The sequence below is a fragment of the Helicoverpa zea genome, chromosome 6, assembly GCF_022581195.2.
Source record: "Helicoverpa zea isolate HzStark_Cry1AcR chromosome 6, ilHelZeax1.1, whole genome shotgun sequence".
Classification (NCBI taxonomy): Eukaryota; Metazoa; Arthropoda; class Insecta; order Lepidoptera; family Noctuidae; genus Helicoverpa; species Helicoverpa zea.
Window position 1 is genome coordinate 227047 of NC_061457.1, and position 576716 is coordinate 803762.

At 39.0% G+C, this 576716-nt stretch overlaps 34 protein-coding genes and 4 non-coding genes across 54 annotated transcripts; 18 read left to right on the forward strand and 20 right to left on the reverse strand.

Moving 5' to 3' along the window:
• Positions 1-15025: 15025 nt before the first annotated feature.
• Positions 15026-34817, forward strand: LOC124631458 (protein rhomboid-like). The gene is made up of 6 exons (XM_047165856.1): positions 15026-15191; positions 31783-32221; positions 32310-32462; positions 32575-32750; positions 32863-33071; positions 33219-34817. The coding sequence occupies exons 2-6, from the start codon at positions 31841-31843 to the stop codon at positions 33341-33343; spliced, it is 1044 nt and encodes a 347-aa protein (XP_047021812.1). The 5' UTR covers positions 15026-15191; positions 31783-31840; the 3' UTR covers positions 33344-34817.
• A 300-nt stretch (positions 34818-35117) lies between these two features.
• LOC124631470 (mucin-2) lies at positions 35118-51574 on the reverse strand. The gene is made up of 15 exons (XM_047165881.1): positions 51483-51574; positions 45080-45142; positions 44933-44995; positions 44079-44135; positions 43881-43949; positions 42962-43018; positions 42369-42587; positions 42149-42250; positions 41737-41958; positions 41116-41313; positions 39338-40082; positions 38798-39210; positions 38207-38452; positions 37868-38062; positions 35118-36585 (listed from the first exon to the last, which is right to left on the reverse strand). Exons 1-15 carry the CDS (start codon positions 51541-51543, stop codon positions 35723-35725), a joined length of 3573 nt encoding a protein of 1190 aa, XP_047021837.1. The 5' UTR covers positions 51544-51574; the 3' UTR covers positions 35118-35722.
• An 11564-nt stretch (positions 51575-63138) lies between these two features.
• On the reverse strand, positions 63139-64963 carry LOC124631171. Of its 3 annotated transcripts, none has more exons than XM_047165392.1 (3): positions 64912-64963; positions 64174-64359; positions 63139-63615 (listed from the first exon to the last, which is right to left on the reverse strand). In XM_047165392.1, exons 2-3 carry the CDS (start codon positions 64315-64317, stop codon positions 63472-63474), a joined length of 288 nt encoding a protein of 95 aa, XP_047021348.1. In that variant the 5' UTR covers positions 64318-64359; positions 64912-64963; the 3' UTR covers positions 63139-63471. The 3 variants fall into 3 exon arrangements, with proteins under 3 accessions (XP_047021348.1, XP_047021350.1, XP_047021349.1); XM_047165394.1 differs by having other exon boundaries at positions 64174-64346; positions 64912-64922; XM_047165393.1 differs by lacking the exon at positions 64912-64963 and adding an exon at positions 64763-64849 and having other exon boundaries at positions 64174-64346.
• A 6591-nt stretch (positions 64964-71554) lies between these two features.
• LOC124631275 lies at positions 71555-72834 on the forward strand. The gene has a single exon (XM_047165588.1). It carries the CDS (start codon positions 71578-71580, stop codon positions 72646-72648), a length of 1071 nt encoding a protein of 356 aa, XP_047021544.1. The 5' UTR covers positions 71555-71577; the 3' UTR covers positions 72649-72834.
• Positions 72835-73140: 306 nt separating this feature from the next.
• On the reverse strand, positions 73141-117072 carry LOC124631225 (mucin-5AC). Its single transcript, XM_047165481.1, has 6 exons — positions 116941-117072; positions 89865-89944; positions 77620-77673; positions 77087-77266; positions 76613-76804; positions 73141-76522 (listed from the first exon to the last, which is right to left on the reverse strand). The coding sequence occupies exons 1-6, from the start codon at positions 116946-116948 to the stop codon at positions 74220-74222; spliced, it is 2817 nt and encodes a 938-aa protein (XP_047021437.1). The 5' UTR covers positions 116949-117072; the 3' UTR covers positions 73141-74219.
• A 13799-nt stretch (positions 117073-130871) lies between these two features.
• Positions 130872-130953, reverse strand: Trnas-uga. Its single transcript has one exon. It is a non-coding gene; the product is annotated as a tRNA-Ser (tRNA).
• Positions 130954-133386: 2433 nt separating this feature from the next.
• Positions 133387-133468, forward strand: Trnas-uga. The gene has a single exon. It is a non-coding gene; the product is annotated as a tRNA-Ser (tRNA).
• A 5339-nt stretch (positions 133469-138807) lies between these two features.
• LOC124631346 (E3 ubiquitin-protein ligase rififylin) lies at positions 138808-145007 on the forward strand. The gene is made up of 7 exons (XM_047165706.1): positions 138808-139266; positions 140274-140471; positions 141131-141229; positions 141347-141514; positions 141695-141871; positions 142100-142282; positions 142645-145007. Exons 1-7 carry the CDS (start codon positions 139002-139004, stop codon positions 142818-142820), a joined length of 1266 nt encoding a protein of 421 aa, XP_047021662.1. The 5' UTR covers positions 138808-139001; the 3' UTR covers positions 142821-145007.
• A 316-nt stretch (positions 145008-145323) lies between these two features.
• LOC124631347 (ester hydrolase C11orf54 homolog) lies at positions 145324-150365 on the reverse strand. Of its 4 annotated transcripts, XR_006984500.1 has the most exons (9): positions 150103-150365; positions 149200-149285; positions 148377-148475; positions 147789-147964; positions 147517-147696; positions 147342-147438; positions 147075-147241; positions 146740-146995; positions 145324-146330 (listed from the first exon to the last, which is right to left on the reverse strand). XR_006984500.1 is itself a non-coding variant. In XM_047165707.1 (8 exons), the coding sequence occupies exons 1-8, from the start codon at positions 150174-150176 to the stop codon at positions 146822-146824; spliced, it is 1053 nt and encodes a 350-aa protein (XP_047021663.1). In that variant the 5' UTR covers positions 150177-150364; the 3' UTR covers positions 146667-146821. The 4 variants fall into 4 exon arrangements, 3 of the variants coding, with proteins under 3 accessions (XP_047021663.1, XP_047021664.1, XP_047021665.1); XM_047165707.1 differs by lacking the exon at positions 145324-146330 and having other exon boundaries at positions 146667-146995; positions 150103-150364; XM_047165708.1 differs by lacking the exon at positions 145324-146330 and having other exon boundaries at positions 146667-146995; positions 150210-150362.
• A 354-nt stretch (positions 150366-150719) lies between these two features.
• Positions 150720-193750, reverse strand: LOC124631345 (vacuolar protein sorting-associated protein 13D). 2 transcript variants are annotated; one of them, XM_047165704.1, is made up of 70 exons: positions 193528-193750; positions 193222-193380; positions 192587-192777; positions 191706-191885; positions 191367-191618; positions 191114-191281; positions 190895-191048; positions 190608-190789; positions 190020-190514; positions 189736-189899; positions 188970-189141; positions 187936-188107; positions 187723-187858; positions 185873-185996; positions 184290-184441; positions 184069-184219; positions 183787-183965; positions 183411-183580; positions 182923-183264; positions 182698-182849; positions 182435-182576; positions 181794-181985; positions 181281-181452; positions 181021-181152; positions 180632-180794; positions 179695-179853; positions 179135-179290; positions 178658-178796; positions 178309-178445; positions 177992-178225; positions 177721-177906; positions 177236-177639; positions 176987-177149; positions 176386-176596; positions 175817-175984; positions 175338-175504; positions 174844-175005; positions 174446-174570; positions 174158-174295; positions 173583-173733; positions 173316-173486; positions 173132-173234; positions 172810-172970; positions 172600-172698; positions 172157-172338; positions 170946-171111; positions 170636-170772; positions 170232-170472; positions 170008-170152; positions 165272-165497; positions 164985-165192; positions 164678-164899; positions 164394-164603; positions 164066-164302; positions 163625-163830; positions 163296-163440; positions 162934-163133; positions 162733-162858; positions 162543-162657; positions 161244-161427; positions 160609-160790; positions 160122-160349; positions 159732-159922; positions 159491-159650; positions 157307-157489; positions 157051-157225; positions 156830-156961; positions 156038-156209; positions 154067-154310; positions 150720-153990 (listed from the first exon to the last, which is right to left on the reverse strand). In XM_047165704.1, exons 2-70 carry the CDS (start codon positions 193316-193318, stop codon positions 153760-153762), a joined length of 12516 nt encoding a protein of 4171 aa, XP_047021660.1. In that variant the 5' UTR covers positions 193319-193380; positions 193528-193750; the 3' UTR covers positions 150720-153759. The 2 variants fall into 2 exon arrangements, with proteins under 2 accessions (XP_047021660.1, XP_047021661.1); XM_047165705.1 differs by having other exon boundaries at positions 170636-170757; positions 193222-193750.
• A 496-nt stretch (positions 193751-194246) lies between these two features.
• On the forward strand, positions 194247-198471 carry LOC124630864. The gene is made up of 6 exons (XM_047164885.1): positions 194247-194723; positions 194801-194926; positions 195383-195424; positions 195676-195743; positions 195873-196076; positions 196252-198471. The coding sequence occupies exons 1-6, from the start codon at positions 194384-194386 to the stop codon at positions 196360-196362; spliced, it is 891 nt and encodes a 296-aa protein (XP_047020841.1). The 5' UTR covers positions 194247-194383; the 3' UTR covers positions 196363-198471.
• Positions 198472-198736: 265 nt separating this feature from the next.
• On the reverse strand, positions 198737-214280 carry LOC124630863. Of its 2 annotated transcripts, none has more exons than XM_047164884.1 (5): positions 213585-214280; positions 212202-212435; positions 211986-212099; positions 206169-206484; positions 198737-202563 (listed from the first exon to the last, which is right to left on the reverse strand). In XM_047164884.1, the coding sequence occupies exons 1-5, from the start codon at positions 213720-213722 to the stop codon at positions 202292-202294; spliced, it is 1074 nt and encodes a 357-aa protein (XP_047020840.1). In that variant the 5' UTR covers positions 213723-214280; the 3' UTR covers positions 198737-202291. The 2 variants fall into 2 exon arrangements, with proteins under 2 accessions (XP_047020840.1, XP_047020839.1); XM_047164883.1 differs by having other exon boundaries at positions 212202-212453; positions 213585-214265.
• On the forward strand, positions 212344-218297 carry LOC124630862 (protein CNPPD1). 2 transcript variants are annotated; one of them, XM_047164882.1, is made up of 5 exons: positions 212344-212463; positions 215293-215389; positions 215571-215776; positions 215859-215987; positions 216376-218297. In XM_047164882.1, the coding sequence occupies exons 2-5, from the start codon at positions 215296-215298 to the stop codon at positions 217114-217116; spliced, it is 1170 nt and encodes a 389-aa protein (XP_047020838.1). In that variant the 5' UTR covers positions 212344-212463; positions 215293-215295; the 3' UTR covers positions 217117-218297. The 2 variants fall into 2 exon arrangements, with proteins under 2 accessions (XP_047020838.1, XP_047020837.1); XM_047164881.1 differs by lacking the exon at positions 212344-212463 and adding an exon at positions 214439-214652.
• LOC124630861 (caspase Dronc) lies at positions 218290-224417 on the reverse strand. The gene is made up of 9 exons (XM_047164880.1): positions 224100-224417; positions 222872-223058; positions 222063-222134; positions 221527-221667; positions 221162-221343; positions 220850-221076; positions 220551-220756; positions 219786-220327; positions 218290-219753 (listed from the first exon to the last, which is right to left on the reverse strand). The coding sequence occupies exons 1-8, from the start codon at positions 224229-224231 to the stop codon at positions 220113-220115; spliced, it is 1362 nt and encodes a 453-aa protein (XP_047020836.1). The 5' UTR covers positions 224232-224417; the 3' UTR covers positions 218290-219753; positions 219786-220112.
• Positions 224418-226033: 1616 nt separating this feature from the next.
• Positions 226034-227075, forward strand: LOC124630865 (selenoprotein M-like). Its single transcript, XM_047164887.1, has 2 exons — positions 226034-226242; positions 226321-227075. Exons 1-2 carry the CDS (start codon positions 226156-226158, stop codon positions 226561-226563), a joined length of 330 nt encoding a protein of 109 aa, XP_047020843.1. The 5' UTR covers positions 226034-226155; the 3' UTR covers positions 226564-227075.
• On the reverse strand, positions 226815-251290 carry LOC124630859 (eIF-2-alpha kinase activator GCN1). Its single transcript, XM_047164878.1, has 38 exons — positions 251177-251290; positions 250999-251101; positions 250034-250229; positions 249774-249957; positions 248494-248658; positions 248002-248254; positions 247740-247918; positions 247226-247423; positions 246894-247055; positions 246376-246535; positions 245785-246120; positions 245360-245553; positions 244770-244948; positions 244371-244500; positions 243180-243260; positions 242876-243099; positions 242430-242626; positions 241896-242051; positions 241592-241722; positions 241365-241501; positions 241064-241286; positions 240562-240795; positions 240090-240284; positions 239685-239813; positions 239475-239598; positions 236520-236756; positions 234112-234291; positions 232983-233272; positions 232543-232738; positions 231730-232382; positions 231232-231384; positions 230817-231005; positions 230457-230710; positions 229840-230164; positions 229523-229753; positions 228754-229407; positions 228277-228504; positions 226815-227540 (listed from the first exon to the last, which is right to left on the reverse strand). Exons 1-38 carry the CDS (start codon positions 251189-251191, stop codon positions 227418-227420), a joined length of 7998 nt encoding a protein of 2665 aa, XP_047020834.1. The 5' UTR covers positions 251192-251290; the 3' UTR covers positions 226815-227417.
• Positions 233889-233961, forward strand: Trnar-ccu. The gene has a single exon. It is a non-coding gene; the product is annotated as a tRNA-Arg (tRNA).
• A 325-nt stretch (positions 251291-251615) lies between the features above and the next one.
• Positions 251616-256391, forward strand: LOC124630860 (uncharacterized protein DDB_G0283697-like). The gene is made up of 6 exons (XM_047164879.1): positions 251616-251847; positions 252010-252175; positions 252248-252310; positions 254975-255116; positions 255209-255359; positions 255465-256391. The coding sequence occupies exons 1-6, from the start codon at positions 251728-251730 to the stop codon at positions 256371-256373; spliced, it is 1551 nt and encodes a 516-aa protein (XP_047020835.1). The 5' UTR covers positions 251616-251727; the 3' UTR covers positions 256374-256391.
• A 4263-nt stretch (positions 256392-260654) lies between these two features.
• LOC124631461 lies at positions 260655-325679 on the forward strand. The gene is made up of 11 exons (XM_047165860.1): positions 260655-260825; positions 285906-286008; positions 288537-288624; positions 297078-297134; positions 304523-304644; positions 304764-304979; positions 305305-305463; positions 319283-319420; positions 323483-323633; positions 323823-323984; positions 324070-325679. Exons 2-11 carry the CDS (start codon positions 285938-285940, stop codon positions 325351-325353), a joined length of 2448 nt encoding a protein of 815 aa, XP_047021816.1. The 5' UTR covers positions 260655-260825; positions 285906-285937; the 3' UTR covers positions 325354-325679.
• Positions 325680-325809: 130 nt separating this feature from the next.
• Positions 325810-340670, reverse strand: LOC124631525. The gene is made up of 7 exons (XM_047165967.1): positions 340126-340670; positions 332878-333110; positions 332482-332585; positions 331611-331764; positions 330294-330470; positions 329157-330074; positions 325810-328998 (listed from the first exon to the last, which is right to left on the reverse strand). The coding sequence occupies exons 1-7, from the start codon at positions 340332-340334 to the stop codon at positions 328670-328672; spliced, it is 2124 nt and encodes a 707-aa protein (XP_047021923.1). The 5' UTR covers positions 340335-340670; the 3' UTR covers positions 325810-328669.
• Positions 340671-340899: 229 nt separating this feature from the next.
• On the forward strand, positions 340900-352179 carry LOC124631526 (E3 ubiquitin-protein ligase RNF185-like). Of its 3 annotated transcripts, none has more exons than XM_047165969.1 (5): positions 340900-341039; positions 341213-341371; positions 348505-348643; positions 348940-349102; positions 349385-352179. In XM_047165969.1, the coding sequence occupies exons 2-5, from the start codon at positions 341217-341219 to the stop codon at positions 349480-349482; spliced, it is 555 nt and encodes a 184-aa protein (XP_047021925.1). In that variant the 5' UTR covers positions 340900-341039; positions 341213-341216; the 3' UTR covers positions 349483-352179. The 3 variants fall into 3 exon arrangements, with proteins under 3 accessions (XP_047021925.1, XP_047021924.1, XP_047021926.1); XM_047165968.1 differs by having other exon boundaries at positions 340918-341135; XM_047165970.1 differs by having other exon boundaries at positions 340918-341039; positions 341201-341371.
• A 2320-nt stretch (positions 352180-354499) lies between these two features.
• On the reverse strand, positions 354500-359121 carry LOC124630956 (pre-mRNA-processing factor 19). The gene is made up of 7 exons (XM_047165009.1): positions 358968-359121; positions 358571-358720; positions 356704-356837; positions 356318-356458; positions 355964-356146; positions 355496-355737; positions 354500-355319 (listed from the first exon to the last, which is right to left on the reverse strand). The coding sequence occupies exons 1-7, from the start codon at positions 358984-358986 to the stop codon at positions 354689-354691; spliced, it is 1500 nt and encodes a 499-aa protein (XP_047020965.1). The 5' UTR covers positions 358987-359121; the 3' UTR covers positions 354500-354688.
• Positions 359122-360069: 948 nt separating this feature from the next.
• On the reverse strand, positions 360070-372642 carry LOC124630955. Of its 3 annotated transcripts, none has more exons than XM_047165008.1 (12): positions 370794-372642; positions 370171-370386; positions 369336-370085; positions 366358-368478; positions 365945-366170; positions 363952-364091; positions 363435-363606; positions 363001-363190; positions 362790-362861; positions 362630-362687; positions 362312-362500; positions 360070-362223 (listed from the first exon to the last, which is right to left on the reverse strand). In XM_047165008.1, the coding sequence occupies exons 2-12, from the start codon at positions 370312-370314 to the stop codon at positions 362032-362034; spliced, it is 4254 nt and encodes a 1417-aa protein (XP_047020964.1). In that variant the 5' UTR covers positions 370315-370386; positions 370794-372642; the 3' UTR covers positions 360070-362031. The 3 variants fall into 3 exon arrangements, with proteins under 3 accessions (XP_047020964.1, XP_047020962.1, XP_047020963.1); XM_047165006.1 differs by having other exon boundaries at positions 369324-370085; XM_047165007.1 differs by having other exon boundaries at positions 369324-370085; positions 370672-370804.
• Positions 372643-373045: 403 nt separating this feature from the next.
• LOC124630997 (BTB/POZ domain-containing protein 9) lies at positions 373046-387749 on the forward strand. Of its 3 annotated transcripts, none has more exons than XM_047165065.1 (15): positions 373055-373229; positions 374449-374545; positions 377437-377600; positions 377801-377864; positions 377978-378134; positions 378250-378349; positions 378453-378581; positions 379013-379172; positions 381657-381879; positions 382133-382292; positions 383187-383314; positions 383881-384120; positions 384454-384532; positions 384831-384945; positions 385402-387749. In XM_047165065.1, exons 2-15 carry the CDS (start codon positions 374473-374475, stop codon positions 385524-385526), a joined length of 1917 nt encoding a protein of 638 aa, XP_047021021.1. In that variant the 5' UTR covers positions 373055-373229; positions 374449-374472; the 3' UTR covers positions 385527-387749. The 3 variants fall into 3 exon arrangements, with proteins under 3 accessions (XP_047021023.1, XP_047021021.1, XP_047021022.1); XM_047165066.1 differs by lacking the exon at positions 373055-373229 and adding an exon at positions 373737-373919; XM_047165067.1 differs by lacking the exons at positions 381657-381879; positions 382133-382292; positions 383187-383314; ... (2 more) ...; positions 384831-384945; positions 385402-387749 and adding an exon at positions 379837-381624 and having other exon boundaries at positions 373046-373229.
• Positions 387748-389164, reverse strand: LOC124630999 (GTP-binding protein 10 homolog). Its single transcript, XM_047165068.1, has one exon. It carries the CDS (start codon positions 389049-389051, stop codon positions 387888-387890), a length of 1164 nt encoding a protein of 387 aa, XP_047021024.1. The 5' UTR covers positions 389052-389164; the 3' UTR covers positions 387748-387887.
• Positions 389165-389195: 31 nt separating this feature from the next.
• Positions 389196-392415, forward strand: LOC124631000 (post-GPI attachment to proteins factor 3). 2 transcript variants are annotated; one of them, XM_047165069.1, is made up of 7 exons: positions 389196-389720; positions 390148-390305; positions 390644-390805; positions 391034-391158; positions 391420-391556; positions 391752-391995; positions 392206-392415. In XM_047165069.1, the coding sequence occupies exons 1-7, from the start codon at positions 389585-389587 to the stop codon at positions 392273-392275; spliced, it is 1032 nt and encodes a 343-aa protein (XP_047021025.1). In that variant the 5' UTR covers positions 389196-389584; the 3' UTR covers positions 392276-392415. The 2 variants fall into 2 exon arrangements, with proteins under 2 accessions (XP_047021025.1, XP_047021026.1); XM_047165070.1 differs by having other exon boundaries at positions 391788-391995.
• Positions 392416-392583: 168 nt separating this feature from the next.
• Positions 392584-395756, reverse strand: LOC124631436. Its single transcript, XM_047165831.1, has 3 exons — positions 395666-395756; positions 393227-395583; positions 392584-393150 (listed from the first exon to the last, which is right to left on the reverse strand). Exons 1-3 carry the CDS (start codon positions 395754-395756, stop codon positions 392584-392586), a joined length of 3015 nt encoding a protein of 1004 aa, XP_047021787.1.
• Positions 395757-400377: 4621 nt separating this feature from the next.
• On the reverse strand, positions 400378-403845 carry LOC124631438. Its single transcript, XM_047165833.1, has 3 exons — positions 403758-403845; positions 401330-403683; positions 400378-401250 (listed from the first exon to the last, which is right to left on the reverse strand). Exons 1-3 carry the CDS (start codon positions 403843-403845, stop codon positions 400378-400380), a joined length of 3315 nt encoding a protein of 1104 aa, XP_047021789.1.
• A 764-nt stretch (positions 403846-404609) lies between these two features.
• Positions 404610-405721, forward strand: LOC124631384. Its single transcript, XM_047165752.1, has 2 exons — positions 404610-404908; positions 405213-405721. The coding sequence occupies exons 1-2, from the start codon at positions 404654-404656 to the stop codon at positions 405408-405410; spliced, it is 453 nt and encodes a 150-aa protein (XP_047021708.1). The 5' UTR covers positions 404610-404653; the 3' UTR covers positions 405411-405721.
• Positions 405722-406200: 479 nt separating this feature from the next.
• On the reverse strand, positions 406201-422059 carry LOC124631437. Its single transcript, XM_047165832.1, has 4 exons — positions 421623-422059; positions 413086-413182; positions 411498-411671; positions 406201-411415 (listed from the first exon to the last, which is right to left on the reverse strand). The coding sequence occupies exons 1-4, from the start codon at positions 421836-421838 to the stop codon at positions 410484-410486; spliced, it is 1419 nt and encodes a 472-aa protein (XP_047021788.1). The 5' UTR covers positions 421839-422059; the 3' UTR covers positions 406201-410483.
• A 6325-nt stretch (positions 422060-428384) lies between these two features.
• Positions 428385-439810, forward strand: LOC124631208 (D-glucuronyl C5-epimerase). Of its 2 annotated transcripts, none has more exons than XM_047165452.1 (8): positions 428385-428595; positions 429698-429815; positions 430163-430314; positions 431197-431772; positions 432372-432506; positions 432791-432978; positions 434292-434456; positions 435054-439810. In XM_047165452.1, exons 1-8 carry the CDS (start codon positions 428527-428529, stop codon positions 435418-435420), a joined length of 1770 nt encoding a protein of 589 aa, XP_047021408.1. In that variant the 5' UTR covers positions 428385-428526; the 3' UTR covers positions 435421-439810. The 2 variants fall into 2 exon arrangements, with proteins under 2 accessions (XP_047021408.1, XP_047021409.1); XM_047165453.1 differs by having other exon boundaries at positions 430166-430314.
• A 538-nt stretch (positions 439811-440348) lies between these two features.
• On the forward strand, positions 440349-446219 carry LOC124630983 (myeloid differentiation primary response protein MyD88-like). Its single transcript, XM_047165045.1, has 6 exons — positions 440349-440642; positions 441526-441749; positions 442084-442268; positions 443779-443944; positions 444272-444455; positions 444801-446219. Exons 1-6 carry the CDS (start codon positions 440515-440517, stop codon positions 445108-445110), a joined length of 1197 nt encoding a protein of 398 aa, XP_047021001.1. The 5' UTR covers positions 440349-440514; the 3' UTR covers positions 445111-446219.
• A 128-nt stretch (positions 446220-446347) lies between these two features.
• Positions 446348-453969, reverse strand: LOC124630982 (elongator complex protein 2). The gene is made up of 12 exons (XM_047165044.1): positions 453743-453969; positions 452693-452981; positions 452334-452543; positions 451869-452087; positions 451383-451624; positions 450431-450578; positions 449816-450004; positions 448706-448828; positions 448156-448321; positions 447343-447607; positions 446828-447045; positions 446348-446495 (listed from the first exon to the last, which is right to left on the reverse strand). The coding sequence occupies exons 1-12, from the start codon at positions 453866-453868 to the stop codon at positions 446372-446374; spliced, it is 2319 nt and encodes a 772-aa protein (XP_047021000.1). The 5' UTR covers positions 453869-453969; the 3' UTR covers positions 446348-446371.
• On the reverse strand, positions 446540-446611 carry Trnap-agg. Its single transcript has one exon. It is a non-coding gene; the product is annotated as a tRNA-Pro (tRNA).
• Positions 453970-454051: 82 nt separating the features above from the next.
• Positions 454052-457277, forward strand: LOC124630980 (regulator of telomere elongation helicase 1 homolog). Its single transcript, XM_047165043.1, has one exon. It carries the CDS (start codon positions 454282-454284, stop codon positions 457216-457218), a length of 2937 nt encoding a protein of 978 aa, XP_047020999.1. The 5' UTR covers positions 454052-454281; the 3' UTR covers positions 457219-457277.
• A 60-nt stretch (positions 457278-457337) lies between these two features.
• LOC124630984 (39S ribosomal protein L21, mitochondrial) lies at positions 457338-458112 on the reverse strand. Its single transcript, XM_047165046.1, has 2 exons — positions 457943-458112; positions 457338-457855 (listed from the first exon to the last, which is right to left on the reverse strand). Exons 1-2 carry the CDS (start codon positions 457998-458000, stop codon positions 457380-457382), a joined length of 534 nt encoding a protein of 177 aa, XP_047021002.1. The 5' UTR covers positions 458001-458112; the 3' UTR covers positions 457338-457379.
• Positions 458113-488073: 29961 nt separating this feature from the next.
• On the forward strand, positions 488074-489195 carry LOC124631536. The gene has a single exon (XM_047165983.1). It carries the CDS (start codon positions 488249-488251, stop codon positions 489086-489088), a length of 840 nt encoding a protein of 279 aa, XP_047021939.1. The 5' UTR covers positions 488074-488248; the 3' UTR covers positions 489089-489195.
• A 24565-nt stretch (positions 489196-513760) lies between these two features.
• Positions 513761-515773, reverse strand: LOC124631494 (carbonyl reductase [NADPH] 1-like). Its single transcript, XM_047165917.1, has one exon. The coding sequence runs from the start codon at positions 515751-515753 to the stop codon at positions 514923-514925; it is 831 nt and encodes a 276-aa protein (XP_047021873.1). The 5' UTR covers positions 515754-515773; the 3' UTR covers positions 513761-514922.
• Positions 515774-576716: the final 60943 nt, after the last annotated feature.

The window sequence follows — 576716 nt, forward strand, 5'->3', positions numbered from 1 at the left end:
TTCATTGCCTCTAGGGATTATAATAATTAGATTCGATTTAATTCCACGCTTGTATAAGAATAGCATAATCCATTCGTTTAATAATTTGACTGTAACCAGTACAAGCTTAGTTCTAAAGCCCTTGTTTCAAAATGTCAGATTGAATAATAGGTTACTACTCATTAGTCACGTAACTACCGCAAACTGATAACAATAAATGTAACTGTACCCGGCTATTAATAATATTTACGCTCGTGTAGGGCCGCAGGGAGGAAGGACTGCAAACTGATCTTAAATGAATGCCATTAATTTAAACTGGGCACTCGTACCCTTATCTGATGTGACTGCATCATTGCGCTCTTTAATCTCAATAAGGCGTCAACTAACAAGGTTTAATCGACAGTTAAGAACGATAGAATGATTTCCTACTATCCAATAAGGAATAAGAATAATAACGAGATCACGGAATCGAGTGTACGAGAAAAACTGAAAGATTCCGCTGACTACGGCGCGGCTATAAGCAGTGTTCTATTTTAGTGGCGACGAGCGAGTGAAACCGCACCTTTACTCTACCACAGCGCGTGATGATGGACATCAACTATTTAGTGTCAGCGTCCAGTATGTATGTGTGCAATAAACTTTAGTCTTCGCATTCACAACATACAGTATTTATTCATACTGCGTTACATATCACGCAGAGTGCGTCCGGGGTATTTTTGTTGTGAAATTAAACAAGCGGTATTTGTTACATGCGTTGTTGGAACACTACAATAAACGAGTTGTGACACGGAGTTACACACTGCCCTGTGTTGTATTGTTTATCTTATCTGTTTGACATATTCATTAGTGTACAGAAGCACTGTGATGCGACGTATTGTTTCCGCGGTCTGAAAGAGCGCGTGTTACAGATAGTGTGAAGATACTGGACAATACCCTCATCAGAGCTCTAATAACAAGCACCGGAGTGTCTGCCTGGGGAGCAAGGCTCCTGTTCCGATAAGCAGTGAATGGGATCATATAACTGCGCCTAACATGTGTTTACAATTGCGAAATGAACAAATTTTTTTTATTGTTGGTAGGTACCTATTCCATTTTACTCAAACAAGAAAATAAACAAGTACCGTCAGTTCCATTGAAGTAGTGTCTCCAACGCCAGATGAACGGTATCATGGTGCACCGGTTCTGCGAGATCAGTAGCGAAGATATTAGGTCATGGCAGACTGTTCCACGAACAAACTGCTCCGTGGCAGGTCAACAAGCTTTCATCTTGTAAACTATAATCCGATTTACTACAAGTGGTATTTCTTTCGCAACATATAAACGTTTCGCATATAGTTTACAAGAACTTTGATCGATTTAGAATCAGCTATGATCGTTCCCATCTGATGTATCGCATGTATTTCATACAACTTAGTTACGGGAGACAAAAAAAAACATGCAGACAATTTCAAATGTTCGGAACGATGTTCGTATAGAATGTTAGAGGACAGTTTTTACGTGTTTTTATTTTTATATCATCATAACATCAGAACGGAACGGTGTATCAGAGGATTTCATAGTGTTCGATAATGACACCATAACGTCTACATTCCTGAAGGGATCGGCATACGTGACCCCATTCCACCATGAAGCCGCGCGGTACAGATGGGACGCACGGAATTTCCTGCCAATAATCGAGTCTCAAACTTAATCAATCACTTGATAAATCTGTCAGGACGGTGAATAATCCACGACATACTAGATAAGCGTGTACATATTCAACTGTTAAAGGCGAGATATAGTTATCGGCACGAATCTTGAGCTCTGACCTACATCTGCGCAGAAGTGATTCAAGATTCGTGCCGGTAACTATACTTCATCCCCCTTACTTATAAAATCTCTAATCACCTTCTGTGCAACATTTTAACTAATCACTACTTAAAGTCTTTAGTGATTAATTGTTAGTTAAGACAGGATTAAGCAACGTTTATAAGTAAGAATTTTCTTAAAGCCTTTAAGTATTACTTATATTTAATTCACGTTTATAAGTAAGGCTGCATAATATTATCATGTAGGTGTATGTATGTGCGGGTTATAGCGCTCATGTGAGCAGTAACAGTCCTGGTGGAGTAGCTGCGGGTGGGGGCGCGTGTACCATTAAACTAGTCGTTTATCCGCACCGGCGAGTTGCAGTTCGCCGTGACTATCCGACACTTTCATAAACTCCTACACAGCATAACAACACATTGTGCTCTCGACGACAAGGGGCTCCGGAGAGAGTCGCCTAAATTCATATCCATATGGCACTCGAAAAGGTCAAGTGTAAAAGTCACAGCGAGGCTCTTTGAATAAACTTTATTGTTGCAAATACGTACACATGTGTGTAGCGAAATATCTAAACTTAGTCACAAAAGTCTACTTCACAAGTGTTCATGAAATATGTTGTTGTAAAATAAAATAAATAAGTAATTTAAAGCACAGTTTGTTGAATCCCTGCGACTCTGAGTAGAGTTATGTATGAGGCAGTAAAGTGGCGTTTAAGATGGAAACGCGTCTCACAATAAAAACACCTGATAGGTGACCTGCACTAGCGCCTGCACTGAGCCTCAAGTTTACTTCCTTTTAAACGTTAATGGCTCAGGCACCGTTTCTCCGAGTAAGTATAAAGCAGAGATAAATAGCTATAATAGTTATATTTTTTGCGTAGTAGAGTATCTACGGGGCTACTATTACGTAATTGCTTATAGTTTTTCTAATAGGTGCGTGTGCCAGAGCTGAGGCGCTCGCACTTGTTCCGCGGTCCCCAATAGAACACGCTTGTGTATATTTATAGATATCATTTGAACTTCTGGAGGATGAAGGTAATATGAAATATCTGTAATCGCATTGACGCTGAAGGATACACAAGCACGAGGCGGGAACGAATGTAAATATATCGATATTTTTTTAAGGAATTTGTGTTTCTCTCCTCAATTTTTTACGCCTCCATAATCTTGTTACTTTAACATTAACCGATCAAATTTCCTCATTTCTATTCGGTGACATTATTCAATTGAATATGTATTTTATAACAATGTTCTAATCCTTACAATAACGTTGTCAATACATTACCGATGTAACTTCATCTCCATTGTACGTATTGATGGCAGCACTTTAGAAAGCTACCAGTTAATACAATAAATTGCCTTACGTAAGAACTTTCACACGTCAATCAGTGATACAATTTGTAGCTAACTGTACTTTATATTTAAAGCTGTGTGTGTGTTATTCATTTGTACAATGTAATAGGTAAGCGGGTTTCTGGTACAAATGTACGTATTTTTGTAATAGTAACACGTTATTACTGGGGTCATTATCTTGGTCATGTTTTACTTCATAGAGCATAATTACGGCCACGGAAAGTTAAAATAAACTCAAACCACGCGTGGAAGAAACTGTAGGTAGTCTGAGCAAATATAGAGCTTTTCAATTGTCGAATTTAGCGCCATGATTCCTCACAGAGCGTTCTACAAATAGATTCCAATTTGTTGAAATGCAAGCACTAGTGCTAGCCGCACACTAACTTCCGGACAGAGAAAGGATTCAGTTAACAGTAGGATGTGAGCTTATGCGCTTCTACTGAATACTCTACTACCTATAATATATTATTTGATTTTGAAAACTTTACACGTAGAATTATTTTATTTTTCCTCGAATTTTTTCTTTAAAGGAATGTCTCTGCAACGAGTAAGTAGGTATTGGCCGTAGCAGAAGTAAGCAGACGTAAAATGAACATTGAGGCAATTCTCATAGTCACAATGAAGATTTTTCAAGGTCCTAGGAATATCTAGATCTATCTGACACCCAACATATGGAATAGAAGTGTGTATAATATCTACTTATTAAATTGAAGGAAAAATCTCTTCAATCCCGTTTAGATCCATATTGAATCCGCATAAGTAAGTCATCCGGCAGTAAAGTCCGTGATATATAACCGCAGAGTGAGGGAATTCCAATATTCTTGTCTGTCACCGATCCGTGACGATAACTTCACATAGCGCTCCACGCCTTCAGCTTTACTTTCCATATGTTCGAGCATTTCTGAAGAGCGCAGTAATCCACGGAATGTTCTCGAACAGGGAGAATAAAATAGCTACCTAATACATTATTAAGTTTGATTTGTCCAATGTCTGATTGATGAATCATAATCAAACAATGTGAAAGTGGATCCTAAGTACGCAATCATTGGATGTACTCGTAAGTAATGAATAAATTAGTTAAGTATCTTTAAATTGAGGACATGCACATTCGATATCCGCATCAATCAATCAAAGGAGCCAGACTAGACGCACTCCATGCTCAGCTGCGCACAGGGAGTGTCCCAACCAGAGCCACTGAATACTAAAGTGCCCATGCATGCTTTATATATTTAGTAAGTCCTATAAGCTGACCTAACACAACAACCTATAAAACAAACTTTAATTAGTCGGATCTAAATGGCGCAGAACATTCTCACCACTCACTATCAGTGTTACTAGCACAATAAACAAAAGTGAATCTACATTACATAAGCACCTGAGTCAGCTGAAACAGCAATTATATCTGTAAAAGGAAGCCATGATGGTATATAATAGAAACAAACGATGGAGCTCGCGGGCTGTGGGCGCTGCGGGCGCTGCGGGTGCTATTGTGCGTGGCTGGCGAAGCGTGGCGGCCGGGCCTGCTGACCGCACCGGTATGATGGACCACTGAAAATTATTTTCATCGATTAGTTCTTTGTATCCAGCGACATTATTGCTTTTACGATAAACCAAACCTTATAAAATTGCTGAGCAGCAGCAAGACATTTATTTTCTGCTATTGTTAAATGATTATCGCTCTAATAAAGGGCACAATCTCCTTCTAAAGCAAATATTGATAATTTTTTGGTGTCTTTCTTAATTGCTTCTTTTGACATAAGTATTCCATGATGGGAATGGTGCCTTAGCAATATGTGAGTGTGGTCCCTGGTCCCCCTGAGGCAATTATTGCTTGCGGCATGTCGTCGCTTGCAGCCAGACGTCACTGCCAGCTCGGAGTGTTGTGAGTGACACTCGTTTAGGCGCTTATTGTTCAGATTAGATTCGCCGGGGGGTGATTGCGAGGGCACGTACTACGCACGGAGGTTCCGGCGCCGGAAATCCCTTCCACGAATCAATTTGATTCTTTCACCCGTCCTCTTTGAGTACTTGGACAGGATAACGTGTGCTGTTGACATGAAAAAATATATACCTAATATTCAACGTCATTACCATTTCCTACCTTCCTACATCGCTACGTAACACGTACCTACTTCTATAACCACATATTTTTTGCAAATCAAAAAACTGAACCACAAACCTAATTTAAAACGAAATTCAGGTTTGCAAAAATTCGGCGCACTCAGCCATGCTGAACGACGGCTGATGGATACGCGTGCGGCGTCGGGTCGCCCGCGCCATTAGCGCCGCGCGGAGGTAACGCGAGAGGGAAGTCATTGTCATTCCTCCGCTCATATCCGCACGTGAGTGCCAGTTCAACCGGTTGCCATGGCGACGGTGACGTGCAAATTGCTTTTGTATGGTCACGTAGAGAGCAACTTCCCAGATTGCGGTTAAGACATGGATTATACCGAAATCAGAAAGTTTTTATTCAATTACCTCCGATTCGCGGCTTGAGGCCCAGATTTATGAATCCGTAAACTAAGAGTGCTTTTGATAGAGCGTTATCAAATGACGAGATAAGTACTGAAAGTGACATCAATTTAAAGCACTTTGATGAAGATAACGGAACAGTACTTTTACTTCAATTAGGTGCTCATTAAAGGTGCTTCACGGCATTTTGAGAGAAACTATACCTATTCAATGTCACGGTCCATTACATTATGGCTCCTTTCATCTCGCCCATTATACCTTTCTACCGCGCTGTTAGTTCGCCTAGCGTCGTCAAACAAAAGTTCAAATAATTTAATTGGCTCTAAAGCTATTAAAATAATGAACGCGGAGTTGCGCCTGATTGGCTTTGATATCTTGCTTTCAGGAGTCAGGTGGGTGTCGCGAGAGGAATTTAATTAATTATATCTACTGATTCACCTTCACCCTACTCACTGTACAATCAGTTAAGAATCAAATTTCGCTAGCTATAAAATTACATCGATACTTTCTTCGAAAAGATTAATATTTAATTACGTGAAGTTGGTGCCCGTTCAATGAATAATAGAAACAATCAGTAATTGTTTGTTCCGAAACACAATACCTAAGTAGGTACTAATGCGTACCAACTTATCAAGCGTATGTTCACTTTCTCTTATAATGACTGAGTATGACGAGTCGTCAAAGACGAATAATAAACAGGTTTGTTTAAGATAATTATGTTAATTCAAGAGCTATTATCATAATTATTCACCACAATGCCTTATTTACTTGTTTTCTTAGAAGACTTATGTTTTGCGGTTTTAAATACGATATCCAACTTCCCATATATTTTATATGTAGGTACACATGCGTTCATTAAGTCAGATGGTCTAAAGCGAAGCTGAGCGTTTTTAATCATGAAATCCATTAATGTTTCCTACGATCTAGCGCTGGTGATAATCAATCAATGGTTAATTATGATCCATCAATAGTGGAGAAACATTCCCGGCGTGGTTCACCGCAGCACCCGGGAACATCCCGGCGTCGCGGCGCTGCGAGAACAATCGTTTAATTAATTTCAAACATTAGCGTTATTGTTCCATTCGCCAATCAATTTGTGTATAGCGACGGAAATCAACATTAATTGGACTTCATGTAACTACTCCCGTTATATAAAAACAATGAAATTCAGCCTGAACGTTATTAAAATTGACGAAATTGAGTTTTAATTGAAGTAAACTTTACAGTGCGTTGCACGCAATAATTGTTATGTTGTTATAGCGGTTATCGATATTAGTAACGAATGCAAACCACCTTAAGAAATATGCCTAGGTTTGAGATCTTCATTATTTGATATGTTATCAATAGGGTTACTATTGCACTAACCTTTTCCTGAACCTTTACCTATACATTACAACACGCTGGGCTGAATTACTATAAAACGAAGTTTTCGAACTCCTATAAATTAAAAATGTGTATAGTAGCGCTCTCTCTTTATTTATTCCAAAAGCTTTACTGCGCCACTGTGGTTCTTTTCAAGTGCTGAGGATAGATGGCGCTACCAGTTAATTTATGCGTTTATAAAAAAGCGCCATCTGTTGCTAGAGCCCGGCATCTCCTTTGACTTAATGATAGGTGTTTGCTTGTAGGTGGCAGCAGCATATATTTCAGGCCACAGAACTTATCACTTATGTGCAGAAGCAGTAAAACACCATTTCATTTCCCGTTGTAAGAAAAACTACCCAGAACTTGGGGAAGAAGATTGTCGTAACCACATAACTTTATCAACTATAAATAGTTGAAGAGCACACTGAGCAAATAAATACGACAACGAAGTCCATCGGCCGCTCCGGCCAGCCGGTGGACCGCGTTGCTCTATGTTGTAACCAAAACATTTTATAGATAAAATTAAATGTATTAAAGTACTGTTGTGTTTATTCCAGTTCTATCACTCAGTTAGCTGTCTCAGATGAGCAGAATAACCTACGGCTTACGCTAGAGGAAACAAAGTTGTTACGGTACTGCAGTACCAAACATGCTGGTGAATAACGTCTACTACCTTACATTAGTATAGAAAAATCTCTTTAATTTAAAAAGAAAAAGTTTCCATAGGTGCCTCCTTTCTATTGCTAATGTAGCTAAATTATATTGTGTTATCTAACAAGCAAACCCTGTAACTTTTAATTTCGTAACTACACACAATGGATACACTGACGTTTATAGTGTTAATATAATGATTATCTTTATGGTGGGTCTTGCCTAGCTACATAATGAATACCGCAAGCCGCTGAGCTGGCTTGTGTTACAGGCTCATATTTCAGGACATTATCATAATCCCTCGCACTGCAGTCGCGGCGTGGCAACAAGGTGCAAGCGCCTCTCAGCCTTGACCGAGTGCACCGCGCTTGCATAATGCACCGCAGACAGGAAACTCTGGTTAACGACACGTTTATGCCTAACGTCGTGTCCACTCTCAGAATAGAATGCAATTAATTTATTTATAGGTTTCATACTAACCTATAAGTAATGATTCTATTTATAATGTAGAACAGTATAGGTAATACCATCCAATTAAAGATCCCGTTTCTAATTGCTATATAACAATACCTACTCGGCAAAGATCTTTGCTTTTCTGTATATACGCTAATTTTAGAAGTGATAAATTAAAATTCCTGACCTATTGGCAACGCTGTGTCCTACTTTCTTAGTTTATGATTCATGTACACACGTGAGTAGGTCTGACAGACACAACATAACAAATTGCGAACATTCCGCGATGTCTGAAGGCCAACACAACTATCTTCAGAAGTGTGGCACGTGCTCTCTGTAACCCTGAATAATATCCGTTTGTTTGTTTATTAGCTCATAAATTGAAAAAGATGTACTTATACTGCTGGCTCTTTTAATGGCGTACACACAATACGGGCAGATCCAAGACATCTTCTACTCTTTACCTAGTCCCATGTCTACCGGAGCTAGTCTAGGACTGCAGCGTTGCCATGGCGACGCGCGCCAACAGCGCGGTCGTTGACCCGCGTCACTCGGTCCGCGCCGCCCGCCCAGCGCGCGCCGCCCGCCGCCGCGCCTTATTTACAAACAATTGTTTTGTCAAACTATTCCTTATCGATAACAAGTGGCAGTTATGGTGAAGTGTTAGGGAAGGTTTACGAGGCGCAGTAATTGAGCTGAGGCAGGGCGGCGACCCCGCCAAGAGTGGATGTCAGGCGCTGCCTTGTTATCATGTGCCAACACGCGTAAGTCATCGATTCTGTTTGTTATTATGCGTTTATGCTACGCGTGTAGGTTCGTGGGTATTTAAAGGTTTATTGCGTTCAAAGTGTACGTAAAAAAGGGAATGAAAACTATTAACGTTAATGATTTAATTAAATAAGCATGTCGCTCAACCCTTCCCAAAGTTCCCATAAACATATTTTATATTGTTCACGGCTGGTTTAAAATAGTTTCATACGTTTCCCATAAATCGTGCGGCCGCGGTCCACACATTAATATAAAGTTTTTGCTGCGACGTGATAGTAGACGCCTAGTTTAATGAAACACGCACGGTGCTCGTTTATAAGGTCACAGTGGTCATTACATTTGGGCTATTAGTTGAAAAAACTGTATTTTTTGTTAATCTAAGAGGAAACCTAACAGGTTTTAACGGAATCTAAAATGGCACATGGTTCATGCGAAATGATAAAAAAAATAGGTTATGCTAATACAATACATGATTTCGCATTTACGCATAAAAATTAAAGGAGGAAAAAAATATTATTTACATAGTAACTTTTTATTAAAAATATATTTTATTAAAAAAAATAAAAAAATTACATGGTAACTACTTTTACCTAAAAAGATACCTATGTACATATTTTGCGACAATACGAGTAGGATGTCTGGTCAGACAGTGCCCCATCATTTTTTTCCTGGTGAGCAATAGGTTGATAAAGGTATTTTTGCCGAACAATAGGCTTGAAATGTTGAACTATAAATGGTGTAATATTCGGAGATAGGAAGTTGGAACTGGTCTGTGTAAATATATATATATGTATAAATATATGTATAAATATGGTCTGTGTAAATATAATCGGTTCAGTAATCTGATGTGGTAAGTAAGAAAGAATAATCCTTTATGATCTCGATAACGACAGGATAATTTTTAATGATCTAAAATTATATCCTGAGGTCACAACAACAACTACTTAGAATTCATAATAAATCATTACCCGTGATGCGAACAATCCACAAATAATTAGTTAATAAATAGCTAACACAACACAGGATGCGCTGAGTTTACATAACTCCTAATCTGTATGCATTAATACAATTTTATCACAAACAGTTGACAGACACAATACACATTTCAACATTGCGTACATCTCGTTGATAATAAATGAATGATGAAAAAACCCGTCCCCGATCATTCCCCGATATTTTTTTGTTATTTAGCCTTAATTAGGGAAATTAATGTTTTTGCCTGGGTTTGTCCTACAATTAATGAGTCTTCTAAACTTGCTAAAATATACTATTTTATATAAGGTTTATTTTACAGCTATTAGGCGTTAGCCGCACGCAAATAGCTGCTTTTCATTTAATAGAAACTTTTAATCTCAATTAGCTGAAGTCGCGTGCGTGAAGTCTATAAACCGACAGTCTTCCAAACTCCACATGATACCTATTAATAACTATGTATGTATTGAGGTTACTCGGGCGCGGAGGAAATGTGGGGAAATGTCACTTAATTCAGCCGGTACCAGCGCGTACTCGCACCGGGCGTTACTTACGTGCGGCGAGGGGTATCAAACATCTGTTAGGTCGTCTTATCTGTGCTCGTTAAGTTACGGTTTAATTATCTTAATGTTTATTGACAAGTAATCACGGACTTTTGACAATGTAAACAGTTATCCCGTAGGAAGCCATGGCTGGCTACTAATGCATAATGCACGACTTGATCTCCGCATCGCGGCTTCCCCCCTTCCCTCCTACCGCCTGCATCATTGTGAAGGCTTGTCTGGTGTGGCTGATGGCACAATTTATCATGTTAGAATAGTTAGGCCTGCGCTCTCCCGAGGGGAAACTACAAGATTTATCACTTGACGCGCAGTTTCCTCTTTGATCAAATAACTTACACGCCGATATTGAAAGAGGTGATTCGCAAGTTACGTATTACTTTACCTACAAGGGGGAATATGTTTAGGTCAAAATGTATCTTCTATTAATAAGTAGACTTGGTTCCACATTATATATATTTCTTACAAATTAATTAAATAAAACTACAGCCAGAATTAAGATAATTGAAAGCCATCAATACATTATATAAGTTTAGGAGCTTGTTTATGCACACACCGGCCGGTGCAGTTCTCAAGTGCATGCGATAAGCGGCGTGATCCAGCTGGGACTATCTGCGTGAGATAACCTCTCGTCCGCGAGGTGACAGCACACGTGCAGGTGACAATAACCCTAGCGCGGCCAGATACACGACACGCGGCATACGACATGCTTAGCAAGATAGACGTCGACACACGACACACACTTCATAATCAAAAGATCCATTAAGGTAAACGTACCAATAGTCGTCGGATTTCGGAAATAACTGACTTTGAAGCGCTACTGTGTGTTAAATATTCAATAGAAAATGAAAATTTTTGCATGACGTGATAGAGTATTTATTCGTTATTCTAAGTAACTAATGTTTTTTTAATCATTTTGATGGGTTTATATACTTATTAAGGCAAAAGTAAAAAAGGGCGATTTGTACCAATAGTCGTCTGATTTGTACGGATCATCATCCTCCGAGCCTTTTTCCCAATCATGTTTGGGGTCGGCTTCCAGTCTAACCGGATTCAGCTGAGTACCAGTGCTTTACAAGAAGCGACTGCCTATCTGACCTCCTCAACCCAGTTACCCGGGCAACCCGATACCCCTTGGTTAGACTGGTGTCAGACTTACTGGCTTCTGACTACCCGTAACGACTGCCAAGGATGTTCAATGACAGCCGGGACCTACAGTTTAACGTGCCATCCGAAACACAGCCAATGGTGTCTAAGATATACTTAGAAAGTACATACAGACTTAGAAAAGTTGCATTGGTACTTGCCTGACCTGGGATCGAACCCGCGCCCTCATACTTGAGAGATTGGTCCTTTACCCACTAGGCCACCACGACTTTTGTCTGATTTGTACGGATACTCGTCAAATATTCCCAGTACTCGTCAATTTTTAATGCTAATGTAAACTCTCTGCTCTTGAACATAAAGCTCAAGTTATGTAATTTTTTTTTGTGGTTGAATTTGTTAAGCATACTTGAGCCTTAGAAACACTAGGTAGATATATAGAAAATCAAATCCCTATTTAGAATAGCAGGTCATAATCTGTTAGAAGATCAGGTATTCAATAAAACAGATACATGATTGCCTTTTAATTTATATTCCTAACTATCAAACGCTTGGAATCACAAAATCAGTCTATAAAATATGTACCTATATGTTATATTTCTTAATCATAATAACCGTGCAGTCATATGCATATGTTGAGCTTGAGTTGAAAGCTTTCTGGGTTTTGAATATGGGACCGAGTAGGTCGGAGCGTAGACTTCATCAGACTGGACCTTTCAAGTTTAACATTAATATTCAGCGAGGCTCTTACGATTCGGTGATCGCTACCGGTTTTTACCCTATTGATCACAGAGACGTCGCTGAATACCCGTTTCTTGTCGGTCATGAAGAAGTCTATCTCGTTTCTCGTGAAACCATCGGGACTTAACCAGGTCCATTTACTGTGAGGCGGCTTCTGGAAGAAAGAGTTCATCATGAAGAGTCCCTTTTTCTCCAGAAAGTCGGCCAGCCTCTGTCTTCTAGGGTTCCGTTGCCCATACCCAAATTGCCCCTCTCTCAACTCATCACCGCTTTTCTTTCCTAACTTAGCATTAAAGTCAAATCAAGTGGGTTTTGGAACTATGTATGGCTCTACTTACGTCCTCATACATAGTCCCCGCCTCATCATCGGAGTGTGACGAGGTCGGTGCGTACACCTGAATGACCTTCAGCGAATATCTATCGGATATTCTCAGTATTAGGTACACCACCCTGTTCGACACACTGTCGATGGTTGTTATGTTGCTCACGAGGGACTTGTGAACGAGAAACCCGACACCATCTTGGGACTATTGGTTGCCCTCCAGGTAGTAGAGCAAGTAACCAGACTGCAGGGTTACGGTGTCCTCTCCCTCTCTACGGACTTCGCATAACCCTATAATGTCCCAATGTAACTTTCTCAACTCCTTTTCCAGCTCGCAGATCCTTTAATCAGTCCTCAATGTGAGTATGTTGTGTGTTACCAGGGCCAGTCGTCGTGGGGGTGGGTAGCCGGATCTCTTCCGGGGATTCTTAGCACCCCCTGCTCCGCCGTTACCAGTTTGTCCCTTAGTCGCCTCTTACGACACCCACGGGATGATTTGGGGGAACGCAATTCTAAGCCGGCGTTCCTTGGCGGTTTAGAATTTCATTATTCTACTCTAAATAGCTTCTATGACTTTTAAAAGGCCCTCTTGCTTGTAGTTTCTTACAGTCATGATCTGCTATTAAAATGACTACGATGCAATTACTAGGTACATACAATTTTAAATAAAAAATTTTTACTTAAGATTACTCTTTACCCATCAATATCGAAAACGACAAGCAAAGAAGTGACAGCGCTGGAAGCTATGTCATCTTAGTTTTAAAACTGATTTTAATATTTTTTGCATCAAAACAGTTAGCTAGTTGAATGACATAATTTTTATACAGGCGAAGACACGTTAGGGAAACGCGGTACAATACGCGTGACGACATGCAGCTATTTTGAACAAAAAGCATAGTGTAAGAACAGTCAAGTCAAACACAGTATTATCAACAATTGTAGTCTAAACCTTAAATATGTTTGTCCTAGAGAGTTAACAATTTTGTAAAAGTCCCGATATTAGTTATTTATTCGCATTTTGTACTGTAAAACACAAAATATCCTCATTATGACGAGTTTAGGTGCAACTATTGAGCATGTCCCAGTAGTCGTCATAATAATTCTAAAATTGACGAGTTTTGGGTCAAATGGGAGTTTCAAAGTACCAATAGATGTCACATTAAAAAATATATCTTCTATGTTAAAAGTATTCCAAATTGCATATTACATCGTCAGCAAATAAACTTAACTATCTAATTAAACAAAGAAACATACCACAGACACCACTGGAGTCATGTAAATCAAAACACAAAACCACGTGCTGAGCTTCACTTTTGACAGCTGAACTTCACGAAAAAACGATTTTGTTAGGGCACACACGTTTCGACTAACATATCTCCGATACCATGACTGTTAAAACCCCATATTGTCATTTCAATTGTGCAATATGTTATCAACAATATGTTGACATATAAACCAGCCCAATTTAAGTTCAATAGAAAAAATAAATAAAAGTTTTTAGATTAATTGACGACTATTGGGGCATGACGACTTCACCCGCGTTTACCTTATTGGAGATTTTGTGAGATTTAATGTAGTTAGGGACTGGATGTATTCAGACAAATAACATCGACATTCCATAGTAGTACATTATATAGCAGAAAGTAGGTTCTAGTAGCCTATCCCAATAAAGTTGGGAAAACGCTCGGAAGATGATGATTAAATAGGAAAAAGTACTTGTGAGCTTAGAACAAGTATTCGGAGCTTATAGGTAAGTAGTTTCTCGAATTCCAAGGGTTTACAGAGCGGTCTAAATAAATCCAATTACAATAAGAATTGTGATATCTAGGTAATGCAAACACTGTTATTCGGCAATTAACGAGAAACCCAACTACATACACTCGCATACGTAATTATATGATTAAGAGTGTGTTTATTACCTACATAATGTATTTCTATGTTTAATTTAGGTTTCGATATCATTGTTCAGATTCGATGATGTAACACCATTATATATGATGTAGGTATCGTAGTCATAATGTGTATTGTTATTTTAATATTTTATGTCTAAAGTTAATATGCATTAGGTATGCTTTACTGGGGCGTTAGTTTTTTATTACAGTTAAAAACATACACAGATATGCTTCGCTAGGCCTGTTTATGAGTACTTGTCCGGATTAGCGAGACGAGCATTAATAGATGTAATTAGCACAATCTAACGAAGCAGACAGGAGAGTTCAAGCAATGAATAAACTTTCTGCCTCATGTCGCGTTATCTATTCACATGTACAAACAAAGACTTCACTGTTGACTCCGGGGATACCGAACCGATTCCAATAATTCTTAAGAAGTTACACTATGTGCGCTGATAATAGGCGTTATTTAAATAGGGAAGCGGGTGAAACCGCGGGGAATGGCTAGTCTATTGTATTAGAGTAGTAAGTAAACAAGTCGATCGTATATGAACACGGCAACATGTGGCGCGCCAGTCAGCTGTTCGTTATCGCGGCGGCGAGACGTGCTGATAGCGCCTCCCGATTACACTTCGCTAATACATTTCAGTGTTAAAATTCTTAATTACTCCTGAAAATATTCAAACTAGTGTTCATCGGTGAAGTGGCAGAGGTCACGAGGTATGCCGATCGCGTGCCTTGCCTACTTATTGAGGTAAATTAATTCGCCTTTGATTTATATTGTTTATAAATAGAATAGTATTTAATTTGAAATATATAAATACTCGCATGTGTTATAATAGGTTTTCCCCCATAAAACATAGTATTATGTGTGATAATAGTTTGTCCGCAAGGGATACTTTTAGAAACAATTAAGTTTTCATTTAGGTGAATAATTATCAAAATACCTCGTATTATTCAGAGGTAAAGTGATAATTAATCCTGAACAAACAAGTATCAGTATTTACGTAGGTACTTCGATACGTTAAGTTTCACCTTTAATGCAAATAAAGTCAATTGGGGCAAAGAAGAGAAACAACTTGATTTTCAATTTTATTTCTCGAATCGACCTGAATTTACAGAACAAAACTTAACTACAAACTAATTATTTAACTAACGCGTACTTTTAACAAGACCGTAGAGATCACCTACATTTTTATAGACTACCTATAGATAGGTACTCAATCAATAAATATTTATCAAACAATAGAGTACGTGCGCCATTAACATTATTATTAATGGACTAAGGGTCCACTCGGGGTTCACACTGGTTCACCCACGATTGTCATCTAATCTTATTATGTTGTATCTTGCCTTAAGATCTCGTATAATCTGCATTCGTGGAAGGCATTCCAGCCACAAGTGTTGGCGCTAATTGTGAGATGCGCGTGCGCCAGGGAATGCGTCGCGTTGCTCTGTAATCTATGCCAACAATAGCCACTATCAATCTCTTCCGCCTTCTAATGCTTATTTGTACAAAACTACATCAAGAGAATAGCAAAGCTGCACATTAATACTTGTGATCCTGTCGGATGTCAAATATTTTCAAATTATCTTTCGCAATAATTAGTCAAAACAGATAAAAAAAACACCTATTTACATTAGTTATCCTCTGTCTGTTAACCTCTCCGCAAAAGTTGATAACTCCCAGTAGTCAATCAGTAGGTAAGGCAGAACACAGATATGGAGTTACCTAGTAAAACGAGTATAATCACAAAGTGACATTCATTAAAATAAATGATTCTTCTACGAACACAATAGATAAGACCTAGGATCGGTGGGCAATGTGACACGCAAAGATGGAGTGACCATTTGCGAAAAATTTTGATAACAACAATTTGAGCCTTGTCGGGAAATTATTGTACACGCAATATGTTTCAGGAGAGGGTAATTAATTTCTATATCCTATACTTGAATATATCTAGTATATCATCAATCCGATGATTTTCAGGCGAGAAAGTTATCTACTAAATGTAGTCTACTGTAATCATGGTAGGTCTGAATCTGACTAGTATCGTATAACAGTATGACAGCTCGCAGATCTCACCTACCGCGTCGCTGCTATCGCGTGACGACCTTCAACCCCGACACATTGAACCATATGTCAATGTTATAATGTACTGCCTTATCTATTCTTATTTCACTGTGTAAATATAGCAAGGAGTTATATTTCTACTGACAGTTTTTATAACGACCTCATCTGATTGCACCTCGTTTTACAAAACAGTACCCAACCTTATAAGAACCTTCAGAAGCACCGTGTACCAGCATCTAATGCATGGTGCGCTAAGATATTTATAACTCTACACGGAATTACCTAATGGCTGAATTCTATTGAAGCGAATTTCACTGAAATCTATTATTAGAAGACAGAGATCGATAAAAGACCTTTTCGTTGAAAATATGAGAATCTATGTGAAAGACATATTTGTAAACAACATTCAAGTCACATGAGAGTTAGTTAAATCTTTTGTCTTGGATTTTACATCAACTAACTACATAAATGTATGTGTAAATAAACAGCATAACATTAGTACTGGGTAACGATGTCGTTATGATAACGACACGATGTTATCGGCTAAACTGCTGACTGCGCTAACATTGACCTATATCCACCTATATCGCTGTCGATGGGGAGCTGTCGTTTACATTCACCAATGTTTATTTCCATTACTATTCACTGAATAAATAACAAAAAACAACCGTCAAAAAAATTAGATAATTGTTTATACCTAGTGACATCACCGTATGAAAAGCAAAGCAATGCGCTGGAACAATAGGAACCAAATATGGTGGTGGAACTTACGCTCTACCTAATACTAAAATACTATAACATGTTATAAAACTAAATTCAAATAAATTTATTTATTCTTTATTGCACACTTATAGTTCGGCCATTCAGAGAATGCGTTCCTGACACGTCGCGATTGAACTGACGACGTAATAACATTCATTGATTATTGATATAATAATGTTGTTTTAATGCTCCTCAATTGTTAAAACGGTAAACAACCAGCAAAAATATTTTTATCGTAACTGCAACGCCATTGCAAAGTTACGTCGTCAGTTCAATCGCGACGTGTCAGGAACGCATTCTCTGAATGGCCGAACTATAACAATACATAATAAAAATAATAAAGACAGTTTATGTACAATGGCGAGCTTAACCCAGAATTGGGTTCTCTTACAGCCAACCTTAAAGCCATGGAGAGATTTGATAGTGGTAGGGTAGATTAAAAAGTGCACAACAAACATTGAAAACTAAGCAAAAATATCAAATAACAATATACTAAACATATATATGTAGTAAAACTACACAATACATAAACATAATACATATAAAATATATATATATATATATATACATACAAATATAAATGTCATTCATGTCGATAAATAGTATTCCTTTACTCGTCTCTTGAATGCACCCAACGATGGGCTTTCGCGTATCGAATGTGGAAGGGAATTCCACAGTCTCACAGCACGAACAGTGAACGATCCATCATAGCGGCTCGTAGTGTGGGAAGGGACACGAAGAAGGAGAGATGAGGAAGTGCGACAGGGTTTGCCTCTCGGAACAAGAAACTCAAAACGTTCCCGAAGATATCTTGGTGAGCGAGGATTGTAGAGAAGAGAGAAGAGAAAAGAAAGAATGTGAGCATCTCGACGCCGCCGAATAGGCAACCACTTCAACCGACTTCGAAATTCCGACACGTGGTCGTACTTCCTGAGCCCGAAAATGAAGCGGATGCACAGATTCTGCAGACGTTCGAGCTTATCTAGAAGTTCCTCAGTCGCATCAAGGAAACAGACATCAGCATAATCTAAAAGTGGGAGAAGAAGCGACTGAGCGAGAGTAATTTTTGTTGAAAAAGGCAGGAACTTTTGGAGCCGTTTGAGAGACTGAAACGTGCAAAATACTCTCCTGCTTACTTCCGCAATGTGTTTACCCCAAGACAAGTGACTGTCCATTAGTACACCCAGGTTTTTGACGTGCGAAGAGTAAGTTATAGTAACATTATCGTACAAGAGCGGCGGAGGAGATTGCAACCTATTTAGAAAATATCTGCCACCAATAATGATAGCTTGAGATTTAGAAGGGTTGACTAAAAGTCCAAAGCTCTTAGCCCACTGACTTATGTTGTCAAGATCATTATTGATGGCATCAATTGTCCTAGGAAGCTCCTCAAGATTACAATGTTGATAAAGCTGCAAATCGTCTGCATAGAGATGGTAATGTGAAGTTAGTGACTTTGTGATGGCGTTAATAAAAACGGAGAAAAGTAGAGGAGAGAGAACGCCGCCTTGAGAAATACACATATTATGTACATAAAATGCCAATTGTAAACTGCATATATATTAAATCTGTATTGGTATTTGATAAGTCATTAAGTCATCGATAAAATAATACCGATAATGATTTATCCTTCTAGTGTAACAACTTCTAGTGAAACATTTATTTATTTAAATATAAATAATATAACATAAAATTATCTACAGTATTTTTATATTTTTACTAGCCGTTTTCCCGCGGTTTCACGCGCGTCCCGTGGGAGCTACTGCCCGCACCGGGATAAAATATAGCCTATATTACTCTCAGATAATATAGCTTTCTAATTGTGAAAGAATATTTAAAATCGGTCCAGTAGTTTTTGAGTTTATCCATTACAACCAAACAAACAAAGTTTTCCTCTTTATAATATTATGTAGTATAGATAAAACAAATGATTTAAGCAAAACATGGCCATACTGAAGTTCTAAGAACTCTACGGTTCACTGGTATATTCTCACTAGCTGAAGTTCCACAAGGCCTCGTATCTCGTGTACCAAAACCTGCTCTGCATCAAACGAGTGGTTATCAGCGCCACGTTAAGGTGACAAGTTCAAAGTCCTATAGATAAGTGCTGTCGGTGCGCGGCCCACTAACCCACAGGAGGCACAAAGGGCCACGTGTTGCCGCCCTAGCGACCCCCTAGCCTGACCTCTAGTTAAAGAAACTACATAATTAAGCAGTCATTGATAACACTGCTGTGACCACGCGGCAGAGGATAAGATAATGACGTATGTACATGATAACATATCTGCAGAGCATTAATTAATCGTAATATGTATGGACGGAAACGGGCCTCATTCATATTTCAGAGTTAGTTCAGATAGTGGTTCTTGAACTTGACTATGTTAAACCAATCATACAGCGGAATATTATTATTCTTTCTTAATGTTATTGTTTTGTACTCAAAATCTTCAATTTATCAAATTGTACCAAGCACTATATAGAAGACAATTAATCATCGGTAAAGCATACAAGACACTCCTATTATCCCGTGTCGAGCTGACAGCGTGGTCACCGCGGGGGTGGAGCAAACAGCGAGTGACGCACGCGCGGGTCAACAACTCGCCCCTGTTTGAACAAGCTTAGCTCGCGGAATTGCTCGGTAACCACCTGAAAGAGTATAAGTTCTGACATGCAAACTTTACTTGACAGGTTTGTTATTCAAGTACCTAGGTCAAAACTAAAGACGTAGTTGTAATGGTAATGTCGTTCAAACATGTTTCATAGGATATTTGATTCTGATTTACAGTTAATTATCATGAATTATGATGTTGTTAATTACAATACTATGTATTACTACTCCCTTAAAAAAACACTACTACAGACATCCACAAGTCACTCCCACATACATAAATACGGGATATTAATTTTCTGAATCACTAATCAACTCGACATTCAATTAAAATGTTGCCTACTTCATCCGCAAGGCAACGTTAATTCCATAAAGCTACGTAGTTTCGTTCAATTTCATTAGCCCCGTGGCAACAGTTCGCCTCCTGCCCGCCATGAGCCATAAGGCTTGGTTGTCTATACCCCAGCACGTCAGTCGTCAGTTCAGCAGTGGGTACAATGAGCCGGGCTCGTAAAAACGCAATTAATTAGCGCAAGCGATCGCCGCCGCGATAACATCAACATAACACTTCGTCAAGTCATTAAGATAACAACATATTCCCGGATTAGGGTCACATACGTATGTGTGAATTTGTGTCGCACCTGGGATACACTACATTTTATGAAATGCTAAAACATTGTACAACCTAATTATGTTAAGCTACTAATCTGTGCCCTTTATCTGAGAGTATCCGTTACTTGATAAGCTGAGAGTGATCGGAAATCCCAATTGTGCATAATTCATGGTGTAAATGTATGGTGGATGCACGTCTGGTCACGTACGAACACTGCATGCCTACACTGATCCGCCCCCGTGCTGTTAAGTAATATTGTTATCATCACCAACACATCATCAACACGAATACCCTGGTTGACCCTTTATCTTTTAACCCCTGTGATACGCCCCAGCTTTATTCAAAATTATAAAACATTTTATCAGAATTTAGATACCTACCTGAGGTTCTTCAACTACTTGTAACTAAAGTTAAGTTGTATGTTTGCTGAGATGTAAATAAATCCGTTGTATCGCAGGCGAGGCCCTTGACCGCTTGCGGTTTTCATTAAGAGCTACCTCGCAATTGGACGTGAAATGTTACAATTTATTCATATTTGTTCTTAAGCGTGCCACAAGAAGTCTCAGTGTATCTTGAAGTAAAGTTAACTTTATAAAAGCTTCAGATTAATGAAATGTGAATAAAAGAAGTGCAACACCAGAACTATTAGGTTGCAATATCATTATGCATTTTCAATTAAAAAAAAAATCCTAACATTTTATTTCATGGATTTTTGCAAAGTAAAGCGTTTGTTCCCCACAAAGTTAAATAATTAGTTCAATAAATCAATAAATCGCTGGTGTGGCCATTGGGAACATAAAAGAAAAAGGCTTTCCAAGTGGTGTAAATATGTAACAATACTTTTATTAATTTAGAAGAAATTATATAAACGTGCTCACAGGGAAAAATTTGTACAGAGTGACATTCATTTCTTTTGTTCTTGACATTTTCGAGGGTTAAGAACTAGAGTAGCGTAAGGCCAAAATGACAACTTCTCAGGAGAGCCCGAAAACAACTCAAATTTACCTACTGTTATCTTATAGCCCTTTTTGTGGGGTAAATCTATAGTAGTTAGATATCTGATTTTTACTAATAATAAAACTTTATTTATCGGCTACAGAATAATGTAACTTTTTGGTCAATCAAAATACGGTTTCATTTTAATAAAATTTATTTTTCAAAAACTGGTTGACATACGTCATTTTAGCTGTTCCATAAATTAGTGCCATAGTAGCGTATCCCACCCTTACGTTTTTTTGGCAGGAAGAAAAATTACGGAAGCTTACGAAACAAGGACAGTAACGGTACTTTACGTTTATTTGGCACGAAACAAACTAAGCCTACATAATCAAACTTTCTGCGCTATTAACGTATGGCAAGATACGTTATTTAAGCGATTACATTGAAGGCATATTTTGGTGTCTTATTCGCTCTGTAAATCGAGTTACGATCGTTGTGCTCGTAATTTTTTTGAGAAAATAATGTCAAGATTGTTGTAAGCAGAAACACTTCATTTTGGCAATAAACAAATATCTTTTTTTATATACGTTATTGTTGTACTAAGCAATCAACACACTACATCGATCCAGTTTTTTGGCACATAAAAATATGGGGATTAAATAAACGAATGGTGAAAAAAAATTTTTTTTGTATTTTTGCCCTAACGCTACTCTAGTTCTTAACCCACGTTTTAGAAAAAAATAAAATTAAATACATCCTCCAATGAGGTTTTATATGTTATGAACAGCGTTATTCAATAATCCATTTTCCTATTAGCAAAAATATCACAGTACATAAATATCAGCTGAAAAACAGCTAAACTATGGCATCGAATGATATGCGGTAATCATGCTGTAACGCATCCAATAAACCACGCGTGTCGAGTGGCCACACGGGCCATATGGGCTATCAGCCACATGGCCATAACCACAGCCATTACACGCATTTACTATTAGCATTACACTATGTATCGGTAACATTTACACGAGAGTGCGTACTGCTAAACCAATTGATCAATTACTTATAATAAAAATATTTGCCTACCCGACCCTGAAGGCATACGCGTGTGTAATCAACAAATTGGATTTGCAAGGCTATTGCCAAACAATAATTTTTATGTACTATATTAGTATTAAAGGTTTTTTCGACCATAATCCGAAACATTAAGTACACTTAAAGCATTTTTGATCGTTGAGTGAAATCATTGAAATGGATTTTGCCGAAGGAATTATTTCTGATGCACTAATGTTGTTTATACCGAAATGATCTGCAAAGCGGTGCATTGAACGGTGAGTCAACAAGTAAACAGACAGCTGAGATACAGAACACCCGGTCATTAGCACGCCGTACTCGACTGTACACGCTGACTTTGTGGAGATGAGTACAGTCGCGCTGCGACCTTGAGTCTGCGAATATATCTTCACAGATATAAATCTCAACTATTTGCGAAGTACAATTCACAGCGTCATCATCTGTCATCGCTTGCGCAATGTAGCTGAGAGAATCATAAAGTGATATTATAAAAATACCTTTAGTTGTGCACTTAAAATAACTACATGATGAGTGCCAACCAATACAGTTTATAGCCGCGTTAAAAGCAACGAGTTGCTAACTCACTTTTGGGTACATATGAACTTGCGTTTTAAATAGCGCTCTGGTTAACTGTACTCTATTATTCAATATATTATTCAAATATTGGCCGTGAATACACACAAACTATACTCATGTTACACTACCTCTAGAAACTATAACACAAAATTCATAGGAAGATAGTCCTAAATGACTTAGAAGGAAAGTAAATGTTTTAATCCACTTGTGCCTGACGACTCTGTAGTAAATTAATTAAGTAAATCGTGTGAACTAATTCGATTAGTACTCGGTATATGTCTGTTCTTAGTAGGCCAGGAACATGCATCGATTACTGAGAATTAATTAAAACAACTAAGCAATACTATTTTATTGTAACCTAGAGGAAATGAAAGGGTTTATAAAATATGGTATGTAGTTCTAAAATTAAACGTGGCCTGGCATAATGATTCAGATGCCATAGGTATCTACTGGTGTATTGGATACAAAATAACATGAAATAAATTATTATTATTATTACTAGCCTATAATGTCCCACTGCTGGGCAAAGGCCTCCCCATCTCGCTTCCACACTTCCCGATCCTTCGACCGAGTCCACCAGTCTCGACAGTAGGCGTCTAGTTCGTCACGCCATCTCTTCCGGGGCCTACCCCGCCTGCGGTGTCCATCCTGGGGTGTCCAATGAAATAAATATATTATGTATTTATTTCTTTACGTAATAGGTATGTAAAGTTATTTATAGCTTGAGGAACTTGTAACTGTATTTAAGTGTTTAATTGAAATACGGGAGGCTGCAGACGGGATGGAGGCTGCGGTCAGGCTCTCGCGACCACAGTCCGTTTACATAATATCCCTAAACAGATACGTTATGTTATTATTATGCAAGTATCGGTAGGTACTCAATCACGGTGGAGGATAAATCGCGTTATCAATTTGTATTCAAGTTGATGGCTATATGTATACGCTCGTATAGTCAGATGAGATTAACTCCGCAATATAGTTTTTTTTACGTACATCGGTAAGTGGATTTAGCACTTTACTATTTATGTAGCAATCAAATTAATGCATTTATCGGAAATCAAGTGTCCAAATAATTCGCTAAATGATGCGCTTAAAAGCTAAGCTATATAGCTAACTGCACCGATGTACAGTTGCAAAATTTAAGCAAACTAATCTCACAGTAACTAAACACCCCTGTTACCCAGTGCGCCACATCTCGCACGTCTGTCTGTCTGTCCAGCTGTCTGGGCTGCCCACTGCCCACGTGCCCAGTTTCCGTGTCTCATTAATTATGAAGCACTAATCTAGTCGGAATAACTGACCACAGGATATCTGCAGGAGTTCCCGGTTTATCGTGTTTTATTGGATAATTGCTCTGTAAATAGTCTGTGTGATAACTCACGGAAACGGGGATTACAAGCGATGCAGTAACGTTCTACTAATAGTACTTAGAATTTAATAGTACACACCACGTGGATCTACTTATTATCTAATACTAAAACAAAGTACTGCATTAAATTATTTAATATCCTACTTATATTATAAATGTGAAAGTTTGTGAGAATGTATGGATGTATGTTTGTTATTCAATCACACAAAAACGGCTAGACCGATTTGATTAAAATTTGGTATGTAGATAGGTGATACCCTGGATTAACACATAGGCTACTTTTTATGAACGCACCACGCGGGCGAAGCCGCTGGCGGAAGCTAGTATTTTTATAAAGCGTTCATGTCATCTGTCATGCATCATTTATCATGACTCCATGAGTATCCTGTAATGGCTGTAATGCGCAGTAAACTGATATCCACGACATGATGGCTCCCATATACGTGCCTACTTGCAAAGTAAACAAATGCTTGTTTACATGAAAATCCGCAAAATATCCGAGACATCTACCTTGGACTAATTAGGACCGCAACAACAATATGTAAATATATATTTATCTATCTACGTATGACTATGGTGTGAATTCCCATAACCCGCATTTTCCTCCTCCGATAAATATTACATTTAATATTTTATAGGAACAATTAAAACGTTTGCTTCTTAAAAAATAATTGCTGTAATAACGGGAATTGTTTTTCAGTTATTGTTATCTTTTTATTAGCACGAGGAAACCACAAACGTCACTTACATGCAAATAATGAGATTATCTTAGAGCTTCATGTATTTTTACCCATGGAAAGCTTCATCACTAACTTAAGATAATAAAGGTACCAACATAAACCTAATTCTTTTATTTCACACCTAAAAGAATTTAAGTCATAAACTGTTACAGCCTTTTTATCGTCCCACTGCTGGGCACAGGCCTCCTCTGACACGGAGAAGGATTGAGCATTAATCACCAAGCTTGCTCAATGCGGGTTGGTGATTTCAGACTATATAGTCCAGGTTTCCTCAAGATGTTTTCCTTCACCTTTTTTATCAGCCATTGGTGTCTAAGATATACTTAGAAAGTACATACAAACTTAGAAAAGTTGCATTGGTACTTGCCTGACCTGGAATCGAACCCACACCCTCATACTCGAGAGGCTGGTTCTTTACCCACTAGGCCACCACGACTTAAGTCTATGACAAAATGTGTATATAAGTATGTTTATGACTTAAGTCATAAACATCTAGGAAAAATATCTCAGGATTAGTTCGGAGTGACGTTGCTCCTTAAAACAATAGGGTGCTTATCTCAGCTCAGCAGTAACACAATACAGGCTCAGACAAATGGCTCAGGTAGGCGAGCGTCATGATCTCAAAACAATCGTTAACCTAAGAAATGGTTCACATCAACAAATAAAATTCACACTTATTGTGAATTTCGGCGAAAAATAACATTATTCTTAAAATAATTAAATAAGAATATTGTTTTTGAGATTATTATTAGAATTCATATTTTTATAGAATAATAATCACACAATTTTCGGAATTTAACTGAACGCATACTCTAAATGAAAAGTACCGAAATTTCGGGAGATTTAAATAAATAATTGCTCTGCTAATTATAAAATAAGTACCCATATATTATATAGTATGATTATTGTTTTGAGGTATTAAGTTCTGGTTAGTATTCCTACTAACTTAGTGTAATGACGTTAACTCAACTGCAGACGTATGCACTAGCAGTACCGCTGTCACACACCCCCAGAGGCTAGTCATGTATTAGGCCGTAGGAAAACCGCAGACCACTAGACAGTAGACAGTAATTTCCATACACACTACGTCTACTGCAACATTTGTATGACTGTATGTATGTCGTCATGCTTACCTCTATATCTCGCTATAGAACAAACATTATGACGAAAGAGAAATTCTCCACTGACTAATAAAATAAGAACTACGTAGACCTGATTGTTTTCAATAATAAATTAAAATCTCGTCATAACATTAAGGGAAGAAAAAAATATGTCTGTCAAAGGTGCAATAACTATAAAATATGGCATAGGTGGACATGCTATTAAAGAGCTAGCGATTAAATAGACGTCTGAAGAATTAACTCTTCTATCAACTTAGGTGTAATTATGTATACCCTGAAATAAAAAATAAAAACACTTGTATTGTGTAAACACAGAAGTATTAAAAAAAGAAATAAATATTAATCAGATCCGCTCAACGTCTAAAAAGGATATTTGTCGTACACCCATGCATAAAGGCAAGCTTATTGCCACCAACTGGGCAACACAATTATAAGGAATACATGTAAATCTTTATTTAATCAGCTCCTCGCCAGATGCTCAGTATGGAGAGCGTGCCTGCAACATAATGTGATGGAGGAATTCGCAGCAGATGGTGCAGGTATTGTTCCTTTTTTTCTGCAGTGCGGTGCACCTGCCCAAATGCGGGCGCAGCGCCTACTCGAACCAGTCCCGTGGCGTGGGACCGATAGCAACCAGCTATGTACCTGAGTCTTATGAATTTTAGGTCTCTCAATTTATAATGCTATGATAATGTTTAATTTTCTGTTTCTAAATAAGCGTGAACAATTTATAAGTGCTTCCTGATTGTGCATTCGATGGTACTGTCAATAAACTCTTAAAAGGTTACTTGGACAAAAATATTATAATAAAAAATTGTTTTAGTTGAGTCCACAACCAAAATCGCATGAGTAATATTCTTATTGTGTTTATGTACAATCTACATTATGCGCGATAAACGTAATAGTAGTAGATAATAGTATTTTAATAATAGAAGCATTTGTTATCGTAACTCCCACACAGCAAAAATATTTGCTTTATTCGAGTCATACATTTGCGAATCAGTGTTAGTGCGGCCGCGGATTCCATTTATTAAAGTTCCTTTTGTTTGATCCTCGTGGATATAAAGCAGATTCGTTCCAAAAATACCAATTTGCAGTAGACTGCAACGTCCAAATCTTATCATGTTACGCACACAGCGGCGCAGTGCGTGTGCGCACGGGAGAAATGTGCAAGTGTGAGTGTTTCGGGACGCGCAGGTCGGCGCGCGCGCAGGTGCCGCACTCATTCTCCATTCAGCTTTCGAGCTTGTCCGTATGAAGTATTCAATATTTTGGGTCGTCACTGGAGAGATAATTTAGTGCATTCGGGGATACAGCCAGAGTAAGACGTACTTATCCGAAATTCAGTAATTAACGAAATAAATTGCGGTTTTAATATCCATGCTGTCGGCGTTTGTTTACGTGAGATCAGCTGTTGTTATCAGTGTGCAGTCGGTGCCGCCTGATTGTGTGTTTTGATTTGGTGAGTTTCTTAAATTACTTGTACTTATTGCATTTAATAATGTACTCCTGTTCTCAATAAGAATACATAGATTGAATAATTAAAAATTGAGTTATTTGCATTTTTGTATAATTTGATATGCATAAACTACACATTTAACAATAACTTCAAGAATATTATTTAATACTAGGTAGGTAGGTCAAATGTCGAAACCCAGGCAAAAAAGCCATGCTGCTACTTATTGCAAATTATTCAACATCTTGGATTATTTAAATAACGAAGTGTCCAAGTGCAACCAAAACCTTTAAAAAGATGAGAAATATTAACACCCAAAGAAACAAATACATATTGAATACCACAGAAAAATATTTATTAAATAAGTGTGGGAATCGATCCGCGACACGTAATGCAGCAGTCACCTGAGGCTGTCAATAGCATCATATCTTGGCCATCGGTGCATTCCCAAACGCGGTGACACCCGTCCTGCCGACCCTGACAGGCGAAGATAGCCTCGCAGATACCATTGATCATGGAAACGATGCCACCGGTGACAGACGGACTGACACGCGGAAGCACAAGCAGACTACTGCCTTATAAGGAACACAGTAAAGCGCAAACATGGGACTGATTATAGCCAATCAATTATTTATCATTTGGTGTTAAGTGTCTGTACAGCTTAGCTTCTTGCTGTATTCGTATTCCACTGTTGCGTGTAACAATCCAATGTTATGACATTCCACTAATGACTTTTATAGGTTACCGAGGTACTACCTGAGGTAGTCACACAGACGTTTCGTACCTACTTAAAGCTTTTTCTCAGATTAGTTTTTATTGACCAAGCAAGATAACGTTCTTATATGAATTTTAAAACTTCTGCACTAAATGTCCAGGCAGGTAGGCCACGGGCCGTAGGCAACAGGTGTCGTCTTTTCAATCGCGATAGATTTTAACGTACCCATGCGTACGTGCAGTGAATACACATAGCAATGTTAAAGCTATCATTAGCTAAATATCCTGTCACCTCCTGGTGAAGGTATTGTTTAACGAAATAATGACACGGTTCAGGCCATATGGTGAGGAGATAGGAAGTAATAGTAATTCATACAAGTGTACTACATATACGTATGGTATGTCTGATTTAATGTTACTGAGCCAAAGGCTTTTACAAGTTACTCGCACCAGCTGTTGATTCCACGCTGTAAAAATATTCATCTCGCAACCGGGTGCAGTTTTTCATAACGCTTTTTTGCGCCCCGCTATCACCTGCTCCGGAGCAATCTCACATCCCGTGTTGACTAGCAGGTTTAGAGAAGTACTCTCTCCGTAATATAATCTTACAACTGCAGGTAAACAGATGCAAAATAAAAAAATCTCCTAAGAGCATTGTCTTAAAGGAGATATGATAACAATACAGTCAGCTGTAATCATAACGCGAGTTCAAAGAATAATGTTCGTCGTAAAGTGCTCGTCTATTGTTATCGCGAATAGTCGCCATTCAAACAAATGTTCTCCATTTTGCGTCCTTCGTTAATTAGAATGAACACAGTTGAATGTTCGACATTCTGTGAAGTACAGTTGCAGATGTAGACCAGAAAATGTAAGCGCATTGCAGTCCGCTTGTTAATGATAAAAGGACGCTAAGCTCTGCGCGTGTGGTTTTTTGATAGTTTGGCCACGACTTACAACGCCTGTCTGCTCGTATCACACATGGCTTAAAATGGCCGAATTAATAGTGATTTATTCAAATATTAAAGTGCAATGCACTAAGTAATGAAGGTAGTTTATGCATAAGTTATGGATGTATTGATGTCAACGGCTTGCATTAGACTAAAGCTAAGCCTAGTAGCCAGTAAATTGGGCTGTCTATAACAATATGAGCTATTTATTATTCGCGGCGGAGTTTGGCGAGTGTATCGCGGCCAGCTCACCAATTGTGCCGTTATTGTCATAATAAACTGTTATTACACGACAACGCTATTGTTCATGGACCGATACCCAAATGTTCTACACATAAGGCGTTATGAGGGAAAATATTTGCATGTAATGAAATTAAATCAGGTGACATGAAAGGAAAACTTCAGCTTGTTATTGCAGAAAATTGTTTAGGAATATGAACAATACCGAAGTATTGTATATATGTATAAGTACTGACTTCACCTAAATAATATATATTTTTTTTTATTTGGCATACCAATGGAAAATCTAAATAACTGCTTAGTGTTCGTGTATAGTTGAACTCTCAAGCTGTCGCGTAGTTAAGTGGTGCGGCCAAATAAAACATTGTTAGCAAGAATCTCATTAGTAGGCAGAAAATAGTTTATCCCGTATCAGATAACAACAGGATAACGAAGCTCTGAAAAATACTGAAAAAATAAATAGATTTCCTTTACTATTTCTGTTAATTATAGGTAATGGTACTGCGATAGGCTGATGATGATGATGATGATGATGATGATAGGTAATGGTGCAAAAGTCGTAATTTCCTTGACTTATAGTCGTGTTGGGTATTATCATAAAAATTAATATTTCTTTAACATATTTTTTCCTATGTGAAACGGATTAACTAACATATTCTTATACAGACTGATTTAAAACTCAATAATAACCACAATATTTATATTTTTTGTTGTGTTTGAAAACAAGCTGATAATTTCTGATAAGGGCCTACGTCAATCATAAACAAATACATAGAAGTAAGTGCAACCTTTTCGAGTGAACTTTGTGGTTTACCTGTTCATATCAATTGTCAAATGTGTTTCACACGTCAAGCATCTGTCATGGACGTGTTTCCCTATGAAATAATCATTTTATTTACTGTACAAAGATAATAGTTTAATTAAAACATGGTTCCGAACAATGTATCAGTTTGAGGAACTAACAATTAAGAGTCGCTACGTCATTGAGATTTGATGACACGGAAATCTGTGGTTATTTCACGTAATTTGTTATTTAATATTCGCAGTAACGATATCTGTCGAGGAAATGATTTTCAGATTATTTGTGTAAAAACACCCGATGCATTGGACAGAGTTTATAGTCACAAAGTTCAATAAAAATTACTTCAATCGCTACTTGAGTAAGTGGCAGTCTTTCTATAGTTGAATACTTGAATAGGTACTTCAAGTGAGAGGGGTCGAGAGTGCGAGGATTTTGTATAGAATAGTATCGCTTATTGTGTGACTCCTGAAAGCTCACATATACTTAGTAGTTTCTTGCATTTTTATCAAACTTTTTTGATCTGCTCCTTGTAGTAGTCCAGTAAGTAGAGCCTTATCAAAATTACATAACGATTACATAATGTATATAACAATAGGTTGTGTACTAGAACAGCTAGGTATAAACAAACACATGCACACTGTCATGCAGCGTATGCGCATACAATTGCATAATTGCATTTATTTTCCGCATCGCTTTGATAATGCAAACGAATAAAAATCTGATTTAATAATTGTTAATTCTAAAGGGAAAACCAATGCACGCATTTATATGTATATTGTGTATATGTCAATATAATTTAATCGCTTGTCCTGCCCCAGTTTGCAGTTTTTAACAATTGCTATCCCTACATTGTTTCATACTCATTAGGTACCTACATGAGGCACAAACGCGAATATTAAATTGAAGAAAAATAATCTCTATGTTTTACATACATTCTATTAATAGTGCAAGGATGTAATTTGTGGTCTCACAATAATTCCGCATATACGTTAACTGTGGAAGCAATTCACTCCATATACGTTTCACCTTCTTCCTGTTTTATCGTATGGATCCCATAAATTTTTGTAGCTAATTGCAAGCTGTGTATTATGGTAGTCCAATAAACGTATCTTTCTATTTTCTTTGAGATTTGAAAAAAAGTTGATTACGCAAAAAATCGTAACATTAATAAGCTGACCGGGCGACAACGAATCAGGATATTCTACCTCTATTGTGGAATCCCTAATTAGTAAACTGGAATAGATTTTCCTTGTCGATTGTTTGGTATATATAGTGAGGAAGGCGTACTAATGGATTACAATCGTTGTACACAGGCGGCAGAGTACAGCGCAGCGCCATGTCGTGCTGACCGTGACATGAGCAGCGGCCGCCATGGCTCCCGACGCCGAGCACTGCGCCGCCGCGCGCCTGACCGGGGCCCAGCCAGCGCCCGTGCACGCGCCCCGCAGGGTCCTGCCCGACGCACACGCGCCCGCCACCGCCTGGACAGAGAACGAAGAGGAGCGTCCTGGAGACAACACCAACAGCCCCGGGGAGAACCGCCGCCTGCTGCCCACCGGGGCCCCAGTCAAGCACAAGTCGCGCCTACAGGCCGGCCTCACGCTAGGAGTGCACCCCCAGGGGAAATACAAGTCTCCACAACTTACCAAGTCACATAAGCCCTACGCGAAGAACAAATTCGAGAAGAGGAAGGATAAGCTCTTAGCTCTATTGAAACCACCGTATTTTATAGTGTCCATAATAATTTTACTTGTAAGTACCTTTCAGCTTAACAGTCATCAAATCTTTTTTCATGTTATTTCATGAGTCAATATTAAGCCGACATCTGATGTTGTTCCAGGTATGCATCCACCTGTGGGGCTCGGCAGACATGCGCGCGCAGATGGAGTGGTCTCCCAACGCGTGGTGGCGCGAGCCCTGGCGGCTGTTCACGTACGGCTGCGTGCACGCCAGCGCCGCGCACCTGGCGCTCAACGCACTCGTCGCACTCGCTGTGAGTATCACTAAGTATCATGCTGTACCTGCACGTAGGCAATATTTTTACTTAAATGATACCTACTGCGTGTCCCATATGTATCTAATTCGTGGTTGTGTTTGTTCGTCAGGTGGGCTGGCCCTTAGAGCGCGAGCAGGGGTGGTGGCGGGTGGTGGTAGTGTGGGCCGGCGGGGTGGCGGCCGGCGCTCTGGGAGCCGGCGTGCTGCAGCCGCGCGTGCGCGTGGTGGGCGCCTCGGCGGCTGTGTACGCGCTGCTCACCGCGCATATCGCTAATGTGTGCCTTAGGTGAGTTCCTACAATTATACCTCAACTTGAATCATGGTTTCTGTATCCTTCTTAATTATCTATTTGTTTTCGCCTTCATGTGTCGATGCTTAAATATGCCATTGTTGTTCAGGTTCGGTCACATTCCGCTGTGGTGGTTCCGTCCGCTGAGCGTGCTGGTGCTGGGCACGTCGGAGGCGTGCTGGGCGCTGGTGCGCGCGTCGCCGGCGGCGGGGGCTCCGGCCGCTGCGCACGCGCACGCCTCCTATGAATACGTTGCCTGGGCGGCGCACATATTCGGCGCAGCTGTAGGAATACCTCTAGCCTTCTTAGTGTTTACTGGTGAGTTTTGCTTCATGTTAATTCTTTAACCATATTCAATTATTTTATCCAATCAAATATTGTCGTCTGACATAGCGTTATAATATTTCAGAATAATTTAAATGCAATGGTTATACCAATAACAAAACGTTTCCTACTTGTTTACAGGCGAAAACTCCAAAAAGCCATACGTGGTCGCAAGTCGGCTGATCTCTGGCGCAGTGATGTGCGCCGGCGCAGTGCTGGCGTGCATCTACTACGGCTGGTACGGCGACGACCTCGACCAGACCTGAACCCGGGACCGCGGAACGTTGTGTCTCAATGAAAAGTGCAATTCGTACTCATCCGTCCGCTATTCGTCACGTAGAATAGCTTTTGATGGGAATTTTACAAGTTTGTACAGTTTTGTACAGAGCTAGTCGGAGTAGCGGTGAACAAAGGCCTCATCGATTTATGGATCTTTTTCACGTTCTAGATATAAGCGTTATGTACAAACATGTTCGTTGGAGTTAATCTAAGGGAAATGTAAACTAAGTGGTAAATTCTAAATTGTAACTCCGCCCACCTCGAGTGTCACCTGAAGTCATGAACATTGCTTGACTATATTGTCGACACCTGGCCTACTGAACTATACGTATATAACTTATTGCTACGTTGCTTGTTCATGTTCGCGATGTGGCGGAGTTTATAATAATATTGATTTCTGTGAAATCACACTTTCGATTGTTTTGCATCAAAACGTTGGACAAACGGCTAGTGATAATTTAAGCTTTGTACTTATGCAACGACTTTTATAATATTAGCGACCAAGTGCAATTGTAATTACCTTCCAAGACTTTATATCATAATAAGTATATTTGAACTTTGAAATGTCATCCACTTATTCTTGAATTATTGCAATTTTTTTTATATGCTCATTACGAGATATTTCATTGGCACTCAAGAATTAAAATTTCGGACTTTTATAATGATATCAAACATTTAATCAATGTAAACCGAACAAAACGTTGTTAAACTCTTCACTATCTGTAATAACATTGATAAACGTAATGACACTCTTGAAATAACAATATATTCAGACTAAGTGAACAGTTAAATCTCCGGTTAAAGTGACATTGCACTGCAAACTGCATGTCCTCCAAATGATAAATACGTACTAAGTGACTGCAACCAAAGAGATTATTGTATTCTAGTCCAACCTCAAGTTATAATACATGACTTAACTGAACTTTTGTTTTCATTTTAATATTTTTGGTGCTGAATGCTGATATTTTAACCCCTTATATTGCGACTGACACTGTACTAATTAGTGATAGGTCTAACAAGGCAGTAGTGACAACGACCCTCCATCATGAGAATACTTACGATTGACTCTAACTATTGATCGAATTGCTGGGATATTAATACATATATAAACTGTGTAACAAATTAGTGCAGTGAGCTATCCAATCTTGCCGACCACGGCGTGTGTGTGGTCAGCGTTACAGTAGGTTGTGGTGAAACACAGATGAACGAGTCCGTCACAGAGAAACCTGCCTCTACTTGCGTTTGCGAGGAAGGGTCACTATAACATATCAATAATTAAGATAAATCATGAATAATATGTGAATAACGGTTAAAAATCTTTGACAGACAATTGTTTTTGGATATTGTATTTTGTTTGATGTTCTATGTTAAAATGAATATTATGTTTTCTACAAATGTTTCAGCAAATGTCCTGTGTATCGCTTTGTGATAATTGTGATCCTATAAAAGTTCATTTCCATATTCTGTCGTTTTTATTTGAAACCCAAAAATAATTTCAATCTTAAATCTATACTAATATTATAAAGCTGAAGAGTTTGTTTGTTTGTTTGAACGCGCTAATCTCAGGAACTACTGGTCCGATTTGAACATTTATTTCAGTGTTAGATAGCCCATTTATCGAGGAAGTACTTTTTATCCCGGTACGGGAAGTACTTCCCACGGGATGCGGGTGAAACCGCTGGCAGAAGCTAGTATCATAATAAAATAGTGGGTAAATACCTAGAAGAGCAATACGAACAACAACAATAATAAATGCAAAAACCAAATTTAATAATATTTATTTGCTAAGCTAACGCTAGACATTATATTTACTGTCATTTAAATCTAGAATTACGAGTCTTAAGTACATCGATGCCACCCTGTCTACTACGATGTTAACGTTGTTAATGCGCTCCGGGTTGTGAGGCGCAGGCGTCGGCGCGTGCTGAGCAGTGCGTGCACCGGAGCGCGATGCTGCACTCACGCACCAAGCACGCCGGCATGCACTCCTCCCGAAACTAATATAATTCACGTCTATGATAGTCTATGTCGTATGAGATCATTGCCGGCCATTCTGTATAAATAAATATTTTACCTAAGGCTCATACAAGAATACAAACAGTCACTACCGGGCATCGATTATTTCCGACAATTTAAACCTACTCGTATTAATTTACTGATGTGCATTGGTCGATTTCACGTTCATAATTTAATATAAGTCTAATAGGCTCAACAAGATCACACATAACTTAAATTTACACAAGTACATAACAATTTGTAAGGATTCAGGGTCCGACCACGTCCAGTAGTGAGAGTCTATTCCCCGAGCTATTGTATAACCAACCGCTCAATCACACGCTGTACAGTAAATGCATATTGTTTGCCCCTCAGCAGTCCAGCGGCTTGCACTGGACGCCCAGCTCCGTGCACCAGCACTCCTGGCAAGGAGTCGACAGCTCTGTGATGATCCTGCCGACTCTGTACATCCTCCCGTAGATGTTACAGCCGGCTAGCTTGAGCAGGCCCGGCCCGACAGCAGGGCCCGGCAGCACTCCCAAGCTGGGAGGCCGCGGTCGTCCAGCAGACACGGACGTGAACGGAACAGGCTCCTCCTGCACGATGACCTGCCTCCGCTCCGTGGCGACAGTCATCGGACGCTGTGTTGTTCGTTTGATGGCAGTCGCTTCTCCCAGTACTAGGTGATCTATCCGATCAACAGTGTTCATTTTTGAGGGAAACTCATAATTCGGTGGTGGGACAGGTTTAAAGAAAGTCTCGGGGAGAGGTGTCCTGGTTACGGGCCAGAGAATGGGCACTGTAGGCAAGGGGGACCGCGTTGGAGGTCTGCTAGTGGACTTCCTTGTGGAGATGGTTGTTGTTTCATAGCTATCGCTAAGTAAAAGCTTCAGTACGCTACCGAAAGAGAATCCCTCATCCTCTTCTTCTTCACTTTCGTGTGAACTGTTATCTGCTTGTTTACTTGGCACAGGCGTGGTGGTGGTGGTCCGCTTGGGGAGATTGGCGGTGCTGCGCGTCGGGGCAGCAGTCGTGCTGGTAGCAGCTGCAACACCACCAGTAGGAGTAGGTGACTTCTCAGCAGATACACTTGGAGTATTTGTGGCTATCTGTTGCTCTGGGTTAGTCATATTGTTTACAATGACCGCAGAGGAGTCGTGCTTGTCAACTTCTACTTCGGTTTGGTTTCTCTTATTATCTTTTTCAAGAGTTACGCCGGTGGAAGTGTGGTTTTCTGCAAATAAATAAAACTCTGTTGACAGGTAGATCTAGAAATAAATATATATATTATATATATATATATGTCGGAGATAGATCAATTACCACTGTGGATATCCGAAATGGTAATTGATCTATCTCCGACAATATACCTATATATATTATAAACGCGAAAGTTTGTATGTATGGATGTATGGATGTTTGTTACTCTTTCACGCAAAAACTACTGAATGAATTTTAATGAAACTTTACAATAATATAGCTTATACATCAGAATAACACATAGGCTACAATTTGTAAACATATTGTTCGAAATACTAAACCTGCGCAGACGAAGTCGCGGGAACTAGCTAGTATAAAATAAATACGTAGGTATATATATATATATATATATATTTATATATATATTTATAGGTATATATGTATTTATGTCAGGTAATCATAAGTCATAATTTTACATTGTTATTGTTAAGAGCTATACAAATTATGTAAATTGACAAATTATTGCAATTAATTTATCATAACAAAACGATAAAATTACCAAACAAAATAAAATTATTTCAATGGACAATTTCAATTCAGATTTGAAGGAAAGTGGTAAATAATCAAAAATATGCATTAAAGGTATGTATGGTATGTATTGGTATAAAGATAACTGATACCTGCAACACATATTTTAAATGTATAGATGTTAAAAATAATTACTTTAATGAATAAACGAATTACTGTACCTTGCTTGTATATCGGGGGTGTCGTTCATAATCACATTAAATTAAATGCGTTAATATACGGGTTAATATATGTAGATTAACACAAAGATAAAAGAAAAATACGTAAACATAAAAAAATGATGTTTTCAAATAAAGTAAATGGAATAAAAATGTGCAAAAATTAGAACACCATATAAAAGTCAGTCATTACAAACAACTGAAATTCTCCCTTGAAAATTGATAGCTGTCAACTTATCAAAACATTCGATACTCCTAACTTTATCTCTGCTTTACACATGATGTTGTAAATTTTAAAAACGAAAAATGACTCCTGTGGTTAAACCACTGAATGGATTAGGTTATTTTTTTTACAATTCGCCATAGAATATCATAAAGTAAATGCGATATGATTTAATGTGATAATGAACGACACACCCGATATACTTGAGAGAGTTGTAAGTACTTGTTAAAAAGGATATACATTTATTCTGATAGAGGCAAAAATACTTGTAAGGTAATAATTAATGGAAATGTTACCACAGCAGCTAATTGGATAAATTCATAATAATAATTACCGTAAGACTTTACCTGCATGGCAGTCAAAGTCCCCGCAGCAGGGGTCTAGCGAGTGGTTGCCGGGCGGCAGGCGGCGGCAGCCGGGCCGCTCGGGGCAGGGCCGACGCTCGCACACCAGCTCCACCCACGAGCACGTGCACAGCTGGCAGCCCATCACGATGGACTGCCCGCCCAGCACGCGCCGCCCGTCCTTCGCGATGCACTCGCCTGCAAACCATTGTACATCAACGATCATTATGGTACACCGACTACATTCACGAACCATATAATTCTGATCTCTATTGAGTTTCATTCAAAAACAATAAAAACTAGATTACCTACTTAAAGTACAGTTAACAATAAAAGCCTCACCTTCAATCGTTTGGTGTACTCTATGCACATTTAATTGCATGGACGTAGTGAGATGAGGTATAGCCGGCGTATTGGCCGGCGTATTTGCCGGGGTATAGGCCGGGGTATTGGCCGGGGTATTGGCCGGGGTAATGGCCGGAGTAATGGCCGGGGTATTGACCGGGGTACTGGCCGGGGTTGGCAGCGTACTGGAGAACACCGTGAAGAATTCGTCGATGACACCAGAACCCTTCGGGATGAAACCACCTGAAAATAATTAGGCACATTACCATTGGGCACAGGCTTCTTCAGATATATAGATAATGCAAAGCATCGATCACCTTGTCTGAGGGGAGTAGGCGAACCATTCAACAGTGTCAGTCATTGCAATGTCAGAGGTGTTGAACATGCATTAGAAGGCCACTTTGGTACTTGCCAATAACGAACACGCGCATTCGCACACGACATGCAGGTGCCTTAATTGTACAGTGATAAGTTTGTCTAGGTTTTATTTGTAAAATATGTCTAAATACAATTTAAGTGAATAGTAGTTCGTAAATAAAAAGCTAAGAATTTTAGTTTAAAAATGATATATTACAAAATTGGCACTACCTTCGGTTTCTAATGGTGGAGAGAATAAGTTCATCGCTGGAGTCTCAACAGCAAAAGTGGTACTGGTAGTCGGCGCCTTCGTTACACCCTTCACATCGGATCCATGACCCAGTGAAGCGGACACTGTGTACTCCTGAACACTCAGACCGCTGTTCTCAGGGTATCGGTCTCTTTTCGGATCTAATTTGTGACTGATGGGAGGGTATGACGGTTCTTCTTTGCCGAGTACAAAGACGGGGTACTGCGTTGGTTCGAAGACACTCTCTCGTTTACTAGGAAACGTAGAATCCTCAGTTTCAGCCGTCGGGTAGTACACGGGGAATTTCTCTCCTCTCTCCAAAATTGGATACGAGATGGTGTCTTTTACTGGCTCATTATCAACCACCGCGTCAGCAGCAACGAATGGAATTATCCTGTGAAGAGGAAAATTTATGAAAACAAAAGAACCCCAACAAAAATATTGTACATGAATTCGATCTCATGATTCGATCTCAAACATTCATCACATGATATTGATTTCCATGATCTGTTAAAACTTACTTCAAGTTCGGCAACGATGGCGGCAGTGTCGGCTCAGTGTAGTCGTAATCATATTCTCCCTTTTTCTTCTTGGAACTGTTGAGTGATTCAGAGAGGATTGGTATTTTGGGGCCCGTGACAATTGGCCTGGAGGTCGAGTGACTGGTATTAGTCATCAAAGAGCTCGTCACGTTAATCGTAAAAGTATCACTGTCATCAAAACCATCGTTGACATTCCTATCGGTTATAATATCGTTGGGTGAATAGGTTTGTGCTTCCAGCTCAATGATCGGTACTCTGGGCATCACCTCCAACTCTACGTCGGTATCGTTAGCAGTAACGCTCAGAGGTAAGGATGTCGATGACAGTTCAGCTGTGCAATTTATGGTTCCGTTGATTACTATTTTGACGCTACCTTCAGGTTGTTCTGTTGCATCATCGGGTTCGTCTTCATCCTCGTCGTCAAATTCTCGATCATCAGTCATCTGACTTGACGTCGTATTAGTAGATGCAGTATTAGTTTTTTGAGATTGTGCTTCACTAGATCTTAAAGGTTCGTCGGTTTTTCTTTTAACCTTGGTAGTTGTTATTAGGTGATTCTTAGTGGCTGATGCGAAAGATGTGTGTTTTAAAGAGTATAGACTCGTTTTGGTCTTGCTTGTTGTACTTTCTAGCTTGCTTTTTTGGGAAGAGTGGAATGTTCTCTCGTCGTACCTCATAGAAGATTGCGAGTTTTCCGGATCCATTATGGCGGATGACTGATGTCCTGGAATTAATAATGACAGTTATTATTCTGATTTTAGTATTCGATGATTGGAAAGTCCATAATTACTACCAGCTGTTTGGCATATTGGTATGCCTGAGGTTGAGTATACAGTATACAAACATTCATGTATTATCAAATGCTCGTGATAAGTGCTATTAGACATTATTGAGTGCGGTAAGTGGCTGTGGGCAATAAGGGTTGAATATCACCACCATTTCGTATTTGTTCGGTGATCGGATTATCTACTTGTTTACGATGAATTATATCGCATGAGTGCATTTTGTGTTTAGCCAAAGCACAAAAATTCCAATATTTAAATAAATCTATTTTAAATAGATTACTATACTTCTACCTAATTCTTCGACTTGGCGCGTTCTTTTTCACAACATCTTTAGTCGGCTTTTCTATTGGGTCACCTTGCTCGCTTATAACGAGGGACGCTCTCGCGACTGAGTACAAATATAAATAATGATTGAACGACAATTGGACCATAACATTCCGATCATCTAATACTTAGTCTGGAGAGAACTCAATGAATTTGAAAAAAAAATGAGATCGGTAAAAAAGCATTCCATCAGCTTCTTACTCTTGAAAGTACCACTGAATCAAAAATTTAATATTTTTGTTGGCTTAATTTTATACCTATTTATGTTTTCTATACGTAAGTACGTCTTCATTAAAACAAAATTTAAATGTAATGCGACGATTTTCATGTTTTTATCTGCGTTACAAAATTAGGCAAATCACAAAATAAGCTCAAGAAGTACAAAAAGCGCCCTAATTACCGTTTAATATTAAAAGCGTCCATATGAGAGTGGTGGCGGCGCCGAGCTTAGCGGACGCGCTTCTTAAGCTGCTGGTAGCGGGTTCGTCATCTGGCAAGTACCAACATGACTCCTTCAAATGTCGTTATTTCACAGTTTCGGCAATTCGTGACCAGGTGTGGTTATTAATGCACGCAAAAGATGGTCGATGCTTCACACTAACCAGATCACTCTTAAGTGTGATTGCAGGACTGTACAGCAGCACCTACCTGGGTCGTCGTGGTCGCAGATGTACTGGTTGGCGCAGCACTCGCCGGGCGCCAGCAGCGGCCGGCAGCCGGCCAGCGCCGGCGCGCAGCCCAGCGCCTGGCAGCGCACTTCCCCGCGCAGGCAGAAGCATGCGGAACAGTTGCTGTGCGAGGGCACTGGGGACCCTTCGGTAACCAGTATCCCGTCCACTTGGCAATCTGGTGAACGAATACATTTTTATTTTTTTATACATTTAGGTCTTAGAATGGAAAAAAAGCTTGGAAATAGGACGGGAAGAAAAGGGAGAAGATATATTATTTACTTAGGTCTTCAACAAGAATACGCACAGGTATTCTGATACGTTGGTATTAGGTATTACTGGTATAAAGGGTTTATGTACTTTTTATTATACAGGAATTAATTTTATTCAGTGTGAAATTATTTAAAAAAATATTTTGCTGATTTCAGGACGGATAAAAAAAAGAAAAAAAAAAGAATACTTACTGATGATGCAGAAATGTTCTGTTAATTATTCTGGACGACCAGTTTAATTTTTTTTTCTCTGCTTAAAATCCATTTCTGTATATAAGATCAGTGGAGAACAAGCAGTATGATGAAAGATCAAAAGAAGTAGTTCTGACCGTAGTGATTGCGGTTCAGGTAGGGCTTGGTGGCGGAGTCGCAGTAGTAGCGCTGCGGGCAGCAGGCGCCGGGCGCGGGGCGCGGCGCGCAGTGCGGCGGCGGCGGCAGGCACGACGGCCGCACGCAGCGCCGCGCGCCGCGCAGGCAGAAGCACTGCTCGCACGCCACGCGCGACTCCAGCGCCGACCCCGCCGCGAACACGCTGCCGCCCTCCACGCACGCTGGGAACACTCCAGTGTCATCAGACGTCAGCGATGCCACCACGGCCAACACACTACCACACACATTCTAAACATACCTACTGCATGTGCTTCACTTTCAAGTGTGTTTTCATAGCGAGTCAAGTTTTAAATGATTCATTAATGTACGATGATTTTAAAGGTAACCTGGTAAGTGATTGAGGAAGCCTACCATTGCTGACGGAAGCCGGTGTTGCCGTTGAAGGCACTGCCTCGGTCTCGGTCTCAGTTTCGAATCTCGCCACTGCTCCGTGCTCCATAAGCTTCACTCCGTCTGGGAAGTTTCATAATTCTTGTTATAAAGAACTGTTTCTTTGAAAAATTGGAACATGGCAATCAAGGAAATATCTAGAATATGATTGTGTTAGGTTGTTGGTGGTGGTGGTGGTTACCTGGGCAGTGCAGCTCGGGGCAGCAGGCGCCGCGGCGATGGCGCACGTGGCAGCGCGGCGGCAGCGGGTCGGGCAGCGGCGCGCAGGCGCGGCGGCGGCACGACAGCGCGCCGCGCGCGCACACGCAGCGCAGGCAGTCCTCGCGCGTGCCCACCACGCCGCCCTCCTTGTGCCAGCGCCCCTCGTACAGGCAGCCGCGCGGCAGCTCCGTCCCACCCGCTACACAAATAAATATGTATACAATCACTGCATGCAATTAACTGCTTTTTGTATCTTAATATTTTTAAAACTGTCGGGACTCGACACTCTTCTGGCATTTTTTTTATTCTAGCAAGGGATAATTTATTTATTAAATTTAATGCTTCTGCACATTTCGTACAAGGCGGACTTAACGCCATAGGCGTTTTCTACGAGTCTACCTTTGGGTGGTGGAGAAATAGCTGTGGTAGGTGCAAAGTTTTTGTTAAAATTTTGATTACTTTGTAAGTTTATACTAAGTTATGAAATAACAATTGGTGTTTGCGTGCGTATTAATTATATTATAATAGTTGAAATCGGTGGAGATTATCGGTAAGAACAGTTTGAATACTCACAGACAGCTTTGTCATAGTGAAGAGTCTTTGTTGACACAGTAACTCTATCCTTTGGTTCTGAAAAATAATCAAATATTTTTTAGCACAAAATATAGTGATTGAATAATTATGGAGTGATAATGATAGTAAAGTCCAAGCCATGAATTTCTAGAGCGTGAAGTATTTCTTTCAGTATTTACGAAATCGTTTTCTTTTCTTTATTAATTACTAGCTGATCCCGCGAACTTCGTATCGTTCAAACTTTCCCTGGACCTCTACAAACATTTTAAAAACAGCTCAGCTCAATCGGCCCAGCCGTTCTCGAGTTTTAATAAGACTAACGAACAACTATTCATTTTTATTTATACAAGCTGTTGATTTGCATCCGTGCCATATTCAAGGAGGTAATTATGCTAATGATTCTCAACCCAAATCAATAAAAAAATTGGTACGTAATTTTTTTTCCTTAATTTTTTTTTCGGAATTCCGTAAATGTCATCTAGCCTTATTTAAACTTGGCGCGTATGTTACTGGCGTTAAACCCGTGCTGCACCCTCACACAAACGCAAACACAAAGCATACGCAACGATCACTCATAAATTTCATTCATAAAATTGGATTACTTTGAAAATATCACGACATTACAATGACAAAAAAAGCAGTGCATATTAGTTATTTCCCATCTACTGTAATTCCAATCGATTATTTACGTATTGTATGTCCTCCTCCTGAACTATGGCACAAATGCAAATCAACACCTTGTATAGATAACCCGCATCCCCGCCGCGCTTCACCTCCTGCGGGATCTTCTGCACGAACCCGGATAAACAGTAACTACAGCCTGCCTCGACAAGTGGGCTCTCTAACACTGAAACATTTTTCCAAATCGGACAAGTAAAGTCTTCAGCTTCAAAGTATTAAGAATATTAATCGTACTTACTATATGTCTTAGCTTGGCGCCCACTCGTCACTATACTCTGAGGGACGCTGAACTTCTGTATTTGTGAGCCTGAAAACAAATTGTCTGAATATTATCGACGTTTATTTACAATTAGCTTTATGTTGATTACGCTTAACAATGTAATATTATAGTTAAATTGATTCTTTCAATATTGATTAAATCCTAAACTATACTCACTAATGACTTTGTCTTCATGTGGAAACAATTTATGCAGCTTCCCATCTTTCAGCGCACCTGAAAATAGTAGTGTTGTATAGTAAAAGAAATACAACCAACTCCATCTAACCAAAGACTACCAAATGACTTTCGGCTGTAATTTTCAAGGAATTTCAGTTGTTTGTAATGACTGACTCTTATATGGTGTTCTAATCCTCTCACATTTTTATTCTATTTACTTTGTTTAAACATTTTTTTTACGTATTTTATTTTTTTCTTTGTGCTAATCGACATATATTTACCAGTATATTAACGTATTTAATTTAATGTGATTAGGTACGACTCACTCTGTATAAAGGACACATAAAAAAATATAATTTTAAAAGTAAGCTACAGTATAACTCTGCATTATCTTTAAGCTGTGCTCTGCCGGGTCCGTATTGTGTCCACCTTATAAAATGTACATACCTCCTATATAATATATGGAATGCCCATAAACAATTGAGCATTGACGTAAAGAAGAGTATATAAGCAGTATGTAGGAAGAGTTCATAAGGGAATATATACATATAAGGAAGTACAAAATAATATACATAGAAGGAGAACACAAGGGAAGATGATAAGTGCATAGTCTCCGTAAATGAAGAGAGTACTTTTAGAGGGAATACTAAAGAGGATTAGATAAAAGAATACATAATTGAATATACAGAGAAGGTGGCCACAGTTCAAACTACGGTAGATCCGCCACTGACAGTAGGGATTAAGAACTTTTTAATCCTTACAAAGAAACATGCGTTACGCATTTGCATACACTGTTGAAAATAATTTAATTTCGATCATAACTAAACGGTTTTTAGTTAATATATGACACTCACTGTATACGATTTCTTTCGGTTCATTAGCCAGTACGTTCTCTGAATCGCGTTCTCTTTGCGTATCTGAAAAGTAAATTATTTCATGAACTTACAAAACTGCCTCACTGAACGAAAGTCCTCAAAACCTGACTCTGTCTTATTACTCACCATATGTACTGTCCTGTAAGATACTTGGGAACATCTTCAAGCTCATGTTTATTTCGTCTAAATCTGAAAAAAGTTCAACAATGAGTGCAAAGTTCTAAATTAGAAAAACATTAAAAATCTCACCAAATTGAAGACGCCAGTGATTTGCGAAGATAAGGACTGCAGTTTACTTATAAGTTACTTCATTTACTTATGCAATTGTATAACCTTGCAAACATTTTCCTATTCGCGTGATATTCTAGGTGACAGCCATCTCTCTCCTCTCACATACAAATCATTGAGTCTGCAGACACACACAGGCACAGGAGTAAAGTTGTATCGCGCATGCGCGGCGAGACGCCTGCAATAAAAACCAAGACCAGTCGGCGCGGCCGCTAAACTGATACCCGCGCCTTCAGTACCGACAATCTTTCATTCCTTGATCTATTGCGAGTTTTAATAATTATACTGGACCTTACAATACTAATTTACTACTGGTAAGTATTTTATTATGTCGTCATCGTGTCTCGTTATTTTATCACTCGATAATCGAAGTGATATTCTTTTAATTCATAGCTGGAATTTTTCATAAAGGACTATAAAATAATTCCATTTAACAACAGAAGGCTTTTTTCTAATCTACGAAATGCATTTTAGCCAATATTTAGTTACTATCAGGCTCTTAGATTGTCTAGTGATCTTAGAAAAAAAAACAACATAATGCATCAATACTGAGCATAGCTTCGTCACTAAAATCTAGACGATTACGGACACAGGCAATCTAGCACGTAACAAATCTGTGTCTAAATATAAAGGAGGCAGTGACCCTCGGCTGTGAAAACAGAGGCATGACAATACGCGTCGCGAGATGTCTGCCATCGCAGAACCTGTCCGGAGAGGAACCGCGTGGGAACCCTCGCGTCAATGAGCCGCCCACGGAGCGCCTACTCACACGACCCGGCTTTATTGCAGCTCCATCCGTCAACAGCCAGCGAGGTGTCCTCACATTACACGACTACAAACGAACTGTCCGAATCTATTGCTATTTGATTTAGATACGCCTGAACTGCTCCTTTTAAAAAATCACTTCTGAAATCGGTAATTCGATAATAATTGACGTTACCGCTGAATATTCCGTCATATATCTATTATTTTCCACATCCGTAAACACTAATTATATTATGTCAACATGCGTAGAACAAGAAAAGTGAACAAAACATGCTTATATAAAATATTATCAACGGCATCCTCAAATCAGCTCCAATCTGAATCAACAAGACAATAGCTAGGCTGTTACATCTAACTAATGATTACCATTGTATTGAATCAAAATCAACATTACATCATTGGAAACACAATTACCACACTTGTAGTAAGCAGCTGAGTAGCTCATATAGTAAGTTTCGACTGATAATTTTAACATGGAATCCGTTGTGAGCAGGCAGAAGGTAATTTACGTGTGAGGTCAATTCCCGGGTCCCGAGGGAGTCATTTCACGTCTGACTCTGCAATCCCTTCACATGAATCACTCTGTGGTGAGGCGGTAACCACTTAAATTCAGATTAACCACTTACATTTAGGAGCGAGACCTTTCATGTACGAGGATAGATTTTATTTTGAAAGAAACTATTAATCAAGTTAAATGCAATTATACTATGGTTAACAATCTCCAAATTAAAAAAGACAGCAATTGTAAATAGAAACGGGTCGTTTATTCAATGATCAAGTGTTCTAAGCATGCTGTAAATGTGTATGCCGCGCCAGGCAGTCGGCAGGCGTGCGCAAGCGCTCATTCAGGTACGTGGGTGGTCCTCTGACCCTAACCCTGATCTTCGCGAATCGTGTTGCAGCTAATAACACGCTCCGCTGCCTTCGCGGCCATGTGCGCCCGATAACACTGACAGCAATTGTGAATACATATGAGTATGAATACCTATTATAGTGGATTTGCACAAAATATATACAGTTGATATGCTAGCTACATAGCTAGCCTTTTTACATGATTATGGCAAGTCATAAGTTCTCCAAGACAAAAAAAAAACATAATAGATATTTTAAAGTCATCTAGTTTTCTATTATTTAGAAGTGTGTCGTGCGAGTCATACAGCTCATATAAAAGTAATATGGTTTAGGTACCAAATGATTCGTCTCTGTGCCATTTCTCATCGAATTCGGTGAAGTTTTCGTGTTTCCCAGCATTATGATGAAGTGAGCAAACTTTCCCATGGTCGTCACAGTCGCTAGTCAAAGGTAATGTGATACCAAGAGTGAAGCGTACAGTTATCTACTCACCAATTCTAATTTTCAGGGCGAAACGCAGTTAAAAAGATTGACTAGTTACAGTACAAAATGTAATACTTGTTGACGTTATCCCTAACAGATTCGAATCTAATCCATGTATAACTTAAATTGCGAGCTATAACTTACAAACACTGAAACATGACTAAGGAAATAATTGTAATGTCGAAAAATGTACCTGTCGTGAACAGAGGTATTCGTTATATAAATACTAGTTGTTTTTCCGGGGTTCCGTGGAACTCCTCCCCATACCGGGATAAAATATAACTATGTTACTCGCTGATAATGTAGTTTTCTAATGATGACAGAATTCTTAATACCGGTCCAGCAGTTTTAGAGTTTATCCTTTACAAGCAAACAAACATAATAAACAAAAATACATTTTTTCCTCATAATAATATCAATACAGATATAAACATGTAAACATCACTACATGAGTGTATCTTCAATAATATTGAAACTGCAACAGTTGATCTCATCACAATATTTAAATAAACAATAGCACTAGGTAGTGTTGTGTGTAGTAGGTAATTATAAATTCTGTGGCAAATTGTTATTGTAAGCAGTTGTATTCTGTTGGTCAGAAACAAGTTCACAGCGCTATGGTAAGACAGTCATAACTGTAGTTGCAGACAATGGGGGTTCCCATGGTGGCGCGATGGGAACAGAACCGGGCGCGCAGACAGACAGACTGTTCGCTTACAGGGCTGCTAGACACAAGCTTATAATTGCTAGCCTACATAATTATGCTGACTGAACTGGAACACTTAAATAAGGATAATGACGAAAAACTAAAGAATCGCAGAATCTTCGATGGAGCCTTAAATAAAATTAAAGAACAGTAGGTTTTCTTTCAGGAGTGTTGAAAAGTTGTATACTGACGATTAAGTTTTTATTTAATCGTAATCACATCCCGTAGGGCCATTAATAAATATTTTCTGGCCTCGAGAACATTGTAAGCGCATGGCAGCCCTGGGGTCTGTAAATGCGTCTCATCCGAGATGGTCTGACCATTGTCTCACAACTAGATCTGTATCAGTCTTCGCGGTCCGACTACAATCGCCGGTAACTGTACCGCACTTTTTATAGCCACTCATTAAATTATATTGCTGATTACATTTAGCCGAACTATCATGCAATATACAAGCAACTATTGAATTAACTTTTTTTGCAAAGAGTCTTTATCTCCGTTTATTTTTTTGTAACAGTCTGAAAACTGTACTGAGCGCTCGGCTTTAATCTGAATGTAACATTTAGGAAGAGCGTGGTGGGACTTCCCTTTAATTTATTTCAATCTGTATAACGTAATAGAATTCGCTTCACCAGTCTACGGGCAGGTTAGAACACAATACTGTATGTATCATTTAAGGAAAGTAATAAAACATTTTGTTTTTGAGTTCGCGTCTAAAATCTATAGAGGATCATAACATTTTCCCAACAGCTTTCTTAGACTTAACGCAGTGTCTTTGTTCAAAAATATTATATAGGTACTAAAGAGCATTTCCAACGCATAAAGAAAGGCTTTATTGGCGCATATTCGCTTGTAGTTGATTGTGACAACAAGCTGGAACTTGGCACAGGCAGAGAGGTAAACTATGTGACGAACAAACGGCACTCGCCTCGCATCGCATTACGTATTCCGGTTGGGGCTGCGCCCGCGCATCGAACACGTTTGTATTGGCGCTCATTCATTGCACACACAGCACTAACAGCACAGCGGACAGAAGGACCACATGTCGAATAGCCCTCAGAACAGGAGTATAATTATTGAACTAGAAGTTAAAAAATAAAAGGCAAAACATTCTACTAATAATCCCGGAGAAAATTAATAAATTACTACTTAGGAGTCTTACTCAAGATAGTTCTGGCAAATTAAAAACCCTTGAAATGTTTCAAAGACCAGAGATAGGGGTGCTCGCCAAACATCTTCGCAAAACGCTTTTAAAGGTACAAGCGGGCGGCAGGGTCCACGAGGGTACTGACCACAGTCACGTACTCGTGCCTGAAAACAGTTGCAAGCTGCTATCAAGTTTGGCAAAAAATACTCTTAGTTAAAAAGTTTGCGCAGTGAGGCTACTCAGTGTGTCTTCTCCTTGGCATACTGGTATACCACCGATAACCTGGCACCTGGTACACCTGCGTCACGCCTATCGTTCTTATTTCATGGTCACAAGGTCCAGAATGCAGTGTCCCGAGTGATTGCAGAGGGCGACGTAATATTGTGATTACATAGCGGGCCCTCACATTAGCATAGATTAAGTCGCGGTCAAACTTCAAAAATCCTCGTTAAGTTATTTATGAATGGCTGACGTTAGATTCCACGAATGTATAATACCTTAATTTACAACTTGTTCACAGAGCTTTGCTACTCATGTTTATGAAGATAGTTACAATAATGGGACTGTCTCAAAACTTTCTGCTACATAGCATTGATTGCTATTTTGGAAATATACAAAAACTTTACAATTATATTTTTTGTTTCTAATAAAAGATTCTTATTCAAAAAAGTATTCTAAAAATCCTTATTTTAGGATCATAGGAGGGTATTTTTAGAGGTAAAAGTCACAATAGCAATAGAGATTTCTCCTATTCCGAGTATTTGTGCGTAAGTTTGGATGACTCATTATGTTTTCTACCAAAGGATTGATTCATAATTCAGATATGACATGATAAACAATAACAATGCGTGTATGTTTAAAATCGAGTTTTGGTAAAACTGAGATCTCTGATTTCAAACAACTTGATCAAAACAATCAGACAATAGGCGGCGGGTCCCACGAGAGACCTCGGATTCTGTGCGTTTCCGAAATATTCCAATGTAAAAAGTTTTAGGATGACAAAGCTGCGGCTCACCGAACGAGTTCGCAATGTCACTCGCTCAAGGACAAGCGGAAAGTGTAATAAGGAGATCGTTAAGCTTAAACCAACTTTATATCGGCACATAAATATTAATCGCGTAAATAATACGATAGGCTCTCAATCATAGGGAGGGAAGGTATTTAGACTGTTATATTTCTAGGCTCAGAAACACCCTATAGAACTTTGACTGAAAGATACACAAGATTCTAAGAGGTTGGCTAAGTATTATGTTTTCAATACATATTAAGAAATCTTCAATTAAGAAATCTACTTTTTGCGTTCAAACCAAAAACAAGAGACGTCCAAGTAAAACTGGGTCCATGTGAGAGTATGTGCCTTTGTGATGCTAATGAGCTCCTGCCTCCCATTGTGCCCGCTCCAGTGACACACTGCCGCCCCTCACATCCATCTGTAGCAGCTCACTACCAATTGTAAACAATACCATATAACAATGAAAACTACGTCACTCAACGAGAAAAATGCACGCAATCATTAAAAAACAATTAGCCGAAATTGTGCAAACATTCTACATTTGCATCGCAATTATATTGGTTAATTAAGCTAATGATTGACCGATTTTACGTCAATAAACTACCTAAACAGGTGCAATATACATCACAGTAGTTTCCAATTACTATTTACATATAATTCGTACGGTTAAGTTAAAAAAAAAAAACACAAATTAAACACTCGAGTTCAAAGCACACTCGACCGCGCGTTGAACTCTTCGGTTAGGAGAGACGATGTTTAACTTTTGCGCATGTCAAAAATTAGCTTTATCGAGATAACATCGCTTTAAAATTATATCAGGGAAGGTTCTGCAAACAAGTTTATGCTAAATTATGCTAATTTAATTGATACAAAGATAGGACACAAATTATTTACGACAAAACGATTGGAAAATACGTTACAATTTTGAATGAAGTCGATTAACAATTTTATTGCTAGCACTAAGAAGAAAAAAATAAACATGTTTTGATTAATGGTCGTAAAACGATCGAAAGATAAATTAAATATATTTTAGTAATGCAATTAAACCACTCAGCATACACATGGACACAGGCACCCGTCCAAACACGTTAGAACTATCGATAACGCAAACTTTGAAACCATTCATAAATCAAAAATAACTGAGGCAGTATCAGCATCGAATCTCTTCAAATTAATCGTTTTGGCAAAAAGGACAATAAAAGGTAAACTGCCGAATATCGTTCGCATATATCACTGGGGTCGACGACCGGTGGATTTGCATGGAGGTACAAAGGACCTGCGCGCGCGCAGACGAGCAGCGCGGCGGCCGCGGCGAGCGCGAAATGCGCGGGAGTCATGCTCGCGGGCGTCGGCGGCGGAGCACAGCACTGCACTGGCGCGCCGCTCGCCTGCGCGCCTCGTCACACCGCGCGCTGCGCACACGCACCGCTAGAGCCGGCACCACTGCTCGCAGATCCCGGTTATCTCTTGATACACCGGAAAAATGGCCTGGGTTTTCCTCGTTTCAACAGAAATCTATAATAAGTTATATCTGAAGATTTCTAAGCACTTTTCTTGTCCACAAGTTTTTGATCTACTCGCCAAAGCACTAACTAAATTTAGGCAAAGCACGGGGCACTTACTAAAGAAAACCCACAATCAGGGTGGTTCAAAAAAACTATCCACTACAGTATTATATGCAAGTACATAGTACATACTTATAATTTTGCCGTATCTAGTGGTTGGTAAGTCTGCGGGGCGCCCAAGCCGCGCCGCCCGCCGCACGGAGCGCGTGATTAACGACGCAGCCTCGCGACAAGCAATTTACTGTCCCTAACATTCAGTATTATATTAAAGGGTCTTATTTTAAGATCTCATTGTGCCTAAAATTAGAAACATGCTGGACCAAGAATCGAAGCCTTTGAAATTTTATTTTTGGCTTAACCCTTTCTGCTTTGTCTTCGTCGCTAAAAATAACTCAGAATATAACTGCTTTTTTTGTTGTTCAGGCGAATCATAATATGCCTGTAGGCTTTAATTTCAACTGTTGCCAAGCAAAGCCAACTGAAGTTTCCTTTGCATCCTTCAAGACATTATCATCAAAATCAAAAATGATATGGCAGGTCTTGCTAGTGATCGTGTGACGGATTATTGAGTACAACACCACGTCCACGCCCTTGTGCTGAGGAGACTGGACCTCTCCTCCAGAGTCAGGAATCCTCACGCAGAAGTTCGAGTGCCAGTAGCACTGACCGTAGAGTTGGCACACAAAGGGCTACGAAACGAACAGAGGTAGGTTTTAGTCAGTAAAAGTTTGACACTCCCACTTCCATCTGCATAGATAGTAGCTATATGTACATTAATTTTGTTTAACAATTATATTACCTATACTTGGCTTATTACAATTGTAGCGTTCAATGAGACAGAACTTTCTATAATCCTGTTAAATAAACTGTTACCTTAAACATTGTGGTTTTCACATAACCGAATAATTTACTCAACCAAAGATACCGCAACTAGTTAAATATTGTAACTAAACCGTGATACCTACATATGCGAGAAATGAAGTAGTTCTTATCTTTTAGTTCCAACATTCTCAAACGTCTTCCAAGTTTCCAAGAAATCCGAATCCAACATAGTTGAGAAAAGAGAAGGCAGATGAAACATCGTACTTCTAAGGTAGATTGATAAATCACAGCAATCTCTAAAATTAGAAAAACCTTGATTCATGAAAATGAGTTTTGGTTAGGAAGCCGTAACAATTGAGTCATGCTTTGTAGTAGTACTCCAAATAGCCGGAGTAGATGATGCAACGCGAATTCATCAATACAATAGGACATTTGTTTATTGTCTCAAATACTCACGAAAATTATACGACTGAAAATTGGACGATTGACTCGGACGACTTATCAATAGTTCCAGTTATTACTCCTGTAATTATTGTATGACAAGAAATCAGAATCCCTACAGCAATTAGCTAAGACAGTTATAAAAACAAAATGCGTTTAAATTACATGGAAAGTTATATAAATTAAGGGAACACTGACACCCTAATCGATGTCGCATGACGACCACGTCACAAGAACAATGTATGAGGCCCCCCGCACACGATCTCCCGCAGAATCCTGTTTTGGTCAGTTTCACGTGAACAAGTTGGCGGGTCCAGAGTATGGGCGGATCGATGAGTATAATTGAGTATGTGTCGGTAATTAGCTTATTTCCAGGAGGAGACGTGACCGCGCGCCGCGCACACGCACGCAAAAACCCAGCGCTCCCAGGAGACGCGCTATAGGCTGCACGGATGAAGCCGACATCCTTACATTGTAACAAGTACCTATACTGTAAAACCTTCCTTTTTTGAACAATCTGCTGAATCCTACAGTTCTGTTGTGGGTCTCAAAATACAAAAAATCCGGTCTGGAACTTATATTGCAACGACGGTTAAGTTTGCAAAATAAATATAAGCAGAAACAACAATTACTATGAATGATAGTCATCATGATATTCAGCATCGCTACTTATAATACTTGTGTGAAATAATAAACTATGTTATTGTTTCCTGGTATGGTATATAAATAATTTAGTAAAACGAGTATTAGGTAATCATGAACATGATGAGCTGACCCACAAATAAAGAAAATTGAGATAAAATTTAACTTTTTTATGAGTCATTATCAGTCACAACTCTCCAATCAACTAAACATTTTGCCTCGGAAAACTGTCATTACCAAGTTATATATCATCGATCGCCCACTTATTGTTGGAGTTAGTGTCAACATAACAATCGAGAAAGTACAGATAAGGCATAGTTTAGTGTTAACTAGCGACGCTAGCAGATGCGGGTGCAATCACATAGCGACGCACCCGGGCGGCATCCACTACGGAGGGAGATGATCACTCTTCGGAAATGTCTCATCTTGTCTTATAAGGACGATGCGGATTTCCCAAGAGCATAATTGTGCAGCGATATGGCAAGAGGATAATTGTGATCATTATTACCATGTGGCTGAAATGTATAAATGAAGAATAGTTATTGTTACTTAACTGACAATCAGATACTTGCCGGTATTGTCAGTCTACTAGACTAAGTCAACCGTTTAAAAGTGGACTGAGTTATTTGTTTCAGCGTAAGATGATATAACTGGTACTGCATAGATTGAAAAGCTTCAGCCACATGCTTCAAAATTTTATCCATTACAATTCAGTGTAAACAGATAATGGGCACATAGTTTGCCTCCCAGCGCGAGTGTACCGCAAGCGCAGTGGAATGCCTGCCATCCTCACACTCGGTGCGTCAAATGGGAACAATTAAAAATGATAGATTTTTTTGTTGGAATTAAAAGCACATAACGTGAGGGCAGGACAGAGCCGCCGACACCGTTAGTTCCCGCGACGCGGCCGCGATCTGTGACATTCTAACCACCAATTAAGATCACCTAAACGGCAAAAAGCGCGTTGAAATATTTAACTCACTTAGTAATCTTATACTTAGTAGCTATTAAATTAAGTGTCGCGTGTCTTTGAGGATGATTTCAAGAACTGCACGAGTGATTCGTACCGCAGCGCTGTGTGCTCCGAGCTTTATGTGGATTAAATCGGTTTTTGCTAAATTCTTTGATAATTTAATGGAATCTGTCGGTTCTGTACAGTTTCTAGTTTGTACTAGTTTAGTTCTCATGGTTGCTGTTTGTTGCTTTTAACTGAATAATTGGTTTGTTTATTTCCTTTAACTTGCCTACATAGCTGCCCTCTGGCAACAGGAACTAAATATTTTTCACATGATTAAAGTACAGTTTAGGTTCCACTATCATAATGTTTAATAAATGATGGCTAAAATTAATTAAGCAGTTCTTACTTTTGTAATTCCAGAGGTGACACATTTGGTGGAAAAAGAGGAAAATTAGGTGCTTGTAAGTTCACTGAAAACTATTTTCACTAAAAGTACTAACATACAACTAGGAATTCGTGGCTCAACTTAGCACTTCGTTACTGAGCCTTTTTAACCCCCGACGCAAAAACGATGGGGTGTAACTTATGAAGATATTGTTGTCAGATAAAATTTTATTACATAGAAGATACCTATTCAGTGCAAAACGCTAAAAGAAAAGTGTGGAAAATCTTGATTTTTCCCATTTTCTTGACATATGACCCTTTAAATTTTAAAAGGTAAAAAATATTTCAAAACTAACCAAATGCGAAATCTCACAGTAATGTACCTACTTAAACAAATAGTTCTGCAACTGGTGTAATTTAATAAGAGGTGTAATATCAGGATCATAACACGTATAATGCGTGTAATGGAGCGCTCTACTCGCCGGTAATTAACGAGTAATTATCGCGCCGCATTACCGAGCCTGCCCTTATTATGACTTCACGCCACATGATTGCATGCCATTAACAAAGAAATTACAGAGAAAAAAGTATTTTCATTTAAAGTACTAAATTCATACCACACCTTACATAACACACGGACTTGAAAATAATAAGTGCCAAAAATCTTAGAACTACAAAAATACTGTAGCTTAGATAGCGCCACCTGTATGATAGCTCCAACAACACTAGAGTATGAATGTTCCACCGTCTCTTAGCGCTACTCACGATATCTCGAAGGTGGAGCCACAATACAAAATTCCTCGTATTTTGAGCGAAATCCCCAAATAAAAAGAGGACTGGATATCTAATAAAGTAACTACAAGTTTCTTGCTTTTTCTTCTCTATAGTAATTTCAGCTTATCTTTTGAAATATAATGGAAAATAATAAGATACCTTTTTTTCACTTTAATCAAAGTAGTTAGTATGCCAAACTCTATCAAGGAATGACATACCCACAGAATTTCCAAGAGCAACAAGCTTGATCGGTTTTCCTCCAAAAGATTAAAATTGACGTCGCCAGTTGTTTATAAGCCTACTAGTCCCCCACACGCCACCTCCATCAAGCTAGGTACTGCAGGGCGTCATTAGGAACGCCTGAGAAACACTTTGTTTAACCTGAGAATAGAATGCTGTAATTATTCCATGCAAAGTAGACACCATCATTTACAGTCACATCTTCATGACAATCACAGTCCGTTGCTAGAACATTCTCCAGCGATCCCTATACATGATGATGACACGTCACGGCAATAAGCCGAATACTTTCTATCGGCGACGCGCTATGAATGATAGCCATGCGCCGGCGCCGCGTGGCGTAACGCCAACATGTCGCGTAACACTCGGTCCGGGCCCACACGTGCCCATGGGATAAGGACATAGAGCCTGAAGGAAATGATATGATAACAATATAATATATAAATCTTGTTTATCCAGAGAATAAATTAGACGTCTTACAAGACGAGTATTTTGATAGCGTGGAATTTAGTTAAACCTTATGAAAATAGCACCCTTACAGAATACTACTAAAATACCTCATCATCATCAGTGATTTTGCCATTGACTACATAGATTAGATATTGCCTTAGTAATTATGCCTGGTGTTAGATAGGAATAGGCGAATGGGCACATAGTGAAGCAGCTGACTCACTGATATGTTATGAAATCGTTTGTTTTTGATTTTAACATAATCAGGCATCGTTACGTTGTGAGAATAACAATAAATACTTACATGAAAAAATCGTTGCATTGTGTTATTTTGCTTAATCATCCTATTCTTAACTTTTACTAGGTTTAATTTATGAGCGGATTTGCTGAAACGTGTAGGTAATGAATCTTATTACTTTCCAACCAACTCCTATAAAGATAACGTGACAAATAAAAGCCGTCGTTTAACATAATATACCTTCGTAGTTAAGTGAGGGGTAACCTGTTCCCCAAACTCGCTAAGCTTCGGTTAAGCCATTAACCGTCATTAATCGTGGAAGTTAGGGTCAATCCCCACTGAAAGAGCAGCGGCTGGCAGCGGCCGGCAGCGGCCGTAAATGCAGGTGATTGAACGCGAGCGCGGCGGGCCGCGCAGCGCCGCGCCGCGCCGCACCGCGCCGCGCTCTTACATTGTCCGTGCTCTTACGGCCGCTGCTCTTTCAGTGGGAATTGACCCTTAAGGTAAATACGTTAACTCGTGTACGAGATGTAACAGACTAACAGCCAATTATCTTGTCATGTTACTAAACGGTGTGGGAACCAATTTAACTATATTTATGGTGATTGCCACCTGTGATCCATACAAACTTCCTAAATAAACATGATGTAAGTAATTTCTGGGTGTTGGTGACTCTAGATATGAAAGCAGCCTATCCTGTGTCCTATATGTAACCTAACTGTATGTAAAATCAAGCTATACATTATATATGTTTGATAAATTTATTATGTGCTATAGTAATCAATCACCAATAAATTATATTACGACATTCATTTATTCATCGATCAATTTAATTTCAGTTGCATCATCAATTTCGATAAATAAATAACCAAGTATTTTACCTCCCAAGTTGACATAAGTTCTGATTATAAAACTATTTTCGTTCAGCAGTTGAAGACGTAACCTGTATTTAAATAGGTACACCTAATAGCATATTTATCGAGTCAACGTAATAAAACTTGGGTCAAAAACCTCATCAGTGTGTTTGTGATACCCATAATGGTGGAAACCAGACTGACCAGTAACGACAATCCTAACTAATAATAATTAATTAGAAATTAGAATGTTGCGAGAAGGCCTGCTGTCAACATATCGACAGTGTTCACAATAGCAGGAAAAGAGCTAAGATTAATAAACTAGCTCTATAAACAGACAGACACACCCACCTGCACCTGCTTAGACTGCCAGTTCCCTATTTTTCTGTGCATACAGTTACATTGAAAGACGGTACTTTAATAAGCAACTCACTAGTTCAAAGGAATTGATGGTGTGCTATTGAAATCTGTCAAGATCCTAAATGCACTACTACTTAGGTAGAGTGACTAGTTCACCTTACATATGTAGGTACTTATTAAATAGTAGACAAGTCAGATACGCAATTAAATACTAATTCATAAAACACACTATGAACACGTATGAATGTTGTGTTGAAATAGGCCCTTAATTTTTTACTACGAATAGTTTCGACAAAAGAACATTAAAATTCATTAACTCTATTCGTTGGCAAACAACTTTCAAAACTATATCTTTCAAAGAGTGGGTTTATAAACAACTGTGTGTTAGTTTTTCGTCAAAATTGTTTGTTTAACAATAATTTCCTGAAAACAGTGAATCTATAAATAGTCTATGCATTATAACACCTTAAATTGATATGAAAGGAATATACAATACCCAGTAGGGCCAAGGCCTGCCGGGGCTGCGGGTTGTTCGAAAAAGTTACCGCGGCCCTGGTACATAAAAGGCCTATGACGGAACACGACGGTTTTTAGTCAGTAAGAGTCTGACACTCCCTCACCGCTGCCCACAGCCCCACACCCACAGCGGGAGGGGTCATTTGATGATTTTTGACGTCGTTAAAAAAAAGGAATATACAATAAATAAACATATTCCAATATAAAAATCATGATTATTTGGCAAATCTGCCATTAAACAATAAAAATCTCGCCATGAAGTCGATGATGTGATGAGAGTAAGCTCATTAGTGATAGCGAACTGTTATGAAATGCGGTGAACTTTGCGGCGCTTTCAGTTCCGCGAGAGGTTACGTTGCCTCACGGTGCGAAGGCAACTCACCTCTATACATTATACGTTTGAACCAAACACGATTTAGATGAGAATATTTTGTAGTTAATTGCTGAGTAAGCTGCTGTAGGTATTGTAGCTTTGAGTTTAACGACAACATTGTTATTTACCCATTTCACATATGCATATATACAAACTTGTAACCTTTAAAATTCAGGGCTTTTTGATGTGAAAGTACCCACAAAATTGTTAACTAAATTAAATTGACCAGTTTTTTATGCGGATTTGGATCTCATTTGATTTAGTCAAACTGACTTAATCTAGACTATAGTATACCTTAAATAACTCAAACTTGCGACAGGCTCGGCTCTTCAACTTCTCATTCCTTACCATCCTTGTACTGGTATGTCTAATTTGGATTATTTCCACAAGTTTTAGACACTCGGTATGTTCCAGTTACCGAGGAAGGCACGGTGGGCCAATCCGCTGGTTAAATGTCACGCTAGTTAAACAGATACCAGTGATCGCAAACCGCTTACTGATATATTACGCTTCATCTGACCATAATATTTGTGGATTCTATTTCAAAATACATGAAGGAGCATATTGAGGTATAAATATTTATGACCATAAAAAGTGACTGATATAAATGGTGCGACATTAAGTTTCAAATAATGAGAAAGTGGCAGCTCTTAGCATATTCTATGTCTAGAAAGTTACAATAAGTTATTATGCTATTTTGAATTCTAAATGTTAAGGTTCAAATAAATTAAAGCGGTGGAAACCTTAAGGATGAAAAAAGTGACTACTTTGATTAATTGCATAGAAAAAACAGATGTTTACAATAATTTTGCGAAGGTTATTAAATGAAGTCAGTGTGTCATTACATTATTGTCAGCCACTCCACCCGAATTACCCTGCCATACTCATGTGCGTCCTGTCGAGCACTCACGCGCACGTTACATTAGCCTCGTTTACGAGATCTGCATTTACATGGTTCGCACCAAATAAAGCGGCTATCGATGTGTTACAATAATTGATTTCGTTGTTAATTTGGATCATTCAGATATTAAACATAATATTCACGATTAAAATGATGTCACCTTTTTCAATGAGATCTCAGTTCGTTATTGTAGTAGAAAATAGCAGGCATGTAAAGACCTTGTGGTTTTCCCATTAAGTAGTTACTTTTAGTAAGGATCCAACCTCAAGCTACTATACTCGTACCTTATTAAAAATATTTAAGATTTAACTACCTACTTAAGGAAAACTACCTGCAGATATGTAGATACCAAGAGTTCTTGCAATAGAAGCAATCTATGGTATAGTAATGTAATCACGGAGGACAAAATAACTTAGTTGTTGTGGTAGTTGTAATAAAGAGCATGTTGTTGTTTGTTTGTAACCCAAAGTCTCCGAAACTACTGAACCGCCTTGAAAAATTCTTTCACAACAGTAAGTATAACTAAACTATCCCCGGTGACATTGGCTATATTTTATGCCGATACTAACAGGGGAATTTTCCAGGGAGGTGGGTCAAGCCGCGGAAAAATTACTAGTATAAAATACATTGGCAACATAAAAGGCATTAATCATCATCCTCCGAGCCTTTTCCCAATCATGTTGGGGTCGGCTTCCAGTCTAACCGGATTCAGCTGAGTACCAGTGCTTTACTAGAAGCGACTGCCTGTCTGACCTCCTCAACCCAGTAACCCGGGCAACCCGATACCCCTTGGTTAGACTGGTGTCAGAGTTTCTGGCTTCTGACTACCCGTAACGACTGCCAAGGATGTTCACTGACAGCCGGGACCTACAGTTTAACGTGCCATCCGAAACACAGTCAATGGTGTCTAATATACTTAGAAAGTACATACAAACTTAGAAAAAAGTTGCATTGGTACTTGCCTGACTTGGGATCGAACCCGTGCCCTCATACTTGAGGTTGGTCATTTACCCACTAAGCCACCACGACTTTCATAAAAGGCATTAATATTCAGTATTAAATATTAAGTATCTAACAATATTTTTGTAGGTCGATGGTCTGAAACTGTTCGCCTACTACGATTTTATCCCTAAATCCTGATGATACGGCTTTGAACTCGATCGTGTGCTCTGGATGCTTTTGAAGACACGTTCGTTACAAAGTCTTCCGTATTTATTATGTAAATAATTTAATATCAATATATCTTCATCTCTAATTCGAGTTGATGTTTTGTTAGATCGATGTTTTTTCACTAACTGGCAAAAATCCATCTTCGACCTTTATTTTTAAACGGTTTTATTTAGCTTACCCCGTTTGTTTTATTTATTATTTATTCATTCTTGGGTCAAATTTAGTAATTCAAATTTCACCCTCTTCCTGTCAACCGATTAATCTGAAATTTTGTATACACCTTTAATTCCGATGACAATACAATATATTAATATCAATAACATTGTAAATCCAATATGGCCGCCGGCACAAAATGGCGGATAACGTAGATTTTATCAATCCCATCAATATGGGTATCAAATGAAAGGGCTCAACAAGCAGAATACAATATACTATAAAAAATTGAAATCCAAGATGGCGGCCGCTACAAAATGGCGGATAACGTAGGTTTTATCAATCCCATCAATATGGGTATCAAATGAAAGTTCTCAACCAGTAGAATACAATGTACTATATAAAATTAAAATCCTAGATGGCGGCCTCTACAAAATGGCGGATAACTTAAGTTTTATAAATCCCATCAACATGGGTATCAAATGAAAGGTCTCAACAAGTAGAATACAATTTACTATGCAAAATTGAAATCTAAGATGGCGGATAACGTAGGTTTTATCAATCCCATCAATATGGGTATCAAATGAAAGGGCTCAACAAACAGAATACAATATACTATAAAAAATTAAATCCAAGATGGCGGCCGCTACAAAATGGCGGATAACGTAGGTTTTATCAATCCCATCAACATGGGTATCAAATGAAAGGTCTCAACAAGTAGAATACAATAAATTACTATGCAAAATTGAAATCTAAGATGGCCGCCGCTACCAAATGGCTGATAACAATTTTTTATCAATCCCACCAATACGGGTATCAAATGAAAGGGCTTCACAAGTAGAAAACTGTCAGTAACTCCAGCGGGGCCCAACAGGGCCAAGGCCTGCCTGGGCTGCGAGATTGTTCGAAAGAGTTACCGCGGCCCTGGTACATAAAAGGCCTACGACGGAACAAAACGGTTTTTAGTCAAGAGTCTGACACTCCCTCACCGCTGCTGACCCACAGCAGGAGAGGTCATGTGATGATTTTTGGGGTTGTTAAAAAAAAAAGTATCTGGAAGGGCTATGTATTGAGGAATTAGATTGTAATAAATTGTCAGGTAAGAGACCGTGTAATAATGATACACTAAATGAATTAGATAGAATGAGGAATATTCGGTACGCATTTTCATTAAATACTAAAAACTAGAAAATAAAAAATCTGTAAAAAAACTTTTAAGTTAAACGGTTTTATCTTATCTGCACTGAAAACTAGAAAATAAAAAAATAGTTACTTACCTGTCAACCTACGTAGGTGGTCCCGGTCATATTAAACTAAAATAAAAACGTGGGGCCCCTGTGAAATCCTACCTATGGCAAAGCATATCTTTATACTTTGGTAGATCATGAGCTCGGCGTTCGCTGGTGAAGCCGCTACGGCTGATTATTGATTGTCAAAATCTCCAGTTACGATTATAGTAAGTCGATGCAATCCACACCTATTATACCTCTAGAAGAAAGTACTACAGCAATAGTTAATGGGCCCCACGTTTTTATTTTAGTTTAATATGACCGGGACCACCTACGTAGGTTGACAGGTAAGTAACTATTTTTTTATTTTCTAGTTTTCAGTGCAGATAAGATAAAACCGTTTAACTTAAAAGTTTTTTTACAGATTTTTTATTTTTCATATCGTTGTTTACACTGTCCATACTATGTTAATTTCACAGTGGACACAAATGTTATTTCCAGTTCGTAAACTTGTTTTATGACCCCCGTGCCAATATTTGCCCATTATGGTGATATTGACCTTCAGTTTAACCGCAGAGTTGGTATTCATGGAAACATTTTATTTACTTGTCACCTCATTTACCTTAGGCGTTCAAGCGATTTGTTTGTGCCGGGTCGGGTTGAGATCTGATCTAAAACGTTAGTTTATCTCACCTAGATGAAAGTCTATGAATATTCAATACATAATCAAAGATTATAGCATTCACGGCGATAACGCAGGGGGCATGATATCAGGCGATCTTCCACCTTTTGTTACCGAGATACGGATCACATCCGCGTCACGGCATTGTCCCTAGGGGTTACGTAAAACAAAACCAGCCGGTTGGACATCACACGACCAATTTATTTTTTAACATTATTTATGTACAAACGTATAAAACGGTGAAGTTGCACAATATCACATTCACTGTCTCGTACTCGACTTGCGTCACCAATAAATTAAAATATAACTCGACGGTGTCTTCACGGGGCCAGTAGCGGTTGCAACAGCCGAGTCACGCAACCCGCGGCCTGCAGCGCCGACATACATTATCATCCATAATCGCCCATTAATAAGCGACCTTTAAACATCTCTTAATCTCATTTTCCCACATTCTTTCTATGCTAAGGTCGTGTCAGCCGCTACTGGCGTCGCACTGGCACTACTGCTAGGAGGTTACTGGCGTCCGATGTTGTCAATCTGTCCCTGCAGGTTGTTGATGACCTCGGAGGGTACCTGGTCGCCCAGGATCTCGTACAGGTTAATCCTCTGGTTCACGGGGATGGACTCGTACGCCGCCAGCTCGATACCTTCTTGTACCTGGGGATGGAGGATGATCAATGTAAAAAATATGCTTATTAGGTAGAATCTATTTAATCAGACACTCAGGTACATAGGTACGGCTGCATTAGAACTCTCCATTTCAGATAATATTATTCGACATAGTTGACCAAGCTATGGAAAACATGAAAAGGAATAATTTCTAAAGGCTCAGCTTCCGCAGCAATGAATAAAGATTGATGAGGAAGTTATCCAACAGTGTCGTGTCACAGTGTTGCTAATGAGACGTTTGACTCAATTGTGTGTATGCGCACGCGCACGCACCGCAGGCGCCGTGCTTTACATGCACACTTTTGTTTACTGCTTAGATACACTTCCACTGATACATACTAGATTAGAATCCTTTACATTATTCGTTATGACATTTAATTATGTAAATATGACATTTGAATTTCAATAAGAACAATCATAAAGAGGTCATTGCTATTATAAAACCCTGGATCTTAGAACATGAGATGTTCCTTCTTAACTCAAAGTCTCGAAAAAGGGACTACGTTATTTTCGATTATCTCAAAGTATACCCCGTCTTCCACGTACCTTCTGTATCTCCGCGTCCTTGGGGATGAGGTGTGTGTTCTGCGCCTGCTTGATGGCCTCCCGGGTGTAGGCAGCGCCCTCGCGTTGAGGAGCCGCAGCCACCGCCGCCACCAGCACCAGAGCGCACAGCACCACGGACTTCATTGTGAGGGGAGAGAGTTCGCGAACGACAGCTGCAACAACAAACTGTGGAGACAGGGAGGTTTATAAGCTCAGGGTGTAAGGGTTTATAATTGTAGCGCGTAAATTGTGGTGAAAAGCGAAAGAAATGTGTTTGTAATCTTCAAGTAAGAAAAACTCTAATATCGAAGCTTTATTCGAAAAACCGTTGACAACAAAACTTTCGGTCTACGACTATAATTTTTCACAGAACATGAACAGAATAGAACTTGAGATAAGAAGTTCTAGAAACACAGATCTCTTCCTAAATCTTTATTACATAAACGCGGACGAGATGCGTATCAATGCGCGTGCGCCGCGCAACCCGCAAATCAGTACAACACACACTTTTACCACTTTTTCAACACATTTCACTGGTGAAGGGTTTGTCGTCCTAATTAGCACTAAATTAAGGGTACAGAAGGCTTACAAGGTGTATCTCACTGATAATGTTTAGTGATAAAACGAATGATCTGGAACACTGCAGCTGCGCCTGCGCGTGTATGGCGATGTTTGTGGTTACGCGGGTTGTATGGCCTTCTGTACCCGTAGCTGATAGTACAAGTGTCCATATCTCACCTGTGAGGTTGCGGAGTGGTGCGCGCGAGCACACGGCGCCTGATATAGGCGCCCCCTCCCCGCGCACAACTTTCACCGCGAGGAGCGCCTGCGCAACCATCCTGACGGTCTATGCGGGGCCACGAGGTAAGCTCATCATTCTGTGATTATGTTCATTAGCGGGACAGCGATAGTGTTCGTGTGCTTTCAAATACTACCACCTGATGTGATGTAACCATGGAATGATTCCCTTCCGGAAAATCAACTTTTATGACTGACTTCACTATACCATTCTAAATTGAGACACACAGTTTAAAAATCCTTTTGCTGTCTTTACAAAATGCTGTCTTACTTCAGATAAACCTAGACATTATTTAGAAATGTGAAAAAAATATCGTGATTAAAACAGTTATATCTAATATTGTTATACATACAAATCGCTCTAGCGACACCGATCGCTGCTTCAATGGCCCCAATCTCGCAGAGGATTAAGCCAACATTCGGAATAAAAATATCGACGCAGATAAAAAACAAATCTCGAGTCACATCCGCATCACGATCTGTTCTAACCGTCTAACGACTTAGTGATAAGCCATCAGATGTAGAAAGCTTTATTTTGACCGATCAGCTCCAAACCGGTACACTCTTGATAAGATTATAGGGATCTTCGACAATGATGGGATCAGGGCTTCAAAGTTACGGAAATGTGTTAGTAAAGGTACGTACTTAAGTACTTAAGCGATTATGAACAATAAATATCATTCTGCAGGGATCTATATAAGCTTTCTAAGGCCACATTGTTATCGAGGATAGCTCTAATCTAGGTTTTACTAATATTATGAGTAAAGCAGAAACATTTACTACAGGATATTTACTAACAGGTTTTGTCCTTTTTGTCAGAATGTCACTATGTAGTTGTATATAATAGGCTAGTTTCCTAAAAAATAATAATTAGTCCGTCTTGTAGATTGTCCAAAATTAAGCGATACGTATTTTTTCTTTTTTAAATTGGATCAGAACTTGTTAAGATATAGCGTGTTAAAGTTGAGTGTGACGTCACAAGTTGCTACAATTTTCAGGACACTGTGACGTAAAAGGCCCCCACTCCTAATTTTTGAAGTGTATTATCTTTGTCATTTTATGTTTAATTAAAAAAAGAAAAAATACGTATCCAATATTTTTTGATTATCTAAAAAGCGGACTAAATATTATTTCATTATTTCGACCCTGGACACTACCCTATTGGTCCGCATCTAATGACTTATGTAGGAACATACAGATTGCGTCCTAAGCGAGGCAGATGTTTAAACATTTAGAAAGGTTTGCTGGGCAATAGTTGCATCGTTAACGTCGTTATATAAATACTATAAATAATGATGGATCCCAATTAAAACCAATTGAAGAGATCCGATGTTTATTATTCGAGTCCAATGCGAATAGCAGCATTAACTTCAAACGCATATTTTATCACCCGAAAGCAAAGTGCCGCTCTAAAAGAGACAAGTCTTAACTTCAGAATATTTGAAATTCGAAGTATTGAAGGAACTTCTCGCTTCGGTGAATTTAATGCCTTTTCGAAAATTATCGTGTTGTCCGCACTGCATCCTGGCCAATATATCAGCCTGACCTGTACAACCTATAGGGAAGGTGCTCACAGTACATACAACCTACGGACACAACTTCCTACCTTATGTAATCGTAATCGTAGTTCTGACGGGAAACCTCAGCACCCTGTTACTTGATTACCATATCTGATCTGCTTCTTTTACATCCTATTCCGCCTTGTAAATGTCACTATTAATCATTTTCCTGTAATCTTTGCAATAATATTCCTGCGTACAATGTAGTTCATGTGTATAATTTGAAAGCAGCGTGCATATGTGCAAAATGCCATTAGACTTATTTCAATAGCGGCTCTATTGATTAATGTGCATTGCTTATGCAACACGCGTGTGTACTTATGTAACGAATGTGCCTCATAGTCATAGCTGCCTAAGTCAGGGCTGTCTGATGACCAAACTGTCCTAGATATGGCATACCTATCTTTACCGTAAAATTATAAATACAAACTCAATTCACCGCTTTTTTATGTTGTTTCTAGATGATTCCATCAAATTCATATTTTTTTCACTTGTAAGTTATTTATTTTCAAACAAATATATAAAAATACTATATAAGGTTTCTTGTTTTTGGTGCTCGTTTCTGGCAGCCCTGGTCGAGTAGCTGAACCAGTTGTTCTGCGAGCTTCCTGCCTCGGAAGCTATCGAGTGTCGCGATTATATCATAACCGCCGACAGTCGCTGTTGTTTTGCTAGCCGTACCTTATCTCTAGCCGTTTCAGTTTAATTTAGAAATAACATTTTTTCCCAGGCTTATGCAAATCCTATAAAATGTGTCCATTTATTGTAAATATGCAGACGTTTTTATTTTAAATACAGGTTTAACAGATAGAATACGTATTTGGCAACTGGTTTCAGAGTTATATTTCGGGTATGAATTTTTGTAATGGCTTGCAATTCATTGCTGAGATTGTGGCCCCATTCTCACTTGCCTGAACTCCAACTTGTAAAGAAGTTCATAACCGTTTGCTATGTTATAAGCTGGCAGATGTTGAACAAGCTTTTATTTAACTTGCCTTGTTAGTGCTTGCTAATTAGCTTTAAACTACTATAGAAATAAACTAATGCTTACTTCTTTACAAATCAGTAACAAATAATTCTTACTGTTAAATGAGAAAGTACTGAAACATACTTGTAGCAGAAGCTTCAATCAGATAACAGACAATTGTTAGACACGGAAGCGCACGCTCCAACATCTGAGTCTGCGTCTAAGTTCTTCGTAACAAAGGCATAATTAGGCAAATGTTTTAGACAACTCGATTTGATTCACTAATTACTTCCTTACGTACTTACGCTCGATCACTCTCTTTAAATATTCTGAAACTTTCCTCTCCAACTTAAATGGGCTACTTTAATATTGCAGAATTTATTTATGAGTTTTATTTATTGATTGTTTTCTTATATCCATTCAGAAATAGATAAGCAGGTATAGCTTGTCCATAAGAGCGACTCGTCAATGGAGATGAGGTAAATAACCATAAAAACTTGCGGGTTATATTCCACGCAAATAAAAGTGTGACCCCATCCGTCTGTTACATAATAATAATATTATTCTGAGTTAGTAAATAATTCGCTTGATCGCATGGATTCGGCACAAGTCGCACGCATCGGCCGCATGCGCTCGCGCCGCTTTGTGCACAATATTTGTGCAACATCAGGGGTTCGCACTCGAAGTAAAGCAGTTCGCCGTGACTTTGCTCACGTCGCCTTTATTACCATACTGACGTAACTGATTTAATCTACTGTTAACGTAATCCTAGTGGATCATGTTTCGTTTATTTTTGTTTTAGAAACAGTTTACTTAACTTAGTCGGTGCAAAGTTAGACTAAGCATAAGTCGTCGGCCACCAAACAAAATAATTTGGTAAATAAATAATATGTTATTTTGAATTAAAAGAATTTGTAGTAGACATGAATAATAATGAGGTTTTTTCAAATATCATTGTCGTTCGCATGCTAATCCGGCAACACATCAGAACGCAATGTTTCACATATTGTATTTTCATGGCATTTATATTTAGGTATTGCCTGGTTGTTGTGGCCGAGCGCAATTTGTGAAGCTTCACATAATATTAAATCCATCGATTATCTCATCTTGGGACAGTAGTGAGCTCAGTTATCCTGTCACTATCAAAAGTCGTACATTTACTTGTTTATAGAATGTGAAAGTACTTTATTGAACATTGTTGCAACGTGTGAAAATATTACAGCGTGTTCTTTTGTAACCCCCGACGCAAAAAGAAGGGTGTTATAAGTTGGACCGTAATACCTACCCAATGAATTAGGTTTGCGGTTATTTTAATAGATAGTTGGCTTGCAAACGATAGTGCGACATCCTGCGATGGAGCTTTCTTTTAAATTGAACTTAAGAAAGGAATATACTTATATGAAGCAGTGATACTCAAACAATAACATTTTCGAATTTAAGAACATCATGTGCGCTCTCAAAAGGGTTGTGTGCCAATGAGTTCGAAATCGCTGCAACACACTGGAACAATGCCAATATTTGGCATTCAATGCTGACCAAACTCAGAAGTTTCTTCATAAGTAAGTAGACCATTACTGCTGATCCTAATATCTACCTACCTGCTATGAAATCAGCGTGGAATAAATTGCCCATTAAGTGTGTAAAAGCCCGTAAAGTATGTTAATATTCATCGCCACACAATAAAGGTACCGTCTGTAATCAATTAGCGGGTAGTCTATAATTAGGCAGGCACACAAGATCTCCAAATATCTGCAACCGTGCATGTCGCAACACAATGCATCTCGCATTGCAGCTGCTGTCGTAAGCACAATACTTAGAAATCATACTTTATAGCGGTTACACATCAAAACTGAGTTTGATGTTTCCGTAATCTGTTATTATGACCGCAATCATACAAATTATATTCATGTTTTTTGATGAAAATTGGTATGATATGTACCTGTAGCAACAAGGTTACAAGTATTATCTCCTTGTGTTGAAGGGGCTACGTACTTCAACATCGGCTTGGTCATCGAAATTCTGCAATTCCCATGTAACCAGTACATAGCCTTACGAGTTTTATATTGAGTAACTAAACGGATTTATTGGGTACTTCTGTTAGGAACGCTGACACCATAACATAAAGTAATAAAGCGTTGAAGAAGCATAAGATCGGACACTGTTGTAATTGCAGATACAAAACATACTTTCTTGGCCTCAATTTTTAAACCACAACCAACTATTAAGTGACTCAAAAAGGTAGATATTTCAAAACAAAAATATCTCGAAATAGTGAATATGGTAAAGTAAAATGTATAATGTGTACAAAATGAAGCAGTGATCACAAAGAGAGTGTCCGGCGGCGAGGAGGGCAGAGGTCGTGCGTCTGCGCAACTCACGCGCTTGAGTAACGGTGCCCTCTTCACGCGTCACCACCGACACAAGTGCAGAGCGTAAGCGGGAGCGATTCTTATTTGTAGCAGTTTTAAATTAGAACCGTGATTAAAATGTAGTCACTGATTTATCTTTTACATTGTAAAAAGTGTCCTGATTTCTCTATACTTCAGTATCACAGTTTACATTGCTAGATTTTGTAGTTTCTGCTATATTTATGTACTTGGCATTGCTATCGCTTATGTCTTGGGTTCTCATTTTCATATTCAAAAACATTGTCGTGTGGGCACGAATGTTAAATTGCTCCGGCTTTTGACAAGATTGTTGTTGCATCAAACTTTTGTTTTCCTCACGTAGCCGGCACTGAGAGTCGCTAATCACCTTAGATAAAGGTGGAGTTTCATAATTTTTGAGCTTAGCCTATGTAAAACATCAATACGCATAATATGGATTGGTATAACATTTTTAAATGGTTAAGCTATCAAAACAAAACTCAACGGAGCCCTTGAATTGAAGCGTAAGCATAACACTAGAATCCAACCTTTTCGACTACCATATTATTGACGAAACCATTGTACAAACACCAGTGGGCTCCTCTCGAGTCCACCTCCAGAGCGCTTGACATTGGGCCTGAGCCATCAATGCCAATACCATGCATGTCATACGCTTGCGTCACCGACTTAGATGTCCTTTCTCTTTGAGCTATAGTTTGCACCTCCACACTTTCAAATCTCGGAAATTATTATAAATACTACGCTTTATTACGGTCAGGTCATATAAACATATTAAGTATTGCATTAGAAGCCTGGTATTTACTGGCCTACTTACTTACACTCACTGCAGGATCTATCTAACAAATTATATCCTAATCAGTTCTGGTTGACGATGGCATATTTTTGGAGATTAGATTCCAATGCATTGTAGCATTCTAATTACTTAATCACATAAGTGTAAAACATAATAACCAGTTTTTTTTAATATTTTATATGCAGTTCGTCGGTTTGTGCCAATATTGTTTTGTTTGACGAGTTCATGTTTAATGATAAACCGAGGTATTTGCTCAATAAAATCGTTTCAAATAGCAACTGCTTGGAATGACTTTAGCAAATAACTTAACTAATTTGTATAATTAAATGAAGATTTTTTTTCTTAACGTAGGTATTTCTCTTCTAGGTATCACTTTGGTTCTCAAAAATTTTCTGAAGATAGTATTGCTATTTTAAGTAACTAGGCATTTTAACCCTTATCAAGCGTAGACTCGACTTCTACTATCAAACACCTGAAAGAAACCTCAATAACACTACAGTAAGGCTGTCTTACTCACATCTTACCTCAAACTATACTTACTTAATACGATACAGCTTAGATGTAACTTAATAACTGCAACAGATTGCTCTAAACAAAAGATAAGGCGCAGGCACCAAACTGTCAAGAACTTAGTAATAACTTTTAGCTATAAAACTGGATATTTCGAAAAAGAGTTTGCCTGTACATTACTATATGAACCTACCCTTCCATAATTTTCATAATTTCAAGGTTTACCATTGTAATAATGACCATCAATCAACATTTAGCTAGGCCTCATAATTAACAGCATCGTTAAAGTTTAATTGGTTCGTTATGAGCGCATTACTAAGCAATCGTTATAACTAAGCAATAACTAAGCAAGCGTTTGATACTTTACAAAAAGATACCCTTATTAACGCGATGGAGGAGTGCGGTGTGAGACAACCACTGAACAAATGGTTTAGTGATTACCTCACAGCGCGCTCCTACCGTGTAAAGGTGAGTGATACTTTCAGTGACAGTGTGAAGGTACGGAGCGGGGTACCTCAAGGATCAGGATGTGGTCCTATTTGTTACCTCATGCATGTCAACAGCCTATGCGGAGTGCTGCGTCATTGCTCGTCATACATGTACGCAGACGATCTTTGTATACTCTGCGCCGGAACCGACATCCAAGAAACTTGTCAGCTAATCCAACGAGACGTAGATGCGGTAGTCAAATGGTCACATGACAATGGGATCATTTTAAACGCTGATAAAACCAAACTTCTCGTCATTAGATCACCATACACACACCTGTCTATTTCTACTCCTACACTAATAACTCATGAATACTCATGCTTTCATAATGATTTGAAAAACTGTAAATGCAAGCCTATTGAAGCTGTTAATTCTGTTACATATCTCGGTGTTAAAATTGATGAAAGTTTTTCATGGTCTTGTCATATAGATTATATTTGTAATAAGTTAAGAATATTGCTTAGTAAGTTTTATCATTTAAGTTACAAAGTTCCTATAAATATTTTAAGAAGTCTGTATTTATCCTTAGTTGAATCAATAATAAGTTATGCTCTTGACAGCTATGGCCTAACCTTTAAAACTTACATTAATAAAATAGAGTCATTACAAATAAGATTTCTCAAGTTACTAGTTACAAAAAAGACCAAATTAAATTGCAAAGGTGATTACAAGAAGTTATTTAAAATATGTAACATCCTACCGGTTCATTTAAAACATAGATATCTCTTAGCCATAAATCAGCACGGCAGAAAAGAGCATGACTTATCTATTGTATCAAATACATACAATACACGGTCTATGCCTGCCGGTAAATATAATGTTCCAAGGGTTCATAATTATTTTGGTGATAGAACTTTAAAGAAGCGTGTACCATATGTGCTCAACAGTTTACCGGCAGACATCAGACAAGAAAATAATAGAAAACTCTTTAAAGTTAAGTTAAAAAAGTATTTTCATAAAATAATTGAGTAGCGTAATACCATTATAATATATATTGTAGTAGTTTAAAAAAATTATAAATGTATATTTATATAAGTTTATGTAAGACAATGCGGCTCATCACCCACAGTCAAACCGATAAACCGGTTTTGTGGGAAAATGTTTATTTTAAAACAGTACATTTTTGAAATAATAAATAAAATAAATAAATAAAATAATCATAAATTAGTCCTACATTCAAATTGGCATAGTACGTACATAAGTAGCAGCTGATTACCGCGGCGAGGCGGTGCGCGTGCGCAAGTGTGCCAGGTGCACTCCCAACAAGGCTCGGCCTCGCGGTGAGGCAACACAAGCCATACCGGGACCTCGCAGACCAGCACTCGTTTCTAAGTGGACTCATTACATACTCGTTTCGTGAAGCTATTTACGTCATCTGTGACTTCATGTAGCTGTGTGATGACTACAGTCAACTCTGGCTGCTATCTATAGATACTCTGACATTGATAAAAATAAAACAAAACGTCAGTCTAGGTTTCTTTTATTTGTAAAAAAAACAATAATCATTAATTAAATAATACAGTGAGCACGTGCGCTTATTGCCCGGGAAAAGTAACAGTCTTCCGGAGCAAGAAGCCGCACTACAGCGCGTGCGCACACGGGCGTCCGGCGCATGCGCGGCGCGGCGGCCCGTCTGCGCACGCGCGCACAGGAGTCACAACTAATGAACCGACCGTAGCAGACAATGGAACCGAACGAACCTATGAGAAGTAAACATTCATTACAACGTACGTAGATTACAATAATTTATCCTTACGCTACGCTTGAGCCTTCCGGTAGAATCCCTCGCGATACACCGCCGCTAAGTGCAATAAATAAAGTGTACGTGCGATCACATATAACTAACTCGTCTACTCCTAAACATTATCGTTTCATAACGTAGACAATATACTAAATATCAAATTCGATTTGTACCAAATTTAGTTATGATATAGTGTTGCGCTGCGCCTGCGACGCGGCGCTACAGTTTGTTCTTACACGAAATAAAGGAACTAAATCTATTCTCGGAATGCTTACGTTAACGTCTGCGCTTGTCATGTTCTCGTTAAATACAGCTAGCAGTAATGGCAACGTGGCGTCTGGTGCGGCGGCCGGCGGCGCGCCTGCACTGTCACAAGTTGACTAGCTTGGTTGCTTACTTATCGATCACTCTACTCACGATCTCTCACTAAACAAATAAATAACTTATCCGCTAACGCGAGGAGCCGCCGACTCGCCTCGCTGCATCGCGGGCGGCGGCCGCGCCGGCCACGCTCGCTCCCTAACGCTAACCTATGTATTATAAATAATTTGTCCAGCTAATACACATAAATTCGGCCAGCCAGTCCCGGCCGTCTACTTACAATACAAAATACATATAAACAACCGTAGACGGGTATCCCATCATCGGCTATCAATTGACGAGGAATATGATCGATTCCGAAAGGGTCGCATACACCTATAAACCTAGTAGTCTCTACGTTAACTTACAGTTTCAAGAACGAAACTTACTCTCTATAAAATGCTAATTAGCTGAGGTTCCATGCGGGTGAGGGCGCAGCCGCTCACTGCGCCGAGCTCGGGGGAGCGCCGGGGGTGGTGGCCGCCGCGCCGCTGTCGGGGACCGGCGTGCTCGTCGGCGCGACCGTGCTGCTGGCTTCCGTCACAGTGCTGGGAGCAAGTGTGCTGGTGGGAGCGCCCGTACTGATGGCATCGATGCTCACGGCAGCAGTAGTGGTAACGATACTCGAGTCAGTGCTCGAAGGCGCATGCAATGTTACGCTAGAGAGTATTTCTGAACCCTCAGTTTCATTTGAACCGCTTGTTTCGTTGGAGACGCTGTAATCAGTGGTAGTCTCAGCCGAAGCTGACACCCCCAATGACTCCTCAGATGTTGCCGGTTTCTCATTGCTCTTCTTCATTACAACTTTAGTAGGTCGCCGATGATTGATCGTGGGAACATAGGATCGCGTGATAATTTCAATATCCTTTTTATCGGTCTTATTTTCAGAGATGTTGACGTCATCTGACACGTTGTCTATGATGGGTCTGCGCGTAGTGGGCTCCACCTTATCGAAGGGTGGCGGTGAATCTGTGACGCTCTCAGACTCGTCGTCCTCGATCTCGACCTTGGGCTTGATTTTATTTTTGAGCGGCACCTCCGTGATGGAGTTTTGATTGATGTTTTTGTTTTTGCTCTTGTATCCTGCATTAACTGGAATTAGTTCCTCAGAATCGGAAATGCTTGCAGCAGTCGTGGATTGTTGTTGTGTAGTGGATTCCTCTACGTGGTCGCTGATAGATGCTACGTCACGAACAAGATCTATGAGGTCTGTCAATTCATTTGATTTCCGACCATCAGTAGATTCAATAATCGCTGCATTTTTTTCAGGGTCCGCAGATATTTTAATTAACTCAACAGCATCTGTGGCAGTTTCAGAGGAGCCAAATGATGACACGATGAATTCCGTAGTTTCTACATTCTCAAAGCCAGTGTTTTCGTTAGAGGCTGATCTTGATACAGTTATAATTTCAGAACTGGTGATAGGCAACTTAGAGCTGATATCTAAAGGATCTGCGGTAGAAGTTACTTCCTTATCATTTGTGGTATTCTCAGGTACCTCAGGTGGGTTCTGATCGCTAGTTTCGATTGGCAGGGAACTAAGTTCTGTCTGCGAAGTAACTTCAGTCGCAACGTTGGACTTCGCTATAGAGCTGGTAGTTTGTTCCTGTTCCTTTGTACTTGGTTCTAGTTCAGTTTCCGTTACTTTACGTATGGTAGAAGTTTCAAATTCAGGGCCTACAGATGTAATCAGTTCACTTGATGTTCTAAAATCAACAGTCGTTTCTGCTTTTTGTGTGATAATTTCTTCTAGTTTCTTGGGTTCTTCAGTTGTAACTGTGGTGATTGCTGCTTGCGTAACGACATCAGCAAATATTGTTGTCTCGTCTAACTCTGCAGGTATATCTTCAGGCCCTATTGATGGAGCATTGAGTATCTCCGTTGGTATGGCCGACCTCAAATTAAGCATAGGACTTTCTTTATAGGCAGGTGCCTCAGTACTGGCTGGGATGTCGGCTTGGGAAGGTGTCGTCGCATCAGTTGATGTTTTAGGATTTTCTGTTGTCGTTATTGTAGATGTATCAGGAAGATCCTTCGGTGTAGTTGCCAACGTTTCCTTCACTTCTGGTAGGATAGTTGGAGCTACATTTGCCACAGTAATGTCGTGACTTGATACATGGTCGCTATCGACAACTTGTTCTGGCACAATTTCATCCTCGTGATTTCTCAAAACAGCTAAATCGTCTGGAAGTGGTGGAAAAGCGGGATTGTGGTCGAAATCTTCTTCTTCGATGATCGGGGCTTTGGTTGTTGCCATGGGTATTGACTCAGGGGTGACTGGAGGAATTCCCATAGTGGCTACTATTGGCACATTTGATGGATAAATTGCGCTATGTATGGAATCTTGCGTAGAGAAGCTGATTTTAGAGGGAGGCGCATCTTCGTTTTTATTTTCGGCTTCAGTAAATTGTATCGCGTCAGGTGAAGATACAATTACTGGTAATGATGAGTGCACTTCGACAATGCTGGGGGATTCCGTTTTAGAGTCAATATCTTTTATATTCTTTTCGGAAGTAGCCTCTCGTGGTATAAGAGGTGACTTAGACGAAGAATATTCAGCCACTTCAATGCTCGGGGAAGGTAGAATCTCCTTGATCTTGACATCTGTGATCACTGGTATTTCGGACACAGGTGTGATTTCCTTGATAGTGATCTCCTGTTTGATGTTCTCTTTCGGCGATTGTGGGTTTTCAGACGAGGATGAGCTTGAGATTGAAGATGATACGCCCGGCAAGCTAGTTACGCCTGAAAACAGAAAAAATATGTTTTTAAAGTTTGCTTTATGCATTTTTAGCTTAGAGATTTTCGAGTTGAGACTTGTGTTTCACAGCGTACCTCTGAGAGGGCAGTTATCGTACTCGGGGCAGCAGCGGCCGGGCACGAGGCGCGGCGTGCAGTCGTCGCGCACGAAGCACGCGATGCGCCGGCACACCACCTCGCCGCCCTGGCAGTAGCACACGCGGCACGGGTCTGCTGGGTCCACCAGCTTCTCACCGTTACCGTACACCCGACCTTCTTGCTCACATTCTGAAATCATTTGAGGGCAAAATAAGAACATATACTTACGTTTGAGCTTTACGGAATTTCATATTCCTAATCATATACCCAGTCAGCTTAAAATCGGTTTCCAGCATATCCAGGTGATTACAAAATTGTATACGCAGCGACAGCCATTATAATTTCTCTTAACTAATGGAATATATGTAATTTCCTACAGTACGATAGAGTCACGCGACAGTTTGTATCTATCTTCTATCCTTTAGTATTAGTTGTTGATAAGGTACATAAACGGTCAAAGCTAGTACTAACCGCACTGGTATGTCGGACAGCAGTGGTCGGGGCGATGCAGCGCCTTGCAGCCGGGACGCGGCTCGCAGCGCTGGCGCTCGCAGCGCACGTCGCCGGCATCGCAGCGGCAGCGCTCGCAGGGACCCGTGCCTGGCAGCTCGTCGCCCGCCATGTACACCACGTCGCCCAGAGCACAGCTACCTGGAAATTGGGGAAGAACCAAGTTAATAATGTCTATATTTGTAGACTTCAACCAAGAAAATGCCAGCCATGCCACACACAATGTATCAAAGACACGGAAATAGTAAAAGGTTTGTGATGCAGGACAGTTAATATAATTACTGCATTTACTTTACACCCTTTAAGTATGAATCTTTAATAACATGATTTATTGTGATATCTAAACAATAGCCATAATTTAAAACGGTAAACTGGTTACCAATTCCTTGTAACTAAATCAAACTCCATTTAAAATGAATATCCTCTGCTCAGCAGCGTATTCCCGAAGGCCTGTCGCTTCAACTTAATGAACAATACAAAACAACTGAAGTCACCTTCTTTCAGGGCGACGTCAGCGCTGGTCACGTTCGGCAGCGGGCCCAGGGGACCTGCAACAACAGAACAACGCTTTATATAATCATTTTACAGGGTTGGCACAGGGGGAATAGGAATTTTGTAAATGTTAAACAAAATATTCAAAACATTCCATTTTGTTTGTGAATATATTCAAGTTATGTCAATTCAAATTAGATCAATCTTTAAAATAGATAAATACACCATTGATAAATACAATTTAAAATACAACTGCTACAATACTACCTAACGCCTAAGTTATTAGTGATGATAAGAGAAGTATTTAGAACTTCGCATTTACAATATAAACATCTACAAAGCTGTGGCTTGGCGACAGTGCTGCGGTGGCTCACAAATACGATCCCGTCGGCAATTGTATCTGATTGAGGTCCCTGGGCTCCCGACAATTTGCATCTAGCTCCGTAATCCCGGCCCCGCAGCAGACGAGCGAGTTAGAAACAGAATTCCCTCTCGGGTAACATAATTACTATCGATTCTATCTGTCTCCGTTGATTGTGAAATGTTAATGAGCAAGCAAAGCTGAGCTACTTAAGAGCATTGTTTGAGAATATACTCAATTATTTAAAAAGCTTTTATAAACTTTCTATTGTCAATATTTGATCATCTATTTCAGGTGAAATGTTTTTACTTTTCATGCCCAATTTCAACACTCGCCGATAGCTACATTTAAATGCATATTGCATTTTCTGTAGGATTACGCTATTACTTTTTAGTTTTGGTATTTTTCAAATAATGGTAAGTACCTACAGCTTTCTCCTTTATATTTTCATCGTTATACTTCATTTATCCACTTGAAATCACCACTTTTCCCCTAGTAAAATGCTTTCAAAAGAATGCAGTTCAAGTAGTGCTCGCTATAAAGTAACATTTGATCTCTCCCCTCGCCTGAGAGCCACTCGCGCTTGTCGCTGCGACTCGCTAACTTGAAATCAACGACTAATTACTCGCTGGAAAAGTTTTGTTTTTCTTGAGTACCCGCCCTGAGGGCTCCCTTGTGCGACTCAAATAAATGGACAACTCACCCTACAACTACTTCTGATTTGAACATCAAAACCTTATGTAGTAAACAATGTTCGAAGCGTAAAGATTCCGACATAATCATTGCTAGGTAAAGTGTTCGCAAGCCGAGACTGTGTGGCATGCATTACGTAGATAATAAACGAATACGATTATGCACTTATTTCATAAAAGCAACTGTGCTGCGTTACAAGATTGCAACGTTGCAACTGGCTTCAATTCTGCTTGGCAATTTTACGGCTGTTTACTGCAATATCAGATATCACTGCATTGCAATATATCTGCACAACAACAAAATACTATCTGCTGCTGTCATAATGTACCGGAAAATAGGAAACAAACGTTTCTTTTAGTTTTTGTCAGTCTCCAAATGACTTGCTATATTAACTACTAGCTTCCGCCAGCGGCTTCGCCCGCGTGGTGTGTTGATGAAAAGTAGCCTATGTGTTAATCCAGGGTATCACCTATCTACATACCAAATTTCAATCAAATCGGTCCAGCCGTTTTTGCGTGATTGAATAACAAACATACATCCATACATTCTCACAAACTTTCACATTTATAATATAAGTAGGATATTAACACATCAACGTCAAAAGGACCTTGAAATGTTTTTACTTTGAAGTGGTGTTCAAGAGATAATATATTTATATAGAATGTGAGAGCTTTTACAATAATCTCATAAGAGCATCCACTCACTCACATAATTGAACTGTGCGCGTCGCGTCGCGCCGTGCCGCGTACAGTCGCGTCGCGTCGCCTTTCAGTGCGCGTGTGAATGGGCGCCGCCATTACGGAGCTCTTTGATTTATGTCCCGAATCGCGCTGAATGCGACGCTCGCAATTTTTATGTCGCCTTACTCTAGAGAAAAACTCCGCTTCACTTTTGTATTTTCTCATAAAAGATGAATTTCTCGTAGGATTTGTGTCTGCCTTGTCAAGCCATTGTGCGGGGTAGCGTTATATCTGTGGTTATATCATTAATTTAGAAGGACGCGTGTACAACGTCAGCACGTGTGACAATCAGTCAACAAACTTGATTGATATACATCTGAGAATATAAAGATTGAATAATCAATTTTCTAATCATATTTAAAAAAATATTAATTTTTACACTTTCACAATAAACAAAGGCAGATTTGGCATAATTTGGCCTACAAAGTAAATGTTTTTTACTGTAGTGTAAATTATATAAAATTGCAGCAAGCCCAAGACACTGAAAATGATGAAACTGCAAGTATTTAGGTTCGGCAGTTATCGCGGCAAGTGCACTGTGAAGCAATCCTTTCGAATTCGCTCGGACTTCACTATTATGTTATTTATCAACAAAAGTCTTGTATTATATCACAGCGTCACGTAATAACTGCACTTTCTCAATCACCTCTAACATCTGTATCGTAAATCTAGCAAAATATTACTACACTAATGAAGAAAGCCTGCTCATCTGAAAGTTATAATTTCTGATGCTACATAACTTAATGACACTTCCATAACCACGTCTAACTCAACCAAACTAAAGCTAACTTTATTAAAATAAAATATTCGCATTTTTTTACGGAAGTAGTAATAATCATTCAACAAATATAAATAATATTTCTAAACAAAATTAAAATAAGAATTTAAAATGCAAATATATTTTGCTTCGTTAAATTATTTTCCTGTTAGACAATTTGTTACAAAAAACATGAAAGCCTTCAATTTGAAGAGCCTTCAGTGCAAATAAAGCAAACTACGACAAATGTGCGAAACCTGGCGCATGACGTCACGGCGCACACAAATACGTAGCCGTGTGATGACGTCAGCGCAAATATTTAACGAGCACGTCACGTCACACTCATTAAAAACATCTGAACTCGTAAATATTTTTCCAACAAGCTACATAACTTATACGTTTTTTTCTTACATTTCTAAGATTCACTTAAAGTTTAATGTGAAAAATAAAAATATATTTCCTCGCGTTACAGAACTTGGCACTACAAAACTCAGTAGTTGCTCCACAGTTCGAACTTTGGTTCAACATGAGCTTAACTACTGTGAACAACGTTAGACTCGGCTACGTAAGGGTTGGAATACTAAACGATCTAACTTGGAATGCAATCTCGATCATACCTTCTGAATACCTGAAAAAGACCTATATAAGATATAGTTTTTCAGTGGTAGTAATGTTCTTTATGAAAAACTAGCTTCCGCCAGCGGCTTCGCCCGCGTGGTGTGTTGATAAAAAGTAGCCTATGTGTTAATCCAGGGTATCACCTATCTACATAACAAATTTCAATCAAATCGGTCCAGCCGTTTTTGTATGATTGAATAACAAACATACATCCATACATTCTCACAAACTTTCACATTTATAATATAAGTAGGATATTATGCCCTAAACTACTTTTTGTAGATCCTATTCTTATAATGAAATGAAGGTCGAATAGACTTTACCAATAAGTTATTTAGTGAGCAAATTGCAATAATTTATGGGGTTTTCCTCCATACAAACATCAATCATTTCAGTTGTTATTTTTAACAATATTAAGGAAAACGCTCACAAAATTTTTGTTTAATTATTTTGTCCCGTCAAGAGCTAGGCGATAATATAATTATTAAGCGAACTATGACGTCACTGTATAGTAAACACATATAGAGTAAGTCAAGAGTTCATTACACACGTAAGTATGGTAATTGCTGTACCATGTCACGGTCTAATGGGTGTTCATTAATTAAGGTTCTTAATAGACGCGCGGTGTGCAGGTAGCGAGTTAGGACAGGTGACAATGTTAGCCCAAATTAGGGGCACTGATACTGTTAATTGAAATATGATGACTACCTGTAAGTACGTAGGTATGGGATATTTACAACATAAAGTACAAAATAGATCACGTCCACATAAAATTTCTCAAAAAAATGCCTGTAGCTCTATTTACTTTTTTACAACAATGTTAATTATTCATGGTAGTTGTAATGAAAATATCGTTTATTTATGATATCGCTATTTAACACGGTTATATTTATCTCATTAACTCGCAATTCAGAAGAAAGCCTAAACAAACAACTTAAATAATGCACATTGTGTCAACTAGAACGTGAATTGTTTGAACTCATAACTGTGCGCCACTTGTGTTTGCACGCAAATACCACTTATAAAAATACAATATACATTTTTACGTCTTATGTATTTCTCTATCTTATCTATTTAGGTATATTGTTTATCTAAAGCAGGAAGCTATATTATATCCCTCTTTCTTAGAATAATGAGATCAGTGCTCAAGTCGAACGTTGTCCTAACCAAATAAATATACTTGATTTGAAGCACACAAATCTGCGGATTACATATGGAATCGGAAACGGCAGTAACGTTGGTTAAATTGTTCACCAGACTATAAATAACAACCGCCATTTGTATGCAAAATCAAATATGTTCAAGTATGTCCTAGTATTTTAATCACTAATCAATTAGCTTATAACTATCGATATGACTAACCCTACCACATTCGTCTGACTGCCCGCTCATATCCTCAGTCTCATTTACTTATGTAAACCGTTTCAAATTAATGCATTCTTTAGGTAATGTGCGGTTATTTCAGAAAAGTGTTATGTAAACTAACAGTCATAAATAGCTGAATGAGATGAGAAATACGACAGTTCTATTAACTATTTACCTAAATCTTTACTAATATTATAAATGCACAAGTGAAATTGTTTGTTTGTTGAGCTCACACGCAAAACAGCGAAGCCGATTGTGATGATATTAGACACAGAGATAGGCTTCTGCTAACGAGTACAGCACGTAGTTCCCTCAGTACGTGGACCACACACATAAGACATGAGCTAATTTGCCGCCGAAATGTAGCTATGTATGTACGTAATGTAACTAACTTATGACGTTAAAGATTTTCCAATGTTGTGACATCAGTGACTACAAGCCGACCGATCCCCACGCTATAAGAACATTGTAGCGAAGATAAAATTACCTAAAAATGGGACCAACATAATTAAGTCCATCAAAGGCGCGGTTATAATTGTCCGTACAAAGGTTAACGCGGCGACCTTAACGAAGGCTGTGTCGGAGTCAGTGACTCGCCCGAGCGAAGGGCGGGCGGGTGAACTGTAAGTAGGGCGGCGATCAAGAACCGCCGACACTATTAACCTTATAACCGCCGCCCTACTTCACCACCGAGGGTAGTCGAGTTATCTGCCGCAGGATGCTCTTAATGGAAGTCACAGGTCAATGTATCTCATCACCTCGAACTACTTCCTACTATATACTACCTACTATACATATAATGCCATCTAATAACAAAAGTATATAAGCGTTAACGGCACATATTTATGACTTTGATAAGAAAAACATAAAGATACGTAATGTTAAACTAGACTCGCTACATTCTCTTTTGTTCTACATACAGACGGCTCATTATGACTAACATAGCGAAGTATCACTACACTCACAATACAAACCACCCTTGTTAGCTACACTTTAAATTAGTTTTAATTTACCGACTTTACCGCTACGAGTTATTACCTAATTAATACGAGCTCTACAATATTAATTAGTGCAGTGTGGTGTACGTAATATGCTGGCCGCATCCCGGTCTTTCATTACCAGTAGCCAGACATACCTACCCGGGGGCTACAGCCAAGCTAGCCGCGCACACCCGGCTGAAGGCGACGGCTTTAATTAAAACATATGCTGCCAGCCGGAGCCGCTCGCCTCTCCACTCACACAGAGTTCTTTGTCATACAGGTTAATTAACGGACTATATTCGCCTTTGAGCGCCGCTTGCTAATGAGACTGTCGTACAATCTAGATTTTCATACTATCTTGTGAAAAAAGGCTATATTTTTAAATCTTCTTTAGTAAGCTGGTGCTTTCAATAGACGGTCGTCTTATTTTTTATCTTACACGACTATAAAAGAGACTTTCAGACTTGACGTAAAAAAAAATAGACTCGACTTTCACGTCCCCTACAAGTCCAATAACAAAAGGCCGGGCACTACAATCATTAGGACCAGATAACCAGACACTGCAGCAAAGTGGTTTTTTTCAGAAATAATTAGCAAGGGAGATAAAGAACAATATAAATGATTTTCTTTCACAATTCGTCAAGTTTCGTGCGCGAGAGCGCTATCACCTGATCCCGTTAATGAGCACCGTTAAGATAAGCGATCATGTGATCGATCACGTCTCCCCGGACTGACTGCAGGCTCCGAGTCGTGTTTGTTCAACCTCTCTGTGTTTGAGTTTGTATGCTGGTTTATATGACATTACTAACAGACAAGTACAGAAGGACAAATGCGTCTTAAACCAGAGGTACGAGGCGTTAAGAAATATTTATACATACAATGAAGTCAGAGGTTTTTAGCAGTAAATTATTTGGCAATCTTTACATCCCCAGAAAAAATACTACATAGTTAACTTAATGCTGAAGGTTGTCAGGTCCTCCAGTAAACCTTCTGACTGTTTTATGTTTGGTGAGAAAAACAAACTCAATAATCGTCTGAACAAGTATGTTCTACAATGTACACGCGAATTTTCCAATATAATCGCGTACAGCTTTTAATGTTTTCGTGAATCCATTACTTTATTATGTTGGATGGAGCTTTTGTTTGAGAGAGTATATTATGAAGTATAACTTCATTACTCTGAACAAAGGACAATCGATAAGCATTGCATTGCGTGTGGCAATACCTGCTGAAACTCATAGCTTATAGTTTGAACTTCGTCGTTGTGCCTCGAGTCGCAAACAATACTAACAAGGCCACCATTTTATTGCTATTTTATTTAAATTGTTTAAATATCTACAATTATGTTCAGTTTGTATCTGCCTAAATGGTAGTTAGATTTGGTTAAAGAAATTATAGGTGGTTGTAATATTCTGCCAGTCATGAGAATTAATCCAGTTAGTTAGTATGATTACAAATATTCTCCAAATAAGGTTGTGTTGAATATTTATTCCGGTGTTATTTCATTTTACTGTCTACAACGTATAGTGATGTGAGCACGAGTACCACGTCTCGACACCAACACTCGCGCAGTCGGTCAGCAGTGGTGTGACGTCGCGGGCGCCGACTGACGTCGACCACTCTGATTAACTCGTGTTATTAACTCGATTGCAGGCCATCGATTTATGAGCCATTGTTTCAGTACTCGATTATAATGTTACACTGCAAGTCTGATATTACTGGCCTGAATGTTTCACACTTCTTCCTTACGAGGGCAAATTAAGTGTTTTTTTTAGTAATAATGTTGCATACTTACAATGTTGATTGATTATTGTATTTATTGCAAAAAATACGCAAGAGATCCTCGTAGTAATCATAATATTTCTTCAATATATGAATAAACATTGCAATTGACGCCATTTACCCGTTTTCAAATGAATTTTCTCCCTTATCATGTTCCTGCGTAATCTTAGCAACTACAATAACAATGTAGAACCTTATCCTTGACAACCGCCTGCACCCCCTAACCAAACATAATTAATCTACAACCATTGCTGCACCGACCTTCACCGAGTTCCCTTTGTTTCCCTCTGCGCGTTCGATGTAGAGGGAACAAATCGATAGTTTATCCCGTGGCGGAGCGCCTAGGGACTAGACACGGCGTGTCACGGGCGCGATCGATACCAGCCCACGCCCTTGTCACGACTTTCATCAGCCACCAGGCTTCACTCACGTTATCAGAAGGCGAATAAAAACGGGATTCGTCGGGTTATGTTTCTCTAGCTACTTCGAATTTGGTTAAGACAGGGACGCTGTAGAGTAAATTACAACTAACTGATAGTCACTGAATGCAAACGATGGTGACAGAATGTTAAGATTTTTTATCAGTAATATAACATCACTTTAACTGCGTTACTTACACACACTGATAAAAAATAATATCGAAACTCAATGGCAACCATTTCAATGGACCACAATGGTAACACAAGTCACAATAAACATAATTTCCCACTTGACCAGAAGTGAACAAAATGACACGCTCATCAAAAGCCGTTAATTGGTTCAAAAGCGATTACCGCCCGAGCCTGCATTGTGCACTGTACTTTACCATACTAAGTAATTGTGTCCTTACTAAGTAATTATATAACTTATTGCGGATTTTTTACATTCACATTTAACTATGTTTTATCTGAGTTATAAATAGCGTCTAAAATTAAATCAATTCGACCGGCTGGATATTTAAAGTTGTTATATATAAGGAAGATAAATAGATACTATAGTACCTATAAGATTTCCCTTGCCCAAGTGAAATGGAAGATTTTCTAAAATTATTGCCGATTTCCGTCCGACAAACAGTCCTCTGACATATATTTACGTATGCAATACCGCAACTGATTGATTGAGGAATGATGCTTCCGTCCCCAACGAACCCTTCGTTTTATCAATCGCCGTCAAACTGTGACAAACTGCTGCGTCAAGATGAGACGCCCTAGTTTGTCCTCAAGTGAAAGATTACACAAGTTTTTGACTAGCCTCAAAGTCTGCAATTTTAATAAAATTATATGTCTTTCTGTGAGGGTCGTATTAAAGTTAAAACTCTACTATTCATCGCTAATCAATCAAACGCCCCTCCCGCTGCGACACTTTAGAACATTTGAATTGCTTTTATCGAAAACTGAAACATTCTTATCATCCATCAATGCCTTACCTTCTTTAAGAAAACCCTTAACACAAAACATGACTTTCCAAATAGAGTGTAATCTATTTAAGTTTATGTGGTGGACCCAAGAGTGCGCTATAAATATATTTGCTGGTATTAATAGCCAGGGAAAGGTTCGTCCCTCGGCACCTGGAAGCCGCCATCAGCAAATTGTACACGATGATGTAACACCTTTACCCTTCGGTACGATACCTTTGCCCTTCAAGGACCCAAAGTAGTTGAGGTACAAGTGCTTTGGGACACCTTCAAATGTATTTGTTAGGTAAGATCACTTGTGAGAACCCTCTTAAAGATGAAAGACGTCAGATGAAATACACAACTTACTCTTTTAAAGCTACATAAAATGATGCAAAGTCGTAACTTTAAATAATAAGCTCTGACAACATCTGAAATCAATTGAAGCACGCTTACTTTTCCTATTCACTCCACTACAATAAGTGTTTATTCAACAAAGCCGTCCCTTGTGGAGTTTATGTCACCCTCTCATCGCTCGTAATCCGTGGGACGTGTCATCCAAAGATGAGCAATATGTATGTGCTATGCAATTCCCATGGCTAGGCCCAGTAGACACTGACACTGGACCCCACCGGGTGCGGGCGGGGCGGAGGGGGCGCCGGCCGGACCGACGGCATTCCGAGCGTGACTCAGCCGGACGCGCGCCACTAAGTAATAGTCTCGTAATTTTATTAATTTTAGCGCGTTATCTCACGGTGTCATCTTTGAGGAAGTACCTGAGTTTTTTGGTGGGAAGTAAGAATTATTAAGACTAGTCGTGTCTTCCGTTATTGCTAAACTCATTGTCTGAGTTTTGCAACTAACTCAGCCTTTAGCATGTTTGCAGTGTTGCAATGACAGCATTGAACTGTTAGCCGCTGTGCAATTTTGGTGTCAGTTTGTAGACCATCGTCATCTTAAGTTTCTAGAGCTCATATGATTATAAAAACATTTACTATGGCATTAAGTAGAAACTATAGGTAATTAAGCAAATAGTAGTAGTTTCCCACAGCAGGGCGCTACATACCTCGCGCGGCAGGCTGTAATGGCCGCGCATCGCTATCTGGCGGAATGTGTTAACGATGCTCGTACAACTGCGTGTGATAGCCGCAGCCTCCGGCCCGTAATCTAGACTCCTCGCCTACCTAGGTATCATTTGGCTAACGTGGACCTTACTAAGCAGTGTATAGGACTATATTTCTGATGGCACGTCTCCTTTAGGGTTATCCTAGGTTTTATGCGTAGTGCTAACGGAAATAAAAAATTCAACTCCTTTGTGCCTAAGTGTGTGCCTTAGGTACAGGTCCATTTCAACACATTAGAAAGCTTCGTAGCACGAAGAACTTTCAATAAATCTACTAATTGATTTAATTGATTAATTGACAGTAGTAGGTATTCAATCAATACGCAATACATAATTATGGGTAGGTAAGTATAATGAATTATAGTTAGATAGTATCCCTGGAGGTCGCAGATCGTAGCTGGATACCGCGGCTGTCGGCACGCAGCGCATCAATTCTCATTAGCGAGCTAATTGCAATTAACTGTATACGCGCCAACATTTATATACGTATACTAGATAGCAACAAACACTATTGGGTACTGATAGAACTTTGGTTCTTTTGTAGCTTTTAAGAAGGTATATTCGACTTGTCCGATTGATTTAGGATTATATGAATATTTGCCAGAAGACTGTGTTCAACAACCTACCCTTGTCAAAAGGATATAAATCATGTTTTCGGAAATTCAGATAAGTCAAATCCACTGTCGTTGGAAGGATTTTGAAGTATGAGTATATTTTTACTTTTCAAGAGCATTTTTGCGATAAATATTGCTTAATGATTATCTGAGTAAGTAATACTTATTTTGTGTTATTTTTATAAACTGTACTGAAATACTTTGAGCACTACGAATAGTAGATAAAAATCAAGAATTTGGAAATATGCTTCGTATTATGTGTTAATTGCCATTGCTGATTTAATTAAATAGTGGATTAAGTTAAGTTAAAAGAACTGTATTAAATAGCGGTATCCTAAGACGGAAGAATGAAGTGACTAACCTTCTCAGAATTTGTGTTTCATTGCACTCAAAGTCCAAAACTTGGCTTGCGGTAAATGATCAGACAAATCTTCAGAATTTTATTACGAAATCCCGGTTATATGGCTAGCAGGAGCCCAGCCATATAACCTAAATAAATAGATTCGGCTGTATAAAGTTGAATTCCCTTCTGATATAGAACAAACGCTATATCTACATTGTTTATCCTCCGAATAGTCTACTAAGATTCCTATAACCTATTATAATCGTGTTGGTTATAAAAGACCTAAAATTTAGTTTCGATCGGCAGTCGGGGCACGTATTAGATTGCCACTCCCGGCAGATGTAGCCTCCTCCGAGATGTTTCGGATGGCTGACACCGACATCGACACTGACACCGATACTAACACGTTTTTAGTGACGTGACATTTAGTGTTACGCTGTCAGAGGAAACCGATCGCATTTGCAATAAAGAATCATGATAAGCACTATTTTTTCGAACCAGCTTCTAGAATTTCTTACGACATTTTTTCGTGAATAAGAATAAAAAGCACAGTGAAAACCGGTAAAATTGCAAAGAGTTCCTTATTTCTGTTTGTAACAATAAGATACGAACATTTTATGCAAACTACGCCATCAATTCAGTCAGTCTGATAACACAGCGGCTAATATCAATAAAAATACCAGGAAAGCCCGGGCCCTCAATATTTAACAACATTAAGATAGGCGCACATTCCGCTCGGAGCAGGCACATAAGGCTGCACTTTCACAGCGGCGGGAAATACCGCACTCCATCAAATTATCTGTATCAGGCGCCACCATCTCCTGCGTCAGTGGGCTGCGGCTTATCGCTCATATATACACAAACTACTACTGCGTGAAGAGAGAGTGGTTAAACTGTTACAGTTTTCTGAAGCTTTTAATTTTGCAGGGTTTAGATCAAAGCCTATACGTTCAACACACCCATAGCTAGACCTATCGCACCTATTCGTTGTATGAAATTAATAACCGTGTCAAATAGTGTGAAGATGTAAATCTATATCCTGATGAAGCCCAGTGAGACGTGAGAACCGCGTGACGTCACCGCCATGACCTTCGGTTTTGGCGAGTGACTCAGCTGAGTCAATAAAAAGCGCTGCGCCTGCGCCGCTCCACCTGACATTGTCCACTGATTGTTTATGAGGAAAAACAAACAAGACCCAGTCTGTTTGACTACAAATATTATAGATTTTATTGCGTTTTGCGCATGAGGCTTTAAATCAAACGAATTCGTTCCGTATTGATTAACGCGTTCGTTCTGCTTATTCGTTATATGCTTGTCTAATATTTATCTTGCAATTCGAACTCTTTAGAAGATACTTTGATTCTGATCTAGTAATCTCTCATCTGTTCATAAATACATAACACAACACTCCTACTAATCCCTAATTTTCCCTGCTAATTCTTGTTATCTTCATTCCTCTATATTCTAAAAGTAGTTCTATTATGAAAATGTGCACTTACCGGCTCGACAGAAGGCAACGAAGTGAAGTGTTGCCAGCAACAGGAACATTGGCCTCGGCGACACCATGTCGCCTCGCGATCTGCAACAAACAACAACACTACGTCAATACATAGCACAAAAACTCAATGATTACAACACGCTTCTAAAAGGCTTTTACTTATTTTTTGCTTTAATTTTTATTTTAGCATGAAATCCATCAATACTGAAGAATTTTAAATTCAAGCGTTTCAATATGCCGAATAATCTCCGGCACTGACAGGGAACATAAAGTATCCTACCTAAGTACGTACAGAACCACTGCGTATGCACATCGCATTTGTGTCGACTATCACGTAATTTACAAGGCAACCCACCCAAAACAAAAATGTGAAAGGCTGCCAAGTTCGATAATATGGGAATGCTTCGCCTATAAAAGAAGTGAGATCTGAATAAGTACCAAGTTCCATAAACATACCTCAGTTAAAAATAGTTACTTTTTAATGATGTTACTTGGCAAGCTTTCACACACCTTGTTATAAACCTACTAAACGCAATGAATCAAGTATATCATTTTCTATTAAAACTTGCCAAGTAACATCATTAAAAAGTAACTATTTTTAACTTTACATTAAAAAGTAACTATTTTTAGATTTACCAACTGACTGACATGACATATTATCATATATTATGTTCGTGGATCAAAGTTACACATTCGTTATTTTCGAAAGTGACTCACACTTGGCCGTTTTCAGATTTTTACTTTACTTTGACTAAATACAAACCTTTGTAACGAATTTCAGATCGGTACGACCATTCGAAGATATATTATATAAATATAGATGAATTTAGTTCGTTTTAGTTCCTTAGGGGTATAAAACACCTTCATTATTTTGAAACCGACTCACACTTGGCCATTTTCAGATTTTTCCCTTTACCTGGACATAAAGACCTACCTCCATGCCAAATTTCAAGTCAATGCGACTATTGGAAGTGGTCTAGGTTTTTGATGAGTGAGTCAGTCAGTCAGTGAGTGTATAGTAAAAATAGCGATTTTCTGACGTCAATATCTCAAGACCTACTACAGGTATATTAATGAAATTTTTTATTTTAGATAAGTGAGGGGGTCTCAACAGATACTAGAAATTTGATATGCGGAAATAAAATAGATTTTGTGTTATAGGGGGGTCGAATTTGGCCCGAAATGGTTCGTGTAATATAACCCACGGCCGGTATATCGCTTTTTTTTGCTCGAACTTGGCGGACACACTGCCGTGTGTCTAGATCAATCGCCAAGAGAGCGCTGAACAAAAATGCATATCAGGCGCATTGCAAAAAGCGGCGCCCGCGCACCGGCGCAGTCAACGACCCCACTCCTGCGCAATCACATCCCCTAGATCAGCATTCGTAATATCACTCGAGAAAAAAGCCTGTTTGATCATCAGTGCAGGCGGGGCAGTGACCGGAGCCTGTTTCATACCACACTATCTTTTTAGACTTAACTCGAGAGGACACCTACATAATACGCTGATTGTGTTTATAAGAGTTATAAAACCACTAAGTATTATGAATTTTATGTGGGTGACTCGAATTTAAAACAAAAGCACTAAAAGCAGACAATGCTCCGTGCACATAATAGGTATAATCAGTACATCACTAACTACGAATAATGACCGCATTAACATAAGTAAACGGTTTGATCACAAATACAAAGAATCAATCCGTTTAAGGACCCCCGGGAGCTAAGCGGCTCAATAAATAAAGAACGACGCCCACTTATCGCAATCCATCCACCCACTGTCCCATTCTGGGAGACGAATGTCCCCCGATATGGGAACCGTGTCACATTAATGCCATCCTCGCACTCCAGTGTAACACATCAACGGATTTGTTCGTGAGTTACACGGGTGAAGCAATTCTTTGTCCCGGCCTTAGAAGTTGGGACTAATTTTAAGAAGACGTTCTGAATCATGTTCTATAAGGAAAATGAAGCGAATTTGCAAAAAGCGTAGGTGCATCCGTAATGGCTCTTGCAAATTGGTAGTGTCTTTGCAATTTGAGTGTCTAATTTATAACTAACATCCCCGTAATGACAGAAGACAAGATTAACGACGCTGTATTTAATTACTATCGATTTACGTTCTCGCTAGTGTAAAATGAACGTTTTTATTGAGTCGGGAGATTTTATACTAAAGGGCTCGCGATTACAATAGTGTGAGCAGTTGCCAGTAGCACTGTTAGTGAGGTGGACAGTCACCCTAAGCAAGTGTGTTGTCCACGGGTGGACGACCGCGCAAGTGATCAATGGCATCGGATCGCTCTCAATAGGATAATGATGCTGCGCTGTCTCCGTGCGAACTGAGCCCTGGGAACTGTCGCTTGGGCCCGCGTCAGTTAATTGTAACTTATTTACGATACATTCATAGCTTTCCTTTTTTTAACCGACTTCCCAAAAAGGAGGAGGTTCTCAATTCGGCCGGTATGTTTTTTTTTTTTTTTCTATGTATGTACATCGATTACTCCGAGGTTTATAGACCGACTTACGTGATTCTTTTTTGTTCGACGCGGAATAGCTGCCAGTTGGTCCCATAGTCGTCAGGTCAGGATCTGATGATGGAAACCCTGAGAAATCGAGGGCAACCTTCGAAAGTTGTAAGCATACATAGGGTAAAAACTTGACACTCAGGTGTATGCCTAAAAACACTATACAACAGTGAAGGTTTGGAGCTGACCTGATGATGGAGACCAGAGAGGGTCGAGGGAACTCGACAACTGAATATGTACACTACCTCGTGTTTGGGCTTATATTATTTGTATTGACGAGACCTTTGCAAAAGTGAAGGTTTGGAGCTGACCTGATGATGGAGACCAGAGAAGGTCGAGGAAACTCGACAACTGAATATGTAAAATACCTCGTATTTGGGCTTATATTCTTTGTATTGATGAGAACTTTCCACTTATATGGAAAGGCTGTAAATAAAAAACTTTTTTACAAAAAAATTAAACCGACTTCCAAAAACACTAAAAAGCAAAAAAAAACTTTTTTTAGGTGCATCGGCCTAGAAGGCAGTGGCAAAATTAACTTAGTAACATCCATAAGACACCGACTTCTAGGCCGATGCACCTAAAAAAAGTTTTTTTGCTTCTAAGTTATTTTCTAAGAGTGGAGTCAAGAAATAATTATCGAAGTCTAGGTTCTAAGTTAATTAAACGAAGACCCAATTATACAACGATGATAGGACCCTGTTCACTTTAAAGTGATAGCATAAAATTTAATTAATGTGAGAGAATATAATGTACAAGTACTGGGAATAGTGCTTCTCAAGATGTACTTGACCGTACCGAGTGTCGCATAAAAAGCTTAGAAAGAAACACCTTTCAAGAGCCGTTAAGTTTATTTTAGTTATCTAAGCGAGTATGTAAGTAAAGCCTTTCCCCAATCAGACAGACGTTACTAAAACTAACACTACAGCTAGTCCTCCTGAACATTACGTGAGCTGCGCTCGCGCACGCCGCCCGACACCGGACGCGAAAGTAAAAACATACACATGTATGTACTGAGTCTATCACTATTGTTGCTAAGTGTCAGCGTGACCAATGAGAACGTTGCAGAAACTGTGTAACTACAAATGATGTTTTCCAATTACATATGTTGCATCATTTTATTATTTTCTTCGTATGTGTTTTGGAATAAATTGTTGAGGACATTTGACCACTTTCGTACTCGAGTTATTATAGGTATAGCCATCGTAGTCTTATTGTGCTCAAGAAACTTGCACTTACTTTAAGTTTTGCACTTATTTCAGCCTGAAATACAATAAAACTTAAAAGAACTACATCAAAACTTTTTAAGATTAAAATGTTTTAATGTTCATGGAGATTACTAAAGACATTTTGAATTTGTGAAAGAACCTTGTTGGATCTGTGCTTAGTACATAAAATGCTTTCCCGCTAAAATAAATGTAATTTTCTCAGTTGTTTATTTTTTTATATTGTATATAATAATTGTATCTAATTTTAATTTGAGTCACAAATAAGCTAAGGTATCTCTCTAGTTCTATCACGTGTAAAAACAGCTTATCGTCAAACAAACATTTCAGCAGTAATTGCTGTCACCTCGACAAACACAAAAACTTGTAGAAAAACTGCAAGAAAACAGAAGGTCGATGCTTCTTTCGGAGGAAAGAATCACGTCACGGAGTATTGTGTACCTCTTGCATCCAACGTGTTTCACATCTATTGCTGCTCCTCACGAAATACTTATTTTTAGATGTATTTTAAACGTGCTTGTAAAGTTATACTTGTTCAAAAAAATATAACAACTAAGCTCAACTTTATGTAAAGGTTTGTAGAGAGTGCACATTACGTACGGGACAATGTGCATTAATTGCGCAACTTTCATTAGCGACAGCCGCACAATTATCGATAAATACATGAATCGATTGTCACATAATCAATCGTTGTATCAATTAGCAATCATTCTGTTTATTTAAACGGTTAGAGGGAAAAACTATTCTCCTGCGCAGTGAGGTGGAAACGTTGAATATTTATTTACTACTTGTATAATGTCCAGCAGTGAGTGCGGGTGCATAAGTCATCGTTCTCTATATTTATTGAAGTTCATTGTGCTGCCAATTCATACAATTTGTCTAAATTGTATTGCTGGCAATCGGCATCTGGGTTGTCCTGATTGTCTGATGGATGTGTAACCGTCACCAGTTAGCCCCAGCTCGCCTGCCTCCAGCCAAGTGGTCACCGGCCTTAATATTGCACAAGTCCGTTGACCCAATAAAGTATTTAAAGTAATAACAAAAACTGTCGAACGTAGCGGTTTTGGCGCCACTGTTTACAATTGACTATCGGATGGCGGGCGGCGGCGCCCCAATCGTTTTTTTACCGATTCCCAATTCGAATTTCGATTATAAATTGCGGTTTGATATTTTTTGCTTGCAGTGGCATGTTGTGGACGTGCGTGATGACTCGATCATTCGTATAACAGGTGCAGCACAATTGCGGTCCAATACGAGTTCATTACACGAGCCACTGAAATGGTCATACAAATCTACGAATATTGATTCTAGTATGTTCCAGGATGTAATAGGTTGGTTCGAAGCAATTGATTTAAAGACCTACATGCATACTGAGTAAGACTGGGATATTTTAGAGCAGTTGACAGAACCTCTCAAGCAATACCTAAATACGTGCAGATGGCAATGTGATGCTAAAAGCTATCAGGCAGGCAGATCATCGCTCTCAACGGTACGCGTCCGGCGGCCGGTTCCGTGGCTCGGCCAATATTGACGCACATCTGACCGGCCGGCGCGGGCACATTCCTCGCGAACTGTTTCTTTGTCCACTATTACATGTATTTGTCTCTATTGTTTGTACTGTAACGCTATTGCCTTGGAAGATACCTGTCCTCATCCTAAGTAACAGTACCTGCAATATATCTTAATGTAGTAGAAATATTGTAAATTGTTATCTACGGTTTTGTATAAAAACAAATTAAACCCCTCTCTTTAGTCTTCTATTGAGGCGTAATAGCACAGATTACTTAATATTTACGGAATTTCCTATTAATGTCTAGATTTGAGTTGGAAACCTGTAACAGTTATCGACAAGCACAAAAGTCTGTCGCATTAAAGATTATCTGAATGAAAGCTCCGGTGATTACTTTTTCAGTTACACGTAAAAATGTTTCATTTTCTGTCTGATTGATATTGAAATATTGACTTTCACTCCATCATTCAGAAAGCTGTATGAAACGATGAGGAATCGGTATAATCCTTGGTAGCAATATACATAAATGCGAAAACCTGTCACACCGAAACTACTAACTGAACCAATTTAAAGCTGGTGATTCAAGTAAATGAGAACATGTGATACTATCTGAGATATTTCACATGTAATACATAATATTATGTCAGTCTATACCACATTCCAAAGTCCAAATTATCAGCATTTACTATATTTAGTTGAATTTAGGTAATACGTAATGTTACGATGATGTCACAGCTTTTTAGATATTATTACTATGTTAACGTATGCATTGAAGGTTATATAGGTAGTTCCTTATGACATTAGGAGTCGTAAACTTGTTGCACAATATGGGTAAAATGTATTTGAGCAGATAATGAAGTTAGATAAACTTTCCTTCTCCTATAAAAGGAACGTTTACAACTTATGCGGAAAACCAACTTCAAAAGAGAACTAGCCGATTAATTTAAACAACACCAAGATGTTCTACATTCTGATAATTCCTACAATACTTGAAACTATTCAAAAGCTCATAATGAAAACGGTATAAACACTAAATTGAATCAACATGACCATTGATTGAATTTATTATAATCGGCAGCGGCGCCACCGGATTACAACTGGTCAGCGAACGGTAAATATTGTGCGAACTGTCACGCCAACATTCACTAATCACATCTTAACGCGTTTCCTTTCACGTTCCTGAATATATCTGGTATATTTTACAGTGATAAGTGGAGAAGTTTCTGTGTACAAGTGGGCTACTCTTTGGTAAATTATTTTGGACTTCGAGCCCGCGCTGGGAAATTCCACACGGAAAACCCAAATACCAAATGTTAGGTGATACTACTCGTTACATGTTTAGGTATATTCTGAATCAGAAAGTTTTCACGGGGGAATATTAATTGTAGATAAATACCTACACAATAACACGTTGTGTATGTTTTCATGTGTGTCCATTTGTACATTTTCACAGAAAAGTGTTCTCATTATGTGAAAGCCATTTCAAGTATTTCGACAAAGAAAGTTCATTAAAATAATATTGATTGTAAATTATATACGAGCACATAATTTTCTATTAATTATCCCTTCACGTAGGTATCACTAGTAAGCGACTGTAGTAATCGAATGGTTTTCACAGTTTATTACGTTATTTAAGTTTTATTGATTGTTCAATCAAACTTAATAGACTATCCGATAGTGAAGTTAATTGAATTAGGTATAAAATGTCTCCTTTTCTAATGGTTTTATAATATACCTAGCACAATTTGAAAAGGTTATTCTTGCCTCGTCATATCTATAATCAGCATCAATGCATAGCTGTAATAATAAAAGCTTATGACATGATAAAAAATATGATCCACCTCGCATTACTGATGCTGCTCATATATCTAAAGTTATTTTATCTCGTACAATTATTCCTGGCAATCCAAACAGGGAATATTATGTATGCATAGGGTAATATAATCAATTATAAAGTGAAAACTACGCAAACATAGTTACGATGATTTAAATTTTAGCAATTAGTGGAGAGTTTTACGAGCAGAGGGTGAAACATACCGGGTGTAAGTGTGGTTCCCGCGTTATTATTGTCAGTAATCACGTTTATTACAGACTTCTACCACCCGAGTCTCTACAACCAATTTACCGGTATATAAATGCGCATCAATTTAACTTGTAATTTCAGAGTTATTACAATTACTATAAACATTAAACTCTAACTGCTAACCCTCGATTTCACCTGCCTGAGTTAGCTTGAGAAACGGGATGTAGAGTTCCGACTCTATTTCAATAATATAAATAGGAATGCTGAGCCATTCTTTGCGCTGCTTATATAAAACTTTATTATAAAAAAAAACTCGAAGCTACCGAAACATAGAGCAATACTTATAAAGCTATTATAATCAAAGCTCCACTAAAAAGTTAGGTTACAAGCAATAAAACGCCTAGCTCGAGCAATAAATAACCGGCGCAGAGTGGCCTCATCATCTGCTGACACCTCATATTCATGTATATCTGACTCAATATTCATGTATATCTGCCGCGCCTGCGCACACACCCGCTTTTTATAACAATCCCGCGTAAACAAAAGAACACATTATTGTTGAGTTAGATGAGAATGTCATTCCGTTAGATTACTGGATCTGTGAGCAGGTTCTCAATGAGATACATGTATGCATAACGATTTGGAGTGACTAATGCGCCGGCTAATGTTTATTGCTAATACCGCAACTAATTCCGTAACCTAGGCCTAGCACACACGATACTCTCGACAAGCTGATATTTCTGCAACCATGTGCGGAAAACAGTCAGTTATTTTTTCGTGTACTTAATTTTAAGAAAAACACAATTGTAAATAGAAATAATTATGAGATTGTACTGATTTGAAAACGTAGTTATAAAGAGAATCAAAATAAACACCATTACTGGATATTTATCGGGAAATTATGATTGACGGGAGGAACCTCGGAGAAAAATTGAATTGTTGCGCGGCGAGCAAATTGTGAGTCTGATGGGCGCCAGCGCCGCGACTCGTATTGTTGTGGTTTGTGGCCACGGAAATAAACTCATTATAGAGAAAACGAACAAACAAGCGATTCGGATGCTCAGTCAAAGATTTGAAAGGCTTTTTATTTCGTTTGAAACACTCTCAATAAAATGTTTCTTTTTTCTAGAAAAACTGAATGCCTACGTTCATTAGAAATTCCTAAACTGAATTCAGGACTTGCTCCGCATACGTGAAAGCGCTACATTTGCATAAAGAGAGAAGGCTTCATAGGAAGTGCGCTAAAACCTGGCAGCAAAAGGAAAAATATAACGAAGTTATGAATATTCATGAGCCAACAGTAATGCATAACGATTAGGAAAACATAAAGCGGTAACCAAAAGCGCTAAATATGTTTTTCACAGAGTACAAACTTGCAAAGTTTGAATAGTTATTCGGCAGTGTAGTGCCAAATGTCCCTTGCCTGGCACTCGGCTGTCCATTTATCTGGCACAGCTATCATCTGGCACTCAACACAGTTCACTATTAACTTTGCAACAGTACTTGACATTCCTGTCGTCCTCCAATAGTACTGCGCTATTATGCTCGAACATGTTCCCACTCGCGCTATCTGTTTCAAAGGTACTTGTTTTTCAGTTACCTAGATCTCGCTATCGAAGTACCTAACACCCAAGTTGTGGACTTTTGTTACAGCTTCAGAAGAAATAATTTAAAGAATTAGATAAGAATAAGCGAGTACACAAGAAATTGCTATACATTTTCGATTGTTTCAAAACTTTTCTGAGTAGCCGATTCAAATTAAAAAGTCCAGAGCTGTTTCCTATAAAACAATGAATAAGTATCTTAATTAAAAAGTTCTTTATTTCCCATTATATCACGAAGGATTACTACCTAAAAATAACTAAGGCCACAGCAATCAGCCGTGGGAGGCAACGTCCGGCGTCGAGGATCTCCATACTCTTATAAGTTTTTTCCTCTCGCACACAAGTCAAACTAGTTTGGAGACATTTGCCGGTAACCCTTACATGGTACGCTGATGCGCCAGATCATCGCGGGAACTTGCAGTTGCACTCGCGCGAACCAACCAGAGCAATGAGATAAGGACCAGAAAACAGAGAACTACCAGAATTTCACAAAATTATAACTCAAAACTTCACAATGAATCCTTCTATCTTGTTAGGACCTTTTTGACGATTTTCGAATGAACATAAACACTACTTGAGAGAAAAGCTTGAAGTGTCGCTTATCAATGCCATCTGACATAATCCCTCAATACCCCGACTGAGCTGCATCTTGGCTGATGTTGAAAGCTACAGGAATTAGCATCGTCAGGCTTGAGCACGCAGCTTTACATCCTCCGAAGACATCTCCGTTCATTTGAATATTATAATATTATGAATAATAACGACTTCGTAATCAAATACAAAACCGTTCGGAATTTTATTCATAAGAGTTTTCGTGTTTGTTTCGCTAACTTCTATAAGATTATGATAGACAGTTTGACATTGTTATCATATTTTCTTTCCTACTGATTAAGATTTTCCTTCTTTTTGGATATGTGACGTGATTACAGCTAACATTTTTGAAAACTGCAGGACAGATAATTCCAGAAATCTCAACATGTGACATTTAACAAAAAGTGTGCAATTGTAATGTTATCCTTGTCAAAAATTTAACCGCTAACAAATAACCTTAGGTGATGAATACTTAATTTACTGCTCAATGCTCTCAGTATAACTTTAACGTGTGTCATCGCATGCCTCATGACTGTCCTAACGACTAGTTTACATGAGCTACAGAGCCGAAAAAGTCACGCTCTATATAAATTGTCATGGCAGCAATTTTCGGAATAATGGAGGTGAAAACCCTGATAGTTTAAATAAATTGTTCCATTTGGACACAAGTGACAATTGGTTATATTAACCACATCACAACTGTACCCTTTGTTTATTGATAAATATTTTACATATTCTAAATTATAAATAATCCTTTAACAGCAAGGAAATGCACCATCACAATATAAAGTTTGGCAGTGTAGATTCGCGAGCGCAGCCCAACAGCGCGCGTTGTCAATGACCTAGTTAGGTGCGCGGGCGCCGACTCGCACACCCGCATCCATTATGCACACTCTTAATTGTCGTTTGTCGATAATCGATAGGTGTTATTTTGTGGAATCTTCTGTTAATCCTTTTTGAATGAGTTTTTTTGCAAAGTTCACAAAATATCATCTCAAAGTTTGTGAAATTCATAGAACTTTGTGCTTTGGGCTTATGTATTTACAGGCATGTTTGACTAGTGTGCAATATGTATTCGCCTCCATATTGAATATATAGAATATATAGATGTAGCATGAAGTACAACCGAGGTATTATGACAGTAACAGGAGGCGGTGGTATGCAGTGGCACGCATTTCGGCGAGCTACCGCTGGAGCCAGACGGTCTGACGTAGATATTACATAACTGTCTAACTACTTACTGCTACTGTGTACAAACAGTATTGTATATTGTTGTATGTTTACATGTGTACTGAAGTATGGAATTAAGTCAAAGAGGCCTAACGTTTAAAGCCTCTTCAGTGCGAGGGTGCGGGATCGATTCTCGATTGAATGTGCTTTCTAAGTGTATCTTGATAAACTATCCCAACAATGCATCTACGACCCTGTACTTTTAGAAAGAAATATAGTTACATACTGAAAACAAAGTTATTCACTTAAACAAACTTACATAAAATGAGAAGTACAAGTAATTAGAAGTAGTCCCATCAACATAAGTTAGTACCTATGTCCAGATGTGGCATTATCTCTCTGGCGATCCCGTGGCGCCCGCGCAGTGACGGGAACCTGCCCGGTATAAATAGCACAGATCTAGCCGGCCCAGGCCGTTCCCACTGACCATCACTCTAGTTCACTTGATGCTAACTTTAACTTAGCAACCGGTCCGTTGCTGGGTGATGCAATGGCATTTTTAACTTGTGTTTAATGTTACATTTTCTTTAGTCTCAAAGCGAACGGCGAATATCGATGAAGCGAAATTTTATACAATCTTTCAAGTACAAAATAATTTCATAATAATTTAGTCAATATCGTATGCATATTTGTGCTAAAATTGTTTAGTGCATTGCTTTACAATATGAATATTAATGTTTATCAATGAAAAGCATTGCTAGGTAACAGCAAAGTGATGTATTTGGCAACATGAACAGCAAGCCCGACAGCTTCCCATCAATAACCTGTGAACGCGAGCGATTACCGCGACACTCAATACTGGAACCGCTCACACTCATAACCATAACTCAGGCACGAGTGACGCTGAGCACTCCGCGCCACTCCGCCATGATGTATGGCGCACTACTCTGTGGCGCACCGGGGATTTATTACCGTGCACCATGCTGTACACTTGTCAACCTGGACATTAGTTTTGCTCTGTCTGGTGACAAGTACGGTCGATTTGACACGTTTGTCTTATTGGAAATTCTTAGTTAGGTAATAGTCAAGTATGAAACTGAAAATGTGTCGAAATTGTACACGGCCCCAACAGAAATAGTAGATGCCATTATAGATCCCTACAAATGGTTTCAGTCACTAAAAAAACCTTTTCAATAAAGCTTAGAGAGAGCTTTTCATTCCACTCAGAATTTCTTTCTATATTTAGATTTTTCCTGACCCTTGTACCGCCGCAATTTTGGGCAACCCGTGTACTCTGCGCACATACACAGTAAATATTAACTAAACAAACATTCATAGAATTCGAAGAACAAATATCCCGAGTACGAATAGCTTGTCATAATTATGGAGCCCCATTGCAAATTATGTGTTCATAAATGTGCGGAACGAATGACTTCGCCCTAATGTGATAATTTTATGAAACTTACCTAATGTTTTTTTGGAAATTGAGCGCGTAATTTATCATTTATCGTAATTAAGTCCTTTGTTTTACATAAGAGGTAGTGACACAAGTAAAGAGGCTTAAACTTTTTTGCTTTTAATAAGTCACCCTTACTACTACACTGGTTAGAGCAGTCAGCTACAAAGTGATATCCCATATACACCTATGTCTTCCACAGTATTACACTCTGTCATCGCGCGGTTTCGGCTACCACTCAGGTTAGACCGATAGTTCGCGTTTGTGCTCGGGTTACACGAGATGCAGGGACGTGGGAGTCTGCAACGTATGTACATACATAATGTAGCGAAGCGTCTCCTGCAGGTGATTTCATTAATGTTGCAACATGTGCGAAATGCAATCTTCTGCTGTTTCCAACAAAAATGCAGCGTTATTATACTGATCGCGTGCAAATTCAGAATACATACAACGATAAACAACCGAATGGCAGTGTGAGTGCGCACAATGCTTCAACGATCAATACCGAATGCACGAAAACATGCATACTATTCACAATAGCTTTAAACTATTCACATGTTTGTACAATGAAAACATCGAATTTCGCAATAACAACATCGCTTACGAGAATGTAACGATTATGTTAAACTGCATTGAACTCGCAACCTCCGCGGTAACACACAAAAATGTTGTGTAGCAGCCATTGACGTGATCCTAGCGTCATGACCACCAGGCACGGCAGCATGACTGACTGTCCCGCGACACGACAAACACGACAACTTATCATTCCACTAAACTATTAAGGCAAAAATGGCACGCGGGAAACTCCAATTATGAAGCTACCGGTATTAGATATGACTTCTGGGAATATTCATATTTTCGTTCAAGTCGCAAGGTTTAGCTTATTTTACTGTTTGACGAACTTTAACATACTAAACATGATGATGATTCACATTTTATTTTAGACTTTAACCTTATGTCTGTTACGAACAAAGCTGACTTGTTTTGTTTGGCATTGAATTAGAATTGAAGAGAACATGGGACAAAAGCTTCGTGTAGTACAGCTCTAGGTGCGACATAGCTGGGCTCATAGACAATGGAGGAGGAACACGGGCGAGCCTGTCGGCGCTTCCGGCACCGGACGCGGAGCTCCGGCACCGTCCGGATGCGTCTACTACCGCCCTCAGAGCTGAGCATCATGTACACACATCAGAAGGATCACTACTTAGTTACAAGCGAAAAGCGCTTTATAGTCTTCCGAATATGGTTTTTTATGTTAGTTTCCTTGGTAAACAAGTTCAAAATATACCTTTTTATACAAATGAACCTTCTCCATATTAGTTACAAACAGTGATGGTCTGTGCTCATATATTCGTCTGCAGTTCTGGCATACCGTACACATGTGACTGTACTTTATGATTATGCAAACGTATAGGTATTATTTGCTGAATATCGATTAGCTAAACTAGACTGGGAGAAGCCTAGTCAAACAGTAACTATGTCGGCGATTCAATGTCTAGAGCGAATGTTCATGATAGAATAATAGACTTTAATTGCTAAAAATGCGTGCTTGGTAATTTTAGAAAAGCACAGCTAATGTATTTGTGTCAGTACTTTTCTAAGAACTAAATTAATAATTAACTGAGGTAATAAGTGTATGAATGTATTAAGGTCGTGTCGGACCAGCTGACTGCCTAACTAGACTACACTTAGAAAGTGCACGCTTCTAAGAAGCTGTTAATATCAACTTACTAGCTAATTAGTTCTCCTAAAAGTTATTACCTAGCTTCGTCAGAAATGACGGCGTGACATCAAAAGCACGCAGGCTGTTAGCAAATTACCGACGCTGGTATAATAAAACACTAAATCTTGGAATAATTGTGTCATTAGTGCGTGGTTCACGGACGCTATCAACAGTTTGTTTAATTAACTTAATTAGCAGCGTTAAGTAGGTGCACTTGTGTAATACTCCACTTTGTTACAGACCTATTTACATAAGTTTTCTTCGTATAATACCGAACTGAAATAAAATATTGAGATTAAGAACAGCAATGCAATTGAAATGGAAAATACCGAATCAAGAGACAGTTTTTTTGTAAAAAGAAGTTCGATAAGGAAACTATTATATTCGTTCGTCGAGATAACTTGTTGGATCGTAAGTGATGCATTAATCAAAATGAGGAAAAAGTTCAACTTTATGCATGAATGCACTCAGAGGTCGGAGAGGCATCCAACGTTTTGCAATCAATGTCGTTGTGACTAATCACACCTACATTCAAAGCAAAGACTCAGGAGAGAAACCATGTTTACTGTCTTTTTTATAAACACACTAAAATACATGTCTAGAACAAAACAGATACAAAAAATCTGCAGGGTGTTATTAAGGTTGAATTTATGCCGTAATCTAGGCAACACAGCAGCTCACAAGCCTACACTCGAGGGGTGGACGACCGTCTGCAAATGAAAACAAACCCAATCACGTGAGCTAACAGTAACTGTATTCAAAACAATAACCGATGCTCTGGCGAGCGTACGCGGAACATATCCACCGGTACCCGCGGTGCTGTCGCCACACGCACTCCGCGACCTTCGGACACACGCCGCCTGAATACCAAATAAACCGAAAATACGCATAGTTTTCCGCCGTCGCGTCGAGACGTAAATATTCGTAGAAGTGTTCAGCCGGCGGAGTGGGGCCGTGGGCGACTGCCTTTATACTCGTTCGCAATTTCTTTTTTCATGTGGATGATGTAGCGCCGCACTTACTATGCAGAGGTGTGTACCCGCCTTATTTATTGATATACAGTAGAGGCTTTATTCAGGCCGCATATATACGAAAAGGAAAAGTAAGTAATATTGTGTATTAATATTTGTGGCAAAAAGGTTTTCTGAGAGAGCATTTCGTGCTACAAATAAAAGAAAATGCTGTGAGTGGGTGTATGTAATTTGTTCGAAGCTTCCTCCCTGGCACGCAGTAAATAAGTGATATTCTACAACAACGGTATTATATTGAGCTAATAAACTAATAAAGTTAACAATGTCTGCAAATGTCATAAAGCTGAGTTGTTACGAAGCTCCCGATTTACATATTAATGATACCAGAAGGACATAAAAGAGAGTAGTCAAATAGAAAATAATAGAAATGTATGTGAGAACGACGTCTGCGCGTGCGCAGCATGCAGAGGGCGGCTCGTAGTTACATAAGGCGTTATGTACACTACATGCTATGCTGCACATGTGAAATATTAGCCCGCGCGGCTATTTATAGCGAGGCATTAACTTAATGCGAACCGCCTCAGGACTGTAATCATGACTGATTGATACCGAACATACACAACTATGTGCAAATATAAGGAAACCATGCTTCGACACATGCTTTGACAGACCTTGGTTCAATAATTCTACTAAATATGGAACTAGGTTCGAAAAAGTTTTCGCGACCCTGTAACTCAAAGTGTTCCGAAAACACAAAGATGGAAGAATATGAATTAATGTATTAATATATGTAAGTTATTGGTAGTTTTAAAATCTGTAGTATATATTGTTGAACAATATATTAAGGATATAAATAGAGATTGAACTACCTACATAGTCTAAGGTAATTTCATACAAACATAACAAAATATCACTCTCTGCCATAATAATATTATGCCGAGAAAACAAATTGCAAATGTCTTACTTAGAATGTTCAGGAATAAATAAGATCTGAGTGCTTAGTGCGAGTTTTCGTGAATTTTTTTACGGACTCACATGAGAGCGCGTATACTAAGATTTGTATGGAACAAAAACAGCTCCACCTAGTGTCAAAAATTGGAACCTGTTTTTGTTCCATACAAACAGTGTTGCCAACAGTTGTAGAAGCTTACCACCAGAGTCAACTTTTAAAACCACCAGAAAACCACTAACAAAAATTTATCCCACACTTAAAATCACCAAATTCACCACTAAAAAAATATTGTTTATATTTTATTGTAACCTAAAACAATTTAATCATCCAAAGATGTAACTCGGCAACGATAGAAAATTAAAACAGACAAAGCATTACATCTGTTTAGCAATTCATCCGACCCGATCCGAATCCTTCACAAATTATAATCGGCGTAGTAGTTTCACAAATTGTTTAGTTACGCATTTGACCAATGAATGAGTACTTAATATAATTATATAGTAGTCGTTCACCTTTTTGTTTTGTAGATGCTTTTTTGACATTCCGTGAGACTTCAAATCTCCATAGTAACTCCTTAAAGTTGTACCACAAAACTTACATTTCGCTACTTGACCCGCAGTACTTTCAACATTTCGCCACTAAATAGGGGACTTAAACCACCAGTATTAGTGGAAAATCCACTAAGTTGGCAACACTGCATACAAATCTTAGTATACGCGCTCTCACGTGAGTCCGTAAAAAAATTCACGAAAACTCGCACTAAGCACTCTGAATTTCCTTTCCGTAACCACAATGGCGTATTTTATTACCAGCCGTATATAATACATATGTAGGGGCTTGGCATTGGCGACTGAGGCCGAGCCGAGCTGAGGAAAACCCTGGGTTAGTCACAGCTTCCTACTGACGTGACCCACATTACATACATCATCTCGACAACGACCAGAATAATAAGTAGCTTTAGAATACCTGCCAATACTCAGGTACACTTGAATGAGATGCATGAAAAATCCTCTGTTCAAATTATCGCAATCTACATCTCTTTGATCCTCCAGTCCATGCGACGGAAATATCAATAGAAATCTAATGTAAATGATTGGGTCAATGGTACAGAATCAACAATAACATCGTGTTTTATTTATTTAGTGGCGAAACCGGATTTATTATTTATTGATGTCTATTCAAACATATTTGTTTATACATACAACGTGATATTGACAACAAAAGTTTATTCCGCACCGGTGACTCACATGAGTAAAAATAGGAAATCATCAAGTAATGGTATGTATGTATAGGTCTGTATATATGTAAACATAGGTCCGGGCTGGATTCATAAAATATCAAGTGTGTATGGATATTTGAGATCATGCCTACAGAATGCGAAAATTTACTTATAAAAAAGTGTGAATATAAAATTGGAAATAACATTGCGTTGCGTAAAGTAAAAGGCATAAAAACACATTCCATCAAGGAAAAGGGTCGATAAGCCCCGTCAGGTTCAAAACTCGTAATTCTTAATTTAAGTCGGAGATTTTTGGTCCTTAAGCTCTCACGGGGCTTTTCCCGCAGCAATAAATAAAACGAAGCTTAAACGAACCGCCGCCTGCAAATTACGTCTAAACTTGCTAAATTGAAGGGCCTAATCGTACTAACGCGACCCTGATGATTTATCACTCGAAAATTCACCTAATTATGGCCGTCAATATCGAGCTACCTACGGCGTAACATTTAATACGGTGTCGCTAATAATTTCATAAAAATACTTGTGACATTGTTCATCACCTTGGACGTGGGAGGCTGTCAGTGCCCAGTGCTCCGATGTACCGCGTAATTGTCGCTGGTTAGCGGCTCAGCCGTAATTGGTCCTCGGTTACGTGAATTATGTAAGGCGAGTAATAAATCGCTTATGCGACTGGGGACGCAAACAAAAGGTGTGAAGTTATACGCGCTTGCAAATGTCACGGTTAAACGAACTCCACGCGGCTAATTATGACATCCTGTGTCGTGCGCGAGCCCTGCGCCTGCACAACACAAGCTCACTTGAACAAGACAAATTGTTAGCCTTACTTCAGCGCGCAAGTAAAAGTAAAAGTATATTTCTAACTAGAACACGTTAAATACAACAAACATTAGTTCCATCTAATGTTACCACGTTCCAGTTTTTGGTGTCACGAACATTTGCAGCATTTTTTGTTCATTACAATATTTAGAACAGTTATTAAGATGTTGATTTTTTGCAAACGTGTGGAAAAGAGAGGCAGAGATGTTTGGCAGAAAGTCCCGTACACTTTCACCTGGCGGCGGCAGACGTCCATCAAGGCGGGCTCGCTGCGCACGCGCACCATCTAGAACACATCGACTTCGTAACATCTAGACGGCGCCAGAGCACTCCTCACTAACGGGCCTAATGAATCCGTTTATTAAAACAAAATCAACTGCGTAAATTTCTCATACTACTTGGTCTAAATTAAATTGGAATATAAGGTAACCCTATTACCTTGATTATATTTGCACAATTGTTCACCAAATATTACTTCGCATATTCAAATGCAGAAACAACAATGTACCTAGATAGACTTAGCAAACCTCACTCACTCCGACGATTTGGAATGTATGATAGGCGGGCAAGTGATGCGGGTATCGCCATGACAACATAATCAGTCAGAGAACTGCGCACAAATTGGAGATCATGTTTAATGTTATATGCTAATGTGAATTGCCCCGAACTGTGTAAAGTTTGTGTGAGCGCCGACCACGACCCCAACGTAATTGAGTTGCCTTTGTTTCACCACTGGAACTATTGTCCCAACGGCTTGCTTAGCCACAATTATATCAAACACATACAAAGCTACAAAGACAATAAAGTCCTAACATAGAACCAACACGAACAACAAAAGCCTATTATTCAGGATATACATAAACATGAACTTAAAAAAGTTTTGAAGCAAAGAGTTTTCAGCCAGCGGACTAGAATGACAAACAATTGAATATCCGATAAGCTTTACGTTCATGCTTATCATAGGTACACGGTGAGTGTATACATAAATCACAAACTTTATTCAAAGCAACAATGGCATGACATCTGAAAAGCATCGTCATATTGCAGAAATTACTTCAATATTTGATGGAAACAGCTAGAAAATCTAGAAAAAAGAAAAATAATCTTTGATAATGTTTATTTGAGCGTTATAAGCTGCAAACAAGTCGGCTAAGTATAGCAATACTCAGTGACCTTCTCGTGCTCATGGCGAGGAGCTCGCGGCTGCAGCACTATGCGGTCAATACTCAGTGGCCTTCTCGTGCTCATGGCGAGGAGCTCGCGGCTGCAGCACTATGCGGTCAATACTCAGTGACCTTCTCGTGCTCATGGCGAGGAGCTCGCGGCTGCAGCACTATGCGGTCAATACTCAGTGACCTTCTCGTGCTCATGGCGAGGAGCTCGCGGCTGCAGCACTATGCGGTCAATACTCAGTGACCTTCTCGTGCTCATGGCGAGGAGCTCGCGGCTGCAGCACTATGCGGTCAATACTCAGTGACCTTCTCGTGCTCATGGCGAGGAGCTCGCGGCTGCATCACTATGCGGTCAATACTCAGTGACCTTCTCGTGCTCATGGCGAGGAGCTCGCGGCTGCAGCACTATGCGGTCAATACTCAGTGACCTTCTCGTGCTCATGGCGAGGAGCTCGCGGCTGCAGCACTATGCGGTCAATACTCAGTGACCTTCTCGTGCTCATGGCGAGGAGCTCGCGGCTGCAGCACTATGCGGTCAATACTCAGTGACCTTCTCGTGCTCATGGCGAGGAGCTCGCGGCTGCAGCACTATGCGGTCAATACTCAGTGACCTTCTCGTGCTCATGGCGAGGAGCTCGCGGCTGCAGCACTATGCGGTCAAGTTCATGGCGAGACGCTATCGGATCATATTTCATTCTAACTGGAAGCTATGTAATGCTGATGTATACGAAACAAGATACAATATAAAGTAGCGAGGAAAGATAAAAGCTGAAGCAGTAATAGTATCTGATATTGTTGCAAAGTAACTTAAGTATAACGAATGCAAAGAAATGTGTCAATAATCATTTATAGATAACTAAGTCGTCATTCAGCCCATGTGACTCCCAAACGATGCTAAGAGCAGACTGCTCCAAAAACATCAATATCTCAAGAGCCGGCCGATGGTGTCAGTGTGACAAGTAAAAGTATGCCATAATGAATGAGTGAGTGCGCGTGACTCACTGGCTAACGGGCTGCGCGCGCGCACCAACATCTTATCAAATAAAATATGCGCACAATATTACCTCCGAGCACACAAGTAATAGCTTCCACAATCAAAGCGTTAGATTTGACGTCTATCTCAGCGGAACATTAATCTTCGTAATGTATGCCGAGATAATTGAAACGCGCCACACTGCCGAACGATGAATGTACATTGTACATGTTGTTGTTTATATGGGAAACAATTAGTTAGTCTTCAAAGAGAGACATAATAACATTGACACAAACAAATACAGACTAAAGTCAACAATGTCATTGAACGCTAATTGATCGTAATGAGGCGCAGCTCCTATTGATTGTGTTTGATTAGAGCGGCCGGCGCGCGACAGTGTGAAAGGTCTTCAAGTAACGGTAGTCACTGCGGCGACCGGTAGCCGGCACCCGGCAGCTAACAATGGCGCGATGCTATCTACTGCTGACTACACTTGTAATTAATTGTTCCACTAATTATCTTCTTTTAATAGCACTAAATTACAACCTTTTTGTGCCGACTCCATTCGCTATTTGTTAAGTTACAATATTTTTTGATGATCATGTAAAATATACGATGTGACCCGTCAGTGGTGACATCGGTATCCACTGCAATTGTTGACACAGCTACAATAAAAGGTCACTCAAAAACTGCAACGGATCGTGACTGAAGCGCTTCGTGCTCCGAGCTCCGAGCTCTGAGCTCGAGCTAGGAAGTCTCACAAAGGTCACTAAAGTATTACAACAATGTAGAACTCGTAACTGTGCCTAACTATCATCTATCTGATCGGGACGAACGTTGCACAATCCTAATTGTTATCGGAATCTACTGCAAAATTGGAAAGTGTCCCACTTCTGAAAAACTGCATCTTTTTCAACACTTTGTTTATGATCCGCGAGAAGATTGTTGTATCTAACAGTGCGCTGAACTAGGGTTCGTTCGATAAACGCTTATCATTAGAGCGCGAAGCACGTGCTAAGTAATGTTTATTTATCTCGATCACAGATTTATGACTTTTCTAACACGTTTTTAATGTTAACTTTATATTCGCTCTTTATGTCCAACAAAAACAGTTATGCCAGTTATAGGCACTCTATTTCCTTATCAGCTGCGTTGTATAGGCATCGAGATATGTGTGTGAGTAGCGTCTAGACCGCGGCTGTGCTCGCTCGGCACGTACATGTCTAATCGCGCGGCTTTGCTTGCGATCTGACGACTGATGGCAGGGAGATAACGGCCGCCTATTGATCGCTCGGTACACATGCATATTGTCACGCTTCACGACGAAACGGGTTAAGAAGCACCAAAGTTTGCCTAGAATATTGCGAATATTGTATTTGATATTTTTATGCGCTAGTAAATGAAGCTAAACAATAAATACATGATGAATTATAATCGAGTAGCTATATAATGGATGTGTTCGGTGTCACCTTTAAAATGAAATGAACTATTCGTATACAATAAACGAGTTATCTGTGCGTCTAAGTTATTAAGTTGTGTCACAGGCCTGCATGTGCTGCTCACACAACTACAATAACAGTATTGTGGGCACACACGGGGACACACTCATCTAAAAACAAACTTGGCCACTATTCAATAATGCGCGTATTTACGTAATACATTTTTTGCAATAGTTTCATTGCTATATAATGTTGGCAGTTTTTGTAAATTGGGTTTGTTCAGCCATTAAGTGGAGTTAACGCACTAATGACGACTCGGTTTGTTTATAAAATGTTATAACAATATAACATTAATGTATGTTACAACTTCGGGGAAAAACAAAGTTACCAGTTTATTGAAGGATGCCGTTGCAGTACGATCAGCTTCGAAAAAGAGCGCAAGTTCTGCAGCAACAGGGGAGGAACTTCGTCAGAAACCAACAAACACGTATCTTACGATGTCCACACGAAAACTACAAAGGTTGATGTGGAAACAATTAGTGTTGGAGCGTGTAAGTTGGTGCAGTGTTTACTATTAGCGCGAAGACTCGGCCGCCGTCGTCCGGCTATTGTTTCCCGCGGAATTTTATGCACAACAAGAGTCTGGAGCCATTGTCCACGCGAGTGAAAGTGTATGCCTCACTTGCGTCACTCAATCTTGTGCCTAGTTTTTACTGTATCTGTTTTGTGAACTCACTATCCGACAGTTTGTTGCTCTCGTACCAAAAGAGGAATGCTAAAGTTCTTCGTACAGATAACCCAATTGCAATCAATGTAGTGTACTTCTACTAATGCTAAACTAAAGTGAGTATCTTATTTTATAAATTCTCTATTTCTATAAGATTGAGATTAAGATTCTCTCTATGAAATAAAGTCTCCTTTGAAGCTGTGCAACAGTCTGCGGCTGCGGATTAGCGCCGCCACTATCAATTAATTATCCATCTCTGAGAGGAGCTCCAGCTAGTGCTTGACAAGATAATCTCCTTTGCAGACTAGTCTTTCAGATCCCTTTAACAGAATAACTAAATATGTTCGTTATGATGTCTAATATTAGAGCACTCTCGGAGGGACCGCGCGTCTGACTGTAACGCGACAGGTAACTACGCGGAGCTAATGATATCATGTTTGAACTAATAAGTCAAAACATCAGCCGCCGCACACGAACACTACGACTCTAATATACTCGTCTATTCCTATTTTGATGAAGCGATTCCAAATTACTTGCTCGTCACGGCCCAACTATAAATATCGATTATCTCAGCTTCAAACTAGTCAATATTACTTCGGTTCTAACTTGAAACTCAGACAGAATATTAAACGCTAATTAAATGATTCGAATTCGCGTGAAAACGTTACCACAGTGGAATTTTGTCTAACTTTACCAGATACCCTACCTAACTTGACCCGCTTGGTATTAAACTTTAATAGCCCGAAAGTGGTTTCAAATTCTATCAGGACATTTTCACGCGGTGACCGCTCTTTTTCGGTACCTTACCTGCTTGTTGAAGGACACTGCAGTGCGACTACATAGTCCATGTTACGTAAGTTCTTAAAAGCACGCGCGTAACTTAAGCCGCAACTAAGTACAAGATGACTCGATCAAATCAAACGTAACTGAGGCCACTAAAGTTACTAATGGTCCTTAGATTCCTAATCGGTTTTACTATTAGGAGTATGTATAGGTATGCAGACAACTAAGCTTAGAAGGAAATGTCAATGTATTAACTCAAATAGGCATTATAAGGTACATTCTTCTACTTTATTTATCTAACTTGAAGCACTCGCAACTTTAAACACCGTGACTATACCTAAACTAGACTAGTTCGTCAAAGCTAAACAAGTAAGCTAAGTAACATATTGTCTGTACATAGAGGAGCACGTTGGGAAACTCAGTCAAGGCGTGGCCTGCACATAATATACAAGTACATTTCATAAAACAGTTTCCACTTTCGACGCACACTCGATTTGAATAACGAAACTGAATGAAGGTAATGAATGCGGCCACACGTGCGCCGCGCCTGCGCCCGCGCATACCGAGCGCCGCGACCTCACGGCAAGAAAGTGACGCCTGCCTATGCCGTGATGCTACTCCATCCAGACGAACTTGTCACTAAAGACTTCAATGAAATTAGCAATGGTGTGGGTAGAACAATTTAAGCCTGAAAGCTCACTATCATAAAAATCTCTGTTGGAACAAGACGCTGGAGGGAGAGATAAAGAAGAGAATGCTGCAGAGCCTAAGGTCTACAATAGACCTTAGATCTTTTTGCTACGTACAATCGTTAAGTGCAGTCCAAATTCCATTTAGCATCCTAACTTAGAATCTGTTTGCTCTAAGAAAACACTTACTAGCAATTGATTCATTTTTAACAGAATATAAACTATTATACAACGACTTAAAAAATCGACCTTAACCCAAGCTCAACTCTGCTTATGATACGCGAAAACTTCGTGTTAAATGGGTATTGCTCAAAGCTGGTAGATGAGGTATGTGAGTGGAGATGAATCACTGGTCAGGCGTGACTCGCGGATTATACACATTTGTCGGAGGAGCTGCTCCGGCGCATCTCGCGGTAACGAACGGCCTGTATTGTTAGTATTGTGAATCATGACTGTTAAACGACCTGCTGTTAGAACTTACTGCAATAATAACATCATATCTTACGCCTCTTTTTCCAGAAGGCTTAGAAAACTAGCACTTCTGAATCCCAATGCGAATTGAAAGTTTTCATAAATGCTTTGATTGCATACAACATAATCTCAAAAATGATAAAAACTACAAGTACAATAAGTTTGTCTTGTGGATCGTGCATTATCTACATTCTACAACTTCTGTCGCATTTTTGCACTCAAATGTAGCTGTAAGTGGAATCATCATGATAAAGAGACACGAGTCCGGTATTGAGAAAACAATAATGAAAAATAACTCGTACCTTTTATTATTGTATTCTAGGAATTGGGTTATACGAATCATACGAAAAGTCTAATGATTTCCAATTAAGAGAAATGTAGGCTGATACCAAATTTTTACTGAATTTTCAATAATCAATTTCTGATCTTTTGTTCATTATATTTCTATTATAGCAAATACTTTCGGTTAATAGAAAAGTTAGGCAATAAAAAATAAGATATTTTTATATTCCCTTTTTATATATTTTTAACCGCAAAGTATAAAATAACCATAAACATGGTAAATGGACGCGAAAGGGTCTTACTCCGCATTATGTTGCAACGTTATCTCTGACAGAAACAACCAAGATGGACGGCGCTTAAAAAACATAATTGAATTTCGCATTCCTGTGCCGAGCGGACTCGGAACAGGTACGAGATGCCTCTGATAACCGCATGTTTGGGGACTGCCGCATTCTATACACATAACTGCACTGCAGGAAATTACGATGATCGTTGTCAAATACTATCAGCTTTAAATATGTAAGTGTGAATGCCCAGCAACCACGTGATGGATGCAAGTGCAGTGCCACAGGCAGCTCCCACGCTAAGACGTCGCTTATCAGCAATTGTGTTGCATTGAGTGCGTGCTGCTCGGCTAAAGTGAAATGTACCGTATTTTGGATGCTAACTTAACTGAAAATAAAGTTGAACCTTATTTCGTTTTCTGAATTTATAAAAGAAATATCGCGCGAAAACCTTCTTGCTAGTCGGGAAGTGCTGTGAGAGTAGAATGTTGAAATACTCAGGTCAAGTGTAAATAAAATGCTCCCGAGCTAAAACGGACACTGGAAGTGTAAGTGGTGAATATATTTCCAAGAGTTCTCCTTGAGGCTCAAGACGCTCTGCCCTCTCAGGCGAGTGCAACTGTCGCGGCGGTAACGCTCCGCGACACCCGAGCGGAACAAAATCTAAATGTCCTCAATTTAAATATTAGCTAAGTACAGCTCAGCCTTCAGCCTCGTCGCGACCTGAAGGTTGCACCGAGTTCCTGCGTCTTCGCCAGCACAAACCGACAGTCATTGAGTCACGCCGACTTACACACTTGCAATTGGTCCCGTCTCTCGCAGAACAAACGGACAGGTTTAATAATTTGCCAATTACAGATTGCATGTGTTGAATTAAGTAGCCAGTGCAATATTTGAACTGAGCACTTGACAAGAGCGCGCATGCAGTGGTTGGTGCAGGCGGCAGAGGGGGTGTCCGGCCGGAGGTGTGCTGTATGGTAATGGGATGGAAGCTCGCGCTATCGTGTTCCGATCGTGTCCGGTGCAGTGTTGCTATGCGCCGCTGAGCACACACGACGAGTCATTGCGATGCGAGCGGCGCGGCGCCGTCGCGCGGCTAGCGCCGCCGCTTGCGACACCCGCGCGGCACGGCGCGACATCGGCTCGCACGCCGCAACTATTATTACCATGGATTATTCGCGATTCACGCGGCGCTCCAACAATTATGTTGCGCAAGTATCCGCATTCAAACTTTAATATTCGCCGCGCGTCACTCGCTTCTACTTCAATTCACTTGTTTTAATTACATAAGCTGTATATAGGCATTTAATGCGAATATTTATGACGGTTGCTATTTTCTTACAACTGGTTTCACATTAACATTGCATCGTCTCATCTGCATACAATTGAAAGATCAAGATCATCGGCCGCGGACTGCACGGAGGAGCTAGCTCGGCGAGCGTGTACAGCTACTTCTAATCGTAACCTACATTCGGTAATACTAGTTCTAATCGAAGAACAAGTGACCCGCGAACACAATTGCTGTAATGTACCGGTATTTGGTCGCGCGTCGACGCGTGCCGTGCGCCCGCGCCGCCCTCACCCGGCCGGGGTCCTGCGAGCGCCTCCAAGGAGAACCAGCCTGACTCACGTTTAGTGGACGATGATACAACAGGTTATTGCATTGTTATTTCGGCGTTATGCATAAAATAAAATCACCAGAGGTCATTGTGTCACGAATTAATATTCCTGATGCGGAGTGATGCCGCTCAGCCTTCGCCGGCAGATGGACGTGCTGATGAGCACAGCACCACCCGGGCCCCGGCACCAGCCTCGCGCACTGCACTCGCACGCCGCACGCCGTGTGCGCCCGCACTCACACTAATCAACTCCGACATAATGGCATCTCGATAATAGGTTTTATTATACAACACCGTCTTTTATTGTGTGCAAAACTAAACACGGAAAGTAAACGACTTTAAACAATCCGTTTCAACCGTCAGAGAAACATCTGCTGATTAAGGTATTCCGGGCCTACTGCATACTCGCACCGTTCAAGTAAGTTGATCGTAGATCCTTTCAGTTAGCGAAGTAATTTCTCCAACAACCAAAGAATCTCTATTCCGTTATGGAGCACACTGAACGTGCCGGTGACTCAGTAGTCACTCGTGATTCACCTCTTCGGCTGCTATTGAAACTTCGTGACCTTTCATTGGCGTCTGTATTGAGACATTAAACTAATAACTTGCCGATACAATACAATACAAACGATTCATTCGAGGGCCATCAACGTACGACCGGCCGCAGACTCGCTACTATTGACGAAACAACACACTACTGATATAATTCAGTAAATCAAAGCGAATTTGTAAGGATGTGTGTAGTTACAATTTTCCGGAGGGAAAACACCGGTCAGGGGAAAAATGGAAATTGTTTAATAAGCGGCCGTGAGACAGTACACAGTGGGTACTCACAGGGTCATGTTGTTGTTGTTGATGTCGGGGCTCGGGGCGGAGACGCGCGTTATGTTCACAGCACAGACACGTATTCGTTATGGCGTTTAGCGCGCGGCCGCCATACCGTCCGTCCGCGGCGAGGGTTAGGACGCGAGTGGAGTGGGTGGCGGCCGGCGCGCCAGCCGGCAGCCGTGCCGTGCTGACTCCGCGCACCAGCGCCGGCTTCCGCACGTGTACGCTCTGCAGCGAGACGCCGCAGCCTACATTATGCTCCTTATCGTAACAACCATGAAATCGCTTTATCGATCATATGCTTGGAATTATGATGCATTCATAGCTAGTTAACAACTCGTTACAACAGTTAAACTAACACTGCACATAAAGAATTGTTCACTTGCTGTAACACAAAGCGCCATGTTCCAGAAAGCCTAGAATATTCCAGACGGATGACTACAAAGCTCAGGATAAATTGTTACCGAGCAATTTAGCGGATCGGTCGAGTGAGTTTAGTCTCTTTTGAGGACAAAGAAGTTAACAAAAATTGTGCGCAAGTACATGAGTTTATCCGAAACGTACTTTTTAGGAATATTTTAGGTACTATGGGATAAGTATTTCCTGCTATTTCCATGCCGAACCCTATTTGAAACATTTTGGATATAATACTCATGTAGTCAATAATTAAATATGACATTAAGTAAGTTGTCAGATGAAACTTCATGAATTCGGATGACATTAAGCCCGGCCGCAGACATCCGGTTTCCGGATACGATTTCCTGATCAGGAATTAAGCTTCGGGATTCCTTGTCACTAGCGCACATATTCGGTTTTTTTCATTCTGAATTTACATGGCCAGTACGTAAAGAGGAACCATATTGAAGGCACGACATCATGCACTATGACGAATTGATTGCTGTTGCACTTTTACTGGCGCTAAACAAGAAAAAGAGGAAACGACGTTACTGGGAACACCCGTCGAATGCTCAAAGATTATCCGAAAGTCAATTCTATTTTAAAACAGCTAAATTACGAGCATACCCAGAAGAATTATTTATTAAGTATTATAGAAAGTCCATTAAATCCTTTGATGAACTTCATAAATGTCTTTACTAACAATAATGGATTGTTATTATAAAGGCATAGATATGAGATAAATAAAAAAAAACTCATTATTTTTGGGTGTATATTTATGTAAATATGTGTACGTTTGTTAATTGTTCAATAAACAGGATTTTTTTTATAATATTTAATACAAAAATAAAAACATATACATATAAAAAGCCAGTCACAGGCGGGCTCTGAATGCTCTGATACACGTCCATTCGGAACAGGGCTACCTTGATTCAGAATGAAAATTTCCGTATGTGTGCGGCGGTCGAACCAAATTGTTCGCGAGCGCTGCGTTCGGAATGACGTCATCAGGTTTTATTCCGTTCTGAGTACCCGAACACACGGAGAAAATTTTAAACCGAATGTCAGGTTTTTTTCCGTCCGGAAATAGTAAGAACGTGTGCGCTCTTGTGAACATCTACTATATAAAAATAAGTCCGGTTTTCCTCCCTGACGCTATAACTCCAGAACGCACGAACCGATTTCCACGGTTTTGCATTCGTTGGAAAGGTCTCGGGCTCCGTGAGGTTTATAGCAAAGAAAATTCAGGAAAAACAAAAAAAAAAAATATCACCAAACAATATGTTACATAAAACGAAGCCATCTGGTGGCGGAACGGAGTTCGCCGGGTTTGCTAGTTTTGTATGAAAAAAGAGCATTTCGGTTTCCAAATCTGAATTCCTGATCAGGAAACCGTAACCGGAAACCGGATGTGTGCTGCCGGGCCAAAGTATGTTGGACTGAAAAGTACCTATATAATTTCCAACGTAACATTGTCATAATTTCAGATTTTTTTCAGGTCACAACTTGAGACTTATAGCGATTGGGAAATGGTGAATCTGCTTTAGAATATCTATTACAATCTGAGTCTGTGTTAGTTAGTGCTGATGACTCCTGTGGGTGTCCCCCGGTGCAGTGGAGCGTGCCGCCCAATCGCCCAGAACGCCGCGCACCGTGCATTATTGTATATTCGACAGTTTTACTCCACTTACTCACTCATGTTTCATTTCCTTGTTAACTATTCTAACAGTAATAAGTAATTTCTCCGATTTCTACATTATTGGGTAGATGGTTAAGTACCTAAGTTAGTAAGGTCTAAGCATATAGGTTCTAGAATCTAAAAACTTTGGCGAAAACAAATTAGTGTCACAGATACGGCTTATTTGCTCTAGCTGAAATAACTGTCGCAAACATGTAAATTGTAAGTACACATTATGTAGTTTTCAGCTACAGCGTGTATGATCATTATCGAGTTATCGACAAACAAGCTGCATGCGCGTGCGCGTCAGTCGCCCTACATAGCGACTAGCGACCTGCGCGCGCGACGACAAATTGCGCCGCACGCAAACTGCGAGGCGATGGACTTACTATGAATTTAGCAATAAAAAACTTAGGAACATAAAAATATACATAAATCTCTATGTGTGAGGACATGGCAAGATTTTGTAAATGACGAAATCCCAGGTTCGATTCCTGAGATACTCTAATTATTTAAGTGGAAGTTTAGGCAGCTCGAGATATTAGTTACCTATGAGACACAAGTGTCGTGATATTAGGATTTGGTTTAATCAATAAAGGACAAAGGAAGCCGCCCAATCTCCAAACTAATATCTTATCCACGAATAGATCACATTAGTACGGTAATTGAGTGCACCTACACAATACACATTATAGTATACATACCTTGTTCCCATGTGATTGAATCACGGCGAGGTACGGGCCGAGCCGTATGATCAGCCCACGTCGGCCACGGCTGAACATCCCTACAAGTAGCTAATGATCCGCTAATAGACATTGATGTATTGTTATTGTTACTTGTTTAGTTTATTAGTTCACCTCTGCCTGACCCCGTACAAATCTACTGAAAGTAGTAAACAGAAACACTTAAAAGCTATAAATGGCAGAATAAAAGTAGGAGCTTTCATTATTTTACTTCGTCCATGTATCTTGTATATTAATTTTAACCAGATTTTCTTGGGACTACGTTTAATTAATCACCATGTTATCATAAAATGTATTCTCGTATCAACTGGCTTTAATTGACTGCCTTTGTTATTGTGGTTTCTATTGTAGATTAAATCTAAATATGGCACACGCCCAAATGTACAGAAAGACGACATTATTGCGAGCTTGTACTCGTAAACAAAGGCCCGTCGTTCTCTTTGCTACTGTTCAAAGAGTTTATTGCAGAACCTAGTTTTTATGTAAATTGTGTCGAGTTACAAAGAGGGCGGCACTCGGAAGGTGTCGGCGGCAAAAACAAGTGAATGTCAGCTATTAGCGAGATAATTGTTTACACTGATCTAGTGGAAGATAATGGAGTGAGCTCTTATTTACACTAGTTTTATATTGTCATGGGACACGTGCTCCGTTTATACAGAGTATCGTGAGCAGATCGATCAACGTCGTGTCTGTAACTGTGTTGCTTAATGGTCATTGCGATTGATTTGGAGAATACACCTTATCTGGATGATCATCACAGCGTAATTAATGGCACTAAAAGAACCATAACTATTTTATGAGCCTAACCTAACAAAAACACAATTTAATCTTAGATATTACATTATTTAGAATTGAAATGAAGAAGATACCTCTAACAAGAAGGAAGTAGGTACATTCGACGTTGTTTGGTGATCTCATCGTCAAGACTTGCATTATTGCCTTTATCGCTTAAGTTCAGATAAAGCTTCACCAAGCCCGTAATCAAGAATAAAGGAACAAAAAGATAACATTCTTTTCATTATGATTGTTCAGGAGACGAGCTCTGACGCCGCACTTCCACCACTAAGAACCATGACGCGGCACTTTTCTACGAAACGCTCATTAACGGGATATTGCATTCACGAATTTTTACCATTTATCTACACAAGCTGTATTGAGAAAGTCAATATTTCTTAAGAAATATGGAATCAATGTTGAAGGTATTTAACCTGCCGACGCGACGCTTCGACATGACTAATTAACTGTGTGTATTTTCCTCTAAATAATTTATACATGACTAATATTCATTCCGCTATATGTATTAGAATGAGTTGCCCAAAAAGCATTACACTTTGAAAATAGTAAATTATTTATGATACAGGAACGGTCAAAATGTACAATATAGGCTACGTAGCGCGGCGTAGCAGACCGTAGCGTTCTGTAGCGTAGCATACCGTAGCGCTCGCCTTGTTAGTGCTCTATTATTATATAGTTGTTGGGATTCGCTTTAGCCTCATCATGAAATACATATATTCATTAGGTAAAAACTGTGTATTTGGAGTAACTATTTGTACTATAAAGATACAGTACAAATGTGACCTTTTAGCTATTTACTTTTAATAAGAAAGTTGACATTCTTGGAAATGGAAATTGGTGTCCGCCCTCACAATTCATAATTTCTAGATAATTAACTTAGCTTGAAAGTTAACCAAACAATTGGTTTGGGATCCACTGCTTAACAGTGTGTCCCCTACAGTTACCGATACAGACAACAGACCATAGAGATGCATTTTAAAATTAAATTATTCATCGTTGATCAGAAATTCGTTTTTGTTGAAACACCAGGCGAACAATACATTGTTAGCACGCGCCGGTGCCCGGCTGCGGGACAGCGGTGCTCAAACTTGCGAACAACAATGTTGTTCGTAAATAAACATTGATGACAAACATTAAATATCTAACTCATTTCTATGAAAAGTTATATATTGTATAATAATAAATAGTGCTAACACAATGGCACAATAGTGTGTTATGCACTGACTCAATACATAATCATAAACGTAATTGAGATACATTATGATACTGTGATTCTTATTAGCACACGCACGCTTATCGTCACCGCAATACAACGTGGTTAAGATAATATTTCAAATAATACCCGTCATAAATAATACTTAGTGTAGGTCCTGTATGATGAAGGTTGGGCACCGCTGCTCGGCGTAATCAACGGGTTGAGCAGGGCACGGTCTGTGAGCGGCGACCTTTACAAGGCAGCACCTACACACAGCGACTGTATCCATTTACCGACAAATTATCTCGTGATACATGTCCCTCATAGCTTTGTCAAAATGTTAATTAAGGGAATGCAAAGGCTCATTATGTGTGACCAATCTTTCAATAATTAATTGTGTATTCAATCATTGAAAGATTGATTAAAACTTATTCAAGAACAGTTTGTACAAAACATTAGATTTCTATTAAAAGTTTTGTTATACTAACTGATATAAGATAAGATAGCGACATCGTACCAATTACTCAATAATTACCCTACCTTACCCTACCTACATACAGGTTGTTGTGTAGGTAGATAAAAGGGATGACGGCCATGGCTAAATTAGCCGTCTGTTTTATCTATTTTGAGGTGTTATTCACGCTAGGCAGGCTCGGCATAATGCGGCGCGTGAAGGCTGAGCGCGCTCGGCCGCCCTCCGCCCGCCCAGCTGCCCGCCCAACCGCCCGCCCAACCGGAATGCGATGCAAATCACTAACAAAAATATATTTTTACTTCGATATTTTATAGAGCTTTAACAGTGTCCAATTAAAATTTTTCACTTCGATATTATTATGGTGGAATACGGGTCCAGTGGATTGAAACTAAGTAATTGCTTGGATATCTGCGCATCTGGTCTAGGCTCCCACCTGAAACAGAGAATTTCACTTTATTATAATGTTATGCTTCTATACGTTTTACTCCCACATTATCTGACATGGTAAATTACTTGTTTGTCCGCGCAAATTATGCTCTGCGTCAGCAAGACCTCCCCAGTGTTCCTGAGAGTTGTGTGGGCGGCAGGTCGTAAGCTCCGGCCATCTACCTGAACAAGCTCTCAAACTATATTAGTGCAGCGTCAGCCGAGGCGATATCGCTCTATGCCTAGCACCCACGGTCTTTGTGTACTAAGTGTATTCAATATTGATGGCTATATCCTGGCTATATTTAGTACTGGAGGAAGGAGGAAGTTTAGAGCTAGTACTTTTAGGACACAAAACTGTCTTTCGGTTACCATAACTTTCATACAGAAAGTCTACTGATAACATCCCATAGGTAACTAAATCAAAAATCTCGTAACTCAATATAATATTCTATAATTGGAAACAAAGTATCAGTGCTACATAGCGACAAGTTCTGCGCAGTCAGCAGTTTGCGCAGCGCGTGTGACAAGTGCAGCGTCAGCGGCTAATTGGGAGCGGTGTCGCATTGCACGCCGTCAGGTGCGCCCGCGCCACTGACCCAACGCTGACGCAGCATACACATCACGCGATGTGAGGCAAATGTACTAGAACATACTCTCTTATTCTATGCTTTAATAATATAATGTCACCTACTTAAAATTGTTTTTATATTCTTAGTATATTTTGAGAGGTCATATTTTTCAGAAAGACAAATATAGTAATTGCGCTAAAGTAAGCATAAGATTTATTCAACCATGCGAGATGAGGACTTAATTTATGCGCTTAGTACGAAACTCTTCATTCATCGTCTGAATACAAAGCAAGAAAGATAATCATAAACTGTTTAGGGTATTTGTTGCTGCGTGCTCGTGACAATAGACATCACCTGTGTGGCTCGAATATTTCGTGGATGACACAATAAGCTTGTGTGTCTGTTGACGCATTATCGAGAACAATCAAAGGATGCGTGCGAGTGATACGCCGATATGCGCACACGCACCGCCGCGGCGTCACGTGGGGCACACAAACAAATACGAAGGCAAATGACCATCAACTAAATCATATTTTTTAAAAGTCTAAATACAAAGTCACAATCACGAATAAAACTCATCAGTTTTAATTGGTAACAACCTAACATTAGACAAGCAATGTAATACTGTAGGAACCTAAAGGTCATACAGAAACATTTTCCCAAATTTTCCTGTAGGTTAACAATAGCCCATTTATGGCTTACGTGAAATATTCTTACGTGGAATACCTGTCGAAATGGTTCTACTGATATTACTTTACCTGAGCAATATTGTCGATTCTCAATGCATGCGGCATTACGAACATTGTGCATCGTACATTATTGCAGCTGCGTCAATGTTAATGCTTAGTTTACAAATTCTAGCGATGTCTTGGAGTTATTATAGGCGATTCCGTCATCCGCGGACACACCACTCAGATAACTTCATTTGAATGTCGTGTGCTTTGAAGTCACCTGTCTCGAGATATCTGTTACTGTGATCTTCTTGAATCACCGCTTTAGCTTAAAAAAAAAATATATAGGAATGCATATGTAGGTAGATAGTTTTAAACAAGTATTTATAGTTATGTACACCCACAGGGTACACCAGCTTTACATCTCAATTCAACTGTAAAGCTTAGCACTACTCATGGCTCAGATCGCCTTTAGAATCGAAAACAAAAAGTATATAAGTTGAAACTCGGCTTTCCAAGGGAAAAGCTTCCCTCCGCGGCAGCCTGGCGCGACGCCAGCGACAGCGGTTTAACCCAAATACACGCGTTTACGTGCTGTTGTGTCGCTGCCAATGCCCACCGACAGCTGTTCGCAGGAACGCAGTTATATCATAGTTTACAACTCAACAATTATATAAAATTAGAAAGAAAATAGATATAAATAGAACCAGGATCTCCGAAACATAATAATTTTCTTTTAATCTCGTCAGCATAAATAGACTACGAGAGCCACGCACTAACAATTATAACATGACGTTAAATCAGCTAGGACTCCTCATTTACTATATGATTGATTATGCATGCCTAAAAGTAAATGACATACACCGTTCGGTTAGACTTCTCTTCGAGTAATAATGTAAGATGTAGTGGCGGCACCAGCCAGACCGGACCGGACCGGGCGACAGCGACGATCAACTCGTTAACGACAGGTCGCTAAGCGTAACGCCAAGTTTTATTTCACCATTTTCATGCTAAATACAAGAGGTAGCTTAGGACGTCGACACACCAGCGGCATTTGTGGCAGTCGTAAATTCAACAGAGATCAATTAATTCATTTTATATTTTGATATGTTAAAAATCGCTACAATACTTGGTCATTTCAAAAAAGTAGGCACTAAGAGCTTGTCTTATTTACGTATTCCTTCCGTATAAAGTATAAAGTTATTCAAATACCTACATGGTAAACATCATACCTACATAGTCGGCTGTGTATATAGTAATGAGGGCTTTTCAGGTGATTCATGGGTTTAAATGAATTAAGCAGGCATTTCCACCGCAGGGGGAACAACCCTAAATATTCGCGCGTGTGTAACAAGCCCGGTTGACGCGTGTTATCCCGGGCGCTCGTAAAAACGTCCCGCGACTTAATTGCTTTATTTTTACGCTTTATTGGGCTCCCGGAGTCTTGGCGCTCACAACGGTACCTCGATATCTTGTATTTTTTGCCTCCGAGTGCACGATACACTTAGTTATCTGAGTTAAATCAACTGCGTGACCTGCTGCATGTCACCGCGACGCTTTTAGCAATACAAACAAAAACTCTTATACGGCAAATACAAAAGAAATCTTCATAGAATTCAAAATGCAAAGCATTTTTGACCAATTATTGTTTTATCTTAGTAATATACGTGTATTATAATAACTTCGATTGATATATACCTACTTATTACGAATATTTATAATAAAAATAAATTATCTTCCAACGGTACTTTTAGAGGTGATGTATAACTTGCAGGTGTTTAGAGGATGAGGAAAATCAAAAAAACTTTAAACATTTATTTATTACTTACTGTTCTCTGCATTGATTTTCCCTAAAATAAAACTTTAAAATAAAACGTTACACTCCGTAGCTACGAGTACATGTTTACCTGTACACAAGATGAGTTTACTATAACAATTGCTGCTCCAATTGCACTTCTACCTATTTTTTTCATGCCGCTATATTTCAGGAGGTCTATGTGACTAATATTTTTTTATACATGTATATTAATAAATTAATCAAACTGGGAGAATACAAACTACACCATACGTATTCAATTAACAGCCGTAGTTTTACTGCTACATTTTACAGACTATACTTATTCAGTTACCTATATAAACTAGCAATCAGGCTGAAAGCAGCCTATGTGCGAGTATACGGTGCTTCCATAGTGGCGCTGATTGAGTCAGGTCACGGGGCACGAGCGAACCTGAACGGACCTCACGCAGTGCACGAACTACAGAAAGTCAACTCACCTGAGTCCTTCAGTAAATGGAATAATAATTTTAGGTATTCATAATTTGTTAACAGGTGATTTTTAAATTGATCGGGTATTTTTGCTTATCGTTTCGTCGCCATTATGATAATGATATTTGAAACCCCATTTAACAACAAAGTAGTTATATGTTGGAAAAATAAATGTTCCCAGATAATGGAATGATAATGGAATGATGGATGGTTGGCTTTTTCATGTTTTACGTCTTCGGACGTATCGGTATCGGATAAACAACTGAGATACATTGGGATGCAGTTTCTGTCACAGATTTGATAAAAAAAACCTCAAAACACTATGTGTTGGTTTCAATTTTAACTTAAAGAATTTGGTTTTAGAGCTGTCCTTTCTCAATACATTTTTATTGAATAATGATGACACCGATTAGACATTTATTAAAAAAAACCCAGTGTCTAGACGTTATAGCTTGTTAGTATAGTTTCGGGTGACACGATGGGAGCTGGCAACATTGTACAACGCGCAGGTCAACCTAGCGGGGGTTACGTCACCCCGGTTCACGGAACCTATTGCCAATATCGGTACTGTAACTGGGTCACCTGTGGGTGCATCGAACGTAAACATGCGGCGCGGAGCGTGCCTCGATGTATCGGGTGCAAGTTTCGCGTCAGCAGTTTTGTCGCCGTCACCGCTGTCACCGCCGAACGCTGAGTCGGCACAGTGCGCGCCTCGTGCGCCCCGCTGCCCCGCTCCCGTCCCTGCGGCTCCTCCGCTCACCGCCGCTCGACCGCTCGATCAGCTGCTCGTTTCTGCAGCCTCGGCGAAACATCAAAATGTACGTCGTGACTACGCTAGCGTCATAGGTAGCAAAATTGATGCTACGAAGAAGCCCGTGCCCGTAAAGGGACAGAATCGGGCTGACGATGAGGGGTTCGTTACGGTGCAAAGGAGGAAGCGCCGTCAGCGAACCAACAAGAATCGTTGCGGCACGGCTCCTGTTGAGCCAAACATCAAAATTCGTGCCGCCAAGCCGAACACCCCGGTGTACATCTCCCGCCTACACTACACCACTAAGGCGGAGGACATCGTGGAGTACGTGCGTCAGAAGCTGAAGTACGCCCCGAGAGTGCAGCTGCTGGAGTCGCGCCATAACGCCAACTTCAAGGCGTTCGTGGTGCGAGTGCCAACGTGTTTCCTGCACCTCGTGTTGGACGAAAACTTCTGGCCACAGGACGTGGTGTTCCGTCGCTTCCGCGGACAAGTGCCACAGGACCGCACAGTGCCATAGTGCATAAGGAAGTGCTATTAACATAGTTTTAAGTTTTTATTTACTAACAATTTTGTATAACATATGTATGCTAGTTTTAAGGTATTTATCTATGGGCCTTTGATGCCTGAAAATAAAGGTGATTAGATTTGAATATTGGCGACACTGTGACGTCACCCGGCGACGCCTGCCTACTGATCCACTGTTATGTAATATTGCCATCGTTAGATATTCTATCTATGGATTAACTCAAATCAAACATCCTAGAGTCACCGTACCTGTAGAATAAAGGGCTGTTGAATAATAAATAATAACAATCTAAGTTGATTAAGACATTTAAGAGCACCTAATCTTTCCTTAATTTAAAGAATAAATATTCCCATTGTTTTGACATACCTATGTCATGTTACGTGTACATCTTTTGTTGGAGATCCTAAATAAAAATCGCCTTTAATCACTTGGTTACTGTTACCCTCTCAATTATGAATACCTCAGCTTTCAAACACCAAAAACCTCATTATTCTTTACGCAGATGAGTAGGTAGTTGATCTACTGCACACTTTGTCGGAGTGTCGGTCACGGTCCACGAGGCTGTATCGATCCGCCCGGCGTCGCCCGCCCAGCGCGTGTCACGGCAATATTTACTGAAAGTAGCGCCAATATCCCGTGTGCTCTTCGACCCTACTTCCTAAAATACCACACAGAATTTATACATGTTTTCTAACCTGCTTACTCAAACATTTATTTAGGAATATTGAGAAAAACATGTATACCTACCTCCTTTTACAAATAAAACCTTCTATTTTGGAGGACCATTTTTTTCGCTTGTTCAGGAAAAGTACAGAGATACTAGGTACTCATTCATTTTTTATTTCAAATATTCAATATTTGTTAAATACGCGACGAAGCATTATTCACTAGATTGGTACTTAATTTGACCACAAGTTTTATTAGAAACACAGTAAGTAGTTCCTGAAATATTCGTGTTCAATTAAACAAATAAAGAGCTCGTCAACTTTATTTATAGGTATAGACATTGTTTTAGCTAAATCAGTATCAGCTTTCAAAAGTTGATTTTTAACTATCACAATGCCATTTATCAATCACTTTTTAATTGATCTAAAACCAGCCTTTTATCAATTTATCGATACTCCAACCTCCAACAAAAATGATACTCTCAATATCAGTGATGAGCCTTATTATCACAACATATCACCCGAGCTGCAGAGTGATGACAGCTGGCCCCGCCCCCTGTCATCCATCAGTGTCAGGAGTCGCAGGTCACGGACACCGGGTCACGCGCCGCCACATATCTGCCTCTATTCTGCATACTTCATCGACGCATTAGACGGGACGTAAACATTCACCATTAGACGAAGGTTATTACGACAAAACTGACACATTGCTTGTCAAAATTCTATAATTCACCTCAAAAAGCCGAGTTGAACGATTCTACACAACCTTAGCTTTGAGCTTCGAGCTACTGCGGTCAATCAGGGTTTCAGCATTCTTAAAATTGATGCAGTAAACTAAGAACACTTTTGAGCCTGTCCTCGAAAATTTATTGCATCATTAACTTGATATAATATTATTTCTAAGTATTACTCAATCACATTTGGCGTCAGCAGATTGAAGGAATTCCCCGGTGAATGCGAATTATGCATTTATTGTAGTTTGTTCGTCAATTGTTAGCTGTATTTGTCTAATTTACTAAAATGTGTTAGGTATGTTGTATTTTGCAGCGCACGGGTGTAAATGAGGCCACGTTCAGTCACCGCAAATATGCTTAGCCGTAGCCAGCACTATTTGTAGTTTGTAATATTAGGTATTTATGATGCACCTACATCATGTACCTATGTAAAGTAATCGCTGTTCCAGACTACGCGGCGCCATACTCCTCGGCTAATAAATGGCCAGTATTAATCCACAATACTTATCTGTGAACAGAATTGAAACAAATAATGCATAACAATAACAAATCCTTCACGAATCAATCAATCGAAATAATGAAACCAGTTTATCTTTAAAATAGGTCTCTACTAATTAAGTCAACTTCTTATTGAATGCAATACCCCTTTTATCGAAATTAATCTACAAAATAAGACCAAAATCCGACGATAACAGTGAATCTAGTTTACATATTCGTACAGTATACAAATATTGTAGTATCCTGCACGTTAGACCTATTGAATGCAACATTTATAAGTCTCTAGCAATGGAACCGTTTCAATTCATACATTGTGGTGAAGTTATCCAGCCTCTACGAGACTACGGCCGCTCACTGTTTCGCGAGGAACTGTGAAAAATAACTTGTGCTTAACCTACTTCCTGCTAAACGAGACCACACATGCGATACCAAACCATACGTCTAAGCATCAGAGTGTAAATTAGAATGGAACAGCTGAAACACAACACCTACATGTAAACGCTCACAAAAATCAGAACTTTATGGGCTCATCTTAGGGTAGGGTTTCGCTTGTACATGTAAATGACTTCCATGTTTCCTTTTCCTCAATTTCCAGAGTTTGGTGAGGTCAACAACCGTGGAGAAGTCCAGTGGAGTGAGGATTGCTTCTCGACGACGTTTGTCGACGAGCGAGTCTCTCACGAGCCGGATTCAAGTATGTTCTGGAGCTTAAAAGCAACATTTACTTTGTGAGCTATGTTGTAGCAATTAAACTGAAATATGTTATTCTTGACTCATGTTTCTGTTTGGTTTTCGTATAACCAATAGCATTCGTAGACCTGTGCCTACATAAGTTTTAGCTGACGGAAGTCGACTGATCACAGTGGACAGAAGAATCACCCTTACCCTTCATTTTCCAGTCTCATTGCATTCCATTCCAAGAACAAAGACCCTCAAATTGTTTACCGACAAAGCTTCGAAAAGTAGCTAGCTAGTGTTTAAACGGAACAGTGACAGAACTGTACGCGTAGGTACAGAAACCAATAGCGGTCACCTGCCGGTTATTAGAGCCCAGTGGTTTCATGGAACCGTTGAATCACGCTCAGCGCATGGCTGATGAATTCCAGGAAACCCGATAGATAGATGCGTTCAACATTCAAAATTGCCATATTTTCCTCATAGAGTATTCTATCTCGGCATCAACCTTATCGTGGAGAATACTGATAGAACATGCGTGAGCAATAATACAAATGTAGGTTTTGCTTCTTCATGATAATGGTGAATAGAATTTTGTGCTAATCAACATAGACTAGGTAGTATGTGTACCTAATACATAACACTATGTTTAAGTTTTACTAATGCTACGAGGTATTTTATTCATTTTATCTCTGACAAGGTCACTCTATCTAAACATTTTATCATAATATTTTTTCATATTAAATTAACAAAATTACATATACGTAATATACATATTTCAAAAACTTAGAGAATGACACTAAAATAATTTAATTAAGAATACCGTACCATAAAAATAACAAATTACAAAAATACAAAGAAAAAGAATCGCTGAGGACAGGATTCGAACCTGCGCGGGTAGAACCCATTGGATTTCAAGTCCAACTCCTTAACCACTCGGACACCTCAGCTGTGGCAAGAAGTGCGAAATTTCATATTATTATCCACGTGTAGTCTGTGGACTTTGAAATGACGCAAAACATGGCGTGCTAGGCGCCGCTGTAATCTTTAGTATAGATAGACAATGCTCCTGCGCATCGATGAAAATTATAAACAATATCGATTAACCGCTGGAAGAAATCAAAATGCTTTATTATTTGGGCTATTTCACAAAAAATAACCGGGTTTCAAAAAAAAATGGCAGCAAGAGAATTGAGACGAATTACCTTATTTACTTGCCATAAAAAGAACTAGGTAAGTAATTAGTTTTATAGCTTTATAGCTTATTTTATTAGGTACTTGACCTGAACATTAACTTTTTCTTAAGCTTAATTTTGACTACTTGGGTAATTTCTACAAGATGAACTATTGAATACGGTCTACCTAAGTATATACTGTAGGTACCTTGATGAGGAATACCTCGTTAGGGTGCTTACATAAAGAAACAGGTTTCCGGTACAGACAAACCTGTACGAATCAAACAGGTAAGCTTACCTGTTTTTTTATAAGTGAGTGAATAGGATTGTATTGAAATATTATACCTGCACTGATCGGTACCTACCCGTACAGGTTTGTCTGTACCGGAAACCTGTTTCTGTATGTAAGCACCCTAACGAGGTATTCCTCATCAAGGTACCTACAGTATATACTTAGGTAGACCTGTAATAGTCTTACAAATAACTTTCCGAAATTTTACCAAAACAGATTTAGTTCATTGTTAAAAAACATGAAGGTTTTCATTGCTTTATAATGTTAAATGCACGTTAGTTCTATGTTATTAGATAACCAGCAAGGGTACCCGGGGATAGCTAGTAAAACTGAAATAAAAGTTGTATTTTTTTCACACCTCCCTAGTGTCAAATAACGGCTTTCAACTGTATTAATAAAAGAACGGCACTAAATAAGACTTTAGAGAAGAAAAATTGCTTTCAAACGCCACGAGTTTTTATGCTTCTTATTGATTTTATATCAATTTGTAAGAGCTTTAATTTATCGACAGCAGGTTTCGCCTTACGACAGGCTTTTGCGCCTTTTCTTCAATTTATTTTGCACTGGAAATCTTTCTTTTGTGCGAAGTTTGATACTGTTGAGAAAATAAATAGCTTGTTCATTACAGGACAGGTTGTTATTTTTGTTTTAGGTAATTACAGCCTACGTAGGAGTTGTTAAGATTTTAAAACAGCCAATAGGATAGGACCTCTATCATAAAGATGACGATGTCGTAAATAGGTTAGTAATAAATAACAACATAGAAGTCAATCTGATAGCGTGACGTAAGTATGCTATAGTATGAAGTATCTAGGTACCCGAAATACATTAGAGAGAAACCAATATTATTCCCGAAACAGCTGTTTAATTAAACTTCTACGGCACAATATGTGTATCTCGGTAACACAGTTTTGAACTAACACACAAAACAACAACTAAGCAAAACCTGCTTTAAGAACTAATAGAAAATGTTTCATAAGCAGAACTTCAATCATAACGAAATGGACGAATAATACCTATTTTAAATTATAAATTAAGTAGGTAAAACATTGTGGCCAGTGGGTTATAAAAACACGTTTATATCTAAGTAAAAAACATATTTAAACTACTTATAGAGTACCTAGGTATCCGTTTCGAAATCCATTACATGCATTGTAATTTAATTCAATCAATGATAAATATTTCAATATTTCGAACAAGAATAAAGGAATCACCGCAATCCTAATAAAAATCCCAAAACCTAATAGTGGTTTTGGTCCAATTCTCTCTTGGAAACTGAAATATAGTTTACGACTACTTGCGAACAATTGGAGCAATGCCTAGATCCAATTTTATTCGCATTGAACACAGCTTTGCTGCAACAACTTGCGTTCGTTGAAGTGGTAGGCGTTTTTGCCCTTCGTGCGCGGCCGTCGAGTGGTGCCGACTGGAAGAGCGCACTCACCGATACGATGCATTTGTTTCACTCTGCACGAAAAGTGCACTCAACACTCTTGCTCAGTCAAACCAAACATCTAGATACAACTCGCAAAAACAACATGTTTAAAGTTTACTATCAAAGTATTGCATGTAAGGTGTAAGTATACCAAATAAGTAAATGTTACGTGATTAGATAGTTGAGGTTGAGTTGTTGTAGTTGAGTACATAAGGTTTGCTCAATTTTATAATTCAAGTGTATGTACGGAAATACAGTGCATTAATTCCGCACACATGAATAGACAAAGTAAACAGATTTCCTTAACAATTCCATAAAGCAACAATCAGAATAATAGTAGTAACCTATTGGCGCACAATAAGAAGAAAAGCGACACATAGTTGACGATGACTACCGACACTTGAGTAAATATAAATCAGAAACAAATTAAACAGTAAATAGAACACTTTTTACAGTACATAATTGAACTTCAATAGTAACAGCTGAGGTGTCCGAGTGGTTAAGGAGTTGGACTTGAAATCCAATGGGTTCTACCCGCGCAGGTTCGAATCCTGTCCTCAGCGATCTTTTTACTAAACAAATCAATTTGTCACTCTGCACAATTTTAGGTATATTTTCTAAGTTGGAGTGTTTATGCTAGGAACTAAAAAAGCAAACAATATAGATAATAATTCTCACAGAAAGACACAGCAATACACAAAGGACGACAAGCATTTTTTTATTCAAGATTAACTTTACCAAGTTAGACGATTCGTCTTGACATAGGTACAGGTCAATTATTTGGTAAGTTTGGTACGTACCCGCATTATGGTATGACTGGGCCATAATGTTAAAGATCAGAGGTGGATTTACCGTAGTGGTTACCTACTGATTGTGGCCATGCCAACCCTAAGTTACTAATGACGTCACACTTCTTTCTTGTATTTATGTTTTCCCCCGATGTACTCCCTAGTGCAATTTCCCTCATGGACTGTCCCTATAAGTTCCCTACATGAGGTGACTGGTAATTAGTGACCGATTCTTGAACACGTGATTGTACCTGCAATTACCCAAAAAAAAATCATATTTTTTATAACCATGCATCGGGAGAAGGCACGATTGTTAAGTTCAGTTTCGGACAGCTGTTTTGCTATTGTGGTTTAAAAACGGTTTCTGTGGGAATTATAATCACATATTCAAGTATCTACTTGTAAACTCCTTTATATACTGCCCCTTTATAATAGGGGTTAAAGTATGAAATTGCCGATTTGTACTGAAAATCTAAATTGTACTTTTTTTAATTTTTAACAAACTTATTTAATCAAAATAGTTGCCATTATTATCTATATGTCGGAGGGCGCCGTAACATCAGGATGGCACTATCGTCCGACATCAGTTAGGGTAATCGTACAAAGAGATAACTCAAAGAAACTCAAAGAAACTCAAAAGTCAAACAAACTCAAAACTCAAACGTTTATTCAAATTAGTCAGAACAAAAGACAGCCCCCAAAACGCCCGCCCTTCGCCACTTCCTATGTGTTTTAGCTGGGGAGAAGAAGTGGCGGAACAAACTCCCCAGCAACACATGTCTGTCTGTTAGGTTAGAAGAACCTTTACACTTTAATTTCAAAAGACATTTTACACACTTTACAATATGGATCTACCACGGTACTACAACACTAGGCAATAACACTAGGTACACTACACTACACGTAAGGCAGTTTCGAGATGTGTGCCGCACGACGACTCAACGAAGACTGAGCTCCGCGGACGCCACGCCGACCACCACGACTCTGCCAAGCGCGCCAAAATGTTGCTTCACCGGAAACGCCACCAGAGGGCGCGCTTGCGTGACGATTAGTGTCCGTACTAATGACAGTCTCCGACACGGCCATCCTGCGTTGACCACGTCCTCGTGGTCGTTTAATCTGCAACAACACAAACACAGCACAGTATGCACAGTACAACCTCGGCCACTCCTGACCACAACAGTAACTTGTCTCATTCCAATTAAACTACACAACGGGGAAAGTAAAATACTCTACACTTCGTACTACGCTCTACACGTCGTTTATTTTATGAACCTTACAATAATCTAAGTCATCAATGTTTTAACTGCTAAATCACAACACACAAATACCAAAGCCATGTACCATCGTCATCATAACTAAAACTGTAGACATACTCCAAGATTACGGAAAACTTCAAGTAAGAAAAACTAACGCCACGGCTATCCAGCCGAAAAGCAATCACATTGCTCTCACACAAAACTTAGCACGCATGTCCACCCAGTGGACAGCCCGTGTACACCACCCCTGCGGTTACACGCTACGGTCTCCATAGACCACGACCTCCGCCAGAGTTAACCGCGCACCGCGCATCCACGGTCTACTCTTCCACCGAGAGATTCCGACTTCTAACGGACTACGGCTACGGAATAACCACTGGTACGGTCGAACACATTACGGCCGTTAGCTTAATTTACTCAAACCTTCTAAACTTGATCATCATCATTATCAACACGATCATCCATTACATCAATCTCGACTGGTACATGACCTTATGGCATTTTCCTAATCTATCGTGAGCAAATTTGTAAGTACGTTTACAATTCAAAGCTTTTAATGTGTAACGATCACCTTCCAAAACTTCGATTACTCTAAATGGACCTTTGAATTTCGGATCTAATTTTGTCTGATCAATCTAAACATTTTCAATGCAATAGAATGCTTTCACCTTGTGCGATAAGACGCGATGTTCTGGCCTGCCGCAACTCATACGGCCTCCACGACAAATCCGGGGGAGGACGACGCTCCAAACAGCAACTGCAGCGCACCTCGCCCGCCGCTTGACTAGTAGACCTCGTCCTGTTCTCCCGGCTCGGTTCACCTTAGATGATATCTGCAAAGCTAGAAATAGAAAGTGCTTAGGCAACCGATAAATATTGACAACATATGGGTCAGCAACAAACCTTCTCGTTACGTAAGATAGTAAGACCTACACACATGTTACAGATTTAAAGAATAGCAATCACTATTCAAATGAAGAAACTAGATACATTAAATGCTAAGCACGAAATCAAAGAAAGATCGGATTGCTAGTCAGACTCAACTTGTAAATTACTAAATCGCTAGGCTTCACATGACCGTTGTGTCCCTTAGCCGAGCTCTCAGCCCATTCTGGCCTCCTAGGGACCACAACCACAACCACAGTGACATGACACCAACTGTACCGCAGACTTTACACAGGTCTCTTCTTAGTCACCCCGATGCCATCACACAGGCCAACGGGTCTTTTCCAAGTCACCGCGGTATCCATCATTGGTACAACTTAGCACAAAATGTTACCAAAAGTCTATAGTCTGATGCACAATTCAATCAAATGACGCAAAAACTGAAATATTCTAACTTTAGGATATTGATGAGATCAGGTAACTAATAATTTTTAACTCTGGGATCAAACCTAGGTTCATGGTTTCTGATTCTGATTATCTACGATTCCACTAATTAATAAGCACTACCACTAAACAACGAGACTGAAACTGCCTCAAGTTTAAAAATGTCGTAAGACAAATAACCTCAACATAAAGCAAAAATGGATCGGTCTCACCGGGTTTCCACTCAACACCTCAACGCGCATGACGATGCGCACATCGCTATGGCGCGCAGTTCAGCAAGGCTTTCGCGGACGTGAAGCCACGTAGATGCACGAGCACCAACACTCCGACCTCACGATGACACGTCAGGCTCCTGGCAGCTGGGATGCTCCGCAGTAATTTTGTCGCCATATTGCACAATAACCACCGTCATTGTTGAAACCATAACCGTGGTTACCATACTTGTACCTTCGCTGAAATTCTTAATAAATCTACTACAAACTCCATTTCAAACTATCGACGTTCCATTATTTTTTTTTTTGTTAGTGGGTAGAAATTTATCTTCGCATGGCGAATTCGAAACGCATGTGGGCATTCGGATAGTATCCCACTTCTGATGTCGGAGGGCGCCGTAACATCAGGATGGCACTATCGTCCGACATCAGTTAGGGTAATCGTACAAAGAGATAACTCAAAGAAACTCAAAAGTCAAACAAACTCAAAACTCAAACGTTTATTCAAATTAGTCAGAACAAAAGACAGCCCCCAAAACGCCCGCCCTTCGCCACTTCCTATGTGTTTTAGCTGGGGAGAAGAAGTGGCGGAACAAACTCCCCAGCAACACATGTCTGTCTGTTAGGTTAGAAGAACCTTTACACTTTAATTTCAAAAGACACTTTACACACTTTACAATATGGATCTACCACGGTACTACAACACTAGGCAATAACACTAGGTACACTACACTACACGTAAGGCAGTTTCGAGATGTGTGCCGCACGACGACTCAACGAAGACTGAGCTCCGCGGACGCCACGCCGACCACCACGACTCTGCCAAGCGCGCCAAAATGTTGCTTCACCGGAAACGCCACCAGAGGGCGCGCTTGCGTGACGTTTAGTGTCCGTACTAATGACAGTCTCCGACATATACATTGCGGCCATCTAATAGGAAGGTCATTTATGCCTTTACGATAGAACTCTGAGGATGTAGACTGCACAAACTGTGTAAAAGAATTTTGTTCTGCCTCCTGGGAAGAAAACTTCTTGTCACGCAGATAATTGACCAAATCACAAAAAAAAATGGTCGTCCGTTAGAGCAAGGTCTGGCGAATATGGAGGAAGACGAATAGTTTCCAACTGCAGTTCCTGAAGAGTTAAAACGGTTTCTCTTGCTGTATGAGGTGTCGCGTTGTCATGGAGCAATAACGGTGAAGGTCGATTCATGAGTCGTGGCTGTTTTACTGCTCATTTTTTCAACATTATTCGGTGTTCGGTTGGGTATCTGGGTAGTTTGACTAGGATCGGCGTTCACCGTCTCTCTTAATTCCTCGTTAATCACCTGTCAGGCGGTCTTCCTCGTGGCTCGTTCTTCAAGTCCAAGTTTCCACCACGAAAGCGTTTAATCCAAAATCGCACGGTGTGTTCATTAGCAGACACCTCTTCAAATGCAGCATTGATATTGCGGGCTGTTTCTGCCGTTTACTTCCGCGTCGGAACTCATATTCAAAAATTACTCAAATTTTCGCAGTATCTATCTTTCTTGTTTAAGTTGAATAGCAAAAACAATTGAACATCGATAATCAAATCTTTCACATTTTTTAAAAGAAGAACATCACAGAAACCATGTGAAAAAAGTTTCATTCGAAAACCTCAAACCATGAAGACTATGGCAATTCAAAAACCCACTAGAATAATACGGCAATTTCATACTTTAACCCCTAAGCCAAACAAACCAAAAATGATGTTCAAAAGAAGAACAAACTAATATAGCAGTCCCTCTAATATTAATTAGTGAACTAATAAAGACTCCATCGTCCCGGAAAATCAATACATTATACCTATGTAAGTATTACCCCTATATACTCCGCTACGTCCTAAGTGCTTCCCATTTTACAGCCTTAGGTAGGAATACCAACCTATTCTAGAAACCGGCTTCCTAAACGTATTTTAAATATGAACTACCCCACCCAGCTCTATGTATAAAACTAATGGACGTGTATAACATGTCATACTTCGTATATTTCTAATCAATAATACTCGTAGATAGATAACAGTTTAGGCAAGAACAGTTTCTACCGTGTTGCGTGTGTAAGGCTGTATAATCTTTTATCTTTGCGTCATTGAAGAATTAAAAAAAACAAAGATCCTTTACACGCATAAAACCCTACCCTATACAATTATTATAAAACCTCTCAAAAACTCATTTCGTCATGTTAGAAACGAAATCAAATAAAATAAAAAGTATATTTTTAACTATGTTTCATAGAAAGCAATCTAACGCTGTAAAAATGTGTATACTTAATGGCGTTCTGTATACTCTGTGTGTAATGGAGCGTGGTTTTCATGATGGCAGGTGTGTCATTCATATGTTTTGATTTTTTACATAAATAATTACGTTATAAAAATATCAAATGTTTGATACTCTTTGTAAAAAAATAGTAAATACAGTAGTGACCGTGTGAGTGTAATGTGTATGTGACGCAGCTGGAGCAGTGGAATGCGCGGCGCGGAATATGCTAGATGGTAGTGGAGGGACGCGGGTGCAGTAAGATGCCTTGCGAGAGCTGCGCGGTGCAGTTCAGCATGTTCAAGCGCAAGCGGGCGTGCTGCGAGTGCGAGCGCTACTACTGCAGCAGCTGCCTGCGGCGCGGCGGCGGCGCCATGTGCGCGCCCTGCCGGGTGCTGTCCACCCGTCCGCTCACGCGCCAGGCCATAGCCCACCTGAAAGTGCGCGACCTGCAGTGCTTCCTGCAGCGGCAGAACGTCTCCACCCGCGGCTGCGTCGGTACGTCTCCCCTCCATGCCACTTCTGACACAACAGTTCACAGTCCAAAAGAGACTTCATTTGAATATGCGTAGTATGTTTATAATAATTTATGCAATCCTATTTACATTTCAATTTTTAGTCATTTACATGACTGGACTGCAGCCAAGTGTAAAGTTGACAAACTTAAACATTGACTCATGACATATCTTTCACGTTATCCAAATATATACCAACAAGACCAGGATTGCCAAATAATTTCATACACAAACTCAACAAAACAACGTGACTTAATGTTTCAGACTCCAAATTGTATTAAATTTACTTAACATATCAACTTACTAGAAATGTTAATGTGTTTAAGTAAATTTTCATAAAGTCAGTTTAGTCATATCTTGACTGCCCTGTCTCGCTTCATCTATATAAAGAGGAAACATTTTTTGTTTGTTTGTACCCTAAAGACACCTCTACAACTGAACCTATTTGATAAATTCTTTCACTATTGGAAAGTGACTTCTCGAGTAACAGAAGCTATATTTTATCCCTGTATAGGCAGTAGTTCCTACAGTTCACAGATGCAAAACAACTATAGTACACAAAACTTTAACCTTTTATTACAACCACGTGGTGTAATAAGGAAGCACATTCTTATCAATAATAGAATTCTATAATTCTAATTAAATGATTACAGCAAGTTTCCTTCAGATAATACACTGTAAGGAAAACCAACAAGTATAACTTTAATACCTATGTTGTTGTAGAAATAATACTAATTAGTATACTGTACTGAAATCTTGGTAACTTACATTTAAAGTTAAGGAATGAAAAGGAGAATATTATGAGATAAAAGGATCTAAGCAACTGCCTCTTACAAAACCTTATCTGACCTTGTCATTTATCATCTATCTTTATTACAATCTTTAACTAAAATCATTAAGACACTGTATTAATGAGTGTGAGAATTGTTCAGTGTTCAGTAGCTATGTTTTTGTTTGTGAGCTGTGTTAACGAATGTGTGTGAAATACAGAGAAGGAGGAGCTGCTGAGCCTGTGCGTGTCGCACGTGAACAGCGCGGCGTACCGGCGGCGAGGCTCGCGAGCCGGCGCCAGCCCCTTCAGCTCGCTCAAGGGGCTCACCAGCAACATCAACGACTTCATCAACTCCGCCTTCGACATCCGCAACGGGCCGCACCCCGCGCCGCCGCCGCCCGCCCGCGGCTGTGCTAGTGAGCGAGCTTATACCCTTCTATCTAATCTTAGAAATGTCATTCATTCGTCTGTAAACATGTACCATCTACGTATACATATATGTGTGACATCCTTATGCTAAAACAATTGGACACCCATGATGAAAGAGTAAACCTAAAGGAGAACACAGCCATAATTCTATTTTATATTATCAAATGAAACCAACTTGAAATGTCTAGTTTCAACTAAATGGGACATTACTAACGATGACAATTAAGTATGTATCATATATTATGACAAATCTATAATGACTAGGCAAGTAACAAAATTGACAGTCATGGTTATTCCATGAATGTAATCTTAATTGACTAAATTCAGAAATAGATAGAAATGTAGGTACTTGAGTTATCTCTACAAATTTTTGATATCTGTTCAAGTTAAGTTTACATAAAAGTTTACTGTGAATTATAAATAAGCTGACATCCTCAGTCTATTACACTTATAAATAAATTACTGCTTAATTGAAGTCTTTTTGTCTGAACTGGCAATGTTGAATTAGGTCTCAAATAATATTTGCATGCTAGTCAGCACGCTCAAATTCTACATGCTTCTTTAATTTAGTATGTATGCCAAACAAATAATGTTTGAACTAGCAATTTGAATATCACGCTATATTACATGTGTGTGTGTGTTGCAGGCAATTGTTTCAACTCTGCTCACGTGCACAATAACCAGAACAACGATGCTCCAGCCAACCGGCCGAACCCTTATTCCGAACGATTTACAACCACGCCAGGTGAGCGAATATACATTCTATTTACTTGTGTATTATAACAACGATTGGTCTGTTGACTCACCAAAAGTCATCACATTTTACACTGATGTAGGTTTGTAATGAATATGGCATGTGCAGGAGGTGAGGCGGACATCCGCGTGGGCGTGCCGGAGCCGGCGTCGTCTGTGTCGCGCAGCGCGTCCGCCAGCAGCGCGCGCGTCGACACGGCCGACTGCTTCGAGATAGAGGACCTCGACGACACCGGCTGGGAGTTCGTCAACCGCCCCGCCGAACCGCTGCCTAATGGTAACACCTTACAATAGATTTACTATCGATGCTGCCTGTCAATTTTTTTGTTTTTACCAGAACCGTTCGATCGTCGATTAACATCTATTAAATGTTCTCTGAAGTCTCTCGACATCCCGCCATATAAGTGCGTTTTCCATTACGAAAATGAATAACTAGAGAGCAATGTATGTTGCGTAGACTCTGACGTGCTGCTGAGCACGTCGGGCAGCTTCGTGCGTCGCGCGTCGCTGCAGCGCGCCGCGTCCGAGCTGGACGTGCGCCGCGACGCCGCGCCGCCGCCCGCGCCGCCCGACCACGACACCGCCAGCCTCGGCGACGCGCCGCTCATGGACCACGACAACGATGCAGACCAAGGTACGGTAGACTGCACATCAGTGGTAACTGTCATGCACCTTAATTCAATAGTAATAAGTACGATTTTTCTATAAAACTGTTACCACTGACCTGAAGTTGACTGTACCTGTGCTTCCGTTTAAACATCTTTTAACTATTGGTTAACTTACAACATCTATCATACAAAGTTATACCCCAATGTTTCTGTTCAGCAGTTATGTAATAATAGTGCATTTTCAACGTACACAGGAACCCCGAAGCACATCAGCCTAGAGCAGTTCAAGCGCGTGTCGGAGCTGGAGACGCTGAACGTGAAGCAGCTGAAGGAGCTGCTGGTGCGCAACCGCGTGGAGTACCGCGGCTGCCTCGAGCGCAAGGACCTGCTCGAGCGCGCCAAGACGCTCTGGCGGAACCACCACCAGTACAACGACGGTCAGTGCACCACCCATGGCATTTGTAACAAAATATATTGTGACACTGGATCTCGTGCGGATTCCCTGTGTCGCAAGAATCAGTCTTCAGGGGAACTAACGGTCACCCGACATCTTTTATTATCCCAAATATTAATTCGTGTAATTTTCTAATGTATTGTCTTTTCAATCTGTTAAATCCAGTGAAATCGAATATTGATAGAGTAAAATTGTAACATGAGCTTATATCACTTCAAACAAGTTTCAAGATGGTGAACTGCGAAAGTTGTAGAGTAGTTTTGCTCGTCCAAGGTTGGCTACTAGTGAATTCACGTTAGTAAAATAGTGTGAATATATAATGAGTATGTGTGGTGTGTCGTGCAGACATCGACAACCTGCCGGTGTCGGAGTGCTGCAAGATCTGCATGGCGGCGCCGCTGGAGTGCGTGCTGCTGGAGTGCGGGCACATCGCGGCGTGCACGGCGTGCGCCAAGCAGCTGGCCGAGTGCCCCATCTGCCGCCAGTACGTCGTGCGCGCCGTGCGCTTCTTCCGCTCCTAGGCGCCGCCGCTGTAAGCCTCTTCAATATCATAGCATATTCCAATATTAGTGTAGTGGTGCTCTGCCACTCCGAGTCATCCAGGTGATCTGTGAGTGCTATTTTGTATCGGTAACGGCGTCAGGTCCTCGTTACTTCCACGTAGAGCAGCTCGCTCGGGCGGCAGTGCTTGTTGACGAGAGTGCTGACGTAGGTAGCTAGTTGCTTGCGATCGACAATACTGCTCCGTGACCTCCCGTCACACAGTCTGCCAAAAGTACAGAACTGATCATGTAAATATTAATATGTTTATATTTTTAGCAGTTTTTATAGAAATCTAAACTGTTGTAATATTTAAACTGCAGCTGATGTAATAGCAAACAAATAATGATCGTGAGCTCCTTGTGTACATGTTATTTATTCAATGTGAAGCCCCGAACATACTGAAAATCGTAACGTACGTGATTGTTAAATAATATTGTTCCTGCCTTAGATGTCGCTTTCATCTTTTCAATTTCCATAATTTAAAAAAAATCAAAGATAGTCAAATATGCATCATTTTAGATTACTCCGAAATAAAACGATTATTATTTTCAGTACGTTCAAATAGTTAGGTATATTTATAATAAAATTATATCATTGGTTTTAGAGTTAGCTCAAAATTTATGTTCGACACTCTGCCGCAGTCGGCTGCTTGACTTCCTAAGATCGAAACAACATAATATTTCTTCTGTAATATTAGCATAACCACAGGAGGCCACATCGTAAAAGCATCGTGTGGTCTCAACGTTAGTGAGAACTTTGGAGCTAGGTACACAAAAAACTGAACCTTACTTTTATAAATTACTTGTTACCCGAAAACCCGTCAAATCGTGCAGCCGACTGTAGCCGCGGCACAATTATTTATTATGAAATTGTTGTTAGTATGCTAGCAAACGCGGGCTGTGTAATTGCTCTAGAGTGGTATTGATTTAAAGTTAGCTGACGAGAACGTCTCCAGGCCGCGGCATCACGTGTGACGTGTGAGAGTGCCGGCCGCCTCGGGGGACGCCCGTCAGGTCACTTGTTCGAACAAACACATAAAGATCTCGCTCTTTATGTGATATACTATAAATTGTTCATTTAAAGAACAATTAACATCGTTTGAACGCATTGTCAATAGGAGTTTATAAATGTACCACTTAAAATTGTTGTTTATAATTTTATAATTGAGTAAAATTGGATTGTATTATATTATTCAAAATTATAATTGTATAACCTTAAAGGTTGAAGATGAAATTGTATCAGCTTGCATGGCGCTGCACGACTGAGTTCAATAATGTATTATTTACGTATATGTATTGTATATTTAAGTCTATCGTAGAAATGTTTAGCAGCGTCACCCATGCGGAAAATCTTAATCATCTGTAAAATAATATGTATTAGAGGCGTTTGTGGAAAACGTCACAAATTGTATAGTTTACACCCGAGAGCGGTGAATACAAATAGTGTCGTGTTGTTGCCGGCGGCGCTGAGCTCAGTTGTTCGCCGCGGCTCGCCCGACATGTATATAATATTACTTTATTTTTGTATGTGCGCGTGCGCCGCGGCTCGCTCGTGCGGTACACCGCACTCCGCACTGTACAACGCGCCGCAATCATGCTACATCCTTACAATATAAATGTGGGTAACACAAACATGTGACTCACAGAAATTAGTACTCTGATGAATTTCACTCAGTAGGGATTTGATGATTTTCTCGTGGAATTGAACAGACGCGAAGGAGAACAGGGTATAGAAAAATATAAATTAGGAGCCTCATTTTTATTAGCTTAAAAGCAATCATAATAGTTGTTTGCTTCGTTTTTGCTAAATCGGTTTTTCTGACTTTTGAAAAAAGAAGGTTCCCATTCGAAGGTTCTATGCTTATTTAGATAGTGATCAGTTGTGTAATTAGTCTTTCTAATACTACCTGAATTTCCATTAAAGGTAGTGTTATTAAAATTATATTTTAATTATTTAAGTCTAAGCAAACTAATTCTATAAAATTAATATTTGAAAATCAGTTATAATCAGCAACATGAAGTGTATGTGCGTTGTACCATACGAACGAGCTAATATTCATATTATTATAATTGATAAAAACATGTTCCGTGTAAATAACGAATATTGCAATCATTTCAATAAAGTTGTATCACATAGATAAGTTGAATACACGGTAAAGCCTTAAATTGTCGTTTCGTTTCACATCCGCTCTTCTGTACCCTGCAACCACGGAGTAAAGAAAGATGAGCGGAGATGCCATAGTGCAGGTAGGCGAAGCGCCTTCTTCTAGGTCAAAACGATCAGTTAAGAGTGAAGTAACGAGAACGGGTTGTTTGAATCACTGTCAATGATTTTTGGTATTACAAAAAATGATCGGGTCCAAAGAAGGCGTATAAGGGCGAAGGCAGTAACGTTCCTTATAACTATATAAAATGCGGGTATGCGGGGGATACCCGCATTTTGGCGCGCTACTTAGGAGATTTTCAGTTATGACACCTCTAGTCATTTTGTTCTCCATTCTTGCAACAGATTTATTGAGGTACTTTTTTGTTATATGTACAATCTTGAATAATACCGCCGTTTTTTTTTTTTTTCTTAGCCCGTACTGTCCCACTGCTGGGCAAAGGCCTCCCCATTTTGCCTCCACACCTCTCGATCTTTTGAGACCTCCCACCAATCAGGGTTGTAGGCATCCAGGTCATCCCGCCATCTCTTTCGGGGCCTACCCCGCCTGCGATGACCATCCTGTGGCAACCACTGGGTGACGATGTTGGCCCATCTGTCAGGATACATTCGGCTGACGTGCCCAGCCCAGTTCCATATTAATTGAGCTGCTTTTCGGCCCACATCGAAAATTCCGGTTTTGGAGCGTATGACGGTGTTGCGTATGCGGTCTGTCCGTTTGATACCCAGAATGCTACGCTCCATTGCTCTTTGGCAAACCTTGAGTTTGGACTTCTGACACTCCGTGAGAGACCAAGTTTGTGCACCGTAGGTTAGGACGGGCAAGATGCACATGTCGAAGATGCATTTTCGCTTGAGTGAAAGGGGAAGGTCCCCTTTCATGTACTGCTTCATGGACCAGTAGCTTTTCCAGGCGTTTTCGATGCGGCGGTCGATTTCCCTCTCCTGCCTGTTTTCGAAAGAAACTAGCTAGCCCCAGTAGATGTACTCGTCGACATAGTGTAAAGCTTGCCCATCTACCTCTACCCTACGTTTCGTGCTGTTGGTCATTGTGTGTGTCTTGGTCATGTTCATTTGAAGTCCAACCTCTCGGCTTGCTGTGCTCAGATCTTGGAGCATCTGTTGGAGCTCTTCCCATGTGGACGCAAAAAGGATGATATCATCAGCAAATCGCAGGTTGGTCAGCCTTTTGCTCCCGACGACGATGCCTTTATCTGTCCACGGCGCAGTGAGCTTTTTAAAAACTTCCTCCAACGTACTGGTGAAGAGGTTTGGTGACAGTGGATCACCCTGTTTCACACCTTTTTCTATGTGAAATGATGGACCTGGGGAAAGAAACTTCACTGACGCCGTGCTGGCTCTGTAGATCAACTCCAAAAGTTTTATGTAGGTCTCATTTACATTTTGCGAGCGTAAAGATGTAAAAAACGCTGCGTGCTTGTGACTATCAAAAGCCTTGGAGTAATCCACAAAATCCAGGTAGAGTGGTTTGTGGTATTCGTTGTACTTTTCTATTATTTGATTCAGTGTGAATTTATTCGAAAATAATAATTGTTTCGTCCGTCAATTAAGTACATTATATTTACAAACAGAATAGGTATTCAGCTGCATTTGTAAAACTGACAATACACAGGAATACACTCGTCAGAAATTATGAACAATTTCGGAAAATTATATTATTTTATTAGTAGGACACAAAAATATGTTTTAATCACACAACCATATCTTTCTTACATGAATAAATAAGTACAGCAATCCTCTCAATCTGTTGCGTTTCTGTCCTACAGTTGAGCAATAATATGTACATGTATGTGAGCTAGTCGCGTCCGACGGCGTGTGTCTGCTCGGGCGCGTCCACGCGGATGATGTGCGAGGCGAGCGCGAAGTACCCCTCGTACTGCACCTCCTCCGGCGTCGTGTCGTAGTGGTAGTGCCCGCCGTCGCCGTGCGCGCTGAACCCGTGGAAGTGCTGCACGCGCAGGTCCAGCCCCTGCCACACCACACACCGAGCTTAATACCCACGGCATACCCATTAGAATACATACTCACCAATCAATCAGTTTACTAACATGGTCTCCGGTGACGAGGGTGCCGACATGGGTGATGGGCGCACTCATCTCGAAGAAATGCAGCCAGGAGTCGACGTCTTCGTCCGTGCACAACGCTGTGCTGGAGAAGTCCGGCATCACGTGGAACTTCACCTTGCCGGCGCGCAGCAGGAACATGCCGCCCAGACCTGCACACGATGAATATTATAAGTCAGGTAACCTTTTCTCAAGTACATTTTACACAAAACTAAATATGTATGTAGTAGATTTTGTTCTCAAGCTACTCACCAACAACTTTGTCGCCATAATGGTTTTTAAGCGTCTCTCTGATGGCAGTGATGAAATTGGATGAACCGATCCGTTTCTTGGCAACTACTTTTATCACCTAAAATGGCAATAATTCACTGTAAGGACTATCTAAAGAAGCTTATTTTTCCAAATAAGAATCAGTAGAGTGTGTCACCTTGCCCGGCTTGCCCTCGCTGAGCAGGTAGTTGCCGAGCAGCGCGGTGCGCGTCTCGGTGTTGGGCAGCTGTCGCTGCAGGTACCCGCTGCTACCCTTCGCCGCGCCCACAGGCTCCACCGACACTATCCGCGTGCCCTGATCCACTGTGCCGTTGCGGATGCTCAGGTTTATTATACCCTGGAATTGAGATATTTAAATAAATCGTATCCACCTACTAGAGCATCAATCTGGCTTTGTAAGTACAACATATAGATAGCTCGTGGTACAACCTCGCAATTAACGCCGAGGTGCGGCCAGGGCCCGGCGCCGGCGCCTGCCAGCAGCGCGGGGTCCCGGTGCAGGTGCTGCGCCAGCGCCGCCAGGTCGTAGAGCTTGTCACGCTGCACCAGCGGCAGCAGGTACGGAGGACCGCCGATCTCCACTAGCCTGGCATTCCCTGTCAGACCTGTAATGCAGGTGTATCAACCTGTTACATATGAGACTTGAAAGACAAATCAAAGTGAAACGAATTTATTTTACATTGAAAAGAATTTTGACAATAGTGAATTGCGTATATTTAATTAATTCAGATGCTGTAACAAGTGTAAGTAAGACATCTGATAGATAACCGCGGCAAAATATTGTCTCACTTATCGCTGTATTTACTTATGATAGCGTAAGATTTGTAACAACAATTAATAGGTCAATATGTGTTACATAATTTTTTTAGATGGCTAGATGTAGGTAAGTATAGTTGAATTTTAATGATCTAGTTCTAGAAATTATTTATAAAGCTAGAACCCATTGGAAGGTTCCTGGCGATGTCTGACGACGATAGATCCAGCATTTGCATCACATGATTAGTTATCTGTGTATACCTGGTGATGTGAGGTTGTAAGGCGACTGCGTCAGGTCCGGGGAGTCCTCCGCCGACACGCTGACTGTCTCGAAGGTGCTGGTCAGTCCCGCAGACAACACTAGCAATGCAAGCGTGCAAATTAAATCATAACATATACACACATTACACATAGGTGCGCCAAATACTCCAACCCCTTCAAACTAAATGCACTTGAAGCTAGAAGAGTTCCAAAAGATGTAAATTATTCTGTTGTGATGCCCACAATTAAATAAATGAATACGTAATGGACCCGAGCTCGCACCTTGACTTGACGATAAAATTTAAATTAACGTTTAATTGGTCCTGTTTAATTGCTTTATTAGATAGTGTCATGGAAAATCGTTGTCAGTGCACGCGAATAAAATTGCTTCATTTAGCTTTAAAATCTTATGTCTAGGTTAGGGCTGATGCTGCTTCGGAATTTTATTCCTTACAATACAACCCCCGTGTAAATTGCAATTGTAGTATTTTTGACAGAAATCCAATGGCCGATGCATACCTACCTACAAATAAGTAGATAAATTGGTAATTAATTATTATTATTATCCCGTGCATCGGAGAGCACGTAAATGTCGGTCCTGCGCCTGATCTCTCTCCGGTCGTGTCGGATTACCGTCCCATCGGGCTATGAGAGTTAAGGAATAGTGAGTGCACCTGTGTCTGCGCAAATGCTCGTGCACTATAATATGTCCTGCGTAGTTGGCTAATCTCCTTACATGAGAACAGCCGCCGTAGCCGATAATCGGCTAGGAGGACATCATCATCATCATCATCATTATTATTATAGGCTTGGAGTATCTCACCGTCTACTATTTCCTGCAGAGGTGGCTGGAATAACGGTTTTTCCTTAATCGGAACCTTTTTGTAGTCCACGGATGCCATGCTGTTGCTGGAATCATTATTTATCAATCAATACATGTTTTAAATTTTATTGCAACAAAAATTGCCTAATGCCTGTAAAAATTATGAATGGTATCATAAAAAACCGGCCAAGTGCGAGTCGGACTCGTGCACGAAGGGTTCCGTAAATTACAGTTAAATCAACCTATCTCAAAAACTATAAGAGATACTTTGATCAAACCAAAAATCGTTGAAAGAGTTAATTAGCATGCATCACCTCTATTTTTTTTAGAATTTTATACCCCGTAGTTATAAAAATAGAGGGGGGGGGACATACTTTTTACGACTTTGAGAGCTGATATCTCAAAAACCGTTCACTTTAAGAAAAATGTTTTTTAGAAAACTTTATATCATTTTAAAAGACCTTTCCATTGATACCCCACACGGGTATGTACATCGAAAAAAAAATTTCATCCCTCAGTTACATGTATGGGGGGCCCCACCCCCAATTCTTTTTTTTACTATTTAGTGTCATATTTTTGTAGCGGTTCATACAACACATATTCCCATCAAATTTCATCACTGTAGTACTTATAGTTTCCGAGTAAATCGGCTGTGACAGACGGACAGACGGACAGACGGACAGACGGACATGACGAAACTATAAGGGTTCCGTTTTTGCCATTTTGGCTACGGAACCCTAAAAATAGCTTTTACGACTACTAGGTACTGCGAATATATCAAAATTCTTGGCAAGAAACATTGCATATTTTTATTGTAAAATCACATGACTGTTACAATTGATTGTAAACCGCAGTCGCCGGTCGCCGGTATACGAGTATTGTCAGAGCGATTGGTTTACTCACCTCGGCGCGTTCAAGGTCGCCGCTTTCGCCGCCACTACAAGTGAGCACGCTAGTATTATGCTAACGTAACGCATTATAACCTCTGAGAGTAAACTAGCAATACGTACGGTAATGTGTAGCGTGGAGGTTGGACTGCTTCTGTTGTTGCGCGGTGACCTCGCGTGACCTCGTGTGGTGCGGGTTACGCGCAGATGTCGACTGGCGGCGCTCGCTGAGATTGCGCGCTATCTGCCGCTGCGCTTTATCATTGTTTGAGAGCTTCCACTTAATTACGGTAGCAAGGTCAAACATCTTATTGTGGCGATAAGTAAACATTGCTGTGATTGGTTACTTACTCATAAAAAAATTTAGTGTCCACTTTGATTTTTATAAGGGTACTCGTAATGTAAGTACCGTTAACGGTATTTGTACTCGACTCTAAAAGATGATTTATTAGCATTTTAAAGATAGACGTTTACTTTACCTAAAGCCAACTAATTAATATTTTTTGATAGCAGTCGCTAGGTACGGATGAAAGTTGGCGTAACAAATAAAAATAAACTCACATTCGTCATGGTGTGCTATTAATTTACCCGACTACATCAGACAGGTTGAATGATAAATAAAACAAGATAAAGTTATTGTTGAAAAGTTTTATATCAATGAAATGACACCACAACAGTATTAAATAAATAATTATTCTCTCTCTGACATTCTCAGAATAAATAAATAAATACAAACATAAACCTTCTCCACTTACAGTTTAAGTCGCACTTTGGTAATGTTGGTTAACTAAACTAATCACTACAAAATAACTCTGACGTTACATTGTATTTTATTTTGCTACTAATTATAAACGGATATAATTTTCTGTTTCCATCCTCGTACCATGATACATAAAATATATAATTATTTAAATGAAGCATCCAAACCATTCATTGTTAAGGTGTGTAAGCCCATGTATGTTGCAATTATTCTTACAGAAATCAGATTAATGTTTAGTTACAATAAGTACTTATCACAACCTTTCAATTTGCTAAAAAATTAAATGGGCTCCTTGAAGCTTGCTAGTATGTAACGTCAGAAGATAGACTTCGCTTATAAAATAACGAGCAATCATAAACAAATTCAAACCTTGCACACAATGAAAAGACAGACAAATCGAATCAATTAAACATAAGCACTCCCCAAGGCATGTTACTCAACACATTCGTCTCTTGTCATAACCAATTAATGATATAAAAAAAAAAACAATTAATATTACTGGCAACCTTTTCCCCTAAGTCTCTTAGATATGGAATAATCATTTTCCTACATAATGAATCCTCAGTTACCATAATGTAAGATAACGTCATAATAATGAAAATTTTGAAATAACACAGCTAAATAGATAATAATAGATGGTCATCGTACAATTGTCCGTCGCTACCGAAATTTTATAGAATAGCGATCATACGAATGAAACTGGCAACACTTGACAAGGGACAAGCGGACTTACCCGTATTGTAACATTTGTGGACATTATACTTATTATTAAACGTGTGTATCACTGCGAAGTCAAGGAATCATTACGTCTTGGGACCCGCAATGGAATGTATAACACTTGTGTTGCCAGCTCAAGAAGTTTGTCGTATTACATGTCGATTTGTCATAGGTTTATATCACAGCCTAAGATAATTTTGTTCAATCAAGACTCAGCATAACTCCCACACGTACACAAAATATATTACTCTGGAGCTACATAAAATAATTTATGGATGAATGTGTTTAACGCGTTCTACCTCTCTAAAGTACCACATATTATAGCTCATTATATCTGTTACTTATCTGATATAACATTGATAGTGCCGTTTACAGCCACTGGTTCCCCGGTAGAACGCGCAAAACACTTGATCCGTAATTAGCACTAAAACAAAGTGACGTAGTGGTACACTCGACACGTATCACATAACTAGTTAGTTGCCACGACTTGGTCGTTACTACGTACATACAGAAGAGCACAATCAACACATTACTGTGACACAAATACTTCTACAATATGGGATTAGTTAGTAATGGTGTTTTATTATTGCTGTGTAAGCAGGCATCTGCTGGAAAACGTCGACTGTACTTAGTTACTACTTTCACTAGTAAAAACTATAACAAAGTTACTGCGTTGTTAAATTACAACTTAAGATTAACTAGTTGTAGGCAGTGTTAACTGTTAACGTACCGAAGTTCGACTTCTTACACACTGTCTGGATATTTCAAATTTTAAAAGTCAAAGGGTTTACAACACTTAACCTACGAACTATGATATATTTGTGAAAGTCTATGTTTATCACCAACCAAGACATAAAACTGTAATAAGTCAGTACATTATAACTAAGCAGTTACATGTAGAAACTGGATATAAACACTATTATACTGCCTGTGTATACTGATTGGGTCAAGTTATATTAGAAATAGGATAGAACACACAAAATTGTGAGGAATACCTGTATAGTCCAGGGGCCTGATTCTGCTAATGTAATAGTGTGACAATTGGATAACAATGTAATCTCAATAGCAGCTTTAACCGTATCGGGCATTCTGCTACTAATATAAGACCAATCGTATTTCAATGACTTTTATTGGTTTGATATTGGTCTGCTATTTGGTCTTTAGGGTAGTCTGCTCTAGAATCATATTGCAATTGTAAATCATTTTCAGACAATATGATTCATTATGGAATCACATAAAAAGATAAAAATGTTTATTTACAACCAAAAATTGGGAACAGGGCAGGAGAAAGAAGAACCAAAAATTGCGAAATGCCACATACTTACGCTTCAATCGTAATTGAGTCGTGATTGGATATCAATCGTAAGTCGCTTAAGTAAAATTAGCAGAATCGAGCCCCAGATAATATCAAGATTAGCAAGTGTATAGCTTGTAATATCATTACTAGATTCGCAGTTAATAAAAGAGTATTATATAACATAAGATAGCTCGCAGTGTCTTTTGCAATAATACTTACGAATACTTATCGATCTAGTAGGTAATAACAATATATTAACATATGAAACGTTCAGTCTAATAAAGTTTGGAAGGTCGTCAGCCCAAACGGATTTTCAAATATGTATTTGGAAATAATTTTATACAGAAGGGAAGAACCACACACACATAGGTATATTTGTGCGCGTGTATTATATACTCATATACGTGTATTATAAATCTCTATGCATACATACGTAATTGAAACTTTTGTGTTGAAAATCTCTTTAGGATTTAACATCGATCATAAGCATTTAATCGGTATAAAATGCAACGCCGATTAGGCAGTCGTATCGTTATCGCTAAATTCGTTTACGAATATTTGAATTGGGGCTGCTACATAAAAGAGCTCACCTAAAGTTTGCTAGCTGTCAAGGTGCATCTACACGGTGCAAGTAGCTCGCGCATGTTGAGGCACATGCGCAGGTTACATGCATTTTAAACTTATGCGGGTCAGCGACTCGCGCATATACCAAAACTGAATATCCACCCGTGTGCTCTTGTCACTTGTGGATGTTAACTTGCTCCAGCTACATGGACCGTGAAGACCCACCCTTAGTTCTTAGTCGATTTGAAGAATGGTCAAATAGAAAAGAACTCATGTCAATATTGCTCGGACGTATATGAAAAGGGTTAATCAGTAGGTATTCGAAGACATACAGGTTAGAGGTCGGCGATGGGCAGCAGCGTGTGCACGTGCTCGTGGTAGAGCTGGCGGGCCAGCGCGGCGTGCTGCGCCACCCAGGCGGCCAGCTCCGCGCTGTCGCACTGCACGCGCGGGCGCCGCACCGCGTCCGCGCCGCCGCCGCGCACGCCCAGCTCCACGAAGTGCGCGCCCTCCACCGTCACCACCGTGCACGACACCAGGTTGCTCAGGTGCGTCTCCATCACCACCTGCACGACACTCGTTTGTTGTAATTGCGCTAACACGACACGATGTTCCTAGAGTGATAGCAGGTCGCCGGCGTACCTGCGGCGTCTGGTGCTTGCAGGTGATGATGCGCAGGTAGGTGTCGGAGAGCAGCGCGCGGATGTCGTTGGGCAGGTCGCGCACGGCGCGGTAGGCCAGGAAGCGCTCGGAGTAGTCGGTGTGGTTGAGCGCGTACAGCAGCGCCGCGCCCGCCGCCTGCGCGCCGCAGTAGCGCGGCAGCAGCCCGCCGCAGCCCGCCACGCAGCGCGGCCCGCGCACCCGCGCCGGCACCCACTTGTCCGACCTGCACACGCGACCGCCTCATCACCACCGATGCCTGCCTCGTATATTATTTTCATCCCACCATCTCGGAAAGAGCAGTTTTTCTCTTCGATATCTGACAAACGCCGTTTTTTAAGTCGAGAGCGGCAAAGTGCTTTGATTTAGAACATCGTGTGCAATTCTCCATTTGTGACAATTTTGATAAGACTTTTCAAACAAATACATATTAAATCAGTAAACTACTGCTTAAGATGATGATTCAACTAATTAAGTAATTTTTATTATTATTTTTAGATCGATTTTTAGCCTCATTTTATTTTTAAACTGAGTTTTTAAACGAATAAACTTTAATAAGAATCTTCTTTTAATTTGGTACTCATATGTTGCACTCGAGTGCAAAGATTTTTCACTTTGTGCTCTTTTGATTCCCTCGCTTTCGCTCAGGATTCTAATTGTCATCAAAATTGAGCCCGCGGTCAAAAAGCAATTTTGCTCTCTTGTATCAGTTACTTGACACTGACTTGTTTAAAAATACGCAAACATCAGACGTGTGCACAGGAATCTGCACATAGTGTTCATTGACCTTGAGAAAGCGTATGATAGGGTGCCTCGGGAAGTGTTGTGGCCATGAAAGAGAAAGGTGTGCCTGGGAAGTATGTGGAGTTAGTTCGTGCGATGTACAGGCAGTCCTGTACGTATGTCCGATCGTCGGCCGGCAATACTGACCAGTTCAGTGTGGCTGTGGGCCTGCACCAAGGGTCGGCTTTAAGTCCTTACCTCTTCCTGCTTATTATGGACGCCTTGACGGCGGACATACAGGAGGAGGCACCCTGGTGCATGCTGTTTGCCGACGACATCGTCCTGGTTAGTGAGGACGGACCTGAGATCCAGAGCAGATTGGGGAGTTGGCAACAGAGACTGGAGAATGTTGGCTTAAAAATCAGCAGAACCAAGACCGAATACATGTTCTGCGATTTCGGCGGCCTCTCCAGTCCTGAAGCCATAGCGCTCGATAACGCACTTCTTCCAGTCTGCTCCGATTTCCGGTACCTCGGTTCGCTTATTCAGGGCGATGGCGAAATAGATCGGACAGTTACGCACAGGATTAACGCAGGATGGATGAAATGGCGGCAGGTAACGGGAACAACTTGTGACCCTCGTATTCCCCTTAAACTTAAGGGGAAAATTTACAAGAGTATGGTCAGACCTGCTGTCTTGTATGGATCAGAGTGCTGGCCCACAAAAGCGACGAATGAAAGACAATTGCATGCGGCAGAGATGAGAATGTTAAGAGGTATGTGTGGGGTTACGCGAATAGATAGAGTGAGGAATGAGTATATAAGAGGAAGTTTGAAAGTGGCGCCGGTATCAGAAAAATTGCGTGGAAACCGGCTGTCGTGGTATGGGCATGTGATGCGGAGGAATGAGAGTCATGTTGTGAGGAAGGTGATGAGTATGAACGTGGACGGATATAGTGGAAGAGGAAGACCAAAAAAACGATGGATGAATTGTGTGAAAGTAGATATGGTAAGAAAGAATGTTATTTGTGAGATGACGGCAGATAGAAGAGTATGGAAGAAGAAAACATGCTGCGCCGACCCCAAATGAAATTGGGATAAGGGCAGGAGGATGATGATGTCTACATATATTATAACCTTTCACATATTAGTTTAATCCATTTGTTTAAAACAAAGAGAAGTTCGTTTACTCATTAAAATGGTAGCTATATGACGACGCGTATTGTTGTACCTGCGACTGGTGTCCCTGAGCGCGGAGGCGGTCTCGGCGGCGAGGTCCAGCACGCCGATGACGGGCTTGGTGACGGTGCCCACCAGCCCCTTGCCCACGCCCGCCAGGAACCCGCCCAGCCCCTCCTGCGTCGCGCCCTCGTAGCTGTGCTTCACCAGCGACGTCATACCGCCTGCCGCCAGGATATCTCGTCAGATACGTTATGTCGGTAAACGGCCAAGTTATTAGTAGTGGAGTATGTTTGGTAAAAGACCCAACTGGACCTTGAAGGTGGAGAAGTTGGAGTCGCGCCACAATACGAACTTCAATTCGTTCATGGTGCGAATTCCAACTCATCACATCGATACCTTCCTCAAAGAAGAGTTTTGGCCGAAGGGTGTCGTCTATCGGAGGTTCCGAGGAAGGCTACGCGACACCTTACACAGCCGACACTTCGTGTGCATTAGTTTTATGTTGTTTATATAAAACTAGCTTCTGGCAGCGGTTTCACCCGCATCCCGTGGGAACCTCTGCACGAACCCGGATAAAATAGTCTAGAGCCTTTCTCGATAAATGGACTATCTAACACCGAAAGAATTGTTCAAATCGGACCAGTAGTTCCTTAGATTAGCGCGTTCAAACAAACAAACAAACTCTTCAGCTTTATAATATTAGTATAGATATGTATTTGTGTATGATTTACACGTTATAATGTTTTTGTACTGTATTTTCTATGGGCCTTAGATGCCTGATTGAAAGAAATGAATGAATTAGACGTGAAGTATAGTCGAGGAGTGTGAGCCGTATCAGTACCGAGTATGCCGAGGCCGAGGCCGCGGAAGCCGGCGGCGAGGTGCGCGCCGGGCGCGGCGGAGCGGATGCGGCGCCGCGTCTCCTCGTGCGCCTCGTCGCCCACCACGCGCTCCAGCCCGTCGCCCAGAGACTCTGCAGCACACACACGTGTATCACATCGCTTAACATATACTATACAAAAATTATAGAAATGTATAACCCGAAAATGACGGCTAACGCACCTGTGACCTTAGCAGCGGAGTTGGAGATGCCATGCGTGACGTTTTTGAGTAATGCGCCCACGTTGCCCTCCAACAGTAGACCAGTAACCCCCTCTGACACATCAGCTACGAAGCCCAGCGGGTTACCCAAGAAGTCCACTGACCCGAGGATTTTTGCTGCTTGCCATTTTAACTCCTGCGAAAAATAAACCGATCGTTTATTTTTAGTTGTAACTTCAACTAAGACTTGAAAGAGACGCCAAAACATTAGACTTACATCTTTGAAGTGCGCTAACATCTGCCGGCCGAGGTATGAGGCGGTGTCAAAGACGTGTGCCCTGACGAAGGGCTCGAGCTCGACGGCGGCGTCCTCGAACTTGATGAAGGTGAGTCCCAGGCGACGCTTCAGCGCGCTCAGGGATCCTTCCAGCTTGTTCGCCGTGCACATCGACAGCCGGATCTGACGAGAATCACAAGGAAATTAATACTCACACCTAAACCAAGACCATAGTCCTCGGAGTAATTTGCGGTTAGACAACAGAATACTATTGTGACAAGATCTTAGGAAATCAAGCAGGAATGAGCAAATACAAGCTGTTGATTTGCATCCGTGCCATATTTAAGGACGTAATTATGCTACTGATTCTCGACCCAAATCAACAAAAAAATTGTTACGTATTTTTTTTTTTTCGGAATTCCCTCAATGTCATCTAGCCGTATTTTGAACTTGTGTTACTGGCCTTAAAACCGTGCTACGCCCTCAAACAAACGCAAACACAAAGCATATGCAACGATCATTCATAATTTTCATTCATAAAATTGGGTTACTTCTGAAATACTACGACATAAAAATGACAAAAAAAGTAGTGCATATTAGCTATTTCCCGTCAACTGTATTTCCAATCGATTATTTACGTATTTTATGTCCTCCTCCTGAAGTATGGCACAAATGCAAATCAACACCTTGTATTAAAAAAATGACGTATAGATAGTTCAACTCAGATTTGCGCGCGGCCCTATGTGTGCGTCGGCTTGTAAATATACAACTTTCATTCGTGTGACAGTGACGTCGTCCGAGCATGACGTGTTCTTATCGCTTTTTGTTATGGGTACAGTCGTTTACGAAAATGTCTAGTTCTTCACGGAGAAAATGTTTTAAGGAGTCAGGTAGCGTTTCAAAAAATGAAACAACATTCAAAGCTTTTTATTATTACATTTTACAGTTTATCATTATTTTCTCATACGGCTTTTCAAATTGACATTGACAGTATCTAAGAAATAAATGAAGTGAAATATCTAAGATGAATTAAATACTCCTTACATATTTTCTAGCTCGGGGTACGCGGACAATAAATAAATGTGTGGACTAAGAATGTAAAAGACCTATAATTTAGTATAATAATGGAAACAAAATGTGTGGGGAATTTTAAAAAATTATATTGCTTCGCATAATGTCGACCAAAATAAGACGGAAATAATGAAACTCATAAATGAACGTTTAAGTCAAATTGATGAAGGGATGTTGGGTAATACTTGTCGACATGTACAAAAGAAAAAAGAAGAATACTATAGACATTTTGACATGGAGTCAGAATTTATAATTAACATTGGTGAAAGTAGCGAATCCGAAAATTCATCATTTTATTTTTCAAGTAGCGATACAGAATCATTATAAATAAATAAACTAAATTACGTAATAACTGTACTTTAAACAGCCGTATACAACCCCTAAATAACTGTATTTGTACCCGACTGTACCTTTTGTCACGCACACAAAGTCACTGTATATGTACAAGGGTTACCCACACATAGGGCCGCGCGCACGACTGAGTTGAACTTACTATAATATGTTCTTAGAAATGTAAGTTAAAATTGGACTCATGGAAGATAAAAATTCGCCAGCTTCATTTGAGAACCGTGTGACTATGTGAGCTTACTACACTGTCATCAATTTTTACTATACCCACCTTATTACTATTTATCCACCAGCAACAAGATGGCATAGTTAAATGCCTTAAAATATGCATTTAATGATAGCGAGTTAGCGAACAGACAAAGGAACAAACGGCCTTGGTTAAATATGAAGACTGATACTCACACAAGGATGAATCTACCGGGGTGTTAGTGTGATGTGTGATACTCAATAAAAATTTAGTGTTCCACACAGTGTAAAAATATTCTAACCTTCTTGCATGCCAAGAACTGAGCGCAATGAAAACAAAACATTATTTGTAAGCACACAAATACTAACAACATAATTTTCTTTTTATATGTATAGTGTAATGCTTTATAGTTCTGCGCAAGTAGCAGTAATGAGTTTTTGTAGTATCACATTGGCAATTTATTTTTTTATACTACAAATAGAAATATGTAGGTAATGCAAGAGTGTAAATAGTCTTATTTATTGGGATTTGTATAAGGTCAGGATTTGATGGTCAATCGAGTTATAATCTGGTAGTACCTGGCTGGGTATGATCTTGATGAGCGCGAAGTAGTATCTAGTGCTGTGCAGCGCGGTGAGCTCGCTGAGCATGCGCTGCGTCTCGTAGTCCGCCTCGTCCGGCGCCTCCCGCGCCTCCTCCGCGCCGCGCCACGCCCACGCCCACACCTGCAGGATCAGTCTACACACACCATCGTTTAATAAACGATACTGCAATAATTTGCAAAATTCTGAATTAAGATGTATACGATTGGTCACTTACCTTTCCTCTAGTCTGATAGCCAAGGGGCGCAGGGCCACCACGAGATGTCGGAAGAAGTACGCGTTGTATCTCTTGGCGGGCGCCTTCTGCAGCTCAATGGCGGCGTGCAGCGCCGGCAGCGGGGCTCCACTGCTGTTGCCGCTGCGGTCCGGCAGGCAGTACAGCAGGACGGGGCTCGGGGTGCCCAGCAACTGTACAAGGATAGTTTTTAACGAACATACGACACCTAATGGCATACATTAGAAACATACTACATATATTAGAAAAATATCGAAAGGTTTCAAATCGAAAAGGATTTCCAATAAGTCTGTCAATAGTATACGTGTGGTGTGAAAGCACATATATTAAATAAGATAGTCATCGTTCGGACGAGGGAGACAGGGTACATACCTGGTTGTCCCACTGCATGTGCTGCACGGCGAGCGCGAGCGCGGTGGAGCGCGGCGCCAGCGCCAGCTCCAGCAGCACGGCGTCGAACAGCGCGTGCACCAGCTCCGCCGCCGGCGCGCGCGACACCAGCGACAGCGACAGCCCCGCCAGCGCCACGCGCACGCCCCACTCGCGCCGCGCGCCCGGCGCCGCCTCCGCCTCCGCCTCGCCCTCCAGCCAGCCCGACTCCTGCGGATGACCATGTTTACACTATCCACTCAGCTAACACACTAAACTTAGAATTCAACTAAAATGAGATGTTCTTTGATGAACGTGAAATTTTATGAAAGCGACTGAATACATTTTCATCGTTTTTTTTCAAATGTGTTTGCACCTACCAAGGTTTTCTCTCCGCGCCACCCAAAGGTAGACTGATAGAGAACGCCTAAAGCGTTATGTCCACCATTTTACTGTATGTGCAAGAGGTATTCAATAAATAAATACATACGGGTTCCTTGTGGTCGTGTATATTGACGACGCGCGTGGGTCCGTCGGCACACAGCGTGACGTCCAGCCGGCCGGAGCCGGGCCGCAGCGTGTGCCACGACACCGCCTGCTCCGCCGGTACCGGCGACGTCGGCGACCACCCGGTGCGCCCCGACGCCGGAAGCCCTAGTACTACGCGGGTACCTGTAAACAATGTAAACATACAGAAGGAAAGTGAGAGTGTATAGATCTGTACAATAAAATGTTCTATGCTGATGATTTTTTTTTTTTTCCGGCGTCAAAAATCATCAAATGACCCCTCCCGCTGTGGGTTAGCAGCGGTGAGGGAGTGTCAGACTCTTACTGACTAAAAACCGTCGTGTTCCGTCATAGGCCTTTTATGTACCAGGGCCGCGGTATCTCTTTCGAACAACCCGCAGCCCCGGCAGGCCTTGGCCCTGTTGGGCCCCGCTGGGGTTGCTGACATCTCTTTGAGGAGCGCGTGGAACAACGCGCGCCGTCGACACGGGTCTGTCGTCTAAGCAGACAGAGGGACGATGAGCCACCCGAACTCACCGCCCACAGACCCATCTATGCTGATGATTGGTCAATGTCAGTGTGAGCGACATGATGATGAGGGTATGTAGGAGCGGTTACCGGGCGTGAGCGCCATGCGGCTGAGCCCGTCAGGCTGCACGCAGAGGTTTGCGTGTGCGCAGGCCATGCGGCCCGGGGGCACTAGCCGCCACGCCTGTGTGGACGCGCGTCGCCCGTCCGCGCGCCGCAACACTAGCGCCGACGCGCGTCCCGGCCGCGGCGCCGCGTCCTCGATGTCCAGCACCTGCACACATACACCACAGCATTATGTGCGTTAACCATTGACATATATTCTAGCGATAGACAAGAACATCCATACAAATAATTTACCCGCTTATGTCATCTGTTGACATCTTGTTGACGTATTGTGACATGTAGTCATCCTCATTGATGTTAATTGCAGAAGAGACATAATATTTTCGCTCGTATTTTGCCTACATTCTTCATTACTCAAAAAGTTTATATCTAAGTGAATGCAAAATCATGGAATATATTAAAACCAGGAACTTATTTTTAGGATTCTTTAATATTAATTACGATGTTTTTTTTTTTCTTAAAAATAATAAATCTTAGACTTGAAATGCACTTCCAGTGTGATGCATGTTTGTTGTTGGATGAAATGAATGGATATCGATGTTTATGAGAGGTATGGCTTATATTTCAGAAAAACATATGTAGTTTTTAAGAATGTGGGGAAGCCCGCACCGGGATACTCGACTCGCAGATAATGTAACTTTCTAGTGGTGAAAGAATTATAAAAATGTCCCTGATGATGCGCTGATATACCTTGTAGTGTTTTTACAGTAGCGAAATACATACGAGGTCATATTATTTTTTCTTGAAAGTAAGAACATACCATGACAAAGTGAAGTCTGTTTTCATTAATATTTTACCTACTGCCAGTTTTATGGCACATCTGTTTCTGCACGATTTTTTTAATCCATAATTTTAAGATGGCGGGAAACAAATTAATGCATATTTGTAAAATTGAATTATAAATGAAAAGTATGATATACAAGCGTTGTAATAGCATGAACAGCGTGTAATTTTACTAACTTGACTCTCGAATAGTTTATATGTGTAAGTTTTGTACCTTGATATGTATTTTCTATTTTATAATAATTATATATGAAACGACAATTATTGTCGTTTCATAGACATCCATCTGACGCAGGTGTCAAAATCGCTCTGATTTGCCATTTTGGGCAATGCAAAGTCTGCAGTGCATTTCAGTGTGGCAAGCTTTTTGTTCGGATCGTTCTATCTAGTACGTAGTACATATATATCGATGGCATTAACTAATAATTAGGTATATAACTAAACAAAAAAATATTCTTTTATATAAACAAAAATGTGTACCATAGCATGAGGAGATAACGGCGCATCGTCAGATAATAACGCATCTGTGGGTTGTGGTGGCGAACTACCTTCGTGGATTAGCTGGTCGTTCGGACCGCGCCGCCATAGCTGTGACCTAAAATTTAAAATAATTTTGTTTTATAAATATGCGCCTTATTTATTAATTATAATTAAGTAAATCGCCACTTACCTGTCTCCGTAGCGTTTTCTAGCAAGCACGACCCGCGTGCTGCCCAGCGGCACTTCCAGCACCAGTACATTGTCATCGGGTGTGGTCGCCGATGGCTTTCCGCTCGTATTCACAGTACTATCACCGCTGCAAATAAATAATATAACAGATTGAAGCGAGAGGATTTGTCATAGTATTCTTGGTTGTGTATAATATACATACAACTGCTGGGTGGCGTCGAAGGCGACGTAGATGAAGTTCTGGTAGAGCAGCTGGTGGTGCGCGGGCAGGTCGTCGAGCGGCAGCGCGGTGCGCGGGCCGCCGGGCGCCCGCAGCGCCAGCGCCCGCGCGCCCTCGGGCTCCGCCAGCGCCCAGCGCGCCCGCGCGCGCGCGCCCACCACGCACTCCTCGCCGCACCCCACCTGACAACACACGCACACCATACGTCACATCACACACATCTGATTTAATTCATCAATAACCGTCAGCCCGAGTGTCGTCACTCAAAGTACAAGATAGGCGGCGTAGTAAACAGAAACCTAAATCTATTAACCTCTAATAGGTTTGACCTCTAAGTGACGTACCTGGTGGAACATGATGGAGACGGGCGAGTAGTTGTCGATGCGCAGCGGCGGCGGCGCGCAGTCGGCGTCGGTCAGCAGCACGAACATCGTGGCGCCCTGCGACACCACCTCCGCGCGCACGAACTGGTAGCCGCCGCCCGGCTCCCTACGAAATCACTCATAAACCTTTAAAAATGTCCTAAATTACAAACAATATCATGAAAAATGTGAAGTTAAATTTTTGGCTGTGTAATACAACAATGTTTTAAAATAAAATCCAAATTATAAAGGCACATAGATCGAACAAAATCATAGACATTTGTGTCAATAATGCAATTTCCACATGTTACCTGCAAGCGATGTGCAGCGTCCTGGTGCAGTCTATGCGGAAGCCGCCGGACCACTGCGTGAGCGGCGGCGGCGCGGCGCTGTTGGCGGGCCCCGGCGCCAGCAGCCGCACGCACAGCAGCTGCTCGCGCTCCCAGCGCGCCCAGTGCCACGGCAGGTAGCAGCCTGATACTGCCGACACGTGCGTCGCCATCGCACCAGGGTCGTTCTACATAGAACGGACAATTTATATCAACTTTACTTCTATAATATCATCAACCAACGTCAAATAACTTGAGAAACAGCATGACGAAGGGCAAGTTCTCGTAGAGCTCGTGGTTAGTGGCTGTTCGATACTTGCTCTATCTTCGTCTTCGTCAAATGACAATATATATATATTTTTTCCTTTTATTAAATCGTATTTAACATCCTATACTTATACTAGGTATATAGTGTGTACTGACGAGCGTGGTGGCGCAGCACTTCTGCGCGAACTGCAGGTGGTGCGAGGTGTTGTTGTGCAGCTGGTAGCGCGGCGTGAAGGTGGCGATGTTGGTGTGCCGGTAGCGGCCCCGCCCCGCGCGCACGCGCACCGCCACCGCGAACACGCGCTCCGCCGAGCCCGCGCCGCCCTCCGTCGAGCCGCGGGCCTCCAGCTTCTTCACGCCCACGCCCACGCCCAGGCCGAACGGGGAGCACCACTGCACAAACATTTACAAAATAATATTATGAAAGAGCTCATTGCTGGACACGTTTGTGAGAAGACACATGGCGAAGTAAAGCAGACGTTACCTCCGGCGTGCCGGGCAGGCCGCGGCCGAGGCGCGCGGAGACGGTGGGTCCGCCGTCGGCCTCGGCGAAGGAGAACAGCAGCGGCTGCACCATGCGCGCCAGCTCGTGCTCGTCGAACTGCCCCGCCGCCTCCGTGGCCGCGCCCTCCGCGCGGAACACCAGCGGCAGCCCCGTGCGGTTCACCAGCCAGTACGCCGCTGAGATCGACACCTACACACCATACGATATTAGTCTATTTCAAATACAAAATGGAACAGAATAAGGTATTAATTAATTTTGCTTACTTTAATTCCATCAGTCTTCTTAATAGTGACCCTGGCATTGAGATAGAGCCTCCTGCCTCTGGTGTCCCTGAGCTTGAGTCGGGCGCTGAAGGAGCCGTTCCCGCTGCCGCCCACCGCGGCGCTGCTGCTGTTGCCACTGCCAGAGCCACACACACTCAGTGCCGTGGACCAGCCGAAGCCTTCCAGCTTTACGCTTACTTCTACGCCTTCCTCCACATTTACCTATAACACCATATAACGTAATAGAAACTTTAATATATACACTTCAGGTTTATGAATCCGATATTCGTCTTGTGTAATTGTTTACCTCATGGAAAGGCATGGTTTCTCCGGGCGGAATATTGCCGGAAGCAGTAGTAGCGCCGGAGCCTGTTGAGGCGGGATTGGCGCGGTACTGCAGCTCTAACGGCAGCAAGTTCTCTAGCCTCAGAGCCGGTACCAGAGTGAGCGTGTGTCCGGCTATAGGCGGGCCCCTATCTGGGGGGAACCTTTCCCGGACTATCACGCACCCGAACCTATGAAAATATTTACAGTTAATGAAGCCAAACTTTGTAAATAAACTTAAAATTAGAGAAGTATGAGTGAGGTAGTGACCTGTAGACGTGGTCGGGCGGCGCGCGGCACTCGTAGTGCAGCAGCGCGGCGGGCGCGGGCGCGGCTCGCCAGTCGATGGGGGCCGGCGCGGGCGCGGGCGCTGCGGGCAGGCCGGCGCGCAGCAGCGGCCGCGTCCACAGCGCCGCGGGGTGCGCCGACAGCGGCGCCGCCCACGTGGCGCCCGCCGCCACCTGCGCGCACCGCACGCCGCCGCTGCTCCACTGCGCTGTGATCGAAACGAAACACATGCTCAACCATCACATTACATTCTAAACCTATTCAATACAACTCGTCTACAAAGAACGCTATTAATCTCTAAAACATCTACAAAAATCTCTCAAATCTATTAATCTCTAAAACGTCTACAAAAAACGCTCTCAAATTAAATTATACTATATATGACTACTGCATACTTTTCATAGGCGAAAATGACATACGAGAGGAAAATTATATAGACACTATAAATGAACTGAAGAAGACACTCCAAAAAATCAATTTCACGAATATTGTTGTCTGTATCCCAACTTATATAACAGGAGCACAAATATATAACTACAAAGTGGAGATGTTTTCCAATTATCTATACTTAGCACTAGAAAATCAAGATAACGTATATATTTTTGACAGTAATCGTGACCTTACACTTGAGATGTTTTCCTACATAACGGGAAAAATAAACAAGTATGGAATAAGAATTATTTACGACCAAATCATGCAAAATATATTAATTGACATGGAATTATTCAATCGTATGGACACACAAGGACAAAAACTTAATGAAACTATAACCCAGCTTTTTCGTAAATAAGTATTTATATATAATGCATCAGAATATAGCTGGTCTTATAAATAAAACAGATGAATTAACCATATGCTTAGATGAACTTTCGAACAGAAATTCTAGCATAGATATATTATGCATCACAGAGCACTTTATGATGAAAGGCCAAGAAAACAATTTGAATATACCTAACTTTCAACTGGCCACCAACTTTAGCAGGCTTGAAAGCAGGCGAGGCGGAGCCTGTATATTAGTAAAGAATGGACTGCATTGGAAAAATTTACCAGAAATAAACAAGCTATCTGTATCAGGTATATTTGAATGTTGCGCCGTAAATCTTGTTAATTATAAAATGGTCATTGTATGTATCTATAGAGTTCCAAAACCTGATAATTTAAATACATTTTTCTGTAAATTAGAGAAATTATTGACATTGTTGTGTAAATTAAACTTAACTAATATAGTTTTAGCGGGAGATTTCAATATCGACTTGTTAAAAACTAATAATGTAACTAGAAACTTAGAATATTTGCTGCTAAACTTTAATTTCCAATTAGCACTGAAGGAACCGACAAGATTAAAGTCTCAAACATGCATTGATAATTTTGCTCACAATTTTCGACAAACCTGCAAGACGGAAGTGCTAGAATTTGCTTTATCGGACCATACAGCGCAAATTTTAAAATGCCCTATTAAAACTAAATGTGTTATTGATATTTGGCGATCAAAACGTAGAGATTTCAGTACAGAAAACATGAGAAAATTTAAATCCTATATAGCTAGCCTCTCGTTTTCGGATATATACAAAACTAATGACCCTAACTGTGCATATAAAGCCTTCATGGGAGACTTCAAATTGTTGTATGACTTATGCTTTCCTTACCGTCTTAGTACGATAAAGGTGATTCGGAAAACTAAATGGGTATCACGGGGTATTAAAACATGTAGCAAGAAAAAAAGAGAGTTGTTAGAAACTCTTAGGAAAAACCCGACAAATACTAATAAGGTAAGCTACATAAAATATTCAAAGTTATTCCGCAAAATAATAAGATTGACACAAAGAGCACAAAATAACTACAAAATAAAAACATCTCAGAACAAAATCAAAACAGCTTGGCAAATAATAAATAAATCTAGATTTAATATACCAAATAATACCATCGACAAAATAAAATTGGGAAATACAACAATCACTAATCCTAAGCAAATAGCAAATGCATTTAATAATTATTTTATTGACAAAATTATTCCTTCCAATAACAGCAGCACAAATGTTACGTCCCTAATAAATAAAAATACTGTTTCACTCTTTATGAACCCTAGCATACCTAGTGATATACATAAAATAATAAAAGAGTTAAAAAATAGCAATAGTGCGGGATATGACGAAATCGTGACAAAAGTAATCAAATATGTGAATGACGATATCTGCCACCATCTGAGTCACATTCTTAACCTGTGCATTTCCGCGGGCACTTTTCCTAATGATTTAAAAATTGCATTAGTAAAGCCTTTATTTAAAAAAGAAAACCGAGAATTAATGGAATTTTATCGCCCAATAAATTTGTTGCCTATTATTGGGAAGATATTTGAAAAATTTATTTATACGGAAATTAATAGATTTTTCGAGAAATCTAATCTTCTTAGTCTTGAACAAAAAGGGTTTAGGCAAAAAAAGAGCATTAACTTAGCCATACATGACTTTTTGAAAAATATTATGCAAAACGTTGACAAAACTAACCCGATTTGTGCAATTTTCTGTGACCTAACACAAGCATTTGATTATGTTGACCATGGTATTTTACTTGACAAGCTTGAAACTTACGGAATTAGGGGCAACGTTTTAGACCTTTTAAAATCATATTTAACCAATCGCAAACAAATTACAGTCATTTCAAGAATAAATATAAACACAAAGAGAGAAGAAATCTTTAAATCAGATGAGCGTATGCCTAGTTTTGGAGTGCCCCAAGGAAGTGTTCTTGGTCCATTGTTATTTATTATTTATATAAATGACTTCCCAAAAGCGACAATTCACCCAATGTCTCTCTTTGCAGACGATAGCACAGTTGCCATAGCATGTAAGGATAAAAAATCATATAAAAATGACGTAACTGAATCACTTAATTCGATTATTAAATGGCTTCACACTAATAATTTAAGAATTAATTTAAATAAGACTAATATCATTCATTTTTCGCAAAGACCTACTATTTTATCTGACTTTAATATATTTCATGAAAGTACATTAGTAACTCAAACTCATGACGTTAAATTTCTAGGCTTAACAATTGACGAAAAACTTAACTGGAAACCACATATTAACAACTTGACCAAAAGAATAAGCAGTTCCGCGTATGCACTGTATAAACTAGCTCATGTTCTCAATACTGATTCTATCATTATGGCATATCATGGAATAGCTGCATCATTGTTGAGATATGGAATCATATTTTGGGCTAACTCACCTGATTTTCAGCAAGTTTTCAAAGCACAGAAAAGATGCATACGATCTATGTTTCGAATTTGTACAACAGATAGCTGCAAACCATATTTCGTGCAACACAGAATCCTAACGCTTCCGTCGATATATATTCTGGAAATCGCACTATTTGTTAAAAAAAATCCTCAATTATTCCCACGATTATCTGATACAGTAGTCAGGAACCGGCGAGATAACACTAGATTAAGAATTCATGGATCAAAGACAGAGCTCATGAGAAAGAGTATTTTTTGCATGGGTCCCAACATATATAATAAATTACCAACAGAACTAAAAACGTTGAATATAATGTTGTTTAAAAAAAGATTAAAGAATATTTTAGTGAACAAATGTTATTATAATGTAAAGGACTATTTGAATGACTCATTTTAAATTTGTTATAACAATCTGTACTGTATAATTATTCTTAACATGACATTAATTACTTATTATTATTATTTGGGACTAAATTTTAATTTGACTTTAATGAAATTTTTTAATTTGTACACCTTTATAGGTAAAACATGTTGGACTATACTGCTTATTTTAACATCATAAATACTGTGTAACATTGTATTATCACCCATGTTTAGAGCAAATAAACTGATTTGATTTGATTTGATTTGATTTGATTTATTATTACGAAGCTTATGGATATTTTACAGCGACCCACAACTATATTTTCACTAACGTACCTAAACGAACACGGTGTACATTAAACCATCAACCTTTTAGTACGTAATTAAGTGTTTACAACTGATCTCTATATCTAAGCTACTGTACGAGTCAGGAGTAGGTACCGCAGTTGACAAACATAGGGTGCAGCGGGTGCTGCAGCGCGGCGCCGACGCGGCGGGCGGCGGGCAGGCGGGCGCGGGCCAGCGCCGCGGCCGCCGCGCGCGTCGACACCAGCGCGCGCGCGCACGCGTACACCGCACCCACAATAACACAACACTGTACACGGGCAGCGCCACTGCCGCCCACGTGGGGGCTCTCCCATCCTAGTGCCTACCACAGTGGCGGATCTACCCTTGTGGACAAGCCCACAATCCTTACTCTCCCTAATTCGCCCTTTAAACTCCCTCCTCACGTACTCAATTACGTCTTAATGTGCTCCCCTTATATTCACCCTCATGTACCATCCCTATGTACCTTATACACTTTGCTCTTACTTCCTTATAAGCTTCGTTAAGTACTCTCCACATGTACTACCCCTACGAACTATCGCACTATATGTACTGCTTGATGTACCTGAATTTATTGAATATGAATTTTCTGCCATATCGGATGGCCTACCACGCACCCTAGCGTTGTCAATTGCGGTCACGATACTACCCTAACTACTTTCGGTAATCAATGATATTGGAATTATAGGAGGAAGAGGGACCAACACAGAGTGAGAAGTATCATGCATGTTATTGAAGCTACGGAATCTAAGTAAAATGGTATCATCAATTTGTAAAATATCCTTACCTGCTGATGGTGCGTGGTCCACTCTCACTTCGACCGGGTGCGGCAACTTGTTGACGAGCTGCAGCGCCGACCGAACCGTCACCAACTTGCGCGCTGAACCCTCCAGCGATACCTCGAACACGATGCGGGCCTCTGCACCGGATTTCTACGACGAATACAGTGTAACCTAAGATATGGCATCCACCAATTAACAACAAATAAAATTCGATATGTATGATCCTCACGGCATGCGTAAGATTCCTGAAGAAGACTCCGACCCTGTCGACACAGACGGGGTCGGGCGGGGACCAGCCGTCGAGGCGTAGCGCGAGCTGGTTGAGCGAGGCGTTGTGCCCGGCCAGCGCGGCGGGGGCTCGGCCGCGGCGCCGCCCGCGTCGCTGCCCGAACGAGAAGGGCTCCGTCTCGCCTGCGCGGACCATCATCCACGAGTCGTCGGGCCCTGACCATGTCGCTTGTTCCCGCAACCTACATAATGAACTTATGAAAATTCGGCTGGTATTCATTGACGAAAGTTAGTGCTATACTATTGGGCTTTAATCAGGAAATCTCGTTAGTTGCAAAGTGGAATAATGCTCATAGATATCGGTGGCTTCGACATTGACAGATAAATAAGAGTCGCAGTACTCACACGTCGGAGGTGGTGACGAGCGTGGTGAACCACAGGCGGTGTCCGGTGTGGTTGCGCAGCGCGTAGGGCACGAAGGGCGAGCGGCGCCGGTGCCCCGCCGGGCTGCCCTTGGGTGACTGCTCCTGTGTGCCGGAGGACTAGTGAACCGAAACACAGCCTTCTATACTCTAGCCAGACTGGGGTGACAACCATGATTGTGATGCTCACTGACTAGGATGACCATTTCCAGAGACAAGTGTGACAATATTGTGATCGACGTTTTATTAAAATAATTATAATGCACGTGAACTAAGAAGAGTATATCAGTTACCTGCGGCGCGTAGTAGTCGGCGGTCCAGTTGGCGCGCACGAGCTGCCACAGCTCGATGAGCGAGGACGTGACGTTGGTGTTCAGCACCTCGGTGGACGACACCTCCATCTGCACGCGCCCCAGCGACAGCTCGCTCGTCAGGGTGTTCTCCCAAGACGTTTCGAACCTAGCAAACATAGTACATTAAACATTATCCATCATCATGATCATCAGCCTATAGCAGTCCACTGCTGGACATAGGCCTCTCCAAGTGCACGCCACTGAGATCGATTTTCGGCTGCTCGCATCCAGCTCCTGCCAGCCGTCTTGCGCAAGTCATCACTCCACCGTACCTGAGGACGTCCTACACTACGTTTGCCGAGGCGTGGTCTCCACTCTAGAACTCGTTTACCCCAACGGTTATCGGTTCTTCGGCTAATATGGCCAGCCCACTGCCACTTCAGCTTGCTGATTCGGTGGGCTATGTCGATGACTTTGGTTCTCTGACGGATTACCTCATTTCTGATACGATCCCTCAGAGAAATGCCAAGCATAGCTCTTTCCATAGCCCGCTGAGCGGCTTTAAACTTGTGGACCAGCCGTACCGTCAGTGTCCACGTTTCGGCTCCGTAAGTCATGACAGGTAGGACGCACTGATTGAAGACTTTTGTCTTTAGGCACTGTGGGATCGACGATGTTAGGACTCGACGTAGCTTCCCAAATGCAGCCCAACCCAACTGAATTCTCCTATTCACCTCGTCCTCAAAGTTGTTTCTACCTAACTGCAATGTCTGCCCGAGGTATACATATTTCCGAACAACTTCGAGAACGGCGCCGTGTATCGCAATCGGTTCCGGTAGAACATGTTCATTAAACATGACCTTGGTTTTGTCCAAGTTCATCCGTAGGCCGATGCGTAGAGAAGATTCAGCCAGGTCGTTCAGCATCTGTTGTAGGTCCTGCAGCGTTTCCGCCATGATGACGATATCGTCAGCAAATCGCAAGTGAGAGATGTGTTCGCCATTGATGTTGATGCCGCGTCCTTTCCAGTTCAGCGTCTTGAACATATCCTCCATTGCATTAGTGAACAGTTTCGGGGAAATAACATCCCCTTGTCTCACTCCTCGATGCAACGTTATGGGCCTTGTTTGCTGATTCTGTACTTGGACAAACATTATCCTTACTAATGATGTTATGACGTTAGTTTCTTCTGCTATGACGTGAGGACGTACCTCCAGGGTTCTACCACCGGTTCCCAGCCGGAGAGCGTGCGGTTGTAGTAATCTATGGTTAGTAGCGCCGCCAGCCGGCCGCCGCCCGCGCCCGACGAGCGCTGCAGGATGGACCCACCTGGGCCTGCCGGTGTCGACACCAACATGGGGTCTTCGAATGATTCCTCCACTTTACGCAGGTCCTGGATTTTACACAATTATTTTTAACACGCTTATTTTAACTTCACTTGTAACTATGTATGTAAGGAAATCTTGGAATCTTGATTTGACCCACTTTCCGGTCTTCGATTAGGATTCAATTTTGTACACTCTCTGAGTTCTGATGACCATACATATATACACAGCTAAGATATGTTACAAAAAGTGTGTTTTTTTTAACTATTCATTTTAGGCAATTTTTTAATAGCAGTATACTTTTGTTTATCTTTTTTAGAGTTGCATACCTGATCAACGTGCAGTTCGCTGAGGGACACTTCCAGTAGCGGTACATCAGAGTCCAAACAGTCGTCAATGACGCACAAAGTGATACAGTCTGCTGCCACCTTTAAACAAAAGGTCAAAATAAGTCCAGTTTCACCGCCTTTTGATAAAACCACTTTTGCTAGATAATAACTATGAACACCAGCTGGGTTCGTCTAAAATATAGATGGTACCTGCACGGCCTTGAGCGGGAAGATGGCGGTGTTGTGCTGGTTGCGCGGCGGCGGCTGCGCGTGGCGGCGCCAGCGCGGGCGCGCGGGCCAGGCGGGCGCCGCGCGCATGTGCACGCTGTTGGCCGGCGCGTCCGCCTCCGCCTCCGACACTACCGACTTGCCTACACAACCAGAAACACTTTCATAAAGAAAGCCAACGCATCACCTAACCTTCATATTTTAATAACTATTTTCGATACGACAGATACTTTTCCGACGGTCAACTAAGTACATCAATATACTAATAAATAACTAGTGACAAGATAAACTATATAAGACTTACCGGACAGAGCTGCTCTCGCCTGCACCGGTAGGGACTGCAACATTGCGGCGAACATTCGCATGTCGTGATAAGATAACCGCAAGTTTAGAGTACTCATCGCAACCTGAAACAAAATCACTATAATGTTAACACCTAAATATTTTAGAAAAATAACGTAAGTAAATGATAGGTGAATTGAACTTACATGCAGCACCCTATCAGCGTCAATAGCAACGTGTAAAGCAGCCGGCTCCACAATAGACAGTGCGGTCTCCTCTTCTAACCCGAGGACGCAAGAAAATACTTCCAGTTCATTTAGCTCGCACGATACCGGCTTCTGTGCGTCTGCGCAGCGGTATGTTATTACTGTTGTACTCTGGAATAAAACGGAAAAATTACAACATCAAAAACAAACGTTACATTAGTACAAGAGAAAAATAAAAAAAATCTCTAAGGTGTCCAGGTATGTTACCCTGAGTATGACGGCGTTGGTGTCCCACACTGAGGGGTCCTCGACGAGCACGAGCTGCGAGTCGGTGACGTTGAGCTTGAGCTCCATCTGCGGCTCCTCCTGCGCCGGCGCCGGGCTGGCGCTGCTGCGGGCTGCCGACAGCGCCTCCTCACTGTCACACAAATATACAAAATATAAAATCATTTATTCAAACTTGGCTGCAAAATAACACTTTTTAAATGTCAGAAAATTTACAAAACACAGCCTCCAAACCGCCCACCGTTTAACACTTCCTATGTGTTTTTTTCTGGGAAAAAGAAGTGGCACAACAAACTCCCCAGAATAACACTTTATATTACACAAACTATAACAGAGTAAGGTATAGTGTTCACCTAAAAAGAATGTCACTTAAGGAACTCAACACTAATGCTTTCGACAAAAGGTGAGCCCATAGCATGGTGCGCGGATGCTGAAAGACGTGATAGAGTGCCAAGTGTCAAAAGAAATTCAGACTTTACCAAATGATCAGTATAAACCTAAAGAGGGGAGTGTTCAAACGGCAGTATTTGTTGCTAATAATGTGATGTACAACTTACAGGTGCATCTGATCAGGGTCGGCAGGAGGTGGCGGCGGCTGCATGATGAACTGATTGGCGCATTCCCACCAGTCCAGCACCGCCATCAGTCGCATGTTGTTCACTAGGATCGTGTACGCTGATGAGTCACGACGTTTTCTGCACACGAAACGAAATAAATTACAACTATGTGCATAATAATAATAAAAAAAAAACTTCGGTAAATTTTCGCAAAAAGGTCTGACCAATTCAACATAAAAAAAAAACATCTTCAACTTATTCGCCGTTGGGTAAAAAAAAAATCCTCACCTGGCATGTACTTCAGCCTGCACGCTGTGACGCTGCTCAGGCATCGGCTGCACAATATGACTGAACACGTTGCCTCGCCTGTTGGCTGGCTCTTTGGTGTACCGGGTATCACTCACTAAGATTTCCTGTGAAAAAAAATACATCAATTAAATTAACACTGGTAATCTATACTAGTATTTTAAAGCTGAAAGGTTTGTTTATTTGTTTGAACGCGTTATCTCAGGAAGTACTGGTCCGATTTGAAAAAATAGTTTTGTGTTAGATAGCCCATTTATCGAGGAAGGCTATAGGCTACTTTTCATCCGGGTTCGTGCAGAGGTTCCCATGAAACCGCTGGCAGAAGCTAGCGAATATTATATGTAAAGTCCCATTTATTTCCTCCATGGTTGAGCAATTACCTGTGAGACCAGGTCTATATCCTGGCTGAGGTCGGAGTAGGTCTCCACGACGAGCCTGGACTTGATGAAGTTGATGCAGGCCAGTGAAGACACGCCGTGTTCCGGCTCCAGCTTCACTGTCACGTCGTGCAGGTCTAATTTCAGAGAACTTGTAGTCCATACCTGAAGAGATTACAAGTAAAATATTCTAGGAGCTTAATTTCGTGGATTTTTAAGATCTACATTTTTTTATAGTAATGTAGAAGACGGCCGTTGTAAATAAATAATAATAAACCTATGATTTACAAATAATACTTGATTTTGACTATAATATTACTATCGAATATAATATTATTTACCGTAATATGGAACGTAGTGCGGGCAAACTGTGCGGCGATGTATGGAATGTAGGATGTCTTTTTAAACCTATTGTTTTCTTATGTAAGTTTTTGTATGTGACTGTTTGTTTCCTAAATAAAATAAAATAAACGTAACAATAGTTGGCTTGTACTGACATGTTGATGGCTATGCATCTGCGGCGGATGCAGCGGCTGTCGCGGCAGCAGGTCGTCGGTGCCCTCGGCCAGGTTGTGCGCCAGCACGCCGCGCAGCAGGCGGTACTGCGCCGGGTCCAGCGCGCACTGCAGCGTGCTCAGTGACCCCTGGATCGTCATGTCCGGGACTGGGAAAACAACAATATAGAAGTCAGAAATCGTCGTAACACAAAATCTTTTAAACGTCCGTTGAACACTTCTCTAGAAAAATGTCAGATTATGACGTTGTAATAAGATTCATTTTGCAGCCACACTTTTTTTAGACAAGTGTTCAACAGATGTTTAAGTTTTGTAGTAAGGCTGAAAATGTCCATATTTAAATCGATATATGTGTGCTTTAAAGTCTACATGAAACTGAGAAAATAAAGTGAAGCAAGACTATCCTGAAATTTAAATATTAAAATTTGAGAGTGAGTTTTGGCTAGCAATAGGTGCCGTACCGTCGTGGGTGTCGGAGAGGTTGTGCTCGACGTGCAGCGCGAGGTCGGCCGGCGCGCGCAGCAGCGGCGCGCCGCGGCGGCGCACGCGCAGCCCGCGCCCGCCGCGCGCGCCCCACAGCGCCACGCCCGCCAGCCGCACCGCGCGCACGTCCAGCAGGCAGCGCGACCCTACACACGTCATCATACTTTCTTATAAAATCCTCGCCACAAGATAACAAACAAAAATGTATCTAACATTTTAGTTACAGACAAAATAAGAATGAATCCCTACAAGTATAATAAATGTGAAAGTAACTCTGTCCGTCTGTCTGTCTATCTGTCTGTTACGCTTTCACGTCTAAACCACTGAACTGATTTTAATAAAATTTGGTACAGAGATAGAGTTAACCTTGAGAAAGAACATAGGGTAGTTTTTATCCCGGACTTTTGAAGAATTCTCTTGAAAATGTACTTTACGCAGGCAAAACCGCGCGCGGAAGCTAGTACTAAAATACAAAGATTTATTCCCAAAACATATTTTTACGACTACTCACTATGAAATGAAGGTAACGATTACAAAGAGTACTAACCATTGCTAGGATCAGTGCGAGTGCTGACGGTGCCGTCGTCGCCGGCGTACTTGAAGCAGTTGTCGAGCGTGAGGTGGTCGAGGTGCGCGGCCAGCGCGTCGCGCGCGCGGCCCGACACCGGCAGCACGATCACCGGCGCCACGCAGCGCAGCCGCAGCCGCATGCGCGCCGCCCGCCCGCCGCCGCCCAGCGTGCCAGACACCACCGCCACCTGTATACACATCATCTCTCGAGCCTTTTCCCAACTATGTTGGGGTCGACTTTCAGTCTAACCGGATTCAACTGTGTATCAGTATTTTACAACGAGCGACTGCCTATCTGACCTTCTCAACTCAGTTCACCGGGCAACTAAATACTTACTCCTTTGATGTCCAAGATATACTTAGTAAGCACATACAACTTCGAAAAGCTGCATTGGTACTTGCCTGACCTGGAATCGAACCCACGCACTCATACTCGAGAGGTTGGTTCTTTACCTACTAGTTCACCACGACTTTTTTACACGTTTTTATACATCAAAATTATTTTCACTGTCTTAAACCTAAAAAAAAAAATTGAGACTCATAGACTTCGATATAATATAACTATAACATGAGTGTACCTTAAGCCTGGCTTGCATGATGACTCGGCGTAGCAGACTGAAATCCCTGGCGAAGGCCTGCAGCTCCTGTACGAAGCGCTTGGTGTGCACGTACGTGACAGGACCCATCTCTATGCTCAGGCTCGTGTCGTGGCCGGCAGTCGCCGCGTCGGCCGCGCTCAGCCTACACGTACAGGTAATTTAAGTGTTATTAATGTAGATAAGTCATAGAATAGACAAATACAGGCTGCAACGTCTGCACGGCAGTACCTCTGGTAGGTGAAGGTGAGCGCGTGGTCGCCGGAGGTGCGGAAGCGGTCGCGCCACAGCGCGGCGTGCGGCGTGAGGTCGGTGAGCGCCATGCTGCCCAGCCGGCCCTCCAGCCGCCGCCAGCCCGCGCGCGCGTCCGCCCGCGCCACCGCCCGCGCCCGCGCCACGCGCGCGCGGCACGCCTCGCCGCGCCCCGCCACCACCAGCACGCCCAGCGCGCGCACGCGCAGCTCCGTCTGCCGCACGCCCGGCGCCGCCGCGCCCGCGCGCTGCGGCTCCGGCCCGGGCCCGCTCTCCGGCACCTCGTCACCCGCTATGCCGAAGAAGTCCAGCACTGCCACCCAGCTATCGATGCTCACCACCAGATTTAAGCAATTGAAGTCCACTTTCGTAAGTTTATATATCTGCCAAAAGAATTTAAATAACCAGGTAAAGTATATATGGCAACATACAAGAAAGAGAGAGTACAAGATGTATTGCCGTACATTGTCGTACTTGTCGCTGAAGTGCGGGTGGTGCGGGTCGCGCGTGTGCACGGACAGCCACACGAGGTTGTCGTCGGGGCCGGCGGGGCTCGCGTCCTCCGACGTGTCGGCGCCCGCGTCGCACTCCGGCGAACACGGCGGCGTCACGCAGCTTTTACTGTCACGTTTGTTGCGTCGCTCCTTACTCTGACGAAACATCATTTTCACACACATCATTTAGAGGAAAAAAAAAACAATAAATATTTAGACGTTTTACCATCGCTAAAAATACCTCTCTGGCCGCCACATTGAGCTGACTGGGCAAAGAATAGGAGCAGCACTTCATGTACTGCAGCGAGCTGACACTGGACATGTCATCGGCGTACTCCGTGACAAAGTCGGGGCACGACTTGGACACGAACACGGCCTTGGGCGGCACCTGCGGCGTGTGTGACACCATCAGCATGCGATGCTTGGAGTCCGGATCCTTCGTCAGGTCCTCCATTGTGATCGAGTGCAGTGACACCTACAACACCAATTACATAAATAAAACATCTCCAAAGGAAAAAGAACAATTTACTGCAAATTAAGTGATATAAAGTCACTCACTTGCAGCATATTCTCATAGGGATGTGTCTTCTGGTAGTTCAACTTGAACTCTCTGAAGGTCAGTTCCACGAGGCTTCTCTCACCCTCGCCGAAATCTGCGCGCAGCTCCACGCTAAATGTTGGCAGCTCGAAGTTTACTGCAATAATATGGCAAAGTAAAATATTGAAAAAAAGTAACATAATGCCGGTTATTAAAAATTATGTAATTAAGTACAAATAAATTTAAAAATCTTTTTTATCTTTACATATTTTTTTCTCTCCGATGTTGGCTACTAATGATTAAAGAGCATGCACTAAACCTAAAATGGCTGATTGAGAAGGGGTGAAGTAATTAGTAGGTGAGTGTTACCGATGAGCGGCGCGATGGGCGGCGGCGCGGGCGCGGCGGGCGCGGGCGGCGGCACGGCCAGCACGGCGGCGCGCACGGCGGGGTCCAGCTGCAGCGTCGGCACCGCGCCCTCCAGCAGCCCGTCCGACCCCGCCATGCGCTGCAAATGTACCACAAATTAACATAGTAGGTATTATAAAAATATTGTAAAACCGTTTATCGAATGTCGAACTCGAGTGTAGAGTTCAATATAAATATAGGGCCTTCATCCCCGACATAAATGGATAAATAAATAAACTATCAAAACCGACCTCATAAAGTATCTGAAAGCATTGTAACGCTAGCATATTGAAAGTCGAAAACTCGATAAATTATTTAAAGCCAAACTAATTCACTCTATAGTTCGGGATTTAGTATGCTAGTTCTTATATCTTGAGGTGGATCCTCTATCAAAAGTGCTGATATAAACGTGCGAATACAATATAATTGATTTCGAACCTGCGCATGCGGCGAGGGCGCGTTGCGCGGGCCAGCGTCGGCGACGTCAGCGGGGACGTCAGACGTGATCCAGCGGAAGGTCTCCAGCACCTGCTCGTACTGCTCGCGCCGCGCCGACACGTGCAGCCCGCCCACAATCCGCCCGCGGACTTCGCACTGACAACAACATAAAAAAGGTATAGTTTGTGCAAAACTTCTGTAACGTAATAATAGTTTTAAAAAAGGTATAGTTTGTGCAAAACTTCTGTAACGTAATAATAGTTTTAAAAACGAATAAACACGCTTTTAGCACGTCCGCCATATAGGGGAGGCCGCCATATTGGATTTGTAATTACGTTTCTTAGCTCATTACATTACTTTGTATTGTCATCAGAACTCAAAGCGTGGGCGAAATTTCATCGTAATCAAAGACCGAGGGGGTCAAATTAAGCTTACAAGATTTTCTTACATAGTTACAAGTGAAGCTAATATAAGCGTGTTAATTAAGGGTCGTGGGTGGGGTTTGTCATATAGAAATATCGATACTTTTCACTATACAGTTATCGATAACTCCGTATTACCTGGTAGTCGGCGTCAGTATCGTCGTCGACGTCGCTGTAGTTGAGCGTGAAGCGCAGCGCCGTGTTGTGCAGCACGGGCTTGCCGGCCGACACGTCGTAGATGTCCTGCATGTTCTCCGCCGACAGCTGGTGCAGCTTCAGCTTCTCCGACACGTCCACCTGTCGTACATAACGCACAGTGCCGAATATTATCTATGTGTTACTTCTATGATGTTCCTTTATGTACCATCCTATACACTCCCCGTAAATACTGAACCTGTATACTCCCTTATGTAGTCTTCTATGTCATCACCATCATCATCTTCTGAGCCTTTTTCCCAACTACGTTGGGTACGACTTCCAGTTTAACCAGATGCAGCTGAGTATTAGTGATTTACATCTGACCTATTTATGTATTCTCCTATGTACTCCCTTATATACTGCCGTTTGTACTAGGCCTATATGCTTCCTTCTGTATTCCCTACGTACTACCTTATACACTGCCGTTCGTACTAGGCCTATATGCTTCCTTCTGTATTCCCTACGTACTACCTTATACACTGCCGTTCGTACTAGGCCTATATGCTTCCTTCTGTATTCCCTACGTACTACCTTATACACTGCCGTTCGTACTAGGCCTATATGCTTCCTTATGTATTCCCCTATGTACTACCTTATACACTGCCGTTCGTACTAGGCCTATATGCTTCCTTATGTAATCCCTATGTACTCCCTTATATATTGCCGTATGTACTACTCCTATATGCTCCCCATATGCTTTCTTATGTATTCCCTATGTACTCCCTTATATATTGCCGTATGTACTACTCCTATATGCTCCCCATATGCTTTCTTATGTATTCCCTTATATGTATGTACTTTGCCCATATGTCTACGTTATTTGCTACCTCTAACAACAGTAAGTAGTAACAGAGTAATAAAGACGTGTGGTACTCACGGAGGCGAGCGAGATGTCGCGCACGCGCACCTTGTAGAGCGTGTGCCGGGGCGGGCCGGGGCGGTTGCCGAGGCTCATGCGGCCCAGGTGCGCCACCAGCACCTGCGCGCTGTGCGCCGCGCGCGGCAGCACCACCACCGGCGACTCCAGCTCGATGTTCACGCTGAGACACAGACATTGTTGTCTAACTCGCCTACGTCCTCCAAATACACTAGTTAACTTCTAGTACATTCCCTATTACCACGTCCAATTACTTTAGCCGCATTACTTGGCCTGGATACAATTTTAGGCTGTTACACTTAGCAAGTCAGTGTCGTGATTAATTCATCAAGACCATCATCTCAGTGTATGCATGTGTGCGACAGTATCGAGTTGGAGCGAGCACTGACCTGAGCACGATGTTGTCGGACTTGAGCGCGGCGGGGTCGTCGAGCGAGGCGCCCATGCTGACGGTGCGGCGCCGCGGCGACACGCCCTCCATCGACTGTGACAGCTTCGGGTTCGCGTACAGCGACTCCCCTCTGATAACACAACAATAAAAAAAACTCTCTTAACAAATAAACATAATAGGTTACGACTTCCTGGGTATTGAAGGGTTGAATTACAGCAAATGTGGTATTTTTGATGCATGATGCATCAGCTTGCATACCTGGGATGCACGAGGCCGATGGCCATGTCAGCGGCGGCGGCGCGGATGGAGCGCGCCAGGTTGGCGAGGTACTGCTTGAACTCCGTGAGGCACGAGCGCAGCTCGCGCAGCAGTGCACCCGAGTGCGTGTACCACACGCTGGCCACGCGCACCGACACCATCGCGTGCACCACTGCACACGCAACACACATCTGTTACACACCTTAAGCGGAAGCAAGCTTACGAAAAATATTTTAATGAATCAGTCATACAAAAAAATTAATTGTCTTTAAAGTCAGTTTACGGACGGTAGTTTGAAGTGACAACGTCAAACATGACAGTAGTATATGAGAGCCGACCACTCGAACCGTCATCATGTCTCTCTCTCGTTCGTGAAGCGCTCTCGCTTGCGGATCGGGACATGAAGCGCAACGGGACAATGAAGTCAACTTTTTCGTGGATGCAGCCCGTAATATCGAATTATAAGACGTTGTCACGTCAAAAATACGTTAAGTAATACATATGAATACATACCCGGTGCATCAGCATCGGCGGGCGTGTCGACGGTGCGGTGGATGGAGAAGTTGAGCGCCTTGGCGTCGTCGGGGTCCGCGTGCGCCAGCGCCTGCCCCGCCGCCAGCACGCGCGTGTGCAGCCCGCCGCCCTCGCACAGCGACACCACGCCCACGCCGCCCAGCGACCCCGACACCTCCACGCGGCTGCCGTCTGCGGAACACATGGTGTTACACCCACGAAGTAAACAAAAATGAGCGGAGATGCCATAATGCAGGTAGGTAACGCGCCTTCTTCAAAGTCAAATTCTTACGGTGGATATGAGCAAAACTATCAGTTACGAGTGAACTAACGAGGCGTTCGGGTTCTTTGAGACATCTGTCAACGATTTTTCGTATTATAAAAAATGGCCGGGTCGAGAGAAGGCGTAGCTACCCTCCTCCACTGCTATATATGGCGCTCTCGGCTGATCAATAACACTTCAATCATTTGAATAAAATTTTTCAAGTTACTTCCCTGTTTTCTCATTTACATGTTACACTTTAGAAACATATGAAAGGAAAAGACATAACGATAACAAAAAATTGCAACAACTATAAGTTTCAAATGATCATCCTATGGCTTCGAACAGCGTGGACATAATATGTAGAAGGAGTAGTTACCGACGGTGGCCTGTATCTTGGCCTCGCTGACGGTGGCGGTGGCGATCTTGCGCGCGACCACGGCGCCGTCCAGCACGGCGGCGCGCAGCAGCAGCACGCCCAGCCGGTGGAAGTCGAACGTGATCTCCGTGCGCACCGACCGCTGCACAATACACCACAGCATACAAACTGAGACTATTTTTTTATAATTTAAATGCGTCATTGATAGATGGTGTCAATAATTACTTTCATTCATATGGTCAAAGAGAAATAGATGTATGTACCTTAGGTTCATCTTCAGGTATTGAGAACGAGTAAGTGGATGCGGCGGCTGGTTCCGAATGTCCAGTATCGCTGGAAGCCTTCTTTGCTGATGTCTTGGGACCGAATACGCGATGTGTAAAGCCAATTAACTCCACAATGGTCTCTTGATTAGCTATAGAAAGAAAGATAAACTTTAGTGCCTGCAATACTAAATAAAAGATGAAAAGCTGATTTGTCCAACTCACCAATGATATCAAGATTGTTAAACAATATATTGGCGATCCTCAAATCCTCGTTGTCACCGTCGCCCTTGATGAAGCAGAGGTCGACGGCGATGAGCGCCTCGGAGTCGACGAGCCCCGCGGCGCCCCAGGGCGTGGCGGCGGGCCCCCAGGGCGGGGCGGCGGGCCCCCAGGGCGTGGCGGCGGGCCCCCAGCTCACGGCGCTCCAGCCGCCCGCCCAGCCCGCGCCCCAGCCCGCGCCGAACATGCCGCTGCCGTTCCAGTTCAGCCCCGTGCCCGACACCCAGCTCAGCGCGGGCGACGCGCGCCCCGCCTCCGACTCCGCCGGACACAGACCTGGCTCGGCTGAACAAACAGATAGTTATTCAATATAACGTTACATATAACATTAGAACAATCGACTACACTCATTTATTACATGTACTGATATAATATGACGCGTGTATGCAAGGGATTTGCAACTGCCAGGGTTCTTCAAGAGCCTCACTTACTTCTGTTGGAGTGCAGAGAGTGGAGCGCCTGATGCAGCGCGTGCGGGTGCGCCAGCGAGTGCGTGGAGCGCGCGTCCGGCGACGCCGGACACATCGGCGACGTGGGCGACGTCGGCGACGTCGGCGACGTCGGCTCCGACCCGCGGATACTGCCCGACATCGTGTCCATGCTGGGGCAGAACACCGGCACAATATACAAACATTGTAACTAACCCAATTAGTCCGTATATAGGCAACTTATAATCGTGGAAAAGTAGTACAGGTTGAACTTATTTCAAAGTTTTGATTTTACCCTAATTTTGAAATAACAGTCATATACATCAAAGCAAGCATAGTTATAAGTGTGCCAAGCTACGAAGAAAGTAGAGGTGCATACCCGACATGCTTGTGACTGGCGACGAGCAGCTCGAAGTCGGGCCCGTAGGTCTGCAGCGCGTCCACCAGCAGCAGCGAGTGCACCGACAGCGACAGCGACACGTCGCGCGGCCGCGCCGTGCACGCCGCCTTCACGCCGCACACCTGCACCTCCGCGATGCTGCGCCCCATCGACTGCACCTACGTCACACGTCACAATCATGTAACTGATGAACTCACTTTCCATTTATTTTAAGTGGAAAAGCAATCGTTGGGTGAAGATGATGGTGCAGACACAACAAACCTCTAGCGACATCTGCTCGATGGCGAACTGCAGCATGAAGAGTGTGGAGTTGTGATGCTGCGAGAACTCTGAGCGTTCAGTCTCCGAGCTGACGCTGCTCTCCTCCATGTCGTCCGCCGCCGCCTGCGTCGGGCTGGGGGGCTCGCGGCCGCTGCACACAACACATTATTTACTTGACTAGTTACCGACTTGTGGCAGCACATACCCGCGGGTGTACTCACGTGGCGGTGGGCGAGAGCGCGAGGTCGGCCAGCACGGCGCGCACGGCGAACAGCTTCTGCTCGCTGAGGTGCACCACCAGCGCCGGCAGCGAGCCGCACAGCGTCGCCGACGGGTACTGCGGGTCGCTCGTCGCCACCACGCGTCGCTCCGCCTGCGTCACGTCACACACTCCAAATAACACCCTATGACTTTGCAATACGTTATCTTATGGCATGGATTAACATAAAATATTTTGTAATCAATCATATAGTTCGTGCCAAATTCAATGGCGGCTCGAAAAATGGCGCAAGTTGCTGTGCAAAAACCATTCTGTAAGCGAATCGTGGGAAGTTTGCGAGTAGGCCACTTGGAGTACCTGTTGGAAGTCAGTTGTGAGCCGCCATTAGTTTGCCGAGTTTGCATAGTTTACTTACTTAAACTCATGATTTTAACAACCTTAACAAAATCCGTCTACGTGATCCGTTTAGCAAATTCGTTCTCCACTAATAGTATGGCCGAATTTTCGTTGACATATAAGTGTACCTAAGGCTGAAAAAATGGTTGTCAGTATAAACAGGCCTCTGTCACTCGACGTACTTGCGCGCGATAAATGCCTACCGCTCGCTGGGTTACCGGTAGCCCCACGCGGCTCAGGGCTTTCTTTCAATAGTCACACGCGCCGCGCGCGTTCCAATATTTATTATTTTTATTTCGTGGCATGTTATGCAGGTTATGCTGTTGGTTTTTATAAGGTTTTTTAAGCTACCTCACAAACTGATGGATTATTTTGAGGTGTGTTGGTTTATATGCGACTATTGTAAGATTTAGAAACATTTTATATTTATGAACTTATCTAGTAATTCTATTTTTTTTTAATAAATTAATACTTATCTACTTTATGATTTTAACAACAGAGATCATTAGGTACTTATTTTACTTTAGATACCTACTTAGTTATATGAACTGTATTGTGAGTTTTGTAGCTCAAAACACATGTCGAGTGTAAGTAGGTATAGTTCTGGTCCAACTTAATGACGACTCGGAACATTACGCGTGACGCTACGCAGAAACCAATTTTAGGTATCAACACTCCAAAAGCCAGCTCGAAAAATAGTTGGAAACCGCCTTTGATTTTGACGAAAGCTTTACTTAAGTACTTACCTATGCTGACGTATTAGGTAATATTTAGTAATATGTACCCATACTCCATTTTAGTAGGCAATACAATAGTTAACTAAAGAAAAATATTCTTGATATTACTTTTTATTTAAAAACTCAGTTTTAAAAAAGGCTATCTTAAAATAAGCGTAACTTTGTTTTCCTACTTAAATATTAATAAATTGTAAGAAGCAACCCTAAGCACGGCCACGGCACGGTTGCGGTCACTGAACTGTGCGCTATCGCATTGGAATAACAATCAAGCGCTCGAGCTTTTAAGGTTCATTTTATAACGCAGCTAGGAATTTATAGGTAGTTGGGGAACTTGTAGGTGCTTATAACAGTAGGTATGGACTTTTTTGTATGGAGTGATTTATCTGTTACGTAGTAACTATTATATAATCTGTGGTATAAATGCAAATTTTATTTCTGTGGGTGTTCTCACCTGCAGCAATATACTGAACCTGTCGAGCAGGTGCAGTGAGGAGGTGCTTTTGGTGTGCGCGTACTTCCAGTTATCTCGCGCACGACCCACCAGGATCTGCAGGTCGCTCAGCTCGATCTTGTATCTGTGGTACATACAAGCTTATTGATCACGAATATTAGCAGTAAGGTGTTTCAGGTCGTAAAGTAGTCAGGTTAGAAGAATTGTTTGGTCATTAGGTACCTTTAATGAAATGGTATACCTGTCATAGAGGTATATATAATATATACCTCTATGTATATAATATAGAGGTATCTCTCTCCTTACCTCTCCAGGCAAAACCTTTGCACGAATTGTACTGAACCGCTTGATGCCCTTGTCTGAAGACATACTGCCTGAAACCCAATTTGGCTTCCGGCCGAATCGAGGTACGTGTGAAGCCATCTTCTCTATCCGTCAACTTCTAGAGAAGAGTCGTGAGCAGAGTCAACCATTGTTTCTTTGCTTTGTTGACTTGGAGAAAGCTTTCGTCTCGGTGCCGCGCAAAGCCTTATGGGTGGTACTAGCGAAACGTGGATGCACGGACAAGTTTATAAGAATGATACGACTTCTGCATGATGACATGCGCTGTTGTGTCAGTGTGCAGGGCGATGACTCGGAGTTCTTTAAAGTGAGCTGCGGTGTGAAACAGGGCTGCGTGCTCGCTCCAACTCTCTTTGCCCTGTACTTTGCAGTTGTCGTTCGGGAAGGCTTGCAGACTCTGTCCGAAGGTATCCGTATTTGTTTTCGTACCGATGGCGGTGGTGTCTTCAACCTAAATAGACTCAAGGCTCGCACAAGAGTGTCTCACGCGACTATCACTGAGATGATGTATGCAGATGACTTATGTTTTGTGGCGGATTCCCCAGATGGGCTGCAGAGGCTTATGTCGACACTACTGCAGGCATGCAGCAGATTTGGCCTGAAGATAAATGTCAAGAAAACCGAAGTCATGGCACTTGATACTGTGAACAGTGCCCCAGTTGACATTAGACTCGGAGATGTCTCGCTTAAGCAAGTAAACCAATTCAAATATCTTGGCAGCACCATAACATCCAGGTGTCTCCTTGATAACGAAGTCAACAGCCGAATAGGAGCAGCTGCTGCAGCTTTTGGTAGACTTCGTGCCAAGGTGTTCCGCTCACATGACATAAAGCTCTCTACAAAAGTAGCTGTGTACATGGCAATAGTTCTGCCAAATCTCCTATATGCCTCTGAGACTTGGTGTCTATACCGCGAGCATATTCGGACATTAGATAGATTCCATCTAAAATGCCTACGTGACATTATGTGCATCCAGTGGTCGGACCGTGTTCGTAACACGGAAGTACTTAGACGCGCTAATGTCAGCGGTATTGAGGCCTATCTAATGCGTCGACAGCTGCGCTGGGCTGGTCATGTCTCCCGGATGTCAGATGCCAGAGTAGCAAAGCGCGTCTTCTACTCAGAACTGGAGACTGGCAAGCGTAAGCAGGGTGGTCAACGTCTGCGGTACAAAGATCCGTCACACTGGGACTACTGACTACGGACTACGGACTGGGCTATGGCGGCAGATAGGACCAAATGGAGGCGGACTATTAAGGACAAGGTGTGCGAGTTTGAGAGCCGGCGGAGAGAGCAGCTCGACGCTAAGCGAGATGAGCTGAAGGCCCGACCACCCGCGGCCATCCAATACACCTATATCGGAGGAGTGCTGACTTGCAGTGAATGTGGACGGACATTCACTGCAAAAATTGGCTTTGTCAGTCACTGGAGAGCACACCAGCGAAGCTATCAAAATTAAGCGCAGATCCAAGTCGCTGTGGCCGAAATCGGCCAGGATCAATATATACCTGTCATAAAGTCTATTGTGTAGGTTGGCGGCGTCCAGTGCCGGCTGCGTGGTCTGCATCTGTGGCGGCGGGTCGGGCGGGGAGCCCGGCGACAGCAAGCTGCCCGGAGGCGTAGAGCACGGTGTCATGAACATTTCTGTACAGCATATAATACGAATATATGTAAAAAACACTTCAGAATTTTGAGAAAAAAATGGTCATCATTTTTGTTACCTTCGTCGTCAGGCGGAGTATGCGGCGCACAATCGGCTAAGTTAGCGTTGGCCAGCCGAAGTCGTCCGAAGTCCACCACGAGCACTGCAGAGTCGCGCGAGCACAACTGCTCCACGAACAGGATCTGAGGTGCCGAGATGTCCAGCTCCACCTGCCACGTGCGCCGCTCACCCTGCCAGCATACACCAGAGCAATTATACAACTAATATACACGATGTTATAAACATAATACAAAAAATATACATAAGTTATGATTAACTACTCTACGATTTTAATAACTAATATATGAATAGTCATGATCACGACCACTCTGCCAAGAGTGTCCGATTAAGAAGAAGAAGAATATGAATAGGTAAGTCATGGGTACACTGATATAACGATAAATATGGTTAACTGAGTCTTTATAAAGGGCCATTAAATCCCCATTCTGCTTCTGGGAGAACTGAAAATACCCCCATTTAACCAACATCCAGTAAATGAGATTCCGATAGTTTATGTGTTGCTCCGTAGATGGGTGGTCATCTACGTCACAGGAGTTCGCGTGAGTCCAGAGATGCAGTTAGACATGTGTACGTACGGGCGCCTATACCTCAATGCCTCAAGACAAGTTACAAGTGATGACTTACGGCACCGAAACGTGGCCTCTCACTATCGGCCTCATCTCAAAGCTCAAAGTTGCTCAACGAGCTATGGAGAGGGCTATGCTCGGTGTTTCTCTATGTGATCGAATCCGAAATGAGGAGATCCGTAGATGAACTAAAGTCACCGATATAGCCCATCGGATTAGCAAGTTGAAGTGGCAATGGGCAGGCCATATTGCTAGCAGAGCAGATGGCCAATGAGGGCGAAAAGTGCTGGAGTGGAGACCACGGACTAATAAGCGCAGCGTAGGACGTCCACCAACAAGGTGGACAGACGACCTTATAAAGGTCGCCGGAAGATGCTGGATGCAGGTCGCCTAAGGTCGAGATCTAAGGGGGAGGCCTATGTTCAGCAGTGGACGTCCTATGGCTGAGATGATGATGATGACGTACGGGCGCCTGGTGCGGGCGCACGAGGTGGTCCCAGTGCGTGAGCAGGCGCGCGCGCGTGGAGTCGCGCACGTGCTGGTAGGCGTGCGTCCAGGGTGCACGTGCCCAGGCCGCCGCCCAGCGCGCCGCGCCCGCGTTGTACACCACCTCCAGCGACGCTGACTTCACCCACAACCTGCGCGACAACAACATAATATGTGGTACCTGATTCATATTTATTTATTTTTAAATTAAATACAATAATAGGAGACTGACATGCATTTCGCAGGCGGCGGCCGCGCTACCCACACGCCCGGCGGCCGCGCTACCCACACGCCCGGCGGCCGCGCTACCCACACGCCCGGCGGCCGCGCTACCCACACGCCCGGCGGCCGCGCTACCCACACGCCCGGCGGCCGCGCTACCCACACGCCCGGCGGCCGCGCGCGAGGAGCGAAACACTTGCCGAGTTCAGTCGCATGGTGTTCCGGACCTTCACATCGCGCCGGCCTGAGCGTCATCATGCGCCCCGCCCATGCTAGGCCATCGACCATACGCTTGACCCCGCGCTCTCGCTCACCAACCAATGTGTTACCACATATCGGCAATTATTTTTTTAAATATTACAGTCTTTATATCGAAAACAGAAGTTCTATTTAGTTGAGACCACCAGCATCAACACTGAAGCTTGTCACCCCAACACATAGTAACTATCTTACCAATGTGGGCGGGAGAATTTATTGTTCCGCGGAATTAACGCTAAATATTTTTATATTTTTATTGTACTTACTTGTAGTCACAGTTGACGCCGAAGGGTTTCTTCTCATAGGTGAGCTGGAACAGCGGCTCGTGCTGCGCCTGCGCAGTGGCGGCGCCGGGCTGCGCGTGCGAGCGGCACCACGACATGGCCGCGCCCGACGCGCTCAGCGCGCTCAGGCCCTCGCGGATCACGCCCTGCAACACAGCGATATAAATACTATATTACAATCGATGCTTACAGTAGGTGGTCTCTAATGAAGTAAGAGAGCGAAAGTGAAAGCAATAAAAATTTTGTAGCAATCAGTTGCGCATCACCTGCGGCGCGATGAGTATGGGGAAGAGCGTGTTGGGCGTGATGCGCTCGCGCAGGCACACGGCGCCCAGCGACACGTGCAGCGCGTGCGACGCGGCGCGCGGCCGCGACTCCACGCCCACGCGCACGCACGAGAACTGCAGCTCCATGCCGCCGCCCGCCGCCTCCGCCTCGCCCTCCATGCACAGGTTCAGCGAGCCCTTGTTCAGGATGAACTCGAACTTGCCGAACACCGTGTCCCTCTTCAGCATAGTGTTATTGTCCAACGAATCTGCTATCACATCTAAGATCTCTTCCTCTAAGTCTGCGGGGGCGTGAGGCGCCGGGGCGGGCGTGGGGGTCGGGACGGCCGCCTGCGCCGCGGGGGCAGCATCCTGCGAGCCGCCGTACCAGCCTAACCACTGCGGGAACCAGTGCACCAGCATGCTGCGTCCGGAGCTTGCCGGTGTGTCCGGAGTTGACACTGGAGTCGATTTTGGTACTTTGCGCATTGCCACCTGAAAAAGAAATGGCACATGTACGTAAAGGTTAAGTAGGTAACAAATCACAACATACTGGAATAGTATCTGTCTAGGCAATTTAATACAGACCTCCCGCAGTGCTTTGAGCAGGTGCAGCGGCATGCGCCACTCGAACTCGTCCTTGGCGGCCTTGCGGTCGGCGGGCAGCGTGGCGGCGGGGTTGCTGAGCGTCACCAGGCACGCCGCCACGTACTCGCGCGTCTGCCGCGCCCGCACCAGGCACGACTCCCACGTCGGCTTCGGCTCCGTCCCTGATAAACATTACTAGTGTTATTTGCTCTTATATGATAACAGCAATATCGATATGTCAAGAAACAATATGACTCCTATGAAAAATAGATGTAAATGAGACTCACATCGATGGTCGGGTATGTGGCAGGAGAGCGCGTAGAGCCACCAGTCCCGCGCGTGTCCCCGCACGGGCGCCGCCGGGCGCCGCGCGCGGAACTCGCGCACCCGCGCCAGCCGCTCCAGCCCCGCCGCGCAGCACACCGCCTCGTTGTACTGGCGCTGCAAGCCACGCACGCGTTACTACTGTGCTCCAGCCCGGCTCACTGCGCCGCACGGGTACTCACGGAGCTGAGCGCCAGCGCGACGGTGTCGAGCGTGAGGTGCGCCTGCATGCGCGGGCGCTGGCGGGAGCGCAGCGGCTGCTCCGTGCGCTCGCGCCGCACGCGCGCGCGCGCCGACGCCGGCGTCACCACGAAGCTGTGCCCGCCCCGCCACGTCTCCGACATACGACTCTGTGCCAAACACCAAACTCATTTACTATTCTAGAATACGGTTTTTACTAGTGTAACTCAAATCTGTTATCAGCTGAATACTTACAGTAAGCTCAGAGATGGTACAGGTGGCGAACATGCCGGCGGGCACGGGCATGGCGTCCCAGTAGACGGCGAGGTTGTGCAGCTCCAGCAGCTTGAAGGAACAGCCGTCGGGGTCGCTGAGCAGCGTGAATCCGCGCCGCCACTCGCTGTCGCACGACTCCGCGCACAGCGACTCCGCCGTCAGCCCGCACGCGAACGGCATCGCGCCCGTTATGGCGTCTTCGTAGCGAATGTGCACGTCGGTTAATTTTAACTGAAATGAACATTAACATGATTTAAAGTTAAACTATAACTATATTTTGACGTTTAAGCACTTATAACTAGCAGTAGCCGGCCTTACCTGAAGGTTCTCGACGATGTTGGCCAGCAGGCCCGTGCCGTAGCTGAGCCATGAGGAGTAGGAGGTGGCGTAGTAGCCGGCGTCGGCCGCCTCGTGCTCCGCCCGCCACTGCGCCTCCAGCGCGTCTAGAAGCGCAGTTTTGCGCTCGTGCGCTATTGACGCTTCTACACTGCAGTCCCACTGCAAAACATTTAAAATTCATTCAATCTCAATTAATGATTTCTAAACCTTTTAAATCTAAAAGACACCTAGCAATTCTGCATTTAACTCATAGTAGATTTTCTGTCTCCTTTTTAATTTCAAATCAAGATTTCCTCTATTTAAAATCTTTATTACATATTTGGGTATCCTATGCCTGCTGTTATGTTTTCCTCCTATAACTTACTTTTATCACACTATGAAAAATAATGCTGTTTTCTGTAAGACTGTAGAACGAAAATTACATATTTTTGTTGTAAGCTGTTTCATGTTTAGCATAAGTTCTATGAGTAAATAATTGTCATTGATTAGATATGAATTCACAACTTTACAGTATTACCTGCTAGGACCCAAAAACAAGATAAGCTACTGTCAAATATTGATGAATTTGTTGGAATTTCATAGATATTTTAAGAGATTTATCTTTCTTCTTTCATATTATATTCATATTGTCCTTGTAGTTAGGACTAGTATAAATAGTTGTATTCCTGCAATTTCACCAGTGTTCCAGGGGAACTTCTTCATGTGCCCTGATAAATATATATAATAGTGTAGCTTCCCAACAGTTAAAGATTTTTTCTAACTGGTACAGTAATGTTGAAGCCTTGAGAGTACATACAAACAAACAACAAAATGTTTCCTCTTTATTACATCATAATAAAGATAAGTTATTTTTTACAAACCTCATCCAAATTGATAGGTGTGGCCACCAGGTAAAGTTTCTCTATAGCAATCAGCCAGGGCGCTGATCTGATCTGCCGCACTGGCACTTGCAGTTGAACCTTGCCAATGAACCCTGCTTTGATCTCCACGGGGAGACCCAGGTGGCGGAGAGCATCTTTCTTCAGGGGGAGATTCTCTAGCTCCACTTTCCCTGTTTATGTTTATATTCATAACAATAAAATGTGCTACTCTGTATGGCATTCACTAATAATTTACATGATATGTGTTACTATGTATTATAACATCTACAATAATAAGCTGATTGAGGGTTTCCTTACTTAACATTCAGGCCAGAATTAAGTTCATACAAAGCTACCTAAACTCGGTAATAGTACAAATTGGTAAAAGCTTATTACATGTTGGATATCTACAACCTCTGAAATTTTATTATAAACAATGCTTGTAGGGTTTTTTAGTATGAATTAATTAAAAAGTGGACAGTTTATAGTCCACCAAGTTCTAACCCAAAAAGATTCAATATTTGTTCAGTATACAATCATTCATAGAGTATGTCTATTAAAACACCTGTGTCATCGTAATAACGTAAGATCTAAATATACACAAGAGCGATATTTGCGCAACTAGCGGCACTCACCCGACAGGAGCGCCACGCTCAGCTGATCCGTGTTGAGGTTCTCCACATACTTCCCGAGGTAGTTGTTCAGAACCCACGCTACTAGACCTTCCAACATCGTGCATCGTGCTCTGCGCTGTACGTTTCACTAGTCGGCACGCTCTTGCGGTACACTTTCGCCTATAAACACACACCAATGTTTGTCATTGACCTAACACCTCTGTTGTTGTTGCATTGATATCGTCCTTTAACGTTGATATTATGTCACGAACAGCCGGATTGAACTTTGTTCACCAGTTAATGGGTTTTATTGCGCAATTTACTCACACAGCTAGCAAATAATATTCGTATATTGTATATTTTCTCTATCATCGGAGCACTATGATCAAAGAAAAATCCGTGAAGAAAGATAACAGTTTCCAGGATATTTTCATTTGATAGCTAACGCCAGTGCTGCCAGAACAATTATAGACATTTAACCCAATAGAGCAGTTTCTGGATAACTTTTTTTGTCTTGGCAGTCGATATTTTTCTGAAAAACGATAATTCACAGAGCCTATAAAAGTTTTGGTGAAAAATGTCAAAAAAATCACAAAATGAAACGCAGATATGTATTTGCGAAAGAGTCAAATTAATATTAAAAGCACATTTCAGGCAAATAAAACCAGTTTCCCACAATATACCTTCCCGAAGATTTAGATATACTCCCCGTAAAATGGGAATTCGAAAAAGTATAGCAGCATTATATCTGTCATGGACCTGTCAACCAGACAGTCAAGTCAAAAGCTTCCAGATTAAAAAAAATATATAACTCGACAGCTGCTCCTATCGTTCATGCAACATATTATATGTAATTTAATTTAAAACAATATGGAATAACGAAATATCTATAATTCAACATGTCAATTTTTATTCCCCTAATAGTACATTCTCTGTTTACTTTATTAAAATTTTTAACTTCGATTGGATTCTCATTTGATTCTTCAATATTCCTTTATACGTAAAAATACAGAAAATGTGAATCAAAAACTCTAATAATTTACGCAGATTAACAGACAGACAGAACTTGACAGAAGCTTTGGTAAAACAGAACGTGCCGTAGACCCTGTCCAAAATAGTATTTTTGTTTATCTTTTGAATATTTCATATAATTCCTTTGGTTTCCTACGAATATCACGCAATCATGAAAGCAGCGCAGGCTGTAAATAGGTTTCTCGCAAGACCTATGAATAAATTTAATTCACGTTGCTTGGATATTTCAACCAAACTACAGGTGCGACATAGTGCCACTTTATTAAATCCACATTTTAACTTATTAGCTCCCGTGGCTGTGAAAATAAGGAATTTAGGACTTGGTCCTACTTCAAAAGATTTTGAAGATTCCCCACAACCTCAGATTACTAGTCCCCTAACAAAAGTACACGCGAACGAGCTCGTGTTGCATCTAACTGATGAAGAAAGAAAAGTTCTGCTCTACGCTTTACAAGAATTTGAGTCTAAAAGATTAAAAGAGGATTTCGAAGGTTAGTCCTGAAGTGCTATACATACTAAAATATTGAACATGTTATCTAGACTAACTATGGTTTCATCACAATTCCAGATAAGTTGGCTGGTCGCAGGTGGAGGAGTACACTAGGCAGACCCAGTAAAGTTCCGACACTAGGTGATGTTGATCCCACAGGCTCATACTGTGAGGTGCCAGAAGACTGGCTGAAGAAAAAGTATGGTGAGTATCATTTTTAGAACAAAAGCTAACTAAATCCAGTTCAAACTGGTTGCCAAGATGATGTCATTGACTGTTTCTCTTTAAGACTGGATTACTCATTCTCAGTTTTTGCGTAAACCACAATTTGCTTATGTTGATTAACTACAAATTCATGTTACTCAAAACTGTATGTCTCATGTAGGTACAAAACAATAAATATTTTTAAAGTTTTTTCTCACAATACCTATGCTCTTTGATTACATAAAAATGTCCCTATGCTTGGTTTATTCCCAGGTATACCTACAAGAGAATTGTTTTGACAAGAAAAACTTAAGAATAACTGAATCAAAGTTATGTTTGTAACCTTTTAAAATCTTGTATTCTCAAATTCTTACTTAAAATTTTCCATTTTGTACCTAATTTGTCACATTTTGTGAACAAATTAGGGAAGGTTAACTAAAAGCATGTCTGTTGTAGCGGCTAAGGCGCCGGTACCCACCACGAAGGAGTTGTTACACTGTGAGTACAATCTACATTTATTTTGCCTTATCTGATACTTATCTACTACTAACTTCTGTTAAACATTTAATAACGCAACACACAAAGCCTATACACGAATAACAATAGCATCAGTATGGTCACCTGATGAAGAACAAATAGAAAATTCTATCACCTCCCATTCATTATCATTATTCATTATCTTCCCTCTCATTATCAGGTTTGCATTATGTATTAATTAGCTATTGTTAATTTTACCTTTATGATTTCAGTGTCATTGGCAAATTCCATACCATTCATTGGATTCGGATTCTTGGACAACTTCATTATGATTATTGCTGTAAGTACATGTCTGCCTATGTGTAAAGAGGAATGATCTGGTAGTTTGGAGTCTATAATTATTTATGGATTATACTACTTACTTGCTTGTCAGACATGAAAGTATGAGTAATATTAATATGTTGCATAGGGCGACACGATAGAGACGTCGATGAGCGCGTACATAACGCTGACGACGATGGCGGCGGCGGCGCTGGGCAACACGCTGAGCGACATCATCGGCATCGGCTCGGCGTACTACGTGGAGCGCGTGGCCACGTGGGTGGGGCTCGGCGCGCCCAAGCTCTCGCCCGTGCAGCTCGACATGACCATCTGCCGACAGTTCTCCAACCTGGTACTCTATTGCTCATTTTATGCTGCCATATTATAGAATAAGTATACATATTAATAATAAAAATGACGGTACAAAATATTCACTTTTGCATAGAAAATCCAATGAATTTATGTTGTAAACCTTTGTACAAAGAAAATTCCATTAAAATATCACATAATCACGATGATGCTTGCAGGGTCGGGTGCTAGGCATCACAATAGGCTGCATCCTGGGCATGACGCCGCTGCTGTTTATAGATGACGAGACGAAATCCGAACAGAAGCCAGACGACAAGAAAACACAATAGGTATACAAAACATATCTTTAACCTATGAAAAGTATCCTGCCCCTTTAGGTTATATTCATGATCTTGAATATATCTGTCTATAGTAAAATATCTAAATAAGCATTGCACGTCTACTCATAGAAGTAAATTGTTAAGCAATTCAAGTACGCACATCCGCTCAGTCCGCGCGGGAGTGTTGCGCATCTTGCGCATGAACATTTAGCGCAGACGAATTTGTGTACAAATCTTATCATGAATTTTGATAGGCTTTTTTTATTGCTCTTACTCTGCTTATGTCTGCACTCTGCTCTTAGTATATAATATTTTAGAGGAATTTACTATTTTTACTTCTTGGGTAAAGTTCATATTTATAAGAAACTATATTTTATTTACAACACAAAAATAGCTTTAGGTAAACATGGGTCAGTGAGACCATGATATCAGCTCCTTATAGTTGAATATTTGTGACCAGGTATTGTTAAGACTATTTAAAATAATAATATGTGGATAAGAATTAACAGCTTACACCATAATTATGTATTTATTGCTAATTAATAATAATGTCAGAAGCTATGTTATAGTTATTATCCTTTTTTATTACATTTTTTTTGTATAATATGATATTAATTTAAATAATGCAGTGCAATCATTTGCTATAATGTGCATTACTGCTTAAAATAATATTTCCAACCTGCTTTAAAATAATAACTTGTGCAATACACGAACACACCAAGGGACATTGTGATTTAGAATGTTATCTCAGTTAAAGCAAATTAACACATGCATATGTTTTGTCCTAGTATATATTTCTTTTTGTTTTATACTCATATAATTTATTGAATGATTTATGAATTAATTATGATGTATAATTATATTTTATACATTGTAATTATGTTGTTGTTTATGGATGTATAATTTGAAAGTGTTCAATTATTTGTAAGAAGTGAAAAGTTTATTTAGTAGTTTGTGTGTATTCAAAAGGATTTTTTTTATTTTTTTTGCCAACAGTCTCGACAGTTAGAATAATAACCGTCTCGAGACTCTAAGGTTGCAGCTTCACTCATAATTCCGGCTTATCTAAATAATATTTTTTAATCTAAATAATAATTATTTTTATTTAACATATTCGCACGGTACTGTATATGCCCCACGCACATATCTGCTTACTGCAATTTGTATAGTAAGTGCAATCTGTGCAATAATAACTTATCAGTTCTCGAAAACTTTGAAGTAGCTACTGTAAGCATTATAAAGTAGTTAAGCAACTGTCACCCTAGTGCGATGCATTCAAGTGACCAGCACGGTATATAATTTTAAAAGTACATACTATCTATGTTCAAATATATAGAGTGGTCTTGTAATAATTTATTATGATGAATGTACTTACTGCACTTTATGGAATTCATGTAATTATAGCCATATCTGTCGTGCAGATGTTAACTTGAAGTAAGCTTATGTTCAGAAGTAATGTAATTCTATTGGTAGCTCAATATAAAGCACAAAAGTTGTATCTAGTCAATGCACAGTGAAAATGTATATTGTATTACTGTATTGTATTAGTACAAAGTTGGCACTAGTTGAAACTCAGCCACTTTCTTTGTGAAAATATACGAGAAATATGTTTTATCTTGTAATTAGTAGGGAAATGCTTATAATTTAGTTGTGTACATACTACAAGTTATGTGATGGTTAAAATACTGCTGCCATAATCGTCAGAACTTGTTGAGCTGACTGTGTATAGTATACTAGCCAGTTGATTTTTGTTTTACAATTTAAATCAAACCACATCTATAAACAGTTACAGTTTGTAGGACTTTTTATCCTTATATTTTTTCATTGTAATAAGTTGCCGTAACAATGAACCCTGTGTTGGCTTCACAACTGAGATCCCCACCGTCCATTACATGTATAAAGTATAAAGGACATAAACAATTTGATTTTAATGCCCATCGACTGCAACAAAGTATACGACACTGTACGTAGTATTTTAATCACGAATTTAAGTTCAAACACTGTATTAAATGTTATGTAAAGTTGTTAATATTGGTGATTTGAAAGTATCCAAGTGTTATGTGTGTTTAATATATGACTTGTTTCTAGATGAGGTTAATAAACAATAATAATTATTTATCTTATTGTGTTTCTTCTATAACACGAGTGGCATATCGCTAAATATTGTATTTGTTCTTATCGCGTAAGTGGGCCCTCTCTCCAAGCACGAGCAGGGCAGGTAGCATTATTCTACACGGTACCGTGCTATGTAGGAACCAATATCTCTCACACACGCGTGGACCGTGGGAGTGTCACTAACGAGCTGGCTAGGCTGTAGAGGTGTCATCAAATCATTGCGCTAATCAGGAGCGAGTTCAAGTTACGTTCAAAAATTAAACAAACATTTAATGTTGTAATCATCGTTTAATAAATAATTATCACTTGTTGATTAAGATATGCGTATGTAAAAGCTGCATTTGTTTAAAAAATACACTAAACAAGATCAAAGGACATACAGTAGGGGCACATCACACAACACACGCACACACACAACCATACGTTTACTGGTAATTACAGCCGTGACTCGGGAAACGTAACTGTTGCCTCCAAGCCTTTATCCATCGCACATTATTATCGAAAGGTACATTTATGATCTGCTTTTTACCGAAACCCTTTTTTCTATGTAGTTTTTAGTGTCAAATGCAAAACATATTTATACTTATTAGGTAAACCAAATGCGATAAAAACATATCACTGTTTGATATGAAACAATAATTAAGGATACAATTATATATAACTGATACATACTAAATATACCGAACGCTTCCGCTTACGTGGTACTTTCCTCTAACATATTTTGCTTATCAAAAGTGATACATTATTACCGGGTAGTTTTGGCGGTAAATAATTAAGCAGAAAATATTTAGACACGTAGTAGCACAAAAGATCAATCTATTTGGCAATCGGATAGAAATAAATGTATCATTTCTGTTTGTACTTCTTGTAATAAATACACATAACGATAACAGTGGATTTAGACGCATGCTTAGTGTCAGTAATATCAAGCGGTCCTTGAAAGATAAGTACGCAAACAGCGTCGCATCGGCTTCATTGTATCAAAACTATATAACAAAAAATTACTTATAGATTCCATCAATACAATCGAAGCAACAGTTACGTTTCAATATAATTTTACAATTAAACTTAACTACAGTGCGAGGAAATTATACAAATACTCCGTTTAGTAACGAGGCCAGACTCCGAATCATCACGGTGACCAATGTCATCTACGGAAACTTACAACTAACTATTTTCAATATTCAATTTATCACAACAGTGTGATGCATTTGGCAGAACAATAAAATTCTAACGTGGTCGTATTTTTTGATAAAACTGTATAATAAATTCAATATGTTTCCTATCCACTAGGAGTTATAAACATCAAAAGGTTTTTAAGCAATATATTAATATTACATTGTTTACGTTTTATACGTTGTACTTCACTGAGCCAACATTCTATATTTGTCTGTAAGTCTGCTCACGTTATTCATAGGTCGCGCTAACACGATACTCTATTGATATCGTCTAATAGAGGTAGACACCTAAATCCATGCAATTGCTTCAATGCTCGTGTAAGCATCAACATATTTGAAAATGTATTAAAATCACAACATAATTATAAGCTTAATTGCGGACATCACTAATTTGACTCAGGTGCTGCAACTCACAAAGCGCATTACTTACTTACAGTTACTTTAAATTTATAGCAACTCTTATTACCTATGAGCATAAGGACTAGATCTCATGTGAAGGGATGTGAGGCGCAGTGCGGGCGCACACACGCGGCTCGCGGGAAGTCGCGGCGCCACACGCGCGGGGTTACGGCCGTACGGGATCAATGTGGGACCATAATATGTCTCATCAATTATGCTACCTCCAAATGTCGCGGCAACACACGTTAATTTCATGCACAGAAGTGGACATACAAATCTTTAGATTGTACTGCGGCCTAATGTACTGTACATAGGATACGAATACTGAATTGATTGCAATGAAATACGATATCAGTTTAAGAGGATATCCGAATTTAGTTTTAGGAAGTAACTTAAGTTAAAACGTATGTACAGCTTGGTCATGTTAAAGTCACTTAGTTTAAACTGCATTAAGTAACGTTAATGTCCTTAAATTTAGAGGCTATATACGCGATCTGTCTCAAAATAAATATGTACAGGTGTTTACAAATTCCTGCTACGGAGTTCTCTATACGAGTACATTTAAACGTTTGCGTTATTTACGTGTAAGGTTTGATAATTCTAGTTTATTATTCGAGTTGTTTGGGTAGAGAAATCTTTGCTAAATTGCAGCATGCCATCACAAAATTGTTTTACATTACAAAATATACGTATAACTCATAGCAATATCGCGCGGAGATCGCGCAGTCATACTTTACGATTATATACTTAAGTATATCACATTGCACGCGGCGAGTGCAGTAAGTCGTGAACACATACAACTAATTTTGATAACAGTTTCACAACCAAACCTGGTGTTATTAAATAAATACATCAAAATAAAACACCGATATGCAAAGTTCATGAAGTAGTAGGAGCCTGCCACGCTCACCGACACTGACGCACTTGCCTTACATCGAGTGCCTTCCTTCAGTACGCAGAAACCTGAATATACATATACACACTGTTGAACACATTCCCCAACTCGATTCGACAACTTTGTATTATAGTTTGAAGAGGTAAATAAACTAAGTGTAATACAAAACAAATTATTGGCAGTAGATCATGTAACACCCACGTGTTGGATTGTTAATTAACATTTATTTGTCTAGTTTCTTATTAAAATGAAATTGTTTATAAAATTCTGACATAGCTGGCAAGTTCCAAAATATAATGCGTCATTGTGTACTTAATGTAAAATATAATATTGCTCGATAAAGGCTTGTAATACAAAATTATCACTAATGAGTATCGATGCACTAAACGCTAAAAATAGCAATAACATCTACATAGAAATCGACCGTCATACAGTCGACATACGACAGCTAACTAAACTAAATAATTATTACGAAAAATGTAGCACTACATTCATATACCAACTAATGTCTAATGATCTTACAAATTGTATTTACAAAATAATATTCACAAGAGTATGTGCCTAGATCATTGCATAGCTGGTGACAACTTGAAAACTATGTATTTCGTTCGTTTGCGGGAAGATTCATAAATAAGTAACGCTAACTTCGCAAACCTCCACAGCTGTGCGCAAACCTGCGCAGTTAGCGCCGTCGCTACACTTCGATTGATGCTAAATTAATTTGTACTTGATTTTGACAAGATGGTATTCAAGTGGTCGCTCCAGCAGCACCGCGAGGCGGACAGCTGGCCTGCTAGAATGCCAGCTCCTCCTCGCACGTGTCTCATATTTATAAACGAATAAATAATTCTACACTACATAATAACTGGTAAGCTATAATTAATCTCGTATTGACGTACACTGCGCACCTTTTAAAGGTTGCAAGTATAATTGTTCTAATAAAACAAGTAACAAATAATACTGCTATCAACGTTTAGAATTTAGGAGTCAATGTAACAATTGACTTAGGTAACATTTATAAAACAAGATTTCAAATATAAGTAAACGTAACACAATGTTAGTTTGTACCCAATATGGCAAATGAGAACTTCTACTACTATTACTTGTTTCATACTACATTATTCGAATTGCTATAAGATCGCTGTTAACTTTCAAATATACTTCATGTACTTATTCGGCTAATAATAGATATTTAACTTCTTACATTCGACGAATTTTGTAAATTCAAATAAAAATGTCTCTACTTTTTGGCGTAATTTCAACAAATGGAATGATATAAATAATAATGATAAAAAATTTGGTCTTACTAACACATCCGATAATTATCTACTGTTAACATTGGCGTGGTGTTTCACTGGTGGGCGGGCGGGGCTGGCGGGGCGGGCGGCGCGGGGTGCGCGGGGAGCTCGGAGGAGTTGGCGGCGCGCGCGTGCAGCTCGGCGCGCGCGGCGGCGTCGGGCACGCGCCGCCAGCGCGCGCGCCGCCCGCGCACCGCGTACACCGCCTCCTCGAAGCCCGAGCGCAGCCCCAGCACGATGCTCAGCGCCGACGCGTCCTGCCCGTGGCAGCCCGAGTACCGGTACTGCGGCTTCTTGTCGAACCGGCAGCCCACCGACTGCGCGCCTGCATCACATACCACCATTAACATCTAGACACACGGCAGTGTGTCCGCCAAGTTCGAGCAAAAAAAGCGACACACCGGCCGTGGGTTATATTACACGAACCATTTCGGGCCAAATTCGACCCTCCTGTAACTCAAAATCTATTTTATTTACGCATATCAAATTTCTAGTATCTGTTGAGACCTCCTCACTTAACTAAAATACAAAATTTCATTAATATACCTATTTTAGGTATTGAGATATTGACGTCAGAAAATCGCTATTTTTACTATACACTCACTGACTGACTGACTCACTCATCAAAAACCTAGACCACTTCCAATGGTCGTATTGACTTGAAATTTGGTATGGAGGTAGGTCTTTATGTCAAGGTAAAGGGAAAAATCTGAAAATGGCCAAGTGTGAGTCGGTTTCAAAATAATGAAGGTGTTTTATACCCGGTGTAAATTTATACCCCTAAGGAACTAAAACGAACTAAATTTATCTATATTTATAGAATATATCTTCGAATGGTCGTACCGATCTGAAATTCGTTACAAAGGTTTGTATTTAGTCAAAGTAAAGTAAAAATCTGAAAACGGCCAAGTGTGAATCACTTTCGAAAATAACGAATGTGTAACTTTGATCCACGAACATAATATATGATAACATGTCATGTCAGTCAGTTGGTAAAGGACAATGCCAGGGTCTGGGCTCAAAGTTTGCCCAGCAGTGGGAGTAGTTCCAACTGGTTCCATAGTGCACTCTGAACATGAAATCCAAATATTTTTGAAATCGGTCCCAGAGGTCCCGAGAAAAACCGGTTCAAATGTTCTCCATAGATAGTCACTTAACAAAGCCTGAGCCATTTGCCCAGTAGTAAAAGTGGTCGAAATAGGTTCTTTACTGCACTGTTAACACGAAATCTAAATATTTTGGAAATCGGTCCAAGAGGTCCCGAGAAAAACCGGTTCTAATGTTCAACTTGAACAGTCACTTTACAAAGCCCAAGCCGTTTGCCCAGTAGTGGGAATAGTTAAAATAGGTTCCTTACTTCACTCTTAACACGGAATCCAAATATTTTTGAAATCGGTCCCAGAGGTCCCGAGAAAAACCGGTTCAAATGTTCTCCATAGATAGTCACTTAACAAAGCCTGAGCCATTTGCCCAGTAGTGAAAGTGGTCGAAATAGGTTCTTTACTGCACTGTTAACACGAAATCCAAATATTTTTGAAATCGGTCCCTGAGGTCCTGAGAAAAACCGGTTCAAATGTTCTCCATAGATAGTCACTTAACAAAGCCTGAGCCATTTGCCCAGTAGTGAAAGTGGTCGAAATAGGTTCTTTACTGCACTGTTAATACGAAATCCAAATATTTTGGAAATCGGTCCCAGAGGTCCCGAGAAAAACCGGTTATAACGTTAAACTTGAACAGTCACTTTATAAAGCCCAAGCCATTTGCCCAGTAGTGGGAATGGTTAGAATAGGTTCTTTACTTCACTCTTAAGACGGAATCCAAATATTTTTGAAATCGGTCCCAGAGGTCCCGAGAAGAACCGGTTCAAATGTTCTCCATAGATAGTCACTTAACAAAGCCTGAGCCATTTGCCCAGTAGTGAAAGTGGTCGAAATAGGTTCTTTACTGCACTGTTAACACGAAATCCAAATATTTTGGAAATCGGTCCCAGAGGTCCCGAAAAAAACCGGTTATAATGTTAAACTTGAACAGTCACTTTATAAAGCCCAAGCCATTTGCCCAGTAGTGGGAATGGTTAGAATAGGTTCTTTACTTCACTCTTAAGACGGACTCCAAATATTTTTGAAATCGGTCCCAGAGGTCAAGAGAAAAACCGGTTCTCATGTTAGCCAGCCATTGTTAGCTAGCCATTTTAAGCAGCCACAAACCTAACAACCTTCTTTTCTTGAAATAACATTCAGATAGTTAGTGGTTTCACTGTTAACAGGATAAAATAACAGAAATAGACGTTTAAAGGTAATTGTTGTTTCTCTTGCTTTTCAGTCTCTATCTACTACAATCAGTCCTAAGTTCGTGTAGCGTCATGCAATTAATATCCGTAATGGCAATGGAAAAATCTTATCAGGACGAATTAAATAAGCTCGAACACGAGGTAGTAAATAGTTACCGTTGAGGAGTTCCCTCGTCTCACTGTCGTCTCCATCGGCAGGTCAGGTCTTAACCTCCACAGTTTTGTGGTGTCGGAGACATATACCCGAATGACAAGTTTTTATTCGATATGTGCTTACAATTTCCGAGAGTTCCCTATTGTTTTAAGGTTTCTATCACCAGACCCTGGACCGAATAACAAAGGAACTATTTGGAAAGTAAATCCTTTCAAACAATAAAATGATTGTTTAAATCGGTTGGTAAACGACGGAGTTAATATGCACGTACTTACGTAAAAAGAATACAAACGAACTGAGTGAGAAACTCCTCCATTTTTTGAAGTCGGTAAAAAAAATTCTCGTTCAATACCTCGTATTTGTCGATTAATATTATAATGCATTTCAATTAAGTTAATAAAAGTGGAATAGTTAAGAGTTCGTAAGGATGTTTTTCGTAATATTGAATAAGAGTCAAACCAGTTTTTCTCAGGACTCCCGGGATAGATTTCGAAATATTTCGGTCTGGGACCTATTATAAGCCTATGGAACATAATACACTATGCAGTTACTGTGGGCAACTCTTGAGCCCAACTTCCATACAAAGAATAGCATTGTCCTTTAGTCCATTTAGTTAATCTAGTTCATTTCTTTGTAAGAAACATAGTGCATATTAAAAAATCTGAAAGATAGTATAAATGAGACATTTCTTTAACTAACTTCATCATAAGAAAAAAATAAAATAAACAACCTTACAAAAATAAATGAAATCCCACCCAAAACAAAAATGTGAAAGACTGCCAAGTTCGATAATATGGGAATGCTTCGCCTATAAAAGAAGTGAGATCTGAATAAGTACCAAGTTCCATACACATACCTCAGTTAAAAATAGTTACTTTTTAATGATGTTACTTGGCAAGTTTTAATAGAAAATTAAATACTTGATTCATGCGTTTAGTAGGTTTATAACAAGGTGTGTGAAAACTTGCCAAGTAACATCATTAAAAAGTAACTATTTTTAACTGAGGTATGTGTATGGAACTTGGTACTTATTCAGATCTCACTTCTTTTATAGGCGAAGCATTCCCATATTATCGAACTTGGCAGTCTTTCACATTTTTGTTTTGGGTGGGATATTTCTTACAATAAGACACCACCAATACGCGCACGGAACCCAGAAATCTTCGTATGTCGACCTAAGGATACCTCGACTCGCATACAGTTTTCGCAAAATTTAATGGAGGTCAGCAACTAAATTCCGGGCACAGATACGCCCTTGTGGCCTATAATCCACCTCCTCCACACGCTGATACATACTGGCGTCATGTTCTGTGACGACAAAAAGTCTGAAGAAGTAAAATATAATGATGACTAATATGAATGACATAAATATTATTGTCATTTAGTTCGCACGATGGCGGTCGCTGGCTTCGTACAAGCAACAGAAGTATGCTTAGGTGGATGTAAGTAATTCTATTTGACTAGAGGTAGAGGTATCAATAGTTACCAATAGGCATGATGCAGTCGAGCGTGAGCGCGCACTGTATCCAGGGGCGCATGATGTCGAGCACGGCGGGCTTGTTGGCGACGATGAGCCGCGTGACGTCCATCATCTGCACGAAGAGGAAGTCGTCGATGGTGGCGTGGAAGTAGTGGAACATGCGCGGGTGCGTGAGGCTGGTGACGGCGGCGCGGCGCGGCCACGCCAGCACGCCGGCGCCGGCCGCCGCGCGCGCCCACAGCGCCGCCAGCTCAGCCGCCGAGCCCGCCCAGCGCTGCGACGCCTCGCAGAACACTACGCCGCCGACGCGGCTCAGCGCGTGCTGCAACCAACACACTACCTTTAAAATGCACTATTATAAGTATGTATTCTCTAGTTCATCCCTGTAGTTCAGCCTGTAGTAAACAAGTGTAAGTATGTAAGCCTCGGGCTTAACGAAGTTTCACGAAAGAGCATGTTAGTTTTTAACCCCCGACGCAAAAACGACGGGGTGTTATAAGTTTGACATGTCTGTGTGTGTGTGTGTGTGTGTGTGTGTGTGTGTGTGTGTGTGTGTGTGTGTGTGTGTGTATGTGGCATCGTAGCTCCCAAACGGATGATTCGATTGTAATGCGGTTTTTTTTGTTTAAAAGGTATGTCAGTCGGGAGTGTTCTTAGCTATGTTTGGTGGAAATCGGTTCAGGTCTTCAAGGTCATCAGCTCGTTTGCTAGATGTGATAGGAATGTTACACGATCAGTTTACTTGCAAGTATATGTGGGATCTGAAATTTGAAACACTAATGTCTTTTGGAACCACTGAGCTGGTCTGCTGTTAGGGCATGAAGGTAGGAGACGTAACCCTGAACTGCCTTTTAGTAAACCCATCGAGTTTGGGCTCGTTGAATTTGTCTTGACACTCTTCATGTTTCTGATTGACGAGAACCTGATGCTGGAAATGGGATGTGGCGGATGAAACCCTGAAATGCCGGAATGAAACGGATAAACCGATTTATATTTTTGCTGAAAATCTAGAATGTCCAAATGTTTCTCAATCTGTGCAATTCTCCCAGAGCCAGTTTGTCATGAGGATTGTTAAACAGCTTCCTTTGGCCGAGATCGCATATAGCGACCCCATCTTAAGATAAAATAAATTAAATGAAAGAAGGAAAAATTAAGGAGCTCCTTTAAAAAGCATGAAATAAAATAAAATTATAAATTTTAAAAAACCCCCGACCCAAAAAAGTACGCAATAATTATGACAAAAGGTTAAAAACGCCAAACCCTATAAAAAGCAAAAAATAACTTTTAACACTACGTAAACTAAATTTTGACGTGTCGGGGGACCGCTTTTTACCTTCATAAATACTTACATAAATCAAATAATACCTACCTAATTACAACATTCGTTAAAAAAAAAACACGTATCTAAAGTAATGAATTAGAGCGGTCCCCCGACACGAAAAAAATTAGTTTACGTAGTGTTAAAAGTTATTTTTTGCTTTTTATAGGGTTTGGCGTTTTTAACCTTTTGTCATAATTATTGCGTACTTTTTTGGGTCGGGGGTTTTTTTAAATTTATAATTTAATTTTTTGTTGTTAAAAAGTAGCGCTATTTCGTATAGCAAAGAGAAAGAGTTATGTGTAGCGAGGGTAGGTTTGATTATGTTTTTTCACTCACATATTAGGTAGTTTATAGGTACACCTCGTTCTATCTAAAACTTAAGTCAAACATAAGCGATAACTTTTAGTAAAATTGTTCACCTGATAGGTATATTTGCAAGAGGTGTTTAAGGATTAAGGAAGTGGTCACTGGAGGAACGCCAATGTCGTAACCACAAGGAAGTGGTTACGACATTGGCGTTAAAAACGTTCAAATTACCTACATGTCTGATTTATTCAGGTAAAGCGGAAAATATTTCAAAAGTTTGGGGTTAATTAATGTTGGCTAATAACGCCGGTTCAATTTATGCAAATGATATTAGATCAAGATACATAATTACTTATTAGATTTTATAAAAGAAGGAAAGGAAACCCATGAAAGCTATTCACTATAACTGCACACTCAATGACTGAGAAACTACGAATAACGGATTATTTTCAATCGTAATAAGATCTCGTCATAGAATAATATGCAGTAAGTAAGTAGATCGTATTATGCTGATTTCTAGTTTCTTGAAAACCTAGCAAATCGCACGTATGTACCAGGGAAATGAAGTAGGTACCTTCGTATAGTAAGAAGAATATTTAATTAGATAACAAATCGTATAGTTCAGTGTTTTGTTAAAATGTGAAATCACTAATCCTGGGCATTAGCAGCAACACCTAGGACTGTATAATAATAACGCTCTGTACGTGCTCTACATTCGGCGGAAACGCTGAAATAAATAGAACTCCCAAAATATTTGCGATTAGTATGTATTTGAGTGGTATGTGCCAGACAGACACGCAGGCGACGCGCACACAGCGCAGACGGCACGTCACGTCTCGGCGCTGAGGCTCACGGGCCCAGCCATGTCTCCGCTCGCCACAATCTATCATTGCTTACTGGACAACTTTGGGAGACATTTGGCAAACAACCTCGAAAAATATATTTTATTTGATGATTTTCAAATAAAACTTACTGATTTCCCAAGAGATTAAAGCAATTGATAAACCAGTAGGTAATAACCAGTTAGGTATATTATATTTATTTTGATAAAAATAAAAATATTATTTTTATTTTTATCAAAATAATAGATAAATCAGTGCTATCTTAAGCGATTACCGACGAATTACGGCAAAGCGCTATCTGGTGCTATCAGAACCTGTCATATTACTGCTATCCCATATCCAAACATATAAATATAAACTCGTTCAGTATTCGTGAGGGGAAACATACTTCGCACAGTTCGCGCCTAACAAGATGGAATTTCTGAAGTTAAAGCCATTACAAATTAAGCAAAGATATTTGGCGCGAAATGTAGATTTTATTGAATAGTATCTCTTCAAAAATACAGTTATTAATCTTATGGGATTAATTTCAAAAGGCTAATCCACGGATATTAGAGAAGAGTGCCTAAGTAGGAAGGTAACTTCCTGAATTTCAGATCACCCAGTCCTTGTTTCTGTTCACGTAAACCAATTTAGAAATATTGAAGGATAACAAAATAACGAGTAAATATAACATCTTGACAATAACGGATTTAACAAAATTATTAACATAGGAGAATATTGAAAAACAAACAAATCTCCGCTTGCGTGAGAGTAATTTGTTGACGATATTGGCGATAAGCGACTGAAGTGTAGTAGTGTAGTGCCAGGGCCGAGACCTGGGCTGTACCTACGTGCGTAATACTGTAGCACCTTGTGTCCTCACCGGGGAACTCTGCTATTGATAACGTGCGAGTATTTTAACTGGCCGCAGACAATAAGCCCATTACTCATTAATAAAACCTACTACGCCCAATTGCGTGACGTAAAATTAAACTTGCTCATTGCGAAGTTATGCGCACCGAGTTTCAACAGTGTGTTTGCATTTAACTAACATGAATTTAATGATTAGGGCATTGCTTAAGCTATTTAGGTGTAGCCATTAAATAAGTTAGGTTACCTACGTGTATTTATTAGTTCCGTAGTTAAAGTAATAAATGTATAGTCAGTTTGGTGCGCCACGGTAATGTGATAATAGTAGCGAGCACGGCAACAATCAAGGGCACGCGAGCATGCGCCGCAGCGCTCGTGTAATAAAAGTACCTAACTTCGATATTTCAGCATTCAGTGGCAAGGCTCTATGATCTCAAACCAAGTACATACAACCATTTATCCAGCCATCTTTTATAAGATCATCTAATTATGGTTAATTGTAGCTAACAATTAGGTCTCTCTTATCCATTGGGCAGTATGGGCACTAGCCCGGGACTCAACTATGAGCAGCTAGAGTGGCAGAATTTTCTTTTGCTCATGTATATTTATGACCCAACACTGTGGCCCTCCTTGTTTGTCATTGCCTAGGGCCGCAGAAAAAAATACGATGCATCTAACTCCCAGTGGAAAATTGTAGTTGAAATAGATATAGGCAAAATTATGGCGTACAGTCATCGATAGTAAATATGGAAAGTGGCGGTGCGGTGACTGTGTAGTGCAGATAATATGTTATCACGATACTCGCTCCGTGGAGTGTTGACACAAGGCACTGCCGTCAAGTGCCCTCGCTGATGACCAACGCGCATATTTCTGCTAACTGCTCATTCATGAGTACCCAAGTCTACATAATATTAGGAAAATGAAAATTTGAGAAGAATCGATTTCATCTTAGGAAAAAGAGACTGTTTCCAGTATCATGCAGAATCACTACTTCGTCTAATTTATTTATAAAAGTGGCGGTATGCAAGTCTCTTAGGAAATAGCATAGATTTCTGCAGGGAAATCTATGCTATGACACGTGTCAACGAAGGATTGGATTGGATATCGTCAGGATCATCTGCCCGCTGACATTCACAATATTTAAAGGAGTCGCGGACCCGGCTCACTAGTCTAACCCTTAGCCTCTACTGACCGTTCATTTAAGAAAACCTTGTTCTAATACAATTGACCTACAGGTTAACTAGTGGAAATTGTTTCTGGGGGACAGAGTTAAGTATTATTTTATGTATAAGTTATGTGTAAGCTTTGATGTCCTACCGCGAGCGTAATAAAGTGTAGCACATACAAATAAGAATAGAAGAATTGTGTACGGTTCACGCAGACTTAAAAATGCTAGCATGTAAAAAGTGACACATGGATGATATATCGTGCAACAGCTGCCTCGTTGGTCTAGCTGTCGCTAGTGCGGCTGCTAAGCACGAGGTCTCGGGTTCGATTCCCGAGTCGGGCCGAAATCGCTTTGTGGGTTTTAGAAGACTTTCACAAAGCAGCCCGGAGCCTGGAAGCTGGTGATTGATACACCCGTGCATCGGAGAGCACGTAAATGTCGGTCCTGCGCCTGATCTCTCTCCGGTCGTGTCGGATTACCGTCCCATCGGGCTATGAGAGTTAAGGAATGGTGAGTGCACCTGTGTCTGCGCAAATGCTCGTGCACTATAATATGTCCTGCGTAGTTGGCTAATCTCCTTACATGAGAACAGCCGCCGTAGCCGATAATCGGCTAGGAGGACATCATCATCATATCGTGCAACATGCTCTCTAACAGCAGCGGTCGTCAGTTGACGACGTCTGTCTGTTGACGAGATTGAGCTGTATCGAGCCTCACGAGTGGAGCGCGGACGACTAATTGCTACTCAACACGTCTCATTATTGCGCCCGGCTACTATGTATGGCTTTGATTCTCTCGTATCTTGTTGATTCGCATGGACAAGTGGGTATAAACTAGAGTTTAGGTACCCTAAAACAGAGCGCCAACAAAAAATTGAGGCCTTTTAAAATCACCTAGCCCCTTTAAATTCATAATTTTACGGTAGAATCATGTCTGATTCCAAGCAGCATGATGCTTGAGATTGATAAGGACACTAGTCATTGTTCCTTATTTTGTTGAAGATAAGATATGAAGGGAGTTCATCGAAGTACACTGTACTATTATATCATCCAATTACAATTCACTCTGAAATGAAAATATAGTTGGTATTTTTTATTCTAGGATTAAGTCTAGCAATTCCCCTTTTGTTCTTCTTCTTTCTTTTAATTTGAGAGCCTAGCTCTTGTCGGTGCAGCTGTTTCCATTTACGCCTATCGGACGCCAAGTCCTAAACTTCCTTATATGTAACCTAAGATTATTTGCAGAATCGAATAGTAGACATTACCTTCATCTGCTTCTGACATCACCACATAATTATGGTATTGTATTATGTATTGTGTTATTGTTGAACTCACTTGTATAATGATGGGGCGCACAGCGTGTATACTCTCGTCGCTCACGTGAGAAGGAAACGCATCCAAGTCCAGCTCGATGATCGCACATTTTGATGAGTTGCAGTAGTTTGAAACCTGCAGATAATTTTATTATGATAAACAAATGTCTATGCTATCGCCACAACACCTGTTAGTTTTTTCGAAGTACATTTATTTCTTAGGTATTGTAGTACTTACCACGCCTAGAGAATAGGGCTTTAGTCCCACATTGTAGAGCAGCACAGTGTAGGGCAGAGTGGCGGCGGCGCGGACGAAGCTGACGGCCTGCGCGTGCGCGTCGCCGCGCGCGTACGTGACGAGCGCGGGCAGCGTGGTGTTGTGCCAGAGCTCCTGGCGCCCGTCCAGCCCCAGCAGGCGCGCGTACTGCTCCTCCTGCACCAGGTGGCTCTCCTGCACATCGCGCAGGTTCTCCTGCTGGGACAACGACGCCTGTTGCGTGGTAAATCATATTTTAATTTAGTACAATTACAACCATATTTCTCTAAATATTTACTGATCTGTGTAATGTTTACCGTTCTTCCAAGAAAGTGGAGTACAGAAGAGCGCCGATTATCTGAATTAATTGGGACTGGGGTTGATTCAAATAATCAAAAATACGGTTAATTGGATAAAGATTGGTTATAAAGAAAAAACTGTCACACAAAGAATAAACCTTCATAAAGTTTAACAAACAGAGTTCTACATAAAGTTAACTTGAACTCTGATCAGAACAAAAATACAAAGTACAGAAATTTGCAACAATAATAAAGGTGCATAGAGAATTAGGACCAATTTGGATAATTGCTGATTTGTTTAATCAGCGTTCAGATAATCAGCATTCTTGTATTTAACATAAGAAGGTTTGACAAACATTTCTGTTGTATTTAATGTTAGCTGTGTGTGCCCCTTAGATTCAGCCATGTCACTCGCATCTATCAACATTTAATATTTCCTAGGAACTGCAAAAAGATCTTTAGTATATGGGAATTTCCTGGGAAAATCTCCTTTCAACACTTATGTGAATATTCAACATTTCAATAAAACTACTTTAACAGACATAACAACAATAAAATCTGTAAAAGAACTTTTATTTATATATCTTATTTCAATTTAGTGTGACAGTAATTGAAAACAATAATTACAACAAGAAAGTTTGCAAACATTTGCTGGCTATACAAAGCATGCATGGGCACTATCATTAGTTACAGCTAGTCTGAGCTAAATTGACACACTCCACTACCACATGAGGGGTGCATCAATTCAGCTAAGACAAGCTATATAATCAACAGTTTAAAAACATTCAGATATTCTTAGCAATCACAACAAACTACTCTAGTTAATTTAAGTCAAGGTATGATGTCAACATAACTGAGTACTTAAAATTAATGTTTTGGGAAATTGTGTTTATTATTGTTGCTGTAATTTTACAAAAATGATACCCACTGAACAAAAATTTGTTTACTTGCATAAAAGCTAAGTAGACAACAGGTAGTAAAATGGAACCCTTTATAAATGAACTTGATATAGCTTGTCATGTGAATATTATGTCTTTTTAAATGAAGTAATATTTTATTCACAAACCTGAAAGTCTTTTATGTGTTGATGCGTTTGCGTGACAATACTCTGGATAGACTGGGGAGGCTGAGAGTGGAATACTATCAGAAATATACTAATTGCAAACACCGACGTCGAAAACAGCAAAAAGCTCTTAGTTTTCATTTTGTCCACACATTATCACACAGTGCATTCGACTCCAAATAGTTTCCTTTTTTCTAAAACTCAATAAACAATCCGAAACTCTGTCTGATCCGGCTAAATCATTTTAGAGTGTACTTTGAGAAAATAAAAGAAATCAATATCAATGACGAGTCCGCGCGAAACCCACACGCACCCGACCTTAAATTACTGGTAGGCACATTCTAACATTTCTAACTCAACACAGTATTACGCCGCACACACGATAAATTATTCACGAGGATAGCTGAATTATTTCATGTTGCTTTTGAATTGTGTTGCCTTTATTCGCATAAGCAAGCATTCACTGAACGAAAATCGTTCGATTGTCTTCTTTCTATCCTATATTTGACATCTGTCAACATGAGGAATAGTGTTGTTACCAGTTTATACCATTGAGATGTTTATACTTAGCTTCATTACAAATCAGTAGGGTTTTATAACGAAGATTTTTTTAATACTTCTAGCATAAACGATTGAGTTTGTTTTAAAAACACCTTTACAATTTCTTTAGCTGTGCATTTGCACAATTCAAAAAAATCTCAAGTACCTAAAAACATTTTTCAATGTTGGTCACATTTACATGTTTGACAGTATTTTGCTACATTGCGTTCCATCCCAAATAATTTTATGTTCATACTTACAGATGAATGAATATCTCTTTCCTACTCACATGTTATCGTTTACTTTGTTTTCTTTTCACGATGCTTCGTTCATAAACGTGTTGAAGTCTCTGGAACTCCAAACAAAATAAAAATAGGTTCTTCGATAAGAAGAATTCTGTATTATTTATGTAAATTGTCGTTATAATAGTTGTATTGTAGTTTTCAAATATTTTTGTAATTTAATAAAATTACCGTGACTATGTCAAACATATCCAAAAGGAGAAGAGAAGGTTCGAGGACCAAGATCAAGGTACAGAAAGAGGTCATGTCGTGGCCTACTCATTCACACAACGGCTCTGAGAAATATACCTTAATGAAATACTTACGTGGTAGTTTACGTACAATTAAAATCTCATTAAAAAAACCAAGAACTTTCTCAGGCTTGATAACACATACTAGAATCATGATCCACCTGATGGTTTAACAACTCCACATTGTCATGTTTTTGTTGTTAACTACTTAGTTCCCTACGTCAATAATAACTAGCGATATAAAATGTGTATATTTAACTGTTTGCAAATGCAACTGCAAACTATATGTTATGAGTGGAATTGAAAACTCTATAACCACAAGTTACTTTTCTTGAACTTGAATGACATCATGGACAAATCGTGAAGGTCACTGTGTATGATAAAAATGAATTTATCACTGTGATACATATTTTATAGCTATTGCAGCTAGATATAGCTGGCATTGATAATTCACCCAAGTTTAAAAAAAAAGAACTTAGTTTTTATTTATTTTAGAGTTCTTGTTATATTCACATTCAAATAATGTTTAATTTGTTTTTATTTCCTTTAATGAACACATTTTTTTGACAAAAATCATTCTGTCCCATCAATACTTGTTCCTAAAAGAATATAAGAAATATTTAATTATTTTGAACATAGAGCATGGGTGACCACAAAGAATTCCTGAAGCGTATCACCAAGACCCTGTACTACGGGCAGCTGCCAACACTGCCCTGTCTGAGCCTGCCCGTCACCGGTATGCAACATCACTGCTAAATTGTACATTACACTATGATATGATTACTTTCTTGGAAGACCACTGTATGAGCCTGAAGGAAAGAAATCACAACTCATCATAATCTTAGATTAAAAAAAAATATAAATATGCAACTTGCCTTTGTAAGCATGCATGTATTAACATTTTAGTAATCTCGTAGAGATCTCATGTGAGCTGTGGTCGGTGTCACAACGCGGGCGCTCGCTGCGGCGCCTGCACGCCGACGCAGCCGCCGGCATCGCTCGCAGTGCCTGCGTGTCTCCTTGCGCGCTGGTGCTGGCCATTCTCTACCTTGAACGACTAAATGCTTGCAACCCTGATTACATCGCCTCTGCCGCTCCAGCTGATCTCTTTCTCGTTTCACTGGTGAGATTCTTTCAAGGGAATACAACTCTACTAGCAACATTTGAACATTCAACCTCTCAATTTTGTTTTGTGCTATTGTCAGATGGTAGGCAATAAGTTCCTACAAGATGATGGAGAAGACGACGACGTGATATGTTCCGAGTGGGCGGCCTCCGGTGGATTGGAACTTGACCAGCTCAAGAAGCTTGAAGTTGAATTCCTCAATGCAATAGTAAGTAGCAAATACCACATACTTTTTTACTACGTACAGCTTTTCTTCTGTTCAAAGAACTGTAAAGAACATGTACACTAAACAATACACTAACAATATGTATATGTATAAATGTCTATATCCATCTTAATTATTTGTTTAATCTCTCTCCGGTCGTGTCGGATTGCCGTCCCATCGGGTTATGAGAGTGAAGGAATAGGGAGTGCACCTGTGTCTATAATATGTCCTGCGCAGTTGGCTGATCTCCTTACATGAGGACAGCCGCCGTAGCCGATAATCGGCTAGGAGGACATTATCATCATATCCATCTATGTATATGTTCTTGTTTTATATAAATTGGTTGGTAATTGCAGTTCAAGTTAGCATAATACTCTGTTTCAATCAATAGGATTGGAAAGTGTTTGTGAGCGACAAATCGTTCGAGGCCGGGCTGACGTGGCTCGAGCGGCAAGTGGCGCTAAAGCAGGCGCAGCTGCGGGGCTTCTTCACATACGGGGACCTGGCGGCCGCGTGCGACGCCGCGCTGCTGCCGGCGCTGGCGCGCAGCCTGGGCGCCGCCGCCGCCGCCTACGTGGCGGGGCTGGTCACGTTCCTCACGTCCACGCTGGTGGTGTCGCAGGCGTGGCTGCCCGTGCTGCACTACGTCGCCGCCCGCGCCTCGCTCGCGCCGCTCACCACGCTCGCTCCGCTACATTTACTCGATACAAGTATTATAACGCACAGTTTACAACAGGAACTGACTCCTTACACGAATAATGCCACACTCGACCTGTCCACTTTAGACATCCTCGCCGAGGAGAGCGTTCCAGACAGCTTAAAGTGTTGTGCTAAGTGGACTAAATACCAAGACAGTACAACCACCAAGAGAAACTGGTACGACGCCATCGTGGTGTACGATTGGAAGTCGCTCGAACCGTGGTGGTCCACGACGTCCGTGCTCAACTGGCTGTACCAGAGCTCTCTCGTGAACCCCATGCAGCGCTGGCTGGACAAGCTGGGCCAGGCGGCGGAGCTGGCGCGGCGCGAGTGCGAGCCGAGCGCGGCGCGGGCGGGCGGGCCGCGCTGCGTCCGCGCCTGGCTCAACCTCAGCCGCCTGGGGGCGCTAGTGGCCGCCTCGTCCGACCGGTAGGCAGCCGCGACCCGACTACGACGAACAAGGCTGATAAATATGGATAATGAAGTGATGCCGGGTTCACAGGGCAATTTACAACACCTAAACTATTATATGATTAGGAACTATTTCACCCTTTGATATTAAGAGTAATAACGCGACCTTCGTTTGTTGTCTAGCTCTCTAAGCTGGTTCTATTTGATGATTATCGACCTATTTTCTTAAGCAAGGTGTACTTTCGTAACGTGATTTGTTTTTTTACCCGACTGCGGAGAAGGGTTGTTTTTCTGTTTTCACTTAGTTTGTTGTAATTTATTTATTACGATGAAATGTGCGTTGTAAAATGTCTCGTGAGCAATGTTTATTTTAGATATTTACTGGATTCAAGCTTCCATCCTTCTATTAGGTATCTGTCTAATATGACTAACAATGATATTATGTCCTTCATGTCGTGTACAAGATATTGATCTGTATCTTTAGCATTTTTAGAACTCAACAAAATTATAATTTTCTTATTTTAAAAATAGACCTACACAATTTGTTTGATTATGCCAAATAAAATATAGCAGTAACTTCCTCAAGAGTATTTTTAAACGGAAGTATTTTAGGATAAATTAAGAAATAAGGAATCCTAAACTATAGCTTGGTTGGCATATTTACATGAGCAGACAGAACAACCCCCAGCACAAGCAACTTCTGTGGAAGTTTCTATAATTATTTTAATATTCAGAACAACCATATTCAAAATGGTATTTATACAGATCAACATCTTCATGGCATTATAGATTCAAGGTAAGAAAACTCTGTAAAACTTATTCTTTTACAAAGAATACAAATATGGTATCAGAGAGGCCGATATGATTGTGGTCCTGCGGCAATACACTTATTAATGTCTACTCAAATAGAAAACTATGTACATGGATATATAGGAAGTTGAGAATTTTTAGAAGTCATGTTCCAGATGTTAATCTTCTGGTAAAAAGGAACATGAGAGAAAACTAAACTTTACTTATATCTGTGTACAAGTGTGTATACATAGGTACATTCGTTTGTACATAACACTTTGTTATATATATTTTTATAAAACTTGTCTGCGACACAATTGCGTTAGTGCGGGGTTCAATCACGCTCTAGTGCTATCAATATTTCTATCTATTTTTGTATGTGACGTGGTGTATTAAAACTATGAGCAATGGAAATATAATTTTATTTTGTAAAAAAATATACCTTATTTCTTAAAACTATCAGTAGTCAATAATTATAAAATATCCCATGTATAATAATAATATTCAGCCGCATTTATACGACTGCTTGATACCGCCAGTCAATACGTCGATACCAACCAGTCAGGTGTAGAATTGTTAGAATAGTTATGTAATCATGAGTTAACATGTCTTAATGGTTGCCTGGCTAGAATGGCTGGAAACAGATGTGGCAACAGGGACGAGGCAAACTGAACTCGGCAAAATTTCATTATTTTACATAGAACTAGCATTGGCTACTTATCACAATTTGTCGTTTATATTATACAAGAATATTCATATATTATGTATCCATCTAAAAAACTTCGTATTAAATGCAGCACATACTTATAAATAAAATAGAAGTGTAAAAAGGAAGCACCTGTGTGACGAATAGATTCGATTAGATAGCAGAAGCTAACCGCGTCGTGTGCGTCAGTCAACAATATAAATGCTAACAAGTAACGTAAGTACACGCTCATGTTTGTACCAACCACGTTGTTTTTTTTTTCAATAGAAAAAAAAACGACGTGCCCTTATACAATCGGACTTGAATATTCAGTTGTAATGGCCACACTGTGGTGCCGCAAGACAGTAGAAAAATGAGGCGCCGTTGCGACTAACATAGGCGAGGGTGCAGACAAGTAAGCTTTCTGTATTTCCCATGTATTTTGGGTCGCGATGCTTCTATACATTTTGTATAAAACGGACACGGTTTCACGTCCTGTCTGTGTGTCTTGCGCATCATGTGACTGACCACAGGCGTCCCCATTTCCTTATCGAACTTGCGGTTAGAAAAAGCAATTGTTTATCTAAAGTAGGTAGGTACCTAACTTATAAAAAACAGAGAAAGATTCGCGCATCGATCTGGTGGCTCAAAACTAGTAGTGCAACTTTAGAGCGGGTGTTGTTAAGAGAATAAAGTTCTACTACTTTCGTTCTTTGTACCGACCGAAGTAATCATCAACCAACGGATCGTCAATAATATTGATCACCAATTTCCTATCTATAAAACTTTACGTACATTTATATGTATAACTAGGCAGTATTTTTAAAACATGATCTTAGTAGATTTTTGTATGACTTTATGAATAAAATATTAATTAAAAATAATTGAGAATTGTATAGTAGGCATGCTTATAAAATACAAAATATTTTCACAATATTGCTAAAAGAGAATATTAATACACGATCCATTTATCGTTATTGTTAGATACCTACTGCCAAGTGCTATCACTACTATTACATCTAAAAATATAGACAGTAGACTAAGTATTTGGCACTGTTCTTAGAGAGTGCGTACGTTATTGTGCGTATTCCGCGTCCACCTACACTTGCAGCCACACTATCTTAAACGTATATTATTGTGTACCGATGCCGGTACTGATATGTACACACAACAATACTATTACTTATACTATTACTATTACTTATTTTTTTTTTTATAGTAATATTTTATTATCACTCTTAGGTATTAACTTACCCTGAAATATTATGGCTGGACCGTTTATACAATGTCATTCCTAATTATGATAATATTAAACATTTACGTTAGTAATTGAGGCAGATCAATTCGTTCCAAGTCTTAAAAATCATACTATAGAAATAATCTCATTCAGTAGATAGCAAATATCCTACTAATTACCAAATTACAATGTACATAATTTACCTTGGTTGAGCAAGTAACACATGTAGTACTAATTGTACCATTGCGTACCTATCAATTGTTCCGATCCTAGTTACAAAATCGTTGATCTGAGTGGGTGCGTACATTCAGGACTCATAGAGTCCGGGGTGCAGGTAGAGTCTCTTGTTGAAGCCCCAGCGGTCGACGGAGGAGGTCTGCACCTTGAACTCGGCCTGCAGGCGCTTGTCCACCAGCGTGAACAGCTTCTCCACGTGGCAGTCGTGCGCCCGCTCCGCGAACACCTTGCACAGCACCTGGATGTACCACGACCCGAACTTGCCGTCGCGGTGCGCCACCAGACCTGGGAACGTGGTTTGCGTGTTATTGGTTGGGTATATTATTAGTGGTAATTATTGGTTTATTATTGGTTGGTTGGTTGGGTTGTAGGGTTAAGATGTGCAAAATTAACTTGAAATATGTCCTCCTTTTAAAAAAACTGCCTTATGCTACGGAAAAAATCCGTGGTCTTTGCTAAGAAATTTTGTAGTTTGGATGATGTGATGCAATATTTGGTGGTTGTTTACCGGGCAGCGTGGAGTGCGCGATGAGTATGTCCGAGTAGAGCGGCAGCTCGCGGCGGCCGCGCGACAGCCGTCGGTCAGCCGCCGCGGGCTGCACCGGCTGTCCGTCGTACAGCACGCCGTCCGTGGCGTACAGCACGCCGTCCGGCATGCGCATGTGCGGCGGCGCCGGCGCAGCGTCCGTCCACGCGTGATCTGCGCTGCTGCCTCTGCGAATGCGAAATAAAATGCTCGCTATCATTTGCACTATCTGTAGAGTTTTAAACACAAATGCGATAGAGAACGTGGTGTATGTCAGTTACCTGCACATCTGGAAGATGAAGACCTTGGGCACGCCGATGAGCGCGGGCAGGTTGAGGTTGTTGAAGTAGTCGATGATGTCCATGAGGCGCATGAGCTTGCCGTCCTTGCAGCGCACGTCGGTGTCGCTGGAGTGCGCGCGCTCGTAGCCGTGCGACGACACCACCACGAACACGCTCTCGATGTCCACCAGCACCGCGTCCAGCGACCGCAGCGTCTCCGTCGTCTCCTGCGCACCGCCGCAGATAGATACAACTTGACGTAGTCAAAATTACATTATACATGCAATATCTAGCATAAGTAAGATCCCTTACGGCCATGGTCAGGTTGAGGTACCGCAGCACGCGGAAGCCGAGCTCGTTGAACAAGTACTTGAGGTTGTTGCAGTCGACGTCGACGCCGTTGCGGAACTCCTCGATGTCGTTGTCGAACTTCATGTACGTGAAGTCCAGCAGAACGCCGCGGTTGCGTCCGCGCGTGCGGTACAGCCGCACGTCTGCACAGAAATCACGCACGTCTCAAATGTTGCACTACCTTACTTTACTATTCACGGATTACCACATTTTGATCAAAATAAGTCTTTTCTAAGTAATGATATTCTTGCTTAACAAATTGGCACAAACAGAACGTCTATCAAATCTAAATTTATAATGCTTAATAAAGTGTAAGTATTGAAAACCTTTCGTATCGTTATCCTCCATGAACTTGGTGCTCTTGACGACGGTGAACGGTGGCTCGATGGTGACGTCACAGGCCGCGTTGTCGTTATCGGATGATTGATGCGGCGCCGGCGCAGGCGGCGGGGACGACTGCCGCGGATCTGATTATCAAACCGAGTTATGAGACCACTTTAGACATTCAATTAATTATAGCTTTGAAGATCTTTGTGCTAGCTGGGTACATCACACCCATATTAAACTGTGATTACTACAAGTTACACCATTCTAAGAAACCATGAGCTCCAACATCCACGCATTGTAACACCCTTAACCACATCCACTCTATGCAACATTGTACCATCCTTATCTAATTTGATCTTTGAGAATAACAGCAAAACACAAAACAGTGAGCCAGAACTCCAATAAATAGCTACTTTTGTGTTCAAAATTGGTGAGAATTGCAACATCTGGTGTGATGCAGGCCATTTATCAAAACTTTAATTTGGACAATAGTCTACGTGTACATACGTAGATAAAGGAGGATAACAATACTTACTTTTATTCACGTCACCCTTGGGTCTGCTGAGACTGTGAAAATTATCATTTCCCGTTGTAGGAGGATTTAATTCTGAAAATAATCGAAATTTTACAAATTTAGATTCAGTTCATGGTTCTATTCATATATTTGACTAGCCGTTTTCCCGCGGTTTCACCCGCGTCCCGTGGTAACTACTGCCCGTACCGGGATAAAATATAGCCTATGTTACTCGTGGATAATGTAGCTTTCGAATGGTGAAAGAATTTTTTTAAACTGTCCAGTAGTTTTTGAGCCTATTCATTACAACCAAACAAACAAAGTTTTCCTCTTTATAATATTAGTATAGATATAAAAAAAAATACAATAATGTAATATCATTTTGGAACACTTCATCTTTGAATAGTAAATACAAGCTGTTGATTTGCATCCGTACCATATTCAAGGAGGTAATTATGCTAATGATTCTCAACACAAATCAATAAAAAAATTGGTACGTATTTTTTTTTCCGAATTCCGTAAATGTTATCTAGCCTTATTTAAAATTGGCGCGTATGTTACTGGCCTTAAAATCGTGCTGTGCCCTCACACAAACGCAAACACAAAGCATACGCAATGTTCACTCATAAATTTCATTCATAAAATTGGATTACTTCTGAAATACCACGACATTACAATGACAAAAAAGCAGTGCATATTAGTTATTTCCCATCTACTGTAATTCCATTCGATTATTTACGTATTGTATGTCCTCCTCCTGAACTATGGCACAAATGCAAATCAACACCTTGTATAAAATAAATATGGTTAAAAGTAAAGAAATATCTTACTGGGAATGGGATTGAATGTGCGTTGACCTGGAAATGAGAAAGGGCTGTCAGGGTCTAGATCCCGCACCAAGTCCCAGTAGCCCAGTTCACCCAGGGTGTCTACAAGATGGCCGAATGCTAATGGTCCACGACGCAGGATATCAACGTACAATTGTCTTTTACGATCCCTTTCTGGTAGAGAAATAATCTGAAAATAAGAGAGTTAGTACTTTACTAAAAGTAACCATAGTTGATATGGCTAGTCTGCAATCGAGCTAATAAATTCAAGATCTAATATTAATTTCAAGATATCTTATATGGTAAAAAGATCCCGACGAATTGAGAACCTCCTCCCTTTTGGGAAGTCGGTTAATAAACAAGTATTATAAAATAGTAAGTCTTAATATTTATTGTAGGATCTGCAACTGTAATAGAGTTTAAGATTAGACAAGTTCGAACTCGTTTGAACAATTAGGTTATGATATTGTATTGCTGTATAAGTTCGTTGGAATCAGGCACTAGCTGTTTTCCTGTGGTTTCCTCTGTGGAAACTACTGCCTGCATCCGTGGGAACTACTGCCCATTACTGTTACAGCCTTTTTATCGTCCCACTGCTAGACACAGGCCTCCTCTTTCACAGAGAAGGATTGAGCATTAATCACCACACTTGCTCAATGCGGGTTGGTGATTTCAGACTTAATAGTCCAGGTTTCCTCAAGATGTTTTCCTTCACCTTTTTATCAGCCATTGGTGTCCAAGATATACTTAGAAAGTACATACAAACTTAGAAAAGTTGCATTCGTACTTGCCTCACCTGGAATCGAACCCACACCCTCATACTCGAGAGGTTGGTTCTTTACTGACTAGGCCACCACGACTTTCTACACACTACTGTCCATACTGGGATAAAATCTAGCCTCAGTGTTATTCACAGAAATTATCTTCTATAGATATAATATTAGCACCTATAGATGATTGTTAGTTTGCAAAAACATTAAGCAACTGATTCATTTATTCGCCCCTACACTCTGTGTACAAAGCTGCAGCCCATTAAGCAATTGTTTCATTATCCAGTAACAAAATGATTGTGAAAAATGACACAACTCTACTGAAGGAATAAACCAGTAGGTATATAAAAAACTGGTTTTGTGCATCATGCGCAAGGGTAAATGAATTAAGATTTTGGGAACTTGATTTGTATGACTCACCACTAGGACTGATTGTCTCATGTCTGATCTTTTTCACTTACCCTGTATGGTTCAATCATTGGCTCGGAAAATACACCTTTTTCATACAATGATGTTACAACAGAATCGAGGTCTGTGCGCTCCACTAGGGAACTAAAGTTACTTCTAATAGCTTCTTTGTGTTTCTGCTCCATCACTTAAGTTTGTTTTGGACTTGTTGATGTTTTTCTTCCTTCAATAAGTTAAGTAATTTGAAAATTATAACTTACAAACATAAAATTGTTAATTCAATGAAGTGGTTTATTAGCTAATAACAATAAACAAACTATTGGGTTCACTAAGCTGGCAAACGTTCGACAACAACATAGCCATCAAAAATATTTGGAATAGATGACACTAACAGTGTCATGTCAGTAGTTATATGTCAATGATGTCAACAAATAAAATTATTGAGGTGCACAGATTATTTATTTCGACAAAGATCTCAGCTGGCGGGGCAACTGACCAAAATAAAGCAGTTTTTATATGAAAATAATCACTAGTTGTGTATCAAGTTGCAAAAAACTAGTTTCCTCGAGGCCTCGAGATGAGATACCAAACGAAAGGTAGCTGTAAAGCCATAAGTTAAGTAAAAGAGCCTTAAAGCCGGGGGAGATTGTTTCATAAATATTTCAAAGAAGGTGGCTGAATAAATGTAAATTATAGTCTCCGCGAGTACGATCATAGTTCATTAATTTTAGTGAATAAGAAATGTTCTATTTAAATTAAAACTATCTAAACTAAATTTACAGACTTACATTATTACCTAAAACTAAAAATCTACAAACGAGAATAAAAGGAAAAAAAAATCCGCATCGCTGTCCCCCAGAAACGTGCCCAGAAGATTGGCCGCATTGCCACGTTGAATGGCAATGGTAATTCTTTGTATAAGGCATCGTTCAGACCAAACGTATTGTCGGCCGCTGACTGTGAGCGCGCGTTACGCAGTTTATTGCTTTTCCATATATATTGAAATTGTCGTTCACACCGAACCGACTATACGCTATTACGTCGCCTGTTGTCGCTGACTCTCAGTGGCCGATTATTTTACTACGCGACTATGCACGGCGGACGCGGATTGGCTACGTGGACGCAGTTGCCGAATAGCGCCGCTCCGCCGCGCACGCACCGCCGCGCGCATCGGCCGCAATACACTCGAGAAACAAACTTCAATGAGGACAGACGTGACACGTGACACCTCGCGATGTTCGACACCGAAAAGTTTATTGCAGAAGTACATTCTAGAGAATGTATTTGGAATGCGAATTCAGAAGAATTTAGTGATAGAAACTTACGAAGATGCGCTTGGGAAGACATAGCATCTGTTATGTATGAAGATTGGGGGGTTCAAATACTGAGCTCTTTTATGTGTAGAATAGTCAGCCGCTCAGCGTACGCATCTAGTGTGAACCTACACGAGCCTATTCTTTTGTTCACACATGTGGCGCATCGTACGCTATAGCTTATTGTCGGCTTGGTGAGTACGCGTACTGCAGATTGAGTCGACGTTCATACTGGGGCAGACAGTGAGTATACTCACAGTCAGCGGCGGACAATACGTTTGGTGTGAACAATCCCTAAAATTAAGTTACTGCTATTGCATTGGGAATACTTAGTACTATAATTATGTAAAAAATGTTTCAGTGTATCCAACGCACCTAGGTATTAGGTATCACATATAAGACAGTGTCGTGAGATGATGGCATTAGCTTTTTTCTAGTCTTCACACTTCAACTTCTCTTTCTTATTTACTTCTCAGTCAGGGGGTCGTCCTAGGGTACCTTGGTTCACATCATGAAACAATCGTCTTTCAAAAGGAAGTCGGTTAAAATCATTTTCTACACTGTTCTTATAGTACCGGTGGGTGGTGTCATCCGCGATTAGCTTTCATAATGAGCTATTCAAATGTCCATTGAAATGCACCCATTGTGCAACTCGGAATTTGAAATCACGTGTCAGTGTCAATGTCAAACAAAATGACAATACGTCATTTACGGAATTACTATCGCTACTCTTAAAATTACTTTCCAACGAGTTGTATTCAGTAAACTATCAGTCTGAAAGTAAACCTCTTACAATATGAAGCTGGTATTGTTAGCTATTTGTGTTATCGTGGCTGCAGCCGCGGCTTACGAGAACTCCGACATTGTTTCGGCAAGAATTGAGGTTAGTTGTGCTACACCTACTTGTACCTTATCTGCATTTCTATATTGTCCTTAAATTTATGAAAAATAAATATTTTAGACTTGCAGAGGATGTTCACTTAATCGCCTTCCGGAAGTGAAGAGATTTGTGATGGATGACGCTCCTAAGTACGAGCGTATGGAAGTTAATTTCATCACTGGCGCTCCCCCAGAGTTGGTGCTGCTAGGCAAGGATGACCGTGAGTTGGAGCGGCTCCCTCTGTCGCAGCTTTCTCGGCAAGAATGCAACGAACTTGTCCAGGAGCGGGGTTTCGTGAAGAAGAATAATAATAAAGAACTGTAATAATGTAGTTCTTTGTTGTTAATGTTAACTGTGGTATATTTAATTTTAAGACAATATTTACGTAATTACGCATTTACCTATCTAACATTCCTACTCATATTTACCTAAGAGATCAAAGTTGTGAATATCAATTTATTAGGTATTTTGCCAGTTTAAAGAACTACACAATTTATTTCTGTGATTTGTCACTAAAGATAACTGCTGAATCATGTTAAAATTTGATAATTCCAGTTTAATCAAACCAAGTCAAACATATTTATTTAGTCTGTTTATTCAGTTGTATACATTCAATTTCTGTTATCTGATACATAGATAACACAATGACATGTTATTAAATCAAATCCTGTATTGACTGGGGACATGGAATGCTATCAATTAATATTTAGTTACCATTAAATAGACATTCATGTGAAACAGATGTGTTTCCTAATCAAGATTATTTTTTGATTGTACTTTACCAGACAGATACGCAGTTCAAAAACATTTTGAAGTAAACATTATAATGGCCATAATTCATTGTTTTATTTCATATGGGAATTTTTCAATAACATTTATGTATATAGAAAAAAAATATTGTAGCTTGATTTTGCATGATGATTTCAATAAAATACATTTATATATTTATGTGCAGTGTGTACCAGAGTGGTTTGTATACACTGAACATAAACTTACTTGAAATATAATATTTTATCCTAAATAAAAATTGCATTTAAAATTAATAGTTCCAGTCTAGTAAAATTATTTATAAAACATTCATTAAATTTAATAAAAATAACAGCACTTGGGAGTGACAGGCAGATATTTACAAGGAGGCAGAAAACAAAGTGTGTGTGTGAGAAAGTGAGAGGCTTGGCTCAGGTGAGCAGCGTGCAGTCGAGGTCCTCGTCGCGGCCGTCGGCGATGTTGCGGCGCAGCACCCGCGCCACCACGTCGCTCAGCGCCTCGCGCGCGCCCTCCTCCAGCAGCGCCAGGCATTGCTGCACCACACAACTCTTGTTACTACACTACGCATTACTTACACAAATAGACAAGAGCCTTTCGAAAATATATTACTTATTTCATTCTAGTATAATTAAAATCACATCATTTATGTGCTGAACCTAATTAGTTTTCAAATGTAGTCAGATGCTTATCCAGCATTCATAAGCAACAACATAAAATGCATTAGTTATGTCATGTGGTGATTGCCACTCATTTTACGAACTAGAAAACCAAGATAAAGAAAACGTTGTGTACTCAGAATTTTAAGAATTTGCTATAAAAATGGAAACTAAACGTTTACCATAGTTTAACTTTACCTGATAAAATAATTTCAAGAATAACAGATATTGAAAAATAAAATATTTTTCCTTACATTACTGATTATATGGAATGATCATTATCTTATCAATTCGGTGAGCTATTGAAAGTGCATATTATTATTTTTCTGGGTAGATCACAACTAGATAGAAATAAATATTAACAGGAATTCTATTCAAGGTATCTTTATAGTTATATTTCGATGCATGGTTCCCGCACGTTTGTGGTGCTCTCAACGTAAATAAAACGTTTACCTACTTAAAAGTACACTTAATTATAAGATTAATCTACAACATTACTACCGAGTGTCTTCTATTTGGTTCAGGCATTTTTTTACCATTTACGGCAATCCAAAAATATGTGAAAAAGTAAAGGTGTTTTATAGCTAGCGCTAGAAGCGCACGTATGACGTACCAGATGGAACTGTTCGTCTTGCGGCAGGCGCAGCACGGCCCGCAGCGCGATCTCTGCGTTGGCGCGCACGTAGGTGTTCTTCTCCTTGGTGCCGTTGACGAGCGCCGGCAGCAGCGCCCGCAGCAGCTCGGCGCCCGGTCCGCTCGTGCTCAGCGGCGCCTCGCGGCCCAGCATGCTGGCCGCGCGCGCCATCAGCTGCTTCACCTCGTTGCTCGGGTGGTTCATGCTCTGTTCAGATCATAAGTTTTATATATTGTATACAACTTGCTATTGGGATACTAACTGTTATGCTTCTTTGGTAGTCATTCAGGATAGTCAGAAGCAAAAAAATCTAACGAGACTGACTGCAAGCAGACTGCAGAAAAATGGGGGAGAGGCTAGGCAGGTGACGATATTGAAGCGAAAAAGCATCTTTGCATTTCTTAAAAAGAAAGCTATTTTCAAAAATAATGATAAAGAAACTGAAATTGAACTCACTCTAACAAATTGCGACAATAGCTGAGGTGGAATGGGACGATCCTCCTTGAGCAGGTAGCGCATGAGGTAGCCGATGGCGCGGATGCCGTTGCAGGCGATGGGGATCTTGTCGCTGGCCAGCAGCGCCAGCAGCGCCTTGTCCACCCTGTCCTCGTCGCGGTAGACGACGTGCGGCGTCTCCTTGAGCGCCACGAAGAGCGCGGTGGAGCGGCCGTGCGCGAGGCAGGGCTCGGGGTCGGCGTGCAGCACGTGGTGCAGCAGCGCCGCGTCGCGCTGCGACTCGGGCAGGCAGTGCAGCAGCGCGCCCAGGCAGCCGGCCGCCTGGCTGCGCGGCGGGTCCTCGGGGTGCGCCAGCAGCGCCGCGCCCGACAGCGTCGGCAGGATGGTCAGCGCCGTGCTGGCCGTCATCTTGTCTCCGCCCGCCGTGATCACGCCGCGGAGCGCCTGCAGCATGGTCTCCTTGATGGCCGGGTCTTCAATGTTCTTCATGGTGTTGTGCATCTCCAGGAACAGCGGGTCTGCGCGCGAGTGGATCACCACTAATTGTGATAGCGCCAGGCAAGCTTTGATTCGTACGGGTCGGTTCGGATCATTTAATGCTTTGAGGAACGTCGTCTGCAGTTGTGGTAAGAACTGCTTCAGCATCACTCCCACCTGATAGGAAGAGGTGAATATGTTTAAATTACAATTTATTTTACGTCATGTTTATACATATATAATATGGGCAACAAAACAGATTTATTTATTTACGTAGGAAAATAAATATTACCTTTGTTAACAAAGTGGCTAAGGTTTCAAGTACAGCTGCTTTAACACTGGAGTTGAACCTGTCTCCCAGGATCCTGATGAGTGGTCCCGTGATGTGCACCACGGAGGGCTGGATGGCGGCCGCTGATGTCAACTTAATGATCTCGCCCAACATGAGGGCTGCGTTCTCTTTGTCCTCGGGGAGACCGTTCAGGATCGATTCACGGAACAGTGGCAGGATTGGCGCGAGACCCTATTCACAAAATAAATGATATTGCACAAAATGTTGAAATAATTTTCTGATATAATATATTTCTGGTTATATTGAACCTGTCTCACCTTAGGCAAGCAGAAGCCAGGCAGCAGCTGATCGGGCTTGAGGTCGGCGGCGGCGTAGCGGACGGCCTGGCGTACGTCGGACACGTGCGCGATCTGTCGCTCGGGGTCCAGCGACTTGGCCAGCGCGCCCAGCGCCTCCCAGGCCACCAGCAGCACCTCGTGGTCGTCGTCGCCGAACAGCAGGATGAGGCCGCGGATGAGCTGCGCCACGTGCGGCGACAGGTCGGCGCGCGTGTGCGACACGAAGGCGCACAGCAGCGACGCCGCCGCGCAGTGCCGCGGGCCCTCCGTCGTGCGGATCGTCTCCAGCAGCGTGTCGATGATGCTGCCGCACAAACACGATATACATATAGTCACATATAGACGAACGTATAGTCATTTATGCTCGGTGTAAACGGCTTTAGGCAGTTACCACGAGTCCGTGGACACCAAAAAATTACAAAAATCTATCGATAGCCTATGCTCCTGACGGTTCACGTACGTATGTGGCAATTCTATACAAATACAAAAATATTTATATTGAAAATATGTTAAATATCTTTTCGTGCTTGCATCTAGTACGTCCCTTTGCGCCAAATATTATTGTGATGAGCTGGTAAAGTTGAAAGGTGGTGTACCTGCGCACGCCGGGCGGGTCGACGACGGGCAGCAGCGCGTCGCGGCAGTGGTCGCGCTCGCGGGCGGCGCCGGGCTGGGCGCGCGCCGCCACCAGCGCGTTGAGCAGCGCGGGCAGCACGCGGGGCAGGTGCCGCGCCAGCGCGCCGCCCGCCGCCGCCGCCAGCGCCGACAGCGCGCGCGTGTCCGCGCCGCCGCCGCTCGTCAGCACCGGCACCAGGTACGGCAGCACGCAGCGGGACTTTATCGCCATTATCTGGACCATAACATAGTGTCATAAGTAAACGTATTTACTCTATGTTACAGACAAAATGGGTTATTTACACATTTGAATTATTTATAGGCAGATGTTGCTAATGTACCTGTTTGAGTCCGTCGAGCGTGGCGTCGGCGATGGCGGGGTCGGGGTCCTTGAGGCCGTCCAGCATCTGCGGCAGGATGTCGTCGAGCGCCTTGTTGCCGATGGTGGCGTGCAGGCTGTCGAAGGTCCGCGCCGCCGCCAGCCGCACCTCCGGCAGCGGATCACACAATGCCGTGCGGACTGTCGGCACCTGACACATAGCATTGTTTATTGATATAGTCACATCCATTACCACAAAGATAGACATAAATTGCGACACACTTTTTTAAACAAAAGATAGCAATGGAAGTGGAATAGAAAAATTGTCCACTGTGCAGACAAAATAGTTTAATAATCGCTGTGTATTCCTCATAAAATAGAAAAAGGGAGGTATTATGGTTGTAACTTATAAAATAAAAGGTGTAATGTTGTCTTACGAGTCCGTCTGCGAAGCTGAGCACGGCGTCGCGCGAGGTGGAGGCGAGGATCTCGCCGAGGCCGATGCAGACGCCCTGGCGCTGGTCCGCACGCTCCGAGCGCAGCCCGCGCTCCAGGATGGGCACGATCTCCGGCAGCACGCGCTCGCCCAGCTACACATATAAATTGCCATTATTCGTTTATTGCAAAATATATACAGGTACAGAAATGCATCCTCATTTTAGGAATTCATTACCCTGTTAGAGCGCTGCAAATGAACGGAAAACCAGTGGGTATATACAATTTTGTATTAGGTACAGAACTACGAACGAAGAGATAACACTCACCTTATAAGCTTTTTATGATAGCTAAGAGGATAGATTTTCCCATCTCAGGTAGTACTGGCCTGTAAGGCTGTTTATCTGTAGATACTATTTCGTCCGTCATAACAGTTTACTTAGCAAGTCTGTGTAAATTACAAATCATGTATTCATATCTAATATTATAACATATATTACCTTGCGCACAAGATCTCCCAGAGTCCTGGCAGCCACCTGTCGCTTATCATAGCTGGTAGAGGCGAGGCAGCCCAGCAGTAGACCGAACAGCGTCGGCAGGATCTCGCGGAGGGTCTTGGGCGTATTGGTGACCACCACCTTCCACACGTGCAGCGCCGCCTGCCGCACCATCAGCGCCACGTCACTCCTGCCCATGTATAGCCCAGCCAGCACTCGGTTCCTCCTCTCAGGTCCAAGAGCATTGATGATAGCCTTGTGAGAGTGCTCCGTGCCGAAGTTATCGTCCTCGGAAGCGGTTTCTGTACTCATTTTACCGGAAACTCCAGATATTCTGTACAACAAGTCTCCCAGCAACTGTACTGAACTGTATCTGATGCGCCAGTTGTCGTCGAACAAGCCCTTCTCCAGCTCGGGCAGCAGTAGCGTGATGGCGGACTCAGCGTACAGGTTGACGATCCTCTGGCCGGCCTTGAGCGCGGTCTCCCTGACGTACTCGTTCTCGTCGGCCAGCGCCTTGAGGATGGGGTTGATGATCTGTCCGATGTAGGGCAGGAAGTCGTCGGTGAAGGCGCCGGGCATGTAGATGAACATCATGATGTAGCCGTCCTTCACGTGCGGCGCGATGTCCGTGCGCTCCGCCGTCGCGATTATATCTGTCGCATAGTTATACAGTTCAAACACTTGCACAATATATCATCAACAGATGAAACTCACATATGCCAGAAATACTATACGATTTTATGTCCTTTGAATGGCACAGCAGGGACTGTATAGACTGTCCGACGTCCGTATGTAATAAGAAGTGTAACAAACCGGGCATAATCTTATGTAGCTTGTGCACGCCGAGGCCGGCGACGACCTCGGACAGGCCCTGCGCGGCGCCCGAGCGGTCCACGGAGCTGGACTCGCTGGTCAGCGTGTGCATCAGCCACGGCAGCAGCTCCTCGAAGCTGCTCTCGCCCATGCCCTTCACCATCGCACCCAGGGCTCGCGCCGATACCGATCGCACCTAGCACCAAATATCACATATTAGTAAACAGTTAATAGATGAATTTATACTTAATTGACGATCTTTTCTATATACTTTTATCAATTTTAACCGTTATGGATAAACGCAGCAATAAAAGAGATACAAAAGCTATATAAGACAGAGGTTCAAACATTTTGTTGTATCAAATGCATGTTTCGCGTCACTCAATAAACAACCATTTTTCATCATATTTTTTATGAAAACAACTACGACATGTTCTGACCTCTGGTACAGGATCAAGCAGCGAGCTCTTGAGTCCGGGGATGATGTTGGGTAGGTAGGGCATGAGGTCCTTCTGGTCGGTGAGCGAGTACATGTTGCCGATGATCTGCGCGGCCATCTTGCGCGTCTCGGTGCTGCGGTCGAGGAAGGCTCGCTGCACCACGGGCATGATGAGCGCCAGCGACGGCGCGTCGATGAAGTGCACGAACTTGGTGTCCAGCAGCGTCTGCAGGCACGCCGACGTCTTGTTGGACGGGTCCTGCAGCGCCTCCAGTAGCACGGGCACGATCGCTGTAGACGAATGATTCGTGTTATTGTATAAGGCATTAGAACCACCGCCGCGCCGGCGAGAAAATGATTAAATAGGGGTGAGTTTCTCTTTCAAGAAACGCCCAATAAATGTAGGTACATTCCATGTATACGAAAGAGATGCATATATCAACAGCTGCTTTCTGACTGATCAAACTGCCGGCCTCTAAGGCTAGGCGCTGATTGCAACTTTTCGTCACCGTGACTTTTTGTCATTTAGTCAAGTGCAATGAAAACTATACTGAGTGCGCTCATTATGGTGACGTGATAAGACGGTGACAAATAGTCGCAGCAGCAGGCAATGCCGGAGTGACGGACTGTCACTCGCGTACACGTACGTAGGTACATTACAATGGGAGTCCGCTCACTGGTGACTTTTTGTCACTCAGCCGGCATACAAAAATGAACGCGATTTGTCACCCAAGAACAGATTCAGTGAGCGCACCGTGGGTGACAGCAGGTGACAGTGACAAAAAGTCACGGTGACGAAAAGTTGCAATCAGCGCCTAGCCTAAATGGAATTAATAACAACGCTCGATTAACTAATACCACCTCTACGCTAAATAATCTAACCCTCAATTTCGACTTACACTTCACAGCCCCTGTGGCCTAATGGATAAGGCATCGGCCTCCTAAGCCGGGGATTGTGGGTTCGAGTCCCACCAGGGGTACAAATAGTTTTTGTACATGGTACCATTTTACTACTTTTAGGAATTCTGCATACCTACATATTTACTTTTTTTCACCTTTTAGAAGACAATTAACATTTTATCACAACTACATGATGTCCTTCTAGCATTTATATATGTATGTATATTGACCTTGAATTTCAGGGTTCCTGATGACGGATCCGATGACCCCGAGCGCCTCGGCGCCGGCCTCCTGCACCCGCATGTGGGAGTCGCTGAGCACCTCGATGAGCTTGGGCACGATGGACGGCAGGCACGACGACAGCTGCTTCGGGGCGCAGTATGCCATCGCGCCCAGGAGCTCGATAGAACCTGACAAAAAGAAAATAATTGATTTCTGACACCTGTAGCCCAAGCACGAATATTTGCGAAAAGTTATTCGTATCGAAATCGAGTAACATTTGTATGAGAATTGTACAGCGCCCCTATCGGGCGTAAAAGGAAATAAAACATGGCAGCACGAACATTCTTTTGACGTACGGTAACGTAAACTCTCGAAGGCTGGCTATCGAGTATGGTCGAAACATTATTCACTTGAAAATAGTCGGTGAGAAAGGTTTCGAGAAGTGTAAAAATAAAGTTTTAACCGTGTTTATGTTTGTTTAGAGTTAGTTTTGTGAATAAAATTATTGTTAAGTTATTGGAACAATTAGTAATAGCTTCAATATAATTTAAAATGCAAAGACCGCCACTGTATGAACGTAGTACCGCATATTATTTTTTAGCGGCAAAGGACAATGGGCGATTCCGGTCCAAATGTCCACCACGAACGAGACCTATATGGCTAGATAGCCCGTTAAATATAGAACATATTTTGTTATGAAAGTAAAAAAAAATATAATGCCAGAAAAAAGTTATAGCAAAATAAAATAAAACATTTTATAGATTTTTTCAATTTAATTTTTTCAATTACTTTTCGTGATGTTCGATTTTCGTACTTTCTGTAACTTCTGACAAAATAGAATTGTTCATTATTAGAGAGAAGACACCACCAGTTACTTCGAACTATCTTAGATCCAGGCACCGTTGAGTATATTCAAGCCCTTCTAGCACCTCAATTGGTTCGTGATTCGTACATCCATCGGGCAAATAAATATGGGTTTATATGCAAATGTGTCTTACTCATCTTAGTTTTAGATAAAGTGCGGAAATGAAAGTGGAATAAAATAAAAAATAATAATGACAACATACAAAAACTACCGAAAATTAAGAATACATTTTTGGCTATAACTTTTTTTTGGCATTGTTTTTTTTTTTACTTTCTTAGTAAAAGTTACTCTAAATTAAGTGGACTATTTAATTATTTATATAGGTCTCGTTCGTGGTGGACATTTGGACCAAACTTCATACATTCTTGCCCAATCTCCTTTACTAGAATATTATGGATATCAATCACGAGAAACAAGCTAAGTAATTAAATCATATTTTATTTATTTGCGAACCTATAGAATTAATGTGTTTGAAAAAAAAAAATGTTATTTATATGTTTATTTTTAATCATTGTAGAGAAATTACGCGCAGAGCAAAACTTAGGAATATAATTTACCCACTGGACATAAATGAAACCGAATTTAAAAATATAGAAATAGCATTGCACTTAAAATACTTCACACTAAAGTTTATGCCACTCAAACTTATTAAAACTGTTTACTCACGCTTCCATGAATTCAACCATCATTTCATATTGCGTCTGACTGGTTCTCATAATATTTATTATATTGAAAGCACTTAATTATTTGTAGCAAAAAAAAAACAGAAATACTTTTGTTGTGGACGTGTAGCAAAACATAAACAAATTTGGCGCCCTTACGCGCGTCGGATGTCAAGTGGGTGCGTTCGGTACCCGTCATTTTTAAAAAATAAAATCTCCGTAACTATGTTATATTGCTAGAGATAATGCCATTTTATAATGTCTAATAATTAACTTTGGGTCTCTTTTTTATATTACATTCAGTTTTTATTATAATTTAATAATAATAAAACGTTTAATCAAAGGTAAAAAAAATATTAACAACTAGAGTTAGTTTTCGAACGCACCATTCATTCAACAATCGTTCATTTTGCTCACTGTGGCGCGTCCCTATTTACATTTGCATGACGTCACCTTGGAATTCGAATCGAGTGTTCGATAGTGCTCCGAATGTGGTTCGTGCTGCCTACTATCGACAAACTCCGTTTTCGAATCGAGGCCTCGATACATTGTCGATTCGAATACGTTAGATATTCGTGCTTGGCCCACTGGACACGCGAATATTGGATATTTTAATAAAACTATTTTAACGGATTTTGTCACGGTTATATGAAGTCATATGTTCAGTCTGCCCGTGACCATAGATGCTGTAAAGAATCCGAAACGTCGGGATTAGATAATAATAATATTATCCGCGATAAAATCCGTAAAAGTAGTTGCGAAATATGTTTTTCCTGAAAACATAGGAGATCATTTAGTTCTACATTACGATAATTTTGAACATGAAATCACACCTATATTCCACAGTGATATTTTTTCACGTTACTTTAGTGGGTGCATGTACACATACCGGCCTTAGTCCGCCAGTTGTCGTCCTGCAGCGCCTGCAGCAGCGAGGGCAGCACGAGCTTGACGCCGTGCGCGCTGAGCTTGCTCATGATGAGCTTGGCGGTGTCGTCAGCCGCCGCCCGCACGTACTGCGAAGTGTCGCCGAAGCACAGCAGCAGGTGCGGCAGCACGTGCACGATGTACGGCTCGAACAGACGGCCCAGCTTGTAGCACAACATCTCGAAACCGAAGAGTGCACCTGGTCACATAAATTTGTATCACCCACACATAAATGTGTTTTTTCATGTCAAGTAAAAAGTTAGACCAAGTTCGAAAAGGTCGAAAAATCACAAATCAAATCAATTTATTTGTTAAGACCGCACCGCGGATTTTTTGATTTTAGATAGCTCCGCCCACTACACTTCCGCGTCTATCGCGTCGCGCAAGCTATACTCTTCACTCAATGTGTAAAATTTGAATTTCGCGCCAATCGCACACGCCGAGGTCAGCGCGGGGTCAGGAGAACCGAACAGGGAAGATAGGGAGCCGCAACTTACCTAAGTTTTTTATTTTTTGATCGGATTTTTTTTTGTTGTACTTACAAAAATTATTTGTAATGAAAACTTTTTATGAAGAGTAATATGATAATTTGGACGCGTATGGTTGTGTGTATGTATGTGTGGTGTGTCGTGTATGTGTGTTTGTATATCCAGAACGGATGAATCGATATGTATTTAGGTTTTTTTGTTTGAAATGAAATTAATCGGGAGTGTTCCTAGCTTTATTTGGTGAATATCGGCCCAAGATGGCCGCCGCCACAAAATGGCGAATAACATATTTTTTTTACAATTCCTTCAGTATGGATATCAAATGAAAGGGCTTGATTATAGTTCGGCCATTCAGAGAATGCGTTCCTGACACGTCGCGATTGAACTGACGACGTAACTTTGCAATGGCGTTGCAGTTACGATAAAAATATTTTTGCTGGTTGTTTACCGTTTTAACAATTGAGGAGCATTAAAACAACATTATTATATCAATAATCAATGAATGTAGTTACGTCGTCAGTTCAATCGCGACGTGTCAGGAACGCATTCTCTGAATGGCCGAACTATAGTATGTAGAATCATGTATAATATTATTTAAAGTCCAAGATAGCCACCGCCAGAAAATGCTGAATTGCATTGTTTTTTTATAGCTCTCTCAATATGGGTATCAAATGAAAGCGTTTGACCAGTGTTACATAATTTATACTAATGTTATAAAAAGGGAAGATTTGATTGTTTGTTTCTGTGGATTGTATAAGCTCTGAAACTGCTTAACTGATTTGATTTGCTTTCACAATTAGAGATTTACACTATCCCCAGTGAATGTAGGCCATATTTTATCCGGGCACAGGAAGAAGTTCCCCGGGAATGCGGCTAAAATCGCGTTAAACAGCTAGTAAAAATTAAGTGGTTAAGGAATAAAAGCGTCGCAGATCTTGTGTGTTATGTATGCTATAAATGTATGTAGTGAAGCTGTAAGGTATCAAAGAAGTAATGAAGCTAAGTAATTCATTTTTAAACATATTTATTAAAACTGAAATATAAATAATAATATAATGTAAAAAAAAAGAATTTATAGTATAACACGGTCTCCATAGATTTTTTGTTCTCAGAGTGCTTATAGTAAGTTCAACTCAGTCTTGCGCGCGGTTATGTGTGGGTAACCCTTGTACATATACAGTGACTTTGTGTGCGTGACAAGAGGTACAGTCGGGTACAAATACAGTTATTTAGGGGTTACGGCTGTTTAAGGAAAAACAGTTATTACGTAATTTAATGTTTATTTATCTGTGTAAATATCTATTGAAATTATTAAGTTAGTTTTTGATTTGTTTAATACCCAATAAAAATATTTATTTATTTATAATGATTCTGAATCGCTACTTGAAAAATCAAGTCCACACTTTTATTTATTGTCCTCGTACCCCGAGCTAGAAAATATGTAAGGAGTATTTAATTCATCTTAGATATTTCACCTCATTTATTTCTTAGATACTGTCAATGTCAATTTGAAAAAACTTATGAGAAAATAATGAAAAACTGTAAGATGTAATAATAAAAAGCTTTGGATGTTGTTTCATTTTTTGAATCGCTACCTGACTCCTTAAACATTTTCTTCGTCAACAACTAGACATTTTTGTAAACGACTGTACCCATAACAAAAAGCGATAAGAACACGTTCATGCTCGGACGACGTCACTGTCACACGAGCGAAAGTTGTATATTTACAAGCCGACGCACACATAGGGCCGCGCGCAAATCTGAGTTATCGTCACAAATTATTATACCTACGGCCGGAGCGACAACATGCGCAGGTCCAACCTCGACGAGGGCTATCGCCGGACTGGCTCGTCTCCGTACACATTGTGTATCAATCGCTAGAGCACGGACATAAGGTTCAGAATTGCGTAGCGTCTATCATGATCGCTGCCGCTCAAAAAATCCAATATCTTAAAACTTTAATTAAAAATGTTTGGTAATAGTTATGGAAAAATGACTTTGACAGAACGTTAATATTGATGTTAAGAATATATTAGAGTAATTTTGAAACATAAAGATAGTGTAACTTCCTTGTAATTTCAAAAATAGTACTTTTTTAGACGTGTTTTCGGAATTAATTATGATCGAGTAAAATTATCAGTATCGTGTTTTCGTTCTGGCAGAATCTAGATAAAGATATCAATTTACCTATATCAAAATTTCAGATCCATTGGTAAGCGGGTAGTCCTATAATTTGGCATGGCAAACGGCTATTAAAATCACGGTGGCGTCTTAACTCAGGTATAGGTAAGTCTTATTTTTAAATTACAGATCGCTATGTTATGCCTGGAGGCGTACAAGTATGCAATTATATTTAAGTTATGAATATTTTTTTAATTTTACGCAAGGATATGTTGCAAGTTATATAAATCAGTAATGGCATTTCTTACCTTCTCGATACTTGAAATTCTTCTTCTCCTGTATAGCCTCGGTGAGCTTGCCCATGACGTCGAGCTGCTTCAGCGACAAGATGCCGAGACCCTTGATGATACCGGCTATACCGTATGCAGCACCCTTCGTCAAAACATCACTTGTGTAAATTACGCAAAACGAAGACTACAATTTGTTACGGTTTTATATTTTAAGATATGATTACTTACTTTCCTGTCTCCATATTTCTCTGCGGTGAGCAGTTGTTTCATGAGTTTGTTCATGATAGTGGGGATCTCGTCTTCCAGGGCTGGAGAACTCACCAAGTGGGGGAGGCAGTTGCTCACTGCTTCTTGCACCTGTTCATGAAAACAAATAGGTATATCATTATTTTTACTTAAATATTCGATATAATGTTTGTAAATAATGTAGTTTTAATTAATATTAAGTTCATAACTGCCTTATTAGGCCTGTAAAGATTGTTTAAGGTATTTTAAATAAATAAAGATTTTATTATTTAGACTGAGCAGTAGTAAGTGCAGCGTAAGGTAGATATCAACAAGGTGGACAAAAATTGCAGATTGGGTCCTTATGAACAGGATAGGTGTATGCTGTGACATATAAAGCGTGCTGACCTGCTGGCTGGGCGTGGAGAGCGCGGCGACGAGGCGCAGCGTGATGGGCTTGATGCGCGCGTCGCCCGGCGCCAGGTGCCGCGCCAGCGACCCCACCAGCAGCACCACGCACTGCCGCGTGCCGTCGTAGCCGCCGGACTTCGGCGCCTTGTCCAGGAAGTTCTCGAACACCGGCAGCTGGCTGCTCAGGGTTTCCTGACAATGAAAATATCAACATTTGAATCCATATTTTTTTCCCATTTATTATCAGACAGTTACTTTGCCTTTGCCTTTTTAATCTAATTCGACATAGTACTTACAAATATGTTTCCTTAACTATAACTTAATTACATTTCCTTACACACTGCACAGTACGTGGCCCTTGTGAACTCGCACAGTGTACAGTTAAATATATCGATGTCATCAGCCACCGCGATTGAGAGTGCGAGTGAGCCTCGTACTCGTCGGGTACATGCAAGGTGCGCGGCGGTACCTTGCCGTGTATCTCGACGATGGCCATGGCGGCGTTGAGCATCTCTGCGCGCACGGTGTCGTGGCGGTCGGGCAGCGCGCGCTGCACCAGGAAGCTCATGGCGGGCGGCACGGCGCCGGGCGCCAGGCGCGGCGCCAGCGCCCGCAGCGCCAGCGCGCAGCCCCGCCGCGCGCCCCACGCGTCCACCGCCGCCTCCACCTCGTGCCCGAACTGGTCCAGCCGCGCCGGGATCATCTACACACAACGACGTATCTTAGCGTGCCTCCACATCTAGCGAATGCACCGCAAATGTGCAGTCCGCTCGCGTTTGCTCGCTGTGCGCTTGTTGCAGTCGCGGCAATGCCGCGCGAGATCTGCTCGCGAGCAGCGCAGGAGCCGCGCATGACAATGCACGCACGCAGCTCGCAAAAGGCCCGCGAGGTGCACATACACCAGATATGGAAGCACCCTTAACATTTTTATTCTACAAGAAATAGTTACTTAGACTACGATTTTCACTGACCGGCAATTTCTCCGTGTATATATCCTGTAACCTCTGCAGCACATGCTCGGCCGCGTTAGGGTCGGCGCTGCGCTGCACGAGGTGTGCCAGCGCGGCGGCCGCGGCGCGCTGCACGGGCTCCGAGGGATGCTGTGCCTCTTCCAGCAACAGTTCCACCAGCTCAGGCTCGCGGCTCCACTGCTGGGCTAACGGTAGCTGATTCCACAGTTCTTCTGCTAACTTCCTATGCAATACAATCAATATTATTATTAAATCTTTTACAGTGTCGATTTTTTTTAATATTGTTTGGAAAATGACCCACTTATTGTCCTCGGAGATATCGAAAGTGGCGATGAGCAATCTCTTCGTAAGCGTGAGAGCGTACTCCGGGTCCTCCAGTAGCGGCGGTAAGCATTCCACTACGCAGAGCAGAGCGCGCAGCGCCGCGTCACGCACTACCTGAGGAGATGACGTTATACAATTTATTATATATCTCTACGTGATTTTGAATACTAGCATTGATGTGATTGGTACAATCAGCTAGTATACCTCTAGCGGGTTCTGCAGGCCGGCCAGCAGACAGGTGACGTCGTCGAGCGACAGCGTGGCCCGCGCGGCGCAGTGCGCGGTGTCCAGCAGCGCCACCGTGCATGCCGACAGCACGCGGCCACTTGTGCTGCCTGATGGATTACACCAGGTTTGACATTTATAATATACAATGATTAAAAAGGAAAGTTTATATGTACAAAAAATACATTAAATAGTGGGGAAACACTGATATCCCGTGAAAAGCCGGTGCAGGTCGCTTGTTTATTACTAAACTGAAGAACAAGCAGTTGAATATAATACGTACTGATAAGATCAATGAGCAGTCGGAACATGTGGTCGATGGGGAAGAGCGCGGGATGCATCATGTCGGCGTCGAGGCGCAGTGCCGCGTGCTGCGAGATCACCGCCAGCCCGTTCAGCATCGTCTGCTCGTCGCCGCGCAGCGCCGGACCGGATAGACCTGGACAACAATAACATAGTTTATCATGTCATATCGTTTATTGCAATATATTGCTTAGGAAGGACAGTTCATATGTTTGATGCTGTTGATGAGTAGTGAAAAAGTACATGGACATTTTTCATTTGGTAATGATTGGATCTTTTACCCCAATTCCTTCAAATCAGGAAAATTAGTTAGGGATTTCTAGTGTTCGTCAAAAGAGGCAGCGTAGCTGAAACCAAGGAATACTCATAACATATGTATTAGTATTTCTCATTATGTATTGGTTGGGTTTATAGGATAGGCATTTGGCGCTATTCAAATTCATGCTTACTTGATTACAAAAATGTATCGAACATTCAATAGCAAAATTTTATTTAAAATATAAAATAGACTCACCAAGCTTCAAAAGCGGGAAGGCATAGCAGAATCCCGGAGCAGTGAAGTGGTTGGGCTTGTGAGCGGGTTCCTCCTCATCCTCAGCAGCCGGCTTGGCGGTGGTGAGCGCGTGCATGAGGTTGATGGTGCGGGCCGTGGCCGCGCCCAGCTCCGCGTCCGACCAGCTCGGCTCCAGGTCACACTGCGGCTTATGCAGACTGGAAGGTGGATGGGTTCATAAGTCATGTTACAGATAATGTCAAATAACTGTCCGAATGCGCCAAAATGTTCGAGTAAAAACTACTGCACATGAGCAATTAACTGGCTGACTTAAGTGGGGCAACGTCGAAACTCATTTTACACTTGAGCAAGGAAGTAATTTAAAAGAGTAGTTTTTAAGCATTCGATTTTTTTTTACTTACATAATATCATAGAAGTAATACAATCAGTATAAAAAAACAATTTACCGCAAAGTGAGCCTGGCTAGAATATCTCCCAAAGCCAAGTGGTTGGGCAGCAGCGCGAACCGGAGCCGTACGTAGGCGTCTGCCAGGCGGGGCGCCGCTAGGGGACTGCGCAGGGCTCCCAGCACGGCCGGCACGATGCGCCGCGCGCCGCGGCACAGCGCCGTCGCCGAGCCCTTCTGTACTGCCTCTAGCAGACGCACTGCTATCACCACGCGTAAGTTTAGCTGCAAACAAACACAGGATTTAAATATCGAATAAATGACAAACAAATGAAGAAAAGTTGGAGGTGATTGTGGAAACTTACTGCACTCAGTCTTTGTCGAATAGCATTCTCCTTTGCCATTTGAGCCTTGATAGCTTCCTTCTGCTTGGCTGAGAGGGGCACCTGGAACAATAAGACAATTGTTTTTGGCTTATGTTTAACTGACCACCAGATATAGTAACAAATAGCGGACAAAAATAGTAAATGATCACCAAAATTAAACTCGCATTTTAATGTAAAACTATAACCAACGTTTTAAAACTTTGCTATCCTATTTAAGTAAAATTACTCCAAGTAAATCATGAGTAAGCCAAAAATAGTAAATGATCACCAAAATTAAACCAACATTTTAAAGTAAAATTATAACCAAAGTTTCAACACTTTGCTATCCTATTTAAGTAAAATTACTCCAAGTAAATCATAAGTAAGCCAAAAATAGTAAATGATCACCAAAATTCTGCTATCCTATTTTAGCAAAATGAATCCAAATAAATCATCTTTATCCCAAACTTGATATACATATATAGCAAACATGCACCAAGCATGGCTTCTGTCACGGCTCCGGCGCTGCGGGGCTCCGGCGGTCCCATGCGAGCTTATCGACGCAGATGGTTTTCACGCTCACCACCGCGGCTTCGGCTTGCTGGCCGACTCCGACGGCCAGCCTCAGCTTTGGCGGCGAGCCTTAAAACTACCTGCGCCTCAGCTCGCAGGCCGTCTCGCCCCTCCGCGCCTACGCGGTTTTTGAATTGCACTCTAGGGGTAGGGCAAACAAGACTACCTACATAGAGTCTATATACACATAACTTAATATGGCATCATAATACTTTATTTATAATAAGCCTACATTTCATGGCAATCACAGTGATTTATTTAGGAAAAATAATACATTAGTTTGGTTGTCAAGATTTGGTGATCATTTACTAAATTTGGTGGTCGAATACAAATTAAAGTGGAGTCGTGACTAAAATAGCTGGTACTATTATATTTTTAGACTTTATTTTTCTGGTGTTAAGTAGATATTTTTGGTTACGACACTAAGGGTATCAAAGCATTTTATGGTGGTCAAAATATTTATTCCCATTGTTTTTGATTTATAGATTAACTGCTAAGTAGTCTACACTCAATAATGATAATAAAAACAAGTACGAAATTCTCTTGTCTTTCTCGTAGAGCTCTAGTACAGTGTAAATTTTAGTCAATAAAAAAAACAGTTTGCAATGGGGTACTAACCTCTTTAACCTTTCCCTCTCGCTTGTTCTTCTCTTCCAGCTCGCGACGCAGCTGCAGCTCCTCCAACTGTTCCTTGTAGCTGTACGCCTTGCTCTCACGCTTCAGATTCATCTCCTTACTGTCTTCATTACTGTACAGATAACAGTCTATATTATTGTGTGTCAGTGTATGGCTCTGAACTTTTCTGATTCAAGCGAAAGAATAGCGCTACTATTGTTTAGGAATAAGAATGACGCCAAAGTTTCAGGAATGAAATTGCTGTAGTTTTCGAAATGGGAATCAATTATTTAGTTTCACAATTTAAATAACTATTGGAACACAGTTCAAATTTACTTACTACATAAGCAAAGATAATACAGATTAAATAAAATCTTGATAATAATCATGGGCATGACGTACCCGGGCACACTGCTCTTGTCATAGAGCTCTCCCTCGGGCGTGAGGTAGGTGAAGTACTCGTCCCTGGTGACGCGCAGCAGGCTGGCGTCCTGCAGCGCGTCCAGCGCCAGCTGCACCGCGCTGCCCGCCACCACCTCCGGCGCCGTGCCCACCAGCGTCGACACCACGTTCGATAGCGTCTGGACAAATGAAACACAAATATGTCAAGGTTTATTAGTCCTTTCACTGATTTGCACTCTGCACTTCTATTGTGTTTCTATTTTCGTACAATCTTATGAAAATAGAAAGAGAACCATGGTGTTCCACGGTGTGAACCAAAGTTCATAGTAAACTTGATCATTGAACTTTGTGGTCCTCACAAGCCTGGGTTACATGATATCTATCTGATACATTGATTTATTGCCTTGCCTATGACTAATGTGGCTAACTATTCAAAAATAATCCAGACATAACAATGCAATTGTCGCTTCGCAGTGATTGCGCTATCGATTTTTGAGACAGGTTAACAAGTCTTAAAAGTACACAGTAGTCAGTAGTAAGTAAGTAAGTACAGTTTGATTGGCTTTGCTGGAGAAGTAATGGTCAGTTACCTCATTAGGTGTGTACCCGGCGATATACTGATTCTTGAGGTTGTTCGAGTGCAGCGCCACGAGCTGGCGGGCGTCGTGGCGCAAGTATCGCGCCAGCTTGCGCCACGCAGCGGGGCACACGGCGGCCGCCAGCGGGTGGTGGCATGCTGGCAGGATTGCGATGACAAGCTCCTGCGACTCGCGCTCGGGGTAGTCTAACGACAACCAAATAATTGTACTTTTGTGCGTTTAGCAAGATTATGTTTAACTAGTACATTCGGTGCATAACCACATCATTTTCAGTGCATAAGCTAATATTTTAGACCTTGTCTAATAAATAAAATGTTTGCAAAATAAATAAAATGGGACATAAATAAAGTAACTTGCATAATGTCTAAAAATATTAATAAGTATGTTAATTAGAACATTAGTGGGAGATAACTCACCTCTATATGAGCAGAGAGCATGAACACAATCCAAAATCATCTTTCCGGTAAGCTCTCCGTTTGCCTTCTCATCAGTAGGCGTCTTCTCCTTGCCGCCCAGCAGCTTCCCTTCCTCCAGCACTTCATTCAATTTCAAAGCTAAATTCTTCGCCAATAAGACTCTGTCTTCCTTGGCAAGCATGGCCTTAACCTCCTCTATGGCGGCGGTGCGGACCGCCTTGGCGGGCGACAGTAGGACTAGTATAAATGCTCTGTAAACCGGCGAGTTCTGCTCGCTGGCAACACTTTGGTAGTTTTCCAACACTGTTCTGCATAGCATCACCACCTGTATTAGGACTATAAAGGGGTAAATGTTATAGTGATAATCAACTCAGTAATCTTATATAACTATAGTTAAACAAATGGATATGTAAAGGACACATTATTATGGTAAAATAAGCCTGTGAAATGAAAATATAAGTGCATCAATTGTTAATTATTTTGTTTTATTACAAAAGTGATGAAGACCTACTTTTTGTTTGATTGAATGGTATGGTAAGGTATGGTGGTTTGGAAACTCATTCTGTATTGTATGTAAGGTATGATGCTTACCATCGTCAGTGGCGGCGGCGAGCACGCGGTCGTGCAGCAGCACGTGCTTGTCGGCGTGCGAGAGCGGCGCCCAGATGCCCGCCCTGCCCGGCAGCTCCCGCGCCGCGTCCAGCAGCGCCAGCCCCAGCATCGCGCAGATACCCTCGCTCACCACCAGGTGCTGCGGAGAACATACTCGTAGTTAAAATAAGAAGTTTTTATGACTGAATTCCCAGCAATAGGTCAGCACAGGCTAAATAAAAAAAATTTATACCAACAATTTAAGGGAATTCTCTTAATATTTATGTTCTTATATGAGGACTACATGTTTCCTATAGTAATATGCCTAATTATCTAATATGCTGAAGTATCAATTATAATTATTTTAGGAATTGTTACTAATATTGTAGGGAATTGCTGGAAATGACGGCCAGTTATTGATGACTTCTACTGCGAATTCAATACATAGGGTTTTGGACATAGTCGTGGAGTGTTAGAGGCAGTAAATGCAAAAAATAAATGACATAATTTCAAGTGACCTGCAGTGGCTGTTGTGCGGCCTTCTCTACGGCCTTGACGAGCACGGGCTGCAGCGCGGCGGCCTGCGCGGGCGTGGCGCCGCAGTTGCGGACACACGCCGCCACCATGCTCACGTACGCCGTGCGCACCGCCTGCGTCGTGCTCTTGGCTGACAGATTTTTCTGAAAAATACCAACATGTTGTAAAAACTATGTTTGATATAGTGGTTTGATCTGGTTATAAAATAAACCATTTTATGCTTTGCTCGCCCTTGAGCATTGAAAAAGAAGGGACAATTAAGTCTCACTGGAGCTATAAATATACAGTATTAAAGATGTAAATGTGCAGTCACCTTGAATATGTCGAGTATCTTGTCGGGCAGCGCGGCGCCGAGGTTGTGCGACCAGCGCTGCAGCGCGTCCAGCGCCACGCACAGCGTGCGCTCGTGCGACTCGCTGTCCAGCGCGCGAGATATTAGCGTCACCACCTCGCCGAACAGTGCCGCTCGATCCGCGCCCGACACCGGCAGCGCGCGGAGAGAGCTCACGCCCTACACGACAAACATTATTTATTTAGCTGAACATCGCACCAAAAATCTGCGTAATACATATCTTATCTAACGCTACTCATTATATTGTTATCTAGTTTTATTAAGTGCTTATAAATGGTATATCATACTAAATTGGCCAAGGGATTTGCACTAAAAATAACGATGGCCCTGAATCACAAATCAAAACAAATAACAGTTAGATTACCTTTTCATATTAGTAAATCTTTTCTGTTTTATATTGCTATAGCAAATGGAACTATTAACATTTTACGACAATGACAAAATTTTGTCTTATGCAAAGTAATAATGTACCCACCATTAGCACTGAGATCTTGTCTTCACTGGAAGTAAGTTTCCCACTAGCGCCGTTGTATTCGGCGAAAGCATGCGTCAGCAGGGCTCGCGCCGCCGACACCTGCGAGCATCGCGCGGCCAGCCGCTCCAGCGCGCATAGTGCCTCGCCGCGGACCCACTCGTCTTTCGAATGCAGGTTTACTGGGGACAAAACAAGTATATTAATTATTGTAAAAAACTGACAGAAAACAATCAGGGATACAATCAAAGTGTCGACTACTTACCAATCAGACTTTTGCCGATATCAACAGCTAGTCCATCCAAGTCCACGTTTAAATTTGCGAAGACCTCTCCTACAGCCTGCACGATGGTCTCGGGACTGCGCAGCATGGCTTTGTGGAGTGCTGGCAACAACGCATCGCGCACGTCGCCAGGACTCAGCTGACGCAATAGGTCGTGACAGCCCTTGATATAGTTCGCGTTCGGACGACATTTCACGCTGATCACGCTCTTGGTGAAACTTTCTAGCATTTTTTTCTGCAAGGATTAGAGGCAGTATAAATAACAAATAGTCTTAAAATAAAATTAGTCCATTTTGTGTTATTCAAAATGTGGTTATGTTAAAAAACTGTAAAAAATGTGTGACCGTCATGTGCTAATAAAGCATAAGGCTAAGGTGAAAGGTCTAATAAAAAGGTCATTCAATCAAGGATCCTTTAAATACCTAGTTTTATGCAAAATGAACTAAGGTAGTTCAGTGAAAAAGTAGCACAAACCTTGTGTTGTTCAATGGTAGCACCATCCCCAACTTGCTGCAGATGTCGGCACAAGTTGGAGAAGGTGACACAAATGTGTGGTCCTGAGTCGGGTGGGATTGCAAGTAGCACTTCTAGCCATTTGGATAATTTCTCTTTGCCAATTGATACCCATGATGTATGTAGCTGTAAAGAAAATATTATAATATAATTAACAAAGTAAAAGGGAACTATATTTTTTGTCACCAAAATTTATATTTGTCATCAAGTTGTATCACCTAATAAATAGATCTATCGCCACGAAATATTTTCGTTCTCAGATAAACAAAGAGTGTTCCCAGGTATGAATTACCAAATTATTGTTAATATAATGTGTAAAATATGAGATGGATTACCAATAAAATTGTAATGCGTTACATGACTATAAACTTCGTTCTTATAATAATAGTTTTATTACTGAAATAATAGCTTGGTGCTCAAAATGGTAGATCTGTCACCAAATAAATCGATTAATCGATCCCTGAATGCGACTCCTTTTTATTTGTTATTTTGTCACCAATACAGTAGTTACATTATATTTCGTTCAGTTATTAAAATAATGTATTCGTTACCAATTTAATACATCAGTTTATAATTTTAATGAAAATATGTTCAAAGGGAAGAGGAAGGTAAGGGAAACCAGCGCTGATTATTCAGTGATTGTTATTTTTAACAATAAATATTGATTATTTTGACTTTAATTAAGTGTTCTATTTACTATTCAGCTAGAAATTTAATTTAAATATATTTATACTACCTGTGGAAATTAAGACCCTTGGGGGAGGCACATGGCCAGTTAAGTAGTAGACTCTTTTGGTTGAAAGGATGATGACGACCACCGTACATTTTTAGACCTTCATGAAATTTTCTAGTGATATAATATATGATTTATTGGTGATCTCTTTAAATTAGTTTGCTTAAATACTATTAGGACAAACCTATTATAATACATACAAAACCATTTATTTGGTACTTGACCCCATATCTCCATGATTTTCGGTAATTTATTGTGGAATTGATTTTATATTGTTTGGTGACTACATTTTGGTGACAAATCTACTATTTTGAGGGCAAACCCTATTATTTAAGAAACACAAAATGAATCAAATTGGTGACAGCTTAAATCATACCCAAAGTAAAATAAATCATTTATTTTTCTTTGATATGTAGTGAGGTTAATGTTCTTAGACCATGATTATTATAATTAGATGAACTGTGAAAATGAACTTAAAAGACTCAACTACATAGTATCTGGTACTTACCATAGAATAAGCCTTATCACTCTTCCTGTGGTCCCCATATGCAATGATGGCAGCAAGCAAGTTTGCTTGAGACAGCACAAGTGCATTGTAATCCACTCCATTTTCTTCTGTAGTCTTAAGTGTGCCATCTATTAGTACTGTGGACCAACGTAGAGCATACAGTCCACTCTGGCATGTGCTTTTCCTATAAAATATTATGTATGAAGTTAGGATATTTTATATAATTTCTAATTTAGAATATTTGGATTAAGATTACTTACGATGAAGCTGTGTTTTTGAGTTGTTCTGATATTTCAAGCAGGACTGGTAGCAAGCCCTTGAGAGTCCATTCTCTGTGAGTGGTGGCGAGGTAGGCAACCAGGCTCTTCACATATGACTGGGAGGTGGAGTCCCGATACCGGTGTAGAGTGAGCACCAGCAGGCGGCACACGAACCGCACTGCTGGCTCTGTTATACCTACATAACACAAGCAAACAATATATGATTTAAAAACAAACAAAAACATATAAATATCTTTTTAACAAGGTCTTATACCCAACATCTAACTCTGATAAAATAACATTTGCTTTCAGTTCTGAATTACTCAGAAATACAATATATCATCATATTTGACTTTAAAAAAATGCACTATCAAAAGCAAGTAAAGTTTAAAACTATTGTAATTTTTTCAATAGAAGTTTGTTTACTTGATTTACAATTTTTTGTTTGATTAATAACATTGAGTTGCAGATGCATGTTTCTACATAACGATGGCATTAGCAGCTGCAGTCATATTTCATTTAAATCCACATGTCACTCAGCTTACCTTACATTATCTTAATTTAGCTCTAGTTTGAGCTTATCTAAGTTAAACAATACCTGTTGCCTATCTGCTAACACAACATACATATCCTATATCATTCAAAATTAAAGCCAGTCTTCAAAACAGAGCATTATAAAAATGTTTCAAACACCTGCTACTAGAGTGCACTGTGCACAGGTATTGATGAATTGATTTCTCACAATTTATATGTAGACGCAAACTATGTTGCATACAGCGTCCTCTGATTGGCACATTCAAAACTCATTCAAGGGAGAGCACAATACCTGAGCAACATCCAGGGCTCTATGGATCAATACAGCTGGATAACCAACCTATAATTGCTATCAAATAGATGCAGGTAGCATACAAACAATGCATTTTGATCACAAATTATAAATGAATATAGGTCTTTATGCTATTTACCCGGTGTAGATAGTACATTTTGAATTTCTTCTACAACCTCACGTCTTCCTTTCAAACTTGCGGTTTGGATTTTGAATGGTATATCCTTTAATTTCTTTAATACCTGTTGGCAGAGTAATCGGGGATGAGTGTGGGCACAGTTTCATAGCAATAGCATCACAAGAGTTGTTGAATTTACCTCGGAATCTGCCATTTTCCTCACACATTTATTGAGAAAATTCTCTTGAAAAAGCACACACGTCTCGCTAAACTAACCACAGGTTAAAAAGAGTTTAAAATGGCACCATCTCAGCTGTCAAATGCAGAGTTGCCAGTTAATCCCGGGCCAGGGAAAAGGCCTGGCACGAGAGGGGCGCACCTTCAATGCAACGAAACAGTTTGCAGTCCTTCGGAAACCAAACAATATTATACTGCTGATAGGTAGAAGTAATAAGTGAATACGTTCCTAATCAAGCCAGCTCCACCACCATGCAAAAGGGGAGATTGTGGTCAAACGCGGGACTAACGAAAACAGTGAATACAGTGTGATGTGTGATTTAGCGATACTATTTATTTACTTGCCTCGGGCTATTGAGAAAAGTATGGTCATGGCCGGACACTACAGTAAAATCTATGCAAACAACGGTCATGTCAGTCAGTTGTCAATGTCAAATGTAAGTCAGCTTGCTGTCCAAAATAAAAATATTGTGGTGGTTGGCTGAAAATATTAAAATAAATAATTTTTTCAACATGGAAAATAGTAATCGGCGAAATGAATTACTGAAATTGAAGTCGTATACCGAAGAAATTGATAACGAATTAACTTTGATCTTACAAACACTTCAATGGGACAGAAATCATTTGTTACAGGTACCCTTTTGAAGTCTATTTACATTCGCTTTAATGTGTCTTGTTTTTTTAAGACTGAGGAATTAGTGTAAGGGTCTAAATTTTGCTATGTTTATCAGTGGACGTGCTATCGCTGATAGGAAGATGATGAATATATCAAAAATAATCCAAAATAATTTCCAGAATCCACTCATGGTGATGTGCAGATATGACAGTAACCATAAAGTACCACCTGATAGGGCTGCAGAACACGAGAAGGAATGCTTTCTGCGTAAGAATGGCTACAGCAAGGATGACCAGCTACTGCCAGACCCTTTTGATTCTGAGTTAAACACTCTGGTTAAACTCGGTAATTATTTTAATATTATTTTTCCATTTTGTGCCCGTTCAAAGTTTAATAATGTTAATATTTTCTTAACAGGAAAAGATAATATTCAGAAAATCATTGCAGATGCATCAAAATCAGATTCTACATTTAGGAGAGGTATGATAAACTGAATTTTAAGATCTTTTGCTTCCTGATTGTCCCATACTCGCCATGATCATATTAATTGCCTGCTTTAAGTGCTGCTGTGGACTACAAATGACAAATGAAATAATTTATTTTCCTTTTCAGTTTATAGCAAACTAATGCAAGGGTCTGAACCAGCATATTTCTTAATCATTGTATCCTTTATATTTACTAATATAATGTAGATGTTTATAGTTTTAACTATGTAGCATATGGTAAATACTTCACCCACACACAGAAAAAATAGCCTAAAATCTTCCTTGATAAATGGACTATCTTACACTAAGGGTCAAATGCAGCTCAGAATAGGTGGTTGTATATTCTTTTAATTCAGATACATGAGAAAGTACATAGGGGTAGTGTGAGTATATGAAGGAGAACATAAAGAAGCATTTATGGAAGTACATAAGGGAGTACATAATCTCATGCAATTATATGTATTCTGTATCTACACTACATAGACAGTTTGCCTCAACTTCAAATAGCAGAAGAATTGGATGATGCCTTGTCTAAACATGAGGTGCTTTGTGCCATCAAACAACAGCAAAATCAGCGTGCGGTTGGCCTAGACCTTATACCAGGTGAGCTTCTGAAGTACGGCGGCGAGGAACTGCATTCGCGCGTCTGGGAAATGTTTGTGCTTACGTGGGAGAAAGAACAAGTTCCTGAAACTTTTAAGTTATCACGCGTCAGGGCTCTCTATAAGAACAAAGGCGACCGGTCGGAATGTGGTTCTTACCGCGGTATTTCACTGCTCTCTGTCTCTGGAAAAGTCTTCGCCAGAGTACTTCTAAACCGCCTCAGGAACCTCTCTGAAAAGATTCTGCCGGAAACCCAATTTGGTTTCAGACCAGACAGAGGAACTTGTGAGGCAATATTCGCAGTCCGTCAACTCCAGGAAAAAAGTAGAGAGCAGGGACAGCACTTGTATCTCTGCTTTATTGATCTGGAAAAAGCCTTTGACTGCGTCCCTCGCGAGGCCCTCTGGAAGGTACTGAGAAAGTTGGGGTGTACAGAGAAGTTCATAAGACTCCTGCGACTCCTGCACGATGACATGCAATGTTGTGTAGCGGTTGAAGATGACCAATCGAGCTTCTTCTCCGTCACCTGTGGAGTGAAGCAAGGTTGTGTCCTGGCTCCCACATTGTTTGCATTATATTTCGCAGTTGTAGTCCGGGAAGTATTGAATTCTTCTCCTGAAGGAGTTCGTATTCGTTATCGGACTGACGGCAAACTTTTCAACCTGAATAGACTCAAGGCGACCACAAAGGTGTCCTATGCACATATACAGGACATTATGTATGCAGATGACCTCTGTTTCGTGGCTGAATCCCCTGAAGTCCTGCAACAGCTAGTCACGAACCTTCACAAGCAGTGCTGTACATTTGGTCTAAAAATCAGCATCAAAAAGACAGAAGTAATGTCTTCAGACAATCACGGACGTCAAGAACTGACCATTATGCTTGGTGAAGATGTCCTGAAGCAGGTCGATAAATTTCGATATTTGGGGAGCACTATAACAGCAAAGTGCGACCTTGACGCCGAAATCAATAGCAGAATTGGTGCTGCAGCCGCTGCTTTCGGCAAATTCGACAAGAAGGTCTTCAGCTCCCATGACCTAAAGATATCCACAAAGGTTTCTGTGTATATGGCAGTTGTGTTGCCTTGTATACTCTACTCAGCGGAAACATGGACACCGTACCGACGCCACATCAAGCAACTAGACCGCTTCCACCTCAAATGTCTGCGCAAAATATTAAATATCCGTTGGTTTGATCGTGTGCGTAACACAGAAGTGTTGAGGAAAGCCAATGTTGGTGGCATTGAAGCATACCTCATGAGGAGACAGCTTCGTTGGTGCGGGCATGTACTGCGCATGCCGGATACTAGAGTGGCCAAGCGCATCCTCTACTCCGAGTTGCAGGAGGGCAAGCGGAAACGTGGCGGACAGCTGCTGCGATACAAGGATGTGCTGAAGCGTCACATGAAAAGCTGTTCCATTGACCCGTCTCAGTGGGAGAATCTGGCATCCAACCGCAGAGACTGGAGAAGCCGCGTTAAAGCCAAAGTCTTTGACTTTGAAGCACGCCGACTTTCTGAGTTGGATGCCAAACGAGATGAGTTGAAAGCTCGACCACCTGTAGCTATCAACTACAACTTTGTGGCTGGTACCCTGACATGTCCGCAGTGTGCGCGGACTTTCACGCACAAAATTGGATACTCCAGCCACATGAGAGCACACGCACGCCATTAGGGTCGAAGTGGTCGCCGTTGCCGAAATCGGCGTGGAAGATTATTATTATTATTATATGTATTCACTAAGCAAAGGAGTACATCAGAGAATGCATCACCAAGTATATAAGGGAGTACATAGATACTTATTGCTATGTACTCCCTTTTATGTATAGTTATAAAATAAAAAGAAGAAATCAGTAACCTCAAGTAAACTTGGGTTGTCAGCATGGCCACATTTGGAACAGTTCCTTTCTGAGATTAATGTGGTCAAGAGACAAACAAACAAATTTTTCAGTTGTATAACATTATGGTATGAAGAGAGGGATACTGTTTGCATCAACTTTTCGTATTATATATTTGATAATGTAAACATGATATAACCAATGAGTTTCCTCAACAAAGGCGTGGGTTGTCACGGAGCAGAGCCGATGTCACTGGAGTGCCTTCAGGTCTCGTACTCGGCAGACGAGCGCCGAGCGATACACGATACTGTGGTCAGTGCTGTACCATCGTGCCATGATCTTACCGACTTGATCCTGCCTACGTAAGTTTCTGTTCAACCATTTATATTTTTCTAAACAGAGTATTAAACGATATGGGATCATGCTCATTGCCTCGTAAAATTTTCTGCTGCAGTACTGGTGAAGACAAGAAAGGAAAAGTAATTCTGTCGCGCAATGAGATCCTGCTGGAGCTGCGTAATATGCGCCGGCGCCGCGCCAAGTACCGCGTCGCTGCCAAGTCGCGCAACTACTCCGATGTGCTGCGTGAAGTCATTAAGACTCAGGTACAGTTCATAATATTTGTCATTTGTGTTGTATATATGGTCATAATATTTTCGAAATCAAAATTACCAAGTTATTATTTTAAATAATTAAAACATATTCAACAGATGGAACATTTCAATGATGGCAAGGCCACAACAGAAGCTGTGGATGAAGAAAATAACCATAGGGAGGCAGAACCAGACAGAAGGGATTCCAGGCAAACTTCACAAGAAGGCGATAAATATACTCATGATAGATACAAGAAGTTTGTGCCCAGACCTATCAAAATAGAAGTTAACGCTAAAGGAGGTTCTGCAGAAAGAACCAGAGACTACAGCAGGGATAGGTCAGATAGGCCCAATAGATATGAGATGGAGACTAATAGGGACAGTAGTGCCAGAGATAATGAAAGGCGAGGACATGAAGACAGATCCAGAGACAGAAGAAATGATGATCATATGGATAGAGATCACAGAATTGGAGATAGCTCTAGAAAGAGAAGATATGATGATGATTATAGAGACGATACTAGAGATAGAAGCTATTATGAAGGGTCCAAAGAAAAGAATAAGGATAAAGATTATAGGTCTGATAAAAGATCAAGAAGACGATATGAAAATGAAGATGGAGATTATCAGGTGGGCCAAGATGATAGGGATAACTATGAGAAGCCTAGGGAAAGAAGGTCAGATGACAAAAAGGATAAAAAACACAAGCATAAAGATAAATACCATAGTGATAAAAGACACAAAGACGGACAGAGATCTAGAGAACGAAGATCAGACCATAGACACGAGGACAGAAGTGAACGAATTCACATTAAGCAAGAAAGAGATGACAGTAGAACAAGAGATGATAAGACAAAGTATGACAGAAGTGATAAAAACTATGATAGGAGATATAATAAGGCTTATAAAGATACGAACTATGATGGTCATAGTTCAGAAAGGGATCTAGAAAAGTTTTCCAGGTATTACGATGTGCCTTCGCGAGAGATTTACGACCCTAATAAGGTTATTAAGAAGGAAAAATAAAATTTACGCAAAATAATATTTACTTTCGTTTTCTTTCTCCTGCAATCATATTTGGAAACAATGGAGTCAGTTAGTAAATTAAAAGACTTATGTCGTAACTTTCACGTATTCACTTTAATCGTTAAAATTAAAAAAATATGAATTCGTATCCGTCCATAAACCGCTTGTTTGGACAATAAACTTGCTCACGTATATGAGTCCATAATATGACCACAATCATCATGAAAACCGCAAAATAAAGTAACTTTAGCGAACATACATTGCAAAGCCACCCCGATCTCTCGCGTGTTATGTGTTGCTCAAAGTTCATTACTCTCACAAAACATGCTTCGTATTATGTACTAAAAATTAGTGGCTTAAAGCCGCAGAGAGATCTTGTCTCGTCAAGTGCAGCGGACCGATGTACGAGATATTCGCGAGAATAACAAAATTATAGTGCCTACGCCATGGTAGCGGAGCACGGCTTATAATGCTTGTGAATCATAATTTAAATCTGCAATTTCGACTATACTAAATCATGATTCTAGGCGTTTCTGAATGGTTACTGTTAAGGAGTATGAAAGTTGGGTACGTTTCTTCAGTGTTCATAAGGTAGCACCCCTATTTAGAGCTATTTTACTATTTTCTATTTATACAGCACTTTCTCAAGTTTTTCGTTCGGTTAGCACCCAGGAATTTCCTAGAGGTGAAGTAAAAACGGCGGTCCGTATGAACGAACGAGAAAGTTAATGCAGATATTTGTGATTTCTGATCGATCGCGATAAATATGTATCGGTTCTTGGCATGCTCGCGATTCATACTTATTGATGATGTTTCAATCAAGTGTCGGAAACGCTTTGTATAGAAAAATAACTTTGATGGTGAAGTTATAGTAGGTATGTAAGTGCCCAATCAAAAATTGTAACAGTTATAACCTTGTTCTAACCGATTCAACTACGTTTAATCGCAGATGGCCTAAACCTATGTGTAGTAATTAGCGCTGAAACCGTAACATATCTAATAAATACGCAGAAAAATAGAAATTGTGTACTTATGAATAACGCACGAATAATATTTACGAAATCATTGTAAATCTGCATGAACGCTTGACCGCGCATACGCCTTGGAAGTTATGAGTCAGCTTTGTAAGAAACTTTTTCACAGAATTGGACACACTTCAGTGATATCAAGATACCAATCAGAAGTTTTCGTAGATAATAGAAGGTCTTACAGAAATTAATCATGAACATATTTTTTTCTTGCATAAGAACGAAAGTTACTAAGCAGTAGGCGCTTGGTCGTATGGGTTTACTTAGCCCGGAGCAGATTAAATCTGTTAGTTGGGTAAATGTTTTACATCTGGATTTTACTTTATAGTGTAGGGTCTTTTCTCTATGCCTTCTTAAACATTCGCGTACTTATAGTTCGGCCATTCAGAGAATGCGTTCCTGACACGTCGCGATTGAACTGACGACGTAATAACATTCATTGATTATTGATATAATAATGTTGTTTTAATGCTCCTCAATTGTTAAAACGGTAAACAACCAGCAAAAATATTTTTATCGTAACTGCAACGCCATTGCAAAGTTACGTCGTCAGTTCAATCGCGACGTGTCAGGAACGCATTCTCTGAATGGCCGAACTATAATTATTAAATGTGTAAAGCTAGACAATCTGCTAGCAGCCGTGTGTTTACCGAAGCACGGGTGCGCGTACGCAATGGGAGTGTGACGGCCGGCCGCGATGCTCACGCGCCGCTGTCACGGGCGATATCGTGTTACTTGGAATTCATTAACTGCATCTAAGTAGGAATCTCTATTAATATTTATTTGTCTAAGACTAAAAGAAATAATGTCTCGCTATTTTAAACAAGATTGATTGATCTGAACGATATCTGATAAGGTGACCACAAAAAGACGTGGATGACTAGATGTCAATCACTCTGCGTGAAACCAAGAACCTGCTTAATCATGGCCTTGTAAAAACCTCTTGATTTGCTTGATTGAAAAGCCACTGGTTTTATAAGGTCTGGAAAAAGTATCTAGGTATAATAGTTCCTTAACTTCTGCCTTTCTCGACTGCCAATGTTTGTTATCGGAATGAAGAAGCATTTCAGTACTTTCAAAATCCAGGGTTCTCGGAAAGGGTTAACCAAACCAATAAAAACTGCACAGGTCAATAAAAATTTTGAAACGAGTTGTAATATTTGTTCACACATGTTACAATTAACTGTAATCGCTGTAATGTCTAGCAAAACGTTTCAGTGTTTACGTAATAGTCAGTAAATCGTTCAGTGCGGGGCGGATCGATATACGATAGCGGTTAATTAAAAGCGAACGTCTTCATTAGCCCACTTATGAGCCAATCGGGGCCGGCGCAGCCACAATGATAGAAATCACTACCATTCAGTACAAAGGATTTAGAAATCGTCGTGTCAATTCAACAAACAGACAGACTGCGGTATTATTGATCAGCTCATTAACTATTTATATTCGCATTAATGTTTTAGAGTTCAGTCATGCTTGTGCGCAGTACGTATTGTATTTTGTTGTGTTACTTTTAGTCTGAAATTGTCATGTCGTAATATTATTTATCTAACTTCACAATCTACTGAGCAAGTTATTAGTCAAAAAATAAAACTATCATCTGTACTCTGAAGTTATGTTTCAAGTGTAAAATTAAAAGAGGTAATGGAAGAAAAACCATTCCTATTTTGTTTAATCATGAAGAAGAGTCTCCAATCTTCATGAATGCTGTTTTCTGGACAATTGTACCTAAAAATGATGGACTTAAAAAAATATCTGTACGGATCCAAAGTCATTTAAGGCACATAAGTTATCGTACATAAATGTAGCGCTACTGGTTGCTGCTAACCAGTTTAAAGGAAATCATTACTTCAAATAAAACTTCTGTCGGAAGGCCTGAGCCTATTGAGCAGGCTTTTTTACATAAATTATATTTTTTGCAAGGAAATCATATAAAACGTCTGAATGTGTTTAAGTTCCTGAAAGGGGCACCTGCTATCTGCTGCCGACCACTTTGACAGCTAGATTTTATGACACTTGGAGTAACGGTTCGTGATTACTATTATAGCAACTTTTTGGTACTTAGATGCATCTGGTTATGCTCTTACTTATATAGGCTCGGTTAGAGAGTTGAAAATGGAATATGTATAGGGGTATAGGGTGATTTTTGTTCCATTTTACACTGTTTCTGATAATAGCTCACACATCAGTACTCTCAGCAGACTTGCGGACATATGGATATCTTTAACAAGATTGTAATATATTCCGTTTGTAAGCGATGTATCTAGTTATTTCCCCCGGGTTTATGAGTCAGCTGTGACGTGGTTTGTCGTGTAATTTCACGCGGCCCGCGCACTAATCGTAACTTATTATATCTTTGGATATAATATACAGTGTTCAGTAAACTTGGTGTATCGCGAGCCTATTAATACCTATTATAGATGTAATTACCGTCCAATGATTACAATTGGTTAAATACCAAGAAGTTTTGTATGTATCCCCCTAAAACCATGATTCACGTAATTATATTGTGTTTAGGTGAATAGGCAACCTTGGGCTACTTAGTTTTCAAGGTTATACGCACTTACACCGCACCGTGACGAATTATAGCCTGCGTCCGCAGATGGTAGGTAAAATAAGTCTGTATCAGATAGGGCTATTAAACTTAGGTACATCTTCTGTTGGTGTGAATAGGCTGGTCAATGCATAAACATTCCACATATCCTGCATATTCCATGCAAAGCAATTTATCAGCGTGCAATTTTCAAAATGCCATTGCTGGGGCCGGCGACCAGAGCGGAGGGAGGCGCGCGAAGAAACACGCGGCGCACGCGCAGCCGACTGACACGCGGAGCCCTGCGGGGTCACAGCAGAGGCAACGAGGTAGGGTGCGCAAAATTATCTCTTCATATAAAAGTATTTTGGCTTTTAAGATAAAACTGAACTAAAGGTTCGAATTTTTTTTTGTAACTTGTACCTATGTATGTCGTATTATTTCTTTTCTTTCCTTAAACAATAATTCTCTCACACGGTTCAAGCGGATTAAAGTTCGATCCTGCATCTGGGTAATTAAAACAATAGCAATCTGTTGATTGTTACAACAATGCCCAAGGCTTTGTTTATGAAATCTTAAGGATGTTTTTAAAAGAAAGTAAAACAAAGGTTGTGTGTATGAAGTTCCGAACTTGCTTCCCTATCTCCTGCTCATGGTGCGGCCGCAGGTAAGTGCGGCGGATACTCGCGTCAGTCGCGCCGCGTCCGTGCGCCACAGCTGACGTCCGCGCGATGCTACGCGCTCGCTGCTACGGCCCGTAGCTCGTAGTCACCGTAGTCACTCAGCGAGTAACGTGAATATAACATTGTTTGTGTTTCTGTGCGTCACAATGTGTGTGTTTGTGTTTACCTCTCATTGAACACGGATTGGCTTGCCTTTTGTTTTGTTTTGGTAAGTTTTTTTCGTTAATTTTAGAAATAAGTGGTTAGAACTTATTATTTTATTTTCATAAACAAAAAAGTTAATCGATTTATGATTTATAGCATACTACTAATAGTTAATCACATTGATAGAGTTGAGTCTCCACGCCTACGTCATTTAGGCGCCAAGAGAATATTGTATACTATCTACTACATTTTTACAGTAAATTAATCAAAATAAATAATGCCGAAACAAGCTCCAAAATAATTTATAACAATTTATCGATAAAAACTTATGTTCGTATTTAACGAACCGATGCGACGACGTAGTCGAGGAGTTTCGTAGATAGTCAGTATTAATTGAGTAACGGTCATTGAAACGATCAACTTTAATATTTAACTTCGTTCAAAAAACGTGAGTGTAATTGATCGTAGGCGGAGTATTAAGCCATATCTGTTGGCAGGTACTTAGGCTATATTGGTGATAGACAGCACTAATTGCTTATGCACCAATAGTCTGATTGCTATTTTTCGTCATCATACCTGCAATCATAATTTAAACAGCATCCCCTTAACCTGAATTGTATTAGCTTTTCTGATTGGACTGGTATTTCCTATTCTAGGTGCTATACTAAACTTACAAGTAGGTATACCGTATAGCTTTCTAAGCTATTGTAGTCCATGGGAGGCTGTTGCTCCAAAGGTTGCGGCGCACCAGGGTAGGGTTTCACTTCGCACGACCTCTCGACCGGCCGCCGCGCCTGCCCGCTGGGATACTGTTACACAAAGCTTTACCCTTATTTAGTTTATATTTTATGTGAAAACCTAATACATACCTTGATCTAAGAACTAGGAAATTGTAATAAAGAAATACATATGTAAGAAATACCAAAATCGAAATGGATGACCCCAATCTGCGGTGTCTCTTTTCTATGATGAAAGCTACAAATTAAAATAAAAGCGTTCTTACAGCAACTATTAGCTTTATGCTACTAAGCTACATTCTGGCATTCTTCTCAAAAGCTACAAAACTAGGTTCTAACTATAACAAATCTATTTCTCAGTTTGAGATATTTAGCGTTTTAATAACCAAAGAAAAAATCCAAATTCCATCAATCTGTATTTATCACTCATCAAAACCGGAAAATGTAATGTTTATCTTGCCTAAAAGTGTTTATTGGGCAGTGTGAGACCGGCCGAGCGGCGCAGCGTCTCGCACTTACTTCGACAAATAGGCTTAACACCTCGTGATGATGTGCGCAAATATGCATAGCTTGAGTATCAACGTAAGTGGCCAGTTAGAGTGTTGGCACAAGTCATCAAACGTGTGACGAGATGATAATTGAAGGGGTTTAAAGCTCTTTTGGAGGTATTTTACTGGGTTAGTAAACTTAATTTTACTATTATGTTTATGTTAGTTGCTTCATGGGAATTATGATGATTTTCGCCGAAATTCGCAGTATAAATAATCGAAGAGTATTTGTTATTAGCATCAAAAGTTACTGAAAGGTTTCAATCTTCTGAAGTTAATACAAATACGCGGTTTGGTTTTTACTGACTGACTCGCGACTTAATTTTCCTTAAACGAGTTCTTAACAACTGTGAAATTTTCACAATACAAGTAGGTATTGGACTTGCAGCGCAGCGGGAACTCACTTGCACAAGGAAAACTGAAACACTTTCATTCTACATGAAAAATAATAATAAATCAGAAATATTTTACTGTTACTTAGCCCATCTATTACAATTAAAGGTGCTAAGTTGGAGTCGCCTTATGTAGTACTTACAATGTTAGATTATTTACCTACTTAATTTACGAATGTTTAAAAACATAACCCTTCTAGGCGGTATGGTAAAAAACTCAGAAAGCCGCAAGGATCTGATGCAAATATGCAATGTCGTTAAATTGTATGTACAAGTAATGATGAACGACGGGTCATGCAACATAAACCCGTTTCTCTCACTTTATTGTTATGGAAATAAACCCGTTTCTACAGATTAATGAACAGACTAAATGCAAGAGCATTATTTAATAAATTACATTATGCGTCGTGTAGCAATATTTATTACAAGTACTGCTAACTTAAGACGTGACACTCGCGCCGTGAATAATACTCGCGGGTCATCTTGCATCTTAAGACAAAAACATTTACAATTAAGCAATAACTGTATTTAAGTATTAATTCTTAATTCGAAGATTTTCAATGCAACAGAGGAAATGTAGCACAAATTAAAATATCGTGTCTTTAGAAGTCTGCATAAATACATATTGTATTTCTATGTTAATTTCATGAAACTAAAAATACACGGTCCGTCTCAAGAATGCAGTTAATGCAAATAAAAGCCATTTTAATATATAATTAGCAATTATCTTGTTCACGCATCGTTTGTGAAAATGTCCGTAATTGTGCAGATCGCGATAAGGAGATGTATTCAAATGAGAGCGAGGGAAAGTGCGCGCGCGCATCTCACTGAACATTATGGTGACGCTGTAATTAGATTGTTGTGGCCGGCCATCATGACGACACGAGCGAACCTTTCTTCAAAGTCAAGTAAACAGGCAACAAACATATATACTCTTTCAACTATATCTAAGTACATGATAATAAAACGCCTAAATAAATAAAACACTTTGTCTTTGGTATTTATCAAAGTAGTCGATTTTCCACGAAAAAAGGGTCAACGACACTACATTCAGAAATGGAATTCATACAAACGTTTATATTTTTGTCTATTTTTGAAAGATACACGTAGCGTTTGCGCAGTCACAGCAGTCATTAGGCAGTCGAGTTGTGCACAAAAAAGATAAAGTTGTGCGTTGTTCGTACAAAACAAGAAGTGAAACGTGACTACAACCAGCCTGTCGTTATCAAATTACTGTCATTTAAGTTAATGTAAAAAAAGTAAGGCTGAATTAAATATGATTTATTTCAGCCTTGAAAGTATATTTCGCAGTCTTTTTTTGTGAAATATAAGTTAAAGTATATTGTTGAAATGAGACGATATCAAATATTGTAACAAGTTATTGTTTCAGTAAATATTTTGCATCATCGCTCAAAGAAAAGCCGCCAAGTACATGTTTAATGTTTAACATAACATAGGGCTGCAGACTGTGAATGTTGCTTTTGTAACCGTATAAATATATCTTTAAAACAATATCATAAATAACTTGAAAATACAATAATGTAGCTTTAAGCTCTACATACTTTGGAAAATCTTCTGTTTACAGAACGTAAGCAGACTTTTTGTCTTATGTAACTTTAGTAAAGATATTATAGATAATTTTGAAAACATTTTTCGTAGCGGAGATTAAACGTAAAATATTCCCTAATGAGTTCTCTAAACACTTGCTTTATAACTACAGCTATAATCTGGCAACCCTAACACGAGTGTTACAAGTACAGCTTATGAGAGCCCTCGGCCCAGTACTTACTGAATGTGGGGAATTGATGCAGCTTGCATAATTAAACGTTAGATCAGAGATACAGAGGCTGCGTCCAAAGTACAAACTAATGGGTTACGCTCTGTGGTAGCTTTCGCTTTGTTTGGAAAATTGTGTGAACTGTTGTTTGTAAACTTGCCGAATTAAGTTCAATCTGTTAATCTTGACAGTATGATTTTTATGTAGTTTTAAGTTAGTTTTGGCATTTTTGGTTTTATTTATTTATGAATTTTTGTAAACGATAGAGAACACAGCTGGATAGAATGAATATACAAAGGTAATGCTTATTTATAAAGAAATCTCTTCCTTTATACCTGCAAAAGAAAAATAGTATATTAGTAATTATGCTATTGGAAGCTAGAGTAGCTAGGCAGATTATGTTTATTTATAATTAGTTAAAAGTCAATGCCTCGCTAAAGGGTTTCTTATTCCTGCCTAAGCCGGATCAACCCTAGATAAGCGTCATTTTGTTTTAATATTCATAATGCATTAATTACGTATATTATTTATCTGTCGACTACTGAGGATAATAATTATAATGTATTAATTAACTGGAGGATAAACATTTTATATACGACTAATTACTACGTAGGTACTCAGTATTTACTCACTTGATGGGGGCAAAAAATCTATTCGTGTAGCAGTGACATGTCATCGGCAGTTTACTTGCTCTATCTGCTCTTTAGTTGCGTTTTCACTAGTTCTAAGCATCACAGTTTTTGTTTACAGTATACTGAAATGCCGTAATCAAGGAAACATATGACATAAAACTTTTTCTCCAATAATTAGTCTTACATCACACAATAATACAATAGATCATTTTTTGTCTGACTGCGATTAATAGTCGCGTGACATTGTCGCATGTGTGCGCCCTTCCTTACGTAAAGGAGTTGCCTATGGGAAGACAGCGCAGAAAGCGTAATTACTGAGATGTAATCTCCTCATTATTACAATCAATATAAAAACTATTAACTTGGGTATGATACCGACAGGTTTGATAGGTTCCTGATGGAGACACGCAAGTAATTAGAAATTATTTTATAATTAAAGTTTAGTGCGTATTGCGGCGAGGAGGCTTTCGTACTTAATAACCTTCTATATGAACATAGCTAATATACATTTATTGAAAACAGTAAACTATTAGTTTCTGCTAATGGAGAAGACCAATAATATTCCTAACATGCGGTCCTTTACATCTTTGAGTTAGATTCTACTATATCGTTTGCTCTGCCATCAAAGTTAATTGTGACGGTTCATATACCTCTTGTTCTATAATTAGAATATATTTATTTGCATAGTTCCAGTAAAATAGCGGTACAAATACATCTTACAAAAAGTCGATGTGAATTATTTTTCTAACAAATAATAGAGATAAAAAGTGCGAAGTGTCTTGGTACCACAGAGCTACATTCCGTATGTTTTGTCAGCATATGTCTGGGAACACATTTGTTGTATTGTGCGATTGCGATCGGACGAACAATCCGCTGCTAATTACAACGAGATCGAAATGCTGTGTTTTTAATAGCTTTCTACTGTTGTTCAATGTTAATTGATTTTTGTAGTTCTTGCTTTACATAGTTTGTCGGTCGTTGCTGCTGGAAATGTATGGAGTATGCTATTGGATGGAACAATTTGTAGAAACATTTTAAAATATAGTCGATAGATTTAGTTATTTATACAATATGAATAAATATTACCCGACTGCGTGAAGGTTATGTAATGTATCGTTCGATTATCTTTGTTTAAAACGATCTTGAAACGAGTCAAACTAATTTGTAAAGCTGGAGATAAGACAAAACGTTTTCGTCACATTAATTATATCAGGTAGCAAGTAGGCGGATATATGAGACGCATTGTTGTGGTTGGTTAGAGAACATACTATACCATGTAGCAATATTGCAGGCTGATGTAGAAATATCATTGTTTCGGAAGCAAACATTGAGAACGAGTGTTTTGTGGTCGGGTCGGCGCGTTGATGTCTTTTGTTTTGAGAATTTTATTGTGTAAACTGTGTTCTGTTCCTGACAGAACAGTTAAACTATTGTATCTTTCTGTCTTTCGTGGACTTTATTTATCAATAAAATTGTTGTTAATTTAATAATGTAACTGTATATAAAGTTAAATTTTAATATCAACTTTGAATGTACATGTAAATGCTTTTAACAAAACCACTCATTAACATAAACCTCAATAAAAATGTGTTAAAACATAGCCCTAAACATTTCTATACAAATTCTAAAATGCAAATACATGAGCTCCATGGCCCTAAAAACGTAAAGAATGGGAACAAAAACATCCCTTTACAACGCCCCTCGTAACGGATGCTCAGAAACCGTTGATCATATCAAAGAATTAGCTTCAATATTATCAAGGGTAATAAATTACCCGCGCTCATTGGAAAATACACCTTGTAGCTAAAGACTTAAGGTTGGTTATTAAATAATGTGGGTTTATAAAAAATGGTTCAGGTCGGAGGTTTAGCCGCAGGGTGTAGAGGAGTCGGGTTACAGAAAGTAATTTGAGCGAGTATTAGCTCTTAATGACAATGAACTGTATTCTATACGAACTATACAATATACACGTAGCTACAGGTATCGGGTTACAGAGAGCAATCAAACACACGCACATTGAGGAATGTGGCCAACACGCTATTTAGATTCAGAGCAGATTAGATTTAATTTGAATGAATAGTAAAAGATTTAGTAAATTAAATATTGAAATAAGAATATCAATATTATATCTTCACAGGTTCGCCATTATAATTATAAAAACCCCTAACAGAAGAATTTATAGACTTTAACGTTCTCTGCAAAGCTCTAGGAACCGCCGAGTGCAACATAGTTTTAAAAGCTCTTAATGAACCGCAGATGGTATCTAAGAATATTCAAATTGGCGAGCAGCGACTCCTCTCGACGTGGAACTCTCCGAATCGTTTTTACGTCTAAATGACCTCCACATTCAACAGAGAAAGACAGAAGTATAAGTTAGGATATATACATTTTAGCAAACATTTGCGTGTGTAAACAAGTGCGTACTCAGTTAAGAGTATGTAAACAATATCATAAAGGTGAAAAGTTTTTGGTTGCTTGCACGTGCTAATCTCAGGATAATATTTCTTCAGTGCCTATTTATCGATGAAGGTTATAGGCAACTTTTTATCTGGGTGTGCAGAGTCATTCCCACGAGAATTGGATGGGACTGCTCGGAACAGTTCATACCCAAGATATGCAGGTGAAGTATTTATTGGAAAATTTTGAATTCGCCTCGACTGATCCTTCTCATCATTGCTTGCAGCATAGCAATCGTACGAACAATGGCACTGTTAATGGTCGCGCTCGGGAGCTGCGCCCGCGCCGCTCGTGACGTCACCAGGGTTGACAACAACAATACTGTTTGTTTTTATTCGCTTATTTCTATATTTTGTTGGAAGCGGCGCAGCTTTAAGCATTCTTTGAAGTTGCGATATGGCCAGGGTAGGTATTCTATGGTAATTTTAATGGAATTAAGAGTATGATGCGGGAATGTGGTATGCTTTTAATATTTGAATATAATAAGAAGGCTTGTTGTAATATCAGTTATGGTAATTGACAACAAATCACCTCTGACTTCTGATTGACCCAGTTTGGTCAGGTTTTTAAAGCACATAAAAAGCTTACTCTAATCCTTCTGTTGTGTAATTCTTCCTACATTTAGTTAATTAACAATCGGATTACATCAGAGCCCTGCAGGGACCGCGGGGTCGGTTACCCGCGAGTGCGCGCCAACAATAGAGCGGTCCTGCGCACGCGCCGCTTGCACAACATCCGATTACTTTCCACCGATTTCCTTCTTTCTGTCCGTTTGTTTGTTTGTAAGGGAGCAATACCGCATATTGCTGAATACAACGATAACAATGGAGCTTTCTCCCAATCATTGATTGTGTTCGAATTTGTGACGGAAACCATTGCCCTCGACTTCCTTTGTGATTACGCGTTTTTTGCTAATATCGGAAACAGATGTCGAAAGCAATAGCCACTATCTTAAACATATCTATTTGGTATTGCGTCCATCTGTTCTGCTTTCATGGTTAAAGCTCTTTGTAAAGCTATGATTTTGCCAATTTTGCAATATGATAACAAAAGATCACGAGAGGAGTGACATTTTTAGGACTAAGAAGTACTTTTTAGGAATCTAGAATCTATAGGAAAAGCAATCAAGAAAAAAGGGTAAAATAAATGCAGAATAATCACCAAAATTTCTTAGAAGGTAATAAGAGTAGAGTTACATATACTTTCCTGTAATCTATCCCTGGTACATATGACGTTCGTACAGCATCACGAGCGGCAACAGGTTGGCGTGACCGCGGCGTCAGTCACGTCACGTCTCGCGCGCATAAGTCAGCGCAGAGACTTGTGTTATTGGCGGCGCACGCGTCGCGAGCCAGGCTATGTACTCGTTACTGAAGATTAAGTGGACGATATTTCCTGACTTACGGAGTTCATATAAATAAACGATTTAAACAAGATACAGTGCTATGTTGTTGTAGTTCACATAGTTCGCTATTTCCATATAGATAACTTTGTGCAGCGTATGAAAAAAATTGTTCAATGAAAGAACTTACATATATCAATCACTCAATCATGGATTCGAAACTGCCCAACAGTAGCATAAAAAGACCTATAAAAGCAATGATTAATAGCCCATCAACTCAAAACTCGTAAACTCTACTACAATGCTAACCAAAATACAATAAAATATTGAATCATCGGAATTTGAAGCATCAACACTCCACACTGGAGTGCTACAATTACTGCGACGAAATAATCGCGCGTCATTGTCTCAGTCGCACCGGGCGGGGTGTACTACTGCACACAATGCGTTTGTAACGCAGCTCTGTGCGACAATCGCAACGGATTGACGTTTACTACCGTTATAGACGTAACAAATGTATTGTCGAGATGCAGTTGTTTGTTGTGGAGCGAGCCACGAGAGATAGCGATTGTTTTGAAATTGAGAGTTTCCTTTTCCTTCCTTGTTCAATTGTTATTATTTCACTGGGAATACATATTGTGTGTTGGATTGTTTAAAATTAATATGAGAAGGGCTGGACAGTAGACAATCTATTCTAAACGATTGGGAATCTTGCAACAGTTGTAATGTTATTGTATTGAATTGTATTGTATACTGAAACGACTTCCTATTTTGAACGCTGTATTATTTTTTTCTATGTTTTGGTTTGAGTTAACGTACATTCGTCTCTGTGATGTAACGATGCCAACACACACTCTGCTCATCCCTTACACCACACTCCATCTCCAATAAAGGTTTTCTCGAACTGAGCTTTGATTGAACTATACACATGTTATTGAGAGCACCCCGTGGCGGCTCCCGCGCATGCGCGTTCCCCCGCGGTATGACACTCACAATACAAACCGATCGCTTTTGATCGTCATGTCAGGCGCACCTTGAGTTACGACGCGATTTTATTGCGCAGGAGTTTATAACGTTAGGGAACGATTCGAATGTTAGGGGAATGTCATTCAAATGTTAGGGGAGTTCGCGAATTGCTGCACAGTAGCGCATGAGTGAATTATTTGGTTCTATTGAGTATACAAACATTGTGTAGAAGCATGTACGGGGGCTTGTGCATGTTGACTCTTGAATAGAGCACTTTAGGAAATTGCTGATGGACGATATACGAGGGTCTGTTATATCCCAAGTAGAGCCTGACATGGTTCTGTGAATAGATTTGCTATTCAATGCAGCTTTCGTGGTTTACTTCCAGATATGTTATAACAAATTAACGATAAACGACCCAGTGCTTGAATTATCTATTGTTTTGAAATGAAAATAAAATGACACCGTTTTCGTAGACTTCCAAGGACACATTAACACAGATTTTTTATATTTTTCTAGACAAACATAAAATTATACAAAAGTATAACGGTTCTGCTTTGATACAGACATCATCAAATAAACCGGGTCTCTCCTAACAAAACGCCGAACTGACATAAATAAATGACGTTACTACAATAAAAAATAGCATTTCCCCGGCGATTGCGTTAGAAATGTTTAATTCAGAACAGGTTTAGTACAAAGCCGGTCGCGGGCCCCGAGCGGGCCCCGGCGCGGCCCACAATGCCGGCGACTCATTTATATCACTCACGCCGAACAATCGGGGGTAGGCACAAAGCGAGCTACTAAACAACCCTTTGTGACACAATTTTTTCTAATTTATTCAAAGCAGGGTCAGTAACCCGATATTTTGACGCTAGTCATTTATTTGCAACAAATCTTTTTTCTATAAACATATTATGTAGGTTCTTTTTTGCCTGCGATATTATTCGTTGAGGTATGAACGGTTAAGTTTTTTTAAATGTTTTCTGCTACACATAACGCTGGTAATATTTATCGATATGAAACGTGGTGGACGAGTATTTCCCACGCTCGCGGTCACGACTTGCAATTACCCTTTGCTACGCTAGGAGGGTTCGAAATTATGGAGAAAAACAGTAAAAACACTATCGCGAAACACTTTGCTGTTTTGCTTCACTAGTTTAACACGCTCACCTCTACTGAAACAACCGGTAGGCGCATGGGAATATCCTATAATATTGGCAATAAAACTATCTCTGTGAGTTGGAGAGAAAGTATTCAATGAAATCGTAAACCTTCACCATAAAGGTCCCGTGGATTACATTTAGCAATTTCAATTCACATCATAATTTCACATTTCTATAACCATAAAGTTGTGCGGATAATCACAAATCGTAAAAGATAACTAGGTATACAGACGACCATGAAATGGTACCACTCATCACAACATTGCTTGGCGTGGAGTGTAAATGTGTCTCAGACGGATATGAGCGACGTTAATCCCATGATGCCCTGGTATAAGCGGCGGTAGCTACGGCTTCAATTAATAGCCGAGCACTAATATTTGCGAAATTGCGACTGAAAGACTTGAAGAGTATTGTACTAATCTGCTTTATGAAATGCTTAGGCTAGTATCTATTCAATAACTGATGCGTGAATGCCAAATAGGCAGGCTTCTTCTTCACATGTTCGTTCAGGAGGGACTAAATTTGTGTAAATCTTCTATAAAAGTCGCGGCAAATTGTTAGATTATAAACTTTGAACGGCAATGTTTAGTAAGTGCCGTTAGACAATTATTTGTACAGTAGTAAAAAGTGTGTGTTTGTTAAATCAAACTTAAATGATACATACTATAGAATGTTTGATCATCACCGAAAAGTAGGATGGTAAAAAAGTGATTCGCAAAAAAAACTGTTACAAAACTATTTTGGCAGCATCATTAATATCATCCAACAATACTAATCACCCAAAAAAGTATGGTGATCACAAAACACATTAAGGCTGATTACACACGAACTAAATTAAAGGTAAAATTGTATAGTTCATTGGAATAATCCGTTGGGATCCATTTGTCACGAGCCCACGCCTCCGACAAAGTAATAAGGAAATACACGAGTTCTTAACTTAATTAGGTGAGGTCATCTAACATCATTAACTTCTATATAGCACCAGATATTTACATTTATCACGCAACTGACACACTAATATTAATACTTGACTGTGTAATAAGTAGTAGGTACTTCTTTTGCTTTATGATTAGAGAAAACGGGCTGCGAGCAGATGACCTGGTATACATATAATATACAAATCTTGATATGTTAGCACATTGATTAGGTACCTAAAAATCCTTTATCAACCAATCTGCTAAATGAATTTTGGGTATCAGACTTGTGAGTTTGTAAGCAGCGTACGCAGGCGGCGCGTACGCAACAGCGCGGCGTGAGAGCAGCGCGCACGCGCGGCATCTCGCGCTCATTAGAGTGCGTGACTTCATTCCCTCTCGTCTGTCCTGCTGCAGCACTTAACGTCCATACATCGAAAGCGCTTTTTGCCGCGTCATACTTAATGACGGAGATAACTCGCTAAGTACCACCTATTATAGATTTCACTGAGAAAAAAGAAAAAGTTAGTACTTACACATAATTGGTACTAGAAAATTGTCTCGCCGTATACAGCCGTTAATTAGGTACAAACATTCGACTGGTACAAAAAAACAGTAAAACAACACTGATATAACATTGTATTGCAAAGGAAATGACAATTATGAGTGAGATTTATTGGCCGTTTATGGATGACAAGTTTTTGTTGGTGTTTTAAATCTTGCTTTAGTGATCGATATAGCAAAAAGATTTATAATCTTTTTAATGGAACTGTAGTGGTACCTATATAATCGGATGATCAGCTGGTTTCGCTAACCAGGTGACCCTATGTGGTGCGATTATCTCGTTCAGTGCCAGTAGAGCGGATGATGGCAGCAGGTGGAAAGTGCTGCAGCGATGGCAAACGAAAGTTCAGACATTCCTCACAGCTCAGTTAATTCTGACAGTTTAGCACTAACGATGAGCATCCACCCGGAAACCTTCAGTCTGCTAATGTTTAAATAGTTTTTGTTATAATTAGTGAGTAACTGTATTTAGAACTGTTATTTTAGATTGAGTGTTTGCTTTGTCTAAATAAGTGAACGATCTCCAAGCGAATCCGCTTGGAGACATTGCTGATATTAGAAGAAATAGCTTTTTAAATTCTTTTTATTTTTTATAAATTTATCGTCTTCCGAAGTTCTTAGATAAATAAAACTTAGGAGTAAATAATACCTAAGGATCATGTAGATTTATGGTATTTCAATCAAGCCAAATACATTCAATTTTGATTATTGCCACAGGTGCAAATACTATACCCATCGACACGTGCGTTTGGAAAACTGCCAGAACACTAAGTGCCTAGAAATTCCTTTATCGTACAAGACATGCAAGCATTAGTATGAGAGTGGTAGCACCACTAAAGGGATTCCAAACATTGAAATTCCAAAGTGGATGGACCGGGGAAGACAACTCTAACCTGCTAGTTGCAAGCGAGTTACGAGAAGTATCAACACATTAACAGTTCCACACTTATCCACGTAATAGTTTCGAAGAATAATAGAAAACGACATGACTGCGCGCTCTCTAGTTTATTAAAAAACAATCAAAGAATCTTCGGACGTAATAACTCAATCACAAAAACTCATTCAGCTGTCCGCGAACGGTGAATGATCGATGACGCATCACTTCTGTGTTCCCTGGAGTACGCGCATGCGCACACTCCGTGATGGCACGAAAATCTGCGCCTGACCACACCCTCGTGGGATTCAGGTCACTGTGAAGTCCATTTGTAATCTTGTGGGAAACGACCATGTGAAAATCGTGCTACGGAAACAAATCCATGGTGGAATTGTTATATATACACAGTTTCGGCGCAAATTGCTTAATGTTATTCAGCTAAACAATTTAGACTAAGTTGAAAATCTTGCTTAATCTGATGGCACGTTACGCTAGAAGTAACATACAAACACAATTTATATTGTGTGAGAAAGGTGTCTTTTCAATATGCAATTTTTCAGTCAGACAATTCCAGACTTTCCGAAAGCTTCCTACAGTACTTAAATATCTTAAAATAACTTTTTAATAACATGTGTGGTTATTTTCGTCTCCCTTTAACCCGTACAACTGTCCACGGGTGTTGGGTGCCAGTGTCACGGCGCATGCGCACGCCCTCCGCCCTATGCGCGCGCGCACCTGTCCGTTACGCTCGGCGCACTCGCACTTGACCAATAATGCGGGCCTTAGCAACAAGTGCAATGACATTACCTTCGTTTGTGAACTCCGTAGTAGGTTCACTAATAGCCTTTTGCAGACTTAATTTGGTGCTTGAAATCATGATTATGTTTCAAAAATGTTTTAAAAAATCGCCACGTTAATGATGCGGCGGAGTTGATTAGAAAAGAAAATTTCTCATATTTTTTATTCAACAGCTATTCAAATTTTTTATTCAAGAAAGTTTTCTAATTTGGTGTTCATTAAGTATGTTATTGGCAACAGCAGAATCTCTATGGCCAGTTCAAGTATGACCACAGTATGAAACTTGTTCTTCACTCAGCGAAAGTGCTTCATTTCCCTCCACTATGGAATACTCGATAGACGCTTTACAGGATAATTAGCGCTCTATCTGTCTGCTTGATCTTGTTTAATTAATTGGGGACAAGTGTCGGACTGGCCGGGGGCTCGTGGCTCCTCGTTAGTGCGGGGAAATGAGCGCTTTCCACGCCACTGGGAAGGTGAGTCAGTTCGGCTAATCTTACCGGAATGCTGTCGTGAAGGAAGGTTGAAAGTTTAATAGTATCCGTTATGTATGGGCTAGCGTGGGTCTTAGTGAATATTTGTACTTGTAGTTGTATTTGTGTTATGTCTAGGTGTCTGAGTTCCTACAGATTGGTTTCGATTTGCAGTAATCCGTGCAAAAACCCAATAAAGTTTGCAATAGGATTGGAATTCTTATCAATACTCACGCAAACGACAACTCGAATTCACGACTAACTGTTTACAAACTTGACAAATATTAGCATTTTTCGTGATCATTTCTGTAATTGGCTTATCTATTTCTATAGACTGCAACTGTATTTTCTATTATTCGATTAAATTAATACCGAATTATAAGAGTTACAAAAGGTTAATTTTACTTTGTAGTTCAGTGATAATGTGCGTGTCTTATTGATCGGCTGCGCAGGTGCAGACTGTATTAAAGTTGATCGGACGCGCGGCTCCGGGACGCCCCACTGGGAGAGTTAAAATGTCTCGATATCATGATTTTTGAGATCAACTGATATTCTGATATTTCGCGAAGATACCACTGCAAACGTGTGTAATATATGGCAGTTAAATGTAGCTGCTCTTAAAATTCAGATGCAGTTTATACGTAAATAGTATTAAGACTCGTTAAATAAATGTGTTTTATTTAATAGATAGTCAAACAAAGTATGCTTTAGCTTGCAGAGAGATAAAAAACCTGTATTGATAGATTAATCATCACATACTTCATATGAATTTATAACCATACATTTCTGGCTACCGACGCAGGTGTAAGCTGAGGAGGTTAGTAATCATTCTCATAATTTATCATGATGACGGGAAATCACAGCCACGGTGTAAATATTGTACAATTTACTTGACAATAAACGTTTCAAGTTATACCCAACACAGGATACAGTAATGTACTTAGAAATATGTCTCTAACTGTCCGACACAGTACCGTTTCAACGAGAAGCTATGATTTTTCTAGTTGTCACAATAAGTGTCCTCAATTCAAGTAATTCCTCATATTTGTTTACTTACACATAAAAACAACAATTTCAAATACTTATAAATCTGCAGTTGATTTACAGACAGATGCCAATCTACACTTCAATTAACTTTACGACATAATAATAGTGTATATTGTCCATCTGTTATTGCACCCAGTCATGCGTCAATGTCAATGAGGAACACCAACTGTGGAGGAAATATGAGGAGGAAATGATGAGCAAGCACCACGGCTGGTGGAGCGTCACGATGTCCCTCCGGCGGCCGCCCGGCACGGACCGGTGGCGATGACGGTAATTAGCCGGACTGTGGGCGCTTCCGTTCATTACGATTATGAATGACATTGTACATGGAGATAGATAAGTATAGAGGAAGTTGTGAAGGCTAATGATTTTAGGTGAAGTTTTACTTATGTGATTTGGAGAATGCTCGGTTGTAAGACTCGGCTCTGTCTATCTATAGCTACATAAGTATTGACGTCTTCCTTTCGATCCATGTGTGTAAATAGTGTAAGTAGGTACACTTAAATAAGGCATTATGGTCCAAAACACAGTTATAAGTTGAAAAAGCTTTAATAACTTGGGTTAAAGACCACACAAGTTAATCACCGTAGTTAATCTAATAGCATTTCAACATAATATAAGTAAATCAGCAAGTCGTACTAAATCACAATCTTATATCTTGGTCGATTAAATTATCGTTCGGAAACACCCACGAGTCGCGACTCCTATAAGGAATAAGCACAAATGTTTTGTAGTTATCAGTTAGTTCGACTGTATTGCAACTAAAGTTTATTTATGCGAATTATTCATGAGTTTTAAAACTAATTAAATTCAGCCGAGATAATGCTCGTTCTGTGGTGACGTTACACTGAAACGTAGCGCTGTTAAATGATTGTTGCGTTATTTGGATTCAATAACTCGGTGAAGAACTGGTTACTTACCTACTCTTTCCTAATAAAGTTATTATACAACCTAAAAAAATAATTCTGTTAAAGTAAATAGCATTCGTTTATAATCTTCCCGTAGAAACCGACAGGATTATTCAAATAGTGAGTATTCAGTTAAACAATATTTAGCTTTAACTTCGTTTTCGTTACAAACCAGCCTCTTCCCGAGAGCCCCAGAATTACTCACAAAAAAGTATAAAAAATAACTTTCTGGTCTGCGGCCGCTTTGCCCCGACCGGTTTGCGGCGCCCGCGCCGCACTTTTGAATAATTTCTCTTGATACCGTACGAAATTATTCCGTTTCGATAGCCGTGCTGTTATCCGACGTAGCCCAGTCAACAGTGTATTCCTTTATTTTTACTCTATTTAAAATATGCAAACTGACTGATAGGTTTAGTTTCACGTTAAATTGGCTGCGAGCAATTTGTACGACATAGAGGCGATAACATCCAGAGTACGTACACTCGTATGTTAGCGCTCTGAGACAGCCACGACTGATTTCTAGTGAGTGTATTACTTGTATTTTAACGAAATATTAACAAACAGCGATAGAACTCATGCAGTACGTATTAATCGATACAGCGGTGACAGGATTACAGTCATTATAATTTATGTCTATTACAATCCGAGGCTGTTTTTCGATAAGAATAAGGTATTTCTAGTGTATGTCTTATTAGCTCATACATGGCACCCTTGTTTCCATATTCCTGCCATATCTCACGACCACAGACCGATGCATCATATAGAAGCGACGACGAGACAAAGAAGTAAATCCCTCAGTAATGAAGCGTTTCATGCAATAAACATGGCTGCCACCGCCGAGTGATTTACGAGACTGGCGCAAGCGCAGCCACACGCTTGCAACACGCTATCAATAATGTACTAGAGAAAAACAGCTACGAGCCTGTGTTTTACTGAAGTATTTACCTTGTGTGGTCTGACGAAGAATCAACGGGATCATTTCCAAGAAAATGGCTTGTCCAACAGCAGCTGAAGAGAGCCAAGTGCAAGAATTGGTACAACATAGGAGAGCAACATATGTAAGAAGTTTTTATTCTAGAATTAAGACAAGATGGAGATGAGATAAACATTACAGTATATGAAAGATTGCACGTGTGGTTTTGTTTTGGCACAAGCATCAAATAACGTAGATGTTGTAACAGTAGGCTCGGCTGTCGAATGTAGGCAGTACGTTGTTCTCAGGCAGGCTGTTGCTTCATCTGTGAATGAATTATAGATGCTATCGATGGCTCATTTCCTTGCAATATTGTTGTGGGTATGACAGATCTATTGAATGGTTAATGAATGGAGTAATAATAATCTCGCATTTTGCACAAAACATTGTTGCATTTGTCAGAAAACTATGTTCTTTAACTTGAAAGACGTAGTAGCAATTAAATTATGATATTGGTTATAATTTTTCTATATTAAAGTTCGGCCATTCAGAGAATGCGTTCCTGACACGTCGCGATTGAACTGACGACGTAACTTTGCAATGGCGTTGCAGTTACGATAAAAATATTTTTGCTGGTTGTTTACCGTTTTAACAATTGAGGAGCATTAAAACAACATTATTATATCAATAATCAATGAATGTTATTACGTCGTCAGTTCAATCGCGACGTGTCAGGAACGCATTCTCTGAATGGCCGAACTATAGCATAATTGAATTGATGAACGTTTTTATATACATTTAATAAACTTAGGTACATAAAGTTTGATGTTATTTTACTGTCATCGTTTAGACTAGTTTAGCGACTTTCCTTGCTGATGTTCAGCATTCCATATTCCGTATGCTAAGTATATCATAAAACTGTACCAAAAGAGGTGTTAAAATAATCCTCTAAGATTTACGACGAACATTAATTCTAATAAATTCGTAAGAAAATGTTCGTCAAATACATATGTACATAATATATTATCTGCGATTATATGAATATAGAACAGCCTTTTTATGATCGTCCGTGCACATAACAGTTTTAAATTGTTTATTTATGCAAATATTGTGGCGGAATATATTTAAGTGATACAGTGGATGGCAAACATGTCTGTGACCAGTAGTCTACATACATTCGTGAGCTACGTCTTGCTTCAAATATATTTTTTCACCTTATCATTATAAATGTTCTTGAATTTGAATTAACTTGTTAGAACTACATATTTCTACATTACACGCACTAGAAGTAGTGCGTGCCAGGCAAGTCACTTTCCCACCGCAGTGTAACATGAATCATAGACACATTTACATTTGTGGCGGCAGATGTGGAGGCCACTGTTGCGACATACATGGCTACCATCATTTATATTGCCCGCTTGCACCATATACAAACTACCTACTGCACGTATATTTTACCAAGCGGGGCTGTCTTCTATCATGACCATATTTAACTACTGAAACTTACATAAACGTAAATTTGCTATCTGTATAGAATTCCTATTAAATTATTTTCAAACAGATGGACAGACGTCGCGCTTTATTATTAGTAAAGCCATTCCCGTATCTAGTATTTTATAGCAATTTAATATGGCGTCGATATCCATCGATACCTACAATCGTTAAGATAATCGACTATTCATATGAGTCGAACGAAAAAGTCGTATTAAGTTATTTCCATACTTGGCATTAAATACTTAGGTTGTATCTGATACTTGTAATTTTGTAAATTGCAAGATACCTCTCAGATTGCTAGTCATAATGCTAATGAGACAGTAAATTGTACGGCAAAATTGTACGGTGTAAATTGTGCGGGAGTTTTTAAAAACAAATTCGGGTTCGCAAGTCACTACCGGGCCCATGAGCGAAGACAGATTGCCGGGAATTGACAGGGTGTCGCCGTCGACGGACACGTCTGGGAGGACATCATCATCAAATTGTACGGCCACAAATGTGAGTTGTCACTTATGTACCGAAGTTCTTTTGTTTCATCGCAAGAGTTGCCAGCAATAATAAAGTGATTAAAGACAAGATTACCGGTGTGCATATATCACAAACGAGTTATTTTATCTCAAGTACCAGGAAATTGAAAATGCCAAAGTATTCTTGAGAACCCGGGGATGCATCGTCATCATCCTCCTGCCCTTATCCCATGAACATAAGGATGCACGCTACCACCTATAACAGATTGAGATCTACAGATGTCAATAAAATAAATAGTAATTTACAATAAACGACTATCATCAAAAAATATTTTTTCAATATTTTTGCTGTCATCTAGTTATGCTCTCGCCATTTAAATAATGTAAATAATCTGCAATATCAAGTGGCCAATTAAGATGGAAAGAAACCGACGGCTCAATTAAAGCTCGCGTTAATTAATTGATTCATTTAAGAATACCATTCTGAGCTGGTGCAGACATGTAAATATACTGACACGACTATATTAGGATACTATTGTGTCATTAACTTTTGTAAAATATTTCATATTTAGGTTGCTTACCACACATTTTTACTTAATATAGACTCGCTAAACATTAATTGAAATTCATTATGAAAATGGCTGGCGTTGTTGTACCCTATAATCTGTTGCAATTTAATATTATAATTGGTTTAGAAGGAACTGTTAGCAAGTGCTGCATTGCCACTAACCTTTATCTGCTCTCGCTTGAAATAGAGGCTGATACACCTCAGCAACATGACCAACTGTCACATAAAAAACAACAAAATATCGGCCACTTAATTGTCTTGTTAGGGTATAAAAGATATTGAACAAGCTGTCTTTGCCGTTATTAACGTCCATTCTATCTTTGCCTCGTATGGTCTTCATCCGTATGTATTTTTTTAAACATTAATAAATATATTTGTTTATTTAATAACTTTTGCTTCTTAGCTGTATAATCTATAATTTGGAAGCCTTTGTGGTAAGCCCTTGAAAAAGTGCATACTCTCAGTAAATGATAGACTAAGCATGAAAGCGATACAGGTATCTTATATCTCGGAGAGCTCAATAGTCGGGGAGCTCCATTAAGCGGTTCTATTATTGTAACTTTAGAAAGACAGGACTCGCTGCGTCATCTGTGCCCCGGTGCTTTAGGGCTGACCTGAACAAAGTACATAGTATTCAACTACGTCATCGATGAATTTATATTAAACCTTTTCAACATAATAAAACACAATAAACGTATGCTACGTTTATTATGTTTTCAAATAGTTAAGCGTTTTTTTGCTAAGTTTATTTTATTAATATAAACAAATGGCTAATGCTCCCATTATCGAAGTGAACAGGAAACCATTACCGCCAATTTGTATTTTTATCATCAATTTAATAGCTAGCTCGTATCGAACAGGTTCTATCGTCGCAAACTATCACTTTCGCTAATGTTATTCTAGTCGTTTAACTTCCTTTTAATATTCGTATCAGTTTTTCATGGGTTTTATTGAACTTTTAAAATGTGATAAATATGTAGATTAAATCGATTAAGTAGACACCATTCTACAAAACATAATATTTTGCAAATTATCGCCTGTCCGCAGTCCGCTTATCACGTTTATAACTAAATCTATCAATCATATTCTAGCAAAAAGTTTTGATATGGTAGTTGTTGTCTGTGGTCGCAGCCCTACGTCACGTATAATGAGGCGGGCAGCCATCAATCTGCCATCTGTTCGCACATGACGCGATTACTTGCGTTTTCATTATACTGCCACCCCTAGCGAGCATTATCCGAGATATTGATATATTGGATGAAGACGTCGATAAATGCCGATGAATGGCGATTTAAAAAATATAATTTGTACCGCAGCACCGCAGGAGCTATGGTATAGAATTTATTTTATGTCGCTTCTGAAGATAGAATCGGGAGTTACGGGCTTTCTTTGTGAAAACTTTTTCCCCACGGAATGAAGAATGGATAAAACCACAATAAAAAGATATTAAGACTTATGTGCTCTATGTGGATAATCTGGATTGTTCAAAACCACATTACCAAGCACACATATTTTTCATGGATTTAAATATAATTTAAGGTTATTGAAAAAGGGATCATCTTATCATTTTTACAAAAGTTACACTCTATAATATATTATAACTAAGAAAAGCTATGTAAACAGAGACATAATATTTAATTGAGAGCCGTGACCTAAGTGTGAAGTGTAATGTCATAATATCATGTAACACAGTTACGTGCAGCCGGCTAGAATGTTAACTGCCTTATTACCGCGACTGTTGTAAACACGCTGCCTACAACTTACTATAAACGTCACAAATAGCTTAAGGATAGGCTGTAAGTTATCATTAAACATGTTTGTTACTAAATATTATTAATCTTCTTATCGAGTGGGCTTAAAGATTTGCTGATCTAACAATGCTTTGTGTCAGCGTTTTCTCTTTCGACCTAACGAACCACGGGATTGAACCCAAGACTTTGTTGACACTTATTGCAAACTCGAGAGTGATCAAAAAAGCAGATAAATATGATAAAATAACGATGTTAATAACTATATACTTAAACAAAGTGTTCATGTAAACTATCGGAGTATGTTGTCGGCGTTTTTCTTGTCACACAATTATGGTTCACATTTTAACTGAAAAAGTAGTTGTGTCAGTTCGCGCGACTACTAACTATGGAGAATTAGGCTAATGTGTTTCCCAAGCAACGTACAGCAGCTGTATTGGAAAACTGCTAGAAAAACCATAGCATTCCGACAGATTACTCGTGTGGTGCATAGATAATGACATGTTGAGAGATCAGGCCTGATCATGTTGAAATTACACTATCAGTTGGAAAGCTGTAGCGTAATGAGTTAATTGACCCACTCGGTTGACACATATGCGTCAACTTCGAACAAGTCGTACATGAAAGGATCATTCTCATAAGCACAGTCCAATTCCTTGTACCACACAACATCCAGGAACAACTCATGCTTCTGAAACCTAGCATTAGTGTTGAGATGTCGGCGTGACGGCGTAACAGCGAGTAAGTCACGCAGCATGCGATACGTCGCAGCCATTATGCGCACACGCCGACAGCCCGTCATTACGGCTCGCGGCGACGCTCAACATGACGACCTGACAATGTCTAGCAAATTATGATCTACAGTTACAGTATTTTCCATGTTTATGTATTTGACCTCCGCGAACCTGGGATGACAGGTGCGATACAGAAACTTTTCAAATAAATACTGTATCGGTACCCAAGTAATTTTGTAAAGAAAATCACTTACAAGTAGCTAAACCAAGATTAGCAGAAACCCTTAGGATGCAAATCGCATTCCGCTAGCTGTTTAACTTAAAACTCTTTAATATTCTTCCTCTAACACACTACTTGCTACATGTGTAGCAAATATTCACAGTGTGATGGCGTGAACACCTGTAGCTCAAGTAAGTAGTTAGTTTTAATTAACATAATGACCAGTGCTGGCGATCTGAAAAGGCTATCGCACATTACGCTGGCTTTGCTTCAATCTAGGAATCAATTTGAGTAACCCGTCATTATACCATCGTTCACGAGAGATTACGTAGTGATAATGTTAGGGCTGTATCTAGACAAGTCTAGGTAGACTAGACTAACTATTGAGCAGTGTATTTACAGGTTGTTTCACTGCAAAGAATATTAAGTTACATAATCAGTTAGTGCCTGATAGGCTATTGTTCTGTGTATAGTGCGATACGAATAGGCTAATCTGTGAATGAAAGTTGACGCACCTAACATAGACGAAAACTTTTGTGGTCACCTGTTGTAATGTCCGAATTATATTAAGCAATCTAAAACAGTTGAAAATCTCCCAGCTTGGAAGGTCTATCTCTTTTCTTCCACGTAAGGCAAACACTCATAACTGAATCTTATCGCCTGTTTATTATTCCGTGGACATCCGTACTGTAATACCCCTGTAGCGCACAGCACCAGCATCGACTGATGAAGTCATAAAACGCTGCGTTTATAATAAATACTCCTCCATTTGAGGTACACTAATGCAACGGAGATGCGGTCCGAGCGTATAATTACCGACGAGCTAGCATAGCCGTGCCCCGCGGCGCTGCCTGCCTCTACTGAACTGTTTCCATCACCTGATAGTGTTTTGATGAAGCACAGGGAGTTTTTCTTCGAAGCCTCTTGATTTTTCATTATTATCATTTTTTTTTTGTTTTGGTAAATTATAGCTTAGCAAATGTTTTAAAATTGAAACAAACCTACTTCGTCCGTGAAACTTACATAAAATAAAAGAAAACACACAAGATTAGTATTGCAGTTGTGAAGGTCACCTGTCACTGTTCAGTTAATTAAAACAAACCATGGGTGGTCTGTCTACACCAAACTTTAAGAAATTTAATACTTTAGGTATCACTAAACCCGATTCGGTTTCTCTCATCACGTCTATACTTTTTCTGTTTATTATAAAACCAAGTCATATTTTATTTATTTTAGGAGACTGATTCGTTTCAAATTGGCAAACACGAGAACTGTTTATTTCACAATTTAAAATCAATAATAAAACGGATAGCAATTATGTATTGGGAATCATCCGTAACAACGATTACTTAATGAAGTGCGAATGTTTTGCAAGTGCCGCTCGCGCTTGTTTTATTGTTAATTGGGCAAGCTATTGGTCGCGCCTCTTCGCGCCGGTAAACACCGCGGCGTGAGCACAACCGTGCCCAATCGGAGCACGATTAGGACTATGAAAAGGTTGTATTGAGTTACAATAATTCTTGGTGGTGTATCTTGCTGTAGATATATGGCCCTAACAAAATGTGTATACCTGTTTTCATTATATTGTACGAAATACAGTTTAGTTTTTATCTGAATCTATAATCTCTATCTGAATCTTATCAAGTATTATCGATTATTAAATACCTATTCCAAAAACCACCAATAATTAAATTATTATACTATAAAGGTTATTACAGACTTCTAATAAATATTTAACTTCAATAAATCAGGACAAGTTTATGCTTTTTTACATAATTAATAAACTCGGACTACAAATTGCTGTCATCAACATTAAAATAAAACATAAATTTAAATAATCACTTGATTGTTCAACTATAAAACCATTTTGTTTCTCATTAATAACAAACTTGAGACTGGATTAAGAGGTTTTTAAATATTTCTTAACACTAAACAACATTGATTGAATAAATCGGCGCAGCTTGACAAACGTGAAATTAATAACCAGACGAATTTCAGCAAAATTAAAAGGCGTAACATTAATTTTAAATGCAATCATTTAAAGAAGTCGTATTTTCAATTACAATCAGAATTAGTATGTGGAAACGTCACAAGCGTAGTCATATCAGCAATATGTTCAAACTACTTGAACGTGCTGAAACGGCACTGTAAAAGATGATACTAGACATTCTTAATAAAACTTCGAGGTGTAAAAACAGCAAAATATAAATTTGTAGGAAACTGCGAAATCCCTCAGGCTTTGCTCACTTTGTATAGCACGTTATCGCGTCATCTCCATTGAAGTGCAGCGGCGCGCGCGCAGTTTTTGCGGCGGCTCGTTAAGCTCTACATCAGCTCACAATTTGTCACCGCGTCGCGACCGACACCGACGCACTGCCCGATTTATTTGCATTCCTTTATGGACATACGACACTTGTATGTATTTCTGAAGTTCTTGGGAGGATCTGGAATATGAACAAAATTAGATATTTTTTGTTGGTGAGGGTACCTAGATTCGTTTTAGTTCTGAAAATTATGCATTACACGTGACGTAGCAGTCAGTTGGTATTGAGATTGGTATTCAGCACAAGAATTTGCGAGGTGACACACAGACACAGGTGCACCCTCTATTCCTTCACTTCCATAGCCCGATGGGACAACAATCCAACACGACCGGAGAGAGATCAGGCGCAGAACCGACATTTACGTGCTCTCCGATGCACAAATACCAACTTCCAGGCTGTTTCGTGAACGTCTCTAAAACCCACAAAGTGATTTCGGCTCGACCCGGGAATCAAACCCGAGACCTCGACAGCTGCGCTTGCTACAGCTAGACCAATGAGGCAGTGAACCTACAGGTTACGTCATTTTAGATTACGTGTGTTCTATTTTAAGATTCCTGAAATGTTACTAAAGTTCCTATTTTATTTAAAATATTATGTATGTCGGACTTAAAGGACAATGAACAAGTTCTTACTCTTAATATTTGGAATTGAAGTTATGAAAAAGACCTAAGTTTTTTTGCCTCCTGACAATTTTGAGCTGTGAAAAATTTCACAACTACCAGATTTCATGAAATTAAACTCCAATGGGTCGACTTACCTACGCTACGCGAGTTTCCCCCTAACCCAAAATATTGTGGATTTATATCCCCTCGACTGTTGAACGGACTTAAATATATTATGGATACCCTATTATACCATACGGCCAGACGTGAATGACAACATCGAGAAATGTTGACGATTTAACGATCTGGTCAAATTATCATGAACATTTCATGAAATATTTAAGCTTTTCATGAAGTGGTCAAATCTACGATATGGCTACGACATACACATGTATCCCTTAATAAGAGTGTAACACAATACCTCTGCTATGCCTTATGTAGTCTTCATTTTATCTAACAGAACGTATGTTTGTCCATAGATCCAGTATCGTTGGCAGTAGTCCAGTGCGCCATGTCTGCGGTGATGAGCACGCTGTCCATGATCAGCGGCACCAGGCGCGCGCACCGCAAGCTTCAATGCAGGTAACCTATCATGGATCTTTTGGTCATTTTTCATTCACAAGAAGTAGCTTATAGCGTACCTACTGGGTTCGCGGTAATCTGGAGTTTGTCTTTTGTCTGATATTGGCAGTTGCAATTAATAAAAGTTGAGGAGCTTCTAAGCTTCATTTATTTGATTTGCTTTCTGAATTCAGTTCACTCAAAAGACTCATGCCAACTCACACAATTCGATTTCCATGACCAAGAAATGATTTGTTTTTCGAAACAAAACCTAAATATTCAAAAGCAAATATGAATAGAATAGAAAAATGGAGCACACTTACAGTTCAAAAAAGTAATGAAAGAGATCTTTCGCGAGAGTGCAGTGAGCATACCGCGGGCTGGGTGGCGAACCGTCGTGGAATGCAGAGTATCGGGCAATTCAATTACCATGATACCCGCACGACTCGCGCGCAGAGCGGCGCGGCGGGCGGCGTGGGCGCAGCTCGCGGGCTCATTACATGCTTATATAGGGGATTATTCGCTGTATGATGTGGATTTCGCTGTATGAAATAAAATATACCTAAAAGCTAGTCAAAGAATGACGAGGAAAGTTTTTTCATTGTACGTATATTTGTCCGCAAATATAAAACACGTCTTGCGTTGCGTGTTGGTAATAAATATGATTGCACTACCTAACTTATCTATTAAGCAATTGTTTTATTGCTTGTTTCTGAAAACACCGCATCCTGTCGAAAAATAAAGCTGCTATAATAAATCGAAACATTTGTGATTGGTATCAATCAATCAAGTGTTATTTTAATAATCGAACATAACGTTTAAAGTGGCCATAAATCATGCAAATGAATTCAAATACGTCTGTTTATTCAGTTAAATACAGGCCTCTTCAGGATATGTGTAACACATAAACGAATGTTATTGTTATAATTACGCACAAATTATATTTAATTCCTTTAAATGTCTTAATCTGAACTGCCAGTGAATTATATACAATTACATGAAATTGATACGATTGTGCGGGATGTTTCATGAGTTACCTGTAATTTAGGGATTTGTTTAATTGTTTATGTAAATCAAATCAAACATTATATTACGGCATCCAGTTATTTTTGCAATTAAGTTATTTACGAATTCCCTTCAGCTAAATTACGGAAAAAAATACGCAAAAAAATAATATAATGTATGTACCTAACTTATCAGAAGCGCGTACCCCCAAGTCTGCGGTTCAGTTTAATAACAAAAAAAAAATAGCCTATCTTCAGATCCCACTCCTCTTCTTTTACTCAACATACTGTTTTTTATGTAGTAAGTACAAAAACAAATAAAAGCTGATTATAATAGTCACGAACAAAAGACAAGCAGTTAATGTCAAATCCCATCATAAAATATAACAAACTTCATAAAACTGTCAACGGTGAGAAACGTAACTGTTTGCGAGAACTCCCATACATAATAGACGTTACTCATTTACATGTCTGTCGTAACTTTATAATTGTTTGGATGAAAAACTGGATTTTCTCAGCGCCATTAATTTCTGGGCTACAAAATATTTGGAAACTTAGTTCTTAATTTACGAGTATGAAAAGCAAAAAAAAAACATTGTCAAAAATAAAAATTTACATTTGTAATAATTCGCTTAACCTTCTTCGTTTTTATCGTTATTTTTTATATAATAATAAAGACAGTCACTAAAGAATAAACCTGTTTGCCTGACATACACACTTTTCTTGAAATAATGAAAACATGTACGCAGGTACGACAAGCAAAACAATAGAAACAAAGATTTTTGTTTAAAAATCATTATCAATTGTATAACAAAAGGCGTGTGCCATTCAACATTATTTCTATACCTGTGGCTTTCAATAAAATCGTATATCATCACTCGCATGATACTAAATCTAAGTCGGTATGACATTAATCTTGAATATTGTAATTGTAACTTGTAACAGAGTTGCGGGCTCAAGGCTCTGCAACAGATTGTAATCTAAATGTGAGGCTGTGATATCTTATACGTTACGTTCATATGTCACACAGTTGTTGTTGGTAAAAAATAAAGCATTATAACTTTGCTGAAAATAAAGTAATCATAAAATACTTACGAAACGAGCACCCACTTACTCGTATTTTTTATGTGATACGTAAAGGTAATTATTTTGATAATTTTAAATTTATAAGAGCTTATATTACAATATGTCATTTTACGGCACATATTAATGTCAAACGTATAAAAAACATCAACACGCGTACCACAACAAAGAAATCTTGGTTTGATGCTGAACCAAATATACACAGTATCAATTCACTGTAACCTTCGATGATATCCGTCTACCTATACGAACGGATATTTAAAATCATATAAACAAAGAGATATAACATTGTATACATAAAATTGATCTGGTGTACTTGAAGGCTTTTATCGTTATAATTATATGTATGAAGTTCTAAAGCATAGTCCTTCTTGTGAGCCACTTATTGGGGTACCTAATAATTTACAAAAAAAATATTTGCCATACTCTATCTATCTATTAACTAATGTTTGTATTCCTTAGCCGCAAGTCGGGGCAGTTCTCTGACGCGGGGGAGGAGCGCTCGCGCAGCCAGCATGACCTCAACAAGCAGCAGCGCTCCGCGTCGCTGGTGAGTACTATGCCTTATTTAAGTGTTTCGTTAGTGTTGGACGAATCGTGTAAGATTCATTTATATCACTATCTGAAAAATAAGTTTATTTTTACGTCGATCGATATTAAGTTCAGATGACAACCAAGGTGCAGCCAAGATTATCTTCTCATGAGGAAAATCCTTAAGGATCATAGAGACGAAACTTTACACAGTTCTGATACAGTTAAATGTCAGGATATTCATAATTATGTTTAAGCAAGTCTTTGGCTATACCTTAGACTTTCTAACAATATATTACTAATTGGTTACCAAAGGACCACTATTACTTTTAATTACGCTACTCCTTGCATTGCTAACCAAGCCTGCAATAAGGCGCTTCAGGTTCTCCATAATTTGAGCTCCAACTCAGGGTCTGTTCCGTTAGCCTAATGAACACTGCGATACACAGGAGATGAATCAGAAATACAAATGAAATAGTTTGCAATGCATGTCTGAAGAATATTTGATTCTGTTAAGCAGACTCTGAAACTCATTTTTTAAGGTTTCCGAAAACTTTCTACTGCATCATTGGCATTTACTGCTACACCCAAACACTTTATATTTAGCCATAATTTTCTTGCTCGTGATATGCTTTAGAAAAGTAATATCTACAGCGTATAATTTATTATCTCGTCGGCGTTTATGAAGTGTACCTGTACAGCAAAGCTTTGTTACCCAAAGAATGGTCCTTCTATGCGCAAGTACGTAGTGGCGTGTATTGTGTCTGTGGTGCGTAGGCGCACGGTGCACGCCCCCGGCGCGCGCGCCGCGATCGCATCGACGTAATTGACGGCTCGGACCGTACCGACCGCGGGCTTTGTGCTACACAACTGCGCTTTGATTGTTTAAATGAGGGTATTGTGATGGTGCTGTACTTACCTAGCATTAGCTCCGTAATGATAAACTAATGATTCGTTCTGCCTGGATGCTCCTATGACCTTTCTAGAATCATCATCTACCTAGCGTTTCTCAACTATGGTAGAGTTCCAGTCTAATGGGATGCAGCTCAGTTTGACTTGAGTGTTTGACATGGAGCGACAGCCCATTTGACCTGCTTAATCAAGCTATCCTACATAGGGTAGGACAACCAGTCGGTTGTCACACTTGATATTGAGCTAAATACCTATTCATGACCAACGAATCCAGTACGCCACACGAAAAACCTATTTCTTCACAATGTCAATGTGGCCGAACTTCATATTTTGTTCAGCCACGAACCATCCTTCGTTGTTCCATAATTTTGCTAAAGCTAAGATAAAATGGTACCTAATTGCGGCATTACGCATTCTTTACTTGTCAGCCTCAGGCTCTTTCAATACTTTTGCACCAGATCATTCTTCCACAATAGAACAGAAACTCTCTACGAGTACGTCTAACAGCAGCCGTCAGTGCAATCAAGATCGTCCGTCAGAATGTGCTAGTACTGTCCGGCGGGTCTGCCTGTCAAATGAAAGTGGAACAATAAACTCCCTTCGGTATTATGAGCGGTTACTATATAAACGATCTATTGACGGCTACTCCGCTCGTAAAGGATTTGATGCGGTGTTCTGTAATACTAGTGTATCGTATTGCTATTCGAGTAGTATGCTCGGTTGTGAACTACAAATGATTGGCTGTTTTGTTATCTGTGGTAGTATGTAAAGCTGTAAAAGATTTATTCCACAGGTACTTTCTTTTAGGCCATAATGTACCACGGGTTCATCAGGACTTCTAATCCTTGCTCTATATTATCATCGTCATTTTGTTTTTATTACTTTTTGTATCACTTGCCAATAAAACAAACGACAGCTCTGTATTGCGTTGACATTGAACACTTGTCCGGTGTCATAACAGCTTACTCGATGTCACATAACAACAGCTCGCATTAAACAACAATACAATAGTCACAGCAGTATGAATGACTACAATGACGAGTGACAGGCGCCCGCGCACGTGATGACGCGGCTGTGTGCGCGCATCATTGTGTACACACTCTCACTTTCAGCTGATAATTGTTGGATTTTGTTTGTAATGTCATCGATGAGATCAGTATAGGCTGCAGAATCGATTGATAAACAGTGTATTATTCTTGAAACCTTTCGTTTAACATTGCTTTAATTACCCAAAGGCATTGTTACATTACTTACGAATTATACAAATAAATCAAGTCAGATTAGCACTCAAGCTACATACTACATACCCTGCGGCCACTCTCACGCGGCACGGCTTTTTGCATTACCGTTCATAATATCCGTTGCGTTATATTATTTGTAATTAATCCTTTGTGCAAGTGCAGTTAGGTTGTCAGTTTATACGTATATGCAGTTGGTTCAAGCCGCGGGCACAATAGAGCAAATTATAGGACTTGTTATGTTGCATTACATCGACAAATTGTAATCGTCATCACGACATGAATATGCATTCTGGTGTGGGTTATTTTTGCCTAAATATTCAAGGCTTATTATATTTAATTTTATGCAACATAAACGGGCATTTAATTTTACGATAGGTAACATAAAAAGTTCGTCATAATATTGTCTAAGTACGGCAATTTCCTTGATGATCCCTCTAATTTCCCGAGTTAGAGGCACCGCTTAGGAGAGGCGATAAAGCCGGAGATTTGTGGCTTCGTAAAACGAGTAGTAATTAAAGCTATCGCCCCCGGACAGCTCTAACAGCTTAACAGCAGTAATGGCTTGTTTACACCGTGTAATCATGCTGCAATCGCAAACTGATGCTGACTCAGGCGGCTAGGGCTGCCAATAGCTCCTAGGTGAGGTCTGAGAGCACATTTAATACGGATAAATAAAAAGTGTTATAGAATCGTCTGTGATTCTTTAACAATTTGGGAATCATTAAGAGTACCTTAATTTACATCAACCTTCATAATCCTCAAGATATATCTAATAATTAAATATTGTGATTATAATTGTATGTGTTCCTCAATAAACAGCTGAAGTTTATTTAGACATTCACATTATTTTTGTATGAAAATAGATGACACCCTGTCCGGTAGGCAATAAAGTTAACTCAGGACGTAGACTAGTCGACTAGTTTGCAATAAATCATAGTTATAAAATGTTTTATTAATAATGCAATTATCCTATTGCTTATAAAATAAAATACATACATACAGTTATAAATGCATATAATAATTGTAGACAAGATTGAAGACTGTAAAGGCAAACCGGCAATTGCAATCTGATATCACTCCATTACAAGGCACATAATAGCTTTGTCATAATAACGTCAATTAATTGTTTATCTACACTACACTTAGTTATATCTATCTATGACATAATTGGCTAATTATTAAACAGCTACAACTTAAGATAGTTATTTCACAAGCTTTCCATATCAAATAAGCGTAACTGATCAGCCCTAGTTGGCCGTCACAATGCGCATACGCAGTGCATGTAGCGCCCACGCGCGTGTTGCAAACGTGTCGAGATCATACATCACGTTCAGTTGGTGATTAATTGTGTAAAGCTAGGATATCAGCGGTGATGTGAGTGGAACTTGTGGGGAAGAGAAGACTCCATGTTGAATACGGATGGGGATAGTTATAGCGTTTTAAATTTTCACAAAAATTTGACTTATCAAAAACATTTATAAAATACCCGGAGTATTTTTTCGTTATTGATCAATACTCTACAAATCCTAAAACGTTCGGAAATCTTTTCAGAACAGATTTGATAGATCAGAATAATGATTTTCTTGCAACAACCAAAATTGGACCTATATAACAAAATACCTACTGCAAAACAAACTCGAACCCCTAACTACTTACATTTTACAATGCTCAATATTTCTTGGCAACACTTACACAACCAGAACATGTAGTTCTCCTAACATACGAGGTGTGGGCGTGTCCATCTGTCCGTCACTGAGTACCGGCGGTGTTTGTCTAGATCGCAGCTTCCTCCAACATTACTGCGCTATTAGTTGCTAACTGCCTGAATTACAGTGATAGCTCGACTCTTTGATAGGCTAACTAGACTTATTTTTATTTAAGTTTATATATTATTCTAGATGTGTGATTATACATAATTGCTGTGGTGATTAAGTTATAGTTAATTTGAGTGCATTCGAATTTTCAAGCTCTTAGATACATATACATACGAGTTAGGGCAGCAGTTTCTGAATTGTCCAAATTAGTTCAGCATATGCAACTGCATGACTAACAAAGCAATATAAGATTTCATAAAGTCGAAAATGCTATAGTTGTATTATCTATATTTGCTCACTTATTTCTGCCTGACTACTATAAACCAATTCCACATCCAACGACACAAGTAACAGTAGCAAGTATTTCACACAACGCCGCACTCGTGACTGTTGCGAAGGCAATGCTCATGATTGATCATTAACTTCAAACCAAACATACTTCGTTAAACATTTACCTTATAAGCGCACGATTTCTAAACTCATTACACGAGAAAAAATCTCATTACGGAATTAAAAAACAAAGTCTTTAATGGTGTAAGTATCGTTTAGATCCGGAAGCGAGCGCGATTCTTCAAATGTTTCGGAGAATATGAGGGAAACGTCCACCGTGATGGACGCCAATTAACATTCCTCTCGGATGCCGCGTGATCTGTAAATATGAAATAAATAGACTGTGTCAATCATCATAGTATGGCACTAGTGTGGGAAACCGTTCGGCGTTTAGAAGTAGTGGTTTGAAGGTTTGTAGATATGTAAAGAATTTATTGATTATAGGAGAAGGATGTTTACAATTTACTCATTCAGGTTTTCTCGACGTAGAAGAGACACTTCAAATGAAATATTTCTATAAACTAGAAACTTTAAGTTGGTATTTTCATTCTATAAAAAAGACAATTGAACTGAATTTGTCAGCGCATATCAAGTGTATCTTCATCCAGTTTGCTTGCCAACTAATTTTAAAAAGTAAATAATATTCACCTTATGTGTAATTTTCTTTCTTTACTTTAACCAACGTAGTATTAGCAGTGACAGACTGATTACTACACTACACTACGTACAACATTATTAATGGTTGTTCTAGTACAAATAAGGACCACCCGTGAGGTGTGTTGTGACACCTAACAGGTAAATTACTTACTGCAGGACAAGCGTCTGTGCTCCTCACTGTAATTATCGCCGTGTTTATGAAAGCAAGTGTAACGTGAAACTTCAAGCAAATGTACCGTCGCGCTCCACAACCGATGTAGGAAGCCTGTTTAGCTGTAAATAGGGATAATTTGTGCTTTAGCAAACTGACAATTAATGCAAATTGAAATAATTTTACTTCCTGATTTTTAGGTCTCATTAATATGAATTAGTTTGAGCCAGTAATCCTCTTGGAGTTTAAAGTACCGTTGATTCTTTTAATACGCACAGAGAACTATCACAGGCGTAACACTTATCAGTCATTTTATGGTTCATCTAGTTATTAATGAAATTTTAATTTAATTTGATCAGTTAATGGAGCCTTGTCACACGGCCTTACGCAATCATGACCGGTTGTGAAATAACATCGGCCTTAATAATATGTTACAGATCCAAAATAAACAAACTTTCTTATTATTTACGTAAGAAAATCTACAAAGAAGGAAGTACTCAACGAGCTTATTAGTGTGACTTATTAATGTGCTCTATAATTAACACAGAGAGAGAGAGTGCATAATTTCGTAATAACCCAAAAAAATATTCAAGCCAAATTGGTGTTCTTCTGTAGAAAGTCTGAGAAAATGTACTTAAAATCTAAACAATTTTTATCAAGGGAACACTGATTGAGTATTTCATACACGATGCCCTTCAAATAAAACTTGTCTCTAATCAACCTATGCCACAGATTTACCAATTAGTTTTTTATCCTCCTTTCTTTCCTATCCCGTGATTATCCCTTCAACAATTTCTAAGCCAAACTACAAAAACCCTTCTATTCTTACACAAAGAGAGACAAGCATTAACCGCCGAAGCCTCCAACGGGTACGAGCCGGTATATTATTCAGGAGGGCTATAAAAGGCTGCGCCATAAAGTATGGGATGCTGAGCAGCACGTCATGGGGTGAACAATGCGCTGCTCACGTGAAATCTGACAGCGATGCGCGATGTGAAATAGAAAGCCGCGGCGTGCGCTTGCGCTGGTGAGGGGTTGGTCTCACTGTTACCGGGTAGCGATTTTGATTTTAATCATCCCTGTGTCATCTTAAGAACAGTTTATCGGTTTTTCAAGATACAGGAATGGGTTGACAATATTTAAGTTAATATTATCGTCAGTCGAAGTGAAAACAATTCGATTAAGCAAAAGTCTCGTTACTGCTATATTATAGGTTTTGGCTTCCATTTTAACTGTAAGAAAAGCTTTTTTAATTCTTTAATTTTTCATTCACTTTTACTCTATATTATACATATAATAGGACATCATGTAAAATGCTGAGGAACTGGCGCAATAAATATAAACCGCCGATTCTATAGAACATACCTACAATTATCGCTTATAGTAAGACCTCACGCGCCAGCTGTCAGGCAGCGCTGCTGATAATCTTCATAATGAAGCGCGTGCGCCGACAGTTGTGCAGCCAAGCTAATAGTGCTAACTATGCGCAGGGGGAGGGAAAGGTTAATAAGTAAGGTTAAAGAAGATGGTCAGGTTTAAGCAAGTCTTTGTAGAATAGCTATTGATAATAATACATAATTGAAGCGTAAGTATATAATCGGGTACAGTTAAAACCTATTCGTTGGACTCCACAATTATTTTATTGATAATTTCATATCTAGTAATTATTTAATATAATAATTACAAAATTTTATTAATCTTAGCATTATTCCTTTAAAATAATGGCATGGTGTTCCTTACAACGCTTAACAGTTATATGACCACATTTTGCAAACAATTATTGACATTAAAAGCGCTGGAAATACATTTACGGCATAACAGTATTTTACCTTCATATAAATACAATGAGTTATTCTAACGGCCTCATCGAACAACATCATAAACTCAGCCATGCATTCACCTTTACCCAAATACTTCGGCATCACGCCTCCTTCTCTCCTCCGCCTCCCTCTTGCCCGCTACGTATTGGACCTCCCTCCACACCCCGCACGCTTTCGCAGGAAGATATGCAAATAATAACCGTTATATAATCAGATGTATCAATAACATGCAGAAAAACGACTCTACTCTGATTTTGCAAATAAATCTATATTTACCTTTAGAGTTATTAAATAAATCAATATAGATTCCGCATACGTGTAGTCACAGGGTCATACAACGACAATTTGCATAAAATGTGCACTACACACACAAATAATAGCTCACACATACTCTCATGAAAAAAAAATGTCCCACAATCCTTTAACACCTGAAACATTCTTTCAAAGGGAATTTAAGCATCACCATTATTAGCTGTTATCTACTTTAAAAAGAACGATATAATCATTACATCTGACACTGGCAAAAACCTTGCGAATTCTAACCCACACCTCATTCTCAACAGTCGTATAAACTAGCTCTTCTGTAAATACGTCACAGGTTTAGGGCACACGTGCGCGCGCGCATCGATCGTGATCAGCGCCCGACTGGCGGCGTCATACATTATACATACGAGTTATCAGCCAGCTGGCGTTGTGGCTGCACGATGTATAGTCGAATAATTCATGCTGCTGATTCATGAAAAGGAATTCTAATTTTAGGAAGTTTTTGACGGTACAAAAGCAGGAAAAGGCAGATAAGGGAACATCGTTGTCCTCAAAATGATGATGATGTCCTCCTAGCCGATTATCGGCTACGGCGGCTGTTCTCATGTAAGGAGATTAGCCAACTACGCAGGACGTATTATAGTGCACGAGCATTTGCGCAGACACAGGTGCACTCACTATTCCTTAACTCTCATAGCCCGATGGGACGGTAATCCGACACGACCGGAGAGAGATCAGGCGCAGGACCGACATTTACGTGCTCTCCGATGCACGGATGTATCAATCACCAGCTTCCAGGCTCCGGGCTGCTTTGTGAAAGTCTTCTAAAACCCACAAAGCGATTTCGGCCCGACTCGGGAATCGAACCCGAGACCTCGTGCTCAGCAGCCGCACTTACGACAGCTAGACCAACGAGGCACCAAACCTCCTCCTCAAAATATAACAATAGCTAGAATACAGTAACCCACCCTTAGTTGTATCCTATGTGAACCTAAATCAAAGTTCCTACCTTCCTACCTGTTGCTTTTAATATACTTCTGATGACTGACTGGACTCTTAATAAGACATTATTACATAATCACCCTTTTTTCAACGTGTTTTACATATATTTTGGATCATTTAAGTATATTCAACAGATCTAATACTTTCCTCGCAATTCAATAATATGAACTTTAAATCAACGTAATGACTTTTGTTCATCTTATCTTTATAATTTAAACTAGAATTTAAGACTCCTTATCAAACCTTGTATACAAAAACTAAATAATATACGATTGTTTCAGCAAACCCTGGAGGCGGGCGGCGGCGGCGTCGCCAACCTCGAGAGCCTGGAGGCCAAGGTCAGTGACCCCTGCACTCTCACGCCGGAAGCGAATGTAGAGCAGGCGAGACTTACGTCATCACTAAACTAGCCCCTGTACAAAATTTATACAAATAAGAATCTTCATTTCTTTAATTTTAGTGATTTTTAGCCTCTTTCTCTTTAAAAATTTAATTGCTAGACTTTTTTGTGTTGTGCAAATTAGACCAATTGAAATTGTTGTTCACGGAAGGCACTAAATCGCATACTACTTTTTGCGAAGTCAACGAAGCGCATGTGACAAACCCAATAAAACTAAGTTACATCTTTGAGTAATTTACGACTTGATTCAATTAGAGAAAATGGCCACAATATATACACAAATATGTTGAGAAAAACCCATAACATTAACGGCCAAGAAATTATGGTCCATGACTCTATAAAAAATATTAATTACAGCAGCTACTGGACTGCATCGATTCTTAGAACACTTTCACACATCTGAGAAAGTCACATATACATATACGAGCTATATGTAATACTAGCTTTTGCCCGCGGCTTCGCTCGCGTTAAGAAGTATTATTATTAATTAGGTATGGTTTTTGCGGCTTTACTTTTGTTTAGCGTGTGTAAAAAATTAGGGCCTACAAAACTTCTTTGTACACAATATTCTTTACTAATAGACCGTTTCTATAAACTTCAAACTTAAATGGGAATATTAATCCTGCTGCTATTAGTTCACACAATCCGCCATAAGTAGCATTTTTCATCATATCAGCAAAATATTCGTCAGGTGTTACATAGTTATCACCATTCCTGTCGTGGGTCATAATTGAAAACTTGCTCCAGTCATTAACCACATATTTGACAATTTCTGTACGCACCTCCATTGCTCTGTCTTGTGTTCCGTACATTAAATAAGAGAGAGCACGAAACAAACATGCACCGTCACCAACAATAGGGACGACAGTACATTCTTCAACTTCTCCATTAACGTTTAGATTTTCTTTAGCCATTTTAAAAAAAGTCTAACCAACAAAACCTAAACTTAAACCAAACGAAAACAAATCAAATGCCAAATACAACGCAGTCTATGACCAAAACGACTAACCAAAACAAAATGCCAAGAAAAGAACCGTCAAATATAATCCGCTAGAAATATTTATGTTTATTATGTCAGTGAGGAAGGCAATCCGCAGCAACCAAACAAACAGATTACCTACAGTTCAGTTCGAAGGTAATTAACTGGCGGAGAATCTTAACACCGCGATTCAGAAATGAGACGAAAATGCACAGCGCCATCTAATAGCGGTAGGCAGAACTTCTCAACATTTAGAACTAAACATTATTTTGTTCGTTCCATTACGTACTGATAGGTTCAAACTAATACATTTTACATCCTTCATCATCCCTTATTTTATCACCCGTGGGGGTTGAATGGGGGTTGAATTAATCAAAATCGTATTTAAGCGAACGTCATCATAAAATTCTGATTCGTCATCAGGACTTCTTCATAAAATCTAAGAAGATGTATACAAACTTTTATCCCCTATTTTATCCCCTTAGGGATGGAATTTATCAAAATCCTTTTTTTAAGGGTTGCCTACGCCATAGTAGCTTTATGCATGCAAAGTCTCAGTCCGATCGGTTTAAAATTGACAAAGTTTCATACAAACTTTCATCCCCTATTTTATCCCCTTGGGGGTAGAATTGATCAAAATCCTTTCTTAGCGGATGCCTACGTCATAACATCTACCTGCATGCCAAATTTCAGCCCGATCCGTCCAGTGGTTTCAGCTGTGCGTTGATAGATCACTATGTCAGTCAGTCAGTCAGTCAGTCACCTTTGAGTTTTATATATTTAGATATTATACATAGTGATTAAAACCGCTTTAATCAGTAGAAGTTGAAACTTTCAATTTCCGTTGCGTCGTACAAAAGACATCAACGCACGCAGCTGGCTCGCGTGGTAATTACAAAGTGATTTCATAGGAAGCCATAAATTGTTTAATTTAAAGCAGATTAACATTTCATATATATTAATAATTGCGGGGTTTGTTGCTTTATATTAAGTAGTAACTTGATAACATTATACATGTTTATTTAGGATTTCTATCCGGGATCAGTGGTTCGGAAATGCGTAGGCTGAAGATCAATTAAAACTTATAACTTATGCAGCTCTCAACAAATAATTGAATTCGCTGACAGATAGTGTCGCTCGGCAGCATCCGTAAGATAAACGTTAGGATTAATATTAACTGCTTGGATTTATCGAGTGTCGGCCATCGCTCGCTGCATGGCATTGCGCATGATTTGCATCTACACACATACATACATACAGCTTCCTGGAGTATGATGCGGGGCTCGTACGGTATCCACGTGTAAGGGATTATATGTGTGTGGTTTAATTTATTGAATGTTCAAGTAATTATAATTGATATGCCGGTTATAGTGATGAATGGATCGGGAAGTTAGTTACTTTTCAAAGGGTTAAATGCTTGCGCACTTTGTTGCTCTTAGCAATTTCACTTTGTAATTTAACGACTTTTAAGTTTGATTTCAAGTAAAAACTTATTTCCGTCTCCAAAAACCTGATTTTGGAATATCCAAAGACGGATTTATAGTTTTTGGCTTAGCTCTTTCTCGCGTTTTCACCTACGTGCCGGGAAAAACTTTTTGCGCCTGGATAAGATTTAACCTATGTATCCTAATTGAAATCATTCATTAAGTCATTGTAATGTTGAAATCATTTTTAGAAACGGCCCCTCAAGTCAGTAGATTTTTCATTACATACTACAGCCTTATAATCCATCGCCTACCTCTATATTACAATAGTGTAAAAATCTTGTTTCACCGCCACAATACATATCTAAGGACAAACATATAACTGCTACAGACACTAGTACACTATCACCTACAGACAGTTGCGACAATTAGTCGTGCGTGCGACAGGCCGACACGCGCGACACGACGCGGCTGATACACGGCGCGGCGCTGCGGGCTGATTAGCCGTGTAATTAAGATCGGCTGATTAACACGCACTGCGACGAGTAGGGAAGTTAGGAGTTATATTGTATACGGGTAATAGGTACTGTGTTAGAAGTAATACATACAAGATAGTATCGGAATTTACAAAGGAATGCATTTACAGGTATATAAAAGCTACTTTAACTTTGATTAAAAAGGTTTGGAAACCATTTTAGTCACAAGGTTTGGTTTCTAGGTCCGAATAGCTTTGTGAATTTTAGATACTTTTACAAAGCAGCCCGGTGTCTTGAAGTAACGGTGTGATACCTCTGTGTCCGTGAGGACATGTTATGTTGGCGTTCCCAAATGCTCAATACACAAGTCCATGTCGGAGGAAGTCAGGCGGATTTCAGGACTATTATTAAACCTTCGATAAGAAAAAGAATTATAATCATTTTAAAACCCTACTCTATAATATTAACCACGATCGTAAAAGTGCACCTGTACAAATAGTAGATACATATTATTAACCGCCTGCGGGACAAACAGAACTTACATACAGCCTGCAGTGAAGGCGGGGTGGAGGCTTTGTAATCGCCGGCGCATGATGCTCGCGCACCCTTGCAATGAAAGTGACGACGACTGGTGCTGACTGCGTGCCCGCCGGCGTGTGCGAGGATATTGATGGCTACAGCGAAATATAAAGCTGTAGCATTAATTACAACTGTTGTGAAATTAAGCTCTGGCCATCTGCAATACGATACTAACATACACTCACAAATATTATTATTCAACATCTATTATTGTTTATATTTTTCTAACCAAAAGGGCTAGTTTCATGTTACCAGACAACTACCGATTTGGATGACATTTGGCACGAACAATAATTAATTTCGTGAAACATTAATAATCCCGCCAAAGTTACCTCAATTTGTAATATGAGCAGACAATGTCACGTTCAGCAGCAGATATTTCATGTAAATAGTAGCAATCACTTTTTTACCCAGTTATATTTTTACAATATAGAAAGCAAATACCTACATAATGTTACTCACTATTATAGACAGTTGCACACGACTTAGCTGCACACAACATCTTCACTCCCGAACATTTACATATACACCTAAAAACAACGAACAGACAGACATACAATCAGCATTCGTTCGAGTATCATAGTAATCTCGCATTAAGGGAGCTCGCATGCATGCATGTGTAATTGCAGATCCGCACATAGAGAACAAAATGACTAGTGGAGGTGCCATAACGAAAAATTTATTCGCCCTTTCACACCTTTGGATCCCGTCTTTTTTTGAAATACCAAAAATCGTTCATAGATGTCTCAAAGAACCCCAACGCTTCCTCAGTTCAATCGTAACTGACCGTACTAGACCACACCATAATTGAGCTAGAAGAAGGCACCTGACCTACATGCATTATAGCATCTCCGCTCATCTTTCCTTACTCCGTGGCCCCGCATATGCAATTACTCGCCAATTTATTGTCAGCAATAGTGTTTGCATTTTATCGTCGCATCTGACTGTCATTGAGACGACTATCTGCTGTCCCTTTCTCTTTTTATTCAATAGCAAGAGAGTGAAAGAGATAGTGGATGTTTTTGTAGTGGATGTTTAAGTGAAATAGTGGGCGGTAATTTAATCCCTATGATGTTAATGTCAGGAATGTGGTGCTATCGAGATTGTCAATGTAGCTTATGTGATCAGCTGATAATAGTTAGTAGGAAAGCCTTTAACGGCTAAATCTCTTATGCTATAACTTATGGAATTATACTATTGCAAAAGATTGACAAATCTCCTTGATTAAAAGCCAAGATTTTTACATCCTTTTGATTTCTTAGGCGGTCATATCATATTTATTTTTTATCTGTTCTTGAAGCCCACCATGGTATCAGATCGGCTCGCTTTCAATTATTCAATTAGTTATGCGATGCGCGGCCTGCGCAGACGCAGCTTTTTGTCCACAATCGATTATACTCGATTCATTATAATCCGGTATCGATTTCGCGCCCGACATTTATTGAATTAGTATCAATTTTATTTATTTTTAATGTTCATATTTTAATGTGTTTTGTAACTCAAGTACAAGGGAAATGAATTGAATTACATTTATTAATGTCTGATATTTGTTTGAACTTGGGATATTGTTATAGCACTAATAAAAGCTTTTGTCTATCCTGTACATAAAAAAGATCATGATTATCTTAAGAATTAGCCGATTCGTAAAGCTTTACAAAACGCCAAATTACATTACAAAACTTCCCTTTCATATCTTCAGAAAATCTTGCGATTAAGAATTTCTAACAGCACACATCAAGTTCATTACCCTACATAAAAACAATGGCCTGGATGTCCCAACTTCTTCATACAATATTCAATCGTAGCGAAGATCTGCTTATCGAAGGCTGTGTATCGTATGAGCCGGTAATTTGTGAGAAAAAAGGGCGGCATACAGTTGCAGTGCGCCGGCGTACAATGGCTGGGAACTCCGTGGTCGCCGGCTATAAATATAACCTGCGCTGTAAATATAGACACGCATCTAAGGAAGCAACTTGCGTGTTGTGGGGAAATAAACTGTAAACAAATGCCTCCTTTTATGTGTGTTGGGTAGATACGTGTACTTGCACGTTCTATTTCCTCGCAAAGTTAGTAACTTAGTCACCTCTATACATTCTTGTAATGAATGAAAAATATAGATAGTTCTAAACAGCCGAGTCGCTATTCATTTTGTTTTTATATTTTCTTTAAATAACGTTTAGAGTTACCTTAATTTTAGTGTCTACAAAACGGAACCATCAAAGGGCCATAAGCCATAAGAACCATTGCAAACAATTCTTGTCTGACAGACATTCAAAATTCATATCAGGTCCTAACGCTGCGTGCACGCAATCCATAGCATTAATCGGTGCGAGATCGTTCTGCGCATGCGTGTGTCGCGCACATTCCCACCGGCTGATGATCTTCATCATCTAACACAAGTAGTTGTTATTAAAATCTCCCTCAGGGATCTGTATAATCTAAGGAGTATAAAATATTGAGGTGTGATAACGTGCAGCTAATTACAGATGCCTAGAGATGCTGTAAAACAGATGTTTCTCTACAATGGTGTGATAATAGCAATTTTCTTTGATCTTCTTGCGACATGCAGATGGTTACATTTTTTAGATCGAATCGATTAAGTTCGTCTACTATTTGCAAGACGGATTTGTGAATGTCAATCGGGAAAAAAGAACTACGTCAAGCAATAAGTGCATGCACGTATTTCGCAGGGTACTTACTTATATAACCAAAAACAATTGAAACCATATATCCAATATCTTCACTCCCTCTAAAGTTTGTCTAAGTACCAACTTATTCTTTAAAATAAGCTGTCAAGTCTTTGTCAGTCTCACACTTGAAACAGAGTCCGCCGTGTGGAACGAAGCGTGCGCGCGCGCAGGAAGTGGCCGTACGACTCCAACGCACCAGACCTTTGTAATATACTACCTACTACAAAGTTTTAATAGGAAAACTGGCAGAGGCTTTACATGTATTAAATTAAAGCTAAACTGAAATATAAAATAACTATGTAACGACGACTTAATGTCCCTGTTTTACCACTGAACATTAAAATGATGTTTATCTACACATTAAATGTTGTATGACGGATAACATAACGTAACTAACGTTATACGCAAGTTCGTTAACGAAGACTCAAGTATGTGCTCAATTTACTATCGAAATAAACTATCTGTAGCGACAAGTCCAAGCAATAAACTTCAAAATAATTATGAACACATAAAACGAACTAACAACGGTAAAGTCTATCTATCCATTTTAGTGTCATTCATGACCCAAATGAATAATCTGGAAATAAAGTCATAGTAAGAAACCTCTCAATTAACATAGACGAACGACTTCCAACTTGCACGTAACTTAGACATTCAATTTAAACATAAGTTAGCAAGTCTGTTTAATTAAGTCGCTGAAGCCGAATGATGTACAGTCTGAACATAAAATGTGTTGAATGACTGAACAAATAAACGTAAGTCGTACGTACCGCGCCGACATTTGTTTAGCCGCATGTCTTACCCGAGTTATGGGAGTTGGCGACGGTTACTGCATTATGGCGGAAAGTGGCAGGAAGGCTCAGTTGTAGGCATATTTTACCTCATGCCTAGACAATGGACAGCTTCATAATTAAGGAATAACAGTTTGTTTGTTTACGCGCGGAATGCACTTGGACTTCTTGCAGGATGTCTTAATAGACTATTCTTAAACACTCATGACATACATATACATATTATCCGACGCAGGCATACATTCATTAAACATACTACGACTATGTAGAGACAACCATTTTCCTGTATATATAAGTAGTGTTTTAAACCTAATAACAAAAGTACACGCGAAAGTTTTATTTATTAGGTTTAATAAATAAAATAAATATAGTAGTGTTTTTACATAGATGGCGAGTATCGAGGTATCGCTGGCGGGGTCCCGGAGGCGCAGCGCGGGCGCACGTGACGTCACGCGAGAGTTAGACGCACTGCGCACCGCCCTCACTGACAAGGATACTCTTATACAAAGGTACACATATTCAAAAGAAGAACTTTTTTGGAAGGATAACAAAATAATTCCTTTCAATTCCAGAATTTTTATATTGAAAAATATACAACTAAATATTGCCCTATTTTATTTCATAACAGCCTAAAAAAGCAGCTAAGCGCATCTCTAAGCGCGGCCCGCCTAGCGTCTCCTACTGCATCCCGCGCCAGCAGCCACGAGGAGCAGGCATCAGCCCTATCGGCCGAGGAACGAAGAGCCCTGGATGAGCGCGCCAACGCCGTGCGAGCTGACCTGGACGCCAGGAAGGCGAACATCCAAGAGTTGAGGAGAAGGCTCGAGAAGACACATGTTACCGAGTAAGTTGTTCGAAGTTCAATGTGGAAACGAGGCCAAACGATTAAATTGCCTTGTATTCTGAGGATAATACTCCAGAGAGGATGACGGAAAGTTAACTAATATAAAAAAATATAAAAACAAGGACTTCTGTGCTTGCCACATTAATTAAAGCATCATTGGCCACGAAGCATCTATGACAGATGATTGTATCGATACTTGTATGTGGGGTTTTACTGCCGCAAGCATTTATTTTTATGGCTGAATAGACCAATAGCAGGACGATATTTACACAAGCAAAAGCGGTCTTCTTCCACCTCCATTTTGACAAGTCCATCTCCTCCGCAGCAACATCGACACGCGCATCCAGCAAGCGGAGCTGCAGTACAAGCTGGGCCGCGAGGAGCTGGAGCTGCTGACGCTGAGCGAGCAGGCGCGCGCGCTGGCGCAGCTCATCGAGCAGGCCGACGCCGCCGCCACCAGGAACCACCGCGCCACCATGTACAGGTAACTAGAACTGTAGAGCATGCAGTCATCTCCTCCGCAGCAATATCGACACGCGACACACACCATAATTCTGGAACAGGATAAGGGCATCGAAAACTCATTTTTAGGGCCCCGAAAACCCTTTTTATTGATTGCCGTCTCATCGGGCTATGATGTCTGCGCAAATGCTTGGGCACTATAATATGACCTGCACAGTTGGCTTATCTCCTTACACAACACACAACACTCCTCCGTACAGCCTCCGTAGCCGATAATCAGCTAGAAGGACATCACTAGATCACTAGAGGGTATCCCTTCTTGCGAGTCCAAAAAGAGTCCAGGATCAGCATAAGAAAGCTTTATACGTTATTTTCATCCCACCATCTCGGAAAGAGTAGTTTTACCCTTTGATATCTGAGCGCAAAAGCCGTTTTTATCCTCTAGAGCGGCAAAGTGATTTGAATTTAGAACATCGTGTGCAATACTCCATTTTTGACAATCTTGATAAGACTTTTCAAACAAATAAAATACTGCTTAAAATAATTATTCAATTAATTAAGTCATTTTTATTATTGTTTTTACATAGATTTTTAACATCGTTTCATTTTTAAACTTAGTTTTCAAATAAATGAACTTTAATAGGTACTGCTTTTTAATTTGATACTCATATGTGCGCGCCATTTTGTTTTTTTGCATTTAGTAATTTCCTCGATGAGGTGGGATGAAAAGTTACGTGTTGCACTCGAGAAGCAACTTTGCACTCTTGTATAACAAATAACTATTGTAGGTTATAAATCAGTTGAATCCATTTCAGTAGATCATTAACGGACCAAAGTCAAAGTCAAAGTCAAATCATTTATTTCATTTAGGCCTTTACAAGCACTTATGAACGTCAAAATTATAACTAAGTTTGATTCTAGTTGCCCATTCCAAAAGTAGCTTCCTATGGAGAAGAACGGGCAAGAAACTCCATGGTTACTCTTTTTAAAAATAATATAGTATTACAGTTTGTATGTATTGATACATACAGTAAAAGCATGTGAAGATCATGTAGAATCGCAAAGACAAATGAGGATAAAGTGACAATTAAAATGCTACATGGTGTTCACATTTACAAATTGGTTTATATTTTGGTACAAAGTTACAAACAAATTTTAATAATCAAAAGATGAATACAATTTTATTTGCTGGTGTAGTTTTAATTTGTTAATTAATTAGATATTGTCAGTATGTCCTATGGAGCAGGACCAGCATGTTTCCAAGCATTTTTATCTTGAATGTAATCTTCTAATTTATAATATGCTTGCTTACAAAGTGTGGCTTTTATATGAGTTTTAAACCGCAAGTCATTCAATTCCAGAATGTTGTCTGGTATTTTATTATAACATTTGACACAATATCCCATGAAAGATGTATGTACTTTAGATAATCTAAACTGCGGGATAGCTAACTTATTTTTATTTCTAGTGTTATAATTATGTCTATCACATATTTTATCAAACAAATGTAAGTTTTTTCTAACATACATGATATTTTCATAAATAAATTGGCAAGGTACGGTCATGATATTAATTTTTTTAAACAGTTCCCTAAGAGATTCACGACCACGTAAGTTGTACATAGCTCTGACCGCTCGCTTTTGTAAGATAAATATGCATTCAATGTCAGCAGCTCGTCCCCACAGCAGAATGCCGTACGACATGATGCTGTGGAAGTAACTAAAATATACCAGTCTAGCTGTTTCTACGTCCGCTAGCTGCCTCATCTTTCTAATAGCATAGGCGGCCGAGCTAAGACGACCCGCAAGAGATGTTATGTGGGGTCCCCATTGTAGTTTTTTGTCAAGAGTGATTCCCAGGAAAACTGTCTGATTTATAAATTCTAGTTTTTGACTATTGAGTATTATGTCACATTCACTACTTTTTACATTTGGCAATGAAAATCGAATGCATTTTGTTTTTTTTTTTTTTTTTTTTTTTTTTTTTTTTTTCTTTTTTCTTTTTTCTTTTTTTTTCTTTTCTTTTTTTTTTTTTTTTTTTTTTTTTTCTCTTTTTTTTTCTCTTTTTTTTTTTTTCTTTTTTTTTCTTTTCTCTTTTTTTTTTCTTTTTTTTTTTTTTTTTTTTTTTTTTTTTTTTTTTTCCTCGACCGGGCTGATGTTGTTGTAACTATGCTTATTTAGGTAATGTTTTGCAGGTATTTCTCCTGGTAATTAATTCCGGAGTAAGTTGCATGTATCAGCGATGCTCGTAACTCATATTAGTTGTAGAAAGCTCGGGAACCTTTTTGTTTGTTATCTCATTGCCATATCGCGTGCGCACGCGCCCCAGTTGACATTATATTGTCGGTAGGAACGCGATCGCAGAACCCGAGCCTACTTTTCCTACATTATCCGCTATCAACTTTTTCAGTTAGAAAATTGTGTTGTGATAAGTGCTGGTAAATGACAACAAAAGGAGACAAAATACTGTTATTGAATTTAAGTAGTCGTCATACTCGTCATCAATCATTTATATGGTAGTATCTATTTAGTTTTCTTTATACGCCTTTAAAGGTATTGCTTCTGCGGATTTTCTCGTAGTTCTATAGCTGTACACACTCAATCTTCACATGCCAATACAAACGACGGCGACGTACCTATGTGGAGTTTCAAAACACATCATTTTACTATCAATATTTACCTAAACGTCATCACGGACATCATGGACTGCCTCGTTGGTCTAGTGGTCGCAAGCGCGGCTGCTGTGCTCGAGGTCTCGGGTTCTAATCCCGGGTCGGGCCGAAATCACTTAGTGGGTTTTCTTGAACTTTCACAAAGCAGCCCGTAGTCTGGAAGTTGGTGATTGATTCACCCGTGCATCGGAGAGCACGTAAATGTCGGTCCTGCGCCTGATCTCTCTCCGGTCGTTTCGGATTGCCGTCCCATCGGGCTATGAGAGTGAAGGAATAGGGAGTGCACCTGTGTCTGCGCAAATGCTCGTGCACTATAATAAATGTCCTATGCAGCTGGCTGATCTCTGATCTTAAATGAGAACAGCCGCCGTGGCCGAAATCGGCCGTGGACGCCATTAATGTCATCACATTAAAAGTAGTTTTGTAGTTCATATTTGAAGAGTGATTTTACTTGTACAAAACTTTCTGCCGCTAACGATGGGAACTTGTATACAAATGAGTGGATGATCAGGTTTTTGCTTGTCTATTGAAAGCTGACAGATTCGCGGCCGTCACTCATCCGATCAGGCGCGTGTAAATTGTGTCGCACGACACCCGACGTGGCGAGTGATCGGAAACACTGCCAGAACAAGGGTTTAGTTATTGACTATTTGTAGTATACATAAAGTGGAACTTGTGTAAAGCAGTTTCAGTGTCTTTAGAACCTGTGAAATCTTGCAGTAATATTGTTTATGTGGACTTGTTAGTCTTTCAACTGAATAAGCTTCTGAGTTTATCTTTGTGAAGATACAACTTGTGGTATTGAATTTAATCTCAAAATCTTCATCCATGAGAATTTAACCAGGAGTTCTGTGTAAATCTCGAAAAAATCTTAATGTTACGAGTCTTAAAATAGGAAAGCAAACACGCATTAAGTTAATTTATTTCGAGAAACAGTGAAGTAATTGCATTTACACTCACACAGAGATAGGATCTATTCAAATTAACTAGAGACGCACATTGCGTTTCCTGCGTTTCCACACTAAATGGAAAACTGGCCATCAGATGAGTGTTACGATCATTACGCCATCCATTGTTCGGCGGGGCGTGGCGCGACGAAATACTTTCTATAGTTAGTGTTCGATGTAGCACAATCGGTGGGAACTATCGCCGAATGTGGCCGTCAATAGGGAAAGTTCTGGACGTTGATTCAGTTATTTGCTGCGAGCCATTATAGAGGTGGACGCGTGCGAACTTGTGAAGTTAAGAGGTGATACAATTTGCTGGACGATGAGAGGTGGGCGGGTACAGTAGGTAACTTGTAGATTTCTTATCTCGATGATATATGATGATGATGATGTTTAGAGGGTCCATTTATATCTAGACCGGATATGATATCCAAAAAGCATGTGACTTGGTACAGATTGTTAAGATGATAGCAAGGCATATTGCAAATTATAACTGAACCGTATAAAATACTTCCCTACATAAAACTGAATCAACAATCTCTCGCAGACTATAAATTATGGAGCCGAACAGGCGAATCTAATCGCATTGCCTACAACAATTACTATCAAGAGACTACACAACTTTATGAACACAATAATACACGCTTATCCTGGAATTGCACAAAACCGCCTGCGCAACCTAATCCTACATGTTTATCTATAAGTTATCAAGGCTTTGTTCAGACAAACACATTACCATAAAACAATTAGCCGACAAATAGCTGGGACTCAACACCTCCCACAGTATGCCGACAGCCGGCTGTACTCGACTGAGTACAGTCTACAATACAGTGTACTCGATTGAGTACAGTCTACAGTGCGGTGTACTCGAGTGGGTACAGTGCTTTACTCCCACGAGCGGCGACCACAAACAATGCCCCATTAGAGTACAGTCATACGTGAAATATTATTGGTATTGGTTTCCCACGACGCGGTGCAGCGGTAGCAATACTTGCGGTTGTGGTGTTGACTTCAATCCTCTGCGAATGGGGAAACTGTAATTGGGTTACGATAGAAGACTTGGAATACGAAACCGAAGTAGTTAGTCAATATAAAAACTTTGTTCATAAAGCAATATGATCGAATCCCATGGTCTAGCTCTGATATTTCAGCTTTCAGATGGCAACCTTTGCCATAAAGCGTCGCTTATACCGTTACGATTAAACCTCTATAATGCCGCTTTATTAAAACAACAGAGTTAACACAAAGTAGCTTGGAAAGAGCTTTCAAAACCTTAACAACACCTACATCTACATATTATAAAGCATCGTAAATCAAGTTATTCTTGTAAGGAGCCCAGGCGTGACAGTGTGATGTTCCCACGACCAGTGATTACCCGCGGCGCGGCTCACTGCGGTCAGCGTCGCCCTGTCCTGATCACCGAGACACTGACCTACATACTGCTTCGCTTTATCTTACAAGCGTAGGTTTTTTATATTACCCATCCTAGATGATATTACGGTATTGATGTGCATATTAACAGATATCTGAAGATGTGTACCGGAATCAAATACAATCGGTTTATCACGTTTTTTCGAAATCAAGAATAAAAAGCAACAAATGTTACTCACTAATACATAGTACATACCTACATTATGATAAGCTTTCAAAACTATAGATACAAAATTGTTCAATAATTATGAAACTACGATGCACAGTTGCACTTTAGCAAACAAGTTGCACTTTAGCAAACAAGGCAGTACAACTCAATACATAAACACTCGTGTCATCAAGCTTACTTCCCGCATGATAAATTAATCTTGATGAAAAGTGTCGTTTCATTCAATAACTTATGTACGGTCAGCAAGAACCTTGTTCCTTAGATTAATAATAAATAACCGAGCAATAAACCATGGCGAGACGTTTCTGCTCACTATTTAATATGGCAGACACGTAACTATGGCGCAGCTTCCTTCTACAGGGCGACGAGTTTTTACTTAAAATCAATTTAATATTGAGCGAAATGGACCGTAGAAATCTGAGATTTATTTGTACTGCCAATAAGAGTTTCGAATAAAAACTAGAGTATGAACTACCATTATTAATTAAAAGAAATTATAAATGAAAATATAGTCCAATTATGAAATACTGGAGAGCTATGAAGACTTTTTTTCGATGGTGTCAGCGTGGTGTCAGGTGATGGTGTAGCTTGAACAAAAGCTCACCAACTTAGAACGAACGTATGAAAGTGGGTATAATTGAATCTAATACAACACCGTACGCAATGAATTTGGAATTTAAAATGAATTTAAAAGTTAAATTAACTAAGATAGTACTCGTAAATGTTCATTGCTTGCTACTGTATCGGAAGCTAAACTTTCCAATACCATGAAGTGCCACTATAGGAAATACGTTAATACGCTGCCCAGTTTAATTACTCAATCGTGTCTGTGCATGGGCGATAAAATGCCACTTTTGCGTTGTGGCTGTCAGACCAGTTGATTTATGTTCATCGGTAGGTAAATTGTTTCATCGTTTGAAGTAGTCGTTTTTAAGTTTATTTGATAGCATCATGTTGAGTTTTATCGATTATTAAATTACTCGTATCATTTATTGTCCAATAAATTCTAGTGTAGAGTTTTCTACAGTAAGCTCAATCATTCATTTTGCATTTAAGTGAGTTCGTGAAGTAAAACGGTCTGTCCATCAAACCAGACGATCCCTAAGTACACGCCATTTTCTCAGCAGTTGCAAACCTTCGCAAACACTGGAAAGGTCTGCATTTAATAACATATAATTTAGGATACTTGAAATTACGCAAATTGCCGAGTGTTCGTCTTAAAGCGGCAAATTAGGCACCCTAATATGTTTCCTGGAAGTTAGTGGAACTGTTACTATAAATGCAGTCTGGATGAAATTCTTGGTAAAAGGAGCGGGGCTGAGACTGATCAACTTAATTGGCAGAACAGTTAACTAGTTAAAATGATAGTAGAAATGCTTGAAGTGTGTAAGCCCCATACTGAAGGAGAGCTCATGCTCATATAAAAGCTACTCTGATGCCATCACGCCGTCTCGTCGCATTACCCGCTATGTACTGCATGTAACTGACTTGGAATAAACCGCACTTACTCAAAGGTGCATAATGAGAGCTTTTAGCCATGATGAATGCATCATCCCGACCGTGTCAGGTACCGTTTGATGAACTCACACACACACACAGACACACATATATGCAGAAAGCGCGTAAATCTCCTCCGGGATAAAAAGTGCGCGCGCGGCTAATTGGTTCACACCTTTGTCACACATGACGGTGTATGAGTTTATAGTTTCCGCGAATGTCGGGACATATGCTAACTGTCTGCTAATGTGCTAGACGCTAGACGACAATACTGCCCCTGTTATTCATGTAAAACTGGCTTTTTTCCTTCAATCTCTCACAATGCTTCCAGTGTGAGTTGTCGGGTGTCAGACTAATCATAGTCGTTAGTCTATTCGATTTATGACTTAACAACGTGGTACCTAAACTTAATCAACAAAAATCTTAATCAATTTAACCACAGACAAAAACAAATGATGTATTGTCACAGTAAAACAAACGAACTCTCTATTTCAACGAAAGCGTTACAACATTACTGGCAGACAATATGTAATCTTGAGATTACCGGGTGTAGTATGTAATCGCAATTATAATACATAATGACTTTATCAAATTCCCAGTCTTCTTAAACGAAAGTAAATACCACAATGCCTAATAACGCCCAAAGATCTTACCTTATCTTGTAAGAAATCGCCGGAGCACGATGACTTAATGAAAACCGCATAATACAACAAAGGCATTTACTTCATCATATATCATGCATAACAAGCTTTATTTAACATAATATAATTTAACATTACTTGTGATTTCTCTCGTGGGAATATTCACAATAGTGTACGAAATTTCGACTGATTTATGAGTGTGAACATTAATTTTTGTGAAAGTGTTCGCAGCTAGCGAGGCTGGAAGAATTAGGTGTCGTATGCGGTCATTGGAGGACTGATTTGAACATTGGAATGTACTTTAATATAATCAGTATCTAATGATGATAAAGTGGCTTCGGAAACATTAAAAACCAAGAAGTCTTAACATCTGTATTCAGCACTCCTAATTCTAATTCCATATTATTATAATCTCCGGACTAATTCATAAGAAGGCCACACGTCTAACACTTCGTTACCATCAGTTGAAGAACTAGTAATTATAGACTCGCTAATTAATGTACAACCCGTTTAAACGCAGTCAAGGAATCAGGTTGACCTTGCTAGACAGATGCAAACGAACACAAAGGAAAACAATGCAACTCGTATTGTTTGTGTGAAGTTATGCGCCAGTTGTAAGGAAGACTGCATGACGATCATGTATCTGACTGGTTGTAAGAGTATACTATGATGTATGCAAATATGTTAAGAATATGCATTTTGTATAGCTTGCACCAGTAACCCAACTCAAGTTTTAATCAGCTATGTTCAATATACCATTAGCAGATACACCATGAACTCTTGTGCTGGATTAAAGAAGAAGAGTGCGATAACAGGTCAGACTTAAAATAGCAATGAGATGGTCAGAAGACTCTTAATTCGCTAATTCACTTCTACATTAAATAGCATACTAAATACTCAAAGAAAAATATTAAAAATATGAATATGAATTACAAATAAATAATTTTCATTGACATGTTATCCACTTTCATACGCATTAGGTACGTACCTCGTTAGCAAATGTAAGCAATCTGTTGAAAGCGATGTGACAAACCAAACCGCAGTTATCTGCAAGGTGCGGGTACATAATAGCTGTAATTTAACTTTAAATACGAGATAGTTATCATGAGAGCGGTCTAATTCGATAAACTGTGGGACATAGATAGTGGTCGCCGTGCGTGTGCACCGCTCGGCGACCACTCCTAATGCGGTAATGATGGCCGGCGCCCACGCAAACTGATTGTTAGTTTGTAATCATTTCGGTGCACGATAATACTATAATATGAAGGGGATTATTTGAACAATGAGGTTTTTCTTTTGAAGATGGCACGAAAAATTCAAATAAGAAGTTGTCACATAAATAAAATGGAGAAAGAAAGCAACATTTATTTGTACAAAACATATGTGCTACGTAAAAATTGTTAATACTTAGTTCAAGCTATATTCAATGGTTTCTGCTTATGTATTATCAAGCCTTCATGATTTTTTTCATTTTTGCATAAATACCGGAAACTTTGTCGACATGAAATTAGAGAAATCTTTCACTTTGACGTTATGGGAACAAATAAATTAACGACACATGCTTGTCCCACACAATGGAACATAAAAAGTGTGTTTTAAATGAAGACATTTACTTTTATTAGTGATTAACATGGTTCATCACAGGTCATCAAATCGCGAGGTATTTAGACGAGTAATTTCGCTCAACGTGGGAATGGTCTCAGCCACTATTTCCAGATGCCGCCGAAAACGAAGTCATTAAGAATGTATTAAGAGCTACAGGTCTGAATGTGTCGTCAGAATAATAACTATGCTGTTCATAATACATAACATTACGCCATTATTCGACAATGCATACTTACATTTTAGTGCTTTTCTTTTTGCTTAAGTATCATATTCTTTCATTACAAAATTCTTATTACGGCGATCACTTAAATTTCATTTTAGTATTAAAGATACTTAGTATCTCTACTTTAATTAGATGTGAAGATACTAACTATAATTACTAACTATAAGATTTCTTCAAAATACGCTTTGCATTCAACCATTTTAAACTGGCAAGAATGGCGATTGTCCCACCAGCCTACCCATAATCTATCAGGAGGCTCATCCTTCACATAATCCTCATCTTCAAAGTATCCAGTATATGTATCAAACAGTAGTGAGCGCGTGTCAGACTCACATTTGCCCGCGTGTCAGCGTCGTGCGGCGCGCGGCGGGCGGCATGCGCTGGCGCCGCTGTTTTACGCAGTTTCTACTATTAGTAAAACTGAACCGCTAGCAAGGATAAATAGAAGATACCCTTTATGAATATAAATTATGAGGAGTAGCTTAAGCTTCATCTTATAGAAGGTGGAAAACTATAAAATATGCTTATTGCTCTGTCTGTACGGAAAAGAGTATTTTTCCAGTAAGATGAATCACATAAAGTGATGATAAATATATATTCTAAAGTGTGAAGTAAAGCTGAAGCCAATTAAGGATCTTATTTCAAGCGAAGAGCTCCGGTCATAAAATTCTCACTTTCTATTCAAATCAGTTGAAAATAACTGCGTCGTAGTCGCTCGTGTTATAGCGAAGTTTATGTGATGTGATGTGTTATAGCGACAAACTGCGTGCTGGACGGCGGACTCTCGGTGATGGACGTCCGTACGATGAATTTTATTAGAGGTTTTAATTAGTTAACACATAATTTTTAGTACCTAGGGTGAACTATCTAGTAAGTGTGTACTTATTAAAGTCTCAGCGTGCGATTTGCTCAAGGTTTAGGCAGGACAGAAATACTTGAATGCATAGATTAGGTAACTCGTATAAAGCTTCCTGCTACATTACCGTCAAACCTGAAAGATAAAAAGTAAGTGTGTCTTTGTCTTGACTTTACGGCAGCTCTAAAGAAAGGCTAGTAAAAGAAGAGGAATAAAGATTTCAATTGATATAGGCAAATTATTTTGGAGCTTTATAACTCATATATTTTTTAAGCTTTTGATCAGGGGAGTTTTCTTTTTATAAGTATAACAGTTCAGAAGTAGAAGTCCAGAGAATTATTACTCACAAATAGATAAATGCGTTACAATTTTTATGAGCATAGGTAAGATTCTTGGAATTCCTTAAGAAGCTGGAACATGTTCTATAATAAATCGGTTTCCTTAGGAGTCGCTCACGTGCTGCTAGATAACGGCCGATATATATTTTATTTATTCGCACCGTACATGGCGCGCAATCTTACGCTCCGCGGTTCTCGAAGGATTGATTGCTATCGCCTTTTATATTGCTTTCTATACGATATATTGGAGCAGGGGATATGAAACTACTGAGGAGCTACTGACTAGAAGTACAGAATTACTAAGTTTGGATGAAGGTTCTCCACAACCAGAGGCAAAAGGAAAAGGTATGGGGAGTTAGACAGTATGTGATTGAGCTAAGATTTAATAACTGCAGTAATCTAACGTCAATCATACACATACATACATGTGAACTTTGGTTCCTAAGTTTTAGAAGTTTTTAAGTGGGTTCCTCGAGGAATCACTAATCTACGTCAAATGATCGAGACCACTTTTATTTAATAAATTTTGCTCGATACATAAATAAAGTCGAGACATTCAATTTGGTGCACTTAAATATTCTTATCTGCTTTGAATCTGAGTCAGAGTGAAATAGTTCGACGATATAGTCAGGAACCATTGGTATCACAACAGGGCTCGAATATTTTAATATTAATGTGAAGTGTTTATGATTACTATGCAACTCTGCGCCAAACTGCGACGTTTAGTGCTCTTTAGGGCTCTGCGAATAATACGACTGCGGATGATTAAGTGTCTATACTCATTCACAATAGAAAACTACTGTATATCCCCTTGATTTACGAAATACATGTCATATAAATATTGTGGAGAGGTGTTAATGTATCAGATGCACATCTGAGAAATAGTTGAAAAGGGAATATGATAATACATAATGTGGCTATCCTTGATTAAATGCTTTGCCGAGCCTTCCATAGACACAATGTACCGTAAAAGCCTAATTTTAAGAACCATTAAAATATCGGAATGTTTCAATAACTATTAAAAGAGCGGCGCCTTTAAACACGCACATTTACAGTTTATCATTAGAACGACATGATTATTCTGTCTCCATTGTACAGAACCACTTACAGGTACAGGAGCGAACTAGACAAAACCAGAGTTATAGAGTTATTGCAGGACTGTTAAGTACCTCTCCAATTCTGAACATGAATCGTTTTCGTAACGTAATTGACAAACAATTACATTTTATGGCTTTGCATTTGCATTTCATTATTTACCTCATAACTATAGGTGCTTAATTGTACCTACTTACAATAGAATTAAAAAGAAGGTATGTATGTTTGTGCGCGACTATCTCACGTTTAGCTGAACCGATTTTGACGCGGTTTTCACCACAATATCTGTCACACTTAGGAGAATGTTTTATGTACCAAAGTATATTTGTATACATTTGAAGACGGTTTTATTTTTGTTTGTAGGTAAATTTTACTTTTCAAATATGGAAATTGTGGCTTACAAAAATATCATGTAACAGCATATTATTTGCGTTTCGTTTCCAACCCTCATTGTTACGAGCAATCGGTTTAATATAACGAAGTGACCACAATTTTCTCCCAGTGACAGTGGTATAATGATAGATGATATTGCGACACAAATCAAAATCATTTCATCATCATCATCAATCAATCTCAATATTACAAAACAATAGATAATGCAAACTTGTTATTTGTGTGTTTTCTGTTATTTTGCGTCCTCTGGAGAAATCTTCTGATGGTTTTACTTCAGCATTAAATAACTGATAAATTACGCTAAATGTGTTGTTCTGTTACCGAATATGAATTATGGTTAGGATATCTCTTTTTTATTTTCTAAAGCTTAAACTAAACTTTTCCCATGTTATACGAATCAAAATAAGATTTGAATCTCCATATTAAACTATAGTGTCTGGTCTCAGTAAAGTAACATCGCGCCACCCCGAGCCCGGCCATGACTCCGGGTCATTACATGAATAAAATGTAGGTACAAACAGGTACGTACACACGTATAAAACATTCATTGCACTTGCACCTCGCTCTATGTAAACTCTGTCGTACAGTCGAGCGCGAAATTCAGTAGAGGTCGTTTTGTAAGTACCTAATGAAACTTGAACATTATTAGTGTCATGATGTTTTCAGGCTTAGATGAAGTGAACAAGTGTGGTTGAAATTGAATATTTAGTTAGTTTGTCACTGTAAGTCTGAAAAAAAAATCTGGCTTCAAAATCATCAGAGTCATAATAACTTACCAGTTGCCTTAATGCCCGAACCCAATTTTTACCCGAAATCAGCCATTTACGTCAAAGTCCAGGGGCATCCAATGAATTCGACACATACCTGCTACATGCTATTAAATCTGCAAAACGTAAAATCTATCACTTTCGATTTTCGAAATAATAAGGCCTCTTTATATATCATTTATTTAGTAGCAACCATCACTGTGGCAATTAATTGCGCTTAAAAAAAAAGCTCAAGAGCTTATTGAATTTTTTCGCACAAAGTATTGTCACTTGTCTAGTGGCCTGTATCTCGGGCAGGGGCCGACGGTCTAGAACGTTCGACATGTTAGCTTTTTTACAACCAGTCCGACCGGGAATTTTATGGGTTTCATATTTCACATCCACGCTAGATCCCAGTGGGTGTAAGCGACTTTCGAGAATAGGTACTTACAATGTAAAGGAACATTTTAAATAGTTGGTAATTTGCAGTTTCATCCAAGTCTGGGATCATGTATATGAAGTGGTTGGGTAAATGTATAGGTACCTATAAAATTGAGAAATGTTTAATTCGCTGTACGTTGTAATTGACTGGCTGAATTGATTTTGGCGACATTCAAACATCCTAATGATTCAAGTCATGTTTAATCAGTACCTAAAAACTGCAAAATGTGATTATGCCATTTCTGGAAGCTGTAATAGAAAACTACACGACATCTTACTTTCCTAAAAGAAATTAATAAGTAGTTCAACTTTTAACCGATCACATAAACACGCAATTTAAAATACATATTAGATTGACGAAACAATAGTGATATTCTTTACATTTCTCCATAACAATAATGTTCACAAAAACACTGAACAACGTGAAAATGTATTCGAACAAGATTTCTATCTCATTATGTGTCGATCTTATATTATTAGTTAAGTTTTTGTCGCCACTTCGCGCTGAATCGGTGAAATATATCTCGCAATTAATTTTTTTGTCAATCAGTTGATATTGTTATTTCCATGCGGATCTTGGAAGCGCACAAAAACTTCTGGATATTGCATGAACACCCAAAATCAAGTGGTTAATGCCGAAATGGTGAATTGCGTTCTATACAGAAGCACTCTTGTCTGTCATTTTGTACAGGGTTTATCATCAAAGCAAGAAGTTTCAGGTCTGTTGAGATAATTTTTCTGTCTCATTCATAAGTTTTCCAAAATATAAGTGAATGTATTTCCCACAGCGCGGTGCGGGAGTGCGGCGGCTGCGCAGCGCTGGTGACGGCGGAGGTGCGCGAGGGCACTTGGGGCGCCGCCCCCCGGGGCGCCGGCATGCTCGTCGAGTGGCCCGGGGACAACGCAGCGCTCAAACCCGGAGACAGGTTCGTACAGGAACTTTACAAAATCCTACTGTATTACTGAAATAGGACTTGTAAGCCTAAAGCCTAATACTGTAAAAAGTCCTTCTCAGGCAACCATGGTGACTAACACATAAAAGGGCATATAAAACATCACATTTACGATAAAACATTGAACTCGCAGAAATAACATAACATCCATTCACATAACACCAAAATCGCATAAACACCTTTACGATGCAATCTCCGCGCTCTGCACAACACTTTATGGCGCGCAATAACTACGCAAATGCGCTTGGGCATCTGCGTGTGCGCAGCGTGCGGGTCAGCGGCCCACAATCACGAGGATCGCGATGCTATCTGTGCCCATAGATGGGCAGCGATGAGCCTCGGACTGTGGGCAAACAGTGTCGAAGTCATTTACATTAGCGCATGGAATTTCTCGGCACTCCTGATGGCCACACACCGCGCCAAATAGCTGCTCCGCTCGCTAGATATGCCATCTTCGAGATCTTTTATCGCTTTATTTTGTTTCCATTTGAATATTTGAATGAAATCCATAATTTTACATGTTTCCAAAAGAACGCGAAGCGGAGAAGATCGTTAACAATCCTTTTATAAGTTGTGGTAAAGTATGCAATAGGGTGCAACAAAATAAAAGATGCTGCAAAAGTATGCATCAAACCAACTTTTGAAAGGTACTCAAACTGATTTCAAACATCATTAGGTATAATTTGGAGGAACTGTTTCTCTCTTCTGTTGATAAGATCTTTTTTGCTCATATTCTATGAGCTTCATATTACATAAGCTAGGGCCGCTTTTTAAAATTGTAAAATTAAATACAGTAGCGCAAAACATAACCTGTGACTTATGACACATAAAGCATGTACACACAGCCGAGGAAGCCGCGCCCGCGCCGTTCAGGCCATCAATACACGTCCGCTTAGAATGTCCACAGATAACATTGCCGCCTCTCAGAGAATGTGCAAAATATTCTACAGCTTCACCAAGTTCACCACTATTGGCATCTATTTACTGTCGGCGCATCTTTGTTACAAGTTAGATATTCGAAGTGCTTCTGAGTGGGAACTTCGATGTTAGTGCAGCTGCAAAGATGAGATAGAAGTTAGATGTTTTGTCGTATCCTTGTAAATAGAGAAAAGGGTGCAAAACTATTTAACATAAACCATCTCTCATTATGAACTGAAATCAATTAGATTTAGGTACATACCCCAATTAGTAGGTACGCAAGCATCAGAAGCGTTCCAATCAACATACATTTTTAAACTTTGTAACATTCCTCACTACGCTATTGTGCGCAGTAGAGAGAAACGTTTCTAAGAAAGCCAAGTTGTAAGCAAAGTGGACTTAGTTTCGAGGAACGTTTTAATGATGGTAAAGTCTCAGTAATAGGCGTATAGCCAGTTCTTATAAAAGTAAAAAACTTGGAATCTTTGAATGACTTATCGATCTAATCGCAGATCCGTGAATAGTTACTATCTCTCTACGTGTGGTGGTTGCTAGTACCTACTATACTAATCGGTCTTAAGATTAGCTGTTAAGTAGGTACTAACTAGTTTATTAGAAATTAGAATGGTACATTATCTGGCATAATACACGTAGTAAAATGGGAGATTATATGTTAACACTTGTTTTATTCACAATTTTTAATTGTTTTATTTGTAACAATTTTATTGTTCATATTTTATAATGAGAATTTTCTCTCGATTGCACTTACCTGCAATTGGTATTCCGAAAAGCTTTGATCTGGGGCCCGATTCTCCTAATTTTACTTAAGCGCCATACGATTCACGTTCGACTCGATTCGACTGAGATCCAATCCCCCGACTCAATTACGATTGAAGCGTATGTGGCAGTCCGCTATTTTTTCTTTGAAATAAACGTTTTTAACCTTTTCTGTCATTCAATAATGAATCGTTTTGTCTGCAAATGATTTAGGATTGCAAAATGTTTGAACAGCAAACTACCGTATATACCAAAATCACCAAAATAGCAGACCAATCGCACACCAATCAAATGTCAATCGAATACGATTGGTCTTTTATTAGTAGCAGAATGCCCTATATGGTTAAAACTGCTATTGCGATCATATTGCGATTCGATTTCTATTCGATTTTGACATTATTAACTTAGGAGAATCGGGCCCCTGATCTCAAACGCAGTCTTGAAAGAATGCTTGCAACCACTAGACCAGTGGTTCTTAACCTTTTTGGCATGAGGGACCACTTTACCAAAAGTTTGTCTTACCGGGGACCACCCCATTGGTTTGCCTAAATTGAGGGTTCTTTGATAAAGAATACAAGCACACTTTATAATTAGCACTCATTTCTTTATTATTTAGCTAAAAACAAAAATTTACAGATTTTAATGTAATGCGATTTTTGTGATAAACAATAAATGTGATGTTTAAACAATATGCAGTTAGTTTCGAAAAGAGCGAGCGAAGCGAGCGCGAAATTTTTTTCGGACTCAAACCAAAAATTTGTTTGTTGACAAATGCAAATTTAAGGGCACATAGATTCTGAAAACGCGAGCGAAGCGAGCGCGAAATTTTAATTATTTTTTAAGACTCAAAGCCAAAATTATTTAAAATGTAGCCCAAACATATTTTTTTTCTGTTAGACAAGTAAGATGGATACTTATATACGTCCATTCGAAAACCCCTGTTCGCATAGATCAGTCGTTAAAAATAAAGTTAGACAACGTATAGCAACGTCGCGAAGCAATGCTTCGCGAACCACTTGGAATGCCTCCAGGAACCACCAGTGGTCCGCGGACCACCGGTTAAGAACCACTGCACTAGACCAACAGTGCAGCTATGCCTAATCAGTCTAGTTTTATTTCTCACCGTCTAACAAGATTTTGAATCCTAGGAAAACCCTCAGCTCCGCCCGGGGGCAATAACAATAAATATTTATACATGAGAATTGCTCTGACGTGACGTATAAGGACTCGAACGATTAATTGTACACGATTTATCGATCGTAACGACCGTCCACTCTTGCGCATTTGTCAATCGGACATAACTCTCATACGTGCTATCATAGATCTTAATAATGTTTGGCTTAGAGGCTTTTGTGGCGGCTGCATATTGATAGATATCTTGTAGGGGACAATTATTCAGGAGCATTTGATATTTATGTTAAAGAGCAATGCTTGCATTGGAAGATTAGATATCAACACAGCGCTTATACTACCCTTTTGTAGGTACTCCCTTATATACCACACCTGTCTACTTCCCCTGTACCTAAGCCTACTGCCATATGTATTACCCACTCCTATTTACATCCTTACTTTACCTACTCAATATAAGTTTTAATATAAGTAGATACCTCCTTATTATGTATACTAGGCCTATGAACTCCGCTTTGTTGTTAATTTTACATATCTGCGAATAGAACACCTCGTAACGAATAAAAATTCCACATGCTTCTTTTAAGCAATTTGATGTGCCAGAACAGATCTCTTAACAAGGTGGTCTACAAGGTGGTACAATCAAAAAATATTAACGTACATCTAATAATGTAATAGACCAATTCTACCATCACAAAAACTCACGTACATACCGTACCGTTACACACGAAATACTGAAGCATTAAAATACTTACTAGTAGTAATAATACTCATTAATGCAGGGAAATTGTAGATAGTTATCTATACTAATATTATAAAGAGGAAAACTTTGATTGTTTGTTTGGTTGTAATGGATAAACTCAAAAACTACTGGACCGATTTTAAATATTCTTTCACCATTAGAAAGCTAAATTATCTGCGAGTAACATAGGCTATATTTTATCCCGGTGCGGGCAGTAGCTCCCACGGGACGCGGGTGAAATCGCGTGAAAATGGCTAGTCTATGTATAAAAGTAATCAATTAAAAACAATCAAATGTGCAAATTCGGTACACGACACGCTACCGGGTGCCGAGAACATAGTTTACAGTTACACTACGAAAGTAGTTTTCATGGAAACAGTAATGTGCGTGTTTTTAACACGGTGATGACATTCATTTTAAGCAATTTGCAATACTTTTTTTTAATAAATTCTATACTGTCCCGTCTACAGATTAGTAGAAGTGAATGGCACGTCAGTACTAGCGTGCCGCAGCCAGGAGGAACTGCAACGCGCCACCAGCGCCGCCAACCCCGCGCGGCTCGTACTCTTGCGCAGCACCGGCCAAGCGCCTGCGCCGCACCAACCCAACGGCTTCACGCAGGTTCGTATGAACATTAAATATTATGGCAATGTCTGTATGTATTGGTCCAATACCCAGCCACCGCCACCGTTCAATTTCATCTTAAAAAATATATACAAGCATTCAAAACACATCACTGAGTTCTTTGAGATCATTGGGTTACTATTCTTATCCAGAAGAATTAATACAAGTCGATGTTGACTGTTTTAGAACGAAGCGGCATCATTACGAGCAGAGCTGGGCGCCCTGAGGACCGCCGCTGACGACGCAGAGAAGGCGAAGGAGAGCCTCCGCTCCGACAACACGCGCCTCACGCACCGCATCTCCTACCTCGAAGAGCAAGTCGCTGAACTGCTCAGCAGGCATACGCAGGTAAATAACCATTTTGTTACTACGCATGTAGTTAAAACCTATTTAAATAATTGCAAGATTGACGTTTCCTTTCCTTTCATTCCAGCTACAACCAGTAAGCAGTAACGACAGCTGCATAACAGTGAACAAGACGAAGAAAAACGTGACCAACATCAACATCACGACGGAACCGCAGCAGAAGCCCAGCCCCAAGTCTGAAGTCCAAGTGTTCCAGAAGGGACCAGACATCACGGCTATCGTGGCCAAGCTGCCAGGATTAGATGGTGTTGAGAACAACCTCCCAATGATACGGCCGCGGTCTAATGCTTCGGGAGCATCGTCCAGAGCTGCTGTGTCACCCAGAGCCTCCCCACCACTTAACCACAGATCCCATAGCTCTCACAGCTTGGAGCATAAAGCCGAACGGATGCGTCACTCCCTCTCCCATCACTGCATTCACGGAGCCATCGACTACAGCGCCGAGACCGACGCAGCGATACGCATGATCGAGAGGAACCAAAGACACATAGAGAAGCAACGGATGAAGAACGAGAGGCTCAACAGATCCAAATGTGAAGACTACTTCAGATCCGACAGCGATTTGGACATGCGAGACACGCACTCTACCGCTAGTGCTGACCCCAGACATTACGAGATAAAAAAAGCGGCCGACAGAATAGAAGAAAGTATCAAGAAGACCAACTGGGCGGAGAGGAAAACTCTTTCAATCATAGAACAGCTAAAGCGGTCACAACGGCTGAGAAAAATGAAGAAAAACGACAGTGCAGAAGATATTCAGCTGGAATCTGAGAGACATTACATGTACCACAGAATAGACGGCAAAGTGTTGGAGAACGCCCACAAGTCCAGCAGACGAACTTCCAAACTGCACTCCCGAAGTGCCAAGTCTTCAGAATTTGAATCAGAATCAGATTTTCCAAATGGAGACATGTATAGTAGCTCCCCTAGGATAGACTATGGTTCTGAAACTTGTTCACGCATGAGTCATTACAAGAAGAATGAAGACAGAAAAGAAAGTGACACAAAGTCACGTCCAACGCCTCCTCGGAAACCTTTAAGATTGTCGCTGCACAAGGCACGGAGTGCGCACTCTTTGATGAACGGAAGCGAGTCAGAGACGCCCAGTAGACCGGCGTCGGAGGCGAAGCACACCGACACAGAGTGCAGTAAGCGGCCGGTCAAGAGAACACACGCGGCCGACAAGTGGGCGCGGGAGAGGATCCGCGACGCCGGCCGCGCCACTCCGCGCCCCACCAGGAAGCATCTCAACGGGCTCAGCGCGTGCGACGCGCCCGCCGCCGACGACCTGTACCCCGAGAATACGCACATGCCTCTCAGGATTAACGGCAGGACCGGCAAGTGGTGCTAACACTCGACAGAGACCAGCCTGGTAGGCTAAAAATATACTAAAGAGCAGTAACGAGGCTGAAAATAAAACCCCATTCGATTGATCGAATTAAGATATCTGCAATATTTTTTGAAATCCTATTTAAACCTAAAAATACAAAATTGTGGTATTGAATTGCCACAAAAGTAGAAAGCATTGTTATAACAGTGTACAGAGTAATGATAGAGAATAATGTAAATAGACCGTATGTAAGCACCCACCGCGCAATACTCACCTAATGTTACGTATTTATTTAAGACATTCTGTAGGTTACGATGTGTAAATGACAATAAATATATTATGCCTTTCTCTTGTATACTTATTTATAGAAACCTATTTCACTTCCTATGGCGGCGAGAAACAGTTTAATAGTCTCCATCAATTGGAACTAACCAGGAATTAAAGAAGAATAAAAAATATCTAAAATAAAAAACACGATTCATAATAAAATCATTATAATTATTATTACTAGCAACAAAAAACAAATGACATTATTATGTACACCAATTAATATCGTATAAACATTTATCGTAACTCCTCCTAAGCTCGGTGCACACTCCCCTGACATATGCTATTCGCTCTCCGATTACTTATAATGACGACATTCAGGATATATTCAGAATATATTCAGAGGTTAATGCTTACACCTAACACGACAAGTGAATGTGCACCCAGCTCAGACCAATATAAATACTCAACTTTGAATAGATATGGCGCTTCTTTAATTTGAACATTAAATATAGTTGTCAGATCTATATGTCTACAAATAAGCCATATTGTCACTACATAGGTTTACGGTATATGAAATCAAACCTCGAGAGTCTATAAAAAGCTACAAACAGACAATCAACTCGTTTAACTCTTGATTCTTTTTGTGCAAATCAATGTTGCCATACACATCTGTTAAAGTTTATATTTAATATCCACTCAGAAAAAGAATGGTATTATATTTATTCTTAAATATTTTATTTTGACCACGATTATAAAAAAATATATTCAGAAAAATCATTACTGAATTACTGAAAGTGCCATTCGGTCACGATCAACATAACACTCGTAAAGTTCAGAAATCAAATCAATCAGAAGTGCCATATCCAGTCCAAGCTATGAGTATTTCTATGACACATAAGCTGTCCATCAAATGGTCTCAACGCGAACATCAAACTATAAAGGTACTAACACTGACTAGGACCGACATGTTGGGTATCCGTGCTTATACACAAAAAGTAGCAGTAGGTATATACTTAATTAATTGTCAGCTAGACACTGCAGCGCTAGCCATGGAAATACATGCACGATCATCAAATCCCCAAACCATAAGACTGGTCAAAGAAACTGGAGAAATAATATAAATTACCATACACATGGGGGAAAAATAGGCAATGCATAGAATTTGGCACGGAACACTAATACTTAACCATTTTACTACTACGTATATCCGAAGACAAGTGACGATTTTCCTTCCCTACGATGTGTTTAGACCATTTGAGTGTCAGCGTTCCGACAGTCTTAATAATAAACAACTAATCTACGATAACTGCAGTACTCGCCTAATAACGGCGTAGAAAAATGTTTATAAAGTCCATATTTCATTGTACACGGCAGAAACTAAGGCAGTGACTAACAACCTTTAAGTTCATAACGACAACTTCCCAAAATGTTCACACTCCCAAAACGTCCACTTCCCATAATGCTAATTCCATAAATGTCCTTTTCCCATTTCGTCTACTTTCCCATAACGACGATAAATCTATAATTCCCAAAAAGTCCACTTCCCATAAAGTCAACTCTCAAAACGTCAATTTTCTAAATAGTTTTTTTTTTTAATCAAAATGTTAAGGTTATAAAATTAGTGTTTAAAAATATATATTTACATGCGCATCTCATAAGCCGATATGCGCATCTCATAAACAAACATCTGAACTGAGAGCCTCCTCCTTTTTTAAGTCGATTAAAAAGGACTATAAAACGTTTCTTCTAGTTTTTTTTTTAAGAAAATATAGGATAAGTGTTACATTTTGTGAACTGGACGTTTTGGGAGTGTGAACATTTTGGGAAGTTGTCGTTATGAACCTAAAGGACTAACAAGCTATTTCAAATGCTATTAAAGTTCCGTTGTCTGTATTTAATGAGTAGAACAGTTTTACTAGTCAACTGGACGATCAACGTCGGTATTGCCAGTGTCTGTCGCATACAACAAAATGGCGGCACATTTTAAAAATCGAGACGACCGACTATCCAGATCCATCGAAGTGGCCGAACTTAGCCTACAAATAGGTTATTTACAATCAAAAAGGTTACGCTCAGAGAGAGATCTAGCAACTGGCTTTTAACTTTTTAATATTAGTTATGCTTCTTGATTGCCATTGTCCATTTTAATGGTGGTAACACCATTTTGTAAAGTCAGTGCTATTAATTGGCTATGGCTTTGGGTAACTAATAGGTACGCGAATGAACCAGAAACAAAACTAATATTAAACTGTTTATGGCTCTAAAACATTAATGTCTTTAAATATGTATTGATAATATACGGTATACAAAGGAAATTCAATGACTGACTAGAGTTTGTTTGGTAAGTTGACCCTGGCAACTAGCTCTTTTAAAATATGAACCCTGAGAATGTTCTTCAATATCTAATCGAGGTTATCGAGGAAATTATGAACGTAATTGCTTCTATTTCCATAGTTTCAAGAAGTCCTAACACAATGGTCAGTCATTAAAGTTCGGTCCAGTATGATTATATGCCCGACTGTACAGTTGACACGTCCAGTATATTTAATTTACCGATAGGCATCTACTTTTAAATTGAAAAGACTGCGTAATTCTAATATTAAATTACACCAACTAGTCGCCCATGTCAAAATTGGGTTTGTGATCGACTAGTTGTACTAATCGATATTAAATCGACTATTCATTATATACGCAGATATTTTCAAAATAAACATAAGCCTCAACATAAGATTCCACCTAGAAAGTTATTTGGAAGTCGTGGCAGAATAAGGAGTCATTTACAAGACGGGCAATCAAAGTGCGTGCCTACAATCTTTATTTATTTAATTGGCAAGTTATAATATACCCTAAAAGCGTGTATATAAAGCTCAAATGCAATCACATGGTTTACCGGAAATTATTTTATCAATTTAATCGAAATTTGAGTTGTATAAACACGAATTAGAAATATAATATAATTAATTTCGCACAATAGTGACGATTCAGATGTAGTTTTCTGCTGGTAGTTGGCAATACGTAGCGTTCTCTAGTGATTCAGTCGTAGCAGGCGAGTGGCTCATACCTGCGCTTAGAACTCGAAGCAGCGGCCGAGGTTGACGTATTTCTTGAGCGCGTACGGCAGCGGCAGCTCCTTCACGCCGCGCTTCATGAGGATCGACAGGCGCACGCGCCGCGCGTCGGGGCCTGCTCCGCGCCGAGGCTCCGCGCTCGCACGCCGCGGCTCCGCGCCCCCGCGGCGCCCGCGCGGTTCGGCGGGCCGCGCGCCGGCGCGACGCTTGCAGCGCCGCCGCCCGCCCGTCGACGTGGACTGCTCCGAGCCGCTGCCCGACCACTCCGTGGACGACGCCGACGCCGGGCCCAGCGCGCAGCGCCCGCGCTTCTGCCGCCGCCGACGACCTGTTCACATAAGGATTTCAACACATTTTTATGGAGAATCATTTTGGAGTTACGTCAAACATTAAACTTTTATTGTAATTCTTTTTTTGATGAATAAATAATTTTGACTTTGAATCTCCGATGATGTACTGAGTCATGACTGATGAAAAATATCTCACCTTCGACATTTTGTTCATCGATATCGGACAGATTGTCGGAGCGCACGTTGTCGGCGTCGGACTCGTCGCACACGCCGGACTCGGACTTGGCGGGCGAGGCGCTACTGGACGTGGTGGTGCCCTCGCCGATGCCGCTGTCCAACTTCTTCCTCTTCTGCTCCTTGCATGGCTCCGTGGTCTCCTCCTCGCTGGAGGAATCCGCCCTCTGCTCGGTCACCGAGCCCTCCCATTCCATGTCGCGAGACGTGCTCGGAACCTCCTTACCCAAATATATTTCCACTTCGGCGGGCACCTTGAGGGGGTCTGACTTCCTGGAGTCGGTCGAGGTCTTCGAGGATTCGGAGGTCATCGAGGAGTCACGGCGCAGGGAGCGGTGGTCGTCCTGGAACTCGAAGGTAAGCAGGCCGCGGCAGGAGCGCGCGGGTTTGGCGCACTCCGGGGGACCGGGCGGCTCGTCGTCAGCGGCCGCGTCGTCGGCGGCCGCGTCAGCGGCGGCCGCGTTGGCTGCGGCCTCGGCAGCAGCAGCAGCGGCTTCCGCGGCTGCGGCGGCGGCGCGCTCGGCGCGGATGTGTCGCTCGGCGCGCGCGGGGCGCTCGACGCGCAGCGAGCGCACGTGCGCGCGGTCAGAGCGGGGGGGGCGCGGCGGCCGCGCGGGTCGGTCGCCGCCGTCTCCGCCGTCCCCACCGCCGCCTCCGTCCCCGCCGCCCCCGTTCCCGCCGCCTCCGTCGTCGCCGCCGCCTCCGCTAGCGCCGCTGTCGTCGTCCTCGTCTGCCGAAGAGTCGGATGGCGAGTCGAGCGAGTCAAAGCGCAGCGCGCCGGCGACGCGGTTCTGTCCCATGCTGAGCACGAGGCTCAGCAGTGCGTTCATTTCATTGGCACCGTTCACGTGATCCAGGTCGTGTAAAGCATTCAGCCCCTCTGCAAGTATAATTATGGTAGCCCTCTGTCATTACGCGAGCGGAGCAACTGAGCCTAGTAGTACGTCATAAAATCGTACTTCGAGCGAGAAGGGACAACTTGGTTTTGAAAGTTTTTCAGGTTACTTTAATTATGCTTGCGAGACAAGTTCTGTTAGAACAAAAACAAAATAAATGTGAAAAAGAGCAGAAGGGGCGGAGAGCGGCAACAGGTGCTTACCGACGTCACTGTCGTCCTCGATGGGGATGCAGATGCGGCGCGGGCAGGCGGCGGCGGGCGCGGGGCGGCGCGGCGGCGGCTCGCGCAGGTGCGGGTGCCGCGCCAGCAGCCCCGCGCGCATGCCCTCGCGCACCACCGCGCGCGCCAGCACCTGCAGCCGCGGCGGGCACTGCTCGTCTACAACCACCACATATCCATCTCAGCTCAAACCCTTTTCTCATCCTCACGGTCCATGCGACTATACCACGAGCATATACGCAAACCTCTATAAAGGGTTATTGGTAAAACACTAACAACCTTGCAGGACTGTATTACTAACATCATAAACTACAACTTTTGTTCTATGACTTTTTATAAAACATAATACAATTGCCAAAAACAAACCTACAAGATTTCATTGTTCTATCTAACACATTTCAACTCTATTTTCTTGCACGCCCCTACCATTTCTTTACCAACTAAAGGCCCGATCGAGACCAGTCGAGCGATTAGTCGACCGTAGAGTGGACGAGTCGAGATTATCACACATTACAATAAATTCGTTTGGGTTGGAGGGTTTGCACTTTTAGAATGAATGCAAGATCTTTACCTACCCACGCCTCCCGCGCACTATTCTCGTACCTAGTCATACTTTTGAATTGGTAACTCGCTTCGCTACGATTTCCCGCCTTTTTACGAAAAGGTCAAATAAAAAAAAACAAAATATCGTCATCTTCACGTTCTGTGTGCCTCGGTGGACCACCACTATCCCTGATGGCATGCCGGAATTGCCCGTAATCTCGTAACCGCTGTGTGGCGGCTAGCATTGTTACTCGGCTAGGTGTAGGGATGTTTGGAAATCGTATGGCGTATTGGCGACAGGTTTCCGAAACATTGTCATCACACCTAGCAAGCATTCGCACCATTTCCGTGTACTCGACATTTGAATATCGATACGCCATACTGTAAAGATAACTACCGAATTTCGCTACAAGGACACGTATGACGCGACGCGGGCGCATAAAAACGACTGACCGCCGCTCGTAAATAGGTCAAGTTCAAACGCTCCCCCGCCGCCCGAGCCCCGCTCCCCTCCGCAGTCTTTTGTACTATTGTTTACCTAACTACCGCTTTCTTTTGCTTCGCATAGACTTCCTAAATTTTAGAGCGTACAATTGAAATATTTTAATTTTTGTGTGAAAATTTTGATGATTCTGAGAATTATTAAAAGTCATAGAACAAAAGTTTTAGTTTATGATATTAGTAATATGGTCCTGAGAGGTTGTTAGTGTTTTACCTATAACCCTGTATAAACGCTTTTCATTAAAAAAAACTTACCAAGTCTGACGAGTTCAACTGACTCTTCCTTGGTGGGCACGCGCAGAGTGGCGAAGGACACGTTGAGCAGGTTGCGCGACACCCAGTGGGTGGCGGAGACGCGCTTCACTTGCACCAGGTTGTCGTTGAGCGGCATCACCAGCACGCCGCCCACCTTCGCATTACAATACATTACATACTCGACCAGTATTGTGAGACAACTTACACTCATAACACTGATCAGAATAATATTTTGTCTGTAAATATCGGAGAAAAAAAAATGTGTTCTGCGTAGGACATCCTGCTATGTCTCCATAAGTCTACTTTTGTAAAATGGCTTATACAGCGTTTTGTACGTGGATAACCAAAATCAGTTATCCAGAAATACCCACAATCATCAGAATGGCGATTGCCAGCGTGACAAATAATCAGGATGACTTGCACTATTCTTCTAAAACACAATACACGCTACCAAACAAAAAATATGTTTAGCAACATACCTAATAGCTTGTTCCCTGCAAACGATATTGAACCTTAAACTGAATTAGAGAGCACTCATATTGGTTACCACCAGAACACTGAACAGACATGAACACCCGCGTTTGTATTATGGAGGTCGATTTCCCCACCTGTAGACTGAAGGACCTGCTGAGGCCTTACCATAGCGCGGAGTGACACAACCCTGCTAACATTAAATATCAAACATGAAATCCAGTCAAAAAGGAGTATGCATATAATCTCTTTGAAGACAATTCATGGCCTAGCGAAGATTTGATGGTTGTAAAACAAAAAAACAAGCAGAACAGAATTAGGTCTACCAGCAATATCCTAAACAGTTACTTTGAAATCTGTAGCTCCAATTCCACTTTGTATATATGAAGAGTGGTCCTACCTTGATGAGTTTCTTGAAATAGGTCTGGTACTCTTCAGGGCAGCCGGCGCCGCAGTACAGGCGATCGTACGGAGTTTGTACCGGAGCGATGCACAAGCCATTACCTACAAATTAGCACTTTAGCAATTTACATTACTTAAGCTTATTCACTATTTACAGCAATTGCTTTAATATGCTGTCCAAAGTCCAAAGTGCAGTCCAATGTCCAAACAACTGGAATTTCAAGTTAAGGTTGCTAATTCTGAATTAAATTTTTCTGCATCTGTGTGTACATAGTATGAAGGGTCAAAGCTGCAGCTATAGTTTTTACAGACAATGGCAGACAATAAACTTGCTTTCAATTATTTGACCAATTTAAGAACAGGATTGAACCCATTTAATCATGATAACACTTACCACAATAAAATTTAGGTTCACAGAAGTCAAACTCATCCAAAGTAGGTGAGTTCTCTATGAACTGTCCTAGTTTCTTGACAGCATACTCCATGACAAATGGATGTACTTCGATGCCATGGTTGATGCCACCTGAGCCAATGATGAGGCCCACCAGGGTGCTCAGGTAACCAGTGCCGGAACCGATGTTCAGGAACGAGAGCCCCGGCTTCAGCTCAAGTCCTTCTAACACTTCACTGGAAAGTTTATGTGGCATTAGATGGGTGTACTTATATTTTTAAGCCAAAAAAAAATCTTTCACTATTGGAAAGCTACACTGTTCCCGAGTAATATCTATAGGCTATATTATATCCTAGTACGAGAATAGGTTCCCACGAGAACGCGCATGGGTGAAGCCGCAGAGAACGGCTAGTGTTTTATGAACTGGTTCTAGTAGGAGAACCAGGGCCAAATTAACCAAATCAGGGCCTGTAAGGTAGTCACAGGCTGCACCATTCTACGAAGGCTAAGGAGGTCGTGGAATAACTGCGCGTTAAGACCAACTGGTTCGACCTTGAGGTTCGAGAGGTTGGAACCGCGGCACAACACGAACTTTAACTCGCTTGTGGTGCGTGTTCCGACACAAAGGCTTGAAAAGATCCTTAATAAAACGTACGTAATTGTTTCAATCGGACTGACTATTTATTCTCTATGACACAGACAAGAAAGTTGCACAGATAAGTAATACTTATAAACTATTCTTACATAGATAGATAATGGATGGCGTTACTGTTAAGTGTTGTCTAATTAAATATATTTTGATAACTTTTTAACACCCCCACTTTATCAAAATAACAAAATTTTACACAATACAAGCCATCACAAATGCTTAACTATGCACTTAACACAATTCTACATGAAATGCAATATATAAGGCTATTATTTGCATACAATACCAAGAGTTTTCATAAATTTATAATGCTTAATACCTGGTAAACCTTTGGTTAACAAGTCTGCTGGCATGTTGGCCGTTGACAAATATTTAGCTTCAATAATTTTATTTCTTAACACATCTCGAATGAAATGATATTTCACATCAATATGTTTAGAACGTTTATGTGATTGATAACTTTTAGCCAGCTTCAATGCACTCTGACTGTCATTATGTATTATAATTTTATAACAGGAACCTATTATTTCTAGTTCTAAATTCTGCAAGTAAATAGCTTCACGACATGCTTCAGACAGAGCCATATACTCAGCTTCACAACTGCTTAATGCTACAGTTTTTTGTTTTTTACTCTCCCATGATATTGGAGCACCTAGCTTCACAAAACAAAATCCTGTATAAGAGCGTCTGTCTATAGCATCACTAGCCCAATCAGCATCTACATATCCTACTAACTCTGGATTATCTTTAACATATTTCAAGCAGTAATTTTTTGTATGTGACAAATATTTTAAAATCCTCTTAGCATAAGACCAGTGTACATGAGAATAACAATTGTTAAACTGGCTTAAATAACTAACCGAATAAGCAATGTCAGGGCGTGTTAAAACAGCAAGATACATCAAACTTCCTATTAATTTTTGGTAAGGCAAGTTTTCTTCACAAACTTTTGACTTTTCAACATTCAGTTTACACTCTATTGGTGTTTCTACTGGATTACAATCAGACATATCAAACTTTTCTAATAATTGTTCAATATAATGCTCCTGATCTATTGTAATTACATTTGAATTCTTGTCAATATTAATTTTCATGCCCAAATATCGCTTAACTTGACCTAAATTTTTTATTTTGAATTTTTGACTCAAACTTTGTATTAAACAAGCAGTTTCATCTTTACAATTAGAAAATATCAGAAAGTCATCGACATAAAGACCAACAATTGTTTTCTTATTATCATGATTTTTAATAAAAACACATGGTTCCAGCTTACTTTTGCTATAACCCGAACTACACAATGCTTCCTCTACTCTTTTATACCAAGCAAGAGATGATTGCTTTAGACCATAAATTGCCTTATTTAACTTTAACACCTTATTAGGCGAATTTACAGGAAAGCCTTCAGGAAAATGCATGAAAATGTCCTCATCTAGGTAACCATTGAGAAAAGCTGTAGTAACGTCTAAGTGTGTGATATCCATATCTAATTGCACACTCATAGCAATCAGTAAACGCAAGGTGGAGTGTCTAATCACAGGGGAAAAAGTTTCTTGATAGTCAATACCAGCTTTTTGTGTAAAGCCTTTGGCCACTAGACGCGCACGATATCTCACTCTATTGTCAACATCTAACTTCTTTCTCAATACCCACTTACACTGCACTACACTCGCGTTGCTTGGAGTATCGACTACCTCCCACACTTGATTCTCTTCGAAAGATTGTAGCTCTTCAGCCATCGTCTGCAACCACTGTTGTTTCTCAGGACCACTGATAGCCTCAGCATATGTCAATCCATCTTCTCCTGTATCAATAGTGCTCATATTAGCAAATCCAAACCTCTCAGGCTTCTTCCTGGTTCTCTTTTCTTTTACTTCTGGTATATTAGGTTCTGCATGTATAGTTTCTGTAGCTTTTTCTGTTCTCTGACTTTTGTCACTGTCCTGTAGTGTTTCTCTAGCTTCTTCTGTACTCTGACTATCCTCACTGTCCTGTAGTGTTTCTGTAGTTTCTTCTGTACTCTGACTATTGTCGCTATCCTGTAGCAATTCTAGTTTCACCACAGATTCTTCTATATCATCCCCCACTGAATCTGTGTTCTCTATACAAACAGTGACTTTGTCTTGTCCTAGCTTCTGTTCTTGTATCACTACATCTCTACTTGTGGCAACCTGGTTTCTCGTTGGGTCATAAATTCTATACCCTTTGATGTTATCACAATAACCAACAAGTATGTGTTTCTTGGATTTTCTATCCCACTTTGTTCTTTTTTCTTTTGGTATATGTACCATAGTAGGACTCCCAAATATACGTAAATGGTTTAAATTGGGTTTCTTACCAAACCACATCTCATATGGAGTCTTTTCTATACCTGAAGCTGCTGACCTGTTCTTTAAATAAGTTGCAGTATTGGCTGCTTCCGCCCAAAACTTTTTGTCCAAGCCCGCTTCAAAAAGTAAGCATCGAGCTCTCTCCACGATGGTCCGGTTTGATCTCTCACTGAGTCCGTTCTGTTCTGGGGTGTAAACATTGGTTTTTTGATGTATTATTCCTTCATTTTTTAAGAAATTTTCAAAATCCTTACAACAATATTCCCAACCGTTGTCTGTTCGCAATATTTTTATTTTCTTGTTCTGATAATTCTCTGCCATCGACTTAAACTCTTTAAAATATGTCAATGTTTCACTTTTAGCCTTCAAAAAATATATAAAAGTCATTCGACTGAAGTCATCGATGAACAATAAGAAATATCTGGCACCACCTATCGATTTGCTCTCCATTGGTCCACATATATCTGAATGTACAATTTGTAGCAACTCGGTAGCTCTAGTGCCTGTGGAAAATGGCAATCTTACTTGCTTGCCCTCACAACAAATATCACAATTTAATTTACTTGTCACAAATGTGTCTGGATAAAACATCCCATCAACTAGACCTTGTTTCATCTTTTGCATATCTGTGCTGTTTATATGTCCAAGCCGCCTATGCCATGTCTGACCATCAGCTATTGATGCTGCAAGTAAACAGCTCTCAGTTTGCAACTTTAGTTTGTAAACACCATTTACTAATTCTGCTTCAGCCACAACATTGCCTGATTTATTCTTAATGAGGCATCTGCCTGGTTCAAATGCAACACTGTTTCCATTTCTTATCAATTCGCTTACAGATAAGAGGTTAGTTGTGAGTGTCGGCACACATAACACATTCTTCACTGTGATTTCGTAATTATAATTTGTCGAAACTTTTACGTCTCCAGAACATGATACTGGTACTTTCATTTCGTTTGCCACAACAATTTCTGGTAAACTTGTTGAAGTAGACCTGTTTGTCAACCAATTCTCGTTTGCAGTCATGTGCAAGCTCGCACCTGAATCCACATACCAGTCATATTTATTAAACTTTCCACTAAGAAAAACAACACTGAAAGCGTTACTCTGTTTCTTCTTATCTGTTTTTTCGTTTAAAAGTGGACATTGGTTGCGATAATGGCCTGTTTCCTTGCATTTGTAACATGTTATTGTTTTTGCCGGTTTGACATTTGTATTTGACGTTGACGTACCGTGAGTCGATTCGTGTCTGTGGTTAACTTTGCCACGCTTCTTCTTCTGCCAACTTTGTGCAATTAATGCTGAGTTTCCCTCCATTTCATGAGAATCCAAATTTTCCATATCTAACAATTTTGTTTTTATGGAATCTGTAGTAATATGGATACCGGAATGTTCAATCGCCATAATCATAGGCATAAACTTCTCGGGTAAACCGGCTAGAAGCAATGAACCGACCCACTCATCGTTAATCACGAATCCTGTGCTGTTTAATTTTTGCGAAGTATCCACAATTTGTGTCACATAACTCGTCATATTATCACAATTTTCTAATCTAATAGATATAAGATGACGAAGCAAAGTAATTCTTCTCGAAAATCCTGAATCATCGAACAAAGCCTTTAATTTTGTCCACAATTCCTTCGTAGTCTTTGTCTCCCGTATGTGTACAAATAATGATGGATCTATAGTTAAGATCAATTTAGCTCGCGCTTTAGCATCTGCGATCTGCTGCGCTGCCTCCGTGTCTTCTTGTTTTAAGAATTTGGACGCGCCTTCAAGCACCAACAAATTTTCTACTGCAAACGCCCAATCGTCGTAGTTTTCGCGACCTTTGAGTTTTGGCACGTTTGACAGAAAATTGGAAGTCGTCATCTTGATGAAACTCGCGAAAATAAGCTAAAATAACTATATTTTACTGCAAAAATTCGGGTGAAGCCCATAACCTAATAAAACGTACGTAATTGTTTCAATCGGACTGACTATTTATTCTCTATGACACAGACAAGAAAGTTGCACAGATAAGTAATACTTATAAACTATTCTTACATAGATAGATAATGGATGGCGTTACTGTTAAGTGTTGTCTAATTAAATATATTTTGATAACTTTTTAACAATCCTCAAGAAAGATTTCTGGCCTAAGGGTGTTGTGTACCGCCGGTTTCGTGGCCGGCTACGTGACACCAGTCAGCGCAACACGACGCCGACACATCGTGTGCATTAGTTTTAAGACTATTTGTTATATATTTATAGTATGTTTAAGATTTTTATAGATGTATAGTATTGTTATGTACAATATATGTGTATTTGTATTTCTATGGGCCCTAGTTGCCTGAAATAAATATGAATAATATGAAATAAAATTTTTTGGCCCATTGATTATAATCCTCCAGAATGTTTGATAGTATTTCCCAAAATAACTCAATTTTTGCATACAGTTGAATACGTTTATAGTGACATTGAAGGGACTTTACAAAAATATGATACTAAGCAGGCATCATACAAGCATTTTGAAGAAAATAAAAAACCGGCCAAGTGCGAGTCGGACTCGTGCACGAAGGGTTCCGTAAATTACAGTTAAATCAACCTATCTCAAAAACTATAAGAGATACTTTGATCAAACCAAAAATCGTTGAAAGAGTTAATTAGCATGCATCACCTCTATTTTTTTTAGAATTTTATACCCCGTAGTTATAAAAATAGAGGGGGGGGGACATACTTTTTACGACTTTGAGAGCTGATATCTCAAAAACCGTTCACTTTAAGAAAAATGTTTTTTAGAAAACTTTATATCATTTTAAAAGACCTTTCCATTGATACCCCACACGGGTATGTACATCGAAAAAAAAAATTTCATCCCTCAGTTACATGTATGGGGGGCCCCACCCCCAATTCTTTTTTTTACTATTTAGTGTCATATTTTTGTAGCGGTTCATACAACACATATTCCCATCAAATTTCATCACTGTAGTACTTATAGTTTCCGAGTAAATCGGCTGTGACAGACGGACAGACGGACATGACGAAACTATAAGGGTTCCGTTTTTGCCATTTTGGCTACGGAACCCTAAAAATCGCCTGCTTTTGTCAGTATGTACATACTTATTTGACTAGATAAAAACATAAGAGAGATTAAAATATAAATTACTAGCCATTTTCTCGCGGCTTCATCCGCGTCCGGTGGGAGCTAGGTCCAGCATCGGGATAAAATATAGCCTATGTTACTTGCAGATAATATAGCTTTCTAATGGTGAAAGAATATTTAAAATCGGTCCAATAGTTTTAGAGTTTATCCATTACAACCAAACAAACAAAGAAAGTTTTCCTCTTTATAATTTTAGTATAGTTATGCAATAAGTTCCGATGCACATAGATTTTTCTTAGAATCACTCCCCTGAACTGATGGAGGGTGTGTCGGTTATTTTGATGTTTATAATAAGTGAGTTGTCGCTAAGCATATGCGAATTCATTATGTCCAAAATCATTATACCCAACTTAATTACAAAGAAATTTATATGAAAACCAAATTTCACTGTGCAATTACTTTATAATAACCAGATGGTCAATGTAAATGGAGTCATCGTAAACAGATTCTACTGTAGTTTGCTCTTGTGTGGGGGATAAGAATCATCCACCTATTTAAAAAAACTTTCAAGGCATAATATGGGAGAAACATAAGTGATCAGGCACTGGTAACAACTTTATCGATTCTTACTGAGCAATAACAAATTAAGTTTCCTTCCCAAAAAATGATGGAGCAGATAAACATTTTAAGAATTTAATTGAGGGTAGAGGGTACTGCCGCATTAACTCATAGTTTGATGAAGGCATGAAACGTGGGTTTAGTCCACTATTTTGTTTGGGACAGTGATTTAAAAGTGGTACAGGGTAGTACTTTTTTTAAACCATGTTTTATAAAATGGTGGTATATGTTTATCATGTTTAGTGTGAAATCTTTGTTTTGGCCAAAGCTTTATGAATATACAGTTATTTCATTGCGATATAAAACAAGACAATGAGTTTTAGGTGTATCTATATTTATGTTTGTGATATTGTAAAAATTCAAAAAACAGCAGCTGCTTTGAAATTGCCATATTATCATATGAGGTAATCTACTGGGTAGATACCTCTCTGTTAGCTGCTGGATCTTAAAAGATGCTTTGACTGACCCAATTCATCAAAGCATACAGGTAAACTCACAACTACAAGTGACATGGTAGATGTCAAACTATTGATTATGCAGTTTTCTCGTATACCTTCAATATTGCATGTTCTTACCTATAAATACATGGCGCAGACATGTGTAGCGGCCCATTCCGCCAGGCTAGGTCTTTGTACGCCTGATCTCGAGCCTCGGGCGTCATGTAGTCGGCCCGGTCGAGCGAGCGGAACACGCGCTCCACCGGCCGCGTACGGATGTAGTTGCCCCCCATCAGATTGTCTATCAGCTCATTGTTGTCGCGCCCGGAGCTCACTGCACCTCCCATCTTATTTGTTTTGCTGCACTTATCGTCTTCAACCCTCCCTCCACACACCGCCTCAGCTGATTGGGATTGTGACGTCACAATTGTTTTTCAACATATTTTTAGTACCAGCACTTGCAATTAGTGATTCCAAACAATCGCAATTCACACAAAACCAACAATAATCCCTAAAGCAATATGCACGAACGTGAATCGATAGATAAGAGAAAATATTCACACAACATTTAGTTCACATAGGCAAAATCTTGACATTTGTTTTCCATGCACAAAATTATCGACTGCGTAAAATATCACGATCAGAGACAACGAGACAAATAACCACCAATCACATCGCAGTATTGATGAAGTAAAAATGACAGAAGGAAACATAGATAAGATTTGTTTATAAACAAATGATAATCGATAATATTTCTTGCACTTTATTATAATTCATTTAAGACTTATGTGTTTGGAAGATATCCCTGACAAAATAACAGGAATTTCTTTAATATTCAGTCTATTCAATGAAAAACACAACAAACTAAAGTTTTAATAAGCCACGTAGTCACCTAAAAACAGTCAAAATAGATGCAGTGACAGTTTCTCTATAGTCTATGACAAAAAAATGACAGATCATCAACAAACCACGGGATTGGGGATGTGATTTATTTATTTTTATAATTTTCTGTGTGAAAAAGCTGGGTATTATTTCAAATTTAACAGTATCAGGTGATTTTCTTGTTAGAACTGATAGTAAAAGTTCTTCAATACCGTTTTCTATAAGCTCGAGTGAAGTTTTGTCGTGTCACACTGGGAACGTCATTGGTAGTGATAAGGATTTATGTTGAATATTTATGTGTAATTGACGTGATCAGTCTGTTGTGCAGTGTTTTGTTGGACAGGGCGATGCCGGAGACGAGCGAAGCGCGGGCGAGCGCGTCAGCGCCGGGAGGCAATGCTGACGGGGAGGAAGACAAACATGATGAGCGTATGTTGGAATGCAACATCTGCCTGGACACGGCTCGGGACGCCGTCGTCAGCATGTGCGGACACCTGTTCTGGTACGACCTATACTTAAACGATACAAAAACCTTAAATAGTAAAATGCTTAGTAAGTATGAATGTGCTAATATCTGGAAGTAGCACACAATATAGACAAAAAATTCTACCACACAATTTCACAATTTGTATGTTATATGTGTTCATTATTTTTTTTGTGTCAGAGTAGTTATATTTCATGGTGTTCATGGTTCCTTTTTAGTGAAACTCTTCATATGAACAATTACATGTTTTACATAACAAACAAAGTTGTACCTACTAAAACAAATATATATATTGTCTGTTTATTATTAATTTTTATCTAAGATGATTTCTGAACTGTGAATGTCTATAGATCCTACAAAATATTCAGCCAGTAAAGTAAGATATTTATGCAAAGCATTCACAGTCTTTTACAGTCACAACGTTTATATGAAAAACTTAAATATTCATTAGCCAATTATTTTGTAAGGTGAAGATGACCTTCCTTCACTCTAGGTACTTATTTTATTCGATCTCTTTTAAGTTTATTTTTACTGACAAAAAGGGAAATAAAAACCAAAATTATGAGGCCAAGATAAGGTTGTAAAGATACCAATTATGTTTGTCTGTGTGTTGTCATGGTACAAATAGAGGAAATTATCCTGATAGAGGTTGACATACTTAAGGTAAGAATGAAAATATTTACTACTAGCTTCTGCCCGCGACTTCGTACGCGGATAAAGTCCCTTATGCCAGCGACTACGGGGTGAGCAAAATCAAAGATCTGAACCGTCTGATATTGTATTTTAAGGGCCCGTTGACTTGAAAACAACGGAATACGCATAGCCATTAGAAACGTTCCATATATTTAATTTTTGTACTTCAACGGCAAAAGCACAGCAGACTAAACAAAACGCTGAGAACTGAACCGCAAAAGACGTGACCATAGGGATAAAAGTAGTGATTCTAATTAGTCCGCATTTAAGTTGTGTGTGGCAAAAATATTACACGTATTAATACGTTAAAAAAAACATTAAATGTTACTGAGATGACAAAGTCGTGATGACTTAGTGGAAGTCGTGGTGGTTTAGTGGGTAGAGAACCAATCTCTCAAGTATGAGCGTATGTCTTTGATTCCTGGTCTGGCAAGTACCTGCCAATGCAACTTTTCTAAGTTCGTATGTACTTTCTACGTATATTTTGGATACCAATGATCGTTATTTGGAGGGGATGTTAAACTGTAGGTTCCGGCTGTCATTGAACATTCTTGGCAGTCGTTATGGGTAGTCAGATGCCAGTAAGTCTGACCAGTTTTACCAAGGGGTATTGGGTTGAGCGGGTAACTGGGTTGTGGAGCTCAGATATGCAGTTGATCCTTGTAAAACACTGGTACTCAGTTACATCGTGACTGGAAGTCGACTCTAACATAATTGGGACAAAGGCTCTTGAGATAATAACGACAATAATAATGAGATATAAGCACCGCAGGACATCTGAGGCTGATGACGGGGAGTAGCGACCCCGGTGGGCTATATATACTGAGTTCTCCAGGGTATACTGTCCCCCATCTCCGGCCGGTCGGAGTGAACCATGACGGGGGTAGGTCTCACGCCTCTGGTTTGGCTTGGCCGTCCAGAGTGGAGTCGCTAGAGCAGGGTTAGTAGCCCTGCTCGGAGGATAGGTGCCTCGTGGTAAGTGACCCACAGGGAGCGCGTAATCTGCGTTTAAAATCCGCCGAGGTATCCTCACCATTATTTTAGGATTATGTAAAAGACGGACTAATTACTTTTTTTGATTCAACATACTACCTATTTCATAACATTCATTTCTATACATTTCAAGTGTAGTATTGCTCTTGAAGTTCCACATCAGGTGTTCCAGATCTTCGATGTATATACGTCAATAGAGAGTGCTTATCAGGTTGAACCACTTTTGCTAAAACGTCATATCTTTATATGCTATAGTCTAGCTGGGCTCCTGGCGTTCCGCATCAGGTGTTCTACATCTTCAATTTTTATAAGTCAACAGAGAGTGCTTATCAGATTGAACAACTTTTGCTAAAACGTCACACCTCTATATGCTATAGTCTAGCTGGGCCCCTGGAGTTCCACATCAGGTGTTTTAGATCTTCAATTTGTATAAGTCAATAGAAAGTGCTTATCAAATTGAACAACTTTTGCTAAAACGTCATACCTGTATACAAGCTGTTGATCTGCATCCGTGCCATAGTCAAGGAGGTTAAAATTAAATACGTAAATAATCGATTTGAATTACGGTAGGTGGGAAAAAGCTAATATGCGCTGCTTTTTTTGATGTTGTAATTTCATGGTATTTCAGAATTTAGCCCACGGTTAAACACAAATCATAACAGAATTGCCCCGCGGCCACAGTGTGTGCGTGATGGCAGCTATGTGTGCGTAGACAGAGAAAACTAATGTCTACGTGTGTGCGTGAGTGTCGATGTGTGAGTGTCTTATCTACGACATGACAGCGCGAGCGCGCGAGCGAGCGAGACCGAGTGATACGCGATAGCAATCATTTTACCTAAAGTTTCGAAAATCACCTTCATTATTGTCATTAACTTCGTTTTACTTTACTTACTAATTTTTGAGCATAAATTTAACACAGATATCTTATTAACTACAGTAATAAGCAATACTAGTGCGCGAAAGAAAGTTCACTAACATGTTAACAGCTGATTGATAAAATGTTCGTTTTGCTTTATCTTTCAGCATAAAGTTTTCGCAGTGATTTAGTTTTTATTTTTGAATTAAATTGGTTAATAATTAGAAATTTTGCTTCCTTCTTAACGGTCTTAGGACCTTGGAACACGGAAATCTTATTAATGACGTAATACTAGTGCGCTAAAGGAAAGTTCACTGACCTGTTAACAGCTGATTGATAACATTTTCGGTTTGCTTTAACATTCAGCGTAAAGATTTCGTAGTAATTTTGTTTTTACTTTTCGATTAAATTGGTGAAAGATGTGTTAGTTAAGTGTAGGCACGAGGTGATTCTTTCGGCTCGTAGGTATTATTGGCGTGGTTAAGAAATCAACTTATTTACACTAATAAAATTGATTAAGCTGACTACGTATTTACAAAATGTACAAATAAATAAATTACCTAGTTTAGTTACCCGGAGGTACTGTTCAAAGCTGTCACCTTCACACTCTTGGCACAATCGAGCACGACGAAGTAGCTGGTTGTCCTTCAGCTAACATAACACTATCACATTCGTTTTTAATGTGTCGAAAGCACTAAGTTAACGGTCCTAGCACATAAGTCTGTCACATGACCAGCATGACCCTCCGTGATGAGGGTTCCCGGTCGGTAAACATTTCCCGGAACATAGGTAGGTATGTACGGCTGTCATTGCACATCCTTGGCAGTCGTAACGGGTAGTCAGAAGCCAGTAAGTCTGACACCAGTCTAACCAAGGGGTATCGGGTTGCCCGGGTAACTGGGTTGAGGAGGTCAGATAGGCAGTCGCTTCTTGTAAAGCACTGGTACTCAGCTGAATCCGGTTAGACTGGAAGCCGACCCCAACATGATTGGGAAAAGGCTCGGAGGATGGATGGCTGTTAGTACACTGTTGTCACTGATCGCATACAGGCGGACCATCGCCACCAACTCGTGTTCGTGTAGTTTTCCGTCATCTCGCACTTTGTACCTACACGTCGCGGAATTCAAAGCGCACGTACGCAGCAGCGGCGGCGACATCAAACACACTGCTTGCCGTCGGCGCTTGTTTGTTCCGGCTTCAAGGGCACGCGGGGAGCGGCGAGGCGAGTGTGTGGGAGTACTCGCACTGTGATTGGGTGAATTTGGGTAGGCTGGATGATCTACGATTTTTATTGAACGATCGTTGCGTATGCTTTGTGCATGTATCGTTTGCGTTTGTGTGAGTGCGCAGCGCGGTAGTAAGGCTAGTAACACACGCGCCGAATTAAAGTACGGCTGGGTTACACTGACGGATATACGTAAATAAGAAAAAAACATGAAAAAATTACCTACCCATTTTTTCGTTGATTTGGGTCGAGAATCATTAGCATATTTACGTCCTTGACTATGGCACGGATGCAAATCAACAGCTTGTATGGTACAGAGAAGCTGGGCTCTTGGGATTCCACATCAGGTGTTCCAGATCTTAAAATTTATTATCTCAGCTGAAAATGCTCATCATATGAAACAATTTTTGCCATGGCACCATATTTGTATCTCTTATAGTTTTGTTGGTCTGTTGGTGTTCTGCATCAGGTCTTCAAGTTTCGAAGATAAATTATAGCCTATATGTTGACCAGGCTTAATACTGATACAACAAAGAAAAAATCATTGAAATCCGTCCAGTAGTTCCGAAGATTAGCGTGTACAAACAAACAGACATACAGACATACAGACATACAGACATACAGACAAACAGACAGAATTTTTTTTTTGGATTTGTGCTCCATTACTGTTTCTAAACCCCACCCAATTATTATTTTTTTAATATATTCAATGTACAGACACAGTTTTTTTACAGATTTATTATATGTATAGATAAAGTATAAAGATACTCCACAGTTACCTTGTTAACATTAATGAAAACTCTAAAAATAAACAAATCTACATTACAATCAAGTCATAACCAATATAGTGGGGTTGTTGACATTTGTACTGAACAATTTATTTGGAAAGTTGTTACATTGTTTTAATATACTATTTTTCACAAGGCTGAATTTAAAATAAAATATTCTAAAATAAAAAGTTGCAGTGGCCTAGTGGGTAAAGAACCAACCTCTCGAGTATGAGGGTGTGGGTTCGATTCCAGGTCAGGCAAGTACCAATGCAACTTTTCTAAGTTTGTATGTACTTTCTAAGAATAATTTAGACACCAATGGCTAATAAAAAGGTGAAGGAAAACATCTTCAGGAAACCTGGACTATTTAGTCTGAAATCATCAACCCGCATTGAGCTAGCGTGGTGATTAATGCTCAATCCTTCTCCGTGTGAGAGGAGGCCTGTGCCCAGCAGTGGGACGATAATAGCTGTAACAGATAACAGATTCTAAAATAATAGTGAACAAACTCTATGAATTGAATGCCTGGTACAATAGAACGCTGATCAGACAAATTTGAGGGCATGGCAGTGCCCCAGCCAAGACTCGAGCAAAGCGGGCACGGCCGTACCATCTTTTCTCGAAGCGTTTCGGGGCTATTTCATCCCCCTGCATCTTCCATGTGAACAAAGCTAGGAGTTTAGGTTTTCGATGACCAAGAGTAAGTATTAGAACAAGCTCAGTCTCAAAATTACAAGACATTTGAATATTGTTTGTTGTTGTTTACGAGTTATGAGCGATCAAAGTTACACCATTTTGTCACTGACTGACTCACTGACCGATCATCAAAAGTCTAAGGTACTTCTAGCAAACTTAGAACCTTCAAATTTGGCACCAAGATAGGTTATTAGCTACATATAAAGGGAAAATTATAAAAACCTTAAAACTTAATAAAAAAATAGGAAACAAATTTATATTTGCGGTTTTTCAAGAACATTGTGTATGAATTTTGACTGCATTGATAACTTTGTTATTTATTTATGTACAAAATGTATTTGTTTTATTGTTACGTAGTGTGGTACATTGTTATTATGTATTAAATATACATACATATTATGAATAAAAAAGCTAGGTTAAAATGAAATGAATAATGATTAAATCTTTCATATTAATGCAGTGCGATAAATACTGCATGCTCGCTCGACAGATGGCGTTGTCCTTTTCTAAATCGCGCTATGATTTCGTTACATAGCTTAGCATAAGTAGTACTTAAAAAAATCAAATAATTTCATGTGATAGCGCCATCTACCTCTGAAATAAACCTCTTTTATTCTTAAAGATATTCGATTCAAAAATTCGACAATTTCGAAATTTTTTAGTTTATTAAAAAAAAATGTTGTTTACGTGCTACTTTAGGTGTACATATTTAGTTTGTTATATACTTAGAGAAGAAAGAGACCTACAAAAAATAAATTTGATCCCACCAAAAACATTTAATGTAAAAAAAAGCCAACCCTCTACGCAATTCCTCCACCGTAAAAAGTTTTGAGATCGCATAGAAGCCAAGTCCTGTTCAACTTTATTTGTAATAATAAATCATTTTTTTTTTACTATATCAATAGTTTTGTTCACATTACAATAATATTGTCTTGGCCATGAGCACAAGTTAAAAGTCGCTCCTTGAAATAATGTGTAAATACCATTGAATTGATAAATTCTATATGGACATGATTTTACGATTGGACTGATTATGGACTGATTGGAATTTGAGATCACCGTGGACTAAACATACGCCATAGTACATGTGCAGTTCATTGATGTTGGATGATACTGACTGTCGGTCATTTAGTAACAATTGAATAAACTAAAAGTATTTAATTCTGTGATATTAAACTTCATGTTTGACTTTCACCTCTCCAAGATATGCTGTATTATATTTGTAGTTTATTGTGCTCATGGCCAAGTCAATATTATTGTAAAGTGAACGAAACTATTGATATAGTCACAAAATATTGATTTATTATTACAAATAAAGTTGAACAGGACTTGGCTTCTATCATCATCCTCCGAGCCTTTTTCCCAATCATGTTGGGGTCGGCTTCCAGTCTAACCGGATTCAGCTGAGTACCAGTGCTTTACAAGAAGCGACTGCCTATCTGACCTCCTCAACCCAGTTACCCGGGCAACCCGATACCCCTTGGTTAGTCTGGTGTCAGACTTACTGGCTTCTGACTACCCGTAACGACTGCCAAGGATGTTCAATGACAGCCGGGACCTACAGTTTAACGTGCCATCCGAAACACAGCCAATGGTGTCTAAGATATACTTAGAAAGTACATACAGACTTAGAAAAGTTGCATTGGTACTTGCCTGACCTGGGATCGAACCCGCGCCCTCATACTTGAGAGATTGGTCCTTTACCCACTAGGCCACTTGGCTTCTATGCGATCTCAAAACGTTTTACGGTGGAGGAATTGCGTAGAGGGTTGGCTTTTTTTACATTAAATGTTTTTGGTGGGATTTTGATTTGTTCTGTTGCAACTACTTCAAACTCAGTGGAAAATAGATATATTTTAAATTTCAGGTTTCAAAGTAGGAAGTAAGAGTATATTATATTTTACGTATATGTTTGCAGTTGGCCCTGTTTGCACCAGTGGCTGGAGACGCGGCCGAGCCGGCAGGTGTGCCCCGTGTGCAAGGCGGCCATCAGTCGCGACAAAGTGATCCCGCTGTACGGCAGGGGCAACACTAAACAGGAGGATCCTAGGAATAAGGTTAGTTGGGCAGAATTACTATAGTTATCGGCATGGATATTGAGCCCTGAACTTCACCTGCGCAGAAGCGATTTATTGGTTTATTGCCTTATGTGTACAGTGCGCAAAGCGATCCCCACTCTTCCGCCGAGAGCTCAATATCCGTGGCGATATATAACTACTAGTTACTTTATTTTTAGGAGGTATAAGTACCTATGTTTACATTTTAACACTATTGTGATAAATAAAACAAAGATTAACGCATTCTCGTTATTTGAATGGAATGTATGCAATAGTGATGAGCATGACGTATGCAGGTGCCACCGCGGCCGGCGGGGCAGCGCACGGAGCCCGAGAACACGACTGGCTTCCCCGGCTTCGGGTTCGGCGAGGGCTTCCACATGTCTTTCGGCATCGGCGCCTTCCCCTTCGGCGTGTTCACGTCCACCTTCAACTTCGGTGATCCCAGACCCAGTGCCGGTATGTATGCACCAATTTAAACCTAAATAAGTTGTTGTTCATATGTAGATTTATAACGCTCTGCTACTACAAAATAACGTTGCGAACTTAACGAATCACAACACGACGTCACAAAAGTTGTACGTTTTGCGGTTTACGTGTCTTTGATACCTCGTCGAGTTTGAGTCCGAATCTGTAACCTCGAAGTCTATTTATGAAATAATGTTGTATCTTATGATAGTGTAGCCCCATTTATCGATATTTTCCCACTGTGGCACGTTACTTACGGATGACGCTGGGCAGCTCCCCGCGGCACGGCGCAGTATGAGGAGGAGCAGTTCCTGTCGAAGATATTCCTGTGGGTGGCCATCCTGTTCGTGCTGTGGCTGATCTTCGCATGACCGCCGGGCAGGCCCCGCCGGCCCCGGGCCGCGCGATGCTCCCCGCTGACTTGCCTCCGACACCGCTCTGCGTTTCGGTATGTTTACACTTTGCTCGATCCTACCCAAATTCTCCCCATTTCCTTTACAAGTAATTTTAAGAAATTCTCGGTGGAGTTGTCCACCCCGAAAAGGTGCGATTGTATAAAATGTTTTGTATTGTAATCGTATTTGAGTTGTTCACATGTGAATGTCTCAGCTAAGATATCGTCTTACTTACGTCGTCGTTGTGACAAGTTCAGTAGGGCTAAGTGGGAGTGACACGTCGTAACAGACAGTTGATATTTCATTTTAGTCCGTCACATCAGTGTAATTAGGTCGGAATTCGACAGCTCACATGAAATTGATAGAATCGATTGAAGTTCATTTGTAGCATATTGTGGGACGACAATGTATAGCAAGATTTAAATGATATTGTAGTAAATTGATATATTTATCTACAACTTTTGCAAGTATGAAATGGTCAACATTTATTTTGTTATTGTATAAAATGTTGGATTAGCAAGTCTGTAATGTTAAAGATTTGTATAACTAACAGCCAGTTTCTTCATCAAAAGTTAAGCCAAAGTAAAAGTCAAAGTAACGTCTAAAGTAAAAGTAACGGTCAAATTCAATTTTTCTATTAGTTTTGCTGTCACTTTAGCCTTGAAAAACGTATTTGACCGTTACTTTTACTTTAGACATTACTTTAACTTTAACTTTTGATGAAGAAACTGGCCGTTAGTACTCAAAGCTATTGAAATTGTGTTAACTTTAGTGACTTGCCATTTCGATATCTTAGAGAATTGCACTGAAACTGTGGGATTTTTCCAAATTAGTGTGTTAAAACATCTATGATGATCTATCGGATTAATCTAAAACATACTTAAATATCGTAAAGGTAGCTAAATATGTCAGAACGCTGTAATTCCACTAACAGCCCGTTCTGCAAAATAATTGCAATTATAAGACACGGATTAAATGTTTAATAATAAAATATGCAAAATATGAAGCAAATAAACTGCTCTCCCTATCACAGACACACTAAAGTAAAATTTGCAAAAATATTTAGAATAATAGCTTTAGTTTTTACATCTAGACACTCATTGACATGTTCTGTCGGAACATTTAGAGCAGATTCTTATAAAGAGATTAATTATTCGGACGTATTTGCTCGAACTGGCAGTGGTCAGTTGTAGGTAAGAATCGAGCTTGCACGAGCTTACAAAGCTGATAATGATATGAGCGAATACCCCGTCAGTTTAGAACCGCTCTTACGTCATTTTTATACACCATAATTATTAATTCGGTAACTATAAAATATGCATTCTACTTATCTAATTAAGACAATGACATGTAAATGAGTCTTTAGATAATTTTATAGAATAGATTTATTTTAAAAGAAATCATGAAAAGAGAGTCTTCAGAACATCTTTAAGGGAAATTTTACGACTCGTTATAAAAATGTAATGTAAATTATTGTTTTCAAATGTGAACATGTCGTCACCGCACTCATTTATTTATTTAGCCTTGTTTGACACTGCCGTAATGTGGGTCTGCTATCAATAGGTTTACTGCACTTCTTACTAACATGTGAACGAATCTTGAGTTTACGAATGTCGATATTTTATCAACTATCCATCCTTTCCATCGAAGTGATTGCTGACGCCAGAATTGGAACGTTGATTCATAATGTGACAGTTCCCAAAAATTACGCCAAAATAGACCTTATGCCTTGTTATTAGAAGTCTCAGAAACGGCAAGTTACTCGTTCTGGTTCTGGTGTTAACAATAACATACAAAATGATGATGACCACTATACATGGAAATATCGATAGTTAAATCAGAAAAGTATTTAGTCAAAACATGTTTTCCAGATTCATTTGCAATAATCTAAGCAGCTAATATATAGTATTGTTACTCAATGAAATGCTATTCTAATCGAGTTATTATATCGACTTAATGTGCACTTATATCAATAATTAAATTTCATTTCGTTTCATCGATGCTTCGAAGCATGCTTTTGGTGCATTAAAACTAATATTATCATGTTACTTGTGTATATAAACCCGTGTTAACGTTACAGGGGCCTTCATTATCAGTCGGTACGCTAGTAGGGTAGGTAGGGCTAGTCTGCAACATCCACTGCTGTATAACCTTGTATTTGTGTACAAACTACGTAGACCACTCGAAGCATATGACTATGAGGCGCATGATTAAGCGTCGGATGTAAATTCAGCCTTATTTATAAATTGAAACTTAGATGCGGCTTGCTATAGAACACCAAGATGTGTAGTTGAGTAATATTTAAATCTTACCTTGCACAAGTTTGCCATCACTGCGCCACATACCAGTAACATTTATAATCTGTGTATTTTGTACACAGCTCATAGTTATTATTATTATGGACACAAAGCTTATAGGTTTTGGATGTCTGAAAGAGTATAAATTATATTTTATTTTAGTATGGAGGTGTGACTACATATTGTATGATAGTTGTTTGCATAGCGTTGCGAATACTCGGAAAGACGTATAATATATGAATTGGTAGATTTTATGTTAATATTCCTGTAATGATAAGTGTATATATAATTATTGTATTGTATATCAAACTAATTACGTTGTGATGGGAGGGTTTGTTTTGATTGTAAATTTGAAAATAAAGATACGTGATGCTAAGCTAAGTGTTTCATTCTGGTATAAGTAAGGTTACTCCCTTTGCTCTCGGCACATCCTACAGGAGAGCGTAGTTTTTCAAATTAAGATTTTTTAGTTAAACAGGGTTGGATCGTGTAAAAGAAGTTAATAAAAGACAAACGTAAAGTCATTCCCTTTATTACTAAAGAAATGCAACTTTCCACAATTCGTCAGCTTTTTCTGAAGTCCTTACAAAACATTGACCACTCACTATACGAATATACTTACAATAAGACGTTATGAGCTAAAACCTAACCTACATAATATAAATTTTATCAAGAAGAATGTACTTTTCATTAGGTTATTTATCGATAAAGACTCCAGTCAAATATATTTTTATAGTCAAAACTACCAGAAGCACAAAATCAATTTCGTTTGAAATACCAGAATGTTATGTTTTTGTAATGGTTTCAATCTTTGTTTGGCAGGTTTTGAGAAGACATTACATGGCAAATTTTTAAGAAACTACGATATGGAATATTGTCACTAGGTACACATGATGCTGAAATTTATATTAGCGACACGAAAAATTATTATAGGTAATCTAGTATTGTGTCACTGTTATATTCGTGTATAATGTTTACTATACAATCTGTCAGTAATTTGAGAAATATATCTGTAATGGGTGTGGTATAGTTCGGCCATTCAGAGAATGCGTTCCTGACACGTCGCGATTGAACTGACGACGTAACTTTGCAATGGCGTTGCAGTTACGATAAAAATATTTTTGCTGGTTGTTTACCGTTTTAACAATTGAGGAGCATTAAAACAACATTATTATATCAATAATCAATGAATGTTATAATTTTGTGCCAAACTGAGTGTCAAATAACTTGGTAAACAATATTTTTCTAAATCTATACTGCGCTATTACAAGGTTATGTCAGCGGTTTATATTTTGTAGTGCTGTGCTAAAAATAACAGGCAAGTATCGTAATCTGTTCTTATACAGTTATAATATAAAATAATACGTTTTGATTTTCTTTTTAAGAATTGGAAAATAATGGACTATAAGACTTAATTATAACTTTTATGAAATATAAAAATAAAACTATGACCAAACCGCATTTTTATACTTAGATTAAAAATGGTAACCCCAAATGGCGTTATGGGCCGCCATTTTGTGACGCTAAAACAGTCGTCCGTTGTCGTTTCGTGCGCATAGACCACGTTTTTCAAGTGTTTTCGATCTGTTTTTATTTGATTACCCGGCTTTTGTTAGACCGAGATATCAGGATTGATTCTGTTATTGATAATAATATAATTATACATGTAGGCGAAGATGATGATGAAGACACCACCTCCTCAAGCAAATCGGAGTCTGATTAATATTCTGTTCGCACATTCAATTCAATGTACTTGTAACAAAGAATAAATAAAACAATTTTATTATATGAATATTACCTTTTTTTGGTTTCCACTTAAATAACTAAAATATAAAACAAATGATTCCGCCAATTTAAAACGAAAATAATCTTAAAATAATGCGGCGGTTCATTTTGAAGGAACGGTAACGAACTCAGTGTTATGTTGTGCCCATCACTAGTCGTGACTAACTGATAGGTGTCAGGAACGCATTCTCTGAACGGCCGAAGTATAGTTACATTGACAACCACTAGAGGTTAATGCAATATGTTAATAATTAATTCTAAACTGGGGTTATTCCCGTTCGGTAACACCCTTTCGTGAACACTGTGGACGATCGGGAAAAAAAAGTTTCGTTCGTTCACAGTGTTGACGAACGCTACTTATTATTTCGGGTAATTCCCGTTCGGTAACACCTTTCGTTCCTGTCGTCAACACTGTTGACGATCGGGATAAAAAAGTTTCGTTTGTTCACAGTGTCCATGAATGCTGGTTTTTATTTTTAAAATATAGAAATAAAAATAAACATGTCATGGATTTTTAAAGTGTAAAATGGTTATTATGAACATGATAAGGCCATTTTTTTATTTTCTAGTTAATTGTGTTTTAAAAGATCTAACATAATCCATTAAAGTATTTCAAAAATCCAAACAAGTAAAAACCAGCATTCATGGACACTGTGACCGAACGAAACTTTTTTTTCCCGATCGTCAACAGTGTTGACGACAGGAACGAAAGGTGTTACCCAACGGGAATTACCCGAAATAATAAGTAGCGTTCGTCAACACTGTGAACGAACGAAACTTTTTTTCCCGATGGTCAACAGTGTTCACGAAAAGGTGTTACCGAACGGGAATAACCCCTAAACTGACTGTGATCCTGCTAAAGTAGCCAAATTGGTTGGCTAAATGATTTTTCGCTAAGTAAAGAAATAAGAACTAAGTCATTAAAATACCATATGTGGCTCCAATAACTGAGTCGCAGTCAAAAAAAAATACAAAAAGAACAACCCTGCAATAGTTTCATCACATTAGAGCTCATATCGAAGTTGCTACCTTAACAGGGCACACAGAGTCATTAGTAAATCAGCTCAATCTATAGAAAACAAATAACATGGAATAGTGTACTACTCTAAGCCGTACAGTTTGAGCGTTCTGTCCATACTGGTGGAGGCGATGTACTGCGCGTTCTTGCCGAACCTCACGCCCGTCGCCGACGCCGTGTGATCGTTGAACACCTTCAGCTCCTGCCACTGCCGGCACAGGTACACCCTCACGTCTGTACCCGCGATGGCCAGGTACGTACCGCTCTGGTCGAAGCACAACTCCTTAATAGCATACCCCTCCTCAAGCTGAATAGTCTTGAAGTTCTTCAACTTTCGCAAATCCCACAGCTTAACGCACGCGTCTTCAGCTGCAGTGGCTAGGTAATAACCGTTCTCAGAGAAGGAGATGGATGTGACTGGACCGACATGTCCCGGGAAATTGGCTACGTTGCTCTGTTCCTTCAGATCCCAAATCTTGACTTGGGAGTTCTCCGTGCCGGTTCCGAAGATAAGACCGTCAGGATGGAACTGTGCTGTGGTGAGGCTGACGCCGGAGAAGTCGCTGACCTTGGTGAGCAGGGTGCCGGTGCGGATGTCGGAGAAGGCCCAGTGCTGGTCAGTGGACGTGGACAGTACGTAGTCGCCAGTGGGGTGCAGCGAGAGACCAGTTACTGGGCCATCGTGAGAGCGCAGAATAACTGTCGTTTGAGACCTGTCAACAAGCATTATTTTCCTTTTAGTAATTTAACTAGATAGTTGGATTTGAAAGAATTGTACCTGCAGAGACAATAGAAGTATGGAAATAAATTACTCAATGTTACAAAAAAATCACTAAGCTTGGGCACATTAAATGTACGACGCATTACACTATTTAATAAAGTTACTTACGTGGGCACATTCCAAACACGAATAGTATGATCCGGCGAGGCAGTAATGACGGTATCCTCGTCGGGATGGTAGATGACGCGCGTGACCTTCTTGCTGTGCCCCTTGAGGATGGCCACCACCTGCTCCGTGTCCTTGTTGAACACGGTCGCGTTGCGGTCGTTGCCGCCCGTCAGCAGCTTGCTGTGGTCCGAAGGGTTGATGTCCAAGGCCAAGATGCCGGGCACACTGGCCGAGTGGAGACCCTGGGGAACAGATACGAGTTCATGTTGCAAAAAACAGTAATTTTTTGTTCTGATTAGTACTAGCTGTTCTGATTAGTCCATTGTATTAACCTGCATTCCGAGAGAATTTCAAAACTTGAATGGATAGTAGGTACTCTTTAAGCTTCAGATAGGCACTAAAAGAATCAATTTAATATTGCCAGCATTTGGTCTGGGCCAGTTTAGTAAGGGGGGTGGGTATACATACGGGATGCGAGGCGAGCGTGAGGAAGGCGCGGATCTGGTCGGGCGCCAGCAGCCCCTCGGGCACGGTGCGGCCGCGGCGCTTGCGCTCCTGCGTCAGCGCCGTGGCGCGCTCCTGCAGCCGCGCCACCACCTCGCCCGACATGCCCACCGGCGCCGCGCCGCCGCCCGCCGCGCCGCCCTCCGCCTGCAACACACACAAATATTACGTATCAATTATAGTTCTACCAATCATAAATCAAATTACATTTATTCAAGAAAGGCTGAAGGACACCTAAAAATTACATCGATAGAACGCCCACTTGTTACCAGTATATTTCTTTCTGGGAAACCCATTTGACAAGCTGTTGATACATACCTGGTGCGTGGGCTGTGGCGCGACGATGCCAGCTTGCGGCTTGAGCGTGGCAAGCGCCTCTCGGGCGGCTGTCACCTCTTTGGTCAGACGCGCGATCACTCGGCACGCTGCGTCGTGTTGGTATAGAGCGTGACTTAGTTCCTGAACAAGGTAGTAGGTTTTGTTATAAAAGAGATGTCTAGTGATAGAAGTGATAACTTCTTTTCTTCCAGTCATACCATCAGCTTTAAATTTTAAAATACCCATACTTTTAACTATAAGAAGCTATAATCCAATGACAGGCAAAATAGATGTTCAAATCTTTTGCTCTCCTCCGTGTGAGAGGAGGCCTGTGCCCAGCAGTGGGACGATAAAAAGGCTGTAACAGTAATCTTTTGCTTGCTTACCTGTCGAGCAGTCTGAAGCTGCTGACGCTGTGTAAAAGCATGCAGCATGAGAGCGTCCCACTCATCCTGCATGCTCTTCAGTGTGGCCGGAATGGATGTGGCACTCGGTGGCTTTGGTTTCACTATTGGTGGAGCTGTCGGAGAGTTGTATGTTAAACCAAAACAAAAATGTGAAAGACTGCCAAGTTCGATAATATGGGAATGCTTCGCCTATAAAAGAAGTGAGATCTGAATAAGTACCAAGTTCCATACACATACCTCAGTTAAAAATAGTTACTTTTTAATGATGTTACTTGGCAAGTTTTCATACACCTTGTTATAAACCTACTAAACGCAATGAATCAAGTATTTAATTTTCTATTAAAACTTGCCAAGTAATCATCATTAAAAAGTAACTATTTTTAACTGAGGTATGTGTATGGAACTTGGTACTTATTCAGATCTCACTTCTTTTATAGGCGAAGCATTCCCATATTATCGAACTTGGCAGTCTTTCACATTTTTGTTTTGGGTGGGATTTCATTTATTTTTGTAAGGTTGTTTATTTTATTTTTTTCTTATGATGAAGTTAGTTAAAGAAATGTCTCATTTATACTATCTTTTAGATTTTTTAATATGCACTATGTTTCTTACAAAGAAATGAACTAGATTAACTATGTCTAGATTTACCAACTGACTGACAAGACATGTTATCATATATTATGTTCGTGGATCAAAGTTACACATTCGTTATTTTCGAAAGTGATTCACACTTGGCCGTTTTCAGATTTTTACTTTACTTTGACTAAATACAAACCTTTGTACCATTCGAAGATATATTATATAAATATAGATAAATTTAGTTCGTTTTAGTTCCTTAGGGGTATAAATTTACACCGGGTATAAAACACCTTCATTATTTTGAAACCGACTCACACTTGGCCATTTTCAGATTTTTCCCTTTACCTTGACATAAAGACCTACCTCCATGCCAAATTTCAAGTCAATACGACCATTGGAAGTGGTCTAGGTTTTTGATGAGTGAGTCAGTGAATAAGTGAATCAGTGTATAGTAAAAATAGCGATTTTCTGACGTCAATATCTCAAGACCTACAATAGGTATATTAATGAAATTTTGTATTTTAGATAAGTGAGGGGGTCTCAACAGATACTAGAAATTTGATATGCGTAAATAATATAGATTTTGAGTTACAGGGGGGTCGAATTTGGCCCGAAATGGTTCGTGTAATATAACCCACGGCCGGTGTGTCGCCTTTTTTGCTCGAACTTGGCGGACACACTGCCGTGTGTCTAGATCATACAGCTTCAAAGTAACCTACAGTATTCACAAATACATCCAACAAGTTTGTAGTTAGCATTGTTTTATGTACCCGAGATCCTACAAAAACAGTTTAGACCTCAATAAAGATGACCATGTTTTCAGCCAGTTTACAATCTTTCTCGTTTATACAACAAACGGAACTAATACTAATATTGATGGTTTGTAGGTCATGTGCAACACTACACAAAATCATCAGGAATTAACAGATTCTTTCTTACATGGCTGGTTGGAGTATGCTTTTCTATCGGAATAATAATTAGTAGATGGACTTTTATTACACTACTAGCTGATCTAGTGAACTTCTAATCGTTTAAGCCTTCCCTGAACCTCTACAAACATTTTAGAACAATAATAAGCTAAATAAGTCAAGCTATTCTCAAGTTTTTATCGTTATAAGTTTACTACTGGGAATTCACCACCATTGATTCAGATTATAGAAGTCAAAGTTAAACAACGGGAAATGGATATTCCTATTGCATTCTATCAATTATCATTGAAATATTTTTGGTATCAGAAAGTAACAAAACTAACAAAATGTATACTCACTTTTAATCTCAATAAGATCCTCTACTCTCAATTCCTTGCCATTGATAGGGTCCACTCCATTTTCTATGATATATTTCTCGATAACGCGCTTCTCAAATACGGCACCAGACATAGGGGACACCACGGGCAGCTCGGGGACCTCATTAGATACTACAATCACAAAGTTAGGTTATAACATAACAAATTACACAATTCCAAATATTGTATTTTACAGGTCGCTTTCAAAATTGCACGAAAACGTGAAATCGGCTTCGTTACACATACTTTATCTTGACTAAATTATAGAAAATACATTATTCGGATTAGTTTCTCCCACCGGTAGGGCATTGAATACGCGCCTTCACAGATCTAATTATTCAAGTCTATCTTACGGTAGTTTATCAGATTTAACACTTACTTGCACAGTATAAAGCCATTATTAATTATTACTTTAGCTATATTTCCCAGAAAAAACTTGAAAACTCATGAAAATGGGCAGCCAAACAAAATCACTTTTTCATAGAACCACCCACAGATAATAACAAAAAAGCTGGCAAAATCTATGGCTGCAATTTTATATAGATCATAGACAATATTTCTGCGTTCTTTTTAAGAAAAAGTAAATAAATTGTTGTGCGTTCAACGTTTTAAAAAATTCATGAGCCATTTTCTGCCACCGTCTAGCTAGCTATGGAACCAACCCACTCCAAAATTCAAGACAGGGATCGTGTGTTGTTATCTACAGTAAAATGTTGTCCTTAAGGCGGCCCCTAGACCGCACCATACTATTATGCAGTATTGCGATTTACGTGTGCATTTACGTTTAGGGTTAATATTGAAGATTGCAATGTTTTTAAGCGGACAATATTTTTATGGTCTTGAGTGCCCCTAAGACACATTTGGAATCTGAAACCATCGACAAGTTCATTTACCTAGTTTTTTCAAAATATGAAGATCATGAAGATAGAATCCATCCATCGACTTCTTCATGACGATATCCTAAAATGTCGTCTTTGATAATAATCATTAGCCATTACATTACATTAGCGGAGCACAGGCCCAATGGCGGATCTACAGAAGTGGCAAAACTGACGGTCTACAGAAAGGCCCTGATTTACTTTATGACGTCACATCATACGTATTTACTCCCGTATATTATACTCATATATGAAACTCCTATATAATGCCTTAGGTTATAGTATACTTTATATGGTAGTTATATGTTCTCCGCATACCCGCCCTGTAAACTCTCTTACACACTCTCCCTATAAACTTCCCATAATTATGTTCTCCTTTCCCTGTGTACTCTTCAATACTAAACTTCCGTTATGATGTACCCCCTTATACATTCTTCTTTCTATTCTATTTCTATTTCCCTTATGTATTGTATGGGAATTTAGTAAATGAGAATGTATGTGATTTTTTTTAATTTTGCCATATCAGATTGATGCGACCACAATCCATTTTAAGAGCTGGATCGGCCTCACTGAGCAGAACAAATAAACCTAATAAGAAATGCATGACTTTCATAATTTTTATTAAATTACAGAGTAACAATAAAATATTTGGTGCCAATCGAAATGGCACTATAATACGAACTAGTCGTCGTGTAAAAACTTACATCGTAAATTACAGACCTATGTACAACTGTGGCAGCTATAAAAATACTCCAGCCGCCTACAGTATATTTACACTCATAAAATAAGTATTTCCATCTTAATTTATGATTTTCATGGAAACATGAGTACTTTCTTAGACCAAAATAGAAAACTTATTCCAATGAAATCAAATTTCTTTGCTTAAATTATTCTCATTTCCAATACTTTAATGAATACACACATTTCCATTCAGTAAATATTTAACATTATTTTTCGTTTGTCCTTTTCTAATATCATTGATATGAAAACTCATTATTTGCATATGCAAATTTAAAAGAAACTGATAATGCTATCTTCACACAAAATAATAATTCCATTCTTTACTTACAGCTAATCAAAGTAAACTAAATATTCTTAAGACAAATTCATAAATTAAGATAATATAAATTTTAACACATAGGGATTCCTAAAACAAAAGTGACAAGTATTGGTTAGGTTGTTTTAACACTAGATTGCACAAAATGTTTAGCAATGTACATAATTAAATATTTACAAATACAACACCTTCATAAGTCTCAAAAAGTTGAGACTAAAGAACAATGAACAATTCTTGCAAGTTTAAATTCATAAAAGCACTTGAGAGCACAGACCAACACATAAGAGATGAGATTATGTGCATTGAGTGCAAATCTAAGTATTACACTTGGTACATGTATAGGTAAGGCTCAACAACAAATGTTTATGTATTCAGTTATAGGTTGACATTGGTCATGCAATATGTCTTGCATCATCATAAGTGATATGATCCCCAAGAAAAAAAATTGACGTAAAACCATGATATAAGCCATTGATTATGTATGTATACAATAACAGAATCCCTATCTTGATTTGTTTCATTGGAAGGGTGTGACTTTATATAGTATAGGTAATAATTTTAAATTTGATCTCAGTAGACTTTTGCTCTCTTACAGACTGATTTCAAAAGGATAGGAGGTGGTTGAAATTTATAACATGATAATCCGCTTACGATTCATTTAACTGATTATATTCAAAGATCAAAATATTTGCCATTAAATTCAATTTCTTAAATATTTATTATGTAAAGTCACGATACTAAGATTGCATACAATCACAACCGCCGCATTTAAAGCCTCGTTCAATTCGTGCGCTTTGTGCTTACATAAAGTATTGCTTGATGCAAACAATAATAAAAATTATTATTTATATTGCCTAATTTCATCATCTTCTTAAAGTTGACAAATTAGAAAAAAATAAACATCACTTAAGTAAAATCTTAAATATTACAACAGTCAAAAAATATATAAACACCAAGCATTAATCTATGCACAATCTAATTTGGCCAATATAGTCAATATGTTCGATTGCTATGATAAAATAAAAGTCCATATTTTTTCTAAATAGAACCAAACACAAGGTAATGCTCAAATTAAGCCATTGGGCATGAAAATATAATTCGTTATCTTTAAGCACAGTAAAAATCCATTTCACTACTGGTAACAAACAGAAGAATCACAATATACAATCAATCAATCTAAATCAATCTGCCGAAACCGGTCAATTCATAACACAAAATAGTTCCATAGAAAATCTGAACATGACAGAAGAACGTTGTTTTCACTTAAAGTGGTATTTACACATTTAAGATAAGGAGCACGAGTTTAGAAACACATAAGAATGCTAAGACGCACAGTTGACACTAATTAATGAGCCAGATCGTCACTAGACGTTTGTCTTCACTAGAAGTGCTATTTACACGTTCCACACAGTGAGCATTAGTTTGGCTTGGGAAACACTATAATGCTTGTGACTGTAGGTCCCGGCCGTTCACATGAGGATGTGCAGCAGGGCAGCCGTGGCGGGCGATCACGTGGCGTCGTGGCGCAGCAGGCGCACGGCGCTGTACACCTTGACGGCCGGGCCCAGCCGCAGCCGCGCGCACTGCACCAGCTCGTCGCGCGACGCCATCAGCAGCTCCGCGCCGCCCAGCCGCGCCGCCGCCACCAGCGCGCCCGCGCCGCTGCCCGCGATCCGGCTCACCAGCGCTGCCACGTCGCTCTGGAAATATTCATGCATTATAAAATGGGCTGGGAAAAATACTGAGCAAGGTATCAGGCTCTTATGAGCTGCAATCAAGTCGTCGTACCTGTGTCCAGACGGTGGGGTCGTGCGGCAGCGCGAGCGCGGCGCGGTGGGCGGCGAGCGCGGCGGCGAGGCGGTCGCGCAGCGGCGCGGCGGGGGGCTGCGAGGCGCGCGAGTACGTGCGCAGCGTGCGCGAGCCCGACGCGCCGCGCCAGCGCTTGCCGCCGCCGCTCGACACTGACTCGTCGTCCGACTGCACACATCAATATTTACATTTAACCTCTAGCGCAAATTAAATACACCACTTAAAATCCTTAAAAACCTTTTAGTGAAAACTGAATTTTCAATTTATTTACAGCGTGAAAAAAAAAATGTTACATACCGCGTCATTTTTGGCAACTTCTTCTATTCGCTTATGCTTAGGCGGCCTTCCTCGAGGTCTGTTAGTAAAATAAGTTACAACAGTTCAATATTTACAATCAACATAAGGACTATAGGTATTTATAATCATTACTACTGAGTAAAATCGCTTATCTGCTTACCTAGTATCCTTGGTTTCGCTGGTGGGTGTACTCGCGTGTATTGAATTCGTCTTGGGCTGTTTGGTGAGCACTCTGGAATAAATACTATCATGATAGATAGACTGTACCCAGTTTAGCTAGGTATTTGAAAGAATTTCATATTTTGTTTTTTTTTTTTTTAACAATTATAATTTTTCCGCAGTAGGGGCAGGCGGCGGCGTGGTGTACATACCTGCGCTCGCGCGGCAGCACATGCTCCCCGTCTCGTGGCGGCGCGAGGCGGTCTGGCGGACGCGGCGGCAGGGAGCGGTAGGGGCAGGCGGAGGCGGCGGAGTGGTGCTTATGTGCACCTCCACGCACTGAGCCCAGTCCACGACACCCGCCCACGCCGCAAGGACCTACGATCCGAAGCTCTTCTGCCGCTGTAGACGGATGTATGATGATGTTAAAGCAAACTCAGATTCCAGATAGCGTTTTTTTCTTTTAAGAAATTTAACTAACTTAGAAAACTCTGTCGTGTCACGTACATCAACATAGCATCACGTATTATTTAAGCTATTGTTTAAGCTCAGATAGATAAGACAGGTTCAGGAGTTACATGCATACATGTCTCATTCAGTCAAATAAAACAAAACATTATTTTGAAATGAAAGTAATTAGACTTACTGAGCGGCGGCTCGAGTGGGTGGCCAGTCTTCAGGCACCAGCCCACGGGGTGCAGGTCGGGGGAGTCGTCGTCGAACCAGCAGGCGAGCTCCTCGGGCCAGCCGTCGAACGACACCTGCACCTGGTGGCCTTTCACCGCGATTATCGTCGCCACGCGGATTAGGAACGGCACCTGATATCAATAAGAAAATATATGTTTTTGATATTTTTCAGTACCCTTTGAAACAATTTGTTCAAAGTTGAAACTTGTTAGGCAAGTTCTTATGAAACTTTAGACCGTTAGAAGCTATATGTTTGGCAGTAAACTTCAGGAAAGAAAAGTCTACAGGCTCTCGGCGTACGACACTACTGTAATGCAATTTTTATTATTTATTTGAAAGAATGATAATTACAGCTGGAACGTATTATTTAAAGAGAAGAAGAGAGCGTAAATAGTCGTCACTCATAAAAAAAACCGTAGCTCTGGCTTCCCCTAAGTATACTTATGAAGGTTTTCTAAAATTCATGTAGCACTTACCCTTTTGTCAACAACTTCAAGCTTCATGCCCGGTTTGAATCCCTGCGGCGGGCGAGGCTTGAAGGCGCGAGGCGGCGCTGGCGACGCCCCTGTCTCCGCCAGGTAGTTCTCCCACGAGAACGTGTCGGGATCTTTGTAAACTAGGAACAAATATAACCCTCGTATATAATCTAGTTTTTGGCAAGAAACTTGACCATATAAAATGAGGGAAAACACAGAGGTCGCTAATCATACAGATATGAGATTAATCCCACCACGCTTGCTCAAAGCGGAGTAGCGAATTTTGATTCAAGCCTTATTCAAGATCTTTGAAGCAAAGATTCCCTGAAGACTATCGTTTTTTTTGTATTATCGATAAATTAACTAGGGTCCATACATCGATCGAGTAATGATGCCATAACGCTTTTGGGAAACCCGAGATAAGACGTATTTAAACGCAAATAGATCATTTCTCTCGTACATTCAGAAATGGCAGTTTGTTTTTTGATAACTTTAGTTTGTTGTTGAATGTGTGTCATAATTTACCTAAAACCGTTATGCATATATGACTTTTTTATGGGAAATCATCAATTAAGAGATTATTGCAGATGTTATGTTTGACTGCAAAATAATCATTAAGTTTCATAGAAACATAATGAAATAAACGGGGATATACTTAATATTTATGTGTGGGTGTCTATCAGGAAAACAACACCCGCCGTCAAATGCAATCCAATGAACACAAAGTAAGAATGTCTAAATAAGGCAAACTGTGTTACCGGTGATATTAGAATTTCAACTTGCCGCGAGTTGTCAACGATACTTTATCAAAGGAATTTGGGCTACCTAAATTACACTTCAATGTTGAGCGACGGACCGCGAGGAAATACGTTTGTGATAAGAGTTGTGTATTTAAATGGGAGTAGATTAAATTGCATTCAATATAAATATGCAGTGAATATTTCCTTTGAGTAGAGTGCATTTTGGTATGAGTAGAGTATATTTTAGCATAAAAACAATTTATTATCTATTGTCATTGATGTAATTTTAACATCATGATTACAATGAAAGATAAATGCTAATATCAGAATAAAAAAAAAATTAAGCATAAAACAAAAATAAATACGAGCTACGTGTTATAAAAACTAATCGCGAACAATATTCATGACATTAGTTTTATTACTATTTATAAATAACAAACATTACAATAAGATATTGCATAATATCTAGTTAAAACCTCAGAGTGATACAAAACTTACTTGTTTTTCCTAAGGCACATATCGAATTATTTGACATTAGTAAGGACTAGTGAGTAGGTCCGTGATATTTTAGTGTGAAAACAATAGGCACGACGTTCACATACAAGCTGCGATACATGACTAATACGTACAGTTCAAGTGACGAGATAGCGACGTAACCAAACTACCGGTTATCCTTGTTGCTACACTCCGCAATACATTTGAATTTTTAATTGATACTATTAAGAATAATTGCGGAATTAATTTGTGATGTTCTGTTATGAAATTATCATTACCCTAAAAACATTTTTTGAGTGAACAATTTGAGCTTGAGTTAGTGTAAATGTTTTTGGATTAGGACTTAGAACAATATTTAGTTTCAATATATTTTCCCTTATGAATAAGTTATCAGCTAAAATAATCTATAACATTGTATACATATTGCGTATACGTATATTATACATACATAATATATTTGATATAAGTTATAGAATAGAGTCAAGTCATCTGAAGGAAATGATTAATATGATCGGCTCTAAAACATTTATTAGATACCAAACAAACTCATAAATGAAACATGTTTTATGAATAAAAGATACAAAACTACGAAGATTAGTTTTAAAAGTTTTTTAAACTACAACATAACTCAAGGTAAAAAACTTCTCTGAAAGGCAATTTGTGGATTCTTAACAGTAAGAATAGGGTATATTTAATTCTATATTTAATTTTTGTCCAAAGGATGAGAAGAAAAATGATCAAATTAAATGAGTACTCACAGTTCGGGGGAGTCAAAGGTACTCCGTTTTCCTCAGCCCAGCCGACGGGGTGTATGTAGGGCGAGGTGGGGTCTACCCAAAAGTCATACATTTCGTCCCACGAGTCGAAGTTGATCAGCATCCTGTTGTCCAGGATGTCGGCTATCGAAGCCACGCACACTAAGTCGTTCTTACGGTCTTCGGCTTCTAGCTTCATGCCCACGCGGAAGCAGTTCGGTTTGAAGATCTACGATGAATAAAGACAGTCAAAAAAATAAATCACTTATTTTAATGTTTCGAAGTTTTAGTCAAGCATTAGAAAAGTGACTTTCTTTTTTACAAAAATAATTTGATGAATCATAAGCAGAGTACAAGTTGGAGATAGGAAAGTCATTCTAATTATTTATGTTTCACAAAATGATGTTGAAACTCACCGCAGCGGTGACATGCGGGAACAAATTCCTGGGCGCGGCGACTGCTCTCATTTGTTTCAGGTACAGCGGCCACGAGAAATTCGATGAGGACAGGTTGCCTGGCGGCTTGAGCGACCGGCCATTTTTCTCGCACCAGCCGGGCGGGAATATCTCGCTAGAGTCAGCGTTCACCCAGTAGTCATACACGTCTGGGTACTCGTCGAAATGTAGCCGCATCCTGTAGCCCTGAACTTCAGCAACAGAGACCACGCAAAATATTGACGGGTGCTGTGGATCTACTGCTTCCAACCGCATGCCTACTTTAAACCCATTCCTGTTGTAAGGAAATGGATTCTTGAATAGCTTAACAGGCGCAGCCTTCGCCTTGCAAATGTCGAGATACCGCATCCAGGAGAATCCGTTCTTTCCACACATCCACGGGTATTTTTCATTCTCTATTAAATCTTCACTCATTTTTAATAAAGCCGCCTCAGATAATTGGTCTGCAGGCAGGGAGTCATAGTGCTTGAGTAAGACTTTGTCATCTTTTCCCTCAGACACGATATCAGACTCTGAAAGTTGTTTCCTCATTAACAATTTCTTTATTTTATTCTTCTTTTTAACTAAATCGACGCGTTCCCTGTCTTTTTTCTTTTGTAAAGCTTTTTGTACTTCAGTCTGACATGCAGCACTACAGAAGTTGGGCGTTATGAACTCTGCAGCCATGCCGTGGCAGCCGCAACATTCGCAGCGGTACATATCCTCAGGAGAATTAGGTTTTTTATTATTCCTGTCAATTCGTTGCTTCATCGGCGTGTGGTATTTCACATTATTTGCACCTTCATCTGGGTCACTGCTGTCTAGCAAATCAATAAGACCAAATTCGTTAGTCTGAAATTGTAAATTGCTACCTTGTAATCTAGCAACTCCATTATTCCATATTAGTCCAGGTGGATCCTCCTCTACAAGACCCTCTTTAATTTCATCCTTGGTAAAATCTTCTATTTTATTGAAATATATTTCTGCAGGACTAATTTCGTTAAGTGTTTCAGGTTTGCTGTCTTTATAATCTTCAGGATCTGAATCAAGGTGTTTGGCCTCTAAATCTTTGTCCAATTTCTCGTCACAGAAGAGCGAGGGCACCCGATGGTCGTCGTTGTTGTCAGCCTCTGGAGGCACATCTTCAATTTTATCGATTCTCTGCGGGAGTGGCGCCAATCGCGTGTTCTTATTTGATAAGTTCTCAGCACATAACGAAATACGCCTTTTCATGCTTGCGTTCGATATTTTTCTCTCACTGTTATCTGAATTGGAACGCCTGAGAATTGCAGGAGCAGCTATTGTCACTGTTCCCACATCATGTCTTTCTATCATGTTTCTGTTCAGTAAACTCTTTCCTTTTTCAGGGATAGCTAAGGTGAAGGATTTCTCCCGATGAGCCCCATCTTCGTCTGCTATCGACACGGTATAAAGATCGTCATTCATTGCTGCGTTGGTTTCGGGTATAGAAAGCGTGTATTCTCCTTGCTCGCCGGTTGGTTCTGCTCTAGACCCTGGTATGGATAGTGTGAATGCCTTCTCTCCTTTGGGGCTTTGAGGTTCTTTTCCATTTATAAGAACTTTTCCAAGAGGCTGCAACGGTGGCATGTCCTGTGTATCCATTGCAGTATCTCTCATGACTGTAATATTTCCTTGAGGATCATTTTGTATCTGTCCATTAGCTATTTGTAGATTGATGATAGGACCCTTGGAAGCCATAGTTGCAGGCAAAGTAACAGGCAAAATGAACTTTGTGTTTTGAATTTTAGGCATATTCATAGGAGTTATAAATAGCTTCTGATTGTTAGCATTGACGTTGGCTTGATTGTTTGATATGAGAATAGACTGGTTCTCAGATATGTTCTTTTGGTTGGGTTTCTTCATTGAACCGAGATATGCTATGGCCTGCTTGTTAGGGTTGCCAGGAGCAATACTGACGGGGACTATCATTTTGTCATTAGACTTTGGCTTCTGTATGACTATTGGCTGACTAGCATTGACTGGAGCGAGGATGGAAGACTTGTTCTGTGCAGACACCTTTGGGGCTATGTTGGGTTTGGTAGTTACATTTGGTATTAAATGTAAGTTCGAATTGCTGGTTACCTGCAAGGAGTGAAAACAAACTTTAAGTTACTGCAATTGTAGCACATAGTATTATACTTCACATGTACAGAAAATAATACGTTTTCAGTATTTTGCTAAACTTTTACCTTACTAGTTTACACTCAACTGTCTAATGCATTTAAAATGCCTAACTTTATTTAAATGTAAAAATTATATATTTATGATTTTTTTGTGATAGTTTATTGCTGACGTTAAGTATTTTTTTTTATTAAAATTATGCAAGTATTTTTTTAGTTGGATAGTTATTTAAAACTATTTCTCTATATACCTTCGAACTATTTCGTCTCTATTTCACAAGAGAATTCACTGGAACAGTTTAATCAAATAAAGAATATAGTTACTTTCAAACTGATAGCTATTTATGAAATCAATTTGCTAACTCCGGTCATACTTATGAATTATCATTTTATAATATATTATTTGGCCTTGTCAGTAATCACAATGAAGGCTATCTTCATAGAACCAAGTCACCTAATAAAATTATATAACAATTTAAACCAAAACATGACATAACTTAAGAATGATTTGTGATTAAACCACCACCATTATGTTTATTTTTGTGTGAGTGAATGTGCATTCATTGAAAGTACATTATCAATTACTTGTTATCTTTTGGTTAATACAATTTTGAACATAAACTTGGTAAGCCAATTCATTATCTAATCATTTGTATTATAGTTTAGTTAGTTTACAGCAAGGAATTGAATCACTATCAACTTTTTCATAAAAATTTGGTAGCTGAAAGGAGTAAAAAATATTTAATGAAATAAATCTTACAGTTCCAATTTTACATGAATGCATGTTAATGGTGATGATTCACTTACTGGTCTCCTTACTATGATTTGTGGTGGGTTTCCACTTGTACTTGCTTGGGTGATGACGTCTGTACTCGTGACTGGCTTCAGGCCGGTTGGAGTTTGGATGTAGACCACATGCGGCACGTGTGGCACCTGCCTTGGAGCTCCTCGGATTTGAATAGAATTTGCAGCATTCTGCATTTGCAATACTGCATTATTGTGCCCTACTTGTACTTGTGGGGGGGGATTGTTTACTTTAACTTGAGATATAGATGTGTCTGTCATCTGCAGATGAGATGAGCTTGACACTGTCATGTCAGAGTTGCAATCCATGTTGGTTGATCTTGGATTTGAACCCATGTGGACTTGAATTATGGAACTGTGGAGGGACTGATTATGATTTTGTAATACTGGCATAGAGGGCAATGTTGGAAGTTGAATATTTTGATTGGCTGCTGGAATTTGTAAGGGAACATTTATAGTCTCGCCAGCTGATAATTGTACTGGTACACTAGTTGTTCCCGAGACTTGAAGAGGAAGACTGACCGGTGCAATCTGTAATGGCACTGTACTGGTAGGTCCGGATATTTGGACAGGGACATTAATATTGGAGGTGGAGCCTGGTATTTGTACTGGAACATGCACAGTGGAGAGTTGCAAGGGGTATGGGGAGTTGTTTGGGTGTATTTTAACAGGGGCAATAGAATGGGTAACTAAGTTGCGTGTTATAGGTAGTGAGCTTTGAGAGGCCTGCATCGAGGACACGATCATGCTGCTCGATATTGGCGCCTGAAATTTGACAAATGTGTGTCAATCATGTCAAAATTTAACTCAACATCACAATTAAAAAATAATAAACATATTAGAAACTCACGCGTAATGTATTCAGTAGCACATTCTGCTGAGGACTGTTTTGTGTTATATTAGTGTTGGCTGCTGATTTCAATAATCTTTTTTTCAAAATTTCTGTTTTAGGTTCATCAAAGTTTTGAAGTGAATTACACTGCTGTCTCTCCATTTCTCAGTGCCAATATCGTGAGCGAGTTCATTACAGACACTCGGTTATCTTTTACAATCCATTACAGATGACCTGCAATACATTTAAAAATAAAATATCGCGAAATGAAATATCATTCCGACGCACAATTCTGATATACCTTTCTTGGATGGTGATAAAAGTTTTTGTTTTTAGATTTTAAAAAATATACAGGTAAAGTGTAATAAAAGATCTTATTTATTTAATTAATACAATATACGTTACACACATTTTTCTTTCGCGAGTATCGCACTCTATCAATTGTGCAGCTACTTTTACAGATCCACAACCTTCTACAAAAAAGTTCACGAAACAGTGAAACAGAAACTTATTACTTACATTTCTATGTTTCAATAGGAAGATGAGTTCTTCATGTATCTTTCCAACTATTACAACATCGTTATCGTGTTGAAAACCATTAAAGAAAAATAAAATATTCTCAATAAAGCGACGATATTTACCTGCCCAGCACAACTGGTAATAAATCTGACAACATTGCCAAAATGCTGTAGGTGTTCGTTACGTTGGTAGAGACAAAATTTTCCACCAATCGCAGCCACGCAATTTTATGACGAAGCTTTCGCGCCCGATTATTCAGCTAAAAAAGTCAACAGATAAGTTTATATTTATACAGTTTGGTATGCAAGGATATGTGTGATGATTAAGAGAATTTGAGCTTTAACATTTTAGATGATTCATTTTTTTCTGTAGTCTTTCTGTAAGAATCTACTTTTACGTTTATTTTGTTTTGTGGTATTTATAGTTTTATCTTTGACATTGTTGTGTTGCTACGCAAGCATGTATGAACCTATAGAACATCAACTATTTTGCAGTCAACTTAAGTACATAACTAGTCAGACCTTAGAGTGCATTTTCCATTGCTTATGATTTAACGGAAATAAAGATTCGTTCTTTTGGTTATAAAGGTTCAAACTTTGAATATGATGTGTTTGCACAAAAGTACTTGTTTTATAACAATATACTTATCACTATGAACAATATTATTTTATCTTATTTTTAAATAATATACAAAGAAAGGATAAGAAAGAAAAATGCGTGCACCGGAAGCGGATGATGAATTTCCACGTATTTATTTCCGATTTACATAACAGACAAGAAAACAAAAAATCTACAAGAGTTCCGAAAAAAACAAACTCGCAGCCAACTAGAAACTCGAATGGATGGTTGCCGACTGATAAAAAATTATGTTGTAGCCGAATGTTTTTCAATATCAATAATGCGTGAAATACCTTTATTCATTACCTATCCACTCTAACGTCCGGGCCGCGCGACCGTTTCTCTCTCTAACGTCCAGCCGCGCGCGGCACCCGAACCACGCGCGACTCGCAACTTCGTCGTAACAAAAAACCTATACAGCTACTGAACCGTAATGGCTAAAATAAAGAAAAAAATACGAAAAAAATGGTTAAAGAATACAGATCAAAGTTAATGATATTTTAAAATCGTTAGTTATAATCTTTGATACTAAAATCCGGGTTAAACATGATTTTAAGGAGAAAAAAACACATTTATTTCTACCATTTTAAAATATAAGGGACAACTGTTGCATATTTTATCAATAAAATATTTTCAGAACAAACTAGGCTTATTACCCTTTCTTCTGATGTATATTTGATTATATTCGGTTAACTCTAAGTATTTTAATTAAATCGAAACAAAACACTACTCTTCGTAATTTTACCGCGATGTCTCCCGCGCTCGAGAAGGCTATTACGAAATTTTCAATGAATTTAGTATATTTCTGTTTGAAAAATGTATTATTTTGCTTATTACGATATTAAATATAATATTTTAATGCAAAATTTGTAAAATATGTATAAACAAAACTAAGATTGGCCTATGACCTTGACCGGACTTTTTTCGAAACAACAATCGTTTGAAGTTAAAATTAGACTAGATTTATCAGCTACAACTGTGATATTTAAACATCATCGTAAAGCCAAAATCTTCTAGTTTATTTTGATGTATAACACTTGTAAAATAAATAAAACAAAACGACATAATAGTTGACACTTATAAAAACACTTAACGAAACGAACGTCAAACGCGTCAACTGAACTTAATTTTTTTTTTTTTTTTGTCAAAAGCTTGTTACACTACCATCTCTTATTTTTTCGTCGAACTATTTCATCAGCTATATAGATAATCTGTCAAAACTCAACAAATAATACCGTATTTTAAAATAGATGGAGTTAAACACAACTCGTCGCTTTGGATACTATAGTATCCATGGGCGTATGACGCTACTTTTTTCTTGGATACTGTACTATCCACGGACGTTAGAGTGGATATGAATAATGAATATCAATTTACATACTTTGGAGAAATTAGTGATGAAAGATATAATAAGTTACCAGTTCTATATTTGTACTTAATAATTATTATGTGACAAGGGTTTATTTGATAAATATTAAAAATTCATTATTATATTTACACAAGTACCTACCTACGGATGTCCGAAAAACTTGGCGAGTCTGAAGTTACTAGCTGTTTATTCAATGAACAAAACTCCAGACTCGCAAAATGATTCATGACTTTCTATTAGACTAATAACCCGTACTTCGTACTTTTGTATTTTAAAATAAAAGTGATGTTATTATTATTTTTTAACTTCTTGCCATCTCCACCATTTGTTACTGAAAAGGCTAGTACCCTAAATGTGATTATTCAATAGTAAAAATAAAACGCAAAGTTAAAAAAAAATGTTGTCAAATAGTGAAATATTTGTCAAAATAAATTTTCCTCTTGAGGATTTCGCAATTAATCATACAAAAAAATAGTATTTACAAAACAAAATACAAAACGGGAGCAATTTGTGTAACTGCTCAATTTTGAGCTCTTTAAAATATTTATAGGCGAAGATTATCTTTTAATGCGTATGTATAACAGATTTTTTGTAAAATATTTATTTACGGCTTAGATATAAACTAAACTACGTATTGATTCGAGTTTCATTATTTAAATACCAAAACTTTTTATTGTTCAGGGCGCACACTGAAATCAATTGATTCCTATTGCAATAAATAAGCGTGTGTAAATGTTCTAGATATTTCTTTGTTGTGTTTTGGAGACACCTATGCGGATGGAACCCAATAATTCTAATTGGAAATAGTTTTAGTACATATAAAACTGCTCCAGTATTGTTATAAAAACTCGGTTATGCGAGTCAATGCTTATGGATCATTATATTTTGGTTTGTACTCTGAACAATGCAGCTGTCAATAAACACTTTAAAGATTTTTTAATACATGTAGGTACCTCTAAATAATATTCAAAAGTAGTTATGTATTAAAGATCTCGGTGTTCTACCTAACACATCAATTTCCTGATAAATTGTGTATGAAATGAAATTAATGTTGAAATACAACAGTAAAATTCAATGAATGTTTAATTGTTTAAAGATTCAATAAGCACCATTTGTCTCAATTAATCGCTTTGATATTTGGATAGCCTAAGGAATGAGCGATATATCTAATAATAAATTACACATATGCAAGACATATACCCGGATTCAAGTCAAATTACCACAGGTGATTCTATATCAGATTCTGAATCCAATACACTATGTGAGTAACTTAGAATAATGTAGGTGCTTTTTGTATTGGCATTTATATTGAGTGAAAGCTTCTTTAGAATCATCTCATTCCCTTACAAATCAAATACTCCCAGTTGTAGACAATTGAAATACTTTTATCTGGTACTCTTCTCATTAATAATTATAGCAACATGTGTATTTAAAAGGATGTTACAAAAAGCAGAAAGGGGTTAAATGTTCCCCTCCTACTATACTATAGTTACAGATATAACTAGGCAGAGCAGAATGGTTATACATTCATACTTTATATCTAAGGACAAACTCATACTAACAAAAAAAGCATTCACAATATTTTTTGTGGGATTTTTCTAACATCCTATAGTAATATTAACTCGCTAGCTTATAATACTTAATATGTAGACTTAAGACCTTGTTATTGTAAACAATGTAAAGTGGTAAACTTTTCTTGTTAATGATAAGTAGTATAACTCAAGGAATAAGTATAGTAAGTAGTAATAAATAACGAAATCATAGAGTACAGCTTGTATTGTAATTTGCAGCACATTTGATGCGAACCTGGGACAATGAGTAGCCAGCACCAGTACATGAGCGTCAACAACACACCAAGTGCACGCATTGGCGATATTGAACACATTAGTAAGATATATTTGCTCTTTTATTTTTTACAGTGATTGTAGACCGGATTGGATTGTAGATGTAGACTAGATTTGGTTTAAGTAGACATTAACTGCAATTGTTTAAGCTGAGAATTGATAGTTAGTATAAGATTTATAGCTATTAATGATACATTGATGTTTAACTCATTTGAACTCAAAAAAGTTGAGTTTGAAGCGGGAGTGTTTTAAATTTTCATTATGTATTGGTTGATGATGTAACATAATTTTGATATAGGCTTAAAACACGATCAAGTCTATTGTGTTAAAGCTGATTTTATGGAGAATGTAGCAAACCTAAGTCGTGTCGGGAAGTCGTGGTGGCCTAGTGGGTAAAGGACCAACCTCTCAAGTATGAGGGCGCGGGTTCGATCCCAGGTCAGGCAAGTACCAATGCAACTTTTCTAAGTTTGTATGTACTTTCTAAGTATATCTTAGACACCACTGACTGTGTTTCGGATGGCACGTTAAACTGTAGGTCCCGGCTGTCAGTGAACATCCTTGGCAGTCGTTACGGGTCGGTCAGAAGCCAGAAAGTTTGACACCAGTCTAACCAAGGGGTATCGGGTTGCCCGGGTTACTGGGTTGAGGAGGTCAGATAGGCAGTCGCTTCTTGTAAAGCACTGGTACTCAGCTGAATCCTGTTAGACTGGAAGCCGACCCCAACATGATTGGGAAAAAGGCTCGGAGGATGTAGCAAACCTCATTAAACCTGTGAGTATAACACTCAAAAAAAAGGCGAACATACTACAATCATGTGCTTTCTTGAAGTTTACGATACCCATTAGTGAACTTGGTGACCTAGTTCCAAAAATAGTCATTTTAGTCTCGTAATACTATTGAAATATACTGCTATTTATATTTCGACTTATTCAAGTCACTTGACTATAGATATAATTTTCGCAAGCACGCAAAATGTTCCGATTGCGTGCCGATACATATTTATGAATGTTAGTTCCGTACACGCCAACCTAATTGTATTTTGCGTTGTGATTGAACAATGACTTAGGACTTCAGATCATAAGAAGTATTGTGTTGTGAATAGGAATAGAATAAAAAGACCATTCTTTACTGTATCTTTATCGCATAACCACGGTTTCTTCCACATTTTTCGGATTCTTAATTTCAATGGCAAATAGTTCATCTGTCCCGCCCCACCTACAGCAACTCATTTAGAGTTTCTTTGTTCGAAAAACAATTTTTTTCTTTTCTTTTTATCGTCACACTTCAGGCCCTCTCTTGGCACGAAGGGATGAGTTTTAGTCACTTCGCTTGCTCAAGGTGACTTGGCCTTAATATTTGCTAATCCCGAAATTGCCAGATCCACACACATTGGTACTATCGTGTGGTGCCAAGCGGATACGTCGCAGTGTGCTTCCTTTTTCCACTAGCAATTGTGTGCCTTTGAAGAACAAATTTAATCAAACCTTTGTTAAAATGTAACAGTGGAAGTACTTAAGTACCTAGGTCTTGGCTAACCGATGTGCGTGTAAGAATTAATTGTAGCTATTTTTATGTATCTTATCCGGTCAGTAACAGCAACCGCAACGCGTTTGTATTGACGAAATTGAACATTTGGAAAAAAATAAGGCTTATGTTTAACTGATCACCAGAAATAGTAACAAATAGCAGACAAAAATAGTAAATGATCACCAAAATGAAACTCGCATTTTAATGTAAAATGATAACCAAAGTTTTAACACTTTGCTATCCCATTTAAGTGAAATTACTCCAAAATAAATCATGCGCAAGCCAAAAATAGTAAATGATCACCAAAATTAAACCACCATTTTAAAGTAAAATGATAACCAAAGTTTTTACATTCTGCTATCCTATTTAAGCAAAATGAGTCCAAATAAATCATTGTTATCCCAAAAGTAGTAAATGATCACCAAAAGTAGTGAATGATCATCAAAATTATACCAGCGTTTTAATATAAAATGATAATCAAAGTTTTTACATCTTGCTATCCTGTTTAAGTAAACTGACTCCAAAAAAATAAGTTCGGCCTGATACAATAAATGTAATTACATTATGGGGACCCTTTTCCTGCACTAGGGTGGAAAATTGTCTATTGCATGCCTCTAAACAGTGCGATAAGAGTGTGTTTTCGAGGGAGTGTATTGAGAAACACATTCTTCTTCTTCTTTCTCCTGCCCTGTTCCCAATTTTACTTGGGGTCGGCGCAATATGTCATTTTCTTCCATTTTCCCCTGTCACTCGTCATACTGACACTCACGCATGCATTGCAAGCCGGACACATAACTTAATATGGCATCATAATACTTTATTTGATAATAAGCCTACATTTTATGGCAATCACAGTGACTTATTTAGGCAAAAATAATACATTAATTTGGTCGTCAAGAGTTGGTGATCATTTACTAAATTTGGTGGTCGAATACAATTTAAAGTGAAGTCGTGACTAAAATAGCTGGTACTATTACATTTTTAGACTTTATTTTTCTGGTGTTCAGTAGATTTTTCTGGTTGCAAAACTAAGGGTATCAAAGCATTTTATGGTGGTCATTATATTTGTTCCCAAAAAATAATGCGTTTACACACAGATTACAGAATAGGCACTTATTAACTTATTACTGTAAGACAAAACATACTGAGTAGCCCGGACCAACAAACAGACAGTGATTTGTAACAGTGAGACCATTGTTTCAAATCACTGTCACATAATTGTGGCTGTGGAACATAATAATATGCTAAGTAAAAATGCTGTTCGCACGGCGTATCGATTCATCAAAAAGAAACCTTATTTTCCTGCACGAAAAATACATTCACACATGAATAATTTAAACATCAATTCTTGTTACTTTACCTATCTCATACACATAGTTACAATAACAGCTGGTATGTTGTCAGGCCACCTGTCGGAACACATAGGTTCGCTGTGCCTATCCTCAGAGTACTCGGATGTGACGCTCATCGTGGAGGGGCAGCGGATACCCGCGCACAAGGTCATCCTGGCTGCCAGCAGTGACTACTTCAGGGCGCTGCTGTATGGCGGCATGAGAGAGGCGAACCAGGTAAACAAACGAAAAGGTTTCTTCTTCCAGCCCTCCTGGGTATAAAGAAGTCAAGATTATCCCTCTGGATTTGGGGATGTTAAACCATAATCATTGAATGTCGAATTGAACTATTGAACATGTGTCTGAAAAGCCTTTTCAATAGAAAATGTATGTTCACATCCTACTTTATTTACTAATAACATCCTAATCTATTGCAGGCCGAAGTAGAGTTGCAAGCGCCACTACAAGCCTTCAAGGCGCTCCTTCGATATGTTTACTCAGGTAATTATCGAGGTAATCGCAGATTATACTGATTTGTATAACATTGCTACAGATTCAGAACTAAACTTATGATGATACTAGAAGAAAGTTAAGTATGTTATGCGTGTTCCCAGGTCACATGGGTCTCTCGATGCTGCGAGAAGACACAGTGCTGGACATGCTAGGGCTAGCGCATCAGTTCAACTTCCAGGAGTTGGAGACAGCCATATCTGACTACCTGAGGCAGGTGCTCGCGCTTAGGAACGTCTGCTCCGTGCTCGATGCTGCCAGGTATGGAATAATCGACTTCAGTCATCCCCAAAAGTCGATGAACACATACAAATTTCGAAAAATAAAGAGTAATGGGTCAATTGGAGAAATTAATTTTGTTAATTTGTTTTCACAGATTGTATGGACTGAAGGCGCTCATGGACTACTGCTACAATTTCTTAGACAGGAATGCTGTTGAAGTATTGCAACATGACACGTTCCTGCAACTTTCTGTGGTAAGGTTTATTTTCACTGATGTTAAATATTTTACTCACCCCACACAAATGTCTGCAATAATATAATATTGTACGCTTCAAATAAATATTATTTTCACCATAGGAAGCGCTACAAGGTCTCCTAGAACGCGATTCATTCTTCGCGCCCGAAGCCGACATATTCAAAGCGGTGTGCAACTGGTTCAACGCTAACCAGCAGTGGGTCAAGTCAGAGGCGGGACAGGCGCAAGTGGTATGTTTACAAAAATAACTTATTACAGCATGAAGAAGTAAAGTAAAAATAGAGTAAAATAAAGGTAAATTAAGTCTGATACGGAATAGGCGCAAGTAGTAAGTGTTTAGTTTACCTAAATAAGAGGGAGGGAGGGTAGGAACTTTGCTATATACATGAGAGTAGTTCTACGTTCTGCATCCAAGCCTCGATTTATTTTCTCGCCGAATTAACGTTACCTACTTATTTTTCCATAACATTTATGCCATGGTTTTTCGCAAAGTAACGCCTGATTCTAATATTACCGATTTAATTTATCAATAATTTTACAGTAAATAAAAGTGAAATAAGAGTAACATAGAGTAAAGTAAGATAAAAGTAAAGAAGAGTAAAACCAAAGTTAAGGTTTTGTAACAGTCACATAAATGTTGGTAACTAATTTCCTTCACCAGGAAAAAATCCTGAAATGCGTGCGTCTAACCCTGATGACCTTGGAGGAACTGCTGACCGTAGTCCGACCCTTCTCGCTGGTGACGCCCGACATGCTGCTCGATGCTATACAGGAGAAGACGCAGACTAAGAGCACTGATCTACGCCACCGAGGATTGCTGTGTAAGTATTGTGAGGACATGGAGTACGGAACAAATGAAGAGCTAATCTAGATGCTGGGTACTGTATAAGTTATAATCGAGGTATTATAAAAATAAGACTATTTTTGCAAAGTTACCATAGCCAACGATTTTTTAATTTGGCCTTAACTTTAACCTCGATTGGAACTTCACCATTAAATGTTTTGAGTAGCTTCTAAAGGATTGCTACTTCCTTTGCGTGATTTTGCGTGATTATTTACGCAGTTTGGTAAATAAATGCAGAAACTCAACAAGCTCTCCATTTGTTCTCTAAAGTGTAATATTGCTTGCGAATGTATCTACGGAATGTATTTATTCAGTGCACATGTTATTTTAGCAATGGTTTTTACTTTAGGGTAACATAATCGTCTCTAACGGTTTAAAACAGTTTGTTGTTTCTATCGTCTTTAGTAAATAGCCTTCTAAACTAAAAATAAATCGTAAAACTGTTGAATTTTCGATGCCCGATGAAGAAGAATGGGTACCTATATTCAGGGTCCTTGTAATTTTCAAGTGTCAAAATTATAGGTGTTCGTCGCCCGCTGGTATTGTAGGCACAGAGTTACCCCCGCCTCGAGCCCAGCCCGCGGTGAGTAAGCGTCGCAGCCCCTCCCTCGCACGGTGCCTCAACCTGATGTTGTTCGCAGGTAACCACTGGAGCTCTAAGTGGAGGGGTCTCAGAGACACCTACTACAAGTTTAAGAAAAATAATGAGTGCGGACCATCTTCTAGAAAGTACAGGTGGCCTTGGGGCGAACAAATGCGATTTATCGAGGATTACAACGAAAGAGGATTTTCAGGCAGTAACAGTGATAACGCAGATCAGGCACAAGATATTCTGAAGGATATATTTTCTCAATCGTCTATTGACCTGTATTCGCCAGACGAACGGGACTCGGTCCCTGTAGTCTCAAAGACTTTTGCTCCCGAACTAAAAAAACGGAAATTTAAATACAGAGCGAAACCCGCCGATAGAGTTTTGGAATATCTTAGATTTAAATGTGATCAAAGGGCAAAGTTGGACGCTGTAGACTATTTCTTCTTGAGCTATGCTAAAAACTTTAAGAAACTTCCGAACAGTATGCAGAGTATGCTCAGACTAGATATAACAACTTTATTTACTCGTTACGAGTTACAAGCGGAAGCTGAAGGACTTCGATCTGCGAAAATGTCTTGTAAAATATCTCAGTTTGATTATTCGGGCATCTCCGAGGACGCGTGGGCCAGCGCCTTCTGCTCGAGTGACGAGGGTAACAGAGCACAGGCGGTCATTTCTGATGTAACTAATTGTTCTACTGTTCCTAAGAAGACGCCGGAAAATGTTGTAGTTCATGGGGAAATTGCTAGCACCTCGCAGATAGTACTTACGTCATTGCAAAGAGAAATAGACATGCCGTATTTGTTTTATACGCCAGCCTTGTCTATGACGGACTTCAAAAGTCGTAAGTTGACGGTGTCGAACCTGGACATGTGCGCGGTAACTCAACGCGCCACCTCGCCCAACGTCACAGCGCCACGCGCTATACCCGCCGCCGGACAGCCGCCCACTGTGCAGTTGGACGATCTCACTCACAAGAATCTCCAAGAATCCACTAATCTACACTTCACTAAATATTACGACGTTATGGCAAAACATTCCAAAAAGTATTATTCTGAGTACTATGAATATGACACGGATACAGAATAAATTATAGCTACGAAATAGGCTTCCGATTCAAATAATATTATACTTAGTCCTTCACATCAAATACAACATTGTAAGAGTCCAAAACGACAATTTTGATACTTAAAAATTATATGAATTATACGAAAACACCACATTATTTTATTGCAATTTGTGTCCAGGCTATTTTGGGGCGAAACCTATTTTTAGTTTTTTACTCAGAGTCTAAATTGTTTATGCTAAGTCATCTCCATTTAAAGAAAAATATTCTTCGGTATGAGACTTGAAGGCAATAAGTGAGTGTAATAATATGGATATTCTTTAGGTCAGCAGCTAGCGCGTAGAACGCGTCAAAAGTCAGTCTGTTTTTCAAGGGTTTTATGATTGCTGTGCGGTGTAGGTATCTTAATATTTTTCCGGCGATGTGAAGGAGAACAAGAGGAATCCCTATACTATTAACTTATGACTTCTAATAAGTTTTCTTTCAGATTTTATACTGTTTGTTGTTTATTTAGGATCTTTGGAACTGAGTTTCGTTATATAAGTCTTAAAAAGATTTGATGACTAAATAAATTTATCCTTTTCTTTAAAATGAAGTTCTATAACGTTCCAAAAGTCCCAAAACCATATTGGCTGTGTTCCAAAATTCATTTCAGCATACTGGGCAATGCTCGCGACGTCATATTATATTATTGTGTCAGCATTTTGTGGTGGCGAGACGAGTGCGACTGTGACGTCACGAATATTAGCCAGTATACTGAGATTATCTTCAGAACACAGCCATTACCTCATTACTTTCAACAGTGCCGGAGGAGAACGTAGCGACTCCAAAGCGTGGAGCCCGGGTGATCTCTGGCGACATGCGCTCTGCCCTGCTGGACGGTGACACGGAGACATATGACATGGAGCGAGGGTACACCCGGCATACCATCAGCGATGCCCCGGATAACCCGGGCATCATTGTCAGGCTGGCCACGTCTACTATTATCAACAATATCAGGCTGCTGCTGTGGGATAGAGATAACAGGTATGTGGTAACTTAGGGTATATAAAAAGCTTATCCCATTCCCATATTTCGCTTATGCTAAAGTGAGGAAAGTCCATAGATTATGGTAAGGACTTAATTCAGAGTTCAGGCAATCGAGGTCCTTGCGGGAACATTTGATGAACAGGACAGTCCGGAGTTAGCCCCTCTCTTAATTCTGCTTAACTTATCTTTTACATACTTATCGTCCCTTAATCTATACTTCTGTAAAAACAAATAATGTTCTCGTGGCCAGATCATACGCGTACTACATCGAGGTGTCAGTGGACCAGAAGGACTGGGTGCGCGTGATCGACCACAGCAACTACTTCTGTCGCTCCTGGCAGAACCTGTACTTCGAGCCGCGCGTCGTGCAGTACATCAAACTGGTCGGCACCAGTAACACCGTCAATAAGGTAACCTAGCGAAAATACCCTTTATTTTCTAGGAGTATAAATTAGGCTTGTCACAGCCTTTTCATCGTCCCACTGCTGGGCACAGGCCTCCTCTCACACGGAGAAGGATGAATAATTAAAGAAGGGTACGCAGTTTAATTGTAGTGCCCATAATTTCGTCATCGTTTATTTACCGTTTTTGTCGTAAAAAAAGTCGTGGTGGCCTAGTGGGTAAAGGACCAACCTCTCAAGTATGAGGGCGCGGGTTCGATCCCAGGGTCAGGCAAGTACCAATGCAACTTTTCTAAGTTTGTATGTACTTTCTAAGTATATCTTATACACCATTGGCTGTGTTTCGGATGGCACGTTAAACTGTAGGTCCCGGCTGTCATTGAACATCCTTGGCAGTCGTTACGGGTAGTCAGAAGCCAGTAAGTCTGACACCAGTCTAACCAAGCGGTATCGGGTTACCCGGGTAACTGGGTCGAGGAGGTCAGATAGGCAGTCGCTTCTTGTAAAGCACTGGTACTCAGCTGAATCCGGTTAGACTGGAAGCCGACCCCAACATGATTGGGAAAAGGCTCGGAGGAGGATTTACCGTTTCTAGTCTAACTGCATCCAGTTTCGAATAGAAACCGACAGCTGACTAAGACTCTATAAATAAAGTAATCTGTTACAGCAATGCTTCTTTGTCGCCATGTTTGGGCAAACAAACCTGTTTGATAAATACCGAGGCTTAACGTACTTTTTGATGCACAGAGAAACTAGTCAAGGCGTCGTTAGATGATCAGCTGTACTTTTTTTTATCATGATGACACACACATGAATTGCCGTTTTGTATCTATGTTATTAAGGGAGGAAGTCCTTATCTTTCCTCGTTTAATGTCGATAAACTGTATATAAAGTTGTGCACAGGTGTTCCACGCGGTGGCGCTAGAGGCCCGTCACACATCGCGCGTGCCGCCGCTGCGCAACGGCCTCGTGGAGCCCACGCACAACGTCGCCACCGTCGAACTGTCCGCCGTCGTCATTGAGGGGATCAGGTAATTTATAGCTAAGGAAAAAACCTGTTTGGAAACTTATGAATTATGTAATATGTACTCAGAATATAAAGCCCTTTGGTTTGCTTCTTGCACTTACATGACTTTTTATTGACGATGCAAAGTTATGTAAGTGCGATCAGACAAAGTTCATAGGGCTTTATTGGGTGATCCATAAGTTCACCAACTTGTTTCTTTGTATGCCGAAATTAGTTGAAAGAATGTCAATCGATCAACCTACCAGGCTTTTGCGTATCGTGACTGTGATGCTAAAGAAGTTCCTTCTGCCAGTGTTTCTTCTGAACAAAAAGCTGTTTATATATTAAATGATTTATTAGGTTCACCCACAGCATATACATACACAAACACAATACATAAAATGTTAAGTTCTATTCTAATACATATGCAATGAAGGGTAAACACAATATTTAGAGACTGTATTTTGTTAATTTTTCGTTCAACAATGAAGGGTAAACACAATATTTAGAGACTGTATTTTGCTAATTTTTCGTTCAACAATTTCCCTAATTTTCAGCCTAAATACAATAAATGATTTTTGTTTAACCCAGTCGTTCCCGCAACGCTTTAATCAACGGCGACACAGAACACTACGACTGGGACCAGGGCTACACGTGCCACCAGCTGGGCTCGGGCGCCATCGTGGTGCAGTTGGCGCAGCCCTACCTGCTGGCGTCGCTGCGGCTCCTCCTGTGGGACTGCGATTACCGACACTACTCGTATTACGTGGAGACCTCGCTTAACTACTGGGATTGGGAGATGGTCTGTGATAGGACTAGGGAGTCTTGCAGGTAATAAGGAGCATCACATATACTTCTGAAAAGTGTGTCCGTAAACATTTTAGAATTTAGATACTAGGATCGGCCAGCGGTTTACTCGCTCCCTGAGGCACTACCAGACTCTGAGACTAGGGCTGGCTCGGTGATTAAACCTGCACCACATTCGATAAGAAGAAGGGAACTACTTCCCGCATCCGTGTAAATAAGCTATAGTTCAGCTAAGTTTCATCAAACTTCATAAACTTTCGTGTTTGTAATACTGGTAGGAATTTTATTTCATGCATTATTTTAATGTGGCTGTTAATATTAGTTACAACAACTTTTCTCATGTGTTTTGTGTTATAGGTCATGGCAAGTGATATACTTCAAGCCGCGTCCAGTGTCCATCATTCGTATCGTCGGCACCAACAACTCCGTCAATGAGGTACTTCAAAATGATTGTTAAAAGATCTCTGTTTAGATTTTATTTCTTTTTGAGTTAGAAACTAAGTTTGTGATAATAACATAACTTATTAAGTGACTTCATCACTGGTTCTGCTTAGTTAAAACTACATTTGGCAGAGTTGGTTTTAGTTTAGCCTTAGGGGCGTTATGGGGAAATAATTTTATAATTTATAAAAAAAATCCTCGGTTTTATATTCCATTTATGTTTTTGACTACCCACTGTTTTATGCAGTTTTATGTGTAATGGTACGATTGGTCACTATTGGGTATCCGTGCAGGTGTTCCACCTGGTGCACCTGGAGTGCCCGGCGCAGACGGAGGAGGCGCGCGAGGACCCGGCCGCCAAGAAGCTGCGCCCCGAGCGAGACCACGCGCCCAACCCGCACCACAACGGTAACTACACGTCACACTTTTAGCTTAGCATAAGCCTTTGCTGTCCGTCCTTCCCCTGGCTGCATCTCATCAAATCTATACTTATATTATATAGAGGTAAAATTTGTAAGTTTGTATGTAGAGGGGGGTAATCTTTGGACCGCTGGTTGGATTTCCAAAATTCTTTCACTGATAGCTACAATGTTCGTGAGTGCCATAGGCTATATTTTATCCCACGGAACGCGAGTGAAACCGCGGTAAAACGGCTAGTGTGATAGTAAAACAGTTGACATTTTTATAGATGATGTATTATTGTTGCCTCTTTAACAACAAATAGGTAGTGAAAACTAGAACAAAATAGATACTTTAAGGGGCTCCCATACAACAAATATGATTTATGATTTTTAACAATTACGAAACAACTCCCAAAGCATCTAAGACCTGTCCGCATAAGTAACACAAATGCACTCCCCGCAGGCTCCACATCGGAGTCGGCGCCCGCAGGCGGGTCGGGGTCGGGCAGCAGCTCGGGCACCGCGTCGCCGCGCTCGCTGCCGCCCGCCGAGACCGCCACCGAGGCAGAGGAGAGGTACGACGACTGAACACAACGGGCCCACTTAGCTGTCGCATACACATGCATACAAATTTCTCCGTTAGATTATAAATATTGTTTCTTTTATTGTTTACTGTATGATATGTATCTCTCTCTCTTTCCTGCTACGTATCCCACATAGTGGTGGGGTCAACTTTCCTAATTTTTCGTCCCCAATTTATAATCTGTGTTTTAAATTGTTAAATTATGAAAAAACATATTTATTCAGATAACCAAAAATCACGGTAGCTGTATTGTCAGGCGTGATTATTTACTTTACATTTACATTATGAACCTTAAACTGTTTATTATTTAACACTAGTTGTTACTCTATTAACTTGAGGTAATTTTAAAGATAAGAAGTGTTTTTTTAAGAAATTCAAATGCCCACCAGTTATGCGGCAGCTAAATATGAGTAATGTTATAAGGATTCTACCGATATGTTAATGCATATCATGCCTAATAGGCAAAGTGGCAGTTTGTAAATAAACTGCCATTTTTAAATTGTGATGTATCCATTTTAATAAAATCCACGAATATTTCGACTGTTTCTACGATAAATAGCAAATAGAACCTCCTCGTCTTTCGGAGTCGGTTAAATAGTCTTCCTACCTTGCTCGATAGGTTTGGAGTTACCTTTTAATCATCGAATTAACTAAAGTTTCATTTCACAACGATTTTATGTTTGTATAGTTGATAAAACTGTTCATTAAATTCTACTGTCAAACAAAATATTTAATTTCAAAGTAAAGTATGGGACATGTATACTTTTAGTTTAGAGTGAATAAAAATCGAATCAATTTAAAATTTTACTATAATTTATCAGAGCTATATTTTATTCAAGCGATTTAATTTGCAATCAGTATCTTTTGATGAATAAAACAAAAGCATAATTAGGATTGAATTCTCGATGATCGGAATTATTTAGCACTCAAAGATCTGCAATAACTTTGTAAAGTGCATTGAATCATTCACAACAGGACCTGTTTAGTTATTTAGTGTGTAAGCTTATGTTTCTAGTCTGTTCTCTGTCGTCGTAATGTGGCTATGGTTGATGCAAAACTAAATTGTAGATTAAAAAATATTGGGTTTGATGGATGGCGAACTAATTGCGTCTGGTTATTTTTTCCAGTTAAATACTTTGGACCAGTTTTAATATTTAACTTTCATGACTGTTCCTAGTGAAGGTATAATAAAAAAAGTAAGCGATTCGGCCATTAAAAAAAAATAATCATATCTAGACCTGCTTAGCAGAATCTCGTTTCAGGGGTTGAGACTAATTCGGAAGATTTTTTAACACTATCTTTTTTCGCTCAATATCGACTGTTTGCATCATCCCTTCCATGTTTTCGAACGTTCTAACAAACTTTATTTTTGTACCAATACTTGTAAGGCTACATTTTCACAAAACTTAGTGGCATAAATTGTTTACATGTTAAGATGTTTGTTTGTGACTAGAATAGCTTGGGAATAAGCAAAAATATGATAAGCCCACGTTTATAGACATTAATGTAGAAGTAATTTTAATACCCTCATGTTTTAAGTATTGTTGATATCATACATTTCGTCTTCCTCATTCAACAGTTTACCACAGCTACAATCTATATAAGTTGTTTTGCTTTTGATGGGCCTATGACATGTAGAGATTGTTCTTTTTGAATCCATTTAAATAAGTGCTTATTATGTAGACTGTAGCTTTAGTGGTATATTGCCTAAACATTTTAAATTGTTACTGTAATAAACCCATCAATTATCATTCATTACGAAATCTAGAATTTAGAACAATGTATATTTTGTAATGTCATCCACATGTAAGGAGTTGGATAATTTTATAATCTGTAAATTATTGTTTATTGTATAAGTAGTTATGTCCAGTGTAGGATACGGTTCGGATGTTGCTTGTTACTGACTAACAAAATGGGGATGAGAATTATTGCTGTTCTTATGGTAACTTCAAGTGGACCATAATTTTACATTCTTGTCATACATTGACACAAATGTTTGTCAAAGGGTTTTGAAACAACGTCATTTATTTCATAAGGATTCTATCCCTAGTTTGGTAGTTAAGTAACTTATGAATCACTGTGATAAAGGTTTAAACCCATTGGTTTGAAAGATTCTAGACTAAGTTGGAATTGGCAGTTGAGTAACTTTTGATAGTGATTGTAGCATGTAAGGCAGAGAACACTTATGGAGCTTATAATTAATATGTTTAATAAAAAAATATAAAATATATTTTTGGTTTTATTGTTTTTAAATTAAGTAAACTATGTAATGCCACTTATTCAAACTAGCAATGTATTGTATAAGGCTGTTTACTAACAATAAAGTGAGACAACATATATCACAGAGTTTATTAATTAATTGTAAACTAAGTAACTTTAGATCCCCTTTCTCTGACAGTAGCTCTTGATTGTCTGAATAACTTGCTAGGATGCACTATGTTTGGATCAGTTTCATCTGCTAAGTCATCTAATCTCTTTCTGAACAGGTTCTTTAATTCTTCTATGCCTGGGCCTCTTCTAAGAGCAGATATACCAATGATGTCATCAAAAGCTATGACACTTTCTGGTCTAATGTCTTCTGGTAATGTCTCAACCACTGAATTTATATCCTTGTATGCTTCTTTGATACTTTTGAGTATAGCATCAGTGCCAGGCAAGTCCATCTTATTCACAGCCAGTATAGCTGGCTTCTGTAAGAGCTCAGGATCATAGAGTTCTAACTCCCTGTTCAGCAGTAGTACAGTCTCCAGACAGGATCTCATGGGATGTTTGTGGCTGAGCTGGAAACCTTGCACATCAGCTATGAACAACAATATCTTTGTTCTCTCTACATGCTTCAAAAAACTGTGCCCAAGGCCAACATTAATATGAGCACCCTCAATAAGTCCAGGCAGGTCAGCTATAGAGATCTGCCGGAGGTCTTTGTAAGCTATGATTCCTTTATTTGGTTTTATTGTAGTGAACGGATAGTTTGCAATTTTTGGTTGAGCCCTTGATATGGCTTTCAATAAGGAGCTTTTCCCTGCATTCGGAAAGCCAACAAGGCCGATGTCAGCAATTAATTTAAGGTCCAATCTTATGTGGTGTACCTGACCAAAGTGGCCTAGGAAATTAGTTTCTGGGGTGCCTCCAGGCCCACCTCTTGCAATGATTACTGTCTCACCCTCTTTGTCAATAGATCCTAGAACTTTACCATCATCTCTATACACAGTAATTCCTAGCGGAACTTCTAGTTTTACGTCTGAGCCTGGATTACCAACTATTTTTGTTTTACGACTGTCTTCCCCATGACCAGCGGTGATTGTCTTGCCTCGATGTTTGGACATAACACTCCTGAGGTTTGCATCTTCTTTACCGACGCAGTAAACACAGCCACCTTGTCCACCTAAGCCGCCAAACTTTGGGAGACCAGTCCCGCCTGTACCACCTTTTACATGTAGTCTCACTGAATCTATGAACTTACTTCGAAGGTAATTCCGAGGCTTCTTTAGTTCCTTTGCAGCGAACAAGGTTCTGAAGATAAACACCATTGTTATCAACACACTTACATTCAGTATTTCAGGAATTTTACGTATTAAATTAGATAATTTTTAGGTTATTCATGCTTGTTTACTATATATATAATACGTGCTTTTGACATTTGTGTCTCATTACACGGTTTGGTAAAAAAATCGATACTATTTTTAGAACCATCGGCATTGTTTTTGTATGTTTAGTTACTGTATTAAATATATATGCAATAATATTTGATGCCAAGTTTAAATAACTTGCTTTTACTTTAGTTTGTCTTCTTCAGCATTATTCACGCTCTTGTAACTTTTGCTCACATATCTTGAATTGGAACGTAAATGCCACTGATAAGATAACAAAACAAAAATGACAGCTGACAAAACAGCAGTAGGAAGGAAATCAAAGGAATTTGAAATCTTTATCGGAGAAATTTACCCTATCCGGTGGAATTTGATGAATTTCTTGAAAATGCCTTAGTACAAAGGATTTATTCACATATTTACTTAGGTGATCAAAGTCCTATAGGTGCATGTAAACAAAGATCCAAGTTAAGATGAAGTTAGTTTTAAGTGTTTTTATCGCACTATTATTGTGTGAAAGGTTTTCGCCTATAACATGTAGCATTGGTGACACTTCCCAGGTGTATAGGAGTTGCTTAAATAAATTTGAAAAAGAAAATTGTACCAACAGTAAGTATTTCTTTGAAAGGTATAATTATTGGTTTCTCATCACCTGTTTGGTTTTACCGAATAGTTAACACATCATATCAGTAGTAAGTAAAGGCTGCCGACAACATTAAACCTTAGTGCGTACAATATGAATATGGTACCTCTGTTGATATAGAATACTCATAAATACAGGACACTAGCAATCACTATTATTATACATTTAGTTTTCTGATGATGGGTCTATTCTTTATTTTATTTATAAGCAATGTAAAATCAAAAAGACATCACATCCTGCGTATCAAGTCAGAATGGCATACACAGATGCAGATACACTACAATGATTGATCTACGTTCAATTGTGGAAAGGAATGTTGCTATATAGCATCACAGAACTTCAAAATGTACAATGTTTCTCAGGTATATAGTTGAAAATCCTTCAAATCCACAGATGGTCAATCATTTAAGAGTAAATCGGGGCTGCAGCAGGACTTCTGGAGCAGGTTGATGCAATGGACCTGCCGGGATGAGTGCCGCTACCAGTGTATGTGGATCACTGTCACAATGTTCCACAACGCTGGGCAAGATACACCCAAGTTTCATGGCAAGGTAGGTAGGTTCAGTTTTCTTCTGTGCTTGTTACCACAAATATGATCTAAACCACTGCGTACTACCCTCATAATACAAATTGGAATATAAATTAATTTATGTTAGAATCCTGGAAAGTAAATAGCCAGTTATTTAAAAGATCTATTTCACATTCTACGCAATATGTCTAGTAACTTTGCTTCATCATCATCATCATCAGCCTATCGCAGTCCACTGCTGGACATAGGCCTCTCCAAGTGCATGCCACTGAAATTAATAATTCCTGCAGGAAATATGATTTATTATCATAGACAAAACAAAGCTACAATAATTATTTTATTTTTTCTTTACTTTTGCAGTGGCCTTTTATAAGAATCCTGGGCATGCAAGAACCAGCGTCAGTATTCGCATCAGTCCTAAACTTTGCAACTAACGCATACATGTATAAAAAGATACGACGGCTCCCTACTTCGAAATCTTACGTCGCGCCTTTTACAAAATTGTGGCGTGGTTTTGCTATGGTTAGTTATTGTTTTCTTCCTCAATTATAATATTTTCAAAGCCTTAGAGTTTATGTCAATCTAACAAGAGGATCTGGCTTTGGATTATCCATTGGATACGTTCAGCATACATTCCAATGTTTAAGAGAATGATAATCCATCCAAATGCCAACAAACGGCTTTAACTAAACCTCGTAGATTTTTTTAGGCAATTACAAGCAAAGTAATATACGCAAGATATTTTTGCAGGTTTGCATGAATGCGTGGACATGGTCCACAATATTCCACGCGCGGGACACTTCGTTCACTGAGTTCATGGACTATGCGTGCGCGCTGTCCATGGTCATGGGCTTATTTGTCACGGCTGTTGTCAGGTTAAACTTACATACTTATTGATTTTCATTTTTTCATTGCAATACATATTAAATGCCGCTCTGTTATGCTGCCGTACTCGGGAGTTCCGCCTTACGCGTAAGATATTTTTTAAGTGTCACATCTAAATACCAAACAAATATGATTTCGATTCAAATTATTTCGCTTTCATGGGCGATGCAATAGTGCCACCGGCCACAATTTTGTAGTAACAAATAAGAGCCAATACCTACAACCAAATAATCTTGAATTCTGTCGTGCAGAGTATTCTACTCACGGTCAAAGCTGATGACGTTCACGGTACTGCTGGTGCCGCTGTTCTACTTCGTGACGCATGTGCGCTATCTATACGCCGGGGTCATCAACTATGACTACAATATGAAGGTTAACGTCGTCTTCGGTAAGTCATCTATATACTTAACTAGCGACCCACCCCGAATACCCAGTCGTATATCGCTTTGGTACACGCGCGAGTTGCTGGATTCACACGTTCTTAAAATGCATGTAACCTGCGCATATGCCTCAACATGCGCAAGACAGAGCACCGTGTAGAAACAGCCTTAGACCATTGGAATAATGATATTTGTTCGACAAGTGGGCCTGGGTGTCCATAACAGTGTGTATCTCCCAGGCGTGACAGGCTCGCTGCTGTGGCTGGCGGTGTCGTGGCGGCAGTGGGTGTCGGGGCGGCGCTACGCGTGGCGCATGGTCGCCTTCACGCTGCTGTCGGGCGCCGCGCTCGCGCTCGAGCTCTTCGACTTCCCGCCAAAGCTGAGCGCGTGGGACGCGCATGCGCTCTGGCATCTCAGCACTGCGCCTCTGCCTCTCATATTTTATAGGTGAGTACTGGACATCTGTACCAGAAATATATCTTAACCAATTTATTTAAAAGATATCCATAGGATAATTTTTTTAATAAAAAAAAACTCATCGATTTGTAGCAGTCTCCAAGATCATCTAAATTGCTGCATGTATCTCGCAAATTTTATAAGAATTTTTAACGCAAATCATGTTAAAGAATGTAAATTACTGGTTTATTTTGTTCTCAGATACGTAATAGATGATTTACGCTACCTAGCATCCAACGATTTGGAGAAATTCCCATTGAAACTGACATGAGTCGAAGGAAATATATACATATTTATTTTCGAGGTGACATCGCGCAGCCTGTTCCATGGACGTAAGCACAATCACAGAACTGAGCCATGAAACGCAAGCCAAGCTTTTATATTCTAATAAATTGTTACAAATAATTTAAAGTTTTGTTTATCAATCTGCCTCTTACTTTAGTTACCACTTCATATTTTTTTTACTAAAACGGAAATATGAAAGACGGAAATTTTTATTTAACCTTTTACAAAAACTGTTCAAAAACAGGGACATGTCACAATAAAACACAAAACGACACTAAACAATCACGTTATAACTTAACTTTCAAGTATCAGCTTCTTCCATTGCTCGCCGCAATGGACGCCCATCTTATGTTTCTTTAACCACGCCAGCCCTTTGGCCGCAGACTTAGCATCCAATTTATTCTCGTTACTGTTATTCATAGTCCCTGGGGATTGAGCGAGCGATCTTCTCGCTTCGTAAGTCTGGTAGTAGGCAGACTTGTGAGGAGTGGTCTGGTCGGAGTACAGTCGGTCGGAGGAGAACTTCTGTCGGTTGTCGTGGAACATGAGGTGCTCGTCCCAGTAGCGCCGGTACTCCTGCTCCATGTAGGGCGCCCTCTTCTTGTCGGGGCTCCGCTCTCTCTGATACATTTGCTTGTAGGATATCTTGGAATGGGTCTTACGTTTGGGTATGTTCTGCGGGCGCCCCCTGTTCCTCACCGTCTTCTCGATCCTCTGGCTGTACACGGTCTGGTAGTCATCAGAGTCGCTAGAGGTTAATTCCTCCTCGCTCTCAGTTTTCTCTCCCCTCTTCTTCGTCTTTTCTCTCGACTTGAACACGGATTTGAACATCTTGCTGAGAAGACTTTCCTTTTCTTTTTTCTACAAATTGAATAAAAATACACCGAACTTATAGAAATAAGTATAAACTATTTATGCAATTATTAAATAAACTTACGTGTTTAGGTTCTACTACGTCTTGTCTAACTTCTATTGTATCAGTATCGCCCTCGCTGCTCGCTGTCTCGGACTCGGTGATAGTAACAGCGTTCCTTGCCATCGCTTCACGAAACGTTCTGTTTTCCTCGTGAACCGTTAGAGGCTGCAAGTTTTTATTACGTATATATCTATCTTGGCGATCTTTTCTTATCCTCTGTTCGGTATCAGTAGTGGCAATCAGTTGTGATCGCGTGCTTGTTTCATTTGAAGGCAATTTGCTTTCGAGCGTTGTGTTTAGTGTATCTGACGTGTCCACCATGTCTTTCTTCATAAATAACTCCGATACCGCCTGAACCACGTTCCTTATTTTTTTGACTGGCTTTTTTGGCTCCGTTTTTAAGATTACTGGTGTAGTAAAGCCATTAAAAGATTTTGTCATTTCGTCATATTCGCTTAGCGAAGTATCTTTATTCGGCAAGTCCACGGTTAGCGCCATAGACTTATATATTTCTTTGATTAATTTTTCAGTTTCCTTACTGTGGTTTTCTTTTACGTCATCAGTGTTGGTAGCAGTCGTTGTTGCTTGTTTGAAGTGTGAAGATTTGACGTGAGAACTATTCCGAAAGCAACTAGCGCACATATGTCGACCTGGGGTTTGTATGAAAAGGGGAAAGTTTTGAAAACATTTCATTCCCGCTTGGGGGTAATAGAACTGGCTAGGAGTTAACTGCCGCGAGCACGATGCCATGTATGCAGAAGGAGCCATGGTATAGGGACTGTAGGTAAAACTGTTTATCAAACTGGATTGGACGTTATTTTGTGATGGTCCTTTTTGGACGACTGCATCTTTTTTATGCTTTTCGGGTATCAGCTGACTTCTCGTTTGACTAGAAATTTTAACTTCTTCCAAAACAGATTGCAGAATACTTTTGATTTGGTTTAAAGTAGCTTCTGTTTTAGCATCAGCATTGTTCACCTCGGCGGTGCTCATCGTTGTTTGACACTCATTGTTGTTTATAGCAGTAGTTAAACATTCTGCGTTTTTCTTTGATATCGGAATTGGTTGTAAACTCTCTTGACGTTTTGGTTTCTTGTAAGTTTTTCTCGGGTAAGTAGCTCCAAAGTCAATACAACAACTTTTTGATGTCTCAATGATTACAGGTCGCTCTCTCCTATAAATTTCTTTTCGTCGTTTTGTCTCTTTTCTTAACTTTGCACCTGCTCTAATGAGCCTTGCGGGTATTCTTCTTCCATAGTTATCTGGTTTGTCTCTGATGTTGTGTTCATTACGTGGTCGAACTTTACAGTAATTAGTTGCGGGTAAAGGACACAATGATTGGTAGCGATACTTCGTGCGAACATTCTCCGGCCAGCATTTCATGTCAATATTATTTCTGAGGTCTTTTTTTCTTGGCATTTCTAAGTCCTTCTTAATCTTGACTGGCTTTTCCTTTACAGGTACTAAGTCGTATTGATTAGTATCATAATATGCATTGCCAGTGTTCATCTCATTGAGCATGTACGTCTGAGGGTTATTGAGTTTGTTAATTCGTTCATCTATGTTATGGAATGGACCATGGCAACATGAGCATATGTCAGATTCGTAAGTACAGGGAGCCTCACAGTGCGGCTGCACGTCTCTGCAGACCGGCGATGAGAACTGGCTTATTAAGGAGAGGTCATCTCCTAAGGCTTTCGGTTTGTATTGCTTATTAATCATGTTAGCCAAATAAGATCGACTCAAAACGTCACTGCTGTCGTACTTTTGGTCTTCATCGACCATGACCGGTCTATTGAAAGGGGAACCAAAGGTCTGTGCATAGTACACGCAGGGCGACTTTCCTCTTTTACTTTTTACAATGTTTTTTTTCTTTCGAAAGAAATTTCGTTTGCTCTCATCATGTTTATGGTGTCGGTGTTCGTGTTTTGGCTCGGCCATCTCTCTCTTGCTAGGGCGACGATGATCCACTTTATGTTTCGCCTTATCTGCAGCACTGCGAGATGCTGAGTGATAATGGGACGAAGTTAAATTAGTTTCAAATTCTGGAAATATGAACGAGACGTTAGACTTTCTCTTGTGATGTAAACATGTTGGACTAGTACTACGATCACAATCCAGCGACTTGCAGGATATGGCTGCTGTCGACACGTTGGGGAACTTAGTCTCTACGATCGCTGTGTTCACGGACGTGCGTTTTGACTTGGGTAGCTTGGCCTGTTTGCCTGTCTTGCTGGTTTTACTCATATCTGACGGCTCCGCCGGGCCCTGGGCTTCCTCCAGCTGCTTCTCCAGGTGGAGGATCTTTTGCTGCAAATCTGTCACGTCTATCGGTATACACGATATTATTTTAACTTCAGTCTGGGATGGTGTGTTGCCTGAAACAGTTTTTTTTTATTTTTTATTAATATAATTATGAAAAGATTATTGAGGTAATTCATAAATGGGCTTATACTTTACCTAAGTTAAAAGCAATCCTTTTCAGGAAGTTCTCAAGACCCTTAAACCGCTGTTTACAAACAGTGGTCGCAGCGATGTCTTCTGTGCTCATGTTGCCTGTGCACTGAAAAATATTGCGAAAAACAACTAAAAAATGGCAAGTGGAATAAAAGCTTGTAAAAAACCAGTCATTTATTCCACATGTTTGTAAGAAAAATGTACGCGTAAAACTTACATTTCGTAAAGGGCAGGTTGCACGCACCTGTTACCCGAAAAAGAATGCCCTTTCCGATCTATTCGAAACAATTAATTTCATTGTGAACAGTCCAAGATTGAATCTACAATAAAACTTAAAACTATCTAAAAATAAGCTGCTGACATTTTACGCTCACATCTGGATCTTCTGACGTTTGTTAAACACCTCTGTCATTAACCATATTCCACAATGTCCAAGCCTAGAGAGATATTCAACCAGTATTTTCTTATAGGTACAAGATATAAAGAGTTTTAATCTGAAGTCTTGTAAATATTTAATTGGCCACTTAACATTCAATACAATGAGTCATTACTGAGAGGTTGGTGATCCACGTAAAACTGAAGCAGTCTATCTTGACCGCAACTGTTCAATAGCTCTTCATACTGACAATTATAATAAAAGCAGATTGGTATACTCAATTCCGTGTATACTAAAAAGAGGGAGAAGTATAGAATAGATTTTCATGACGTTTTCATCGATAGGTATAGAGAAAAGTTTTAGTGTAACTGTAAAGGCGCGGCTCCACCGCAGTGCACGCTGTGCACGGACACGCGGCGCATTTTAGCTGCGTGTATTCATTTGTTTGACAACGTGGGTCTACGTTTCCACTGAAGTACAGGAATATGACCAACGACTATGTATAGCGTGGCACGGCGCACGGGTAGACCCACGCTGACAGCGTTGAGCTACGTAACCGCTTATTCGAGCAAGCTATGCGTGTATCAATGACGTCAATTCATGCGTAGCCTCTCCGTGGGTTGCAGTGGACACAACCACATACATTTTCTTACACGTGCGTAGCCTCTCCGTGCACCGCGGTGGGCCCGCGCCTTAAAGCAGGGACGTGACGCTAATGTGCAACGTGTTACAATGGTATTAAAAAAAAATTGATAAACTAACTTCTGCCAGCGGTTTCACCCGCATCCCGTAGGAACCTCCGTACGAATCCTTACAAAGAGTATAGCCTTGCTCGATAAATGGGTTATCTGACACTGAAAGATTTTTTCAAATCAGACCAGTAGTTCCTGAGATTAGCGCGTTCAAGCAAACAAACAAACTCCTCAGCTTTATAATATTACTAGCTTTCCGCCCGCGGCTTCGCCCGCGTGGAATTCGGTTCACCCCTCCCGCTGTGGGTTAGCAGCGGTGAGGGAGTGTCAGACTCTTACTGACTAAAATCGTCGTGTTCCGTCCTAGGCCTTTTATATACCAGGGCCGCGGTACCTCTTTCGAACAACCCGCAGCCGCGGCTGGCCCTGGCGCTACTGGGCCCCACTGATTTCAAAACAGACTAATTCGCGGCGAACCTTAACACCACGATACAGAAAAGCACAACGCCATCTATCGAGCTATCGGGAAGCTCGCGATTGAACAATGAGCTACAGGTTAAAGCGCGAGATATCATTGCACTTCTTACGTATCTTAAAAAAAACAACGTCACCACGTTTTAAAAAGCTATCATTCCACTTCTTATGTATTTTAAAAACACATCGTTACCACGTTTTAAAAACACCCAGCGCCATCTATCGCATACCTCAAGAACGAAATAACTTAACTAATACTTATACCAATTAGTAATTCGTTGAATTATAGTTAATTCAGGATAAGTAGATGTAAAAAAAACAGTTAAGACGATAAAACAAATCGTACGTCATCCCTCGGGAATTCCTCATTTTCGAGGATTCATTATCGTATCATTTAGCTTCTAAATTTATATGTTCATATTCGTTTGCAATATATAAGTAGATGTAAAAAAAAACAGTTTAGACGATTAAACAAATTGTACATCATCCCTCGGGAATTCCTCATTTTCGGGGATTCATTATCGTATCATTTAGCTTCTAAATTTACATGTTTATATTCGTTTGCAATATATTACCTTGTTTTAAACGACACACAGCGCCATCTACAATCCATCCATCAAGCAAACAATATTTTTGTTTTCCCTCGGGAATATCTATTTTTTTCGGGATAAAAAGTACCCTATTATTTAATCCGGACTTCTAACTTTACGTCTGCAAAATTTCAAAGCAATCGGTTCAGTAGTTACGGCGTGAAAGCGGAACAAACAAACAAACAAACAAACAAACTCACTTTCCGATTTATAATATTAGTAAGGATAATTAGGGCATGCAATACCGGTTTACCAGTTTCGGTTTTACCGGTAAAACCGCCCATTTTCGTGATTTTTAATTTACCGGTAAAAATAATATGTAACCGGTAACTTACCGGTTTTTACGTTTTTGTGATAATATACAGCAATTGTTCATTTAACGTCAAATCTTCATTATGTAGCCTGAACATAATGTAATATTGCATAAATTACATATTGAAAGAGTGTTAAAGTTGCTGTTTTTTAGGAAAGTTAGGTAGGTTAGATACAAATGTTCATTCTCATCTTAATTTATAATATCTAAACAAATTTTATTCATTCGGTTATTCTGAATTTCTTCATAGCTGTCAGCTCCTATTAGGTAAAAATGTAGCTTATGCTTATTTTACCTACTCTATGACCTTACTGAGCAAGGGCTTTTACTTCACCACAATACGGACAGCTCTGAGGACACGGTGGAGCACACAGTCTAGGTGTGCACTGCCTGGGAAGGGTACCGCCGTGTTGTCGTCGAGCCAATAGGCAGCGGTGACCTCTCGCGTCCGGCCCTGGTACAAGCCATGGTCCGGAGCGAGAGGGAATGGGAAGCCGTCGCCTCCTTCTGCGAAGCAGTCATGCTCGAGAAGGAGACGGTAGAGCGCCTGCGAGTTCGCACCTCTCATCCCAGCCACTGTAGTGGACCAGGAAGACACCACGGTCGCCGAGTGTCGAGAGACGACTCCCGGCCACCGTAGGCGTCGGTCTGTGGACGGTGAGTTCGGGTGGCTCAACGTTCCTCCGTCTGTATAGACAACAGACCCGTGTCGGCGGCCCGACTTGTTCCACGCGCAGGGCCAAGGCCTGCCGGGGCTGCGGGGTTGTTGGCAAGTAATGGACCAGGGTCCATAAAATGCCTACGATTTACCATAAAAAAGGGCTTTCACTTCAATGAAAAAAATGATTTTTTTTTTCACGGCAATTCTTAGCGTTTATCCCGTCTTGTGACGGGGTCCGCTTTCCGTATCTTCTTCTTCCACTTCAATCTATCCAGGACATCTTTCTCTTCGAGTTCGTAGATTTTCATGTCATTCATTACGACACTCAATCACCACCGTTTCGGCCTGCCTCTGCGCCTTTGACCGGGTATATTGAGATTGAGTACACAACATTGGCGATGTATTTAGGTGGTCTCCTTTTTACATGGCCGAACCATCGCAGCCTTTTCTCTTGTATTTTGTCGACGACATCGCGTACGGATGGTACTGACATGTTTTTTTGGTACGGCCCACGTCACAAAAAATGTTTACCACTTTATACCTTGTATTTTTAATTATTTTTTGGTTTTAGACTACCCAATATTATTGATATAATATAACATTTTTTTTTAAATACAAAAATTACCGTTTTACCGGTAAAATTATTTTAATTACCGGATTTTTACCGGTAATTTTTATTTTACCGAAATTGCATGCCCTAATTATAATAGATTATCGTTGTACAAAACATCGCCTACTAGTCAATATGGGAAAAGTAAATAATTATTGTAACAGATACAGATACAGATGTGAGCAGCTACAGATAGCAGCGCTATTTCAAATGTATTACACTAGTCAACAGCATTTTCGTATCCAAGGTGAAACATATAAATTTTTGGCAGATTATCTATCACAGAATCGAAGTCTAGAACACCGGACTGCTCTAGCACGTCTAGTTTTGGAGAAAAACCAATCTGGAACTGCCTAAAAATGCTTTTTTAACGATATTTAAAGCCATTTTTCTACAGACACTATTTTTTTTCGTATTTTCTATCTAACTAAAGAATCATTTAGTGCTCTTCTCAATTCAAATCCAGTTACTTTACATCATTACGAGTTTTCTTTCTCAAGATATACCATTTTACATTTACGGTGTATTTTGTCCATACTAAAATGTCAATTAGAGAAAAAAAAAAAATTGAAAAAAAATATCACGAGAATGGAAACTCGAACACGACCAATGCCTGGAGTGCGGCCAGTTCTAGCCAGCTAAGAGTAATGTCGGCAATCGAGTTATTTTCACTTCGTACCACGGGCAACAAACGGAAAAAGTCACGCAATTGCTGTATTTCATTTTGGCCACACTTATAACTTGATTGCCGGATCTATCTACTATTCTGTATCTATGGCTCTAACGCAGTAATGAACGGCAGTAATCTAATGTAGATAGATATCCAGTTCTCGGAATATAATGTCAGCGATAATCACAGATATATGTAGGTACCTACATTCATTCGTTTGTACCACAAACTCTCCCTTTTGGCTTATTATTAAATAAAAGATGTTCTTTTAAACACTTAATGTAATAATAAATAACGCAAAAATTTTAACACACCGACTTGACACACAGTTATAAGAACAATCGTGGTCTCATCATAGTGGGTGTTTCGCCGAAACTCGACTTGTCTTTACCTAACAACGTCCGCACTATGAGGTTCCTCGGAGAGAATGGATTCCTTTTATTGAATAACTTCTTTAACATTGCATTCCTCAACTTTTGATCACCCTCAGCCAACTCTTTTTGTTTTTTGAAAGCAAATTGCATCGGATCAGAATTCAAATTATTGCGCTCCATCATCGCTTTAGCCTGTAGGTTCTTCCAGTTGAAAAACCCCTTTGGTGGCGTTGACTTGCTCGTAGTCGCCTGCGTCTGCGTAGAACAAGTCTTCTGGTAGTCCTCTTCTGGTGATAGCGGCTGCTGGATTTTGTTTTTGATTTTTCGGAAGAATGACATCTTCCTTTCACTCTGTGTGCCAATACTCTTCACTTCTATTTCTCTTAAACAGAGAGGTACTTGTGGTTGTTGCATTTGGGCGTAATGATTTTCATATGCGCTCTGATAAGGTGGAGCTGTAGGCCGATGTTTCAGGTTAAAGGGGGGAGCAGTGGCTTGTTCCTGCATCCGTGAGGGATGCGGTCTCGATGCGTAGGTGTCGTGCATCGGCGGCGGCGGTGGGTACTCCTGTAGTCCAGGGTTGTACGGTGGGTGATAATCGGGTTGATATTCATGAGGTCTCTGATAATTTGGTGTCATGGGTGGTTGATAGTACTCCTGGCCTTGCATCATATAATTTGTTATTTCTTGTCTGTACGGTAACTTTCCTTGCAAATCAACATCTATTGCACTTTCACTCTCGCTAAGTTCTTCGATAACATCTTTTTTCTTCTTCCTCTTGAAAAGATTGATAGATTGCAGAACTTTAGAAAATTTATTTCTTTTTGACTGAAAATAAAGTAAAATATTACTACTTTAATAGCATGCAAATATTTAACTGTGCTCCAAACAAAAGCGAAAGACCTACCTTTTCTATATTAATTTCAGTTTCCATCTCAGTGTCTGATGAAGACTGTGTTACTTCTAAACTAAGTTTTTCCAAAATAGTGTCCGAAAAACTAACATTAGTGGTACCGGTAGTGTATGGGTCGGTACTAATTCTAGATCCTATAGCTTCACAACTCTTCGAATAACACTTAAGCGGGGCTGTTCCCACTTTAGCATCATGTTTAGCAAGCTTGGAATTTTCACCTACACTTCTTGACGTTAACATTTTAGCTTCGGCTTTTCTAGCTTCATGTTCATCAACACTGCTTTCACATTTTTTCTTCCTAGCTGGCTTTTGCGCCACAAATTTGTAAATTTCTTTAATAAGCTCATCGGTTTCTGTATGGTACGTGTCAGTATGGCACGTGTCTGTATGACATGTCCCGGTTGTCGTCACGTTCTTATTACAGCAATGTTCTGTATGAGTGGGCTCTTTTGTAGCATTAGCACAATTCGTACACGTGTAGCTTTGGCTAGGCATCATATAGCTGCTCTGCATGGGCATAGGACAGGGACACACTGGCATCACAGGATAGCAACAAGGATTTTGAAATGGTGTCATAAAAGCAGGTGGTGCGTTGCAACCTGCGTTATAATTCGCGCTTTGCCTACTATTTGGCATTACGGAGCTATTGAATTTGGCACTATGTTCATTCAAAATATTAATGCAATTATCATCAGTCTTCGAAGTAACCTCAGATTTATCGCATTGAGATGCTACTGTTTCCTTCTTAATTTCGTGCAAAAAACTTTGAAGTATGTCTTTTATTTCACACAAAGCTTTGTCAGTTTTATCAACAGGTATTTCAGTTTCTTGTGTTTTATTGAATGATGTATCCACTGTAATATTAGCTTGTTCATTTCCATACATTGGATATTGTAAACTGCTCATAGTGCAGTTTTCCTGTTGGCATAATTCTTCTTTCTCGACCTGGCATTTCATATGTTTGTGGATTTTGCGTGGTTCTTTGACCGCTACAACTGGTTCCGTGGTTATATCGCTCTCAGGTTCCACAAGTACTTGTTGTCGCCTTTGCCTATGCGGTGATCCTTTCCTACACGAATTTTTGACTTGTGCCATGCAATCTTGAAAATCTGCATTACACTGTGCTTTCAGATTTAGTCGAGGTCTTTGTGTCCTGGGTGATGGAGGAACTTCCCTATAATATTCATATGCTATCATATTGTCATCAGTAAACTTTCTTCGCGACTTTGGGCTAGATTTTTCTTTGACAGGAATCAGGTCATAAAGATCAGAGTTATTAAACATATCTACGTGAACCCTACGATGCTTTCTGCGGGGACGCTTTTTAGAGCTGTACAGTCGAGTATCGCAAATACTTCTCATTTCACCGAGTTCGCATTGTCTTAACTTGTGCTTTTTGTCGTCGTAACAACATGAACATAATTCAGTGCCCTCTTGTATCTCATCACGAATTGGATATTCTTGGTCACGGCAGACGGGAGCTGAGATCTGACTGATCTCAGATTCCCGCTTGCCAAACATTGTCACAGGCTTATATTGTCTTCTAATTATATCAGCAATAAAATCTTGATCAAGTTCTCTATTATGATGTTTTTGCTTACGAATTTTGCTGGGTTTTTGATCATAAGCTTCTTTGTATAAATCAACTTTATTTTTTTTCACATTTTCTCTGTATTTTTTTTCCTTGTGGAGAGATGGAGGCTCCGGCCCCGCATATTCATTTATGTAATAATTTTTGTCCGGGGGGTGACCGGAGTAACCAGGATTTGTACTTGTGTGATTCATTCGGGGGTCTGCAAGCGAGTGAAAACTACTGGTAGTGTTAGGAGAAGCAATGTTCTCGTAAACAGATCTTGTTCTATGTTTGTGTAATTTAGCGCCGTATTCAGCTGCCTTGGGTAATTTACTCTTTTTATTTTTGACTTTCGAAATATGTCCCTCAAACTCGTCTACCATATCCTGAGTTGCGTTTGAATCGATCACATCGTGGGGTTTCTGATGGTATTCGCTGTCTTCGTATTTATAGTTGCCCTCTGAAGATTTGTATATGAATTTTGTTTCGATGCCATTCAACTTTCTGTCATAAGAAGATTCAGTTTGTTCATTGATGGTATCTATCTCGCGTTTCACGTCAAGGGGGATGTAGCTATTAGACTCCCTCTCGTGCGGTGTGTTTTGCTGGAAGTAGACGTCGGACTCCCTAATAGAGCAGTCAAGGCAGGCAATGTCCTTACACTGCTTGTTTACTTCGTCTAATTGTTGTTCTAGTCCTACTATTTTTCGTTTTAGATCTGTGACGTTTAGAGCTATACTGGAACTTATTTTAATATCCGGTTGCGATGTGGTACCTGTAAGATGACCAGTTATTTAGCTACGAGGGGTTTCAATAGTATTCATTGCTAGATTAAGGTTAGTTGGTTACCTAGCGCCCGTCGGAAGAACTCACGTATGGCGCGGTACCTGCGCTTGGTGCGGGGCGAGATGCGACGCCGCGGGGTGCGCAAGGTCATCACCAACCCTCACACCGACGACGTCTGCGAACAAAACCATGCTCATAACTATACCTGTCGACTATTTGCGAGTACTACAGCCTCATCTATGACGGTGGCCTGTACGTCGCCTAAGAGGACTAGCTTTTACTGATTAACCGACAGCTTGAAAAATGAAGCCTCAAATTAATAATGCATTGTGACGTTACATTGATATCGAAAGATTTGATTTAAGATTACCTGTTCCTTTACGATATAATTTATGAATTTTGCAAATGTGGTCCATTGTACGAAAAATCCATATTTGCTCAAAATAAACCAAAATAACAATTATTACGCTTATTATTAATTTTATTTTATTATAATTAAATATACGTTTGACTTTTGAATTTCATCTGACTTTGGCGTCAATATATTTTTATTTATCGACATTACATTTACGGCCAGTGTTTTATAAAAAATGGTCATGCCGAGATAGTTTTCCGTTTCATAGCTGACACTAGGACTGGAAAAAGTCAACAAAAGCATGCTGGCTGGAAGTTGGGAAGAGTGCTGCTTCAGCTAGTTACCCTATTCTTATTTTGTGACGAACTGACGGCCATACTCACCAAGTGTAATTAACTTTTATATGAGCAAGAGTCGAAGTGATCAGGCTTGAATAAGATTTCTTAATGAATATGTATAAGAACTCTTCGTACATGTTTCATAATATTAAGCTCTCTATAACTATTTGATTATAGAATGTTTTGACGTTGACATACCTGTCATCTGAATTTTGTGTACTTTAGGACAATATATAATTGAAGTTAATGCTTCAATTGGCATTAAAATGCTTTCAAAATTCTTACGAACTACGTATAGATCTCATGTTGGACAGCTGCTGACACGGAGGGTCACTCCAAAGGTCATCAACGTGCGGTACGCGGATATGATACCAGCCTCCCAGTACGACACACCCTTCCCAAAGAAGTTAAGATTAGGGTACACCCTCAAAACGTACTGGGAAATCATCCCCTTGTTCCTGACAACATGCGTGAGCTTGTCGCTTATGTTCTTTTCGATTTTATGGGCTTGTAAAAATAAGGTACGTCAATGATAATTACCGATAATATAGTATAATATATGTAGTTGGTTGCGCATAGTTAATTATGACCTTTTCAGCTGAGAGGGAAGAAAGATTAGTAGGTATCGTAATATCAAATAAAGCGGTGCATTAAACAAGATATTGCAGAAATAGGACTCATGGGTCGAAAGCAAATCTTACGCGTTCAACAAAACAACAAAATCTAATAAAATGACTTATTATTATTATGACTTTTATATAGATAAACAAAGAACATAAGCTGGAGATCAGGACCTATTAGAATAAATTAATTTGTTTGTTAAAGGTCGACGTAGTATTCCAATCGCACAGCCGCCAGAACATATCGCACACAATGGACTTGCGGAACCCCTCAATCCACAAGTTAATCCTCATCAACCAACAATACCCACCGTGGCCGGAGATGGCAGACGTACTGGATAAGATGAGGATGGCGGAAAAGCGAGCTCTAGCGCGTCTAGCGTCCAACTGCGCCAACCGTTAGTTCTGGCCGGACTATGCGTAGAACAAGTAACACTTAGACCATACACAACGCTTATTCCAGATATGCATAGATCAGACACTATTCTTGTTAAGCAGTGCATGTACATGTCGGCGCAGTCTAACCCAGAACAGCCCAGAACATGCATGCCCAAATTGCTGGGAAAAGCTGCACGAACATAAATTATAAAAGTCCATTTATGTTAATACAGTTCAATTGATGATCATTCGTGCATCCTAAATTTGTATCACTTGTACAACCTAAAATCTATGCATACCAATAATTGACGGAGACTTAAAAATTGAAATGACAAATTCGGCGTTTTTTTTAATTATTTCGCAGTTTCAGTCAATTGTAACAAAGTGGATTTTATATATTTTTACGCGTTTTGAATACATTTTTTTTGCTATTCGATATTTTCATTTTAGTAGAACCGTGATTTACCATTTACACTTTAGTTTTTACACTGAAGTCGATGAAGGCTTTCGTATAATTACTTTATTAATATTTTTTCGAACAAATACATTCAGTGGTGCAATAGATTTGGAGATCCCCTACCTGGCATTTGTTTTCACACTGTGTTACTGAATACACCTTAGCAAATAAAGTCTGTCCCCATAGCCCCATATCGGGATACCTAATATTACTCAAAAAATAGTTTGAGAAATTTTGTTGCTACCAAAGGATTTTAAAATTCTATAGGGTAGGCTATGGTCATGTAGGACACAATTTGCGAGAGTTACAAATTCTTGTACAGGGGTCAATAATATTAAAAAATAAAGCACACCAGTTATTCGTTTCCAATATTTTTATTTTTAAATTAGTGGCAGTGAAGTTTTTGGGTAATTATCGAGTGTTGAACAGAAGCCGGTATCTGTCTCACGATCGTCGAGTGAATACAAAAATAATTGTTCTCGGGTTACGTATGTCACGTGAACTTTGCCAGTGCCTGGTTCGATTCGGGGTTGAACAACTTTATTTTGAAGTGAGAGCATTGTCCATCTTCGTATTTAGAAAATTCTTTCTTACAATGACTTTTTAATAATTATATTGCATAGCAAGGATGGAAATTCTCAGTCCCATTAATAACGATTTTTGCCAAAAGCTGGCTTTGCTCCTTTAAGTATACCTTGTCAAAGTACTCAAACTTCAAAATAAAGTTTAGAATGTGTTTAAAAAAGGTTTATACGTGCCATATCTAACTTAACTAATATTACTTACAACTCATAAATTGGCACTTTGTAAAACAACAATTCTTATAGCATATTCTATGGCACCAGTCCTTAGTAGCCTATTATCGAAACTCGCTACTTTTATGTTTTATTCGACTTTTAAATAAAACTCTACCACGAGTCCCCGACGTCACGCTGTAGAAGATGACGTCACTCTACATTATTCAACTGTTCGTAAGAGCTGGCAGTTGTTCTGCGAGGTCACTTCTTACAGCGTGACGTCGAAGTTAGAGTTCTACGGTGGGATTGTAAAAGAAGAACGATTTGGCACGTAACTTTAAAACGAGTCCCCTAAGTGCTATATAGTGTATGAATAACTAACATTCATTATTTTACGTATTTGTATTTGCCGAGTGTTCACTGCGTGTTGAGCTGTGTACTGAGTTGTAACAGTTGCTTGTAGACCACAGACAGACTGTACCCCTCACTGCTATATATCAATTCCACGTTTGGGTTTCACAGGTTTCCTATGCGAGGAATATTTTTTTTATATATTTGAAGTTAATCTTAGGGCAACGTTATTATAATTATAACGTTGACATCTACAGCGATCCTAAAAGATCTTTTTATATCGGATTACAAGAAAATGCTACAAATCAATACCCAACTTTATGACTGACATAAAAAAAAACATTACTCTTTTATTCGTCTATAAAAACGAGGTTCGAAAAGTGTTTTTCGAAAATCCTGTTATCGTTTATATATTATTAGTTATCTAATCATTATTTAGGTATGTATATTTCGAATGAAATACATTTTGGGAAGTATTACTGAGGACCAGCGGGCTGATTTTGTTTTATTGAATATTTGCTTTAAATAAAATGATTACAGCAATATTCAATATTTAATTCGTATTTTCCACAAAATCGCATGGATAGCCGTGCTCGGTCCCCAGATACAATATTGTTACTTGCGAGTCCAACAGTTAGAGATGATATACTTAATATTATTTCAGTCATGGAACTATTATCTGCACCACGAGGCAACGAGTGCTCTACCGGCATGCAAGTCTATAATTCAATTACTAACAAGATTCTCGTAACTATCTTATTGAACCATCATCACTATTTCTATTCGTCAACACTTCACAAATACTTCAACCACTCGACACGACTTTTGAACTAACACGTACTTTCCAAAATTACAGTTGCTGTCTTACACAAAAAAGTGGTAGTAATTGAATTATAATGATTTTGATGCCACTGTTGAATGGACAATGCAACAATATCATTGTTCACAACGATCGAAGTGATAAGCAACGCAACTTACATCCAATTATTCTTTCATTAAAAAACATCACTCTCGTAAATTGAAAAGCTGCCGTCGAGTTGAGTTGCGTCGCTTAGCCCTCTCCTCCCAAATGTCAACCGCGGATCATACGCGTCACAAACCAATTTTTACAATTTATCATTACTCCTATACACATAAAAATATTAAAACGGAACGTTTTATCTAGATATAATATCGTGTGCGTAACGAACCGTAACTCCATAGACTCACCATTAGCTGTACAAACAAACATATAATTATTGAAAGTAATCTAAGTAGGACGCACACATGCGCTACTGGCTCAAGTCTCAGCCAGGCGACACGCTGCCGACTCGCGGACCATTATTATCATTTATCAAACCACCATTAGAGTGTATGAACCAGTTGGTACGCCCCTCTGGGCTGGTAAGCATGTCCTATAAAACAAACAGTCCTCAGAGTGTCGCCTGTCCCAAAACATTGTTTTACCAAATCCTCTTCAGACAGAACCAACGTAAGAAAATCGCAGTCATTCGACACTGAACATTTAACTCTCAGTATTACCTTATAAAACTTCAAGTGAATAACCACTAGCTCTCGGCGCCACGCTGTAAACTTGTGACGACGACAAAATGTATGACATTTGTCGTCAGTTTACAGCATGAGGTGAAGAACACTCGCACAGTAGTGGATACAAGCTTCCTGGCTGTGGCGCTTCCTCATAAAATGTAAGTGCCACAGAACACGAGGACATGAACTCGTCGGAGTTACCTGACACCTCTAAACCCGGCCACTTATTTTATGAATTTTTTTTTAACGAAACTTACAGCTTCCCTAAACTTTAATAGCGATAGTAAATTGAAAATTAAGTAACTTTAGGACAAGTCACAATATCAAACTTTAAAATCAAATATTATCCAATAATGTATTAAAACATCAAAATTTTTATTTTCGGATCACGAAAATAGGTTCATAATATACATATAATTATAATGACCGTTGAGAAATAGTCAAATTAGGAATGCATCTCAAACGGGACCTTACGGACCGTTCAGAAAGGAATGTGATGACAAATATGATAGTATCGTGTTCGGACAGTGGGCCCACGAGCGATTTGGGACACAATGAGAGTACTATTAGCTAATTCGACGTTTATGTAAAATACCGTTAGCAATCACAGTTTGTTCATTATGTTTCCATTCGACAGAGATTCGTTTCAAAGACGTTCCAAAAAGCTCGCGCATCCGCGATCCCCGCCCACACAAACATACAGGTGAGGCGAACTGTCGCCGCCACGGGAGCGCGGGCTCACCTACTCCTTCAGTAATATCCAATAATAATCGTTAATATTACACCTTAAATAACTATACAATATGAGAGCCTCCCGGCTGTAAAACTTATGAAACCACATTGTTTTGTTTATATTATACATTAATGCGTGACCACCACGACCTCCGTACTATACAAAAATTAAAAACATTATACAGTAATACTACGATACCATATAGCTAATAAATACAAGAATCAACTTACCGACTACCAATACCCATGTAGCAAGATGACTGACGCATGACGGTAGGTATATTCGTATTTTAGATACAACCATTTTTATTTTTAACATTCAATTTTTATTAATTATAATAATTTTAATATATCTATTAATGTTTGGCTCTCTCTGAAACATCGTCATAGCTATTTTGGAAGTGTCGCTCTGAGGCGAGCCAGCGACGCGACTGGAGTCCAACGACGAGTTGCGTGCTAGTGTCGGGACGCGGCCGTCCTGCGTCCTCGACACAACAACTTAACTGAATATATGAGCAAGTTCCTCAGTGTGCGAGCGACACGCAGCCTTCTCAACCCGCCCTCACACACACTACAACGCTATCAATTATTGTTTTTGAGTCTCACACTCTGGTGTTTTAGTTTAGACTTCTCGTCTACGGGATGCATCGATGATGATGATGAGTTTATACAGAAACTTATTCCCCAACATTAGGCCAAATTTGAGTGAAGTATGTGCAGCCGCGCGACAGACGCCGCGCGGGGACGAAACAAATGCGGTACGATACGAACGGGAGCGGCGGCGGCGAGCGCACACCTATGAGTTATTATTTACCTAAGAACATTGACAATAACCTCGATGATAAACATTTGTGCGGGTGTTGTGTTCCGGTGACGCATAATTATAATACACAGTACGCTATGCGAGCGAGGCGGCGGCCCTCGCCACGCGACCGGCTTACACTTAAGTAATCACCTTAGAAATCGATAGGAAGTCAGTTTTACTTACAATAATTCCGCTATTTATTAACTAGGGTACGACCCCGCACTGCCGACTGCCACGAGCGGGTCAGCGCGAGGCGGGGCCGCGACAAATTTCATATATAAGTCTCTAATTATTCACTTCGGCGGGCGATCGTTGGTGAGCATCGCGGCCGGCGTGGTGCGGGCCGCGAGTCGCCGGCTCGACGTAACCTTAGTAACCAATATATTGCTTGCGGGCGTGCGGCGGCGCCGGTCAGCGCGCGGCGATGCGGCACAGCGCGGTGCGCACGGCGGCGGCGGCGGCGGGCACGGCGGCGCCGCACAGGCCCGATCAGAGTCGATCTTCCTCCTCTTCTTCCTCACCCTCGTCTCCGGCCTCCTCGTTCTCCTCCCGGTAGCCCGGGTGTTCGCTGATCGCATAGTAGTTGCCGTTGTAAATGACGCCCAGTTCCCGCAGCGCGTCTCCCCTGATCGTCGCCTTTATCGTCCAGTTGTAGCAGTCGTCCGACTCCGACTCGCGGTCTAGCCGCTCCACGTCCAGGATCTTGGAGCTGAGCCGCTCGAGGATGATACCGATGTCCTTGATGGTGAGATGCCGCTTCTGGTCGACGCTGAGCTGGTCGATCAGCAAGAGAAACTTCTCGGAGGTGACCGCCTCGTCCTCGACGAGGGTGTTCTCGGTCTCGCTCTCGGAGGAGTCTCGGTCGCCACGGCGCGCGGACTCGGCGTCGAGGAAGCGCACGTGGCCCTTGGGGCGGCCCTGCGGCGAGGCGCGCGGCTGCGCGTCCTGGATGGGCGAGGTGGCGACGCTCTTGTGTACGGCGATGCGGCGGCCCTCCTCGTGCAGCGCGCAGCAGTGGAAGTCGCACTCGTCGGGCGGCGGGCGCGCGAGCGGCGCGGGCGAGGCGGCGGCGCGGCAGTCGGCGGTGTGCACGTGCACGCCGCCCGGCTGCTCCAGCGAGCCGGGCGCTCGCGACAGGCGGCGCGGCGCCGGCCCCGGCTCGTCGTGGTTCACGACGGTGATGTGCGGCGGCGCGGGAGCAGGCCGGTCCAGTGACGTCTGGATGACGAGCGAGGGCCGCCGGTCGGGCTTGGGCTGGCGCGAGGGAGAGCGCGCGGCCGGCGACGCCTGCGGCCGCTGGTCCCAGTGCAGCACCACCGTGACGCGCCCCTTGTTGTCCATGATCTTCCATGAAGGCGTCTCATCGTGCAACTCGAGTGCGTGAATAGTTTCGCATACTATCTTTGGTATTGCCGATATTGCTGGAATAGACAGAGGAGAAAGTTTTAACCGTCTGTTTCGGCACGTGTTGAGTGTTCGATATGACTGAGTGTAGGTACTGACCAGCCTTGATGACGTCGACGCCGGTGGGGTACCAGCGCTCCCCGGGGCGCAGCAGCAGCAGCACAGTGTTGGGCGGGAGCGTGCGCCAGTACTCGCCGTCCTCCACCTGCGTGCCGTCGCTCTCCAGCACCAGCCGCACCGGCTCGCTCGCAGCTACTGATAGCTTCTCCTTACCTGTGCAACGACAAATATCTGCTGTTAATTTCATAATAAATTGACTACTGCTTAGGTAAATTCATCAATGTTGTATGTCGCTCAGTACAATAGTTTTGCAAAGCATATGCTAATTGCGGAGTCAATGAAAATCGAATGATCCGTGTAGCCTTGACATAAAGCTGTAGAAACATGACTTGTGTAAGTTTCTACTTTCCGAGACGAAAAATTTAGACTTGACAATTTACGAAAATCACATTCAGTTTAAAAGAGAATATGCAATAACCACTGACAGAATTACCTAGTCGGAATATTTTATAAATCACCTGAAAACTATCAGCTTCCAACAATTATATTATTACAGCACTAAATCTTCCTCAATCCGCAACACGGCCTATCCGTTCACTGTATGCAGCCTAACTGAGGGTAGTCGGAACCAGGTCAGCCGGGAGCAGCCAGCCGGGTAACGCGCTGACCGGCACGCCTGCCCGGCTGCTAATTGACGATCAAACCGGATAACTCGGTTAACAGATAACACAATATTCTACATGGCGTTTTTTGTTTTGCTTCTTTTACATGGAGATTATAGAACGTTACCTAATGTTTGTTAAGTTTTTGAAAGTAAGTATAGTATTTAGTAGTTTCGTTGCTTTTGTGTCAATTTGAAATGAGAAAGTCTATGTATGTACAGCAGAGGATGTATTGCGAATGAAAAGATGGCACTTTCTAGCTATTGGCAAATTCTAGATAGTTGTCTTACTTCTATTCATAAAACATTCCAAGTTTCAAAGAAGTTTCTACCACATCAGCTACGTTTTATAAAACACCAGTGTGGATTTGAATAAAAAGCCATTTACATGATATAGCGTTACAGGCAGAGTTATATATTATTTTATATACATATTGATTTAATCATGGCTACATTTTTGAATAGCCATTGAAACATTTATTGAGTATTTGCACTCTTATTGTTTCCTGTATACTTTAATTAGTTTGAAGGTTGTTACATCTATAATTGTTTATGCGGATAAAGTCGCAAGCAACAGATGATTTTGTATAAGAGAACTCGTTTAAAAAAAAAAGACACATGTAGCCTACGTTGAAACTTAAAATTGAGATAAATAACCACCATTATATATTGCCACTAAAATTCCAAAAATATTAACCATAAAAAGGAGCAGCAAAATTATTTGATAAACACGATATGAAAAAAAATTATCCTTTAAACATATTAATAAAATAACTTTCAATCAACAATCAATCGCCATCAATCAATCGCTACCCACAACTATGGTAACACTTAAAGTACCCATGAAACTGCAGTACATTATCTGTAAAACATTTAGTGACCTAATATTAGTAGAAAGTAGGCGAGGTCCTTCCCCCTCCCCGCGGAGGCTGTGCATCACCGGGATGACCTGCGTCGGGTACTGACCTCTGTGGAGCAACTCCTCGAAGCTAGTCACCACCAGCCCCTTCCTCACGTTCCTTGAACTGTCCCATATCTTGAAAGGCCTCTTTCCTCTGACCTCCTGAAAATTTACGAAATCACGTCAAACTACATATCTTAAAAAAGTTTATTTTAGGAATCTGTTGGAAAATGTTTGTATTAAATCGTAAGATAAGTGCGTTAAAGGTAAATTCAATCATTTATATTAATGAACAGTTGTGTTTAAATTGGTAATAGGTTTCTATACATACCATTTGATTCCATTATTTTAGTATAACCCATACTTTAACTGTCATATGTACTCATAATACACTATTGATTCATAAGCTTTTACAATTGAATGTAAATTGAATAAATCCATCAATTGACTGAGATTCATCTATTTTAATAGGGATTCGTTCATTAATAGAACTATAATAGCACTAAACTCATCATCCATTACATATAATAATTTAATTTCGTCATACAGTAAAATAGTAAAAACTATGCTACGCCCCAGGGGCTACGGCGTAGCCCGCTACGTTTGTAGTGCGTAGCGGTCGTCCGTAGCGCCTGCACTGGCTGCAGCGGTGCAACGCCCGAGCGACCTCCACCCCTCCCCCGCGGGCGCCGCCCCCCGCTCGCCCCCGCGGCCCGCCCCCCGCGCCCCGCGCCCCGCACGCACTGTGCGTTGACCCACTGACATCACCGCCCTGCACGATCTTTAATCTAGACTGGGACTTCTAAACTTGTGAGCCATTAAAAAAGTTTCGTCTCAAGTATTCGCACGATATTACCATCGAGTGCTCCGCTCGCTAACTGTGCATCAAATAATACGTTGAAATTATTTTTGAGTTACAATCAAATTGTTACAATATATTCTATTTTTGAGCCTGACCGACCGCTGCGTCCGGTGCAACGTCCTACCTACAGGTTTGGGCTCGTGAAAAATCCATTAGAGTAGGTGGGGGCGCGACCGTGTCATCCCATTACGATACGTTATGCGACCCCTCGATAGCAGCGGCTCTCACAAACATACCTCCTGTATTTCGACTATCATTTTTCCTTCACGCACTCACTGGTAGGTATAAAAGTGAATGGAGCAGCAGCACAACAAATATGAATATTAAAAATAAGTGTAATATGTAGTGACACTGTAGTGTTGTAGTGAGGATATCGCGGCGCGCATAGAGGTTATATGTGCGGTGTGCGGGCGGCGCCGTGCGCGCCGGCGGAGCGCCGCGGCCGCACTGGGCGCGCGACGTGACCGGGTCGCGCCGCCCCCCCCCCCCCCACCCCCGCGCCCCACCCGCACCCCGCACCACTGCAGCGCTCACCCGTAATCTCTTGATGCCGTAAGATCTTGAAATTAGCGATGCCGATGATGCACTTTTCGTAACATCGAATACACGAGCCTTTTTCAAACGTACAATATTTTTAGTTGAGAAGGCTGTGAAGTAAATAGGTCACGCGTAGTGTTCGCTACTCGCAGGATTGGATGTCAGAACACAAGTACAAGCTAGAAATAACGCCAAATGGCTACGTAGGGTCATAAAATATCCGTACTAGATAAGTTGATGGATATGACTTACAATTTATGACGAATTTTACAGTAACTTATGAATGACTCACATTTCTGTTTTCATGTAATTCACTATATTTTTGGATAGCGCTAGCAATAAATCAACAATTTAAACTAATAACAAAAATCACAATGTTCTGACAATCAGTTAATGCTACGAGATTCGTAGCTCCGTAGGCTTCGTAGCAAATATATAAACTGTAGCAAAATATATGTAGTCGGACCTCCATAATCAGTAGCAGGAATATCGATAACCTGACGTTACCCTTACCCAATAGGCATCTCGAATGCTGACCAATATCACATGTCTACGACACTGCTACGACGCTACGCTGCTACGGTGCTACGCGGCTACGAATGTACGTAGCGTTATTGTATTTGATTTATCACAACGTGTATTTGGATTTATTGTGATGAATGTATGTATGATTATTGAAGTTAAAATATTAATATTTATTAATATATTTTAATTATTTAAAGACTTAAGATAAATTAACTGTCCTACAACTTTTAATGCAGTCGAAGAGTCGAAGTTGTTTTTTTTAATAATAGTAATATAACGAAAGCGTAACAATAACGTGACGTGCACGTTACACGCGTTAATAACGTCGGATTAACCGTAATTACGGCGGAGTTACGGCGTTACGGCCCACGTGAACTGTCACGTTAACGTGAATGTCATACCGTGACTTTCAGCTTTCTAATTTCCAAGCTTTTAAAGGTTCTATAGGTTTATGTAAGCAAACAACACTGAATGTATGGAATACTGTGAAGACGGAATTAAAATTTCTGGGAATCACAAGCATTTGAATAATCCTTGATTTCATGTATGTCTGTTTGGTGCTGTTTATTCAAATTCTAGGAAACTTTGTATTGCTTAATTAGTGTGGTGTAAGGCGGTAATTATATCTAGCCAGCTGAAGACGAAATAATTATTGTATTGTGAGGTGATTTATATGCTGTCTATTTGGGTGTTGTATGTGCCCATAAATTCGTTTAAAAGCGATCTTTCCTAGACGTCAGATTAAGGAAATACCAATACGACAAAGTTTTAGAGATAACAATGGCCCTTATTATTACTTTGTTACTCGCATCCTGGCTTTCGTAACCTAGAGAAACCGTCAATATATGGTTGAGCTAAACAGCTAGTTCTATCGGCCTGCAAAACTTAATTGTCATATTGATTCTCAAATAACTATGAGTTTTTAACCTACTTCCTAAGCTTGCACCGTTTTTTAAGGATTTACAATAAATAAAAAAAAAATAGATGGCTTCAGCAACCTCTTTAAAACCACTCCAACAAGAAAACCAAAGTATGCAGTAAAATAAAAACAGAATCTGTTCTAAAGTTCCACATGAGTGACACAAGTGGTCCAAGGCCGGGCCTCTGAAATAGCTTCGAGTCGAGGCTCTGTTGGCGCTGAAGGTTCACTCGCTTGACCTTCCGGCTTCAAGAGACCCTCTGTTTATGGATTTGCATAACCTAGCATTGGGTTGGTTGTTTTGGTTAAATAGGTGATGAAAATTTTTGTATGTTTGAAAAATGTCACACGACGCGATGAAACCACTGGTAGTAGCTAGTATGTTTAAGGATAATTTTAACCACTGATAGAAGCTACTATTTAAAGGTAATCTTACGGCTCATAAAATTTACGAAAGACGAAAACTTACTCTCAACAACCCACTTATAATTATCTTAAAAGCAGTGTTATTGTGTTAAATCCCTCAAGGTATGGACACCTACAGCCAGCCCACGGCGGACACACTCGATCGCTCGGGTTACCCAAACATGTGCTAGTTGTGACCTTAACTTGATATATGTTTGACATTTACCGACAGCACCGTTGTGTGGGATAGCTTCGACAAGTGTGTAGGTAAGATAGGTGAGTCAGTGGCTTTGGTTACTTTAATAGTACTGCTATAAAAACAGTGATATATTTGCACAATTATGAGGCGGAGGTATCTGCTCATTCAGATTTATACAAGATTGATTTTATTATTCGATTAGAATTTATGCTTATGTCATTAAGCTGAAACGTTTGTTTAGGTATTTGTTTACTTGAATGTTTAAAAATATTTTGTGTTTGATAGTCCATTTATCGAGGAAGACTGAGACTGCGGGTGCTTAGATCCTACGAGAAGCACCACTGAAGCTAGTAATAAATAATTTTTGAAAATAAAAGATTCCATGCGTTTAGTCAATAGTGTCAAAGTGTGTTAAAGATAAACTATAAAGCAATGTCAATGAAAATTACGGCGAAAATTTTGTAAAAATATAATGAACTTAAAATCCCTCTAGTTTTACCACATTTTGAAATCATTTAATGGCCACGTGAAGTATTCATGTGGCACTGAAAATCATTACACAAACAACTTTTCTACCAAATATCTCAACAACACCCGAGGGTTCGCACTTCAGGCTTTTTTGTTTTTTTCTTTAATAAGGCCGTGTTTTATCCAAAGGTATTCCATTCATCAAACGTTGCAACGTTGTAGCCAGAGAGCAATTATTCATGAGAAGCGATGCTTTTTCCTTGTATCACAGGCTGCACTATGGGCAAAAGCTAACTACACATTTCAATATCGTTTATTGTCACCATAGTTTCATTAAAACAAGTCCGATTTCTTTCATAATTAGACAAATTAGGAGGGTCGGGGGTGGGGGACATAAACTGCAACAGTTTATGACTTCCCCATTCCATGGGGGTGCAAATGAGCAGCTAGGGGGAGACGGAGGCGTGTGAACCGTTTATTTTTACAAGTTCCACTCATATAGGGATGTCGGTGAGATGGCGACAAGCTATGCAACGTTACAAAGATGTGAGTAGGAAAGTAGTGGATGTTAATGGGTCATTTTGTTTTTAATAGATCTAGTGATTGTCAAACTTGAGAAAGGAAAATGAATGTATTCTTTTGGAACTAAGCAATGAGCTAGTAGTAGTAATGAGTAGTGTTCTAGAATTTTGTTTATAGTAGATTTATTATTAATATTATTTTCGATTAATTAATTCCCTTGTTTATCTCTTGTTGTTTTTTTTATAAATAGTTAAGCTTTACCTGTGAACAGCCGCATATGAATACTGAAAAGGTACTGTTAAAACAGCTTGCCATGAACGCTACTAATTGTCAATTTAATCATCATAATCTTGTACAGGTGTTTCTTTGACGAATACTAAAAAGTCATCATCCTCCGAGCCTTTTCCCAATCATGTTGGGGTCGGCTTCCAGTCTAACCGGATTCAGCTGAGTACCAGTGCTTTACAAGAAGCGACTGCCTATCTGACCTCCTCAACCCAGTTACCCGGGCAACCCGATACCCCTTGGTTAGACTGGTGTCAGACTTACTGGCTTCTGACTACGCGTAACGACTGCCAAGGATGTTCAATGACAGCCACGACTACTAAAAAGTTATTTATTGAATTCCATGTGGCATTAGAGTATTGTTGGTTTAATTTGAACACTTTATTAAATTATTTAAGTGAAGAAAAGCTTTGCATTTTGATTCCATCGATAGAGAAATTATCAGTGTTTATATTATTTAAAGGAACATGGCAATCCTGTCGACAAACATTACTCCTTCCAAAACTAATTCAATTATTCACTTAAAATATTTTGAAAATGGTTGTGAGACAGTTCCAAGTTGGCGTCCATAGCCAGCAGTCAGCATAGACAGATCGCGTCTTAAATTAAAATACTTTCAGAAGTCCATTTAATAACGGCGCGCGATCACTCGCTGACATAAAACTGATAATAATCATTGATTTTACATCATTTTAATTTAAAGCAAGGCTGGTTTCTCTGTCCTCCTCAAAAATCCTTGGGAAGGGGACTTTATGAGGAGATTAATGCTTAAACGAAGGAATTAAAAGGATCTCCAGTGAGCCCGCCGCCTGGGAATCGATTTTAGAGGATTTTGGAATGCCTGCGTTATACATATTTGAATATAGGATTATTGTGTTCTTGGAATTGTTGTTGGCATTTCCAAAATGTATCGATGAAGTATATAATTTACTCAATACTCAATACTCAATACTTTATTTGCTTTCCATGTGTATTCTTAGGTGGTAGTCTTATATATAGTTCACATGGACCCTGTCGGGCACAGCAAAATAAGTGGGATAGGAGAGAGGAAGCTCTTATTTATCGATCATATTTCTGCTCATCGACTCGATTATCTGTGTTTTTCTAAAAAGATAGTGATATGAAAGTTATTAATTTCGCTGTAACTAAGTCTCACCATTTGAATCGTTTAGGTGAGATTACTTTTTAAAAAAGTCGGTTTAACAAATGTTTAAGTTAACCAACCTATACTGGAGGTGCTTGGTCATGAACATGATTTTTGTAAACTTATTTAAAGTTTCATACTACATCAACAGAACCCCAAACCGAGAACAAAGTATAATGTTCCTTAGTATTTACTTAGCAAAACATCCGAAGACAAATTACCAGCTAAAAATAATATTGTATTTTCGTACAAATTTTCCAACGGAAAACGAGCGATAAAATATTATTTAGCGAAGATCCTGATAAGAAAAATTAAATCCGTCCTGCGGCGGACTTTAAATGAAGATGAACGAAGATTGTACTTATCTTTCTGCTAAGCTTTGTGCTCTAAATATAGCGATATTATATTTTTAGTTTTATTTTTAGTGGTGGCCACTTTAATTGATCATTTAGTTCTTGTGGTACGTGCCAAGGTATATATGTATTGCTTATGTACCTTACACTAGCTTATTTTCTGTTTCTTTAACACAAACGAGAAATCTGTTCAAATCAGAGCTGATGACTTTGATTCCATTTTGCAATTTTAAGATGATTTTAAGATGACATTTTTTAAATACAAAAATGCTCTGTTATGTTGGTATTGTAAAGTTTTTAAAAACATTATTAATAAGGACGTATTAAAAATTGTTTTTATAATAAAAAAAAAAGTTAAATATAATAAACATATACATTTCCAAAACAAACTAAATTCGCGAAAAAGCTTTCCATTTTGTGTTTTTGGAAACTGTACCTGAAAGTTAAAGCTCAAACAACTGACATGGCAAGTAAACTTTGACAGCACTTACCGACAACCGGCAGACTTTCTGCAGAGTGGCACCAACCTTTTAACAACGGAAGTTAAACCCTGAACTGTAGTGAGGAAAAGTCTAGACTTTTGATAAATATTTCTGGTGGCTAAGAGAAATCTCTTAAATATCTTAATATCAACTGAGGTTCAAATGATAAAAAATAATGTAATAATGTAATAATTTTGGAAGTTAGCAAAGTAGACTGTAAACAGGAAGAAAACGATTCCAGTATCTATTACCAAGGTATTTGGTTATGAGTGATATACTATGTATGATCCTGAAGCATATTTCTTTTCAAGTTATTTTTAGTGTTTTATTTCTTCAATAAGTTTAGTGTTAATTGTGTCATTTAAACGTAGTAAAAAAGTTGTTAAGTGTTTTTTAATATCATCAATAGTTGCCAAAAGATTAACCAAAATAGTTACTGATGAGTAACTATTTATAGAATTTCTATTTAAATCTCAAAGTTGGCATATAAGAATATCTTATAAATATCATTTATAAGTTGAGGTTTGTTAAAGTTAGTGTTTTATTTTTGTCTATAAAATCAATTTCGTTGTGGTGATGTACCTAATGTTATATTATATTATAGGGATAATCAAAAGTGCAAAACTTTAAATAAATATGTGTCATAATGTCAATTATTTTAGTGTACTGTAGTGTCAAGTGTAATTTAATGTCAAGCAGGCATATTAGAGTAGGTATATCCTACTTTATACTGAACAATTTTCGATATAGTTCTGATTCCCATGTTTAACCCAGAATATGTTTTCTGTGCTTTATAATTTGAACAAGGAACGTTAACAAAAGAAGTAATTCTATAGACAAAAGTTCACGCAATGAACTAATAATTGACTTCAGCAAGGTGAAACTGAGTTTTCATCATATACTAGTTCAATATTATCTTAGTACAATCAGCACATAAATATGTAATTATTTGATATCGGTAACTTGGGGTTAGTGTATTGTGCACTGATTTGGAATATACTAGGTACTTAAAAAATTACTTTATATACTTAGATATAAATAAAGGTATATTGGTATATATAACATGCACTGTAGAGGTAGAATGTATTTATATAAACTATAAGTAATAAAAAAAGTGTTTTTAAACACGATCGATACCTATCTCTATACACAATTTGACTATCTAAAGACTACGCAATGCTACAGTGGTATGCTACGGAGATGCTATGACCTGCTACGACCTGCTAGTGCGCTACGCATGTGCTCAACCAATGGTAGCATCAGTATTTGCTAAAATTACTACTTATTTTACACTTTTAGATAATATTCATCTACCATGTCCACGTAGATATGATCACAGTATGTGTAGAGTATAAATCACATAGGGTACTGGCATGGAGCTGGTGTGACAGGAATGTATTGATTTCATGTCATGTTCGTATCAAAGGATTCCTCCCGTAGGACACCGTGAGCTGGCACTGATCGTGAATATTGCAGGCTGCATGTGCAGTGCCCCGGTACGGCAGAGCGAGCGAGACGGGTGCATGGGCACGATACGCGAGCGAAGGGGACGCCGGCTGCGGCACTGCCGTACGTACGCTGACGTGCCCCCGACATCGGGGCAGATCCCCGCCGCAATACATAACTAGACATAACACACATTCTTCACCACTAGGTACCACTGCGATGCACTGGGACGGAGGCTCTACGCTAAGATCGCTAGGGGTCGGTATGTGACGGGAGGCCGAGCCGAGGGAGCGGTACGAGGGTCAAGCGAGGCACGGTGCGGCGCGGCTATGCGGGTCAGCGAGCGCGGGGTGTGCGGCGAGCGGTGATAGTCACCATGTCTCCGGGCGTGTCACCGATCACCGGTTACATAAGAGGGCGGAGGCGGCGGAGGACGCCGGGCAAGTCGCGGTTACCTCTCTGGCCATCGCGGCATGTCCGCCGGAGGCCGCGGGCGGCGCGCGCTCACGCCGCCATCGTTGAGGGCCAAGCCCGGGACTCGCGTCGCGACTCGCGGAGCACTTGAGCGGCGCTGCGCCGCGTGGGCGGCGATCGATGGGGGCCGCGCGCATGCGCCGCCGGAGCCAGCCGAGCGCCGCCGAGCGTGGCCGAGCTCGGCCGCGGTGGTGCATCCGCCCTGACCCAGTTGCCGCGCACACTGACCCGCTTCCCTCGCTTCCCTCGCCGCTTCCAATGGAGCGAGTTAGCGATCGCTCGGATGCGACCTGCCCGCCTGCCCGCCTGCCCCTGATACACTCCACATACGTGCACTGATTGCACTATTTAGATAACATGCACAGACAACGCGCTATACCTATTGTGCTGTACACTACAGCAAGGTGTAACGAACCGTACTTAAAAGCAAACATCTTCCCAGAAATGTTGTTCTTATATGACATAAAATATCTACACGTGACAATTTTTACGTACACATTAAAACCCAAGCGCGAATCGTAAGAAGCATTAAGGGTTCCGTACCATTGTCAATGTCGTTTATAGCGGATTTTGGCAGTTTTGTTATATAATTGAGCCTCCACAAATATTTACTCTAATTTTCAGTAGCTACCTACTAGTAGTACTAGTAATATGTAGTCTAGGTAATATGTATTTATACAATGGTTCAAGAAATAAAGCCTGGTAACAGACGGACAGAAAAGACAGTGTATAGGGTCCCGTTACGCCCTATGGGATAGGAACCCAAAAAAAATAAATTGAATTAAAAAGTCGACTGCAACTCAGTCGCGCTAATTGGCCTTAATCTTTCAATCAATCAAATTACCTTCGTGCCTTAAATTAGATCATTCAATCTCGATCTAGAGCTGGACGTAGGCCTGACCTAATTTCTGATACATAAAAGCCTAACGATATTCCAGGTTGGAAAAATCCTTACTAATATTATAAATCGGAAAGTGAGTTTGTTTGTTTGTTTGTTTGTTTGTTCCGCTTTCACGCCGTAACTACTGAACCGATTGCTTTGAAATTTTGCAGACGTAAAGTTAGAAGTCCGGATTAAATAATAGGGTACTTTTTATCCCGAAAAAAATAGATATTCCCGAGGGAAAACAAAAATATTGTTTGCTTGATGGATGGATTGTAGATGGCGCTGTGTGTCGTTTAAAACAAGGTAATATATTGCAAACGAATATAAACATGTAAATTTAGAAGCTAAATGATACGATAATGAATCCCCGAAAATGAGGAATTCCCGAGGGATGATGTACAATTTGTTTAATCGTCTAAACTGTTTTTTTTTACATCTACTTATATATTGCAAACGAATATGAACATATAAATTTAGAAGCTAAATGATACGATAATGAATCCTCGAAAATGAGGAATTCCCGAGGGATGACGTACGATTTGTTTTATCGTCTTAACTGTTTTTTTTACATCTACTTATCCTGAATTAACTATAATTCAACGAATTACTAATTGGTATAAGTATTAGTTAAGTTATTTCGTTCTTGAGGTATGCGATAGATGGCGCTGGGTGTTTTTAAAACGTGGTAACGATGTGTTTTTAAAATACATAAGAAGTGGAATGATAGCTTTTTAAAACGTGGTGACGTTGTTTTTTTTAAGATACGTAAGAAGTGCAATGATATCTCGCGCTTTAACCTGTAGCTCATTGTTCAATCGCGAGCTTCCCGATAGCTCGATAGATGGCGTTGTGCTTTTCTGTATCGTGGTGTTAAGGTTCGCCGCGAATTAGTCTGTTTTGAAATCAGTGGGGCCCAGTAGCGCCAGGGCCAGCCGCGGCTGCGGGTTGTTCGAAAGAGGTACCGCGGCCCTGGTATATAAAAGGCCTAGGACGGAACACGACGATTTTAGTCAGTAAGAGTCTGACACTCCCTCACCGCTGCTAACCCACAGCGGGAGGGGTGAACCGAATTCCACGCGGGCGAAGCCGCGGGCGGAAAGCTAGTAAATAATAAAGTTGTAGGTAGGAACAGTTTGTCCATCTCGCAATACTTTCGTATGAATAAGATCGTGTGTGGTGGCAACCAATCAAGCAATAGGTGGATGTCACGCGACCACGGTAATCCGATTAGTCGCGTCTAGTCGGAGGAGCGAAATCGTATTAGGGATAAACCCATTTGCGGCCAGAAGCCGTATTAGTGTCCCGAAGTTTGGCTGCCATGAAATCGTGTCAAAAGTCGAGCGCCTCACTCCTAATAGGTATACCTTGTTAAACATGAACATGATACGTGATTTTCATTAAATTACCTCGCTCGTCATATTAACTGCCGGCTGCAAAGTTCAAATAAAAAATTAACAAATTCGAACTAATCCTATCTTGTGCAAGTTATTCATTTAAAATGTTTATTAAGATCAGAGGTAAGCGCAATAAAAAAAAAATTTGGAGAACTGTTGAGACACTGTTCTGTGGGATTTTCTATCTACCTTTAGGCAGGTACCTACTCGGTTAGTACTTAAATACTCTTATATACTTTTAGTTATAAGGGGGCTTGAATTTAAGTGATTGTCACAAAAATAAAGAAGCAGGCAGCCTTTGTATGTTATAACAGGAAACGTATTGGAAGACTAAGCTACAGAAATAAATACAATCATCTCACTCTCCAAGGCATGATAAAACTTCAAATTATTAATTTAATTTTTATTGATCATTTAAATTGTGACATGGTTTTTTGTGGTCAAGAATTTTAGAGTTGTGGGGCTAGTGTATAGTAAAGAGACAGAATTAATTTCCGAAGTGATAGTGATAGTGATAGTGAGTCATAAAAGCCTAACGATATTCCAGGTTGGAAAAATAAATAATAAAGTTGTAGGTAGGAACAGTTTGTCCATCTCGCAATACTTTCGTATGAATAAGATCGTGTGTGGTGGCAACCAATCAAGCAATAGGTGGATGTCACGCGACCACGGTAATAGTGTTAGTGATAGTGTTCTTTTTGTTTTGGATGAGGTTGTAGCTAAGTAATATTTGCAGAGCTCTTTAATTAGATTTATTTATTTAGTCTACCTTCAGGGTTGTCTGGAAACAGTAGCTGACAAAGCTCTTTGAGTTCTTGTGCCATTTTATAACATACAATTCGTAAATTAAAAGAACAAGCCAAAATATTACAATTTAAGTACACGACTACAAGAACAAATTTTAATGATAACAAGAAGAAAATGCCACGTTGGATGGCCTGTCGGGAACTGTCATGTCAGATGTTTATAGTTTTGAATAATAATTTGGATTGTATTTGCGGGACCTGGAAAATACAAAAAACCAACGAACGTTCCCATTTTATCCAGTGTTATTTATTTTGCAAACCGCAACAACCCATTTCTGCTCTAATCCCGCTAAAATATGTAAATAACGTTTCATACGAAAAACGTCAAAACATTGCTAGTACATACGTTTCATGTACAAAACAAGATTGGAGCATTCAATAACTTAGTGATACCATCATAGACTGGCCGGCTAGGCTGGGCTAGGCCTGCCCCGAAATGAAGCCGGCGCGCGGCGCGGCGGCGCGGCCCCTGACAGCGCCACCGAGACGCCGCCCGTCACTGGCCGTCACTTTGACTTTTGATTTTGTTTACTTGTGTTTTTTATAATTATTTATTGTAGTGTTTATAGTAGTGTTTTAAGTGTAAATAAATAAAACTAACAGATGCACGACGACAATGATGTGGTAGAAAGTGAAGGTCAATCTTCGGTATCACTGGATGCCGTGAAGAGATGTCCCCTGTGCCCCCAGGCACGCTTTTTTAAAGGTAAGCGGGGTTTGAGCGTACACATTGGGAAGGTCCATAAATCCCAGTGCACAGGGCCTACCAATGTGACCGCGCCAAACCCAACTCTTATCACAACTACACCAACTCTCGATCCTTTTTGGCAAAAGCTATCGAAATTCAAAAATTCTGTCCCAGTATTAAAGCGGGTTCCCCGTGGAGCCAGGCCTCTGGTTGCTCAACACTTGGCAGGTTGTGTTCGCCTGGCTGCACGAGAGAACTCGCAACGTGCCTGGGAGGAATTGCTCACCTTCCCCTATAGAATTCTGCATGTTCAGAAAAGTTTGGCAAACAAAAAGTCACTAACAAAACAAATTAAAGACAATTGTACAACTTTAGGCCATACAGATTTCGATACTAAATTATCGACTCAAAGATGCTCAAATATTTCACGCCTAGTGGAATCAAAGTTGAATGAAGGTGACATTCGGGGGGCTGCTAGAATTCTCTTCAGCAGTGATGTGGTGGCGCCGTGTTCTCCAGAGACACTCTCCGCTCTGGAGAGTAAACACCCTGCCCCTGCCGATGACCTCTCTTTTCCCGAACCTCCTGATCCGGACACAGATATCCTCACAGTTACAGGTCGACACCTGGTCACAGCCATAGGCTCCTTCAGATGCGGCTCTGCAGGCGGCCTCGACGGCTTGAGTCCGCAACATCTAAAGGATCTCACCTGCCCAAGCGCCGGGGAAGCAGGTGAGTCGCTCTTGAAGGAGCTTACGGCCCTGACCAACCTTATGCTCTCCGGCAAGGTGGACGAAACCGTCATCGACGTTTTGTACGGAGCCAATCTATGTGCTCTGCGCAAAAGGGATGGCGGTATTCGTCCAATTGCCGTGGGGACTACTTACCGTCGTATGGTAGCCAAAATCTGCTCTAAATTTTGTAGTGAGGAAGTTTCGGACAAATTTCAGCCCCTGCAGCTAGGTTACGGCTCGAATGGGGGCTGCGAGGCTGCCGTACACGCCCTGTCGACCTATCTAAATCATGGGAAAGGAGATGTCATCCTGAAGGTTGACATCAAGAACGCCTTCAACTCGGTGAATAGGGACACCTTGCTGGCAGAAGTCAAAAAAGAAATACCCAAAATTTACAGTTTTCTTTGGCAATGCTATAGGTACCCAACAAAATTATTATATCGGAACAACCTATTAGAATCCGCTGTTGGCTGTCAACAAGGTGATCCACTCGGGCCTGTGATTTTTAGTTTGGCGATTAACCCAATTATTCGGCAGCTAAATTCTGAATTTAACGTGTGGTATCTCGACGATGGGACCCTGGGAGGCAACAGAGATACTGTTCTTAATGACTTAGTTTTCCTAAAAGATAAATTCCACGACATTGGCCTCGACCTCAACCTTTCTAAATGTGAACTTTTTATACCCGACTCGACTGACAGACAGACTATCCTTCAAAATTTCCTCTCAATAGCTCCTGAAATTAAACCGATAGACCAAAGTTCTCTTTGCCTCCTTGGATCGCCTATACTGGAAGATTCATTTTCGGATTTTATTGAGAAGAAAATTCAAAATTTTAATAATGTTTCGGAAAGGCTACTCAAAATTAATATGCATGCAGCCATCACCATCATACGGTACTGCTGTTTTGGACCAAAATTTACCTATAACTTGCGTGCTTCCCATTTATGGAAGCACACCAGCCTTTTGGACAAAATCGACGAAATTATACGACATACACTATCATCCATTTTAAATGTGGCCTTGGACGACAGAGCTTGGTCTCAAGCGACTCTTCCCATCCGTATGGGAGGACTTGGCGTCCGTAAAATTTCCAGTGTAAGTTTACCAGCCTTTATTTCCTCGGTCCATGGCACTGAGAAATTGATCAGGAAAATATTACCCACCACACTGGCCAATTTTGAGGTGCCAAGCCTGACTGAGGCTTTAAATGCTTGGAAAGTCGCATGCCCGAACACCGACTTACCCGCCAACCTGTCCTCCCAGAGACAGTGGGATGAGCCGCTCTGCAGAGTAATACGGAAAAGTTTAATCGATACGTCAATTACTTCTGCAGAGCGAGCGCGCCTACTGGCTGTGGGTGAATGGGAGTCGGGTCTATGGCTTCTTGCACTTCCGTCCTCAAACACAGGCACCATGTTTGATGACACCACCTTCAGACTCGTCGTTTGCCTCCGACTAGGTGCTCCATGCTGCTCTCCTCATCGCTGCCACTGCGGGGAAGCTGTCAACAGCCTCGGTCACCACGGCCTGTCGTGCAGCCGGAGTGCCGGCCGCATACCACGACATGCCAACATAAACGACGTGATCCGTCGCGCTCTTGTTGCCGTCGGCGTGCCAGCCGTACTCGAACCAAATGGCTTGGCACGCGACGATGGCAAGAGACCAGACGGCATGTCGCTATTTCCGTGGAAGGTGGGTAGGACTTTAGTGTGGGACGCGACATGCGTCGACACTCTTGCGCCATCTCACCTTCCCGGAACTGCATGTTGTGCTGGCTCCGCCGCTGCACAAGCAGAGAACCTCAAGCGGCGCAAATATAGTAACCTTATAGGCAATTACATGTTTGAGCCGTTTGGGGTTGAAACTCTGGGGCCGTGGGGTCCGAGGGCGCACCTTCTTGCCAGGGATATTTCCCAGCGCCTGGTTGACACTTCCCGGGACCCAAAGGCTGGCTTTTATTTCGCACAGAGGTTGAGCATTGCCATCCAACGTGGCAATGCTGCCAGTCTTTTGGGTACATTACCCAGTGACAGCGATGAGGAGCAATTTTTTGATGCACTGTATTAGTTTTAAGTTGTATATATATATATAAGTTTATTTTATTTTATTTTCAATTAATGTAAATATGTATATTGTGAATAATTAGTTATTAAACTCCTATGGATACATTTCCGAACGATTCCAAGATAATTGTCAGTTGTCAAACGGACTGTCAAAAGTGTCAGAAGTCAGCTGCAATCGGAGGAAAGAGAGCCGTCTCGGCCGATTTATTACTTTCTCAAAATAATCATTCCAGTGTAAATATTTAGAAAAGTTATATTTCCATACAAATATTTAGTTCCGCGCCGCGACTATTTGTGATGTGATAGTTCTTATGAGAAATATCCGTGTGATTCAATTCACGTATTTAAACAACGGATGGAATGTCACTGCTGTGTACAAAGTAAGTATTTGTATAAAAATACTGTTAACTTATGCAGTTAGTAGAACGGTAGTGAATTAAGGAGTTAGGAGGGAAATCTGTTCTTTTATAGCGTTAATAGAGGTAGTTTGCTTTGGGCCACCCACGTAAATTCCGGACGGTAGGGTCAGGTACTTCTAAACTATATTTAGATTTTTGCTTTGTTTTCTTTTTACAGCCTTTTGCTTTTAGGTTTTTTGCATGTCGCATTCGCGCGCCGTGCTATTAAAGTCCGGTGTTCTCCTGCTATGAATTTTAAATGAAGTGCATTTAATTATTTATGTGCATGTTTCATTCATACAAAATATATTAAGACTTTACATACACTATCAGAGTTTATAGACCAATGACATCATTCTCCTTTGATGGTTTTTGTCAGTAACTCCGGGTTATCACTGCAATATTAATGAGCTAATTTCCAAAAATAATTTGTTCTGGGTTTTTTCTTAGTGTAATAATTTATTTATTATTTATACAGATAAGCATAAATACTTAATCACAGTAGCTTTTTGCAGTATGTAATAAAACCTATAAATAGGGTAACACCATACCATCTTTTATTTAGTGCTGTTTCTGTTATTTTAATTTCAATTGTCATTTCAATTGCCAATTAAAAATACAAATGAAAGTATTGAGGCAAATAAATATGTATGGTTGTTTACACCCTCTGAAAGCTTTCACTGTTGGAAAGCAACACTCTGTCAGAGTAACATAGGCTATAATTTATATTGGTACAGTAGTTACCACAGTATGCGGGTGAAACCGTGTGAATATCAAAGTAGTGTGTGATATCAAAATCTACTGATTCAATGCTAGCTGCTCTTCACTATTCCCACCTGCATCCTGAACTAACTACCGCTCACACCCCAATAGAGACATCTCTAATAGAGGCACCCACTTGTATTGGCTGTATACAAAATCTATCTCCTTCAGCTGTTTTCTTACTTAGTCTTTATATTTACATACTAGAGTGAGCTTCATGTTGTCTAATCTACTTGCTTTCTGTAACTGTAACCAGAACAGACCCCTGCCAGATACCAGCTTACTTTTTGCATATAGCCATAGTGATGATTGTATGTACCAGGTGGCCGGAATGATGCTGGTGCGGATGAACATGCGCGTGGCGCTCGGCGCGCTGTGCGCCGCAGTGCTCGTCTTCACGCTCTTCTGGGGACACTGCGGGGACCTCTCGCGGAGACCCAGTAAGTTTTCATATCTATTCCTATATTTCTCAAAAAATTCGCCATAAGTTACCGACATTTCATATAATTTTTTGTAGTATTTTCATTTAAAATATGCCTATGATGCCCTATATAAAACACTAATGTTGCACAGTAGCAGTATAAAGATTATATTGGCAGTGCTGCCATTTGAATCCTCAATTATCAACATGTTGACCTGGATTTGTCCCGGGATCTTCAAAATAAATTCTAGACATTACTACCTAAGCTGAACAGTTACAATACTTACCTCTATAAATGATACCATGTTTTTAGAAAATACTTTTTCTTATTTCTAAACCATTCTACATCTAAACACCACCTCCCAGTAGGTTCAGTGCTCTCAAACGCGCTATCAGAACGCTCCGGGCCCGACGAGATCGAATGCGTCATCAACGGCGAGTACTCGGTGACGTGCCGCCGCGACCGCGATCGCGACGAGGTTTACGTGCCTTTCTCCCTGGTGCACAAGTACTTCGAGGTGAGTGTAGTAGAGCATGTCACCCTCTAGGGCCGGGGCTACAACGGCGAGTACTCGGTGACGTGCCGCCGCGACCGCGAGTGCGACGAGGTCTACGTGCCTTTCTCCCTGGTGCACAAGTACTTCGAGGTGAGTATAGGATAGGGTACAGTACAAGGAGTATATAGGGGGAGTACATTAGGGAAATTCATAAAGGGGGTAAATAAAGGTAATATATATGGGAGTACATGGGGTTAGTACATAAAGAAGTACTTAAGAGTACATAGGGGAGCGTAGAAGTAAGTATATAAAGCGAGAATAAAGTAGTACATAAGAGAGTAAACAGCATAGTAAAGTTTTCAAGGGGAGTAAAGGTGCTTAAACCATCCTAAAAGTAGGAAGACTGAGAAAACTTCTAAATATAAACCTACTATTCTCTAAACCTTAAAATGTGATTTTAGCTCTTAATAGCAGTTGGCAAAGAAAGTCGATGATATCCATCCTCATTATACAGCTTCGCATAAACTGTTGACACGGCATTAGCTGTGACATACTTATCTTTATAACGCAAAACTATTAAAGCGACATTTTCTGTTTGAGATCTAAATAAAATAAATTCTTGAACGTTTGCCATAATGTGTTGCTTCCTCCAAAACAAACAGCAGTTGATAAAAAATGTATAAAATAGTTTTCATCGATAAACATTCATAGTTTAATACATATTTACCTATAATTGGTTCATTAACCGCAAGTACATCGACCATGCGATAACCAAATCATTGATTGATACATTTTTTTAGGCTAGTATAGATTACAAGGAAAATAGTACAAATTAATACACACCATGACCATAAATTCACGGTATATTTCTTATCTATAGTTTTATCTCATTAAACCCCACAGATTTACGGAAAAATATCAACAGCAGACAACACAGAAAAGTTCGAATGGTCACATAGTTATGGCAAAATATACCATCCGAAAAAGAAGTATGACCCTCGAGGCACCTTCACCACCTTCGAGAATTATAACGTGGAAGTTAGGGACAGGGTCAAATGCATTAGCGGGATCGAAGGCGTTCCCGTCAGCACCCAGTGGGAACCACGAGGGTTCTTCTACCCAACCCAGATAGCACAATTCGGGTTAGCCCACTACAGCAAGCATTTAACCGAAAGTGAGCCGAAAAGAAGAATTATAGACGATGGGGAGAAACATTTAGAAAACTGGATTATTAGCAAAGATGCGTACATGGCTCGGGAATTTGATACTTCTGTCCAATCGAATGTCTTAAGGTTTTCGACGTCGGAGCACGCTTCGAGCCAGGTGTGGCTGAAAGTGAACTTGACTCAAGACTTCGTGTTCAGCGTGGATGTTCAGATGAAGCCCAACTCCTCCATCACGGTGGTTCTGCAGAATAAAGATAAGAAGGAGACGGTGTATCTGCATTATGTTACAAGTATGCAGTTGATATCGGCACAGGTGAGTTTTTGGCAAGGTTAATTTATGTATAGGATATTGGTAGATAACATTATATCATCTTATCGAATAGACAATTGTATGACTCTCGTCCTTTTATTATTACTCAAGTATGATTTATTATCCAAACAACCTTTTTCCAAATGGTAAAAACAATGCACAATGACCAATTATGGTTCTGGTCAATTTTCTAAACAACAAGAGCAAATAAGTCAATAAAAATAAGTGGAGCATGTCTGACTCAGCCATAACTCTCCGTTAGCACATTCCATTGAGTCATAGACAAACCACAGTCAGTCAATAACTTACCATGCATGATTTTTGTACTATCACTGGCAGCAAACTTCGAAGTTGTTAATATACTGACATGAACTGCATTCGTTGACGTAATCATCATCTTCCGAGCCTTTTCCCAACTACGGTGGGGTAGGCTTCCAACCTAACCGGATGCAGCTGAGGACCAGTGCTTTACAAGAAGCGACTGCCTATCTGACCTCCTCAACCCAGTTACCCGGGCAACCCAATACCCCTTGGTTAGACTGGTGTCAGACTTACTGGCGACGACCCTTATTTGTTGACGTAACATTTTACCTGGATGTTAGGAGGACCACATATACTACGGCATTGGGCTGGAGCAGCAATGGCGGCGCATCACGCGGGACCTTATTATCGACATGCAGAAGGGCTGGGCGCTGCAGGACCGACCCAAGAGGAGGTCGCCTAGAAATAAGTTTAAGGTAAACACTTTAGTAAAAAGATAGGCATGAAAAAATAGAAATCTTGTGATAAAACAGATGTTTTTAATACTTGATGTTCTCGATTCAAGTAATCGACTTATCATAAATCATTCTATTCCATTCCACCATTTAATTATTTTATTGATTTTTCAATTATATCTAGAGACTTACGATGAGAACGAGAAAGTTTTTTTCTTGAGACCTTTAAGAGGAGTTGTAGAGATAAAATTTACTTACTTACTTTTGGTTAGTATTAAAAAGTTTAACATTATTTACTTGTGCAGATATCCAGCATCATCCTGAGCGGCGCGGGTTCGCTGGACAACGCGACGGTGTCCAGCAGCGAGCACATGTGGCAGTTCTACGCGGCCGCGCGCTGGCTGGTGCGAGCGCAGCGTGCCCGCTCCGGCGGCTGGCCCATCCCCGTGCGCAGGCGCATGGCGGCAGGCGTCGCCGAGCTCAAGCCGGGCTGGTGAGTGTATACACAGCAGCATCCTGAGCGGCGCGGGCGGCTGGCCCATCCCCGTGCGCAGGCGCATGGCGGCAGGCGTCGCCGAGCTCAAGCCGGGCTGGTGAGTGTATACACAGCAGCATCCTGAGCGGCGCGGGCGGCTGGCCCATCCCCGTGCGCAGGCGCATGGCGGCAGGCGTCGCCGAGCTCAAGCCGGGCTGGTGAGTGTATACACAGCAGCATCCTGAGCGGCGCGGGCGGCTGGCCCATCCCCGTGCGCAGGCGCATGGCGGCAGGCGTCGCCGAGCTCAAGCCGGGCTGGTGAGTGTATACACAGCAGCATCCTGAGCGGCGCGGGCGGCTGGCCCATCCCCGTGCGCAGGCGCATGGCGGCAGGCGTCGCCGAGCTCAAGCCGGGCTGGTGAGTGTATACACAGCAGCATCCTGAGCGGCGCGGGCGGCTGGCCCATCCCCGTGCGCAGGCGCATGGCGGCAGGCGTCGCCGAGCTCAAGCCGGGCTGGTGAGTGTATACACAGCAGCATCCTGAGCGGCGCGGGCGGCTGGCCCATCCCCGTGCGCAGGCGCATGGCGGCAGGCGTCGCCGAGCTCAAGCCGGGCTGGTGAGTGTATACACAGCAGCATCCTGAGCGGCGCGGGCGGCTGGCCCATCCCCGTGCGCAGGCGCATGGCGGCAGGCGTCGCCGAGCTCAAGCCGGGCTGGTGAGTGTATACACAGCAGCATCCTGAGCGGCGCGGGCGGCTGGCCCATCCCCGTGCGCAGGCGCATGGCGGCAGGCGTCGCCGAGCTCAAGCCGGGCTGGTGAGTGTATACACAGCAGCATCCTGAGCGGCGCGGGCTCGCTGGACAACGCGACGGTGTCCAGTTTTTGCCCCAGTTTCTCTGACGTTGCCACTTGCCCGGCACTACCACTCCTCCCATCATCTGGATGAAAAAGTTCATTCGTCTCCGAGGTCTCAATCGATTCAGCCGTTTTAGTGTGATTACGAAACACACAGCTAGAAGGACTTTCTCATCTACGATGGCTAATAAGAATGGAAATATAGAAGTTTTAGTATTAAATGTCTTTTAATGTGAAAAAATATAGTGACTAGGCCACTTCAGCTAAGGATTTGCCGTGACAGAATAAATGGGATGACTCTCGCGCATCACGTCACCCTTTTTACAGTCCTGTCATAGGTTGTTTATGTGTGTGACGCGAATGTTAACGAATACCTTATTGTATATGTGAGTTTGTACTACGTCTGCCTTTGTTTTAGCCATAAAATAATGATATCTTAATATACCATACCTTTTCTCAACTCCTTTTTCCAGGCACTCAGCCATGAGCCAGGGCCACGCGATCTCGTTGCTGTCCCGCGCGTACTACCGCAGCGGCGACATGACGTACCTGCAGGCCGCTAAGCGGGCGCTGTACCTGCTGGACGTGCCCAGCCACGCCGGCGGAGTCAAGGCCATGTGGATGGACAAACATGTGTGGTTAGTATATATCTTCTTCTAAGGCTGCCCATGTCCGATGATGATCGGTCAAAAGTCGGTCAGAAAATCCTGCATAGAAGAACGTCCAGTCTAAAGCGGCCCGCCCACTTCTGAATTTTTGTTCAGGGGAATAGCAACAGTTCATTTGTTCTGTTACCACTGGTAACAGATACCAATAGAATTTTTTTGCTCAATCTGCCATTTGATTCATATAATGAATCCTTCTGATATTAAAAATAAACAAAAACAAAATATAACAAATAGACGACCTCGATGGCCCAATGGTCACCATGCCGGACTGCCGAACCTGAGGTCCCGGGTTCGATTCCCGGTTCGGTCGACATGTGTGTGATGAGCATGCTTGTTGGCCGTGGTCTGGGTGTTACAATATGTATTTATAAATATGTATATATGTAGCTATATGTAGTTTATCAGTTGTGTTAGCACCCATAACACAAGTTAATTAATAACTTACCATGGGGCTAACCGACTGTGTGTGAAAAATGTGTCCAGACATTATTTATTTATTGTGTCCAGACATTATTTATTAAGATTTTTTTTTTTTTTTTTTTTACAATACATTTATTTCCATTACAGGTACGAAGAATACCCAACAAAGCCCCCGTTGTTTGTTCTAAACGGCTTCATTTACACGCTACTAGGTCTTTACGACCTGCACATCATTGAGGGGGAGAACTCCATTTCTCTAGCGAAGAAAATGTTCGACGACGGCATGACGTCACTGAAGACCCTTCTCCCACTCTTCGATACAGGTAGCGGCAGTTTCTATGATCTTAGGCACTTCACTCTAGGAGTCAGCCCTAATATAGCCAGGTGGGACTACCACGCGACTCATGTGAACCAACTGTACCTACTAGCAGGGTTGGACAATGACCCTATACTCATAAACACTGCTAAACGATGGGAGGGTTATATGTCTGGCAAGAGGGCTGCACATAATTGAGGCCAGTTTGACAGGCGGGACCTGCCTTATATTTCCTTCTCTATTGAGGATTGTGAAGCCGCGTTTTCGTAAAACTCGATGAACTTGTTGCTCGTTGTGTAAAACCAGTATTATTGCTAGAACAGCCAGATTAAATGGCTCGGAACCATGAAAACGCGGCATAACGATGTAATGGAACAAACGTTATACAATAACGTTATTGGTGTGCTAATTCGAATTTGGAATTGGTTACGTTTTGTTTTGAATTCGATTCGAAAACGGTTTTGTAATAAACAATTCCATTTTCAAACTTTATACGTTCCTTGACGTGAACGTTTCAGTTTGTGGATAATCGAATCGTGTGATCGCCGAAATTGTATTCGGTGTTACGAATTTAGCCGAAGCTTTGCCGATGTTACTTTTCAAATGTAGAACTGTAACTGACTGATTGGGTTCTCGAAATTGAGCACAATGCTCATTGACTGTCTGACTATAAAGTATACAAAAATGTTGGTTAGTGTAGACCGGTTGGAACGGGTGTAAATAGCGTCTGATATATAAATATTTTTCTACGACAAAAGACATCAAGTTCTAAGTACCTCCAAATTTAAATATCTATTAAAATACCGTGTACAGGTAATGTTAATGTTTAAGGATCAATTAGAACTAATCAATAACCTCGTTTAGAAAAGTTTTCCATTTATAATATGAGTTTATTTATGAACCTTTCTTAGTAGTAGTAGTAATACATATCAATGATGTAGAGCTTTTGTTCTTACCAAAAAGTATGGTAGCTATTTGATAATCTTCACTGTCCCAATTCAGTGGTGCCAACTGAATAGTGGCACACAAAATAGTGTTGCTACATGTTATTGATAAAACTGAAAAATATGTAAACTTAGACAGCTATACTGAGTACAAACTTGCAATAATCTTCACACCACTTATATAGTTATAACGACAACTTGGTAGCTATAATTACTTCCATCTCCTGCATTCTTGATAATTATAAAAATACAGCCTACATGAAAGAAGAATTATTATAAAACAAAAATGTTATACTGCCTGATTATTACCTGTTACTTGAAAAAAAGATATCGCTAATATTGAATGAGAAAAGTTATTCAAAGCTTTATTATACCTAATAGGTATTTCTTGTTAAAAAGCCATTCTATCGCAGCAAATTCACATGTGGTAGCTATGTTATCACTAAAATCGAGGTAAACAAGTCACACAAGTTTTAAGTATTATTATTTTATAAGTTCTTTAAAGTTAGTCTCGAAGAACAATTTGACTGTTTAACCCAAAGACAATTTAAGGTTCGTAATTTGAATTGTTTTCGAAAATTTTGATCAAAATTCAAAGATTTACCGTTGAAGACTGATGACAAAAACAATTTGTAATATTTACAAATAAAAACCAAAAGTACTGATGCAAGAAAAAAAATCTCTATAAGTTTATCGTATATAGTTCAGTCTTGCATTTTTATAAGCTTGTCATTTTAGTATGAATGTCTGCTGAAAAATCATTACATCAACTCTACCAATACTTTTTCATTGTTTTTATACACGTAGAAAGTTATCTTACTATGGGGTTATGCCCTCACAAACCCATGTCATCTCTAGTAAGCCTTTGTGTGATCCTGGCATCTCAGTTTGATATATTCTTAAAATAACAATAGTAAAACATTTTTTAAAAGGCAACTCTTACACTTTACAGTAGGGTATAGTACCAAATAACTTTTAGAATAAGAAATAATGGAAGTCATATCAAATTGTATATAAATCGACACAATTAATAAGTTTTAATGTATTTAATGTTAACACCAATATGTTGAATGTGAAAACACAAATTCTACTATGTTGTAGAAAATTGCACCAAAATTATCACGGACCTAAGTCATAAGGTGCGGTTCCATTAAAGACATGTGTGACTTCTACCATAGGTCTGTTCGATTTTCAAAGTTCTATGTAGTGGAATAATTACTGGTAGAAATTAACATCACTATATGGGCCGGTAACATAAGGTTTGCCTTGTACCTCTGCTCCTTAAATACATAAATAAGAATGTATTTCGAATATCATCAGAGAGATAGAGTGAAAATACATTCGATGTTTTTTTTTTTTAATTTATTATGTGAGCAGTTGTGCGTCGCAAACTACACGACTTGAAAATAGGAGTCAATATCTGTCGTGCGTTATGTATAGGTACTTAAGTTCTTTTAATTAATAAACTGCGTTGTGCTTGCCTAACTTTAACTTTCGGAATATTAATTTACTAAAACAAGCGATAGTAATATTTAAATAATATTCAATGTATTTATTTACAAGTGTACGATAAGTAATTTGATTCTCGTTTATTATAAAATACACAAAATCACAAAAATCTTAAATGTTTGACGCCAAACAGGCGAAGCAGTCAATTTTTTTATATTTCTCGCTATTATTTTTTAATACTTTATTAAAGTATTCATTCAATGTCTTGCCATATCAATGTTTTCATATTTCAGATTATTTAACATAATATATTCATATTAATTTAATAATATTAGTTAATAAGAAGGTTTTATAAATTAATTTATCGCAAATACGCCTCAAGAATAGAATATATTTCTGAGATACGCTGGTATGTGTCACAAAGTATAAAAATAATCAACCTTTTCAGTATTACGAGATTATTTCATGCTTTGGCGATATGTTCCAGGGAGAATAGCTTCAAACAAAATTTCTTATTATAAACGACAAATAATTGTGGCTCTATTAATATATAAAAATATATATTGTATATAACTTAATATCAGAGCTAATTGCGTATTTAGATTTGTTACAAAGAAGTAGAATTTCAGCTTCGGTAATTCGATTTCTTAACGAAGCATGTATACGTAATGTCTTGCCGTGTTATCAGTATAAAATAGTGTACCTAGATACTTTTAGGCTGACCATGTATCATTTAGAAACCCCAAATACCCATTACCAATTGTCATGGTATAGTTTTCCATGACATACAAAAATGTTTGACATCAGTTCTAGGCCTTCTAGTGTTTATGCCTCTTTGTAGATATCTGGACCCCTGGCTGAACATAATTTAGAGCTGTCCATTTTTGCACTAAAATGGGTCATATCTGTCATATGTTGAGCGGAATAACAAGTTAGCTTATCTGATTATTTAATTAAATATTATGTCAGTCAAGTCGCTTGAATTTTAAAGGCATGTTTTTTCCTAGCGTTCAATATTCAAGTTTATTGGAATAGAAAACATTCTTAGATACATATCAAAAAAAATTGTATATACCTACCTAATGTCAAAATGAGTCAAGCGACTTTCCTTCTTAGAGACAATACGATGTTAGTTGTATCTATCTATGTAGTTACCTGTTATTGTATAGAAGTTTCTCATAAAATATACATTGTATCTTAGATTGTCGACCGGCTGTGAAACGAAGCACAAATTTTTATACGCAATACAAATTTTGGAAGTCAATTGGATAATGGTGACATAATTTTTATGCAAAACCAGTTTAATGTAATTCTCGATTACTTCGTCATTTTTATCGGTAATTTAGAGTTTTGTAAGTTATTCAATGGCCTCCAAAGCTGTCTCGAAATATGCTACCGTTAATAATACTTAAAACTGAAATGTATGTAATGATTATTATCTTCGTAGACACGGACTAGTAACAAATGTTTCTAAGCTAGTTAGTATTGCTGACAAAATGTTGGTCCCTTTGATTTGGTGTGAAATTGTTGTCACCGAAATGTTTTTTCTAACAGTAATGGTGTTTGATTGAATGTTGTGAGTTGTATTTTTTTTAATCTTGTATGGTTTCAATTTAAGGCATTTTCACGCAGTCTTTGGCACTTGCTTGGCACTTTGGCATTTCGTTGCAAATGGCCTTCCCTATAAATATTGACATTCGAGTATCGAGTAAATAGGTAATACCGACGTATTTATTACATCTTAGACTGTGTGATAGAGCCTTACATCAAATCTTGTATTTTTTTTATTGGTGTGTGATGTGAAAAAAGTTGCGTGGTGCTAAAACTTTACACGCTTTGTATTCGTAAAGATCAAAATTAAACATTCCATTGTAAAAGAGCTTAAATCTAGTAGTAGTATTGTAGATATTGTTTTGATGACTGTGTTTTTGTTAATTTTAACGATTTAACTTAAAATAATTTAAGTAACAAAATAATGTTTTTATTTTAGATTTCTAAGTTATTTATTTAGTGTTGAGTAATTATATAATTAATATTTCCATCAAATTAACCTTGTTTGCCCTTTCGTTCCTATAACATCATTATGTGGTATGAATAAATGTATAAAAGAAAGTTATTCTGCATTTGTATCGATATTAGATTGTAGTGAGATAGTGAATGCACTTGTGAATGACAATAAAGCGTCTCAAATTGTATTGAGTTTTGTTTTATTCCCTTGTTCATTAATTCGTGTTTTGTAGATGTAGGCTACATCCTGGAGTTTGATTCTGCTAAGTCAATAAATATGACAATTGGATAACAATCGAATCTCAATAGCAGTTTTAACGTTAGCGGGCATTCGGCCCATCGTATTCCGATGACATTTCATTGTTTTGCCATTTCGTCTCATACTCTATTTATGGTTTCTACATATATGCAGCTAATTCCACGATGTTCCGTGAAGATATAAAGTTTGATAGCTCTTAAAGTTCATCTATGTTCAGGCGTCGTCCATGCCCATGCAACGCGAACACCTCAAAATCTATGAGTGTAACGTTCACATGTAGGTAGATTTGCGAGTTTAGTTATCATTATCACTCCATTTTTCTCACATCATTATCGATCACATAAATTCGAAAATCGCAGCCCTACTTAAATATTTCGTTTCGTGTACACACGAGTTTTGTCGGTACAAGTTTGGCCAACCTAAGGAAAAAGACTGTCAATCTATTTAAGCAAAATATTTTTAATCTGTTCTTACTTCTTAAGCAAGTACGTGCGTGATGTGTTTTGTAATTTTTTGATTTGTCTGCCTATTTGTGTCTTCATTGAGGAAACTGGACTAAATATTACATTGTGTCGATTTAAAGTGCAGTATCAAGAAGATATGTATGTGTGTAATTAACGAATTTGCTTCAAAATGGGAGACGATACTGATATAAAGTCTTTGCCATTGTCGTGCCTTCCATCGAAAACTAGGGAATTGTTATCATGTTTGTTGGATACCCCAAAAATTATCCCAAACGATGGACCCGTGAAGCTGCCCAGGTAATTATATTGTTGTTTTCTTAATGTAGTTGTAATCAGTGAACGTTTTACCAATTAAAATAAAGACAAGACGCCAACCACTTGTTCATAAGTTATTTTTTGTATGCAAACATGAGTAATCAAAATGCAAAGGCTCTATTTTTAACTTAGGTAATACATATTGAAAATGAAAAAAGTTAGGTGTATATCCATTTATTATGTCTCACAGCCAAAGCTGAGGAACAAGTTTTTCTTGTCAACATGTCTGTTTACATAGCAAGATTGTAATTAGGTAACAACTTTGTTATCACATTACCATCTGTTTTCTTAAAACACAATACTTGTGTTGTTTGTAAAAAGTATGATATGGTAATGAGTACCTAGTAACAAAGGTGAAAACTGAAGTGATAAGTGACTCACTGACCTATCAACTGTAATACGTAGCTATGTATGGTACACTGCATAGTTGGTGTAAACAGGGAGCCAACTCGTTTGTACAGTTTCATGCCATCAATTACAGACAATTATGACAAACTGTTTTATTAGTCTGACATATCCCATAGAATACTGCGGTTTTATTACAAGAAATAAGTACAGTTATTTTGTTTCCAATTAAAGACAAATAATAGATGATCAAGTTACAGTTATCTTTTATGTAAATGTTGAATTAAGCATTCTGAAATAGATTTTTACAATAATTTCAAATTAGGTTATTCTCAATATTTCACACTGCATAATTACATAACAGTAGTTATTTCATGGGCTAGAGAGTGGTACAAAGTTCTAAATGGTTTATTTATTGACACAGTTCAATTTTCAACACAAATTGGCTAACCAAGATTAGTTGTCATCCCACAATTACTAAACATAGTAAGTAAATAAATGTAAATTCTCTTTTGCTCAGGGACTGGCGTGGCTTAGCATACCTGGTCAATGTGTCAGCAGAAAAGGCAGAATATATAAAACTCCAACCACAGAAGACTACAGAAATCTTACAAATCTGGCAGAAAGACCACACCGCTACCGTTGGTCAGTTACTGAGCTATTTGGAGCTCTTGGATCGGTACGATGTGTACGACGATCTGTGCGATGATCTCAAGGATTCCATTCAGAGGAGAGAACTTATAGGTAAGTTGTAACTAACTATCTAACAATCTGTAGTCAGTCATATCACACAGACACCCAGATTTAATACCCAATTAAGGTCAGCTTGCAACATGACTCATTGAACCGATTATTAAGGCTACCTTTCTAGACATTCTACTTTTTTATTCAATTTAATTAATATTTTCAGTGATAACAAAAAATTTGTGAGATTCTTCGCTATATTCTAAATAGCTTTGTTAGTAAAAAAAAGGCAAAATTAAGTACCTAACTATCCTAGTTTGTGGCTACTTTGAATGTAAATAGTGTGTGTTATGTAACAATGTTTATTGACAAGACCTTATATTTATTTTTACAGTGAATAGGCAAAATCAAATAGCAATAAACAACAATAACAACGATGACCAGAAAGTGTTCAGCGCCATCACGTACGATGATGCACCGGGCTACGAGCAGCATTACGATGCATTTGTCTTGTACGCCAAGGAGGACAAACATTTTGTTGATGAGCTGATCAATAGAATGACTGCTGCAGGCTTCCAGGTATTTAGGCTTCAAGTTATATTTTGAGGTAAAAATTGCAATAACGTTTAAAATAAACTGGAATGGAAAATTAATAAAGACATGTTACAAACTGAGGGACTTTTTTTGAGTCTTTGCTATTGTAATGATATTCACTAATGTTTTTAAATTTTTAAGTTTCTGCAAAAGAAGTATTTTTTTAAAAGTGAAGGAAAAGTATTGATTTTAATAAACGTCAAGAATACTTTTACACACAGCTGTCAGTAATTGTTTAATGCTCATTTCAAAGAATTACAATAGATAACATTTTTGATGAAAGCATAAATTACTTAGCACTGATTTAAACGAACTTATATTAGGTAGTAATAAGTCAAAGATTAATTTATTTTTATACATTTTAAACCTTATCGTAAATCCGATAGCCGATATTAGGTATAACATCGGAAAGATTAAATAGACGAGGTAAAGGACATGACTAAATTGAAACGCATTGCAAAAGACTTTTTGGCGCTTTTTAAATAATATCTATTCAGGAAAATCTCGCTTTCATCAATCAATTAGGAGTATTATAAGTCCAAAAGTCAGTTTTACTATCTAACACGAGTCAGATTAACCGATATTTAAAACCGAATCTAGAAGATCGATTTTTTGCTACACGGAAGGGAGTTACGTATCTTATAGGGACGTTATCTATATCGATAAGAAGAACCTTAATGCGATTAGCGATAATAGCAGAGGTAAATAATAAATCTGTTTCAAGACTTATGTTGTTTTGTCGTTAGAATGAGAGGATTAATTCGAATGAGCTTAGCAACAAAGCCTAACAACTTTGCAAACGAAGATATTTGTCGATAAGGAAATGTGCAAAATAATTTACTTATTACCTACGTATTTAAATAAAACTAGATTTTTGGGCATATGCATAGTATAGGTATACTAATCGTATCAGCTTGCTTCAATCGATCTGATTATTATTATTAAAATCGAATTAAAATATTTAACACCGGAAATCAATTAAATTTCATAAGGCGCAGTACTTACTGTTTCGCACAATCATTTTCGGTACAAAGTTTTGTTGTAAGTATTGCGATAAGCGCGATACACCTTGGACGGTAAACATTAAAATTAATCATCAAAAGCAATCGTGCTTTAAAATACATATAAAATCTTTGGGCGGCGATAATCTCTTACTCAGACAGGATGGCGATAATCTCTTACTCAGACAGGATGTCGACAAAATCATAATATCCATCCAGCTATAGCTGGAAGGGAGCGCCAAAGTTTTCCTTCTTTTATCGTGGTAATTCTTTTGAACAATCGCGTAGCTCCAAAAGGTTTTAGTCCTTCCAGACTCCCTATTATACCGACGTCTCTATAACCTACCACAAACATGGTAATTAAAACTACTATGTAAATTGAATTTGATGGATTGTAGAGGTCAAGATCCACAAAGGGTTGTAGAGCCAGCGGAAGTAAAAAGTAATGAAAGGTTAAAACTACTGTGTTTTAACTTTTATACGTCTTTCCCCAGCTATGCACGGAAGACAGACTGCAGGCAGGCCACATGACGCCGTACGCGCCGGTCGCGCAGCTGATTTCGGAGCGGTGCAAGCGCATCATACTCGTGTGCTCGCCCGAGTTCCTCAGCAGCCAGGCCAACACATTCTATAGGGATTACGCTCAAGCTGTCAGCATTGGTAAGTGCCATCATTTGTCTACATAAAATAGTAAAGAATAGGGTATAAATGTTCATTATTCTCTTGAGGCTCTCTATAAGATTTATTTAAAATCGTACTAAATTAGTACGATTTTAGTTTCAGATTTCTATACTTGGTTATTTGAGTATCAAAGTTAACATCATGATTTGTAAGAGTGTGTCACATTAAAGAATATAATAATATAGAATAGGTATGTGAAAGTTACCTAATTTTCATTAGTGTGTTGCCATATGTTCACCTGCCAAGAAGTATTTTCACGAATCGGACTCTTACAAAACTATTTATCATTTGCATTACCTATTCCAGAATCGAGTCATCACAAAATAATTCCCATAATGTACCGCGAGTGCCAGCTACCGTCGCACCTGGCGTTCTACCACAAGCTGTACTACAACGAGCTGGAGGACCGCGCGCTGTACGACTTCTGGCTCAAGCTGCGCCAGTCGCTCGAGCTCGCCCGGGCCGCGCCCACGCCTAGGATCGCTAACAGGTATTACTCGACTTATAATTGGGAGTGTGTTTGATATGCTTTCACGATAAAATGGCGCGTTAAGATGTTATTTGGAAGATACGTAGCCTGGAAAGAGATAGGTTACTGTTTATCCGTGTGCGGGATGCGGATGAAGACGTGGGCGAATCTTGTTGTTTCACGAAAAAAAATATATCTCGTAAAAATTGGTAAGGTTTATAGAGACAGGTACCTACTCAGGCGTTTTCATACGGAAATCCGTGGCGAAGTACGAGCTAACTCTCCATAGCTCTGTCTGATATGCCTTCGAAGAACCCATCTTCTTACTTTACCATCAACTTTAACATTAATCTTTCTTATTTCCAGAATGAATGGCAATACAATAGCAACCTCAATGCCCCAAATCAAAATCGTGGAGCTGCCCTCAAGCAAGACTTATAACGAATACCTCGATGACAACCATCTGTTCCTACCGTCTGCGAGCAAAAGCATCTCTATGAACGAACTAGACTCCCTTAACGTACATACTCTCACAGCCGACTGCAACTCTCTAAGCAGTGTCAGCCAGAAGAGTGTCTCCAGTGTCAAAAAGAAGAAAAAACCCAAAATAATCAACTGGTTTCTCAAACATTTGAAGATATCGAAGACAGAAGAAGCGATAATGGTTGCCACATAAACAAAGCTTGGTAAATGCTTAAACTTGAAATACTGCGTCAGCTTCACATTTTAAGAATAGAATTTTGTAATTTATTCTATTCATACGATTTTCAAAAATGCTGAAATGCAATGACTTAAAACGCTAAAAAATCAAAAGCGAAAGGTAACCGTGGTAAAAATGGACGCCCAATAAATAAGCTTGATTGAATTTGTCAAACGTAACATTACTTATTACTTTATAGCTTGTATATGTAACATTGTAATCACGCACTTCACAAAATTCTTTAATACAATATATCTTCAAGTGGCACCATTACAGGTAATCTGCTAGGAATAAAATTGCATAGGTATCTTTCAGATATTTATATCCTAAGAAATTTCAAATTGAGAGCCTTGGTCATCGCTTAAAGTTAAGATAGACTGGCAGTGATAAAAAAAGAAAGAAGTCAACAATAATTAATTAGTTCGCAAAGTTCTCATATTACTCAATCGCTTTTTGCTTTAAAAGTGCCTAGACGTATAATTATAATATCATAAGAGATGTATAATCTATACGAATAAGGAGACATTTTAATATTCTAAACGAAACTTTTTATAATACAAGTTGTTATTATAAGAAAGTTTATTTTTCGAAATTTTATTACGATAAATAGTTATAAGTCAGAGTCGTACCTTGTACGAGTTTTAATTAGTCCTTAAATATAATTGAATTATTGTAATAATTCATATGTTATTGTTACGATTGCTTGTCCGTTAGAGTTTATATACATAATTCTTTCAAAATTGTGATATTTGTTGAATTTGGAATAGGTCTTTAGAAAAAAACATTCACACACTAAAATATAAGTACGTAAAAAAAACAGAAAAGGAACCTAAACAGTGCATTATAGTTATTATAGGCGATAAACATGTAAAAAAAAAACAACATATTTTTGGAAACATTGTAAGCCCAAAAACGTTGTAAACTTCTTCCATTTAAAAGTTGTGATTTTTATAAAACTTATGAAATGAAATAATGATTATTGAATATACACGTGTTGACCTTTTTGTCAATTTTACTATTTTTACTGATAACTGTTTACTTTCAAATTCTCTGTAAACTGTAAATATATTGATTATGATAAGTTACAGTGGTATTTCATTTTGGTACATAATATTTTACACGAATTTCCCCTATTCATGTAAGTAGAAGTAACTGCGAATTAATTATATTTCAGTAAATCTGAAATAGGTATAAAATAAATAAAGACAACATATAAAACATAAATATAGTATATTTATCACGAATTAATAATAACTTTGTATATTCGTACAAGATGGTCGTTTCCACAACTTGCCAACATTATATTATTATCCTCAGTAGGCTTGAAAGTAAGTTTTTTTACAGCCAGATGGTGGGCGGCGCTGAAATAAAGCATACAAAAAATATAATAACAGCAAAAAGGTTTGGGCTCGTCCGGGATTTGAACCCGGGACCTCTCGCACCCTAAGCGAAAATCATACCCCTAGACCAACGAGCCGCTTGTAGTATTGCTCGAAATAGTGAGTTGGTTTACCCACACTTGACGTCACATAGTACATAACATTATGTATTTCAACAATATGTAAAAAAAATACGAAATGTCTTCATCAAAGAAGCCTTAAAGTTCTTAGCATTTACTGGTGAGATACTATACACGACACACTAGAAACTTCTAATTAAAGTAAATACACAGCAAATAAGAATAACCACATACCTATTATCCAATTCCTTTAGTAGACTCCAACCTTCAACTCCAAAGTGGTACATCCGGATTATTCCGGTTTCCAATCCGACGGCCAGTACTAAGCCATCTCCATTATATGGCGCGAATGCTAGTGCCGTGACTGAAATGTTCAGCTCTAGTGGTTTCCCAAGGAGGCCGTAGTCGCCTAGAGATGAGTTTGACGGTCCATTTTCTGACCAGATGCAAATCTGGATGTTGTGAAATAAATTTTAGTGTTATTTTTGTTTGACTGTTGGATATTTTGGCAGTATATGTATAGCACTATTATTTACAATAGGATTGCAAAATTGTGATGTCAATTAAATATGAGGTTTATGTAGCTTTAAATACTCCGATTTTACCAATGTTTACTTTTATGTATTAAGGGAAAAGTGGATAGCCTATATACTCAAGTAAAGTAAGTCACGAGAATTATTTTCACTTTAGCAACAATTTTGTTTTCAAATAATCTTGTATATTTGTAACATATAGCTACAAAACCTCACCTTCCCATCTCTAGAGCCAGTTCCGAAAGCCTTACTATCCCGCGTCCACGCACAGCACCAGATTATCCTCGTATGTACGCCGTTCGTCTTGTCCGTGCTCGCGACCATGTCAAACGAGTTTGAGCCCTGTTGCCTCTGGTATAAGGTCCAGCGTCTGTCGCGGGATACTGTGAGGAGCTGTTGACTGTTTGGCGAAAATGCCAGCTGCGTTACTGTCAGTTGGTGGGAAACTAGCTTTTGTATTTGTTGCCAGTTTGATGTGTCCCTGGAATAATAATGTTTTAAGGATATAAGACCGGTGTCAGATGTTTTTAAAGTAAAAGTTTATTATTTTATTTTAAGTTGGAGGAATAAATGTCTTAAGAATCAATTTCAAGCTGTGTCCAAGACGATGTTGACTTGGTAAAATATTTTGTGAGCGATTACAGAAAACAAGGAGAAAACACGCTGCGCCGACTCCAAATACATATAAGATAAAGACACGAGGATGATGATGCCTCCTGCAAATACTCCCAAATTTACCCAACTGCACCAAAAGGATCTATTTTACAACTCTATACATTTTCTTCTAACATAGGTTATTTTCTAAACTCCCTCACCATATAATAACAGCCGCATGTTCTGCGCTGGTGGCCTATCCGACCTCCTCAACCTGGTTACCCGGGCAACCCAATACCCCTTGGTTAGACTGGTGTCAGACTTACTGGCTTCTGACTACCCGTAACGACTGCCAAGGAAGTTCAATGACAGCCGGGACCTACAGTTTAGCGGGCGTGTTCTGTACATGTATTTCCTTATAATATATGTTCTTACCATATAATAACAGCAGCATGCTCTGCGCTGGTGGCCTTGCATGCGGAGGCGAGCAGGGTGCCGTCAGCGCTGGCGGCCAGCGCAAACACTTCATACCCGTGACCGTACAGCTTCTGTACCTCTGGCCATAGTGTGTTCTGCATTAATGTCTCTTCGGTTGGGGGCTCTGGAATTTAATAAAATTTTGACCAAAAATGTCGTTAAGGGACAGTTCTTTTGGTAGAGGGCAAATAATATAATCAGTTACTAATATTATAAATGCAAAAGTCATTGTCTCACTGTCGAGCTACTAAATAGATTTTTAAATGGAATTCGTTACACATAGCCTGAGACAGAATACGAGCTGTTTTTTATCCGGGTGCGGTAATTAGTTCCCTCAGAACATGGCTAGAACCAAGGAGAACCGCTAGTATTTAACTGTATCCAAAATAATCGTTACATATTATAAGATAGGAACAACATCACTATCATAGAGTGCCTATCTTGTAATAAACTTTCAAAATCTGTTAAAAAATCTTCTACCAGCTTTTTAAAGTTCTCAAGTTCTTACCAATCATATCAACAGGCGTAAAGAAGCCATCGTTATCATCATCAGCGTCCTGTTGGTCGTCGTCTCCTATGAACACCGCCTTGTTTGATAGGCCGAGGGAAGGTACCGCTGCACCTTCGGGTCCTGAAACATTATACATACAGAATATGTAGAAATTATGAAATATTTGCTTCCCTTGCATTATACATCTTTCTCAGGGATAATATATCATTTGAAATAAAAAAAAATATTTTAAGTTTGAAATTGAAAAAAAAAAATAACTGAATAAGTGCAACAGTTCCTAAATGTTCATGCAACTTTGAAAACCATACTACCGACCTTTCACGCGATACTCCATAATAAAAATAACATTATATGGTACTTTCTGAGTGTGTAAAGACGCTATTAACCCTTAACTATCCAGAATGCTTTTGTGACGTAACTGACCAGTAGTGTCCAACAGACACATTCTAAATGTAGGTAAGGTATGACAAAGCAAAAAAAGTTATTTTGAATCAAAAAGACAGTATAATGTATTTCAGTAATATTTTTTTACACTTATTCATTTACAAATATTACAAATAATTATTTTTTTCAGAATTTTCAGAGCTGACATTGCGATTGCATTTATCACAACACTCTTTAGAAGCCCTTGATAATTTCGTAGGGCAAATATAACAACACTTCTTCCTTTGCGCAGCAGGTTCAGATGATTGAGTAGTTTCCCGATTTGACCCTGCCACATTTTGCATGGCACCCGACACCATAAGATTACATAAGTAAATGTAAATAAAAAAACAATCTACCTTCACACTCGAATCAAACAAAATGTTACTGTGTCTGTTGGACACTTATGGGTTGATGAAGTGCTATTTTCGTTTATTAACCAAAAATAATAAACTATTCATGTTACAAATATTTTCATTGCACATTTAGATTCGTAAAACATTGGTGATAAATTAGATAAAAGGCCGATTCATAAAAATAAATATTTTCGTTTTTATGAAAACATAAACGCAAAAATGTGTCCGCAAGACACTTGTGGGTTGTTAAGGGTTAAATACTCCGAAAATGTGTGGGACAAGACAAACAGAAAACCCAATTTTTCTAAAGTACCAAAAACTCACTCACCTCCTTTAGCGCCCTCTATAACCATTCCGGTAATATTCTTGAAGTTATTAACAAAGTTGTGCGGCGCAGTGAACACTCGTATCACCTTCTCTTCGGCGGCTGAAGCGAAACTCGTGCTGTTTATAAGCGCGAGGGAGGATAAGTCGTAGCCGTGGACCTGGGGCCGGGCTATCTCGTGCCATTCCGTGCCTGGGGATAGAAATGGTCATATGAGCCAGGTGTCCGGTATACCACTAAATATTGTAAAACTAAGTCAATTCTGTGCCTGGAGATGGAAGAAGTCATGAGAGAGGTGTAGGTATCAATAAATATAGGAAAATAGTCTTTAGTCGTGCTAGTCTTGTTTGAGATAATTTCAAATACTATTTGCACTAAGAGGGAATACGTTAGGATGTTTTAGGTATATAATTGCTTTCGCCAGCAGATTCACCCGCCTTCCAGCGGAACATTCTCGATAAGTGGACTATTTGAAGGGCAGTGAAAGATTTTTTCAAATCAACTAATTGTCACTGTTAATTGATTTTAGACGTTATTTCAATGCAGCAATGGTGAAAACAGATTGGCATTGCAAAATGCTATTCGACGCGTTATATCTGTCCCATAAAGGTACTTCACCATGTTCTGTATTCCAAGGCGCATGCACCCTGGTGGTCTGATCAGCGGAGACGCTCATGAGGTAGCGTACTTCACGCTCCCACCTCACGTCCTCCACTGCGCTGAAGTGGCCTCCGCACACCACGGCCGGCTTCCATTGACCTGTTTCCTGTATATTAAGACTTAACATTATATACTTAGCATATATTAAATTTTTTAATAGTTATTTGTTGCTTTTTAACCGCGGGCACAACTTTGATCGCGAGCAAGCGAAGGATTCTAAAATTGTGTTTCAAAAATTAAAATACTGAGCTAATCAAAAGAGCACAAGGTGAAAAATCTTTGCACTCGAGTGCAACACGTAACTTTTCATGAGGTGGGCTCATCGAGGAAATTACTAAATGTAAAAAAACTAAATGGCGCGCGCTTGTAACTATCAAATACGAAGTAGCTATTAAAGATTGTTTATTTAAAAACTGAGCTTAAAAATAAAATGAGGTTAAAAATCGATCTAAAGACAATAATAAAAATTACTTAATTAGTTGAATCATTATTTTAAGCAGTGGTTTATTTGTTTAATATGTATTTGTTTAAAAAGTCTTATCAAGATTGTCACAAACGGAACATCACACACCATGTTCTAAATTCAAATCACTTTGCCGCTCTACAGGGAAGTGCAAAACTAGTCTTTCCATGATGGTGGGGTGAAAATAAAATTGTTACTTTTGTGGAGATAAATAAATAAACTTTTGATAAATGTGTCACATGTGCAGTTAAAACGAGGTAAGGTTCAATATTCTGTGCATGTTGTAGTGTTGTTTTTTCAAATTGCAGTTCAGATTGGCAATTTTCGTAAAGGTACAAAATATTGCATCCGTTACTTCTATTTTTATACTGTTGTACATAGTACATTCCAGTTCGAATTTTGAAGAAAGTTTGTAATAGGACTGAGACAGTGCAGCAAAACACATACCTTACAAAGATTCCAAATGTGGAAGGACCCATTGTATCCATGTCCCAAGAACGACTTGCCATCAGGTCCAAACCTGCTTCCATAGAAACCTAGCCCATTCCCCCCCACTTCCCCCACTCTCACACGTTCCACCCAGGCACCTTCACCCTCTCCTTTCTCTGATGATGACTCAGGCTCCCAGATGATGACTGTCTTGTCAAGTGATGATGACAGAAGACGGTAGATCGGCTTTTTGTTTGTTTCTGGGTCAAAATTACACAAACTTTTAAGTACAAAACACACATTGTATTTTAATTTGATGCTACCTATCTTACTATAATTATAGTAAAATTGACTTTACTGAAAGCTAAAATGGTTCAATCAATTGAGATTTATCTTTTAGCTAAGTTGTTCCCAGGAGACTCAGATAGGCTACTTTTTATCCAGGAGTGGGGTAGCATTGAAAATATTTTATGAGAATTACGTATGCACTCAAATGCATCTTACCTCCAATTCCTGGTGGCTGCCACTGCACCCCATACACCCACCCCTCATGGCCAGCGAGCACCGCTTCCAACTTCACAGACCAGTTCTCTCCGTAAGCTGAGAACAGTTTCTCTTCCACCTTAATACCTCTGGAGACTGGCTGTTGTACGTGCTTCTCAATGCGCCATAGACGGATGTATGTGTCTTGGGACGCAGATGCCAGCAGTATTGTTGAGTTGTCTGTGGAATCAGCAAGAATTGACAGTTTAAATAATGAAGTTCATGTACATATACTAATGAATTCACTAAAAAATATTTGTTGTCTGAAATGCTCTGCCTCTCAATTTTCTTAACAACTTTGGTACAACAGAATATTACTTTCCATACCTTAAATATTTAACAATGGTTTAGGTTTTTGAAAATTGTATTGATTGAGGCTTGAGTAATTTTTACAATTATAATAAAAAAATTCACTTCTCAACTTACCAACATCCTGAACATCCAACCCTCGTACCCAATCCTCATGACCTACCAATGTGTGTACCTTGTGGTACTCGTCACCTACATAAACATGTATCTTATGATCGTCCAGAGCACAGAACAGTATGGGCTTGTGCGATGTTGGTAGAATGTGCGAGTGGAGTGTCAGGCAGAGACCAGAGTTCAGGTTTATTACTTGTTTGAGGACAGTCACATCTGGAATTGAAAATGATTATTGGTAATGTACCATCCATTGTTTTTAAATGGGGGTTAAAATTTTAATTTGTTAAACATTTCAGTATTTAAAAAATCAAGAACTTTTTATATACAAGCTTAATATATTTGGAAAGTTTTCCATTTCTTACCATCTTTTCTTTCCCAAACTCGTACAGTAGAATCGATAGATCCAGTATAAACTAGCAGCGTATCCTCATTATAGACACCATGGATACAAGTAACCCCATCCGTATGTCCTGAAAGACTGTTGGTGACTTTCCACATGCCGTCTACCAAGCTCCATATAGCTGCAGTCTTGTCAGCAGAACCAGATATCAGTTCAGTGCAGGTACCGTCTGGTTTGCAGAGCCATTTTACTGTGTTCACTTGGGAGCGATGGTGGCTCAGCACAGTTAGAGGGTCTTTGCCTCTGAGATTCTGAAATAGAGTGGAATATTAGGTAATTTGTTGTAAACATTCGTTTGTTTGGTAGGGCTGGTCCACAAGTTTAAAGTCGCTCAGCGGGCTATAGAAAGAGCTATACTCGGCATTTCTCTGAGGGATCGCATCAGAAATGAGGTAATCCAAGAACCAAGGTCATCGACATAGCCCACTGAATCAGCAAGCTGAAGTAGCAGTGGGCTGGCCATATTAGCCGAAGAACCGATAACCGTTGGGGTAAACGAGTTCTAGAGTGGAGACCACGCCTCGGCAAACGTAGTGTAGGACGTCCTCAGGCACGGTGGAGTGATGACTTGCGCAAGACAGCTGGCAGGAGCTGGATGCGAGAAGCCGAAAATCGATCTTAGTGGCGTGTACTTGGAGAGGCCTATGTCCAGCAGTGGACTATGTGCGATAGGTTGATGATGATTCGTTCGTTCGTAACTTCAGCCCGCGGTTTTACCCGCGTCTTGCGAGGGAACTGCTTATAGTACGATAGAGTAGATAAACAGTAGCCTATATGTTATTCTGATAAAAGTATCATTTTACTACCAAGTTATATTAAAATCTATTCAGTAGTTTTTGCGCGAAAAAGTAACAAACATACATCCTGGTACTAACCAGCAAACTCCCACGTTTAAAATATTTAGTAAGATTGTTTCTGGTTTATTAAGTTACATGAGTTAAAGTTGTTAAATGATTAGATCAAGCATATAATACAAAAGTTATAAAAACATATAAATCTTTAAAAACCTCACCGTATCGTAAACAACAACAGAGTTGGAAGCACCAAAACAAATGAGTCCTTGTTCATTCCAGTCGATAATTTCTGGCGTACGGTTACACGCCACGGATGTGTATACTTGTTCCACACTTACTTTCATTGTTTAATCATATATTGTATAATATAAACATTAAAAAATCTATGAAACTCTCTCAAATGCCAGTTTTGAGGTTATAATAAACATATGGTTGACACTTGCTTGAATTTGACGTTTTATGTTTTCGTGCAATCAGTATTTTGTTTAGCATTTGCATTCTGCGGTGTTTTAATTTTTCGTCGTCGTTAGATTGCCTATTTATTTGTGCTGATGTAAAATTGTAATCATACGAACAATACAATAAAGTAAAATTGTGCCAGTGTAGCGACATTCCTTAGTATTATTTTGGAACGCATCGTTATTTTCGGCGGTAAAACTGACAGAAGACTGGTCTGAACCTGAAGGTTGTGTTGTTGTGATGAAAACGTGAATCTCTGGGATATTTTAAAGTACATAGTCTTAAATAAGCTACAAAAATGCCTGAAGTAATGATATGCGGCATACCAGTCACATTTCCATTTGAACCATATGAAGTTCAAAAAGCCTACATGGAAAGAGTAATTGAGAGCCTTCAAAACAATACTAATGCCTTATTAGAATCTCCCACAGGAACCGGTAAGACTTTAAGCTTATTGTGTTCTTCATTAGCTTGGTTACTAGTTAAAAAGGCACAGTTACAGATGAATGCACAAGTCGGCAACTTTTCCGAGCATAGCACTTTCAGTGGGGCGCTAAAAGATACTCTAAAATCTGGAGCTGGTAAATCAAAGGATAGCGCGTCGTGGGGTATGCCAAAAATAATTTATTCATCAAGAACACACTCGCAATTGACACAGGCTATGCAAGAACTGAAGAGGTCCAGCTACAAACATGTTAAAGCCACTGTTTTAGGCTCAAGAGACCAAATGTGCATTCACCCAGAGGTTTCCAAGGAGACAAATAACATGAACAAAGTCCACATGTGCCAGTTGAAAGTAAAATCAAGAACCTGCCACTTTTACAATAATGTTGAATCAAAGAAAGAAGACAGGGCTGTGAGAGGTGATGAAATATTAGACATAGAAGACTTAGTAACTGTGGGAAAGAAACTTAAGTGCTGTCCATATTATTTATCAAAGGAACTTAAACAGGATGCTGATATTATTTTTATGCCTTACAACTACATTCTAGATCCAAAATCAAGGAAAGCAAATGGAGTAGAGCTCCTGAATAATATTATTATATTAGATGAAGCACATAATGTTGAGAAGATGTGTGAAGAGTCTGCATCTCTGCAGATTCGCACAACAGATGTTGCTTTGTGTATAGATGAGATCACACATGTCATGAGATCATTTGGTGAGACAGCAGGGAATGAAGATCAAATGGACATGACTGTGGACAGTCAGCCCAAAGATTTTACATGTGAAGATTTGTGTGTGCTAAAAGAAATTATGCTGGCATTAGAAAAAGCTATTGATGAGATTTCTGTGGGAAATGAGGGGAGTACTTTCCCAGGTGGTTACATATTTGAGTTGCTTGCCAAAGCAGAGATAAGAGATCATAATCAAATGGCAGTAATAACTATGATTGAGAATCTCATACAATACTTATCAACAGCAAGTGCTTCACCTTTCCAGCGCAAAGGAGTTGGTTTGCAGAAAATAGTGGATTTACTAAATGTTGTATTTAGTGGAACTACTCATGCATATAAGGAGAGAGTCAAAATGTGTTACAAGGTGCATGTGCAAGTTGAGGATAAGAAGAATAAGAAAACTGATAGTTGGGGTGCTCTTAAAACTACCAACACTAAAGCTGCCGAAAGAGTTTTGAGCTACTGGTGCTTCAGTCCAGGCTTTGGCATGAAACAGCTAGTAGAACAGAATGTGAGAAGTATAATATTAACTAGTGGAACACTAGCTCCACTCAAACCTTTAACATCTGAACTGGGCATTCCAATAGGAGTTCAACTAGAAAACCCCCACATAGTAAAATCAAACCAAATATGTGTTAAAATAATGAGCCAAGGCCCTGATGGTGTCCAGCTAAATTCAAATTATCAGAACAGAGACAATCCTAAATACATTTCATCTTTAGGTAGAACTATTCTTAGCTTCTGCCGTGTGGTTCCAGATGGTCTGTTGGTATTTTTCCCATCATACCCTATCATGACCAAGTGTCAAGAAATGTGGCAAAATGAAGGAATCTGGTCAAGTATAAATAATATAAAACCAATATTTGTTGAGCCTCAGCGTAAAGATACTTTCAATGCTATAATAAGTGATTACTATAGTAAAATAAGTGATCCCAGTACAAGAGGAGCATGCTTTATGGCTGTGTGTAGAGGAAAAGTTTCTGAAGGCTTAGACTTTGCTGATATGAATGGCAGAGCTGTAATCATAACAGGATTACCATTTCCACCTTTAAAAGATCCTAGAATTATTTTGAAGAAGAAATACTTGGAAGAACTTAGAACTAAAGATAAGCAATTTTTATCAGGTGATGAATGGTATTCTTTGGAAGCAACAAGGGCTGTTAACCAGGCTATTGGCAGAGTTATAAGACATCAAAATGATTATGGGGCAATTCTACTTTGTGACAGTAGGTTCAACAGTCCTAAATTGAAAAACCAACTATCTGCATGGTTGAGAGATCATATAAATGTATCAAACAAGTTTGGAGAAACAGTAGGTGAAATATGTAGGTTTTTCAAAAATGCTGAAGCTACTTTACCAGCTCCAAGATTAAAACCGTTGCTTCCAAATGAGTCTGCATTTTCAGATAAAGATTCTGGTCCAATTCATGTTAGTGGTGTTGCATTTCCAATAACTACTACTAGAGCTGTCTCAAAGTCTTCTGCTAAAAAGTCAGTTAGCCAATATCCAAATTCAAATGAGGTGTATGCAGATTTTTCTATGGACTTTTACAAAAATGCAAAAGCTTCTGCCTATGTCAATGAATTCAAGCCAAATACAACCAAGGATCTCTTTAGTGCTATAGATCAAAATGATAGTCAACAGACTTTAAGTCAGTCTTTAGTTACCATCCATAAGAGACCTGCAGATGTCAGTATAGCTAATAATATAGTCAAAAAGAAGAAGTTAAAGATCAAACCTTTTGGATTTGAAGAGAATTTGAATGGTGAGAAAACTGAAGTACAAACAAAGCCAGTTGAAAAGGTTCCTCCAGAATCTTTAATAGACTTTGTGAAAGAAATAAAAGTGCTCTTACAAGCTGAACAGTATAAGGAGTTCCAATTATCCATTTCAGCTTACAAGAAAAGTGGTGATTATGAAGCATTTTTGAAAATTCTATGCAATTTATTTAGAAATAGTAAAATGTTGTATTTATTCAAAGGTATGAAGAGGTTTCTGAAAGAGGAGCATAAGGCAACCTTTCAAGAATATTGTGATAATGTTAATTTAGATAGCTAATAATAATGTAAGACGTTATAATTTATTTAATGACATAGATTTTAATAAAATGTAACTTATTTTTAATAACTGTTCTAAATATGTTCTTATTTGTGATAGAATCAATAAAAATAACTATATAAATAAATTCTATTCTTTATTACCTATTTTAAAATAATCAACTAGTACACATTTTTGGGGGCTTCATTGATCTTACTGGCGATCTCAACAGAGTTTATTCTCAAAACAGTTTGTGGTGCCCGCTGGAAGTTGATTCTCATGAACTGCTTCCTCCTCTTCTTTTTGAAATGTGTTCTTGTGTGGGACAGGCCTTTGGAAATGACAGTGGCCGTCACGTTAACCAGTCCTGGTTGTACTATAGGCCGGCCAATTAGAGAAAAGTCTTTGGTACCAGCTAATAGAACCTTGTCGAGTTTTATCCTATCTCCAATAGTAGGAGGCCAGAAGCCTTCTACAACTACCAGGTCTCCATCAGTTACACGCCACTGTTTACCCAGTAAGTGAACAATAGCGAAGTTTCTTGATGCATTGCTTTTGATGAGGTTATTGCACTCTGCGATCACGTCCTTTGTCGTTTCTGGGACCGTTTTGGACTCTACAGGAGCCAGAGTAGTTGCAAGTCTTGATAGGATACCCGCTGAAAGTTAAAAATTGTTTATGTAATTACAGAACACTCTTATTAGGTACTCAAATTTTAATATGTACACAATAATGCGCAAGTTACCTTGTCCTGCATTGAATACATTGGCGAGTCTTTGCAAGCCCGCTCTGAACAGGGCCATTATTGTCTGATATTAGTATTTCTTTGTAGAGTTAGCTCTTATTTTGAATCTTAACAAAACATTTCCTCATAACCTAAAAATGTACGCAGCGCAACCACAGATGAAAAATATTTTGAGTGACTTGACTGTCATCCTGACATCTTAATTTACGTTCGGAAAATTAATCTTTTCTGCATTTGTTTTTTTTTTATAAATAAAAAGAAGCAGCCTGTAGGAATCATGGAATAATGATGGAACTCAACCAAATCAGTTAAAGTGATTCATAACGAGGAGCCTAATTTAATTAGAATTTTTTGGGTCCAGACTCCGGATAAAGATGGCGTAAGCGATTAGTACCTTACGTACACAAAGTGGGGTCTGTCTTACATTGTCCGAAATGTGAACGAGAATCGGAAGATGGCAGTTTTTAGAATGAATTATAAAACTATTTAATCTTCTTTCAAAAACTATTTGAATGGGTAATGGTTATGTTCAATAGCTGGACGAAAAAAGCAATAGGACGGAAATGCATAAGTTCTAGAAAAATTTCGGTGTCAAACAAAATCAGCCCTTCCCGGCCCATTTATACCTCTATTTAAAATGGAACGCGGTTTTGACTTTGAACATCCATGGAGCGTACTACCCACTCTCCGATACTTCCAATAGTTGGTCGCGTGGTCTTGTACCTTCTTCATAGTTTCAGATAAACCGGACCCATGGCCACATTATAATTCGATAAGACGGAAACATTGTTATTCGATATGCCGCAATTCTATATGTTCGAATCTCATCGAACCGTTGAGTAATCATCGAATCCATAATCATCAAATATACTGGAAATTCTCCAATTAGATTTTTTCAATTCAACTTCTGTTTGCCGTCTTTTTCATATAAAAATCTCCGGCTTTTCCTGTAAAAATAACTTAGAATATTTTGGTGTACCTGATATGTATTTATCATTCTTGTGCGAATTTCACGGAGCAAAAAATATTGGGTACCTATGCTATGCGAATTGTGAGTAGGTACGTTGGGATTTGGAAAAGAAAAAGAGGGTTTGGGTTTAACGTACATACGTGATCATTAAATACCGAAAAAAGTAATCTGCATTCAGTACGTGAGCGGAGCGCAGAAGTGTATTGAAGCTGTCAGGGCAAAGTTCGCGGTAATGCGCCCAATGACATCCACGGCTTACGTTGATCCTTCAGCAGAACGCTTTATTTATTATTCTAGGTCCAAACTTTCTGCAGCCGTCTTCTGACGGATTACGCCGAGGTCTCAGTAAATTCACGTCAGTCACATAAAAAAATCCAGCTCTGTCCGTACCTACGAGTTACTTGATACTTCAGTCCTTCGTTCGTACTGTTCCGACGCGGTTCGGGAGGCTTCGGCGGCGTCTGGGGCGCGTTGTCATGGCAACGGGCGGGCACGCGGCGCTCTCGGCACAGCGGCCGCAGCCGAAAATAAACACGAGAGCGACGCCTCGCGGACTTGTTGTGGAGCAAGGGGACACGCCACTAGGGCGCTACGGGGGTGTGCGTCGGGTGACGTATGTAATTATCGTTTCAGGTTTCACCGGAGACGTATTGGATTATTCCAATGGGCTTTTATGTCCCCTATGGTTTGTATTTTAGATTTTGGAAGATATAGGTACGTTCTACTACAGGTTTTCAGAATAAGGCGTGGGGTTGCAAAGTTCGCTAGCGGACGAAGGTGGTTAAATAGGGATCGCGGGATTGTTTGCATTACGTCGACGGAATCAGTTAGAAGCGAGTTCTAACGCGGGATTTTCCAAGAAGCGTACAAAGTTGCCGGGGAAGGCTCGGCCGTTCCCGCACGCTCTCGGTCGCGGCCTGGGGCGGGGGTGTGCGAGGCTCGGGCGGCGCGGAGAGGCCGGTGCGCGCGCACGGCTCTCGCGTCAGTCGCTGGGCGGCGCGCGGCCGGCTCGCGGTCGATAGCTGCACGCTGGCACGGGCACGGCCATGTTGCGCGACGCGTGCACGCGCGAGCGGCCTCCACGCGCTGCCGAGTGAGTGAAGTGTTGTGGTGTGGACACCGGCCCCTTCCCCGCGCCGCCACGCGCGGCAGCGCCGCCTCGAGCTTTCGGTCAGTATCAAAGGCCAGTGATAGTGAGTGTGCGGCCCCGCCGAGCCGGCCAGCGGCCCAGCACCCAGCACCACCTGCGGCAGGCGCCAGGCATGCGCTGCCGACGCCTCATTGAAAACAGATCGTTTACACGGTGCGATTCGATTCGTGAATATTTACGGGTGAATGCGTGTGACGTTTAGGTACGGTGTACACACGTCCTCAATTTGAGCTGGGTTTCGTGACCCTTATACCTATGATATACATAATACAGACCGAGATAGGATTGTAAGGTTAGGATTGTGCGCCCTGATTACGCGCGAAGAAATCCAATAACGTGTAGGGGTGCAATATAAATGTGTAACACCAGGTGTGTGCTCAACAATATAGAGCAAATAGTTTTTAATTAATTTCGAGATAACATCTTGAATTAAAGGCGATATTAGTAAAGTTTGTCCGAAACTAGAAGCGCCGGGAGAGCGTGGGGAGCCTGATATCTTCATTTACATTTATAGGTACGGTGAACTACGCAAGGTATAGGTATGTAGCCCTTCGTAGCCTTTTGTAGCAGTTCGTAGCGCGGCGTAGCACCGTAGCACTGTAGATGGAGTTAATGTTCGTCGTAGCTGAATTAAAGCTGTCGGTAACATGACTGGCATTAGCCCGATTACAAGGGAAACTAAAATGGAAATGTTGGTTATACCGGTAATCACGTGGACTTTTTACTAGATAGGTATCGCAGAAAAAAATATTTTTACTACCCAGTATCCAATGAATAATTGAGGAATACCTTCAGTTTTCTTGATATTCCTTAAATCCTTCAATTGTTCTTTAGACGTTGTTATACTAAATAGGTAGATGATGCCAGATTGAGATGTAGGATCTAGTACAGCACTTTTGCACCAATAACATTTAATTCGAATGGGTTTAAGTCAACTTCAAAACGTGTGCCGATTTAATGTGACCTAATTACATTGAGCGCATTTTTTGTATCAAAAATTATGATTGCTTATGTACTAAACCCCAAGGATAAGTAGTACTGTAGTCCATCACATTATATTTACACACAGTCTTTCCATGTCATGAGGTTTCCCTAAAAACCTTCATCAGTTTTATGTCTAATCAGTAGGTAAAGCAATCATCAAATACTTTCACATTTATTTTATTAAACTTATACGTAAAATGAAGAAGGTTTCCAAAATCTTCTAAATGATTAGTTGATGAGTTTGAGAAGGTTGTATGCGTAAACAGGACGACATTATCGGAAGCCACGTGACGAGGGACCAATCAATCGCTATAAATAGAAGTACCAATCAAAAGCCTTCATCTTTCATACGTATAGACTGGGAGACTTTCCATTTTATAAAAGATTCTGTTTTTTTTTTTAATTCACTAATATACAGTTACAAAGATGGCCTATTTATTACAATTGGTTAAAAGTAAAAATAATAAATCTCAGTGATACACGCACATACACAGTTTTTAGATACACAGTTTATCTTAAAAAACTGAACAAGTATTAGAATCCATAATTTTCGTGCATAAATAACGAAGACTGCTTCAAAAAGACTCTAAAGGCAAACGTATGAACTAGCATATGAGAGAAAAAAATATCATTTTGACATTACGCATGAGTATTTCTCGTAGCACGCTACGTGTTATTGCCGACTACGGTGCTACGAAACGCTACGACACGCTACGAAATATTAGCTACGGGGGCGAGCGTTATTCGAAATAAATATTATTAGTACTCGCCGGGGATTTAGAGTTGTCATACGTTAAGGATTTATTTCTGAAAGTAGTAAAATATACTCTAGAGGAAGAAATAAATCTTCCTCTGTGGTATCTTTTAAGCAAATGACAACTTAACGATATTACTGTACTATCAAAATTATTTGAAAAGATTAAACCGTATATCGCTATCGTCTATAGCCTGAATGTCGGTCGAGGATTTTTATTTATTCATCAGTTTTATACAGAGAATGGAAACTAAAACGAATTCATGCTAAATGTATCTATACTAATATTATAAAGCTGAAGAGTTTGTTTGTTTGTTTGGACGCGCTAATCTCAGGAACTACTGGTCCGATTTGAACAATTCTTTCGGTGTTAGATAGCCCATTTATCGAGGAAGGCTATAGGCAGAAGCTAGTTTGTCATAAATTGTATGATTAGGAATGAAAAGGTATTTTTTTAACTAACCAATCCGTGCGAGACTTCTGCGAATGAATTTGTACTGGAAGTGAATAAATAAACCGGCCAAGTGCGAGTCGGACTCGCGCACCGAGGGTTCCGTACAAATGATAGTTAAAAAGTGAGTTTCGCGCCAACCGTTCAGTTTAGAACAATCATAGTTATGGTAATTTCGTGAGAGTCAAAATAGTTAATATTTTTTATTTTATAATATAACTAAAATAGTAGGCCAGTACCTTGTAAAAGTTATTTTATTGAAGTTATTTATATACAACATTTTATAGTCATCATTCAGAAATCTGATTGAAAATAACTAATTATGTCTTAAAGGTCATGGGGCATATCTGACCCGCTTTGTAAAAAGTGGCGGACATGAACCAAAGTAGTTTTAAATCGTGGAGAATGGTATGACGTTTCTTTGAATATAAATATTTTATTAAAATTCCATGGAGACGAATGTCCAGGATCGTTTGAAAAATATAAAAGACAAGCAGTTTCAGAGGATTGTACAGGTTGCAATGCTAGTTTTTATTGTTAAAGACATTTCATAAAGAAGGAAGGTGCCAATCCGGATGACCAGGATCTGATGAGGATCTGGACACCCTGAGAAATCGAGGGCAACTCTTGAATATTGTAGGCACGCATCGAGTCATAACCAGACATGTGAGTGTATTTTTGAGGGTACTGGTAAACAGTGAAGGTTTGGAGCTGATTTGATTATGGAGACTACAGAGAGTCAAGGGAACTCCCGAACGGTATGTTGCAACTACCACGTGTTTGGGCTTATTTTATTCGTATTGGCGAAGACTTTCCACAAAGATAGGTTTGACTGCCATTGTGGGATCGACAGCTAAGATCAGATATAGTTATGGGAACTCCTTTACAATTTATAACGTAACCTTGTGTTGGAGCTTATTTTATTTTAGGTGATGAGAATTCACTACTAACTTGGGTTAAAGCAGCCATTGCAGGAATGGGATCTTTTATTTTTGAGGGATTAATCACCTAAAGAGCCCCAGTTTCAGGTTTTTTTCGAAACCGCCTGACGACTTGTAGCTGTCGAATTGTAACAACGACTTCTAGAGAGTAGGATTCGGGGCTGCTGGCTTTACGTTTCTAGAGCCTTGACAAAAGTGTAATTCTGTCCCTTTCTTTGTTTTATAAAGTCGGCATTATTTTATTTTGTAGCATTTTACAAACAAATCCAACTTCAAACATATAAAAAAGCAACAAGAAAACAAAAGCAAGAAAGAAATTAAAAAGATATTAGGTGCATCGGTCTAGAAGTCGGTGTCTAGAGGATGCATCTATATTTATTTAACCACCGAGATCTAGACCGATGCATATAAACAGTTTTCTTGTTGTTTTAGAAGTTGTTTTTTTTTTTTTGTAAAAAGTTTTTTTTTTTTATATAATTTTGCGGGAAATATGGTGTTACATTAGATCTTATTATGTGTAAGTTTGTGTACAGAAACATATTTCACCCTTATTACGGGTATGCAAAATACAAATACTTAAAACTAATCGAAAGCTAATATTTAAAACTAAAACAATATATTTAAAATAAGTTAAATTAAAATAGCAACTCTTAAATTACGATAACAAAAGAAGAATATGAACAGTACGGCGTTTAGTGGGCACCAAAACGACATTTACTTTTACTTTTGTTGAGGAACTCTTTAACACTATAAAAACTCTCTTGAATTAGCCACTTTCGTAGGGCTCTACAGAATTTGCTGTACGGCAAGTCAGTCAGTTTTATTTTAACTTTTGTGAAAAGTTCTCGTCAATACGAATAATATAAGCCCAAACACGACGTAACTAAAACATACTGTTGAGGAGTTCTCTCGACTTTCTCACGTCTCCATCATCAGATAAGCTCTAAACCTTCACTGTTTGATAGTATCACCAGACATACATCTGAGAATCAAGTTTTAATCCTATGCATGCCTACAATTTCTGATAGTTGCCCTCGATTTCTCAGGATTTCCATCATCAGATCCTGACCTGATGACAATGGAAATAAACGGCGAGTATACTGTTTCACTACAAAGAAATGATTTCTCAAATCCGTCAAACTTGGTCGTTTAAATTCCCCATTGAAATGAGGAAAATATTTGATGTTTACACCTGATTTTCTCAAGATTCCCATGGTTCACATTGATGCGACTAATGCCATAGTAAATCAGAGCCTTTATCATTATACTGTGCTATATTTCGTTCGTATCCGCCGTGGGTATGGTTTTCATACTAAGATGCCCAATGACCTTTGAATGATTTAAAATTTTTCACAGTTTAGAGGCCATTATATTTAAGAAGTGTTTGATATGAATTTCACTTTTTATTCAAAACTTTAATATCTCTACGCGTTCATGTGAAAAAGGGTAGGTAGTAAGTTTATAATTATTAAAAAAATATTTTATGTCATGTAAGCAAAAATAATATTTTAATATTTTATGTAACTTCAAATTTATCATTTTCGCAATTTTTCCTTTATCTGTACTATATAACGTTGCTTCGTGCCGAATTTTAAGATTCTGAGTTCACGGGAAGTACCTTGTAGGTTTTGATTCCCTAGCGTGTGACGGAAATTCGTCTAAGGTGTCGGTAAAACTGCTGTATCTTTTGATCGCGTTAACTTAGAAGTTTGATTTTTTCATTGCTTAAAGGGACAATAGACCTAGGTATTTGGTATAAATTTCAATTTGGTACCTTTATTCGTTCGTGAGAAATAAGGTAGTAAGTTTCATTTTATTAAAATATTTTTATTATATTATATAACAAAAAAAATGAGATTTTCGCAATTTTTCCTATATTTGCATTATATAACAATGCTTCATGCCAAATTTCAAGATTCTGAGTTTACGGGAAGTACCCTGTAGGTTTTGATTCCTTTGCGAGTGTCGAGAATTTGTTGAAAATATCGACATAATCGGTTGTATCTTTTGATTGGCTTGGCTTAGAAGCTTGATATTTTCACAGCCTAAAGGGACAATAGACCCGAATATTTCATGTGAATTTCAGCTTGATACGTCCACGCGTTCTTAAGATAAAGGGTCTTGACAGACAGACAGACAGACAGACAGACAGACAGACAGACAGACAGACAGACAGACAGACAGACGGACAACAAAGTGATCCTATAAGGGTTCCGTTTTTTCCTTTCGAGGTACGGAACCCTAAAAATATGTTAAAACGTTAATAAAAAGCTAGGGCAAAAATCAAGAAATATCAATTTTTTATCCATCCATTCAGTATATGGAACACAAACATTTTCATACTTTAGGAAAAAGGCACACTGTGGTATCACGTTGGGTTTGCTGTTAGAAAAATCATAGTAGTGGCTTTTCTTAATTCTAAAATCTGTACCCTATCATTACGATATGACATAAACTCTGCGTGCAAGTTAGTTCATCACCAGTTCTTCTTTCCAACCAAAACACTGGAAGGTAGTGAAAGGGGGGCGTTTTTCGGATGCTTTTCTTTGCAAATATTGACGCGAAAAAGTGCTTAAGTAAAAGCCTACTTTCAATAAATGATTTTGACTCTCGACTCTCAAAAACATTCAACGAGCATACTTCAATAAAAAAAGTCATTTACTCTCATAAGTTTCCAACATTCGCTTCTTCCAATCACATACTTAACTCGGCATCTTGTATCAGTACGAAGGCATGCAAATAACCGACACATTGACACGGAATGGTTTACATAAACCATATTCCCGACACCGCACTATAAACGCGAGTGAGTTGTAAAACCTCCATCCCTCACAGCCCGTGATTTATTGAGCGATAATTTGTGTATTGAGCGATTATTTTTTGGATCCAACGATATTTTTGTATTCACGAAATAGCGGTAATTTGCCGTAATTTGTTTGATGTCTCATTTAAAATTTTATTGGTGATGAATATTTTTTGAGAGGGATCTGTCTGATATAGTTTCATCATTTAATTCTGCTGGTCTCATCTGCATGTAATTCGATGATTGATAGATGTGTGCGGTTTAAATGCACCTCTTTTTATAAGGCAAAATATAAGTATACCAATATTATTATTATTTTGCGATAATTTTGAAATCTGAAATGGAACTTTGATTCACAGTTCTACATTTCCTTTTCTGAATTCTTAGTATTAGTACAAAATATGTATGATACTTTTTAATCAAAAATGTTTTACATTAGGTTTCTATTTACATTGAATCATATATTAAAGGTTCATCAACAACTAAACCCTGTGACTATGTTTCATGATTTTCGTTTAAATGCGTTATTCCGGAATAATTTGTGATAATAATCAAATATAACGTGATCAACAAATTGTTCCGCAGAACAATGTAAATCATCCATCGGAAGGATCCATTAGTTAAATTGTTTTACGGATCAATTTATACGTGGTGTTTAGTGTTAGAGTATTTCAGTTCAATAGGCATATTATTAATTTATTTATGGAATAAATAGTGAAACATATGTACGTCAAACCTATAGAAAGATAGAAAAGGTGTCCATGGAATTTTTTGACGTTTTTTTTCCATGAGACTGACTTTTATACTCAATGGAACTATTTACATTGGTCTATTTGTCTATTCATCTATCTAATAGGAATCTTTAACTTTGAAAAATAATTGAGTAAAATGAATGGTAATGTCATGTTTGGTTCTGTATCGTTCTTTACGTGGCATAAATATCTCAAAATATGATATCACTATGTTTAACTCTTGTTTTTACATCTAGATTGCACGGGATTTCCTATGCTTTTACTAGCACCACGTAGCCTTAAACTCTTGAGCAGAAAGCTAACCGATACGATTACATTTTTACAGTCAAACCGTTTGATAGATATTATCACAGTATAATCCATGATATCTAGGGTAGGGTTTAATATATTTTTTATCTAGGTTTCTGAACTACATATATTCCCCCATGACTCGAGCAATAACATAAGGAACTAGGAATATCACAAACATGTATTATTGTATAGCACAGCACTCGGCCCGTGGCGAATCGATGCCAATTCCTTGCCAAGCGAAGCAGATATTCTTCGCTGACCATTCAGATCTGCTCACTTCGGACGGGTTATTCCCGCTCGGTAACACTCTTTCGTGAACACTGTTGACGATCGGGAAAAAAAAGATTCGTTCGTTCGCAGTATCCATGAATGCTGGTTTTATTTTTAAAATATGGAAATAAAATGTCATGGATTTTTTAAATGTTTTAAAGGATTATGTTAGATCTTTTAAAAGACAATTAACTAGAAAATAAAAGTGGCCTTATCATGTGCATAATAACCATTTTATACTAAAATAATAAGTAGCGTTCGTCAACACTGTGAACGAACGAGACTTTTTTTTCCCGATCGTCAACAGTGTTGATGAAAGGGTGTTACCGAGCGGGAATAACCCCTTAGGACACGCTTCGAGTGAAACGCCTCGTTTATGTAGTAAGGGATAAGGTGTTATGTAGTGTGTATTTGAGAATTCGAGCAGTTTGCCTGCCGTATTTTTTTAATAGCACCAATAAATAACTTGTACTTACATACCGAATGGTACATGAAATAATTCTAGATATTCTTTTGTTCTGTTAGTAAAATAAAAAAAATAAATAAAAATAATTTATTGTCTCAAATAGTTTTTTACAAAAATGAATGAAGCCCTGAACCCCACACTACGATTCCCTGTGTTGTGGGGTCCAGTCTATTTCAATCCGTGACCATAAGGTGAGTAGTCTTATCATTGTATCTGTACTATAGGTCAATAGATCATTAGGTTAAGCAATGTTTGGTGTGGTTGATCCTTGGATGGCTGACTATCAATGTCATAATGAGTTCGGCCGTGTTTCGGAAGGCATGTTAAATTGGTTTAAACATCTTTTTCGGTCATTGTGGTAACTTGTGATGCGTGCAGAACTGGCTTTATGAAAGTTGTTAAACCTTCCAGGTAAAATTTTTCAATATTATTTTAAATAATTAATTCGTAAAAACAACTTCTAAACGAAACAATCCGAAATCTAACTCGCAAAAGCCGTTAAATTAAACATCGGCAATGATCGGCACACATCGGCTATCTTCGGGTTAACTATACCATTCGCGAGGCTTTATATAAGCGTTTTATGTTTAGTTAATTTGTTTATTAGGGAGAATGTTACTCGCGGGGACTATATGCTATCGGACACACAGCTATCCGTAAGCGGGGATTAAAATAACGGCCTGTTAACCCACTGCTGGACAGGTTATTTCTAAATGAATTCATTATTTAAAAATTGTTTTTGTGAAATTGTTTAATTTTTAAGCTTAACTACTTTTCCAGAGCTGGTTAAACAGGGCAAAAATATGTAATCTTGATGGCTAAAAATCTGGACCTAGTTAAAGAGAAATCTATATATTATCTTTAAGCAATCAAATTATATACCTACACAGTTATTAAATAACTTAAAAAAGGTCATAAAAATCGGCTAGGCTATACATAAACATACATAATTAACTTCCGATTTATCATATAAAAATAAATGGAAATACAAACATTTAACATTTCCCTAACACGTAGGTTTTATTCGCTAAAACAATTAGAGATTTGTTTATCGAAGTTTGCTGTGTAAACGTAATTGCCATTTCGTGGGCTTGTTGTTGCGGGGCTTAAAGTACCCCTGAGTATTGTTTGACCCTTCTATGGGGGTCAGTTTGTAAATATATGTCTTAATACGGGATATGAGATTTTCTCGTTTGTAGGTTTTTGTTTTTACAGTAAGGGTGATGTTCTCTCAGCCCTGTTTGGAAAATAGGCTATTAAGTTACCTAAAAGATAACTGCAAGTCGGTACCTTTTATTGACTGTATCAGTACTTCTAAGAACATTCATCAATTTGATTAATAAACAAATAATTTATGAAACATTTTATCACGACTTTTACTAGGGGTACATAATAACAAGAGATTTTTAGGCATAATCAAAATTCCTTGAAATTAAATATTTATTTATTTATCTAAATTTATAGATATTTGAGCTTTCGTATCTTATGGCATACAAGCAGAAATAAGATCCTTTAAATCTTGAAAGAAAAATACATATAGTGCCTACCTAAATATAGCAGGGCTTCATTACCAACAACATACCTAATAGCAATTTCTTACAATTGCAGAGGCTCGTGAGGTATCTTAGGCCTCCGAGTGAAAGAGGTCTAAGTGCTTTGCGCCATAGCCACGCCCACTGACGGAGGTGAATGGCTATTTTTGTATACCTTAATGGTTTATTTTCACTATAGACTTATATATCTGTGTGTGCTTTTGGAGAAATACGTGGATATGAAGAAGTTAACGTTATATTTATTTAGATTGTAAAAGTAACTTTGGTAGTGAGTGGCAGTTTCAGAAATGGTGGTCAATAATTTTGGCAAAATAAATTGGTTAGATGAATCTTGTGTATTAGCGAAAGCAGTAATGCTATATAAATGTATGTAAGCACTATTCTTGAACATATTACTTGCATATATTGTACAAATAAATTGAAATAAAAATTATCATGATCGTACAAGTCTTGTGCCACCCAGAGCTGAAGCTGAACGCAGGCCTCTTCCAATAAGCGACAACTGAACTAATAAAAATAAATGAGACAATTACACACGTTTGAATAAAATTGTTAGAAAATCATACACAATTCAAGAGCGTAATCTATTATGCAATTGAAAGTACATGATGATGTTTTATCTATTAATTTCATTTGCAGTTTCTGCCCCTTTCATAAATCTGTTCAATTTTATTTCAAATCTCAAACAACATGAATGCAACGTGTCCCTAATTGGAAAATCAGTGTGAATACATGTCGTGAAGCCAGGGTTTCCTTGCTTTGTGCTTTGTAAATAAAGAAAGGTGTTGCTTACAAATGAATGGACAACCGGTTCTTTTAATCAGAACCACCTGTGATTGTACCGGAAAATATGTTTCTTTCATTTTGTTTTTTAGTCTGTGGTATGTGAAACTGATGTCTATGCCCAGTGTTTCTCATAAGCTCATAATATAGTTGATATATGTCTGTATGATATTCTGTGAATAGAGATAGTAAAGATTTGTATGAATAGAATTAAATCTCATAAATATTTTCCAAGAATACCCCTCTAAACAATATGACCTATATTTTTTCCTTAACCGTGAAAAATGATTCTCAATTTTTCTACAAACTCTAAACTGCCCTACATCTTAACACACACAAAAAAAAAAAACAGAACTCAATCAGAACTTATCAACCAGCAACATATGAAACGTCAACCAAGTAGGTTACTCAAACCTTCCGCATCACCCGCCAATGCCAGACGCGTTCGAAATTTTTTTTTTTTAAGTTTCAGCTGGCTTGCGTCACTGGGGGTGTGAGTGGTGACGTCATGAGGGGAAGTAGACCGCGGGTGGGTCGCTCACGCCCCCTGCCTCACTGTTACGTGGTCTCGGTTTGACAGCGAATTGTAACGTCATGTTAGACTGCGTAATTAGTGACGTTTTGTAGGTGGGTAGTTTTGCATCTGTTAGATGTTGTTAAGAAAGGGAAATTAAAGTTTTTTTTGAAATTAATTTGGTAGGTGTCAGTGTAGTTCGATGAGTTTTGGGTACAGTTTTCAATATAAATTATTACATGTTTTTAATGCCTAATTAAGTTGAACAGTTATAGTATTATTAGTTCAGCAGACTATTGATAAAAATTGAAACTTTTCTTAAAGAACGTATCAAACGTCTGTTTATCTTTCTTGTATGATGTAATTATGATTAAAACAAAAATTTCCCAACATTCTCTCTCGCATGCTCTCTTCAAAAATTTAAATAACACATAATACATATTATTAACACAAACAAACATAACCTCCACAGTGAAACCAAAATAAAAGCTCTTTAAATAGCCGCGTGCAGTTCACGGCTGCGCTCGCTGAAGGCCGCGGCTGCTATTTTAGCCCTCACTGTTACTCAGGACCTGGTGGGGTTACGGTCAGGTATTTACAGGCTTATGGACAACTTGAAGAGATAGTGGTTTGTTTTTTTTTCGATGGGTTAGGGGTTAAATTCGATTTTAAGAAGGAGTTTTTTTTGTAGCTATAGTATTCATTTGTGGGATCTTAAAAAGATGGTAATAAGCATTCAGTTTTACGGCAGAAGACATATTTTTTATTAATTTTAGAATTAGATTATGAGTCACTCTTAAAATCTCCTAATAGAGTGTCTTTTATCATTCATGCACTAATTTACAATGTTACTTAGTTTGAATTTGAAGAATAAATAGAAAGTATCGTATCACATTATCTAATGTGACAGCGACACATACATACATATATTCTACCCGCGTTTATCGATAGAACGCTTCATTATTACCTTCATTCACAGTCTACAGGTCACGGTTCCACTTTCACTGCAAAGCGCGAGTGGTTCATTTCCCAATATAGATAATGCAGTCACTAGACCAAGGCTTTGCTAGAACACTGAATGAACCAGTTATTTTCATACTTGAACTATTTAATATGATCGTATCAACCCTATAACATACTAAATATGTCTTAAAGTAAACGGAAACTGCTTATTATATCAATGAGCTCGTAAACCAAGGTCACGCTACGGCGTAGCTGCCGTAGCACGCGTAGCAAATTAACGATTATTTCGTAGCGATCATGTAGCACGCTACGACATGCTACGACAATTCTCTTTTGGTTTTGAAAAAGTGAGTGTCAACTCACTTTATTGACGCCTGACATGCAAACTAGTGTGTGAAACATTGAAATAAAGTGATTATGATTTCAGTTAAGCTGTTTCTTTGCACTCCGTGGCACGCGATACGCTCTATTATGAAACATAACGTTTTGCGTGCAGAAAAATGTAGCAATTATTTATAGTGCTTTGTTTAAAACACGTTTAAACTTTTTGACCCACTTGCCAAAATACGTCTATGCAAATGAGCCAAAATACAAAGCTCTATTTTATAAGACTAACAAGTCTAGCAAACATTCATAGCAGAAGCTTAAACAAATTAAGATATGGCTTAATTAACGCGAAAACCCGGTTTTACGATGTCCCCGAACCCGTTTGAAATATAGCTTTTGCACGAATATTTTATAGTTAAATATCATTGTTTATTGCATTAAATTATGGCGTTTAGTTTCGCTAATTTGAATAATTATTATTCATCGGTTAATTTACGCGATTAAAAAGGAAATGGCCTCGAAGTGAGCAGAATCTCAATGAGGAGAGAGTTATGACAATATTATTGCTGAGTGACAATTGTATTTATATTTATGTAGTTAGTTCTGTGTTGGGTGTTATCGTCTCATCTTCAAGGAAGTCATACGCTACGTTATTCATGATATTACTTCAATTTCAAATGCGATTAAATTATAGTAATTGCGTACATTAAACTTACGTTTAAGGCTAAAGTACAGCTATTTATTTACGCTCCCTGCTATAGTCTTGTTAGAATTGTTGTCGATGATATTATGTATTTTAGTGTATCTTCTACCATTTACAGTTTTTATTTCGCCAGATATCACATAAAAATCAAAACAGCTTACTTCATTTTTATTCCAACTTATTTTCCACCAACATCATAAAAGTTCACAGCAAAATCGTTACAGATTTTAAAGGCTTTCTTTTAAAGGCTGTAAAAACCAGATAGTTCTAAATGTATTTCGTAATGGCTCGTGAATCTTAGATTTGCAACATCAGCAGTTCCTCATCTGCCGAACCTTTACCCAACTATGTTGGGGTCGGCTTCCAGTCTAACTGGATGCAGCTGAGTACCAGTACTGTACAATTAGCTACTGCCGATCTGATCTCCTCAAGCAAATTAGCCAATACCAAATAAGACTGGTTATCAGACTAACTGGCTTCTGACTACCAGTAAGAACAGCCAAAGATGTTCAAAAAACAGCCGGGGCCCACCAGTTTATCGATACGGAATAACTTGTCACGACAAGATGGTCACCCATCCATAAACCAACCGTGCCAAGCGTTGCTTAACCTTATGACTGATGAATTCGCGCTGCTTTGACATAGCTTCAAGCTTTTCTAGAGGTTATAATAACCAGGGAGAAAGTCTAAAATGCTAGAAGGCACAAAGGCTGTAAAACCAGTATAGTTCTAAACGTGGTTCGTAATGGCTCGTGAATCTCAGATTAGCAGCATCAGCAGTAACTGAGGTCATGAATTTAGAATAGCAATCGTTGCAGGCAGTGGTGATGGCGGATCAAATGGCACGTTTGAGGCGGGTCATTTTGACCTGAGGTTTTGATGGTTTGGTAAAAGGGTTTATTAAGTTTAGGTAGTGGAAAATAAAAGCTGTAATATAATAAACTCAAATATTTGTTTGTTCGAACTGCTAATCTTGGAAACCTCATGTCAGATTTGATAAATTCTTTCAGTGAAATAGTTGATTTATTGTAAGAGGCTACTTCTTAATCAGGTGTATGAAATAGTTACCATGGAACGCGATGAATTCCAAATCTTTACAACACCAAATAAGCAGTTAAAGCTTAGGTACTATTCTATTCCAGCCGAAATGACTGTTAATAGAAAATATGTTCATTAATAATTTAACCAATAATGTTAAAGTGATACCAGTTATATACTAATTAATATAAAGTAACATTCGTTAGTTTCGGAAACGAATAAATCATAATAACTGTTAATTGAAGGGTAAACGGAAAATGATTTAACCTGCGTTTCTGCGGTTTCCATCGATATCGCATCTTAATGGCTATATTAAAGGGTAAGATTAATAAATTAATTTTAATTGATAGACGTTCATAATTCACTCGGGAGCAATTTATCTTAAGTGGGTACCTACAGAAATTTTAAAATACCTTGAGTAATGGAGATTGCAATATTCTACTCATAATAAAAAAGGTAGGAAAAATTGCTGGTATTCCAATTTTTCAGCGTGTTTATTAACTGCTTCTTAAAACCTTTGGACTTGAATTTAGTCCTCCTTCAGGATATTACAAAACCTGCCAAAACTCGAAAGAAAATCAAAACTATATCTGTGACAACAACAAGACTCAACTTCTGACTCAAAGCAGTTCTATTATAACACATTTACAAGGAGACAAGATAACTTGAAAGTCTTCAAAAACTAGCGAGGTTCTTCAACAACTGAATATGTAAAGTTGTATTTATTCGACGAGACACGCTTGGCTGTGCTCAGAAATATTCCCATATACAATGGTTGGGTACGTGCGGTCCGTGATTCAATGTGGTCGCCCAGAGTGGCGATGCTTTCACATTTTCCTTTTAAATGTAAAAGTATTGAAGTACTCGTATTTTGTAGTTGCTTTCAAGATCTGTTTGCGGATATTTGTGGTTTAAAACTATTGGAATTGTCTTTTATTTACGTATTGTTTCAGTATTGTGAAAAATGCTAGCGGCTATCTCATTTCATTACACTTTCTACTGGATTTACGCAGGCAGCCCTAAAATAATCTGAATCTTCCCTTTTGTAACGGAAACGTAACAAACAAACTCACATTCACATAGAGAAATATATGTGCGGGAATCTGACCCATGTCACGAAGTGTCTATCAATCACGACTTTGCCAAGCATGGCGCATCTGTTGGCGCGACATACTAAGCGACAGTAGTTTAATTGCGAAAAGAGCTCACTAAACACGGCCCGCATTGCGGTTACCATTGGTACTTGTGTAAAACTGTTTGCAGCTCACTGTGTATAAATTTGCTTTGATTAAAGAAAGTAATAAGGCTGTAGCAGGCACTCTATAATGAACAGCTTCATCTCAACGAAACAGCGGCCATTTTTCTAAACTCCAAACTTGATAAGAGGCGAACGAGTGGCCGCGTGGCCCAGCATCACCGCTCTGCCTTTTACGCGACACTTTCGCTTCAATCCGTCGCCCGGCGTCCGCGACCAAGAATCCACTCGATGACCGACCAATTTAAAGCGACCTTCGTAAGTTCGCGCTTCCCCCCTGAGTTGTCTCATTTGATCTGTGCAGCGGGAGGAGAGGGAGGTTCATTGATTCTGGTTTGAAGAAGAGGTTGTCTGATAAGGCGGCCCTCCAGCGATGCTCGCCTTGAAGTTGTAACGTACTGTCTTTGATAATGGATCTGAAAGGTTGCGGTACAATCGAGTTAGGCGCCGTGCACACTGTTATAGGCTGTCGATGTATATACCTATATCTGGATATAAGATGGCGCCGTTGTATTAAGGTTTCATTGTCGTTTGTTATACAGGTCGGTTTTAAGCTCAAATTGAATTTATGTTACAAAGCAACGAATTCGAAAGATGTGTCATTATTGAAAAGCTGTAGGTAATAGTTAAACATGAGTGCTTTATAGCTCATAGATCCTCAGTAGCTTGGAAGAAAATGGGACCTTAAAGAATATTCCATAATCACGGACCAAATCAACTGCAGTAGGTACTTCCCTGTAGAAATACTTTAAGCATTACTTAATTTAACCTCCCAAAGACTAGAACTACAACATGTTACCTAACCACGGGCTGCCAATTCAAAACTACACTACATTGCAAACAAACAGGGCAACTAGTCGCGGCTGAAGCTCGGTGAGTCATTAAATATGCACCGCGACACACAGCCATTCAATTTATAATTAATCGAATTCCTCCACCAAGTCCCGATGTCGCGCTTTGATTGGCTACTGTCGAAGTCTATGTGGTGACTTCGAAGATTTGAGGTCTTTATGAGACTTAAATTCATTCGTAAATTTATAAATTGTTATAAAAACTTGCCAGAAACAGCAGTTTTTGAACGTCATTTACAAAAGACAAACCCCAAAACACACCCTTCACCGCTTCTTATGTGTTTGTAATTTCAGTGAGTGTGGGTTTGTAACGCTGTCAGGTTAACATATTTACAGTGCTCTCACAAAACCGTATATAAACTGCATTATCTCGAAATATAATTTTTGTTTTTGCATTGGACCGGGGTCCCCTATATAGACAATACAGGCAAAATCAGTAGGTACAAATAAAACTCATTGTACTTCCCTTTTCCTACCAGTAAGACTTAATCAAACCTTTCTCAGAATAATACTATTTAATTATCAAACAATGGATGTGCCAAAGAAACCCAACCGCCGTCACGGGCAGGGCTAGGGGTACTCCACGACGCGTACTCCCGGGGGAACCCATCCGTATTCCTCACTCCGAGTATTAAGAACGCATACTTTAAGTTGTCTATTCATACCTCGTTGCCTACGCATAAGTGTATGCTATAGTTTTGGCAGATAAAAGCTCAGGCAATATTAGTCGGCTGACATAAAAAAACGCTACCAACATCATCTTGAATCTTCTAGAAATGAGAACATCTTCCTTTTTGGAAAGTCGATTAAGAAAAGTGCTTTGTTTTTAAAAATATGTTAACTCAGCTTATAACATGATTTTTCCAGTTAATTTACCAAAATATTAAACTAACTTAATGTCCCAACCGTCGTTATCAAGTTGATAGTTCACTTAACTTAATAAGGTCAATATTTCCAGTGAGTCATAACTTAGAATACTAAACCTTTATTTTTCATTGACAATCATTTCTGTTCATTCAATACGTAATAATTTCTGTCGACAGTTATCGCTCAGCGATTTGACTGCGATTCTAAATCGTGCAATGAATCGTTCAAGATCGCGATTGATCGCAGCGATTTGTCGGCTGCCCTGAGACGGCTTTACATAAAATTCGCTCACCCTCACTTGGGGAGGATACAATTTTGTACGAAAAATTGATTCAATTTGCGTATATGCAAAACGATTTTAGTTTCGTTCGTTCTCCGTGATACTGTCACGTGCATCTATTTTGTTTTCTCAATCTCTTTTCAAAGGTGTGCTCTCATTTTTGGATGGAAGGATGGAAATGGGGCAAAGAGATATGCCATTGCATAAGATATGAGCTATAGTTTGCGAAAACGGAAAAATCCCGATATGATTTTAAATAATAGTGCGCTGTGGTTTGTGTTTTCAAAACTATACCCTACTAATAAGGTGTTGTAATATGAAGTTTTAAGAACTTAGTTTGTGCCCAGTATTAAGCGACTTTCGAGACCGATAATATCGAAACATAGATATAAAACCACGGGTGAATTATTATTATAAAAATAAACGCAAATCGAATCAGAACAATGACGGAAGGCGTCGCATTAATATGTAAAAGATAAAAAAGAAATATTTCCTTTGCTAAGAAGTTGATGCAGAGTTAAAGAATGAAGCCTGAAGGAATAAATATTACTTACTTACAGCCAGTTTCTTCATCAAAAGTTAAAGCCAAAGTAAAAGTCAAAGTAATGTCTAAAGTAAAAGTAACGGTCAAATTCAATTTTTCTATTAGTTTTGCTGTCACTTTAACCTTGAAAAAACGTATTTGACCGTTACTTTTACTTTAGACATTACTTTAACTTTAACTTTTGATGAAGAAACTGGCCGTTAAAGTTTTATTCATGTAAATGTCGCAATTGAATTATTTATACACTGTTTAGTGAATGAGTGACGCGAGTTTCTTCACGTGCCTTTTGTTAAAACTATGTTAGACAATACTGTTTATTTCATAGCCAATATCCATTATGTATTTTAGATAGACACCGAATTTATAGGAAATTTAATGATGAATTAGCTCATCTACACCAATATTATATACCGTTATATTTACGTGGTCAGCTATCATTTGACCATCCTTGGCAGTCATTACGGGTAGTTAGATGCCAGTGAGTCTGCCAACCGGTCTTACCAAAGGATTTTGGGTTACCCGTTTAACTGTATTGAGGAGGTCAGGTATCCGGTTAGACTGGAAGCCGCCTTAACATAGTTGGGAAAAGGCTAGGCAGATAATGATATGATGATGATACATGATATTTATGTGGTCGAATTGTGGAGGAACCTCTTTTTGTGGGAAGTCGGTCAAACTTAGAGTAAACAATATCATAATTAATTATCCATTACCAACAAACAATGAGAAATAATAACAAATTGAAATTTTCATTTTCACTTAACTGCTTATTATATTATTATCTATTTAAATAATACATTTGTTTAGCTTTGTGGAATTATATTCATTAGTATAACAATAATTTCATATAACTGATTATAATTGTTGATCTAGTACGATTTTTGGTGGCGTTCTAGTAAATACAACAGACTTAAATTGAATCAGATTATATCTGTTACGTAGTTAATTCCGTATACATTAACACAAGTATTGTGTAGAAATAATATTAAACCATAATAATGTTGTTGTATTTTGTATTCAAGTAGTTTTTGGAAACAATATACAACATAATCCCTTAGTTACAAATAATAGTGCACGTTTCACAAAATAGTTTCACAGGATTATAATCTACTAGCCGTTTTCCCGCGGTTTCACCCGCGTCCCGTGGGAGCTACTGCCCGCACCGGGATAAAATATAGCCTATGTTAGCTTCCTAATGGTGAAAGAATATTTAAAATCGGTCCAGTAGTTTTTGAGTTTATCCATTACAACCAAACAAACAAACGAAGATTTCCTCTTTATAATATTAGTATATGTAGATAAGTCCCATAGTCGTGTCAGCCGAAAGACAGCCACTGATGGACAAATGCCTCCCACAAGGTTTGCCACTTTTGTCGATCTTCAGCAACCCGTATCCACTGATTCCCGACTTTGGCTATATTAAGTCACATTTGCTGAGCAAAGGGTGCAGCAGCTTGCATTCAAAAAGTTCTCTCAAAGTGGGTATCGAATATAGAACTTTACGCATGACCGTCAATACAGACTCAAAGAAAAGAAAAATATTGTTGACTGCGTGTCGATTTCACTGCCAGTGCCAGGTCCTCTGGGGACTTTCTCCATAGTCCGAAGGTCAGTGGTGTCCAATATTAACTTAGGAAGTATGACGTCACGAGGTCTTGAACTAAGCAGACGACGTGTTGCTCCGGAGTTTGTTGGGACACTTCTTGTTCTTACTCCTTCGCTTGTATTCCAACTACAGAACTGTGGAGGTTTTTGTGAGCCTCACTGTTGAGGAATGGGCTTTGTTTGATAGAAATGTTATTTATGTTCATAAGCATTGATGTTTTCTTGAGTAGAGGTGTGAAAACGCTAAACAGTGTAAACGATTTCTAAGTTCAGCTGGAGTCAAGTTAGGTTCTGTAATAATCCTCAAATAATTAACGCTACCTTTAAGTCCAAAAAATAATCAACAAACTAAACCCATCCTTTCATAACTCCACAAAAGAAAACACCAAAGAAAGGCTAACAAAATCCACGAACACATGACAAAGGGACACCCGCCAAAAGACTGGAGCATTTTCAAAAAATTAGTCGCTCCTACGTACCAACAAATAGCTAGCATTTACGGAGGACTCTAAAGCTGTTTTAGCGAGCCCCAACCCGGGCGTTGACGCCTAAAAGCGTAAAAAAAGCCCCGAAATGCCCCAATGCTCCTTCGTTTGTTCATAACAGGCCGGCTTGCAGTGAACACTGACTTTTTACTGTACCCTTACCCATCAGTCGGGTTTTTTGCGACTTCGGTATTAGGCTTGTTCCCTTTGTGCCTGCTGTGCCATATTTGGTACTTGTTAGTCAAAAGATCTGGGACAAGGGAACTTGCTTTGATGCTGTCAATAGATTGTTTTGGGAACTTAATTGTGATTGAGGGTTTAGGTTTTTGGCATAGATGCATGTTATGGTCACTATGGCATGAGGATTGAGGAGAACAAACGTTTATGAGGGTTTTAACATTAAATATAAAGAGCAACACTCAATCTGTAACCAGATAGCAGGTCGTGGTGTTATATGCGATACTTCAGTCTTGCTTGAATCACATCATTTGAATTCGTTACTTTTCACTGCCCTTCACTTATAGGTCCGGTATTTTTTTTCTCCCTTTCTTTCAAATTACATAGTTTTAAAACAAATGAGGGATTCAACCCTTCCCTTCTTACAGAACAAGACCAAATAACCACTACCAATTAATTTGATAAGCGCAATCTATCACGTCAATATCAATTAAACGTACCGCTCACCCTGTACCTCATACAGGGTGTTTGCTTGTCGCAGGCGGATCAATAACCCCGTGCTTCTATGTGCTGCCTAGATAAACAGAGGATGTGCCGCTGCGGCGCCTGCCTTCTTGTAACAAGATGTTTGAATTGTGGATATGACATAACACTACCCAAATCTAATGCAAATAGGCCGCTTTTTTACCAGTGTCGTTGCATATGGAACTGTAAGAATTGGTGTGTAGCATAATTGCGGTTTTCTAAAACAATATAGATTTTCTTAATTTTTCTCTGAATGATTTTGTGACTTAAAATTTGTTTTAAAAAATATGCACGTCATGGTAGAATATTGTTTGAAATACATTTATACAACATCTATATTCATACACATCACTTGACAACATTACAAGAATCACACACAGTTCTCACAAAACCTCAATATCCAACATCGCCACACTCCAACAAAAAAACTTTCTCACAGCACACAACCACCAACACTGATCAACACACAACACAGAGATTAAATTGCCGCATCCAGTTCTCATCCCTCCGTGTCCCGCGGCACGGAACCGATCAATCAAACAGGCAGTCACAGCTGAAAACAATATAGGGGCTCGGGACACGCTGTTTGTTTTGTGAACACCCTGTGGTTATGTGCTGCGTAAGATCTGTTTGGTCTTTATTATCGTGCGGAGCGATGTAAATAGTTTTCAATTGAAGATTTTGGGAACTGTAGTTTTTAACTGTTTTTTAAGTTAAGGGTGTTTATCGCCCTGGTTTTAGTTTTCATGTAATCTGTCTTTCAAAAAGAATGGCAATTTTAGATATTTTTAAAGCATAGCTCGAAAAAGATTTTATTTAAAGTAATATAAAAATAGGGTTGAACTTATTTTATACCTCATATAAAAATCAAAGCAAACGAAATTCAGTTATAAAATATAAATGCAGTCTATTTATAATGTTATTCGATTCTCAATAACAATTTGCATTTATTATACATTTTGTGGAAATTGCCTCGGCCAAGCAAACTAGCGTTGCAAGGAAACTTTTTAAGTAACAAAAAATAGAGAAATTATGCTAGAGACAGAGTAAGATTAAGTTCAGACTTTGAATGCACTCATAGATAGGTAATAAATTGTCTTAGACGAGCTATTAGTATTTAACCACCATACAAACTACCGATCCAATAATACTTTAAACTAGTCTCAAACTTTAAATTAAAACTCCAATAAATTTAGCAGAAAATTTGCATTTCAATACCGATATGAAAGATCCATCTTACACAAGAAACTTCCATCATAACATAATTACCTCCTTAGGAAAAAAAACGTCTATTAGCTCCTTTTCGTGCTAAAGTAAGGAGATAATAGGAATATTAGCGTGTCCTACTCAACCATGGAGAAAGAAATGACTAGCAGAGATGTTATAACGCAAAATCTCCTAAGAAAGTAGCACGCCAAAATGTGTTCGGGGGACGAGGAACGTTACTAACTCCGCCCTTAAATGATTTCTATGGAAACCGCCCATTGTTTTCAAAATAAAATCACCAATCAATCAGGACCAATCTTTGAAACATTGATTTAACAAGGAACCCGAACGTCTCGTCAGTTTTAGTACATGATCACGCCTACCATACGTTGCTTGACCTACAAGAAGACCTATAACATTCCTTATGGCATCTCCGCTATCTTACCTTAGTCCATGTACTTAACGGTTAAAAGTATAGGTTTCGACAAAAACTGAATTGCTGATGTCATAAAATGCAGCGTTGATATGCAGTCTACCGCGAGTTTTACTGCCTCATAAAATTATGGGGGATCAAATGTGTCTAGTGGCTTCCTATGAAATATCGTATATCGTGATGTACGGTAATTTTAATAGTTTGCTTATGTTTTATTTAATGGGAATGACTCGTATGATATCTCTTGTATCATGACATATTTTTGTCTTCAGACAGAAGCAAGCTTTAAGTAGGAATGTTTGTTAATCTTTAAGTTATTAGTTAATAATATTTAACATATTATTTGTTCATGTGTTATCATTATCTATGTGTTTGATGACCTTCTTACTTCGATGTATGTAAAGTATATACATGTACATATATTTACCAGCAAGACCTTCTATTTATTCTACAAGAATACAAAATGCATGAAGCTACAATTCCTAACACTAAAATGCTGAGTTTAAAGATCGTAGCTTTTCATAAATGGCGGCAGGTGGTCATCGCTATTTCACTACGTTACAAATTTTATTATTCCTTGTGTGAGAACTGATGAATATTAAACAGGTTCCACATGAACCGATAGTGAATAAAACGCTTTCATGAATTTTCCAAATAAGCAGTTGGAAGTGACATTTAAATGTACTCGTGTTACAACATTTTAGCCTTAAAAGTATGAATTGAAGCCTTTAAATTGAAGGAAGAAACTCAGTATTTAAAGAATGCTAACTTATCTACCTTTATGTATCTAAAATGAAGAGGAATTGAACTACTTGCTAGCCAAAAAGTGGCACTGTGATTAGTATTAAAAAGCAGAAAAACAAAAGAGCCCAAAAATACACACTCATCTTCCGCTTCTATGATAAAACTGAACGAATTAAAATGTTTGTTTGCAGATAGTCTAGAGGGATATGTTGAGCCCTAACAAGGTTCATGATTGTAACATGTTTAACATTTGTAACACACATTATGGTATGTAAAACATATACTGAGATGAACTCCTTGCTACACATTTTTTTTATATAATTTACATTATGTTCGTATACAATTAATGTATAAATGGTAAATAAATGAATATGAATAGGGGAAAATATGGACATAACCTTTTTATCCCGAACCCTGAAGGAGTTCCCTCAGGAGGCGAATAGAACCACAAGGACCAGCTAGTCTATACATATAATAAATCTGTAGAAAAGTAATTTTTGTACATTGAAGAAATTGACAAAAAAAATAGCCAGCATTTTAAAGGATAACTAACAGAACCCATTTCCATCATTTTTGTCATTTTTGTCTGTTTGTCTGTTTGTCTGTTTATCTGTTTGTTTGTTCGGGATTCACGTAAAATCTACGAATTAAATGCAGACAATGCTTATATACAAAAATTCTACGTAACTTGGGGTATTACTTAGTTTTTGTTTCATCGAAATCGATTCACTCTATCAAAAGATATGATTAATTTTGTGAATTCAAGATGTAAAATATTACGACACGCAATCTATTTGTCAAAACTGTACATTTGAATGTTGTACTTATATTAGTTGATCGGCCTATTATTAATCTTTACACAGAAAATCACACCTTTATAAGTAACTTCGGAAGAAAAAAAAATATGAAAATTTTGTTTAGCCAAGGTTAAAGTAGCTCCATCTGTGGTAAATAAAATACATCCAATTTGTCAAAGGAGCGAGGTGGTAAATGACAATATTACCATACATTCTTTATAGAGGATTATTATTTCAACAGATGGAGTTGTGTATTTTCCGTAATTCACCATATTTTAATACGTAGTGTAATTTTTCGATAGACATTTCAATAGTGTTTGTCAGTTTGCCGTGCCACATCAAAATCCAACTATAATTATTACCTTGATGAAAGGAAAATTAATAGTTCTCAGCCAAATTTAAAACGGTGCCATCTAAAATATTTTTTGAACATTATGTCAAAAAGGATGACTTTTGTGGAACAATTAATTATCATTTAAAGTTACAGATGGAGTTCATATCAGGATTTTTTATAAACATAGTTTAGCTTATCTTCCACTAATGTGGTGGCCTTAAAACAAATTACTTTGAGTGAGTAGTATTAAGTAGACCTTAATTATTTTTTCTGATGCAAAATATGTAAACTTAATCCTAGAAGAAATGAGGATCTATCTCTCGCAAGCACTGCTAAGCGTGAGGTAGGTAATGTAGGATTTTGTAGCTTTAAAAACAAGCCCAGATACAAAGTGCAGTTAAGAAATGGGAGCTTTCTCGATTTAATACCATACACACGAAAATGCTTTATGCGTCTGAAAACGTACAAATTACGCGCCGCATACCAGAGACATGCTTACTTTCAACTTCTGATCGCAAATACACTGTTCACGATTACGAACAGTCTCAGTAAGACCCGAGCCAAGTCTAAAAAAACACCTTTTATATAAAACTACGTTTGATGTCATTTAATCACAAAGACAGAATTGTTCTCTGTTGCAAATCCTATCCACCTGTATTCTATCCTAATCCAGAATGCATTGCAGGTGTGCATTGCACAAAAACCAATGGTATCCTATTCGATAAGTCAAAAGAGTAAACCTGCCAACGTCAGCTTCTGCGCTAAGCAAGTGTTCTTAATAGTACCATCAGAATTACATTCATCGTTGAATGAGGTGAATAAATTTTCAGAAACCACAATAACAGTAGGAGCCAAAGCGTATTATCGCTTCATAGAGCTCTGATTGGCTCCAGGTGACCAAGTCAGGTCTGATTTGTTCGTTCATCAGATCTTTGAAAGTGTTTCGGTAGATATTTACTGTCGTCCTGTTTACGTGTGACACAAAATATGGTATATAAACGTCCTCCGCAAGAGCGAAATTTTCCCGGTGTGCGGTAGTGACGCACAGTATACAACACTTATGTTTCTTTTGATTTGCTGGCTCCACCAAGAAATGACAAATTGCGAGCGTACATTTTGAAAATCTTGGCAAAACTGCAGGTTTCAAGTATGTACCAACACATGAAGTGGACTCGCACAGATACGTACATTTTGCCTATTCGTGAACTAATGCAAACATTTCGGTGAAGTCCCGGCTTAGGCCACCACATTAGGCGTGCGCGATCCTCGGGCGTGTGAGTAGCGCGGGCGCCGCGCGTGCGTCGCGAGCGCGTTGCGTGAGCGTCGCGTTTTGCTGCCCTGCGGCATTTGCAGCGCGCTCGCGGCGCGCACGCGCCGCTCTCCTTGACGTTTAACTGCTAAGGCGTTTAGCGGGCGGCGGGGATAGCGGGCGAAGGGGTAAAAACGCAACTCGAGCGCCGCGTGCTCGCCGCGAGCGCGTCTCTTGCACACTTCACACATGCCGCAGGGCAGCAAAACGCGACGTTCACGCAGCGCGCTCGCGACGCCCGCGCTACTCACACGCCCGAGGATCGCGCACGCCTAATGTGGGGTCAGCCTTACCATAGTGAGTAAGTGCACAGAAAATCCCCGTCATACAAGTGTTTCTCCCCAGTAGTGAAACTATCCTACCCTATGCGCCTGCTGATGATGATGACTCATTTTATCATCCATCCAGCTATTCCCCAACTATGTTGGTGTTGGCTTCCAGTCACCGAATCTGTTTGAGTACCAATATTTTGCTTGGAGCGACTACCTATCTACCTATCTTCAATCCAGTCAACACAAGACGATATCCATGGTAAGACTGACAGACTTTCTGGCTTCTGATTAGTCGCAGCAGCTGCGGAAAATGTACAAACGACAGCTTTGTCAGACTCAAAGCATATAGACATAGATTATAGCTGTTTCCTGTGAAAATTACTTACGCACCATACGTAATAATTTTCCAAATTGGCTGACTAGATCCAGAGATATTCCCAACGTCACAAATTTTACTTCTTTTGTTTAGATAAATGGTCACATCCACAACACAACCTTGATCAATGAATCTATGCGACTGCTAAGTGCTAATCCTAATTATACTGTCACGTGAACGAATGCACCTACGGGATAAGTAGTATTTTGACTATTCTATATTGCCCACGCAGACGAAGTTGCGGGCAACAGCTAGTACCAAATAAACAGCAAATTTTACGACAGCGGGTAACATGCAAAAATTGTCGTTCGACAGCTGCGGTGTTGGCAGACTGTAAAACGATTTTTTTTACATCCAGGAAAGCGGCCATCAAATGAATTCGACGGCAATGCTCGGGGCGCGTCGTAAATACGAGTACATGGCGCTTATGTTTAATGTTTTCACACTACAACTAGCTACTACTTCTTTAAAGTGCCACTTTTACTAAAACTATCGGCTTCAGCATCGGACGGCTTCCTACCTTTACGAAGCGCCCAGCCTGGCCTAACCTTATGATTGATCGACCACCAATCTTAAGACTTTGTTTTAACTGAAATCCTCACCAATTGCATAAATGCCAAGTTACTTTTCCTGTTTGTCATGTAGGTAATTACGCTAGACCGGCTCAACAATTAGAAATAGACATATAGGGGGGATTCCGAGAGGACATTGGCCATGGGAGCAGTGTCTTTCGTACACGAGTGAACCCATAGCTGAAAGTTAGTATGGATATCAAATTAGTCATACCACATAGGTACAATTAGGTACTTTTTCAAACCAATCGTAAATCGATTATAACGTAAGATATCGACTGCTTAATGAGCTTTGATGCCTCACTAGCACTCTCGTGTAGGTGCTCAATCGGCTTAGCTGTCGCTATGCAGTGCGTGTTCTAATACAATTCCAGTCAAGATGCTTATTGCTTTGCTGTGTTTAGCTGCTTATAGCTGGGTTTGGGATCCTGTGTTCTAGTTCACTGAATGGAACTGAGATCGTGGTACATTCGAGTAGATTGAGTATGTGCATCGAGGGAAAAGTGCTTGAAATTACGGATAACGCAAGTAAATCTGCGTTGTTGAAAAAAAAACATTTGTTCTTTCGTTGTCATCGTCACAGCCTAAAATGTGCACTGCTTGACCATGCTGGGGCATGCATATTGATAATGACATTTGCTCATTTTAAAAAAATAGACACAGACACGTTTCTTACTGCTTCAGGTACACCAACGAATCAAAATAAAAATATACTAAAACTTACATTGCAGCTCCTACCAATTACCTAATCCTTCAACTTCAGTTTTAAGACTCAAAATAAAATACAACTACCTTAAAGGTACGTGGTACGGAACCAAACGTACGTAAATAGAAACAGAACGATTTTCCTCAAAACTTGTAAGAGAGAAGCTCCGGGTCGTTTAGCTAAGTTCCTTCGTTTGAGACACTGATTGAATATCAGTCTGTACATGCTTTGGAAAACAAGATGAAACTGTATCTAAAACTTACTACCTAGATAAAAGAAGTCAGTACTACTCCTTTTTAATTTTGGATTAGATAACCTGTGTCCGATACCGTTGTCCGATATGTTTTATGTCATTAAAATCTTATATTATATTAGATAGTGTTTTAGTTGAAGGAATCAAAAGTGATTGGCAGTACAAACTGAACTTGTTCACACTAAATTTAGGCATGTATCCTGTACTAATATTATAAAGCTGAAGAATTTATTTATTTGAACATGTTTCTCAGAAACTACAGGACCGGTCTGATTTGGTTTTAAATTGCGCATTTATTTATAAAGAACGTCCAAATGCAATTTTTTTCTATTAGCGTGTGCGATGTAGTTCCCGAGAGGATGCTCTTCATAAACATTGAGATGTTTATTAATAATCGAGTCTTAAAACGCGATACTGTACGCGACTTCAATAAGTGAAAATTGTGACGACTATGCGAGGGTAGTTCTAAAACTCGGTGCTTCACGGAGACGCCGCTAGCTGTCATCAGTTCACCCGTGACCGCGGTCGGTGCAATTCGACCGAAACGTCGGGAAAATAATAAGGTGTCGTACGTTTATATACAGTATCGTGTTTAAGTCCCCTCTATTATGAGGCCGGCTCCACACGTTGGTACTGTAGCGGGACCTACACTAATTGTTGACGCATCAATATTGTTCATACTGTACTTGCATTGTGTTCGCCTCCTCAGTTGTCCCGTATATCGCACTACCAACGCACGCTACTAAATATTGTGACCGTACCTAATCGTATGTAACCTAATTGGAGTCAGATAATAAAAGTGTATTAATTAGTATTCGGTTTCTTTACTTATCTCTGAACACGACACCCCACCATCTAAATTGGTGACCCCGTGTGGAGAAAGTGTGAACTGTAACCAGTGAATTTGGACTTGTAATTCAGTGAATCGGACGACCGGGGCAACTCACACAAGTGTACGTAGTGTCGGTTTAATATTAGTGCGCGTCAAATTAAGAAATTATAATGTCGTCTGAAGACAAGAAGGTCGTTATTGAAGAACATCAACTGTCGTCCATCTCCATCACAGCTAGAATTCCGGAATTTTGGAAGAAGTCGCCTAGAACATGGTTTATCCAAGCAGAAGCAGTTCTAAATCCTCAGAAGATGTCCGACGAATCAAAGTACCAGGTCCTTATTTCAAAATTACCCCCGGACGCAGTTGAGCAAGTTACACAGATCCTTGTGGATCCCCCTGAGAAAAATAAATATGAGACCTTGAAGAATAAGTTGATATTTATATATCAAGAATCCGAAGAGCGGCAAGTAAAAAAACTCATTGGCGAAATGGAATTAGGCGACCAGAAACCATCACAATTACTAAGAAAAATGCAAGACCTAGCCAGGGGACGAGTAAATAACGAAACACTCATAGTTATGTGGCAGAATCATTTACCAAATTCGGTGCGAGGAGTTTTAGCTGTAACGGAAGAAAAAGATCTAGAGAAATTAGCATCAATAGCGGATAAAATAATGGAAACGACGACTCCCATACACAGTGTTGCGACTGTCAAACAGGAACCAGGCCCATCCGGTTCTCAGGACCAAATTATTTCGGCAATAAACAAATTGAGTGATAGATTACAAAATTTAGAGTCAAGATCACGAGGCCGTTCAAATAACTGGCGAAGGAATAACTTTAGACGCAACAGATCCAGGTCAGGGTCAAGAAGTCGCACAAGGAAATTCGAAGATCCAAATTGGTTATGTTTTTACCATTATAAGTATCGCAGCAAGGCAACTAAATGTGTGGATCCATGTAACTGGAAGAAAAAACACGACAAGGACAAGCCAGCGGAAAACTAGAGTCGGTGCAGTCTGCGACGGGAGGCTGTGACCGTGCCTTCGGGAATCACCGTCTGTGTGTCAGAGACAGGAAATCGGGCTTAAACTTCTTAGTGGATAGTGGTGCAAACGTGTAAGTGTTACCGCGGAAAGTAGCCTACATGAAAGGTAATACAAGTGAGTGTTGTTATAAACTCTTTGCCGCAAATGGAACTCAGATTAACACGTATGGTACATTGTACTTAGAATTAGATTTAAACCTAAGACGAGCATTCCGTTGGTTATTTACATTAGCGGACGTACAGCAACCAATATTAGGTGCTGACTTCTTAGCTAATTTTCAGTTGTTAATTGACTTGAAAGGACGAAGGTTAATCGACCAAGTAACTAATTTAAGCACCAAAGGAAATCTTTCTAATTCTAGTGAGCCCACTTTGAAAACTATCGTAAATAATTGCCCTTATTATGATTTATTATGTGAATTTCCAGAACTAACTAAACCAGTTTCGTACAAAGAAACGCCTAAACATAATGTTTGTCATCACATTGAGACCACAGGACCTCCAGTGCACGCACGAGCCAGGCAGTTACCACCAGACAGGTACGTAAAAGCTAAAAATGAGTTTAAGATTATGCAAGAGCTTGGGATTTGTAGGCCGAGTAAAAGCGCTTGGGCAAGTCCCTTGCATGTTGTTCCTAAGAAGGACGGGAATATTAGACCTTGTGGAGATTATAGACGTTTAAATGCGATTACCAAGCCTGATCGATATCCAGTTCCCCGTCTGCATGATTTTACGTATATGTTAGATAATAAAAAGGTTTTCTCAAAGCTAGATATAAATAGAGCCTATTATTGTGTGCCAGTTTCGGAAAATGACATTGAGAAAGCTGCCGTCATAACACCGTTTGGTTTATTCGAATTCGTGCGTATGCCATTTGGATTAAGAAATGCTGCACAAACTTTTCAACGTTTTATGCATCATACTGTTTTACAAGACTTAGATTTTCTTTTCAATTACGTAGATGACGTCATCATTGCATCGGAAAATGAAGAGCAGCATAGAGAACATTTACGAAAAGTTTTTGAACGTTTTGATGAATTTGGTATAACGATTAATTTTTCAAAGTGTAGTTTTGGTAAAGATAAATTAGAGTTTTTGGGTTTTGAAGTCTCTACAGAAGGAATTAAACCATTAGAAGATAAAGTTAAAGCGATTATTGATTTTCCAAAACCTGATACTATAGAGGAACTTAGAAGATTTTTAGGCATGTTAAATTTTTATAGAGCTCATATACCTCATTCAGCTGATCATCAGGCAGCGTTAAATAAATATTTAGGGAATTCAAAGCGTAAGGATAAAAGTAAAATCAATTGGACACCTGAAGCTACGGAAAATTTTGAAAAATGTAAAGATGATCTTAAAAATGCTACCTTATTGTATTTCCCATCGGCACATACACCTTTGTCATTGATGACGGACGCATCAGACACAAGTGTAGGTGCAGTATTGCAACAAAAAGTTGATGGCAATTGGAAACCTTTAGGATATTTTTCGAAAAAATTAACTGAAGCACAAAAGAAATATAGTACATATGATAGAGAACTTTTAGCAATTTATTTAGCAATCATACATTTTCGTAATTTAGTTGAAGGACAAGAATTAATAATTTTTACAGATCATAAACCATTAACTTTCGCGTTTACTAAATTAGGTACCAATAGAGAAACTTCTAGGCGAACTAGGCAAATTATGTTTATTAGTGAATTTAGTACTGACATACGACACATTAGTGGAAATAATAATATAGTTGCTGACACATTATCTAGAGTTGAAACAATAACATGTCCCACGACGTTAGATTTCGCAGAACTCGCCACTGCGCAGGAAGTTGACGAACAGCTTGCAAAATTATTGAGGGCGTCAAACAACAACAGTAAAGTAATATTAAAACGTGTAACGTTACTTGATACTGATAAACATGTTTATTGCGAAATGTCTACTAATAGTGCAAGACCATATTTACCTGAAAAATTTCGTCGTTTAGCTTTTGATTCTATTCATAATTTAAGTCATCCTGGTATTAAGACAAGTAAAAAATTAGTAAAAGATAGATATTTTTGGCCTGAAATGAATAGAGATATTGGTAAATGGGCTAAAACATGTGTAAAATGTCAAAGAGCGAAAGTTCAAAAACATACGGTTTCCGATTTAGAGTCCTTTAAAAGTACTAAACGTTTTGAGCATATACATATTGATATTATAGGACCGTTACCAACCTCGCCAGAAGGTTATAGATATTGTTTAACGATTATCGATAGATTCACTCGTTGGCCAGAGGCATTTCCACTAAAAGAGATAACTGCAGAAATCGTAGCGAAAACATTATATGAAGGTTGGATTAGTCGTTTTGGTTGTCCCATAAAGCTCACTAGTGACCAGGGTCGTCAGTTCGAAAGTAACTTATTCAAAGAATTAATGATTTTAATGGGAATTATAAAGACACGTACAACTCCGTATCATCCTCAATGTAATGGTTTAGTAGAACGTTGGCATAGATCTTTAAAAGCCGCGTTAATGGCTCGCTTAAATAATAAATGCTGGGTTGACGAATTGGCAACTGTAATGTTGGGGTTACGCACAACGATAAAATTAGATACAGGCGTAACCGCTGCACAAATGTTGTATGGCAGTAATATTAGAGTACCCGGTGACTTTTATGATACAACTGATTTGAAAATTAGCGATTCTGAAAATTTCGTAAATAAGTTAAAAGCTGTAATTGACGGGTTAAAGCCATCTAATAGGAAAAATAAGTCACCAAATAAGATTTTTGTGCATAAAGACTTGTATGATTGTGAATATATTTTTATCCGTAATGACGCAGTACGGAAGCCGTTACAACCACCTTACGACGGACCATATCGCGTCATAAGTAGAGATAATAAAGTATTTTGTATTCAGTTGCCCGACCGACAAGTTAAAGTTTCTATAGATCGTCTGAAACCAGCGTACATGTTAATAGAGGATGAATCGCAATCTAAAGTAGTTGATAATAGTAATAGGGATACCGTTTGTCGAAAAGTTACGAAAAAAGTAACAATTCAAACGGACGAACCCGATAGTAAAGTTTATACTACGCGAACTGGTCGAGTAAGCAAAAAGCCATTGAAATACCGATAAATTATTTTATTGTTAAAATGTCAATTTTGCAGATTTATTTAGGACATTAGTTTCAAATTGTGGTATCGTGATCTTTAATTTCATTTACGTTGAGACGATACATCAGTATAGTGGACTAAATTAGCAAAATGGGTTCTAATCAAACGAAAGAGAACGTCATTGTAAACGAAAATGTATCTAATGTGGCCCACATGCATAATAAGCTAAATATTATTGGCATAGTGATGATAGTTATTATAATAATGTTAATCATGGTATTTGCGTACGCACTGAAACGAAGATTCATTAGAGGCGTGAGAAAATGGTTAAGAAAAGAAATGGTAGCCAGTTCTGTAGCCTTACCTAGTATTAAGGTCGAAACTGTGCAACCTCAACATACAATGAGTCCGCCGTCAACAGCCAAAGTTGTGCTGTGATAATAATATGCTGATCAAAAACCCTCGTTCTCTCAAGTGATATTATATTTGTGTGAATGTGTAGTGAATGTTAAACAGTAGTGAATGTATATTTTTTATGGCGTCATCATGTCGGATACTGGAGACTCTTGGTCATTCGTACGAGTAGGCCAAGCGTGTAATTTTATTTTTTAATATGTATAGCAGAGTAACCCGGCATGATAACTACCCTTAACGTATATCGTATATAATATAGATTATGTATATTTCATGTTACCTATTATGTATGTAATCACATTAAATGTCAAGACGGACTCTCTAGAAGTGTTCCGCAACTGTAATAGACGAATATGAGTAGTGTATTACATAGATTTAAGGCAGTTACAGGACGTATTGTGTTATATTTTGTTTTTCGATCGTAGGACATTCTGTATAGTTTGTATTGTTGGTACCGGCCGGCCACAATGACACCAAGAGAGGAGAACAGAGTATAACACAAAGGTTAAGAACATTTTGTACTTAGTTTAAGATTTTTTTTTTTTTTTTAGAAAGTTTTATCCTTTTTGAAGATAGATTTTTTTCTACTCTGTATTTGATATTTACTTTGTAATAATGAACATAAGTTTGAACCTGCACTCTCAGGCACGAGAGATGTATCTTTTAATCACTAAGCCATTAGGTACAAAGCCAGTAGTACTGAGACAAACATGCGCTTATCGCACAACCCGTCAAGCATCTTGTTTCAAAGTTGTTATTGTATAAATGTATACTGTAAGCAAATTTTTGTTGAGACTGTAATTTAATAATATTGTTTGTGAACATTGTAAGCATTTCTTGGATTATATAGTAACTGGATAAGAATATTTTTTTTTTGTAAAAAAAAAATCTTTTGTAAAAAAATTTTTTTTTAAAAAAAAGGGGAGGAATGATGTAGCGGGACCTACACTAATTGTTGACGCATCAATATTGTTCATACTGTACTTGCATTGTGTTCGCCTCCTCAGTTGTCCCGTATATCGCACTACCAACGCACGCTACTAAATATTGTGACCGTACCTAATCGTATGTAACCTAATTGGAGTCAGATAATAAAAGTGTATTAATTAGTATTCGGTTTCTTTACTTATCTCTGAACACGACACCCCACCATCTAAAGTACCAACGCTCGTTCCAACGTTGGACCACAAACTCGATGAGGCGTACACACGTTGGCGAATAAACTAGTTCTGTCCCGTCAGGGCCTGGATGAGGAAGCCATTTTTACTCGACGTACGCACTCGCTGCGTGTTGTAGCAGAACTGAGCAAAGCGCCAACGTGTGGACAGATCGCCAACGTTGGCGCGCAGATCCTTTGATAAAACCGACACGAGACGGCCAACTGCCAACGCTCGCCCCAACGTTGGGACCAATGCCATTTTCTAGATCCACACGTTGGACGCATAGCCTTGGAACGAGCGTTGGGGCCAACGTGTGGAACCGGCGTCAATAGTGTTTGTTTGAGTTTATAAATCATTATGAAGATGAAAGGCAGTACGCACATTACGAACATTGACTTATTTAGATTATTTAGTTGTATCAGATTTATGATCAAGATTTTTGAAAAAAAAAAGACTATGTCGGCTGACTGTTTAGTCTACAGTGTGCGGGAACTTTTAGGAGTTACTCCAATGACGATGACTGCTAAGGATCCATTCACCGTCAAGCCAGTGATAGATAATCCTTCCAGCTGATTATGTCAGCACTGTTCAAGTCTGCATAACACACGCCATCCCAATTAGTATCGAAACAGCGTAATCTAATATCCTTTGGTTGACATTTAAATGTTGCACGCGACGCTGGTATTCAACCCAGCTTTATTCCTGGAAGATCTAATAATCTTCGTTACGTCAGATTGCTGTAATAATGCGGTTTTTTTATGAATTTAACTCACATATACTTCTCATCTGCATAGACGTCGTGGTATAAAAAGGTTCATAGGACAAAAGTGTCATTTCAAATTTTGTTGATCGAGTGGTTGTAACGCTAAAATTATTGCTCCAATTTAAATAAATCTGGTAGTTACACAAAAAGTATAAACCTGAGAAATGACATGGATACTTTTTTCTGGTATTGGTAGTAAGTAGTTCTCTGGGAACGTCGGTAGAACCACACGGAACGGCTGGTATAGTTTTGTTCTTAACTAAACCCAGCTTTGTATTTGTTAACTTTCATAGGAATGATAACGGAGCCCTGAGTAACGGCGGTTTTACACAAAACTTCTGCGTTTATACTAAGTCGAAGTTATCTCGGAATATTTTCTTAGTTACCGGGCGGTAATCTTATCTTTATGTATAAGGAATGTGCTAAAGCTTGTCTAAATAATGAACTTTGAAAATATTTTGAATAATAAATATTTTTCCTTTTGTTTCAGGATTTTTTTCAATAATGCGGCAGTCTAATGGAGTCTAGCTTAGGCATTACGGAAGCCGGTAAGTCAGTTTTCGTATAATTTTCTTCTAAACTTTTTGAAAATTTGAATTAGAATTTTCGAATATAAATCTTGCGTTTACCATAGGTGAGTTGCATTACTTAAATCGGAGAATCGAAAGATTTAACAATTTAAACAAATTAACAAAACGCACCCTTTCTCAAAAAAATCTTCAAAAAATACAATTAATCAAGAACAGGATTTTCCTTTCGTCCAAGTCATAGTGACTTTGGTGGGTATTTTTTTTGGCAGCAGTCGGCGGCAGGGAGTCTGGCATACCCATCGTCAACACAATGGCCGACGTTGATGGATGAGCTCATTGGGGTGCATGTAAGACCCACTAATGTGTGCCCAGCATTATATTCATTCAATTCCTATTATTTTTCATGTGTTCGGATTTTTCGTTGTGTTTTATTGCATTCGTTTTGTCAATTTCCACTAGCTCTTGCTTGTGACTTTCAAGATAATATTTCAAGGACCTAAAACTGTTTTAAGCTCTCATATAATGTTGTCGTAACAAGTTTGCATAGAAGTGATGTAAAAAAATACTTTTCCCATCTCTCACTGATACCCGCATCCGGATCAAAAGTATTATGAATGTCGTTTACTTTCGAATTTATAATTAATACTTATAAGTAGGATACGGATTCTACTTCTCATCTTAAGCCGTCTCCAGATTTGACCCTATGACCTAATCTGCTACTTCCCGTCCAAAATCTATCACTTTCCACCACTGCACCAATCTATTCTCTAATATATCTTACAAAATATCTTTTTACCCCGGGCAAGAGTCCAAGTCTGACAAAATACAGCCTACGCAAGCTGCACGCCCCTCTCCAGCCGCCCCAGGGCTGCCAACGACCAGAAAATTAACATTATCAATTTGTCCACTTGTACCACTAGATATATTATGTACCACATACTCATGCTTGCGACATTGTCCTCATGATATTAATTTATATTACATACATTCCTTGGGAAACTGATTATTGTTTTACCGTACAAAATGGAGCTTACGCGTGGGTTACACAAGCAGTGGGTCCATCCTTTAGTGTGAAGTATCAAAGATATAAAAAGACATAAACTTTCGCCTTTAAAAATAAATGTTACTTGGTTTTCTTGGACTATACTTAAATATCTTGTATACAGCCTGTTCACACTAGTGGATTTTCCGAGAGATATCACTCGGTTCGTGTGAGAGCGGTGTTGTGCGGAAAAACCGCCAGTGTGACGATTTCACGCGTGTATTATTGGGTATTGTGGGTAATTAAAAATCTGTGAACTTGTGTGTTTCGCGGTATTGAGCGATGAATATTTTCTTATACAGGTCTTTCACATTTACAATATTAAGTAGAATATGCATTAAGGCTTTTACTGATGACTTATTGATGTCCTTAATTGAATCTCGATGACTGCTGAATAATAAGTATTCTTTCGGTTGCGGTGGTCACTAAAGTGCAATTAAGAAACGAATGGTTTAATCAAAGATTTACTTAAGTGCAAATAAATGGAAATTACCGCAAAGATGACTGACCTATATTTTCAACTTGACGAAACCTATGGCTACATAATCCTAGCAAACAATACAGCATCAACCGTCATGTCACAGAGTAGGTTAATTGCAACCAATGACAAACTATTAATTCAGTTAGCTAATGTTGTCAGCGAGGACATTGTGCTGCTAAGCCTACTCTGTGTATATCATAGTGGACAATGGGCCGGATTAGTGGGACATGCAGCGCGGTGATAAAACTTGTGAATTAATTGTGCTGGATGACTGGACGCTGGCTATTGTAATGCGTTGTGCCCCTCAAAATGTTTTGACACAAGCTTTGGGTGCGGCCCTCTCTCTTGTTTTCGGAGCTGCAGTGTAAACTGATTTGAGTGCAGGTGGATACAAGGCTGCTGGATATTGCAGTTGGGATGTACTTGTATTTTTGTATGCGAAATCTTTACTAAACTAATAAATAAAGCTTGATAGACAGATAGTTTGATAGCGATAATCTCAGGATCTACAGGACCTATTTGAAAAAAAAATCGATTTCATTGTAAAATAGTTCATCTATCGAGGAAGTCTACATTTTATCACGGAGTGGTTCCCTCAAAACTTCTCACGGAAACTAGTTGAACTATACGATTGTAAAATTCAAAAAACAAAGATTGCATCCTTTGGTCTGTATTTTTACATCTTTCAACCCTCCCAGCGCTCATCTTCAAGTTTTGGTCCCGGACCACTTGCAGACTAAATTAGGTTTTTTGGACTTTCCACTTGAGTCCATAACTTATGCAGCTCCACGCTTGCTTGCAGTGTTGGCTCCGAAAAAACTTTACCTTGGTTTAATTTAGTTTTATGGGTCAAGGTAACAAAAGTTTGTAATTGTTTTCAGTTATTTTAGCTCATGTTATTAACGCTATGGGACTAGGTTTGGGCTAAATTAACAATTTGATGAAGTGAATGGTTCGGAAATTAATTTAAATGCTTTGAAAGCTAATTAATTCGTGCCCGAGGATAGTTTAAATATACACATACTTTTACTTAACAATAGAGATAAACAATACATTAGCACTTTGACAGCGATACGGTTATGATTTACATCAGAACATTACCAGGGAACGTGCCAACTGCGAATTCTAACCGACTATTATAATATCATGTAATCCGACGCACAGGCATAGCATACCCATCAATGATTATATTATACTATCTGGCCAGGGGCAGATGAAGTCCTTTTTTTTTTTTTAACGACCTCAAAAATCATCTAATGACCCCTCCCGTTGTGGGTTAGCAGCGGTGAGGGAGTGTCAGACTCTTACTGACTAAAAACCGTCGTGTTCCGTCATAGGCCTTTTATGTACCAGGGCCGCGGTATCTCTTTCGAACAACCCGCAGCAGATGCAGTCCTCAAAAACAATTGTGGGCACATCCAACTGTTAAGCTTGAAAATTCATAAAATTTGGTGTTTTAGGGAATATACAAGGAGGTATATCGGGAGAATATGAAGGGGAGAACAGAGTGGGTAGTATATAATGTAGTACATAAGTATATAATAATATGGAGGTATATAAAGAACATATGGAAGTCCATGAGGGAGTATATAATAAAGAGTAACCAACATACAATCGTACCAGCTTTCACGTTTATAACATTAGTAGGATAATACAGCCACAGAACAGAAAACCACAGATATTAGTACAGATATGTATATAGATTATTACATACGACATAATATGCAGTAAGCTTCATTTGTCAGTCAAATCAATGGTTTCGATGGCAGCGTGCCACCATGATATTTCCGATAGGTAAACATTACAGAGCGGTCGTGCATGCTAGCATACATATGTATGCTTGTTGTGTATATAGATCGATATTTGCATGAATTTAATAGGTTACCGGATAAACGATGATTCACTTGAGGGTATGTTGTTTGAATGGCTATAGTTATGGCGAGAATTAGGTGAATAGGCATCGAGGTTCTTGACAGACCTTGGATAATATAGCTTGGAACGCTTTACTGTATTATGTAAAGAGTGATGATTTTTTCATGTGGCATTCTTCAGAAAGATTTGTTTAGGGACTTCGGTCATGGAGGAGTGCAAAGCTTTTACTGAATAAAAACCATTTGTTGCTTTTGGAGGCCATTGTGTACCAGGGTTGTGGTCATCCTTATGAACATACCTGCACTCCCGCTTGTTCAGGAGAGCCTTAAAACTTTATACTGTATAAGTCAAAGCTTTTTGACGCCACCCAAAATACCAAAACATGAAACCAAAGCTCACGGGGCCTTGCAATTCAAAGAACTAATGTACCCAGTTTCCCAGCAATAATTCCTAAATAATTCCAAATAATACGACATATTCTCAACGGAATACCTAAGCTCGATTTAGTTTCCTTGCATATAATTCGAGTCTACAGCAGCATTCTCGATTTCAAGCGTACCTAAGTTGATATACGCCGGGTGTATGGGCGAACCGTTAATCAGACAAAGGGTCTCTGTTCAAGTATAATGCGCTTCAAGCTGCTGGAATCGCTGCAGTTTCTAGTTCTGGGTTTAATGTACTGTGATTGCAAATGTGGGGGTGTACTTCAAGCGCTGTGTGCTCTGTATAATGATGGATTGAAGTTCTGGCTCAGTAACCAGATTTCTGCTAATTCGAGGGTTGTTTGATTACAAGGCAGATATCAATAGGACAACATACACACATATATAGGACAGATACATAGTTAACACAGGTGCTTAGATCCTTTTCAATTATATGGGGACAAATCACAAACATCTCACGGTTACGACTCCGCTCAAATATGGCCGCTCGACAATTTGACGCGAGCTAAACGATTACGCTCCGACTAACGACTGCAGATGGTTTAGAACCCTACTAAACCCACACAAACTCATTGCCAATACACTGCCGAAAAGCCAACGAGTCCAGATTTAAATTTCACAACAAACATTTCAGTAGGCGAGGTCGTAAGCAACTTCCCGCTAACTTGTTTCAACCGCGGGAATGAGGTGTTAAATACCGCCCCGGGCCGGCCTGTGTCGGATGGAACCGGATAAATCCGGCGAAAACTGGAACTGTGCACCTTTAATGTACATAAATTCGGTTGCTTGACGGACTGGCTGTTGCAGTCTGGTTAAAGTGGAGTTAATATATTTTGGGTGTAATTATTCCTCGTGCTGCACATATTTGTTTTTAGGAGTTCAGAGGGTGAGAGGTAAAATATTTGAGGTAGAAATTACCATTAACAGAATAACTTAATATCATGGCTTAGTGGCGTTTTTTAGGGAAACTGCCTTTTGGCATATTTTTCTTTTCTGTTATGTGTCACTATTTCAGCTTATTGTGTTGTTACTGCAGATGTTATGGTGTAGCTGATATAATCAAACAAACATACAGCAGCACATATGATCGAGATCTTTGTTTTAGTTCCATAAAGCCCTACTTCAGTCCTCACTATTTGCCGTATTTCACCTTTCGACGAAAAGATTTTTAATATAAACGTGAGCTGCAGTAGACAGCACGTAAAGAGTCCCCTGATACATCGTTTAATCTCGGTCACAAAATGTCCATTTCTATAAGTCTTACATAAGGTGTCTTTTAAAAGCTGAATGGTCTCTAAAAGATGACCAGAACTCCTCTTGGCATCGTGCCTTCTATGCCAACTTGGAGTTCAAAATGTAACTTATAGCATTTTACTCTCTGGTAATTTAAGAAAATTTATTTTAGTGAAATAATACGCGGGTCAGTTGGAATTCAGAGAGGTTTTGCAGGATTTTTATGACGGTCTTAGCTTTTTAGTGGTATTTCAAATTGCTTTATAATTTTATTTTAGCTATTGTACCAGTTATTTTGTCCAATGAATTTGTTGAACTGTTAGATGGCTTAGTTTTCTACACAAGTATTACATATTGTTATTTTTCTATACCTTATTTGTTTTATAGGTATTCCATTTCTTATATACAGCTTATGTAACCAAAAAACACCATCACTCTAAAAAACCAGTTCCTCAACTCAGATTATGGATGCCACGGATCCACTCGAACTATGATCAATCGACCCGACTGGGAGGGAGAAGTAAGGCATAAAACTTGGAAAATCGGACGGCATCCGATCCGTGTACTGTCAATAATTGATAATGGATGACGTCATTATGTCAGCTGGTGATTGATTGGCTGTTCCGGAACGCGCCGAGATGCTACAGAGAAAAACAGTAGGTCAAGTTTATGTCGGCTCTATTCATGTTTGGATTAGGTTTGGCATTGTCATACTCGACGATGTAACTGTATGTATTTTGCTTAGTTGGTCTTGTACTGGTCCTGTGGTCCGGTGGTTCCAGGCATTTAACATACATCCAATTGTTTATTTCGATGTGTGCTTTTATAAGGAGGGCCTGATACGTGCAAAATCAGTATATTTCGATTGCAAGAAAGTTATGAAATTACACATTATTCACCTGATAATACAGTCACTTTTATCTTTAAACGAATTCACCAAATGATATGTTGTATTTTAAATAAGTTTATGGTAAAACATGAACACGCAATTAGCGTTATTTCAACGACTGCATTTAGTTACCCTACTGGTTCCCAATTTACAATGTACAACGCGATTTAAAACATTATGTCTTCAGGGCTCTGTTAACTTGCATTGTTCAGGATTGGATATTGACTCCATAAATTATGCCATGGTGGAGTATTCCTCGTAATGGATGGTGCCACCATGAACTATAATGGCTCGACGGTTAAAGGGAAGTGCTTTAAAAAGGGAGATTTATCTAACGTTATAAATGGAGATGGATGTGAACATTTATATAATTTTCGCTTGTGTTAAGTGTATGATTGATTTTGATGTGTTTAGTGATTTTAAGTACCAAGAATACATAACGAATATCATAGCAACTGTATGTGTATGGCAATCGTTATGAGTAGTCAGAGGCCAGAAAGTTTGACAGCTAGTTACTCCATTTAAAACACTGGTACGTATTCTTTCCTTCAAAAAAACTCTTGATAACTGGCACTCTGTATACACTATTTACAATTTTAATATTTGAATTTCACACATGCCAAACAAACATTCCAAGCTTATGTCACAAATACATATACAATAAAGAATTATGAATATCCTAATCTATTGATTCTTATACAGCAATAAATTTTCCAAAAACATTTTAATTGGTACATAATGTGAAGCGTAGGATATGGGACGGCGGAATGTGGCCGGCCTAGCATCCTTTATGAAACACAAATAGGGATTACTGGTCCCTAAATACCTTATTGCTTGGATTCTGACGTAGATACACTTGAAATGTTACGATGGTGGTAAGGCGAGGTGCTATTGTTAGCGGAGATAATTTACTAAGTTTTTGGTAAGATTGACTTTATAATCTTTTAATAGTGTTAAAAATAAGGTTTAAGTTAGTTTTAAGGAGAGATTCGACTGGTATGCGGCAGTGTGACGTAGAAATATGTCCTTTAGCTTTCTTGTTCTAAAAAATGCGTGCAAACATAACCTAACCTAACCTAACCTAACCTAATGGTCGAAAGACCTGTGTTGTTCGGAAATGTTTGCAGCTTTTTCTTATTTCTTTATAGATCACACAGAGACATAGACAAGAACATGTAGAACAGTATTTTTTAATTGAACATGCATAAACTGTTTACAGCCTAATTAAATTGGATGCTTTAAATCGGATCGAACGCACACAGTCCCTAATTCAAACCTACTTTATCGATAATCTGATCTATCGCTGTGTCTATTACGTTCACTAATAGTTGTCGTTCTAGCCGATTACTATAATGCACAAAGGGAGCCCAGGGCCGATGTTATTGTGAGCTCAAAGGCGTCCATCAAATTGTTACGTATTAATTAAGTAAGGTTGCTTACAAAGGACTGGTGCCTGCAGCTATGGCTTAGTTCCACCTGCTGTATCGCATTACATAGCTTAGATTAGTGAACACACTGATAAAGTTTGAGTGTAAATTAGTAGTTAAGTATTAGACGGTTTTGGCTGTTACTCGATGTGAGATATGTTGTTGACTTCAATACAGTTAAGTTTTAATGTAACTAAGTATGTTTAATGTTTTTATAAACACTAGTAGGTACCTAATACTCAATATTTTATTCGCTATCGTATATTAACTTTATGGTAATATGGCCAAGCTTCCAGGAGGTAAAAAGGGGCGACAAAAATCCTAAATATGCTGTCAAAAAAGATCTCATCTGCCAACGAGACTTCGCCTAACCACACATAAATAATTCTGTCAGACTTTCATTAAATATGCTTTTTTACAAAATCGTAGTCTTAATTCCTTTACGGTGGTATATTATTTATTCTGTGTATGCCAGTATTGCTTGAGAGGGATAAAAGCTTCGTCATCCTATCTATCTCCCTAGTGTTGTTTTCGCAATTTACCTTGATTTGCATGGAGAGGGGGATTTTTGACATGATGCTAGAGAACCACTCTCTAGTCTACTGTTTGTGGATTATACTTGATATTCAATTAACTCTGCCTATTACACAAGGGAACAAGATTTTTGTTGCATGAAATATTACGACTAATATTGTATATTTCTGGGCTGCTAATTGAAGATCTGAAGTCAGAATTTCTGTATCAGCTTTAATTTTTGAAATATCAGCAAAACGTGATTTTCAAGAAAAACACAATTTTATTAACAAAAAACAGCAGAAGAACAACAATTAAGGATCAAAAACTTTATTTCATAAGATTTTCTAGCTTGATTCGGTGCACTAGGGCTGTCTTTAATCCTGCACCAGTAGTTCGCCACCATGTTGGCATTCCAATGATCCTGGGACCGCTTTTCCATAGTCCGAATATCTTGATGGAACCGTTCGCCTTGTTCTTCACTGAGATCACATAGATTTTCAGGGAAATGGTCGAAATGGCTAAGGAGGAAGTATACCTTGGTGCTCATATTACAACCAAGCCGACAACATCTGTTCAAAGTGATTTGAATAAGCTTTCATCCTTTTTTTTTTATAGAAAATTTTGTGCAATCCAAACGAATTCGTTTCAGGCATTTTTTTCGATATCGGTCATGTAATTATGAAACTTACACTTATGTCAACCACCTTATTTGTGGACCATCAGAAATTCCGGCTTTTAGTTTCTCTATACTCAAATTAAGGGACTTTTTAGATATGTATTGAGCATTTTTGTTCAGAGCTTTTAGAAGTTGTTTCATGAGCCCAAGTTTGATGTGCTAAGGTGGTAGCACCTTTATTAAGGTAAAGTAGTAGATAACAAATTTGGGTTAATCCATTTGGACCGTTTTTTTTGTTAATACCGTTCATATCAACCTCGCAGAAAGACTACCTAATGTTCGAGGGTTCTCGCCAGATCATCGGTGTTTGTTACTTGAAATGGGGTCTTTTCTTATTTTTCCATAACCTTAAAGACTCGACGCATGTTTTACATACCATTTTAGACACCCAGTAGGTACCTGTCGCAGGTGTCCAAAGAAAATCCAAAGAACTCAAAGTAAACCCGTTTCAAGAACTCCGACACGCTTAGTCTACAATCTTTAAATGTATATTCACCACAAATATTACAGAAATAGTATCATTTTTACAATTATTTTGCAACATAGAAATAGTAAAAATTATATACTTTTTAAATAAAATGCTCTGTTTTATGAAATTTATGTGTAACTAGTTCGAAAATACGGTCAATAGCTGTATCTCAAAAACTAAAGCAGTTAGAAAAAAAAATGTGGGTAGATTTGAAATCAGCGACCTCGAATTATTAAACAAAAGTCATAAAATTTCATGCAACAAAAAAAAAGTCTTATTTTGTTCCCTTGTGTTATCATCATTTGCATGACCTTCCCGAACGTTTATAGGGTAGCATATCTCCCTGCATGCAGGTTGAGTACTAGTGCTTTACATGACTTTTTGAATTTTGACTATATATAACGGCTGTCTCAGATGTCCCAACCACGGATCGACGGCACTAAGCTTAGCTTAAAAACCATTTAACTACGTCGAGATATTATGTCAAAACATAAAGTTCTTATCATGTTCTTACAAACAAAGAATACTTTATTACCTAACCAAGGTATTATTATCCTAAACACACGATTGTCTCAGACAGCGAGCCGATGAATTACTCGCACCATTTCTGACACAGTTTAGTGCACACAACATTATGTTCTGCGGTTACGTTAACACTTTGGTCACGGCTACATGAGAATCTGTTCCTAGAAACTGGCCTTGATCTTGTAGGTTTGATAGGAAATTGATAGACTGACTATTGATTGGTTAGCAAATTTCTGTGTCATTCGTTTGTTTTCGCCACAGTTATTGCCAGCTTGAAGAGCTTGTCATTTCTCCCATATACTTAAAGCAATAATCCCGGGGAACTCGTTACAGGCCCAATGACTCTCAATTTTAGCAGATAGCGCTTCCATTAAAAGTTGGCCCTTTATTTAGCCGACAGCGCCTGAAAAAAATGAAGATTCTGCCTAGTGTGGTACTTGGGCTTGTGGGCCGCGGGATTATGTATGTTGTAACGCGGGATCAAACATCTGATTAACATTTGTTTTAACTATCTTTTAATTAAAATGTATAGAAAAAGTTAGAACAATAGAAATAAAATGCTCTCACGATTATCCAAAATGCATGAAAATATACGTAAATAATGCGTGCGTCAGTTCCTTATATTATGTTTCGGAATGTTTATTATTCAAAAGTTCAGTAAAACAACACGCCATGACATTGCCATAATCTGCGCCTATCACGTAACCAAAAGTCCGTACTTTTTAAATCCCGGTCCCGGGATTTATATGATCGTCCCAACACTAATTCCAACGAACAAGTTTAAGCCACCGCAGTGGAAACTTGGCGTCGCGACGAACGACTGGTTTTTGTTGAAATTTGCGTTTTTATATATTCTGCGAGTAGGCTTCTCATATTGTGTGGCAGGCTATCTCTTGTACTAGTGCCGTGTTAATACGGGATGCCGCGAGATTGAATGTTTTTGTGTGTAGGAGATGTTATTGTATAACAATGTATAGTATGTACTGTAATGTTATGACAGTAAACGCAGTAGGTACGGTCACATGTTGTTTACAGAGATGTAGCTAGAGATGTAGCTTTGTTTTTGACATAGACTGATTGAATATAATGCAATTTCTCAATCAATTTACAATATTTTTAATACATCTTTTTAATGCAATAAGATTAATTCGAAATTCACGCATGCGTCTTGGCATTATTTCGACCAAAAATCTCTTCCTATAAGAATCGTAGGCACATATTTGTCCCAATATCTGCGAAAACACCTGATACATTGTCCCACATGCACCTACCTCCATGTTAAAGTCAGAGCATAAAATGTACTCTCTAAGCTACAAACGTTCCCAAGACACTACCTTCCACAAACAGCCGGCTACACGAATTGACCAGACAAAATGCACTCCGGGTTACAACTGCATTATTGAGTGTCACCCACTGCACTGTCACCTGCGCCTGAGTCGTAAATAACTTCTATTCACGGAGTAAGGAAAGATGAGTGGAGATGCTATAATGCAGGTAGGCCAGGCGCCTTACGGTACGGTACGGTATAGGTTCGGTTGGTGACCACAACGATCGGTAACGAGTGAACTAATGAGGCGTTTGCGTTCATTGAGACATACATTATGTCAACGATTTTTGGCATTACAAAAATTATCGCCTCCAAATAAGGGGGTAACAGCATGTTGGTGCGCTACTTTCTTGGCGATTTTCAGTTATGGCATCTCCGCCAGTAATTTTGTTCTCCATGGTTATATTTTTCAGTGCATACAGAATGTTTTATTTATATCTAGGCTCTGTTACACGGTCACGTAACGCCCGGGTAATATACATGCTGTTCGAGTTTGGAATTTTCTAGTGAAGTTTTTGAACTTTTTTATGGAATGTAAAACTAGTATTGGTGTCGAGTTTAGCAGTTCATTTTGTATGTATTCGTGAAAAGCTCGTTATTCGGGAATAGTTGAAGTACGTGTCACTTTGTTTCGAAAATTGGTAGTGGGGAAAAAGAAGTGTTCATTTATCCTGCCTCCTACTATCATACCAGTTTAATATTACAAACACGAATGTTTGTGTGTATAGATGAACTGCTGTCTGGATGTTTGTTCTTCTTTCACGTAAAGACTACACCAAAAATACGTAGGCTACTTTTTACCTTATCGCGGGAAGATGTTACCTTCGGAAGCAGGTGAAAATGCTGGTGGGAGCAAGTAAAGTATAACTCCAACTTCCGAGTATTAACAAGAAGATACATACGCCGGTACTTTAAGGGAAAGTCTTGGCTATAAAGCTCAATGACGCAATTAATCTCTATAAATTATCTGTAAGAAATAGTCCTCTTGGATAACATATAGTACAATGCTTGTGCTTGAAACAGAGGGTACCTAATGTTTTGTCTAGTATTTATGTTGTTATCATCGTATTAGGAAATGGGCTCGTTTGTTATTGTGGAGTAGACTTTTCTCTTGAATAAATAATTTAGAAATAGACTAGCGGTTGCCCGCGGTTTCACTCGTGCCCTGGCGAAACTTTTATCCATAGCCGGATGTTGATAAAAACTATCCTATGTCCCTCTTCCAGGTTTAAGCTACTTCTCCTCTAATTTTCATCTTAATCAGTTCAGCGGTTCTTGAGTTATAACTAGTGTAAACTTGACTTTCTTTTATATACGAGTATACTGTAATATAAAGATAAGGTCAACTTAACAACAACCGAAATAGGTAGAAAGTCCTAATTGCCAATCGTGTAATACTTTCCGATCAACAAAAAACCTGGCGCACGGATTCACATGCTATCATCACGGCTATCATTTGAAAATCCCGTAGTGTCAAAATCCAAGGCAAATAACATCACGTTGCTAGGCAACAAATCAGTAGTCAGGCCAGTCCGTCAATCCGGCCAATCAGTCCACTTTAGCCCTTCAGCTATAGATTGTTAGGCCGATGACCTACTAGTGCGATTTAGCACGGTAGTCGCACACAATTGCGCTACTTATTCGCCCATGTGTGACCGGCCTAGCTTGATGAAATTAGTGGTTATCGAGTATGGGAATGAGAGAACAACTATAGACGTTGGCAGTCTAATGTTTGTTTCGTAAGTGATTTTTGTAATGGTGAAAACAATGATTTTTGTTAACACACTTATGTTCGTTCAGACATACGTAAATGTTTGTAAACATGCACGTTCCAGTATGTACTTACTTACTTCAAATGCTTAATTAGTTGGTAAAAGATGTGATGATAGTAATGGCTTCAAAAACCTGATAAAAATCAGTGAGTCAATCGAATATAACATGTGTGTAAATAAAACTATGTTACGTACTTATCTATGTCTAGCGATTGAAACAGATAAAAAAAATAGAGAGATAAGGATGCGCACTATTATGACTTTATTATATCGATTATTATAAAATTATCATACTAGTTTTAAACTATAGTGCCATTATATTGTAGGATTTCAATGATAAATAATACGGATTGAAACCCAAAAAAATTAAGAAGTTCTCATTCTGAAGTACTTTTTGAAAAGCTGAAGTTTAAGATATAACATTCTTCACGGTCAAGATTAAAATCGTGCATATGATACATTGTGATGATAACAATTCTTTTCTACAACAAAAAGCAGTAGATGATCCAGCTCATATCTATATTCCCTGTAGATCCCTACAATATAATTCAAAGGGAACTAGGTCCAACAAAGCAATGGTCACACAAACGACGCAAGTTTTTCTATTACGATCCCAACCTTCTGACGTATTACGTATTGTGATGGGCAACGAATTGCCATACGTCATCATTAAGTGTTTGAGTTGCGAACACTTTCGCATACTTTGTTGGCACAGATTCCTTTTTGTTTGCTCCCTATTCAGTTACGGAATTTATGACGTTCAAGCGTTCAAATTTTATGGTGACTTGGTATGTTATTGCGTTTTGGTTCCGTTTTTGGGAAAAATATAGAGATTTTTGATTGTTTGTGTAGATAACATTTTACACATGCTTTTTCTGGCCCTGTGAACTATTTCAAATACTGCTGCATTGTACCAAATGTCTTTCTCTGTATCAAATGTCATAGGTATAAACATTAGAGAATTTACATGCCTTAACTTTTGGAAAGGTTTTTGTACTGCATTTGAAACAGAAAAAAAAAACGTAATAAGAAAACTATTGAACCAAAAGTTTCTTAAAGTAGAATGCAAATCATTTAAAATACGATTTCGAACAAACACATAGGTAAATAAGATGTCAAAGTACAGCAACACCATCGTGCGTTAACTGATTACATCTAAAAACTTTCTCATAACGACATTAAAACTTTTTTAATCAAACAAACAACAAATTCAATTTGAAATTATAAACTTTATTTGACTTGCATTTACAACTAATTGCTATTCCACACATTAATTTGATGGGGATTTGAGCTGTCATATTCAATAATGCCTATTAGCATACGCAATTAAGTAAAATGAGATGCGATTGTACTAATGGCACGTTTTTGCGAAGTCACTAAAATAGTCGATTAATGGTTATCAGTTTTTAAAACTAGAATTTAAGTTAGACCTTTTTTGGACATTACAAAGCATTTTAAATATTAAGGGCGATGAATTTGCGAAATTAATTGAATTAGGGACATAAAATATCGTATGTATATTTTGCTGATGTAATTTTTTATTAAGTATACCTACTCTGCTAGCTATTTATATTTTAATAAGCGTAAACACAAAAACAAAAAAATAACCTCTGACTCTCGTCCTGACCAATTCATGATCAATCTTATCAATAAATTCTTACAACTTCATACTTACCATCATCTTTCAGGAACATAAATACATACCATCAGCTAGAATACTATATCATGTATTTTTCCACCTCTTACAACTTAAACTAAACAATATCCATACCACCACTTACTCCTCATCTTCTAATGCACTTTCATGAAGTAGGCATACATATTCCCCCCGTGGCCTATTCCGCAAACATACCGATCAAAATGCAAGCAGCACTGCAGACCAGGGAGCACAGCCATCAAATGAATTCTGCATGAACTGACACCACTTTGTTCCGTACACAGAATTTTTAGCCCATCCTAGATTTCCTAGGAGATTACAAGTCTCTAGGCTATCTGGATAGCTTGATTTTTATTGTAGATAAGTAAGTAGACAAGTTACTGTCGTTGAAGATGGCAGCCGATTGACATAGTTTTTGAATCACTTTTTCGTTACATATTTTGAGTCTTACACATATTCACGAATACACACATATGCGCATATACACGGTTACATACTTGCGAAGTAGTGAAGATTTACTAATATTGTAAATGCAAAATTAATTAATCCATCTGTCCCACTTTCACGCCAAAACTACTGCACCAATTTAAATACATATGTGTACAGTAAGACCCTAATTACTCTTTTTATATGCATACGGAAAATAAATCCTTTGGGGACACACAGCATAATATAAACACAAAAAAAATCAAAATACAGAGTCAGGTAAAATTTACCCGACTACAAAAAGTGGTGCATTCTCGTTAGCAAGGTTCCATCTTAGCTAGCAATTAGTTGCCGTGAACAAAATCGCTCGACTAGGCAAAAAGGCAAAAGGCAGTCTGAAAGTTCAATTAATTAACTCATCAGTGAGAAAAAGTTAAGGCAGTCGCAACATCGCTTTGGATACAATCACTTTACTTTACTACTTGTGCTTTATTTATTAGTTTACTTCTCGGTTGTGTATGGGGTATTACCCCAGTTGTATATGGCGTTTATGAATGATTCAGATAGTTATTAAATTCACTTCCTTATCGCCTGAAATGACTAGCTTATGACAAGTTTTCTATCTTTGGAGAAAATATTGTATTTTTTTTGAGTTACATTACATGTAGAATACGCACACACATATCTGTGCCTAATAAATGATTTCATGATAAAAGACATTTAGCATGATCTGGGATACAGCTTCTGAAAATTATTCTTGAAAAAGAAAACCTGGCCTATAATGATCTACCATAATGCACAGATTCTTAAAGGTTTTTAGACAACAGTCTGTGCAATTCTTCCGAAACGTCGGAAAAATAAAAAAGTATCGCACCTACCTTTACATACAGTATCGCGATTATTTATAAATATGTACACATTTTTACATCTTAAATCACAAAAAAAAAACGACCAACAATTTAAGGCCATATTTAATGGAAACAATGAACAGTTTGTAGCGTCGTCTGCGATGTCGCGCGCACGCCGTGCCGCTGCCGCTGACGCGTCATTACGGGCTTTGTGCCGCGACGCGCCGCCTTGTCGCCTTGTCGCGGCTCACTGTGTGTTTAGAAACACCAGCTTTTCAATGGTAATGCGATTTAAAATGTGTTGAGGTTTTGTGTGGTTTATTGTGTTTTTTAAGAATTAAGTATGTAATTATTTTGTTTTGTGAATTATTTCTAGGAAACTTGAAGTGCCCTTAAATCCTATTGCGATTTCGTGTTTTTGATAGAACTAGGCAAAAAATTACGCATATATGTATATAGTCGAATGGAGAACCTCTTCCCTTTTTTTTAAAGTCGAGTTAGTTTAAAACCCCAGAAAAACGAAACCAGGCCGTCCAACTTTTGAAATTTTATTACGTTTCATACTGTAATTCAAGATTACAACTGATTCAAGGTACCTACTGCCTTATTGCGTAAACAAAAATATGAAACCAATTCAGTTCGTCTGTTTTATATTAAAATCAGTAAACACACGCTACTCAAGAGCAGACTTTTTGAAATTTCAATTTCAACACAAATCCAGAGAAACGTAATTCTTAACAAAATTTCCTGTAATTAAAAGAAGAAACAGTTGCGTCCACAAAAGTTAATGTTTATTAAAATATAAAGAAACAATTATGTTTCTTACCTTTTTAGTGCCTACGGTATTTCAGAGATTTATTTACCTTACTTGGGTAAGTATAATTTTTGTTTGCGTTTAGTGAATTTGTTTAATGAAGCAAGCTTTAGGGCTCATTTTAATGTACTTTTATACAGATATAGTCCTCTAAAAACAAAACCGAATCTTAGATTTTGTTTACAGTTTTCTATATATCACACATTATACATGACATTTTTCATAAAATATTTTAAGTCTGTGTCGTTAGAGTATCATGACGCCATCTTTCTTTTTAAGACTCACCAAGAAATCTAATTTCAAATTCTAATGAACTATCCTATGTTTTCTAACATAGGAAAGAATATTTTAACTTAGCATTTAAATGAAGTTTTAAGTAAATGTGAATTCTCAGGTGAAGCGAATTAAAGACACAACTTAACGGAAGAAATAATCTAATCCTCCCGTTTAATTGAAAGTCATACAGGTGTGCCAATCGAAATTAGCTCTTACTACATCGGATTAAGGTTTACAAAACTTCGACACTTAAAGACAATCTGCAGTTCTACGAAACGATCAGTGAAATTACCTACGGAGATAGTAAAAGGTGATTTTACGAGAGCTCAGGTACCTGTGTATTCTTCGATGTACAAATAGAACGGCTTTCACGGTATACACTGACGGGTTTGTGCTATTATTAGGTCGATAAACGCGTGGACGGCGCGCGATGAATGCAAAACATACAGTTCGGTCGATGTTTGTGTGAATTTGGCACAATTTTGGTGCGGAGATTATTTTTGACAGGCGCCTTATATTGTCACAGCTGAAGAGGGACTCATGAGATATATTGTGGCTGAAATGACGGATTTATATGCGAATATTTTAGCTCAGAATGAGTGCATGACTAACTAATATTTTGTGTATATGCGAAAGTTTACTATACTTTTACAAAAAGGGTGAACTTAATTACATACTTACTTATTTTATGCAGATGTTGGAGCCAACTGGTTGAAGTAGTCATTCAATTAAACAGCTAGACCTTTGAATGTACAACAGTAGGTATTCAAATAACCTGTGTAAGGATATAGAATTACCTCACTCTCTTAGAATCCTGAATAAACGCTAGAAATATCACTTATTTACTTTATATGTATAGTGTATATAAGAGCGAGAGAGAACCTAAGAGTGACAGAGATATACCCACTATACATATCCATGTCATTCTTATCATGTTGTTTGAAAATATTGACCGATTAGTTTATTATTCACGAGAGCTAAACAACAGCAAAACTAAAGTTAGCCATCATAAACAAGGTCATTTTGCTACTTTTAACAGACAAACATTAAATTTAATGTTCTTCATATTTATTTAGGGTTAGGCACTGAAGGGCTCAAAAGGCCAGCGTTTGTGGTCCTTATAAAAACAAAGAGCAGCTGAACTATTTATTGTACCTGTAGGTATGGAAATAAAACGGCACTACTTTGCTTATCACGTGATTTTGCCTGCGTTCTGATATAACTACACCACTTTACTCGGAAGAACTTGTGACCTATGTATTTTATCTAAATCAGTTCAGGCATTATCGTCAAAAAATAATTAAGTTGGTACTCAGTATCGTTTCTTAGTTATTAAATTTAAAAAGCCGTGTCTATGCCCAACCTGGGAATTCAAACCATGACTTTATGATCACAAACTTCATTAGGTACTTCCAGTTTGAAGTTGCAAACTCCATCGTGGCAACGAAAATAATTAAATGAACTACAAATAAAAATATTCTCATGATTGAAATAAATTCGAATTGGTTCGTTTTTAGGGTTCCGTACCAAACGGGGTGAAACGGCACCCTATTACTCAGACTTCACTGTCCGTTTATCACTAGGCTGTACACTATGTACCAACTAACTCACTCATCAAACAGGTAAAATTTTCACTGATGAAGTTGATGTGTTATTGTTACAGCTAAAATAACAAATCATATAAACTGCAAAAAAATAAATATTTTAGAGGGCTAATACCACAAACATGATTTATTGCTCGTTGTACAGATAGTTGTACCGAACCCTTTGTCCGAGAGTCATTCGCTCTTGGCCAGTTTTTTTAATTTAAATGCTGTACTCGTACATTCCTCTATTTATCAAATATACAGTTTAAATTCTCCAATTAGTTATTTCCGCCAATAAAACGTTTTATCGTTTAAACTGAATTCATTTCAAATATTAATTTATTATAAAGCACTTTCAATTATTTATAAATTAATGAACAAATATTGTACAGTTAAAATATTTTAATTGTAACTGGAATTCTTTCCAAAATCTAAATAAAAAATAAAAATCTAAATCCTTACTTTGAAAAACACTTATCCTGGTTTCGTATGGGTTCTTTGTAAAATAATAATATAATAACGAATCAGAATGTAACTAAGTTATACGTATTAATATTATAACTAACCTCCACCATGATAACTATTTTTAGCACCTGAACTAATGTGAATAGCTAATCTTTCATACATGGGCTATCTAAAACTGAAAGTATTTTTCAAATTAGACCAGTTGTTCCTGGGGTTAGCGCGTTCAAACAAACTGCAATCCTAATAGGAACATTCATACTTATTCATTAAACATAACATGAATCTTGTTATTGAATGAAGTGTTTTAGGTTAAACCACATTATCGTTTCTACATACTTTATGTTAGCTTGTTAGTTACCTAACAAGAGCTGTGTTCTGTGCTATCCAGTTCAGTTACAATTTATTTATAAACATTATCATTAATGACTTAAATAATTATAATTTACTATCAGTTGTTTGAACAACACGATAAGACCAGTGTTTTGTATATCTTTACTCCAAATAATTGTATTAAAAGAGTGAGTCCATATGAAATCATGAATCGTAAGTAGAAGCATTTCTTTTTAATGTGAAAATAAAAGACTTTTTTGGAAGATGTTCACTCAATGTATTTGATATTCAGTTACGTTCATACTGTTTTCACAATTATCTCGGTTGTAGCATTCATTAAGACGGTCCATTTCCAAAAATATATATTCTTACATGTATCTTCAAACATACATCTTTAAATATCTTCTGTTAACATTTACCATAATTATTTTACATGTTTTCAGGAAAGTTCTAAAGAACAACAGACTCTTTTTATAATTAAAAAAAAAAAACTTTAATTCATACTCAATACCTTTTCTATTCGCAATCATAAAGCAGTAATAAGATGACTTAAACGCACGTGACTACGCCTAAACCTAGAGTAATAATAAATTAATTAAATACTATTTGATACTGAACTTCACTATTATTAACAAATCACCAATAGCTCCATTAAAAATACTATTCAATTGTATAAACAAAATGATGAACAAACAAACTTCATCACTGCTGTTTCACCATATCACTAGTACAGTTATTAAAGAGCACTAATTAATCACACGGTCGTCACTTCTACATAGGGGTCAGAGTTCCATTCAATCACAGAATAGTTGCTCCACACGAAATTACCCTTCAGTGACAGAGGTGCTTCAAAGGCCAAGTACAGGATCGCTTTAGCTCCTTCCTCATACATCTTCGCCGTTTTTCTTCCTTCTCTGCTGTTCAAATTCCCAGGGTTAACGCAGTTGATCACTATTCCTCTGTCTGCCCATTCTCTGTGTTGTAAGAATGTGACGGCATTTAAAGCGACTTTGCTCACAGAATGCACACTCATGCCCCACCCCTCAGTCTTCTCGGTCCCTCTTCTAGCTGCCTGTTCGTAATCTTGCAAAATAGCAACCAGCTCATCTTCAGTTAGTTTCGGATCACTTATTCTCTGTCTAATTTCATCGTTCTCTATAGTAGCTAGCAATCCAGCAGGGCCAGAAACGTTCACAACTCTGGCGTTCTCATTAAGTATCGGGTACACTAACTTCCCAAAATTGATATATCCATAGAAATTGACACTGAGCGTTCTTCTAACAATTTCAGCGTGAGATATTTTCTTCTCTGGCACGTAGTCGGTCACGTTTATGATCAAGTCTATTCTCTCGTCTAAATCTTGGATGTAATGTCTGACCTTGATAATACTCTTGGTGTAAGTGACGTCCATTTGTAAGAAGTTCAGATCTAAGTTTTCTCTTTCCAGGTTTTTGAGTATGTTGAATCCCGTGGTCTCGTCTTCTGCGGTGAAGTAGATTTTTCCATGGTAGTTTTCTGTTAGTTTCTTGAGTACTTGGTAGCCGAGGTTACTGGCGGCGCCGACGACTAGAGCGACGTCGTACATGGCGAGCGATACTATATAATGTGAGTTTATCACGTTATCGCGCGATCAGTTATGTGCCTTATCACCTCTGACAATGTAATGTTCTGAGATAAAGTTTTTGCTCGAGATAAGAGTGACACAGTTTTAGATGCAGATGCTGTATATTATGTACTGGAGTTTGAGAGTTGGAAGATTTTTAGTTGTTTACGTCATGTAGTTTATGACTTAGTATGGTGTAGGTATGCAACATTTTTGCTTTGAATACATAATGGTATTATTTCTTTCATCGCAGAAATTAAATACCATACAAGAATAAAACAAGTTGCAAACAAGTACTTATCGACTGCAAGCAAGCAATACCTCCTATCTGACTCCGGGTGGATTTTAAAGGGGAACAATAAAACTTAATAAAATCCTTATTCCGAGGTTAGGTATAATGAGATACTGAAAATCCAAGTTTTCTTTTTCTAAGCATAGTATTGATTAATAAAGTTTTTTGTTTTTATTTTGAATCTAAAGGTAGTTTATGGTAGATACAAGTTTTTTGGTTTTTTGAAACAAAAATGTCAGATAGGAGGTATTGCTTGCTTGCAGTCGTTATGTATCTTTAGCCTATAATCTCGATGCTCATTATTGCAAAATAGCTAGATAGAGAGTTAGAGTGTTATTATAAAAGAAAAAACATTATTTTTGCATAAAAACTCTTCAAGGAAAATTATTAATCAACTGAAGCCGTAACGAGTTAAAGAGCGGAAAAAATATTATTATTTTCTCAGCAAAGAATCGTTAGAAACTAGATCTATTGTAAAATTAAAGTGTTTTACTGCATTATCATTTAAATAACACTTTAATGCGTTTAGTCGGTTTTAAGGATAAAAATGAAAACGCTGAGTCAGACCACATTTTTACATTGTTATCTGCTAAATAAGCTACAGTTATCTAGAAATACCCGAATGATAAATAGCTATTTAACTGCGTATTTTACATACCTCATACCTACTAATATTATAAACCAGAAGAGTTATTTCCTCATAAACGCGGTAATCTCAGGAGTTTCTGGACCGATTAAAAAAACATTTTATATAGCCCATTTATCATGGAAGGCTATGGGCTTTTTATCCGGGTGTGAGGAGTAGTGTTCATGTGACTCGGGTGAAACGCTGGCGGAAAGTACATAGTTAAGTACAGATGACACATCAACTTACCTCAGTCTATCTCTTCAATAGATTTTCAACTTTACCTTATCTCATTAGTGGAAGGTTAATGTTCGATTGGTGTTTGTCAGATTCAGGTAGGTTGACCTGCTGGCATCTGTGCTAACTCTACAGTATTTTTTTTGTTACTTTTAATTATATCTTCATAATTCAAGTTTATTATTGAATCGGTAGGTGTGTTAGATAACGAGATAAAAGTATTTACAATCGAATTCCTAATTAATCAGTAGCCGTAGTAAGTGATTGCGTGATTTTGTTACTTATCAATACAGATATATTTTAACTGATAATACAAAAATATTCTCGTTTATCTTTATTATGATTGTCTGTACGGGGTCCTTATTTGTAACTATTTACTTGAAATTAAATACCTATGTATGTGAACATATAGATTTTGATTTTGGATATAGATTTTGACTTTGATTGATTGTGGAAGAAAGGAGCTACTTATGTTTATGCTTGTAGCACTTTGATCTTATGACTTATTATAAGTTTAACATTTTAGTGAGGAATAATTTTATAACAAACAATAAAATGAGGAAAATAATTATAGTTCAATTGAAAATTGAGACAGAGAGCTATTTATACATTACTGTATTTTTATATAATCCATTAAAAGAATCAATAATAAAAGAACTGGCAAAATACAATAAACTACATTTCTACGTAAGTATCAATCTCTATCGATCCAAAACTTAAACCGATTACAATATCCTAACAAAATGAAATAACCATTTCATACAAGAATACCCGGAACTAAAAATAAAATTGAAAAAATGCCACAATTTCATAATACAATGCATTGGTTCGTTCTCATTCATACGAATCTAGTTTCATCCCCCTTCATCCTCTTTCATCCCGTTTCATCCCCGCCCGGGATGTAGCTCAAAGACTTCAATAAATATTTATTGGTTCTCATAAATTTGTCGTGGACACCTACCACTGCTTCTGTGTTATTTTTCAATCAGTTTTTTACATGAAAATTATATTTTTGGAAAACATTTGTTGGTAAATTGATTGCGGTTTAGTTACTGTGCTTCTTTTGGGTTGATTAACATAGTTGATGGTGCAGTGTTGTTACACCACCATACCCGTATGGTGGGCTGTATCGAAGGACCGTAGCGGGTGCGGGAAAATAGCTTGGTCGGTGATTAGGCGAACCGAGACACAGTATGAGTGAAGCTAAAGGGGTTTGGTGAAAGGAAAAAGGACTTACTTGCGCTGGATGGTGGACGAGCACGTTGTCGCAGGCCTGCGATGCTGTTTCCTCTACGCGTAGGTTAAATACACTGTCACTCACGATTAGTTCTTGTGTGCCGGCTACACTAACACTGATTTTAAGCGGTTATTTAATTTAATTTTACATAAAATGCGGAGCGGTGTCGCGGTGATTCGAAAAGTTTTCGGAATACAACGGCGGGAGCGTTGCGGCGCTAGTCGCGCCGAGAGTTGGTGCGCGCGGCGCATCTTCCTTCTCTTTCTGGTGTATTGTAGCGGGATAGGAGGGAAAGGGAAGGATAGCCAACTCATACTTTGCGGTTGCGGAAGTATAAAATGTTAGAAAAGATGCGTTCAGAAATTGCATTAGAAACAATATAGTTAATGAAATTAAAAATGTAAAACTTGCGCGAGCAATAGTAATGATAGGCTAGCTGTTCGTTACGATTTGACTGCCCGCTGTTGGATTAAATGTAGACTCTAGACTACCTGCGTATCAAGTTCATTTAAATCTTTTCAGTAGTATTAGCGTGAAAGCGTCACAGACAGACAGAGGTACTTTCACGTTTATAATTCTACCAAGGATTAGGCATTGGTTTATCCATAGAAACAGCATGAGACACTGCACACAATGTTAAGGTTTTTAACTGAAAAATATACAACCTACCTTTTCTTAACAACAAGTTGCAATACCACCCGATGCACAAACACTAAATAATTTACGGTGAAATATCTTTAGAAATTGCCGTTATGAACGTTTTATGATACATTAAAAGTTACGGTACGAAATTATATTAGTGTCCACAAGATATCGTTAAATCTCGACTGCATCTCACATTTCATGATCTAACTCTTTATGGGTAGACAAGCAATCTCTGCGAATTATCTATGGTTTAAAAAAAAGGTCGCAACTTTCTACAGAAATAAAGAAATAAAACACTGGTACTCAGCTGCTTCTGGTTGGACTGGAAGCCGACCCGAACATAGTTGGGAAAAGACTCGGGAGATGATGATGATGTTTATTGGTAATTTCATGATCAAGACCTAACATAAAGGTATTCATGTTGTGTTCAAACACAGATATTGAAATATTAATATTTAATGTACAGCAAATAGAAACTTTCATATTCCACCAATACTGATCACTTCAATATTTTGTAGGGATTTAAAAACATCACCCGCAATTCATTTAATCAACCATGAAAATCATCTATACCAAAGAGATGTAATATCATTTGCATCATTAATTTACCCATCGGCCGTTGACCCCATCCGTGACTGTTGTCTGCACTAAGACGACAACGTGAGACATTCCCAGTGTTTATTATACAATAAAGCGCTTAGCCATGAGCGGGGCAGTGCGAGTCAACTCGTAAACACTTCGATGGCTGCACACAACCAGATTTACTGCTGGAGGTCAAAGCTCTAGTAGGTTCCCCACGTTGAAGGGGAATTTAGGATACATTACAAAGGGCAGACTTAAAATATTCGTAGTATAAAAAAAACCTTTTTGTTAACATGCTCAAGAAAAAACTGGCTTTTGAAGTCCGGAGTCTAGAAGTAGGTTATTGGTACACCAGTGCATCAGAGACTGTAGGTTCTGCGTTTGATCTCTCTCCGTTAGTGTCGGGTTGCCGTCTCATCGGGCTTTGAGAGTGAAGGAATAGGGAGTGCACTTGTGTCTGCGCAAATGCTTGTGCCCTATAATATGTCCTGCACAGCTGCCTGATCTCCTTAGAGAGAATGATTACCGTGTCCAATAGTCGGTCTAGAGGCCATCAAAAATATTTTAAGTCAGCGGACCGAAAACAAAAAAATAAAATATGTAGGTAGTTATTTACTGTATACTTTTATTTTATTTTATTTTATTTTACATTTTTAGGAAAACTTACAGCTAGGTAATACAATAGTTAATTATTATAAGTGAGATATCGCCAATTACAAGTTTTCACAAGTAAGATGAACAATAGTAAGCTACTTAACAATACAAACCTAAATTTAAAAAATAAAATTATACAATTAAATGCATGTACATACAGCATTTATTGTACATACAGGTAATTTAAATTAAAATAGGAAACATTCAATTATCCTGTTTCTTCCAAAATGATGGAGTCCCTAGTAATTTATTGAAATAAACTTTCATTGTTTGAAAACTGTCCTTATAAGTTGCTTAGGCACTAATAATTCATGCTTGAGTGCCTCGAAAACGTTTTCAATTTATTTATTTTCAATTTGTTTTATTGGTTACCTGTTATTTAAAGGGTAGAGGAGGTAAATACTTATTCGTAACTAATATCATAAATGAAAAAGTAACTCTTTATCTCTGCTTATCGAAGAATAACAGAGCAATAATATTTTTAAGCAGATATGATAGAGGATGAGAAAGGACGTAGCCCCCCAGAAAAAAAGAGGAAAAAAAGTATCATACTGAAAAAAAAGTCATCCCAATTTTTTTTACATAATACTTTGCATAAAATAAATCGGCAGAAAATACTTACAATAAACGAACTATATGGATAACAAAACCAGTGTCCAATTATTGGTTTTACACCAGTTCCGCGAATGAACACCGGATTTTGACGGATCTTTTGAGCTTTTCATTTATATTGGCATCCCTTTTCTGTATATGCAGATAGAGGGTGACAGAATGATCCACCAGTGCACGCACGTATACCAAAAAATACGTGTGTTTGAATGAAAAAATATATTGACTTATTCTTGTAATTCTTGTAAACTAAAGCTTACGAAATGGTCTCGTTTCATCGAGTCCACTGGTATCCAATTTTTTTAACAAACAAAAAATACCCAAAGCAGTAGTTTATTAAAGAAACAACCCTGAAGTAATAATGTGAGGGAATGCAAAGCAATTTTTGTGAAAACGTTATTCCGTATTAAACATTGAAAATATTTCGGAACATTCATGAAGAATTCCAATTTGTGTGAACTGATGTTTATTAATATTTCATTGCTTTCAAGTTCGGCGTTATGAGTATCTTCTGTTAATATTACTGCGTTAACAATATTCGTTCAAATGTTTATACGCAGTGATCTAGTGGTAACAACTGACCCATTTTTGGTTCTAAGTAGGAAAATTATCAAATAACCCATCATGTGAACGGTGGGCGTTTTAGGGGCTGTTTTTTGTAAACTGAGTTCGAAAAGTGCTGTTTTGCAGCCAAGTTCGAATAAACGATTTTTGATTTTGATTTGATTTTTGTTATTTATGGAGCTCATTATATGTATAGAAGAGTTGTGGGAATTCTTTCAAACCTTGGGCTTTGAAGTATAATTTTCGGGTTAAGCCAAACTCCACAGCTGTTACCTTAGCAGTAGTCATAGGTACATTATTTCGTGTTAACCGCCAGGTGAATTTAAGACTAAATGTTAATAATAGAGTGTACCTATTAGATAACCAACTAAGGGCCTTATCTCATTAAGGGATTGCCATTCGCCCGCAACATTTTAGTTGTGCAGCAATTGCGTGTTCGTTGCGCATCCGAAGCGTATTATTTCGCACATACACGCAGCCGTTCTAGTGAGATAAGGCCCTTAATAGTCCACGTGAAAAAAAAACAAAATGCGCCACTGCTCTTTCAGGCTTTGCAGGAATGCAGGATAGTATCTATGCTGTAAATAAATTTTTATATTAAGCATAGTTTTAACAATTTTATTGTGATGGGTTCATTTTTGTGACAGTTTTTCATTGCTTTAGTGGTTGAACGAGCTGTGATTTAACCCTAAAATGCGAGTGATAATTGTCGACATGCTATTAAATATTGCGTTTGTTGCCCACTGTGAATTTTATTTGGTTGGAGTAATTAACTAGATAGGTTTATTTAGCCAGTGCAGCAATTTCAATTGTAACCTGTGTTTCTGACTAATGTTTTTGTGGGTTTGACAAGCAATTTTGTGTAACTCGATTTTTGACAGCTTAACTTTAGATGTAGCAAAATAAAATAAATTATATACCAATATAAATGCCGCAATAACAATTGTACACACATAAAAACCACAAAGAACTGTATTGAACCTCAACAAACAAAACGCAATTAATATTCAAACGTGCTAACAAAACGTGGAATTAATAAAGGTTTTAAAGCCGTGCGTTCATAAACCGAAGATTAGGTTCACAGCAAACAGGTGACACCCGGTACAACTTCATCCGTAGTAGCGGATAAATGTTCAAGTGTGAGTCGGTCTAACACATAAAGGGTTCCGTCCTTTGGGAGGAAAATATTCACGCAATAAATAATTTTAAAAAAAGTTTATTGCACATGTGAAGCCATCACATGTGCATTATTTGCTTAATTCTAAAATAATGCTGATGTATAATTTGCCTGAACTAGCTATGATAAACCTGTGCTTCAGGCGAAAACGTGCTTATTAATAAATTGTGTCCTATATAATAAAAATTGAATATCAAAACTTATTTCATGCCAAAATGTTTAAATCGCATTCATACGTTAAAAATTTCATAGATTTTAGTTCCCTTCACATGTCTTGACGTACAGTTGCCACGAAGAGATCTCACAAAGGTTTCACGTAACCCTAAAACTCGGCAGGGGGATATATTGAAAAGGTAAAAAAATTGCGTGTCATCGAAATGTAAGTATTGATTTCGGATCGCACCCCAATCTCCTGATACTGTACTGTTGTGAATATTTCGCGACTGTTGCATTTTACGGGTATTTTTGAGTGATTCCTTGATTTTATGGATGGGGATAGGGTTGCGGATCGCGTACTCGTTTGGTAAAGAGAAAACATAAATATGAAATAGCGTTTTGTGGTATATCATCACCTGTTTATGTAAAATGTAGGAAGTAGCGTGTTGTATTCGCAGTATATACTCTTCTCATACAGACAAGGAATTAATGTTAATCACTAAGCCAGCTCAAGACAGATTGGTGATTTCTGCAGACATAGACATAGTATAGTAAGAAAAAGAAAAAAGAGTCATGGTTTCTTTGATTTCTTTGAAAAACTTTTAAAAGCTTAATAGCACGAGATAGGAAAAATTTCATGGGTCAATAAATAAATTAAATCCATACAACTTAATGGAAAAACTTGCCAAAACTGCGCTCATATTCTTACTGAATTAACAATAACATTCCCAAATGTGACATTAAAAATGTTGATAATATCTAAAATTTTTGCAGTAGGTTTGAATATTGGACCCATATTTATAATACAGCAATAAGCAGTACATATGTTTAAAATAATCAGGGCTCAGACTGATTTATCAGCAACGGCGGTTATTTCTCTCTAAAGTTCCGCCAGACATCGTGAACTCATTATTGTGCACAAGAATTTAATTAATATAGGTGCACTCTTTATTCCCGCACTCTTACAATCCAATGTGCACTGTAGCACCACCAACTTTCAGACTCCGAGCGATTTCGGATCGAATCGAACCCGAGACCCTCCAGTCGCACTTGGTGACCAATAAGGCACCAAGTACATGTACCAAACAATAAAAAATAAATTATACGTATCAGATATATGTACTGTATTTCTATGAAACAGCAACAATGATATCAAATATAACAAATTGAAGGATACTACATAGTATCATTTCAAACTAAATTCAAACCTGATACCAACATAAAAAAAAAAATATGAAACAAAAATGTAAAACGAACTCTCAATTGTGAATAGCATTTCAAAAACAGCGGCTTAATTCAGTCTACTTCAGCAACATGGAACAACGTTGGTTACATTTTAAAACGCGCGCACACTACAAAGATTTAGTCGGCCGATACTTGATTTTTGCTCATAAATCAGTTTGAACGTGAATGGAAGTACACAAGTAATAACGATTAGGTGTTTCTTCGGTATCAGAATGACTAAAACTTTGATTGAATTCATGATATTCTAAAAAAAAAATATTACACGCTTATATTAGCTGCACTTGTAACTATGTATGTAAGAAAACCTTGGAATCTTAATTTGACCCTCTTCCCGTATCTTCGATTAGGATGAAATTTTGCACACGCTTTGAGTTCTGATGACAAAACATGACTAGCGTGTTTCTTATTTTTTTATACTATTCGATTTTTTTATTCCTACCAAGGGCCGACTAAAAAGCCTGCAATATGCGCCAGGCTTAAAGCAACCCTGTCGCTGCCGAGGTGCGGGTAACACCGTAGTATTTATTGATTTATGTAAATACTCCCGCCGATGTCGATGGAAGGAAAACAAGCGAGCATCAGTTACGAGTTGCTTATCGTGTGTAAGCTAACTACGCGCTGCATTCAAGGGTTAATGCTTGTCAATATTGTTGTACGCTCGTGATCTTTTCAATTTATATTCGTTGCGTTGCTTTTGTGCAGTTTTTAATGTTTATTTGTAGGAAAGTAGCCTGTTAGTTTGCAATTTTATTTAAGTTTTCTTTTTATAAGCTATATTTTGCTGTTTTTGGAGGTAGACTGGGGACAACGACAATAATTTTTTGGCACATAAACTAGCCTGACTTCTTTGTTGAATATTTGATATAATTACCTACAACATTTAACTCTTTCGAAAATTCTGCAATTTTATTACGCATAAACTACCAGACACATCCTAACAATAGATCTAGACACACGGCAGTGTGTCCGCCAAGTTCGAGCAAAAAAGCGACACACCGGCCGTGGGTTATATTACACGAACCATTTCGGGCCAAATTCGACCCCCCTGTAACTCAAAATCTATTTTATTTACGCATATCAAATTTCTAGTATCTGTTGAGACCCCCTCACTTATCTAAAATACAAAATTTCATTAATATACCTATTGTAGGTCTTGAGATATTGACGTCAGAAAATCGCTATTTTTACTATACACTTATTCACTTATTCACTGACTCACTCATCAAAAACCTAGACCACTTCCAATGGTCGTATTGACTTGAAATTTGGCATGGAGGTAGGTCTTTATGTCAAGTTAAAGGGAAAAATCTGAAAATGGCCAAGTGTGAGTCGGTTTCAAAATAATGAAGGTGTTTTATACCCGGTGTAAATTTATTCCCCTAAGGAACTAAAACGAACTAAATTTATCTATATTTATATAATATATCTTCGAATGGTACAAAGGTTTGTATTTAGTCAAAGTAAAGTAAAAATCTGAAAACGGCCAAGTGTGAATTACTTTCGAAAATAACGAATGTGTAACTTTGATCCACGAACATAATATATGATAACATGTCATGTCAGTCAGTTGGTAAATCTAGTCCATTTAGTTAATCTAGTTCATTTCTTTGTAAGAAACATAGTGCATATTAAAAAATCTAAAAAATAGTATAAATGAGACATTTCTTTAACTAACTTCATCATAAGAAAAAAATAAAATAAACAACCTTACAAAAATAAATGAAATCCCACCCAAAACAAAAATGTGAAAGACTGCCAAGTTCGATAATATGGGAATGCTTCGCCTATAAAAGAAGTGAGATCTGAATAAGTACCAAGTTCCATACACATACCTCAGTTAAAAATAGTTACTTTTTAATGATGATTACTTGGCAAGTTTTAATAGAAAATTAAATACTTGATTCATTGCGTTTAGTAGGTTTATAACAAGGTGTATGAAAACTTGCCAAGTAACATCATTAAAAAAGTAACTATTTTTAACTGAGGTATGTGTATGGAACTTGGTACTTATTCAGATCTCACTTCTTTTATAGGCGAAGCATTCCCATATTATCGAACTTGGCAGTCTTTCACATTTTTGTTTTGGGTGGGATATTATATTATACAGTAAAAATCAATATCACCAATAGCAAGAACTTATTTTAAAATGTACATTTATTGAATCACTAGCTTCTGCCCGCGACTTCGTACGCGGATCCTGTCCCTTATGCCAGCGACTACGGGGTCAGCAAAATCAAAGATCTGAATCGTCTGATATTGAATTTAAGGGCCCGTTGGCTTGAAAACAACGGAATACGCATAGCCATTAGAAACGTTCCATATATTTAATTTTTGTACTTCAACGGCAAAAGCACAGCAGACTAAACAAAACGCCAAGAACTGAACCGCAATAGACGTGACCATAGCGATAAATAAAAGTAGTGATTCTAATTAGTCCGCATTTAAGTTGTGTGTGGCAAAAATATTACACGTATTATTACGTAAAAAAAACATTAAATGTTACTGAGATGACAAAGTCGTGATGACTTAGTGGAAGTCGTGGTGGTTTAGTGGGTAGAGAACCAATCTCTCAAGTATGAGCGTGCGTCTTTGATTCCAGATCTGGCAAGTACCTGCCAATGCAATTTTTCTAAGTTCGTATGTACTTTCTACGTATATTTTGGATACCAATGACCGTTATTTGGAGGGGATGTTAAACTGTGGGTTGTCATTGAACATTCTTGGCAGTCGTTATGAGTAGTCAGAAGCCAGTAAGTCTAACCAGTTTTACCAAGGGGTGTTGGGTTGAGCGGTTAACCGGGTTGTGGAGGTCAGATAGGCAGTCGCTCCTTGTAAAACACTGGTACTCAGTTGCATCGTGACTGGAAGTCGACCCTAACATAATTGGGACAAAGGCTCTTGAGATAATAACGACAATAATAATGAGATATAAGCTCCGCAGGACATCTGAGGCTGATGACGGGGAGTAGCGACCCCGCGGGGCATATATACTGAGTTCTCCAGGGAGAGTATACTGTCCCCCATCTCCGGCCGGTCGGAGTGAACCATGACGGGGGTAGGTCTCAACCCTCTGGCTTGGCTTGACCGTCAGACTGACAGAGTGGAGTCGCTAGAGCAGGGTTAGTAGCCCTGCTCGGAGGATAGGTGCCTCGTGGTAAGTGACCCACAGGGAGCGCGTAATCTGCGTTTAAAATCCGCCGAGGTATCCTCACACTTCTTGTTGCCCTCTTGTTGCTATTCAGTGACTGATTCCCGGGGGCCCAGTAAGTGAGCTGGCGAGTCTCCACCTGCCATTTTTACATGTATCTAATACATTGTCATCGGCAGGTGCCATAGTTCCCGTAGTTTCCCCATTCCTAGTCCAATAGCATCCCATCACAATAGGCCCAAGTAGTATTCATTCACAGTTAGCAATGGTATAACACAGAACCGGGGATTGTTTTTTCTTTTTAACGACGCCCACCGGGGATTGTCCTTGGGTTCATTTCTATAGTGTATAAAGGGATAATCGTCGGTTTTGTGTCACCATTTCATTAAAGTTGTCTCAAAAGGGCTTCAGCGTGTTGGCTTCGGCCCCACGTTTTCCTCCCGAAAATTCGGAACTCTGCAGTCCCGAGGTCTGGAAGAGACATACAAAATAATAATGAGATATATATAACGCAACAAATTCGGAGAGTGACTCGTGACAGAGGGGCTCGTGACGCCACGTCTAGGTATGTAATTTGTACTAAGCAGTGACTTAACACAAAATTCAAGCGTGTTATATCTTCCTTATTATTTGTTAGTGAGAAGGAGAAAAGAAAAAATACGTGTCCATTATTTTAGGGTTATCTAAAAGACGGACTTTTTTGATTCACCATACCTATTTCATAACATTCATTTCTATACATTTCAAGTGTAGTATTGCTCTTGAAGTTCCACATCAGGTGTTCCAGATCTTCGATGTTTATACGTCAATAGAGAGTGCTTATCAGATTGAACCACTTTTGCTAAAACGTTATACCTCTATATGCTATAGTCTTACTGGGCCCCTGGAGTTCCACATCAGGTGTTTTAGATCTTCAATTTGTATAAGTCAATAGAAAGTGCTTATCAAATTGAACAACTTTTGCTAAAACGTCATACCTGTATATGGTACAGAAAAACTGGGCTCTTGGGGTTCCACATCAGGTGTTCCAGATCTTAAAATTTATTATCTCAGCTGAAAATGCTCATCAAATGAAACAATTTTTGCCACGGCACCATATTTGTATCTTTTATAGTTTTATTGGTCTGTTGGAGTTCTGCATCAGGTCTTCAAGTTTCGAAGATAAATTATAGCCTATATGTTGACCAGGCCTAATACTGATACAACAAAGAAAAAATCATTGAAATCCGTTCAGTAGTTCGGAAGATTAGCGTGTACAAACAAACAGACATACAGACATACAGACATACAGACATACAGACAAACAGACATAATTTTTTTTTTAGATTTGTGCTCCATTACTGTTTCTAAACCCCACCCAATTATTATTTTTTTAATATATTCAATGTACAGACACAGTTTTTTTACAGATTTATTATATGTATAGATTATGCGTTGACCTAATTAGAAAAACTACAACAGTAAGCCTTCACTTCGTTGGGGAGAATTGTGTCGACAAATACCCCAGCTTCCAGTATTTGTGTTTTTATCGTATTTGCTGGGGTCGTGCGTACCCCACCGCGCGCTCGCCGGGTTATCGAGAGGGGATTATTTTTTAATTAACTAATAACCCTTTGAAGACTGCTTTCTATGGGATTGTCTTGTTGAAGTTTTCTTGTTACATAGTTGGTTTTATATAAAGGATATTTTTCCTATTTTAATACCTATATTTTCATTATATTCATTCTCAAAGCAAAAGCTATTCTATTACTGCAGTTATAAGCTACAATTTAGTGCAAACTCAACAAAGTTAGCTGAATACAAACTTGAAATAAAATCACAGATAGAAAATCAACAACCAATTAAGAAATGTCGGAACATTTCCAATTAAAGTATAACATAATTGCTAGCTATGTTTCCAATTATTCTGAACCTTTCTGACGGTATAACAATACAACTTATAAACGAATATTCTATTTCCTGCTAGAAAAGTATTTCAAACAAAAACTCAAGGAAATTGACCCAGTTCGGGTGCAGATATTTTTTGAGTAAGCACCGAAATGATATGTGTTGTGTACGCAATTTTTGAGTCCAATTTTAACGTAACTTGTGTTTGGTGATTTACAAAGAGGTTATTAAACTGAAGAGTATTTCGTTTTATTTTATTCTACATTGATTTTACAGCCTGCTTTATGGTCTTTTTCTAGCTTGTTCCAAGACAGAACAGAACACTGGGTTAAGGTCGCCGTTTAAACCTCTGTCAAAATGTGTTTATGTGTGCAATAAAGAATAAACTAACAGAACGAAGGCCCATCAGCTGGGTAATTACGAGAGCGCTTACCATCACGAGGAACCAAACATCAAAAACATTCAGTTTGACAGTTGAAATAATTACTGAACTGTCAAACCGACCGCCAAAAATGGCGAAGCATGATGACGGGCGCTATCGTAATTACCCAGCTGCTCGAATGCGGTCACCAACGTCTACGAATTTCTTAGGTGCCAGAAACCCAACATATGTTTTGCCATCACAAAGGCAAAGGTAATTCAGTGCCTGTAATTACAACAGTACCCGAGACTTCCAATCCAGCCTACAACAAAGTTTCTTGAGCTTGACTTCCTCCAAAAATATTCTTCATAAGAAGGACTACCAATTTCGTACGTGTTTCGGCTTTTCTCACGAAAATATCATAATTTTGTATAGTGTACAAAATCACGTGGGGCTTACAATTGTTTGCAAGAGCAAACACTCCCAAACTACCCCATTTTCGCGTCAATTTGTACACTGTAGGTATATGTACAAATCGTGCCTTCCTCGGTATATATTTTTATTTCCAGCCTTCCTTCCTTATCGGCTGTACAAATTAAGCGCCACCAAGATATTTTGGCAGCGCTTGAAACAACATGTAGGTGAAACGTGATTGGCTTAAAAAGCACAATTTTGTGCAAATTGCTTGCTTATCGCCTAAATACATTTACTTAATACCACCTACCGAATATAATGATCCTTTCAGCCTAAAATCGACGGCAATTTATGTTCTAGTACTCGAAATGAGTATAAAATTTGGCCTAATAGACACATTTACTGGGCTGCCGAAAAATGTACTTCAAAAGCTTGTTCTTACCAAACGATAGACAAAGATTGAAATCTCCACAGTTAAAACAATACTGCTATCATTATTTGCACACAAGTTGGAGTAGAAGCGGCCAATTTGATGGGGGCTCGGCTTATTATACTTGCGTCAGACGCAACTTTGATTCGCTGACGTTTCCAACTTCGCTGGCTTGTCGGAGTTTCGACAGGGCTCGCAACAACCCGCGACACTTTAGGGTTAAACTTTAAAGTCGGTTTTGGAAATTTCAAATTTGTCGTTTTTGATCATTTTTTCGGATGTTCGAAAATTAATAATTTTGAACGACGTTGAGTGATTGATTAATATTGAAGGGAGATAATAATAAAGTATGGTAAGTCAATCAAGACTTTGTTCATAATTCCTTGTGCCTTTTGTTTATAGATATACCTATATTTATTCGAAACGTTTGATCGTGTGCAAGTGCGCATTTTGTAACTTTATTAAAATGTTTTTTATCGTAAGCTCTTTCAGATACCGTTCTTTTAAAATGAGAGCACTATAGCCAAGTGTGTGTTCTATATCTGATAAAACTTGTGAACTAGATTCTTTCTTAAGATTGTCATTTGAGATGAGAGCTCGGTAAATGACATCGGATTTTCTATATTAAAACATTAAGTTGTAACTAACGTTAGCTTCCTTTTCCAAGATTATAAAACCACGATTTTTATCCGCGTCATACTATAGCTTTTCTCAATAAATAGGCCATCTAACATGGAAAGATTTTTTGAAATCGTACCAGTATGGATATAGAAAGAGATTCGAGTAAACATACTCTTTAGCTTTATTATACCACTACAGATAAACAGAAGAAAATCTGCATCTAGAACAGCGTTATTTGTTTCAAAAAGAAGAATGACTATTTTATTACTGAAATAACGAAGAAAACTAATTAGCTTTTGCGAGATTCTGTCTTCAATAAGGAACTATATCTAGACAGTTCTTGGTAGTTCTATCTCCGTCCAACTCCGAATCTAATAGAGATTTTATTACGTGGCCCAGTGACGTTGCAGGACCGTTTCAAATAACGGTTTGTGAAACTTGTAACTGTTACAGGTAACTGTTTTGTTGAAACCGTTGTTTATAGCGAAGCTCTGTTTTGTAGTTTTGTATGAGTAGCAGCTTTATTTGTAGCTAGTTTGTTTGTCAGGTGAACGAATTTTTGGTAGCAGTTTAGCAATATGTAGAGAAATTATCAAACAATATTTGGCTGTTGTGTCCTATAGAGTTGAGATTTGATGGATTGTTGAAACGATTGCAACTATGCCTCTTATTTTATAATAACAAAGACCTACTCACATGAACTACTCGGCCGATTAAAAAAAAATATTTCAATAGTATTTAGCGAGAAAGGCTGTAGGTTTTTTATGCGGATGCACATGGAGTGTGAAACCGGTGGCTGATGAATACAAAAATATCCTATACATTTTCACTTACTACTACTTTAGCTTTATACATTTTCATTACCAACAGTATCCATACATGTAAAGTTTGAATACAGCCCTTACAATAACACGAAAACCACAACCTACTTTTTCCCAACTAAACACCAAAACTAATTAACTTTTCAATTGGAACTGCGAAATTACAAACGGTTCGGTCAATATTTCAGTTCCCAATATACCTTCACAACACGAACAGCTAAGTTAAATTTTAACTTAACCGTCATAATTTTACTGGGCCGTTAACTTAACGCGAGTTCGTAACTGGCAAGATTGTCACTTTAATTAACTAATAAATAACTGAAGCCGTGTACAGAATTTAGTATCAAACCTTAGATGATAATTAATAAATTCCGGTTTAGGCTCCAAGCATACTGAAAGAGCGATAGATAATAGGAATACAAAGCTATAAATAAATGCTTTTGTAGATTTAATGAAATTTCACAAAGATATCGTTTAAATATAGTTTATAGAGATAAAATTCGAGTATTTCGTTTTATCGGAAAATATGAAGTTATTTTATTATGTTAAATATTAATCCAGAGTATGTGGTAGTTTTATAACTACTTTATGCTTTAGATTTAGCTGATGTCAATGAATTTCTACAAGTAATGTTGTACAACAAGAACTATCTTTATTTGGTACTATCTTGTCACTCCAAACAGAAACCTGAAGCAGACTACAAAAGTCATTAAAATAGTTAGTACAAAAGCTATAAGTAGCTCGCAGTACATAGCGGCCCTTACCAAGTCTGTGATAAGCCGTTGCTTAAGAAACACTTAAGAACTTTTGTACCTGAATGAATGAATTATGTACCTTTGCTTTAAGTCTGCCTTGTGATTAATTTATACTGAATATTATGTACGGATATGAATATGCATACCTTATTAAAGACGAGAAGAAAGAAAGAAAGAGATGAGAAGAAACTGAAAATAGATCAGTTTCGATGATCTGTCGCAGTCAGGTCTAAAATGCATAGAGGACTCTGTTGGGTAATAAAATGTGCCATTTAAGTTTTTTGTGAATATAAAAGCAAATGCACCCTTTATTACACCGAGGGATCGCTTTGTAGAATTTACATACGTTTAGATATGTAACCAGTTGACAAATTACTATAATTAAAATTCATAAAACTTTTTTCATTAAAATCCAATGAGAACATTTTTTTTTCTAATTAAATTTTCTTTCATGTTTGGTATGGGTTCTCAATGAAAAAAAAAATTAGAAAAACAAAACGTATTCAAAATTAAAGGTTTAAGTTTCGGATTTTAAATTCTAATTGTGAAAATGTCGTTAGAATCTAATTAATTTCATTCATTTGGTACCATTACACAGAATAATGGATTGAAATAAAACGTCTACTATCTTTTTACTTTTACCACGAGTATTTTTTGTTCTGTTTACTCTATTTTTGAATAATTTAATTCATGTTTAAAACGTTTAAACCAGATATTGAAAACATACGTAGGGACAAAGTTTAAATAAATATTGAGCTAACTCTAATAAAAGATTTAATATTTCTGGGCGATTCTAAATTACTAGCTTTCGCCCGCGGTTTCACCCGCGTCCCGTAGCCGGATGGTGACAAAAACAATCCTAAAACCTTCTCCCGGGTCTAAGTTACCTCCCCTCTAATTTTCAGCCAAATCGGTCAAGCCGTTTTCATGTTATGTCGTGACAACGGAAAGCGGGTTTCATTTTTATATGTATATAGAATATACATGTATATGTGTATTGTATGTACCTATCTATGCAACTCTAGAAAAGATACCGACATATCAAACATGGAAACGAATGAAATGGAACAATTTAAAATTACAATTTCGTACAAAAACCCAGTTAATTTCAAGTAAAATTATAAACCGTTCTACACACGGTTCCCACTGACAGACGTTTATAATCCGGATAATATCCGTCCCGGATGACAAGTCTGAGCAAGTTTCGAACTGATTTGTCTTACAAGCCAGAACAGATTAGACGAATCAATTGCTTAGGTATCGCGTTGTATAGCTGTCGCTTGGTAGTAGATTTGTTACCTTATGGCGTAGTGTTGTGGTTCAAATTTAGTTAATAAAGCTATTTCTTAATATTAATTACGTATTTAATTGTATAAGTTGCACTGGTTTTTGAGGAATTGCTGAATTACTTATTATTTGAAAACATACCGGTACAAAAGTAGCCGTAAAAGCTGTAAAATTCTGATACTCAGCTGCATCCGGTTAGAATGAAGCCAACCCCAAAATACCTAGTTGGGAAAAGGCTCCGGAGATGAACATTCCTCGATAAATGGAACACTGATTTTTTTTTCTAATCGGTCTAGTGGTTTCGGAGATTAGCACGTTCGAGGAAAGCATTATAAACATGTATATTTATGTACCTTCTGTGTGAGAATGCTGAAAAATTTAAACAAACAATGAGATTTTATTACAATGTCTCGCAATTGTCTCGAAAATCTCCATCAATTTAAATCTGCAATGAAAATGTAATAAACCACAAAATTATATCGATAGTTTTGCGAATGGGCTATAAAATATTATACGACTTTATTCTATCATTGTAGTTTAAAATGTTCTACATATAGTCACTTTCATTTTATCAATGTTTAAGTAGTCATAAAGTGTAACAAAATAATGTATGCTATTCTCTTTTGTATATTACAACCACAATTATTGAGTTAATGTTAAAATACCATAAATCGCAAGAATCCTACTAGCAGCTGTAGGTACATGTAATGCCTTGGATTTTTGAAGTTAGCCTTTTGTCGTTTCTCACATATGAGCAGTAGAATTTCTTTCGTAATTTTTTTGACCATCGTAAAGTCACTCTGTTCGAAAAAAAATAGCAAGGAGCCAAATGGCTTGCGTCAGAAATGCACAGTTATTTGACACAAACTTTACTAAGATTATAAGTTTCAAAGATAATCCAATCTGAATTACAATTTCACCATTACACAATCTTCCCTTCAATCTCCAATAGCATCTATACTTTTCAGAAACATTCCTCCCTTCTCTTATTAAGTGTACCCGGATAAGCTGAAGAACCTCAAGGCGGTTATAACCGGATATCCGCTTTGTAATATTCGATTTAAATGCATGCTGCGACATACACCTGGCTCGTGTGTATATTAAATACTGCTACATACGTACAGACTAGACGGAGGTCAATCGAGTTAGAGGTGCAGTCTTGAGGGGAAAACATCTTGCTTTATATGGGATTTGTGAGATGGTGAGACTGGTGGTATGTATGGAATTATTGTCTGTGGAGATAGTGATGTTTTCATTTTGAGATTAGGTAAGGTATTGTTAGTTATTTTTATATGTGAGACAGAAGAATATGGAAGAAGAAAACATGCTGTGCCGACCCCAAATAAACAATAAGGATAATGATGATTATAGTAGATATTTTTACTGATTTTATAAAGAGGTGACGATTGTGTTTGTGAGTTTGTAGTGTGTATTGTAGGATCTTTGAATCTAGTAAACCGATTTTTAAAGAAAACTAAGTTAGTTGTGAGTGTTATAGGATACATTTCAACGAGAAGTAGTACTCTGGACTTACGTGAAACTGTGGGAAGCAAGTAATAAATACATAATGCACTGTGTCAATTACGGAACTGTTTAGCGCAAAAAATAGATCAGATCAAGCACACTTTTGTACTGCATAGATGCTGTAGTTCCATCTAGCTTCAAGATCACAGGAAACACCAGCCCACCAAACGGCCAGCGCAAACAAACAAACGACTCTCCGATCCCATTTCCTTATACTTCATACTTAACGTCAAGCGTGAGTTGCTCCATTGAACATCTATCCGCTATAAAACAACCAGCCGTTTTATAACCGGCTATGACCGGGTATCTGACTTGAAAGGGTCAGTGTGACGTCATGACCGATTACCCGGCTGTGATAAAGTTTATGTTTAACCGTATTATATTAACAATTTCGGTTTGATTAAGTTTTTTGAGTTTAGTGTGGTTATGTGTGAATGGGTATTGAAGAAAGCGGTCTGTTTGTGACTTTTTGTAGGGTCGGATTTTTATATGACGTATGTATATATTTATTATTACACTCTTATACGCCATGTGGAAAATACTGATTGATATCAGTATTTTTCATACCTGTAACTTGTCATATAAATTATATAGACCACTTTATAAACACAAAAGTTTCTTCTTGATGTTGAATGTATGTAATTTGAAAATAAACCTGAATTTCGACTTTATATTGATATCTGACACTTACGCGAATATTAGGCATTTAAATAAAACTACTTTTACGGATTTTATCGCGGTTATGATGGACCATGGATGCTGTAAAGGATCCGAAACGTCGGGATTAAATAATATAATATAACCGCGATAAAATCCGTAAAAGTAGTTTTATTTAAATTTCGACTTTATATTAAAACTAGCTTCTGACCGCGGTTTCACCCGCGTCCCGGATGGTGACAAAAAATATCCTATGTCCTTCTCTTGGCTCTACTACACTACTTCCCTGCCAATTTTCAGCTAAATCGGTTCAGCCGTTCTTGAGTTATAAGTGGAGTAACTAACACGACTTTCTTTTATATATATAGATAAACGGCGGTATCTATACTCTTTGTCTAAATGTTTAAGATTATGTTTTATTCCTTGTTGGACAGTTTTTTCAAAACACAAAGAATGTTGTGTACAAAAATATGAAATAATTCAAAACGGTTGCATAGTCAGTTTTCTTTGAAATGCTTTTAGCATAATAGTTTTAATTTACTATCCTCGCTTACGACTGACTTGCGAATACTTTTATATTATTTTGTTCCCTCAAGAGTCTTCTGCAGATAAACTCTTTTCAGACTAAATTTGATCTCGGAGAACTTAACTAAGCACTCGTACGTTTGCAGAGAAAGAAAATATATAAATTTATATTTCTGCATCTTTGTTATAAATACACTGGCAACGATGTTTTGCAAGGCTAGAAATTGTATCTTGAAATATTTCTCATAAATCCCTCTCGTTATTGGTAAAAACAGCAATTAAATGTGTTCAGTACTTTTTAAGATTATTACAAGCAGCCAGATTCGATGGAGGACTGTTTTATAATCAAGCAGTGATTGTTAATTTTTTCGCTAGTCACTGGTGTCCTAATTGCCACTAGTTACAATGTATTCCAAAAAGTGACACAATTTTAAAACATGGACTGAAAAAAATGTAATAAGAGCAAATTAAGGGCCACTCAACTTTGGCTATTTTGGCCTAAATACCTTCACATAAAATATCTACAGTTCGTACATAAATTTCCCCACACAGGAACTTATAAGGCATGTATAAAAGGATCAAGAGACTCGTACGTTCGCTGTATCGTTAATAATGCTAAACTAAAAGTGATTGCCAATAGGTCGATCCCTAGAGTGCTTACGTCTACTTTGAGTACTCAAGAAACATAAAAACTGGAGGTATCAAAGTTTCTCTTTGAAAATTCGTCTGTGGCAGCCCGCCCGGAAAATTAATATGGAGTCACTTGATGTCGCTACCAATTTTGTATTTTTTTGCATTGATATTTTGTTTGTGACTGTACTTTTATTTTTCGATTTTTGGCCCCGATAGAAGTGACGTGGAGTGTTAGCAAACATTCAGGGTTTTTAGTTTAATAGGTAGAGTAGCCTTTTGGATGTCACAGTCCAGTTAGTAAAAGCTACGCTACTATATTGATGGTTGAATGTTACGTATTATTTACACATATTTTTTTTTAAATCAGATGTGTTGAAAAATTGATCGTTTTAACACAAATCGATTCAGGAAGTAATTTTTCAAACCCCATTTACAAAAGTCTACATACACTATGGACAAGCTACATAGACGCAGTTATATAACAGTTATGAGTACAGAGTACATAGCCGGTGTTAACTGCAAACTGGTCAGCATTATTACGAGCTGCGTCCAACTTTCACCACATTCGATAATCTGCAAGTTTTTCCCTGCACCCCAATGTGGGTCAAGAGAAAACTCGGAAGGGGCGCTTTAGGTTCGCTGCATACTTGCGAATGTGTGACGCCGATGCGACAAATATACCCACACTTTCGAACATACCTTTGTGGCCAAAAATATTAATTGCACCCCTTTAATTCAAACAATATGCGGTCAAATACTATTTATTTTCAATTTTAACACGGCAACAATTATGTACGTAATACCCAATATTTGTTTAGCGTCAGTTAATAAAGCCCGCAAATAAACACAACATGTAGGTGTGTCAACACCAGTAGTTACAGCTTTGCCCTCGTGGAAAACTTTGTATTAATTTAATTGTAACTCCGAAATAACGTCCAGCAGTTTAAATATTTAAATTGTAATTAGTAATTGAACAATTTATTTAATTACACGCTCTGGAATCTCGCAATTGTAACCACCTTTATGACTCACACATTTGTATTCCAACTGAGTATTGTGTTGCGTCTGTGTGCTACGTTGAGATGCAATGTGTGTGTCGATACGGTGTGCGAGTGTGTGAGTGGCAGAGTTCCCTACATTTTTGAGTGTACGTTTTGCTCATGTAGGAATATGCGCCGGTTGTGTATGTGTGCGTGTTTTTTCATGTCATGTTTGCATGTGTGTGGGCTCTGCGGTGTATGGAGTACTGTTTGAGGGACCCAACAACTGATGGATTGTTTTTCTCTCTAGAGACGTGATTCCCTTTATGTATGAACTGTTGTGTGAATCTGGCGACGGAGCCTCCCTCGTGTTATTAATTATTTAGTGCGAGTGTGTGAGCGGAACCTTTGTTTGTGGTGATTTAAATTTGACGCGTGTCGAAACGTGCCAATTGTTGATCGGTTCTAATATTTCTTTTGCACATACACCATTGTTATTCAATTTATGACTTTATTGTCATACAAATAAATGCTACAATCGCAGACAGCAGTTCAATTATTTATTTAATTTCTTGTTTTGTATCTTTCTGATATTATACTAACCATTTTTCCCTCTTTTCAGATTCATGTCTGCTTACACCAACATCATCAATGCTATCAGAATCAAGTGAGTCTACCTATTCAATATAACTAATGTAGGCCATATCAGAAGCAAATTTAGATATTTTGACCTTTGCAGGTGAGCCACACCTGTGTGTCTAAATGCACAATGTCTTTGTACGACATAAAGACGATGTCAATATATGTACATTTACGCTATCGTGAAATAAAACATCAGTACCAACTTACTTATGCAGAACTCTTTTGAAGAATCCTAGAAGTCAGATTAAAGAAAGAAAGAAAGAAAGAAAATAATTTTTATTGCGCAACAATAGACGCATACACACACTTAAAATTAGGCACATTATACAGAAATAATGATAGAAGGGGAAAATATGCGTCTTAAAGCGCGCAATACGGCCCTCGCTCAGCATAATGCTGCGACCCGAAACGAGACAGAGTCCCAGCGCTGGTTTTCAGCGACAGCCGGTGCTACCGCGATGACGTCTATCGGTGATGCTGATTATGAATTCATATATTAAAATAAATAAGTAATATAATTTAAATGTTGTGTTTTATGTTGTGTTATGACTTTATGTAAATATTGTGTTGTGATATGTTGATATGTGATACAAGGAAATTGTGCGGCCTTTTTAATTAGAAGCCTTGATAATATTTAAGCAATAAATATAGGTTCAACTGAAATCGATACAGCGCAGTTTAAACTCTAAGGTTTTTCCTTAGTAAACTTACCTAGGCAAAGTTTTTCCACCAAGCCGTACTAAAATAGCAAAAGTATAGAAACTAAATCACCTCGTATTTCAAAGAGCAATGAATGAAAATACCAAGTTTTGGAACACGCTGTATATAGGTGAGGTATACGTATATAGGGTGTTCCGTTTGACACAAACTTTGGCCTATGTTGTTTGTTAGGAAATAGTAAATAAGAGTAGTTTTGATCGCGAAGCTTTATAAGTGTTGCTTTTGAGATCGAATTTCATAAATGTTTTGATAGATTTATAACATTTTGAAGAAGTTTTTTGTTTGAATGCACCCATCTCATGAGTTACAGATTCGATTTGAAAAAATATATCAATCGGCGCTGGTACATACGGCTCAAGAAGGAACATATTGGGTTTTCAGTCAGTAAGAGTCTGACACTCTTTCACGCTGCACACACAGCAGTCATTTGATGATTTCCCATCAAATGAAGGGTTCTTTTAATCGGGTGCGCCAAGTAGTTCTACAGGACGCAGGTGAATCCTCTAGCAGAAGCTAGCTTCTAGAACAGTACACTATGCTTTCCCCTATACAATCCAAAATATTAAACGCTTAATATTACCTAATCAATGAGTAACCGAAACTCCCAACTAGCATCGATCAGCCTCCACATAATTTATTCAAAGCTATGTATCATCCAGGAGATCTGTCCTCCGGGAGAGATCTGCTTATACTTGCGCCAAACGATTACCGGAACAACTTGTACAGGAATACTATGAATTAACCAGTGGACTTGACCTGCGAGTTTTGTTGTGTTGGTGGCCAAATTGGTAGGTGGGCGGTACTCGCAGTTTTGCTTGAATGCCCCATGGAAGCTATTTCGTGTCACTGTAAAAAATTAAAAATTTATCCAAATTGATTTAGTCGTTTCTGAGGTTGTTGCAATCAAGCAAATAATAAAAAAAAAACGAATTCTTCAGAATAAACCACACTTTTAAATATGATCATTCATTAACATTTCAAAATAGTTTAATAGACGTTTGCATATGTTTATGATTCGTATTGGATTTTTCTTAAACGCATGTCAAACGCCTATTTCTCATTTTTTTATATAGTATGTACCAACTATTTTCACTTTTGAAGATAAACGAGTTTACGTTTGACCTTATTTATATACATACATTACCAAACCGAAATCCAATCACGCATGCACCAAAAACCGCACCTGACTCTTCGGACAGCGCCAATAATCTCACTATTGACAGCAAAACCTGTTATATTTGTACAATATTTACCGAATCGTACAGAAAAGGCTTAAAACCCAAACAAATCCTGGATCTGAGCCCATTTCTAGCTGGTTCCATAACAGCCTTCTTTAGAGCACATCAGCCCGTAAAAACACAAAGGAAATACATAATACAGAAGGATATGAAAAATATGAATATTACGAAGGAAATACTCGGCCGGGCGAGGAATTTAATATATTCAACCAAGCTAATAAGTATTGGAAGAAACAAGTTTTTTATTGAACAACGTATGGGAGCTTGAGATGTTGACACGGGTGTTAACTTAATTCTTATGAAAACAGCTTTAGGGAGAATTCAAAATTGTTATAATGTTCAAATCTGTTTTGAAGATTTTGCTTAAAAATATCTACTTTCATTGAAAAGAGGCTGAAACTGTCTTACACTTTTCACAAATAAAATGTAGCTTACGGCATTTACAAATAACTTGTTTTCTATGAGTTAAAAAACAACAAAATTGGTTCATTATAAACTGTACCCTCATAATATTAGAAAATATAAAAGCCCACCATTACAGCAGAACTTCAAAACATTTAAAAATAAAAATACTTCAACAAAAATCAGTGAAGCGCGAACAGGCAATATTGACCATTATGGCTTTGAATTGAGTTAAACATTGGCTGTTAAAGACGGTACATTTTTATAAGGAGCACAAACAAGTAATGAGGGTAGACGTGTTTGTACGTTCACAGGTCGGCGCGTTTGAAGCGGGAGCGACTGATTGCAGTGCCGCGAATCTTTCGTTTGCTTTCTATGTATCGGAGCGGTTCATGTGGAAAGATATGCCGAGGGGTTAGGTTTGAAAATGGTGCTGCACATTTTAAAATATGTAGTATAGATTTTGATGTGTCTCAAAATTGCATAAAATGACATGCTTTACAATTTTTGTGGGTTATTGCAAATTGTCACGTAATCAGATCGAAACAAACCCAAAAAGATCGAAAAAAAATAGAAGATTTCCAGGAATTGAGAGAGAGAAAGAGATTTTGGAAAGTCGGTTAAAATTGGGTCATCTAACTTAATATCTCTTTCGTATAGATAAATTAATAGTAATAGCAGTTAGTTCCATAGTATTCAAAAATATTTAACAATAAGATACATAATGTCTATCTATCTATCTATATATAATATGTTTACTTAAAACTTCTTCTATTTTCGATATAGGAAACTTTAGTGATTGTAAACACACATTTAAGAAGAACTGGTGCGCGAAACCCGAGCCTTCACAATTGCTACGAGCTACGAACCTGTTTGTCGTAGCCGCGTAGCTGTGCTACGGCGTAGTCGTGCTACGCCTCTGTCGATCCATCTTCAAGCTTTCAACAGAATAAGCTCATCTTTTTTCTTGAGGCTATCAATTTAAGTTTTTGTTCAGTTATATGACGTCACTTCCATGAGGCTGAATTGAGACACAAAATAGATTTTGTAATAGCACGAAGATTTTTTTAAAGTAAAAAAGAGGGATTAATTATCCTACTAATATTATAAACGCGAAAGTTTGTATGTATGGATGTATGGATGTTTGTTACTCTTTCACGCAAAAACTACTGAATGGATTTTAATGAAACTTTACAATAATATAGCTTATGCATCAGAATAACACATAGGCTACAATTTGTAAACATATTGTTCGAAATACTAAACCTGCGCAGACGCGGGCACCAGCTAGTATAAAATATTTACAAGTTTTAAAACCAAAATTTAATTTAAAGTTTTTATAGCTATTTCCATAGAAATATTTTTTAAAGCAGTATTTTATTTCGAATTGCCTGTTACGAAAATTCTGCCAAGTCATAAAAATTAAAAGAGACAAAATGACCCATCCAAAATTAAAATAACAGAATAAAAATAAACGCTATTGTGTAGGGATTAAATGTAGCAGTCATTGTGGCACTCGTCTCGGCGGACATATGTATATCAGTAACATCGGCTGTTAGCCATTCATCACTGTTACGTGTTAAATAACTCCGAATTTGTATACATAAAAATCTTTTTAAAATGTTTATTTTTAATACTTGCTTCTGCCAGGTTCAACATGTGTTCCGTGGAAACTACTTCATGCATCCAGCTTAAAGGTAGCCTATATAGCCTCCTTCGATATAAGAGCTCTATTTTAAGCTAAATTAATTAAATGAATCATGGTAGAAGTCTTTAGGTTAGTGCGTTCAAACAAACAGATAAAATCTTTTTAGCTTGAAAAAATTGGTTTTAGATGCAGGAAAAATTGATAAAGATACATAATGATGTAATGGATGTCGCACTTTATATTTGATCTAATTTACAATATATTTAACCTTTAACCATGACCCAAAAATTATCTACAGCTACAAAAACCTATAAAATAAGTACATTACAAACGTGTGACAATTCTCATCGGACGCGTAGCCCGGTGCATCGGCTGTCAACTATTCATCACTCACTGTTTAAATAGCTGCACACCAATAGACATTACTGCGTCAATCGGAACGGAATCAAATGTATTGGTTGTTTATACTTTTTAGTCGAATATTCTAATATGGTAGCTAGGGTACATATAATAGACTAGATTTGGCCTATTTTTGGTATCTACATCCCACAGATAAGAAGCCTCTCTTCGTTTGCATTGTATAGTCTACTCTAGAGCCTGAAAAAGGACATAGACTCTTTTTTACCCGGTTGCTGGAAGTAGGTCCTTCAGGCTGTAGATGGTAACACGAGGAACCGCTAGTAGTCCTACGGCTTCTACTGATGGGTCAAGTGCTAATATAATTTAAATCATATATCAGTAATATTTATGAAATAGGCAGACTTAGGACTTGTGTGGCATTACCCAGGATAATTCTAGTCATTTACGCAGTTTACAAATATATGTATATTGTATATACAAACCCTCATCAACACAAGATCACAATGGGAATAAAAGTCCACATTTGAGCGTCATTTTCCATTGTTTCAATTCAATTTCCCGATATTTAAATATTATTTTCATTGCGAATTGTAAAGGTGAGAGATGGAACGATTTTACATTGAACGGTGCAAGTAGACGGACATTTTAATTTTTTAACATTTAAATTGCGGAAATGGACGAACATTTTAACATAGGGTTTTATGTTATTTAATATCGATGATGGCGTTTCAATATTTTTTTGTTCTGAAGCGCTATGATTATGAAAGTTTCGTGGAGTAATATTTTCACCGATATTTTTGGGAGTATATATCATTTCAGAAAAGATCTAGGCTTTGAGTGTGATTTACTTTTCTTTGTAAGTCGGTTATTGCAATGAGATCATAGTCTTCGTCCTAAGAACATCCAAAAACAATACCCACACTACCCAATATTGTTCTAACAAAAGTTTACCTTTTAATCAAGCTCGAACAATCCCATCCAATTTTACTAGACATCCTTCTTTATAATATAACGGTACGTATCTTGAGGCTAAGAGGCCATACTTGAGGCGGCTATTGTTGCTTATTTCCCGTACATTGTCAGCAGGCACTTGATTTGAGTCTCTCCCCTGTGTCGCCGAAATAGCCCGCTTTTGTGTCGCCCGAGGTGTCATGGCGCAGGTATATTATAGACCTTTTGATACACCGCCCTGTTTGCTGCAGTGTATTCGTGGCAGGCAGAATTAACGTAACTGCAGTCGGTCGTTTTTTAAATTGGTATTCTATTTGGTTCAATAGGTAAAATCTCGATACAAAATTTAATTTAATGTCACTGCCAAAGTGTAACAATTTTTTTTTCCTTTTAATGCTGATTTATCAAGTTAGTACAATAAATTATTAGTCGAAATTATAGATGTAAAGAAAATTTAATTTCTTTGTTTTTGTTTGACGTGCTTGCATATAACCACATTTTTATATAGATATTATGTTTTTTGCAATTAGGAAACTATGAAGATCAAAACTGAAAAACAACGATACTCCACAATATAGTGTTTCAATATAACCCCGCAGGCGACCGATAATTTTTCTATTACCTGCCCAATAACATGCCCTCGACCATAAATGGTGGGGGTGTTAAAATTTTAAATTAAACCCATTTGATATCGCAGTAAAGTGCGTCGTAAACTCGAAGGTTCTAACTCTTGGCCGACTTCGGACTAAAACTGACTTCATCTCAAAAGTCTGGTCGACTTTGTGGTTACAAGTGTTGGAGAACAATGTTATGACTGCTTTATTGCATTTTTATTTGTCAGTTTTGGGCCAAAATTAGCTTCGTCTTACTAATTCTCTTCGTATTTTTTTTACCCATCTGCTAATAAAGGTTATGTTTGCTTGATGATCTTTAAACACTATCTGTTAGAAGCCATCATTAGTATAACGACACACACGTGGATTCACAAGTAAAATGATTACATAAATGATCGACTATGATGATGAGATGAGATGCATTGCATTAGGTAATATTAGGAGGTTCAATTGTAGGCTGGTCATCTAGGATACTAGATATAATGTAGGATATAGATAACTACAATACAGAACTGTTCTTTTTCAAGGAATCAATTTTAATCCTTTACGAGACAAAAAAGTATTATAATTCCTTACCGTACCGAAAGCTGTTTCCAAACTAGATCATAATTCAGTCTTCTAGTTCACATCATGAAACTTTAACGTTTCTTATAAAAGTCTCAGAGACTAAGGTGCTAACACTTGGTAACTTCGGTAGATAAATTTACTTCGTTTAAAATCAGGGTCGCCTTGAGGCCAGCTACAGTATAGCCGGGAGCACGTTAATATTAACTCTTATGGAACTTGGTAAAGGATGCTCTTAAAATTTGGTCTTTAAGGTTTGGTTTTTGGTTTTGTTTTTTTTATATTGAATGTGAATAGACTGTCTATACTAATGTTATGAAGAGGATTTATTTGTGTTTGATTGTTTACTTGTAAGGCTTCGAAAGTACTGAATCGATTTGATAGATTCTTTCGGTGCTGGATAGCTACACTATTCCCATGTGACAAATGTTATATTTTATCCAGGTGTGGCAATAATTTTTATGTGACGAATGTGAAACTGCAAGGAAAAACAAATCTACTATAAACAACGACGACTTGATAAGCTAATTATTGAATTAGTCGAATTTATGTTGGCCATTGTGATTATAAAACTTCAAAAAAGAGATCAAAGACATTTTAATACAATCCTATGATATATGCCAGTCTACAAACGACGTATCGCATTACACAGTACTGTTCAAGGCTTTTATTTGAGACCTGTAACTGTATACCGTAGTACACGAACATTTCTAGGAAATTCTCATGTATTATTTCACTATCAATAATAGATAGGAACTAGGAAAAAAATAACAGAAGAACGATTTCTAAATTTGTAAATATAACAGAAGAACGATTTGAGAGCGATACTAGGGATAACGAGATGAATAAACTGTATTTTTTTGTGAAATAAAATTCTACGTTCATTTGTTATTTCCGTTTTTGATTGGTATATCGACTGCAAGCAAGCAATACCTCCTATCTGACATTTTTGTTTCAAAAAACCAAAAAACTTGTATCTACCATAAACTACCTTTAGATTCAAAATAAAAACAAAAAACTTTATTAATCAATACTATGCTTAGAAAAAGAAAACTTGGATTTTCAGTATCTCATTATACCTTCCTCGGAATAAGGATTTTATTAAGTTTTATTGTTCCCCTTTAAAATCCACCCGGAGTCAGATAGGAGGTATTGCTTGCTTGCAGTCGATATGAGATTTTTGGTAAGTTCTGAGTGATTATATTGTTTCTATTTTTAATATGTATCATGTTTATAAAAATGAAGTTAGAATATCAAGGGTTTCGTACCATTATCTAAGTATGAAATGGCCAAAATCGTTCATTTGATTTTAGTTTCCGCTATTTGTTGTTATAGCAACAACTTATAAATACATCATGTGAAAGTGTCAACCGACTCACACTAACGCAGTTCATGAGATACAACCTGGTGACAGATGAAAAGGCAGCGAAGTCATAGTAATGGTCTAAAAATGAAGATACTTGCATAACGACGGGCAATAACAATTTAAACATCTTTATTTTAACATTATTTTTAAATTCAAGCTGCCAGTGCATAAAATGATCGTTGTTATTATAGTTAAACTTTCCCAGAAGGCGCTGAATTTTGTATGGAAATAATAAAGGCTCGCTCTGAAGCGGCGCCGGGGGACCGCACTTGTGTAGCAACTACACAAATATATGTATAAATACAGGTGTATTTTATATGTTATTATGTTTGTTGCACGCAGTGCGATTACTGTCTTATTGAAAGGAAGTCGGTAGTTAAATTAAAAATAAACTATCTTTACTTATGTAATGTTAAACTTAAATTGTTATAAATATCTACTCTCTAGCTTGGCCTATCAACAAAATGAAGCTATTCTAAAACTACTAGCAGTATAGGACATAGGTATACGTATGAAAAAAATCGTCACAAAAAACTTTATGCCTTTTTTTAACGACGTCAAAAATCATCAAATGACCCCTCCCGCTGTGGGTTAGCAGCGGTGAGGGAGTGTCAGACTCTTACTGACTAAAAACCGTCGTGTTCCGTCATAGGCCTTTTATGTACCAGGGCCACGGTATCTCTTTCGAACAATCCCGCAGCCTAAACTTTATGCCTTAGTTACAATTTAAACACATTGTACATGCTCCACTCTAAGAAACATTTTTACCCAAAAAATAAATACATACATTCTTACCCACTCTCCCCCATTTCCCCCTAAACTCAGTCGGTCCAGTAAAATTTGAATGAAAATAATAACGTCTGCAAGCGTCGCCGGGGGATGGCGCACGTACTCTGAACTATACTAATATGCATGGGGCACACTGGGAATGGATGCAGCTAAGGTTTAGACATAACAGGCTGTTGGTTTTGGGGGATTTTGGTATGGGGGAAGTGGGGGTAAATTAGGATACTCTTTTTCTTCTAGTTAGGGTTTAATTAAGAAGTGGTTAATAATAAAAGTAAAAAAGAAATAATTACTTAATCTTCACTTATTTGGTATATAATAACTTAATCTTTACTTATTGTTCGAATTTAGTAAAAGACAGACAATGGAAAGAATATTGGAATGAGAATTTATTGAATAGTGTGATACAAAATCGTATAAAGCATGAACTATTTTCATCCAAAGCTAAACTATACAATTTAAATCTAATAATTCTTGAAAACATATATAAAACAAATGCACACGTCTGTTTACACGTGAGTATTGCAGTTTGAGCGCTCCAACACCTGCGTGAAAATGTAACTTAGTAAGGTTAAGAACACAATAAGGAAATAGAAATGCTTAGGATAAGCGTATTTAATTAGGGGCCTTTGGTTTTTTTTTTGGAGGAATATATTTTTATTCTATGTTTGAATTTGATGAAAATGGTATCCCACTTCATTTCAATATATAATATCTTGGTATACCTACGAAAAAATACCGTCAAATTTTATTGATATGAACAAATTGCCGTAAATTAATATTACGTCTCTTCCTCTGCTTCTAGCTTTGAAACCACGATAACATAACATCAACTTACAAATACCAACTTTGACGTAAAAGTTTATTTTTATCTCCCCTTTAAGCGCAAACAAAACGCAAAATGTATCTTTTAGAATTTTATGACCTCAAGAATGTTTACGAACAGGGCGACTTCAAAAGACGTTAAACAAATACCCATAAGAAGCATGGGGGTGTGTGCCATGGGGCGTGTTGCTTGTCATTTCAGTATTCAAATACGCATAGTCATAAATTTTATGGCCTTAGCGTATGGTTTTTTCACGTGTTTTGCAAAATACGAGTTGTAATTTAATTTGCTGTTTTGGTTTTTGTGATCGAAAACATTATTTTTGTTTTCGTTATTTTACTGAATTTTATATAACGTTAGCGAGGGCGTTAAAGTGATAGTAGAATTCAGTTTGGAATTAATTAACACTCTTATCTATTTTCATTTATTACCTGTTCTAAAAACCTTAAAAGAAAATAAATTTTATTGCGCAACAATATGCACAGTTCATATTGTTTTTTGCATATTCTGAATCTTGCAGTATTAAATAAACCAAAGCACTAAATATATAAAAACACTCCATCATTTTCAAAACCACTCCAAATTCAATCGTGCAAACCGTCCTCTGAACATAACTGACATGCACCGAATAAAAGCTTGCACTCCCCCTTACCCAGTGTGCCCCCGACTTTATATCGGACGGGCGTACGTCGGACGTGCGGAAATTGCCGGGTCTTAAATTATACACACGTACATACAGACATACAGACGTATGTACACGTTTCACTCAAATATAACACCTTTCACAATGTACAGAGTATCCTGGAAAAATTCCTAAATTCCGCTTTCGCACCAAATATGCGAAAACATTTGGGCTGTTTAAATTTTGTATGCTTGTTCTATATTGTGTTGAGGCAGGTTTGTGTCAGACTTTGATGTACGGGGGATGGTGTTTGTAGGGTATTTGTTTGGTGTTAAAATCTTATGGGTGTTAAATCTTAATAATGCTGAAAAAATATTTCATCGTGTCCTCAAGTCTTGGTCTGTCTGGTAGCTGATACACCGTGAATTGATCTATGAAGTAAAAATTCTGATAAAAGAAATGCTGCTATTGTATCTGAAGAATTTTTCTTTGGTATTTGTCAATCGCTGTTTAAATTTTTTCCCGTAAAAATCAAAAACACAATACACTTCCCAAACCAAAAAAATACGGTACTCAATTACAATTGAAGGCGAGTAACACACCACCGAACAAAAGGGCAACGACCCGACACAAGGTAAACAAGCAATAAAAAGAAACGATTATCTCGAACTTAACTATCGGTTAGCGTGAGTTTCGGTAACTGAATTAAACGGTGGCCTTCTGAGAGAGCCTACTCTCATTTACTGTGGACAGATCCAGTCTATGAGTTATAGGATGCTGCCGAGTTTGGTAAAATACCAAGATTGCAATGGGATTGTGATCTCGTGTTTGTGTGCTATTCAGATAATTTTAGACCTTAAAAAATAATAGAAGGCTTAAAAGGAAACAGAAAGTGCAAAGAAAAACTCTTTTGTTTCTAGACTTTATAGCTTTAATAGTGTTAACGTCTCTAGATAATTGTTACCCTACATGCCTTCAATGGCAAAATGGAATTGAATGAATTGCACCGAAATAATTTCCCAAATCAGTCCAGTAGTTTCTGCGATTAGCGCGCTTAAGCAAACTGACAAACAAACAAGCTGGTAAAGATATTATACTAGAAATAGTATCAACTAAAATGTCACCGCAGAAAATAAACCCCATTCACACTACTAAACATTAAATACAGGATGTTGTCAGACAATGTTGTTGTTAATTAATAGAGAACACCATGTACATGTTATGGTAAACAAATAGCGAGTGCGGTGTAATTAGTGCCATGTAATACAGCATTTAGAAGTTGTCTGCTTGACTATATTATTAACTACGTTTTGGTTTGTTAAAAGGTAACATTACTATTGTTAAAATTTGACGTAAGAGGATTTAATGTCAGAAAATGATGTCTAATAGTATTATCATGTTCTAATATTAGATGACTAATTATTGTAACTACACTGCACTTCTAACATTTCATACAAACGAGCAGAGTTTAAATGGAAAATGGTTGAAGGTCAAGGTCAAATCTTTTTGGATGACCTTTCATATTTCATCATATAAGATTGTTATTTTGTTCATTAGTCTCTTAATATACTGTATACTAAATATAAATCTGTTTTCAGTAAAGTCGAGCAAAAACTGGTAAATAATTCATAATTTCGAGTTCAAATGTCAACACAAACGTTTACAAAATCACAGTTAGTTTAATTCCAGTAAGCGTCGGTTATCGTTTCATCTTAGTAATCTGATACACTATAAAAGCCTGTAGGCAGCAGTCTAGGGTTAATTGTTGCGGTTATGAATAGTCTCGGGAGAATATTTAGCAAATAACCCGGATTTGTAAACCGTTTAACGGAGCCATAATGTTGTGAAGTTTCCGCTATGGGTTTTAAATAATACTTAAATAAAAATTTAATGTTATTGATAAAGACAATCCTTACTTACGTTCTAAATACGGAACCCAGTCTCTATGTAAGTTTTTCGCACTTTCACGAAATAAATACTGAATCAATGTAAATGAAATGTGAGCCTGAGAAGAGACTTTTTATCCGAGTGCGGGAAGTAGATCCGCGGAATACAGGGAATTTAAAATATAAAGCGCTATTAGTTAAAATAAAATACAACTCTCTAGTATTTAATTACAATGTCATATTCGTGGTTTTATCCAAAAATAAATCTTAACGTAATTTTCCTGATACTTGAAGTATTGGGATTGTAAAGTAAAAGCCGTAATATTTCCTCGAACAGTAATTAAAGTGAATGAAATTGAAAATTATTCTTGTTATCCAGGAAATACTGATTATTTCATAACAATTAACTTAAGGTTGTTGCTAACAAATTTGACCTTTCGAAATGTTGACAAAATGACCTCGACCTTTAATCTGCATAGTTTTGCTTTTGCGTTGTGTTTTGTTAATGTCAAGAATTTCAAGTCCTAGATTATTGCTTAATCCTTAATAGATACGGTCTTAATTTAGATGAAAAAAAAAATCATAAAATTGATGTTATATCTTCGAGACTTTTACACCAATTTTACGTAATCAGGAGTCAATCACGATAATATTCTTCAGGAAGGGTATCGTTCTTTTATATTTAAGATATTGTCACGATGAAGTGCCGATTATGTATATTTTTGGTTTTTGATGTGTGATATCTGCAAAAAGATGTAACATCTCCACACGTCGGTATAATATATACATATATTATCTACATATATACTACATATCAGTTATAAAACCAAAAAACTCAAACACACTTATACACAAATAAAACCAACACAAATTCCACTCACTTCTATTAACATAATCACAACATCCTCTCAAAAACTTATCCTTATTCTAATCGCATGCGCTCCCGATTTCCCACTACTGAATGGTCACTGAAGCCTGTAGGCCAGTGGAGGCTGTAACGCCATATGCCACGCCAGGTACAATGCGAGCCACTGGCGTCAGTCACTCGCCACTCGGGTGATTTGCTTGCCACTCGACTGGAAACTGGCCGCTATCATGGCTAATTGTTAGGGAGTGGCTTGTTTTGGCTAAGTTTCGGTAGGGTATGAAAAGTCTTATAAATTGACTGAAAAATCGGGAAATCGTGCTTGATGTAGATGTCAGTAAAACATGCTTAAGTAGTAAAAATGAACATGTGTCAGTTTTCACTTTTGTGACTTATTTACAGAATTAGGAAACTCATTAGGTTCTGATATGTACATTATGGCACCTACCTCTAACATTTGAAAACAATATGTTTTTAATTACCTTTCCATAATTTTTTTGTAGAGTATAATGTGTACTGCAGTGCATTACCTGCAGGCGAAGTACTCTGACTTACAACTTACAAACCTTTACATAACCAAAGCACCAAACATATAGTCATCAAAACTCATCCCCACCTCATTGTCACCTAGTTGACACACGTTTTAATCACGCCACGTCGTAGCCTGTCTATTTATTGGTGAAACGAGAATTTGCGTCTCTCGCAGGTGTCCGTCGGGTAGCGGATTCGATTTCCGTCTGTACCAATGTCCTCCGGTCGTGTCGGGTACAATCAATTTGTGAGGTGCTGCTAGCAAAATATTGCTTGGTACCTTTTGGTGATTTTAGTTTGCGAAGTAAATGTGTCTGGGAGGTGAATTAGAGACGGATTGCTTAGTGGTGGGTACTTACACGTGTGGGGTTTGAGTAATCAGAAGGGTAATCATTGTAGGCTGTGATTGTGAAAATATTTTTACATAGTGTAGTTACAGTTGATTTCGATCATTAATGAGCATGCTGTGATCCTTTTGTTACATCAATAAGATTCACAGGAATTTACCTCATTGTTGGCCACAAATACTTTCTGCTCACACGAAACATGCAATATTTTCAAAATCTTTGCTATTTCTAGTCTCTTAAACTCGGTGACACAGTTCTCGGTCCGAAAGTGCCCTTGGTTTTTCATAAAAAAGAGCACAAAAACCTTCCCTTGAAACTTAAAATTTATATCCCTATAAGTTTTGTAAAATTCTCCTTCACGGCAACAACTTTGCATAACAAACTGTTTTAAACTAAAAAAAAAAGATTTATTAAGCGAAAGTTTAAAGAAGTCAGTCTAAGTTGGTTCATAATACGAAATTGCAACAGCTTTTGGCTTACCGTACTCTTCTTATAATGAGAAGAGGATGGTGGTGTTATTTATAGCATAGGTTCACACAATACCTGCATCAAGTTAGAATGTAAATTAAGTTGAAATTCCACGAAGTACAATTACTTCTTGAATTTCTCAGCAGCCTAGACTTAAGATAAGTCTAATATATTTATGATAATACTTTTTTCTCCTACTTTTAAACGTAACAAAAGAATAACAGCCGTGGTTCTTAATTTAAGTACAAAACTCGAAACAAAATCGCATCTACGGCCACAGTTGAAGAAATCGTTTACAACAATCTGTAACGCTTCACATCTCACGTTGTGTGGCACAATCAAAGAGCTATCATTAAAACATTTGCACAAAGATATTCGGATCGCGTATGAAACCACCCTCTAGGGGGTTGAGAACAACGGTGTATACAATTTTAAGTATAATTCTTATTTTTATGTACGATTTATTGAATTTTGTTGTGGATGGTTTGTGTTAGGAAGTTTTGTAACCATTGAGATTATATACCATGCTGTTCAGCTTCGACAGTTAGTAAGCCCCATTATTACTTACTTACAAAAATATATATGTCTTCAGCTATATCCTTGAAGTATCGCAGAAATTGAAAAATTACGCGTCTGAGTTTTCCATATGCTAGTGAAATATTTTATTTCTAGCATTTATAACCATTATGGTTCTATTGTTTATTCACAAATATTTCCCCTAGAAAATGAAATAAAAAGCCAATTAAGATCAATCATTCAATTAAGCCATTGCAGTTACTATTTATTTAACACTTTTGTACACATAGAACACAAACAATAATAAATAATAGGAAAAAATTGTACAAGGGCACAGCTTATCTCTAATGAAATTTCTTCCAGCAGGCCCGTTATGGGAGAGTTAGAAATAGAAGAGATAGGTACAGATAGACAGTGTAAAAAGAAAGAAGATATATACTATAAACTGTTATAGATACTATAAACTGTTATAGATACTATAAACTGTTATAAATAAGTCTCTGTAATAAACTGAAGATAAAAATAGATAACCACCTAAATTACCTAGTTTTCTCAGTAAGTATTATTACCAATGGACATTTCATGTTCATATTTATGTACATAGAAGGCATTTTTATTATTCAAGAGTAAGCAGAATCAAGTGAAACAGATCCCTGTTTCACTTGATTCTGCTTACTCTTGAATCAAATCAACAATCCTGTTGACAATATCGAAGATTTTGCTCACAATATACTATATATTATTATGTTTGTAATAAGCAAACTAATAGTAATTTATTAAGACAAATACTTGGTGAATACCGATCAGGTTTCGCGAAGATTTAGTACAGTAAATATAGATTGTGTATCGTAGGTACTTGTAATTTCTTGTAGTTTAAACATGTTTTCGTGGAACTGTACATATTTTAGGGATAAGCTTTATCTACCAGGAGAATGTTTACAATTGGATATTAAAAGGCGTCTGTAAATAGATTTTAAAAATTACCTTTAAGCGTATGTACTTAGAAATATTATCAGTTAACATTTTTATGTGGTATAAAAGACTAATATTCAGTTAATTGTATCTGGATCAAATAACTGAACCTCCGTACAGAATTTTGATATTACAATTTTATTATTTTAATTAATTTGTTTCATTAATTAACTTGCCTATATCTTTACTTCTTCTATATGCCTGCCATCTTTACCCTACGTGTAAGTAGTTCATATTTTGGATGTGTGAAATGTTGTTTACTAAGAACGTCTAGGTTTTTTATGTTGAGATTTCCTACTATCAAAGTGAAAAACCTTTAAATGTGATAAGGTATAATCACAACAGATAAACACACCAAACAAAAACGACTGGTATCCACCGATTCCTTTCATCAGAACTTGATGGAGCCTCCGTAATCGATATGTTTATGAAACAAAAACTTTCTAGAAGTTTCGATTTACTATGCTCAGCCGAGAAGTACTTCATCGTTGAAAGCTTAAAATTTTCGGTGTATAATACGCCGTACAAAGTTCCGTATACATTATACAGTTTGTGACGTCATACAAATTTTGTATGTGCACATCTCTAAGCTCACACTGCAAAGTTTTAGTCGGCCGATAGATTGTTTGGGCTCATAAATCGCTATGCAGATGACTGGTAGCGCCTATTACAAAGGTCATGATTTAGCCGGTGTCGTACCAACGATAAAGAGAAAAAAAGATAAAAATCTATCATCTATTTAAAATAGCCTGAAAATCTGCACTTTTTGAAGGTCTTTACAAAAGAATTTCCTCGAAACGCCCGCACTTCACCACTTTCTACGTGTTTCTGCTGGGAAGAAGAAGTGGTGGAACAAACTCCCGAGCAACAACAACGGAAATCATTGATTGGAATGAAGATTTTCTTTAAAAAAAAATTGCCTTACATCGGTCAACTGTCGGCCGACTATTTAGTCTTCAGTGTGCAGGTACTCTAACGGTGAACTTACGCTCTAATAATTTTGATGCGAATTTCAATGGCGATGATGAGATTGTCATGTAAATTGTATCGGACCTCCGAATGTGTTTTTGATTACTATTTCGAATTGAAATAAATAAAAAGCGTAAGTAATTGTATGTTCAATGCTATTGGTTCAATGTAAAAGCAATTAAAAATATAATAAAATTGGCAAAAAATCCATCACAAAAATTACTTTTAAGCGAAATATTGCAGTTCTCCGAAAAGCTTAGATTAAATTATATAGCCTATATACCTAGGTAATGAATTAAACTACCAGCTCTTTTTACAAAAACCTACAACTTAATTCAAACAACTCAGCAATCTTCAAAAAAAATACAACACACATCTCAAAAACTACTCGAACAAAATACCTACGTACTTCAAACAAACACCGTCATAAAACAGTAGGTACCAGTGACGTCACGGTGGGCTACCGGGTAACCGAACTCGCTACCAACTCGGCTTGCCGGCAAACTTACCCACCGTAAGCCCGGGCAGGGCGGGGCTCTGCCGCGCATGCGTACCACCAACAACGTATTCCCCGCTGAAATGCGATTTCCCCATAATTCCGGGAACAATTACTTGTTGAGAATTTAATTTTAAAGTACTTGGTAAATGTATTTTGACGTTGAGCACCTTGGAGGACGGTGTAATGATGTGATTTGATGTTTTTATTTGTTTGTTTTTGTGTTTTCAGTGCACGTAACGTTAGTTTCAGACAGTAAAATTTTCAAAAAGTATGGTACAGTAAAATATTTTTAAGATAAGTTTTCCTTTCAACAACATTTTCGAAGTCAGGAAAAGGCACAATTTACTCCCAAAACATATCTAAATTCATCATAAAACAATCTCCAAAAACTCCCAAAACGGTAGAAAGCGTGGTAGCATTGCGCGGTGGAGGGGGGTAACACCGTCATTCCGCGGCAGTCGGCGGCCGACGACGGCGCGAAACGGTCGCGTCATGCTCGGCCGATTATGACACGAAAGTGATCGTCGCGCGAAATGACTGTGCTTTCAACGTGATGTTTGGATAGAACGAAATACAGTGCAAGTGTGTGACCGCTATAATATTTAAAATTGTATTTAAAAATTGTTGAAGTAGTTTTGTGAAAAGAAAGATGTATTATAATGACGGTTTTGTGGTTTTATAGTGATCATCGGTGAGTACTTGAGTGGGTTTGTTTGATTAATTGTTTTTTTAATAGGTTTCGTTTTTGATGAGTTTTATTTGGTAAAATGTTTTAGGAAATATCATAATATAAGTTATTAAATAGAGCGTATCATAATGAGTATGAATAGTTTATAAGAAATAAAAAATATGAGAAAAAAAATTTAGTTATTAAAATTAATCTAATAATTATTTATGTTTTTAAAATTAGTCACACAATACCAAAATGATCTTATTTTACCAAAACTGAGGTTTTTATAAGCCGAAGTAGGACTTTAGAGGTATTTTTTTTTATAAAACTTAACATTTTGTAATATTTAACTTTAAAGCCCAAAAAAATAAAGTAAAAACTAGTTCACAGTACTTAACAGAAATTCCTGTAATTCTCACTGAAAAATTTTGCCAGGCCTATACTGAATATTATCGCCAACCGCACAGGGTTGAGCAGAAAAGCGACCGTAGCAATTACCCTACGCTCTTTAGCGTAGCCGTAGACCGCTACGAGTTGCGTAGCAATTAGTGCTACGCCGTAGCAACATAGACGCTACGTTACGTAATTATGGGCGTTTAGAACGAGATCGTTGGATGATGAAGAAAAATTCTTGTAAAATATATTATTTTATATAAAAGAAAAAAGAGAAAAAATAAGTCTGGTTTTTGAGATGTTGCGTCGGCGCTTAAGTAAGTTCGATACCGATTTGGGATCTTGATGAATATTTTTTGCGGATACTTTGAATGAAATGGCTATAATAAAATCTGAGTCAATGGTAAATTGATTTTGAGTCTTAAATTCAAATAACTACATTATAATTTGAAATCAAACTTAGTATTGTAAAATGTTCGTAGCCAACACAGTACTCAAACAATTTCCAAACGAAACAAAAATTAACTCATAACAATTAGCACCAAATAATTAGCGAACAGAAAGTGAAATTTTCAGCTGAAAATCTTTGCTACGAAATACATACGGACAAAACAATCCGTGCCTTCTCAGGAACTAATCTCCGTAGCGATTAGTGCTACGGCGTAGCGCTACGGCGTAGTGCTACGTTAATCGCATACACTGTAATTGCGCTAGATTTCACGGTGTTAGTGAAACTGTTACAAGCACTTTTCTTGTTTCTCTTTTTTGGGAATTTCTTTGAGTTTTTGGACGAAGAATTTGACTAAAGAAATTAAACGAGAAAAAGGCGATTGATTTAAGGAAATTATGTTTTGTAAGTAATGTACTATCTGTAGGCGCTGTTCTGGGCTCGGCGGAAGACTAGACGCAAAAGGTAGATTAAAAAGCGTAAAATTAAGAACTAACAGAAAAAACCTAACGATTTTTTACGGATAAATTGTCATTACAATGTAGAAGCAGAAAATCACTATAATTACCTAAGTACATAAGTAATAACATAAGCTAAACTTAACTATAACATTACCGTCCCACAGTTAGGCACGTTACACAGGCTAGCGGTGCTTAGCCGCAGAAGTGCTTAGCGCTATTGATGTTCAAAGAGTGTGTGTGACACGCCTAACTTAGCTTTTATAGACTCGACTAGATTTTGAACTGGATTTTAAAGTTTTTGTATTTTTTGTGTTCAATAGTGTCCAACAAATAATTTTGAAAAAATATGGACGTTAAATAGCTCATTGCATAGCATGTGGTTTACAAGCTATTCAAAAATTACATCTCTTTTTAGATCGTCATGTTTAGAAGTGTAGGTAAGATAAAAAAAATGGCAGTCATTCAAAATGTAACCACATATTTCTTACATCTAATTACTTCCAGCGTCATCATCTCCATTTTTAACAGGTCACGTAATATATGGCACCTGATATCAATTTTAAATGCAAATATTTAACGAAATCAAAAACCCTTAAAAAACTCTTCCGCTACGTAAAGTGGTTACTCAAAAATCTTGGGTATCTTGGGTACCAAATCTGGCGTATTTTCATAACAGTATTACTGGTAATAAAATTTTGGGGGTTGCCAATATCAGGGGATCATAAATTGTCATTTGATAGCATTGAAATTCTCCACCTTGATGCTGTAAAAATAAATAAGTGAATTTGTTACGTTATGGCCTTTTTTGGAGTTACGAATCTTGTAGGATATCATTTAATTTTTATATCGATAATATTTCAATAAATAATTATTTTTTCGAGTAGATAATATTTATATTTGTCATTTTATATCTTGGCTTATAAATAGCTCATTTTAATTTATTTTGAGCATTCCCAGAAGACAACTTAAGGAAATGCCATTGGTTTCTAAATTATGAATTTATAATAGTAATTTTATAATACTCCTTAAATCTTATAATATTTTTCTATGCCGTACGAATATTTATGAGCATATAAAAATGTTGTATGAAGAGGTATACAAAAAGGTCATCTTAAGTCTATCTAATCTTAAATCTGTTTTCTTCACAAACTTAAACTAGAACACCACTTAGTATCTAATAAAAAGGCAGTTATAATAATAATCTGTTCCAAGCCAAGTATTGATTTCTTAGATCTGATAGACAAGACTAGTGACACACATCCGCAGATTGCCAATACTTACGAGCATCTATTGAAAGATAATTTATATGAAAGCCTTTTTTCTCTTAATCTGATAAAAATAGAGTTGGTCGTATAGTTATCTAATAACAAAATCATACAATATATGACCTTTATATATGTAAACTCAAAATTAGGCCATTAAATTATGAGTGGAGTGGAATGAGAGTGCCCCTGCCGAGGTTGCGGGGTTGTTCGAAAGAGTTACCGCGGCCTGGGTACATAAAGGGCTTCAGAAGACATGACGGGTTTTTAGTCAATATGAGTCTGATACTGCCTCACGCTGCTATCCCCCCAAAAAATAAATAAATAGGCTATTTAGTTGTGACCTTTATTTCTAATTCACTAAAAATACTTGAGTAGTACTTTTCCACAATATCCTTCGAGTATAATCGTAATCACTTTAAAACATGTTCCACATATAGAACTTAGCAATATTGTGCTCCTAGCAAAGAGTTATTGAATCATACTGTTTAGTAGGTTATATTTTGTATTATAGTCTGACAACCAGTCTTACCTAGGGGTATTGGGTTGCTCGGGTAGCAGAGTGGAGAAGGTCAAATAGGCAGTCGCTTCTTGTAAACCACTGGTATTTAGCCTTTTCCCAACTACATACCTAATTATGTTGGAAAAAAGCTCGGGGGATGATGATTTTTTGAATTATTCTCCCAAATTGGATAAACCAAACGTTGAAAATTCTTTATCAGTGTACATTGCTTAAATCGATGATACAAGTAAACATGATCAGAGATCCTCAACATAAAAGGGTTAAACCTAATCTCAAAGAAACATGAAAAAATAACCCCCATACATTACCTTTCCCATAAATATGATTCATAATTTAAATAACATAAACGTTACCAAGTAGGGTTCGCAAAAACATCGAGACGTTACCGTCAAGTCAGAATTTACGACGTGATTTTACTGCGTACCGTACTGCAGACCTATTGTAGCATTATTACTTCTAAGTCTGACATTCTGACATTGACATTATTTTTTATGTCTTATTCTTAAGACGAATGGGCGATGCTCTAGTTTCAAGAGCAAGTGGCTCTACATTAATTTTGTTGGTCTGATTTGTTTTGTATGTGTTTGTGTTTATCTGGTCTTTACGTGGTGCGAATACTCTTTGGGATTGTGAAGTTATTTTATTTGGCTTGGAATTGTCTTAGATAAAATCTTGATCTTCAACTGTTCACAGTTACCAGTCTCTGAGCATTTAGGTTTTATATTTGTGTAGTAATTTTATTTTTATTGCAAAGTATTATTCTGGTATAGCCATATAATATTTATGTATATTTTTGCTAGCGTTTCTCCTATTGCTCATGGGGAAAAATACATAATTTGTACACTTTTTCCTTAAGAAAAATACCTTCAGAAACAGACAGTCATACACACTGAATTCTCTATACCACCTACATACTTTACCTCACAATGAATACACTTCTTACCCAAAAAAACAGATCACCATCTAAAACCTCAAACTATCCCAACCAATGTCCACCTTGTACCCAATAAAATATTTTGACAAGTCTTCCCCAATTGTGTGGGAAGGCAGTGTAAGGGCGAGGGTAGTGCCTCTGCCCTCTGAGGGCCGTAAATTACCTTCAAACATGGCCCTCTGTCATGATTGTCTTAGTACACAATGGTAACTGCTTCGTTAGATTTTCTATAGTTTTGATATTAAATTGGCCTGTTGACAGGACGGTGGCAAGATATTTTGGGATATCTTTAGGAGTTTTGGTTGAAATATAGGATGTGCAATTATTGTTACGAATATAGAAATAGGGTGAGGCTATGTGGTTTTAAAATTGATGTAGTTAGTAAAAATTATTAACACCCAAATTATGAAAAATAAATAGTCAAAACGAATGAAATAGTTGTGGAACCACAGGTCAATTTTTACGAAATAAATTTGTTTGATATCACGGCATTTCTCTGCAATTAAATATCCCACTGAATAAACCGCAGTAATTTAATAAACTTTGAGTTAAACCTGTTCAAATATTTTTGCGTTTATTAAAATTCCGATAAGTGTTTGGTCATTTGAAATGAAACAAAGTACAACCATTTTATCCTCAAATATTACGGTCTTTTACTGTTAGACAGAGCACATGGCATAGCCAATATATACCATGGCTCAACATGCACAATTTACGTCACTAACTACCCATTATACACTATGCTCTATGATATACTATCTATACTAATATTATAAAGCTGAATAGTTGCTCATTTACAAACATGTTCATCTCAAAAACTTTTGGTCCGATTTGATTTGAAAATTATTTCAGTGATAGATAATCCATTTATCAAGGCAAGTCATAGTCGACTGTCATCTAAATACGCGGAGTAGTTTCCACGGAATATAGGTAAAACTGTAGGCAGAAGCTAGTACTACAAAATACAGTGACGTGCGACGCAGATAGTCACATTGTCGCCGTGTCGTGTCGCACGCGATGCACTGACCTTCGACAAATAATGCATTCGTATAATGGTAATATTTTCCGGCGAAAATATTGTGGAGTATGTTTTCGTTGCTGTTTATGTAAATGCAATGTATGTTAGGATAACGGTATATAACGTTGTAGTAGAGAAAAATGTTGCAAACTCAAATTTAAAATATCAGCCAACCATCGGGCCAACAACTTAGTTTAGTTTAGTCAGCAGTATGCGAGGGTACTTGATAAAGGATTTTTACAATAGTATCTGTAATTATATCAAAGGTAATTTTGAAAGAAAATCATACTTACCTTTGTGTTTTTGCACACGAGAGTAGTCTTTAGTTCGCAATGTTCGTAATTACTCAGGCAGTAACTCATCAACACTATATTTTCAAAATAAAGTGTAGTGTAAAACAAAGACCTTTTTACAAGCAAACTCAATCACCAACCAATAAACGAGCACTGTATAAAACTTCACGTCAGAGTATTCTTTCCCGCAACCTTGTTACCATCCAATCAGGTACAGTCGCGTTTATATTTTACATTACCAGCCGGCACGTAGGTACATAAGGCACATAATAAAATGATCCAGATAGTCTATAATAAAAACCGGTCTTGTCGCAAAGGCGCGCCGTATGGAATTAAATTACTGTCACAGTTCCTTTTACCTGTACGAGTATATTAAATATTAAATTGGCATATAAAGGCTACTGTGTTCAGTCAGTCACTTTGATGGGGATGACGATTGGGGGTGAAGGGTGATACGTTCTTGTTGACTGTTTGAAAATGGTCCCTGTTGGGTCAGCAGTGATTTGTTGTGTTCTTTATATGGCCTTAGAATCCTTAAATCTCTTTTTGATTGACACATTAGTCGGACTGTCTGAAGCTAGTCAATATTGTCTACATAGATGTCCTCTAGTTGTTTTCAAGAAATATCCATTAAATACTGTCGTGCTACATTCGTAAACACTTTAGTTCAGGAATAATGTTTATGGAACAAGACTGCTACAGCGTCGATACATATTGACAAACGTCCAACTATACCGTTTTTAAAAGAACGCATTACTGGCGTAAATACGCCCTCTATTTGTTTGTCTTTTTCGCAACAGAAACAGTTATGTCACCGTGACTAGCGCCGTTTCAGACACTTTGGATACTTTCCAAATGTACCAGCCATCCATTTTGTATTGAACTCTCCGATCGCGTTGATTATTGAAATCGTGGAACAAATACTACAGATTGAGATACGCGAGGGGGTCAACATATATTGTTGGGTATTCAGATGCGTAGTGCGTGACGTATCGTCCGTTTCCTTTCTCGCAAATAAGGGTCGCGATGTGAGGATAAAAGCTTTTGTTTGTTAGCATTTTCTGAGCCATAATTAAAGTAAAAATAGCCGTAATTTAGATACTTGTATTTGCGAATACAAATATTCATGAGACAGACCGTGGGCGTTATGTCAGTTTTCTTAACAAAAATAGATTTTTTTGATTATATAATATGGTTTGGATATTTTATATTTTTGTACTTCAGACTAGGTTCAGTATATTCGTCTGAACAATGCTCGTCTGAGCTCCTTTGTGCTACAAACACAATCCTTGTATAGTTGACAGACAAAGTCTACAAAATATTTACTGCTTGACATCTTCAAACACAGAGTAAAGCAATCTACAGCTAAACAGAAGTTCTGGCACAGATAACTCAAAGTAACAGACAACAATACTCGGCAACATGATTAAATAAACCCACTACAAAAGATTTAATATTGAGAAACTTCCAGCGCTTAAATATAAACGTATAGCTAATATTTATCTAAGGGCTGCGATACGGTACAAAGTGGAACAACTAAGTCCATTATTTGTGGTACAAAGACGACCTCTTTGTACAATGGGGAAAAACTTGTTTGCATTACGCACTGCAACTGATGGCCGGCGGACGGACGCTGTTGAGTATACTAGAACTAATTTATAAGAGATAGCGAGAGCGGGCAATTGCGATTGTGTTTGAAGTTTACAAAATGATGTGTAAAAAACATGATAAGTATCCTACACTAGCAAGTCCTAAAAGTTTGGCCTTAGTTTCAGTAAGCTTTTTGCAAATATTCGTATCATCAAAGAGCAATATTTATCAGACTGGAAAAAGCTATCAGTACATTTTCCATTCAACGAGACCAACTTTAAAAACAAGTGAAGCTAATATAAGCGTGTTAATTACGAGTTATTTTTGTATCTTCACCATGTCATATACATAGTTGAACAAAACTAGGTCATAATTAAGAGCAAAATCGCTACCGCATATGGCTTGTTCTCCTTAGTTAAACGAGTCAGCGGTTGATTGCATTTGTTGTAGAATTTTAAGACGGAACACGCTACCGCCGTGTCGTTGATAGATGCATTTGCATCTCAGTAGCTTGATTAATTGTTCTGTGGGAATACAATCTGATTTGAATAATAAAATGCACTTGCTAACGAGACTTGTGCACTCATATTATGAGTATAAAGTGTGAGGATCTGTTACTTGTTAGTGGTTAGTTAGTTTAATGGTTTATGTTGTGTTTGCTTTTAGATGTTGTTTTGGAGAATGAAACTACACTTATAAGTAGATGTAATTCAAAGTAGAAGATAGTATAGTTACGATGCTTTAGCATTTTCTCTTTAATATCAAGTTACAGGTGGCATTATTTTAATAGACCTTTAATTTGAGGTTTCAGAAAACTTAAAGACAGTGGTATATACTTCAAAAACTCATCAATCTCAACCTAGTAACAACCATTCATCTAGTCCAAAAATCGTTCTGACATCTTTCCCACATAAGATTTAAAAAAAATACACCAGCATCAATCCCACAGGCATACCTCACGCTACAGCTCACAACTGAAAATATCCGAATGTTTATTATTCATTGACCGGCAAGATAATCAAAGGAGTCAATCAGCGGTGTGGAGCCGTCATTGGAGCGTGCCCGCGGGGAAACAAACGAAATTGATTAATCGCCCAGGGCCGTAATCAGGACGCATTTGTGCTTCTGCATTGGCAGCCAGCTGTTCACTGATTGGGTAGCTTCTTGAGTGTTACCATTTTGATGTGTGGAAGATGTGAGATGATGTTAAGATAGGTATGGAACAATTTGTAGAGTGATGGATACTTTTTTGGTCAGTAAATTCTTGTTTTGTGTGGTGATAGGCTTGTTAGGCAAAGTAAATTCCGTATATTTTTTTGAGGTTTCTTTGTAAAGGTTATATTAAACTTGTATACAAACAGTCATGATTAAACTACGTTTTGAATCTAATGTCGATATTTAGAACCATTCACAGTCTTGTTACTATGAGTAAATTCTACTAACTATCCTAAAAATGTAGATTCAAAAACTTCAAACACACTTCGTAAGCTAAAGAGTTCGCGGATCCTAATTTTGAATAAGATCTCTAGTAGAGTCTTAACTAAGTTGGATCTAAATTGTTTGATCAAACCTTTTGTTCGATAAAAAAGGCCTCCAAAGTTAACCTAGACTATGTTCTGAGTCTTTTAAATTGCCTCGAGGGTTCTACAGTCTTTGAGCGGAGGTCGAAAATCTATTTTTTGTTACAAGTCTCAAGGCAATTGGTACAACCTTCATCTTTGCTGTAAGGAGCCGGCAATTATTTGTCGAGAGGAATGTATCATAATGTTTGACAACGTTTTTTTTATCTGGTTTGTCTACTGGGAATTTGTGATTTAGCTTTCAGAGATTTGGGTGGTTTATTTTCAAGCTAACTCTTATATATTTGAAAGGGATATTTACAAATAACTTTTTACAATATCTTTCTAGCTAACTCTTGGTATTATTGAATAGTATTAGTATTTGGTTTAAAAAGTCTGGCAACCAGTCTTATCAAGGGATATCGGGGTCATTCAAGTGACAAGGTTTAAGAGATCAAGCTACACAGTCGCTCCATGTAAAACACTGGTACTCAGCTTCGTTCAATACGGAAAACGAACCCAATAAAACTGTAAGCTATAAGCCAGGTACACATTTTATACCAAATTTGAATCAACGGGTAAAAACTGTGGTACTTTCAACACAATGTTGGGAGCACATCGACATCAGTGGTCGATGTGTTGGCAATCATCGCGACCATATGTGATAACAATTATGTTAACAGGTTGTTCTCCCTACCACATATAGCTTGTAACTAGAGGTGTCTTACTATAACAATGTGACATAACTATGGTTGGTGCATGTAATGCGGGCAATAGGAAGGGTGCCGATTTATGAGTAGTTAATAGTATTGACTGTCTTATTTGCCTATGACTGCTCCTTCTGACAGCTAGACATAAGATTATTGGGATTTTTATCACTAGTTTGAAATGGCAGTACATGTACTTCACATCTCACCTTTTTATATCAGTTAGGAACTTGCTGTATGAATTTCAGTGCAAAATATTCATTAGTTTGTCTTCTTGAAGGTGCAATATCTATTCAGATAAGTTAGCGTCATTATTTCTATGCAATATCAGAGAGAGCGTAGGTATTAGGGACCACCATTGAACTCCATATTTATATTATTATTTATTATTTGATGGCAGCCTAAAGAACTACATTTATGAAAACTCATATCACTACGTAGGTACATCTAAAAAAACCACCCTCCCGATAATACTGAAAGAAACATCTCAAAGTACCAAAGAACCTTCACAAGCGAGCTTATAAAGAAACCTATACTTTCCATTCAGTCAGACTCAAGTAGATACACTCAATCGCGGATGTCAGACCAGTGCTACTGATAATCTAGCCCGGTTCTAGTACTGATTACTGAGTGAATCGGTCGCGGGGTGAGGGGCGAGGGTGGGGGGGCGTCCTACAAACACGGATTGAGATGACTGGGCCTGACGCCCGCGGCGTGGATGTGTGGTGCAAGTTGGTAGAGGTCGCGAAGAAAATGTGTTACAGTTTTTCTTAAGCTAATATGAGACTTATGTCAGTGGAAGTAATAAAAGAATTTGTTGACTCTCTCTGTGATTCTAGAATTTAATAATTATCAGGCTTAGATATTTTTTACGGATCCTATTTAGCCGTTGTTTTTAGATAAGAGATTTGAATATCACATTATTTATATGAAGTTAAAGTCAAAACACAACCTCCATTCGCAAAATAACGGATAGATCGTCTATTAAAATCCCTAGAATGCCCTACATAGACAACAACACATAGGTCAATAAAACCAAACTACAAAGCACAGCCCCTCATGAGCTAAGAATGTTTATGGAACAATAATTCTTAACACGATTCAGACTTCACAACACATAGACACGTACCATTTAACCACTGAACCAACACACCTACATACATAGTACCACCAGCGTGCCGGTTCCACTAACCCCATGTTATAATCTCAAGGTACACGTGACGGAGCCACGTGGCGACACTCGTGCACAATGTTTGTTAGCGTCTGGAAACTTTAGCTATTTACTCTGTGGACTGTGTTGTTAAGTGGTGCTGTTTTGGCTTTAACAATGGCGGAGGCTGTTAGTCCCCAGGCCGGCGAACAAATTTTTTTTTGATACATATACATTTAAGACTTTGTGAGTGTCTTCCTTACGATGAGTCCGACAAACTTTTCGAATGCGCAAATTTTGGTGCCGCTGCGTTTTTTAATGCTTGACTCCTGGAATTGTCGATATGACGTCACTATGACTCTTCGTACATACTTGCTTCATTTTTTGAGATTCGTTTAATAAAGTTAACTAGAAAATGGTGGTCAACTTGTCCGATAAAGATCGTGCTGCGTTTGGAGTGTCCACCATCCTGATCATCACCCATATTTTGACTCATTACAAGAATTCATGGGCACCCTAGTTGTTTGATTTCCGAAAATGTTATTATTAGCTAACCTGTGGAACGATATATTGCAACCACCATAGGATTCACTTTTACAGGTATAAACGCAACACTTTTTCCATTTTAATAGTTTAAATTGATTTAATACAAAAAATATAAACAACATTTTAAATGCTGATTACGCGCCAAGAATGTTATTAATATATAGGGAATAAAAATGCATCTTGTTTATGTTTTAAAAATAAATACGAATAAATTAATGCGATTGTTATTAATTTGTTGGCTTACAATTGTTAAAATAAGATAAAAATATAAGTGATTCAATTGTTTTCTCGGGAAGAAAAAACTGTTGATCACAACATTTTTTTATGCTGGCAAGGTGTTAGAAAGAGACAAACGGCCTCCGTTCTAACTATCCCACTCGGCTCGGATTTGCCTCTGTGTATCATGCAACCAATTTAGTACCTTATTGCGTTGGAATAGAGTTCATTTTCGTAAATATATATTTTGAGCTTGCGCAATCTTGTTTAGTATATTACATCTATGGTTGTTAGTTATTAGTAGGTAGAATTTTTTTAAGTCTGTGACAGTTGGCTATGTTCATTTATCGGACATTATCATATTATAGAATTTCGATTGAATGATTTGAATTTCGTCTCATGTAAAACTGCTTTGGGCCTCAGAGAAGAGACTAGTTCAACAAGATAATTCCATATTCTTATAAAAAAAAATATTTTTTATCTTAAAAATTAATACGTATCAAGTTTTTAACACCGCCTTCAAACTAGCAAGTCGGTTTTGCCGCGTGACAACGCTCGGTTCGTACGAGGTGTCACGCGTATACAAGATATAGCAAAACAATTGACAACTGCCGATACCAACGATGCTATCTAGAACCCAATAAGTACGCTCGGTTTTGGTACTCGCTACGCAATTAGTGTGATAGTGTTGTAAAAGAATATATCTTAAATTGCTTCCCGCTGATCGCTTGTCCACTGAACCACAAAGCGGAGCGGTCTGCGCTCACTTGAGACGGGCTTGATTATGTCGGGTCACGTGCGCTCGGATCACTGTGTGCGCTGATTATTATGACTATTTTTATACATACCGAGAAAAAACGGAATTCTGGCAAACTCAAAATTATGCCTAGACTAGGAATGTTTTTATCTGAAAGTATTGGTTTCAATTCGTATTTATTATTACACGTGCCAAAAAGTAACATGAAATTTAATACTTACAGCGAACAGCAGCAATTTTGGGTCAGTTCTGAAATTCTATTTTATTTAAATTCAATTCTTCTTTATGAAAAATACACTATTTCAAACAGTTTGATATTACTGATTTACACAAAAATCATAAATTCAACAACACTAAGTTTTAAATAAGATTGCTTTTAAATATTTTTGTGTAAAATACTTGTCTTGGAATACTTATATAAAACAGTAGAACCAGTCGTACAATTTTCACAGCGGCGTGTTTGTGTCGTTTTACATAAGCCAGGGTTGCGAGAAATTCACGCTAAGACAATTCCTTCTGAATCTAGATATTACAGGATCTGAAGGGCGTTACTGCGAATATTTCTTCTCGTATTTATGCAATTTAATGCCCGCTCCAATGTTAATTTGTACATAGATATCTTTATTTGTTGAAGATTTATTACTTCAAGAAGATTTTAACAGTAACTGAGAAAATAATAACATATTTATGAAAGTAAGTTAATCAAATGACCAGATTTAACGGTGGTATTTGAGAAGCACTTTTATCTAATAACTTCAATATAACACAATCAACATCATAATTTTTAAATATTATCTGTAACTGACCCAATATTTTTGCACTGAAGTGTAGGCGTATACTTCACAAAACTGTATCGTTTACTATTATTTACGTGTGTTTGTACGTTTGTACCTCGGTTTCCTTTTACGAGTATATGTTAGTACTCCCAGGAGACAAGGTAGGGTCTTTGCAACGTGACGACGAAGATCATTTTGGAAAGTAATAATGTTCTTATTAGTTTAGAAGTTCATTGTGAAGGTAGAGGGATATCATTTGAAAGATGTTTTGATACTTATCTATATTGGTGTCTATATTGGTATTAACTGCCTCGTTGGTCTAGCTGTCGCAAGTGCGGCTGCTGAGCACGAGGTCTCGGGTTCGATTCCCGAGTCGGGCCGAAATCGCTTTGTGGGTTTTAGAAGACTTTCACAAAGCAGCCCGGAGCCTGGAAGTTGGTGATTGATACTCCCGTGCATCGGAGAGCACGTAAATGTTGGTCCTGCGCCTGATCTCTCTCCGGTCGTGTCGGATTACCGTCCCATCGGGCTATGAGAGTTAAGGAATAGTGAGTGCACCTGTGTCTGCGCAAATGCTCGTGCACTATAATATGTCCTGCGTAGTTGGCTAATCTCCTTACGTGAGAACAGCCGTCGTAGCCGATAATCGGCTAGGAGGACATCATCATATTGGTATTAAGAAGGTGAAGAGATTTTTTTGTGTGCTTGAATGTTCTAATGGCACTACTAGTCGGATTTTAAATTACAGTGTTAGTTAGCCCATTTATCGAGGAAGGCTATAGGATACCTGTTATCCGGGTGCGGTATGTAATTCCTACTTAAAATGGTGCAAAGTTCAGTTTAAAAGTATTCTTCATCATTCATCATTTGAGAAACTAAGCATGCAGTGACTACCGACTACCATAAAATCAATTTTGCACTTATGAAACAATTACAGCCATTTTATCGTCCCACTGCTGGGCACAGGCCTCCTCTCACACGGAGAAGATTTGAGTTATGAAATACAGTTGTGAAACATTACACAAAAAATACTTCAAACATAAACATTTCATACAGTTACCTGCAAAAAAAACGCCACAATCCATATCTTATTCTCTCAATAAACCAGGTCGGGTATAGAGCTACCCACATCAACGCGAACGGGTCAGGTACCCATATTAGGCACATCTCTTCCAGCTTTCCTATTGATTCAATTGTGTGGAACGCCTTGATTGATTATATTATTAATATAATTGGATTCCAATTCAATGGCTTTGGGAGGCGTTTGTTTTGTGTTTTGATATTTCTGATTATTCTGATATTATGATATTTGTTATGAGGTTGTGAGGATAATGTTGCGAGAGAATTGTTTGTAATAACTTGATTGTTTTCCTGAGGATTTAAGGTGGTCTAGGTAGCTTTCTATATGCTTAGTGTTTATGAATTTTTCTAAGGTTAATTCAATTTTTGGTAAGGTAGTGATAATCTTTCCTTCTCGTAGAAATCCATGCAAAGGTTGGCTAGCAGAGATTGTTCTTAGCGATAAGACCGCCCTTTATGTCACCTATTTCTATCTATTTAAGATTATAAATGTAAAACTTACTGTTTTTCTATCTGTGTCAACCGTTACACATAACAGTTTGAAAGATTTCAGAGTTAAATAGTGAAATAAGAAAATAAGTCCTCAGATTCACCATTATTTAATGAAGCTTTTAATTTCTATAGAAGAAAAACTTACATCCGCATTGTAGTTATGGGATTATCTTACTGACAAATAAAACAACTTATTTATCGTCCTCGTAGAGACATAATTATCACTAAGTATGTCCTTCTCCTTGGGTATTGAATGTACCAGTGTCAATGAAAACCCACATGTGGCATCAGCCATTCGTCAAACCAGGGTCCAACAAACACCTACGGTTGTTGTGAACCTGTGACCGCGGTACAAATATTCACCTGGCATTTAGGCGGCTTTGTACCACCGAATAGTTGGGTCCGGTACGTATTAATCCGGCGGATAAACCGATGGAATTTAACCCACAGCCCGCCCCCAATCGATGGCGTTTGAGGGTTAAAATATTACTTTTGGGTTAAAAAGTATTTGTTGTTTTGGTTGTTGCACAAAGGTGGATTGATAGCTTTGTTAAATTGGATTTGTATTATATACTAACATTACATATTTAAACTATTTACAAATAAAAAAGGAAACAATAAAACTGCTTATCAAAAAATTCATTCGCATCGCTGTCACTGGGCAAAGTGCCCAATATTATATTGAATAACTCTACTATCAAATGAGCTAATTTAAGAAATAATGAAAAAAAAGGCAAGGCTAATTATTTTAAAATGAAATTTCTATACAACAACAAAACAAGATATTAAAAAATTACACCGTCCGCCCGTCTGTTCGCGTTTCAAGCCAAATAAAACTTTATCGGAGACGCAAATAAATTCCGAGAAGGATTATAACCCCATTACTCAAATGAAAACGGTAATCCTCTTGTTGTTTGCGGATTTTTTTATATATATTTTATAATTAATTTTTGTTTTTATAAAGATATTTTTTTATGTTTCTACCGTAAAAAAATTACGGACATAGTCTCTTGTTTTCAAGAGATGTGTGGTTAATCTACACAAATTATCTATCTATACTTCTATACTTCTATACTATAGCATAATAAAGAGGAATATTTTTTGTTTGTTTGAAACCTAAAACCTCCGAAACAACGGAATCGAATCGAAAACTATCCGCGAGTAATATAAGCTATACATTATTAAAAGGCACGCCACCCGTTGGGGTATTTTAAACTTTACGGGGTAGATGGTGATCGTATAAAGTTAGAAAAAAATACAAAGTGAAAGGTAGAGAATTAAAATAAACATATCTCGATCTCGTTACAAATACAATAGAATATGTTTTTATATTCTGATCATATGTATCATGCTGCAATAAAAATAAAACTGAATATAGTCTCATGTAGTAGGTATTGTTTCTACTTCCCCATTATATTATTTTTGTATACTATACATTTCTATAACCAAAATCATATTCTCGTTTCTATATATTATGGAACACGTTTAGATATTAAATTAAGTGACTGCCTATTTGACCTGATACGCCTTAGTCATAAAGGTTGTCAGGCTTTCTAGATCCTGATTACTTCTGTCGAAGATCTACAGGTATGAGCCAGGACCAATTTTTTGACGAGCTTTCTGTGGCTCAAATGAGTTGTGCTATGAAGGATGGCAACCCATCCGCCTGTTGATCCCAACCTTTACTTGACCACCACCACTACCAAAAGTACTCTTGCCACCAAGTCTTTCCTTAGCTTTTCTATCCTACTTATATTTTAAACTTGAAGTGCGACTTTCAAGTAAAAGGTGTCTAACGAATGATTTTTCGTTAAACTTGGCAGTAATGTAGCTTATATATCAGAATAACCTATTTTACTTTTGTCCTTACCTACTTTTTGTCATTGCGTCGGAATTAGTTCATTGGTGAAGCCAGTCATTTAATAAAAGTATACAAACTTAATGACCATGTAAAGCAAATAAGCCATTATTACCATGTAAATTAGAACAAAAATGATTAGCTATCAACGGCTCAATAGCCTAAATTACAAGCATACCGTATTAACGAGGAGACAAAGGGGAAAGTGGAAATTCCTAATCCAATATACGGTATTGAATACAAGAAATTCCGCCGGAGTAACAAGACTTAGGAGGGTTAATTTTACTCAGTTCATTACGAGTTTGGCAACACCGCGAATTTCATATGTTGACATGTCAGTGTTGTGCCAACAAATATTTTTGAGGAACGTTTTCAAGGGTGGGGAGAACGTTTTGTGATTTTATCGAAAATAAGAATACATTATAGGAAAACTGGAACTGGTGAATTTTATTTATTTTAGACGATATTTACACACACAGGTGATGAAACAAGAAAAAAAGAACAATCAAGCACAAAGGCGTTGCTTGTTTCTTTAGAAAGCTCTCCCAGCAGGCACGCTATGGGAGATTTTAGATTTCCTCTAAAGAGCTTCATACAAACGTGGTTATTCAGTATAGCGGTACCGGTGATAACATTCGGAACAAGTTATAAATAACAGTTACAAGTACGTAACACCCCATCACTAGTCAAAGATGTTACGATGTTCATTTGACGATACAAACGTTTGACTGTATCTAATCCTTAGCGTTCATTTGTCGCGGTTAACTTAACCATTATGAGTTTTAATTAAACCGAAGTGTTTGACTATCGAGGCCTTGTTCGCGATGTTAATGATAGGGAGGATATTGAAGTTCTGGTACTGTGGATTGTTATAAAAAAGCATAAAAATACTTGAAGATAAACTGACAGCAATATTACTGCTTCTACAGAAAGAATAAATCAATCAAGCTTGATTGGATTTCAATATTTTGACGCTTTTTAGTTTTTTTTTTATTAGGATAGTTCTTAATCTTTATTGTTAATGTGTAAATATCTATGAAGTAAATTAATAAAGTTGATACCTAAAACAATCAAGTTGTATTAAAGAAGTAAGAATTCAAGTTGATTGAGCATTTTGTGAAGTGCTAAAAAGCATATTCAGGTTAGGGTATTTTTCCAAAATCATGGCAAAAATAATACCTGTTCATCATACTCTCACTTTTAAACACCTACACAGAATACTGACACCAGCAATAATCATAACTAAATCGTCTAATTTCTGACATCAAAAGATTCAAGATCAAAGACTAAGTATATCATGACAGAGGGTAACTTAAGATGCCTTTAATTTCTCTCAGAGAACCAAATTGGATGGCCATGGTAATGAGAAATTTTAGCGTTTTATGTTATGGATCTTGTTTCTTGGAATGATAAATTAAAAGAGGATGTAGATCTATTTTTAAAGTAAAGTACTATTAGTAAAAATAGCGTGCTAACATCTCTTAAATGTCCGAGAAATTACAACACATAATAGTAGTGGACTGGTCGCCGATGCCGACGAGTACACATTGTTTATTAGCGATCAAATGTGCGTGAATAGTTTTAGTTGAATCTCGCTAAAAAAACAAAAAAACGTTGAAACAACATACAATTTTTCCCCACTCCCTCGAGATATGTATCAGAATTCTTAGAACCAAGTAAGAGCAACCAAGTCGAAATAACACAACTGTGCAAGAAAAATATGACTCGCGAGTGAAACAAGCTCTTTATTATCTTTGAGAGAAAACGTGGCAAGTTCACACGTGTCTCTAATTAGTAAAAAATACAGGAAATTTCGAAACGTCTGGAAAAGTTTCTTTGAAGAAAAATCAGGATAAAACATGTTTTAGGAATTTTTCCGTGTGAGACGTGAGAATACTTTAAGTAGAGCGTGTTAAATATAGATAGTTATTTTGGGATGAAAAGGTATTTTTTTTATTGTAGTGAGGGATTATTGGACTGCGTAATAGACAGTTTTAGAAATGATATATACTTTCAAAGTGAAGTCTAGAAGACGTTCGTATTTTTTAACTTATTCTTTTTCAAATGTTGATCCAATATTATTTTTATTTAAGCCCTTTAAAAGCATCATTTGAGCAAACTACATGGAAATATTCGAATAAAACGAGGCTACATATTTTTCAAGCATAAGCGAAAAAAATACCCACCCACTGCTAGTTAGTCTTTCGCCGGTGCCATCACATTCCAACTCATCTCATCACACAAGACACACCGTTACTCACACACTAGTAAATAAACATTGCACCTACACGGAGAGAAACTCAGCCGCCACTTAATTACAATACAACGTTATTTCAACTCATACGCTTAAAATAAAACAAGTATTTTACTTAAACATCTCCAAAGCAAGGAAGTGGAAGTGTTTGTTTCAGTAAAAACATTCTTCAAGCGGTTTTATTCAACTAGGTACTATTTTATTCGCTTTTTATTTTTTTTAGGTGTTGCGTTTCTGTGATAACCTGCTTCGCTTAGTCTGTGACTCTCTGGTCTTTGTGTCTGAGTTATGTCTTTTTGTACTACAATTTTATTTTCGCTGGGGGCCGTTTTGTTTTATGTTGTGCATCTGTCTTCTTTATTTTTGTTGCTAGAATAATTTTATTTTTAACAAGACAATATATTTGCTCTGAATCTTGATAAAAGTCAGTCTAATAGTATGTATCTAATATTCAAACATAATATTCCACGTTCATCAGAAAAATACAGTTTGTTAAATCCGGACTATCTCCATCTGCTATAAGACTTTATAAGAATTTTTGGTCCAGTGGAAAGTCACTTACAATCAGATATTAAGCTGACTTTTCCCATAAAAATCCAACCTCACACTCAATGACCATTCACACACCAAAGACTAAGTCCCCAAAAAGAGTCGAACGCAACAGATTGATAGATACCCGTATTTATTTAGAAGTTCCACCATGCTTTCTGAGCACCTGAGTGCGGTAATTAATGCGTTCCCCGACGTTTATTGATGGTGGGAGCAAAGTTACCCCCTGGCTTGAGCTATGAGTTATCAAATAGGGGTAAATAGGGGTACGAATGGGTATAAATGATAATGGCGCGGTTTGGCACTGAGGGATCGTTAGGCATCTTGTAAACTATGCAGTGTTCGGTTAATAAGTCGTTTTAGGTTTATTGTGATAGTGTTTTTAGATTATGGGGTTCGTGAATATTGAATTTGATTATGGTGTATTGTATTTTGGGAGCTTTAACTCCTACGAAGTGAAAACTAACTTACAGAGCACAAACTCATTTCTTGAGTTTTTAGCATTAGTTTTGTTCAATGGTTTGAAAGTAGAATAAAATCTTGATCTTTGTATATGTACCTTTAATATGAGAACCTACATGTTGTACCCTATCTAGAATGATTGCCGAACATATACATGCGACCCTAAAACATAAACACTTACAAGTCTTATCCAAAACACAAGCGTACGACACTAAAATGATTATAACGTCTGTACTAAAGTATCAAGACTGTTCAATCTTGCTGTAAGGTAGTTTACGATCGTATACAAGTGACGCGTGATCATGAGCTTCAGTCTTATCATCAACATTACGGTGTACTGTAAAACAAAGGCCTGTTATACACGATAGTATTATGAACCGTCATATTTGAGGTCCTCATTATCTGCTGCATGTGTATAGTACTTTATTTTCTAGGCAAACATAACTTTTGATCGTTAAACTTGTGTTTGGGGTGGTGGAGTTCTAAAACTACATAAATGGTGAGGAGTGAAAGTCGAAAAAATATATTATGTACATCACGTAATCATAAAGAAGATTTTTGTTTGTTTGTACAAAGGCTCCGAAACGATTTAAAAATAAAAATCACTGTCCTTGGATTAGGACGTAGATTATATTTTATCCAGGTTCGGGATGTAGTTTCCAAATGACACTAGTCACACTGCGAGAAACTGCTAGGCTAGAATAGCCCTTTCGATTGATAAAGCAGTGTGGTAGAAGTCCCAAAATAAATCAAAATCATAAAAATGAAGTGACTTTTATGCAATTATGCTATTCTTAATCTCAAATTGTGCTCTAATAAGAAGTTATTAACTCTAAATCATATCCAGTAACCGAAGAATGAGCACGTTTAAAGAGAGCGTTTAGTTCAAACAGCACAGAGGTATAATGAGCCTTCATTTGAAATTTGAATTGAGACTGTCTTTGCTGGAGACATCTTTAATAAGCTTACGCCTCGCGGTAGGTATGTAGGGCCTCGAAATAAGCGGGAATCTGTTGCAAAATGAAGGATAAAAAAACTGTAGTCCCGCTCAAAACTCATATTTATTCAAGTTATAATTTCTAATATTGC

Excerpts from the sequence above, each read along its gene's own strand:
- LOC124630860 (XM_047164879.1), top strand. The coding sequence starts at position 251,728 with ATGGAAAATAGTAATCGGCGAAATGAATTACTGAAATTGAAGTCGTAT. Across the intron at positions 255,117-255,208 it reads ACCGACTTGATCCTGCCTAC|TACTGGTGAAGACAAGAAAG; the intron begins GTAAGTTTCTGT and ends TTTCTGCTGCAG. Across the intron at positions 255,360-255,464 it reads GTGAAGTCATTAAGACTCAG|ATGGAACATTTCAATGATGG; the intron begins GTACAGTTCATA and ends CATATTCAACAG.
- LOC124630863 (XM_047164883.1), bottom strand. The coding sequence starts at position 213,722 with ATGAAAACTAAGAGCTTTTTGCTGTTTTCGACGTCGGTGTTTGCAATT. Across the intron at positions 212,100-212,201 it reads AGCCCTATTCTCTAGGCGTG|GTTTCAAACTACTGCAACTC; the intron begins GTAAGTACTACA and ends AATTATCTGCAG. Across the intron at positions 202,564-206,168 it reads CGACTGCATCATGCCTATTG|GCGCGCAGTCGGTGGGCTGC; the intron begins GTAACTATTGAT and ends TATGTGATGCAG.
- LOC124630864 (XM_047164885.1), top strand. The coding sequence starts at position 194,384 with ATGAAAGCAGCGCAGGCTGTAAATAGGTTTCTCGCAAGACCTATGAAT. Across the intron at positions 194,927-195,382 it reads CTGGCTGAAGAAAAAGTATG|CGGCTAAGGCGCCGGTACCC; the intron begins GTGAGTATCATT and ends TGTCTGTTGTAG. Across the intron at positions 195,425-195,675 it reads CACGAAGGAGTTGTTACACT|TGTCATTGGCAAATTCCATA; the intron begins GTGAGTACAATC and ends TTATGATTTCAG.
- LOC124630956 (XM_047165009.1), bottom strand. Across the intron at positions 355,738-355,963 it reads TCACGCTCGCCTCGCATCCC|GGTCTCCACTCGGCCAGTGT; the intron begins GTATGTATACCC and ends TCTGTTCCCCAG. Across the intron at positions 355,320-355,495 it reads CGTGTTTGGAATGTGCCCAC|GTCTCAAACGACAGTTATTC; the intron begins GTAAGTAACTTT and ends GCTTGTTGACAG.
- LOC124631436 (XM_047165831.1), bottom strand. The coding sequence starts at position 395,756 with ATGAGCACAGAAGACATCGCTGCGACCACTGTTTGTAAACAGCGGTTT. Across the intron at positions 395,584-395,665 it reads AAGGATTGCTTTTAACTTAG|GCAACACACCATCCCAGACT; the intron begins GTAAAGTATAAG and ends AAACTGTTTCAG. Across the intron at positions 393,151-393,226 it reads ACGTAGTAGAACCTAAACAC|AAAAAAGAAAAGGAAAGTCT; the intron begins GTAAGTTTATTT and ends TTCAATTTGTAG.
- LOC124631461 (XM_047165860.1), top strand. The coding sequence starts at position 285,938 with ATGTCTGCGGTGATGAGCACGCTGTCCATGATCAGCGGCACCAGGCGC. Across the intron at positions 323,634-323,822 it reads AACCCAACGGCTTCACGCAG|AACGAAGCGGCATCATTACG; the intron begins GTTCGTATGAAC and ends TGACTGTTTTAG. Across the intron at positions 323,985-324,069 it reads TGCTCAGCAGGCATACGCAG|CTACAACCAGTAAGCAGTAA; the intron begins GTAAATAACCAT and ends CTTTCATTCCAG.
- LOC124630955 (XM_047165006.1), bottom strand. The coding sequence starts at position 370,314 with ATGGAGAGACAGCAGTGTAATTCACTTCAAAACTTTGATGAACCTAAA. Across the intron at positions 366,171-366,357 it reads TCCCGCATGTCACCGCTGCG|ATCTTCAAACCGAACTGCTT; the intron begins GTGAGTTTCAAC and ends TATTCATCGTAG. Across the intron at positions 362,501-362,629 it reads AAGTTGCCAAAAATGACGCG|TCGGACGACGAGTCAGTGTC; the intron begins GTATGTAACATT and ends TGATGTGTGCAG.
- LOC124631000 (XM_047165069.1), top strand. The coding sequence starts at position 389,585 with ATGAAGTTAGTTTTAAGTGTTTTTATCGCACTATTATTGTGTGAAAGG. Across the intron at positions 390,306-390,643 it reads CACCCAAGTTTCATGGCAAG|TGGCCTTTTATAAGAATCCT; the intron begins GTAGGTAGGTTC and ends TTACTTTTGCAG. Across the intron at positions 390,806-391,033 it reads TGTGGCGTGGTTTTGCTATG|GTTTGCATGAATGCGTGGAC; the intron begins GTTAGTTATTGT and ends ATATTTTTGCAG.
- LOC124631494 (XM_047165917.1), bottom strand. The coding sequence starts at position 515,753 with ATGTACGACGTCGCTCTAGTCGTCGGCGCCGCCAGTAACCTCGGCTAC.
- LOC124631347 (XM_047165707.1), bottom strand. The coding sequence starts at position 150,176 with ATGCGTTACGTTAGCATAATACTAGCGTGCTCACTTGTAGTGGCGGCG. Across the intron at positions 147,697-147,788 it reads ACCTCGGCGTTAATTGCGAG|GGTATAATAAACCTGAGCAT; the intron begins GTTGTACCACGA and ends TCTCAATTCCAG. Across the intron at positions 146,996-147,074 it reads CCCTCGTCACCGGAGACCAT|GGGCTGGACCTGCGCGTGCA; the intron begins GTTAGTAAACTG and ends GTGGTGTGGCAG.
- LOC124631470 (XM_047165881.1), bottom strand. The coding sequence starts at position 51,543 with ATGACTCCCGCGCATTTCGCGCTCGCCGCGGCCGCCGCGCTGCTCGTC. Across the intron at positions 41,959-42,148 it reads ACCGGCTTCCGTCAGCAATG|CGTGCGTGGAGGGCGGCAGC; the intron begins GTAGGCTTCCTC and ends GAGTGTTCCCAG. Across the intron at positions 38,063-38,206 it reads AGTACACCAAACGATTGAAG|GCGAGTGCATCGCGAAGGAC; the intron begins GTGAGGCTTTTA and ends AATGGTTTGCAG.
- LOC124631208 (XM_047165452.1), top strand. The coding sequence starts at position 428,527 with ATGAGAAATATCCGTGTGATTCAATTCACGTATTTAAACAACGGATGG. Across the intron at positions 429,816-430,162 it reads GGACCTCTCGCGGAGACCCA|TAGGTTCAGTGCTCTCAAAC; the intron begins GTAAGTTTTCAT and ends ACCACCTCCCAG. Across the intron at positions 432,507-432,790 it reads CGCCTAGAAATAAGTTTAAG|ATATCCAGCATCATCCTGAG; the intron begins GTAAACACTTTA and ends TTACTTGTGCAG.
- LOC124630997 (XM_047165065.1), top strand. The coding sequence starts at position 374,473 with ATGAGTAGCCAGCACCAGTACATGAGCGTCAACAACACACCAAGTGCA. Across the intron at positions 379,173-381,656 it reads ACGCCACCGAGGATTGCTGT|TGCCGGAGGAGAACGTAGCG; the intron begins GTAAGTATTGTG and ends TACTTTCAACAG. Across the intron at positions 382,293-383,186 it reads CCAGTAACACCGTCAATAAG|GTGTTCCACGCGGTGGCGCT; the intron begins GTAACCTAGCGA and ends AGTTGTGCACAG.
- LOC124631437 (XM_047165832.1), bottom strand. The coding sequence starts at position 421,838 with ATGCACCACCGCGGCCGAGCTCGGCCACGCTCGGCGGCGCTCGGCTGG. Across the intron at positions 413,183-421,622 it reads ATGCCGCGATGGCCAGAGAG|GAGGTCAGAGGAAAGAGGCC; the intron begins GTAACCGCGACT and ends GTAAATTTTCAG. Across the intron at positions 411,672-413,085 it reads CGAGGAGTTGCTCCACAGAG|GTAAGGAGAAGCTATCAGTA; the intron begins GTCAGTACCCGA and ends GTCGTTGCACAG.
- LOC124630859 (XM_047164878.1), bottom strand. Across the intron at positions 243,100-243,179 it reads TTCGACAAAGACTGAGTGCA|CTAAACTTACGCGTGGTGAT; the intron begins GTAAGTTTCCAC and ends GTTTGTTTGCAG. Across the intron at positions 233,273-234,111 it reads CAGGAACCCTGAAATTCAAG|CGATCGTGCCCGTGCTACTG; the intron begins GTCAATATACAT and ends ATTCGTCTACAG.
- LOC124630984 (XM_047165046.1), bottom strand. The coding sequence starts at position 458,000 with ATGGCCCTGTTCAGAGCGGGCTTGCAAAGACTCGCCAATGTATTCAAT. Across the intron at positions 457,856-457,942 it reads TGTATTCAATGCAGGACAAG|CGGGTATCCTATCAAGACTT; the intron begins GTAACTTGCGCA and ends TTTAACTTTCAG.
- LOC124631225 (XM_047165481.1), bottom strand. Across the intron at positions 77,267-77,619 it reads TGACGTCGCCCTGAAAGAAG|GTAGCTGTGCTCTGGGCGAC; the intron begins GTGACTTCAGTT and ends CCCAATTTCCAG. Across the intron at positions 76,805-77,086 it reads CTGTCCGACATACCAGTGCG|AATGTGAGCAAGAAGGTCGG; the intron begins GTTAGTACTAGC and ends AAATGATTTCAG.
- LOC124630982 (XM_047165044.1), bottom strand. The coding sequence starts at position 453,868 with ATGAAAGTAAGTGTGGAACAAGTATACACATCCGTGGCGTGTAACCGT. Across the intron at positions 448,322-448,705 it reads TACGCCTGTTGATATGATTG|AGCCCCCAACCGAAGAGACA; the intron begins GTAAGAACTTGA and ends ATTAAATTCCAG. Across the intron at positions 446,496-446,827 it reads CTAAAGGAATTGGATAATAG|CGCCGCCCACCATCTGGCTG; the intron begins GTATGTGGTTAT and ends GCTTTATTTCAG.
- LOC124630983 (XM_047165045.1), top strand. The coding sequence starts at position 440,515 with ATGGGAGACGATACTGATATAAAGTCTTTGCCATTGTCGTGCCTTCCA. Across the intron at positions 440,643-441,525 it reads GGACCCGTGAAGCTGCCCAG|GGACTGGCGTGGCTTAGCAT; the intron begins GTAATTATATTG and ends TCTTTTGCTCAG. Across the intron at positions 443,945-444,271 it reads CGCTCAAGCTGTCAGCATTG|AATCGAGTCATCACAAAATA; the intron begins GTAAGTGCCATC and ends TACCTATTCCAG.
- LOC124631275 (XM_047165588.1), top strand. The coding sequence starts at position 71,578 with ATGGAGGAGTGCGGTGTGAGACAACCACTGAACAAATGGTTTAGTGAT.
- LOC124630865 (XM_047164887.1), top strand. The coding sequence starts at position 226,156 with ATGAAGCTGGTATTGTTAGCTATTTGTGTTATCGTGGCTGCAGCCGCG. Across the intron at positions 226,243-226,320 it reads TTGTTTCGGCAAGAATTGAG|ACTTGCAGAGGATGTTCACT; the intron begins GTTAGTTGTGCT and ends TAAATATTTTAG.
- LOC124631458 (XM_047165856.1), top strand. The coding sequence starts at position 31,841 with ATGGCTCCCGACGCCGAGCACTGCGCCGCCGCGCGCCTGACCGGGGCC. Across the intron at positions 32,463-32,574 it reads ACGCACTCGTCGCACTCGCT|GTGGGCTGGCCCTTAGAGCG; the intron begins GTGAGTATCACT and ends TTTGTTCGTCAG. Across the intron at positions 32,751-32,862 it reads ATCGCTAATGTGTGCCTTAG|GTTCGGTCACATTCCGCTGT; the intron begins GTGAGTTCCTAC and ends ATTGTTGTTCAG.
- LOC124631171 (XM_047165392.1), bottom strand. The coding sequence starts at position 64,317 with ATGAAGTCCGTGGTGCTGTGCGCTCTGGTGCTGGTGGCGGCGGTGGCT. Across the intron at positions 63,616-64,173 it reads AGGACGCGGAGATACAGAAG|GTACAAGAAGGTATCGAGCT; the intron begins GTACGTGGAAGA and ends CTCCATCCCCAG.
- LOC124630862 (XM_047164881.1), top strand. The coding sequence starts at position 214,602 with ATGTCAAACATATCCAAAAGGAGAAGAGAAGGTTCGAGGACCAAGATC. Across the intron at positions 214,653-215,292 it reads GTTCGAGGACCAAGATCAAG|AGCATGGGTGACCACAAAGA; the intron begins GTACAGAAAGAG and ends TTTTGAACATAG. Across the intron at positions 215,988-216,375 it reads TTGAATTCCTCAATGCAATA|GATTGGAAAGTGTTTGTGAG; the intron begins GTAAGTAGCAAA and ends TTCAATCAATAG.
- LOC124631536 (XM_047165983.1), top strand. The coding sequence starts at position 488,249 with ATGTCGTCTGAAGACAAGAAGGTCGTTATTGAAGAACATCAACTGTCG.
- LOC124630980 (XM_047165043.1), top strand. The coding sequence starts at position 454,282 with ATGCCTGAAGTAATGATATGCGGCATACCAGTCACATTTCCATTTGAA.
- LOC124631345 (XM_047165704.1), bottom strand. The coding sequence starts at position 193,318 with ATGTTGGAAGGTCTAGTAGCGTGGGTTCTGAACAACTACCTCGGGAAG. Across the intron at positions 183,966-184,068 it reads TCGAGCAGATGTCGCTAGAG|GTGCAGTCGATGGGGCGCAG; the intron begins GTTTGTTGTGTC and ends CGTGTGACGTAG. Across the intron at positions 183,581-183,786 it reads GCCAGTCACAAGCATGTCGG|CATGGACACGATGTCGGGCA; the intron begins GTATGCACCTCT and ends GTTCTGCCCCAG.
- LOC124630999 (XM_047165068.1), bottom strand. The coding sequence starts at position 389,051 with ATGGTGTTTATCTTCAGAACCTTGTTCGCTGCAAAGGAACTAAAGAAG.
- LOC124631346 (XM_047165706.1), top strand. The coding sequence starts at position 139,002 with ATGGTAGTGGAGGGACGCGGGTGCAGTAAGATGCCTTGCGAGAGCTGC. Across the intron at positions 139,267-140,273 it reads CTCCACCCGCGGCTGCGTCG|AGAAGGAGGAGCTGCTGAGC; the intron begins GTACGTCTCCCC and ends TGTGAAATACAG. Across the intron at positions 141,230-141,346 it reads ACGATTTACAACCACGCCAG|GAGGTGAGGCGGACATCCGC; the intron begins GTGAGCGAATAT and ends TGGCATGTGCAG.
- LOC124631525 (XM_047165967.1), bottom strand. The coding sequence starts at position 340,334 with ATGGGAGGTGCAGTGAGCTCCGGGCGCGACAACAATGAGCTGATAGAC. Across the intron at positions 332,586-332,877 it reads TGAACCTAAATTTTATTGTG|GTAATGGCTTGTGCATCGCT; the intron begins GTAAGTGTTATC and ends GCTAATTTGTAG. Across the intron at positions 331,765-332,481 it reads ATTTCAAGAAACTCATCAAG|GTGGGCGGCGTGCTGGTGAT; the intron begins GTAGGACCACTC and ends TGTAATGCGAAG.
- LOC124630861 (XM_047164880.1), bottom strand. The coding sequence starts at position 224,231 with ATGGAGCAGAAACACAAAGAAGCTATTAGAAGTAACTTTAGTTCCCTA. Across the intron at positions 222,135-222,871 it reads CACATTCAATCCCATTCCCA|AATTAAATCCTCCTACAACG; the intron begins GTAAGATATTTC and ends GATTATTTTCAG. Across the intron at positions 221,344-221,526 it reads GGAGGATAACGATACGAAAG|ACGTGCGGCTGTACCGCACG; the intron begins GTTTTCAATACT and ends ATTTCTGTGCAG.
- LOC124631384 (XM_047165752.1), top strand. The coding sequence starts at position 404,654 with ATGCTTTCAAAATTCTTACGAACTACGTATAGATCTCATGTTGGACAG. Across the intron at positions 404,909-405,212 it reads TATGGGCTTGTAAAAATAAG|GTCGACGTAGTATTCCAATC; the intron begins GTACGTCAATGA and ends TGTTTGTTAAAG.
- LOC124631438 (XM_047165833.1), bottom strand. The coding sequence starts at position 403,845 with ATGACCTTGCGCACCCCGCGGCGTCGCATCTCGCCCCGCACCAAGCGC. Across the intron at positions 403,684-403,757 it reads GTTCTTCCGACGGGCGCTAG|GTACCACATCGCAACCGGAT; the intron begins GTAACCAACTAA and ends GTCATCTTACAG. Across the intron at positions 401,251-401,329 it reads CTGAAATTAATATAGAAAAG|TCAAAAAGAAATAAATTTTC; the intron begins GTAGGTCTTTCG and ends CTTTATTTTCAG.
- LOC124631526 (XM_047165969.1), top strand. The coding sequence starts at position 341,217 with ATGCCGGAGACGAGCGAAGCGCGGGCGAGCGCGTCAGCGCCGGGAGGC. Across the intron at positions 341,372-348,504 it reads ATGTGCGGACACCTGTTCTG|TTGGCCCTGTTTGCACCAGT; the intron begins GTACGACCTATA and ends ATATGTTTGCAG. Across the intron at positions 348,644-348,939 it reads AGGAGGATCCTAGGAATAAG|GTGCCACCGCGGCCGGCGGG; the intron begins GTTAGTTGGGCA and ends TGACGTATGCAG.